At 36.9% G+C, this 567,380-nt stretch overlaps 61 protein-coding genes and 1 long non-coding RNA gene across 79 annotated transcripts; 39 read left to right on the top strand and 23 right to left on the bottom strand.

Moving 5' to 3' along the window:
• Nucleotides 1-10,888: 10,888 nt before the first annotated feature.
• On the bottom strand, nucleotides 10,889-11,854 carry LOC114523309 (tachykinin-like peptides receptor 86C). Its single transcript, XM_028544187.1, has one exon. The coding sequence runs from the start codon at nucleotides 11,852-11,854 to the stop codon at nucleotides 10,889-10,891; it is 966 nt and encodes a 321-aa protein (XP_028399988.1).
• Nucleotides 11,855-41,691: 29,837 nt separating this feature from the next.
• On the bottom strand, nucleotides 41,692-44,957 carry LOC114523488 (octopamine receptor 1-like). The gene is made up of 2 exons (XM_028544429.1): nucleotides 44,490-44,957; nucleotides 41,692-43,168 (listed from the first exon to the last, which is right to left on the bottom strand). Exon 2 carries the CDS (start codon nucleotides 43,113-43,115, stop codon nucleotides 42,111-42,113), a length of 1,005 nt encoding a protein of 334 aa, XP_028400230.1. The 5' UTR covers nucleotides 43,116-43,168; nucleotides 44,490-44,957; the 3' UTR covers nucleotides 41,692-42,110.
• Nucleotides 44,958-48,740: 3,783 nt separating this feature from the next.
• LOC114523308 lies at nucleotides 48,741-53,054 on the bottom strand. Its single transcript, XM_028544186.1, has 6 exons — nucleotides 52,955-53,054; nucleotides 51,467-51,553; nucleotides 50,572-50,672; nucleotides 50,106-50,352; nucleotides 49,322-49,485; nucleotides 48,741-48,932 (listed from the first exon to the last, which is right to left on the bottom strand). Exons 1-6 carry the CDS (start codon nucleotides 53,034-53,036, stop codon nucleotides 48,804-48,806), a joined length of 810 nt encoding a protein of 269 aa, XP_028399987.1. The 5' UTR covers nucleotides 53,037-53,054; the 3' UTR covers nucleotides 48,741-48,803.
• A 2,608-nt stretch (nucleotides 53,055-55,662) lies between these two features.
• LOC114523489 lies at nucleotides 55,663-63,644 on the bottom strand. Of its 3 annotated transcripts, none has more exons than XM_028544430.1 (7): nucleotides 63,455-63,644; nucleotides 58,809-58,838; nucleotides 58,451-58,537; nucleotides 58,000-58,100; nucleotides 57,282-57,522; nucleotides 56,251-56,414; nucleotides 55,663-55,898 (listed from the first exon to the last, which is right to left on the bottom strand). In XM_028544430.1, exons 1-7 carry the CDS (start codon nucleotides 63,567-63,569, stop codon nucleotides 55,779-55,781), a joined length of 858 nt encoding a protein of 285 aa, XP_028400231.1. In that variant the 5' UTR covers nucleotides 63,570-63,644; the 3' UTR covers nucleotides 55,663-55,778. The 3 variants fall into 3 exon arrangements, with proteins under 3 accessions (XP_028400231.1, XP_028400233.1, XP_028400232.1); XM_028544432.1 differs by lacking the exon at nucleotides 63,455-63,644 and adding an exon at nucleotides 61,289-61,426; XM_028544431.1 differs by lacking the exon at nucleotides 63,455-63,644 and adding an exon at nucleotides 60,491-60,665.
• Nucleotides 63,645-65,325: 1,681 nt separating this feature from the next.
• On the top strand, nucleotides 65,326-71,495 carry LOC114523458. The gene is made up of 7 exons (XM_028544383.1): nucleotides 65,326-65,485; nucleotides 67,562-67,594; nucleotides 67,746-67,829; nucleotides 69,517-69,617; nucleotides 70,204-70,462; nucleotides 70,743-70,903; nucleotides 71,297-71,495. Exons 1-7 carry the CDS (start codon nucleotides 65,413-65,415, stop codon nucleotides 71,399-71,401), a joined length of 816 nt encoding a protein of 271 aa, XP_028400184.1. The 5' UTR covers nucleotides 65,326-65,412; the 3' UTR covers nucleotides 71,402-71,495.
• A 724-nt stretch (nucleotides 71,496-72,219) lies between these two features.
• LOC114523429 (lipase ZK262.3-like) lies at nucleotides 72,220-73,542 on the top strand. Its single transcript, XM_028544346.1, has one exon. The coding sequence runs from the start codon at nucleotides 72,363-72,365 to the stop codon at nucleotides 73,479-73,481; it is 1,119 nt and encodes a 372-aa protein (XP_028400147.1). The 5' UTR covers nucleotides 72,220-72,362; the 3' UTR covers nucleotides 73,482-73,542.
• Nucleotides 73,543-75,058: 1,516 nt separating this feature from the next.
• On the top strand, nucleotides 75,059-88,225 carry LOC114523461 (fibulin-2-like). 2 transcript variants are annotated; one of them, XM_028544387.1, is made up of 15 exons: nucleotides 75,059-75,290; nucleotides 75,578-75,721; nucleotides 78,582-78,629; nucleotides 78,957-79,031; nucleotides 82,017-82,120; nucleotides 82,525-82,653; nucleotides 83,133-83,261; nucleotides 83,967-84,089; nucleotides 84,879-84,995; nucleotides 85,842-85,871; nucleotides 86,030-86,065; nucleotides 86,229-86,264; nucleotides 86,490-86,516; nucleotides 87,599-87,734; nucleotides 87,895-88,225. In XM_028544387.1, exons 5-15 carry the CDS (start codon nucleotides 82,036-82,038, stop codon nucleotides 87,908-87,910), a joined length of 864 nt encoding a protein of 287 aa, XP_028400188.1. In that variant the 5' UTR covers nucleotides 75,059-75,290; nucleotides 75,578-75,721; nucleotides 78,582-78,629; nucleotides 78,957-79,031; nucleotides 82,017-82,035; the 3' UTR covers nucleotides 87,911-88,225. The 2 variants fall into 2 exon arrangements, with proteins under 2 accessions (XP_028400188.1, XP_028400189.1); XM_028544388.1 differs by lacking the exons at nucleotides 75,059-75,290; nucleotides 75,578-75,721 and having other exon boundaries at nucleotides 78,553-78,629.
• Nucleotides 88,226-88,397: 172 nt separating this feature from the next.
• LOC114523462 (uncharacterized protein RP689-like) lies at nucleotides 88,398-90,013 on the top strand. The gene has a single exon (XM_028544389.1). The coding sequence runs from the start codon at nucleotides 88,573-88,575 to the stop codon at nucleotides 89,341-89,343; it is 771 nt and encodes a 256-aa protein (XP_028400190.1). The 5' UTR covers nucleotides 88,398-88,572; the 3' UTR covers nucleotides 89,344-90,013.
• Nucleotides 90,014-91,605: 1,592 nt separating this feature from the next.
• Nucleotides 91,606-108,192, top strand: LOC114523483 (ankyrin repeat domain-containing protein 17-like). Its single transcript, XM_028544420.1, has 29 exons — nucleotides 91,606-91,834; nucleotides 91,923-92,963; nucleotides 93,233-93,339; nucleotides 93,635-93,728; nucleotides 93,883-93,989; nucleotides 94,577-94,670; nucleotides 95,200-95,303; nucleotides 95,971-96,056; nucleotides 96,770-96,852; nucleotides 97,067-97,132; nucleotides 97,415-97,529; nucleotides 97,914-97,973; nucleotides 98,183-98,326; nucleotides 98,473-98,526; nucleotides 98,638-99,186; nucleotides 99,489-99,687; nucleotides 100,865-100,940; nucleotides 101,357-101,441; nucleotides 101,835-101,909; nucleotides 102,325-102,555; nucleotides 102,804-103,181; nucleotides 103,544-103,757; nucleotides 104,770-104,819; nucleotides 105,002-105,054; nucleotides 105,522-105,588; nucleotides 106,019-106,729; nucleotides 106,844-106,915; nucleotides 107,158-107,194; nucleotides 107,346-108,192. The coding sequence occupies exons 2-29, from the start codon at nucleotides 92,128-92,130 to the stop codon at nucleotides 107,822-107,824; spliced, it is 5,226 nt and encodes a 1,741-aa protein (XP_028400221.1). The 5' UTR covers nucleotides 91,606-91,834; nucleotides 91,923-92,127; the 3' UTR covers nucleotides 107,825-108,192.
• Nucleotides 108,193-109,207: 1,015 nt separating this feature from the next.
• Nucleotides 109,208-127,012, top strand: LOC114523484 (protein sidekick-1-like). Of its 3 annotated transcripts, XM_028544421.1 has the most exons (18): nucleotides 109,208-109,370; nucleotides 110,190-110,234; nucleotides 110,870-110,937; nucleotides 111,596-111,889; nucleotides 112,125-112,409; nucleotides 113,007-113,282; nucleotides 114,527-114,793; nucleotides 115,481-115,726; nucleotides 120,279-120,542; nucleotides 120,659-120,910; nucleotides 121,631-121,873; nucleotides 122,418-122,699; nucleotides 123,021-123,329; nucleotides 123,719-123,789; nucleotides 124,365-124,575; nucleotides 124,770-124,922; nucleotides 125,573-125,615; nucleotides 125,920-127,011. In XM_028544421.1, the coding sequence occupies exons 3-18, from the start codon at nucleotides 110,880-110,882 to the stop codon at nucleotides 126,410-126,412; spliced, it is 3,747 nt and encodes a 1,248-aa protein (XP_028400222.1). In that variant the 5' UTR covers nucleotides 109,208-109,370; nucleotides 110,190-110,234; nucleotides 110,870-110,879; the 3' UTR covers nucleotides 126,413-127,011. The 3 variants fall into 3 exon arrangements, with proteins under 3 accessions (XP_028400222.1, XP_028400223.1, XP_028400225.1); XM_028544422.1 differs by lacking the exon at nucleotides 110,190-110,234 and having other exon boundaries at nucleotides 125,920-127,012; XM_028544424.1 differs by lacking the exons at nucleotides 109,208-109,370; nucleotides 110,190-110,234 and adding an exon at nucleotides 110,299-110,607 and having other exon boundaries at nucleotides 125,920-127,012.
• On the bottom strand, nucleotides 115,688-118,131 carry LOC114523485 (lipase ZK262.3-like). The gene is made up of 2 exons (XM_028544425.1): nucleotides 115,983-118,131; nucleotides 115,688-115,765 (listed from the first exon to the last, which is right to left on the bottom strand). The coding sequence occupies exon 1, from the start codon at nucleotides 117,859-117,861 to the stop codon at nucleotides 116,716-116,718; it is 1,146 nt and encodes a 381-aa protein (XP_028400226.1). The 5' UTR covers nucleotides 117,862-118,131; the 3' UTR covers nucleotides 115,688-115,765; nucleotides 115,983-116,715.
• A 1,534-nt stretch (nucleotides 127,013-128,546) lies between the features above and the next one.
• LOC114523307 (neuropeptide Y receptor type 1-like) lies at nucleotides 128,547-129,710 on the bottom strand. The gene has a single exon (XM_028544184.1). It carries the CDS (start codon nucleotides 129,708-129,710, stop codon nucleotides 128,817-128,819), a length of 894 nt encoding a protein of 297 aa, XP_028399985.1. The 3' UTR covers nucleotides 128,547-128,816.
• A 1,659-nt stretch (nucleotides 129,711-131,369) lies between these two features.
• On the top strand, nucleotides 131,370-132,378 carry LOC114523496. Its single transcript, XM_028544440.1, has 2 exons — nucleotides 131,370-131,413; nucleotides 131,713-132,378. The coding sequence occupies exon 2, from the start codon at nucleotides 131,732-131,734 to the stop codon at nucleotides 132,209-132,211; it is 480 nt and encodes a 159-aa protein (XP_028400241.1). The 5' UTR covers nucleotides 131,370-131,413; nucleotides 131,713-131,731; the 3' UTR covers nucleotides 132,212-132,378.
• A 5,150-nt stretch (nucleotides 132,379-137,528) lies between these two features.
• Nucleotides 137,529-138,521, bottom strand: LOC114523486 (neuropeptide FF receptor 1-like). The gene has a single exon (XM_028544426.1). It carries the CDS (start codon nucleotides 138,490-138,492, stop codon nucleotides 137,578-137,580), a length of 915 nt encoding a protein of 304 aa, XP_028400227.1. The 5' UTR covers nucleotides 138,493-138,521; the 3' UTR covers nucleotides 137,529-137,577.
• A 601-nt stretch (nucleotides 138,522-139,122) lies between these two features.
• Nucleotides 139,123-144,714, bottom strand: LOC114523306 (testis-expressed protein 9-like; the record flags this gene model as incomplete). The annotated part of the gene is made up of 13 exons (XM_028544183.1): nucleotides 139,123-139,615; nucleotides 139,982-140,116; nucleotides 140,492-140,561; nucleotides 140,902-140,966; nucleotides 141,417-141,503; nucleotides 141,705-141,791; nucleotides 142,230-142,312; nucleotides 142,472-142,713; nucleotides 142,956-143,023; nucleotides 143,379-143,427; nucleotides 143,516-143,577; nucleotides 144,051-144,114; nucleotides 144,560-144,714. Coding segments are annotated over 13 exons (1,242 nt in total), but the record flags the coding sequence as incomplete, so codon positions are not given.
• Nucleotides 144,715-149,225: 4,511 nt separating this feature from the next.
• Nucleotides 149,226-166,838, top strand: LOC114523438 (centrobin-like). Of its 4 annotated transcripts, XR_003687021.1 has the most exons (28): nucleotides 149,226-149,345; nucleotides 149,433-149,583; nucleotides 150,284-150,378; nucleotides 150,845-150,985; nucleotides 151,260-151,295; nucleotides 151,562-151,642; nucleotides 151,912-152,127; nucleotides 152,465-152,608; nucleotides 153,263-153,355; nucleotides 153,461-153,493; nucleotides 153,621-153,701; nucleotides 153,931-154,026; nucleotides 154,150-154,227; nucleotides 154,634-154,696; nucleotides 154,782-154,837; nucleotides 155,186-155,251; nucleotides 155,393-155,519; nucleotides 156,060-156,476; nucleotides 157,029-157,102; nucleotides 158,434-158,521; nucleotides 158,728-158,806; nucleotides 159,114-159,151; nucleotides 159,893-159,967; nucleotides 160,435-160,646; nucleotides 161,229-161,391; nucleotides 161,890-161,974; nucleotides 164,967-165,130; nucleotides 166,000-166,087. XR_003687021.1 is itself a non-coding variant. In XM_028544355.1 (27 exons), the coding sequence occupies exons 1-27, from the start codon at nucleotides 149,274-149,276 to the stop codon at nucleotides 166,068-166,070; spliced, it is 2,931 nt and encodes a 976-aa protein (XP_028400156.1). In that variant the 5' UTR covers nucleotides 149,226-149,273; the 3' UTR covers nucleotides 166,071-166,838. The 4 variants fall into 4 exon arrangements, 3 of the variants coding, with proteins under 3 accessions (XP_028400156.1, XP_028400157.1, XP_028400155.1); XM_028544355.1 differs by lacking the exon at nucleotides 164,967-165,130 and having other exon boundaries at nucleotides 166,000-166,838; XM_028544356.1 differs by lacking the exons at nucleotides 164,967-165,130; nucleotides 166,000-166,087 and adding an exon at nucleotides 162,716-163,193.
• A 1,925-nt stretch (nucleotides 166,839-168,763) lies between these two features.
• On the top strand, nucleotides 168,764-174,080 carry LOC114523473. 4 transcript variants are annotated; one of them, XM_028544404.1, is made up of 5 exons: nucleotides 168,764-168,979; nucleotides 169,099-169,184; nucleotides 170,356-170,909; nucleotides 171,629-172,505; nucleotides 173,375-174,080. In XM_028544404.1, exons 3-5 carry the CDS (start codon nucleotides 170,467-170,469, stop codon nucleotides 173,672-173,674), a joined length of 1,620 nt encoding a protein of 539 aa, XP_028400205.1. In that variant the 5' UTR covers nucleotides 168,764-168,979; nucleotides 169,099-169,184; nucleotides 170,356-170,466; the 3' UTR covers nucleotides 173,675-174,080. The 4 variants fall into 4 exon arrangements, with proteins under 4 accessions (XP_028400205.1, XP_028400206.1, XP_028400207.1 ...); XM_028544405.1 differs by having other exon boundaries at nucleotides 169,099-169,403; XM_028544406.1 differs by having other exon boundaries at nucleotides 169,064-169,184.
• A 1,601-nt stretch (nucleotides 174,081-175,681) lies between these two features.
• On the top strand, nucleotides 175,682-181,809 carry LOC114523491. 3 transcript variants are annotated; one of them, XM_028544433.1, is made up of 5 exons: nucleotides 175,682-175,773; nucleotides 175,893-175,982; nucleotides 177,240-177,795; nucleotides 179,366-180,242; nucleotides 181,363-181,809. In XM_028544433.1, exons 3-5 carry the CDS (start codon nucleotides 177,353-177,355, stop codon nucleotides 181,660-181,662), a joined length of 1,620 nt encoding a protein of 539 aa, XP_028400234.1. In that variant the 5' UTR covers nucleotides 175,682-175,773; nucleotides 175,893-175,982; nucleotides 177,240-177,352; the 3' UTR covers nucleotides 181,663-181,809. The 3 variants fall into 3 exon arrangements, with proteins under 3 accessions (XP_028400234.1, XP_028400236.1, XP_028400235.1); XM_028544435.1 differs by having other exon boundaries at nucleotides 175,744-175,982; nucleotides 177,250-177,795; XM_028544434.1 differs by lacking the exons at nucleotides 175,682-175,773; nucleotides 175,893-175,982 and having other exon boundaries at nucleotides 176,470-177,795.
• Nucleotides 181,810-183,093: 1,284 nt separating this feature from the next.
• Nucleotides 183,094-187,717, top strand: LOC114523399 (stimulator of interferon genes protein-like). 4 transcript variants are annotated; one of them, XR_003687019.1, is made up of 6 exons: nucleotides 183,094-184,272; nucleotides 184,877-184,942; nucleotides 185,205-185,333; nucleotides 185,537-185,636; nucleotides 186,109-186,198; nucleotides 187,475-187,717. XR_003687019.1 is itself a non-coding variant. In XM_028544302.1 (5 exons), the coding sequence occupies exons 1-5, from the start codon at nucleotides 183,117-183,119 to the stop codon at nucleotides 186,125-186,127; spliced, it is 1,470 nt and encodes a 489-aa protein (XP_028400103.1). In that variant the 5' UTR covers nucleotides 183,094-183,116; the 3' UTR covers nucleotides 186,128-186,348. The 4 variants fall into 4 exon arrangements, 3 of the variants coding, with proteins under 3 accessions (XP_028400103.1, XP_028400102.1, XP_028400104.1); XM_028544302.1 differs by lacking the exon at nucleotides 187,475-187,717 and having other exon boundaries at nucleotides 186,109-186,348; XM_028544301.1 differs by lacking the exons at nucleotides 186,109-186,198; nucleotides 187,475-187,717 and having other exon boundaries at nucleotides 185,537-185,899.
• A 4,941-nt stretch (nucleotides 187,718-192,658) lies between these two features.
• Nucleotides 192,659-193,722, top strand: LOC114523409 (lathosterol oxidase-like). The gene has a single exon (XM_028544312.1). It carries the CDS (start codon nucleotides 192,739-192,741, stop codon nucleotides 193,579-193,581), a length of 843 nt encoding a protein of 280 aa, XP_028400113.1. The 5' UTR covers nucleotides 192,659-192,738; the 3' UTR covers nucleotides 193,582-193,722.
• A 2,486-nt stretch (nucleotides 193,723-196,208) lies between these two features.
• LOC114523372 (dual specificity tyrosine-phosphorylation-regulated kinase 1A-like) lies at nucleotides 196,209-208,597 on the top strand. Its single transcript, XM_028544269.1, has 8 exons — nucleotides 196,209-196,569; nucleotides 200,638-200,862; nucleotides 201,187-201,366; nucleotides 202,098-202,245; nucleotides 203,839-204,125; nucleotides 205,501-205,647; nucleotides 206,163-206,312; nucleotides 206,699-208,597. The coding sequence occupies exons 2-8, from the start codon at nucleotides 200,722-200,724 to the stop codon at nucleotides 207,479-207,481; spliced, it is 1,836 nt and encodes a 611-aa protein (XP_028400070.1). The 5' UTR covers nucleotides 196,209-196,569; nucleotides 200,638-200,721; the 3' UTR covers nucleotides 207,482-208,597.
• A 920-nt stretch (nucleotides 208,598-209,517) lies between these two features.
• Nucleotides 209,518-224,900, bottom strand: LOC114523354 (thioredoxin domain-containing protein 16-like). Its single transcript, XM_028544250.1, has 25 exons — nucleotides 224,527-224,900; nucleotides 224,311-224,396; nucleotides 223,268-223,335; nucleotides 222,243-222,320; nucleotides 219,973-220,094; nucleotides 219,168-219,243; nucleotides 218,596-218,731; nucleotides 217,381-217,556; nucleotides 217,180-217,285; nucleotides 216,408-216,522; nucleotides 216,123-216,221; nucleotides 215,721-215,863; nucleotides 215,151-215,272; nucleotides 214,567-214,721; nucleotides 214,203-214,358; nucleotides 213,801-213,857; nucleotides 213,528-213,642; nucleotides 213,122-213,190; nucleotides 212,733-212,869; nucleotides 212,488-212,572; nucleotides 211,993-212,134; nucleotides 211,627-211,784; nucleotides 211,037-211,136; nucleotides 210,657-210,747; nucleotides 209,518-210,228 (listed from the first exon to the last, which is right to left on the bottom strand). The coding sequence occupies exons 1-25, from the start codon at nucleotides 224,675-224,677 to the stop codon at nucleotides 209,918-209,920; spliced, it is 3,054 nt and encodes a 1,017-aa protein (XP_028400051.1). The 5' UTR covers nucleotides 224,678-224,900; the 3' UTR covers nucleotides 209,518-209,917.
• A 7,522-nt stretch (nucleotides 224,901-232,422) lies between these two features.
• Nucleotides 232,423-233,598, bottom strand: LOC114523355 (cannabinoid receptor 1-like). The gene has a single exon (XM_028544251.1). It carries the CDS (start codon nucleotides 233,525-233,527, stop codon nucleotides 232,655-232,657), a length of 873 nt encoding a protein of 290 aa, XP_028400052.1. The 5' UTR covers nucleotides 233,528-233,598; the 3' UTR covers nucleotides 232,423-232,654.
• Nucleotides 233,599-236,027: 2,429 nt separating this feature from the next.
• Nucleotides 236,028-242,075, top strand: LOC114523305 (cation channel sperm-associated protein 3-like). Its single transcript, XM_028544182.1, has 10 exons — nucleotides 236,028-236,062; nucleotides 236,601-236,667; nucleotides 236,831-237,131; nucleotides 238,335-238,473; nucleotides 238,680-238,776; nucleotides 239,300-239,425; nucleotides 239,759-239,824; nucleotides 241,112-241,174; nucleotides 241,644-241,801; nucleotides 241,994-242,075. Exons 1-10 carry the CDS (start codon nucleotides 236,028-236,030, stop codon nucleotides 242,073-242,075), a joined length of 1,134 nt encoding a protein of 377 aa, XP_028399983.1.
• Nucleotides 242,076-243,645: 1,570 nt separating this feature from the next.
• Nucleotides 243,646-281,709, top strand: LOC114523303. Its single transcript, XM_028544181.1, has 77 exons — nucleotides 243,646-244,039; nucleotides 246,312-246,383; nucleotides 246,769-246,840; nucleotides 247,152-247,217; nucleotides 247,590-247,661; nucleotides 249,233-249,301; nucleotides 249,466-249,531; nucleotides 249,613-249,696; nucleotides 249,766-249,837; nucleotides 251,045-251,116; nucleotides 251,300-251,383; nucleotides 251,569-251,646; nucleotides 251,887-251,964; nucleotides 252,046-252,126; nucleotides 252,419-252,472; nucleotides 252,784-252,855; nucleotides 252,968-253,042; nucleotides 253,193-253,279; nucleotides 254,816-254,887; nucleotides 255,105-255,170; nucleotides 255,295-255,366; nucleotides 256,214-256,285; nucleotides 256,398-256,469; nucleotides 256,593-256,670; nucleotides 256,759-256,830; nucleotides 257,178-257,246; nucleotides 257,524-257,550; nucleotides 258,224-258,298; nucleotides 258,559-258,642; nucleotides 259,194-259,268; nucleotides 259,617-259,685; nucleotides 259,778-259,849; nucleotides 259,933-260,004; nucleotides 260,504-260,572; nucleotides 261,029-261,100; nucleotides 261,190-261,261; nucleotides 261,880-261,951; nucleotides 262,439-262,504; nucleotides 262,792-262,864; nucleotides 263,002-263,096; nucleotides 263,246-263,418; nucleotides 263,665-264,033; nucleotides 264,261-264,327; nucleotides 264,547-264,855; nucleotides 265,166-265,338; nucleotides 265,541-265,635; nucleotides 266,384-266,602; nucleotides 266,902-267,213; nucleotides 267,739-267,908; nucleotides 268,541-268,788; nucleotides 269,266-269,417; nucleotides 269,730-269,792; nucleotides 269,922-270,018; nucleotides 270,413-270,607; nucleotides 271,125-271,258; nucleotides 271,818-272,024; nucleotides 272,149-272,298; nucleotides 272,446-272,550; nucleotides 272,752-272,859; nucleotides 273,399-273,558; nucleotides 273,781-273,899; nucleotides 274,068-274,126; nucleotides 274,652-274,737; nucleotides 274,868-274,981; nucleotides 275,389-275,561; nucleotides 275,750-275,801; nucleotides 276,028-276,218; nucleotides 276,369-276,443; nucleotides 276,511-276,608; nucleotides 277,596-277,739; nucleotides 279,154-279,234; nucleotides 279,351-279,455; nucleotides 279,758-279,855; nucleotides 280,285-280,355; nucleotides 280,674-280,739; nucleotides 280,823-281,017; nucleotides 281,279-281,709. The coding sequence occupies exons 1-77, from the start codon at nucleotides 243,768-243,770 to the stop codon at nucleotides 281,366-281,368; spliced, it is 8,415 nt and encodes a 2,804-aa protein (XP_028399982.1). The 5' UTR covers nucleotides 243,646-243,767; the 3' UTR covers nucleotides 281,369-281,709.
• An 865-nt stretch (nucleotides 281,710-282,574) lies between these two features.
• On the bottom strand, nucleotides 282,575-284,648 carry LOC114523444 (UPF0686 protein C11orf1 homolog). The gene is made up of 3 exons (XM_028544362.1): nucleotides 284,370-284,648; nucleotides 283,832-283,919; nucleotides 282,575-283,566 (listed from the first exon to the last, which is right to left on the bottom strand). Exons 1-3 carry the CDS (start codon nucleotides 284,580-284,582, stop codon nucleotides 283,424-283,426), a joined length of 444 nt encoding a protein of 147 aa, XP_028400163.1. The 5' UTR covers nucleotides 284,583-284,648; the 3' UTR covers nucleotides 282,575-283,423.
• A 162-nt stretch (nucleotides 284,649-284,810) lies between these two features.
• Nucleotides 284,811-295,446, top strand: LOC114523440 (cilia- and flagella-associated protein 91-like). Its single transcript, XM_028544359.1, has 19 exons — nucleotides 284,811-284,961; nucleotides 285,879-285,955; nucleotides 286,985-287,142; nucleotides 287,509-287,598; nucleotides 287,791-287,847; nucleotides 288,436-288,626; nucleotides 288,758-288,824; nucleotides 288,989-289,099; nucleotides 289,336-289,431; nucleotides 289,595-290,093; nucleotides 290,279-290,350; nucleotides 290,544-290,690; nucleotides 291,644-291,736; nucleotides 291,865-291,993; nucleotides 292,231-292,314; nucleotides 292,631-292,695; nucleotides 292,866-292,957; nucleotides 293,372-294,732; nucleotides 295,359-295,446. Exons 1-18 carry the CDS (start codon nucleotides 284,895-284,897, stop codon nucleotides 293,485-293,487), a joined length of 2,211 nt encoding a protein of 736 aa, XP_028400160.1. The 5' UTR covers nucleotides 284,811-284,894; the 3' UTR covers nucleotides 293,488-294,732; nucleotides 295,359-295,446.
• Nucleotides 295,447-298,121: 2,675 nt separating this feature from the next.
• LOC114523441 (E3 ubiquitin-protein ligase NEDD4-like) lies at nucleotides 298,122-310,978 on the top strand. Its single transcript, XM_028544360.1, has 18 exons — nucleotides 298,122-298,531; nucleotides 298,618-298,676; nucleotides 300,563-300,658; nucleotides 301,155-301,227; nucleotides 301,338-301,376; nucleotides 301,592-301,700; nucleotides 302,270-302,334; nucleotides 302,414-302,544; nucleotides 306,596-306,659; nucleotides 307,290-307,337; nucleotides 307,702-307,944; nucleotides 308,184-308,642; nucleotides 308,990-309,080; nucleotides 309,236-309,346; nucleotides 309,407-309,477; nucleotides 309,907-309,988; nucleotides 310,155-310,207; nucleotides 310,490-310,978. Exons 1-17 carry the CDS (start codon nucleotides 298,501-298,503, stop codon nucleotides 310,186-310,188), a joined length of 1,806 nt encoding a protein of 601 aa, XP_028400161.1. The 5' UTR covers nucleotides 298,122-298,500; the 3' UTR covers nucleotides 310,189-310,207; nucleotides 310,490-310,978.
• Nucleotides 304,187-306,578, top strand: LOC114523442 (mitogen-activated protein kinase 1-like). Its single transcript, XM_028544361.1, has one exon. It carries the CDS (start codon nucleotides 304,539-304,541, stop codon nucleotides 305,616-305,618), a length of 1,080 nt encoding a protein of 359 aa, XP_028400162.1. The 5' UTR covers nucleotides 304,187-304,538; the 3' UTR covers nucleotides 305,619-306,578.
• Nucleotides 310,979-311,122: 144 nt separating the features above from the next.
• On the top strand, nucleotides 311,123-324,181 carry LOC114523508 (39S ribosomal protein L22, mitochondrial-like). The gene is made up of 6 exons (XM_028544458.1): nucleotides 311,123-311,232; nucleotides 311,403-311,547; nucleotides 311,907-311,972; nucleotides 319,761-319,838; nucleotides 320,052-320,121; nucleotides 321,807-324,181. Exons 1-6 carry the CDS (start codon nucleotides 311,207-311,209, stop codon nucleotides 322,025-322,027), a joined length of 606 nt encoding a protein of 201 aa, XP_028400259.1. The 5' UTR covers nucleotides 311,123-311,206; the 3' UTR covers nucleotides 322,028-324,181.
• Nucleotides 313,310-317,573, bottom strand: LOC114523509. The gene is made up of 5 exons (XR_003687029.1): nucleotides 315,344-317,573; nucleotides 314,823-314,846; nucleotides 314,515-314,551; nucleotides 313,892-314,027; nucleotides 313,310-313,388 (listed from the first exon to the last, which is right to left on the bottom strand). It is a non-coding gene; the product is annotated as an uncharacterized LOC114523509 (long non-coding RNA).
• A 6-nt stretch (nucleotides 324,182-324,187) lies between the features above and the next one.
• Nucleotides 324,188-330,413, bottom strand: LOC114523505 (probable 4-coumarate--CoA ligase 1). The gene is made up of 8 exons (XM_028544456.1): nucleotides 330,232-330,413; nucleotides 330,007-330,160; nucleotides 328,200-328,892; nucleotides 327,647-327,818; nucleotides 327,134-327,234; nucleotides 326,902-326,983; nucleotides 326,083-326,228; nucleotides 324,188-325,705 (listed from the first exon to the last, which is right to left on the bottom strand). Exons 1-8 carry the CDS (start codon nucleotides 330,348-330,350, stop codon nucleotides 325,430-325,432), a joined length of 1,743 nt encoding a protein of 580 aa, XP_028400257.1. The 5' UTR covers nucleotides 330,351-330,413; the 3' UTR covers nucleotides 324,188-325,429.
• A 14,013-nt stretch (nucleotides 330,414-344,426) lies between these two features.
• LOC114523507 lies at nucleotides 344,427-346,402 on the top strand. The gene has a single exon (XM_028544457.1). The coding sequence runs from the start codon at nucleotides 344,608-344,610 to the stop codon at nucleotides 346,213-346,215; it is 1,608 nt and encodes a 535-aa protein (XP_028400258.1). The 5' UTR covers nucleotides 344,427-344,607; the 3' UTR covers nucleotides 346,216-346,402.
• Nucleotides 346,403-348,025: 1,623 nt separating this feature from the next.
• On the bottom strand, nucleotides 348,026-354,227 carry LOC114523302 (4-coumarate--CoA ligase-like). The gene is made up of 8 exons (XM_028544180.1): nucleotides 354,163-354,227; nucleotides 353,233-353,380; nucleotides 351,566-352,258; nucleotides 350,602-350,779; nucleotides 350,028-350,128; nucleotides 349,585-349,666; nucleotides 349,120-349,265; nucleotides 348,026-348,730 (listed from the first exon to the last, which is right to left on the bottom strand). The coding sequence occupies exons 1-8, from the start codon at nucleotides 354,225-354,227 to the stop codon at nucleotides 348,455-348,457; spliced, it is 1,689 nt and encodes a 562-aa protein (XP_028399981.1). The 3' UTR covers nucleotides 348,026-348,454.
• Nucleotides 354,228-356,474: 2,247 nt separating this feature from the next.
• On the top strand, nucleotides 356,475-360,205 carry LOC114523358 (GTP-binding protein SAR2-like). Its single transcript, XM_028544253.1, has 7 exons — nucleotides 356,475-356,551; nucleotides 356,650-356,769; nucleotides 357,485-357,550; nucleotides 357,949-358,052; nucleotides 358,363-358,500; nucleotides 359,298-359,379; nucleotides 359,783-360,205. Exons 1-7 carry the CDS (start codon nucleotides 356,497-356,499, stop codon nucleotides 359,809-359,811), a joined length of 594 nt encoding a protein of 197 aa, XP_028400054.1. The 5' UTR covers nucleotides 356,475-356,496; the 3' UTR covers nucleotides 359,812-360,205.
• A 90-nt stretch (nucleotides 360,206-360,295) lies between these two features.
• LOC114523301 (D(2) dopamine receptor A-like) lies at nucleotides 360,296-362,416 on the top strand. The gene is made up of 2 exons (XM_028544179.1): nucleotides 360,296-360,724; nucleotides 361,427-362,416. Exon 2 carries the CDS (start codon nucleotides 361,439-361,441, stop codon nucleotides 362,414-362,416), a length of 978 nt encoding a protein of 325 aa, XP_028399980.1. The 5' UTR covers nucleotides 360,296-360,724; nucleotides 361,427-361,438.
• Nucleotides 362,417-380,966: 18,550 nt separating this feature from the next.
• Nucleotides 380,967-381,619, top strand: LOC114523300 (alpha-2Db adrenergic receptor-like). The gene is made up of 2 exons (XM_028544178.1): nucleotides 380,967-381,149; nucleotides 381,465-381,619. The coding sequence occupies exons 1-2, from the start codon at nucleotides 380,972-380,974 to the stop codon at nucleotides 381,617-381,619; spliced, it is 333 nt and encodes a 110-aa protein (XP_028399979.1). The 5' UTR covers nucleotides 380,967-380,971.
• Nucleotides 381,620-386,617: 4,998 nt separating this feature from the next.
• LOC114523299 (beta-2 adrenergic receptor-like) lies at nucleotides 386,618-387,535 on the top strand. Its single transcript, XM_028544177.1, has 2 exons — nucleotides 386,618-387,062; nucleotides 387,426-387,535. Exons 1-2 carry the CDS (start codon nucleotides 386,618-386,620, stop codon nucleotides 387,533-387,535), a joined length of 555 nt encoding a protein of 184 aa, XP_028399978.1.
• Nucleotides 387,536-391,622: 4,087 nt separating this feature from the next.
• On the top strand, nucleotides 391,623-393,706 carry LOC114523298 (BTB/POZ domain-containing protein 6-like). Its single transcript, XM_028544176.1, has 2 exons — nucleotides 391,623-392,280; nucleotides 392,837-393,706. Exons 1-2 carry the CDS (start codon nucleotides 391,623-391,625, stop codon nucleotides 393,223-393,225), a joined length of 1,047 nt encoding a protein of 348 aa, XP_028399977.1. The 3' UTR covers nucleotides 393,226-393,706.
• A 5,883-nt stretch (nucleotides 393,707-399,589) lies between these two features.
• LOC114523457 (D(2) dopamine receptor A-like) lies at nucleotides 399,590-400,729 on the top strand. The gene has a single exon (XM_028544382.1). The coding sequence runs from the start codon at nucleotides 399,747-399,749 to the stop codon at nucleotides 400,704-400,706; it is 960 nt and encodes a 319-aa protein (XP_028400183.1). The 5' UTR covers nucleotides 399,590-399,746; the 3' UTR covers nucleotides 400,707-400,729.
• Nucleotides 400,730-405,160: 4,431 nt separating this feature from the next.
• Nucleotides 405,161-408,090, top strand: LOC114523432 (BTB/POZ domain-containing protein 2-like). Its single transcript, XM_028544348.1, has 2 exons — nucleotides 405,161-405,858; nucleotides 406,792-408,090. The coding sequence occupies exons 1-2, from the start codon at nucleotides 405,213-405,215 to the stop codon at nucleotides 407,253-407,255; spliced, it is 1,110 nt and encodes a 369-aa protein (XP_028400149.1). The 5' UTR covers nucleotides 405,161-405,212; the 3' UTR covers nucleotides 407,256-408,090.
• Nucleotides 408,091-409,939: 1,849 nt separating this feature from the next.
• LOC114523297 (D(2) dopamine receptor A-like) lies at nucleotides 409,940-410,910 on the top strand. The gene has a single exon (XM_028544174.1). The coding sequence runs from the start codon at nucleotides 409,942-409,944 to the stop codon at nucleotides 410,908-410,910; it is 969 nt and encodes a 322-aa protein (XP_028399975.1). The 5' UTR covers nucleotides 409,940-409,941.
• A 1,339-nt stretch (nucleotides 410,911-412,249) lies between these two features.
• Nucleotides 412,250-413,289, bottom strand: LOC114523518. The gene is made up of 4 exons (XM_028544473.1): nucleotides 413,212-413,289; nucleotides 412,924-413,114; nucleotides 412,706-412,799; nucleotides 412,250-412,634 (listed from the first exon to the last, which is right to left on the bottom strand). Exons 1-4 carry the CDS (start codon nucleotides 413,238-413,240, stop codon nucleotides 412,307-412,309), a joined length of 642 nt encoding a protein of 213 aa, XP_028400274.1. The 5' UTR covers nucleotides 413,241-413,289; the 3' UTR covers nucleotides 412,250-412,306.
• Nucleotides 413,290-414,184: 895 nt separating this feature from the next.
• Nucleotides 414,185-415,994, bottom strand: LOC114523296. The gene is made up of 5 exons (XM_028544173.1): nucleotides 415,352-415,994; nucleotides 415,095-415,244; nucleotides 414,803-414,983; nucleotides 414,517-414,674; nucleotides 414,185-414,361 (listed from the first exon to the last, which is right to left on the bottom strand). Exons 1-5 carry the CDS (start codon nucleotides 415,943-415,945, stop codon nucleotides 414,185-414,187), a joined length of 1,260 nt encoding a protein of 419 aa, XP_028399974.1. The 5' UTR covers nucleotides 415,946-415,994.
• A 512-nt stretch (nucleotides 415,995-416,506) lies between these two features.
• On the top strand, nucleotides 416,507-419,297 carry LOC114523295. The gene is made up of 9 exons (XM_028544172.1): nucleotides 416,507-416,600; nucleotides 416,782-417,019; nucleotides 417,275-417,290; nucleotides 417,343-417,440; nucleotides 417,581-417,665; nucleotides 417,936-418,304; nucleotides 418,419-418,608; nucleotides 418,778-418,869; nucleotides 419,049-419,297. The coding sequence occupies exons 1-9, from the start codon at nucleotides 416,507-416,509 to the stop codon at nucleotides 419,295-419,297; spliced, it is 1,431 nt and encodes a 476-aa protein (XP_028399973.1).
• An 809-nt stretch (nucleotides 419,298-420,106) lies between these two features.
• LOC114523517 (mediator of RNA polymerase II transcription subunit 1-like) lies at nucleotides 420,107-432,456 on the bottom strand. The gene is made up of 22 exons (XM_028544472.1): nucleotides 432,351-432,456; nucleotides 431,442-431,572; nucleotides 430,877-430,961; nucleotides 430,358-430,412; nucleotides 429,530-429,596; nucleotides 428,585-428,653; nucleotides 428,213-428,241; nucleotides 427,850-427,921; nucleotides 427,694-427,768; nucleotides 426,326-426,390; nucleotides 426,139-426,228; nucleotides 425,578-425,692; nucleotides 424,805-424,941; nucleotides 424,371-424,423; nucleotides 423,676-423,726; nucleotides 423,454-423,591; nucleotides 423,284-423,356; nucleotides 423,045-423,146; nucleotides 422,871-422,970; nucleotides 421,477-422,330; nucleotides 421,186-421,308; nucleotides 420,107-420,695 (listed from the first exon to the last, which is right to left on the bottom strand). The coding sequence occupies exons 1-22, from the start codon at nucleotides 432,445-432,447 to the stop codon at nucleotides 420,598-420,600; spliced, it is 2,679 nt and encodes an 892-aa protein (XP_028400273.1). The 5' UTR covers nucleotides 432,448-432,456; the 3' UTR covers nucleotides 420,107-420,597.
• A 666-nt stretch (nucleotides 432,457-433,122) lies between these two features.
• LOC114523414 (integral membrane protein GPR180-like) lies at nucleotides 433,123-438,143 on the bottom strand. The gene is made up of 10 exons (XM_028544318.1): nucleotides 437,880-438,143; nucleotides 436,946-437,077; nucleotides 436,659-436,853; nucleotides 436,066-436,172; nucleotides 435,818-435,891; nucleotides 435,365-435,414; nucleotides 434,925-435,070; nucleotides 434,600-434,743; nucleotides 433,925-434,002; nucleotides 433,123-433,631 (listed from the first exon to the last, which is right to left on the bottom strand). Exons 1-10 carry the CDS (start codon nucleotides 438,016-438,018, stop codon nucleotides 433,461-433,463), a joined length of 1,236 nt encoding a protein of 411 aa, XP_028400119.1. The 5' UTR covers nucleotides 438,019-438,143; the 3' UTR covers nucleotides 433,123-433,460.
• A 103-nt stretch (nucleotides 438,144-438,246) lies between these two features.
• LOC114523497 (gastrula zinc finger protein XlCGF17.1-like) lies at nucleotides 438,247-440,552 on the top strand. Its single transcript, XM_028544441.1, has 2 exons — nucleotides 438,247-438,329; nucleotides 439,190-440,552. The coding sequence occupies exon 2, from the start codon at nucleotides 439,216-439,218 to the stop codon at nucleotides 440,113-440,115; it is 900 nt and encodes a 299-aa protein (XP_028400242.1). The 5' UTR covers nucleotides 438,247-438,329; nucleotides 439,190-439,215; the 3' UTR covers nucleotides 440,116-440,552.
• A 439-nt stretch (nucleotides 440,553-440,991) lies between these two features.
• Nucleotides 440,992-443,058, top strand: LOC114523499 (retinol dehydrogenase 8-like). The gene is made up of 3 exons (XM_028544442.1): nucleotides 440,992-441,339; nucleotides 442,130-442,403; nucleotides 442,628-443,058. Exons 1-3 carry the CDS (start codon nucleotides 441,075-441,077, stop codon nucleotides 442,947-442,949), a joined length of 861 nt encoding a protein of 286 aa, XP_028400243.1. The 5' UTR covers nucleotides 440,992-441,074; the 3' UTR covers nucleotides 442,950-443,058.
• Nucleotides 443,059-446,788: 3,730 nt separating this feature from the next.
• Nucleotides 446,789-454,661, top strand: LOC114523386 (retinol dehydrogenase 8-like). The gene is made up of 4 exons (XM_028544283.1): nucleotides 446,789-447,257; nucleotides 447,422-447,992; nucleotides 452,797-453,070; nucleotides 453,638-454,661. The coding sequence occupies exons 2-4, from the start codon at nucleotides 447,665-447,667 to the stop codon at nucleotides 453,963-453,965; spliced, it is 930 nt and encodes a 309-aa protein (XP_028400084.1). The 5' UTR covers nucleotides 446,789-447,257; nucleotides 447,422-447,664; the 3' UTR covers nucleotides 453,966-454,661.
• A 3,830-nt stretch (nucleotides 454,662-458,491) lies between these two features.
• On the bottom strand, nucleotides 458,492-460,079 carry LOC114523377 (neural cell adhesion molecule 2-like). Its single transcript, XM_028544274.1, has 3 exons — nucleotides 459,836-460,079; nucleotides 459,161-459,442; nucleotides 458,492-458,896 (listed from the first exon to the last, which is right to left on the bottom strand). Exons 1-3 carry the CDS (start codon nucleotides 459,939-459,941, stop codon nucleotides 458,571-458,573), a joined length of 714 nt encoding a protein of 237 aa, XP_028400075.1. The 5' UTR covers nucleotides 459,942-460,079; the 3' UTR covers nucleotides 458,492-458,570.
• Nucleotides 460,080-462,510: 2,431 nt separating this feature from the next.
• On the top strand, nucleotides 462,511-467,208 carry LOC114523375 (intraflagellar transport protein 46 homolog). 2 transcript variants are annotated; one of them, XM_028544273.1, is made up of 14 exons: nucleotides 462,511-462,590; nucleotides 463,446-463,557; nucleotides 463,915-463,982; nucleotides 464,250-464,395; nucleotides 464,543-464,617; nucleotides 464,906-464,999; nucleotides 465,278-465,359; nucleotides 465,474-465,526; nucleotides 465,600-465,667; nucleotides 465,751-465,795; nucleotides 466,192-466,258; nucleotides 466,479-466,539; nucleotides 466,614-466,699; nucleotides 466,955-467,208. In XM_028544273.1, exons 1-14 carry the CDS (start codon nucleotides 462,552-462,554, stop codon nucleotides 467,045-467,047), a joined length of 1,089 nt encoding a protein of 362 aa, XP_028400074.1. In that variant the 5' UTR covers nucleotides 462,511-462,551; the 3' UTR covers nucleotides 467,048-467,208. The 2 variants fall into 2 exon arrangements, with proteins under 2 accessions (XP_028400074.1, XP_028400073.1); XM_028544272.1 differs by having other exon boundaries at nucleotides 463,912-463,982; nucleotides 466,955-467,207.
• Nucleotides 467,209-469,460: 2,252 nt separating this feature from the next.
• LOC114523478 (beta,beta-carotene 15,15'-dioxygenase-like) lies at nucleotides 469,461-473,232 on the top strand. The gene is made up of 2 exons (XM_028544414.1): nucleotides 469,461-470,068; nucleotides 471,607-473,232. Exons 1-2 carry the CDS (start codon nucleotides 469,552-469,554, stop codon nucleotides 472,632-472,634), a joined length of 1,545 nt encoding a protein of 514 aa, XP_028400215.1. The 5' UTR covers nucleotides 469,461-469,551; the 3' UTR covers nucleotides 472,635-473,232.
• Nucleotides 473,233-474,570: 1,338 nt separating this feature from the next.
• On the top strand, nucleotides 474,571-478,461 carry LOC114523479 (retinoid isomerohydrolase-like). Its single transcript, XM_028544416.1, has 2 exons — nucleotides 474,571-475,214; nucleotides 476,635-478,461. The coding sequence occupies exons 1-2, from the start codon at nucleotides 474,698-474,700 to the stop codon at nucleotides 477,654-477,656; spliced, it is 1,539 nt and encodes a 512-aa protein (XP_028400217.1). The 5' UTR covers nucleotides 474,571-474,697; the 3' UTR covers nucleotides 477,657-478,461.
• A 3,601-nt stretch (nucleotides 478,462-482,062) lies between these two features.
• Nucleotides 482,063-486,422, top strand: LOC114523451 (beta,beta-carotene 15,15'-dioxygenase-like). The gene is made up of 2 exons (XM_028544374.1): nucleotides 482,063-482,665; nucleotides 484,451-486,422. Exons 1-2 carry the CDS (start codon nucleotides 482,149-482,151, stop codon nucleotides 485,470-485,472), a joined length of 1,539 nt encoding a protein of 512 aa, XP_028400175.1. The 5' UTR covers nucleotides 482,063-482,148; the 3' UTR covers nucleotides 485,473-486,422.
• A 7,446-nt stretch (nucleotides 486,423-493,868) lies between these two features.
• Nucleotides 493,869-497,409, top strand: LOC114523450 (retinoid isomerohydrolase-like). Its single transcript, XM_028544372.1, has 2 exons — nucleotides 493,869-494,471; nucleotides 495,732-497,409. Exons 1-2 carry the CDS (start codon nucleotides 493,955-493,957, stop codon nucleotides 496,751-496,753), a joined length of 1,539 nt encoding a protein of 512 aa, XP_028400173.1. The 5' UTR covers nucleotides 493,869-493,954; the 3' UTR covers nucleotides 496,754-497,409.
• A 2,525-nt stretch (nucleotides 497,410-499,934) lies between these two features.
• On the top strand, nucleotides 499,935-502,261 carry LOC114523293 (RNA polymerase-associated protein LEO1-like). Its single transcript, XM_028544171.1, has 4 exons — nucleotides 499,935-500,091; nucleotides 501,166-501,309; nucleotides 501,652-502,185; nucleotides 502,245-502,261. The coding sequence occupies exons 1-4, from the start codon at nucleotides 499,935-499,937 to the stop codon at nucleotides 502,259-502,261; spliced, it is 852 nt and encodes a 283-aa protein (XP_028399972.1).
• A 34-nt stretch (nucleotides 502,262-502,295) lies between these two features.
• Nucleotides 502,296-503,249, top strand: LOC114523370. Its single transcript, XM_028544268.1, has 2 exons — nucleotides 502,296-502,461; nucleotides 502,733-503,249. Exons 1-2 carry the CDS (start codon nucleotides 502,305-502,307, stop codon nucleotides 502,906-502,908), a joined length of 333 nt encoding a protein of 110 aa, XP_028400069.1. The 5' UTR covers nucleotides 502,296-502,304; the 3' UTR covers nucleotides 502,909-503,249.
• A 2,013-nt stretch (nucleotides 503,250-505,262) lies between these two features.
• On the bottom strand, nucleotides 505,263-507,166 carry LOC114523367 (uncharacterized serine-rich protein C215.13-like). Its single transcript, XM_028544266.1, has 2 exons — nucleotides 505,876-507,166; nucleotides 505,263-505,754 (listed from the first exon to the last, which is right to left on the bottom strand). Exons 1-2 carry the CDS (start codon nucleotides 507,040-507,042, stop codon nucleotides 505,632-505,634), a joined length of 1,290 nt encoding a protein of 429 aa, XP_028400067.1. The 5' UTR covers nucleotides 507,043-507,166; the 3' UTR covers nucleotides 505,263-505,631.
• LOC114523292 lies at nucleotides 507,045-536,852 on the bottom strand. The gene is made up of 38 exons (XM_028544170.1): nucleotides 536,255-536,852; nucleotides 531,193-531,905; nucleotides 530,843-531,077; nucleotides 527,846-530,428; nucleotides 525,011-527,518; nucleotides 523,507-524,340; nucleotides 523,117-523,211; nucleotides 522,283-522,408; nucleotides 521,926-522,028; nucleotides 520,986-521,164; nucleotides 520,578-520,781; nucleotides 520,345-520,452; nucleotides 519,827-520,109; nucleotides 519,068-519,265; nucleotides 518,584-518,833; nucleotides 517,759-517,897; nucleotides 517,142-517,321; nucleotides 516,857-517,011; nucleotides 516,119-516,251; nucleotides 515,745-515,843; nucleotides 515,281-515,434; nucleotides 514,932-515,166; nucleotides 514,430-514,571; nucleotides 514,160-514,297; nucleotides 513,720-513,847; nucleotides 513,154-513,302; nucleotides 512,768-512,908; nucleotides 512,369-512,564; nucleotides 512,108-512,256; nucleotides 511,625-511,825; nucleotides 511,349-511,506; nucleotides 511,110-511,227; nucleotides 510,445-510,714; nucleotides 509,877-510,029; nucleotides 509,465-509,726; nucleotides 509,095-509,264; nucleotides 507,135-508,529; nucleotides 507,045-507,070 (listed from the first exon to the last, which is right to left on the bottom strand). Exons 1-38 carry the CDS (start codon nucleotides 536,844-536,846, stop codon nucleotides 507,045-507,047), a joined length of 13,902 nt encoding a protein of 4,633 aa, XP_028399971.1. The 5' UTR covers nucleotides 536,847-536,852.
• Nucleotides 536,853-539,827: 2,975 nt separating this feature from the next.
• LOC114523291 (A-agglutinin anchorage subunit-like) lies at nucleotides 539,828-541,733 on the bottom strand. Its single transcript, XM_028544169.1, has 2 exons — nucleotides 540,387-541,733; nucleotides 539,828-540,131 (listed from the first exon to the last, which is right to left on the bottom strand). The coding sequence occupies exons 1-2, from the start codon at nucleotides 541,731-541,733 to the stop codon at nucleotides 540,009-540,011; spliced, it is 1,470 nt and encodes a 489-aa protein (XP_028399970.1). The 3' UTR covers nucleotides 539,828-540,008.
• On the bottom strand, nucleotides 541,732-549,627 carry LOC114523290 (mucin-5B-like; the record flags this gene model as incomplete). The annotated part of the gene is made up of 15 exons (XM_028544168.1): nucleotides 549,540-549,627; nucleotides 548,778-549,189; nucleotides 548,226-548,353; nucleotides 547,665-547,813; nucleotides 547,300-547,440; nucleotides 546,873-547,068; nucleotides 546,562-546,710; nucleotides 546,007-546,207; nucleotides 545,725-545,882; nucleotides 545,521-545,638; nucleotides 544,935-545,204; nucleotides 544,375-544,527; nucleotides 544,025-544,286; nucleotides 542,705-542,874; nucleotides 541,732-542,240 (listed from the first exon to the last, which is right to left on the bottom strand). Coding segments are annotated over exons 2-15 (2,742 nt in total), but the record flags the coding sequence as incomplete, so codon positions are not given.
• Nucleotides 549,628-567,380: the final 17,753 nt, after the last annotated feature.

The raw sequence follows: 567,380 nt of genomic DNA, 5'->3' as shown, positions 1-567,380 counted from the left end.
GAAATCAACTACTAATTTGATTGGTGGAAATAAGTTATACTGCCCAGTCGAGTAAACAGTAAAGTAAAAAATCGTGCAGATGCACGATTTCTGGCATACTAAATTTTATCATGCTTTGAATGCCTAATTGGCACTACTTATATGGAACAAAATTATACATGTTTTACATTATACATGCATGAATAATGTAGGCCAAGCGATTCAAGGTGGTTGCTCCTGATATTTGCTGCTAGAGGAGAGGGAGGGTGAATTACTCTATCAGTAGTTTCAGCAGTAATTCTATTTAAACAAAATTTTCCAATTTTGCACGCCTATATTTTTACTATATTTCGCGCCCAAACTTTCCGCCACTTTTGCTACGTTTCCCAGCCGTACTGAAGGCCGAGCTTTGAATTGGACTGAAATTGTCCATTAAAGTGCATATCAACCAATTTTTTTTATTTCATAAATTGGAAGTATAGGTGGCCAATATACCTAATTTGTATGAACGAGTTCGATATGCATCGTTTTTGATAGATTTTGGAAGCCAAAATTGCATAGAAAATAGCGATTTTGGGTCGCCATATTGTTTTGGCCGTGGAAACTAAAATCTCAAAAGACTGGGTATAGTGACGTAGCGCGAGGAACCGGCGAGGAACATTCATTTGGAATTTGTATCTAGAAATATACTCCACTATCGAATTTGAGATTTGATCTACTCTTTTAGTTTATGCCTAGAAACATCATGAGAGCATTTTAATGTATAGTGCACGCAGTTAATGTAAATAAATAAAGGAAATCAATGTATGTAGGTGAAACCGCATTTAAGGCAGCAATTATAGATTGCAAATTTCTAGATGGTCTCTCGGATGTCGATATGATGCATGTTTAATACATCGTGGTTTGTTTTTTGCGGTCGTCCGTGAAATTGAATGCCCTAGTCCCTACACAAATAAAATAGCACAGTCTGTGACTTGCTTTCACAGTCATAACAAAATAAATTCAGTAAGTCATCGACCTGCGATATTTCGCAAATTTGAATACACTCTACAAGCAGGCTAGAAGCTACAGCGTTCACTTTTCGTAGCTTTACAATGATACAGTCGGTACTGTTCACGCACCATATATAAATCTAGGAACATGCGAAAATTGCGATTTTAAATGAATATATAGCTGACGCAGTTTATGCAAACAACAAAAGGAACATTCTGAGTGCGCGAAACGGTCGCATGTAGATTGTATAATTTATACAGTTGTAGGCAAGCTCCTGAAGGTAATATGATGCGATGTTTACATGGGATGTTTGTGTTTGTGGTCGACCACAAAATTATGCCCCCACGCAAATAGAATATGACAAACTGCGACTTGCTAGCACGGTAATTATAAAAGTTAAATACATTTGGCAAGTTTGTATTTACCCTTAGTCCTGCCGTGCTTGCTGTTTTTTTTTTAATACAAAGTTGCACACGGTATTGCTTGCGCACAAAGTGCTGTGTAATTAACTCTCGGTAAGCCTTATAAACGAGGCAAAATGCCCAATAGATGTGTTGCTGGTGGTTGTTCGAATTTTCCTGACTCTTCAAACAACATTGGTCTTCATAAATTCCCTGGAAACAACGATTTAGACAGAAAGCGACGGCGAATTTGGGTTACTTTTGTACAGACAAAGCGGGCGAAATAATCTCCAACAGCGAATTCCAGACTTTGCTCGCAGCACTTTCGGAGCGAGGATTTTGAAAGTCCGTTCATTACAATTCCTGGATCGACTTTCGTAAATCGACCAGTGTTGAAAAAAGATGGTGTTCCTACAATTCACAAAATCACGAGCGCTCCTACATCAGGTGAACAAAGTCGAAATAGCCAGAGTTCACGGACAAAGCAGCATCGTCGCGTAAAGTATCGAGTTGAAACCCTCCAAATCCACTTAATATCTCCGTTTCAATAATTGTATATTTACCCGGATAATAGTTATATTCTGAATTATCATCCGGAATAGAGTCATTTTCAGAGTCTGGGGATGTTTTAGACATTGTTGATGTAGTATTATCAGTTAAAATTTATCGTATACAAGTCTTTGCAATACCGTATTTATAGTATATTGGTACGCGAAGCTTAACACGGGTTCCTCGCGCTACGTCACTCGTACCAGTTTTCCGCTTATCCTTTAACTGACGGTCAACATTCACAATCTCGCAGTATTTGGTCAGAAAAAGACATGAAAAAATATAAAATCATCAAAAACCAAAACGAATCCTCATTATTAGCCACCTATACTTCCCATTTATGAAATAAAAAAAATTGGTTGATATGCACTTTAAGGATGAACACGGCACGGTAATTTTTAAATGAAAGTATGCAGATGCATGCTTGTAACAAACATGTAGAAAAGCTCAATTCTAAACTCGAATGTATATATGCATGCTTGGTAGTGGTTGTTGCATCATAGTATCTATTGCTACATATCTGAGATACGTAGTCTAACAACAAAGAGTAAAAGTACAGTTTCCCACTCTGCCTCTATATAAACAATTTGGTTATAGCACTGAGGTGGGTTTTGAAAATGCCTAACCTATAAAAAAGAATTCTGCTTTAAAATTGGATTATTAAATAAACTCAAATTAGTACCGTAAAAGTAGCAGCGTAACGTAGTTAGCGCGCATACTCTTTCTATGTATACATCAATAACTTTTATAAAATAACATGTATATATAACGCGTGTTCTGATTGGTCGAAGCCCAAAGTAATTGTATAATCCAAGGCCGAAATTCAAAAAGAATATAAGATATTTGGATTCTTATCGTGCTCGCTGTGATCACTTCAGCAATATATTCATATACCTTTATAATATAACGTTTATAGTACACGCGGCCTTTGAAATCTTTCGTACTCGTTTCGCCGCCGCTACAAAAATTTTTCCGTTGTCCGAATATATTTTGTCCGGTTTTCCACGTCGGGCAATAAACCTCTTGAAGCTTATACATATAAACTCCTTTGTCAATTGGTCAGGCAGGATCTCAAAGTGAACGGCTCAAGGCAACCTGCGTCCGATGAGGAGAAGCCGATAAGCCTTTCCGAGCTCGCGTTATCTACCCCTATAACTTTGCAGCTTCGAACTTTCTGACTAAACCGTGCAGCAAGGACGGCGGAAAATCGTTAAGTGGGAGAGGGGGGTCAATATTCATATATTCATATATTCGATCATTTTATAGCAGACCGTAAAAACAATCAATTTCATGCTGGTGGAATGTAGACTGGTACTCCCCTTGAATTCCTCCCAGGCACGCCAGGATTCTCTTATCATCCCTTTTGAGGTTGAGGTGTCGCTTATATCTATTCTCATTTATTCTGAGTCTTCCTAGCGAGATTGCTCTTCTTTCAGCCACCAATCTATCCGTTTTTGTATTTTCTTGGTTATCAGAGGCCCTTGTTGACGACTTACCTTGTCTTTTTTTGCACTATATATGAATGAACCTGGAAAACCAGGAAAACTCATTGTTTTTTAGAAGAGAATGCTTAACCAGAATCTGGCAGAATCTCTCCCTTTTATGCTAAACGAGACTTTGCTGTAACAAGTCCTTGCTTCATACGTGAAATTCCCTGTCTACTTGTGCCCCAAACGCGTCGATGACTGGAAACTCTTCTCTACGTGGGACCCGAGCCTTCTAGGAATTTTGATCTTGGTCGGTTCACGCCATTTCTTTCAACATTTTTAAAGGTCACTAGGCAGTTCTATGTCTTAAGATAAGTTGGAAACACATATATCACAGTAGATCATGGTTTCTAACACGCTAACCGAAGAAATTATGCCAAGGTGATCGTATATAGATGCGATTGTGCTCAGCACTGTTCATAACCCGTAACTTCTTTTAGCTGGCCAAGGATCGTCGATTGCCATATATTACATAAAGTCTTGAAAATAGAATAATTACCTATATCAAATCGCATATAATTTTCACCAACAACTAGGTTGGCAAAGTTACCAAGATATCCCTTCAATGGAAGGTCTTTAAGGAATTAAAAAGGCAACTGCCCGGTCAAAGACAGGATGCTTGGTGTTCCCGCTGCTTCTGGAATGTTAAATATAAGATTTCACCCACTCTCGAAGATTCTCGTCGTCTATATTGCAAGGGAATTTTTACACTAAGCTACATAGGACTTAAACTTGAACAGAGAAACTTTAAGTAATGCAGTCAAGTCTATAACATTCAAGCTGATCAGCCTGATCAACATTTAGAATTTCGTATTAGGATCTAGTCACTACAAGACACCTGCTCAGGCGTACAACCTGACCTCAATGATTACCGGGTGTGCGATGCCGATGATGTATTGGCCCGCGCTCGCAGAAGAGAATACAAATATACATGCAGTAGGATAGCGTACGTATAAAAAAAGAAGACCTTTAGAAATCAAACTATTGTTATAATTTAAATGCCTGATAAATTTTTGATCGATTACAAGTTTTACAACAATAGTTTAATTTCAGAAGGTCTTCTTTTTTACACACCCTGTAGAGCCTGTGGAGTGTATAAATAAATCATTCGTTAACTTATCAACGTCCGGATCGTTGTTTCTTGGAAAAAAGAAAAATAGCGGACATATCTCGTATGCTAAGTCGACTAAGATATCATGGTAAAAACTGCGTTTAATTGTGTCTACGAAAAAATATTTAACGGCAAGTGACGAAAAAATACTGCGGCCGAAATATTTTTCTGGAACTATTTCGTCGCCATTATTTCCGTGTTCTATGTGGTTCTTTTTACCAGGTGCACGGACCGGTCACTCGGCCAGGTCGCCAGGTGCTTGTGCCTATATGTTGTGCTTTTGTGCTGTCAGAATGATGTAATTAACCTTGTACCCATGGTTGGTCAAAATGTCCGCAGGCAGAGCTCTGTAGAAAATTGGTAAACATTACCCAGATATCACGTATGACTTTATTGTTATTAGGATAAGTTTAGTTGAATTTGAATGTTTAAAAGAACACTCAAGATATCTTTTTCACAATATAGTTGTAGCATCTAGACTGTTCAATAATGATGTTATGATTGCCAATTGTGCGTTTTTTATGCTACGCCTGGGCCGTACAACTGTACATATACTCTTTGGATTCATAATATGTTATATGTTTATAATTGTGTAATTTTGTGTTTTTAAATTTAGAAGGACAAAGTTTGAAGTTTGTAGTTAGAATGGCAGAGTCTTCCTACTCACATCTCATTATATATACTAAATCATCATAATGAACTAAATATATTTCTTAGTAACATTACTAACATACAGTACTTATTATTTGACAACACATTCCATCTAGTTGATCTGTTTTCATAGGGAAACAGGCATTGGCAAATCAACAATAATGGACTGTCTTTTCAAGGCAACATTTGACAGTAAGTTCACTGTTGATGAATGAGATACATGCATGCAATAAATATAGGCGATAGCTTTACATTGATATCAGACCAGAAGCTATGAACAGGGTTGAAATTAGAAGTGCAAAAGTGTAACATATAACTTCACTCTGTGTGCTAAAATTGTAACATATAATTCCACTCTCGAGATCTTTTGAGATTTTCCCATTGTTTCATTAACATTTCAATTCTAAATGTTACATCTAGTAAACATTTTATGGTATTAATCCTCTATCTCTGCCTTTGAAAGATATACAATACACAGATTTAGGATAGGAAGGTAATAGGCAATAGGAACATACATGTGGATGAATAGTGTGATGTGCGATTCTATTTACTGGCTATGTTCAAGTCGTTTAGGACATTCCCTTCTTCATTGTAATATTATACTATGGTGCACTGAACAGTACGTGGAAGTACGTGCTATAAAAAAGTGTTCTATGTAATTGGTTCAATAAACTTTGTATCTCAAGTGTAATTATATACAACAGAGCTGAAAATTCATATGAATCATTATTTTACATCATGGATTTATCAGGACAGACTTGATCTAATTTCCAAAGTCCAGAGCAGGAATTGCAAGTCTGAATTCTTTGATAATGAATCCAAGTTCAACATGTTCTTACATGTTAAATATAACATAGTTATACCAGCTCCCCATTTAACCCTCTTAAAGGCTCCATGGGTTTCAAATAAAGAACCTTATTTCAATTGTTTAATTCTATGGTAGTTTGTCTTCAAGTAAGATTTATCATTAGCAGGGCAATGCTTTTAATTTTAAATGTGCTTTATTTAGTTAAACAATCTTTATCATCTTAGAGAAGTCTCTTTGAGGTTGTATTCGGGTTTTTTTTTCATGTCACATTTCGAGAATAGGGCAATAGTAAAGGAAAAGGTAATAGCAAATAAGACAATGAGTCACACATGTGCAGTTGGGTAAACCTGTCGAATTTTTTAACTTTGGCCCGGTTATCCAGCAACGTATACCGGCTGTATGGTTATTTTTACAAACAATGAATGTTTGGGCCAGTTTGGATTATGAAATTCTTGGTTTAAGTGTTTCTGGCCTGTTTTAAACGTCGTGCTTCTCCTGTGCCAAACGCACTTAAAACCGTGAATAGTTATAATAAATTGAGATGCATCTTGGCATCATCTACTGTTGTTATTGCGTTCGGTACATGAGAAGCATGACTTTTTAAGCTGGTTTTCCACGAGCGATATTTTTCGCGCGAAGTGACTTTATTCTTTTGTTTTTGGGCTATTTGTTCCAGATGGTTGCAGCTGACAGCTCTGAAACAAAAGTAAAATGTCCGCGCTTCGCGCGAAAATTATCAATCGCTACTGGAAATTGGAAAACCGGAGCCTCGTTCCCATAAATTAAGGCCCGCACAGACCGGACGCAAAGCGGCAACGCGACGAGAATCGTGCAGTTTCAGGTTTCAGAAACACATAGCTAAATGAAATTCTGGAAGCAAAATTTGGAATCTACAGGCGCCAGAGCAGTCATAACGTATTATATTTACGTAATCTACAAGAATATTATGATAGGTTACTATTTATTTGCTTTTGGAAAATAAAATACTTATAAAAATCGCGCCGCATTAATTGCCAAACAAATCGCGTCCTGTCTGTTTGGGCCTTAAAGCTGGTTTTCCACTAGCGATATTTTTTCGCGCATCGACTATATTCTTTTATATTTGGCGAATTTGTTCCAGATGGTTGCAGTTAAGAGCTCTGAAACAAATGTGAAATGTCGCTTCGTGCGAAAAATATCGGTAACGGTACGTTTGGCGTCTGAAACGGGCCTAAAATAGGCCTTGAATTATTCAAATCAAGTCTTCCTTCAAATATGTACATTAGGCTGTTAAAGCTTTATCACAATGTTTTATCGAATAAATACCCTTCGATTTAAAATGCAAACCTTTAGAGTATGTACATAAATAGTTATAGTCGTTGTTAAAACCAGGCGTACATAATCATGGCTTATTCATAGCCTATGCTGCAAGATTGTAATAGATCCGTGAGTATACTGCAATTGCGCACACACACACACTGTTCAATAATTAATTAAACTGTTCGATTAAAGATGAGTTCCAACAAATTTACTCGTATATTATGTATAATAGCACTAAAGGTACTAGTTTTCGCTTTATCTTCTTCACATTTTTATTGCCGCCGTTCTCAATGTTTTGTTTTTCCAAAAGAAGATCACTGGGTTGAGAGCCAAGTTGCACAGGATAAGAAGAGAAAAACATCGTCTTCTTACGACTTCAGAAAAACTTGGTTGTGTTCATAATCGATCGATGTATGAAATTGTTGAACGCAAGACGCAGCAATTTTTGGCAACTTTAAATTCTTTCGAAGATTTCATAGATCTCCACAATTGTTGCGTTCTATCTTTAGTTTCTTCATTCTCTTGTGGTCCCTACAATGCTGCCCAAACGAGATTGCACTTGAGAAACGAAAATCACTGTATAAACATAAATCGTGGAGGCGTTAAGAAGAATTAGCTACTGTAGCAGCGAGACAAAGGAAGTATGCGGATGTAGATAAAGGGGAGGCCAAATAGGATCGTTTCGAAAACACAGACGAGGAAAAGGTACATCAATATTCTTTCTTTCTTGAACTTGTTGCAATGAGTCACTGGATGGATGACAGCCATGTATCTTTCGAAATTCATCGCCGAGAATGCTGTCACAGAATAGATGTATAAAAGGACTCCCAACTTTTTGGCGAAGAGGTAGGCGACGCAGTTTGGATTTCCTGCGATTTCCGTGGCTAGCAGTACGATATATTGTGGAAGGATTGTTAGCCCGAGAATGAAATCGATGATTGATTTAACCATGACGGTTAAGTATGAGATTTTATCCTTCAGTATGGGAGTTGTCAAAATTGTTACTGCGGAAACGCCATTGAGAATCACGGAGATAAAGAAAAACAGGACGCACAGGACGAGCATTATCACATGCTCATGCGAGGGAAAACTGACGATCAACTCTTCTCCATCGTGTAAAATAAGGCAAGATTTGATGAACATCACTTTTGATTTTGTGGCGTTGTACCCAACCAAGATAAGGGAGCAAAAGGCGAAAGTGGCAGCTGTTTCAACTTTAACCTTGCCATACCTTTTCCGTTGGACGCATTTACATAAGTTCATACCGGAGAACAACATAGGCTAAGCAGATACGCGTTTCAAGAGGGTATTATAGATTCTTGAATCTTGAGCTAGTGCATCAATTAAGATTTGCCCAAAGTATTGCACAAAGGACAGAGCATACGGATTTCAGTTTATAATGCTTCAAGGTTACTGCCTGTGTAAACTGCAGCACACCATGACTTCAAAAATATGTCTAGCTATGCTGCCCTATGTATGTGTATGAATGAATAAATGAATGAATGAATGAATGAATGAGTGAATGAATGAATGAATGAATGAATGAATGAATGAATGAATGAATGAATGAATGAATGAATGAATGAATGAATGAATGAATGAATGAATGAATGAATGAATGAATGAATGAATGAGTGAATGAATGAATGAATGAATGACTTTATTTCACAAGGGTAAAACACATTACAGCCAGGGGCTGACAAACTTGTGGCCCTCAGAATAAAATATTAGAATCATGCAAGTACTGTATATACAAGTATACGCAAGTATATGCAAGTGTATATGTTCGCAATTGCCCAGGCCAGTCAACGATATGTTAATCCACTTAATGGTAATTAATAAGCTGGACTGGCTTGTTCGCCGTTACTCTGAACTGCATTTATCGAAAGTAAATTAGAGGCACTGCAGTAATAAAATTGCAGGTGAATAACTAATTGTCAACATTCAATAAATGGTTGCGAAAAATCTGATGACGACGGCGAATTTAAAACAAATGCTACAAACTAACTGTAAACAGTCTAAAAGTTAAATGCATATAGGAAATATGTTTGCTTCATAGCCCATACATGTATAATTTAAATTTTGTGTTTTTACATGCATTAATGTTTTGGTTACCTCATGTTCGCCACCGACGTGAATTAATTATACCTGGCAGATATTGAAATAATCTCTTACATTTTAAAATGTACTATGTGGTACATTCAGATTGCAAGAATTGGAAATATAACCTATGCATAAGGTACATGTTTGCCTTTATCTCCAGTTTTTATCGGGCGAAGAAAGCTAAAGTAATCTTAAAACCTCCGTTTTTAAAATATCCGGATACATGTGGGACAGGGTCGAAGTTGACTTTTGGTTTGGCGGCGCTCATTTTCCACCCAAGTGAACAGTATGCACTTTACTCAAAAATTATCTTTCCGATTCTTGCAATTTTAAAGTAAATGATAGTAGATTTTAAAATATGGGATATTAGTCAAAGATTTCTACGATAACCCGAGGGATGGGGCGATGCCTACGAGGTGACGTCATGGCAGTCATGAGTGATCAAAATATTGACATCAACTAAATGTTTTCAAATTTCTCCAACAAACTATTTTTTTACCGTCTCATGCAGAATTTGGCCAGCAATACATTCTTTCTCCACTTTGCCGTAATATGATTAATTTTTAAGAAGCAGGTGGATTTCGAAAATGAATGATCTGGTAATCATGCATGTAAAAAAATCTGCCTTGGAGTTTCCTGCAATAAAAATCATAGCTCGTTTGGATTTAGTATTGCCTAAAATACTTTACTACATTGAATGGCTAAACTTATTTAGAAAAATTTTCTCGGGCAATAGAAATTTTTCAGCGGTCTCAATTTTCGGTTGTCATTGATCCATAATGGAAAGAAAATTTCAGATCAAATCCGCCCCCTAATTGCCCCTACTTGCATAAAGATTACTTTGTCGATGTCGATATATTATTACAGTCATAAATCCTGACAATAACTTTGACAATAATTCCGACAATAATTTTATTGGTTACAAAGTCACATACGCAATTCGGACAGCTAACTACAGTGTTACATCAGGAAGGCTATTGCTGATATGTGAGAAGATTAAACGTAACTCACATTAGATTTAATTATAACTTTATTGAACCTGTATCAAGCATTTTTATGATAAGCCATCAGAAGTAAACTATGAGATTTCAATTTGCAATCCGTGTCCAACAACATTTTGAAAATGAAACACGCAGACAGTTTTATAATGAGCCCGGCTTTTATATTATAAGATCGGATTTCAGTCATGAGGAAGTGAGACGATAACAATGTGTGAAATTTAGCTATATATACTGACATCCTACTGCGAGGTTTAAGGACATGTAAAATCAAATTTTGAACTAAGTTTGCCTTGCATGGTTATCAATCTTTGTGGCATATTCGATATCAACCGTGAATAACCTAGACGCGTAATTCGGTCGAAGAATGTTTTCAAAACTAGCTAAAGCCAACAAGTACATTAAGCAAAGCGTCTCTACACATGCACACAGTTCCATAAATAAACTGTTCGTTTGTAGTAAGTTCCCAGAAATTTACTAGTTCTATCAATTTAGTGGCACTAAAAGTACTAGTTTTCGATTTGTCTTCTTAACATTTTTATTGCCGCCGTTCTCAATGTTTTGTTTTTCCAAAAGAATATGACTGGGTTGAGGGCCGAGTTGAACAGGATAAGAAGAGAATAATGTCGCCTTTTTGAGACTGCAGAGTAACTTGGTTGTGTTCCTAATCGATTCGTGTACGAAACAGTTGATGGCAAGATGCAGGAGAGGGTGAAAACCACAATGAGAAGACACCAGCTGGCGACTTTAAATTCATTCGAAGACTTCATGGATCTCCAAAATTGTCGCGTTCTATCATTAGTCTCTGCAATATTTTGTGGTCCGATCGCATTTCTACTTTTTATCCAGTAGCGCACCCGAGAAATGGAAATCATTGTGTACACATAAATCGTGGAGGCGATAAGAAGAAGTACTGTAGCAGCGAGAACGAAAGGAAGTATATTAACGTAGATGAAGGAAAGTCCAAATAGGACCGTTGCGAAAAGGCTGACAAAGAGAAGGTACATCAGTAGTTTTTCTTTCTTGAACTTGTTGCGATGAGTCACCGGATGAATAGTAGCCATGTATCTTTCGAAATTCATCGCCGACAATGCTGTCACAGAATAGATGTATAAAAGGACTCCCAACTTTTTAGCGAAGAGATAGGCGACGCAGTTTGGATTTCCTGCGATTTCCATGGCTAGCAGTACGATATATTGTGGAAGGATTGTTAGCCCGAGAATGAAATCGATGATTGATTTAACCATGACGGTTAAGTATGAGATTTTATCCTTCAGTATGGGAGTTGTCAAAATTGTTACTGCGGAAACGCCATTGAGAATCACGGAGATAAAGAAAAACAGGACGCACAGGACGAGCATTATCACATGCTCAAGCTGGCTTTCCATCGAAGGAAAATCAACGATCAACTCTTCCCTATCGTTTAAAACTTGGCAAGATTTAACGAACATCTCTTTTGGTTTTGTGGCGTTCATTTTTTATATACAATAGGCGAAGTTGGCGCGTTGAATTGCAGAGCAAATTAATAAACCGTTCATTTGCGGAGTTACTTTTAAAAGGTGTAAAAACGTACCCGCGGGCCCCTATTGAAATCAAGCTTTTGTTACAATTTGAATGCTTTTATTATGCTAAACCTACGGATGCGTAAAATTGAAAGCGAGACCTTAATTTGAAGGCTTCAACATAATTATTATGGAAATTCCAGCAAAAGTTTCATTTTAATAGTGGATACTAAAAGGATCTGCTAACTGAAATTATGAGACGAAGTTCAATTTGCAATGTCCAATACAATTTTGACAAGACAGTTGATAATATAAAAAAATCAGATTTCCATCGTAACGAAGTGAGGTTGAGAGCAATACCTGGCAGGCATGCATGTGAAAATCGAATTTTAATATGCTTTATATAATTATCGATATCCATGACAAATGCACACCATGAGCTAGAGATCGTGAACATTGCATTTGTTTTATAAGAGATAAAGGGCTGTAAAGAGCTGTAGAAAGCGACAACTTTTCCGTTCACAATGATTTATCTATTTAAGATGAGCTGTTAAGGCTAATCCCAGAATTTTTACCAATTTTACAGTTCATGCAAGATGTGAGACCAGATCATCTGGCAGTAATAAACAATAAATAGACAGTGAAAGGTCGGTGATGCCGGTATATGTGCAGTCTACCTGGCTATAGTGAGTCGGTGTAATACGCAAATCAGTAAAAGCAAAAAATACGCAAGTCTTTAATAGAAAATACACAAGTATAACAACACAAGTGATAAAATATTCCACTTGCCGCATCAATGATTGGATGCATGCAATATAGCTTTACTGTAAATCGTGCGATTATGCCGCATATGACGTCGAATTTTTACACGCATAATTTAAATTTTGTGTTTTTGCATGCGTTAATGTTTTGGTTACCCCATGTTCGCTACCGACGTGAATTAATTATACCACACAGATATTGGAATAATCTCTTACATTTTAAAATGTACTATGTGGTACATTCAGATTGCAAGAATAAGGTGCATGTTTGCCTGTATCTCCAGTTTTTATCTGGCGAAGAAAGCTACAGTAATCAAGCTATCCCCTATTATAAGAAATTGTTTTTTGATGTCACAGTATAGTAAACTATTAAAGTAAACAAAGAAGCGAAATGGCACAAAATTATCTATACTAGGCTCACATGCAATCATTGGCTAATCAAGACATTCTTAAAAATTTTCGCGCGGAGCTGTAGGAAACGCCCTCCCAGTTTCTATATCTACATTATAATATAAATAACTTTTAATTCTTTTTTGCCATCTCATACAGAGACTGGTCTGCTAGGAGTAAAAATAAATTTCTACACTTTTCCCTAATATATAAATAATTTAGGTCAAGCATGCAGGTGGACTCTTACGATGCCTGTTCTTGTAATCATGTAAAATCATGTAAAAAATATTTGCCTTCAAGTTAACTGCAATAAAATGCATATAGTTCGTATACTTGAATCGTCTGAATTATATTACTAGCTATATTGAATGAGTTAAATTATTTTGAATAATTTGAAGTTTTAGGGGTTAATTTATAGCGGTGATCTCCGTTTTCGGTGCATTCTTGTTCAGTGAGCATTTCAGATTAACGCAATCAAGTCCGCTGTCCGCCCCCTAATTGCTCTTAATTATTTGTTTAAAGCCTACCTTAATTGTGGATATCGGTGATTAATACAGTCGTAAATTGCAAACATTATACAACAGATAATTATTTTAGTCTACGCTAGGATTGAATAACTAACAAAGTCACATAAACAATTCGGACAGCACAGTTTGCATCAAAGAGAGTTATTGCAGATATATGAGAAAATTAAAAGCAAACTTACATCAGATTTAATTACTTACTGCATGAATATATATTTTTTCATTACAACTAAGAAGCTAACTATATATATGCGATTTTGCAATACATTTTATTGCCAAATACGATTTAAAAAACAGAAAATGAAACAGGCAGTTTAATAATGAGCCCAGCTTTTGTATCAGATGGATTTCAATTGCATAAGGAAATGAGACGATAGCAATATACTTGGTGTGAACTTTAACTACTGAAATGAGTAATGGCCTACATCCTACCACATGGTTTAAGGACATGCGGAAATCCAATTCCAAACTAGTTGCGCTTTACATAAGAGAGATTTAGTTCAAGTTAGCGTTGTTGCAAATTTGACATTTAGTTTGCAGTCATTAATTCACATGACCTTTTGTTAGAACGTTTAAAAAATTTGTGTAATACTAGAAAGCCGGAGTTAAATTGTTTCTAGTGTTGTTCTAGTTTCTAGTTTCTGAATGCTTCAGAATTTTTTGTCGACCATCATTGTCGACCATTACGCTTCGTGCATGTGGACGCGAATTTTTTTAACTGAAACGGAGAAAAAAGCTCCGTTTTTAAATTATCCGGATACGTGTGAACAGGGTCAAAGTTGACTTTTGGTTTGGCGGCGCTCATTTTCCACCCAAGTGAACAGTATGCTCTTTACACAAAAATTATCTTTCCGATTCTTGCAATTTTAAAGTAACTGATAGTAGATTTTAAAATATGGGATATTAGTCAAGATTTCTATACAATAACCCGAGGGATGGGGCGATGTCCTACGAGGTGACGTCATGGCAGTCATGAGTGATCAAAATATTGCCATCAACTAAATGTTTTCAAATTTCGAACAAACTATTTTTTACCGTCTCATGCAGAATTTGGCCAGCAATACATTCTTTCTCCACTTTCCCGTAATATGAATAATTTTTAAAAAGCAGGTGGATTTCGAAAATGATTGGTCTGGTAATCATGCTTTTAAAAAAATCTGCCTTGGAGTTTCCTGCAATAAAAATCTTAGATCGCTTGGATTCAGTATTGCCTAAACTATTTTACTACATTGAATAGCTAAACTTATTTAGAAAAAATTTCTCGGGCAATGGAAATTTTTCTTCGCGGTCTCAATTTTCGGCAGTCATTGATCCATAATGGAAAGAACATTTCAGATCAAGTCCGCCCTTAATTGCCCCTACTTGCATAAAGATTACTTTGTCGATATCGATATATTATTACAGTCTTAAATCCTGACAATAACTTTGACAATAATTCCGACAATAATTTTATTAGCTACAAAGTCACACTGATACGCAATTCGAACAGCTAACTACAGTGTCACATCAGGAAGGCTATTGCTGATATGTGAGAAAATTAAACGTAACTTACATTAGATTTAATTATAACCTTATTGAACATATATTAAACATTTTTATGATAAGCCATCAGAAGTAAACTATGAGATTTCAATTTGCAATCCGTGTCCAACACACAGGAGATTTCGAATCACTCAAACGATTTGTAGATTTGAATATTGATCTTAACGGTACTTGGAAATCACCGGGAGACGAGCGAAAATCCTACAGCAATGGCCAAACGACAATAATGTGGTGGAGAAAACAGAAGAAGCTCCAACTCAGTGGCAGAGAAGCCAATAGAATCAAAAAGCAGTTTTGTAACATCTTAATGGGCGAAGCAACGCTTGGCCTTGGCCTACCACGCTTGAATGACGAGAGCGGAGCAAGTAGCGAGCCACCCAAAAAACCTTCTGATCAGTGTTCATGCACTCAAATCACAACTGATCTCGACGGTATTAGACTCGATATCGAGATATTACAATCAAAAACCGATGCCCTACAATCTTTAGCAAACGTACAAGAAGGTCGTTCATTCCCTGGCCACAACATTAACAAATTTGAATTGCAAATGCAAGAATTCTCAAAGGAAACAGGAAAAATAAAACAGATGGAAAGAGACCTAATTGAAATCAAACGTATGGTCAATAAAGGAACAGGCGAACGACAGCTAAATCCGGATAAAGATCAAATTCCTAACATCATATTACTCGAAGATACGATACCCTCAACTTGCAAGCCTAACGAGGCCGAGGAAAATCCGGCAATTACCGCCCCCACAAATCCAAATGTCAAACAGGCTAATGATAACGACCATATGCACAAAGAACCCACCCCTCTTTCATATAAAAACAAAGGCAATACTCGAGCGATTAAAGATCAAAAGATGCAAATCAGGTCATATAGACAACAACAAAGCAAAGATACACCCACTACCATCTGAACGAACAGCTACGTTCATATAAAGCGAAACACAGAGATATACATAAGAACACATATCCAAAAGAAACCAAAGTATCCAGTAACTACACTCAAACCAATCGGCCCCACATTTCTACAAAAAACCCAAAATCCCAAAAGTCCTCCTTTGGCTCGAGTAGACAGGACAACCGGCGGACTTTCCCACCAAAAGCCAACACTAATAACAGCGCTAACCGCCGGAAATCTGATCGCAGAAACAGGCCTCCTTTTCACCGGAGATTGACAAACCATACACCGGCCAAATATCGGACACGGTAAACAGCCCACCACCATATCAGGTAAAACACCTAAGGAAGTTACCATCGTACCAATCACATTGCCTAAACAAACCACTTACCTACCAGTCATTGGGCCAGAATCAATTCCCGCCTTTCCATGTACACCACCCACAGCAGTCAACTCTGAGCCAACGTCCCCAATCACCCATTTACAAACAATACTTCCGCCAAGCCTACCAACCCATCAATCGTACTGTAGACCAGAATGGAACATGGGTCTAGATAACGAAGCATGCCACGTCGATCCCTCACGAAATTCTGATAAAGTCTATCCGATACCTGTGAGGATTACGAATCACAATGTTAAATTAATTAACAAACGAAATACCAAGCAAAACAAGCTTTTACGAAATCCCAATATGATCGACATTCCTACCACTGAAGGCAGGTCTTGGAATGAACACTCGACCCTGAAAGACCTTAGTATAGAACGGGACACTCCGCAAAATTATAACATTCCAAAGTCCCCCCATTTCCGTCTGGTACACTTAAATATAAGGTCTCTACGAAATACCTCCCACTGGATCCAATTCGCCGAATTTGTTTCAAAGACAAGGATTGAGGCAATAACATTATCAGAGACTTGGTTAAACACAACCATACCAAATGCCGAGATCAACTTGGAGGGCTATAAAATTTACCGCCAAGACCGCCTTCACAAAAGAGGAGGAGGGGTAGCTGCGTACATTCGGAGTGATATTAAGGTCACCGTACTGAAGGAAATATCATCAGTTTCCACCGATTACTTCCAGCAGCTTTGGCTCAAACTTCAGACTAAAAAGTTAAGATCTATCCTGCTCTGTGTATCATATAGACCACCAGACTGCCCGCCGTCCTGCCTAGAAAACAACCTAAAAGCAAGTTATATGCAAGCCGCCATGCAGGACAAACCCATATTTATTTTGGGAGACCTCAATTGCAACACCATGAAGGTCACCGCTGAGACCACAGCATTGGAAAACTTCATGTACGAGATGAACTTAAAGCAATTGATCACTTCACCAACCAGGATCACAAACACTTGTGAATCACTAATCGACGTAATCATAACTTCATCACCCAACCTTGTCCATCAAAGTGGTGTTATGGACACACTCATAAGCGACCACCTACCAGTATACACCGCGTTAAACATGAAACTTCCTAAGCCATCAGTACAGAGCATCCTGACGCGAAGCTATAAAAGCTATGATAGTTCAAAGTTCATTACCCATCTTGGTACAAGATCACAAGAACTCATTTCTATCTTTTTCGATTCCAATGTCAATTCAAAACTCAGAAAACTTAATGATGTCCTCTCTACTACTTTGGCTGTCCATGCTCCAATTAAAGAGGTCAAGATTCGACGTCGCTCCTGTCCATTTGTTACTGCTGACATCAAAAAACAAATGATCTACAGAGACCAGCTACATCGTCGATACAAACAGACACGAGAAATGGAGGACTGGAAGAACTTTAAAACAGTCCAAAAATCAATCAAATCCACCTTAAAAGTCGCAGAGAAAGACTACGTCCGCACTGAAGTTAATACACATAAAGACAAACCTGGGTCACTTTGGAAAGTAATTCATAGCCGCATTCCGTCTAGAGACAAAACAACCCCAATATACAGCAAAAACCAGGAAGAGGTTGCCAACGATTTTAACAGTTTTTTCCAGTCAGTAGGGATAACAGCCGCCGAAACAGCTACGCAACTGGCCTTAGATAATAACATCAATATATCTTCCATGTCTGCCTGTGAAATCAAGAACCTACAATGTCCGATCGAAGAGTCATTCCACTTCATACCTGTTACCTGTGCGGAAATTGAATGCATACTAACATCTATGCCATCAAATAAATCACCAGGTCCCGACAAAATCAGTATGAGAACTATTAAAGACTGCCTCCAAGTAATCTTAGGCCCCCTGACGGATATCATCAACAGTTCATTTACAACTAATACGTTTCCAGAAGCCTGGAAAATAGCAGAAATCATACCAATATTAAAAGAAGGGGATCACGAAATAGCCTCCAACAACCGTCCCCTCTCAATGCTCAATGTAATCTCGAAGGTATGTGAGAAAGCGGCCTTAAATCAATTCACGAGTTTTTTAAATCGGACCGGCCACCTTACGGCACACCAGAGTGGAAACAGAAAGTACCATTCAACGGAAACCCTCAATATATTAGTAAACGATTTTTTCCTGAATGCAATGGATAACAAAGAGCTATCTGCCCTTATTCTGTTAGATCTGTCCAAAGCCTTCGATAGCATCGACCACACAATATTGCTTCAAAAACTAAGCAATATTGGAGTATCTCGTAAGGCTCTAAATTGGTTTAGAAGCTACCTTTCAGACAGAAAGCAATACGTACGCATTGGCTCTTCAGTATCAGAAACTCTTCCAATCACTCATGGCGTCCCACAAGGGGCAATATTGTCACCTCTGTTATTTTGCATCTATATAAACGACCTTCCAACAGCACCAAAAACAGCTAAGTTAGAATCATTTGTGGATGATTCGAAAATATTCATGTCCTTTCCAATCACGAATATAATCGATGCAAAAAGTAACATAGAAGAGGATCTTAAGAGGATTGCAACATGGTGTTTCACAAATAAGCTGTTAATTAACCCTGAAAAGACAAAATTAATGCTAATAGGCACTCGACAGTTAATCGGAAACCTTACTGAAGGACTGGTTATCTCGTTCCTAGGAAAAGAGATCACACCTTCCTCTTACGCCAAAGACCTAGGGCTATTCATGGACAGTTATTTAAGTTATGATCATCATATACGACACGTCATATCATCTTCAATGGCAAAACTGTACCAAATAAATAGAGTAAAGGACAGCTTCGATAGCGAAACCCTCCACACGATTGTCAATGCCCTAGTGATGAGCAGATTGTATTACTGCTCTACGGTGTGGTCGAATACATCGGCAACAAACATAAAAAAACTCGAAAAAGTACAAAATTTTGCTTGTAGGATTATAACAAATACAAGGAAATACGACCACATAACACCAGTACTACAGGCGATCGGTTGGCTCCCAGTCAAGGAACATTTACAGTACAGAGATACACTAATGGCTTATAAATGCATGAACGAACTTGCACCGCCGTACTTATGCGACCAGTTTTCAAAACGAAATGCAGTTCACAACAAGAACACCCGGAATAAAGACGACCTTGACATCCCCCCATGCAAAACAACATCAGGTCAAAGAAGTTTTCGCTATAGAGCAATAAAAATCTGGAACATTCTAGATAAAGATTTTAAAAAACTACCTTTTAAAACATTTAAGAAGCACTTAAAGAAAAATATGTTAACAAATAACGTTAACGGAAACCTATCTTAGTTAAAGTATTAAAATCTTAGTATAACTATACAACTAGGATTTCTCTTAATTGTAAACATATTTTATAAACATAGCATAGTCAATAACGTAATTGTAGATAGAAATATACCTATTTTTAGCCTTGTTAGTACATACTGAAAAGCCCTATTGGGAGTATGTTTTATGTATAATAATAATAATAATAATAATAATAACATTTTGAAAATGAAACGCGAAGCAGACAGTTTAATGAGCCCGGCTTTTATATTATAAGATCGGATTTCAGTCATGAGAAAGTGAGACGATAACAATAATGTGTGAAATTTAGCTATATACTGACATCCTACTGCGAGGTTTAAGGACTTGTACAATCGAATTCTGAAATAAGTTTGCCTTGCATGGTTATCAACCTCTGTGATATATTCGATATCAACCGTGAATAACCTAGACGCGTAATTCGGTCGAAGAATGTTTTCAAAAACTAGCTAAAGTCAACAAGTACATTAACAAAGCGTCTCTACACATGCACACAGTTCCACGATTAACCTGTTCGTTTGTAGTAAGTTCCCAGAAATTTACTCGTTCTATCAATTTAGTGGCACTAAAAGTACTAGTTTTCGATTTGTTTATTTAACATTTTTATTGCCGCCGTTCTCAATGTTTTGTTTTTCCAAAAGAATATGACTGGGTTGAGGGCCGAGTTGAACAGGATAAGAAGAGAATAATGTCGCCTTTTTGAGACTGCAGAGTAACTTGGTTGTGTTCCTAATCGATTCATGTACGAAATAGTTCCTGGCAAGATGCAGGAGAGGGTGAAAACCACAACAAGAAGGCACGAGCGGGCGACTTTAAATTCATACGAAGACTTCATGGATCTCCAAAATTGTCGCGTTCTATCATTAGTCTCTGAAATATTTTGTGTTCCGATTACATTTCTGCTTTCCATCCAGTAGCGCACTCGAGAAATGAAAATCATTGTGTACACACAAATCGTGGAGGCGATAAGAAGAAGTACTGTAGCAGCGAGAACGAAAGGAAGTATATTAACGTAGATGAAGGAAAGTCCAAATAGGATCGTTACAAAAACGCTGACAAAGAGAAGGTACATCAATAGTTTTTCTTTCGTGAACTTGCTGCGATGAGTCATCGGATGAATAGTAGCCATGTATCTTTCGAAATTCATCGCCGACAATGCTGTCACAGAATAGATGTATAAAAGGACTCCCAACTTTTTGGCGAAGAGATAGGCGACGCAGTTTGGATTTCCTGCAATTTCCATAGCTAGCAGTACGATATATTGTGGAAAGATTGTTAGCCCGAGTATCAAATCGATGATTAATTTGACCATTACGGTTAAGTATGAGATTTTATTCTTCAGTATGCGAGATCTCGAAATTGTTACTACGGAAACGCCATTTAGAATCACGGAGATAAAGAAAAACAGGACGCATAGTGCGAGCATTATTACATGCTCAAGCAGGCTTTCCATCGAAGGAAAATCAACGATCAACTCTTCCCTGTCGTTTAGAATTTGGCAAGATTTAACAAACATGACTTTTGATTTCGTGGCGTTCATTTTAAACCCAACCAAGATGGGAGCAACAGCCGAAATGGCAAGAAAATGGCAGATGTTTCAGCTATGAACTTGCGGACCTTTTGGCTTGGACGCATTTAAATAAGTTCATATCGGAGAACAACGAAGGCTAACCAGATACACGTTTCAAGAGGCTGTTGATTTTTGAATGCATCAATTAGGATTCGCCCAAAGTATTGCACGAAGAACAGAGCATACGGTTACAGAGTTAGTGCTTCAAGGTTACTTCCCGTGTAAACTGCAGTACACCATGACTTCAAAAATATATATAGCTATACTGTGACATCAAAACATGATTCTTATAATAGGGGATGGCTTAATTACTGTAGCTTTCTTCGCTTGATAACAACAGGAGATAAGAGCAAACTTTATGCACCTTATCCATATGTTATCTTTCCAATTCTTGCAATCTGAATGTGCATTTTAAAATCTAAGAGATTATTCCAATATCTCTGAGGTATAATTCACGTCGGTCCAAAAAATTAATGCATGTAAAACAAAATTTAAATAGGCTATAAAGCAAACATATTTCCTATGCATGCAACTTTTAGACTGCGGTTTCCAGTTTTAGCATTTGTTTTAAATTCGCCGTCGTGTTCAGATTTTTCGCAGCCATTTATTGAATGCTCACAATTAGTTATTAACCTGCCATTTTTTTCTGCAGCGCCTCTAATTTATTTTCCATCAATGCAGGTCAGAGCAATGGCGGACAAGTCAGTCCAGCTTATTAATTACCATAAAGTTGATTATACATGTCGTTGACTGGCCTAGACAATTGCGGACATATACACATATGCATGGCAGCATGGTAAACTATTAAAGCCGTAAATAAAGTAGTGAAATGACAAAAAAATTATCTATACTAGGCGTACTGTAATCGCTACGATCATTGCCAATCAAGACATGCTTAAAAATTCTCCGCGCGGAGCTATAAGAAACACCCCCCCCCCCAGTTTCTTTATCTATATATAATAATATTTATCTTTTAATTTTGCCATCTCATAAAGATGCTGGTCTGCCATGACTAAAAAAAATAAAATATAGTTCTACACGTTTCCCTAATATAAATAATTCAGATCAAGCAGGTGGACTCTGAAGATGCCTGTTTTTGTAATCATGTAAAAAACATCTGCCTTCAAGTTAACTGCAATAAAATGCATAATTAGTTGGGATATTTAAATTTTCTAAATTACTTTACTTTATTGAATGAGTTAAATTATTTTGAATAAATTTAAATTTTTAGGATTTGATCTCCGTTGTCGGTGCATACTTGTTCAGTGAGCATTTCAGATGAACGCAGTCAAGTCCGCCCCCTAATTGCCCTTAATTATTTGCTTAAAGCCGTTACCTTGTCGATATCGGTGATTAATACAGTCGTAAATTTCAGACAATATACAACAGGGAATTATTTTAGTCTACGCTAGGATTAGATAACCAACAAAGTCACATAAACAATTTGGACAGCAGAACTTGCATCAAAGAAAGTTATCGCAGATATAAAATTGCAGATAGAAAATTAAAAGCAAACTTACATCAGATTTAATTACTTACTGCATGAACATATCTTGTTTCATTACAACTAAGAAGCTAACTTGCATGTATATGCGATTTTGCGATACATGTTATCGTCCAACACAATTTAATAAAAAGAAAATGAAACAGAAAGTTTAAAGTGCGTCCAGCTTTTGTATCAAATGGATTTTAATTGCATAAGGAAATGAGACGATAGAAATATACTTGGTGTGAACTTTAACTACTAAAATGAGCAATGCCCTATACATCCTACCACATGTTTAATGAATTCCAAACTAGTTGCGCTTTACATGACAGAGATTTAGTTCAAGTTAGCGATTTCACGTTGCTGCTGTTGCAGATTTGACATTTACATACATACATACATCCATACATACATACATACATACATACATAATGCATCATACATACACACATCTATACATGCATACACATATAAACAATTTATTTAGTGACGTATTTCTCATCACCATTAAATTGATATTCTTCCTGAGAAGCGTCAAAAAGGGATAAAACATATTTACAAAAAAAACTTTGAATGGAGGGTTTCTTGGAAGGTCTTTGATAATAGGTATTGATCAAATAGGTTTCAAGACCTTTTAAAAGCACTAAAAGCGGTTGATAGCTTTAATAATAATAATAATAATAATAATAATAATAATAATAATAATAATAAATCTTTACAGAGGAAAGCTTCCATCACCAATAGTGCTTTTCAGGAAGGTCCTCTAAGTAAAATACATATAAAATATATATACAAAATGAGACTAAAAATCTATAAAAGCGTAAAAAACGTTCATTAAAAGACGTTCACTATAAATACGTTATAAGTTCATATACGTTAACTATAAGTTCATATACGTTAACTATAAGTTCATATACGTTAGCTATAAATTCATATACGTTAACTATAAGTTCATATACGTTGACTATAAATACGTTATAAGTTCAAATATGGGTTCAACAATATTGATTAATCAAAAACATTTTTAGTTTTCTCTTAAATATATTTAAAGGCATCGTTTCCTTCAGGGCACTTGGAAGTGATGCATAATCATTTGTTGCCCTATAATAGGTAGTCCTTTTGCCCCATTCCGTATTTGGCTTAGGTAGCCTAGGCAACTGACTGTTCCTTGTATTGTATCCATGGGAATTAATTAAGATTGATCTGTAACATTCAAGATGTTCAGGTATATTTCCTTTGATTGCAATGTGGATAGACAAACAACGGTGACTAAGACGACGTCCAGACAAGGGAATCCATTTTAGAGATTTTAAAGCCTCCAACGATGACTGCTTACTCCCCAGGATTTTCTTAGCATTTGTAAAGAGCATTTGTAAAGAGCGAATTCCATGTTTCTGCTCCACTATACTTAAAAGTTTTTTTAAGATATTCGCTCTTAAGTTTAGGAATAATCAAATCAGTTTCCCTATTTCGTAATTGATAGTTATTTTGAACATCATTCATTCGAATAAAGGACGCCCTTATAGGTTGGGAACAGTATGGTTATTTAATACTTTAAACATTAGAATAGATTTAATTTTTTATGTCTCCATGGAGGATATCAGAGGAACGAATTTCATAAGATGCCCCTGAAATAACTCTTCCAGCTATGTTTTGAAGCTTTTGGAGTTTATCTCTAATGGCGAGCAATAATCAAAATACGGTAGTATTATTGAATTATAAATCTTCAATAAAGTTTCTTTTATTACGAATGGTTTAGTTCTCCTCATTACTCTGATTTCGGATCCAATCTTGGCGGAAATGTGCTCAATATGTTTTTCCCAATTTAGCTTCTCGTCAAATTGAACCTCGAAGCACCCAAAGGAGAAGAAGCGACTGATAGGTATATTATTAATCACCACTTGTGCATCATCAATTTTGTTTTTAAGATTATAATTTGAGCCGATAAGCATTAATTTCGTTTTCTTGGGGTGAAGTTATAATTTATTATTGGAGAGCCATTTGCATATGTTCTCAAGATCCTGATTAAGTTTACTTACTAGTTCGTTAAAGTTTCTCGACAATGCATATATTTCGGTATCGTCAGCATATAAACCGGGTGTAGTAGCCTCCAGTGGCGGATCTAGGGGTGTGCAGAATAAATTACAGAGCTTCATTTTAAATTCAAAACACTTTAATAACAAAGCTATTGATTATAGATTTGTAAAGAATGTTTTTACATAAAAATATGCCAATGCGTTTCTGATTTTAAGCTGTAGTAATTTATTCTGCACACCCCTAAATCCGCCACTGGTAGCCTCAAGACAGTCAGGCAAATCATTAATATATATTAAATATATAGTAGAGGCCCCAGAATCGATCCCTGGGGAACCCCACATACTATTTCCTTAGGTGAGGAGATATGACCATTTGCTCTAGGCATACTTGTTTTCATCTATATAAATAAGATCGAAACCACTCTAGCTCCATTCCTTGAATTCGAAATTGCTCATTCATTTTGGTCAACAGAATGGGGTGATTTGGTGATTTATTAAGTCAAAAGCTTTCTTAATATCTATGGATACAATCCCATTTAGTTCACCGTTATCAAGGTTTTCCAACCAATGATCACACATTTGAATCAATTAAATGATAATATAGTTGTTCAAATACTATTTTCTCAAAGATCTTACTGGCTACAGATAAAATAGAAATTGGTCGATAATTCTCACATTTACGTCTATCGTCTGATTTGTAAATGGGTGTTATACTCGTGCAATCTTCCAGACATCTACAAAGATTCCCGTTTTGATTGACGAATTGAAAATATAGATTGAGCTATGATTGTCGAGGCAATCTTTAGCGATCGTGCTAGGATTTTATCTAAACCAGTTGCTTTTAAAGTCTTCTGCCTGTTTAGATTATTCAATGTAGTAGTAATACTGATTGGGGAGAAAGAAAAATGGTTATCGGAATTATGTCTGTTATTAAGGATCCCACTCTCCTCAGAAGAGCTACTACACAAAAGTAGGACCGATGTTGATAAAATAATTATTTAGTTGTTCTGCTATCAGGAGAGAATCCAAGACAATGAGATCGTTAATAACAAGTTCTGTAATGCTAGTTGAGTGCCTCCCTTTTCCAACAAGGATATAATTATTGATCAACTTTTTTAAGTCATTCAGTTTGGAGCACTGCGTTATTTTATTACGAAAATATGTAGATTTTGCTTTTCTCATTGCAGAATAAACTCTATTTCAATCTCTTATGTATATTTCCCAGTGAGTGTGGGAATTAAATTTCTTAGCACGCTTTTTACGAAACTCTCTTGATCTCATTAATTTTTTAATATTAACATTAACCCATGGAGCCTGAGAGGACTTAACAAATCTTCTTTGTAAGGGAGCATGTCGATCAAGAACTTCGAGAAATAGAGAATGGCAAGCTTTCCAACAATCATTTGGATCTTCGAATTGCAGAATAGCAGACCAAGGTACATTTGATAAATCATCAATAAAATCATTTTCATTAAAATTTTTATAGTTTGGTATTTCTTTGCGCATTTGCCTTGACTTAGGTATTATATATTTTCGGACAGCATAAATTAAGCTGTGATCTGATATACCAAGATCAATAACACCACTACAGCTAATATTTTCTGGTCGATTTGCAAACAATAATTAAATAAAGTTGATGAGGTCTGTGTCACCCTATAGTAGGCTCATCAATTAATTGTTGCAAACTATATAATGTACCGAAAAACAAAAGCTTTTTAGTGTTTGGATCATGTTGTGACCTGAACCAATCACAATTAATATCACCAATAATTGGAAGCTCTTTGTTCTCATTATCACATTTACTAAGGAAAGTTTCAAATAAATCAAACAGATCAGATTCGGAGTGAGGAGGTCTATATCAAGCACTTATAATAAAAGATTTGCCATAAGGCTTTGAAACTTCCACACAGATCATTTCAAGGCACCCAGTAATTAAATCATTCCTCTCTAAATATGAATGATGTTCCCGAATATAAACAACCACGCCGACCCCAAATCTATTGCGATCCTTTCTAATTATTTTATATCCTGGGATTGGAATTTCATTATTAGTTACAGAGCTATCAATTAGAATAGAGAATAGAGTATTATCGGACAGCATAATTTAAGCTGTGATCTGATATACCATTCATTTATGGCTAGTTTATCAATTCGAATACGTTTTGCATGTGTGGACGCGTATTTTTTTAAAAACGGAGAAAAAACCTCCGTTTTTTAAATATCCGGATACGTGTGGACATGGTCGAAGTTGACTTTTAGTTTGGTGGCGTTCATTTTCCACCCAAGTGAACAGTATGCACTTTAAACAAAAATTATCTTTCCGATCGTTGCAGTTTTAAAGTACCTGATAGTAGATCTTAAAATATAGGATATTAGTCCAATATTTCTACGATAACCCGAGGGATGGGGCGATGCCTACGAGGAGACGTCATGGCAGTCATGAGTGGTCAAAGTATTACTATCAATTAAACGTTTTCAAATTTCTCGAACAGACTATTTTTTCACGGTCTCATGCAGAATTTGGCCAGCAATACATTCTTTCTCCACTTTGCCGTAATATGATTAATTTTTAGGAAGCAGCTGGATTACGAAAATCAATTATTATGTATCATGTAAAAAAATCTGCCTTGGAGTTTCCTGCAATAAAAAATCATAGATCGCTTGGATTCAGTATTGCCTAAACTACTTTACTACATTGAATAGCTAAACTTATTTAGAAAAAAATTCTCGGGCAATGGAAATTTTTCTTTGCGGTCTCAATTGTCGGTAGTCATTGATCCATAATGAAAAGAAAATTTCACATCAAATCCGCCCCCTAATTGCCCCTACTTGCATAAAGATTACTTTGTCGATGTCGATATATTATTACAGTCGTAAATCCTGACAATAACTTTGACGATAATTCCGACAATAATTTTATTAATATTATAGTTACAAAGTCACATACGCAATTCGAACAGCTAACTACAATGACAATGTTACATCAGGAATGCTCTTGCAGATATGTGAGAAAATTAAGCGTAACTTACATTAGAATTAATTATAATTTTATTGAACATATATTGAACATTCTTATCATAAACCTGAAGTAAACTATGAGATTTTAATTTGCAATCCATGTCCAACACCATTTTGAAAAATGAAACGCGAAGCAGACAGTTTAATGAGCCCGGCTTTTATGTATATTATAAGATCGGATTTCAGTCATGAGGAAATGAGGCGATGACAATACTGTGTGAAATTTAGCTACACTGAGAAAATGCCCACATTCTACTCCGAGGTTTAAGGATATGTAAAATTAAATTCTGAACTAAGTTTGCCTTGCATGGTTATCAACCTCTGTGATAGGCTATATTCGATGTCAACCGTGAATAACCTAGACGCGTAAATCGGTCGAAGAATGTTTTCAAAACTAGCTAAAGGCAACAAATACATTAAGCAAAGCGTCTCTACACATGCACACAGTTCCATAATTAACCTGTTCGTTTGTAGTAAGTTCCCAGAAATTTACTCGTTCTATCAATTTAGTGGCACTAAAAGTACTAGTTTTCGATTTGTCTTCTTAACATTTTTATTGCCGCCGTTCTCAATGTTTTGTTTTTCCAAAAGAATATGACTGGGTTGAAAGCCGAGTTAAACAGGATAAGAAGAGAATAATGTCGCCTTTTTGAGACTGCAGAGGAACTTGGTTGTATTCCTAATCGATTCGTGTACGAGATAGTTGCTGGCAAGATGCAGGAGAGGGTGAAAACCACAACAAGAAGACACCAGCTGGCGACTTTAAATTCATTCGAAGACTTCATGGATCTCAAAAATTGTCGCGTTCTATCATTAGTCTCTGCAATATTTTGTGGTCCGATTGCATTTCTGCTTTTTATCCAGTAGCGCACCCGAGAAATGGAAATCGTTGTGTACACATAAATCGTGGAGGCGATAAGAAGAAGTACTGTAGCAGCGAGAACGAAAGGAAGTATTCTGACGTAAATGAAGGAAAGTCCAAATAGGACCGTTGCGAAAAGGCTGACAAAGAGAAGGTACATCAATAGTTTTTCTTTCTTGAACTTGTTGCGATGAGTCACCGGATGAATAGTAGCCATGTATCTTTCGAAATTCATCGCCGACAATGCTGTCACAGAATAGATGTATAAAAGGACTCCCAACTTTTTAGCGAAGAGATAGGCGACACAGTTTGGATTTCCTGCAATTTCCATGGCTAGCAGTACGATATATTGTGGAATGATTGTTAGCCCGAGAGTGAAATCGATGATTGATTTAACCATGACGGTTAAGTATGAGATTTTTTCCTTCAGTATGGGAGATCTCGAAATTGTTACTGCGGAAACGCCATTGAGAATCACGGAGATAAAGAAAAACAGGACGCATAGGACGAGCATTATGACATGCTCAAGCTGGCTTTCCATCGAAGGAAAATCAACGATCAACTCTTCCCTATCGTTTAAAACTTGGCAAGATTTAACGAACATCTCTTTTGGTTTTGTGGCGTTCATTTTTTATTTACAATAGGCGAAGTTGGCCCGTTGAGTTGAGGAGCGTATTAATAAACCGTTTATTTGCGGAGTTACTTTTAAAAGGTGAAAAAAAATACCCGCGGGCCCCTATTGAAATCAAGCTTTTGTTAGAATTTGAATGCCTTTTATAATTCTAAACCTACGGATGCGTAAAATTGAAAGCGAGATCTTAATTTGATGGCAATGTATAGGTATAATTATAAAGACTTATTCAAGGCTAATATTGTGGGAGGGACGAAGAATTAAGGGAGGGGGGTGTACGTACTATATATTCGAAAAAATTGTAAAATTTAGAGTAAAGCAGCTGCAATTTCTTGCGTTTTATAAGCGAGATTTTTTAAAATATAACAGCTAATACTTTTTTACAGAGGACTATATAGCTTAACAATAATTATTTTTTCTGTATTATTTAACTGTCCGTGCAGACTACCCCCTTTTCTACCCCTCATCTGGATTTATTGCTTCATAAAAGGAAGTTTTTTGTTTAATTTATGATTCTGATCATGTTTAAGCATGCATAATTTTTATTATAGCGAAATGATGCATAATAATAAAGCTCGATTTTCTATGCATGTTCCGCACTATGCTGCTAAAATAAGAGAAAGGGTTAAAACGATATTGCTAACTGAAATTATGAGACGAAGTTCAATTTGCAATATAGATAAATAAATATAAAAAAATCAGATTTCCATCATAACGAAGTGAGGTTGAGAGCACGACTTGGCAGGCATGCATTTGAAAGGTGAATTTTAATATGCTTTACATAATTTCAATGATTGGATGCATGCAATATAGCTATACTGTAAATCGTGCGATTATGCCGCATATGACGTCGAATTTTTTCCAATTCTCTGCTTCTTATGTCACCGTAAGATCGAAACGGACGAATTTCAGAGCGTTTCCAAATTCGATAAACATATAATTTTATACTGCATGCAGAAGCGTAGCCAGCTGGACAATTAAGTTCCGCTGTAAGAATTTCAAGTTATAATCATCAGCATCTGTTTCTTTAGAATTCGCTGTTTCACTGGTAATGAACATGAATAAAAATATTGGCATAGCGGTACGATTTATCTTGGGCTGCCTACGCCATTTAAGGCGGTTTTCCACTGAGCGGACTTTTCGATCGAACGAAATTTTTCGCTAGGTTCTCATTTCAGTTAATATCCATTGCTAAAATTGACCCTTGTTTACATGGGAAGAGGTAATCCTTTTAAATTTTATGTGTGTACTATATAGCTTCGTGAAATTGAAACTTAAGGATTAACGCCCATTTGAACGAGGCTGGTGTCGAACAAGTCGACAAGCGCTTGAATGTAAAAAAAGTTGTAGAAACTTCACCAAACATCCGAAAGTATTGGCAATGTCTCTGATTTCTATGGAATCAACTTGCCAGAGCAATGGCAGACAGGTCAGTCCAGCGGTACATGCATGTCGTGGGCAGTCGTTTATCCATGTGTAGAGCATTTCAGTTTCGGCCAAGGGAGTCCGCTCCGGTTGAATTGTCACAATAAAAAAGAAAAACAGGGGAAAATTCCGCCTAGCGGAAAACCGCACTGAAGCTGTGCGAGACCTTCTCTCAATTGCGCTTACTTCAATCAAGCTTACTTTGTCAATATCGTTAATTAATGACCCTAGCCGTAGACGTAGTATTTTTTGAGATTGCATTGATTGAAAAACTTCGGACAGACTATTTGACATTGAATTTACTGTTAACTTTAATCCATATATATTTATGGGAAAATGGCAAAACTCTTGCAAAATAAAATTTTGAAATTCTATATACATAACAGTATACAAAACTTATTAACTTAACATAACTTTATTCAATATATATTTATGGGAAAACTCTTGCAAACTAAGTCTCCCCATTGGCTTGGTCCCTAAAAAGCACTCTGGTAAATTTCGGACCATCTTTCACCTTTCGTTTCCGAATTCAAGCATGACCACCATAAACAGTGCAATTGCTAAGGAGGATTTTCGTCTGCAATATATGTCACTATCGATGACGCAATTGGTGGTTTTGTAAATGACAGCACTTACATACACAATGATATGCTTCTCACCAGGTACAAATAAAATGTTGATCAGTTGCTCGGTTTGAAGTAGAAGTCTTTTCATTCATGAAAACATTAATTGCAAAAAAATAATGTTAAATTAGTTATCTCTGTTACATCTATATATGATTATGCACGAAACTCTTATCACCAGACCCATGCACGCAAAAAACTGATATTGAAAAAAGAGCCCAATGATAGATGAAATGGTGAAAAAAGGACTAAAAGTGTTAAATCGCTTTAAAAGCAAAAATCGAAACAAAAAATAAAATAAGTAAATGGTAAAATACAAAATTAACTCAAATTTACCTGAAAGACTGTGCATATTTACTTACACTTACACTTACGCACTCAAACGGGTGATGCAGAGAAACCTGCACCTATATATTGTTATGTAAAATTTTGAATTTAGTGCACACTGGCGAAGTATATTTATTTTCACTTCAATAATTGTAGTTGACGTAGAAAACATTGTTGTACATATGATGGCCAATAGGTTTTGTTTTAATTTGTTTGTTACTTTTTTTATTACGATTGTATTGAAAATCTCCAAGCAAGTCTGATTTTCCGCTTCGCTGATCCAAATCTCATGCCTGTATTCTAAAAGCTCACTCACACTCAAACGCATTGAGTGGGAGATCTTAATCTTCTCATAAAGTTTCAATGGCGGTATTTCCAGCCGAACAGGGGCTTGATTTTCAGTGATTTACCTTATATCTTTCCATCTATTCAGAAAAAACTTTCTCATTGATCAGCATTAACGAAATTTATATGTCACACTCGATGAGTATGAGTGTGAGTGAGCTTTTTGAATACAGGCGTCACTCTCTGCATGCGACTGTACATATAATTTTACATTTATTCAGGATTCAACACTATACAACAATTCACGCTCTAATACACGACTCCCTTACAACAATGAATTATTTTAATCTATATTTTTAATAACAAAACAGGATTCTTTACCAATCAACTATGCATTCCCCTGACGCATCTCATACAGGACTACGGGATGTTTTTCTGTAGTTTTCGCTCCACTACAAACCACATTCGCGTCCACTTACGTTATTGTGTGGGACATTGGTTTCGCGGTTGCTACTACGTGCTACCTGAAAACCTCCATTTCCTATGCTATATGATGACTACACTATTAACATTTACCTAACAATGTACAATTTACGAGCATAACACTATAATATATTTGCGCGTACTATGTAACTTTACTTATGGTTGGTATACTCAACCATGCGTTAACCTAAATACACTTAAAAATTTTAAACTATCGACTAAATAGTGGTGCCCAGTGCTTGCCCGGAAATACGACGCAATTCTATGGAGATCTCGTGCATGTGATCGTATATAATTATATATCTCCAGCTGATCTGGGTATAAAAATCAACCAATCAGAAGCCAGATATTCGACAAAACTAAATTAATCGACACTCGAAAATATTAAGTAATTTTATTATATTTAAGCGAAAAGACGCTTATTTTTTCCCGACTTTAAATTAGAATTTAAATTTTTCGCGCTTTATACTATTAGTTAGAAGAATAAGGACAAATAACACCTGGCGTATGATAACTCAGTTTTGTCGAGACGCCTTGCATGTGACGTCATGATCTCAGACCAGCTGGCTTTAGCTACGTTAAATTTTCGTCTCGCAATGTTTGTGGTACATAGCTAATCGTAAACCAAATTGTAACGCAGTTCTTCTTATGCTTTTTGAAGATAATTTCTTACATGATTTTTAAATGAAATTTCCATGTCAATTTTTTGTGGATTTTGGTACTATTTTTATAATACACTACCCAGTGAACTCAAATAAGAGTACTCGAACGCTCACTCTCTGACTTTCCTCATTAATGAGTGAAGCCAAGATGGCGGATCATGAAGCATTTCTTGTAGCGTGAAGGCCTGGATCATATCTACAAGCAAGGCTTCAGTGTCCGCCACCTTGGCTTCAAACTTCCGAAAGAGTGTTTCAGTCTTATTTGAGTTCACTGCACTTACCTCCTCCGCAGGCCCTTTTCGGGCAAATATCGCGGGCGGTGATATTTTGCGGTAAGCGGCATTTTCCGAAATCGCCCGAAATGCTCCCTAGCGCCTGCGGAGGAGGTACGGCAAACGTCAAACCGCTAACAAAGTTTGAGTTTTAACTCCACTACCTTTAAGTGCGCGGCAATTTCGCTAAATTACAAACGTTCTACATAAAACTTGTGTTGTTCAGCAGTAATGTAAGAAAGCAATAGACTATTTCTGATGTATTTAGAAAAGCAGCAAGTTCAGCTTTGCCGTATGTGTTTCACGTTCGCCGTATAAATTTTAATGCTTGAACGGCTGAAGGTGTATACAGTTATAGAAACACGCTTCTCGACCAATCAGCACGCGCGTACTATAAATGTCATATTGTCAAATGTCATATCCAAATGTCGTGCAAACAGGTGAAGAATATTTTATCCAACTATATTTTAACCCATTATGTCTGTAGCCGTGAACAAACCAAACCTCGCTATAAGTGTTGTTTTAATAACTGTGTTTTAATTTTGCTTATTTTGTTTTGTGTTCCTGCCAATATGGCCGTCATTATATCAATATATCGTACGAGAAACCTTTTCGCTGTGCTGATTATGTACAGACATCTCGTGAATATAAAGTTAATTTGATATTCTGTATACATATTTGATACTATGAAGCCTAGACATCTGACGCAAGCAGTAGCGAAATCATTTTGCCGGTGCATGTACAGACATGCAGTATAGCATTATTATACATAATGAAAAGGAAAGAGACCGTAGCTGGCGTAGCAATGTTTTTATGAATTTTTGAAACAATTCAGGTGTTGATATTGACTAACGTGCCGGCATTATAGAATATTTGCATAGTCTATTCATTATGAAACAGCTGTATATAAAGCGCTAAACAGGCATATAATATGCACAGGTAAATTTTAACTAAGAATATTGATTTTACGATCGATTCACAAATATCTAACTAGAAGCATCGCATTATAGCTACGTAATTTGAGTACTTTTGAGTATGATTTATCCAAGCTTGGTAGTAAATTTGTACAATCTACCTGAATCCCAACTCTTTAATTCACATCTATAATTATAGGACAAATATTTATTGAAAATACAATAAACTTCAATACTGCTAGAGGGAGATCGAATATAGAAAACATTTTCCGTGTTTCTAGAAAGTTATAGAAACACAAGTGGAAGTTTAGGAGAGTGAGAAATAATCAGTGGGGGAGTTTCACCACGTTACTTCGAGTTCTTCAAAACTTCCATTAGTGTTATAACTGTATAGAAACACAGGGGAAAATGTTTTCTATTTTTTTTTTATATAATATAATTCAATAAAAATATTTTCTACAAATATTATAATTCGATTCAATTACAAATTCTCATTACATTACTTCGCTTGCAAGTTCGGCAGGAAAAGTTCCGTGTTTCTATACAGAAGTGTTTCTACACGCTTCTCGACCAATCAGCACGCGCCGCGTACTAGAAATGTGATATTGTAATATAGTTCAACATATCCGAATGTCGTGCAAACAGGTGAAGAATATTTTATCGAACTATATTTTGACCCATCATGGCTGTAGTCGTGAACAAACCAAACCTCGCTATAAGTGCCGTTTTAATTTGGCTTATTTTGTTTGGTGTTCCTGCCAATATGGCCGTCATTATATCAATATATCGTACGAGAAACCTTTTCAAACGTAATCACTATTATCTTCTTTTCCATATGGCCATTTGTGACTGCGTGAGTTTGTTATTCTATATAATGGATGTTTACATCAATTTCAGTACCGGGACTACTTCAATCGTGTCGAATTCAACTTCTTTTTTGTGCAAGTTGTCTACGCCTGTCCACGTTGGATTTGTTATCGCTGGGATACACTTTCTCGTCATTATTTCCATACTTCGCTACCGCGCAATTGCATGTCCATTGAAGTCAGCGTTGAAGCGTGGAACAATGCATATACTTTCGGCTTCTGTTTACCTTCTCGCAATTGTCTCCATCATCCCAAATATACTTGTTCTAAAGTTTGATTCAAATCATGATAAAATAGTTTCTTGCCATGAAGTATGGGATTTTCATTCACTCAACATTGCCTATACAATCTTCCTAGCGAGTATTCAATATTTTATACCCGTCACTATTTTGTCCTTTACTTACTTCAAATTATGTAAGAAAATCGTGCAGCAGAACAAGATAATGCATGCTAACGCCAGCGTGCAACCTCGGCAACACGAAGCGACATGGTTTCGACGTTTAACGTCCCGGGATAAAAAAACGCTATTGGTAAGCTATACAATTGTTATGTGTTTTATTATCGCTGGTGGGCCGTTGCAGCTGACGTGGATTGTTTCAGTTTTCGTTTCAAACGAGTCGCCAAGCTACCAGTTGAGTATGTGGCTCTCGGTATTTTTTGCCTTTGGAATATCGGTAATTAACCCGTACGTGTACGGAGCATTGGATAGGAGGGTGTTCTACTTCTTTACACGTTGCCGAAAGAATGAGAGAAACCGATGAGAACCAAAAAAAGTATACAAAGCGCTAGACTAGGCATATACACTGGCGGTCAAAAAGAACTGATCAAATGTTGCTATTATCGTATATAACAGGAATCGTAACAATCAATCTTTTATTGTACACTAGCGGTCAAAAAGAACTGTTCAGATACAAATTCATAAAAAAGAAGCAAATATAGAGAGAGCTTCATAGGCATTTTGGATAAAGTAGTATATATAATACTTTATATACACTATCATTGATCGCGCGTAACGATTCCGTGACGGTATTTCCACCCGAATATGAGCTTGATTCTCAGTTTTTTACCTTAGGTCTTTCCGTTTAGTATGACAGGACGTTCTCATTGTTATATATACGTAATAACAGCATTCAATGTGAAATGTCACACTCAATGAGCAGTGAGCATTTAGACTGAATTTAGAATACAAGCATTAGTCATAACAAAAGATCGAGTTTTGCAATTAAAATCCAAATTGTCAATGTGCGGAAATGGTGATCTAATTTCATGTTGTCACTATTATCAAATCATGATGATATCTGCATATACTTTGAGGCTGAATTCACGGAAAACATTAATTAAACAGTTTGATTAACAGGTGCATGTGGCTATCGTGCTTAAGAAACGGTGTGCGGATATAATAGCATCGGCTGTTAAGTCGTCATTTTATAAGCATATTTGTTATTCAATTTGTCAATAACGAGAACTGAAACCCTTTTGTTTCCGAAATACGCGTTAGATATCCTGTAAACAATCATCAACACACTGTTATTTTGAGGGAGTTATTTTAACTCCTAAAATAGGAGTTACGGAAAAAGGTACAGAACAACTCACTTTTTGGAGTTAAAAGTAACTCCAGATTTGGAGTAAAATATTAACTCCGTTTTTGCAGTCAGAATAACTATCATTTAGGGGTTAAAATGTAACTCTTAAAAAGGAGTTAAGCAGTGGTAACTCCACTATCGGAGTTATATTATTTCTACTTTCAGAGTTCTGATGCAAATTGTGTTTGTGTATTGGATTATTAAACTAAAAACATTAAAGCCAAAGGTTCTCGTAGTGTCATATTGGTAAATTTATCTCACAAAATTTCTTAATATCAATTCACATGCATTTGTATAATATTGTGAGTTGTATATTTGAAAAGACAGATCAATACAAAAGCTCTGAATTGCTATATTAATTGTCTGAAAGGATCACCTTTTCATAGCCCACTTTTAAATAATTCTAACATCAGTTGTTGCTTTTAACCTCAATAATACTCTTCCTATACCCTAAATTATTATTTACTTTTGAAAGACTTTGATTACTGTAAATTTTAAAGTGATAAAATGACCTATTTAATATTGATTTTTGCATCCGGCCCGCTTGAAATGCATCCGGCCCGGTGTGAAATGTGAATAAAACGGCCAAACCAAAGCAACGTAAGGCTAAAATGTGTAAAAACCTTTCCGGAAAAGGCTAAAAGTATGTTAGAAATAAAAAACATACCCGAAAAACATCTTAGTTTGGATTTTTTACTCCTTTTTTCGCTGCATTTTACGTTGTTTTTCTAGTCGATTTGCCCGAATTTGCCGTGATTTAGTTGCTATGGTAACAATATCTGCCATTTCATTGGCTGTTTCTTGACTAGGATATCCTTTTAAGGAGTTGTTGACGTATTAAAATTCTGAAATGGCTTGTAGCCTTGTAGATTGTAGAAATTATAGTTTTTATATAGTTATTTGCTAATTTTTTTGTTTTTTTTGTGTTTCATGAAGTCAATAATGTAAAGGTAAAAAAATAAACACGTTATATACCGCAGCTTCAGCCCGGAGGCAAAAATCTGTCCTCTCGGTCTCGAAAACTTCCCTTGGCCTACGGCAAAGGTTAAAAAATAAACACATTATATTTTACCGGCAGCTTCGGCCCGGACCCAAAAAACTGTGCCGACGGTCTCGAAAACGGAAATAACGACCTCACAGCCAGAAATAACATATATAATCAATAGATCATCGTCAGCCCTGCCATTTTTCCCTATTTTATGGGGGGAATGGCTTTGGTATACAGATGAACAAAACAGCCTTATAAACTTGAACTTAAAAGTTAAATGCCGTAGGAAGAAACTTTATACATCGGGATGAAGAAAGCGATATGAGTTAAAATATAGGGTTAAGAAGTCAAATTATATTAGTGGCACAAACATTCGTAATTTTTACAAGCCTTTTCCGCCTTTTTCACTCCAGAGTTAAATCAATTCACGTTTATAAGACTAAAATTTATAATAAACTATTAACCCGCTCCTCTTGTGCACGCCATTTTGAATTTTATTTAACTCCAAAAAGAGAGTTGAATTTTTATCACCCCCAAAAAAGGGTAATAGGTGAGTCAAAATAACTCATAAAAGAGGGTTAGATTGCTTAACTCCCCCAAAAGGAGTTAATTCTGCATAGTTAATAAGGTCTAAAAATTATTAACCCCTCAAAGAGAGTTATTTTTACTCCAAAACTATAGTTAAATTTTTAACTCCATTAAAAAAGGATAATGGGAGAGTTAAAATAACTCCCTGAAAATAACAGTGCAATATTATCGTTATTTATTTTTCGGATACTATAAATCAGCCAAAAATTTTCATAGATGTTGTAACTCTGTCATTCACGAGTAACTGAGATATTTGATTCTCCTAAATATTGAATTTTGATGTCAACAACGATCCAGAATCATAGTAATATAAATTCTATCTGATTCAGGCATGCTATATAAAGCGTTTCAAGACATGTTTCAAAGATTTTTCTCGGTAAACTGTATTGGTAAGGTTTTCGTTTCGCTCGCTAATTCATATAAGTCACTCTGCCACTTGGCAGAGTTGCAAAACGTTTTGAAATTTTGATTTAGATTGGCTAACAACAGAAAGTTGCCCGGTAAAAGCTGTTTGTTTACAACAAAAATCGCCGGTCTGTGGCTTTCAGATTGTCACAAATCTTGCCTGAAAGTGCGGCAAATAATTATAGCGTTTTAGAGACCCTAGAAAAAAATTCACCTGGGGCTGGGAGGAATGCCCTCGAACCCCCTAGAGCCAGGTCTCGCGTCTGAACAACCTGACGACGCTGCTGGGCGGCGATTCTTGTGCTAGTGTATCTAGAATCCTTCGTAGGTACGTTATGTGAATGCATGTATATATACTACATCATATACACTATCATTGATCGCGCGTAACGATTCCATGACGGTATTTCCACCCGAATATGAGCTTGATTTTCAGTTTTTTACATTACGTCTTTCCGTTGAGTATGACAGGACGTTCTCATTGTTATACGTAATAACAGCATTCAATGTGAAATGTCACACTCAACGAGAAATGAGTATTTAGAATTTAGAATACAGGCATTAGTCATAACAAAAGATCGAGTTTTGCAATTAAAATCCAAATTATCAATGTGCGGAAATGGTGATCTAATTTCATGTTGTCACTATTATTAAATCATGATGATATCTGCATATACTTCAAGGCTGAATTCACGGAAAACATTAATTAAACAGTTTGATTAACAGGTGCATGTGGCTATCGTGCTTAAGAAACGGTGTGCGGATATAATAGCATCGGCTGTTAAGTCGTCATTTTATAAGCATATTTGTTATTCAATTTGTCAACCACGAGAACTGAAACTCTTTTGTTTCCGAAATACGCGTTAGATATCCTGTAAACAATCATCAACAATATTATTTTTCGGATACTATAAATCAGCCAAAAATTTTCATAGATGTTGTAACTCTGTCATTCAAAAGTAACTGAGATATTTTATTTTCCTAAATATTAAATTTTGATGTTAACAACGATCCAGAATCATATAGTAATATAAATTCTATCTGATGCATGCATGATAAAGCGTTTCAAGACATGTTTCGAAGATTTTTTCTCGGTAAACTGTATTGGTAAGGTTTTTGTTTCCCTCATGCACCAATTCATATAAGTCACTCTGCCATGCACTTGGCAGAGTTGCAAAACGCTTTGGAATTTTGCAAAAATGATGATTTTATCTCCGCAATGACTTTTGTGTAGTGCACATTATTTAAAAACACTTTTTTCCAGAACTGTCTCCGGGTGTTCATCTGCAGCACACAACCTAAAAAGGGACTGTATATAAAAAAAAGAAATAAAATCTACTCATCGTGTAAACTTGGTACACGCTGTATTAATTTGCAAACGCATGCATGGATAATCTCTGTCGATAACATTCTCAGGACAGCATGTCCATCAATTCCATGTGTCGGGTTGTGTGGTTGACGAGAGATCATGAAGGCATGTTGTGAATCTTTCCTGAAATCTAAGATATACAATTGCTCTTGCTTCAGCGGAACAAATGAGTTCCATTTTATATTTCCATGCATGTTCTATACTACGGGCGTAATGACAACAGATATGTCAAAACATTTCAGTTTTTGTTTCATTTCAGTTTCAGACTTGACATATACTGATCTAATATACTGATCTAAAACATCTAGTTTCAATATAATTTATGTGGCCGAATTCTTACATTAACCTGTAGACGAAATGTGTCAGAAAGCTACCACATATCAACATTAGATCGAAAAATATCAATATTTGATCGACGTATAACGTCGCCGTCGGTTCGATCCGCGTTGTCTGTGAATTGAAAGAAATTTCTTGAAAACTAGTTTAATGCATGTCCTGATCATCAGTCCTTATGCCAAAAATTGATGTGTTGATGTGACAGAAAATTCACGTTATAATTCTTACCCATAACAATTAAGATATATGTCTCAATCGACTCTATACGACCAGTTTGCATGCAAGTAACATCATGTGGTTATACTCTCCTCTGCCTCCTTTCATATACGAGTTGTGCATGCAGGCATGTATTCATGCATGCAAAAGGCCTCACTCACACACGCATTCATTGAGTGTGACATATAGAAATTCTGATATAAATTATAATGATCATCGTGAAAGTCCTTTCTTATAATCAATTCACTAAAAATAAAACTCAAATAATCAAAACACTAAAAATTCAAGCTCTTATAATTTCGAGTGCATGGAAATACCGTCATAGAAACGTGTTTGAGATATCCCGCTCACCAAGTTTGAGTGTGAGTAGTAAATTATATTACACCACATCAATTTATTAAAGGGGATGATGATTGTAAAAACATGATTTTTTCTCAACCTCAATTATAACATGCGGTGCAGTCGCTTCGCGATCCTGTTTAATTAAAAGAGAACGCCATCAATAGATATTTTCTAATTTCTGTAACGTTAGCTTCAACAATTACTGCATGGAAAATTGAACTGACAGCCATCACGCGGTCAAGACCACTTAGGAGAAAAAGCCCTCGCAAAAGTTCTGACGAAGTTTCTAAAGCAATATAGCCTGTGATGTTTTCGAAACGCGAAAATATTTCCCGATACACCCCGGGTACAGCAACGTATATGGTTGTCGCCGATTCGATACATTTTCATTTACCTGCTTGATAGGCTATTATTCTTGGGGGAAACGATTAAAACCCGACATATATCGGCTTGCATGGTCACCATGAAATCTTGAATATGCCCGTAATTACCTATATGCTAAATATCCGGAGGTCGTTATATTTCAAACAGCAACGCGCAGATACTGACATGCATATGAGCATAAATATATGAGCATATGCACATTTCCATAGCATGAGCTGTTCGCTAACTCCATGGGCAGCCAAAGAAACCTTACTCATCCGAGCATAAGGAACAATACCGTATAATATATACATTTAATAACTAATTGATAAGATTAAATACCATATATTTCTGTACACATGACTGTGCAATTCGTAATTCAATTCAACTGATCTTGCGTGACTTTTTGGCACCTGTACATCGACTGAAAGTAAAGTTGCCTTGTGCATCATGTGCGCCAAACTATCGTGGGACAAAATTTTTTGTCACCTGTTTCAGTCTGCATGGCAAAAGGCTTGTCTGTTGTTCTTCTTAAAAAAATTTCATTACCGTAATCAATTATTTTTATCAACTACTCCGCGCGCACGTACTTGTTCTGGTCTCAAGTAATACATGAACGAATAAATCGAACATTTGTACTAATAAAAATTAATGAAAGTCCAAATGAAATAAAGCCAATTCAATATCTACATCTCATTTTGCCCAGACTGGCCAGACGTATTATCTGTCTCTAGGCTATAGATGCATGTCCGAGCAGGGCGAAAGTCAAACGCGAGAGGTTTTCGTCCCGTTTCGGCTGAGCAGCCGAGTTTGCACAGCTCTTGTTATCACGTGATGAATGCTATGGGTATTCTCTGCTGACTCAAGCACATGACTGTTTTTGTTGAACAATATCGACTGCAAGGTTGCCCGAAAATCACGATTGTGCATTGAGTATATAATGGGATTTAGCGCGGAGTTCGCGTAATGGAGCCACTTCACGATGATGACCACTTCAAACGATATCGTACATTTTGTACAGTACTGACTGAGTATGGAAAGAACGAAAAATGGCAGCCAACAGGCGAGGAACGCGCCGATTACCAGCGAAATCGTCTTGGTTGCTTTGAGTTCTTTGTCAAAATGTCTCTTATTCCTGTTCGATTCCCTCGAATTAGGCAAGCAGCTGCGCCGGATGCGCTGCACTTGGGCCTTTGCCGCCTTGAATATGTTTGCGTATGCAAATAGAATTGTTCCGAGCGGCAGGAGAAATGAAAATCCCGTAACGAGCAAGGAGTAAAACCTCCAGTCGATTTCCCGCAAAATAGCAACGACGAACGAATAACACCACACCACTCCTATCACAAGCATGGCCCTCGATTTCGGTAGGAATCTCTCGTATGACAGCGGTTTGCTGATAACTATGTATCTGTCAATAGAGACCACCGCGAGACTTGTAATACTCGCGGTCGCACACGATATATCGAGCGTGATCCATGCCTTGTACAACACGCTCGCCACAACTTGGCGGTCTTGTAACATGCGATGAAACCAGAACGGCATTATGATCGCGCCAACAAGGAGATCAGTCACTGCTAAATTTATGATGAAACATCTGGTAACAACACGAAGTCGGGTTGCCTTGCAGTAAGCGGCGATTGCGAGCGAATTCCCTATAACGATGACGATAATAAGAGTCCACATGAAGAGCGATGATATAACCTTGTAGGCATAGGAGGATATACCAGCGTTTTCCTTCGCACCGACCGTAGTTGTTACGTTTTCAGACATCCTTATCAAGTTCGTTTTGTCGTTTCAGCTCGTGACACGTTGCAGTGATGTTCCTGCAATGAAGTGAAATTAATGTGGGAGGGTGAGACAATTGCGCGAAATCTCGTCAGAAAATCTGTTAAGATAAAGCAACGAGATTAAAGGCCTCATGCAACAATGTTTATCATGTTGTTGTGATGATATTCCAAAAATAGCTATAAGCTCGCAACGCAGTGAACTGCATAGTGTTGGGATGGATCAAGTGCCAATAATTCTTGGTAGCTGCGCGTGCATAAAAATCGCGTACGGCCATGCAGTTCGTTTCAAAAAGGAGGGTTCCAAACGTCATCTTTTTTTCAAATTCTCCAATTACATTCCCTATTAAGGCCTCGCACATTATTGGTATTTTAATTATATAGCACTTATATTGCCAATGGTTTGATATATTTTCGACCATCAATAACTCAATAAACGGAATCAACACTTAAATCTTAAGAAGCGGACAAGGAGACGCATGCTAACCAGCTTGAAGCGCACCGCCGTTGCCTATATCAGCCGAATAGCAATGTTTCCTGTCAAAGGGGTCAAGGATATTACTAAAACGGTGACGTTAATATACAGTAACAATATATATTGTGGTAATAATAAGATTGTACATTTACAAGTCCAGGCAATAACACAAATGGTCGGACTGTTATATAAATATATCCGGACTGTCATATTTTCACAGGCACGAGAATTAATTTAATGAAGTCTTACGTTAAGGAGTGAATGAAATTAAATTTTAACGCAAACCAGACTACTGTATAGATAGGCTGCTATACGTCGGGGCTATTATAAAGAACTGTAGAGATATACACATAAGCGTAATATTATCAAATCGAGCCGTCTAAGGCTATCTTTAATTATTTTGCTTCCTAATGCGCAATGCCTTATCCATAGCCTCACGATTTACGGACATGTACGAGACATCGAGAAAAGGCATGACGAAGCATTAAAGTCAAAGCTGGTTTTAGCTAAAGTTTGAGTTTTATAAATCGTATACACGACTGTTATTCGCTGAATGATTAACATTTACTTCTAGCACAAAACACGCATGCATTCAATAATGTGCTGGATGCCGAATTGCTGTGATTATCACCCACAAAACGAAACCATGTGTATTTTCAATTCTGTCGAAAACGATCATCATGTGCTTAGTACATGATCAAATACTCATACAATTTCAAGAATTCTAAGCAAACTGTTGATATCTTTTCGGTATCATATTAACCGCGTCGAAAGTACAAGTGTTGTCTGTGTTGATGTAGATTACTGCGTATAATACTTGAGTTTAAGGGTTTCAATCATATTTATAAACAAACTGTACATAATACTTTTATATGATAAGCATACCTGTGTTTTTTCTTACGTTATATCACGTGAAAGTCGCTGCTCTATCTCCACGGCGCTTCAAGTGTATCGGCAACATCAGTTTCGCACAAAGAGAACATGTTTATGACAGATTTTTGCAGCCCCCGCAAATATTTCATGATCTAATTTCATGATTCACATATACAGCCATGTCAAGTATATATATGTATATAAATGTATATAGAAGATTCGCTTACCGATAACCCAAGTAGTGTAAGCGTATTATGTACATGCGCTTCGGCTGACCCTATTTATCATGATTAATTTAGCGGATACGCATCGAGATAAGTGAAGTTTAATCGATGCTCATATCTTTCACGAGCAACGTCGAGATATCACTTTTCTCATGCTCTTTGTAACTTGCGGTATATTGTTCCCATATAGAGTGGGCCGCGTATAGCTTGCAGCAGATGAATAAACGATTGTTGAATGGAAATTGAACAAGGGTGGCTAATGATGCCTTGTATAGGCGTATTAATTTACCTAAGAGATTCCTTGGCCTTGGATTTTTTAAATGCAAAAAATACCCCATACTTGCACGTCTGTATATAATCTAGATTTAGCAGCAACATTTTTTTTCGAAAACAATGGGCGATAATTTGCGAGTCTTATAATTGCAGAAAAAAACTCACCGTATAATTCATGACTAATTCTGAAAGGGTTTTCGATTTTGATAGCTACAGACGATCATGCATATATATGAGAATGAACATGCATATATACATAGAATTATATACGTTGTGATCACTGAATGGTTCTCATGTCAATCGTTTCCCTCGAAATTGTCATTCGGGAACCATGCAACGAATATACGGTTCAAGCGCCACTTGGATGCGACTATGAGATACTGCAACTTGGATGCGACTGTTGTCCCTAGTTGTATATAAGTCTATTTTACATTGATAGAATTCCAATGCTCTCTATTGTGTTGAACCGACAAGTATAGCAATGTTGAAGTATAGCAATGTTTCCGAAAACATGCACTATCAAATCAAATTTTACGATTTGCAAATTTGAGCACAACGTTGGTCGTTTATACGTTCATAGCTCAGTGCTGGGGCGATAAGAATCAAATGATAGTTGATTTCAATGGTTTTCGGAGTTTTTTTAATCGCTCTTCGTATGTGGATCATGCAGCTGAACACCGACAGGAATGTAAATCCTGCGTTTGACTAGCAATATATATAGGTCTACGTTGTAGATTCAGCGAATCGGAGTTGAACATCGCATCGCATCGCTTCTTATGGAGGTTCCTGCTGCAGATTCTTGGACTAACATTAATCCACTTTAACCTTTTATCGCATGCGAAAATGCAAAATAATGTCATCTGACGTCATTGTCGTCCCAAAATAATCCATTGATTTTATCACATTTGTTGTTTACATGCATGCATGCATGTGTATGTTTTTTAATTAAACTAATCTTATATACATTAATTGCCTCTTCTCCCATATTGTCAACTTTGATGTTTTGAAAATGAAATACGACCACGTATTTCAGTGTAGCTATATATATATAGTCCGGTGTTTTCATGCAGCATTGTATATAGGAAGGAAAGAAGAAGCATCAAGTAGCTCATGGGAATTTTAGGAAAGAATTTAAAAGGGATGAAAGAACTGAGAGATTTAAATGGGGATCAGCCTTAAATATATTATCGAACGTTGATCTTGCAGTATACTGTTGTAGTGAGAAAATGGTACGAAATTGCACATGTTTGTCACAAATCACCATGTCAACAGCCCAACATATACCATGCCCAACACATGCATAGCTGCTTACTGCGATTCCTTTGATTCGCGGATTTCAAGTCGAGTCCAGTTCGAATCTTTACGACATCATTTAAAACCCAGAATACCATATTCAAGCAGTAATTTATGCCATAGTATATACATCGTATTGGGAATAGCGCCTCCTAGCTAGCCTGCCATGCAACATCGCTAGTATATACTTAACATGAACGTAAATATTGATATACTGAATTATCTTAAATTCTTCGAAATTGAATAAAATATTTATGTGTTCCTGTATGCGCATCAGGGTGATTGGCGAAAATATAGCTAAAGCTAATGTGCCCGTGCATATATGACCATTGTATTCTGTCAGTCTGACTGTAAAAAAGAAAAAAAGAAAACGAATATATATATATATATATATATATATATATATATATATATATATTAATATATATATATATATACTATGATATGACTACTTCCCATACAAAGTATGAAAAAACACAATGTCTAATAGCACGACTGCACGAGATAATTGAAAACATGCATGGGTTCTAATTAGTTCCGCTAAGATGATATTTCAGGCCTGATAATTTCATAATGGCACAAAAACATGTATATACGCGAAGCCAAAGCATTTCAATTCTCATATATATCATATTGGCATCTCTTAGTGATGATTAACAGGAAAACCTATCAGAAAAACACTAAAAAATAATGTTCTATATGGTATACATTGGCATTGCTCTCTAGAACAAGACTATACGAATGTTTCTCGAACCTTATGCATTTTGCTGTCTGCTATTGTATAAATTTTTTCCTAATCTTTTTTTATAAAGTTTCATTTTCGATATATTTCTAGATTTCTACATATCTCATTTTTACTCGTGATATATTTCACTGATAACTTACATCATATCACTTTTATGCCAAAAAGTTATCCGAAATAAAGTGTAGCAAAAAAACTGCAATATTTCATAATTCCCAGAGGCCTGTACGATCTTTTGTTATTAAATGCAAGAGAACATATATATGAATATTAAGTGTTGCAGTTTTTTATATACCCCGTATTTGTGTTTAAAAAAATTGCGGGTAATCATGGCACAGCGTGAATTCATTAGATATACTATATTTTTACAATTTTTGCCTAAGGCTGCACTCGTGCTCTTTGATTTAGCCGCAATAAAAACGTCAGTGCCTCCCTACACTGACGGGGGCATTGTTATTGGATGTGTTTTGCGTGTATGTGAAACAGCTGATTAATTTAAACCTACATATGACATACAAATTGTTATCGATTAACGTTTTGAAACATTTGTATAGCATTAAATTAATTTTCAGTGTCTGGCTGATATCGATCAAAGCAGTCCTCATGATATGCAAGCCTATATTCAAATAAGCCGTGCGTAGTGAAATTTATTTTGTTCGAACAAGAATAACGATTATAGCTATCGCAAATTGCAAGCTGTCTAAATGAACGCCCGGCTAGTCAGCAAGTTAGGCTCTCCTGTGGCTGTACTGTCCTGTGCTGAGATTGGCTGGCACACCAACAACTGCAAAAAACTTCGGAAAACTATAGTCCGTTCAAAACGATTCATTCGAAACGATTTCATTGTTGTTGTTCAGAGGTCGTTGTTATCATGCAGGATTGGTATATTGCCATTATTGGCCTTTTTGAGACCAAATAATTCGATTTTGGCCTCTTTTCTTTTTTGGTTGTTTGAATACTTTTTTGGCCTTTTTTCACCTGAAGAAACCCTGTTTGCATTGTGTTACTGGGGTTTATCGCCTTTAACTAATAAAACAAGCAATGTCTTCACTGCATGACGTCAAATTTAGCGGTAATTGACCATAACAAAAAAGATGGCGGATGTACATTTTACCAGAATGCATTACGGTCAGAGATCGTTTAAAAAAGCGAACTGACGTCTTTTAAAGGACAGGCATAAAACAGGAAGTTATTTTCTTCGCTGCGTTAAAATTTCACGTCATTATATAGGAGTTTTTGTTGCCATCTTTTTCAATCAATCATTATTAACGCCCGCAATGCATTCTGGTAAAATGTACATGCCGCCATCTTTTTCGTTACGGTCAATTGTAGTTGTTTGTAACGATTTCTTTTTCCCACTTCACCAGTACGGACTTTCCAAGTCAAATCAAAAGTCCGGGGCAGGAGCTTGTCGTAGAAGAGTCTTTTCATTCTACCAAATTTAATTGTTATCGCCATTATATATAATGTCGTTTTAATATGGCTGACATTCTATCTTAGGACACATTTACTCAAGGAAAGCCCGATTATCCAGTATTAAAGATTATAGATTTCATTAAAAGCGTTCCTGCATGGAGAATAATTAACTTCTCTAAACAAGTTTGAAGCTATTAAACGCGTTTTTTATTTTATGACGATCGCATAGAAAATTATTTCGAAACCATTTTAATATGAAGCCCGATAAGTTTTAAAACAAACAGCTTGCATGTAGCTAATTTGTGTAACGTGAAATACTATAGTCTGTTTTAAAAGTTTAAAACTTCCCGATCCCGGCAATGCGTTCATTTCATGCATCTATCCAAAGAGTGGACAAACGATGAACCATGGATACTTTTTCAAATAGACGTGTTGGGTGGTGAGCTTGATTCCTGCTTTCGAAATTTCGGTCAAACACTTGGGTTCTGTCTCTTCTGCGGCGAAGTACTGTAAAACATCAAAGAAGAATAATGTTAGAGTTTTTTATCATTGTTATTGTACGGGAGAATTAAGTGCGAGATCTCATCATTATTGACATATTTTTTCTATAACAATTATAGTATAATAAGAGATGAACAATGAACGTGCTATTCGTATATAATTGTTAAATATGATCGGCGATTGTTAAATATGATCGGGAGATCAAATATGGCACGGCGAAGACAGAATTACGCGCAAATTGCGCTGAAGATTTCAACTGCAGTCGTCGAATATTATGTTGCACTCGGAAGTGAACCTACCTACTAGCTGAGTGACGGGTTTCTATAAGCGTGTTAACTGTTAACTGTTAAGCGGGTATAGATTGCAAGTAAAATCGAAATTCATCTTCAACTTGCCTTAAATATACTTTGGGTTGGATGTTCAACACGCGCGGTGGTTTGAAAGTCGGCGATCATTGCCCAACCAAAGCCTGTCAATTTTTGTTTGTTGTACAACAAGAAAACCGGGAACAAATCATCGCAATGCATCTCCTTGGATATGTTGAACCAGTAATGTTGACCTTAATACAACAGACGAATCGAAAAATGTCTTGAGAATGTCTTAAGACATGTACATTTGCTAGTACGCAAATGAGTATTTATATGTATGAAAATATGTCAGAGGTTGTGCCGATTATTCACGATGCTACAACGCAGTGCGCTTTATTTTTCTACATTTTAAAACAGGAAAATAAAGCAAATGTTGTAAGCAACGCCGTAGAAAAGAGGATCGAGTCATTAGTCATGCAGTTAATCCTAAAAATATACTTGAGGCATTAAGGTCATATGGTGACAGGATTAGATGTTGATGATTTTTCAAGTTCAGGATGGAGTAGTCTTTACAGTTTAATTAAGAGGGCTTGAAGAAATTCGCCCTTTAAATTTAAAGACTCAAAACCACCCCCAAAAGAGTAGAGGCTCAATTTGACCTACTCTTTTTGGAGTAGTTTTGGCGCTTTTAAACTTTCAGTGTATTAATTCTCAATGAAAGGTATAAACTTTTGTACAACTTAGCGATCTTCATCGATCCCTGAAAATCAAGACCTTTCACTTTTCTTTCATTCACAAAGTAATGCTTTCACTAAGTCATTACGCAAATAGTCTCTCATTTTAATATTGGTTTGTAGTATTCTTATATTACCCATCAAAAAGAAGCACTTTCCTTTCACCCAAGGTGTGGGACCCAGATTACTTTCCTCGTAAGGAATACTCATCAAATCATTTGGAGTTGGTCCGGTTTGAATAAACAAACCGTCTTCGGTGCGTTCTCCCTGGCAAACACGCGAGGGGTGGGTAAAGTAGGCTGTCATTACAAAAGAATCCCCTTCCTCATTCCAGTGACTCTTTTTTTTTATGAACATTTTCTGCGTTGCCAAGGATTTTGCTATCTGCGAAATCATCAAAGTGCTTAAAGTAACACAATCTGAAATTCAAGATCGTTGTAACACCCGTATCATGGTTTGACGCAGAGGGATTGTCTTTGTCACACCGTCCACAGTCAATGGGGAGTAAACGTTGGCCCACAAATGAAGCAACACTGAGTGAGAAACTCCAACAACAACGTATAAAATTGGTGCTGAAAGTGCATGGGAAATATATACCCTTACCCCAAACTGTATTCCTGCGAAATCTCCTTTGCTATCGTAAAGCACCATGGTCGACGTATCGCTGCCAAGGACGTAACGATTGCCAAGGAAGTACGACGATACTACAGATGGAGTAGAATTTGGGGGCGAAATAACTTTACATGTATTCAACACATAACAAAGTATGTAATTCTAAGTATCAAAATATAAATATGCATGCATGAGTATATAACATTCCAATATAACCAGGGAGCAGCGTGGCAGCGTCTTCAAACAACTTAGCATCAAATGTGGTATAACAACTGCCTAAAATAGACAAAAACACTTTTCGACGTTCCTAAGTGCATGAGGACCTTCGTCAGGAGAATTAGTAAGACTTGAGCGTGTATTCTAAAAGCTCACTCACACTCAAACTCATTCAGTGGGAGATCCTAATCTTCTCATAACGTTTCAATTGCGGTATTTCCAAATAGGGGCTGGATTTTCAGTGATTTACCTTATATCTTTAATCTTTCCATCTATTGAGAGAAAACTTTCTCATTGACTAGCATTAACAAAATTTATATGTCACATTCAATGAGTGTGAGTGCGTGTGAGCTTTTTGAATACAGGCGTAACTCTCCTGACGAAGGCCCTCAGGTCGAAACGTCGAATTGTTTTTGTCTATTTTAGGCAGTTGTTATACCACATTTGATGCTATAGAGATATGAGTAAGCCGATTGCGGTGAATCAAATAAATCTATTACAATCTAGCTATATATTGCCTGCATCACATATTTTTTCCACTACTCCTTGAGTTCTATATGTAGTTATTTAAACCATGCACTTACCGCCCTATTATCAAAGAAAATCTCAAAGGTATATGCAGATGGAAGGCTATAATGGTATACATAGTGTCATACAAAGTTTAACTTACCATCATCACATGATGCGGTTTTTTTCCAACCTCCTTTCTCAGCATCACGTATTGTTTGAGGTAAACTACTGAATTTCCCGAAAGTCACTAAAATACAACAAATGAACTTAAGCGTAATTAACCCTGTCTACACGTATCCGCATTCGTTCGTAGCCGCAAATAAACATTTCGTCGCGGATTCAAAAGTTTTCAAACTCGTTATGTCACACCTTTTTCGAAACTCGTTTTGTCACTCCTAAACATAACATACGGAAAATATCCGCACTGTACCCCGGATGAAGTGGCGTATGATGAAGTGAAGTTTTACAAGTGTGTTAGTTTTCAGTTAAATACCCCCATCCATATATAAAAAATGTTACTCTAATTGGTTACTGCATGGCTTTGCAATAGGCCGTCCGTGCCTTTTTAAAAGTTTCCACGTATCGTATATATGCACTGTAAGAAGGCATTTATACTTTAGGCAATTATAAGACATTATTAATATAATTAGTCATAACAGTTTATTAGAGATTTTTCTTCTCAGTTCATGCATATGAAAAAATTCGATACCAATAATTAAAATTAAAAATATTCAATTATAGAAAAATTGAAACCCCCTTACCAATTCTTGAATAAAAATATTAGAATGAAAAAGTAAATTATTGAAATTAAACTTTTTGCCCCTATCAAGAACATAGAAAAGTTCCCCTCGCCTGAGCATTCGAGCTATAGCCGTGTTTACACGAAGGGGCTGACATTTACCTGACATTTACCCGTACCTGAGAAGTACCTAACCAAGTTTTACAGGGTGTGTTTACACCAGTTACCTAACGGGACTTATATACATACACGCAACATAAAGTACTTTGAGAAGAGTATTAAAATCAGCTTGCAGTTCTTTGTTTGTTTATTTCGTACAAACTACAAAGCCTCGTAAAAGAATACGACGTAGTGATTACTGGGATTAATGGCAAACAACGATTTCATGCAAAATTAAAAAAATATGATATAACTTATCGCCAAGTTCCGAAATTCGCCATGTAGCTAATTATCAACTCTGAACTTCCTTCTAATTTTTGCAAAATCGCGCTAAAATTCCAAGACCGCTAAATGCTGACATCAAAGACTCGAATTTACGTTTGTTGTCATGGAAATTAGCTTCGACCACACTTGGGTCAATGAAAATGTGTTTACACCGGCAGACTGACCTGAGACTTACCTAGGACTTACCTAATACCATGTTTTCAGGCCACCTCTAATGCTTGGCCTGAAATCATGGTCTTAAGTCGGTCCTAGGTCGGTCTTAGATCAGTCCTAGTGCGTTTACACTACAGGACTAACTGCTTAAGTTAGGTCTTAGTTCAGGTATAGGTCTCTAGTGTAAACACTGCTTATGACAAGGCCCAAACATATAAATTCTATACCTACTATTTAAAATGACTACTGTACACCCTCATTCTAAATTATAAATCTAGAGTAAATATGAACCGGATTTTATATTATATTTACCTTTTAAGTCTGTCCAGCTTTTTTCTGGCCCTGGCAAGAAGGAATGTGATATTCTTAGTGTGTGATAGATTGCATGGTTCATGTTAACATGCAAAATAAGTACGAGGTCTCTATTAACAGATCCATGCATGTGGTATCTCGGTGTTCGGTTCCGTTGGAAATTACTAGATAGCACTAACTGCCTCCGTAATTTGTTTTTCTCACAAAGTTTATGATTGTCTGGCAGGCCATAAAAATGATTGCTAACCATGCAAACCAGAAATGTGAATGTATAATCCATTTTGCCTATACTCTGGGTTGGACGCACACGGGAAACGTATAACAGCCTATACCTATACCTTTAAGTAGCGTGGAAGGAAATTGATTTACATTCGGAGAGTCATGCCATGCCACTGTCGAACTTCACGGCGCGATATCGACTTTGAAAGTGGAAGAGGGGATGTTACGTTTTGTCAGTCCTTACAGTTCAGGGGCTTCGTTCAAATGGGAACCACCTTATAGACCTTTCTAATATTGTGATATAAACTGCAATTCACTATTATACAAATAATATATACCTTCTGAAAATAGCCATCCATTAATGCTAACAACAAAGGAGAGAATAATCAATGTTCTGCAGCCCATTATCAGATGATAAGAATATACTCAGCCAAGCCAACCGCATTTACTGTGACCACTTTAAAAAACTTTGCACAAGTGAAGAAAGGGATGTAATGCATGGTAATAGAACGAATAGAAGTGCAATTAATTAGGTTACTCGGCTGGTCAAACATCGTATACAAAGGCTAAGTGATTTGGTAAACAGTATTAATGAATCCCTATTAATTAATACTGCTTAAGATGACACACGAACAACGACGTACGGATTACGGTTAGGTCTTTGTTTTCAAAGTGCTTAAACTGCATGAGATAACTAATGCATGGTTCGCATATTCCTGAGGGCATATACTTTACACCAGCGACCTCGACGACGACACAAAAACCGTATTATAAAGAAAGTAGTTGCACAACTCTCCACGCGATGTTGCTTGAACAAAACAGTTTTGTTAGCAACTAAGGGATGAGACTGCAAGTGTTTAAAACTTACGAGTTACGAAATACGAGGCTTCCACGTATATATAAAATCATTTGGAACATATGGCAGCGACTAAAATAGTAGCGACCAAAAACAATTTAACCATATTCGGTAGTCCGTTATCCACATCTTAAACCTTCTATTACAGTATATATATGATTGCTATTTGTGTCTTTTTTACAGAGGTAAGAAATCATGCATGCATATATAAGGAGGGAATGTTGATACAAACAAAATAAATTGTTACTATAGTTCATTCATTTGCGTTCATGAACGTTCGATCGACCCATGGCGTTAATCGTATTTCACGTGCATGATCCTCATAGTATTTAGTACATACTTAGCTATATGTAGGGCCACTGTTTCATCTCATTAAAAAGTAAGTAAGTATAGCCAATTAAGTTATATGAATCAGCTGCTTAGCAAGGAAACAAACGTTGAGAATCTATTGGAATATAATTGGAAAGTTTAAAACAACACAATAATATGAAAGTCTAAAGTCAACACAATAATATATATTATAGGCGGAAGATCTCAATTCATAGATTTCCAATCATGAATGTATACTTTTAATTCAAAAACTGTGAAATAAAATATCTGAAATAATAAGCAGTAATTGGGTTTTATGTAGTCGCTTTTACTGGAGAAACATAGAAACCATGCAGGTTCTAAATCTTTGCACGAATTTTGTAATCATGGACTATCACAGTTTCTTATCTTTCGGCAAGTCGACATCAATGATGTATGGCAGTATGGTACTTATATGTACCATATATGGATTGGTCAGCAGTTTTTTAGTGTATCTTAATCGTCCTTAACTGGTTATAAATTAGTTAATTACGCTGGCAACGCAACAATTACAATCCGTACAGCGTGTATAAAAACTGTAACATTTAAATTTGAAAGTAAAATTAGCCACAATTCAGATATGCATGGTCAGCAGTTCTTTTATAGTGTATTCTCTTTGTTAATTACGCTGCTCAAAATTCAAAAGAAGCAGGCGAAATATTTCTTATTTCGCTGACAACTTTCGCCTGCTGAATCAGAATCAATTGTTCATTGTACATGTACTTTGCAAACTAAAGTCTTTGCTGACCGTTTTTACTAATAATAATGATCACATTCCTGTGAAAATAAGAGAATATATCATTTTTGCCCTCTTTTCTTCTTTAGCCTGAGATTCACCTTACATTTTTACCCTTTTGGCTACTCTTTTCACTTCAAAAATTTTAACCACTTCACTCTTAGGGACGACTCCCCAAGTCAAGTAGCAATTGTTTTAAACAAGGAAATCAAAGGCCGACTACAAAAATATTTGGCTTCTTTTTTCAGTAAGGCAGCCCTGATTACTTAACCGTGCAATCAAAAGTCCGGAGCACGAACTTGCCACACATGAAACTTTTTACTACAAACCCTGGTTGTTATCGCCGCAATGTCGTTTCAATATGGCTGACATTCTATCTTAAGACTCATTTACTCGAAGAAAACCCGACTATTCATTACATCGATTAGATTTCATGCATTAAGCGCATTCCAGTGAAGAATATAATTATTTTTTCTATAAACATGCATGAATGTTGCAAATTTAACATTTCATATTTTCATATTTTCGTGCTGAAAACAAACTATTAACTATTGACTTGAAACAATTTTTAATATATAACGCCCAATAAGTTTAACTAGACTAGTATACTAGTCTGTTAGAACTGTCATAAAATTTTCCGTTCCCAGTGTGTTCATTTCATGCATCTATCCGAAGAGTGGACAAATGATGAACCATGGATACTTTTTCAAATAGACGTGTTGAGTGGTGAGCTTGATTCCTTGTTCCGCCAAGCACTTTGGTTGTGTCTTTTCGTCAAAGAAGTACTGCGAGATAAAGAAGTTTAGCATTAGACTAGAGTTTATTTTATCATTGTTCTTGGACGAGAGAAGTGCGAGATCTCATCATTATTGACATAATTTTGAAGCAATCATATATAACGATAGTATATATAATAAGAGGTAAAACAATGTACGTACTATTTTTTATTAGTTGGTAATTATGAGTACCGATGATTGTATTTTTGAGATGCTTGGGAGATGAAATGTGGCACTGCGAGGGACATGATTACGCACGAATTGCGCTGAACATTTCATGAATTTCCCGACTGATTTACGGGTTTCTAAGCGTGCGCAGATTATTACAAGGAAAATCGAGATTAAACCATCTTTAACTTGCCTTAACTTGACTTTGGCTTGGATGTTCAACACGTTTGGTTTTTTGAAGGTCGGCAATCATTGCCCAACCAAAGCCTATCAATTTCTGCTTGTTGTACAACAAGAACACTGGGAACGTATCATCGCAACTCATATCTTTGGATACATTGAACCAGTAATGTTGACCTTAATGAAACAGACGAACCGAATAATGTCAAGACACATGAACATTGCACATTGCAAATGAGTTTATATTAAAAAGGAAAGAAAATATAAAAAAGGATAGTCAGAGGTAATCGAAATTGTAATTTATTGATCCCAAAAGTGATCATGCACGATTTACATGATCAGGTGTTTCTATATCACTTCCTATTATAAACTAAAACAAACTCGGTTGTCATGTTTTAACTGCAGTGCATATGAGAAAATTTCACATGAACGCCTGAGTTATTTGACATGAATCATGTAAACATATAGCTATATAAACTTTTTCGACGTATGATGTTGTATAACATGATTTGTGGATTGTGAACTGTCATATGTCGTAGTTCTATTTTTTCTGGCTTTTCGATGGACAAGTGGACCACATGTCGCGGTCTAATATAAAATCTCCATATCAAAATTCCGTGATACCATGATTTGGTAGCACGATTTGTTTGTTCTACTATTTGTTTTTAATATTCAACGAGGTCCACCATCCTCGATTATTGCGAAACCTTCTTCTCGGTGCCATGGTATACCCGCATTACCTGCAGCTTTCTTGCATCTCTTCATTAGGATTCCGATTACGTTTAGAAAACGATATTATTAGATAAATTCAGAACAGAAACAGATATATTCAACGAGACGCGACATGGCGCCTCGCATTTTTTATCGGGGTGTTAATTACCTTTGCTGATAATTTTTGCGGTCCATCGTACTGAATGTTTGGTGAAAATATGTGTTTTAATCGGCACATGCAGGCCTCTTACACAAGCATACCAAACACTTTTCTCTCACTCGCAAAGTCAATGCGCGCATATGGTTTATTAATTTTTTGTTTAGCATTCTTACCCATCAATAAGAAACACTTTCCTTTCACCCAAGGTGTGGGGCCAAGATTACTTTCCTCGTAAGGAATACTCATCAAATCATTTGGAGTTGGTCCGGTTTGAATAAACAAATTGTCTTTGGTACGTTCTCCTTGGCAAATACGCGAGGGGTGGGTAAAGTAGGCTGTGATCACAAAAGAATCCCCTTCCTCATTCCAGTGACTTTTCTTGAAACTTTTGTGGGTTGCCAAGGATTTTGCTATCTGGAAAAGCATCAAAGTGGTTAAAGTAACACAATCTGAAATCCAACATCGTCGTAACACCCGTGTCGTGTGGGTGGTTGTTTGACGCAAGGTGGTTGTCTGACATGTACTCGGATTCATCTTTGAATGACGAGGTCAAAACTTGACCACTGAATGTCTGCACCTTGTCACACCGTCCGCAGTCCGTGGGGAGTAAACGTTGGCCCACAAATGAAAAAGTGAGCAGTAAAAAATTACGAAAGACCAAAGATTCAGCCCAATTTTTAGTAAATTGCATTGTGGTTATTTCACCTCGAACCACAATGCATTGCGTCTAGCTTAGAGAATGTCCAGTAATTGGAGCTCGCTGACGGAATTAGGGCATGAACTTATACATATATATATATATATGCTCGTGGCTCGTATATGAAATGTAAAGCACTCCAATATAATTATACAAATTGGTGCTGATTGTAACTAGTACATATATACCCTTACCCCAAACTGTATTCCTGCGAAATCTCCTTTGCTATCGTAAAGCACCATGGTTGACGTATCGCTGCCAAGGACGTAACGATTGCCACGGAAGTACGACGATACTATACAGATGGAGTAGAATTTGGGAGCGAATTTGTGCATTATTTAAACACATATAAAGTACAAACTGTAAGTATCAGATATAGATATATTTGCGGTATTGAAAGTCATTAAATGAATCTCGTGTATATTATCCCATTATGCACTGTTATATCGTATGATTTAAGTAAATATTTAACAAGACGGAAATGATTATTCGACTTTTTAGGCTATAATTCCCGCCCCGTTTCCAAAGAAAATCTCCTATAATTAGCATAATTTGGCTTAAGGGTATATGGGGAAGGATGGGGAAGGCTAGCACATGGTATACACATTGCTGTGGAGTGACACATTACAAAAAAGTTTAACTTACCATCATTACATGATGCGGTTTTCTTCCAACCTCCTTTCTCGGCATCACGCATTGTTTCAGGTAAACTACTGAATTTCCTGAAGGTCACTAAAATACAACAAATGAATTTGAGCATAAACAATTGTAACCATTGGTATCCGCAAACATTTCATTTATTCGCCACGGATTCAAAAGTTTACGCGTTCACAGGTAAAGCGGGTGCTTCGGAAAAAGTAAATTTTGTTTTGTTCCCATAAACAAGAAAGGAAAAGTTCCCTTCATTCAAGCATTCGGGCTATAACAAGACCCAAACATAAATACCCAAACATTCTGCTAAATTAGATCCATAAAAAGCAAACATTTAATTTTATGTATTTACCTTTCAAGTCTGTCCACCTTTTCCCTGGCTCTGGCAAGAGAAAATGTGATATTCTTAGTATGTCCCAGTTTCAGTGCATGATTTATTCAGACTGCAATGACTTTCACTGTAATGACTAATGGCTGTTCGCTTCCCTTTAAAGAAGTTTTTATTAGTTCGTGTGCAGACAGTGCAGTGTGTACTGCATGTAGTCAACTTAGAAAACGTAGCATTTCGAAGGAAACACCAAGAGAATATTAAAAGTTTAAAACTTTTTCGTATATTTTATTGTTTACATGATTCACCAGGGCAACTACTTTTGAGACAGTCCGGAAATCTGTTCCAACATAAAAGAATGATTCTCAAGGACATGTTACGCAAGTTATCCACTTCTGATAAAGCAATCAGCATTCAGCAGGAAGTTCAACCCCAATTTCTTCCATTAACCACAAAGCGCCCACGTTTGAAGCAAAGAAAGAAATATTCCAGTCGAGTTACGTATTGACGATACCGGCATGATCGAGCATGCATGCATGCATGGTTCCGCTTAACATTTTCATGCATGGTTCTGCCAGTCAGCCATGAAAACTAGCCTTGAGTATAAATAAAGCCAACAAGGCAAGGCTTATGAAGGTCAAGGAAAACAAACATGCGTCCGATGACAGACATGACCGCAACTGACATTCCTTTTTATTCTCTGTGGAAACCGCGTCGCTCATCGGCTCATGCAAGAAAAGACCAGCATTTTTCTAAGCATTTTCCTACAGTCATGCCTATATACGTACAGCACATGTGTTTGTCAAGATTTATTATTACAATGCGCTTTCACTCCGTAAGAAATCGAAGAAACCTCGAAGGGATCAATGGATGACTTGCGCTTTACGGCCGGACGTGCGTAACTAAATTATTTGCAATTGCACATTCCAGCGCGCAATACAGCAGTATACAAAATTTGCCAACTTCGCTTTGCTTCCTCGTAAAAGATCCGTAACATTTACATGTATAATTAAGCTAATGGTGCTTACACGTCTTACATTTGATTAACTACAGGTTACGCAATTACATGCACTTAGCCCTGCCTGCCCTGGGTAACTACATGTGCAATAAAGTACAAATTTCAGTGAACATTATCATCACTATAATATGCAGTACTAGAGTTACAGATTGTAAGTGAAATGCTGCGAGTGAATATACGTAGTGCCTTTTTCTTTCCGCAGTCATCTCTTGGGTAGTCTTCAGGATAGTAATGACCATATTGCATGCGTGTCAAAAAACTTGATCTGGAATCTTGATTATGCTTATGGGGATGAGAATCCCTCCCGAGTTGAGATCGCACAAATTTCAAATACGAAGCATTACGCATTCGCATAGGATAAAACCGCAGTACTATGAAATATACATGTACTCAAAAATCATCTTGACAAACAAAAATCTGCATGAATTAATTAGATGCATGTCAAGAATATAGGGCTGCTCGCTTCGCTCACAGTAAATACGAACTACCAATTACACTGTCCTCCATGACGTTGCTGCAATTGTAGTTAAGAGTTTAATAACTTCCCTTATATATTCAACTGGCCTCCGTTATTCAAACCCGCTAATTTTTCAGTTATCCGGTGGCAGAATTACGCGCGCAACGCGGCGCAAGATTTATTCCCTATCCGACGACTATATGCATGCTGCTATAGAGGTCGCATAAATACCTGGATTATGAACGATTTTGTTCCACAGGTTTATAAAGAACCCATCTGCAGCTGTGGTGATGAACAGGATGAAAATTATTTGTTTGATGCTCGACATTGCAAAAAATAAGAACGCGGAGTGGCGCCGAGGCAGAGTGAAAACAACGTTTGACAAGATTGACTTTTGGCGAAATTACGGACTAGGATAGCCGATATTTATAGGTTTGTATAACCATGAATATTCGATACTTCCTGTAGTTTATTAAACGAATGACGCGCAAGAAAATTCCAGAAGCGTTGACAATAAACCCGATTACGGATCCACTCAGACTTCGCATCCACGGCGGGATATCGACCGCGCGTCAAAGGATATAACACATGCGCATGCACTGCACTGAAAGTGGGCAGTGAATCTGCGATGTCGAGATATATGACTCGTTTGCTGTAAAATCTAATGGTCTGCATTATGACCCGACTAGTTTGCGGACGAAGCAAGTCTTTAATTAGAAAATCATCGCAGGTTTTTTCAAAGGTATAGCTAAAAGGAATAGATACTTCGGTCGGCTCTTTACGGTACGTACTGGAATTCTGACACGCCTAAATAATGCTAACCACGATATCTATTACCTCGCAAAAAGAATTACCAGTAAAAAAGTTGTAAAAAATTAAGGAATTTATTGATTGATTAATATTGTAGATTGTAGGCACCGTCATACATATTATCATTAATGTTCTTAAATAATTTATACATGCTAAAACGGCAATGCAAGTATTTATATACTGTGATAATAAAACTTTAATTCATTATTCAAACAATACCTTTAGATCCTGAAAATAGCCACCCATTAATGCTCACAGCAAAGGAGAGTAGAAGCAATATTCTGCAACCCATTTTCAGATAGGAATATATATATACTCATGCAGTCAAACCAACCGCGTTTACTGTGAACAGTTTAAAAAACTTTGCACAAATGAACATAGGGATGGCGTCACGGTATGCTATGTGGCCGAATAGGCCTCAGCGCAATGAATTAGGTTACTGCTGATCAAATATCATAAACAAAGACAAAGTGATTCGCTCGGCACTGTTGACTCCCGTAATAAACAGAGTTAAGTATATGATTGCTATTAATTCATGTCTTTTTTCACAAAGTTAAAAAAACAAGCATGTGGATACGATGATTAAAAAAAATGTCGACTCATGGCAGCACTCGTATTTCACGTGATCACTGACATGCACTATCACTATAATTATAGCATTTGACAATGCGCCGTTAATTTCGACTGAATTGGTTAGAAATTCATCTGAGTACACGACGGTTATTTAGGCATTATCCATTTCTATACGTGTTTATTCTCGGCGCTACCGTTTCATCTCGTTACAAAGACAGCCGGTGTATAAGTATAACCAATAAGGTGACATGAATCAGCTGGTTCGCAAGGAAACAAATGTTGAGAATCAATTTAAGTTTAATGTGAAAGTTAAAGAAAAACACGAAAAGAAACAGCTATTAATGATTATCTTAATCGGAAGATCTTAATTTTCACATTTCCAATCAAGAATGTTTACTTTCAAGTTGCCAACTGGGAATTACAATGACAATGTTGCACAGAGTACATTCGCTGCTGTAACTGTAACCTTTAAAGTCAAATTATTAGCACAATTAATTGCAGCCTGTAAAGGGCTAATTAACTATTTGGCCTGCATGCATATGGTTTTCACTTGCGACATAAACATAAGCGTATAAGCACAGAATACCTAACAGAAGTAGAACTCTATACTATTTTTTCGTAAGTGTGATTCGTCATGATTCGTCACTTAGCAAGTGCATTTTTTTGAGGTAGTCACCCCCCTGCCAATGTCCAAAATCAACCCATATTTAGTATTGGCAGGGGGGTGACTACCTCAAAAAAATGCACTTGCTAAGTGACGAATCATGACGAATCATACTTACGAAAAAAGTACAGGAGTTCTACTTCTGTTAAGTATTCTGTGGTATAAGGTAAGGCAAAGAACAATGTCCGCGCGTGCATGCATCTAAACTTTACAATAATCGTATAGAATTCCACCTTATTCTTGACATGGATATCTATAGCTAGCTTAAACTAATGATATATTTCAAATTTCACTCGGAATGAATGCATGCATGGATCCTGCATGGGCTAGCTGTTATCAAAAATACGAGGCTCGATTTTATTGGCTACGCTGAGTAAAAATCGCATACCGTAATTATTCGAATAAACGCTGCGGCGTTTATTAAATTTTTAGCAATTAAGATGCGGCGTTTATTCGAGGGCGGCGTTTATTCAAGGGAGGCGTTTATTGCAAACTCGTAACAACTCTGAATTTATTGTGTAATTTAAACGCCAATTCAACCAATACAATCAATCCCCAAAAAAACTAAGTATAAAAGTTATGTGTCTTTTCTATTTATATAACTATATATGAAAATTGAACCGTGGTTATAAATAAATACTTCGAATAAACGCCGCAATGACGAAAAGGTTGCGGCGTTTATTTGAGGGCGGCGTTTAATGATATTTTTGCTTGTACCTGCGGCGTTTATTCGAGGGCGGCGTTTATTCGAGGGAGGCGTTTATTCGAGTAATTACGGTACATGCATGCAGCTTTATTAATTAAATATGTTAACGTTTCAGAAAGGTTTCGTATGTTAACGTTTCAGTATATGGCTTCATGCATGGAAAGATATGAAGTGATCATATTGTTTACCATGCATGCAGCTAGCTATATAGATACATTTAGCATCTAAAATAGTCAAAGAAAAGGAGCAGTGGGCAGCGTCTTTGAATGTTTTCTCATGAAATGTAGCATAACAAACCGACATTTCGACAAACAAACGACGTTTCGACTGAAAGGTCTCTGGGAAAAATTCTCTAGGAGATCTGGGATGCACTATATCACTCATTTTTTCGATAAAGCCCTTTACTTAGGTTGACGTCGAGACCTCTTTTGTAAATATTCACCTGTTTCATCATTCAAACAATTCCAAGGTTTGAAAATATTCCAATGCCAGAACCAGGCTGTTGATGTACCGAACATCGACATCGTGGTGAGTATGAGGAACGATAACGACTTCATTTTCGGTAAAAAAAAATCGGTGTAAGATCTTTAAAGACGCAGAACAGAGCACAGAGTTCACTGCAGAGTTTAACTTTGAGGCACAGAGTTCACTGCGTTATGAAGTGCGAGGGCATGTTTGCAAAACTAAAGTCTACAAACTTTTTTTACCAGGAACAAATAATGGCAATGATCACATTGCTAAGAAAATAACAGATCACGATTAATTGGCCCACATCTAAGAGCGAGACAGTGGGCATGAAAATAAGCAAACTTGGCATGTTTAGATAAAGGATTGGACCAACTATGAACTAACTGTGGTGACATGACATAAGTGGTACCATTAATGGCTGATTTCCCTTCTGTTGTTTTAGATGTGCGATAACGATTAAACTGCCGTGTAGACGTTTTGCGCAGGTTATACGACCAATTTATAAAATACTGTGAATTTCGACGAGATTGAAACAAATTGATTGCCCTTAAGCCATGCATAGCAATGTATAGGAAATAATAAATTATAGTATTTGCCACGCGAGGTGGCTGATCGAAGATGCACCACGAGACACACGTTTCACTTTGATTTACGATGCATGGACACTCTCTTTTAGATATGTTTGAAAAATCAGGACAGTATTTTATCTATCTTTCTACGAGATATATTATCATATTGTATAATTAAACCCTTTCAATTTAAAATTAGCTTTAACGTTTATTGTAGTATTGTAATCTATAGTGGTATTGTAATCTATGGTAGTATTGTAATCTATAGTAGTAATCTAATCTATATATAGTATATAGTAATGTAATCTATGGTAGTAATTTGACAGCTTTGATTAATTGCTTTAAAGTATTGGCTGGGTGGGATCACGGGGTGGGATGAACACGACTGCACATGCAAGTCTTATGAGTATCAGGGGACTACATTGTATAATTAGAAAATAATCATTTCCTTTGGTTATATTGTGAGTTGTGATTTAATTTACGCAATTTCACGAAGGACTATATATAGAGCTGTCAAATTACTACCCTGACCCTGTACTTTGAATTATAGCGGCTATCATTATAGCTGAATTAGTAGGATTACCATTCGATCACTTTTTTGCCATTCATTCGTGAATGCAGGCTTATATAATATATAGGGACTATTAGCGTGCACAGGCCGTGCATTATTTAGAATTTAGAATGCTTCATTTACACCCGAATTAAAAGTAAACTTGTATGATTGTAAATCCAAGATTAAAGTCTTAAACGCTATTAAATCATCACTAATGGCTATTTCTATGCCGTTTTCTTTGACTTTCTAATTATACTTAAGATGAATTCTCAACGTTTGTTTCCTTGCAAAGCAGCTGATTCATGTCATCCTATTGGCTATACTTACACCGCCTTTGTAATGAGATGAAACAGATACGCCGCGAGAATAAACACGCAGCAATGGGTTTGCTTAAACAACCGTTGCGTTCACACGCGACTCAGATGATTTTCTCATCAATTCAGTCGAAGTAAAATCATGTTTTTAAATGCCTTAGTGATCACGTGACATAGGACTATCGCTACAGGCCGAACACGAACGAACGTAACATTTTATCTATATTTGTTCGGCTCTCGTCTCTGAAAAATAGGCGTGAATGGTAATTGCACTGTAATTATTGTTTTCCACGGGGGTATACATTGCCAGAATACCAATCACTTGGCGTTTGTTCACAACGTTTAATCAGCCGTGACATAATTAATTGCACTGAAAGCTACTATTATATATAGCTTTTGTACTACTGACATTGCTCTCTTAGCTTGCATTGCATATGTTTGAGGTTTTTGAAACAGTTCACAGTAAACCCAGTCGCTTTAATATTCTTACCTGAAGATGGGATGCAGATCACTGATTTTCCTCTCCTTTGCTGTTGGTATTAACGGCTGGCTATTTTCTCCGTCAAAAGGTATATTTTTATTTCAACAAGACGCCTGTTCTGGCGTTAACTCCGGCGCACGTGCCAGTTTTCAATATAGAGCTTCTGAACATAAACAATACAGTTCATATTCGCATTTAGATGCCTTGCGAACCTAAATGTTCGATCGCGAAATTCAGAAGCACATCGTACTTTAAAAAGTATAAAAGTTAAATCGTTCAAGAATGTAAATAAATGGTATAATACATTCGCTTTGTCTTACACTTTGCCTTTGGAATTCGCGCTTATATAGTTATATTAAATCTTCAATCCTGTGCAAACTACGACGAGTCAAAGCGCCCATACACGACCACATCATCTTGTTAAACGGCGAAATAGCAGCGATATTACTAAAATAGGACCAGAATCTACACGTATTAAATATATTCTTACCCCAATTCAGTCTAAACTTAATCGAAAAGCATGAAAAGAACGGTTTATTTGTTCCTCTTGGAGGAATTGCCGTATCATGCGAGCGAAATCGAATCGCGCATCGGAAAATTAGCCAAAGCTGTACACCACAACTCTTGGGAGATAAGACTGGGACATAGATAAATCCAATCACATACACATTTAAATACTAGAATGTTTCGCGCCATTACACACTTGCGACGACGAAAAATAATAAAAAAAAAATAAAAAAAAAAAAAAAAAAAAAAACAAAACAAAACCGAGGCGAATTTTCAACTCCGTCGCTGACGCCGGAGTAATAATGGTGAAGTTTTATTACTTGTATACTTACAATTATATTTGGATCACTTGAACATCCATGTCTACTACCCTGAATTGTGTCAGACTCAATAAAAGGAATAACAGCTCGACTCTTCAGCTTGCAAACAGTTATACTGATTTTTGGCACTTCACTCGATGCAGGAATATTCTAGTGGTTTAAAGGGTCTTAATTTCGAGTGGAATTATACACACTTCAAATTCAAGCCAGGAACAGTTGATGGAAAAATGAGTCAACTATAGGTCCTCCGGCAGGAATCGAACCTATAGGAGAACCTGCCTGGAGAACCTGCCGCAGAACCTGCATGGTTCGATTCCTGCCGGATGACCTATAGTTTACTCATTTTTTCATCAACTGTTCCTGGCTTGAATTTGAAGTGTATATAATACCACTTGCAAACAGTTATAGTTGAAATTTAGTTTGCAATAAATGATGGCAAAATTAATTCTCCATTAGAAATTCTATTTGCTCGTCTGTATTCATACAATCTTTTGCCAAATATTTAACATGTATGTGAGGAAAAATTCTGATAGAAAAAAGTTGATAATGAAAAAATTGCTCTTCGGTAAAAGGCTTTATTGTGATCATTCTTTACCTTACGAAAAGGTAATTGTGTCCATCTACATTCGAGCCAAAAGTGTCTTAGCAGTGTTGCATGCATGCATTGCAAAAACAGTAAGCAATTTAAACTGAATTATATAGTAACTGATGCAGATTCAGTTTATTGGTCTTTTATATTGGTTCAAGAACTTTGAAACATGGTTGAAATAATCAATTTTTCAGTTGTTTTCACCAAACAAATTTCAACAATAATCCCTAATATAGAGTATGTTCGCAGACCCCCGTCGCTGGGCTTTATATCATCAGTCAATTAAACGACTTGAATAATAGCCTGCCCACAGTATCCGGATTAATTTGAAAACGCGTAAATACTTATCCGTGTTTTGGCAAAAAAATCTGCGTTCCGACACGTCGTCGTAACCCCCCAACGGCTAATTAGCGAATATCAAAATAAAAAAGTATTGAAAAGTACAATATTTGACCAATATACATGAGTTCACACGAATATGAAATCATGGTGATATGATTATTTCAATAAAGGTTTTTCATAGCGGCCATCTTTGTGGTCAACTTTAAAGTTCCGCCTTTATTAATGTATGCATGTTCCTTGTCCGAAATTTGAAGTTGACCATAAAAGATGGCCGCCATGAAAAACCTCTATAGGGAATTGAGACAAACTTGTTTCTTGACTCACAATGAGTAATTATAGTATACATTGTTGTATTGAACCGTCAAGACAACATTAGATAATCTCTGGTGCATTTTCTGTTGAACAGATCCAGTAAAACCAGAATGGGACAGGTTTTCAGGTGGGTAAAACATATGTTATATGTACTATTCGTCAACATTAAGAAAAATTGGTAAGGTATATAATTCGCCACGCCGGCAATCAACTTTGAAAATTGCGTGCATTTTTTCCATTACCCTGCAGCACTAATAGTAATTTTCATAAAATTTTAGCGACATTTTTAAAATATAAAGACTTGCCAATGAATGTTGCTGATGCAAAGAAAGGCGGGTGGACTCTAACCCGCTCGTGCCAAGGTATTGTCCCAAAATATCGGGTATATTGGGGTATATCTACATGGGTATTTGCAAAAAAGGCATGGTATGTTATGCTTGGTAATGGCTTGGTAATTTGAAAACTGGAAAGATCTATATGACATTATATATCACTTGTCAAAGTTAGGTGTTCCTGGTGTTTCATTGGTCGAGAGCGAATCACGCGAGAGTGGCGAAATTTTATGATTATATACCACTTGTCAAAGTTTATGTTCGTAGCGTTTCATTGGTCGAGAGTGAATCACGCGAGAGTGACGAAATTTTGATGTCGCCAGCGCGACCCACTGCAGAACGTGTTATCGCATGGGAAATAACAACTTTAATCACGTGTGGCGCACCTGGACGTGCGACCTTTAGACTGTTTATCCATTTGAAAAAAATGTCTTTTATGAACAGATACTTCGTTGTTTACCTTGTAGTTTGGTTTTTCTTTGACAAGTGGTACATAATAAAAAACTTATTTGCCGAGAACTCAGAAAGCATTATGTTTTACTCGGCTTCTTCTTTTACTCGTACTCGGCTTCGCCTTGTGAAATATCAACAGGTCTCGGGTCCGCAAAACATGTTTCCTTCGTTCGCAGTAAATAAGTGTTAAATGTCGCCCGCGCGACCCCCTGCAGAGTGAGATAACGTGTTATCTCATGAGAAATAACAATTTTAATCACGTGCGGCGCACCTGGACGTGCGACCTTTTTTTAGACTGTTTATCCATTTGAAATTATGTGTTTTACGTTGTTTACCTTGTAGTTTGGTTTTTCTTTGACGAGTGGTATATGATAAATATAATATTTGCCTGCGAATAGGAATTTTATGTCTTTCATCTTGATTTCATTATCATAATGGGCAATTCTGCCAAAAGGGTGCAGGAAATCTGCTCTGAAGAGATAAAACTTTAGCTGTAGGCCAATAATTGAGCAGATGGAACAATTAGATCATTTTCGGGGTGTTGTCATAAGACAAACTCAAACATTTTAGTCGTTAGTCGCTAATTCAGTTGGCGAGGCAAGTATTAAACTGCCCTAAAGCAATTTCATACATCCCACCTCCTCCCATGCCTGCAGCCATTAACCTGGTTGTGATGGTAACCGGGGTTGGAGGGGGGGCGTAATCGTAAATCTTACCCTTACCTTACTGGGCAAAACAATGTTGATACATATGTGAAAGTTATATAGTTAATCAGAAAAGTTCTCACAAAAACTAGTCCGCATGCACACGAGAGTAACATGAAGAACTAACAGCCTACAGTAAGGTCTTTAGCTCAGCTGATAGCTCTCGTGTGGTGCGGGCTTTATACCTCAGGCTCAGCTACAATACCTCACGTGTGCGGCGGGCTTTAACGCTGAAGATTAATATAACACAAGCCCTCTTACTATATACGTGAATAATTTATGCTGTAATTTAGACAGGAAAGCAGTTCCATAATGTGGCGGATTTTGCGTCAAATTATAGCAAATATGTGCATAACATTTATCGTTCAAAATAAAAATATATTTTTATGCATGTGTTGAAGAAGAATGCATGTTCTACAACTTTATTACACACAGCTCTCTAGAGTTAATCGGTCGGCAATAGGCTATTAACAAAGCGTTTTAATTAAGGTGCATACTCTATAAAATTATATATAAAAATTATGAGGCTTTTTAACACGGTCTTTATTTTTACTATGTAGAAGACGCATATTTTCGCGGAAATCGTTATGTTTTGAACAACGATCATTCAGTTATGCTGTTGTTTGATTCAAAAGGTAAAATTGCTGGAATACAGAATGGGGTAAGTTAGTGTATATATGTACATTCGTTGAAAATTTATATCGTTTTAATTGCATGTTAAAAAAAATTGTCATAGCTATAAATTGTCTTTGTGTGCATCTTTACAATTCATAAACAATCTTTACAATTTTATACGGAACGAGTGGAACAAGTGGAAAACTTTATAAGTACCCAATTAGCGTTGTTGGTTAGAAGTGTGGGTTGGCTGCTAGCCACTGGTACTCAAAAGGGCGTTGTCAGCTACAATATAGTCTAGTATATATTCAGCTATATCAATCATTCGGCATGTACGGTTTATTATTGACTCTTGTGGCCGTAAATTTCGAAATCCGGCCAAGCTTGAAACATCAGAATGGTATTCAAAGACAAAGATTGAACGTCAAAACTTTCGAATATTTATTAGTGATTGCAGTCGACTCTAAATTTTTTGATGACATGCATTCGCAGTATCAAAATTCAAATTATATTCAAGCTGTGTCTTTTTTTTGTGATTTAATCAGTTTTATTTTGAACCGATTTTTCCAAGGCTCCCTGTTAATGCATATGGTTCCAAGGTTTATTCTTCTATTACTCTTGAACTGATATAGATTCAAAAGTCAAGTGCAACACAAAATTTCTACACAAAACCACACTGGGTAGAAGATGGTTCCTTGCTTGTGATCACCGCTTACTTTGTCGATCCGAAAGTGATTTGTGCCGGAGGAAGAGAAGAGTCAAAATATTTGGGGGATTCACTTTTTATTCAAAATGGAGCCAGTCCTAGCTCACTGATGGAAATTCCTTTGAAGGAAGATGTTGTCGAGAAGAAAACGAAATGGGTTAAAGGAAAATGTGTTTATGGCATGGGTATATATGCATATTCTGCCGTTTTATGCTGACTTTTTTATACTGATGTTTTGATAAATACTGCTCCATTTATACATTCATTTTGCAGATTGTAATTCAAATAGTCAATCTTTAAAATTGTTAATGGCATGCAGAATTCACATTTTTTTATGCATGCATGATCATTACAAGATCTGGGTATAGGTTTTTCAATGTTTTGTTTCGGAGTAACTACATAGGCCAAGCTTCTGCCAAGAATATTTCTTACTGGGCATTGAATGTGCGGTCTTAATTTTAACAGGGCAACATTATTGGTACGATATTTCCAACGAAATGAGCTGTGATGACTTCTTTCCCGCATTTCTCCTTTACAATGGTGGCAAGCTGAACGCATTTGGGTGGGTGACAATGGGAAATTTCAAGAGCGAACGCTATGAGCATCCTCCCTCCTGGGTTCTTGGGGTGAGTGCTGCATGAATGACTGCATGCATGATTCAACATATATAAGACGTTCTTTATCGGTACAGTTAGCTTCCTCCTATTTTGGGACAGAGCATTGTCAGACGAACAACCAATGCTATAACAAGGCTTTATAGCTAGTGTATTGATGAGCACATATCTATCGCAATATACCTGGAATATAGTCTTGGGTATATAAGCGGGATCATGTAAATTAAGAAGCCTCTAAATTTACCAAGAAGGCTTTATTTAACCTTTTAAACGCGTATTTTATCGCGGGTAGGTAGCCATAGGTATGAAATGGGAGCACCTAGATTCCACCAAGTCTACTTCATAAAATAAATGTTATTTATCATAAATATATATCACTTATTATGAATCTTTGCTATTTTACAGGGTTTTTTCCAGGATGACACAATGCCATCGTGCGTTTCTAAAATTCCCGAGTTGTCAACAATTCACATTTACTTACAACACCGTCCCTATTTTAACGTTTGTTGATTTATTTATAATTAACAATCTGCAAACACTAAATCGAAGGTATCTATCTCCTATTATTACTCTAGCTGAAAATATGAATAAATGAAATTCTCAGAAACCACATTCGTTGAATTATTAGTGCTATAAAATGTCGGTCGTCTGAATCAAATCTAAATTAATCAGGGCGCCAGGCGCCCAAAACCAAATCAGTTTAATACAAAAAAACAGCAGTAATACAAAAAAGAATAACGCTTGCAAACTGAAGTTATAAGCTATTGACAAAAATCGTGAATGACTTTGGATAAAGGCCGTAAAATTCTTGTCTAACATATGCAGCTAAATTCGTGCGCGGGTATTGTCTATGATGAGCTTCTATATACGTGATATGGGAAGTTAGGTAGAAATTTTAAGTATATATAGGTGACTGCTTTTTTAACCAAATGCACCACTGCATGCATGTCCTAACTCTGAATTTCGTTGGAATATAAACATTTTTACCATCAAGTAAAACCAATGCATAGAAATTGTTAAGGTCAATTAGCTAATACATTTCAATGCTGCATGCATCTGCATATCTTTATTCTATACGAGGAAGATAAATCGTGACCATGCGCAAAATACCTTAACTGCATGCTAATTTTCAGCATCTTTCCGAACAACTCCAGTTTTGGCTTGACCGACTTGAATGTAATTGTCAAGTAATATAAAGTCAATTAAATATACCTATTTAAAAATTTTTCTATGTGCAAATCTTGGAGCAGTTCAATAGAGGAAGATAAATCGCAATCAAGCGAAAAATGCCTTAAACGCTGCAGCTGATATTACGGAAACAATTTAATGCAAAAATTCAAGCTCTCTTTGTTTTGGCCATCCATACAAGGTAATTAAGTACTCTTCAGGAGTCATTATCAAGGCTTATGAGTTAAATGAACGAGTCGAATTATCCGCTGAAATAGTGTCATAACGCCATAACGAAGTGAAGATGTTCTTGCGGTTACTTATTTTTGTTTGCGTCTCCTTCAGCTTTTCAAAGGGCTGGCTGTTTAGCGGTCCGAATTGCGATGAGCTGAAGGACTGTGTTTCATGCGCTAGAACCGAAAGTTGGTCGGGTAAGAGATGTCGTTGGTGCTATCGTACATCGACATGTCACGCTCACGGCAGCCTGGTTAACAAATGCTCGCGAGCAGAAAATGTCGTTAAATCCGCCAACTGCGACAAGATAGTTTACGCCAGGTACGACAAAACCGTTGCTTATAAGTTGGTCTTTCTCAGTGCGTTAGCGTACTCTCCCGATGTCGCCAAGTACTTGTCTGGCGCAAGCGAAGTGAAATCATTTCATCTTGTCAAGCAAGTTATCAAGTCTTGTTCAGGAGGGGCACTTTGCTCTGGTTTCGTCGCTGTTTCGCATTCGGAAAAAGCCATCGCGATTGCATTTCGCGGGACCCAACATTTTGAGCAACTGATCACTGAAATGCGACGAGTGCTGACCGAGCCTAAACAGTCTTTACAAGCGGGCGGAAAGGTTCAAGCATATTTTAAACAAGTATTCCAGGTTGTGTGGAAAGACTTGGAAAACTATGTTTACGAACAGATAAAGAAGTATCCAAATTACAAAGTTTGGGTGACAGGACATTCTCTCGGTGGGGCGATTGCATCTCTTGCTAGTACAACGATCGCATTCGAACAAAAGACACCAAAAAACAACTTGCTTTTGTACACATTTGGTCAACCCAGAGTCGGGAACTATGATTATGCTTTCGCCCATGATTCGTTGGTTCCGCAAAGCTTCAGATTGACCCATTATCGGGACATTGCTGTCCATCTACCAACCTGCAAAACAGCACCTGGAGCTCCTTGTATTGCGTTGGGGGGCGGTCCTTATCATCACGGCAAGGAAATCTTTTATAAAAATGAAATTATGACAAAAGATTCTCCATACAAACTGTGCGACGGATTGCCATACAATGAAGATTTGGGTTGCAGCAATAATCCTTTGATATGGTCGAAATGCTTCTCTACAGAGTTGTCTAAATGTATTGACGACCACCGGTACTATTTTGGCATCCGCGTCGGTAAATGGTGGAAAAAAATGCAAATATAACTTGATATTGGGTTTAGTCTACTGCAGATGTTTGTTGAAATATATGCCATTTCAAAATGTAGTATTGTTTATTTGTAATTAATGGTTTTTGTGTTTACCCCGCACCAGGGAAGTTGGTTAGAGTTCCGCGTAGCTTTCGCTAATAACTTTTTTCTCAATGATTTAGTCAAAATTGTGACAACTCGATTGCTTTCCATACGGTACATAAAATTAGGTGATTTGTTTGGCCGATATGCCGTGCAAATTAAGCGGCGAGTTGTGTATATTGCTCTGGAATCCCGGTCCGGTAACTGAGTCAGTGCATGAAATTAGTAAAAATTAAATAATCAATGTATTTCATGTGCAAATCTCTATAATCTATATCATAGGGGAAGATAAATTGCGACCATGCGGAAAATGTCTTAACTTTATGCTAACGTCACTCAAACATTTTAATCTTCCGAACTATATACTCCAGTTTTGAGCTTAAATTTGCGTTTAATTTTTACTTGACAAGCTTCAATGTAATTGTCAAGTAATATAAAGCCAGTATATAAAGGTTGTGTGGGGAGACTTGCATGAAAAGCTATGTCTACAAACAGATAAAGAAGTGTCCAAATTACACGTAAAGTTTGGGTGACAGGACATTCTCTTGCTGGAGCGCTTGCATCACTTGCCTGTACAACGACTGCATTCAAAGAGAAGACGCCAAAAGACATCTTGCTATTGTACACTTTTAGTTAACCCAGCGTCGGGAACTATCATTACGCTTTCGACCACGATTCGTTGGCTCCCGAAAGTTTCAGATTGAGACCATTATTTCGCGACATTGCTGTCCATCTGCCAACCTGCACAAGAGCACACGGAATTCTCCTTGTAAATGGTTGGGGGCGGTCCTTATCATTACGGCAATGAAATCTTTTATAAAAATGAAATTATGACGAAAGATTCTCTTGACTTGCTGCAATAATCCTTATTCCATATGGTCAACATGCATGCTTCTCCACAGAGTTATATCTAAATTGTATTGACTACAAACACTATTTTGGCATCCGCGTCGGGCGTTTGTGGACAAAGATATAAAAATGTGTGTGGCGGACGTAAGGGCCTGTTTACATGGAGCGAGTTATCCCGGCTAGGCATGGTGAAAACTGCATATAATGAAAGTCTATAATCAGGTTAAGCCTTTGATGTGATGCGCTTTTTACCTCGCCTAGCAGTAGCCGGGATAACTCGCTCCATGTAAATAGGCCCTAACAGTCGGAAATTCTTTGTATCTTTTTCTGGTAGACAGAACATTTCGCGCGCAAGTGACGTCTGATAAAAGGAATCCCCGACACATAGAACAAATGTGAACCAGGTCTAGTGTTTGGTTTCCGTTTTGTCGTAAGTGTCGTGAACATGTCAAGGTGGCTGATGTGATAGAATATTTCTATTTGCATGTGTTCGTGCAAATTTCTATCACATCAGCAACCCAGACATGTTCACGACTAAAAAGAAGCCAGGCGTTAGGCGTTATAGGTTATTCAGGTGTTATATAATTCAGGGAAAGGGTCTTATAAAGGCCAGTAAACTAATCTTTCTGTTACGCCCGAATTAGCCGTTTGCCGATGACACAAATCTTGTGATCATTAAGTACCGGTTTTCAAAAAATTCTTTTGCTGTCGGCTGTCGCGATTTTTCTTGTCGTGGACCCGAATAAAAAAAGTCTTTTAAGTATCACATTCTTCTTAACAGGAAACAGAAATGAACGATATTTTTAACTGGTCAACGAATGTTTTGGTCAAACCATTGATAATTAGACGATGATTGGGCAAATACCACACAACGGTATTAAATATGTTTTCGGCTGCTTCACCATGCACGTCTATTTCATAATGCATATAACTTTGGCGTACATTTTATTTTTATGATGTGCGTACAGCATGCGTTTCTTTTTCATAGTGTGTGATTAGGGAAGTCTATGATTTTGTGACAGAACTAGCGGGTGACTCAGTCAAGTTCAGTCGACTGTATCCGTGAAAAAGAGTCATCGCGGGTTGTTTGTGCATGACAGAAATAGTTTATGAATTACGATGTGATTCTTCCTATACGTATAATTTTCTATTTGGGTCCAGGGACTTCGAAGAGGTGAAATTCGTTGTTTACAACATTATTGGATCACACTGAAGCATTTTCCCTGAGAATTGATAAAAGTAAACTCGCTGAACATCGACGGTCACCACAGAGAACAAATATAACTTGTTTCTTCCTTCTTGCTGGTTTGTATACACCTAAATTGTCTGTTAGTTTGTGAGCATGCAACTGTAAGATGGCAGCAGCTATACTTAAATTTCTGGCTTCTGCACAATGAGTGCATGTCATCTTGGTTAAGATGGAAACTAACATTAGGACCCACCCCAGACTGGTTATAACTAGTTGATACAATTTAGAACTATATATAGATGTGTGGACAACGAAATTATCTACCGTAATAGTTAGATTTTCCCTAACTGCTTTCTGGCGGCGCAATTGCGTGCCCTTTTGCTAATGGGGGCGAGCGGGGGCAGCCTGTGCCCTTTGCTACCATATAAAAGTATCATAAATTTAACATTTAATCATGATGCCTACTTTTCGCATAAAACTGAACTAACCGGTAATATTATTGAAAAGGTGTTCTGCCGTGGATTTGCAAGTTCGCATGTACTTCTAAATTTGAGTTTCCTCTTCATGTGGTTGCTAAGGTAAAATGAATGTGCCCTTCTCTAAAACTCTGCCCCCGCCGCCCTAAACTGCTTCCGGCGCCCCTGGGTCGTGTCCGCCGGAAAATGGCGAATTCGACCATGGTCGAGTCCGCTGGAAAATGGCTAATTCAACCATGGTCGAGTCCGCCGGAAAATGGTGAATTTGACCATGGTCGAGTCCGCCGGAAAATGGCGTATTCGACAATGGTCGAGCACTTTAAACGAAACGCACCGCGTGTCTCGTTGTTTTAAAGTCATTACATAGTTAGTGGAAAAAAGTCCTACAGCGTTGAGTAAAACAGATAAACTGATAATTGTGCAGCTGCATGAAGACCAAACCTGTCGGTAGGCAGTGCATGCAGTATATTATCAGTGTAACTGATATGACTTCAGTCACTTTACAATGCACATATAACAATAAGGCAAATAATAATATAGGCATCAGTTTTTATCCTCCCTGTTAAAAAAACCCGAAACAACTTAAATATTCATACATATATATTCGTATATATTCGTATATGTATATTCGATTTTTTACATGAATGTTCACTTTGTCTAACAACACAAAAGACACAATTTTCTGAATTAAGTTGAAATGAGTTCAAGGCTGTTCACATGAGCCAGCGGTTACCGAAATTTAACGAAGCGTATATAAAACGGACTTTGAGGCCTAGTTCATACGTCGCATTTTGGTCGCGTCGAATGCAATTCAAACAATAGATAATGACATGGTAATGAGGCTGAATAAGATTTACCATCTCATTATCTATTGTTTGAATTGAATTCGACTCGAGGTATTAAAATGAGTAAATAACATTATTCTGGTAGACGTGGTAGTCGTGTTATCATCCTACAATAGCATGAGATTATTTTGTTTCAAAAAGACTTTTCAATTAATGAAATTGAAATAAGCCGCGAACTTATGGCAACTCAATTCCATGACAGACCCATGTGTACAATCAACAGGACGTGGTTAGTAAATGCGAAAGTGTTTAAACCAACTGAACTAATTCAACGTGGCGCGTATGCTATACAGGGTGTCCCAAAAAAAACGCAACCACTTAAATATGCAAGAGTATTAATATTGTTCGGGTTTGCACCATAGTTCAGCTAAAATGACTTTTAGCATTGTAAATGAAGGATTAAGAGCCATTTTCAATTCCCAGAGGTGCTTATCTATTGCGCTTTAGAGCTGTATTAATGTTCTGCATATTTAAGTGGTTGCTTTTTTTTTGGGACACCCTGTATACATACAGGGTGTATCAAAAAAAAGGAGACCTTTAGAAATCAAGCTATTGTTAAAATTTGAATGCCTTTTCAATTGCATTTGCACATATGCTAAACCGTAGTGCGTGAAATATTGATGGCATGCATGCATACATTAGAAAAAGGAGACCTTTAGAAAATGAATTGACTTTTGTACACAAGATTGTCTGCTCCTGGGAATTTGAAAATAACTTTAATAGCATAAGGAAAAATAACGACCCAAAAATATTCAAATGACTAAGCACAAACGACTAAGCACAAAAGCAATAACAGCATGCGTGGTAGATTGTTTTAGCTGTTCCTTCAAAACATGAACAAATATTTGTTCATTAATTTTTAACACTGCGCGCGAGTATTAGGGCTGTTCAAATGAGTTAGATTGACTTTGAATCCGGAATGGCTCAGCATCCCATTTTACAAACCCTGGCTATTATTAAAATGTTTACATGAGTCAGGAATGAATTACAACTTGATCTGACACAGATTCACTTAACATTTCGATCCAAATTGAAAATTACTGATAAATTGAACATCAAAAGAACTGAATGTCATGGACCATGACCTCAAACGTGGCCCCCATTTCTCTCAACACAAACTTCCGTACGCTTGTGCATATCGCGAACTGCTTTTCTGATGACGGCAGGCTGGGTATAAGTTAAGACTACAAAAACTCTTTGCTCCGAAGTCAGTTGAACCATTTTTGTACTGGTAGTGTGCTTAGTCATTTGAATATTTTTGGGTCGTTATTTTTCCTTATGCTATTAAAGTTATTTTCAAATTCCCAGGAGCAGACAATCTTGTGTACAAACGTCAATTCATTTTCTAATGTACGTATGCATGCATGCCATCAATATTTCGGCACGCACTACGGTTCAGCATATGTGCAAATGCAATTGAAAAGGCATTCAAATTTTAACAATAGCTTGATTTCTAAAGGTCTCCTTTTTTTTTATACACCCTGTAGAAAAACGATTTGATAAAACTGTTCTTTTTTATTTACAGAGCTTATAGAATGCATTTTAACTCCCAAAGGGAGCAAACTTTAGGCAACTTCTGTCACATCACAGCCGCTAATTTGAATTTCAAAGGTGTCAGTTTTTTTTTACTCATCCTATATATTTATGTTATACAGCAAGGTTCACTTTTATGAAATGTTCTCGCAACTTCGCTGAGGAAGCAGGTAAGGTTTCTTCGTATTCTACAATAGCCATGCAATATGCATGCACGTACGAATGTGCGAGAATTATATAATATTATACAATTAATATACACTACGTATATAGCTATACACTCCGAATTTCAATGATCATTATATATGGCAAGCTCACCATGGACACCACCATGCAAAGCGGATGCATAATTGAAGCTGATTGTGCATAATCAAGTTTTCTAGTGTGCTTGACCGCTGTGAGAAACAATGTGCTGGCAGCATTCCGCGCATAAATGTGCAAAAACTGGCCTATAATTTGCCAGAGGTATCTACGACATTTTTCATATTCTCTTACAGCGACGTCCTCATGAACTCAAGACTCAAGTAGGAATTTCGCTTCACAGCATTATAAACTATAACTCAAGAGGAAAGGTATGATACTTCCCCTTTGTTCCGTTGAATATGCCGGCAAGTTGACATTATAAGTAATCTTGAACGGAGAAAGGCTTGTATGAAGCGCTGTTGTTGAAAAGTATTAGATATATAATTATATATAAAGACAAACATTGACTTTTCAAAGACTTTAGGAACCACTAGCTTAACGTGCTGTCATGTACTTAATTTTAAATCTAATTTAGGAGTAGGAATTAGCCAGTAATAATATATAGTTTTCAGTATATAATTTGCTCTATGTCTATGATATATAATATTTCCGAGTATATTAAAGTCTCCGATCAGTTAAATAGGTGAGTTTCTCTTGTTATCTAAATAATGCTGCGTGGGTAATTTGGAAAACTATGCATACAGTTATAATACCAACAACAAATAGGTTTAAAGTTGATCGTAGCTATATATGTATATTTATAGATTTGGTCTTATAGAGATATCCTGTATAGGTCCTTAAGATTTATATCCTATACAAAGCGGTGCTCTGGAAATTATAAGTGTCTTTGCGGTCTGAATCAACCTAAACCCAAAGCTAATACGATATGAGCTTTCTCTTTAGGCCTATGTATATAATACGGCTGCTTAATGCACTTCTCATCGAAACGTAAACACACGAAATGTTTAAATATAACTATTAAATATCCTAGCAAAATCATGCCCATGCATAACATATCATGTCGTGTCGTACAAATGGAAGTTCAAGTTCATTTATCAAATTTCAGTACAGAATCATTGTTTTCTTTGTTTTCTTTACTTTTTATTGTTGTTTTATCCTTATATGTTTTGCCATGTTTGGCTAATTATTCACTCGATCTAAAAATCTTAGTGAAAGCTCTGTCAAGTTTGTACAATTGTTACCTCATAGCATGCTTTAAGCGAACTTTATGCTCGAAGCGGAAGTTTTACCACTGATAATAATTAGGTGTATTGAATAGTGTTTTTTTCTTCGTATGTCTCTGTTTTCGATATATTTTACTTTATAAAGTTGAAAAAGCCTGAGAGTTCCTCATCTTATTCGAATATAACGATACGAGCTAGAGCGCGGACAAGAGTATATTCAGTACGATCGGTACTACATGGAGTACTAAAGAACTGAATTCTTAAAGAAGAATGGCAATTAAAATTTTCATTGTCTCATTCGAAAGAGTATTTCAATTATCACTTTAAAATCTTGTTGTAGAATTTCGACATTTCACTAGGTTAATTCACCTTGTAATATTTTCCTAAAAACAACGGGTTGTCATGATATGAATATAATTCATCGAATACAACAGATCATATATATGTAAATTTTGTTCAAAAATTCCCTATACCCATATCAATGTTAAGTAACCGAAAACGAGTTTCATGTTCATCACGGTAATTGACCAGGGTTGGTAGATTTTATGAATAAATAAGCCAAATATATTAACATAACATTTGTTTTCTTTGTTTGAAACAAAGGAATCAAAGGGCCGCCAAAAACAATGTTTGGCTTATTTATTCAGTAACTTACCAACCCTGTAATTGACTGTCAAGATCGAAAATTGCGTGACCCTGCACATCACGTCATTATGCATATCCTGCAACAGACAAGTTATTTTGTTCTATCAAAATATCTACAATTTTTTGAAGTAATTTAATTGTTATTTGGAATAAGACAAAAAATCAAACAAAAAATATGTTTCATAAATTTATGGTATGTTTTATGTTTTCTAACTGAAAACTATAAAACCAATCGACGCCAGTTCTTTCATTTACTCTTTAGCTACCAAAAGGGTCGTTAACGACCCTGCTGGGATTTATGTGGATATTTTACCCATATTTGAGGACAAAAAGGGATTGAAAGGGTCTCTGCACTATAGTTAACATATATTGTAGCTAACATGAAGTTCTTCACGTTTTATTTCGAAATTCTTAGTATTTTCAATAAATCTTGTTATTTTTCCTTCGCCATGTTGGATTTACAAAATGGTGGCAAGTTCTCGTTGGCAATTAGACGAAATTTTAAGCGAAATATTAGTTTCTGATCGGGAATTTTACAGAGAAAATGAATCTTTTGCATTTGAAGACTATAAGGAAGCATTAGACATAGGAATGAGTGCAGTTACAACTCACTAACGACGACAATGTTTTACTCTTGAGAGAAGCACCAAGTCGTCATCCTAAGTGTGGAAGATGTGCATCTTGGAGGTACAAGAAAGTCGAAAATTAAACATTTAAGCACACAAAAACTTTAAACTATTGCATAAAGTGTGATAGGTTTCTCTGCAAAGTTGTTTTGAGTTCTTTCATATAAAAAAATATGTGTAAGGTAGATTTATTATAGAACAATGTAAAATAATTCCAATTTGGGAAGAATGTGATGACACATTATTCAGCAATAACTGGCCGCTCGTTAACTTATGTATACAGATAACCCATTTTAATTATTCCGGTAGGGATAGGACATTGATATTTTGATGCATTTGTAGGGATATTGTGCATCATTAATTATTTATAGGGAAAGTAATTTAAATTTTTAGTTTTTCTAGCATAAAATTTTATTATTTGTAAATAAGCACATGACTTGTGACATCATACCTTGTTAATTAGCATAAAAGTGAATGCATATAATTAAAGACCTTGTTCTGCAGATTCTAAATATATATAGTTTTGTATATCTAACTGCACTAAAATACCCATTATAAGTAACTCTATGTAACTTCCCAAAAATTTCAAAAATCGGAAAAAATTATCTTGGTAGCTAAAGAGTTAAAATAAATTGGAAGCATGTTTCTATTTTTCCCTCCACATAGGCATAGTTTATAAACTATGTAATATAGTATACTACGTAGAAGTTTGTAATCATCCAGAATAAAAATATGTGAATTGTCTAGTTGGAAAATTTTTCTATGATCATATATAGCCGTGTTTACACGATTTATTGGAACGCGAATTCATTGGAACGTGTAATGTATCCGTGTATCATGCATTTTCTTCCTTCCTTAGATTCTAAGTGCCTTTAACGATGTCCTCCTGTTCGCAAATCCTCCTATCTCTGGCCTGTTTTACAGTCGTGACTGTCCACATCAGTTTTTTTGTCGAGGGAGTAGGTAGGTTCATTTTTTGCCGAAGCATGCATTTCCTATTTTATTGTGCATGGTATTGGATCGTATATTAGAGCTAATGTTCGCGGGCATAAATGTGTATTTGGCTCGACTCTAATCTCGTGTACTAAAAAATGAGTTCTTAGGATGGCCAAAAACACATTTATGCTCAAGAACATCAAATGTATTGCTATTATATTAACTTTATAGGGCAATTTTTTGTACAAAAAATGACGCAACGTTCCCTTTCTTCTTATTGGCTTAGATCAGCGGGCTAAAAAATATTTCAGCCCGGCAAATTTATCCGTTTAGCCCGCAAAATACACCGCAACCGCAATGCCCCCCAAAATTAATATAATATAACAATCCTTGGTTCTTACACAGACTGATTTTTTCATTCTCCAATTTAGATGAATGCAAAACTGGATTAAAGTCGTGCCCATATTACTCGGATTGCATGGACACAGATTTAAATATGAATGGAACTGCAACATGCAGCTGTAAGAAGGGTTTTACAGGAAATGGAACAGTGTGTTACGGTACTACATGGCTATATAGGCATTCTTTCTGTATTTGGTTGATAGTTTAGGATATTAACCCTTTTTATGCTGCCGAGGTATAAAGATGGCGCGCGTTGATTGGCTGTTATTCAGTCGGTATAATGTCCGACCATATTGCGGTTTTTTAAACTATAGTCATGCATGTTGGAGCGCTTAAATAACTGAAATATAAGAAAAATATGTCTAAAATGTGCAAAACCATGCGGCGAAAAAATGCTCAGCCGGCGACAGCGAGAAAGATTCGAGTAGCGACTTCTATCATATCATGCATCCTGGAATATGATATGTAGACTATACGAGAGTTTTAAAGCCAGGAAGTAACCAAAAAATATTCTTTGCAACAAAGAAGCTTTTTCATATAAACTTCTCACTTATTTATAGCCTATATCTGATCGTATGTCTAATATGCCTCACGTCTATAACATTATACGTTGTGTTTGCCTCTTTTAATCTTTCAGACATAAACGAATGCGAAAACAAGACCCACGAGGCTTGCCCTGGTGAAGGATTTCAGTGTGAAAATATTCATGGTGGTTTCAAGTGTTTCTGCAAAAGAAACTATGTGAATGTTAATAATACTTGTGTAGGTAAGTGAAATTAATTTCAAAAGCATTTACGTATCGTATTAATATATACATCAAAACACGTTGGGATAGGGTTTGAAATGTCTATAAAATTTACCACGGACAAAATTCACGCACCACGAGCTCAAATCGTATACTTGGTGTAACCAGAATTCGAAATTGTTACTAAGTAGCTTACATGCATGTAATAAGGGAAAGTAGATCCCACGGCACTGGGTAATGCGGTGGTACATTACAGAATTGTCCCTTCTCAATGCTGATATAAGCCTATATAACTAAAGAAGCACATGGACTTTAATTGTGACTTGCTAGATATATCGTCATGTCCCTGACAAAAATCTAAGGGCAAGGCTCACGGGGATGACATTTTCCGAACTACTCCACTATACGCTGAGTTTTTCGATCGAACGAAATTCTTCTCCAATTACATTTGTGACTGCATGGTCAAGGGAAACTGCTACGGTCGCATTCTCGCAATTGAAAAAAAAATCAGGCGAAAAACTTTGTTGGATCGAAAAAATTTTATATTATATGTGTTCTAGGTTGCGTACTATTGTAGTATGCGTACTGCTATTGCGCTTTACATGCATGCAGACAGAAAGTAGCTTTGTTTTGTACAATCCCTTGCATATACACATATTCAGTCAAGGTTGAATCCATCATCCACTTGTTTACAATTCCTTCTGTTCTGTGTCTTCCCTTTTTTAGCTGTTGACGACTGTATACAACGTGAAATATGTCACAAAGATGCAAAATGCATCGTCACTGGAGGGAACTTTAGCTGCATGTGTAAATCTGGCTACTCGGGCGATGGAACTTATAATTGTACAGGTATATGCGCGTTCAGTAAAATATTTCAGTAAAATGATTGAAATTTTGCCACACAGTTGGTCAGTGTTAAGCCCTAAGGACAAACATGAATTTGTAGTCAGTGATTTCTGAATACCCATGCATATATAGGACATAAAAAATGTTCTTTTATGATGCGTCTTAAATCGCCGCTTGTGCGGTAAACTATCTTTAATTACCTTATAAATAAATTTCTTATACGCGAAATACTCACTGACAAGAAACGTATCGTTGAAAAGACAAATGAGCAGGCTTTAAAATGGGATAATTTTCGACTAATTCGATCACGTTTTTATTTAGCAATTATATAGGCTTGAAAGCGGGTTAAGTTGCGTTTTTTGGGACACCCTGTACATCGTGCATGATTGCCATATCGGCCACTAAAATAATACGAAGTTGAGCCAACCTGAGAGGTGACAGGAGTTGCTGGTATAAGCAGTCATAAAAATTTGTGATAGCTTTAATATAAGTTGGTGAAAGTTAAAGTGTTGCATAAATGAGGCGGTCAAATGTAGCTAAAAGTGTAAATTATTTACCCCAATTAATCCAACAGACCAACAGTTGCTTATTGCATGGCGATTCATTTACTGTTCATTGGCGACTCATTCCTTCAAAACATTTATATGCAGTACAGCACTTGTGTCACGCATTACTATTTTTCACATGTTTATGCCTTATGGTTATGCTTATGTTTATGTTATGCTTATGTTTTTTGGCGTTTGTACCATGAAATGAATGTAGTTTTAACAACAGGGCGTTTCCGTAATTTAGATATCAATGAATGCGAAGGTAGCCATGGTTGTCATTCAAATTCTTTTTGTGAAAATACCCCTGGATCTTACGAATGTTTTTGTAAATTAAAAGTTGCTCGTGGAGAGAGTTGTGAAGGTATACGGCGAAATTGGTCGCGAAATCGCGCGTAACCGTTATAACACAGAGTAACTAAAAGATACAGAGCTGAAACAATTGTATCCACTTTTTAGTGCGCAAGTGCCTGAGATTTAAACTATAAAAAATTCTGCAATTTGTCTTAATGCTATATAAAGACGATATTGTAAAGCTTTAATTAATCGAAAAATTTGAGCAAGAAATCCAATCTATTTTAAACATTTCAGGAGCATGCGCAGTTGGTCACTTTACGCACTAGAAAAAGCGGGTACAAAAAAACGCCATATTTGCCAATAGACACTAGTTCCAGCTCTGTATGTATTGTTTACTTTGTGGTTATAACCTCGTAAAAAATGAATTGAAATGTAAACTGTACATGCGGGTACTATAAACATGCAAAGTGCACAATTACAAATCGGCCTTTCATTCAGTTAAATTTTTTAAGAATCTTCATGTCCCTTAAAAAGTAACATATTTAGAGGTTACGTATTTGACGAATTTTCTCGATATGCTCGTATTTTCTGACCGATTAACCTAAAGCAATCTGACCAACCTTTTATCATTGTGAATCATTGCGTATATATTATTGCGTAATTAATGCGTATATTATAACGTTATGCGTTAAAGCGCGCAACGCTATCTTTTTTACGTGCTAATTATTTTGTCTACCTTACATCAGTTTTATTTTAAAAGTACTTTACTCTTTAGCTTTGTATTACTTGAGTTTTCGGTCGTTGAGTTTTCGCGTCGCCGGAGTTATAACATCACCTGTGAAACTAGGAGTCTGTATAAAGTATACTGAATATCGAAATACTGTCTTCCACATTTGTACCACATTTGTTTCAGGTAATCCCGGCTGTCCAACCTCCAAACCAAGTATGTATTTATAATAATACTGATAATCGCCAGGGCACGTTTGCATGTATGAATAAGATTTTTAAGTTAGAGTAGAGACGATATTTAAGGGGTATTTTTGCACAACAAATTCCACGAGTTCAACAGATTTTACAAAATACCAAATCGTTTTGTTTTAGTGCCTATCCCAAGTACAACTGCCCAAACGAGACCCGGTATGTACTTTATTTATATCACCGAGCAGCCTCTAGCTATAAATTGTTTTGTTCAGTAATCAAACAGCGTATCGAAAATTAAACGAGATCAGTGCCATTATTATAACTATTTTGAACATTATTATAACTATTTTACAAAATACCACATCGTGTTTTGTTTTAGTGCCTAACCCAAGTACAACTGCCCAAACAAGACCTGGTATGTACTTTATTTATATCACTGAGCAGCCTTTAGCTATAAATTGTTTTGTTCAGTAATCAATTAAACCAGGATGATTAATTTCGTAGGAAAGGCAATTTACGTATCGAAAATTAAACAAGATCATTGCCATTATTAATTTTATAACTATTTTGAAATTTCGATTTAAACTCGGTGCCGGTAAACATCCCGAAAATTCAAATACATTTTTTACCTTTGTTTCAGTTTCTACCCAAAGTGTGACCAATCCAGGTATGCATCTGAACTCAATAAAGACAGGAATGCATTTTCATGCCGGCATTTATATTTTTTACGTTTAAAGCCTTGTTCAGTGGTTCACGCCAGTCCTAAGGGGTTCCTTCTGCCTAAGGCCACTATAGTGCGCGAAATGCTTTGTCCATCAAAAAAGAATACAATGGACCTCCTATTCAAAAGAGCAAATGCATGCAGGCCTGAATGGTTGGTACAATCGATACCAAGTGCCAAAATTCCTGTTTTTAAATGGAAAATGGAAACGATCTGAGACCCATTTTACCGTATCGTTTTTATACGAGTATATATTCTATAGCTATTTTGTATATTGGTTAGGCCGGGAAACCTTCTTTCGTACACAATTAAGTTGTATACTCGTACCATTGGTGTGATAGTTTACCTCTGATAAATCATCACTCCGGCCCATTCGAACCATTAGTGGGAGAGTTAACCATTGGTAAATCATCATTGTCCATTCGTACCATTGACAGTTTACAATTAGTAAATCATCACTGTTCATCCGTATATACCATTGATATGATAGTTAACCATTGGTAATTTATCCATGTCCATTCGTACGATTGATGTGATAGCTCATATACCATTGGTAAATCATCATTGTCTATTCATATCATTGACGTTACAGTTTACCATTAGTAAATCATCATTGGTAAATGGGGATTGCCATTCCGTTGCAACCTCTAAAATGTTGTCAATTTTTACCAATGCTATTCATTAGCAAAGTATTTTTCCAATGGTAAACGAAGAATTTAGTTCGTACGAATGGTTCATGCATTTACCATTGGTAAATCAAATTTGTCTATCATGAAAACGTAAGGGCGTATTACGAACCGTACGATTTTGTTCTGTTTTTTAAATAATATACGGAATACCGTCGTCGGTTAAACGTAATCCGAAAAATGCTACCATAAGCTTGCTGGCGTCGAGTCGAGCGTGTAAAAACATGCACGATTCGGTTTCGGTTCTTAACTTTGGCTTCAATACCCTTGCCCCAAAGAGATAGCTCTGTTAGCTTTAGTTTAATTACCGTTCAACTACATTCTTTAATTATATCATTTTAGATGGGCAAAAGGGTGATTGCAAAGTTGACGATGACGACAATGATGATACTGTGATCGTGCTGGTTGCCGTTACCATCGCATTGCTGGCTCTGTGTTTAATTGCATTGATCGCTGTCATTATTTGTGTATACAGAATGTAAGCAATGATCATAAATCTAGTCTATATGGTCTAAATATAGATAATGCATGCAGGATAAGCAGGCATATTAGGAACTAGTGACAACATTTCATAACCCATAACGTAATTTCATAATGTAATTGTTCGCTAACAATGACCAAATCTTCTCTTTGTATAGGAAAAAGGAACAATAATTGCGCTGGGTTGAAACTACTTAAGTGACAATTTCAAAACCTTCTATTTATGAACTGAATGGAATTGACATTTCTAATTTCAACATGGTCAGAAATACATATGCATTTTCAAAATCAACTGGCAATGATTATATTGCACTATTCATTTCATTTAACTTTGCAGTCGCATATTAGTCGCATAACAAATAATTTGTGATAGTGGGGTTTTGATTATTTATAGTGTGATCTTGCGGTGTCCTCCTATTTTTTGTCTCATTCAGCACCCTATGGATTTGATAAATAACTATTTGCTCACAAGAGGCCATGTAATATTAAAGCTTTCTCTCAATCTGATGTAAACGTCGTATTTCTCCCGGAGCCCTTGGGTATTTAGCAGACAGTTTGCCGCGGTTTGTCGTATGCATGCATATATTTGAATAATTGAATTGGTATATCTTGACTCGAGCCATTTCAAATTGCGTGCCCCTCAAATTTTGACTGCATACACGTTGCGTAGTTGATACGTCGTCGAACTCAGAAATACGCTAGTTAACTAGTTTAGATGCCTTTATGCATGGTCGATCTGTTATTGTCGTGAACAAGTCATTTTCACCGATGTGAAATAGTCCGTATGGAAATATTTTGGGTGTCATTGTTGACTGCAGCGCCTAGTGGCTAGTGCAATGAGTGCAATCATTGCTATGCCACAATATGCCTCTGAAAGCGAAGATCAGAGCGATGAGATCGATATTCCCTGTTGGATGTACGACGAATTTAATGTTGACGGAAACTCGACTGAGAGGGCAATTTCAAATGAACTTTCGTTTACAACAGAGACTGTAGTGAGAAGACTGTATTATCTTGCTCGTATGATGCACAACTCTCTGACAAGTGCCGGTGTATTGTATTGGACAAGCGGTGGAACTTTGCTTGGTTGTGTGCGCCATCAAGGACTGATTCCGTGGGATGACGATCTCGATCTGTGTATTTATCAGAAGGACGAGGGTAAGATTACCTGTCTGAAACGTTTCCTAAACGATAATGGATGTGAGTTAATCGAAGTGCCGATATTCGGTTATCGAGTCTTTCACAAGTTCGACTCAGAAAGTCTGCCTGGTGAATATCACAATCACCGGTATCCCTTCTGCGATATTTTTGTGATGAAAAGACAGCGACAGCTGATCTCTGTTATAGCGAACGGTTGTGGGAGGTCACTGTGGCCAGAAGAGTATTATTATAATAAGGATATCGATAATATTCAACCGAAGTTGTTTGGTGATATATTTCTCAACTGTCCGGCAAATGCCGACGAGTATCTCGAGCGTACCTACGGGGAATCTTGGTACACAGAGGGATCGACGCACAGTTATGATCACGCCAGTAAACAGTCTGTTAAACCTGTTAAGTTCAAAATGCAACCAGAGCACTATGAACCCGCAAGGCCCTACAAATGACAATTAGGGTATTAACAATATTGCATGTGATATAAACCTAAAGTAATTTACTTCTTTGAGCTGATTTCAGGATTTGGTTTTCATAATTTCATCTATAATTTTCGTGAACAAGTCATTTCCACGTTTCACCGATGATAAACAATCCTGATGGACTGTTCTGATAGACCTTCTCTTTACTATCTGTGAATAAATTATCATTAAGTGCAAACAACTCTGTGCAAACAAGTTGTAATACTCTAACCTAATACCTAAACAAAAAGCCAGACCTTGCCGGGATGTATTCAACTGTAGATTCGTCGTCGTGTTCGTTTTGCGTGTGCATGCCAAAAAAATGACTTGAGTTCTTCAAAGAAATCATCGTCTGTAGCAGGCTTTTGCACTTACATATAGGATAATAATAACCGCGGATATGAGGTCTTGAATTTCAATGAAAGGTTATTATGTTGTTTATTCGCATACAACGCCTATTTCGTTTGTTGTCATGAGGCTTTGAACTATAACGAAGCTTTCATTTGAAATTCAAGACTTATACTGGGTTTCAAATTTTAAGTTCAAAATCTGGAATGGGTTGTTACTCAGTCCTGTTCTCCCCTGTTGGTATTCAAAAGACGCCACCAAAAGTTCAAATTTTATATTAATAAAAAATATTCAAATGACAGACAGTAAGCCCGTTTTGGTTCGGGTTAGTCCCAGGTCTCACCCGTTGCCTAAACATTTTTAGCGATACTCAAATTGATATTCTTGAATTCTCGAGAAAGCTGTGCAATCATTATCTTGCATGTATATCTTTGACTGAATCTTTAATCTTTATAACTGCAGGTTTTTTTGAAATTCATTTGTAAAATCAACTAATTGCGTGGAAACCGATGCAAATTGTTTTTCGTGCTGCAAGGAATCACGTCTCTTCACAAGCAATATTTTCAATTTTGTAATTTTCGCGCAACATGCACGTTATAAATTTCTATAAAGACGATATACATAGTACATACATCTATTTATCATGTTCCTCAAAGGGCCTTTTTAACACTGAATGACGTGTTATATAATAAAGTCATGTTGTGTTATATAATCAAGTCAAGATATATATCCGCGATATTTACTCAGTGTATACCAGTATATATTAAGTTTTCCGGCTGTTATTATACCCTCTCATACTAATATATAGAATTATTACGTATATCTACTAGTACTATGCTTATGGAGTGATGAAATGACACAAGTGTAGAAATAACATGTCTTTCTTTGATTTTCCCAAAGCTTTTCCAGGAAGTCATTAACTTTGTAATATTGTCTGGATCATTCCACAATTTCGCCCCAGCTTCGTAATGAAATGTTCTATGTCCAGTAGTGGTATAATATATAGCTTCTTTGATATTTTAGAGAATAGCTCTTCCTTCACCAAAGCCGATTCATTTCGAAGTTCCTGCACTCAACCAAAATTACCTTGCTGGTCATTCACAATTTTATACGCAAAGTTTAGACCAACGGCAACTTATGCATCGCTAGTGAAGGCCTTGGTTGCATCATGCAAGCAAGCATGCAGAGGAGAACTATCTCTTTTTTATAGCGAAGACTGTGATCTGGCCAAACTCGAAATAAGTTGCTTAGTGCTTACTTTAAGTTGCATGGCTTATCCGACTTATCTGTTCGAGAGAAGAATGGTATAGTATGGTATGCCGGTCTGACCAACGGTGTTTATTGTTTACACTTTGTTCTAGTAATAGTTGAAACTTGAAAGAACTGTTCTAATGGTTCGCTCAATAAAGAATTTTAACGATGATCTGATCAGCACAAGAGCAAAGTTAATGTGAGTTTAAAACATAATTATTTAATTCGCACTTGAAAATGACAGTTACTACTTAGCCTATTGAACATTTTCGTGACGTCATTGGTATCTTTATTAAGGCGAAACCTTCAAGAACATTTTAGAATCATCGTTAGTTCCATCACATTCGCTTGCAATAGAACTTCATGAAACGCATACGAACGGCGAAAAATAAGGCCGGGAGAGGAGAGGAGGTCTGCTTTTCAGATTGAAGCAATGATGTTAGGCTTGTAAACTATGAACTCCTCCGGCACCTAGTAACGGAAAATTGTTAGGAATTGTATAATATGTAAAATTATTTAAATGAATTTTTCCGAAAACTATAAGGCGCATGTTTGTTGTAGCAGTTTGTTTTGGCTACCGGTAAATATGCAGTATAAATAATTGTGGGGGAGACGCTCGTTCTGCGCTTGCGTGGAATCGAGGCTGCGTGATAAACCAAAACTAGGCTAACTAGCATGTGCCCTCATTTCAACGCACTCAAATTTAACAACAATCGCTCGGTGATCGACGGTTTTTAGGGAAAATATAAAGATTTGCGAAAGCAATCGACGATCGTACCGTTGGAATATTATCTTTAGATATAGATCTCGCCATTACTGGGTCTTACGAAGTTCCATCAAACGAATTTGTTCGCAAATCATCTAACAAAATTTCATCTGTTGAGTGAGTAATATTCGATATTTCAATATTTACGTCTAACCACAGTCGAAGAGAAAGAGATCGAAGCTGAAACAAAGCTTTTTTCTTTCAGGTTTTCTCATTTCTTCACTAAACCTCGAGGGAAAACGCTCGAGTTTCACTCTGATTTGTGATAAGGTGTAATATGGCACACAACCTTCAAGCAAGCATGTCGTAAATAATAATGTAGTCACTTTGAAAAGTAGCAATGCTCAAATCATAAATGAATTTGAGCAAGGAAGTCTCTACATTGTGTTTTTACGTAAGAAATTTAAGCCATGATGCCTAGAACCCTGTTGGATAAGAGGAAAAGTGCTGCTTTGAATGGGGACAGTGACCTGAATACTGAAATGGAGAACATTGCCAGGGAGACTGATGTCAGTTTGGATGAAATGATGAGCCTTGCCTGCCGGCAAGGGAAACTTGACATTGTGGAGTTACTTCTTGAGAGTGGGGCTCATGTAGATTATCGTAATAAAGCAGGGAACACACCTTTACTTGAGGCATGCAGTCAAGGACATAAGGATGTTGCCCACTACCTTTTAGACCATGATGCAAATATTGATGCCGCAACTGACACCACCTCAGACAGTGCCCTAACCTGGGCCTGCACATTGGGTAATGAATCAATTGTAGAACTGCTGTTATCAAAGAAAAGTGATGTTGAGCATCGTACAAAAGATGGATGTACTGCCCTGATGTTCGCTGCCTTGGCTGGTCATGTTAAGGTGGCCACAATGCTCCTTGATTGCAAAGCTAACATTAATGTTGAGTCTGACAGTAACAAAGATAGCCCATTGACTTTTGCATGCTGGAAAGGACATGTCAATGTTGTTAAATTGTTGCTGGAGCGGAACGCAAATATCGAGCATCGTACTAAGGAAGGTTTCACACCACTGATGTTTTCTGCTTTGGGTGGTCATACAGATGTAGCAAAGGAGCTATTGAAACGTAAAGCCAAGGTCAATGAACCTAGCGGCAGTAATAATGATATCCCATTGACTAGTGCATGCTGGAAAGGACATCATAAAGTTGTGAAATTGCTTTTGGAATACAAATCAAACATTGAGCATCGTACCAAGGATGGATGTACACCACTTATGCTTGCCGCTCGGTATGTATTGTCTAAGTTGTCGTAAGATCGCACATCACAAATAAGTTCTTCAAGATGCACAATAAAATTACGGGGGGGGGTTGGTGTCACAAATTAACTACTACATTTCCTTGTTATCCTCTAATCCTAAAACACTGCATTATAGACATTGCCTTTCTCATGTTTTACATGTTCGCCATATTACACATTTATCATTTATGCATTGAGCATTGGAATATTGACTACACCTGCAGTTTCATGCCCTTCACTAATTGTAATTTTTTTATTAGTGAGGGCCATTTGATTGTGGCCCAATTAATCCTTGATGCTGGAGCCTTAGTAAATGTTCCATCAGGAAGTGAAAATAATATCCCTCTAACTTTGGCATGTTGGAAAGGTACATTTTAATGGAATAATACATGTATATAATACAGATTAACTTCATTGTTTGATTATATTGTACAGTCATTGAGTTTGTCTTATGAAACTATCCATAGCACTGTACCCATTTATCTCCCATTTCCTAGAACATAGGAATGCTCTAGGAAAATTCAAAATTGCATTTGCAAGTCTCCAAACTTCAAAAATTTTAGAAATAATGAAAAATAGGGTGTTTGTAACCCTAAAATTTAGCCCATTACTATACCACCTATATATTATATGGTAAATTTTTTGTTTCTGCTTTTTTTAAGGTCATACAGATGTTGTGGAGTTACTTCTCAATCATAATTCTGACAAAGAACATAGGAATAAAGCTGGTTGTACTCCTTTAATGCTAGCTGCTAGGTAAAATTTACCTGCATATGATACTATTATTTGAATATGGGGCATACTTGGCATATCTTCAAAGTACAATCTGTATTATATTGATTATACAATAGGTACAAATGCACAGCAGAGTCATGAGAGCCTGCCATTTCCTTTCTTTTTTGTTTGATAGAGAGGGGCATTTAGCAACCACGAAATTGTTGCTTGGTCTTGGTGCTGAAGTGAACACTCCGTCTGGTAGTAATGATGATACACCATTAACATTAGCTTGTTGGAAAGGTATTGTTAAAAGTTATGTTGCGTGATCATGTACAGTACCTTGTTGCATTCAGAGTACATCCATTTCCATCTAGTACTGTATCAAACTTATACATAAAAATAGTTGGTTATATATAAAGGGTGTTTCTTTTCAAGAGTGTAACTCAATGCTTATGGAATAGTCGTTCATTGGAGGTGAAAAATAGGAACACAAAATGGAGTAGAATTTTAATAGAGATAAAACTATTCTAATCGAAATATTTGAATACATAGCCATGTTATTCTACTCGAGATATTTTGAATACGTAGTCACGTTATTTTCTGCGCCTTTGAAATCTTTTGTCTACAAATCGTTTGTCTTTCGTTGATTATTTCCGTTAAAGCCCGAGGGTTTTGAAAACGCTTCATTACAAAGAAAAAATCTACATGCTCGCCCAATGAACAATGACTGTTCTGAAGAACGACTTCGTCTGGTAATGCATTCCAAAACCGAGTTTGGTCCCAATAAGTATTCGCGAACTAATTCACGATTTTATTACGTAGCTACATACAAGTGAAGGTCAGGACCGTCAGGTCAGATTTCAAAACTTCCTAACCTCATCTTGTAGGTCATGACGATGTTGTCGAACTACTTCTTGATCACGATTCACACGTGGATCACCAAACCAAAACCGGATGTACACCTTTAATGGAAGCTACCAGGTACGTAGACGTGTATAGATATTTCCTTTTGCTGGTTTGAAAAACATTGGCATTCAAGAGTACATATAGGTACTGTAATATACCGTTCTAAAAGGATACAAATAAATCTGTGCTCATTCAGGAGATATCGCCCCATAGCATTTTATATTTACAGTTTTGCATATATCTACGTGACCAACCTAGACCACCTAATGGTCATGGGGATGGTTGTGTAAAACCAGTTCACTGTGTAAAACTCGTAAATGCATTTTGAGAAGTGTGATTATAAATCGCAGTTCACTACATAATGCTCAATTGCAATTGTTAGCCATGGCCAACTCTGCCTCAACTAAAGATAAAAGTTATCTACTGTGCTTTACCTTTGTCAATTAAGCGAATGAATATCGCGTAATAAGACATAACTGATTTAGAGTATTTAACCAAACAGCCGTATACGCCAACTCGCGTTCAAACCTCGCTCATGCACGTACAGTATACATCTAGAAAAGGAGACCTTTGGTTGAAATTACCGTTCTCATTTCCTATGTAGAGAGGGGCACGAAAAAGTTGTGTCACTACTGTTGGAAAATGGTGCTGATGTTGAGTTACCGGATAATTATGGTCAAAGTCCTCTGTTTATGGCTTGTTGGAAAGGTGGGTTTATAGTTGGTTATTATGTAGAGGCTTCGTTTAGATAGTTGGCCGTCTTGGTTGTGTGTTCAACACCCATATTGGTTTGTGCTCCGTCTCTAATTGGTACAAAGGCGTCTATCCATTTCAGTTAAACGTATCGTACCGTAATGTTCGTTGCTTTCAAATACGTCCATATTTTACCCGACCTCTCGGGGAGGTAGGATGTTTACTACACTTTGTTACGACACAGAAGGGATAGATCGTAACAGGCAATAGCTCAATACAGTTTTCGCGAAAATTAAGGTGTTCAACATATTGAATTTATTTTGAATTTATTTAGAAATTTTGCAAGTCTTAGTAACAGATCGACTTCTGCTATAGCGACATACATAAGTGTTCGAAATTCACAGGCACAATTAAAAAAAAGATAGAACGCACTCAAAGTATGAACGAATAAACAAAGACATCGTGCAAAGGCAAAGAAATAAGCTATGGTTGAAATTGAAACATAATTACTCAGTTGGTCCATGTACAGTACAATACTGTACACTTTCTCGTTTAAACCTTAAGGAGAAACACACGGTTGACTTCAGTAGAAAATTACACGTCATAAACCTAAATGTACCGTAAATTCCACTTTGCCATCTTTATAGTTCAAAAATTAATTACACATTGTTGAATTTTTCAGGTCACCGTGACGTTGCAGAATTATTGTTACGATATAATGCAAACCGAGAGTGCCGAACTAAGACTGGTATCACACCATTATTCCAGGTTGGTTGGAGATATTTTCGTGTCTTTTTAAAGAAAATAGAAAAATTGACTTGAAAGAGACAATTCTCTTAAACTCAACTTAATGAAAGAATGAATTTGATAAAAGATATTTTGGTTGAAAGTGTATAAATGTATTGGTTGAAAATGTAATTTTTAGTCCCCACCCCCAGTTTTCGATATTTGTCACGTGACATCCATGAAATTACATTTTGTTTATATTTTGTAACCTTGAGTACCAAAGTTTTTTTATTTGACTTACTCAAAATTAGTCGGTCTTTTGCTGTGCCGAGCCCCAAACTCCAATGCAGTAATAAAATAGTGACCTGATTAACAACTATAATAGGTTATTTTGTGGATCGGTGGGTTTTATATCGTTGACCGTTAGTGAAGGGACCTAAAACGGTACCCTGAGGCACCCCTTGATTCAATATCACCAATTAATATCAACATGAGCAGTTTCTATCCCATTAACAACAACTTTTTGTTAGTTGTAATTTTTTAGTTGACCTTCGGGTGTGATTTATGTGATCGCGAATATTATTTGTTTTTCTTTCACAAACATTTTAGGAGGTAGTTTTAAAAAGGTCGTACAATAAATTTGTCCAAAATGGCAACGCTCTTCTTAAAAAATGAAACGAAAATGTATTTTTTCTTAAAACGATCGTAAACATTAATCAATGGTTTCATCCTAACTATAATTTGTTTTCTTTTAGGCTTGCCGAGAGAATCATGTATCCGTTGTTGAACTACTTCTTGATCAAGGAGCCAGTGTCACTGCATCATTTCCAAACAGCAGGTACAGTTCTCTGACTCTGCATGAGAACACGACCCATGTTGCCTACTACATGTACTCTATTCACAGGTACACCTACAAGCCGCTAAATGAATTCTTGATTTTTGAGATTTTACCTTTTAGAATACCTTTTACCTTTAACAATACCTTTTACAATACCTTTTACAATACCTTTTACATTACCCCTTTTACAATACATTTCACAATTTGCGTGTAGGGAAAACCCAATGACCTTGGCGGCTGAGAAAGGGTACATTGAGCTGATGGATATCTTACTAAGCAGGTACAATAAATGACATAGATTCGAATGTTATGTTAATTTTAGTTACATTTAGTTATAAATTTAGGTGTTTGGGCTTCCTTCACTTTCTTTGCTAATGCCAAAATGTCCCGCGGTGAAGTCTTAAGAAAACTAAAAAAAATATTACAATATGTTTCCAATGTTTTGATCGTGGTAATATAGTCAACACGAATTCTCTATTACAGTCAATAAGTATACTTTACGTGGCTATAAACGTTTCCAACGATTCAACATTTTAAACTGGTATTATTGTAACTTTTTAAGGGGTGGAAATGTCGATTGTCGAACAAAGAAAGGTTGTTCTCCGTTTTTTCTGGCCTGTAAAGAAGGACATTTGGAAATAGCAAGATCCTTGTATGAAAATAGTGCTGATGTTGAGGTGACTGAATACCAAAATGTCCATATGTACATTATAATATATTCACGGTAGTTGCCCAATACTAATGAAACAACATATCTACTATATACAGTACTACTATATGTGAAAACCGTGGCTAGCTAATGTTATTTTCATACTGTGTTGGTCCAAAATCTGGATGTGAATTGATCATCATTAGTCTCTTTTCTTAAGTGTTACATTGAAATATTATGTTGACCTACAAAACCTTGGGATATGAAAAAACATTGGGCTCTATACGTTTACAAATTTACGTTGAAATATTCCATTGAATGTTACAGTTTCATAAATTTCTTTTTATCAGTAAAAATGGAATCTAAAAATATCTACAGTATAATAACTGTGCTTCTGTTTTCTTGATATCAGGTTTGTGATCAGAGGAACATTTCCCCCTTGGTTGCTGCTTTCAAGAATGGCCATCAAAAGGTACTGATCGTTTTAGACTTACAGGTTCAATGCAAAGTTGATCATAAAGCTGCAAAAGTTTTGAAAATATAAGTTAAACCCATGCAGATATGCAGTAGATATTTCCACAGTATACAATTAGAGCACTTCCACAATATACAAATATCGAGTAATATAGAACGAAAGTAGCTGAAAATGGGATAAAAGTTACTCAAAAATTTGTTTAATAGGTTGTCGAATGGATTTTATCAATCGCGAAGCATGTTCCATCAGATGAACAGTGTCAGAAGTGTATTACTGCCCCTTGGGAAGAGAAAGACAACGAGAGAGACTTACTTTACCTACGCACAATGTGTTATGAAATGATCAAAAAGGTTTGTTTGTTTGTATTTCTTCGCATGTTTTCTTATTATTATTTTTCCTTTCCATAAACAAATACGTTTTCACAAGTCGCTATTTGTATAGGTAGTAAACGACATTGCTAAAATAGAAGATGATTTTTCAATATTGTACATTTTAGGCAAAGAAAGTCAAGGAACAAGCTGCTTTGGAAAACGCCCAGAGTTTTCTTCAGGTAAGCATGCAAATAAGTTGTAATTATATTTTATTCGCCTTACAAGCCCTATAAAGCCTTACAAGCCTTACAAACAACCTACCGACCGCTATGTTTTATTTATCTTTACAGGAACTAGAGGAAGACAAGGTTCGAGAAGAGAATAAGAAGAAAAAGCAAGCTGCGAAAAGGAGGGATAAGAGAAAAAAGAAGAAGAAACAAAAAGAAAATGAACAGCAGAACAACACTACGAACAGCGAGGAGCCACAGCCGTCCGAGAACAGAACGACCACAACAAACATGGAGGACGACACAACGTGCAGCGAGGAAGAAACATCGCGACCTTCCGACACTGGTCGCGTTCAGCCAAGCTCTAAACGTAGATATTGGAATTACGAGACCGAGATTAAGAATCGTAAGAATGTCAGCACGTGTCGAGCGATGACCGTGGGACAGGCACAAGACGAAAAGGTAAACACGAACAGCACAGAGGAACGTCGTGATGATCAACCCCAGGCCGTCTTTGATGGGAACGAGCAGCAAGTCACGCCCAAGAAAGCTGAACGTCGTGAGAAAACCGCGCAGGAAGTCGAAAACAATAAGAAAAACAAAGCTCAGGGAAAACGGATCACGGCGTGTCGATCCCAGGATCATAACCCGGAGCCTCAGGACAATGTTCTGGTGAGTATGGTACACTGATCTCAAAGGTTTATTGGATTGCGCGGAAATGATGCAACGTTGTATAGCTTGTTGAAGTACAAAAAATATTAGTAGACAACTTGTGGTCACACAAGTTTACAGTGGTACATGTATTTCGGTTCTAATGTGAAAATCATTGTCAAACCAGAATGAACAATGACCGTAAACTTTTTGTCTTGTTTTAAACGTAAATCTTAGCTTGCGTAACTCTTTGCATCGCGAGTTCTTTGCGAAACATTTTCTTGAACGCAGTCATGCAATGCTGAATTCAATCTTACTTGCAGGTCGCTGAAGTGATAAATTACGAACGCTGCGTTGTGGAAAGTGAAGATGCTGACGGGCGATTCGAGTCGTGTGCGAATGAAAATGGGAAGCCGCGAAATGAAATGATTGTTTCAGGTCAAGACCTCCCAGCAAGGGGAAATGTCGTCAAGAGCTCTGGCCACAATGACGTCATCGTGAAAGATGGTTGGAAACCTACAGGTATGTAGATTCAGTAATGACGCAATCAGCACAGTAGTTTTCAGGATTTAGAGATTTCCCGCCTTTCCAATGCATTGCTTAGCCATGTCAATATTGCCAATATGAATATGTGTATTCTGGTTAGGAAACTCGCCACTCTATTGTTTTTTAACCTTCGGCCGGTAAAAAAGTGCATTCTCAGAAAGATGCTACAGAACTAAATTAAAAAATTTGGTTGCGAAGTTGTAAATTGTAAATTGTGGAGAGTATGACGAGTGCCGAGTTCTCATATTTTGTGTGCTATTTAGCACACACATGCATGTTGAAGTTTCAAACCTTTTAATTTTTATACAATTGATAGCCAGCAAAAACATACTTAATCATCAACAAAACCTCTGTCAATACATCAATTCATTCGTTGGTTTTACAAGTATGTTTTGAATGATTTTAAACTTTTACGTGCTTATACAGTCGTAGAAAGGAACGCGATATATAGCCCTTAAAACAAAAGTCTACCTCGTCTAGCTATACAAAATCTACCAATTTTTTTCTATTTTCCTTACTTCACAACATTTCGCAACGAAATTTGGCAATGTTACTAACTTTGGGTGCTCTATCAAGGCCCGTACACACTTGCAATTTTTGATGCGTTTTTTTTATGCTGAAGTTTGCGATATTCAAACACATTTTTCATCAGAGCATTCAGAAGTACTCGCTCTTTTACATCAAAAGACGAAAATTGTGCCGAAAATCGGAATGTAAACGGCAGGGCCGTAGCTAGAAGCTTAATTGGCGGGGTGCATATTCATACTGTATATTCGTCTTATGCCCGAATGATTTCTTTTGTATGCTATTGTTCCTATGGTATATAAACATGAATATATGAATATACACCCCCCCCCCCAATTAAGCGGTCTAGCTACGGCCCTGGTAAACGGGCCTTTATTTCCTTTATTTGCACCTTCCCGTCTAGATCAAAAGTTAGTTTGCAGTATAATGCAAAAGATTACTACCCATGTGAGGATTCGTCGCCTTACTCGATAACCTGAATTGCAATGTAATGTGTGAAACATGTATGCCTACATATAAATATTCGAATAATAACCATTGATAATTAAGAGGCAAACGTCTACTGTCCATACACTTTATGTGCGAAATTGTTAGTTTATGATCAATTTGTATGAACCTTTTTTTGTAGCTCAACGTGCGAAACAAGTGTCCTCTGATTATCTTAATTCGTGGAAGGAGGTGACCAGAAACAGTAGTTCAATAAAGTAAGATGGGTGAAACTTTTACAAATTTTACTGGTCGAATATGTGTGTTTATATTCAACCGACAGTTAACATGTAAAATTTAATACCATAAGATACGTGATTACATACAGAATGTAAGTTCACAAAAGCCAGTAAAGTAATTGGATGATATTCCAAGATGGAGTTTCGTGTTAAGTACTGTAAATTTGGTTCATGAATAGACCTTTTTCATAATGATGTCAAACGCGGAAAGTTGTTGATGTTACACGAAGTCTGATTGGCTCGATAGTTATGTGGAGCCAATCAAATTTCGTGTATAATCAGACATTTCGCGTTTTCTATTCGATACGGTATTCTTCGCCCCTTTCAAAGCCCGCATTTTCAGTCTAATTCTTCTGCCTTCAAAACTTTCTAATTTTTCAAATATTTCTAATCAGGGTGATGGTCATTCAGCTTACAGCCCCGAATGCATTATGTGGTAGAGTTATAGGACGAGGTGGAACTAAAATCAACGGAATTACGGTATGATTTTCATAAACTCTCGGGAAAAAGGGTAACAAAAGGACAACTAAGGGTATCAAAAGAACAAATAGAGGGTAACAACATATCCGTTCGCGGTAGCGCAAATCACAAACGTTTCCCCCATAATCCGCCTAATCTGTCCTCAGTCATGCGAAGTGTGAGGTTATTACATTTAGTTTTACAGTTTTTTCAGTTTCGGTTTTTAGATAGTACAGTTATTGTGAATCAATCTTGACTGGTATTTTTTCTCCTGCAACTGTTTTTATATATCCTTAATAGTCAACGTATTTGCCATTTGATTATTTTCAATACGCTTTTCCTAGCTATATTTTTAAATTCAGCATGTATTTGGCTTTCGTGGTAATTGTGTGTTAAAAATCGATTCTTCATTAGGAGGAGTCAGGGGCACAAATTACGATAGGAAAACCAGATCCAAAGAATCCAAATGACCGCGTTATAACGATCAAGGTAAGCATGCTATGGAGCTTTCTCAATTGTAAAATCAATCCCCAAAACTAATGAGCCAATCAAACTTTGTGTAACATCAGACTTTTCGCGTTTCACTTCACCGCGTTTCGCGATGTCACCATGAGAAAGGCCTATTGTTTATGTTACGCGAATATCACATTCATTACTCATAAGCCGTAAAATTCTGTTAACTATACTTTATATTTGCAGCGGTTACATGTTTGTCGATTTTAGGTTTTCTATAAGATTGTTTATCAAAAAAATTTATCAAAATTGACTGTTTTACGAAATCCGAAAATTTATGAATAACTTCTGAGCTTGTTTCCTAAAACTTATTTCACATCAAAAAATAAATCATGCCCCTAAAACTTATTTCACATCAAAAAATAAATCATGCCTTGTTTGCTATTCCAAGGGGCCAGTGAAATGCGTCCAGAAAGCCAAGCAACTGGTATCAAACGCTCTCAACAGTCCAAGCAGTTTGACCGCAACACAGACACCAAACTTATCATCGTTTCCGTCGTCTTCATATGCCCAGCCACAGTCCATTTCATCAGTGGCTCCTATACGGGGTAATTTCGTCGCCATCCCTAAATCGTCATCAGAATGGCCTACGGTAATGCAAGCCCACAGTGGTCCAGAAAAGGTTTGTATACTCGATCATATGTGACGCTTATAATATGGAAGTTATAGGAGCGAGTTATGACAAAATCATACGATATTTGTATATTAAGCGCAAAGTACTGTAAAACGCGCATTCTGAATGTTTAAAAATATAACCTCTCTTCAGCACCTACTCTTCCCACTGTTATATAGTCTCTAATGCGATTATAGGTTGCAGAAGATGAGATTGAACGTTGACTTTATATTTTTTATATAATTGTTTTTCGACAGCCACTGAGCAACCCGTCGGTCGGAAAGTCTGTCTCTGTCACCGACCAAAACAGCGGGAACATCTCGCGTGAAACACGCGAGACACGCGCGCACTCAGCGCCTGATTTGCAATGCCCAACAGAGACGACAAGTGACCAGGTTATACCTGGAGTATGGTCGGTTGAAACAAAGACCAACAGTCCTCCAGTGTCTACCATCGCCAATACCAACGAATCCCCTGTATCTTCAGTGTCTTCTCATAATCCAACGACCGTGTCTTCTGCCACGAAGGCAAGGACGAAAAGTTATGCTACCACTCAAGATGGTTCGCGGCTCAGTTATTGCGAAGTAGCCACAGGAATTGAGAGTGTTTCTTCTAAGAACGAAGATGATATCCAGGTAGGATATGTACATATATGTACATACAACGAACGAAGGGTCCTTACATAAACAGGCGAAAGAGAAACTCGACTGTGCAAAAAGGCGGAAGAGAAATTCGTCTCTTCTTTTCAACTATACTTGTTTTTTCTGACACTTTGAAAATAGCGCCTCATTACAATTTTTGAAAAAAACACTTAGATGTTTGCCGTGTAATAGCCAAGTCAAATATCAATCTCTAGTATTCACAGCTGCGAAAATTCTTAATTGATTGTTCGCTGCTCGGTTTAAAGTGGTCAAGCCTATAGATCTCATCATCTGGTCGATGATCACCGACAAATGGAATGCTTACAGTCGTTTCTATTGTGCATTCTCTATTGCAGATGTCAACAGCGGTATCCTACTCATCTCCCGCCAACAATTCGAGCCAGGTCTCTGGAAGTGGCGGCACTGACGAGGTCGATAATGTTTTTGCTGATGATGGCAATATTGAGGCTCAGAGCGGCAGCATTATAGAACGAGCAGACGTCAGTGAGAGTGTCGTTGCTAAAGAAGATCAAACTGTGGATTCGAATCCGTGGAAGGAGGATGTCAAAGGTATATTAATTTTCTGAGTTTGTTGATTAGTATTGTTAAGTATTGTTAATGCTGGCAACGGAGGAAATTTTTTCCCGAAAACAATTACCTTTTTTCCTGAAATACAAGGCAAAGCATAATCCGATGAGTAACAACTTGAAATCCAAATATACAGTAGATTGAAACGGGACAAGAATTATCGTGATATTTCACATATGAAACTAGCAATGGAAGCGAAATATCGCGAAATCATTCTTGTCTTCGTTCATTTTACCTAATTCTTGGTTTCAAGATGTTATACTTCTGGGGCCGGTTGTATCAAGCCCGTTTAGCTTAAACATTGGTTAAGTTCAAAATAGAAGGCAAGTCTATCGTTTTATTCAAAAAGCGAACTAAATTTTTTTTACCTTAATACAAAGATATTGTTTACAACTACATATTCAGTGCATGATATTCAAGATACTCATTCAAGAGCGATGTAAGAGTGTTATTTAATTTTGACTCACTTATCCACCGTTAAGTTTACCCTAAACGGGCTTGATTTAATTATATTCCAATATAACCAGCATCTTCAAACAACTTAGCATCAAATGTTGTGTAAAAACTGCCTAAAATAGACAAAACACTTCTCGACGTTTCGATCTCAGGGCCTTGGTCAGGAGAGTTAAGCCCATTCTCCACAAGGTGAATTTATTCGCGCGACGCGAAGCGATATCTGAAATCCGATGATGTGATTGGTTTGTAAAAAAGTAAAAACGCTTCATACTTTTTATCTGTTCGCGCGAATCAATTCGCCTAGTGGAAAACGGGCTTAAGTATGACTTACAAACTCTCCTAACGAAGGCCCGCAGGTCGAAACGTCAAGAAGTGTTTTGATTTGATTATAATTGAATTTCTCGGCTGGTATTATTTTTTTATTTGAAATGAACCAAATTGGTATTATTCATTCATGCTATATTCTGTATATTTTTAGTCAGTGCATGCAGGCAGTTTTTATTATCAACTTTTAACTTCAGTTATTATTTTTTTCCAGAAATTACCGATGTGCAAGCCTTGCCTCCTATGAATTCCAATCACTCACAGGTTTGTAGAGATACAGTCCCAGAACGCATTCCTCGTTTTCCTTCATGAGTTTAGGTTTAGAGCTTCGAAATAGGGCGGATATCTAACGTTTAGGATATACAAGTTTATTACATGCTTTTCTATGCTTTTTAAACTTGAAGAATGGTGGCATATTAACTTAATTCTGTCATTTAACCTTTCAGGAAACTTGTCGTTCTATGAACATGTTACCTCAGTCATCAAGCCTGTTCAGCGGGTAAGTTGGGATTGTCGTAGTCGTTACCTCGACCAGCCATCTCAGGGATCTTCTCCATCCATCCAGCATTCTCAGCGCTATTTGAAAATCGTTTTGTCCACTCCGTCATGCACAGCTGCACGATTCCGGGGCACCTACTCTTGAGGCACTTTCCCTGCAGCTCTTTGTCGCACCCGTAAATTTCTTTAATCACACCTGGTAGAGATTATACTGAGACCAGGTTTTAGTTCCTAAAGGTAGCGGCCTATAGCGCGAGGACACTCTGTGTTCATTCTCTTTATATCAAATAATAAAAGTAGCTATATCTATATATATATATATATATATATATATATATATATATATATATATATATATATATATATATATATATATATATATATATGTAATTTCCAATGTACTTTTATACAGCCAGGTCAGTACGGTATAGGAAACGGTGAACGTATTTGAGATTTTTTTCTTTCTAGTTCCTCGTGGTCTACTCATGAAAACAAGGAATATGACAAGGCACGGAGCATCAGCTGGTCTGGGCAGGTAACTTATATTTCGGTGTATAATAAGTTCCTAATTTGTCCGCATTCGCTCTTTTTTAATAGTATTACAACTATAAATAAGTTATAACTACAATTATAAACTGTATGACCCCTGAATTGTAATGAATATTGCATACCAGATTCAGGAAAGGGGCCATATTGAAAAGTGAGAAGAATATTTTGGAGATAACAGCTTTCTGGCCGGTACACCACAATAATTCTTGAAGCATTTAACATCTTATCATGGAAATATAGCTAATACGATATATTCATCGTTTAAATATCCAAACATACGCTCTTAGGAACTCTTTTGTATGTGGTTGTACGGATTATTCGAATGTGTTCTTTTAAGTAGACAAATACACTCGTGTCTTGACTATGTTCTATCTGAATCACCATATATCAAACACCAATTTCACTTATGTCCGCAGGATTGCGGTGAAGCGGAAGATCATTGTACTACACGGAACGATTTTCAATCATCTCAACCAGATATCAACTCTCTGCCGTCTCATTCAATATGGAGTCCAGTTCAACCAGGAGGAATGACAGTTGATACCGATGTGGTCGAGTCGACGGCCTGGGACAATTCAAATAGCGCCAGTAGCAGCAGAAGCAGTAGTCGCCTCGAACTGTCGAGCATCATGGAAAATGAAAAGAACGTGTCGACATCGTCATTTCAACGTACGACCGACGAAGAGAACACGTGTGACGTCAAGGAATTGTGCGACGAATATACAGGATCCTGGATTTCCACTCGCGGTGCACACAGCGCTCCGTCTTCGCCGTCGCTCGTGAGATCACGTGACCAGCACACGAAGCTTTCCCGACCAGTGACCGCTCAGTCAAGCTCGTACGACGACATGAGCGACCGCTTGTGGTCAAGCCGAACGAATGACGGGCCGTCTGATTTCGACTCAGCGTGGAATGCGAATATCACGCAGGCGCAGTCCAGTTCGAGTATTTACAGCGAGCACGTGAACAACCGTAATGCCATGTCGCCCAAGTTAGGCTCATTCAAACAGTATCGTGAAACATCTGGTGCGAATAAGTGGAGCGATCCTATGCGAGACACCTCGCATCATGATGTAGTCAGGCTGTTAGAGAGACTATCTTTGACAAAGTATAGACAGACATTTGAGGTACTGTAAGTTGTTCGCCCTGTGATTGACATTTATAATCTCTCTGTTTGTAATCTTTCTATTATAATCCCTCTATTTGTCAAAAAAGTTAACCTTTAACCATTCCACTTTTAGGAAAATTACGTAACAATGGACAAGCTAGCGAACATGACAGACACTGATCTACAAAAAATCGGCGTTCCAAAGGTAGTCAAATACGACTAAAACATGAAGTAAAACATGTCGAAACTTACATGAATCAACTTACGTAAAGCCACATTAGTTCTTTTTAGGTTTTTAGTGAAATTCGGCCGTTTTATGAGCTGTTTTATGCATCCGCTAAACATTGTCGTATTAGCCAAAGTTTAAGCGTAAACAATAGTCTATTACATGTTTCTTGCACTGAATGATGGATGTAATTTTTTATTAAATTTAATTTTTTCGATTAGGGTCCTCGGTTAAAGATCATGCATGCTGTTCAGAGAAGTAAGTACCATGCGTCTTCTTAATCATCGTTGATTTTCCCGGTTTTGAATTTGAAAAATCTAGAACATGTCGTACTCAACTATTTTCACCACAATGTGAATTGCACTTACAATGTAAATTGCACTTTTTTCAACATTTATTTCTCTTGCAGGTAACGGTCTAACCAACGGTCCGGTGTCGCACAAACCGATGAACGAAAGAGCATCCAGCGGTGTACCGCCATCTGACATGCTTGGCCATGCGCAAGCCTCTGGAACTTTGCTAAATCACATGCAAATGGACCAGAATGTTCGCGTGCCGACGCAGTCACCGTTCACTCAAGTTCTAGCCCCCCAGGTGTTGCAGAAGCAGCATTCCGAAGGAAGTTTAAACCCAGTTTTATTACCGTACCTAAACAACACCTCTGTTCCACATCATTCCCTACTGTCCCTCGACCCAAGTTTGGCCAGCCCCTCGCCCCATTCTCACCTGGAGCAACATATGAACGGATTACCTCCACAACAACAGTTCATTATGCCCCGTGTTACCGGTGATCAGTACGATCCACAGAGTTCGTATATGCCCAGCGGTGTACCCTATCAACAACAGATGTACTATCCGCGGCCAGGGGCGTATTATTATTACCCATAGCTGGACTGTGTGTGAAAAGACTGTAAAAATACTCGTGATGAACACTTGTTGTGCTGTAATATTTCAAATTGTAGACTGCCATTGCAATAAAATTGCGATTAAAGTGTGGTTTGGTGATATGTGAATGAACTTTTTGTGGTGTACGTGTGGAACATAAAAACCTTGGATCCTTGAGCCCTGATTCGCCTTACCCTCGAACTATTGGAAATATAACTGGACAGCACCAACACAGCTGGTGCCGAAAATAAATCCAGTTTGCAAAGCAATAAAAATTCACCATCTTGAAGGGGCGAATTTTTCACCAATATTAAACATCTATATTTCTGTTCATGCATCAACAACGTGCGCTCAAGCACAACACAGGGTTGAAAGACACCCTAATCTAACAGAATTATGAAATGTAGCGCAAAGAATGAACAACTCAAATCCCACGCTCAGAGACATCAATTTTTGTTCTCCTGCCTGTTAGATTAATGTGAATTAATAGTCAGATTAATGTGAATTAATAGTCAGATTAATATTTTCAATATGATGACAGTTGACGATTTGCTTTTCATTAAGTTACAGTTTTCAAACGAGTTCTTTGATTCCAAGATGGCGGCAATTTCTCGACACTCGAGATTTGGTCCTTTCTTGGCTCTTAAGGTATTTACCAATGTTTATAGATACCACCAGAATATGGTGGGGCTAAATTGACTATAATTTGAAGTTTATTTCCTCTGCTACGAAAATAATTATTTTTCTGCCATCTCTGCGCTGTCTGCGCTTTTGTAATTTGGTCTAGAATTCCTAGAAACATCTTGTCTGGTGCATTACAATTAGTCCCATGAAAACTTGTGAAGTCATCAAGTTCGGGAAGATTGCTTGGTATATTGATACTTGCCTTAACATTACATTATGCCATTTCGTGTGTCGAAATGGAACTTAAGAACTCTCTGTAACTTAGAAATATAAAATTAATTTGCTTCGACTGCTATGATTTGATAGCCTTGAATTGACATGTTTCCCACTAGGGCGAATATCTGGTGGCCGACCTGTAACGATAACTGCTCCATGCATGCACATGCCCAAGCTCCAAACTATAGTGGATCTATATATTTAGCAAGTGGAAGAAACAATTACGGCAGGTTTACCAAAGGCAAACTCTTTTGTTTTACTATGGCACACATTTTGAGGACCGTTCACGCCTGAGGCCCACGCAAATTCCTAAGGCGCAAATTTCTTGTCTTTTGAACATTGGAATTGACTAACTTTTTGTACCGCGAGGTATGTAGTTACGTATAAAATTTCACTTCTCAAAAGCAGATTACACATATAAGGGATTAGGTTACAAAAGTCGCTTAGCAACCAAGGAATGTTGTATAATCAGGAATTAGACTTTTATGTTTGAACAGGAAACACCGAGACGTCCTCAGCACTAATTTATAAAATAAACCGTATCGTAACCTTGTAACTTCATTTCTACATTTTGTATGGTGCTGGGCATTATAGCATGCTGTTATTGCATCAGTTGTTATGCTAAATCATACTAAACATACCAGAAAAGGTACGTCAAAACAAACATATTGGTATTTACCAGTCAGTATGCGATATAAATCATGAATGTGCTTGCATTAATTGATTCACTTTTAACTAGGTTATTTTGTACTCTATATATCTAAGCGTGAGGTTAATAATAATATCAGGCGATAAATGAAGCCGTTGTAAAGCTGGAATCTGATCTGATCGAATATAAAAGTTATTGAAATCAAATTCTATTGTGCTGGCGCCATTTTTAAATTTGTGTTGCCATTGATCTCAATGCGTCGTGTTTATGATGTGTTAAATAGAAAATTAAAATTCATTTCCCGAGTAGAATTTTATGTCGAATTAACACCGTTTAATAAATATAATAGAGGGGGGGGGGGCTTGGCTGCGACGTTTCTCGATCTTGGGAAATTTCGGTTTTGATAGTTTGGAATCTTTTACAATGCATTTTGCAAATGTGTTTATATCGTTTAGTCTATTCGTATGTCCATTAATGGTGCTGACTTTGGTTAGTTGATAGCAATTTGGATAAATAAGAGTTTTCAGATGTGATGCATGGATGCAGTCTTTCATGACGTACAGAGCTTTTAACGCTTTCTGTCGACCACAGAAATAGACTACATTCTCGTTCAGTTTTTAATATTTTTGCTTTTGACATGCCTTATCTTATTCCTATTGACCGCTTGAATTGTGTAATTTACCACCTGTAGTTTAACCTCGTACTTTAGTTCTCTGCATGTAACATCACGATCGCAAGTTATTAAATATTTCGTTTTTTCGATTGACTATATCTTTATACCTTATCCTTTTATTTTTACTTTTATTTTTATGACAACAGCGTCGTGGCGGATACTGGCTAATTCACCACCTTCTTGTAGTACAGGTATGCAAGTGTACTTTCTTAACAACAATACTCAGTTTTGAAATGTACAACATGTACAGTGTCTCAGCCCTCAGGGGGGTGGGTGTTAGTTCATGAGTGACATATGTTCACGTCTGATGATGTTTCTCAACATCGATGACGAGGCTTCTCTTACAATAAATGTGAAACATTTGGTATTGTAATTGATGACAACTGTATGCAAGTAAGCCTGCTTTCAATTCGGGTTAGCGCAACCATTACTAGATAGATCGCCGAGTGCGAGTTTCCATGGCTGAGTTCCCATGGTTTCCATGCAATCCTTTCTCGCGTATCAAACATGTCTGTTTAAACAAAATTCTTTGCAGATGACGGTTAAGTAAATTTTGGATACCAGGTATGAGGCGTTGTATAGTTTTATGAAAAAAAGACCAGACTCCAGAGAGTACTCCTAACCTAATATCCTAGAAACATCTGCTCTGGTCACTCTGGTGCATTACAATTAGTGCCGATGAAAACTTGTGAAGTCTCCAGAAAGTACTCCTAACCTAATATCAACCAAAACTGGTTTCCTCAATTAGCGTGTTAAAAAAATCAAAACAAGTAGCCGGATATAGGAAACACCATAATACATAACGTTTTTATATTAATTGTTATAGGATCTTGGCTATGCAGACTTCACAAACGAAATCTTTCGTGCACATGGTAGTTTTCATCGCAATCTCAGGTAAACATATCTATTTGTCCTTTTTGACTCACGGATGCATGTAGCAACATCTGTCAACAATTTTCAAGTCGATGTGCGCGTTGCGCGTACTTTTTTAAGGATTTTATACCGTCATCTATTCAAAAATTGTCTTTGCTCGCGCTTGCAATATTTGCGCACGCTTGCAATATTTATGACATCATCAATCGCGGGTCAACTCATTAGTTTACGTAACAATGCATGCTCTCATTATCGATTCAGACTGCAAAGTCAAACTGCCCAGTGGTGTTTGCAGGAGTTGCGCTCGAAAACCTTTTCTGAAAGCGATAATTTAGAAATTGACACTTGTACTATTTCACGTCTGTAAAAATGACTTGTTAACGACAAATACACCACCAAATTAGGAATGGGTTCTAGCATTCGGATATAGGGATATGAACTGGAGTTCAGTTGGTAATCGTGTACGGTCTTCCTGGAAATCGCGGATTCTCTCTGGGGCACTGAAGCACATTACTATAACAAACAATGCAATACAATTCTGAAGGGACATTCTGGGTTTTATAGGATGAATAATAATTTTCATTAGCATTTTAAGGTAAATAGAATTATTGGTATAGATTTAAATGCAATTCATTTTAATACAGCTTTCGGTTCGTCTGATTATCTTGTTTTCTTGTAGTTTTTTATGAAACAAGATCAGAAAAACCAGTGATTATAAAGAGGCCAACAAGTCAAAATGTTTACATTAACCAATCGGCGATATTTGTTTGTCATGTGCAGAGCAATACTGAGTTTGTGATTGGCTGGATCAAGAATGACAAACAGCTCCTGCGGAATGTAACGAGTTCTTCACAAGTTCTTAATGACAGCTTGACAATTGCCCATGCTAGAAGACGCGATGCCGGGACATACACGTGCAGAGCTTCGAACGCCGCTGGGGTATCTTCAGCTCAAGCTACTTTAACAGTTTTAGGTGCGTTTAACTGCATATGTGATTGAAAAATAGATACTCCTGAAGGCGTAATCAATCGCCCCCCCCCCCGTTCAAAAGAGCAAGCTAAATGCCTTTCGAGCAACCAGTCCAAGTAATTTATTTTCACTTGGTGATAAATTTTCACTTGAGTAACTATATCTGCCACTGTCAGGCTATGCAGCGTATTTAGCAACTACATATGAAATGAATCTCGCAATTTTTACCTTTATTGTAGATCCTCCAGTGGCACCAACTATTACGGAAATTTCGCCGAAGCAACAGGCAATCGTTGAAGGCAATCGTGTTACCTTTACGTGCAAAGCATCGGGATATCCACCCCCGCGAATCACGTGGGAAATATTTCTTGAATCAGGCGATGATAATAGGGCTCGTTTGGAGAAACCATCACCTAATTCCATTCGTATTTCTTCCGTAAGTCCAATAGACACTGGAAGATACGTCTGTATAGCAAAGAATGATTTAGGAAATGATACCCAAGCGGTTTATCTCAGGGTCTTAGGTAGGTTTTGTAGAATTTGACTATTCACTGTTCATAAAGCTGTTAAGTAGTTCGGGTGCCCCAATTGGTAGTTTTCTATACAGGGGAGTCCCTGGAGTCTAAAGATGGACCTGTTTTTTGTAGCGTCGTAATTAACTAATTTAATTCCCATGCATATTTCCTCGATCAACGATTAAGCACGGCTCGGATATTACTAAGGGTCGGTGTCTTATATATTGACGGTGACGAACGCACGAACTCAGAAAAAAGCTTAGGATGTTGTATTATTGATAGCATTAGACACTGCTAAAGGTATTATTGTCTTTTAGGCAGTTTTCACTGGCGAAACATAGCATACGTATTAAGGCCTGTGACGCAATGTAATTTTTCTGGCAACTTGCAATGCAATTCTTCTTTTGAAAGTTGTACATTAGTAAGAGCCTTCGTGGAGTTATACATTTGTGGAGTTTATTCAGTGTAAGAAACACAAACGTTTCGTTGTTGCCGAATTTATATCTTTCACAAGTAGAATTGCATTGCATGCACTATGTATATAATTAGATTTGTCAATGGACATGCAACGACCACTTCAAAAGGCTTTTCTTTTCAACTGCGCAGGGTACCCAGTTTTTACCGTGAGTCCGCCATCCAATATCACCGTGAAGGAAAATGAAACCATCAAACTGAACTGCAAGGTGATTGGCTCGCCACCGGCTGACGTCAACTGGTACTATGGCAACGTGCCTGTAGACCGAATTTCAAATATCGTAGTTCAGGAAAATAATACTTTACAAATATCCAATGTCCAATTCGATAACAGGGGAACCTACTCGTGTGTCGCCAACAATTCTGCCGGATTAAAACGCTTCAAGACTACGCTGCTGAAAGTATTGAGTAAGTTTGAGTAAACGTATCGTTTTGTTAATCCTTGGCGATTAAACAATCTTACTCGAATCACTAGAAATTGTCGTAGCTTTTTTAACACACATAACAGCAACATGCACGTGAATGTAATAACAGCTTGTGAACAAACGTGGTAACAGTTGCACGCGGTTTCGTTGGAAAATTGGATTTTTTACCTGTGAATCCATACCCTATAGGTACGCACCATATATATATATATATATATATATATATATATATATATATATATATATATATATTAATATATATATATATATATATACAGTCGTTATCAAAAAGGTTGTCATATGGAAATATATATAAATACGTAAATATCGGTCACGTGATTTTACTACATACGTTAATTTTATGAGAAATTGTTGAAAATCTGTCGTAAAAATTTCTTAAATGTCATAGTAAGGTGAACAATTTTGTAATAATAAAGAAACAAGTGATAAATGATCAAAATAAGCCATGTTTAATGGTCACGTGATTGATATTTATATATTTCTAAATATATATTGATCGGGACAACCTTTTTGATAACGACTGTATATATATATATATATATATAATATATATATATATATATTAATATATATATATATATATATAGTTGAAATTCCTAGGATTTTTTGAAATATTTAAATAAAACTTGGGGCCCATTTATTGTGGGAGTTCAACGACATTACAGTAGTTCTGACAGACGTCCATTATTTAACCTGTCCAAAAAGTGAAAGTCAGTAGTATATGGAGCTCTAAAGCAAGACAGTAAAACATTATCGGCATGAACTTTGCTGTATTGAGTTAAATTAATCCTGGGATGAAAAAACCTTGTTTTGCTTTTCCTTGAGCTTGCGTAAGGGAACATATCTGTGAAAAACAAGGTGTCCAATAACTTATGAGCGCACCTGTATGTATATATATATATATATATATATATATATATATATATATATATATATATATATATATATATATATATATATAGGGGAAAATGCGCTGTTTTCTTCAACGGTTTTATTGGAAAATGGAATTTTTTACCTATTATATTGGATCCATACTCCAAATACACACCATTTAGGCACTGTAGTATCAGCATATTTTGAATAAATGCGATGTTCTCCTCATCAATTGTAACATCTCTTGACATCAGTATTTAGATACATTCCAACCAGGCTAAGTCAGGGCGAAAGTTGCAAGGTTCTTTCTACAATCGTTATTTATTAATTTAGGAGCACCAAAGCTTGACTGTTGTCCGACAAAATTAACCGCATTCTCGCGTAAAGAAACAGCAATAGAAGGGCTTGAAATCTCGTTAGACTGTTCATCTGCTGGTTATCCTGAACCAACATATCGATGGATGTTTGAAAATAACACAATCTCGTCCGACGCCGTTTTAACATTGCGTGACGTTTCCACGAAGAATGAAGGCGTTTACTCTTGCAAAGCTCGAAACAATTTAGGCGAAGTGATGCTGATTATCAACTTGACAGTCCTAGGCAAGTTATCATGCATGCTGCAATATAGTTTAAATTACTTATGACCACGTAACGTAAACCTATTATGAAATCATTTCACCCCTATACGAATAACTGAAAGAGTTATGCGCCCAGCGGAAAACTGAAGGCAAAAATTTAAAATATTTTCGACTAAAAGGAAAAAAGAGCAAATGCATGGTCTCGTTTCTCTAAAACTCCAGGCATAATCAATGTTTAAGGAAAGAAATTATTCATGAAACGAAATATCTTAATATCGAAATATCTTCTGCCAAGAAAGTTCGGGATAATTTGCCGTTTCCCAGAAACGCAAAGTTTAATAAACTCTCTAAAATTCGTTTTCCCGGTGATCAAGTCATTTTACATCTTTCTTGCTTGCTCCAACTCAGATTATCTACATGTCTGTAGTGCGGTCGAAAATATTCAAACATAGTTAAAAATATTCTAACATCTCACATTTGGATATATTGACGTTTTAAAAAGCATTTATAATAAAGCCATGGATGCTTCCAGTCATAATTGCTGATTTTCATATGACATAATTCGTCATAATTCGTCGTAATTCACGTGTTGTAACTCGCTATTTTTCGATTTTCATATATGTTGGATTTCGCATAACAACGAATTGCGACATGTGAATTACGACGAGTTATGACGATACGTACCTGCAACGTCTCCGTTTCGTTACAGTTCCTCCAAAGATTTCAATTTACCCTCGGAAAGTTATCATTGTCCCAGGAGAGCACGTGACGCTCTCGTGTTCCGCCACAGGAGTACCTTTACCAGCAATCATGTGGTATTCACCGGGGGGGACCACTTGGCGCAACGGTACGCTGGTGATCACCAATACGTCAAAAAATGATGAAGGAGATTATATCTGCCAGGCTAAGAATAAAGCTGGGAAGAAAACTGCCACAGCGAGCGTCGTTGTTGCAGGTATGCTTATTGGAGATTATTGCTTTACTGGAAGAATCCCTTCCCCCAACCATTTAATGAAATTGATATGATTAGAAACTAGGGAAAGATAATCAACTCGTGGTTTTTATCGTTACTGGAAATTTATGCGTATTTATATGTGTATTTATGAACTTTGTATATATGCATGACGAGCACCAACCCAATAGCGACGAAGACTATAGATTTTGCCTCCATATATACGGGACACCACCGACGTTCTTTGCCGGAAAACAACGGGTTCGCCTAACTTTTCTCTCCTCGTGGCAGTCATCGCGTATATTCATTATAGTATATGTTACCCCTTGATAGCAATGACAAAAAAGCGAAACAAAGAAGTTTTGAAAAATATGCATAATATATTCTATTAACACAGATCCATCCCTCCCTTGTGGTTGTCAATTCCAAGGAAATTTCCTTGCATTGTTGAAACCCTGCATGCTCAATACATGCATCACAATACCCGGCCGATATACTGCGCATATACGTGTTCTAAAAATTTACTTATTACTGCATATTTTGTACACTGGTAAACGACCCTTTTACCGATTGCGATTTCAACTTATCGGCAGGAGCGTTAAAGTCTTTAAAGGAAGTAGCTCAATACGATAAGGTCGGTAACGACAAAAGTTCTATTTATGATGTATAATATTATAACAGATTATCGCGATGTTCGCGGCATAAAAGTGTAAAATTATTTCGGGCAGGCAAAAATACATTTCTAGTCCACCTATAATTGATAAAATCGCCTAACCCCCCTTATATACAGTTTCATAGTGCGAAATATACGTTGTTTTATCTTACTTTTATTTAAAGGTTTAATGATTAAACACACTCGCCCCAGCAGCCCCATTATTTTTGTGTGCATGTAACAATTTTAATTATAGCTATAGCCTGTGTGAAATGACATATTTTTTAACTAATTGAAACAAAGAGTAAAGAAGATAATAGATTCAGAAGGTATACATCGTTCACACTTGAATACTTTTCCACCAAATACCAACGTTTAAGCCAAAGTACTGCTTGTGGTCTTCAACGCAACGAGCTGCCTCCCCAGTGAAGCATCGCCCCCATACCAAGGGATTATCACTGCAACCAAAATCTTCATTTTTCGGGTTTCCATTGCACGTTTTGTATGAAGAGTCTTTTGCCATGATTTCGGTTCCGTAGAAGACTTCCTTGCCGTGATGATACGGACCGCCACCCAAGGAAATACAGGGGGTACCGGGTAGGAACACTGTGCAGGTCGGAAGATGGACAACTACATCGCGATAATGCGTCACTCGAAAACTTTGAGGCACCAAATTATCGTGAGCAAAAGCGTAATCGTAGTTACCAACTCTGGGTTGACCAAAGGTGTACAATACCAAGTTGTCTTTTGGTGTCTTCTTTTGGTGTCTCTTCTTTCTTTCGAATGCGATCGTTGTACTGGCAAGAGATGCAAGCGCTCCACCGAGAGAATGTCCTGTCACCCAAACTTCGTAATTTGGATACTTCTTTATCTGTTCGTAAACATAGCTTTTTAAGTCTTTCCACACAACTTCAAATGCATCCTTGAAATATCCTTGAACTTTTCCACCCGCTTCGAAGGACTGTTTTTGCTCCAATAAAACGCGTTTCATTTGGGTGATTAGTTGTTGCGAATGTTCGGTACCGCGGAATGCGATGGCGATGGCTTTTTCCGAATGCGAAACAGCGACGAAACCAGAGCACATTGCCTCTCCTGAACAAGAATTTATAACTTGCTTCACAAGATGAAATGTTTTTACTTCGTCTGACTCAGCTTTAGTTTTGTACTTCGCGACGTCGGGAGAGTACGCTAATGCGCAAAGTTGGACCAATTTATACGCGAGATTTTTGTCGTACTTTTTTTGAACTATCTTGTTGCAGTCTTTAGAGTTGACGACATTTTCCGCTCGCGAGCATTTGTTCACCACGCTGCCGTGAGCGTGGCATGTTGACGTACGGGGACACCAACGGCATCGCTTTCCTGACCAGCTTTCGGTTTGAGCACAAGTTTTGCAGCTGTTTTGCTCATCACAATCTGGACCGCTGAATAGCCAGGCGCTTGAAAACCCTAGGCAAAGACAGGCAACGATAACGAACCGCGAGAACATCTTTACTCTGTTATAACGCTCGCGTTGTGACTACGGTAGTTAAGAAACGCGCTATTATATCACACGAAATTATGCGGCCCCTGTATATGAGAACGATCGCCGAGACAAACCTATTTGTTTCAATTTATTTAAAAGCTAAAAATAAAACATTTTTATGATAAACGCGGCAGGAGTTGAAATACTTTACCCGTCAACTGATATCTCTGAGTTACGAAGCTCAACCATACAATGATAATATCTCAATATGAATATTCATCCGACAGTCGTAATCTTCTCATAATTCTTAAATTTGCTTTGATGATCCTAAAATTATTCTCTTGGTTTTTTATGCTTAAACGTATGTCAAATATAGAGTAGGAGTTCACATTTTGTGTGCGAAAAGCTGCATGTCCTTAAATCAAATTAATTTCAACCACTTCAGTGAATGTGAAAGCCGTTACAAAGTAATATAGAAAGAATTATTGAAACTTTACAATAATGCCGTTGTCATTGGACAATCATTTTGACCAAAACATTTTTGATTGGCGGATTTTTCTATTTTTTCTCCTTATTAATAGCATAATTGCAAACGAGATCGGTGATATAACTTTTTTCATGAATTAATTTCACCAATAATACTGATCAGAATTGATTGGACAACTGAAGAAGTTAGTATCGAGACAAAAAAATTTCAATTATTTCGTGATTATCCACTATAATATTTTTGACGCGATATTTTTCATCAAAAAATGTAAACCTTAATCACTTTTCACACAATTTCACGTATGAATTATTCGCCCGACAAATGACACTCGCGTGGCGGTTTCTGGTGGAAAAATGTAAACTCTTTTGATGTTAAATTGTGCAGCTTTTATTATGCACTTAATGTATGCTCCCGAGGGAAATAGTGAGTTTTGTTTTCCCAAGAGTCTGAATGTTCGACATTGAGACTCGAGGGAAAACAAAACTGATTATTTCCCGAGATGTAGCGAACATTAAGTTTTTTGTTATATATAGGAACAAAAACATACATGTTACACGACAATTTCATTTCAAAAAACTTTGTTATGACAACATGCGGGCAACAATTTTTCACTTGTTTCCCTGGCGGGAAACATTGCATTTATTTAAAGTCATGTGACTACGAATGAACCAATCACATTTAAAATACACAGCACCTATATAACAAAAAACTATATACACCCATATAAAAAGCAGTGTTGTGGAAATTACTGGGGAAAATGAGTATAAATTGCGGTCGACCAACAGAAACCGCGCAAACGACCGCAAGGGAAAAAATTCGATGGCCTCCGGAATGTTATATGAACAGCTGAGAACGACAACACAATAATCATATCGAAAACATCTTAAGAAATACCTGTCAGACGTTAAACCGCCGAGTTTAAACCTCCCTCTCACCGCGGTTCGACCTCAGTCTGACCTCAGTTCAACCGCGATCAGACCGAGTTTTGACTTCCTTGATTTCTGGACAGTACTGTAAGCACAATATGTATGATTACTCACAAATCACAATTACCATATATAGTAATTAATTTATAATTACTTTTCTCTACTAATTAGTAACCTTAAAATTACTTTTCATTTCACTTCCTACATGCAATGTAGGTAGCATCGATAAACATGACCGTATTCGTTGCAGTTATAACTAGTTAAATATAAAGGCAAATATATGAGTAGATAACCTCTTAACCACATTTTAGATTATGCCCATTATGAGCTAAAGTAAAAATGAAAAATGATGTCCATTACTCCAAAATGTTTTGACGTCCAAAATTTTCTCGTTATCTTCGAAAAGTAATTAATTACGTTACAAACTATTAAAATATCACTTATAGTTTACAAAGCTTCACAAGCCTTAAAAATTTAACGATGTTTTCAAAAAAGTGTATCAAGTTCTCTGCAACGTTGGATTAGTTTCACACGTATTGTAAATGACTGAACTTAACTTAATACTGATAAATTGATTATAAAAGATATATCTCCTATTTCTAAAAGAAAAGTTATGTTTTGTTGGAACGACAACAACAGGACCTAATTCATGCATCGTTCCCATCCGTGTCATGCCAATTGACAATGCACCTAGACCATAATTGCAAATTAAATTTTAATAGTATGCATTCTGCCCAGTATGCCGTCGTTCAAATAGTGAACACACTTAGGGACTCGCGGGAAACGGGGGATCATTGTGGGACCATTGGTTTAACATTGCAAGTGGTTTAATATAATGAAAGCAACCGTACAATGAAAAAAAAACTATTTGCGTGGCCATACCGTGCAAAGAAAGCTTTCATTGCATGGTCAATAAAATGGAAATTCTTCAGTACCACTTCGGGATAAACGTTTGTAACGAACAAGTTGAGAAAGAAATTTCTATATTATTGCTTATAACATCCATTGTTGTTATCTTTTTACCACAGTTTTACCCACACTCCTGACGTTACCTCGCAACATTACTGCGAATGAAAGCACAACGGTGGTGACACATTGCGTGGCCAATGGACCCGATCGGCCAATAATAAGCTGGTTTCGTCTCATGATGAATGGTCGCCTAATAAAACTGAATAGCACTGGTAACGAATTGATAATCGTGGGCATTGATAGGGACGACAGTGGATTTTACGTCTGTGAAGCTCGAAACCACGCAGGGTTTATCAACGTTACATTTTTCATCAATGTGCAATGTGTGTAAACTTGTAGCTTTCACTTTATAATTTCAGGCTTTAAATAGTTCGTGTCTCGTGAGATTGTTATGAATGATAAACATTGCCAGAAAATACCAATTTTTTGTGTTTACCAGATTCTCCAGACGCAGCCATATCCATAAAGGAAGTGAACATTGTTGCAGGTGGTAATGCCGTCCTTCTTTGTCCTATAAATGCCAACCCTGAAGCGGAAATTCGTTGGATAACTCCAGTTCACGTTAACGTTACTCTCCAAGGACATCGACTTACAATTTCCAAAGTAGATATTTCACACGCGGGACGGTACAGGTGCAGAGGAAAAAATGCTCTGGGAGTTGCAGATGTTTTTCTACAAGTCCAAGTAATGAGTGAGTAACCTTATTTGAAGTTTAATCGGGATACAGCAATTAGCCATTTCCCAATCGAACACTGTACTGGGTTTTGTCGCGAACTGCAAGGCATCATCTATGGACTGTTTGGAGGGACAAATGATTTTAGACTTATATTTCCTGTCCCTCCAAACAGTCCATAGTTGCTTTGCAGTTCGCGACTAGATCCAGTATCCTGCTCGATTGGGGAATGGCTAATGGTATTTTCTTGGCTATATATTAAAAGACGAATCTTCGAAAAGTCGAATCGACCCATTCGCTGAATATGAAATATCTTTTGTTGGTAGGATTTATTATTGGGCTGCATTCAGTGAAATATAGGCATTGTTCTTACTAAATTTTGTTATACTCAGCCTACCGTCGGTAGAGCGAGTTGAAAAATGGGCTCGTTTTTTGGCGTCGCGAGTTTAAGAAAATCCCGCGTGGGCGGCACGAAGGCTTTGAACGAACCCAGATCGTCCTAGCTAGGATCGTTTCTCGCGCGGGTGTCACGAACATGTCATAACACCAAAAATTAGGCGTTATAAGCTCAAGCGATATAACTGTAGCACGAGTGAATGCCTGAGCAGGCGTCTTGTTAAGCCTACAATGAGCACGATTTCATTTTGTTATGCGGGGATCGAAATAAATAAGCTATTATCATGAACTTTGGTCTTTAACTAAATTTTGGTATTTCCTTCCATTTTTTGTCTTTTTTAGCTCAGCCTCGCATTATTGGTATAACAGTAACTGAACTGTCGAATGATATTCAATCAGTTACTTGTGTTACAACGGGGACACCTAAACCAGTTTTTGATTGGATTGACCTCAATGAGGCCTCTCCACCAGGTCCTTCATTTAAGCACAACGGATCTCTACTTATCGAGAAAAATCTTATCAAAACAATGAGATTTATCTGTAACGCGAGCAATGTTTACGGCTGGACGACTGCACTTGTTGCAGGTATATGTAATCTATGTTAATGTAATGTGTTATGTTTGGGACGGATAAGTAGAGACTACCTACTGAGTCTAAAAACTCAATTGCTAAAATAGTGAAAATACCAGTAGTGTCTTAACTCCATTACCTAAAATAAAAGCAAATTGTCTTTTTCTGATTATATCACACCCTAATCTTGAAACCCATAAACCCATAAAACAAATCTTAAATACAGAAACACAGAAAACTGCAAACCTTAAGTCAGCAGCTATGTTTAGCATGTGATTTACTTCACACGTTCTTGTTTCCACACACGTAAAATAACTTAAAACTGACTGAAAGCCAAGTGCATGTGGATAGTTATGTAAATTTGAAATAGATGATTTTTATCACAAAAAGATATTCGCTTATTTTGGTGGGAAATGGTGGTATTGAAATTAGATCTTAATTTCCTGAACCATTACATGACGACAATCGTACTGTTAAATTGTATGTGGGGAAGGAAAGTTGCCAGGATTTGGACACACATTCACACCCATGCACATCATGAATATTATTTCATTTGCAGTTCCAAGCTCCCCTTATAACTTCACCGTAACCAAAATATCAGCCAGGTCGATAATATTCACGTGGTTAACCAGCCCTACCGAAATCGTCGCAAGTTTCATCGTAGAAAGACGGGCAATATCAAGCTTAAAGTGGGTCACGATCAGTTCCTCAGTTGTTTCGCCACCGTTCGAGGATAATGATATTCCACCATTCACCACGTTTACCTATCGTGTCAGCGCTAAGAATGCGCTGGGAACGAGTTTGCCTGGTGATAGTTTCAATGCCAGCACTACAGAAGAAGGTACGTCTTTGCGTTGCGAACTATAACAGGTCACAACTATATATGCCTATATTTTTGTTGGTTTCGCGGAGAAAAGATCTGTGATAACTGATAATTGAATAAATATGGTGACAATTTCATTTTTGTGAAGGCAGTAGCTACATTTCACATATAGGAAAATGTACTTCCAGTTAACATAGGATATTTCAAAAACTGCTAAAGAGTACTAAATTTTCTTTTTAATCGTCTGCATTTCGAATTAGTTATTACCATTTTTTTTGGGTATTTTAACACTTTTGGACAGGGCTATATTAGTTAAAATATTCTTCTTGTTTTATTTAGCGCCTTCCTTTCCATCCAAACTAACAGCAAAATCGTTATCACTCACCAGTATAACAATATACTGGCAACCCCCAAGGGAACCCAATGGTCCGATCAACGACATTGTCTACGAAATTGTTTATGAAGAGAAAAGCGCCTCAACCCAAGTTGTGAAAAGGATATTGGTAAATGATACTAGAGAATTGCGAATACCAAATTTGAAGTCAAATACTCTATACCTGATAAAAATACGTGCTGGACGACAAACTGATAATGGTACTATGCACTGGAGTGATTATAGATGGATACATTTAAAAACTCTTCAAAAAGGTTTGTGTCAGATCCGTGATTACGAAGAGGATGGCGGATGTTCATTTTCCTACAATGCATGACTAGAAAGAATTGCAACGCCTAATGATGTTAAAATTTATCTGAAATTTATGTATGCTCTCCTCAGGATATCAAATGAAATGCCACTTTTCCGCAAACATGAATATTATAGACTGATATTAGCTATCAAGTCTATGCATGTCTAAACTTGTTCAGTCATGCATTCGTTGTTTTATATTCTGATTAAGAATGCATGCATAAAACACTTCTGCCTTATCCCAAGAATAAATTCCTGAGTGGGAGCAGCCTAAAGGTTTTGGAAGCGTGCAATAATATATATAGACTCGGCTACATAGATGCATAAACCAAACTTATTTCTACCGTTTCAGCCCCCACGACATACCCAAAAGAAATTGAAGGCGTTAGCAACGGACCGAGGAGAATTCATGTGACTTGGAAGGTAACATATTGTTGTATTGCTTACGATTAATTGTAGTTAACATTTTCATCTATAATCAATCATATTTTCTGAATCGAAGACTTCATAATTAGCCTTTCTCACGATGACGTTTTTGCATGGTTACTTTCAATTTTCTTAAATGGAACATAAGAAGCAGTTTTTTAGAATCAACAGACCATTTGAAGAGTAAATTCATCCTAAAAATAAAGATAGTCGCGGTTTTGAAAAAAAGTATCCCAAAAATGGCGGCATATATTCGTTATCGTGAGAGGCTAATTGTATTAAAGCTGCATGTAAGTATCAAAACGGTGTTAACGGTCACATGAACGGTGGCTTGCAAGGATATGTTGTTTATCAAAAATATATACTGCAGTTCGATTGATTTTGATTCAGATTTTTTAAATCGTATAAGTCTAAGCTTGTAGTGAATTAATACCTTCTTCAAAAAAAGGACGTCGCCAAAAATGTTATCAAAATTGCAATGCCACCATTATTTCGGATTCTGACGAATTAAATACATGCGTGTTTATTCTTGACAACACAAGGTATTTGTATATCTCATTTTTACTATGCAGAGACCTCTCACTTACGTCGAAGGTTACAAATTACAATACAAGGAATATGAAATGACAAACGCGACCACGGTCGTGATCGATTCATGGAATACAAGCAGTTACATGATAACTGGACTGATTGCCAGTCGATTCTATGAAATACAGATGAACATGTTCACTAATGGCGGCGATGGACCATGGTCAGTTCCCACAGTCGTTCACACAGATACAGGTAGAAAAATTCATGCGAATTGAGAAATGTACTTTTGAAATGAGGCATGGGCTGTATATATATAGATAGACCTAAATATGTTGACCTAAGTATTTCCAATTATAGCATCCGAAAATTAGTAAGAATTTGAGACCCCTTGAAAATCCGGAATTTTTTTAAAAGCTCTTTATTTATACTCATTCTGTACTTTATAGACCGACTAGCCTACCCTGGGCCAATATCAAGTACTTCAGACAGCTTACCGTGGAAGATTGCTGTTGGCGGTGTTGTTTTGGCCGTAGTCTTACTCCTGCTACTTTTTTCGTATATCTATTTGACCAGGAAGTCCAAACATACTGAAAGTTCAGGTGAGGTGCTGGAAAATTGTAATACAAGTAGTTTGTGTTTAAAAAACAATAACTAAATTTTGCAGTAGAGACGTTCATGTCTCACGAAATGTGCTACGTGAGATTTTGGAAATGTGCCACACCCTTTTACGTTGTCCTTGAAATTACGGGCATCTTTGCGAAATCTCCCAAATGCATGTGGTATTGAGAATATGTGGAATATTGTGGAAATTGGTCAAATACGAAAGAGTAAATTCGCTTCCTTCACGCGAAGAATATCGCTAGTTGAAAACCGGGAAACACACCATGTCAAGAGTCTCTGATTGATATAGAAGGCCTTTGTGTAACTTATCGGAATAATGCTTATCTATCGCAAATATACATTTTTGTGCCCTCGAGAAGCCAACAATATGTCTAGTATATTATATGATCTTCCTACGTTCCGCAAAGCCATACCTGCGCATTTTCAGCGAGATTCACACATGGCGACCACTACCTCTACCTATATTAGGAAACCTATTAGTACCGATCAGTTGCAACATGCATGTCTATCAAAATTATCAATCTAACCGCAACAGCGGTGGTGAAAATCATAAACCTCGCTATTGCATGAACACGTTAAATGATAGAATAAATATAGTCTATAGTACAGCTTACTTTGAATTTTTTAGGTCACAAGAGAAGGAAAAAGAAAAAGTCCCGTAACCAAGGCGGGTGAGTGTATGATGAAATACTATTGATGGAATGATAGTCCCGCCGACTGAGCCAAATATCAATATCTAGAGAATTCCTACTTGTTAAAGCTGGCTTTCATCATTTGCATCACATTTGCATCATTTGCATCACAATAAATATTGGAGAAATAAAAAACGAATTTCGCGATAATGATGCTCGTCGATAACATGCATGAAAAATAATTTGCTTTACGAAATAAACCACCCTATTCTCCAATCTTTCAGAATCTCTCATTTGTAAGTGTAATATTTAGTTAATCTAGCTCTTTCATTGGTCTTTTTAGATACGATTTTACTGATAGTATGAGCGGCGTGTCTAACGAATCAATAGGAAGCACTGAAGGAGTGTACAATGTTAACGCAGCGAATGATCACATCGATCTAGCGATGTTTGAAAATAGCTATCATACGGCTGTGGTACCTGAAAATATGTACGTTGAAAACCCAATACTTCCCACCCCTCGAGACGACAGTGACGACAGCGATGATGCCGTGAGGTTGGCCACCTTTATTGCCCGACCCAGTCCACTTCCGACGCGTCATCTGACGGATCATTGTCATCCAACCTCGAGCCACGTTAATCCAGCGTACGAAGAGGATGAATATGTTGACATATACTCAACCGAAGCCTCTCTGGCAGTAACTGGAAATGAGTTGTCTGACGAGGAGACTGGCATTTGTGCAGATGCAACAGTTGATTTAGCCAAAATGAAACGAGACAGAGAGAATCAAGATGATAATCCGCTCGAACAAGTGACGGATGATATTTTAATATAATGCAGCAATCATTCAAATGTAAATAGTTAAACACAACTAATTATTCAGTTAGCTCACTTAGCTGAGTTAGTTGAGTTAGTTGAGTACTCCTCGTGAGTCGCGACGACGAATTTTTCGTAAAATAGGAAGATTCTATTAGTTTTATAGAGAACGAATAAATAACCTCATACAAGATTGTAGTGTCAATTCTATCAGCAAACGGTATAATTATTATTTCTATGCATTTTTTAGAAGGACACTCACAATATATACGCATATTTTAGTTCAGATCAGTACTGCATGAGCATTGTATTTCTAACAAAGGAGTCACGCCCAAGTGCGCTAATATGCGAACGAAATTTGAAACTCATATTTGCAATGCTCGGCCCAAGACCATGTGGTTGTGGTTCTATAAAATAACATTTAAAGAAGCTCCGTTTGATGATCAAACTAATTTAAGGTGGCTTTTCTATGGACATAAGGTAGACGTAAGTAAAATATATTAGTTGCATGCGTCGTGGTTGAAATAATACGTTATTCAATTGACTGTTTTATATCGTCATTCGTCTAGATTCGCTGACTTCGTTATTTTCTTCCTACTCGTATTCTCGTAATGATTATTCGTTGTAATGTTCCAAGGTGTTTGCGAGTTGCGACTAACTTATTAGACAACTGTTAAAAAACGAATCCTTGACCTATAGCTGCTGAATATAGACTTTATAGTCAATCATTTCTGGAGTTGCTCACAGCTTCTTAAAAGGCGTATTTACCACAGCCAGGGAAGCCATTAATTGCAGGCCTTTGGTGCACTAATTATAATATGGACAATGGGCCGCACGAGTCGCTCCAATATATGCTGCGTTGACTATCACTCCGGTTAAGATTGAAGCGATATAGGAACCTCCTGGTGCTTTTTGAATGAATGCGAGTAAAAGTGTAAAACGTCGTTAGCGGTTGGCAGGTTGCTTAGCTCATTCCGCTCAGCCGACATCAAAAGAAGCGCGAAATTATTTTCAATGATAGGGCTCAAGTTCTTGACCGTCGTTTAGTCGTCCCGACAATAGTATCCTAATAAACATATTTTATGATTTTAAAAACTCATTTGGCATGTAAACAACACATTAAAAGCGACGAAAGTCAGGAAGATAGTAAAAGGTCTGTGTGGTAAGCGTCAGCGAACATAAATCGCCAGAAGCCAGATCCTCGACAAAAATACATGAATTAGCTATATAATTAATTTCCATCAACTTTGGAACTTGAAAATTTGGGTGGAAGGAGGGGGAAATGACTCGATCCGGAGTCCCCATGCTGCATTGCCTTGGACCAATATTTATTTTCCGCTGACAACAATTGAAGTTATTCGGACAACAACCCAAAGATGTAAATATGCACTGTAAATGATGATTTTAAAACACTGCAAAGTTTCAATAAACGTAACACCTATTAAGTGTGTTAAATAGCTTTTATTTATACGCGATATCCATATCTACCTAAACGCAAATAAGTAAATTATGCTCTACATATAGGTACGCTTTTCCATTATTGAAGCCGCTATTGATTTACCTTATAGAGAATTGCATGGAATTCGTGTTTTACATGACACGATGCCGTTTTTATTTGAAAACGGGTATTAAATTATGCCGTCTTAGCCTTGCGTTTACACGATACCGGAAAAATTGAAAAGGAAACGGCACAAAATGAAAACGTAGTCGTTATCGGCGAAGTACGAAAACGGAACACTAACCAGTACCGATATAAACGCGTGTGCATGCCATTAATTTTTACGACGGATTGATCACGGAGAAATGATTTCATCCAATTTAGATGCTTGTCCGCAGCTCTTTTCATTAATATAATTTTGATAATTTTAACAACATAGCTGTATATAGCTACGGCCAAGCGGGAAAACTTTCTTGCCCTGGAAGAATGATAAGATTATGACTAAAGGCTGTTTTCCACTTACGCGTTTTTCATACGCACGTACACGTCGCATGTAGAAGTCTAAATCCTTATACATGTTACCTTTGAAAAAAGTGAGTGAATAAATCGAAGGAACGTAGTTTTCTGCATATTTTTTTTATGCATTATTTGACCTAGATGTTAAATAATAAAAATTCAAAAGCAATTAAAATTTTCCGTACGTGTACGTGAGTGGAAAGCAGCCTTAAATGACTTATTAGTAATTAATCCATGTAAAATTATCAGGCTGACCTTCGGTAGGTGTTCTCTCTCTACTAGCTTTTTTCGGTGACATGTTTTCTGGCAGCGATATTCTTGTTTAAAATCTTAGTGGAAAAGAAATGCCACATGACAAACAATTATGATATGTTGTACCGGCCTCGGTACCGGCATCGTGTAAACGCGACCACTAAGCGGAACATTTTCGAACCGCTGCAATTTTTTCAAATCAAATGCGGCATTTTAGTCAATCAATTCCAATTCGCAACCATACAAAAAAGAATGAAAACACTTTTTTATCGAACGCTCCGTATACGTAGGGATTAATGACCAATGTTCCGAAAACTCTCAAGACATTAAACCAAGAAGACATACTGCCAGAAATTTCGCTGGAGGTGGTCGCAGGAATCATCCATGCAACTTGACTTGGACCTGCGGAGATTGCGAAACATATGACAATGATAAAGCAAACCAGAAACGTCTTTCTATTCTGACGTGGGCCGTGTTGTCGAAGTTTATGTTCATTCACTATCTTTGATTGTATGACAAGCGTCTTACATATTTTGAAATAAACAACAGATAGGAAGGCAACAGGCATTAGATATTGAACGATCGCCAGAAATACCGTGTAGACGATGTTAAGAGATTGAAAAGGCCATTGCTCGTAACATATACTCGCTCCTTGACTTTCATCAAACGTTAGGACTAGTGCATATGGGATGATACAAAGTACTGCGATGAGGTAGATAGAAGCTGAATAAATCTTCAACATTTTCCGGCTAATAGGAGGCTTGAATGGCTGCACAATCGCACGGTAGCGAGACACAGAAATGAGGACCAGAAAATAAACTCCGGCGATGAAACACGATGTGTATGTGGGTGACCAGATCTTGCACAAAATACGAGAGCTCGAAGAAACTTCTGTGTTATCATTGAAAACGGTATAGATATCACCTATGAAAAATATTAGTTGCACTAGGTCGCAAATTGCCAGATGAAGAAGGAGATAATAGTGGCTATTTCTGAGCAGGTTGCGTGTTTTACATATGGACACGATGACGGCAGTGTTACCAGGAACACCAAGCAAAACAGCCAATATTGAAAAGAAACCTATTGCGATGGCTTGTGCGTCAGCTGCCATTGCTGTTCTATTTGGATGATTTGGCAAATGGAACGTTTTCTTAATAGCTACGTGAGTACGTTTTTTTTTCCGAAACCGTTACCATGGTAAATTATATTTGTGTAAACTATATACTTTCTTGTGATGGGAGATTAAATTTTAGGCACCTGCTTTAAGATCGTATATAGTCATAACGTAATAGCTAAAGGCACGGAATTTTGTGTTGGATAATTCGTCACACGATAAAATCGTGCCTTAGCTATTGGCAGAAACGTTTTTGCCAGATTTTGTGATGTAGCATTTTTCCGAAGTGATAAAATATTTTATTGCATGAAATGGAAAAAGCATAGCATTTTTCCTTTTTTTAATATCAATATACGAAGTCAACACTAGCTATACTAGCAGGACGTTTATCCCTTTATCATACGACGTGGCCAGCTCGACGTCGCGCGTGCCGTGCAAAAGAATATTTAAAGGCTCACACAAACAGCACGCGAATTGGCAACGCGAATTTTCAACGTTTTTTATTTTTCAAAATCAAATTAATTTTAATCTATCCTAATATTCTTGTAATTACATAAAAGGTACAAAGTTGTCCCACGACAGCGTTGCGATTCTTATAACACCTTCAGGTGAGGCATTTTCACAGCTTCCCGACGCTTTTGAAACCATGCAGTTGCAACGCATAACTGGGCGGCTGTGGTTTATTTAGGAATTAAACTGACGAATCGCATTCTGTTTTTATATACTTAATATAATGGACACGATGCGGAAATGTTGGAAAATGTTATAATACGAGATTGAGAAGATGGAAAACGTTTGTGGTCGAGATTAATTTCCCTTACATATGATGTGGACCAATGCATAATAAATTAACTTAAACTGTTTAAATTAATAATTTAAAATTGACCAATCCTAGAATAGTACCGCCTGGGCAGGTTGCTGGGCAGGCTGGACTCTCAAGTTGATTTAATAAAACCAACTTGAAGCGTCGAATGCTTAGTTAAGATTCTTGATTATTTGTTCGTTTATGGTATTTAGTTGTTAATTGCTAAATTGGTGTTTAGTTTAATACTCATGCACCAGTGCACCTGTATTTTAAAACGAAGTAAAATTTATTTTCTTCCATCTTAGACTCGCTATAATCAATATTTCATAAATCTAAAATAGATTAGGTAAAGTCAAAGGAGTTACAGTAACATCTTGCAGCTCACTTTCCCCAGTCAAGAGCTTTAACAAACTCGTCTTCTGTGAAAGAAAGCATCCGCGCCGCTTCGATATGCATCTGAAATGAAAAATCAAATGATGTAAAATCAATACAAAAAATTATTGATGTGTGGAATATTTCTGTTCTGTTGGTAATAATTCTATTGTGAAGGTGTTAGTTATAGTTAGCTCTATATATTTTCGAGTACAGGGCCAATAAAATCACTATAACCGCCGTATCAGTGAATCGTTAAAAGAACTTATATAACAGGTTATAAAACCTATAGAGACGTTTATGTCTCACGAAGTGTGCTATTTTGGGAATGTGCCACACCCTTTTACGTTGTCCTTGAAATTACGGGCGTCTTTGCGAAATCTCCCAAATGCATGTGATATTGAGAATATGTGAAATATTGTGGAAATTCGTCAAATTGCCCTCAGCTAATAATACTACAGCTTACTTTGAATTTTTTAGGTCACAAGAGAAGGAAAAAGAAAAAGTCCCGTAACCAAGGCGGGTGAGTGTAAGATGTAATGCACGCTATCGATAGAATGATAGTCCCGCCGACTGAGCCAAATTTCAATATCTAGATAATTCCTACTTGCTAAAGCTGGCTTTCATCATTTGGATAACTTGGCCATAAATATTGGAGGAATAAAAAACAAAATTCGCGATAATGTTCGTCGATAACATGCATGAAAAATAATTTGCTTTAGTTTCAATACGAAATAAACCACCCTATTTTCAAATCTTTCAGAATCTCTCATTTGTAAATGTAATATTTAGTTAATCTCGCTCTTTCATTGGTCTTTTTAGACACGATTTTACTGATAGTATGAGCGGCGTGTCTAACGAATCAATAGGAAGCACTGAAGGAGTATACAATGTTAACGCAGCGAATGATCACATCGATCTAGCGATGTTTGAAAATAGCTATCATACGGCTGTGGTACCTGAAAATATGTACGTTGAAAACCCAATACTTCCCACCCCTCGAAACAACAGTGACGACAGCGATGAAGCCGTGAGGTTGGCCACCTTTATTGCCCGACCCAGTCCACTTCCGACACGTCATCTGACGGATCATTGCAATTGTCATCCAACCTCGAGCCACGTTAATCCAGCGTACGAAGAGGATGAATATGTTGACATATACTCAACCGAAGCCGCTCTGGCAGTAACTGGAAATGAGCTGTCTGACGAGAAGACTGGCATTTGCGCGGATGCAACAGTTGATTTAGCCAAAATGAAACGAGACAGAGAGAATCAAGATGATAATCCGCTCGAACAAGTGACAGATGATATTTTAATATAACGCAGCAATCATTCAAATGTAAATAGTTAAACACAACTAATTATTCAGTTAGCTGAGTTAGTTGAGTACTCCTCGTGAGTCGCGACGACGAATATTTCGTAAAATAGGAAGATTCTATTAGTTTTATAGAGAACGAATAAATAACCTCAGACAAGATTGTAGTGTCAATTCTATCAGCAAACGGTATAATTATTATTTCTATGCATTTTTTAGAAGGACACTCACAATATATACGCACAATTTAGTTCAGCTCAGTATTGCATGACCATTGTAATTATAACAATAGGAGTCACGCCCAAGTGCGCTAATATGCGAACGAAATTTGAAACTCATGATCATATTTGCAATGCTCGGCCCAAGACCATGTGGTTGTGGTTCTATAAAATAACATTATTTTAAATTTAAAGAAGCTCCATTTGATGATCAAACTAATTTAAGATGGCTTTTCTAAGGTAGACGTAAGTAAAATATATTAGCTACATGTGTCGTGGTTGAAATAATACGTTATTCAATTGACTGTTTTATATCGTCATTCGTCTAGATTCGCTGACTTCGTTATTTTCTTCCCACTTGTATTCTCGTAATGATTATTCGTTGTATAATTTCGATTAACGATTTCAACTTGATATGTATGTATGGAATTAAGTTTAAAAAAAACGCAAGATGACCTTGCTCTTCTTCTACGCGGCAGCAACACATCGTACTGTGATAGACGCCATTGCCCAGCAGTGCGATTGCCCAAGGTGTTTGCGAGTTGCGACTAACTTATTAGACAACTGTTAAAAAACGAATTCTTGACCTGTAGCTGCTGAATATAGTCAGTCATTTCTGGAGTCGCTCACAGCTTCTTAGAAGGCGTATTTACCACAGCCAGGGAAGCCATTAATTGCAGGTCTTTGGTGCACTAATTATAATATGGACAATGGGCCGCACGAGTCGCTCCGATATATGCTGCGTTGACTATCACTCCGGTTAAGATTGAAGCGATATAGAAACCTCCTGGTGCTCTTTGAATGAATGCGAGTAAAAGTGTAAAACGTCGTTAGCGGTTGGCAGGTTGCTTAGTTCATTCCGCTCAGCCAACATCAAAAGAAGTGCGAAATTATTTTCAATGATAGGGCCCAAGTATCAATAATAGTACAATAATATCCTAATAAACATATTTTATGATTTTAAAAACTCAAAATCCATTTGGCATGTAAACACCACATTAAAAGCAAAAAAAGTGAGAAAGATAGTGAAAGGTCTGTGTGGTATAAGCGTCAGCGAACATAAATTTCCAGAAGCCAGATCCTCGACAAAAATACATGAATTAGGCTATTAGCTATATAATTTCCATCAACTTCGGAACTTGAAAATTTGGTTGGAAGGAGGGGAAAATGACTCGATCCGGATTCCCCAATACTGCATTGCCTTCCAAGGACCAATATTTATTTTCCGCTGACAACAATTGAAGTTATTCGGGCAACAACCCAAAGATGTAAATATGCACTCTAAATGATGATTTTAAAACACTGCAAAGTTAGAGTTTTCAATAAACGTAACACCTATTAAGTAGCTTTTATTTATACGCGATGTAGTAGGATCATTACAATGTTTGAAACTACTGTTCTTAACGTTTGTGTTAACGATGCTTTTTCTCACCTTATGGTTGAGGGCATTTGCACAAGTCATCAACTAACTAGTCGAGTTGGTCTTTTGCTCAATTCATCAACACTCAACTCTATTGTCTCTATTGCATGAGGGGAGGGAGAAATATTTAATATATTTTTTTAAATATTTTTTGTCTCAGCTTATTCAAAACATCCTCCCCCAAAGTAAAGAGTATGCATATTTAAATTGTGAGAACCATGATCAATATCTGGTAAAATTTTCGAACATTACCTCTGCATGTGAATCATATTTTACTTAAACCAAATACACTAATAATTTCAACTATAATTAAGCTTTTTGTGACGTAATGTTTAAAATGCTCGACCGCGCGGAAAATTTTCATGCGAATGACTGATGGTGGATAGGTATAGGTATAGGTAGGTAGGTAAAACTTTATTTAAAACCAAGAAACACGCTAGCCCCATCAATTATTAACATGCACGTACAAGAGCTTGCAGCTGGCAGCTGCCTACAGCTCGCTTGTTTTTGAGGTTAAAATTTGGCTTTGCTTCGGCCCTTAAGATACGCAAACTTTACATATCTACCTAAACGCAAATAAGCAAATTATGCTCTATATATAGGTAAGCTTTTCCATTATTGAAGCCGCTATTATAGACTCCTTTTACACGATGCCGTTTTCATTTGAAAACGGTATTAAATTATGCCGTCTCACCCTTGCGTTTACACGATACCGGCAAAAATTGAAACGGAAACGGCACAAAAGGAAGACGTAGTCCTTATCGGCGAAGTACGAAAACGGAAAACTAACCAGTACCGATGTAAACGCGCATGCCGTTAATTTTTACGACGGATTGATGAGAGAAATGTCTGCAGCTCTTTTCATTAATATAATTTTGATAATTTTAACAACACATAGCTGTGTATACAGCCAAACTCTCCTGTCCTGGGAGAATGGTAAGATTATGACTAAATGACTATATATTCGCAATAAATCCGCTCCATGTAAAATTATCAGGCTGTGCTTCGATGTTCTCTCTCTACTTGCTCTTTTCGGTGTCATGTTTTCTGGCAGCGATATTCTTGTTTAAAATCTTATTGGAGAAAGAATGAAAATACTTTTTTATCGAACGCTCCATATACGTAGGGATTAATGACCGATGCTCCGAAAACTCTCAAGACATTGAACGGTAAGGACCATGAAATATAGCCAGGAGTTTCGCTGGAGGTGATCACAGAAATCATCCATGCAACTTGGGCTGGACCTGCGGAGATTGTGAAACATATGACAATGATACAGCAAACCAGAAACGTCTTTCTATTCTGACGTGGGCCGTTGCTTTGTTTTCGAAGTTTATGTCCATTCACCATCTTGGATTGTATGACAAGCGTCTTACATATTTTGAAGTAAACAACAGATAGGAAGGCAACAGGCATTAGATATTGAACGACCGCCAGAAATACCGTGTAGACGATGTTAAGAGATTGAAAAGGCCATTGCTCGTAACATATACTCGCTCCTTGACTTTCATCAAACGTTAGGACTATTGCATATGGGATGATACAAAGTACTGCAATGATGTAGACAAAAGCTGAATAGATCTTCAACATTTTCCGGCTAATAGGAGGCTTGAATGGCTGCACAATCGCACGGTAGCGGGACACAGAAATGAGGACCAGAAAATAAACTCCGGCGATGAAACATGATGTGTATGTGGGTGACCAGATCTTGCACAAAATATGGGAATTCGAAGAAACGCCTGTGTTATTGAAAACGGTATAGATATCGTCTATGAAGAATATTAGATGCACTAGGTCGCAAATTGCCAGATGAAGAAGGAGATAATAGTGGTTATTTCTGAGCAGGTTGCGTGTTCTACATATGGACACGATGACGGCAGTGTTACCAGGAACACCAAGCAAAACGGCCAATATTGAACAGAAACCTATTGCGATGGCTTGTGCATCTACTGCCATTGTTGTTCGTTTAAATTTTCATGAGTGCCTGCTTTGCCGACGCTGTTATTAAACTTCAGGTGAAAATGCAGGAGCTTAAATAATGAACTACTACTTATATATACACCTGTTGGCAAATATAATTGTGCCTTAATATTTACTGCCAATAATATTTTAACCAAATTCTATAGCGTGTCATTTTTCCAAAGTGTTAAAATATTTTATTGTATGAGACAAAAAATATTTTATTTTATCGCACATTTTCTCTTGTTTTCGTGACGTGAAGACGATGTCCATTGTAACTACTTATCAGGAAGTTTACCACTGGCTTACGACGGGGTCAGCTAGACGACGCGCTGCCGATATTGCTGGCAATACAATAGATTTCCACACGCGATCGAGAAGAGAGGTACAACGAACTTAATGTTGTCACGCGACAGCGTTTTGATTCTTGTAAAACCTTCAGTCTTCAGACGAGGCCATTCCACGGCTTCCCGCGACGCTGTATGAAATCATGCAACTGCAACGCATAGGAGCTGTTTTATTTTAGAATTGAACGCACGAATAATCGCGAGAATGTTGGGACAATATATTAGAGAAGAGGAAGCTTGTAAGTGCCCTCTAATATGATATGGATAGACTGGTTCATGTCACGCGACAGCGTTTTGATTCTTGTAAAACCTTCAGACGAGGCCATTCCACGGCTTCCCGCGACGCTGTATGAAATCATGCAACTGCAACGCATAGGAGCTGTTTTATTTTAGAATTGAACGCACGAATAATCGCGAGAATGTTGGGAGAATATATTAGAGAAGAGGAAGCTTGTAAGTGCCCTCTAATATGATAAGGATAGACTGGTGCATCATTATTATTACCGGTGTAATATTACACTGCCCCGGTTTCGGTGCATTATTATTTAATAAAATGATCGATTCTAGAATAATACTTGAAGCACTCATCAATGAAATGTTTCTTGAAAATGTTCAATGCTTAAGATGGTTGAAGTTATTTGTTCGTTTATGGTAGTTGTTTTCTTTGCTAATCTAAACGACATAAATTCGGTCCTTGTAGTGTTCACATGGATGGTTTGTTGGCTTTTAACCCTTCACCGATATTTTATTAATTTCTGATTAATTTCATTCATTAAGTTTCTTGAGATGGCTATCATACTGTTTCTGTATATATATTTGTGCCATCTATCAACAAAATAATTAACAGTTATCAAATGAGCCTGAGCAAGATATCTAGGATCAGCCTTAAGCCTGGTTTCCATATGACGCCGACTTCGGTAAAGTATTATTGTCGGTGATTATTGATGAGTGAAATCTTTTGTCTTTCTGAAATCATTTTCTCCATGGATGATTACAGACAATGAGTCGGCGACAGGTCGGCGTCATTATGGAAACCAGGCTTTACCTTAGGAAATCGTGAATTCTGGTCGGAAGAAGAACAACGGTAACTCAACGAGTCAACAAAATTGGCTATTTTCCAATCGAGCAGGGCACTGGGTCAAGTCGCGAAACACAAAGCATCTATGGACTGTCTGGAGGGACAAATGATTTCAGATTTATACTTCCTGTCCCTCTAAACATTCCATAGGTGCTTTGCGGTTCGCGACTATACCAAACACATTTTTATCGAACGCTCCGTATATCTAGGGATTAATGACCGATGCTCCAAAAACACTCAGGACATTAAACCAAGAAGACATATTGCCAGAAACTTCGCTGGAGGTGATTGCAGAAATCATCCATGCAACTTGGGTTGGAAATGCGGAGATTGTGAAACATATGACAATATTACAGCATTTTTACTCGGCTCAATCGCAATCGGCAACCAAAAAAGAACGAAAACACTTTATTATCGAACGCTCCGTATACGTAGGGATTAATGACCGATGCTCCGAAAACTCTCAAGACATTGAACGGTTTGAACCATGAAATATAGCCAGAAGTTTCACTGGAGGTGATCGCTGAAATCATCCATGCAACTTGGGTTGGAAATGCGGAGATTGTGAAACATATGACAATAATACAGCAAACCAGAAACGTCTTTCGATTCTTGCGTGGGCCGTTGCTTTGTTGTCGAAGTTTATGTCCATTCACTATCTTGGATTGTATGACGAGCTTCTTACATATTTTAAAGTAAACAACAGATAGAAAGGCGACAGGCATTAGATATTGAACGACCGCCAGAAATACCGTGTAGACGATGTTAAGAGATTGAAAAGGCCATTGCTCGTAACATATACTCGCTCCTTGACTTTCATCAAACTTTAGGACTAGTGCATATGGGATGATACAAAGTACTGCGATGATGTAGACAGAAGCTGAATAGATCTTCAACAGTTTCCGGCTAATAGGAGGCTTGAATGGCTGCACAATCGCGCGGTAGCGAGACACGGAAATGAGGACCAGAAAATAAACTCCGGCGATGAAACATGATGTGTATGTGGGCGACCAGATCTTGCACAAAATACGGGAATTCGAAGAAACGCCTGTGTTATTGAAAACGGTATAGATATCGTCTATGAAGAATATTAGATGCACTAGGTCGCAAATTGCCAGATGAAGAAGGAGATAATAGTGGTTATTTCTGAGCAGGTTGCGTGTTCTACATATGGATACGATGACGGCAGTGTTACCAGGAACACCAAGCAAAACGGCCAATATTGAAAAGAAACCTATCGCGATGGCTTGTGCATCAGCTGCCATTGCTGCTCTATTTGGAATTTGGCAAATGGAACATTTTCTTAATACGTGAGTACGTTTTTTTTTGCTGAAACCGTTACTATGGTAAATTATTATTTCTGTAAACTATAGCCCAATTTTTTGTGATGGGAGCTTAAATTTTAGGCACCTGCTTTAAGATCGTATAGTCATAACATAATAGCTAAAGGCACGAAATTTTGTGCAGGAAAATTTGTCACACGATAAAATCGTGCCTTATTGGCAGAAAGGTTTCTGCCAAATTTTGTAGCATTTTCTTAAAGTGATAAATATTTCATTGCATGAAACGGAAAAAGCATAGCATTTTTCCTTTTTGCAATATCAATACGAAGTCAATACTAGCTATATACTAACTAGCAGGACGTTTACCCCTTTATCATGCGACGTGGTCAGCTCGACGTCGCGCGTGCCGGCAAAAGAATACTTAACGCGAGACAAAATATACAATGTTGTCCCACGACAGCGTTGCGATTCTTATAACACCTTCAGGTGAGGCATTTTCACAGCTTCCCGACGCTTTTGAAACCATGCAGTTGCAGCGCATAAGACAGCTGTGGTCGAATCGCATTCTGTTTTATTTACTTAATATAATGGACACGATGCGGAAATGTTGGGAAATGTTTTAATACGAGATTGAGTAGATTGAAAACGTTTGTGGTCGAGATTAATTTCCCTTACATATGATGTGAACAATGGATAATAGATTTTAACTTAAGCTGTTTAAATTAATAATTTAAAATTGACCAATCCTAGAATAGTACCGCCTGGACGGGCTGGGCTCTTAAGTTGATTTAATGAAACTAACGTGAAGCGTCGAATGCTTAGTTATTCTTGATTATTTGTTCGTTTATGGCAATTAGTTGTTAATTGCTAAATTTGTGTTTAGTGTAATACTCATGCACCAGCGCACCTGCATGTATTTTAAAATGAAGTAAAATTTATTTTCTTCCATCTTAGACTCGCTATAATCAATATTTCATAAATCTAAAATATATTAGGTAAAGTCAAAGGTGTTAGAGTAACATCTTGCAGCTCACTTTCCCCAGTCAAGAGCTTTAACAAACTCGTCTTCTGTGAAAGAAAGCATCCGCGCCGCTTCGATATGCATCTGAAATGAAAAATCAAATGTTGTAAAATCAATACAAAAAATTATTGATGTGTGGAATATTTCTGTTCTGTTGGTAATAATTATATTGTGAAGCTGTTATAGTTATAGTTAGTTCTATATTTTTTCGAGTACAAGGCCAACAAAATCACTATAACTGCCGTATCAGTGAATCGTTTAATGAACTTATTTGACAGGTTATAAAACCTATTTGACATACCCTCGATGGCGCATGCAGAATGCCGTAATTAAGACTATAGGGGCAACTATTCCGCTCGGATATTAATTTCACTCGAGCATTAATATTCACATGAATTTACCTGTAGAAAGGCAAGAGGCAAGGAAAGCAATTAAGCAAAGATGACCAACCTTCTGTCGTTTGAGAATATCAATGAGTTTCATCTGTTTCTTAAAAGCGGTCATTAGTTCGGATTTCTGTTTTTCTAATCTTTTGTTTTCTGCTACCAATTGTTCAGTACGCCGTTTCTCCTGTTCGTTGCTATCCTGCAAGAAATGGAAATTTTGCCTGCTTTATGTACTTTTATTTGCAATTTAAGGCTATATGTACACACAGTGCATGTCGTTTTATAGTAAGAAATATATATATAGCTACAAGCAAATTTACATCTGCAGGAAAACACTGAACATGCAGTAGGTGAATTTGCATGTCGCATTCTTTCTGTACCCATTTGTCGGCTAATATCGCAGGAAAAAATTATAAGAGGAAAAGCGAACGGCTGAATTGTATAGCAATATTAAGGTTAAAACTAGAATCGTGTTTCTTGCGTGTCAAAAAACTTGATAGGTTGAAATCGCAGTACTATGTTGATACGTGTGCTCAAAAAATAATCCTGACAACGCAGAGTTTGTCAGCCGTACCTTAGATGACGTTTTCGCTTTCTGCATTGCTGATTTATACTTCTCAACTTCTTCTAAAGCTCTATTCAGCCTAAAAAAACATTCACAAGTACTAAACGACTTTTCTTGCTATACCCGCATGATGTATAGCATCTGGTTATCATTATAGCTACCTGTGAGGCACGTTATGTATATTTTGCTCTTGGACATATTCTAATCAGCTAGGCTTTATAGATTTTAACAAATATGATATAATGTTGGTAAATACGACGTTTCAAAAAAAAAGACGTTCGCAATAATTTGAGTTTTCAATTGAGGTACAAATTATTTCATATTCTGTAAAAAAGGTTTCATTATAACATCTCAGTCCATGCATACATCTCATTTTGTGCATACACAAAAGAGGAATATCCTGTGGTTGAAAATCATACCTGACTTCAATAGCATTTTTCGTGACAGCAGCTTGCTTTTGGTCCCTTTGAACGTTATCCAACTCCTTCAAGCGAAAGGAAAAAAATCAGACATTTAAAATCATCGTAGCTATATTAATTGTTACGGCTAGAAAATCTGGTATATTGACCATTTTAGTCTTACAGCCACGCCCATGCATATAATCCTGTTATCCATTCCATAATGGATTTCGTGAAATGTATTAATCCATTGGTTGATTTGGTTCCACGCACAGAGAATACATGCATGATATATAACTATCATGAGAAATCTGTCATTTGAGAAAACATTTGAGGAACTCTATTTTCGAGAACATCGATATGAACACCGCTCAAGAAACATTGCCCATTTAGAAATGAAACGGAGATTGGTTGATCAATAAAAATACCGTTACAGAAGATAAAAAAATAGATAATTAGAAATCGCTGATCAACATTCTCTGGAACACCTCTATATCGCCGCGATTTAAATATACGTGTAATAATAAAATGAATACCTTTCGCAATGAAACTAACTGTGCTTCGAGTCCTTCTGACTTCTGTTTCGTATCTTCGTAAAGTTTTTTGTATTTATCACTTTGTGTCTGAAGGTAAAAATGACAGATCCATGGTATTCAAAGAAAGGTGCAAATTCAAACACAAAATTTTCAATATTCATGTCACATGCGTCATGTTTATTAGCACTAAATTTTGCAGATACATTATTTAAAACGTAGACTCTAGCTTGCCGTAGTGTAAATCAATCGATCAATTAATCAATCAATCAATCAATCAAAAGAACACACTTGTAAACTTTGGTTTGTTTTTTGAATTCTTTGCTGCTCGTCTTTGAGCTCTTTTGTTTTCTGTTCACCTGCAGCAAGTTTCTCGTCCTGAAATAATTGAAAGAAATAACTAGATTCAATAGAACTACATGTTAATATTTCAATGTAATTTAATAATATATCTCAACATGCACCTACGTACATACATATGCATGCATATGATAGTCCAAAGAAGTCAAACGACCACAAAAACCTTTTTACTAGAGTGGGCAGCTTTCTTCATTTAGGGAATGGAAAATTTTAATATTTGGGACCTTTGTTATTAGATGGGTGCTAATTTATATCGGCTGCAGGTACAAGTTATTTTGAAGTACATGTATGAGTTGGTGAAGCTTAGCTATATATTAATTGGGGTTACCCACTCGAACTCAAACTATTGTATACCAGGCTAACGTTTCATGCATTCGGTGACATCGAATGAATATCAAATTTAATAATACACATGCTAAGGCAAGAGTACGCATCAGATGTTATATATGGCATTACCTTAGATATCGACTCGGTGGATATTCTATCCAGTTCTTCCTGCATGACTCTAATTTTTGCTTTTAAAAATCTAGTGACGGCCTCTAAACAACCAAAAAATTTTATGCAAACCTTTGCATTTTATTTTAAATCACTGCATCTATGCCTTACTTTATCACCATGGAACACGTTACCTATCACAGCCTATTCAAATTAGGTGTTTTTCACCATGCAGGGTGTTTTCGGTGCTCCGGTATACTTACCAGAACTCAAATCTTCATTCGCCTCAGGTAATATATCTTCAGTGACAGAAGATCTATATTGACTGTCCTCTGCTGTTTCATCCTCCAGTACACTGATTGTGTTAGCAAATTGTATCCGATCGTCCAGAAGGTTTTCTAGCTTCATTATATCTTCAATAGAGCTTCCATCATTATCAGCAGACTTCTTGCTTTTTGCCAGATTTTTGCCTTCACCTGCGGAATGTGCACTTTTTGGCTTGTTTCTACAGAAAGAACGTTTTTGGTCGACCTTGTCAAGAAATCGAGAAATGACATTCCCGGGACGCCAGTTTGGAAAATATTACGAGACATTGCTTTTAGCCCCATGCAGCTATATTTTCCCCTTGACTGACTAGCCTCCGTATAATCATTAGAATCTAGCAAAATACTGAGTGTGTTTTACAGATACATGCAATGTATTTGTTCACGTTTTCAAATTCTTTACTTAATATAATAATTTATTCACCTTGGTGTTCTAGTCTTGGACGATAATGGTCGCTTAGTTTCCTTGGCTGAAGAAGGTCTCACTTTTGGCTAAGCAGTGAAAACATGACAAATGAAAAGAACAATCCTACTAAAATAATTATACTGCGTATGTCCATTATCCTTTTTGAAAAATAATCAAAGGAAGAAATAACAAGGTAAGTTGCTTATATAAACGTATAACTATAATGTTAAATGCATTTTTCATGTACATAATCTCAGTAGTCTGATGTATTAATTTGGAGGATTGTTTAAAATGCATCCATCCTCTTTCAGCGTCATGACTCCTGCGTGCTGCTTTAGAGAAGACAACGAATGCCATGAAATTGGAACCCGTGAGGTGAGGCATCGCATGAACTGAATGCTTAGTTTGGTGCTATATAACTAAACAAGCATTATACTGAACCTTGCTTCCTTCTTTGTTGGAAATAGGCACGTTCTCAGTTAAGCTTTCACTAAATGGACATGATTGCGGTTTAAATAATGGATATACAATAAAAAAAATTGCTTAACATAATTCGGACAACTTGGTATATTTTACACCTTATATCAGCTTCATAGTTATCAACACTGATCGGTTTGGACAGCAATTGCTCCTGGTCTTGCTAAATTAAGAGAGTAAACATAGTTACAAAGATTATGCCAGCTTAAGATAACTTTAATAACTAATAACGTGAAGAGATATAAAGGAAGCAACAATACTCATGCTCAGAATTTCATTACAGAAAAACGTTCTCAAGGTTGATAAAGCTACCGGTTGATGAAGCAATGTTGTGCTGCACCAAACGAAGATTGTTGTTATCAAGTTGTTGAAGCCTATAATGAATTCTGCAACTTGAAAAAAACCATGTTCGTTGGATGCACCGACGAATGTCATGAAATAATTGAAATTGGAACCCGAGGTGATGCAGCACAACAATGTTTCATCAACTGGAAACAATTACTTGAGCATATCTAACCAAAGATTTTACCCATAAACGTATTTAATGATATCGTTTTCGGTTAACGAGACCGTCATTCGATCATCTTATATAGACCATCCGCTTGAGTATATCGCACCTGTATGACCGGTACTTACCAAAACATCCTCTGCCTCTTTAATTAAACTGGCTGTTTTTGCCTCAAGCTCTGCATTTAGTTTACTGAAAAGTTAAAGACGTCTGTTTATTTAAAATATCGTAAATCATTAACCCAAAAGGAATAAACACCAATTAAGTCTGCATGCAATATACACAAAAGATGTAATTGTGGAGAATGTCATACAGTGTCAACCAGTTACATTAGTCATTGTGCAATCAAATGGCGATAAAGTTTACCACTGAATATATAGCAATAATATATAACATGGATGTTGTTTGTCAGTTGAAGAAATTCATCTTCATTAACTTGAGTAAGTAAACATTTGTCAAAATTGCAAAAAAGGCGTGTCTTGTTCAGTCATTCTAAAGAAGATAGTGGTTCGATCACTCAGTCAGGGTTATAAAAATTTTTATTATTATCGAGAAATTTTCTTAATTTTGGGTTAGTTAATTTTGGGTCACTATAAGTTTGAGTATATTTGAGCTGAACTTGAGTGCCATAACTTACAGATATTCTTCTTCTTTGCTAAAAATATTAGTTTTCGAATTTCCTGATGGTGGTCTAGAATTTTTCCCATTAGAACTAGAAGCACTCTTTCCTCTTGAAGAAGATTTAGGCCGTTGTAATGAAGACGAACTTGGTCGGGATGCCTTAAAAAGACGTATAGTTTTTTATTAGATAGTCGCTGTCATTTGCACTGAGTGAATTGATTGTCGGTGTATAGGGCCGGACGGTTTATCACAAGAAAGAATTAAACTACAGTAATATATTTCTCGACCTCGTACCCAGAATATTTCTTTTTCGACCGCACGATGGCACCGTGCATGCGAACGAGGTTGGGAAAACATACATTTAGAGGAAGCATAAAAACAAGACCCGTTGATCGATTACACGCAGCTTATTACGCTATTTTTTGAAATTATGAATCTTTCTCATGCACTAGCCCTGCTTCTCGAGCTTCTCATAATCTGTTGGGAAAAATTAATAAGCTGAAAGCCTCAAAATACATTTAATTTGAGGTACCAGTTTTGTGGAGGTAGTCTATATGAACAGAAATCGATACAGATTATTCGTAGATAATTCTGAAGACATAAACATGTCTTTTCTGGAGACTGGAGTGGCCATCAGATTAGATATAATATATAACAGTGTTAAGCCCGTTTTTGCTTCGCATGCGGGAATTCCAGTGGAAAACGGGCTTTACTGCTTTAGTCTGCTAGTTTCTGATTGGTTGAGCAAAAACAAAATGGCGGACCGTTTTTCTGACAAAGCTGCACAACCTCTGAAGAGTGGTAAGTGAAACGTTCAAGGCCACAAAAACGTCAAAACCCCTAGTTTTTTTCCATGTTAAATTTGCCTATATATATATAACTATCAAAATGTTGCAATATATCAATGCCATATATCAATTATATCATAAAAAATTATTACTCTGAAAACTTATGTAAGATTGAGAGAACAGAAACCTGGCCTTCTACAAACTAAATGGCTTTTTACAATTTAGAAAATATCCTGATTTGCTTTATAAAGTATTGTACATTTGAGATGAACGACAAAATTTTTCATTGCAGCAATGTTTTGACTTTACAATAAGCTGGTCATTTATTTTGGATGCTAATTAATTGCTCTTGTGCTGATCACATCAAGTTATAGCTGACAAAGTTTAGTATTTTTCTATTAAAAAAACCTCAGACATCGAGGAAGCAATTAAGGTAAAGATTTTGAATTATCGCATAGTTGTAATGTCCATCTAGCTGTTGCAATTGTTTATCAACAATTATCAAAAGAACCAAACATGCCAACATGTATGACAGCTTGTCATTTTGCACAGACATATTTTATGTAAGGGTGTTAATTCCATGTAAAATACCTTTATCCATCTATTTATCTATCTTCAACTATCTAAACAATCAAACATACCAACAAAATTATACGAAAGTTGGTCAATTTGTTCAGATATTGAAATTTTATGTAAAGGTGCATTTCATGTGAATGTTTCCCTCAATATTAACCAAATCCAAGATCCTCAATACTAATACATCAGAAATTTTTCAATTTAATCCAAAATATGTAAGATAGCTGGCTAATCTAAGTGGTCTTTTGCCTTATTATAGTATACTAAAAGAAAATGCTATACCTCTATGCCTAGAATAACCCTAACACAATACTAGAGGTTTTCTGAATTTGCCACTGTACTGTCTGTACATTGAACAGACCTTTGAAGCTATCCTCTTTGAAATGTTTGACAATTAAGCTATATCCACACTCCACAGGGTCACAGAATACCTATCAGAAGTAGAACTCCTGTACTTTTTTCGTAAGTGTGATTCGTCATGATTCGTCACTTGGCAAGTGCATATTTTTGAGGTAGTCAGCCCCCTGCCAGTACTAAAAATGCGCTGATTTTAGACATTGGCAGGGGGGTGACAGCCTCAAAAAAATGCACTTGCTAAGTGACGAATCATGATGAATCACACTTGCGAAAAAATAGTATAGAGTTATTCTTCTGATAGGTATTCTGTGACAGGGTGGAAATAATATGTTTAATGCCATGGGATAATACCAGTGTGTACTTGTTTAAAATGTATCAAATCCCGTAGGGGTTGGCAAGGGGGCAATGTACCTCATTGATACATTATTTTTAAATTAGTACATATAGATATATTAATTGTTAAATCTGACATAAATTAACTTCTACAGTTTACACAGATACAACTATTACAAACCATCAAAGCTTGTCAATACTGGAGGTGATCTCTTGGCAACTTCTTTCCAAGAAAGCAGGCGGAAAGTAAATAATAATTTACCGAGAAATTGAAAATATCATGTCACATATATTATTACAATCTTATATATTGTATAATTATGTAATATGTTATGTTTCAATAACAATGGCCGCGCGAGGAAACAATCTGGAAACAAGGCGTCATCGGCACCATGACAACGGAGACAGAATACACGGCTTACACCAATTACATTGCTTAATAAACGAAGCGGGACGAATTTAAAATGGCGCTGAAAAAATCAAACTGAAAAAGTGATGTCTGGTGGTTATTTCGTACGGGATTTGGTCATATTTTGCAATACCCTGTAGCGTTTAAGATAGTACTTTCAACTTATGAATAAGGTAAGGTTCGTGGGGATAAAATCGAAATATAGTAAACTAAAATATTATAAACCAACAAATGATCATGTATAGTGACCATGCTATTCCAATTATTTCTATATATGTCGGCATCCCATGTAAACTTCTTGCCAGAGTATGCGATCTGTGCGATCATTTGCTCCAATACATCAGATATTTCCAACTTTGGTACTTAAATATTTCTGTAAACGTGGATATCCTACGAGAATTCCAGGGTAGAAAGTTATATTGAAAGTCATTTGAAATATCCGGCTCCGCGGCTCGCAAATTTGTTACAATAAGCATTTGCACAAAGTGGAGTACAGTTGCACCCTTTGTGAGACTGCAGCAGTGGTCCAGTGTGGAAAATATGTACTGTGCAACTGAGATATTGGGCGTAGAATCAACATAAAAATCTATGTTGAATTTTTTTTGTTTCACTTAATATACTGCACAAAAGAATGAAATCCTAGAGGCAAAGAAATGTAATTTATTACTATTGTAAATAATAATCATAGAAGCTATAGAAATGGTATACATTTACTTTTACTGACGGTTGTTAATCCCATCTGACATGCACAGAAAAATTTCTTGCAAAATGCTCTCACATATAATATAGAAAGTCTGACATATAATATAGACAGAATTGTATAGTCACATCCTGTTTTATGTGTACCAATTATTGAATAGGCAATAAATATCCAAGATGAAAAACTTGATTTTTTGATTTTTTCCAAATATATCACATACAAATTGTAAATGAAGTTTTGTTTCCGTACCTTGTATCTTATGTCTATAAATGTTGATTCTATTTAATTTGAATAATCTAACAAGTTGTTCTTTGTTCCCAATCCCACCCTGTGCAAGATTAACTAATATGTGAGTGATAAAAACACTGTAATAAAGAATTCTGTTAGCTAGCTTGTCAGAAGATTAATAGACTTTTATTCTGAGTATTTGGCTGGGACAAAATATTATTTGAAAAATTCTAATTGACTCGTTGAGAGTGGGGAAATTTCAAAGGAAGGAGAGTGGAGAAATTTCAAATAAATCTATGCAGGTGGTAAAGCATGTGTACCAGGTTTCACAAGAACGTTGCCTGCAGGCTAAACCCACACAGCATTCGAGGGAATAAATTTGATGAATTCTGACCACTTGTATGTTGTTGCAGAGATTCCACATCAACGAGTTGTAAATGGACATGTTGAGATTTATGCATTTTTGGCAGAAACAGTTTGGACTTCTCTAATAAAGTCAGATGTTACAGCTGGCTTTATTGCTGGAGTCCATCGTGTTCCTCCCAACTGTATCAAGAATTTTTGAAGGATTCGAAAACCAAAACTTGGGCCGTCGAAACACCGACTTTTATGTGATAATATGTGATAATGTGTTAATAAGTGATAAAAAAAAAGCAGTAAAGGCAGACTATTTTCATCCAACTTTTTAAACATGAGATCAATCAATTTATGCAAGAGGCGTAGCTCATTTATTAAGTTGTTGGCAGATCTTCCCGAGTGAAATATATTTTTCTGAATTCTGACCACGTATATGTTTTGCCGAAATTCCACAACAACGTGTTGTATAACAGGCAATTTAAGATGTGTTATTGGGAAAAAGTTTGGACTGCTTTTAAAAAGTCAGACGTTACACCTGGCCGCTTGTTGGGAGAAGAAGAAATAATCTGTCTGTTTCATTATGGTTCACTGCACGTACTGTAATCTGTGTGTTAAGCAACCGTTATATTTACACTTGCTTGTCTATAAGACCTTGGCAAACTATGCATAGGCTGTGCTGCAATAACATTGCACCCCGCAAATGTTTCACGTCTAGCTATGTTCATTATTTTTATGGACGCAAATCAGGAAGGGGATAAACAAGGAAAGATATTTGCCTTCCTAGAAACTTTTCTTCGCGGGTGGGAAAGCAGGAAAATAATTCTGAGGAAACATTGCGAATTCTGCAAATAATGTTTTCTCGTTTACCTTATACACCTTATATTACCTTATTATTTTTTAGCCTGGAACAATGCAACAGCCGTATCAGCATCATATGATACCCACTGTTAACTAACGCTTTTACCAAGCTGTTTCTACCACCATGGAGGAAATTTCAAAATCTGCTAAGGCGGGGAGTCCTATCTCACCTGTCACCACCCCGGGCAATGAGAAGGTGTGCTGAAGTACCGAATGCATTATTTTCGGTTTTTCCAAAACGTACCAAGCTTGCTTCTTCAGTTCCTTCCCTTATATATTTCAGGACTTTGGGCGCAGTAAAAACGATTCCCTTACAAGTGTTGACATTCAGGAAATGGAAAGAGTTCGTTTGTCCTTACAGAGCATGCTTAAATCTTCTGAACATTTTCTTCAAGCTGACAAAACATCACCAAAGTCAACCCATACTCCTCCTGGTTTGTATCTTTAGTGATTACATCGCTTTCCTCATAATATATTCAAAATTTCCCAAAACCGTGTGTGCATCATTACCAAGAATCCCCGTAAAGACAATTAAAGGCCATACTTATCCTCATTGCATGCAGTGAATAATTTTATTTTTCTGTCGTGGATCGGGGTTTGGTATGGAAATTTATATCTGTCATGCAACTTGTGTGTTCATAAGCGACATTGTGGTATGGATGAATCTATCCTTAGCAGTATATGATAATCCCAATTCCATTCTACTTTAATTGCCATAAAAAACGCTCTAAATTGGAGCGTCGTCTTGGAGCAGGCGTTATTTATCCCACACTCCAACCCCCTCCCCACCCAATTCCGTTGGGGTTCCATGTGCATATATAGGCTCTCTCTCCCTGCCTAGGACCTGTGGAGGAGGCTGGGTGGAACAATTATACCTATTTGCTCTTGAAAATTGGCGTTTCGTTTCTTTACCCTCATTCCGTTGCATGACACTAACATTTAAAAAGGGATCTTCAAACGAATTTCAACAGAATTTAAAAAACAAGGATCGCTGTGACATGGTGCAACCATTAGTATTAGGTGCCGCTTTCTGATCGCGTTGCCAAAGCGGGAGCCGTTGTCGAGCTCTCTAATAATTGACCAGCAGCTGCAACGAGCTCTTACCATAGTTTCACTATTCTTACTAAACTGTAGATAAAATGCGTTTCTCTTCCCGTGACGAAGACATGTTCCCCACCATTACCACAGCCAATCTCATGAGCAACTATCTCAACACAGATACAAAAGAGGTAAATAATTCAAATATTTCTCGTGGATTCTTTGACATTTCATCACTTACGAAACCCACGTGTGGAAATTCGTATGTAAACAACATGTTGCACACATGTGAATTTGCAACAACCGCATGTGGTTATTTATTTTTTTATGCCTGACATTGGAACAACCACATGTGAACTCACACGTTATGGCGGTTTTCCACTAGGCGGAATTTTTCGACCGAACGAAATTTTTTGTCTGATATTCTTTTCAATTGTGAGAATTCGACCGTAGCGGATTCCCTTCACCGGTCACGATTGAAGAGAAAATCGAAATCGAGCGAAGAATTTCGTTCGATTGAAAAATTTCGCCTAGTGGAAAACCGCCTTTAGTTCGTCAAGTTCAAACAGGAAATAACCACTTTCACTTTCATTAATGGTTACAATTTAGCGAAATAGTGCTGGTGAGGAGTAAACAAACATATTTTATGGTTATAAGGTTAGAGTATCTGGTGATTCCACAAAGTTCAGTGAAGATGCAGACGCTGCAAAAAGATCAAACAAAAACTATGATAAATCTCTGTTGCTTGAGAACACGCTTCTTAACGAAACCCTCCAAAAAGAACGGTCCAAGAGGAAGGTATGATACTTTTTTCCATGCAAGTAAAAAATAAAGTGCTTTACGCATTCGTACGTAAGAGATTTAAAATGATTGCGTCATGGTTGCGCTCTATATTTTATACCCGCGAAAGATCGCAAAGACACGTGAATTATAGAATCTTATATATATTTAACAGGGAATTTGCAATTCCCTGTACTTTGACGAAACCTGATACATTTAAATTGTCTGCATTATATTTTTGTCAAGTATTTACTATATTATATATAAACCACCTTTTTCATAATTTTTCAAGCATTGTGAAAAGCAAATTAAAGTTCTCCAATCCAAGGTAATTTAATTGTTGATATTTTTAAAGGAGGAAGAGGGCCGTTGGTAACATCTCACAATCACAATCAAATGGTCTATAGTCTGGACACCTAATCTGGATTTCAGATGAGGTTCCTCCTATTAGCCCTAGCTATACACAGAATGTATGCATTGGGTACTCGTTTAATGGGAACAAATGAGAACTGCGCACACTGCAACTGCATGTAGTTATTCTGTACAATTTTGGTGTGAATTTAGCCACTCGTCATCTTACATGCGTCGTTACAGCTTCTAGAAACCCAACAAGAGCTTGCTGTTGCTGTCTCTGCCGATAGGAAGAAAGATGTAATGATAAACCAGCTTGATAAAGTACGTGAACGACTGTCTTTGATATTAGTTGGGCTCAAACCCACGTTGGTGACTGGACAAATAAATTTTTGTCATAGCAGCAAGGATGAAACATAAATTGCCCAGAGTTAGTTTAAAAACACCACAACAACCAAATAATTATTAGTGCAAGTGTTCAACTATAGAAGTACTATATAACATATCTGGACTCTGGAGTCCGAGTCTACCAAGAGGTTTGATGCATAGGAATAGTCATTTTGTTATCCCTGATTTTTTTTCATATTCTCTAGACACTTGCACACGTGGTTGAAGACTGGAAAAAACACGAGGAAGAAAAATTCGATACGATCAGCAAACTTGAAGTACAACACGACAATGACGCAAAATTTCAGCAAAGGCAGCAGGAGATATTAGCCCAATTTGAAAAAGATTTATCTTTGGCCGCCGAAGCTTTATCTCAGGAGCAAGAAAGAGCCGCAAATGTCGAGAGGGAAAAAGACGCTCGGGTTTGTGATAATCCACCATTACACACATTAAGCCCGCTGCACACGCTATTTATTAGCTGAGGCAAAGACCACGCGTGACTGTTATCTCAGCAAGTTACTCTCGTGTGCGGATAGTTTTTCGTGAGGAATTCGCCATGAGAGGCAAATTTCTCACGTGTGCGGATGGTTTTCGGGCTGAGCTAACTGCCTCGCAAAGTCGTTAGCTCAGCTGATAGCTCTCGTGTGCAGCGGGCTTTAAACGTTTACAGCAAGCAGCTAACTTGTACCTTGTTTTGTGCGGAATGTCGCGCGGTCCTTTTTGTAAAATATCTAAGACCGTATGTTTTCCTCCAAATAGATTACTGCTTCACTTCAGGAAAGAGACGAAATTCTCCACCTTTTAGAGGAAGAGAAAGCCAAGAATGCAAATCTAGACAGGGATTTTGAATGTCTAGAGGAAGATGTCCAAAAAGCTCAAGAATCACAAAAGTTGATTGAACAGGTATGACAAAGAAGATACAAAGGCAGTAAAGTGGAAAACTAAACTGCGTTATTGTGTCTTCATTATAGTTGTTTACTCTCTAAGGCCTAGGTTATACGTCAGATTTTCGTCGCGTCGGATGCAATTGAAACAATAGATAATGAGTTGATAATGAAGCTTAATGGTGTTTATCATCATTATCTATTGTTTGAATTGCATTTGACACGACCAAACTGACAAACACACGTGGTAATCCAGATAAAGCTAGAATAACCTCTGGAATTAACACACGGCCACGGGTAAAAGTTCGTTTTTACAATGCAGTACATTCCATGCCATGCAAGTTTCTGGAACATCAAAAAACAATTATGTCAAACATAAATCTTTAAGCTGCGTGCAAGCGAATGTTGATTATTCCCTCTATGTTGTGCTGGCATTAGAGTTGTCGTTGTAATGCATGACCTATCTAGCTTATAAGTTATAAGCGAACCACAATCTATATAGCGCGGTGTAATTACAGTGGTGTAATTACAGCGGTGTAGTGTACATGTTATGTACATTAATTAATAAGAATTGAGAAGGAAAAAACGATTTGAACTTCATTCATAACATGATAAAATGATCATGAAACGCTATTTTGGATTGCCTTTCATCCTATTTTGGATTGCGTTTCAGGAAAGACGCAATTGGCAAGAGGAGAAGTCCCAGTTGGAATCTCAAATTGAGCTCATAACAAAAGCTCACACTGAAGACTTGGAACACGAAAGGGTTAGATTGAATCACTGCGTACAACGGCTGCCAAAGGGGACATGTCCTAACAAAATCATAAAGATTTATTTGTAATTAAGGTTCACCCTGATTTGTTTTTTTCAGACACTCGTTGAGCAAGAAAAGCAAGTTGCCGAGGTATTCACGATCAACCTTCACACACAATTATCACGTTTATAGCATAATTATATTTCAGTGCGGTTCCGCCATCGAAGCTTGTGCCATTTACGACTCGGCTTTTAATTTTGTAATTTGATTGTTGCAGGATAGTCAGCGTGTACTCAGTGCAGTGCAAAAAGAGGTTCAACAACTAACCGCCCAACTGGACACTTGTTTTCGAGAAAAGGTTTGCTCAGAAACGTCACCCAGCGCTATTTTGCAATAATATGAAAGACTTTTCGTTAATTGACAGTATCTTCTAAGAAAACGAATGGCCAAAAGCATTTTCCCCAATTGATGGAAATTTTTATTGTCGGCTATACAAAGTAAAGTACATATACACGGCTGTGCAGTTGTATGTCTTCCGCATGGTCATATCTGGAACCACGAAATAACTATGTGTTATTAATTTCAAGGAAAACCTAAAAACCGAGATAACGCTGCTCACGGCGAAGTTCGAAGCACAACGCACAAGGCAAGATAGCGAACATCGAGCAGAGCTGGAAAGACAAGTACTCCCTATTGGCCTATATCCTATATATATATATATATATATATATATATATATAATATTGAATGAATGTTTGTGTTTGATAAATTGCATACGATATTCACCTTTTCTGTTTGCTCATTAGACGAGTAAGAGTTTACGAGATGCCCAGAGCCAGCTGAGCAAAAGTGAAAATGAAATAAAAATTGGTCACAAGAAACAGGTGAGATTTATGAATAGAATAATGCGAATCAGTGAATATATTGTATTGCATCGTATAGCTTAGAGTAAATCAGTTTGTAAATCAGTCGACCACTTGAATTATCTCAGTGACTTGGCAAGAGAGTTGCACAATCATTGCAAAGGCATAAGGTCGGGAGGACTGCATGATAGTTGACACATTTTCCCAAACTGTTACTGGATTTATATAATTATATAAGATGTGTATATATATCATTTCCACTCAAATTTAAGACCGTTCAACCCTCTTTTCTTAACCCTCTGCTTAATGCCTGGGGTGGAACTTGTCTTTCGAAAATGACATAAAAAAGACAATAGATACAGTATGGTAGTCAAGGAACGCAAATTATGTAATTTTTTGGTACAGTGCATTACTTTTTATAATAAAGATTGACGAGTTAACAAAGAAGTACAAACGTGATTTGGAAGAACAACTAAACAACTTTCACCGGGTGAGGTTAATATAATTTCAATGGTAAGTTTTATAGTAAACAATTTTACTAACTTGATCTATGCATTTTTTCATATCTGCTTTAGCAACTGAAAGAGAGCGACAAAAAGTTGCAAGAAACTAACGAAGAATACGAAGAAAGGTAAACGAACGGAGTGTATCATAAATTTTAGGGTGACCCCACCGTATATTCCTTTATGTATACTGTGGCCAAAGTTAGTATATATACCTAGGAAAAACAAGACTATAAGACCTGTTTTCCATTAGCGGACGTAATGCCAAACCGCCTTAAGACTATAGTTAAGAAGACTGGAATCATTCACGAACGATGCAAATGGGCAACTTGCGCTAAAGCAAAGCATCGAGGTAGTTTAGTTACACAGTAGAACTGTCTGTTGGTCTGATTAACACTGCCGTATATGAGCATCACATTTTTCTGTTGTTTTCTCACGGGCTTTTGAAGATAATGAAAAATTCCATGTTTTATTAGATTAGCAAAATCACACAAAGATCTGATGTCTGTGTCAACCGAAAGAGAGACGTTAAGGAATGAAAAGTGTGTATTCAATTAAAATTTTAAAATAGTTGTAATTGTTGTTATTGCCGTAGCTATGTATGTACCATACAACAACATCGGTATCAAGTAAATATCGCCGGGCAAAAACTTTATCACTGTTTCAATATTTATTTTTGCCAGACATAAGTTGATCACTCGACTTCAAAAGATGATGCAATCCCACTGTGCGGAAGCAATGTCTCTGCTGACTGCCACAACGGAAAACTCGACAGTAGGGATAGTAGGAGCTTTTAATGAACATGACTCGGTATGTAGCACTGCTAAAAAAAAGCTAACAAGTTATTAGTTTTTTATTGAACAATTCCAGTAGCTCGCATAAAAATTCGTTCATGTGTTGTCATGAAAACAATAATATATTTTGTGCTCTATTATAGCCTATATAACATTTTGAACAGTTTGATTTGGCAATCTTGTACTTTGGTGGTGAAAATATTCGGTTCGAATTTGATCACATCGAGATGAATGTTGCGAATATTTATAGTTCTTTATTTTCACATATGTAGTTATTTATTTGTATATTTTATGCATTGTTTACTTATCAGTACAAGATAATTTAGACTGGGTTACTTTATTTACGCCGCACCTTCACCAGATCTGGTAATTTTAATTTTGTCGGATGCAAAAAACAGCCCAACCTGCATGATTTTAATAATCACCAAGTTTTTACCAGGAGGGGGCAGTCTTATTATAGATTTTAAGCAGCTTTAGTTATAGAATATTCATACATGGTTACACGCACAAACTCGGGTGTGTTTACCCGTACTTTATCTATGGATCCTTTTCGTAGACGTGGATGTTACGACAGACACCAACACTGGTTACAAGTGCCGCGAACATTGGACCCCTCCGAGAATCGACTCGTACTTTTCCATCATATGTAACTCCCGACTCACATGGCCATGCGATTCGATCTTCACTCGTCAGTAACAGAGGTCAACAACAGCAACAACCAATGCAACATCCGCCACATGCAGCCCACGTCGCAAAGATGGAAAGCGACGAATCGGTGCACAACTGGGTTAGGCTTCCCACGATGCCGGCAGATACAACCACTCACATCTCGTACCCAAATACATCATACATCAGCCATGAACCAATTGTGAATGATGTGAACCGTACGCTACAAGAGAGCGACATTCATACACGTCAACGAAATAAGCACGCTGAACGCTACCAATCTCATGACCCTGATATCGAGGAAGAGGTTTTTATTTTTTCACAATTTTCTTAAACTTAATTCCTTCTCAAATAACATATAGTGGGTGGTTTAAACTATGCTGTTGCCCAAGATTCTAACGGATTCCTAAAACATTTTGAGAACCGTGCCGTTGTTGCCGGTGTCACCTTTAGCGGGTCATATTTGTTCTTTTGCATCATGCCTAATTTCCGGAAGCGTTGAGTTCAAACTAGGTGCCAAAGAAGTGACGAGCGTGTATCATGCCAGTAATACATTGCATCTATACTTATTAAAAAACATAGCCAACATTGATGAACTTCTGAGGAATAGGAAAACAAAAAAATACTCTTTAAACGGGTGTCCTCATCAGCTCACGATTTTAAAATCATCGCTTAAAACTTGGAGCCCTAACTATTGAGATGCATTGTTACAGTACTTCGGAAGTCCTTCTTGGAGTTCGCGTGATGTATCAATTCTTTTCAATTTGATCTCCAGCGTATTATTAGATCAGTGCGAACTCCAACACAACGAAATACTTGAGCTTAGTATACTATAACTATACATAAATCTTGTTTTTAGGAGATTAGTCCAACAACAACAAACGAAAGCCTATTGGAACAATCGCCTGATGATTTAGAATCTACTAAACCACAGTAAGTGTTTAAGTCGAATCACTTTCACTGTGCGACCCTATAAATAAAAAAATATATTCAAGAGTTAATTTAAGCTGGTGATTTAATTGGCGACGGATCTGGGAACATTAATATATAAAGAGGGTGCTGTTTTTTCTATGGGTGCACATTTCCTCGACTATAGAGCAAGTTTGTTCAAAAATGCAATCGTTGCATGATGCGATGACGAAATATTAATGTTAGCTTGTTAAGTTGATTAATTATTTTAGTGGGTCGTGAAGTTTTGTATGGGTTAGGGGGGCAGAGAAACTGAGAAACCTATCGTTACTAATTTTATATGAATATTAGTCCCCGAGCCGGTGCGGAGCACCGTGCGAGGGTACTAATTCCGCTCGGATATTTACACCCACGATGTGCAAATGCGAAATCAAAGTTGTCCGCCATTATGCAATGGACCTCACGCCATGGACGGTCTTCTACGTTATGCGCATGCGCCAGTGTGAACCACTAAGCTCTTGATTGGTCGAGACAAAAATTTGTATTTTCAAACGTCAATGAATAACTGTCATTTCGCAAAATTTTGATGAAATTTATGAATTTTATGTTTTCATAAAATGAAGAATATATGTATTTTATTAAATTAGAGGGAAACTCGAATGTGGTCAGGACTTTTCACGGTTTAACAAATAACAAGACCAAATTTTTGACCGAATTCACCGTGTATAATACAGTCGGAAGATTTTACACTTGATAATATTTAAATATAATATGAAAATCCACAGCTTTAAAAAGTAATTTTTTGTGGTAAACACAACTTTAATATTTTCAAATGTATTTCACTATAAATCTGAATGTGTTATGTGATAAACGACATTATAATTTCATTTATAAACTCCGTTTTCATAATGACAAAATGAAAAGAAAATCAAAACATTCCCGTGCAAAAACCAATCGAGGCGTAACATAAAACTTCGGAAGTTGTATGAGACGTCTGATGTTATATTTCATGGTAATTAATAATCAAAAATATTTACCATAACACTGACTATAGATGAGCAACTTAACTTCCAGAGGAAGGTAAGAATCTTGTCGTATTTTTGCCATCTTTTCACAAAAATATGAGAGTAAACTTTGATTCTTTAAAAATATACGGCCGTTCCGAGTTGCTATGACTACAGTGCTTCCACGTGCAGAAAAATATTTCCACACTTTTCTCAATTTCTTTTTCTCACATACATAAATTTTCTAACAATCATGTTACCACCCTATGCTCTAACTAATTTTGTTAATCCGAGGCGAGGGGTTTCTGCATGCATGTATTTCTAGTTATTTTGCTTATTTGCTATTTCAAGATCGACCGTGAACCTTAGTGCTGATGTTTTGAAAATGCTACAACAACAACAATCCAGGCAAACTGAACTTAACCACTACGTTCGTCAGGTAAATTCCAGTAATGTAACATAATCCTATATATGAAAAATATCACGGACTTACATTTAAGGCTGCGCTACATATTTATTTAATCGATGCATATTCCCCATATGGTGCGACACTGAGCTTATAGCAGTTACTGGATGACGAGTCACTGCAAGACGACCGTAAATCATGCTGTAATCTAAATTATAATTCAACATTTGGATTTGCAGCTTTTGAAACAATCTCCCAGCAACACCAGTAATGAGGAATTCACTGATATTGCTGCTGTCACATCGGATGATGGAAATGGTAAGTGTTTTGTTATTATTGTTTTAGGATTGTTATATAGGGCTTCTTGTATTGTTCGATTCTGGAGACGTCAGAACTATGTTCAATTCGACGCGTTAGTCACTGATTCATCTTGACATCTTAATCATTGACATTCTGTATTATAACCTTTAACTTTGGTATTAAGTTTTTGAAAGCTCAAATATAATTATTACCGTTTTTATCGTTGTTATTAAAATAACTTTTATAAACAAATGAAAAAAGACTGTGCATGCATGCAGCCAATTGATTTACCAACTGTACGTTATTATCGCATACTTATTTCTAGAGAACAGTAAACCTGATGGATTACCAGCTGGGAAACAAGTAAGTCCTGCCAACACTCTGTGCAGTTGGTTAAACAAGCTTCTGTTCTATACTCTGTGCAACGCCTGATGCAACTTGCTCTCCATGATTCTATAGCCATTCAAAAGCATGTTAAACGTTGCGAAGACTCGTGCAATTTGTCTCGCAATGTCGTCGTGACATTTTGCATGAAAAATTGCACCGTGTAACAGAGCCTTAATTAGACAAGCATGCATCACGAATTCTTCAATATAAAATGCAAATGTTTACATGAACGCCTTTGTTATAAAACCGGGCCCAAAAAAAAGCCGTGTCCAATTTTCGAGAGCAAAACGATAAGCGATAGAACAAAAATATAATTCAAGTTTGTTTTTTGTTACGTGTTTTAATAACTCAACGGTTGCAGATATAATTGAAATGGAAGTGAGGAATTCGTTTTCAATTTCATGTTACCACAAAGTAATAAAATCAAGCTGCTATTCAAATTATTTGAAAGCAATGCCTAGCTGTGTTGGCGCCAGGTTGTCTAGCAATATTCCCTTGCTAAGATTACGGAATGTATTGCTATTAAAAATGAGTCCATTACAGCCGCCTAAATACATGTTTTTACCCGATGCCGTACTGCATTATAAAACAGTTACATCATTCTGCACTCTCGTTATACATGGCTCAGTGCTAGCCAACTCGGCTTTACCTACCTGCAGGTTGGTTATCAGCTGATATATAATTGTTAAATATGCTTCGCCTATATTCTTTTCCTAGGATATGCTATCTAGTGAATCTACATATTCAGACCTTGGTGATATGAAACAAATGGCATTTACTAAATCTGCTGCGGTATTAATGCTTTATATAATTTGTTTTTGGCATGTTCGATGGAACAATCTGACCGCCTTGCGTGAGAGTTTAGAATTCACACAAAATTCCCAGTACATGCACCCGTACGGAAAATAAGCATGCGTATACGCGCTATACAATTGGATGGTCCAACCGGTCGTTTTCTGGAATGAGCGGTTTGGCTCTTATGGAGGGCTTCCCTTATAAGGTTCCAACCGGTCAATGCTGCTCAACAACATGTCATCTTGATTAATTCTTACTAGTCCGTTTATTGCTGTGATTTTAAAACAAACTTCATAATTTCTGTAGTGTTCTAATATTTATCGGCAACCTGAAAATGTTCGTTAAAGCATAGGCGCCCGTTCAATGCGTCAGGTAACGCAATAACCGGGCTGCCTATGGTTATTAAAGTCCATTGATATGCTTCTCGCCGTCCTAAATACAGTCATTGTTTCTCATCATTCTAGACGCCTGGTAAACGTTTCAGTAAAATTCCTATCGCCCAAACACCGCCAAATAAAGACAGACCACCTGGGAAATCTCCGGGGAAATCAACCCTCACCCCTGAACAAGTAGGACAGTTAACTCGATTGCTTCAAATGTACCAAAAAGACAACATGGACAGTGAGTTACCCTCTCCTCAAAAGATGTTTCAATACTTGAGAGAGGTTCAGATCAGGTATAGATAAATTATGGCCGTGCCCTGCTATACAGCCTCGTGAATTTGCCCCCGGACTCTAGGTGGAAAATGCGACGATAAAATAGATAAAACCGTCATGCCCGGTAACTTTAAAGGCTAGTAAGTCTATCAAGACAAAATTTTGAGCGAAATTTCATCACTCGATTCTTTCATGCTTTAGCATGTACCGTATTCTCTTTAAAATCATGTATTTCTTCACCAGTCACTTTGACAAAAGCACTGTAACAAGCTGCTGCTGTCGACGTTATCGCTCGTTCGCAGATGGGTTGTTAATGCCCTCTGCTCCGCGATTTGCCACTCGTCCATCCCTTTCGGTCACGTGGTTCGTCTGACGTCACGACCCGACGTCACCTAACCGGTTCCCTCGCTGTTAACCATTAATCATTTCAGATTGTTTCAAAGTGCGCCAGTTGCCCCCATTTCAGGTTTACCTAATTATGGTTGGTTCATTAAGTTCACTTTCAATGGTGATTCATTGACAAATATGTTGACGTGTAGTGTAGTTTTGGGGAACGTTTAAAAGTTTAAAAGTCAAGCTCATATCACACAAAATTCTCACAGGGGTGATGTTGAAAGAATAGAGGCATCGAAGACGAAGGACCATGGCAAGCCAATCAACAAAGAAAGTTTTCTCGAAGAGGCAATAAACATCGCGGAACCCGGGAGGAAACAGAGCAAAGCTAAAAGAAAGCTGGAAGTTAATACCCAACAAGGAAAAATAATGGTATTTTAGTCATACGTAATATGTATCATATGTGCCAATTATACGATAGATAAAACATTCCAAGTTTGAGGTGATCATGAACAATAGGCGAATATAAATATTCTATTAATATTTATACTCTTAAATATAATTATTTTCTGAATGTCATCATTTATTGTGACCTGACTCTCGTACTGGGGCCGGTTGTATCAAAGCCGGATAACGTTATCCACCGGATAGCGATTTTTTCAACCGATCTAAAAATGCTCGAAAAGCGATAAAATTTCAGCTTGGAAGCAACAATTAAATTAAAAAGGACCTTCGATTTAGGAATAATAAGATTTAATCAAAGTTGTAGCAAATAACAGGCGATTTTGAAGCGATTGAAAAAACCACTATCCGGTGGATAGCGCTATCCGGCTTGCATACAACCGGCCCCTGGCCAACAGGAACGCGTTTTCAGTGTCACACTCAATACGGTGCATTGAAGTCACTGACATTACGATCACACCCATATAGGACGTTCCTATCCAAAGATATGAACCAACAAACGACGGCAGTGTTTCCAGGATCAACTTTCCTCAAGACGAAACAAGACGACCAGGTAGAGCTACTATAACAAGCAACTCTGAGCTCGCGTCTTTTCGTAAACTAGATCAGAAGGCTAATAAATCTAGGAAGCCCCTTTCATCTGCCGTGACCAAACCGCTTAAAAGAGGGACGGGAAAAAGTGCTAAAGCATGGAAGTAGTGCTGTTCCGTGTGTATAATTGTATGTTATATTTATATTGTATTCTAAAAGTAATGATTCCCATCATTTGCCTGCACGGGCGAGGCTGTCTGTAGACTGTGCATGCGGGCTGACAGGGTTCAAAGCAGATGCCAACGAACATGTTTGATTTCCGGGTTAGTATATATAACGTGATATAATCAATATAGCTTTACGCGAGTTTAAAGTTTGCTGGTAGACGGCTTAGCGCCTGAACTAAACCCACGAACGAATGAATTCGAATCCGGGTTGACCATCAATTGCTTACACACGATGATACTCGACGACACATGGCAATTCAACATTTGAAGCGTGCTTTACCCTTCGACCTTGCTACTCTCGACCAAACGATATTGACATGAAATAAACACATACAGATTTAATATTTTAGATGATGTTTTAGTTGTAAACAAAGAAAAGCGTATGAGGATAGCATAAAACCTTTAAGCCTTAAGGCTTTATTGTGATCATTAAACGAAATTTTACAAAATAAACGATCTCGGAATTCGGAAATAACGCATTTAACAGGGGCAATATTATATTAAACGCTGTTATTATCATCTTGATGACAATATAGACTCATGATCAGTTAGACGTGCACGATACCGGTTCGCGTCGCCACAGCAGATAAAGAATAATCGACTTAAAAGTGAAGACAACCGGCGGAGAGGGATAATGTGGGTGTAGCATGAATTATGGAGCTACTCCTATCCGTGGTTGCCATTCTGTATACGATACGCGAATACATTTATATACGTAACAGTATGTGGCCATTAATTATTGTGGTATTTTATGTATGTATGTGTATTATGCGCATGCGCATTTCAATAAACTATCCAAGCTCTTCCAGCTTTGAAATTGGCATTTTAAGCGTAGCCGGCCGTTTAGATCCCTGCCTACTATTATAGTCTTGCAGCAGTTCTCACTCATCTAACAAACAGGCTAATTTTGTGAGCATTCTTTTCATGCAATGCGAGAGCCACGCAGCAGGATAAAAGTCAAAAGAACTAGACTGTATGCATGTTACGGTAACAAGGATTTTGATTTCGTAATTAGTAAAATGATTTTAGATTGAGCAGTCGTAACTTCTTTACGCAAATTACGTTTATTTATATGAACTGTGACAAAAAGCTACGCCGTCTAAATCCGGGAAACTTTCTATCGAATTTGCGACTAACGCTAACCCAGATACGTGGATTTGAAACGAATGCACATTGACTGATTTAGCCAGTTTTACTTGCATGAATATGACATGTGAATACTGTTTTCGACGTCTTAAATTACGTTACCTAATTTTTTTTGTTCTTGCTATATAGCCATATAGGGAGAGTATATCGATTGAAGTTAGAACCATGCAGCTAGCAGATTATGAATAAACGTTGTAACATACTTCTATTATTACTCGTAAAGCTAGCAGTTTTTTTTCAAGTCGAAACGACAAGCAGGTAGTGTATTGATGCGTGTTTTACTGTATGAAGAATTCATCAGGAATTCGAACACATACTTTCATTTGTTTAAAATCACTGCAATAACTGTGTGGTATCTCTTGAGTGGCATAGAATATAATTTATCCAATTCACTTCCGATGGATTCTTTATAGTCTGTTGACTTGAAATATAGGTCTGTATTTGCACTGTCTGTGGCGAAATGCAGTTTGTACAGTGTCAGTGTACAGCGTGCATGTAAATTTACACCATGTCGAAAACTGAACAATCTGCCATCATGCAGTACGTCAACAGCTGGTCAAAACAGCATGAGTTCACCCCAGTGTCTGTATGCTCAGAATAAAAGCAACGATGGAATATAAATTAACATAGGTTCAACCCGCTATGCAAATCTTTCAAAACAAACGTTGGACGGTAGTTTCCACGACCTTTTTACGACCACAATACCATGCAGCTTTCTCTTATTGTTCAACCGAGACACTTACTGACCACTTCTACCTTATGTGCAACTGGATGCAGGAATTCCTACTGCCTTTTAAGTCAGAAGTCTTTATCCACAACATAGTTTACCAGCCGAAGTAGAATCAGATGCGACAACAAAGTGCGAAGTACAATCAGATGCGACAACAATGTATTAGAATGATGATTAGTTGAAATCAAGCCGATTCAGCAACCACAGTACGGCTGTTAAGCATACCAGCTATCAGAAAGAACATACATGTGGAATTTGAAGAAAAATGGAGAGTTTCCCGGTATCAGGGTCTATCACGAAAAGCTTGCCGGCAAACTCGTCCAGTCGAAAGCGATGTAATTAATTAAACTGTATTTCCGCCCGACAATCCAATATATACTGCACTTATAATATAAGTGTTTACGACAGGAAATTAGGGATTCCTGAATGTGAAAGGAATCGTATATGAATTCGAATATAAAACTGAAATTGAAGTAGCAAAATGAAAGTGAAATAGTTAATGCTTACGAAAGACCGCTGCGCAGACACACTATAATTATATATGCATACTAAAGAAGAAGGTATTCAGATAACCTCGTAAAAGTGCTCGCGGATTTGTTTTAACTGACAGATGCTCAGAGATTTTGTCTGTCTACCACAGGGATAACGGCAATGACAACGAATGCCGGTGATGTAAGAAACCCCCAAAATCATCTATGCGTTCCTGTGATTTTTTACTTAACCTAACCCTTTATCGCCCACATTCTCAATATCGGCCCTCACAGTTTATCAACTTCCTTATGTCAAATGGAGTATTGTACGACCAACGATTGTTTCTGATTGATTAATTATTTGGCGTTTACATTTATCCATCCGCTACAAATTCACGAAATACTTTCATATTTTAAGCCATTTTTATACAAATTTTGAAGCCACTTAGTCGCAAGAGTCCAACATGCAAGAGAGAAATTCAGTAGAACTCGGTGGTTTTCCATCATCTAGCACTGCGCCTGCCAGAGTCGGGGTTAAAAGAATATCAAGATCATCGGTTAAAAGAACGCTGCGACATGTTTTCTGTATGAAAACAGCGAATGTGGTAAGCTAAAAATGATTTCGTTTGCACAGCGCTCGAGAATATGTTGTCTAGACAAATTCAGTTGTCTCGTGTAAATATTTCTGCACCATGTTTAAACGTATATAAGCAATTTTTTCGGCTTTTCAGATTCTATATCAGGAGCTGCTAAATATTTGTTCGCGCAAACGTACAGCATCGGTTTGAAAATCGCTAAACCGTGACTGTAAAGTGCAATGAGATTAGATAGAGCTATATTGATAATTTAGCAAACACGAGGTCGAGGTGACGCCAAAAAGACGGTATATGTAGCTATATGGCTTGATCTACTCGTATATATATTTGATTGTGCTTACGCCATTTTCACGACGTCTTTTTAGGTGTCACCTTGTGTTTAACTTTCGCTATATAGTAACGAAATAGATCTTATCGTTTGTATCTAATGTAGATGCCTTAATGGCCTCGTTTTTTGTGTCTGGTTTTTTTTTCCGTTCCGTGTGCAACATGGTCGAGAAAAACATGTTTACTAGGTTTAAGATGGTCTATAGCTAGACAAATAAAGTTTTCCAATATGTCGATTTTCTCATATCATTTACAAAAAAAGGAGAGATTTGCTTAGCTGACACAAAATCTGCAACACTTTCAATTTTAGTTGCAATGGTTGGAAAATGTAACCCATTTTTTCGTTTCAAAATATCGCGTATTACAAAAATATTAATATACAGACGCTTATATTTTAAGTTGGTATTGTCTGTGGTGAGGCTGCTACTCAGCAGTTGTCCTATATTCATTATTGTATTTCTTAACTGTTTAGTTTTGAAACGTTTTATACTCGTAAGCAAAATTCTTTACTATTGACAGTATTGTTCATTCAAAATTTATTTTTCCTTTAGTTGGCCATCTCGGTTGTCATATGCCTTGTTATTCTTCGTCTGTTTTGTTTCATTGTTTTCGCTATTTTTGACATGACATGTTTTGCGTACGAGAGAACGCCAATCACAAATTGCACACGGAACATGTTCGTGTCCAAGCCCTTGTCGTTTGTCTATTCGTGGCTTGCAATATCAATTCTAACATCCACTGCAATGCTTGTTGGTATGAATCTCAACTTCCTGAAGTGACCTATTACGGTTTTAAACCTTCGTTCAAGAAATTACTCAAAAACCAATCATTTTGGTCATTCAACTTCATCATGCTCATTGTACTGAGCCACTATGTTGTTCGTACTAATTTTGAAGCATCAAAGAAGGCTTTTCCACTTATTCTGATAGGTTTGAAAGTCCTAAATTTAACCATGGTGTACACACTGAACTACGTTCACCCGATAGGATTTCCGGAAAGGCTATTTCATGCCAAACATACTGTGCCATTTCTTGTGTACTGGTCGTATCTTGTGTTACATTTTTTGGAGAACCTTTATTTATTCATCAGTAATTCCTTGGATATCATGGAAAATATCTACCCGCTTGGTACATCGGACACAGATCGATTGGTCTTCGTCATGTTATACCTGGTTCTCGGTGCAAATGTTACCTTTCATCTTCGCTGTGTTGCGTTTTTCTGGACAAAGTTTTTTAACGGTGACAGAGATCTCTTCTCTGATATCTCGACACTAGACGATATTCCCACAAATGACTGACCCGGAAAGATCGCCACTAATTTTCCACCCTCAGTACTCTTCTTGGTACTCTTCCAGTTTTTTCAACTATTATTAAAATTTGTCAACACGATAACTCACCAGGTTTTTACGCCAAAACGACGGAATTGGTTTTATTTATTTGTATATATTTTTGCCTCGGAGCTGAGCCTACAACTATGCAGGCTATGAATATAAAACTTATACGATCTATATAAAATATTAACCGTCGAGACTGAACGGAACTACCTCATGATCACCTCCGAACCAAATATTTGATTTGTCTTTACAGTGAACCATGAAAATTTTATCAAGTTAGCTTTATTACTTTTTGAGTATATCTATATTACTTTTCGATATATTCGGCATAAAATATAGAGTACATAGAACAATGAAACAATAGAATAAGCCAATCGACCCCTTTTATTTGTCCCTTCTATAAATTATTCGACCATGGCCGAGTCATATGGTCGAATATACTATATTCCGGTATATTCGACCATGGTCGAGTATACCACATTTCAATTTCGGTACCTATACTTCCGTCTTTCGGTACCTACTTTGGCCATTCGACCATGGTCGAGTATACAATATTTCGGTATATTCGGGTCGAGTATACCATATTCCGCTTTAGTATGAATGTGCACAAGTGAATATAACAAATCCTACATTCTGATTGTTCAAATTTCACGTATTATGCTGTTATATTCACCTTCAGGTGAATATAACAAATTTCAAAATGGCGGCTAGCCGTTTTGTGGACTTACAAAGAGATAAGGGAACAAATGCGGTGCTTGTGTAAAGGCACTAAAACTTGTGCAAAAGCACTAAAACAACTCGACTTCGTCTCGGTGAATATTCCCCGATAATCGGCACCTCCCCTTCCGCGAATAATTGTCAAATATAAGGTAAGGCCCGCCGCACACGAGAGCTATCACCTGAGCTAATGACCTCGTTAGGCAGTTAACTCAGCCCGAAAACCACCCGCACACGTGAGAATTCCTCGAGCCGAATTCCTCACGAAAACTATCCTGCACGGCGCACACGAGAGTAACTTACTGAGCTGAGCTAACAGCCTCGCGAGATCTTGAGCTCAGCTAATAGCTCTCGTGTGCGGCGGACTAAAGCCCCGTTTACACTACAGTCAATTTATCGGCACGGCACGGCTAAAATGGGTACCCGTGCCCAATTTTACTAGTGCTCTGCCTCAGGCTACCAAAACAAAGGCCGGGCACGGATGAAGTGGGCACGGGTACCCATTTTAGCCGTGCCGTGCCAATAAATCCAGTGTAGTGTAAATGGGGCTTAAACCGTTTACACTACACTCGATTTTTTGGTACGGCACGGCTAAAATGGGTACCCGTGCCCATTTCATCTGTGCTCGGCCTTTGTTTTTGTAGCCTGAACACTAATAAAATTGGGTACGGGTACCTTTAGCCGTGCCGTGCCAATTAATTGAGGGTAGTGTAAACGGAGCTTTAAGGTCGAATGCACCGGAACATGGTATATAAAATGGTACATTCGAACGTGATTCGACCATGGTCGAATATACTGGAATATGGTATAATTGAAAATGGTATATTCAACCTTGATATGGTCAAGCTCCTTTCCAATTTTTGCTCTAACATGCTCTGCCAAATGAAAAATTTCAGGGGATAGCGATACCGTAAAACAACTTAAACTAATGTCGCGTGACCATGTGAATCCCGTACCGTGTAAACGGGGTCAGAGTGACAATGTTTACGTGTAATATCAGATTGAATAAAAGATTGATCCAAAAAAATACATTTACGAACTTATCAACCTTAATTTCAGGAAGTTTTAAGCCATCCTATTATGTTTACATCGATCGTTACTTGCCTGCTGCACACAGGGCCGTAGCTAGACCGCTTAATTGGGGGGGGTGTATATTCATACCATAGGAACAATAGCATACAAAAGAAATCATTCGGGCATAAGACGAATATATGAATATGCACCCCCCCAATTAAGGTTCTAGCTACGGCCCTGGCTGCACACAAATACAAGAGCGGTAGAATAACAAAAATCTTTGTTGTGAGTTCTGTATATGTACTTATGACGTCAAAGGAAATAGCAAACAAATTTGCCTATTATAAAGTCATACGCAAGGTTAACAGCCTAAGAGGAATGTGGGCACGAAGATTAACCTAGGAGAGGTATAAACATCGGTGCTGGGGTCATAACAATGTGCACGAATGAGACTTCGGTCTTTCCTGGTAAGTATTATAAGTTATTTCTAAACAGGGAAACGCAGGATCGCAAGTAACCTGTAACTATAAATTTACGTGCCTTGCGGATAGGTTACATTTATCATGTGGTCCTTTGATTTTTCAAGAGCTGAAAATTGGGGTTGAACATTGAGGCAAAGCTTCGCTTGAAGGGTAAAATAGTGCTCCTCTTACGAGGGAATCTGCTATCAAGGTAGGTAGACGAGGGAAGTTGAGTGAATACTTTTCCTAATAGGGAAACACTTTGCCTATAATAGTACTTGATAGCGGTAGATAATAAACCTGAGATTTTCGCAGCTGCATCTCACGACGCAGCGAGCCGAACATTTTTTTTTAACATTTAACAACTCTTCAGTATAGCATATTTGAAAGACTGTTTCAGCCTCGTCGTCGCCGTGTTGCCATCCTACACGTATGTTTTATGTCCTAATTGACATTCATTGGTCAACCATGCATGACTTGCCAACATTTACCACATGCTTTGCAGCATGCACTCGGGTATATCATAGATCTGTCAGCTCACGTTGGGTCTTTAGATTTTGCAAATTTAGCTATTCTTCACATTGTATAAAAATGTGATTTTAGTGTTTCGTTTTATACAATTATACGCGTTACGGTTTCGGTCGAAGTTTACATATATAAGACATTCTTTGTGTAGATTTTGCTGATAAGTCGATAACGTCTGAGTGCATTAAATGTATGCAGCTAAATCAATTAAGGTTGTCCTCTGAAAGTCAAAGTGAAAACATCAAACTGCAAAACTTCGACCTGTACGACCGACAACACTCTTCATGACGTTATTTGATAACTGCATACAAAATGTTATGACCCAAATAGAAATAATATAAATGATCTTTATTATGTAAGACCAATGTGCCTTTCGGTCGTAGCGGTTGAAGTTCAGGAGCCGGTTGTTCAAAGCTAGATTGGCGCTATAACCCTGCATGGGTTAAATTTTACTGTTGTTTTTAGTTTATATGGTTCTGCACTGCTTTTCGTTTCAAGACTTTGCAAAATAAGACTTCTATTTATCCACAAAATATTTATGAGAAAACATGCTCAATCAGCCTCAATGACTGCATAACCGAACAATTAAAAAAACTGATGTAATAATTTGAGTTAACCTAGGGTTAAGCTAACCGGCTTTTGAACAACCGGCCCAAGAGTTTTATTATTAATGATCTTTATAGAAGACAACCTTAGCTGTATGGTCGATCGTTTTGTCGATCGCACGTAACAACAAAAACTTCCTGTGGCTGCAGGTCACACTGTAAATGACATGTCTAACAGAAATCCAATTAAGTGGAATAAGATCATATCTCCGCGCAGTATTTTATTATTTAACTTCCTTCAATTTTTTGTAGGAGTACGGTGTTTATCTGACAGTGGTGCATAAACGATCATTTACGGTATTTTTAACGGCGTTTCGAGGATTTTAAAACCACAAAGAGAAACGAGGAGGTGGCAAGCCGGCAATGATGATTGAGACACAAGAGGAATGTTCCGAAAGGAGGGATGCCGCTGACGAAAGCCTGAAGAAAGCTAGACAGCTGACAAATGAAGCAATAAGTATGACTAGAGTGAAATCGTCAACCAACGAGGAGTTAAATAAGAAGATTGGCGATGTTTTAGACATTCTTGCCTTGCCTGCTAAATGGTACCAGCAAGGGAAGATCGACCCAGCGGCAATAATCAAGGGGCTCGACAGGGAAATCGAGGAGAGAAGCCACGTAGTAAATTCACCAATCTTCCCACACAAAGCTAGCGCTGTGGAGCTTGCTATTGAAGCCAGTGGAGGACGAGTTCTCAATGCAGTGTACTACTCCGAGTACAAGTCCCCACAACCAGTAGGCCAGCCGATCTTGCAGCCACCGACTTGCGTGAAAATGTTTGAGCCGAGCATTCATCTGCAAGAAAGGTATGGTATGTGTATTGAATTACATTAATTCCAGACGGTATCGGTTAGAACAACAAAGAATAAGATCGTTATATACTGAATATACAGCGCCAAGACTGAAAACTTAAATCCTCTGGCCGAATACTACCAACGTATCAATCTAAAATATGCTGAAATACGTTTGGCTGCAACAATATTATGAGAGTAATATATGGTCAAACTCGTGAGGTCGCAGGGCAGGGAAGCGAAAACAAGAGATACAAGGTTGCTATTCATTACAGGATGTTTTTAACGAAGAAAGTCCTTTCCCAAATCGCGCTTAGGATTATTTATCCCAATTCTGCAACCGTCTTTGTTATTTGTCAGTCGTCACCATAGCTTATGCCTAGCGTGTAAATTCGTTTATGAGATAGGTCGCTTGCGGTGGTTATTTATGCCCTCTCCTCCTTTAAATTTGGTAATTTTCCATTCACATCATATCAATTACGTTTTCGTGCAACCACTTATATGCATGCATGCTTCCACCAAAAATTTCATAACTTCAACTTCTACTTCATTCCCCAAGTAATTATCAGCCCATGCAAATCATGGCCATGTGTTGATGGGAGCCAGCAGCCAGCATAGGTTGATGCGATCATAATATTCTTAGTTTTCTAATTAATTCTTATTTTTCAAATCTTCCATTCAATACTGCATCGTCTTCCATTTTATACTATATCGTCATGATCATGACGATGCAGATTTATGCTGTTCAACAAGGGAGGAGCCGCTGCTAAGTTCATATCGAAGATGGAGTCGACAAGTAGCAATACTGGATTTGCTGTGAAAGGTGTGTCCTTTCTGGCAGAAGTTGAGAGTTCTTTCGGAATCCGTCGTGAAAGTTCCAGCGAATACAACATGAGATCTACCTGCGACAACCTCTCAGTCCTGAAATATGAAGCTATTACAAAGAAAGAATTCCAAATTGAAGAAGATAAGATGAGATTGACCGAGCCAGTGCAAAGACATGCATTGAACATTGGAAAGACGGGAAGGCATGCGGATGATGCCCGGTCTTTCATGCGAGTATATGGCAGCCATTACCCGATCGGAGTTCATAAACTGGGTGGAATATTCTACAGTATCGCAGACGCTGAAAGTTATACCAGGATCGAAACAACCCAATTCGCTAGGGAAACGGTCATCAAACTGGAAAGTCAAATTTCCGCTGGCTACCTGGGTGCAGGCTTTGAGGCAAAAGGGAATGTGTCTGACTCATCGAGGGAAGCCGAGGAAGGTGAGCAACAGGAAGAAAGTGTCTTCTATCGATTTTCAAAGCAGGTGATCGGGCCAGGGGCGTCCAATCCCCAGACCTTTCGCCAGCTTTTGGAGTATAACTCGACCTGGGCTATTATCGACCGTGGGCCACCGGAGGGTTACGTACCAGTGTGGCAACTGCTACGCATAGCGGGTAAGGAGTATCAAACCGCCGCTGAAACACTCAGGCAAATTTGGGAAGAAGATGAAGAAGAGAGAAAAAGGATCTGGGATATGAAAATCAGGAGAGAAAGAGATGAAAGGGATATGCATCAAGTAAAGAAAGATCTGCTGAAAATAAGAGAGGAATTTCTTGGAAGGGTATGTGTTTATGGTTTCTATATGCATTATATACGCAGACTAGATTTTCCTTGAAATTAAATTGGTGGCAAACTTGGGCAATAGACCTTTTCAGCTTGTATGCAAATTAACCCATTCACGTCACATGGTCTGAAATGGTCAAGTTTTATTTGCTATTCCATGGTCACAACATCTGAAATAGGTTAATTTGCTTGCAAGCTTGAAAGGTCTATTGTGAATAATTTGAAGTCCTACATACACTTATCACAATCATTGTATACAAATCGTGGCCTAAAAATTACCACAGCTCTACCTTGCAATCATATTGGTAGATTGTTATGCAACCAAACCACTATACTCATACACAAAATCCATTACTCCATTTTCACAATTGCCATGTACCTATGGTCCTCCTATACCCTTCCCAAAACACAACCAAAAGACAATTTTCATCGATCTGCACGTCTAGAAGAGAAGTGACAGGCCCGTAATGATTTGGTCTGGGGCATGCCTTTATTTGAAACAAATTTTCACGCGAACAAAAGCACAAAATAATCCTACTATACTGCTAGGCCATGTTGCTTACCCCCTTAAACACGTTCACGCAATTTTTATCTCAAAGTAGCCAGCCTGACAATTACGTCCGGCTATACTAATATTTTGTTTCGTTGACTGTGAAAACAATCTAGTGAATATTGGTATAATACCTAACTTAAAATTTGCAAAGCAGAAATAAATCGTCAGGCTGGCTACTCCTTGTGGACCGTTAAATGTCATTTATAGTATACATATATACATATCTCAAGGGAAGAAGACTAGTTTTGTCCCTGGCCGCTATTACGACAATCCTGGACTTTTGAAACAATTAGGTATACTTCAAATTATTTTAGCGTTATCGAATTGGCAAGAGTTACAGACCCGTTAACGCCAAGCTGAAGATCGAAAAGGATTGGTTGGAACATAAAGATGCCTATGATCAAGCTATAGACTTCATCATGGAAGATCCAGACTGTCGCATTTGCAACATAGTATATTGTTGGCATATTTGTGGAGGCGGCTACTCGCTGATGTGTTGGGAGGTCACACGAGAAACCAAGTCCCTCCAATTCGATAGGATATCAGGAGGGCACGTACTGTTTTTCTCCGAAACTTGCTTCCTGTGGAAAGATGACGTTCCGCTGCGTGGATAACTGCAAAGACGATTTCAGCAATCACTTTACATTTTTCTTTGTAACTCGATACATTTTCTCGCATAATCAGTAAGGCGTTTTTTTAAAGGGGATTCTATTACATTACGTGCACATATAGTTCAGAGCATTGCTTGCAGTTAATAAATATTTTCAATAAAATTTAGTTATATAAATTCACAAGGTTTTACTCCCTTATTTCTCCCCTAACTTTTTTACGGACACGTACCGGCCTGATATACTCTTCCAGTTGACATAAACCTTTCCTCGATACCTTGCGATTGCTCTATTACTACCGATGCATGCTTATGTAAAAACTGTAGACAGTCGGTATAGCATCTCTAAATGATACGTAAACTTTACGGATTTGTTCAAATTGTAATGTAGTTCGTTGTAAATACGCAATTCAGATTACGAGCTGCCTATGTATTTATTCATTTTCAATTACAATTAGAATTTCGTAAACACGATAACTCACCAGGTTTTTACGCTAGAACGACGGAATTGGTTTATTTTGTAGTAAATATTTTTGCCTCGGAGCTAAACCTAGAACAAATAAAACTTTTGGAGGCTATATATATATCAATATAAAACTTCTACGATCTATCTAAAATATTAACAGTCGCATTTTTACTTAGACTGAACGGAACTATTTCATGTTCACCTCCGAGCCAAATATTTGATTTGTCTTTACATGCAGTCAACCATGAAAATTTTATCAACTTAGCTTGAGTTGGCGTGCACGGAAGTAAGCAGAATGAGAATTTTAGTTTGCTAAGAAAAGCGACAAAAAAGGCTTCGATATATTCATAAAATATAGAGTACATAGAACAATGAAACAATAAAATAAGGCAATCGACCCCTTTTGTTTGTCCCCTTTTATAAATTATTCGACCATGGTCAAGTCATATGGTCGAGTATACCATATTCCGGTATATTCTACCATGGTCGAGTATACCACATTTCAATTTGGTACCTACTTCGGTCTTTCGGTACCTAGTTTGGCTATTCGACCATGGTCGCGTATACAACATTTCGGTATATTCGGGTCGAGTATACCATATTCCGCTTTAGTATTTTTGCATAAGTGAATACGACACATCCTACATTTTGATTGGTCAAATTCGACGTATTATGCTGTCATATATTCGCCTGAAGGTGAATATAATTAACAGCATAATACGCGTGCGTGTAAACATAATAGGATGGTATAAAACTTCCTAAAATTAAGGTTGATGAGTTCATAAATGTATTTTTTCGGATCAATCTTTAATTCAATCTTATATTATACACGTAAACATTGTCACTCTGACCCCGTTCAAATGCGGGTACGGGATTCACGTGGTCACGACATCAGTTTACGGTATCGCTATCCCCTGAAATTTTTCATTTGGCAGAGGAGCAAAAATTGGAAAAGAACTTGACCATATCAAGGTTGAATATACCATTTTCTATTATACCATATTCCAGTATATTCGACCATGGTCGAGTATACCATATTCCGGTGCATTCAACTTTACCATGTAGAATTGCCGGAATATGGCGTATTTTATACCATATAAGTACTAAAGTTTAATGCTCCGGAATATGGTATACTCGACCATGGTCGAATATACTAGAATATTATATAATCGAAAATGGTATATTCAACTTTGATATGGTCAAGCTCCTTTCCAAATTTTTGCTCTAACATGCTCTGCCATCAGTGCCAGGCTCTGCCAAATGAAAAATTTTAGGGGATAGCGATACCGTAAACTGATGTCGTGACCACGTGAATCCCGTACCCGCATTTGAACGGGGTCAGAGTGACAATGTTTACGTGTATAATATAAGATTGAATTAAAGATTGATCCAAAAAGGTACATTTACGAACATATCAGCGTTAATTTTAGGAAGTTTTAAACCATCCTATTATGTTTACATGCCTCCTGCACACAAATACAAAAGTGAAAAGAGGTAGAATAACATTATAACAAAAATCTTTGTTGCGAGTTATTTATATGTACTTATGACGTCAAAGGAAATAGCAAACAAATTTAGAGGTATAAACATCGGTGCTCGGTCTTTCCTAAAATCAATTTAAAGTTGAAGTACAGTTCGTGGTAAGTATTATGAGTTATTTCTAAACAGGTAAACGCAGGATCGCAAGTAACCTGTAACTATAAATTAACGTGCCTTGCGGAAAGGTTACATTTATCATGTGGTCCTTTGATTATTCCAGAGCTGAAAATTGGGGTTGAACTGACATTGAAGCAAAACTTCGCTTGAAGGGTAAAATAGTGCTCCTCTTACGAGGGAATCTGCTATCAAGGTAGGTAGACGAGGGAAGTTGAGTTAATACTTTGCCTAATAGGGAAACACTTTGCCTATAATAGTACTTGATAGAGGTAGATAATAAACTTGTGGTAGTAAATATCTTTGTTCAACTATTTCAAAATGCTTGTCTTTCCCGTTATTCAAATCAGTGATGTCGTCCACCTTCTGCATGTTTACAACTGTAAAATCTGAGATTTTCGCAGCTGCAGCGAGCCGAACATAATTCATAAACCCGATGTTTTAACGTTGTTGAATTTATGCGATTTTTAATATTTAACAACTCTTCATCATAGCATATTTGAAGGACTGTTTCAGCCTCGTCGTCGCCGTGTTGCCGTCCTACATGTATGTTTTATGTCCCAATGTCATGACATTCATTGGTTGACCATGACGTGCCAACATTTATCACATGAGCGTGCCTGCTTTGCAGCATGCACTCGGCCTCGGGTACATCATAGATCTGTCAGCTTTCGTTGGGTATTTAGATTTAGATCTTCAGATTTAGCTATTCTTCACATTGTATAAAAATGAGTTTTAGTGTTCGTCCGAGTGCATTATATTCAGCTAATTCAATAAGGTTGTCCTCTGAAGGGCAAAATGAAAACATCAAAATCTCGACCTGTACGACCGAAAAGCAAACCAGATATAAAATATATTTTCTTCATTATTTAACTTTTTGCTAAATTCTTTTAACAACACTCTTCATGACATTATTTGATAACCGCATACAAAATGTTGTGACCAAATAGAAACAATATAAATTAATTTTATTATGTGAAGACCAATGTGCCTTTCGGTCGTATAGCGGTTGAAGTTCAGAGGCCGGTTGTTCAAAGCTATAGGTTAGCGCTAACCCTGGGTTAAATTTTATATGGTTCTGCACTGCTTTCCGTTCAAGATTCTGAAAAATAAGACTTCTATTTATCCACAAAATATTTATGAGAAAACATGTTCAACTGCATAACTGAACAATTAAAAACACTGATCGGTAAAAATTTGAGTAAACCTATGGTTAATTTAACCGGCTTTTGAACAACCGTACCGCCGTACCGGCCCCAGAGTTTTATTATTAATGTTCTTTATAGAAGACAACCTTAGCTGTATGGTCGATCGTTTTGTCGATCGCACGTAACAACAAAAACTTCGGTTGCAGGTCACACTGTAAACTATGATGACATATCTGACAGAAATCCAATTAAGTGGAATAAAATCCATATCTCCGCGCAGTATTTTATTAATTAACTTCTTTCAGTTTTTTGTAGGAGTACGGTGCTTATCTCACAGCGGCGCATAATCGATCATTTACGGTATTTTTAACGGGGTTTCAAAAATTTCAAAAACACAAAGAGAAACGAGGAGGCGGCAATGATGCTTGAGACACAAAATGAATCTTCCGAAAGGAGGGATGCCGCTGACGAAAGCCTGAAGAAAGCTAGACAGCTGACAAATGAAGCAATAAGTATGACTAGAGAGAAATCGTCAAACAACGAGGAGTTAAATAAGAAGATTGCCGATGTCTTAAACATTTTTGCTTTGCCTGTTAAATGGTACCAGCAAGGGAAGATCGACCCAGCGGCAATAATCAAGGGGCTCGACAGGGAAATCGAGGAGAGAAGCCACGTAGTAAATTCACCAATCTTCCCACACAAAGATAGCGCTGTGGAGCTTGCCATTGAAGCCAGTGGAGGACGAGTTCTCAATGCAGTGTACTACTCCGAGTACAAGTCCCCACAACCAGTAGGCCAGCCGATCTTGCAGCCACCGACTTGCGTGAAAATGTTTGAGCCGAGCATTCATCTGCAAGAAAGGTATAGTATGTGTATTGAATTAAATTAATTCTAGACGGTATCGGTTAGAACAACAAAGAATAAGATCTTATATTACAATGCCAAGACTAAAAACTTAAATCCTCTGAGAGGAATCCTACCAACAAACCACTAAACTACGAACAAAAAGAAATTTAGAAAGAAATGCTGAAATACGTTTGGCTGCAAGAATATCATGAGAGTAATATATGCATGGTCAAACTCGTGAGGTCGCAGGACAGGAAGCGAAAACTAGAGATACAAGGTTGCTAAGAATTTCATTCAGTAGGGGATGGTTTTTAACGAAGAAAGTCCGTTCCCAAATCGCGTTTAGGATTATTTATCCCAATTCTGCAACCGTTTTTGTTATTCGTCACCATGGCTTATGCCTATATAGCCTGTAAATTCGTTTTTGAGATAGGTCGCTTGCGGTGGTTATTTAGGGACCAGTCATTATTAATGCTGGGTAGGGGGCTGGAGGAAATTTATGAAAACAGCAAAAACTTTTCATAACCCCTTATTTTTATAACAAAATTGTTTTAGCCCCCCCCCCTTTATTGAGGCAATGTATTTCATAGCCCCCCCCCTTCCCCTCCAATTTTGAATTAAATGACTCACAGTTTCGTCACTATTTTTCTTGCCCTCATACTTGTTTACTTCCATATCCTCTAGAAAACAACTATATGTACAAGGGCGTAGGAAGCATCCAGAGGTTGGGGGGGCACCAGCTTCTAGGGGCACTTTTGGTTAATAAAAATGGCGGTTAAAATGGTTACTAAAAAATATATATATATAGGGACGGTTTGATTCAGAGACCGCCGACCGCAGAGCATTTTTCGTATTTTTTGGGTTTGGAACTGCTAGGGGGGTTCGGGGGCATAATCCCCGAGAAAGTTTTGAGATATATGCCTCTGAAATGGCCGCAAATCCCTCTCAATTTAAGGATTATTGGGAAATAGTAGATACTTTTTTGTTTCTTTTCGCTTCCCAAAAAGGCTTTTTTTTTCACAAAAAAGCGGCACTTTTGGTCCCTTGAGAAATCTTGGGGGGGCACGTGCCCCCAGTGCCCCCCCTTCCTACGCCACTGTATATGTACACTCTACACTGTATATATCCATTATTACTTTTTGATATTACATGTTACAAACTATTCCATAGAATTTACTTTTTGTTGCCCCCCCCCCTTCGTGTTCAAAATTTTTGCTAGCCCCCCATTCACTGGTCAAAAATTTTTGGTGGCCCCTCCGAATTTCCTCCGGCCCCCTACCCGGCATTAATAATGACTGGTCCCTTATGCCCTCTCCTTTTTTAAATTTAGTAATTTTCCATTCACATCATATCAATTACGTTTATTTTCGTGCAACTACTTATATGCATGCATGCATGCTTCCACCAAAAATTTCATAACTTCGACTTTTATTTCATTCCGCACGTAATTATCAGTCTAAATCATGGCCATTTGTAATTAATGGGAGCCAGCATAGGTTGATGCGATCATAATATTCTAAGTTTTCTAATTAATTCTCATTTTTCAAATCTTCCATTCTATATACTGCTGATGATGACGATGCAGATTTATGCTGTTCAGCAAGGGAGGGGCCGCTGCTAAGTTCGTATCGAATATGGAGTCGACAAGTATTAATGCTGGATTTGCTGTGAAAGGTGTGTCCTTTCTGGCAGAAGTTGAGAGTTCTTTCGGAATCCGTCGTGAAAATTCCAGCGAATACAACATGAGATCCACCTGCGACAACCTCTCAGTCCTGAAATATGAAGCTATTACAAAGAAAGAATTCCAAATTGAAGAAGATAAGATGAGATTGACCGAGCCAGCGCGAAGACATGCATTGAATATTGGAAAGACGGGAAGGCATGCGGATGATGCTCGGTCTTTCATGCGATTATATGGCAGCCATTACCCGATCGGAGTTCATAAACTGGGTGGAATATTCTACAGTATCGCAGACGCCGAAAGTTATACCAGGATCGAAACAACCCAATTCGCTAAGGAAGCGGTCACCAAACTGGAAAGTCAAATTTCCGCTGGCTACCTGGGTGCAGGCTTTGAGGCAAAAGGGAATGTGTCTGCCTCGTCGAAGGAAGCCGAGGAAGGTGAGCAACAGGAAGAAAGTGTCTTCTATCGATTTTCAAAGCAGGTGATCGGGCCAGGGGCGTCCAATCCCCAGACCTTTCGCCAGCTTTTGGAGTATAACTCGACCTGGGCTATTATCGACCGTGGGCCACCGGAGGGTTACGTACCAGTGTGGCAACTGCTACGCCAAGAGGGTAAGGAGTATCAAACCGCTGCTGAAAAACTCAAGCAAATTTGGGGACAAGATGAAGAAGAGAGAAAAAAGATCTGGAAAATGAAAATCAGGACAGAAAGAGATGAAAGGGATATGCAACAAGTAAAGAAAGATCTGCTGAAAATAAGAGAGGAATTTCTTGGAAGGGTATGTATTCATGGTTTCTATATGCATTATACGCTGACTATATTTTCCCTGAAATTAAATTGGTTGCGAATTTAGGCAATAGATCTTTTCAGTTTGTATGCAAATTAACCCATTCACGTCACATGGTCTGAAATGTTTAAGTTTTATAATTTGCTATTCCATGGTCACAACATCTGAAATGGGTTAATTTGCTTGCAAGCTTAAAAGGCCTATTGTGGATATTTTGAAGTCCTACATACACTTATCACAATCATTGTATACAAATCGTGGCCTACAAATTACCACAGCTCTACCTTGCAATCATATTGGTAGTTTTTTATGCAACCACTATACTTATACACAAAATCCATTACTGCATTTTCACAATTGTCATGTACCTATGGTCCTATACCCTTCCCAAAACACTTTCACCGATCTGCACGTCTGGAAGAGAAGTGACAGGCCGTAATGATTTGGTCTGGGGCATGCTTTTTTTTCGAACCAAATTTTCACGCGAACAAAAACACGAAATGATCCTACTATACTGCTAGGCCATGTTGCTTACCCTATTAAACACGTTCACGCAATTTTTATCTCTAAGTAGCCAGCCTGACAATTACGTACGGCTATTACTAATATTTTTTTTCGTGGCTGTGAATATGTGAATATGTGAATATTCACAGTCAACGAAAGTGAATATTGATATAATACGTATAAAGGCTGCTTTCTACTTACGCGTTTTTTATACGCACGGGCACGAACACGTACGAAAAATTTTAAATGCTTTTAAATTTTTATCATTTAACATCTAGGTAAACTAATACATACTAAAATATGCAGAAAACTAAGTTCCTTCGATTTATTCACTTACTTTTCAGTTTGAGGTAACATGTATAAGGATTTAGACTTTTACGTGTGTGTACGTGCGTATGAAAAACGCGTAAGTGGAAAACAGCCTTAACTTAAAATTTGCTTAGCAGAACTAAATCATCAGGCTGGCTACGCCTTGTGGACCGTTAAATGTCATTTATAGTATACATATATACACATCTCAAGGGAAGAAGACTAGTTTTGCTCCTGGCCGCTATTACGACAATCCTGAACTTTTGAAACAATTAGGTATACTTCAAAATTATTTTAGCGTTATCGAATTGGCAAGAGTTACAGACCCGTTAACGCCAAGCTGAAGATCGAAAAGGATTGGTTGGAACATAAAGATGCCTACGATCAAGCTATAGACTTCATCATGGAAGATCCATACTGTCGCATTTGCAAAATAGTATATTGGTGGCATATTTGTGGAGGCGGCTACTCGCTGATGTGTTGGGAGGTCCCACGAGAAACCAAGTTCCTCCAATTTGATACGATATCAGGAGGGCACGTGCTGTTTTTCTCCGAAACTTGCTTCCAGTGGAAAGATGACGTTCCGCTGCGTGGATAATTGCAATGACGAGTTCAGCAATCACTTTACATTAAACGAGATTCTATTACATTACGTGCACATGTAGTCCAGAGCATCGCTTGCAGTTAATAAAATTTTGCAATAAAATTCAGTTAAATTCACAAGGTTCTACTCCGGACCCTTATTTTTCCCCTAACGGACACTTACCGGCCTGATATTATTGCTCTGTAAAACAGATTGATGAAATATCTTCCTAATTTAAAATTGTTTGTCTCAGATTCATCTCATTAAAAAATTGATTTAACCACGCGTTTTTAGTTATTTAAATCAAATTTAAATTGGTAGTGTTTACACAGTGTGGGGAGGGGACAAATGAACAAATTTTCCGACCTATCAACAAAGCCCTATTTGCTCACGATTTTTAAAATGTTCACTATCAGATACAATTGGTACGGATGAAATTTGGTTCATCTGCTTAGTATAGTCCAAATTTCACCAATCTCACTAACTTAAAATTGAACATGTGTAAGCAGATAAAATTAGTGATACACAGGATAAGATTAGTAATTACAATGATACAGTTGAAATTTTACTAGCACGTTATTGGGCAATCAAAACCTATAAATAGGGTGCGCAGCCCTGCATGGTGTCACGTGTGGTTTGGAAAGCGTAGAAGGTCGGTAGCACAAAGATCTGTAGCATCATTGACGCCTATGTTTACGAGTCGTATGCATGTAATGAAGGATCGAGCGACGCATACTATAGCAATCGAGGCGACAAATATATTTAAGGGTTTATAGTTGATATAACATGTACGTTCTTGTACCAGTTTGATAATTACACTACCGAGAAAATTTATTTTAGTATTCCTAATTTTATAAATTGTAATCACAGAGCAAAAACCTTTCGCCGTCTAAATATCTAGGTAGGAGGAAGTCAAGCTCGCCTGACACACACTGTTGTTAATCACACTAGGCATTATTTATATACAGCTGCTAGATGACCCACGTGTAGAAACACAGCGCCCTACGTTGTGGTATAACTTTGTTTTGCCATGGGTTTTCAAAACGAAATGTAATATTGGGATATACGTTTACTTAAATATACTATAAGAGTCAAATTGTCTCTACTTTCGCTAATATCCTTCCAAAACACCAAACATTTTTACTGGTCAATTCCCTGGGCCTTGACAAAAAAAGGTTGGTTTCATCTTAGCTTTCTGTCGCTTGACGAGAATTCAACTTCCAATATTATATATATCTCGTACTGGACGCATGCCAAACTATAATTTACATCTGATCAGACAAATTACACGATTTTTCTTTCGATACTGAAAATACGCCGTTTTTGAATCCATTGTGTTTACTTCCACTTTCAGAAACGGCAGAAAAAGGAACATTCCACGACATTCACTTTCACTTCTAATTAATTAAAGACCTCAATATATTATACGGTGATATTTTTCTAATTGAAGCGATCGACCACTGAAAGATATGGTTATTAAACTTGAAATGCATAAGCTAAATACAAGATGCAACACTGACATAAATAATGGCTTTGGACAAATCCCTGAAAAACGAAGAAGACGAGCTGCACTTCTATCAGTGCTTATAACATTCGTTATAATGGTGATTCTTCTCGCCGGCTTCACCAAACCGAGTTCCAAGCTGTACGCCGTCAACACTGGAAACTCGAGTGAGGCAGATATGAAATGTAAGAGAGAGAAGAACGAGCATTATCACGTCGGAGTATTTATCTGGTCATTAAGCATAATTGGCATTATTCTTGGGGAGCTCCTGAATCGCTTATGTCTGATATTTGAGGAATATTTTCATCTTAACACGCGATATAGAGGGAGCAAAAGGAGAATGCTTCATGCATGCTTCAATGACATTTCAATCCGAACTTTTCTGTTCGGCATTCTCGTCGTTTTCGTCATCATTACAACGACGCTGCTATCACAAGGGACAGATTATCTCGAGTTTGAGCATGTGGAAATCATCTTGAGTGGGTTAGGCAGTTGCTCGCTTGTTCGATACCTGCTCGGTCTTAACTCGATTTCGCGAGTTCAACTCTCTTCTTTGATGGAAAACAACAACCGGTTAGTGGCAAATGGTCTAGCATGGTCCTACTTCTTTGGTTACCTAAAGATTTTTCTTCCTCGGCTGAACGAAAGAATTGAGCAATCCGAGTGGAAAAATACTTTGTCTTCGAAGAAGCTGTATATCCTAATGCCGCGAGATTGCTTTGCATACAGTTTGCTTAGTGATGAAGACAAGAACATTGAGCTTGTCAAAGATGCCTCCATTGAGTACAAGGCTGATCGTGCCGGAATCCCAAAGGTTTACCGTCTAAATGTCTATAAGATAAACGGAACGGCTAATCTAAATAATCGCCCGCTTCATATATTGGCCGAGTACGCATCGCCTCTTTCCTGTTTACATGAAATGAGTCACGAGGCGGAAGCGCGGCTAAGTAGAGAGGACCGGGACGAGCAAGCAAAGTTGTTTCTACGGACATTGAAGTCGATCATGAAATATCCGCCAATACCTGAAGTTCCGAATAGGTGTAAACTTGTGCCGTATGCAAGATGCCCTGGAGTACAAATATCCAAAGTGTTAGCTGAGGCAGTTTTTGAAGACATGGAAGGTAGGGTGCATTGTTGTACAGTTTGTGGTTTTAGATAATATAATTCGATTATATACACATTCATTTTACTTATATATATAGAACAATCATATTTATAGAATCACAAGAATAATAAATTTATATAGGAAAAACGTAATTAGTAAATTGGCGAAAGTGTACGAAAATTATGCAGCAGAATTTGCTAACATTTTAGCCATTTTTTCCTCAGGATTTTATGACATTTCTCTCAACCATGCAATTTCAAAATTTCTATACCAATTTTTTTCTCGGTGAACGAATGCCGTTGTATATAAATTGCGTTTTTGGTAAAAAAAATGGTTATGTGCGTTATAATTTCCTGTTTTTACTATCATGCACGACATGCAGTACCAATATACCACTCACTTGCTCATGCACATCTACATCGCTTTACTTTCAGGCTGCAATACAGATTTTGCTGAATCAAATTACGAATTAAGGAGGGAATAAATGACTGAAACACTTTTCTTTGCATTTTATTCTTCACATATTACAATTTTGCATAGAAATTGCCTACATATATTTTTCATATAGTGTAAACAACCTTTGTGGGTTTTAGTCAAGCATTTTTGAAATACCAACTTAGGCGAGGCGACAAATGCATCTGGGGAATCAGTCACAAGTTCACCTCGTAAACAGAAAGATCTGGTTGGTAAGTGCCTCGCCTTTTAAAGGCTTTATCATCGCATTTATCTTACCGATATCTATTTAATTGCTCTGCCTCTTTACCTGCCTCTACTCTCACTCTGTCTAACAGTTTTGGGCAAGCAACTAGTCCCCACACGCTGCTAATCTTGTTCAGTTGTTGTTGTTGTTGTTGCTGTTGTTCCTTTTAAAATTGATTGGGTTTTTTTCTCTGCTAACATGAATTAATATATGAATATTAGCCCCGCTCACAGCTCGTTTCCTTCTAGACTTGGCCTGCTATCACTGCCAGGAAAAAGGCCACAAACTGCGGAAATGCCCACGTCTTGAAAAAAGCGGAATGACGAATAAAGGAACAAGGGAGAAAAGAGGAGAGAGGCCGCCGGAGAGAGAAAAGTGTAAATTTTTATTCAATATATACCAGTAAACCACGCAATATGTTTGAAATGAAAGAAAAGTAAACCTCAATCATCGACTTTTCATTCCGTTTCATATAATATAACAGTTTTGGCAAAATCATGTTTCATTCAAACACGGGTGCGTGCTTATATGCACATGGAGACTTCAGTCATATCAGCCACGCGCTTTTATTTCCGTCCAGATTTGATTTGCTATCATTGCAATGAAGAAGGTCACAAAAAAAAGAAATGTCCACATATCCTGAAAGACAAAGAAAAAAAGGGTGGAAGGAGATCGAGAAGGTATAGAGTCCACAGGGGAGAGTGGGTAACTAACACGAGCGGCCGTGTTAATGTATTGCCTATTGAATATATAATCATGAGCGCGCAGCGCGATTGTAAACTACTTGTGAAATGAATTTGTAATAAATGAGATTTGAATAGATATGCAAATAACAAACACTAGTGATTGTATTTTGCCGATACAACCAGTCAACCACAAGTGTTTGTAACTGATTTGCATGTCTGTTCAAACTAATTTGTATGGGATATACAGGGTGTGTTTATGACCTGTTTAAGAAATTTGGTTGGGTATAAATCATTAATTATTCATGAATTTCACAAATACATATTATACATATACATTGCCATTCCGGTTCCAGAAATACATTCTAATTTATAGCATAACATCTTTAGACTTCAAATACCGACTTTTTTGCCTCGTAAAGAAACGTCTTATTCTTGATATAAAGGATATCTTTTTATCGATATATAGCCACCATTACAGAATCTGAGAAGATGCAGAGTCAGCAGGAATGGTACCACCCGGGCAATACTATAGCAGCTTGGCAAAGTTTTCAGATTGGTATTATGTGATTCAGTGTTCGTCACATGCACTTCTCAAGTCCAAATAAAGTTTTTATTTCCTATCACCCATGGACGTGATGCAACAACATTGTTTTTTCGTTGTGAAGCGTTTTTTAGTAGAAAACGGTTATGCGGTATACGGAGTTTACTTGACCATGCAGCAGTGGCGGCGCCAAGGGGGGGCAGGGGGGGGCAAATGCCCCCCCCATATTATTTTCTGCCCCCCCATTTTGCCCCCCCTTTCTCAAATATCTGCAGAAATTATTGCCGTAAAAAATAATATTTAATAGTAATAAATTGAAATACAAAATAGCTACAGGATAAAATGGGCGTGACTGTCAATTGTTGACACATCGTAATCAAATTTTGCCCCCCCAAAATATTAATTCGCCCCTCAAATGCCCCCCCAAATTTTCAGACCTGGCGCCGCCACTGCCATTCAGGAATAAATACGCGTCAAAAGAGATGCACCAGGTTAAATTGTCCGAAACCGTGCTGGATTCGAACACATTAATTCCGGTTCATTTCGACTAAAAATTTCCAGTGCAGGCATGTATACAAAAGTCGCGCGTGTTTTTTTTTGTTGTCTATTTTTTAGCCTTCCTTGTCGAAATGACACAATCACATAGAGAATTGTGTTTTGGCAGACCCGGGTTATCCGCGGCTTAGGCAAGCGAAAACTCAGCCAAGAGTGCCGCCCCGTCTATAGTCAGGGATGACTCATGTCATCGTAAAATTGAAAAATATACCGTAATTAGGAAAAGAGGGACGTATACAGGCGGTGATCGCCCAAGTCATTTACAATCTAGTTTTGAAAACGATGAAATCCATGTAGGAAATTAGGAAGATGTTATGACATCAGGGAAACTGGAAGATTATATGGCATTATATATCTATCTATCTATATATAGATAAATCGAACGTGTATACGTATATATTTTGGTACGGTTGTCAGTTTATCATATTCAAACTCATCTGACCGTTTACGTGTTCACAGGAATATAATAGCGCACCAAATCAACATTTACAAGTTAAAGCGAGCCTATATAGCTAATATTATATTGTGTGTTTATAGGAGTTTCAGAACCAAGGTAGGAGCTTTGCCAGTTAAATTTCTAAAAGTAGCTAAATTATTTATTTACGGTAACTTGTTGTAATATAAACCCCAAGTCTTAGCAATTTCATGCAGCCTCAGTGTGGAATCTAAGCAATCTTCAACCTCTTCTTAATCTGCTATAAGGTAAGCTGACACCCATTTATATATGATTTTTTAGGACTATTTAACTTCCAAGCCAAAGGATAATTTATTTGGAGTAGAATTAAAGAGTAGAAAGTATACAATACTAAAGATAATGCACATATAGGCCCGACATGCAGTCGTGGTATTTCATGCATGGCATTGACTTGAGGGATCTTACAGTCAGACATTTTTACACATCAGGCTGGTTGTTCGAAAGGCGTTTGGCGTGAACGGTGGTGCATGGATAGACCAAAGTTAAAAAAACTCTCATATACATGTACTGTCCATGCAGAAATAACCTAACACCGCGGTTGCGATTCGGCTGCTGTTAGATTGTGGTTCGGTCGCAGTTCGGTCGACAACACAGTAATCATATCGAAAACATCTTAAGAAATGTATGTCAGGCCGAGTTATTCCGAGCTAGGTTAAACCACCGTCTCACGCGGTTCGTCCTCGGTCTGACCTCAGGTTAACTGTACTGCTGTACATCTTGTACTGAAAAATTAAATACCAATTTACATCAAAATATTTCAGCTCAGTTGTTGAAAAAATTGTTTTCCATTTTGAATTTATCTGTCGTTAAAGCCTTTAAGGTAGTCTAGAACATTAATTTTATTTTGAAAAATATAAAAATCTTTTCATGACATATTGCATGCGCAAGCCGCAGTTGCTCTGAGTGAAAAAAGACTTGTGAGATCTATCTAAAATAAACAGTCGCTATTTTACTTAGACTGAACGGAATGCAACACTTTTAGGTTCACACCTTTTTGTTTGCTAAGAAAAGCGACGAAAATTAAAGTTTTGCATATATATTCATAAATTATAGAGAACAATACAATACAACAATGAAACAATAGAATAAGGCAATAGACACCTTTTGTTAGCTTTGTTAGAGGTACCAAATTGGCGACTGAAAAAAGACCTTAGACCATAACTACAACTTTATTTCAATTATACGCCTAATGGCGGTTTTCCACTAGGCGGAATTTTTCGATCGAGCAAAATTTTTCGTCTGATATTCTTTTCAATTGTCAGAATTCTACCGTAGCGGATTCCCTTCGCAGGTCACAATTGAAAAAAAAATCGAGCGAAAAATTTCGTCCAATCGAAAAATTTCGCCTAGTGGAAAACCGCCTTAAGGCCCGTTTCAGACGTCGAACTTTTCATGTGCCGAACCAAAAGTTAAAACCTTTGTTTAAGTTCATTTACATTCGATTCGGCACATGAAAAGTTTGACGTGTGAAATACGAACCATGCAGTCACGAATTGGCTAAGCTCAACATATAACTATAATATATAGATGCGCGGCGAACTTAATTATTGGTACGGTCAGTTATATTTTATATTATATAATTATTTATATAGAACCAATTGACGAGGATGAACCTTCTTATTTGTGTCTTTATCGCTTTCCTGTACGCAGAAAAACTAAATTCCGAGGTCGTTCACCAATTCAATACCTGCACGAATTTTTTCTATAAGAACAGTCGCCCGACCATTGCGTTTTCAAGTCCCGTTGAAATTGACACGGAATATATTTGTCAAACGTTGGGAAATGTAGCTCGTTTTGCTACTCTCTACAGCAAGTATTGGAAAATCCCCATTTACAGCGCTTACGAGTTACCCGAACCTGAAATACCGAAAGTCGGCCCAAGCGGAGAGATTTTAGTCGGGAAAGAGTGTGTGAAAGAACAAAAAAGCCGTGGTACGTGGTTTATCGAACCGCAGGTAAATACATTCACATAAACCGTCCATCACATACCCTACTGTACAGAAATAACAACATTGCGGTTGGGGTTCGGTCGCGGTTCGGTTTCAGTCGATCGATAGAAACCGCAGACAACCGCATGCAAGGGAAAAAGTACCTTCGCAGCGGTCGTTCGCTTCCGAACGAAATGTTATGAACAGCTGAGAAGGACAACACAATAACCAAATCGAAAAAATCTTAAGAAATGTCTGTCAGACCGAGTTAGGACGAGTTTTAACTTCCGTCAGTCCGTCTCCCCGCGGTTGCACCTCTGTCTGACCTCGGTTCAACCGTGATCCGAACCGAGGTTTGACCTAGGTTAACAGTGGTTAGGTTATTTTCTTTCTGGACTGTAAGAAGTATCGATATTGATTCTGTAATTTGGGGGTTCAAAGGGGAGGCGGGCTCACTGTATTTCAACAACCTATGCTGGGACTCGTCTGCTGAAACAGTTTTTTTAATAGAAATAATATATGTGTATGGACGGAATTTATTGCAAAAATCGAAAAAAAGATGTGTCGTTTGTATAAAGAAGCATGCATACGTGATTTTCTAACACCAATCATTATTTTCCTTTTCATTAAGTGCCGCGGAGCATGCATATATAGCGATTTGGTGCGATTTATAGAAATCGCATCAAATTGCTATATATGTATACCCACTTCTTGAAAAGGAAAATAATGATTGGTGTTAGAAAATTACGTAATGAGACAGTCTCGCGGGATTCTCGCGAGACGTGAAACACATGTTTTTGGTTGAGTTTTTAGAGTTGAGACTTGAACGTTGAATTATATCTGTCAATAATATATATAGTGTTATTAATCACATTATTTTTTAAATTAGTAAAAATGTAAACAAATTTGCTGATTGGTCCTAAAACGAAATTCCTTCTTGGTCCTATAAAGACTTTTGTAATGGAGAATTATATATATACTGTATATTATAAATAGTATACTATATATAATATACAGTATAATTTTTTTATATTAGGGATGGTGTCATCCGATTGATAGTCATCCCTGCATTTTGGTTTTGCTTGATTTTTAGTTCTAATCATGCAGTTATTTTTCACAGTTAACCAACGATAAAGTTCGACCTGCAAACATGGCAACAGCGGGACATGAGGCTAAAATTTTCAAAGAGGTCCAAGCGATTGAGATTGACTATAGCAACACTGGTTTTGATAGAGGTCACCTAAATCCGGCCTCTTACAACTGTGATATAGCACGAGAAGCTACATTCACTCTTACAAACGCTATTCCTCAAAACCCTTGTTTCAACGAACAGACTTGGAAGAATCTGGAGCAAACCGCTAAGGCAGCGATGAGAAACATGTGTAATTTCCCAGGTGCCAAGCGATATTTTGTAACCGGAACAGTTCCACAAAATAGAATGATTCCAAACAAAGTACACGATGCCGAATCTGATCGTAAAAGGGAGTTCAATCGAGTTAGCGTACCCAGTCATCTGTGGACTGCAGCTTGTTGTGATTCAAGTGGGGCGACCGATGTAACTAAAAAGGCCAACGGAGGATTTTCGTTTGCCTACTATGGTGAAAATATAGCATATTCTTGCCCATCTTACGTCACTGTATCTGAACTGGAGACTTGGTTGGCTCGTACGACTAAAGAGATAAAGAGCATTAAGATTTTTGCCGACGACTGCTATAAAACTTCTGCAAATTCCAAAAGAGCAGGAGCGATGATTGGAAAGGTGATGGGAGTTCAGCAGAGCAATGCAGGAGCTGGCGTGGTCTCGATGAAGCCATGCACTATTCCACCAAAAAAGAGGCCACAGCCTCTATCATTCTAACATTCAGGAATTGGTTAATATAACTTCATTAGTAAAACAAGCTTCTTCAGTGGTGGTTATATCATGCAGTCGGTTAAACTTATCAGTCGTAATAAATATTTACCCATATAGCTGTAGAATAGAATATAACACGTGAACGCTCTACAGCCTCTACGATAGTTTAATGCCTTAATTTCATTCATTTTATAACTTCTTCATAGGTTCCATGAAGAAATAATATTCAGAAAGGGCTCAAAAAAATTAAATTCATAGTCTTACGTCTCACATAAATCACGACCATTTCATCAACGTCCAGAGTTTATTCTTTTCGCCAGTCTTCATCATGTGGCTTGTACAACGCGTTGTCAAATCGAGTTAATCGTCAAATAATCGACATCTAAATTTTCGCCCAAACACGTGTTGCCAGTTGTGTATCCTCTCGAACGAAGAACAACAGTTTTTAAAAACTTTACACGAAACATTCCGCTAATGTATCAGTCCAAGCACCCCATGCCCATATGCCTACCAACAAAACAATTCAACGCCACAATTACAAATACCTCTCCGTCCTCTCGCTCAAGGTCTACGGCTACTACCTACCGTTGGCTAAACATATGTGTCAAGTTCATAGAATTAACGATATGGCTTTGATCAAATTTTCAACACTTTCCGTGCATTTTTACATCAAATAATACTGACCATTCGTCATTGGGCTGCTGCCTCCTAGTCTACGCATAGACGGAATATGGCGGAAATACCTCCAGGCAAGTTCGCAACCAACCTCGCAAGCCAGGCTCTTTTACCTACGCTCCACGGCCCACGCTGCGGCAAAGACCCTGGTCAAGGCTGGTCACGTGATTCTTTTGTTACGCTTCTCCCGTGTGGGGATGGGTGGGACACAAGTAGCGCATAGATCACATTAGTTAAAACAGCGTGTTTCTAAGGACTGAATATTGAGCGCTGTTGTACCGCAAAGCGAAATAACCTGTGTCGTTATTGTTATTTGACCTCTAAATTTGCTCATCAACGCCCAAATTTAGAAGATAGCACAGGCCTTCGAGTTCTGTATTGAATATCAACTGAACTTGTGACGATACTAAAACCGATTCTATCGACGATGATACAGTCTACACATAGCACTTGGTTTATTGCTCTTTTTAGAGATACTAAATTCGGTTTATTGCTCTTTTTAGTTTTTTGCTGCGCCACACTAGCTGTATTTATTTAGTTTATTGCGTGAACCGCTATTTTTAGTTGCGTTAGTACAAAGTCATCTGGATTGTGACAAGTGCTAAAAATAGCAGAAATGGTATATCGACTTTGCCACTCCTCCCATGGATATGAACTAAGCGCTAATTAAAAACCTCCCATATTTTGGGAGGTCACATGACCAGCCTTGACCAGGGTCTTTGCCGCAGCGTGGGCCGTGGAGCGTAGGTAAAAGAGCCTGGCTTGCGAGGTTGGTTCGCACCGCGAAACATGAGTATTCATCTATGAGGGAAGTGACCACCCACTCCACTGGCACATTGCCAGCGATATAATAATCCGTATATTAGAATTATTATATAGCTCAGTGGAAGTGATCTTTAATGTCACGTGACATCACCTGATCCAAATGTCCAATAGAAATTGGTTTAGAATTTATGCAAAAATGCTACAAAATAAAAATATACAAAATATGTTATTGTAACAAATTATAATTCAACCAGCTCTACTTCAATATTTTTCGTTTTTCAAGAAAAATTGCATAGTAATCGAGAATGGATTTGATATTGGAGAAATTGGATGAATACCTTCTAACGCCGTATGTTTATCCGAGTAACTGGCCTGAGGACGATGGGAAAAGACAGGTTTTAACTTTGTTTCTGCTCATGAATGTAGGCGGATGGCTGCTGTATATTATCTCGGCATCTCTTAGCTATATCTTTATCTTCGACCGCAGACTAATGCAGCATCCACTTATACTAAAGAACCAGATTCGTCGAGAAATTACAGTTGCGACTAGCTCAATTCCGTTCATGGCTGTGCCAACCGTGTTTATTTTTCTGCTAGAAGTGAGAGGCTACAGCAAGCTGTACTGGTATGATCGCCCAGAGCAAACATGGGGGTATTTTGTTCTGGAGATTGGATGTAGTGTTGTATTATTTTTGCTGTTCACTGACTTTCTTATTTACTGGATCCACAGAGGATTGCATCACAAGAGTATTTACAAGTACCTGCATAAGACACACCACTTATGGAAAGTACCTACACCATATGCAAGTCATGCATTTCATCCTATTGATGGTTTCCTGCAAAGCTGTCCATACCATATTTATCCTTTCCTTTTTCCACTTCACAAGATTGTCTACCTCAGTTTATTTCTTGCAGTTAACTTTTGGACTGTCTCCATTCATGATGGTGACTACCGTGTGCCTGAAATTTTGAAACCTTTAGTGAATGGTTCAGCCCACCATACTGACCATCACCTGTTATACCACTATAACTATGGACAATTTTTTACGCTTTGGGATAGGATTGGTGGTTCATTTAGAAAACCTGATGCATTTCAAGGACAAGCTCCAATAGATTACATCAATAAACAGAACTTGAAGAAAGAATGAAACACATTTTTTACATTTTACAAACTGTTCATTGTTTGCATGATATATTGAATTGCAAAAAATATAATAACCAACAGACATAACATTACAGTTATTTAGACATCCCTTAGTGAATGATACAAAGAAATATCAAAATTGAGGGGGGGGGAGGGGGGGGGGCAAAAAGTATTATGTAGGTTTCAAAATTTGACAATAAAAGAGACTAAAGAGATTGAAATTGCATCACTCTGAATAGATGTTCTATAGAACAATATCAGAGAAGATTGAAGGACGCACTGTAATTGGTGTACACTGTTGTGGTGTCCCTGCCAATTGTTTGTTGCAATTGGTGAAGTTCAATAAATAAATTAATAAAGGTTGGATAGAAGAAGTGATGTAGAACCAGGAGTAGGACAACTGTCATCTGCACCTTGCCACATCAATTTTTTCAGTTTCTGATGGTTAGTATTAGGATGGATGATTAATATTAAGATGGATTATTTGATTGTTAGTTTACTCTTTGCTATCAAGTGTGAACTCCAATGACGTGTAATAAAAATTGTATGATTTTAAAGGAAGAATATTTGTACTTTTTTAAAGAGTTTAACCTTCCTTCGGTAGGATTTCAAGTTTTGAAAACCTTCTTCAAAATGACGTTACGTCACTGAGTCAAGTGTCGTACCCGCAGTTTTTTTGCAACTCTGTCTATATAGCCTGTACTTATTACCACTGGCCGGGCAGTATATAGAGAGTGACACAACAGCAATTGCTGCTGTGATCTTGATTCTGTAAAGAGATCGAGAGAGGCAAAACAAGTACCGGTGTATAAGTCATATCGCTCACTCAAAACGCATGCTCAGTGCTTTCCACTGTTGCGTTTCTTGCACGCACGTACACGCACGTAAAAGTTCAGTTAAAATAACTTAAATGATACTTATAAAATCTACGATTAAACAGATGTATAGGATTGGATTCCTTTCAAGTTTTGGTGTATTTTTTCTGCAATAAAATTAATAAACGCGCCAGCAGCCCTTATGTGCGCGCGCAAATTGGCACATTTTAATGAGCTAGTCACGTATAGCGACAAAAATGGATTGCTCATGTCATGACCACTGAGTGCTCATGGCACTGAGGAAATGAAAGGCATGGATGATTTTCTCGGTTTTATCCAGGGCGCTTTTATATATATGTAAGCGCCCTGGTTTTATCCGAAAACATACCTAGCCAGCATTACTCAGTCCGCAAATTCATCAATTAAAAAGACTTAAGAACTTATTCTTTTGCGCTTTTTCGATGCATGCAACCAAACATGTTTGAAAGCATGTTTCACTTAATACCGGAGCAAAGTAATCAGTTTGGATATTTTTGATAAGATCGATACCTTTTTTCCTATCTTTTAGATTGATCTTTTGTCTTGGAAGAATCGGGTAATCCTTTTGATACGAATGCGGATGTTAACGTCCCAAAAGGGAATGTCTCGCTAAACGAGAAGCTAATAAACACAAACATTCCCATAGCAGCCCAGGAAGCATGCCTCCGTGCGAGCCCATTGATTGAAAAAGAAAACTTCTGGCCTAGTATGTTACATGTAAACCATGACAGCCAAAAGAGAATGCAAAGCCATGCAGAATCTCTGCCCGGAATTACAAATATAGAAAAGAAAATAAAGAAAGAAGGCGCAGAGAGATGCGAGATGACAATTATTGCAATCTAACCAGCAGTATCAAATGTACGAATAATTATTATGAAAAAACCCCAAATCAAAATAAAGCTATGTTACCAAGAAGTTGCTGCTTGAACGAACCCTCAATTACGGGGTCCAGATCAATATAGCTCAGTGGTCCAAATAGATATTAAAATCAGGAAAAATAACTTCTCTACCCAAAAAACCCATAACTCGCGAAATGACAATGTCCGTGAATGGTGGCATACTATTAACACAATGTCAGGCAGAGCGAAAAGTTAACCTCAGACTCAGTTTACAATCGAACGTGACAGAAAGTTATTATCAGTAGCGTAGCCAGCCTGTCGATTTCTCCCGCTATGCTAATATTTTAGTGTTCACTGACTGTGAAAACAATAGATTTCTAAAGACATGAATAATTATGATAACTCGAAATTTACATAGCGCGACAAAATCGTCAGGCTGGCTACGCCACTGGTTATTAGTGAGCTTAAGCAAGCGACGTTTTTGACAACACAAACGGCATGAGTAACGCCAAAAGACTGGGTCAAGGATTGTGATTGGTGAAAAATAAAAACTTTACTTCCGGTCAACGTACGTGTTGTCAAAAACGTCACTTGCTTAAGCTCACTAATTATCGGACGGAGATGCTATGGTGGCCTCTGGGTACACATGGCCCGGGGGTGTTTGCATCAACCCATCTCCAAATGCTTTTCGTGATTAGATATGACCAATCAAACCAGTCAAAAATAGCTTCATGTTACCCTGTAAATTGTAAAATGGTGTAAAAAGTGCCCAGTTTTTTGGTGTCACAATTTTCCTGATGAAAATTAATTTTCTCCCTACAAATGATTTTGCGAGTATTGTTTCTATAGCAACAACGCGTGGCGTCATATGACCGCGCTCGCTTCGTCATCGTCGTGGGCCGTTTCGTTCGCATATTTTCGAACTAATTTTCAAAACGTTCAATGGCGGGTATCTTCAAACCTTCGCGACATTTGTTGTTGTATTAAAACAACTCGTGATCTCGACCATCAAGGGAATTTCAAGTGGATATTTTTCGACTAATTTGCAAAGAAGAACATATTGGACAAGTGTGGAAGTGGTTTTTGTTGCCTCTAAATATACAGGGAGCATTTGAAAGTCGAAGGCAAACTAAAGGGCGCAATATTTTTGTTTTGACGAGAGATAATAATTTCTTGCTAAGGATTGTCTACTTGGAAATTAACTGAACAATACACGGCTGACAAGCGTACAAAATGATAGTTTTTATTGATTTGGAACGGGAAGTCAAGTAGAATTATTTTACTGATAACATTCTAAAGGTAAGTTTGTCCTATAGTAAATATCTTCGGCCTTCGGGTGTTCGACTAGCCATATTGTGTTTTGTTTGGCTGGACGAAGCGTTTCTACTATGCCGGCTGAAATATCGAATTCGCGAAATGCGGATTGTTTTGTATGAATACCGTTTCGTAATTGAACGCAAATCTCTCGCATGATTATTCTCGCCAGTAGACGTTCCTTCGGAAGTTATCAATGCGGTAGACGTGTTTCCTTCGAGTTCAAACGGCCGACAAAGTGCTGTTGTTTCGCGGATGTGATCAGAATGCCAGTTTTTATGGCAACTTGGCCTTGACCTACTTTCGTTCGATTTATCTGCGCGTTTGCCGCTGAGAAGTTGAGAATATCATAAAGAGCAATCCTTGGGCGCATCGGTGCTGTATATGAATGAAACATATTTAAAATCGGCGCCGCACCGTCGAAAATACTGCAACACAATTCTCCCGCCAAGTCGGCCATATTGAATTTTCTTTCGAAGCGGGGCATAGAATATTTTTTTGGCCATTTTAAATAATCGTTGTTTCGATCAATTTCAGTTGAAAACTTTCATTTTACGTGAAGCAGAACAAATCATCGTCGAAATTGAAAAAACATGAGAATGTTCGAATTTCTTATTGATGTATTGTGTGTTATGATAGAAAAAAAGTTTATTTTAAAATCGTGGATTTGTATTATTCTTTTTAAGTGTCTCAATTCATAGAACGTTGCTGATTGAGTATTATTATTATATAGATTCTGTTTTTTCCAAAGATACTTTCATTAATGCTTTGGTATGATTTTTAATGCCTTGTAATCATAGATCAAATGTCTATATTAAAATTGCATCAGTCCAACGAAGACCTTTCATAAATTTATCATCATACCGTATTAGGTGATATCTTAGATTAATGCTGTCTTGCCTAATCCTCTTTGCACCTAAAGTTATTCCATGCTTGGAAATAAATTAGTTGCTGCACAAATACTACAACTCCAGAGTATTAGCTAAACATTGTACTTAAAACCATGGTATAACTTTGCCCTTTAGTATGAAGCTGTACAGCAAGTATCATGTATACTGCCAGACTGCCTTGAATTCTTTGATATTCAACAAAATTCTTATATGCCAGATAGTTGTTAGCTTGTGAAATTAGCTGGTAATAACATACCATTTAAATTAGGCTAAGGTGGGCTTTTAATTGAACAATGCTCTGTCATTTAAGTAAAGATTCCTCTTTATTATTATACTGTGATTTTAGGACAAGAATGCAGTTGTGCACATTGCACATTTGTCTATATTATACTGCAGTAGACATATTTTTTGGCACTTGAGCAGGGCCTGAAACCACAACTACCACATGGGTTCTGATAAGAGTAATAACAATAATTTCAGGGTTTACCCTGAGCTCAGACAGCCAGACAGATTTTGTATATGCAGGAATGTAAATTACCAATGTTAAATATTAATTACCCCTCAGCTATTCAGAGATCAAGATAGACAAACCAATAGATATGTCAAAAAACTTCTAGATCTCGCTGATGTTCAATGTGTTTGTTTTTCACATCATTTACGGTCAATATTTATATCTTTGTTTACTTTATTCAACAGCATAACTTACTGTAGCTGATTATAAAATTTATTTACCACCTAAGAATCTAGTATCCCTAATGCTCTTTTACGTCCAAATCCAACTCAACTTATCACTGATGTGTTCAAATTTAAAGCAAGAGTTCAATAAGTAAATATCTGTGGTACCTTATCACCTGTCGCAATATGCTTTTCTGGTATCCCACATATACAAGGCTGTGTTATATCTCTCATTTCTTACATTGATGATTTAGCACTTAGCAGATGTTCTATATTAATAGTTATTATTAGTAATATTAATTAATAGGCAATTCCTAAAACCTGTCGTTATAGTTGATTAGTTGTCAATTCCACATACTCAATGTCATGAATCATGATTCTTCCTTCATAACAAAAATCTTATTCAAATTTCACAGAGCTTTGGCATTGTATCTTCTGCTATTATCAGTTAAACAATAACTCTTGTCTAACTCTAAATAATAGGTATTAATAAGCTTTGAAAAAAGAGCCAAATACTGCATCATGTGGGAAACAACTGCATATTTACAGTAAAAATTGAACATTTTTTGTACATTATGTAGCAATATTGCTTGTCTAATAGAGACCTAGCTGTTGTTGTTTTATGTTATTAGTATTCTTAAAATATCAACAACTGTAAACCACTGACCTATATTATTAGTCAGTGTGTAAACCTTCGCTTCCCTCTAGTAGAAGTCACTGAGTGTCAAAATACAATTGAAAAACATTTTCATTTGTTGTTCTTATCCATTGAAAAAATAACTACAGAATGCATTGACAAACTCAGCTATGTTAAATTGAAACTTGTATAAGCATTAGTTTTTCCAGAAATTCTAGCTGCATCAAATAGCGATATGGAAGACTGCTCAAAGCGTTTTGTTTCAAAAATTAAACCTTGTTTTGTTGTGCCTTCCAAACAAATACAAATGGACACGAGATGGCAAAACTGAAAAAATTCTTGAAAGCATATTGTGTTCTTGAATTGACTATGTGTATATTTTATAGTCAAAGATCGTAATTACGTCTCAACATTTTAACATCACAACGTTTTAAATTTAGAACCACCTTAAATGAAATAGATTTCAAGTTTTACTCTCACGAGCCACGTGCAAAGATGCAAAACATTTGCACAGCTTGTGAGAGTAAAACTTGAAATCCGTCTCATTTGAGGTGGTTCTAAATTTAAAACGATAATATTGTGATGTAATTACCGAAAAGGCCATTGCATTTTGCCTTAAACGTCCCAGCTGCCGTAGCAACAACTGCTAAACCTAATTCTAAGTGTATTTAGCTCTTGGTACATTTCTAAGAAGAATACGTTTTACAAGCATTTCGTTTTCGCTGAAATGCGGGCAATTTTTAAATCAATTACGCCCCCCGCCGGCATTGTTATGAGCAGAACCGATGCGCAGAACAAACGTTACCTATGACATTACCTCAACGTTATTAATAGAGGTGAAACTTCTGCGGCCAGTTGTATAAAACTCTTAACTACATTTTGCGTATTTAAATGGTATTTAACCCAGAAATTCTGGTTTTGATTAGTCAATTCTGTCACTAACTATAGTTAAAAGTTAACTACCTCTTTATACAACCGGCTCCAGCCCGTAGTAAAGTGCAAAGACAGGTCTGACCTAGCCTGAACACAGACCTTCGTTGTATTAGTTTGGTGGTTCGCTTAAAAGTAGATTCACTTTCAAAACACTACAATGTTGCTGAGGTTAAAAAGCCGCAAAGAAGACACGATAAGGCAGTTAAACACGAATTTCAAGCTCGTTTGAACGCGCGCTGCTCTACACTGACTGTTCATAGATATAGTATGCAATGTTTTTGCGTATATATTTGATTCTCGAACCATGTCAATTTCCGGAAGACTTGTATTATTTCAGGGAAAAAAAACAATTGTCGAACATTAATTATATTTCCCACAGCGAGTGATAAGCGAGAAGAAATATTACCTCACCTACTGTAGCTTGGAGTGTATATACTTAAAATGTACCTGAGCTCTCGAGTGTATATGTGGGAATATCATTTTCGAATTATAGAATAAACAAACAAAGAGCGATTTCACTTGGCTGTAAAGATATCACTGTACCTACACATGCACGCAACGTGCATGAATGCGTTTTCATGGTTCTCTTGCTTTGTGCAATCATTCATCAAGGTTTCGATCGACTGTATGTTTGATGTTAGGTTATACAACGACTTCTAAATCCAGCTGGTTTTCATGCTACGACACATTTTAAGGTATATTGGCAAACATAAAGTTGAGAAGAATTGAAAAGCGGGTGCAATAAAAAAACATTTTTTTACAAGCTAATAAGCGGAGTCGAGCTATAATTATAAAGCTTGGGTTTCGGTAGTATAATTCCGTGTCCAGAAAACACACATTCTGCTAGAGTGAAGTTGAGAATTTTTTGGGGGGGACACCCCGTATAGAAATAATTAATTAAACAAACATGTTGTTTAGGAGGCAGGATGCTACCTCCGTTATCTACAAATGAACTATGAAACTCGTTTGGTGTTAGGAAGACATCTTTAGCGTGGCACAAAAATGGCTGAGTCGAACGATGAACGGACTCAGCCTGTGCCCGATGCTGCAAATGCAGCGCAAGCGTCATATCGTGATCCATCAGCGGCGCCATTGAGGAAACTAAGCGTGGATCTAATAAAGACCTACAAGCATATTAATGAGGTGAGCCCGGCTGGATTTTGTTGTGGAGATTTATGGTATAGGTGTTAACAGAGGAAAATTTTCTGGAAATCTCTTGATCATAGAATTGTTGACTTGGATTCTAAAAATTAACATTTTTTAGAATTTGCCATCAGCCTCATTCCAGCCTCACTCCCCGCCGTTTTTGCTTTTGTTTTTGCCGCCCAGCCGAAGTTTCGATTGCACGATTGTTTTCCCGCCTTCTTACATCCTCCCGCAAAACCAACCAATGATTGTCAACGCTTTTCCCGCCTTTTTACAATCCCCTTTTACTTCACATTCAAAGAAATTTCCTTTTTTGTATAGGTTTATTATGCAAACAAAAAAAGGAAAAAAAGAAACGAACAAGGTAGTGGCGGGAAAGTAAAAAGATTGTATAATAACGGCTATGATGATGAAAACTATGATTATATCATACGAGCTGGAGATATGCTTTCAGATCGTTATAAGATCGATTCTTTGATTGGAAAAGGTTCCTTTGGACAGGTATGATCACAATGCATGCTGGTATCATATGGACTATAGTTCTGACACAGTGTTATAAGTCAGCAGGTTCATTTAGAGCTCCGCTCCTGCATGAATCGCAGGAGCGATTTCTTTTTTGCCTGAGGACCTGAGTTGCATTTTAGCAGATCCTTACCAAACAATTTTCAAATATATTTCTTTCCGATGAAGATGAACGCCAACATTACTTCTTCGGTAATTCCCTGCCGTCATGTTTCGCTACGTAAATTTGAGTTAAATAATATTCATTTCTTTAGAAATGTATTTTTTCACAGTCAATAAACACCAAAATATTAGCATAGCATGACAAATCGTCATGCTGGCTACGCTACTGGCCCTGCTATCCTCGGCCTGATAGTGATTTTTAGCTTTAGGACGGGAATGTCGAAGGCGATGTGAAAATGGCAAAAATATAGCGCCCATATATGGACGTGCCATATCGTTTATTCCCCATATTTATGTCATCTTCGACGTTTTCGTTCCCGAGCTATGTAAATCCGTCTAATGAGTAGTTAATCATGATCGGCATAGCACTATGGGTTAGGCAATTAGGCATAGCTACTATAGATTTCAAATAAAATCGACAAAAATAACCAATATACGCACCCATCGATAACTAATTATTTTAAAGCACGGTATTGACTAAATAGCCGTGATAAAATAGCCGTGTTCATCTGATTTCTTTTGATTTCTTTTGTCGTTTTTGCGTACAGGTGTGCAAAGCTTATGACCTTCAAGAAAAAGAGTTCGTTGCAATCAAAATAATCAAGAATAAGAAAGCCTTCTTAGATCAAGCTCAGATTGAGGTGAAACTGCTGGAACTAATGAACCAAAGTGATCCCGAGGGAAAATATTATATCGGTAAGTTTGCGCGCAACGATGTCTTATGGGGCGTATGGTCCGTCGGACACAGAATACGTATTATCAGAAGTGTAACTAGAGATTTTTTTTCGTGTCCTCAAATTTTCCCAAAATGCACACGTTATGCACACGCCACGACACTTGCTGGACTGATGGCTGCCTGTGAATTTTTTATTTTTTCTGCCGTTTAGCTTCTTTTTCAATCAATTTCGTCTTCTGCAAATGCTGAAACATTAGTGAAATAGGTAACACGGCATAGGTCATAAAAGCAATGACGCAATGTCAAATAACGACTATCACGCAATAAACACTTGCCAGCAAGATGGCCGCCTTAGGATATTTTTACCACTTTCGTCTATGGTCGTACGCACCAGGGCTGGGCTGCCTGTGACGGCGGGTTCTTATCGTAGGATGCAGCTTGCACGTGTGGTATTGACGTTAATAGATTCTTCACGAAGATTCAGCGGTTGATAAGTTAGTTTACATGAAAAATATAACACTTCGACGTGTCAAGGAAAGGCGGATCCTGCTATTAGACTTTAGCATCCTGGCTGCTAGACGCATTTCTAAAATCGTCCATGCTCTTATTTTATTTCTGAGGTCGTCTTGATCACGGATTATGCAGACTTCGTGACGTAAAGGTTCATGCGTTATAATCCATAAAAACATATAATTAAACGGCACTGAAATGAAAATAGAAGTATTAATATTTGATTGCTTTCGAAACTGAAACGGTGATTTTGAAGATGTTCTTAGTGCTCTTAGGCATACACTTGAGGCTCGGTTAGTGATTGCAGCAATTTCCCACAGTATATTAATAGAATCCAGCTCGTTGACGCACGTCCGAACACAGCCGCAGCTCACGAAATCATCAACATTTAATGTGCGGTGTGAATGGGACTCGATAGTGATCCTGAATGGCAGGAGTCGATTACGTTTATGCGAGTATATGGGACCGCAAATAATAGCAGATTATTACACAAATTCCTGCGAAATCACTAATGGGCTTCAAATGGCCTCAGTTTACTGGCACTCATCCTCACTTTAGATTGACAACGGAACCTATTATTGACTGATGCAGAATAATGAAAATCCGTCGTGTCGAACGAAATTACCATAGATTCGAAAACCTCGTTAAATTAGCTTCAACAACTGCCTGATCCATAGGAAGACCTTTCTCCGGCCTAATGGCCTTCCTTGCAATATGAGCGGTTTTCCACGAACCGAAAAAAATTTTTCACACGATCTTTTTTTTTCAATTCTGAACAGTCATGTGGGTAATTTCAGACAAAAAAAATCTAGCGAAAATATTCGTTCGAATGTGACACCGCTTTATTTGAGGTTGTTGCCAAATTCTGATCTTTTGTGAGTTGAAAATCGAGTTTCACATTTGAGTACCACTACTGCTACCCAAGCTCGCTGTCCTTTTTCGCTTGTGATTGGTTAATCTTAATTGACATGGCGTACATGATTGGTTCGAATTCCCTCAATGCCAATGGTAGCGGAAGCCAATGTTGAACTTTGCTTGTACAGTGTATTTGGACTATTGATATATTTTGACTGTATTGACTCTATATATCGTTCCTTTTTTAGTGCGCCTGAAGAGGAATTTCGTTTACCGAAGCCATCTCTGTCTCGTTTTTGAACTGTTATCGTACAATCTCTACGATCTACTTCGAAATACAAACTTTCGCGGCGTGTCGCTGAATTTAACGAGGAAATTTGCTCAACAGATGTGTACCTCCCTGCTATTCCTTTCACAAGCTGACCTTGGTATTATACACTGTGATCTAAAACCCGAAAATATTCTGCTATGTAACCCGAAAAAGAGTGGAATTAAAATTGTCGACTTTGGTAGCTCTTGCCAAATTGGACAGCGGGTGAGTTATGAGTTATATTTTTTGTAAATATAGATGATTACAAACATAGTTGGAAGTGTAGGACTGTGTGGCAATAGGATTGTGTGACTTTGCAATATAACCAGGTATAAGCGTCCTCGGCCAATTTTGGGCAGTTGTTAATTTGTTATACACCACAATAATACTGTGTTATAATAATGTATATAATAATGTTTTACACTAGTAATATTGTTCAAAACTAATAGGCCCGGTTCAGGCTCTTACAATATTAAACAATAACATTGTTCTAACCTAGCGTGAGCTTGGGCTGTTCTTTTTCTAACCTAGCGTGAGCTTGAACTCCCTGTGTCTGTGAGGCCTCATCATCGTCGCGTTTCGCTAAGCTACGTACAGGTTTAAATGACACTCCCGAAACAAACGAATAAATAGATTAGTCAAACATTTATTTATCTGCATGTTTTTTTGTTTTTTTATAAGCGGATATTTTAAAGCCTTAACGATTTCTACCTGTAGAGTGTAAAAAACGCGCGACCGTTGAAATCAGCTATAATATAGTTATAATCTTGTTTTTACATTATAGCTGCAGTTATTCGTCGAAATAATTTCGGCAATACCCAAGACTAAGCTGGATTCTGTCTATATTTTATTTCGGCGTTGTGTACAAAAAAAAACCGCCGAACGAAGGCCACGACCGTGGAAAAGTTTTTTGACAATTTGGCAAACGTTCGCCGTATTTTATGTTTATGCGAATGTCAAGTGTGTAATAATTTCGTTTCACCTGCTGATCAATTGCGATTTTCTCATTTCGAACTGTTCCTTTTTATTTGTTCTGGTGTGTGAATTTAAAGAAAGAGAAAAAATGATAACTGAATTCTAATGAGCTGAGAACAAAGCTTGTTACAATCAGCGTGTAAAGCACGTGGTGAAAACAAAGACTTAAGGAATATATATTGTATGGTAAATATTATAATTTCAAGCAGAACTTTGTTCTATTGCGACAACCATGTCAGACATGCTGTCGCTTGTCGGTCCGGTTTGCTGCAAATAAAGCTTGCTGGCCGTAATAACGAGTGCATGCGTGTCATTTGTGATTAGATCTTGATATTACAGGATTTTGTTTTTATTGTGAATTTCGCTTTAAGTTCAGGATTTTTTGAATTCGCAAAGCTGCAACAAGAGATATCTTTCCAATGATACTCTTCCTATTTCATAACGGCAAGAAATAAGATAATAAAATAATATAGTTTAAATAATAAAGCGAATCAAGGAACCATTTAGGCCATGGAATTAAATAAAAATTTTCTCCCGCAATTCCTTGTTTTTTGCGGAAAGGGCACAGCATCAAGTTATGTAACTTTTTATTTGTATTTCATGCCTAGTGCTGTTTTCGTTTTAGATCTACCATTATATTCAAAGTCGCTTTTACCGATCACCTGAAGTTTTGCTTGGTATTCCCTATGATATGGCAATTGACATGTGGAGTTTAGGTTGTATATTAGTCGAAATGCACACCGGAGAACCTTTGTTCAGCGGGGCAAATGAAGTAAGTCGTATTTGTAGCTATTGATGCAGGCCTGTAAATTCTGGTCGACAAACAACTACATATTACACCGACCTCAGTGGCATTGCCAGACCTACCTTCCTATCAGGATGCTGTCATTTACGGAGCTTGTGAAACGGTCCCGCAAGGTCATAGTTTTAGCAATTTAAAAAGATCTTTATTGTTCAAAACTATTAAATTGTGTCATTAACCATTAGAGAAAGGTTCACTAAAAATGTCTCACCTGCCAACCATCACCTGTCGACCAGGCAGGGGGGTTCATGTGTTGCGGTTGTGCGAAACTTCGGTTGTTTAATTAAATGATCCCACGACAAGAACACTCCGCCGAAACCTTTCTAAGAATATAAAATCAACGGGAAAATTTATTTGCAGTTGACAGGACAAATGAAATTGTGTTGTTTTTGTGTTCGTAATCCTGAGGCCAGGCAAGTTAGTGCGAAAGTCGACAATTTCAAAGCAAAGCATTTAGGTGAAACTCTGTTTTAATCTCTCTATAGTTTGACCAAATGCAAAGGATTGTGGAAGTTTTAGGTATCCCACCGCGACAAATCTTGGATAACGCACCGAAGGCAAGAGCATATTTTGATCGTCATCCGGATGGTAGTTATGTTCCTAGAAAAACAAGCAAAGACGGTAAAGTAAAGAAGGTGGGTATATTTCTCGTGTACCAAGTTCGGTGTAGTGTATTGTTTTATAAAAGAAGAATATGTATGGTGGTTTATGATGTTCGCTTTTTAGCATTAACATACTACTTTGCATTTTAGGAAAAATAAATACTCTCGCCTGGGCACACCTAAAATGGTTCTAACTAAAATTTTAGGTCCCCTTGTACCCTTACCAATGTTAGCGTTATTGTTGTCATTTTATGATATAACTGCCCGCTATATATGAAGTATATTGGAATCTTACTGGCTGAGCTATCCACCTTATGTAAACTCGTTAGACAGCAAATTCTTGAGAATGCAAAGCAGCAGACTGTTTTTTTTTCGTGGTAGATTTGTTAAATATGCTAATTTGAACACTTGCTCTGTAGGAGTATGCTCCACCAGGCTCAAGAAAACTACACAATGTGCTCGGTTGTGATTCTGGAGGACCAGGTGGCCGTCGCGCTCGTGACCAAGGTCACACGACTCAGGATTATATCAAATTCCGAGACTTAATACTGCAAATGTTAGAGTACGATCCCAAAGTTCGAATTAAGCCGCATATTGCACTGCAGCACTGTTTCTTTAGAAGGACTACGGACGAGGGAACTAATACGACTCCACTCTCACCGACCACTTCGCCCTCAGCGAGTGGATCGAGAATGCCAGGTTCCTTCGGCCAGGCGACGCCAAGTTCTGGTGTATATACCGGTGACAGTAACAACACCGCAAGCGAGGGGCCTAGTCGAGGGTCAGCAATGGACTGTGATAGTCCCTCGACGAGAGCAAATGCAACATGGAGCAATAGCATCGTTGGTTCACAAACCATGGACACTCCGAGTGGTAATGTTTCCAGGACTAAAACAAACAATCGGAACAGCGAGTCCTCGACGACGACGAATTCCAAGAGCGCGCATCACACAAGAAATAAAACGAAGCAGAACGCGAAATATGTTAACGATAACGCGCAAAGTTCTATGTATGTTGACCAAGCAAGTGCTGAGCAAGCTCCAACAAGGTCCACTCATGAAACGTCCACTTCGAATACGAGGATGACATATACGGAGTCGGTTACTAATCCGAAAAACCTACGAGTAAAACATGATGTTAGCAATAACGAGTCTCCCATGGTCGATGTTTGTGTACAGCCTAGCACCGTCGCCAGCACCTAAATGGCCTGTACGTTGATATCTTGTTGATGTAACCTTAATGACCATTACCGTCATTCTGAATGGAACGCAGCGAAGAGTAATGGAGGTATAGATTTGAATGAACTGGAGTTCCAGAATGACAGAAATGGCACTGCTGTAAAAGAGTTAGAATTGCCTTTGTATAACATCAAGAGGGGTTGCGGCTTACGGTGTTTACGGCTGCTTACAGAAGCATATCCTAAGGCGATGGATTTGTCTTTTTGAATCAGGCGAAGATCCTGCCTTTGCTTTGCCTTTAATAGCCGCCTGAAATTGTGGTGGTGATGGTATCAGGGCGGAAATTGAATGACTATATGGAGGCAAATATTGAGGATTTCAACCCGCTTCTAATTTTGCCAACAGAAGAAACCACGATGAAAACGAGATTATTATAGGAAAACGACACCAAATAGTCGTATGAATGGAGGCCACGAGCTGGTAGAGGGCTAGAGAAAAAAAAATCGTATCGATTAAAGTTGGCAAAAAAGAACAGTGTAAGCAGATACGCCACTCTGTAAGATGCACTACTTGCTAGCTGTGATGATTTTGAAATCACCAAAATAGCACACAAATAGCACGCGTTCTAAATATAACTTTGCTTCTGAACCAATTGCCCCACTAATAAATTACTGGGGCAAAATTCGTCCCCATGTTTCGTGGTGAACGCATTAAACTACGAGGAGTAGACAACGGCAAGAAATTACACCAGAAGATTGGTAAATGCCACGGCGTAAGGATTTTTAACAATTATATAGGCTAATATATCATATTTCGTTTTTAACTAGTATATAGGTTGAGAATTTATTTATTTTACACTATACTCGCTAGTCTTTATAATGACATTTGACATTTTGTCTTGCCATGATCAGGAAGATCAACTTGAAGTTCATATAATTTATCTATGGCAAAGTAGGCTGTCATTAATTGCAGTTTGAGAAGTTAAAACGTGCTTCACAAACCTAGGAAACTTAAAACTTGCCAAATGCGGATTAAATTCTTTGTAAATAGTCGAAGTCTGAAAAAACTATTGCTATATTTTTTTAAAAGTGACAAGGTAGAAAACTAGAAGGTCCCAGGGGCCAGGACACTTGCGCTGATGTTACACGAAAGCTCTAGCGGTGTTATACAATGATTTATTTTATGACACGCTTTTCAGGCCACGAACTGAGTAATCTGTTTGCAGAGTCACATACATCAATAGTAGGCAAAAGCCTACAAGTATATATATATATATATATATATATATATATATATATATATATAATATAATAAGGGATTGATAGGCCGTATATAGAGTGGCAATCATCATGCAGGCGCCTAAATTTCACCTTAGTTTGATGACGTGCGACTTTCTTGTTTGCGCGTGCGTTTAGAGTTTCCTGCCCAAAAAATATATGATATGGAAACATTGGTGCACTTTGTTGTCTGCGGATGACTTCAGCGAGATTATCAAAAACAAGATGGCGGAATTCAACTGAAGGTGTAGATTACGATGGCTTTCACACATTTCACGTGATTTGATTGGTCTGTTGCGAAACAAAAGCCCTGCCTGACCTCTATAACAAAATTCCTCTTTGTTTAATGTAGGGAGGTGAAATTAAATTTTGCTATACGCCCCACGGTATTAACTGCATTCGTGCATATTTGGGAAATGATATATCACTGTCTTAATATTTCGACTGCCGGGACCAGGCCAAGGCCGGTAGGATGGATGATTTTTTCTACTAATAGTTACGCAATACATTGCACGTGATAAAGTACTAACAGACCCAACTTCCATTACTTATTTTAATAATCACATTGAACTACCCTGCTGTACGGTGAAACTCCCTAAGAAAACACCCCAAAAGTTGTAAAGCAGTTTCCACATTTCCTGCGCACAGTCAGTACAGCTGATGAATCGCATAAATGTTTTTGCTCTCCCCACACGTAAAGAAAATGTTAACATTTTTTGTACTTTATCGTGACTGGCAGGATTGCCTTCGACAAGCTTCAGAGTACCAAATGCTCTCTAAAGTCTTGCAGCTAAAGCCAACTGCGTTGAGATTGTTAAACTAATCACGCATTTCAATAATTGTAACTGTTAACATAAAGTCAATGTTTTCAGGCAAACCATATCAAGAACTGACAAGAAAAGTTTCTTGACGATACCCATTGAGGGTCTTTTTCTAATCATAGTCAATAGAAACATGGTCCACAAATACCATATACTTGATAAGGGTGCTATATTGCTATTGCCTCCTTGTTTAATTTTTTAGGTAATTCATAATCTTCGTTGTGGAAATGTTTGCATGACTATGTTCAAATAGTTTCTAAATAAAGTTGCAAAAAATTGTGGGTGAAATAAATATACGCAGTTCACATCGTCCTGAAGGGAACGAGATGCTAAATAAATTAGGTTATTATTAGTGAGTGAATTTATAATTCAGAATGCGGCTCATGAACGGGTTTTGGGTCGATGCGACGGCGTTGGTCAAGTCTTGACTGCTTCTTGGCATGAAATGCGGCATGTAATCGTGTGTGATGATCGTGGTCGGGCTCGGGGTCAGTCGAGTCATCGTCGTAACGCTTATTATCGTCGTCGTCATCGTCCGACTCAGGCTCGGTGTCTTCCCATGGGTCCAACGTTTTACCATCCTCTGCTCCCTCGTTGCCTGACTCCTCTTTCATCTTGGCCAAGAAGTCATACCCTTCAAGTCGAGGCTTCCACTCCTTTGTTTTCAATGCATCTAATATTAATGAAGGTTAATAAAGAAGTCACTAAGTTTTAATCCAAGGCGAACTTGGCTCCCGCGGGGGTACCTACCAGGAGTATTTCTTAGCTTATATACAGAATGATGCATTTATGTTACTTTCGAACAACAGAAGAGAACAATCAAAAAGAAAATGCAACCCAAACAAGAAAAGAAAATGCATGGAAATGTTATGAACCAGTTGGAACAAGACCAGACAGACATAACATGGTTGCATGGAGGAAACACGAAGTCAGGAACAGATGCAAAACAGAACGAGACAACCAAATAGGAATACACAAAACGAGGCCAGACAAAAAAAAACAGATTGGATAAAAAAAGAAAGAAAAAAAACAATAGATGAGGTCAAAAAAGAAACAGAACGAAACAAGACTTCATGAAAACTGATAAAAGATTATATTTACGTGTAAACGTTTCCGATCCAGATAAACAGGACTTAATCCAGAACACCAATTTCTCCTTCTGCAATTCACCTTTGTAGTTGTAGGTGATGCCCTGAAATATAACTTGTTGAATTCAATTTTCTTATACCCTTTTAACCTCCTTTACAGCAGCATGAAAATAAGTACAATGCAACTACATACGATAATGTCGGTTAATCTGAACACATGCGTTTAAACCAGCATACCATGAAATAGCCCTTTTTCACAATGACGTCAAACGCAGAAAGCCTGATGTTACACGAAGTTCGATTTGCTCGATAGTTTTGTGGAGCCAATTAAATTTCGTGTATAGACTTTCCGCGTTTGACGTCATTATAAGAAAGGTCTATCAAGACACGAACCTTCTGGTGGTAAACAAGAACAATAGCTGAGGTCATATCAGATTTGTCTTTGTCACTTTGCGAGTAGGCCATCAATATATCACGGTTCATTTCAACGGAACTATCAATATTTTATAATTATCAGTTTGTAGTCTGAATTTTCAATTCGGAAAAATGATTGAACGAAAATTCACTTCTCTAATTATTAGGCGTCACATCCACGAGACTAGAACCATACCATATATAGCTATAAGACTGAACTGGGTTTTTTCTTATTCGGCTTTATAAATTCTAAACAGTGCTTCCAAAGGACATCACCCTATATACGTTGTTGGTCCAGTGTCGTTACCACGGACATTCCTACCGGTATTAATAGCTATAAATAAACAACTGGCTAGGTGTGTGATTGCACCGCAACCTCTTGAGAGGTAGCATCACTACCCTGTCTTTGATCCACGTTCTTGAACAGCTAGCTTCTCAGTTCAGAGATTAATCGTTCACTATACATTATAGTCGTGGAACTAACATGGAATTTAGCACATGCAGTTGTAGGATGTAAGTACAAACATATAGACCCCACTTTTTTCATCAGAATCGTCATGCTTACTTACATGTCAACCCAACAGAAATTCACTCCACCTGTTTCGCCAGATTTCACAACATCAGCGATTAGCGAGTTGACATCGACATTATCTTTCTTTATAAATGCAACCAAAAACGGCTGTCCTTTGCTAAAGTACGCCGGGAAGTTTAATGGTGTAAGTTCTCCCTAAATAAAGAAGCGAAATCCTGCTTAACCAGTGCTCAAGTATAATGGAAGTGGCGACCCCGAATCGCATTTTTTTTTAACTCAGATGGGTTATGCTTGGGTGATGTACTTTTCGAGAGGTTTTACGTCTCGTGCAACAATTGCACCCGTTTCACCAGAAAAGCGAGTGACAAATATCTAATGCATATATGGTTGGAAGCGAACTTACATAAACCGGAAGACTTGCATGTTTAACAAACTGAACAATGGCCTCTTCTGTGTACTCCCCATCATACACAACCTTGCTCTGCAATGGATCGTTTCTTTTTACTAAAACGATACTTGGCACTGGCACACCAAGTTTTGAAGCACTATAATAAAAAAGACTCTTTGCAACGCCCGTTAAGGTGCCAATAATGGCATTTTAAACGGTAGAGATCACAATAAATCGCTGGTAGTAAGCAGCAACTTTAATTTTTGTCATGCAGACTTGTAGCAGTCATTCAGGAAACCTTATACTCGATTCAAATCGATCGAAATAGCAAGTTAATTCTGATCGTTTTAATAAATCTGAACGTAATGCTCCAAATTGAACGCAGCTCTGTCGGCTTAGATGCATCATAAGGGCTATTTCCCAGGGGGGTTTCGTCACACTTTGAAGCTGGGATAAATATCAACAGTATTTTTAGGAGTTTTTACAACAGGTGACAATAAAAATACATACGCGTCTGAAGCAACTTTTCCAGTTGCATATCCACATAAAAACTGTCCTTCCATTGCGCGCGCAGCAGAGGTGAAACTAGATACATCTTTAAAAGAACATAAAAAAACAGAATTTGTTAATAAATTTATCATTAATGGCAGAATTATCGTTCTGCTCTTGTGCAAAGATTCGTTTTAGCCGTGCCGGACAAACATTCATCTGATTATTGTCTGTGGTTGAACGAAAATGACTAAACGTGTACTTACAGTCGCTATTCACGACAGAGAATAGCCCAAGAACCGAAACATCAGCATATAGTATCGACGTCATTGGATACTTTCCTTCTTGGAATCCAACAGCCTCTCCATCCGAGGATAGTTTCAGTGGTGATGGGGCCTGAAGTCTGATATACAGAAGATGTATTAATTAAACTAACTGATTGAAATACAAAACTGGACTATTCTAAGTTTGCGTCTATTCCAGCACGAATCATATAGGAAATATCAGTGTGAATAACAAAAATAATGTAAAATCATTGTTTACAGAAACTCGTGTGCATCATGCAATGATTTTTCAAAATACGTTGTTGTACACGTGAACACTACGAAAGAGATGAAATTGCCGAAAATGGACAGACAAAGCCGCGAAAACTTACAGTTTAACTGTTTTCACCAAGCTCGATTCATCCAGAACACCATTATAATCCATCGGCGGTTGCTTTCTCCTAAAGAAGAAGAACTTTTAGCGACGTACTTTAGTAAACTTTATAAATAAAAACGTCACTATATACCCAGTCCCCCCTCTTCGACTTGACTGATCAGTGATCACTGTAATCACTTAAAAACTTATCATTCTGAAGAATAAATTTATTGAGCGGAAATACGAATTATCCCTCTCTCCCTCCCTCCCTCGTGGTTGTCATTTGGAAGTATATTTCCCTCCATTGTGGAAACCCTGCACCACCCCTTTGCTATGCATCTTAACCTCATTGGGTACACATTGCGCGACTTCAGCATGAGCATCACCCATTCAATCGCACAGAATAATCCATGTGTATATACCTGTAAAATCTGACAGTTGGATATAGCTTAATATTTTCCTTGCTACAAACATCTTCCCAGTCAAAACAGTTCACTTGCAATACGCCAATTTTTACACCGCTGCCATCGGGTTCGACTGAAAAATATGTGATTAATCATTGATACCAATTTGCGCCTTTTTTTATGCATTTTGCTCATTCAAACGCGATCGGCGTTTCTTTTACGCACGAGTCCTGCCACGCGTGTAAAGCGCGTGAGCCTATACGCTCAACTGAAAATATATTGTGCAATTACCTATCTTCTTTGCAGCGGCCGCGTAAGATGGAGAAAATGCTTGACTTCTTGCATCCCCTAAAAACGAAGTGCAGTATTAAAAAACGAAAGTATTACGCGTTAAAAACACTTTTAGAAAACAGTAATGTGATCGAAAGCTCCATTATCCATCAGGCCAAATTTGAGAGTACTCGTTGTATGGGCAGCCACGGCATTTTTGTATGAATCGCTCTGTTATTCAGTGTTTATTGCAACGTAAATACATTGGGCTTCTTTGGACGAGCTAGGGCTTTCAATCTGGGAGGTGTGTTTCCAGCTATACTAACGAAATCCATCTACTACACTTCTTCCGAACTTCCACTCAAATTATTACCAAGGTACATCTGCAAGTGCAGCAAAAATGGAATAGGGATAATTACTTACACGGTAGGAAGAAGAAGACAACCGAGGTGTCATATTGTCGTATAGTGGAGTTAAAACTGGTGTCATTTAGTTTAGGTATATGTGAATCATCCACAGCCTTGGTGTAATAAAGTTCATATCCAGCAGCGGCTACTTCGTCGTCTTCTGTCTCTTCGGCTGCATAAAAGCGTAAAAACATAAATGAAAACGGCGATCGAAGAAAAGGCATTTCGACTGAAGGTTAGAGTCAAATTAAATGATCGACTACATTCCTCGATTGATTAAAAAATTGCTTGCCATACATCGTACTACTGTAGTCGATAGTATCACAGTTACTGAATAATACCCAGACATAAACATCGTATCGTAAAAGCCTAAAACTTACGCGGTCTCTCTTCCTCTTCATAGTCCTCCGGCTCTTCGGCTTCTTCCGGATTGTCTTCGTCACCTTTACCAACAACCTTCTCACCTCCGTTACGTATGGACTGGATGTCAATATAATCTAAGCCACTCGCAGGCAATACTTTCACATCTGGTTCACTAAAAAGAAAAACAAATGATTTGTCTTTTGTTAAATTGCATGCATGTATATCATTGAACCCTAGGCCTCTCACGATTACCACTAGAGAATACATATGTACGTTATAAATACTCTGATATAGTATAATTTCAACGACCACTAATCTCTGGGTCTACATCGATCTACTTCGAAAAAAAGATCTAGGGATATTAATTCCCTATTTATGCTTTATTAAAATAAGTGCATGCGACCTCTTGTGGGTGATCATAATTTCCATGCATTGTATAGTTTTTTTCCTTTTTATTAATAAAGTTTTAGAGAACACCACCTAATGTCGTCATTGACCTATAATCGTTTCCTCATCAGGCACTTATGCGTTGAGATCCGCGTGTTTCCTACTAAGATGTATCCTTAACAACTATGATTTCACGAAATCTTTTCTTACGTACTTTATTTGTTTCTCGATAAAGTCAACCATGTCGTAATAACTGGAGGTTCCAGTGTACAAGGTGAATTCGTCAATGGGCTGATCCTTTTTGTGTAAACGTATGGTTGGGTACTTTTCCACTTTCTAAAATAAAGAAATTTCTGTATGAACATTAAGACCGGCGTATCTTGTGACGTCACGTGAGGTCATTAAACGTCAAACTAGTTACATACTGCATAGGGCACACATACTGCTAATTCTGATGGGAGATTTCAGAGAAAGTGATTCAGTGCACTGTGTAATTGATCCACGTATTGCTTTAAATATTGGATATTTGAATGAATGTAGCCTACATACGAGTAACGCCTGGGTTCATACTGGGTACCACTATATAAGCTACGAATAACGTATTCTTAATGGAAGTGGGTAAGAATTATCGTATTCAACAATATGTAAGGCCGTATGATTTTTCGACTGCTCGTACTCAAAATATTTCACGACTGAAATAAATCATAAGGTAAATGATATATAGGTTCCTATATATACACGAACATACGATAGAACACAAAACCAGTATATTATATATACTTACAAATTCTGGAGCCATGCCTCGATCGTTAAAAATTATTGAAAATTTTATATTTCTTTTCCTTGTTCCACTTCGGTCAAAGTGTCGATCATAGGTTCTGCTTAGTCGCTGATATTCGTAGCTTAAATCTACACACGCTTCGACCGCTACAATTCATAAAACAAAGTAACTCAAATGGGGAACACTTCATATATATATATATTATACTGTATACATGTATGGTACGTATATGTGATACGATTTTGTTCAATTCAATTTATTACTGAAAAGAAACCACTCAGGCAAATGAATCTAAAAACTGTACCGGCCCTCTGTCTCCAATAGGTGTTTAGTATAAGGGCTTCGCTACCCGTCCAACCTTATTAATATATACAACCGGCGCCATATACTGTATCAAAAACATACATGGTTTACAAAAGGCAACCAGCAAGTACTCCGTTTCCAACTTCTCAAGCAATGACAAATATTCCACCGGAGAGTTGAGAGTGAGAGACCTGCGTTCAGCTATAGAAAATATAAACAGTATAGTTAAATATAGAATCAGCATACATGCAGATGTAAAGTAAGGATAAAAACCTATACTTTATTTATTTACACGTACATGAATTCAAATATCATTTCTTTTTGTCAACATTAATTCCCAGCACAATTTTCCTAAACACTCGCTTAACCTACTTATATAGCACTTACATGAACTTCCAAATACTTCAGCTGGATGACTAATAAGATTATAAACAAGATCCACCAGGTTTTCTGCGTTCAACGATTTCTCCCGTGACGTAAATACGTCAACATATTCAAACTCCTATAACAAGACACATAAAAATGCCATTGACCTATTTATTTAGAGTGCTATAATATTTTTTGCCAGTTCTTACATATACATATTTGGCGCTTTGCAGTCAGTTTCGTCTGAAAAAGATGCATTCTATAGCATTTCGGGAGTATTTCATGCATCACACTTTCAATTGTACAAGTTAATCTTAACTCTCAAATGTCTCGCGAAAATGAAGACAGAAAGGCTATAGGTTTCAAAACGGGAGAATATCTATCTTACACGATAGTTTGAAATCACTTGTGTTCTTGTCAAGAGTATGGATGTCTCCCACTTTATGATTGCATAAATTGCATGAATTCAAAAATTATTTATTACGACACTTTCAAGAAATCGAGGCGAACATTTGCAAACTTTCCAATAAATTTCATTCAACTTTCACGTAATTATAAACGGCTCGAAATTGTGCTATATATATCTCACAGGTTCATTTTAATGCCTGTATACTCATCGAGCAAACTATTATGCATGAATGAAAAAACAAAAAATTAACCAAGAAGATGTAAGATGCAGATGTATATAGATCCAGATGTAAGATGCAGATGTAAGATGCAGATGTAAGATGCAAATGTAAGATGCAGATATATAGATCCAGATGTAAGATGCAGATGTAAGATGCTGCTGTACCTGCGCATCATCGTCTCCTGATTTGTGTCCAGGAATAAACCCAAGCGCGGGAAACGCACTATCCTCTGCCAAACCGAAGTGCCTCAAAAACCCAGGATGTTTTTCACTGGAAAATAAAACGGAAAACTCGATTATAAAAAAAACAGAATTATAGTTCGGGGGTTCGATATTAACTTATACACTTGATCAATATTAACTTACACTTGAACTACAATAAAGCCAACTGCAGATCTCACTTTCCTCGCAATTTCCTCGAGTTCAGCTCGGTATGCCTCAGGGTCCTTGTGATTCCTCACAAACATATACACTCGATTGATCGGTATAGATACGACGTCTTTGTTTGTATACGGGGTTTTCTCGTCTTCCCCAAAGATAACCTGCAAGATTCAAATACAGTCATTATACATTTGCTACAAATTAATTCCTGAAGACGAAGGATTTTTGTACCAGTATACGCATGCAGAGTCCGACCACCGAAACTTTGACAGGTCAGTGCAAGTTATTTCGTTTTAAGCTAAACAGTGAACTCTTTTTGCATCAATATTAGGAATTTAGGAACTTTGACAGGTCAGTGAAAATTATTTCGTTTTAAGCTAAACAGTGAACTCTTTTTGCATCAATATTAGGAATTTGGTGTTTGATTCATCTCAAAAAATTCTTGAGAGGTGTCATTATTCGCTACATGCAATGCATGAAATTTCGAAAATCTTGAGAACGCGGTCAATATATACAAATATATATAGGTACACCCCATGGGGCGGTTGTATACGAAAGCTGGATAGCGCTGTCCAACGGATAGTGTTTTTTTTCAATTACTCCAAAATTGTCCGTTGTTTGGTATAACCTGGTAAAACTTAGTATTCTTAAATTCGTATCATTAAATTGGTAGCCTTAGTATTCTTTAACAATATTAGCTTTAAATCTGCAGTTTTGCTGCTTTTCAAACATTTTTACATGCAACGGTTGAAAAATCACTATATCCATCCAAGTGGATAGTGCATGTATGCAGATTTCGCACAACCGCGGGCCCATGCAGTTGCATGTTATATCAGTTTTTTCGCACTGCTGTAAAGGGCCTGTTACCTACGGTGCAATTTTCTTGCAACTTGCAATGCATGCAATTCTACTTTTGAGAGTTGTAAATTTAGCAACTACCGAACTTTTATCTTGATACACTTCATGGCGTTTCTTACACTTACATTTTGAAGTCTATTCACTAATTTACAACTCTCAAAAGTAGAATTGCATTGCAAGTTGCAAGAAAAATTGCACCGTGTAACAGGGCCTTAAGAAATAATCAACACAACTGATACGTTGTCCAATTATGTCCACCAGTTTCATTCATATTCATGCAGACTTTACTGAACAAGAGTGAAAACGGTTGTGATTAAGGTATATACACGTAACGTCGCTTACTGCTTGTGGTAATGTCAATGATTGAAGAAACGTAGCCAAAGATATTACTCGGAACTCGTTATTGTAATGGCGGACGTCGCACTTTCCTTCTTTACATAGGAATGCTTTTAGTTTGCTGTCGGTTCCATATATATGCCTGTTAGCGGACAAGAGAAATACAGTTTTATTTAACAATTAGATATTTAGATTATTATAGTTTGAAATTTCTTGATGATATATATACTTAACTATATTGATATATAGCTAACATCGACGAATTTATGACGAAAGAGAAGACATTTGTTATCTTTATAATTTATATAGTAGAGCAGTACACACGGTTTCAAACATTCGTCGAATTACAAGATAGCAGTTGAAGCTAATTTAACACATTGAGCATATTTTCCCTTAGATCGTGTGAACAGGGCGTCGATCAGCACGATAAACCAAACAAAATCAATTTTGAAAACGCTCGAAAACGACGCCCCTGTGCACACATGGCCTAACTAGCGTAATAAATTCATGTAATAAAGATCGTGAAATACTACATACATAGGAGTATGTAAAATGTGGGAGTCTTATTTGACACATACTTGGGTAATTTCGTGGTTAAATAGAATTTGAACGTGTCCCCAAAAGCAAAGGCCACTTCCAAAAGATTGCGATGATCTGAAAGCAGTAATAATAATCAAAGAAAATAACAGTGAAAGGAAGGAGTCATCAGGCAGGTTTTTGACTATTGCTCACACAATTGGTGTTCAGTAAATTCATAGTGATCCGTCCGTGCATACTTATACATGCAGAGGATATTATACGCGCGGTTGCGCGCGCAGATATGGATTTTATGTTTGAGTGGTAAGAACGACATCTCACGAGTGGGCGCAACGAGATTTCATTCTTGCCACAAAAACATCTTTTTGCTACCGTGTAGGCGTGTAATGTTCTGTTCATTATATAGACTTATACTTGGACTTAAGCGGGAATATCAGTTCCGCATGTCACTCCTACGCGTGACATGCAGAAAATACGCGCACCTTGTCCCGGATGTAGTATAGCGTAGTAGAGCTACGCTAGAGTGTTTTAGTTCCCAGTAAGGCAGTAAAATACCCCTGATCATATAATAAATGTGTTTATTATATGCATGACAGCTAATTGTACTTCACTTCTTTGTTTTTCGTCCAAAATATATTCCCAACATATAAACATTCAATTTGTATATCAATTCATATATACTTGTGTTAGGGTTTCTCTTTTTGTTAAAGAGCGCTCATATTCAGCATAGGAAAGGGCTGGGTGTGGTCGTAGCACACGGCCGTCGACAGAATCAAAATTTGCTGCCTTGCCATGCATATAAGCAAAGCTGTCGCCCAATTTTTACTATTGAATTTTATACTGTACCTTTCATTCCTATTTCTTTGACATTCGTAACAATTACATTCTCTTTCCCTCGCGCATCAGCCAAAATTTTTTCGAGATCTTCTTCGGTTTGCACCACAATCAACTCATCCTTCAATAAGAACCTAAAACCCCAGATTCAAGCCGGTTAATATCCCCCAACATGACACTACAAGACTAGTTTATAACTACAGTTCTTCCGTGAGCAAAAAATTGTGCATGATGTTGCCAGTAGATAAGTATATATAGTTTGCCAGTTTTGTTCTCATGTTGTTCGTGTGGTGTTTGTAGAATAGGCGAAGCAAGCTAGCCCGTTTAGCTTAAACGGTGGATAAAGGTCCTGTTACAAGGTGCAATTTTTCTTGCAACTTGCAGTCTTGCAATGCAATTCTACTTTTGAGATATGTATATTTAGGACAATAATTTCTATACTGTAGTATCACATTTTTTTGGGACTCACTGTATAAATTAGCCAAATAACTTATTAGCATTCTCAAGAAAACAAAGAAACACAAATGTAAAAAGGTGAAAACAAGGAGGACAAAGGGCTACGCCTACGCATGACTGGATTCACATGCATAGCAATCTGCTTTCAAAACATTTTCGTACAGGGTGAGTAAAAAAAACTGACACCTTTGAAATTCAAATTAACTGTAATGTGACAGAAGTTGCCTAAAATATATCTCATGGGTATACGAAGCATATCAAATAAGTGAACCATTAATTAACCTAAAACATAAAGTTTGTTCCCTTTGGGAGTTAAAATGCCTTCTAAGCTCCGTTTTTCTAGCACAGGCGCCACGTTCAGAGTTAGTTTAATTGGTTTAAACACTTTCGCATTAATTAACCACGTCCTGTTGATTGTACAGGGTGTCCCCAAAAAAAGCAACCACTTAAATATGCAGAACATTATACAGCTCTAAAGCACAATAGATAAGCACCTCTGGGAATTGAAAATGGCTCTTAATCCTTCATTTACAATGCTAAAAGTCATTTTAGCTGAACTATGGTGCAAACCCGAACATTATTAATATTCTTGCATATTTAAGTGGTTGCGTTTTTTTTGGGACCCCTGTACACATGGTAATGGGTCTGTCATGGGGATTGTCAAGTTCCAGCCATAAGTTCGCGGCTAATTTGACTTTCAAAGTGTCAGTTTTTTTTACTCAACCTGTATAACCATGTCGTCAATATGCATTCGTGTGTGAACGGAAAAATAGCCAGGCTTGGGCAGCTTTGGAACCAGTTCCATGTGGAATTTAAACAATTCCGGTACAGGCGGTACTGAGTGAGGTAGACTTTGCTGGGGATATATCATATATAGTGTATATATCTACACAGCAAGCGTTTGTAAGCCGATATGAATTAAAACAGCGATGCATCTAAGAAGCATATGCAGGTTCAGGTTGAACATCAAGCACAAGAACCAATATCAGGTGGTTTAAATTCAAGTAAGTGATCTTATAGTACTGTAACTCAATGTCAAACGATGCCGAGCATAATGTACAAGACGAAACGATTTGGTCCAGTTTCTTCCTGTGAACACGTAGAACCAGGCTCAACCAGCCAAATTTGCATTCATTTTCACTTTGTGAACTACTGAACAAAACGAATTCGAGCACGGTTCCAAATTCATCCGGTCTCGTGTGGCATAGCCTAATTTGTGGTTCATTGTACTAATGTACTTGATGAGTACTGAAGAATTTTCCAAATGACAGTTCTGTATTACGATTTACGACACGAAACTACAGTCTACAGCTTTGATAAGTGTGTGAAAGGTTTTCTTTCCGTGGTGTTCCCGGGGGGGAAAAACAAATTTCTTGCGATTGATAAAACGAGTAATCTAGACGCTAATCCATCATATATATACAACGCATATATATTAAAACGTATTGCATTTTAACACTGGGTTTGCAATATATTTTTGGCCTTTTGGGACCGACTGTCGCGTTTGGCGCATTTGCCTCATTGCCTGCCCGGCCATACCGCTATTTTATTCGAACCACAGCCCACAGTGTATTTAGCATGATACGGGTGTAAAATAATCCGCATATAGATCGCGTCGAATTTTAATAAATCTGGTTTTGCAAAAGAGCAAAACTGAAAAGTCCATTTTCTAAAAATAATGTGAACGAAAATTGATTTGCATAAATTACATCACATGTACAATTTGGCGCCGTTTCGCATTTCCAGAAACCATCAAACGGCGACAAAAGGCCGCAAACCGCCTATTTTCCGTAATTTATATTTCAATTTCCTAAATCCTAACTTACCGATGCAAGATGTTTGCCACAATGGAGTGTTCGTTATTGAGTTTCTTGATTGGAAATGACTTCAGTAGCTTTTCATCTCTATAGCAAACAAAATGGCGAATGGCTTTACAGGTTATGAATGCAGTGAGTATTGATGTGCGAGAGTTTATGATGTAAATGAATTTTGAAATGTCCACAAAAGTTCCAAGAAGAAATCAAAACATTTTCGCAAAATGAATTCCAATTGCACACATTAAATCAAGTCATATAATCGTTCATAATGTTTTTTTTTAGTCAACTGCAGCAATGCATGGCCCTGATAAATGTGATTACCCATTACTAAAATTTATTTATGTTATCTAATGTTCAGACTGATCTAAATAATAAATTTGTTGTGCCATCAAATGAATACAATTTTGCATTGTGATTGCCTTGCACTATTCATCCAATGACAGTATTCATCAAATAAACATAAACACAAATAACACAAATATTGGTGGGTCTGTCCATCTCAAAGACAGAGTTTAAAAAAAACAAAAATAAAAGCAATGTGTAATCTTGTTCACCTGTGTAATCGACACCGCAGAAATTGGTGTTGGAAGTCAAATATCTCATCAGTTGCTCACATTTGAATCCTAGTATTCAGAAACTGCTGTCAAAGAAAATTCTATCAAATAAGTTGAAAACAAGTTCAATTTTTCTTCCAATATCGGTTTTGGAAACTTTTGAAGGCTCTTCGTATGCATCTGCCACCGTAAAATGGCCATTTTAAGACATTTTCAGACATTTTCAGATGATTTGTTTTTGCCGTGTGCAAGCTTCAAATCTTTTGTGCAAGAGATATTTTGTTGAGTAATTATAAATCTTTTAGCTTGCCGAATTTAAAGTCTAAGTATTGAGAATTACGGCTAAGTCTACCAATTTCCGCGGTGTCTGTGTAATCTAAATTACTTATCGAATGTCACCATGCAAACATTCAAGAATATTATTAATGTGTAATCTGTTTGAAGAAAAAATTTAAATTAAATTCCTTTAGGTATACTTACTTAAATACAAATAAACTGGCATCAGATGGCTCTGAACAATACTTGTGCCCAACTGTGGAACAATTCACCTATTAATAGTGTATTTAAATATAGAATACAATATTTCTTGTTGAGCCAATTGATGTTGCCATTAGGGGGTATTTAGACTTATAATAGCGCTCATCTAGGAAATCACCATGTCAGGAAGTTTTTTGTCTTTCAGAAAATGCATGTATCCACATGTATGTGTTCAAAGGAGCATATTTGACAAAAACTATTATGATAAAATGTATTTTACTTTAATTCAAAGATAATTACCATATGCTATGTGTGGTTATGCATAAATAAATTTAATGTGCCTGCTACATTTGCTATGCATAAATAAATTTAATGTGCCTGCTTCAGCACATACTGTAAAGCAATATTAAAGCATAGTTGTAGCTACTATACCCAGAAGGGTAGAGAGCACCTATATTATGTATATTCTCTATCTTTCACAGGCCCTTGGGAATTACTAAGGTTGGCTTTTCTTATATGCCTTGTACAATTACTTCTGTTTGATTTTTATTTACTCACTCAAACAAATGAAAATGGGTGCTGATGCCACCCACTCAATTACCCAAGTTTACAATACAATATCAGAGTTAAATGGCCAAAAATCATGCATATAATTGCATTGGGACCCTAACTGAGCCAATGAATTGCTGTGCTCTGTTGTACTTAACCACTGATAAGTCTAGTGTAATGTCCAGTGTAAATTGACCCACTGGATAAAAACATTGGTTAAATACATAGATATATTTTGCACCTACTGTATTTAAACCGCTTGGAGTCTTCTTTGGTTCAAACAAATTATCGGGTAGAATCATGCACCAATTTATACAATCATCTACATCTGTGTAGGCTTTTAGGCCTGAGGTGAAATTAAGACAGCTTTAAGCTGAAGACAACTAAACCTTTAAGTGCTTTTTCTTGTTGACTTAACATGCCTCAAATACTTATATATAAATATAAGACAAATTTGGTGATCCATGCGCACAAATTTACAACCAACTCTACACCACCTTTCCAAACTGTACTCCATACGATTCTAAGCTGATAGATGATTGGGTGTATTCCTCTATAAATAACGGATATTTCGTCTGTGCGTCTAAAAAGGAAATCGAATGTGTACAACAGATATAACTGCAGTTAATGCCCTCGTATGATTTATTTGCGCAAACAAACGTTAAACTGAACACACTACACTACAATTTCAATCGAAACTAGTCACTGTATACCTTTTGTCTCGAAATAGATAACTCTAATATCCAGCGTTCTCACAAAATCGTCGATCTCGTCCGCCGATTTTAATTCGACAATATCAGCACGGCCAACTATCGACAGTACAAATATTATTACCGGCACAACTATGACTTTTTTCGCTAGCATGTTGTCGTAATCGTCAAAACGAGAGACATATGTGTTACAACAATGCTGCGCAGAAGGAAACAAACACAAATACACACGTTCCTGTGAAAATCGGGATTTTTGTTTATATCGAGTTGCTTCATTAAGCTGAAGGCACGTCGTGGACCAATAGAATTACACGATATAATGACATACACTTTTAGCATTTGTTTACTCTGCGGGGTCTCCTTTGCTTCCGCAGAGGTTTGTAAAATTAAAAAAACAGCATTTTGAATGTTTTATTTTAAATCCTAAAGAAAGAAATGATATATTAGAATATTAATTTCCACACAGTGTGATTAGAGATATGCTAATTTTACTATGCAGCTGTACGTGGAATACAAAAGAGCAGTAACCCCCAAACATTCGGAAGTTCCAGCTGGATTGTTGTCATCCGGTCATCATATTAAAAAGACACGTCTTCAGCAAAGTAATGAACCAGGCCAAATAATCCGGAAACGTCTTTTTGCAGGCCCTCGTAAATCCCTGGGAAAAAGTATATTTTAAAGTGGCAAAACAATATCAACTTCCTACTTGTACTCTCTTGAGCGTGCAACGTGTACACCACTTTTTAAGGATTTAACAATTTAACGTAAAGAAATTAACGGTATCTTCCGACGTGGCGACGTCCACTCAAAAATTTTGGTTAAGTTTTTTCGGGTAAAAAATCCGCTTTTATAAAATGCATGATTCAACGACTAAACATGTACATGCCATCAGCTATTTGTGAGCTAAACAAAGGTGTACATGATGTACGTTATGTGCCGAAGACACATGTGGAAATACCAACTCGTCAAACAGTCGGCTTCTCCCCCCGATGGATCGCCGCCTCTGGTTTCGCGATTGATTTAGGACCTGACCTGACTCCTCCGCAGTCCCTTAGTTGGACATTAATAGATCAGTAGTAATATTTATAAATATAGATATTTATAGATCAGTGGCTAGGAAAAGTCTCTAATGTTTCATCTTGGCGCGTTCCTTCGCGCGTTGACGCGCCATTATATAATTATAACTAGCAGTAATCACAGATTAGTGATGTGCGTTTGGAATGTGTTGATTTCGATTATAATTATAATTATTTGTTTGCGTAACACCAAAGCGACTGGGGACGAGTCAGGGACCTGACCTGAGAACCGGATTTTTTTCGAGATCGATCCATGCCCGACACTGATTGTCATTCCGCCTCTGCAACTAGGAACGGAGTTAAATCATCAATGTGTTTCCAGTAAAATTGGATACAAGAGCATTCCTTGCAATTTTCGTTGCACGTTTTCGGCACAGTATAGCTAATAGGTCAAGAGTTGCAAAAAAGCTGCGGGTACCACTCGAAGGAAGGTTTGCTTTGAATGAGGTTTCCGAATTCCGAGGAAGTTTCAAAGTTGAACACTGTAATTTGATCACAGGCTTGTACCAAAAACCAAATATTTCTTTATGCTGGTTGCCACTTGACTCATTGACGTAACGTCATTTTAAGGAACGTTTTCAAAACTTGTGTCATAAAAGTTGCGCAAAAGTGAAATAGTTGTTATTGCCAAGTAGAATGTTATGTTAAATCTATTTGTTAAGTAAAATAGTTGTTATTGCCAAGGAGAATGTTATGTTAGATTTGTTAAGTAAAATATTGTTTTTGCCAACATTATGTTGGAACGGACGATGGACCTAACAAGATAACGCAGAAATGCTCCCTTCTGGGCGAAAGAGAACGGAAACTTCAAATTGTATGCGCCAAAAGGGAGTCACCAGTTATTATAAATAGAGAGCTAAATTGTACGAACGAGAGATTGTGAGTAGATTGTCAATAGATTGTGAACTTTTCGTGAATAGATTGATGATTAGAACCGAAAATTGAATGTAAACAGATAGAGAATTAAACGTAAATAATCAAAAATACGAATTAGAAACAAGCGTGTGCGAGCTTCCCTGAACGCGATTGTGGGCAGAGTTCGCGAAAACTTGAAATCCTACAGGAGGAAAATTGAACTCTTTTTTGCAACTCTGCTATAGGTACAGTATATATAGTGAAATCCAGCCAATTCGCGCTGCCTAACCGCAACCAGTAACTAAGTTAAAGGGATTAAATGGAGGTTACAGTCGCTACTGCGCATCGGTTCTGCTCATAACAATGGATAGTCTACTTGTTTCAAAATTGCTCGAATTTCGCATGTTTTGCATATCTCTGAACATAAACACTCTTTCATATTCATGTCAAATATTCTGACAAATTCAAAACTTTTGTTTACATTTCGGACTGTACCCCACCTTTAAATATACAGCACCGGGCTGCACAGTAAAGTAGCCCTTACTGTTCATGTTTTCAGTAATTGCGTATAACACATGCCGTGTTTCAATGTTGTAAATCGTTGTTTTGTTCAATATTAGTTTCTCTAAAACAGCAAAATATCTCCAAGCTTTTTAGATTATGTTTGTTCGAGAGTTGATTTACGAGTGAAAATGCATACCTGCATGAATGTGATCGTACAGATCCAGTTTGCAATTTCATCAGCGTTTTCAAGCCAAGGCTTTCTAATAATGGTTCGAGTGGTTTATGGCCGCTTTTCACATTCAGTAGACAGTAGACTTTTCACATTTAGTATAAAAGCTATCGCCTACATCTGTTGATGACCGCTGTTCTATTGACGTCCGAGCACGCGTCTGGCAATAGGTGTTAGGCTCACCCATCCCACGCTGTTTCAACAAAGGTGAGATTTTGACTTGCATCACATCACTAGAGCCCCGTTTACACTACCCTCAATTTATCGGCTTGGCTAAACTTGACACATGGACTATACTTTTAAATCAGTACTGAAATTAATTTGCCAAGATAATTGATGATTTCAAATGTCGGATTAAGAGAAAGGAGCATAGAACGTAGAACTCCCTTCTAGAATGAACGGTTGTTATAAATTAATGTTTCCTTCCAGGTGTTCGCCCTTGATTCAGTTGATTGTCCCATGCAGATAATAGTAAAATAGTTCTAGTTAGTAATGTTTCAATACATACATACATCATTTATTAGAAGCTCCTCGAAAGGCTTTTCAGCTCTAATTTACACTTCTTAGTAATATACTATATATCGATATATTTACAAGGGTTTGAATTAATTTACAAATATGTCATGGTAATATTTTAAAAACTCCAATTTAAAACATTGGTTGAAATTTACATTAACAGGAATTACTTATTTAAGAAATTCGTGAGAAGGTTTTTCTTCATATTAAGTTTAAAACTTTGGACTGTCATTCTAGATTTTAGTGAGTCCTCAAGGCTATTCCAAATTGATGAAGCCCTATATAAGAAGGACCTTTGAGCTTTAGAAGTTCTACAAAGAGGTTTATGTAATTGTTTACTCTGCCGTGTTACACGATTACTAATCTCAGAACGAGTAACAAACTTTTGACATAAGTAATCAGGTGCTAACTTGTTCATACATTTGTACGTCATAACGCAGTCCCGTAGATACAAGACATCCTCGACGGGGAGCCAATTCAGTTGTTTTAAAGGCAGGTGTTATGTGATCATATTTACGGGATCCTGTCATTATGCGAGCAGCAAAGTTTTGCACTGTCTTAAGTTTGTAAATGTTCTTTTGACTTGTTGAGGACCAAACAGTGGAACAGTAGAACAGCTTGGAGAAGACATAAGATTGTATTATCATTTCCAAAGTTGATTTCCTAAATAGGTTCTTGATTCTATTTATTTGATGCAGTTTCTTCATACAAGATGATACTGACTGTTTGATGTGTTCATCAAATGATAGACTTGAATCCATAATTAGGCCAAGATCTTTAGCATGTTGCACTGGTTGTATTGTTTTCCCAAAAAACGTAAATGAGGTACCGGCTGGAATGTGTTTCAACATCTGCTGTGTTCCAAAGAACATAATCTTTGTTTTATCTGGGTTAGCAAGAAGGCAATTGTTACTTAGATAAGTAGCAACCGTGAAGAGATCATTATTTACTGTTGTTACTACATCTTGTAAGTTTCCAATACAAAATGATAAAAACAGTTTGGAGTCATCTACATAACTTTCGAGTTTGCTATTTAGCGGAATACAAGGAAGATCATTAACGAATAGATTGAACAATAAGGGTCCAAGTATACTGCCTTGTGGAACTCCTTTCGTTATGGGAAGTAAGTCCGATATTTCGGCGCCAATCCGAACTGCTTGCATTCGTCCGGTAAGATAGCTCCGAAACCATTCTAGTGTACTTGACGAGATTCCACAGTTCTGTAACTTGCGGAGGAGACAATCGTGGTCAATACTATCGAATGCTTTGCTCAAATCGAGCAAAACAAGAACAGTAACTTTCTTTTCATCAATAGCTTTGAGAATATGGTCAGTTACCAACAAGTGAACGGATTCAGTCGAGTGTTTACATTTGTTGCCACTTTGATGACTTGTAAGTCGATTATGTTCTTCAAGATAATTTGATAATTGGTTAAAGACTATTCTTTCACAAATTTTAGAATTTGTTGTTAACAAAGAAATTGGTCGGTTATTACTTGCAACTTCGCAATCTCCTTCCTTTACATGCGGCACTACTTCAGCGATCTTCCAAGCTTTGGGGAATGTATTGGAGGTGAACGATAAATTAATTATTTCCGTTAAAGGCTTAGAGACAGTTGATAAACAATCTTTCATAACCTTTGTAGTCACTTTATCCATGCCGGGTGATTTATTTGAAGGCATATTCGTTACCACGGTCACAAGTTCTTCTCTAGTTATTTGGCTGAGGGAAAACTGCTCTGGCTCCGGGTAGTGTATTAAAGGTAGATCCTCTGCAACAGGAATTTGGTGCTCTCGTGCTAATTCCTTAACAAGTTCAGCTGTAGAATTGCCCACGGAAACAAAATATGAATTAAACTCATTCGCAATCTTTTTAGGATTTGCCGATTTTATTGAATCGTTTGGTTTATCTGATGTATACCGCCGAATAGTTTTCCAAATGGAATGACTATTGTTCTTATTTTGCATGATCTCATTATCGACGAACAATTTTTCCGCTTCGGTAATCATTCTTTTAATTTCAGTCTGTGCCTCTTTGTAAAGGGCCCAGTCAATATGGCACCGCGTCCTCCTTGCTTTTCGTAAAGAGCGTCTCTCACTTTCATTTGGTCTTTTATTTCGGGAGATATGAAGGAACTTGTACGATGTTTAAATGACATCAATTTAACTGGTGCATGTAGTTCCAATACTGGAAGGAAGGCATTGTTAAATTGTTCCACACGAGTGTCTATATCAGTAACATTTTCTAAATTATTCCAAGAAACTTTCGAGATGTCATCACTAAATGTTTGGGGTTCATACAGCTTGTATGATCTAGATCTAATTTGAAAAGGTTTAGGTTTTGATGCCTTGAGGCGAATTGAAGCTGTTACAGTAAAATGATCGCTAATTGTATTTTCCAAACTGTAGAGCTAATAACTTGGTGTGGATTTGTTGTTAGAATAACATCAAGTAAAGTTGTTGATTCCTTTGTAACTCGGGTTGGTTTTGAGACAATCTGTGATAGATTTAGCATGGTACAAAGTTCCTTTAAGACTTGAGATTCAGGTTTATTAGATAACAAGTCACAATTGAGATCTCCCATTATAATTATGTCTTTACCGTACAAAAAGGCTTTTATAATAGAGGGCGTCAAGTATTGTTCCAAACAAGTTATTTCACAATCCGGTGGGCGATATACAACACAGAGTAAAAACGATTTTAATTTTATATGTTGAATTCTTACCCACAGTTGTTGGAAACCATTTTCCGATGTAGATGATAAATCTGTGACTTCTTTTGCTTTAAGATTATCACGAATGTAAGCACATACTCCACCTCCACGTTTATGACGACGATCGCCTCTAAATAGTTTGTAACCTGATATGTTTACATCCCTATTACTCACCGTTGAGTTCAGCCAAGTTTCGCTCGCTGTGAATATGTCCCAATCGTTGTCAGATACTAATTCGTTAACCTGAATGAAGTTCGTTCTATTCTTTATTGAGCGCACATTAAGGTGTGCTAGACTAACATTCCTTAGGGATTTACAGGCTGTATTTTGTGCCGTCAAGTCTGGTCGTACATAGATTAGATTCGCCGGACATACTTGTCGTCGGAAATTTGTAGAAATCCTTGTTCTACGGGTCGATATTATTGTTGATATATTGCTTTCCTTACGTGAATTGTTCATCGAATTAGCTGGTTTCGGAATAACATTACTAACTGGACCAGGGTTAGGATGAACATCGCCAGAGAGTTGTAATACCTCATTGTAAGTCGCTTGGCCATTTGCATAGTAAAGAGATCGTCTTTTACTAAATTTCTTCCTTACACTTGGATAATACTTGGTAAAATTTGTACATTTCCCTAATTCTTTAGTTATGCTACGTGTGGAAAGAGTAAGACAGTGTCCTTCCATCCTAAAATGTTGTGAGTATCTGTCTAAATGTATTTCAACACCAAGATCAAGTGAATAATCCGCTTGGCTGATTTCATAGCCATGACCAAGATCGGATATTACTGCCAATTTTACATTATATACTGTCGGATTCTTTATTCCAATCGCATAGGGTTGTTCACCAATTGATTCCTCACATTTTAAGTCGAGGATCTGGGCTAAAAGGTTAAATTGAACGAAAAAAACAGCAAAGGTGTGCAGAGAAAACATGACCACAACACCACGCTTATTGCACCATATAACGTTAATAGAATTCTTTTTAATAACCTCAAGTACAATCGCACACTTTCGACACAAAATAAAAGAAGGAATTCTCTATAGAGGCTATATAAATATATAGATTTTTGAGAAAAATTACTTTGAATATTCAAGTAACTATATGCACAATATCACTGGTAAATGTAATCGCATGGGGCCAAATTATGGATTCATTTCACGAGTATTGCAGTATTCCTATTTTAATTTTCGCCCAAATTACCCAAGCTTCGAAGTGGCACAGATAATTCGGCGATAATTGATATGAATGAAATTAATCCAAATTTTTACGAGGAGCCGATGTAATTTCATTTTACATTTTAGCAATATCTGGGTATAATCCGTATTTCATCGACTGTTGCACGACAGATGTTATAGGACCGACACACACCGGACGTGATTTGCTAGCGCAACGCGATTTTTACGAATTTTTCAGTTTCATTTTTCAGTATTGTGATATTCTTAGTTATTACTGAATGATAGTACATTTTGACTGGCCTGGTATCCATATTTCTCAAAATGTTCTTTCAGACTTGAATTTTGTTTTAAAAATGGATCCGCGTTAACGAATCGCGTCCAGTGTGTGCATGTGGACCTTTTGGCGTGATAAAAACAACGAGGATGCAAAAAAAATCGAAGGTGTCTTGTCTGATGACAACAAGATGTCTTATAGTGCGTGCAAAACAGTGAATACCTATACCTCAGATTTTAAACATGTTTTTTGCATTGATGCTGTTTGCACCATGTAGACCAAGTTATCAACTGACCTTATAGTAATCGCGATCTATTACACCTCCTGCAACTATACCTATCAAGCATGATTGTTCATCGTGCATTGTGTGAAGTCGCGTAAAATATATTTCATTCCCGCGTATAAAAATTTAAGGTCTGTTCAATTTTGTCGCATCCAGTCTACTTCTTCATAACGGACGTCTTAAGTCTATTGACTTGTAATGTATATGGGCAGCAAATCAACTAAATGGCAGTGCTGTTTTATCAATAACACACTACATTCCTTACGTCGGAAGTCAATTGGATCTGACAAGGTTGGATCATGCGTAGGAACAAACATTTATGCTCACTATATAGCTCAACGAAAAAAATGAAAAAGAAAATCTTTTGACGCCTTGACTAAATTGTAACTTGAGTCAAGAACATCGTTGAATTTTCTTATATATTTGAGTAACAGCTACGCTGGGTCTATGCTGCAACACTTACAATACCTAATTGTCCTATAGATCGTATATAAAGATTAAAGTCAAAATGCTCTGTTGATGTGAAATGCATTCATTTGTGGTCGCACGCGGTTCTGCGTTCGTGACCTGATTCGTAGAATTTTTTTGGTGGCTTTTTTGAATTCTTCGCTTCGTAGAAAATACAAGAAAGGATCAATGGCTGAATTGATAGAGAGTAGTGTGTAAAACAATGCGAATTTCCGTTGGAATGTTCTGGATCTGCGTTCCTCGTCGTCTGGGGTTGCAGAGAGTGTTAGGATAAACGGCACCCACGTTATCACATACGTCCCTGCGATGATCGCAAGTCGAAGGAGATGGTTGTACTCTTGCATCACATTTTTCTGCTGCCCCGACATTACCGCAAGTCTCTGGCCTCTGATCGCTTTGGTCTTATTCCAGGATATGCGAAACATGTACACATGAAACCCGGCTGTTAAGATGTTGATCATCAGGTAATACGCAATGGATAGGAAAACGGCAACTTTTTCAACGTAGTTTTTTGTCACGGTGTTGATAATCGCCAAAGATATTGCCGCACACCACATGCCCATCGCCAACGATTTCGCGCGAAAGACCGTCATCCTTTTCATGTAACTTAGCGTGTCGTAAATTGATAGGAATCGGTTGAAGGTTAGCAAAAACAAGCTTCCGGCACTGATGATTGTAGTGAAATGACCAAAAGCCAGGAAATGCTGCCAAATGAAAACATGCAGATGTGCAATATACAGGGGAACGCTCACGCCGCAGACTAGGAAGTCAGCTGTGGCTAAACTTAAGACGAACCAGTTAGACGGTATCTGTAGCAAATTATTTCTACTGAAAAGTAACGCTGCTATCACCATGAGATTCTGAAAAGTTCCAATCATAGACACCAAAATCAACGAAGCCGTCATCATTCCCAACTCTTTCGAAGTGAAAAATGAAATAGAGGAAATGGGCGATGTTGAAGTAGTCGTTGAATTTTCGTTTAACGAAGATGAATCAATCGTATAGTGATCAGCGTGCATTTTCTCTCCTATATAATATAGCCGTTAGCACGAAGATCAACTTGAAGCAGATTTCAGGACGCACACTTTAGTATAAACTACCTTGAGTCTGAGAAACAGTTTCTAGACTTAAGTATATACAAGCCAGGCATCGTTGGGAAACTATAAGATCATTTGCGAATTTAGTCATTTCCGGTGTACTAATGACTTCATTACAATTTTGAAACTTGAAAACACATTACGGATGATATTAATGACGTACCCCAATCTAATCTACACTTGTATGAGCAGAGAAGCTGTAAAGAATGTAGACAGATGTTTCAGTTATAATACTGCAAAAATCATTTAACGGAGATCTCATTTAGAGCCTGTATTGTGTATATTCAAACTAGTTATATACTTTTCTATGTGTATATTATTTCTATACACGTGCCCGATGAATAATTGAGACAGAAGATCATTTCGGCCTCCCTGCATGGAAATTAACTTTGTTCAAGCAATCTTATCGTACGATATTTTCACTACTCACAGCGGGAAAAATTGTCTTTCAGGATTTAACGAAAGTTTTTTTACTAGACTAAAAAAATTCATAACCCTAATTCAAATAATTTAAGGACTCCATTTATCAAGATATTCGTCTATTTATTGAGATAATATTAGTAACGCAATCGCACAGTTTCAGTCTCCATGTTTTGGGATTCTTCCGCCATCGCGGAAATTGTTTACTTTTTCATTTTGGAAGCATCCATGGTAGCTAACTATGAAAATATGGGCAAGTTCAAAATTACTTCTTGTCTTTTTGTTTGTACTTTATTGATTTTATTTCTCTTTGTCCTTATAAAACTTATATGCGCTAGACGCGGCATTGTTGAAAACACATATTACATATAGAAGGTAAAAATCCCCTCGAAAATCCTGCTCATACGCCAACCAAGGATTAATCCACATCACCGTTTATGTCTAAATGCCTTTTTTGAATCATGCTACATATTCGGGCAAACGAAGTAAAACAAGATATAAAGAAACTATATATATATGTATAACTATAACTATATATATCTTAATCGCGATCAGGTTTCACACGACGTTAAAAAATTGGAAAATAATGACTGGACGACAGTTAATCACAACAATGACATGCATGCATGCAACGAGATCTGAATTGTGATAAGAATGCATGTCGACCTAACATCCCATTGTATATAGAGTATAATATGTACTACGCACAGCTTCATGAAGGCAACATTTTAGGACATTTAAGTCGTCTATTTAAGATATGTTTGATCGTATAATTATACAGTGATCATATCATGATGTCCTAAAGCTTTTATCATCACTTGGACTTGGTCAGTGTTATGGGGAAATCCATCACAAAATGGATATGTATTTTTTCTTTAAAATTGGCGGAGGCCATTAAAGATTGATAACTTCCAAGGGTTTTAGCTATATCACTGTATTATTTTGTTATGTTTTTTATTATATATTTTTTATATAAAGATTAATACGCTTTAAAATGCATGCCAGTGGTATAAGATATATAATACATCGGAGTCACTACAAAAGCATCGAAATGCGGTTTGTATACTATTGACCATTCGTGTTTTGCGTACTGGCTTTATAAGCCTTTCTCCCATACAGCAATCGATCTGTTAGTGGCTTACCTTCGCCTGGTACCGTCAATTTTTTAATATACATCCCCTTGTCATTCTGACTATGTTACCTATAATCTATATTTCATCCCTGACAGGATTGAAAGTGTCAAAAAAGGACTTCTCAAGTAATAATTTTCCAAGTCCTCCTGATAGAATTGCTGAATGTTTGCGTTTGGATGAAAGATTGACGTCGATTAATAACTAAATAAGTAAATATGGTTTTCGGCATGCGAATACATTAAAAGTATGTGTATGGAACAGAAAATGTACACATGCAAGACTAGGTTTATTATTAAAATGGCTTCAATTTTTATTAGGAAATATTAATAATTTTTTAAATTTACATTTATATAATTGTTTTTTGTTATGTTATGTTATTTAATAATTGTAATTAATAATTGTAATTCGTATTTTTTTCTCATTTGTAAACATATTGCTATGCACTTTTGGTGCCAAGATATGTTTAGAAATCTATCAATTATTAATTGTTGTTATATAATTGTTTCCACTTTTTGCTCGTAGATACGCAATCCCTTCAGAATAATGGCCAAACCCGTCTAAATGTTGCTTTTTTCTTGTCTATATACATCGAAGTATTCATGTGAGGTATGACGTGAAAATTACCTAGCGCAATGCGCATATATGTGCCACACCATTTATTCGCAATTTTCGCATTTAAATTGCCGTGTGTAGTTATATTTCCAAGCGGAATTAGTACCGGCCCCCACGCGGCGCTTTGTGCTATCGTGGAGATAAGCATGACTAACTGTTACATGAAGCACTACTGCCATGGGTGTCTCGTAGCCACTGCCTTCGCTGCTTGTATCGCTGGCGCATAAGATTGGCTGGCTCATTGCCAAAATTATCCAAAAAAAAAATCTGCTCACTTTCCAAACTGTTTCAACTGAGAATATAAAATAATGCAGATTCACGACAGAAGTCAACGTAACCGGTAGGTAATCTTGTTATGTACAATGCCATTTTTTACGAATTTTAAAAGATTTAATATATTCATTTCAACGGCCGTAAAAAACCTAACGTGACGAATTAACCCGTATATTTTTTAATTTTCAAAATATCTCGAGTTGTATAAAGTTTCACTTCAAGGAAATAATTTTATACGGTGAATTAATCATATATGCCTCAGGCAGGATTTAGGAAGAAACCTTGTTTGGACAATGTGTTTTATATAAAGTATTGTCTATTTTCTGCAAGTGTGCTATCGAAACAGTGCAGTGGAAACAAATGGCACACACATCTTTGAAAGGGCCGTCCGCAGTCTAAAGAGTAAAGTCTAAACACTTGAGTTCACGATGTTTGTTTAATTTCAGAACAACGCATGAGGTGAAACGTCGCTTTGATGCCGACTTTCACAAGTTTGTGAATCAGCTTACAAATGTATGTATCACTATCGGTTAAAGACTAAGCCTTCACGCTATCCTACATGAAATCATTTTAATAGTTTGTCTTGTGTTCTTGTTAACCTCTGTTTTTGTCAAATATACTGTTTTTTAATTTCTCGCCCCTTGATTCAAATTTTTCCGACTTGTTTTCTTTTCAGAAATCTATATTTAACGCAATAATCATGGGTGTGATCATGATCAACGCTTTGGTAATTGGCTTGGAAACGATGGACTCTTTAAAGAGTTCAAACGGACATATATTCCAGATTGTGGATGAACTATTTTTGTCCATTTATACGGTGGAGTTCTTTCTGAAAGTATACGCAGAACCAAAAGGATACTGGAAAAGCAGCTACAACCGATTTGATTTCCTTATTCTCTTCATATCTTATATACAAGCACTTCTTGATTTGATAAATGTTGGTGATAGTGTTCTCAAACCATTGAGACTTCTCCGAGGTATGAACTATACATACATTTCACTCGTATATGTTATTTACCAGCTGGGATGTCCGTACTGAAAAACTTGCATGCATGGAAGAAAACGACACATAAACAGCCGATAACTAGCTGCTTGTGTATCGTGTTTTATATCAAATCGATATAATTCCTTATTCCTCATTTTCCCGCTTGCGCGTGTCACACCCACGCGTGCATGTCTCGCGCTCACTTTTTTTACTTCGTCATAGTATACATGGTGTCCCGTTCCCAAACTCCCCAAACTATTGAAATTACCTATTGTTAAAATTTGAGTGACTTGCTTCTCGTGCATGGTGGTGGGGATTCGCGCAACTTATGAAATGCTAAACTTGATAGGCCTACAAAAATTTAAAATTTGCTGGAGAAGAAGGGCACTTTGAAGGTCATGGGGCTTGAGTTTTTGTCCATATCTGTAAATTGTAATTATTGGTAATAAAAATTTGTGCAATTTATAGACTTGTGGGTCCCAACACGATATACTTAGGCATTCAAACTGTAACTATTAAATTGTTATGGGCACCCTAAAATACGGAATATTGACGACATGCAAAAATTATGCACAAATTGAATGCTTTCATCAACCTACTATAGCTACTTCCTTCTTTAAGAAACGCTTGCGTTTAAAATTGCTGAAAATTTAATATATTGTGATGATATTCTTTGCTTCAAATTTGCTGTCTAAATTTTTTTTACTTCAATTAAGAGAGAAATTGCGAAAATACAAATGCGTTACTATATTGGCAACTGAATTGTCTATATAACAAAATTTTTTTCTTTGTAATATCCGCCATCGCAGCAATGTTGCATGCATGTTTGTACGTTTTGCTGTCCTATTTTTGAAAAAAGGAGAAAAAGTAAACGTATATATAGTCGTAGCATTTCCATGCCACGGCTACAAAGGCAAAGTGAAAATTACTCTCCATGACCATGGTCCCTGCATGCTATAGCTACTGCTATAGTAAAGCGAGTTTTCTTACCTACTATATTAAACACCATAATGGCAGGGGTATGAGTGTATTTTACTGGGACTGGCTTACTGAGGGTATAACGGCACATAATATATATTTTACACCACTACATCGGGGACCAGGTGGCAGGTGCGCGTCTTTTCGGTATGCCACGCTTACGACATAAAATCCATACTTCCGCTCTCAACCGTGAAATATCCTCTATGTATTTCAGCTGCAAGAACTCTAAGAACAATATCATTCATCGAAGGCTTACAAGTCTTGGTAATTGCGCTAATTGAAACTCTGCGCCATTCAGTCCTGAATGTCGTTGTACTTCTTTCAATGTCTATGGGTTTCTTTGCTGTTGTTGGGTAAGTTAAAACGTATTTTCTATACGTCGCAAAAAGTGCCGTGTAACAAGCGTTATTAGTCTAATATATTGGTAATGACTAATTTTTTCTGGTAACAATGCCATTTGGCAAAGAGAAAATAATGTATAGGGTTTTATTATTATTTCTACGCACGTGCGGCACTAGCTGGGTAATATCAAATAGACACAAAGTATTTTTAATAACAGATACTACATGTTTGGTCATGATGAAGAAACAGGAACAGAAAATGAACACTGGTCAAATTTGAGCGCCGCAATGCTTACACTCTTTACATATGTTACGGTAAGTTGACGACTGAACGTAATTCTGTTTGCACTCTTGGAAAATATTTGTTCCGTTTTATCAGGAGAGGGGTTTTAAAAAGATGCTCGGCAACTTTTGTGTTGCTTTCTTTTTTTAAGCAATTTTTCTCTCATTTTTTTTAACTGGATGCTTTTCTGGATCCAGGCAAAAATGTATGCATACCATAAATAATGAGATTTTTTGAAAGAAATCATGATGTTTTGTTATCATGGATGTCCTTCTGTAGAATTTTAAGCTTTCCACTGTCCCCATTAATATAGAGCCTATAAAAATTCACATTGGCGGACCACCGTTAGTCAGAATACATTGCTGCAGCACATGTTTTAATTTCAAATTATCTAAAATTCAATGAATTTCTTTTTAATTTTTTTTCGTAATCAACTGCCTATGCATATAGCTACAGGAACTTAATTAATATACACTGCTAATACATGCAGTCTAACCAACTGGCAGCTACGTGCCTAACAATATCTTAAGACTTAAATTATGCCGGAATTTGTAGGTTGACGGTTGGACCGATATACAAGAGAATTTAGAAACACGTCCATACAGCCAATGGTTCACCATTTCGTTCATTTTCCTTGGACATTTTATTTTTACAAACCTTTTCATTGGAATTATAATAATGGTAAGTTTGTGTATGTATACATTCGTAGCTTTAATGATAAACTTTTAACGTTTTGCTGCCAACTTTTTAAAGTTCTACAGCTCTTCGTAGGGCCGAAACTAGAGCGATAATTGGGGGGGGGGGGGGTGTCCTTGGTTTGCGGAAATCATTAATATCCCACAAAGCTTGCGTTTATAATACTTATCAGTCCGTTACTGTGCGTATACCACCAATTAGCAGCCCTCAAATTGGGGGCTAATGTCGATCAGGCCATTAGCAGAAGGAAAATGTGAGGAAAAAAGATGATATGCCTCGTTAGGTAACTCTACTCCGATGTTTTTGCCCTGTCCATAGAATATACATGAGGCAACCGAAACGTTCAGATTGCAACAGGTTATGGAGAAAGAAGCCACATTACAGGTACCTTTATTTTTCATTACATTGATTCCAATAATATCACAATTTCCGCAAGAAGTGAGCTATCGTAAAATTTGTTTAAATTGGAAACGTTTTACTAAGTATTGGTACCTTAAAGATCCTCTGTTCACTCAAACGCTAAAACTTATCACGAAATTTCACATTTGGCTGCAGAGGGGACCACCTATTTAGAACATACTTTTCAATCACGGGAAGCTGTCGAAGTCTGGCATGTTGATGTCTTTTGTGGTATCAGCCTTTATTATAATACAAGCGCTGGATATGAGCTAACGCGCAATCTGATTGGCTCTCTAATAGACAATATTAGCTCATATCTGCATGAAATCTGCATGTCTAGTACAGAACCGTAAACAAAATGGCGGCAAAATTTGGAAGTTGGGAGGCGACGATAAGATTCACGTTTTCCTTGATAAAAGTATACCAAAGTTCACCGAAGAGGCGACAAACTTTGAAACAAAAGTATTCAACGGTAGGTTAAAAAATATAGGTTTACAAAATGTATATACGGTTTTGTTTCTGTTTTCTGTTTTAAAATGAAAAAAAAACACGATACGGGATTTAATTATTCAATTTCAAATTACGAATAAATAATTTGAACAATAATGAATACACATACATAAAAAATTTGTTTAAATTATTATTGAGTAATAGTGAATACACTTATCCAGCGCTTGTGTATAATAAAATGGTTATTCTGCTCAGTCTCGTCGTATATGACTAATAGCTATAACTCGATCGGCGTTGCGCGCCTCGTCGGCTATCAGCACATATATATAGGTCTACGACTCGAGTTCGCAGAGTAACTGTTAATTAGCACACATTTCTCACTACGGTATATTTCATGCGTAATTGATATTTTGCCTGACTTTGCTTGGAATCTTCAGTGGACTTGGTGAAAGGCTAAAACAGCGAAAAAGACCAGGTGTGAGAGAGAGTGGTCTTAATATTAGGACATACTAAATTGCTTGGGACTCTGATAACTGATAAAGCATTTTCTGAACTTCTTCCTGTTCCTAAAAAGTATGTTTTTAAATCTTCCATTTTGTTTCGTACGAAAAGTTTTAAGTGTTAAAATTACTCTATACCGACAGTCACATGTGTAAGATTTGCGAAAAAAATAGTGTTTAAAGCAATATTAAACAAGACGCTGCGAAAGAGTTAGAGAGAAAAGGAAGCTTTTTTAAGACAATTATAAAGTATTATATATTGATAAACAAGCACAACTTTCAAGCCAAAACTTTGTGCATGTGATATTATTTCTTTGCTTAGCTCAAAAAAGATTTCCTATTTCAACGCCAACACAATGATGTCAAGGAAATGCTTGAGAAGCAGGTAAATGTCACCAAAATTCTTCCACCTCCCACACCGGGCACACCACAATATCAATATTTCGCATTTGTATATATCAACGAACAGGCAAGTCGTCAGAAAGTCGATCATGCACACAAAATGCAATTGCATGGCAACATCTTTTTATTATAGTTCTTATATCTCAGATATGATAACCTGGACTCTTGGCTTTTAACGCCAAGACTCGACGTAACGCCTGGACTCTTGGCTCATTTTAGAGCATAAATAATTTTTGCTTTGATCTGATGCAAAAACAAGCAAAAAATAAACTATACTTAATGAGGAATATGTGTTATTTTTGAACATGCAACTACTATATGAATACGTCCATGTATACTGACATTAATGCTGAACTATATACGTATGAACGGCGAACGACACAGGTTCACCAAATGTTGTGCTTGCATGTAATATGCGTACTGGAAACCAACAGCTAGTTCTATTAATCTAGAAATCAAGTCAGTTTCTTGACTTTAAAGACATGTGTCGTGCGTTCCAAGAAACCTTGCGTCACGATGATCAAGTTATCATGACGGACACAAGCACGAATCTTGTATGGATGGAAACATTTATCACTACCCTTGATCATCTCGATCTATATACTTACAGGTATATTGCATTACATCAGGTTCCTAACACAAACTATATTCACAAAATGATTACATGCACTCTATACTGCCACTGGTCATGTTGAATACATTTTTATTTCTGTATGGGGCGGGCTCAGTCATTTAAGATGCTGACTTGCCGAAAATGTATTGCGCATTGTGAAGTAAATAATAATTTCTGTTTCTATTATAGATGTCAACAGTTGCATTTCCAGTTGTCTAATTGTTTGGTTAATATGCGAGAAATGCAGAAGAGCGAAGAGGCGCGAATATAGCTATAATTGGCGGTTGTAACCGGTTTTGAGGCATAATTTGTGTTTTACCAGGGCTGGTTTCAGAACAAATGTTCAAATCAAAGTTAAGAACATCCTCTAACGTTGCCGGAAGTTTTAAAAAAAACTTAAAAAAGGAGTGTGTCTGAAATAAAGCTCCGAAGAAGTTGTTGCTTTATTAAACTTTATTGCTTTAACTAAAGCATTTGCAGAATTCAATTTCTTGAACCTTTTCGTAAGTCAGTTTCTCATATCTAGAGTTAATGCGATGTTTATTATGTATGTGCTCGATGCCTGGCTATAAAGACTAACGCCTGTATTCTAAAAGCTCACTCACACTCAAACTCATTGAGTGGGAGATCTTAATCTGCTCATAACGTTTCAATGGCGGTATTTCCAGCCGAATAGGAGCTTGATTTTCAGTGATTTACCTTATATCTTTCCATCTATTCAGAGAAAACTTTCTCATTGATCAGCATTAACAAAATTTATATGTCACACTCAATGAGTATGAGTGTGAGTGAGCTTTTTGAATACAGGCGTAAGAATATAGTTATTTTGGTCTTCGGAATGCTAGCAATACAGTCAGCGTTGACGCATATGCAGACATCTTTTCCGCGGTGTAATATGTATATATATTACTCGTGTAATATGTATTTTAGTTATTGACCATAAAGTTCATTATACTGTATGTTGATTAATATTCTGTTGAAATTGATTTAGACGTGATTTGAATACATATTTTTATATCAAGTCTATCGTATATTATATTGAACATTTTTTAGTTGCAAGCAAGCAGGGATACTACAGGGATACTACGGACTTGTGGAAGCCAAACTAAAGTTTGTTGTAAAGTAATGTTCCTTTTTTCTTTATTGCTCTATCAATTGAACGCTTGGAATCAGAATTCGACCGGAGTAGAGAATTTGCTTCGATTTGTTTGGAGTATACCCGTACTGTACGATTTGCTGTGTTTTCCCTCGGTGTTTTCTAGTAAAGGAGCCGAGGCAAAGTGAAATTTGTCGAAGCCGCCGCTTCGCTAATTTCAGGATCTCATGAAGTCATAAAGTTTTTCTTGCGTTTTTATTTCAACCAAACCTCTATATTCCTACATGAGATGATATTGTGTATTATTTCTGTGATTCCTACCGAAATCACTACAAACTGTTTCATGAAATTTTAAGAAAATAATAAAGTTTACTGCCTAAAGGTCTGTTCACACGATCCAATTTTGTTGAATTCAATTCACTTCTGACGTATGAAATACAGTCGGCTATTGGTGAATTCGTGGTACATTGGCTTCAGTGGATTTGCTGCTGATATACAATACATGACAACAGATTGTAAAACATCCATCAGAAGTGAATTGGATCCAACAAAATTGGATCGTGTGAATAGACCCTCTGGAATAGACCTTAAGGAATTTAGAGCAATTTTGATGTCGGCAATAGGAAATTTGGATTTTGAAAATGGAAGCAATGCGTAAATCCAATGAGCAAACATTCTCCAGTAAATTTCTCTGAAGACCCTGGGGACGAGTTTGACTCGTTCACACTGAGCGGTAATACTGAGCGATCATACTTTCAATACATTTCGGCCTTACTTAAATATTCATGAATTCTCGTACAAGGCAACAGCGGAATTTTAACGGAGAACTGTCTATTTAATATTTTTAACCATATTTTCTCCCCAAACATGAGGATCTTTTCTCTAGATATATTATTCCTGGCTGCATTTTATACGAACGTTGAAATATATGCGTTCCCCTCGTACGGTAATTCTTTTCTAGGGAAGGATTATTGGAATACACGATGTCAAATGAATTATGTGGATTGGTTAGGATTCTGGAATAACCAAGGCGATCGACAGGGATATAAAAGATCTAACCAAGGAAGTCATTGGTCTTGCCCTTGCGCCTCGTGTTTAAATATGGAGCTTCAGTGTAGCACATACGGAAGTGTCCAATTGTATGTATGGCTTATCTTTGTTAATTGTTTGTAGTAATTTACTTGTGTATATCATGTAACGTCGAAAGAGTAGATATTTATATAAAACCTTTATGTAAAGCATATTAGTACATATAAATGCCTATAATACTATAACTTTTATTTGGGTAACTAGATGACATGCACTTTCGATCTGTTTGATCTGTTGGGAGTTAAACTCTGCAGACATATTATTGTGAGAGCCAATTTGTTTTGTCACGATGCATGACAACCATGGACATGCATGACAACAGTATGCTAAATTTCCAACATACTGCTTTGATCGTCCAACCGTCGGGTAGAATGGGTAGATTTGGTAAAATCGCACTTTTCTTGGAACGTGTAAAATGTATGGTATTATTTGCCATACGGCAGACTATGCAAAGACTGATGTTAATGTTATGCGGAACGATTTTAACTAAAATCGCGAAGGAAATGAAAGGTCACAGGCGCGCGAAATTTGATATCCAGCAGAACGTTGCGCGTGAATACCATAAAGTCTTGGTTCTCGATAATCACCGACAGTCCGACAGTCGGCGATGCATTGTTTGTAGCGGGTGACGAAGTAACTAGCTTGATATTTCTTGTCAATTGCAAAGCTTCTGAAGAGAAACACTAGTTCATATTCATACATAATTAATTGGAAGCGTAGCGAGCCGAAATGTTGTTACCGTTGTGGATATTCAGACAGCACATTGTAGTTTAGGAAGTATAGAAGTTCATAACCATTCAACCAGTTTGTTTATACGGACATGACTTCAACTTAAACTACAGTAATCAGTATATTTATAAACCTAACAGTGTGTAATATGTATTCCGTATTCACTGATGTAAATATACTGTAGTTCATGTTGTGTTGGTGTTGTTTGACCAGTACTCACTCGGCCAGTTTGACTGTTTTTCAACTGTTTTGTTTGACTGTTTTGGTGTACGACGTGAAACGCGATATCGATCTATATATATATATATATATATATATATAATTATATATTTTTTATATATATTTTATTATATATATATATATTATTATTATATATATATATATATAATATATATTATATTATATATATGATGTATTAAAATAGCGCGAAATCCATAATAAAAATTGGCATGGAAATCTCTTTTGAAAAAATCAGATAAAAACTTTTCTTCAAACAGCGTAAGCCGTAAGACGAACTGCATTACAATTGGGGTTGTGATTAGTGCAACACAACCATTGTGAGACGAAACTTTAAATGACGTGGAAATTACCATCATGTGCATAGATCTGCAGTGAGCGTCAGGACGTAGCTATGTCCGACCCTCTGGTCCGACCAAATTTTAAAATGAATTTTAAAATATATTTCGCACCAAGACATAGCTTGCGATGACGAATAAAAATCACAAATATAAGATTTTGTAAGCCCCCAGAGCCTGCGAGAGATTGCCTTCGCCGACGGCCAGTGACATGAAGAACCAGGCTTTAATAAATTTTTCCGTGTAACATTAGCTTATGAAGTACGCGCATTTTAGAGAAGAAAGAAGGTGAATAGGGGAACCTCGTCTCTCTCCGACGGACCATGCAACAGTATATACTTCATAAGTTCTACAGTTCTAATAAAATTAATCATATTGTTAGAATTCGATTGTCGTTTTTATAAAGGTCTCCTTTTATACCCTGTATTTCACTAGAGTTTTAGAATATAGCTATATAGCATGCATAGGTGGTTTTCATATGACGTCCAAATGGTGTGCCACTTTAAACGACACAGGCGATAAGAATTTCCTTTTAGAGACATTCAGTATAGTGCAAACCTTTTACACTATTGTATTGAATTATATTAGTTATATTGTATTGTAAATGCATCATAAATATTGCGTACAAACGAGGAAACCATGAAGTTATTTATTTCATGTACTTTTCAAATGATGCGAGCAACGAAATTGATTTAATGGAAGCTAGATATTCTTTCCGAAAGTTTTACTGATTTGAGAATTATGTTTTGAATCTCACTCCTATATACCCACGCTATTTGATTTTGAAGAAAAAATGTAAACAAATTGCCGCAAAAATGCTAGACGGCATGCATTTATCACTAGTCAAAAAAACCAAATCTTCGTCCAACCAAATTGCACGATTTTTATTATATAATTTTACTGTATGCATGCGGAATCTCTAAACATAGTGGCATGAAATTTCTAACGGAACATTCATAGTCATTTCCAAATGCTACAATCATGTAAATTGACAATTTCTAACCCATGCTTTTTCTAGAAAGACTCGCAATTACATTCCTAAAGTGCGAATAATAAAAAACGGACAACTGCCTCGGCGTCTTACGGAAATGTGAGTAACTAAGTTATTTACGATCGTAATTATTTGAAAAATTTGTCAAGGTGATCTTATAGCTTGAGCTATGTTCCCCTAAATTCTAATAATTTGAAGCATTATAGTGAAATTTAATTAGCTACTTTGTTGTCGCTATATTTACCAAACGATTACCCTTAGGGAGGAACGGGCACTTTCGCCAATAGCACCGATAGTAACGACAGATCAGATATGAAAAAACTTTAAGAGGGATCCTAATGCCCAAGCCTATGATATGAACAAAAAATATTATCTCATACGCAAAACTAAACTAGCAAAGAGTAATAAAATAAAGACTCATAAGCTGAAGGGTAAAGGGTTTACTCAGGCCAGGTTCTCATGTTATTATTTTTTTTATATTTAGTGAATTAATCAATGTCGGCCTTGAGTCTATCGAATGGAAGGTGTTTCATAATTTAACAAATTTGAAAGTTTTGTAAGTATTGACTTATGATGTCATAGACAACATTCTAGCATAAAATCTCTTTTATAAAGGAATCGCGCACTCAGACATGTAGAATAATCTGTCACGTATAACAAAGTTGTACCCACTCACGACATAACCTAAACCACGCCCCCTCAAAACATTCCGCCATTTTGCTTATTTTGGCTGTATACTGCAGTACAATTAATGACATAATTGTACTCCTCTCGACCAATCATGATGCAGTAATTTTAGTACGCTAATAATAAGAAAGCTAATTATATAAATATCTTATATATTTAACCATACATATCTTAATCTAGAAATCTTGGTGAAAACAAGCTGACTGTAATTCCCGATGTTTCCAGAAATTCGAAGCTGGAAAAACTGTTAGTATGCATGAGTGCTGCAATATATATACGTACATAATTAAACTGTATATCAATATTCAGGGTTATGATGGGTTAAAATAATCAACGCGTATGAAACAAATACCAGGCAAGCACGTAGTGTATGTAGTATGGCCTCTTCAATACTTTGAATGTGATGTGTTAAATTTTGCACATGCACAAACGGCGTATACATGCATATATTTATATTCGAAAGCATTCGCTATAAGATGGTCGCAGGGTTCAATTACTTATCTTTTATTTTCCGTCATATGCACATACCTTTTTCCCTGTTTCATGTGCAGAGCTATACAAGTAATAGAATTTAATTTATTAGCACTTCTTTTCTTATCTACGAAAACTTTGTTTTAGAATTTTAGATCACAACGAGATAAATATTTATTTGGAGAACATCACAGCTTTACCCAAGAGTCTGAAGGAAATGTGAGTGCATTAATATAGTGAGCCATGAATATCTATGAAAGTAAACTTACTATAGAGTTCTAGTAAAAATCTGGCCGCGTTGCCAAACCCGTCCCGCCCCTTCCGTGTAGGTTTATATATATATATATATATATATATATATATATATATATATATATATATATATATATATATATATATATATATATATTTATCACATACTTGTGCCTTTATCAGGGCGATAACAGGGTGACATAAAAACGATATCGTCACTGATATCGCTTTTTGTCACTGATATCGCTTTTTGTCCCGCTGCATTTGCCGCTGTCAAAACAAAGATGGCTGACTCGAGCAATTCGAGGTTTGTTTCAGTCAATGTCGATTGCTTTATAGATCAAAAGAAGTATGTGATAACAGGTTATCACAATCGAGACGAGGTGATATCAGTTTTATCGCTTTCAGGACGATATCATAAATGTCCCTCGTTCGCTGCGCTCACTCGTGACATTTATGATATCGTCCCTCAAGCGATAAAACTGATATCACCTCGCCCCTCATGTGATAACCTATACATATATATATATATATATATATATATATATATATTATATATATATATATATATATATATATATATATATATATATTATATATATTATATATACAGTCGTTATCAAAAAGGTTGTCCCGATCAATATAATATATAGAAATATATAAATATCAATCACGTGACCATTAAACATGGCTTATTTTTATCACTTATCACTTGTTTCTTTTTATATTACTATATTGTTCTCGTTACTATGACATTTAAGAAATTTTCACCACAGATTTCCAACGATTTCTCATAAAATTAACGTATGTAGTAAAATCACGTGACCGATATTTACGTGTTTATATATATTTCCATATGACAACCTTTTTGATAACGACTGTATATATATATATATATATATATATATATATATATATATATATATATATACTGTAATATCCTGTAAAATGCATGGTACTTGTTCCACTGCGTCTTCATTAAGTATGCCATCAAACCACTTCGGTTCTTATAGTTCACACATGGAATTGTGTATTTATAATGCCTGTGTGTGAAATCAGCTGGGCATATTGACCTTTAGTATAAATTTCGAGGCGACTATTGATTTTCCTGCATTCTGATTGGTCAAAATTAATTGTCTCTAAAGTGATAGTCACTGGTCAGTGACTATAGCTTTTTGTTGTTGTTTTTTTTAAATAAGAAATTTGAAGTGATTATAAATTTTTATAAAATTGTGTTGATTATTATTTGTAAATACCTCGAAATTTATACTGAAACTTCTTCTGCTCAGTGAATATAGGCTTACAAAAATTGGCCCTGGGAACCAATTTCCCCTTTCCCCCTCTTTTGAAATTGGCCCTGGGAACCAATTTCCCCTTTCCCCCTCTTTTGAAATTGGCCCTGGGAACGAGGTTGGTTTAAAAAGATAAAGTGATGGTATGATTTATAACCAAACTATCATATTTTTACATAATACGTTTTCTTATTGCTGATTGTTATACGTTTTATTCTCCGGCATTTTTAAAATCTGTACTTTCAGTGTTTTACTGGGAAATAAGATTACGTTCATACCGGATCGCTTGTTTGATCTTCCCAATCTCGAAAGAATGTAAGTAAAAATCTCCAGTATCTATACCTATATATATAAGGAATACAGTAAAGATTTATTATATACAGACGTTTTCTTATTCTATGCATGTGTACAATCACACTCTTCACATTATTTTTACTCATGTATGTATATATGCATGTTTGTGTATTCGTGTCTTTTAGTTCATTGAGTGACAACTTGTTGACAAGGTTTCCCGATTTTTATAACCCTAAAAAGCTTGAGTTTATGTGAGTATATATCTGTCGTATCCATGCAGCTGTGGAATACGCTTGTGCTGTTTATAACAAAATAGTTTGTATTTATTTTAGTTCCGTTGATAAAAACAAAATTAAACAAATGAGCTCCACCGGCTTACAAGTGTTCTTTAGCAACCACACACAATTAAAACATCTGTAAGTTAATTATAAGTTACATATATCCTAATTGTTTTACATTTACGAATAAACTGTTGATTTTTATAGTAATTTAAGCAACAATAAAATTGAATACATGCCACCGAATACTCTTTCAAACCTCAAGCATTTGAAAATTTTGTAAGTATCCTTCAAAGGTTATATAGTAGCTATCTTAGTATAGTCTATATCGTGACGTGAATTATTTTTCATCGATATATTGATAACTTTATGACAACTTGACGCTTAATTTTCTTTTCAATTGTGACCAATCGAATTGTGATACAGTTAAATTCTCACAATTGAAAAGAAAATCAGGAAAATCGAAAAATATCTTAGAAAACCGCCCTTAGAACAGTTGGTCAAAAGCCCTCTAGTTTGAATAGATCTGTATTAAAAAGTCCTGACCTTTGCAGGTCGGAACGTTCCCTCAGACGGAGGCCGCCGTTTAAACTTTTTATACACATGCATGCTATATTGTTGCCAGAGACAGGAGGCAGGAAGGGCAGGAAGCGTAAGATAATTTCAACAATTTCAAAGTCATAAAAATATATTTGATATAGTGAGGTTTCATCTTTACTTTAAGACATTTTCAGACTATGAGTGGTAAATTACATGCAAATTTGAATATGTAGACTAATAATATATTTAATGACAATGTATCAATTGACAAAGGGTAAAAAGCAAGGGCAACGTAAGGACAAAACAGTATACATAAGAGGACTATAGGGACAAGGACGTTACGACAGGATGGCAGTTATGAAAAGAGGGACTAGAATAAATTGAGAGGGATCGAGTTGCCGTGAACATTAAGAGAAGGCTTGAGATTGACGACGAGGAGTCCCTTGTCGTCTATCATTGACTCGCAAGAATCAGACGAAGAGGAGGGGATTTTGAATGGATACTGGACATAACAGGGCTGGAGGTCTGTTAGCCAGTGATGGGCGATATTCCTAAGGTGATATTCTGGTATGGATATGATGTATGTAGATGCGTGGTATACAATTTTTTCTATAGGTCCTCTTTTCGTAATTGTCACCGTGTCATGACGTCTTTGTTTCCTAGTCCTCTTATGCATGTACTGTTTTGTCCTTTCGTTGTCCTTGCTTCTATTCTTTGTAAATTGATACCTTGTAAATATGTTAGCTATTAGTCTACATATTCAAATTTGCCAATACTTAAATTTGCCAATATAACGTTCGATATTTTGCATATATGGAGTAGAACTCTTTTAGAATTATCTTTCCACACCATGATGTTCTTAAGCATTTTTCTTTCTGTCATTAATTAAGCGCAATATTAGTAAATTGAATACAATATTAATAAATGAACATATCACTGTGTATAGGGAGCTCCATGATAATGAAATCAGCACCATCGACGCTGAAGTGTTCTACAAGATACCAGAACTCTGTCATTTGTGAGTGATTTCTGGATAGCCTTTGGACTTTCGATAACGCATGCAGAATATCTCATTTGACAAGTGATCTGGTGAGGTGCATGCTTGTTGTATGTTGGTCTTGGGTATTAAGATTTCAATCTATAAAAATTTGCACTATTGCCGTATTGGTGTAGCAATTAGTGATTTTGTTTGACTTTTCAGAGACTTGCGAGGTAACAAGCTCAAGGTGATAACAGCACGGGGCTATACACCAGTGTTTGAAGATTTACCAAATTTGAAAGCATTGTAAGGGCTGTTTTCACTGTCACCATTCTAACTTATTTGCAAAGAGGGAAAGAAATTTTATACTACTGTATATAACTATTGTCAAATTACTCTGCTCTATAACGTGTCTAATTAGTATATTTGTTCAAAAACGATACTCTTAATATTTTTATCTTTTATTATTTCCGTAATTGTTTTTTTTTCAGGGTTTTAACGGGCCAAAATCCAAAGACAGAGGTCGTAATGTATAATGCGTTTAAAAAACTTCCAAAGCTAGAGCATTTGTAAGTGAATAGTAAAGAAATTGTAAACTGTCAAAAATGCCTCGTAATCACCAGTGGATGGAAGATAGCCTATATAGACCTTCTCGGGACAATTTATAGTGTAAAAAAGCTCAAGTTCTGAGTTTTTCCGCTTTCCAGACTCGCCCTGTATAACTGAAATAAGTCGGAGATACCCAAAATGGTTAATTAAAGTTATTTCCACACATAACATGTGTATTGAAATAAATTTTGTTCAAATAGGTGGTTGGATAAAAACAATCTTAAACATTTTCCACATCCAGCTTTCTCCCAAGAAGAATGGCCAAGTATTAAAGAGCTGTAAGATATTGTCGACATTTTTATATCGAAATTTCCACCACAAAACTTTTTACTTCATTTTATATTCATGGCACTTATTAGGCACATTGAAGGAAATATCCTGACAACCTTATCAAGTTATTCCAAAACTGATTTCCCTCCAGATATGCTGGTTCTTTGGGCGTAAGTTTTTATACATATGATTGAAATAATGAAACTTTAAAATTACAACCGTATTTCTATGCATTCGGAGGGCTTCCCTTTATCCCGATGCCGTTGCAATTTTTTTAAATTTCTACTATTATCTATATTATATAATTTTCGAAAAAATAGATATACAGTACATGCATGCGAAGAATTTTTCCTAACGATGCGTGCGCGTACGCCAAGAAGACATCTACTGGCTATTTTAATACACCCTGCAAGCATATCTGAGGACCTGGTCCTAATTGCATGAGCTTTTTCGTGTTTATAGCTCAAGCAAAGATGCGAATAAACCTTTTGCTCAGATGAAATCTTTGGAAAAACTGTATGTAGTATACTCTACTAGTATATGTAGCAAATGCATTGATGTAGCTATGTTTTTGCACTATATATAACAGCGTTAAGGTATACGTACCCTAAACGACATGAAATGATTTTTTCGCAGAGGGCTGATAATTTTTGAAGAAAGCTGTTGAAATGAGCTTGCATGTATATATAGAATTAAGGTGTCGAATCATATTATGCCAAATTTTAAAAATGTTATTTTTTGCTATTATATAAACAGCTATTTTTTGGGTTACAGTTTGTTAAATCTTGTACTCATGTAAACCTTGTACCCTCTTTCACTTTTTTTAGGTTCGTTCATTCCAATGCTATTGATAGGGTTGAGGAAGAAGATTTGTGGGAGCTCCACAAATTAAATGAGTTGTAAGTTGCAAGTTAAAATGAAGAAAATTTGAGATGAAAACTATAAAAAAGTTCTGACCCGTCCGTGGTCAAATACTTATGTTATATGCTTTGTACGTTTTTGCTTGTATAGATATTTGTCTCAAAACTATCTAACTGAAAACACCATACACCCGGAATCATTTCGGAACACGTCATTGACCAAACTGTAAGTGGGGGAGTATATCTGTTCGACTTTAACCACATGTGAAATTAATTGAAATAAATATAGGAGTTATTTATGCATGTATGTTTAATCCTAAATTCTTAAAAACCTTTTTGGTTTTGTCTTAGTTTTCTTAGTAGCTTTTTTTTAAAGTCATTTAGATGCAATGTCAGGAACTAGAATACAATATGTGCCATCTGCGATGCTTGAAAAAACAAGACTGCCCTCCGTGACGGAGATGTAAGTGAACACATTAAACTTTTTAACTTGGAGTTGATATTTCTATTCTGCACGAGCTCTTCCTGGCAATAAAAATTCCTATAATCCTATCGTTTTTGAGAATTATCGGGAACGACAGTTAGGCGATGGCTATGGCCAGGAATTACTAAAGAATAATGATTTGTTATTTTAAATTTTTTTTTCGTCCCCGGTCATTAACAATACATCGCCGACTGTCGATCAGCCTAGTCCGTCTGCGATAGCTGTTGTTGATTATCACCAAAGGCAGAGAATAATAAAGAGATATTTATTTGAATTTTCTGGACACCAACAATGCATTGCCGATTGTCGGTGTTTAAAGGTGAATGGCTAAAGATGTATTTTTTGTGGCCGATGACAAATAACAAAGTATTTCATACAATCAGTATCTCGGCCACCGACAAAAGCCATCGCTGACTGTTGGCGGCCATTTTGAAACGTCTCTGTTGCCATGGTGACGGGTGCCAGGCACAAGTTCTGAATAGATTTCCGCTGATATGTTTCCTGCAAAGGATATTAATTTTAGCCTTCTGCGAAACATTAAGATGTTCAATATCGATCCACCTTAAGCGAGCATTTTAAAATGTAAAATGCATCAAATCTACGATGCGAACGTGACATGAAAACAGCCGCTTGTCCAATCTGGCTGCTAGTGTTTATTTAGTAAAATTGCGTGATATTCGTCATTTGCTATTGCCTCAACTTTCATGCTCTCTATACCCTGTGACCAATTCCACTAATGTCTTGGCATTTGCAAAAATGAAAATCAATTTAATCATAGCCAACAAATTACTACTAAAACGGCAGAAGTGATAAGAAATCCACAGGCGGACATATTTCCTGGAAGTGTCCTGGCGTGTGCATGGCGTGCATTTTGAGGACAATCGTTATAATGACGACAACCGAGGCGAGGCCAGATATAGGAAGCTCCAAAACTTTTATGCAACTTTGAGTGAACGTAATCTTTTTAATTATAAGTAAGCATGATTTGTATAAAACACATTGTGCCGGTTGTATACGATAACTGAATAGCGCTATCCACTGGATTTTGATTTTTTTCAACCAAATACTGAGTTAAATCTAAAATACTAAAGTTGGGGATGCATATTCATATATTTATTCGTCTTATGCCCGACTGATATCTTTTGTTAGCTATTGTTTCAACGGTTGTACGAACACGAATGTATGAATATACACCACCAATTAAGCTTCTATAGCGACGGCCCTGAATCCAGGTTATATCAAACAACTGACAATTTTAGAGCAACATCATTAGCTATATATAAGCGTTATGGCTACAGGATATATAAAAAAAACGTAATCCATCTTTGTGATCGAAAAGAAAGTCAATATTCATTAATATTTAGTGTTGCGCTTTTTTACACACTCTCTGTATACTTTCTATATGCGCGCCTGATCCAAATAGGAAAAAAACGAACCGCAAACGAAGCGCTTTGATTGGCTAAAAGCGGGAATACCTAACCGGGAAAAAATTAGTATAATTATTTTTTCGTATAGAGATCTTTCTTCAAACAGACTTACCTTTCTACTTAATGGTTCGTTCTCGGCCCTGGATACATTAAACAGCTTGTAAGTATGCAGGTATAGTTACGAGCTCTAGGTTGTCCAAGTGGAAGTTGGGATAGCGATCTCGCTTCAGGAATCTAATATGCCCGCTCAGTTCAAGAAAATTCAGCCTGCACGCAGTCATAGGTTGCACAGGCATCCACCTATATTTGAAAAATGATAAATTGCTTTTTGATATAGATACAATAGAAAATCAAACGTCTCCATGTTTGTATTTTAGAAGACTTAGTAACAATATCATTGTCTCCGCTGAAACTGGAGCTTTTCCAAGCAATATTCAACAAATGTAAGTTCTTAGTATACCGTTAATTACCATGGAATAGTGCTGTGGACAAATCATGCTCTACGGACAGTAGTTATCTGCAATAACTATGCAAAAAGATAAAATTTTCCAATCTCATATTTTATAGTGATCTGGCTAACAACCGATTCGACTTCAGACATCCCGACGTTTTTGCTAATTTACCGTCACTTTGGTATTTGTAAGTAATCCTGGTTATCGATGTTTTTATGTTCGCTGCGTAACAAGGGGGGATTTCGTTTTAAACTAATCCGCATATTTGTTTACATCTTTTCGGCAAAGCCAATCAGAATGCCTAAATTTTTAATACATAATGTACCTTTTTACCGGAAGTAACCAAAATTTATGCATTCTGATTTGGTAACTAAAAATGTAAACAAACTTGCTGATTGGTCAAAAACGAATTACCCCTTGTTTTGCTGCGTACATTTACGTCTTATAGGACAGTTAGGAAAACTTGTGAATGTCTATAACCTCTCTCGGAGTTGCGCTTTTATGCTTCCGATCCCGAGAATAATATTTGTGAATAATTCTGGATAATGTGTTCTTTGAAAGTTTTTGCACTGATGATGTCCGGGCTTACGGACCGAAAGCTCTGTGAAACTAAATTCACGCAGTGTTTCCACAAACAAACGAACAAAATTCTAGATAACCTTAAGTGTACATAACAAACCTCTAATGAAAACAGCTGCACATTCTCTTTTATGTCGCGACCAACAGATTTCGTATATTTTTCATAAATTTTTACCCAGAGGTTCCTCCTAAAATGCATATGCAGGTTAAACATGGCTGTCATAGTAAGGAGTTCAGTTCAGAATTTTATGGTGAACTATAGCTATAGTCTAACTGGGAAACGGATTGTTGCATGAAGTCTCGATCCTTGAATAAACATTTGTACTTAAAATATTTTTTGTAAGTTGTACCCATGATAACTATATATCTTGCATCACTATATAATATATAAATAATGGCAGTTGTAACCTTTTTTTCCTTATATTCAAAGTAGGTGCTTGTAAATTCAATTTCAGATCCTTGTACAGCAACAGGATTACGTTCATACCAAAAAATGCATTTGATGGTCTGACAAACCTGCAAACATTGTATGTCCATTAATCTCATATAATTAAGAACATATATACTCGCTGCTCACAGCGTTTTCCCCATTTCGCATAATATTATAACATTTGTCAAATGACTATGCATTCTCAACAGGTACCTTTCTAGCAACACGATTGGAAGAATTTTGAAATCGTCGTTTAAGGACTTGAAGAAACTTTCTACCTTGTATGAATTGAGTATATCGCAATTTCTATTTTTGTACTATTTACAATACTATGCAAAACGACTTTATTATCCAAAAAAGTAATTGTCACCGTTGATTTAGTTTATCTTCTCATCGTCCTCTAGGGGTATAAATAACAACAGAATTTCGTACATCGAGGAGGGAACGTTCACGTCTTTGGATCGACCTCGATATGTTTCATTGTACGTGTTACTGACTGCTTAGTGTAACTGGTTCAACCGTTTTTCGCCACATTGCAACTTCTTTTATCTGTATCATTTGTATTTGTAGTGACTTTAGTTCAAATCATCTGATTCTGTTGCCTGCTGAAAGAGATTTTGATGGCCTTACAATCTCATATTTGTAAGTTTTGCCTAGAATAATCATACTTCTCACTTTTGCTATGTGAAGAAAAACGTTTACTGTTTTTCTTATTGTTTTGTTTTTGCATGCTGTTGCATTGTTGAAAATTGTTTAAAATTGTTTAAAAGCGAAAAATGCATACCTGCTAAAAAATAAACTTTTCTTATCCTCGCCTCCTCGGTCGGAAATATTTAACATCGGTCTTTTCGCACAAACCTCGCTTTACCGCGTCTGTACAAAAAGATTCCGGTCTGATATGTCTTGGTAAAGGCCTCGCGCTCGGTGTATATATAATCTTTAGTTATAGTTATTATGTTATTAATTAATGAATATTTAATGTTTTGTAGTTACGCACATAACAATCGACTCACAAGGATACGATCGCGGACATTTTCCAATGTTGCATGCTCTAGACAGTAAGTAGAGTTATAAATTATGAATTATAAATGATAAATTATAAAATGATAACTATTTTTATGTCGCAAAGGTACGTAATCGCGCACGCTGATTGGCTGCTGATTGGTTTAATGAAAGAAAATGATTCCAAATTGACGACAAAATGATTACAAATGATTACAAATTTCTAATCTGGGAAAATGCAAAATATGTACTTTTATCACGTCAACAGTTGAGGTTCACTTCTAAGAGCTTGACTTAAATCGCCTCAAATGATATCATTTTTGTTTAATTCAGCACACCATCAGAATATCATATAGAGAGGTAGGTATTTACTGGTAAAATGTGTAGAAAATATTCGCTCATGTAATTGAATATTATGGAAACATTCTCAAACCAAACTCATCATCATGATTGATAGTCACATGCAAGTAGGGGATTTTTTTCCTTACTATATTGTGGTTTTGTGTTTGTCATTACTATTGGAAATATAGAGGGCATCGCCCCAAAACTCCACGTCACTGTTTCTATATAGGAGGTGATTTTTAAGTGACTAGGAGAGGTGAATTATTCCCGGCCAAATCAAACCTGCAAGTATGCTAGTTTTTCACATCATGTCACGTCATAAAATGTGTCCAAAAAAGTTACGCATTGTAGAATTTGTATTATATAGCTTCTTGTTTCGAGAACGAAGATCTCAGTTGCCAACCTGCAACGCGAACAAACAAACTGAGGCTTGAAGTAAAGCTAAAAAATTTCTAATAGAGAAATGTTTTGAAAATCTGCGAAAACATTGCTAATGCTTATGAATTTTTCCGAACAATTTTCAGCGGGCATCCTGAAAATCCGAAACTCACCGTTGCGTTGCGTTTCGAAGAAATATTTACTCGGAACCAATCAAAACACCGCTTTTGAGATAATTGTTGAAGTTGTTTTACCGCCATTCATCAATTAGTAGAGCCCTATAATCACAAAAATAACTGTACATTGCTTTCAGATGGACATTTTACAACAACGATATCGTCGAAATAGAAGAAGAAAGTTTTGTGAACATTACTGGAAGTTGCACTATGTATGTATGCTTTTAATATAATAACTGCAGAAATTTCATTTAATTTCAAAATCCAGCCTACCACATTTGTATTAATTAAATTATAGCTCTTAATTTAATTTTGATATATTTAATATGTTTTCAATGCTAACGCAATGCGTGTTGCACGAAAATGGCGCTCGTCTTGGTTCATCGTCCATTTCTCGCAACATGGTTGCGTTGCAAGTTAATTGTTGTGAAAAATTGTTCCGTAAATCTTTACGTTTTCCTTTTTTTACTAGCGAATTTAGTCAAGGAACAACTAATACAAATCCGCTGAAAAACATGGAGTCGAGAGCTTTCCATAATGTGAAAGCAAATACAATGTAAGTTGAATGCAACTCAAAAGAGAAATAACATAGCGCAGACTCTCAGTCAGGTTCCTCTCTTCTCCGTGTTTTCTTTTTTTTCTCTGATCTTTCTCTTCCCGGAAACGATTTCTAATTGAAATAAACGAGATTTAAGAAGTATTCTGAGGATAAACACTAAAAGAACCAATAACTACAAACCTCTTTGGAACTTCTTCAGGCGGAGGGAGAGGTCGATATGTAATTGTAGCCTTGTTAATATATAACAGCTTCTAATGCGCTTCTGCTCGGATAGCGATCCATCATTTCTCGGAGGGAGTGGCGTAGCCAGCCTGACGATTTTGTCCCGCTATGTAAATTTCGAGTTATTATAATTATTCATGCCTTTAGAAATCTATTGTTTTCACAGTCAGTGAACACTAAAATATTAGCATAGCGGGACAAATCGAAAGGCTAGCTACGCTACTACTTGGAGGGCTTTTTACATACGCGATGGTAAACACGTGAAACTGGGAAAGAGGTTGGGTATAGCAGCACAATTGTGGTATTTATTCTACTTAATTTTGTAGTACTTTGTCTTCGTTGGAACTTACGACGCTTCGAACAGAAACCTTCAAGAACGTGAAACTTGCAAGTAGAGATCTGTAAGATAAACCGCATGGCGGCTAATCACACGCCGTTTCCCAGCATTTTTAAAATGTTCTAAACGTAATAGTAAATGATAGAATAAATGTATTTTTATATATAGACCAAACAATCCCCGAAACGGGCTGCAAACGCATTAATTAAACGCATTTTTTTAATCATTAAAAATCTATTTTCGGTTTATAAATTAAACTTATTTATAAATTAAAATTAAAATTACTTTGTCGATGAAGGAAATTTAGAAAGCTTCTACACAAATATGCAATATGCAAACTTATGTATAGGTTAAATTTTTCAACACGAAGTTTTAGCCCATAATGCAAATTATCAATTAATGTTCTCTTTAGGAAACTTGATAGGAACTCAATTAAGACTATTGAACGTTTTGCATTTGATGTACTTGATGCAAGATACTTGTAAGTATGGCACGTATGTGTCCTTGAGTATGTTACCAGTTTGAACTAACCTAATTATTATGTTTAATTTAACATGTCCGAATCATTTACAGAAATCTAGAGTATAACAAAATAAAAGATATAAGTGCACAAATTTTTGGCAGTGGATCTAAATTGCAATATTTGTAAGTGTTTCTTATTTCGTTTTGTAATTCATTTTTCGTTCCTTAATTCCTGTTTAATTTCTCGTTGTTTCATCATTCCTTAGACATTTGCATAACAACGAAATCAAATCACTCAGTGGGGATTCATTTCTTGGTCTTAATCTAATCTACGATTTGTATGTCAAATGTTTAGCCCAGTTTGTATTAGAGCTAGGCGGATAGTCCGTATGAATGAACATGGGTAAAGAAAAATTAGTTCGTCATCAAGTCGCTATCTGCGTAGTTCATCTAATGTTAATATAAGGCGAATTCGTTCTATCTCAATCTCTTGTGTAACTCGAGTCATTTAAGAATGTAACTGTTATTCTTGTTAACGACATATAAAACTTAAGGAATGTACTCGATACATGTTAGTTAAGTTAATTTTGAGGTACCCACTTTGCAGTTTATTTGAAGTTTACCCCAAAACACCTGATTTCATGAGTTGATTTCATACTTCCATGGCTTGTTTTAATGCCATCAATCCCTGCCTGGGTTGCAACATATTGCATGCAAAACTGGCGTCAGGGATGAACGTGTAGTATATCGAAAGAGAATAGAAAGTAAATTTTTTCAACTAGTTCAACTTTGACACGCATTTCCCTTCAAAATTTAATGCTTTTAATATCTTTACAGGAAGCTTTTCAAAAACAAGTTGGTGATTTTTCCTTTTGATGCTTTAAAGAGATTAAATCCCCGAGATTTGTAAGTGAACAGACTTCCTCACCTACGCAATTGACTCCCCTAAATCACTTGCTTCCAAATCTTATGATCACGTTTGTTTTCGAAGTTATTTTTCCTATACTTACACCCACTTGGCATTATGGTTGTCTTTATATCAAATTGAAAGTGTATTTTTTGGAATATTACACGCTGGTCGAAACATGTTTTTACCAATTTATTTTATATAGCATATGTCCCGTTTTCCCCGTTTGATTTGAATATACTAAAGCAAGTTAATGCGATTTATTTTCAACCAAATTTCGAATTGATTTTACCCATTTTAGCCGGAATATTTAGTATGATACCAAAACTCGTATCCCAATTACGATTGCAAAAAAGTCTTTTAAAAAGAATAAAATAAATATAGATATACTGTATAGTATCTATCAATAGATACATAAGAAAATGCTATATATTTAATGTTTTTCTTTTTACTAGGGACTTAAGTGACAACGAAATCCCGTCATTGCCTAGCAGTTCTTTGGACAGTTTAACTAACCTGCATACGCTGTAGGCTTTTGTATTTTATTGTAAAATGATTGAATTTGTTAATGTGCTACAACAGTGTATAATATAGGAAGCAATGTTCTTTCATTAAGGAATTTGAGAAGAAACAAGCTGAATAAGTTGGAAAAAGATGTATTTCAGAAGCTTACAAATTTGTATTGGCTGTAAGTCCATGTCATTCACTTTAGTTTTATTGAAATATTGTTGAAATAATATGGATGTCAATTGGAAAAGCATGGAAGTTTATAATATTCATACTAAATGCCATTTCCATACTATGGATGGAAACAATATGAGTATATAGCATATTACCGTGCATATAATATGTATTTTCATTCTATGGAATTAGTGCAACATATTACGCCGTTGATCATTGCGTAAACAAAGCCCAGAACCTACCATGGGCGCCGCAAGAGCGATAATGGGGGGTGGCAGGGGGGAAGATATTCACATATTCTTGTTCACATGCTGTAAGAACAATTGATTTCGAAATGAATAAATACCATTATTTATGGATAACACGAATATTTTAATTTTACCACCACCCCCGCCCAATTATCATTCTTGCGGCGCCCCGCGACCTACACAAATATTCCAGTGCGACTGCATATTCAGTCATACGACAATTTTGTAGAAAAACTAAAACACAAATAGTGCTTCGATTTTGTGAGTTTGTGTTTTAACTAAAAACTTTGGAGCAGTTCATATGCCTTACTATTATTGCTATTATATCTCAGAAACATACTGGTTGTCTTTCAATATTTTTAATACTTGTAATTTAGCTATTTAACAAGTAATGAAATTAAAGAAATTGAAGAAGGAACCTTTAACAACTTAAATTCCGTCTGGGAAATGTAAGTCTCCTGGAACCATCCATCACATCTTGTGCTGTTGTTTTTACCAGCCATCTCGTCGGTCTCTCTGCTGCTTTCTTTTGTCGCTGAATCTGCATGCTATTGCTTAATCTTTGGTTTCTTTTGCAACTGAACCTTCCTCACCTCTTGTCTTTTCTTCTCCTTATATATTCTTCAGTTTTTGCTCTTATTCTTTCTTCTGTTTCTGTCCTTCCTGCAAGAGTTCGTGCTTCCGTTCTCGTGCATTTGACCCACTTCTGCTCTTACTGATCTTCTTCTCATCAATGACAGCTGTCAGCCGCTGCTCCTTATTTTATCCTTGCTGTTGACTTCGCACTATTTTCATACCTGTTTTAAACATCGCGATTGTCATGCGCGTGTAGCTGTTATGCATACGTTATGATACGTATTAAACAATATACAGTCATGAAGTCATTACTCATATTTTACAATGGTTAAAAAGACCTTTTTTTCTTTTTCTTTTTAGCTCCATGCAAGACAACCAAATAATAAATATCCCAACTTTTCCATCTTTACCTCAACTTCGGACAATGTAAGCACTGCGTTCGTTAACCTTCTTCGAGTATCAGAATAGTCGAATATCAAACATGTATTCTGGGGGGGGGGGGGGCGCCACCGATGATTATAGTTTTTTTGCACTGAAATACTTTCCATTCGCCACCACTCAAGCAGGAATAATTTTTTAGTCTTGTCATCGTAGATTCGATTGTTGAGACTGCTGAACAAATTGAACAAATAATAATAAATTTGCTTACTATAGTAGCGATTAACAAATATCTTGCATTTTTTTCATATCATTTTCATATCTTTTCTATTTAGATATCTGGAAAGAAACAATCTTCAAATGATGGGAATCCTGGCTTTTAGTAAATTACCAAAACTTAGCTACTTTGTAAGTTTTACCATTCGTGTCAACCTTCATTTGCATTGTGCTATTCCATATCGAAAAAAAATGTGTACGGTCTTCTTTTCACTTGCGCGTTTTTCATACGCACGTAAAATTTTAAACTTTTATTGTTTAACATTAAGGTAAATAAATGCATACTAAAATATTCGCTTAGACTTTTACATGCTTGTACGTGCACCATGAAAAACGCGCAAGTGGAAAGCAATTTTGTAAGTCAGTAAATATTGTTCGGTATTAGTATAATTTTGGTTTGCCAGGTGCCGTTTTTCAACCTTTAACTCAACATAAATATATAGTAAACGTCACACGCTTTCACTTCTTACATTTGATATCTTTACCGCGACTCTTCTGTGTCGCTGTTTTCAGGACGCTTGGCAATAATCCTCTAGCATGTGGCTGTAATGTATTCAACTCCATTCTTGCCGTTAAAGACGTAGTATCAGCGGGATCTCAAGCATTGTGCGACAAACCGTCTCGAGTGCAGGGAGCTATTCTTCCTAAAAACTACTTAGCTTATGATAGAAGAGACTTTACTTGCGGTAAGCACTCCACCGGCTAACTACTTCCGAGATTTCACTATATTCGAGGAGGTTTACCAATGAATTCGGGCTATGAAATAATATACTATAGTCCTTGCAAATGCCCCTAAATTTGGTATAACTGAGCTAGTGAGGAAAGAGTTTTCTAGCACCTTTGTGATACAACTATAAGAGAAATATCATGAGCAGTTACATATTTTTGAAAAAGCTTTTCATAGAAATAAAGTTATTGAAATATATATTTAGCTCCAGTTAACGTGAAGGCCTCTACACCAGGAGATTTTCAATTGCGCGTTGACTGGGTACCAACTGCTTACACTTATGCTGTCGAGTTCTTCAATGGAACAAACGGGACACTTCAAGTGCTTTCCGATAATACGACGACTCTCAATCTTACTTATGTTGTTACGTGCCGTGGGCCGGAGAATAAAATCTTGAAACAGATCACTAATCGTACGTGGGTTGTTTTCAACAAGATCGACGGTATTCTGGCAGGAAGTGATTATTCGTGTTTTGTGCAGACTGTTGAAGTTGTCTTGAATGGGAGTAGAGAGGTGATATCAAGGACAAGCGTGGATAGTCATTCGGTTCTTCAGACTACTATTGAGGGTATAGGTAAGTTAAATTTGAATGACTAGATAGCGTTGTTGTTACCGACAAACTAGGATTAACCGTGTTTACCCAGCGAACGAAATGTGGGTTAAATACCGTTTCCTTATGGAGAATTTAACCGAACGAAATCATGGGTACAAACCAATTTTAAAGTCATCAAGTTTTGGGGTTTAGTACTCTACGAAAGCGGGATAGGCAGAATATTTTATTGGTATTTCTTTTTCTTGTAGCACCGATAGTCAACACCACGACAAACACCTCAAATTATTATTTGGACATTACGTATTACGATTTTAAGTAAGTTCAACAGCTACCCAAAGCGAACAAATCTGAATAGTGGTCTTCTGCTGCAAAACGATTTCATTTGGTGCGATCATAATAACAGGGGCAACTGTTCCTCTGTATCCGTGCTTGATCCAGTCAGCGTTAACGTATGACAGATTTATCAAGAAATAATTATGAATCATTAAGATAATATAAGATGTGACTTTAGAATTTCATTTATATTTTTTGTAGAGCTTCAGAATCTGATTTTGTCAGCGTAAATTACGATGGACCTTTCCCTAACCCAAGATACATAGCGAGCCCGTTTGAAAGCTGGTTATATTACGACGGCCATCCGGGCCACTCCGACTGGTTCAGGAGTGAGTCCGTGAGGAACCGGCACTATACGGATTCCATTGAACTGACGAGCACTCACGATGTAGATAAAAAGGGAAATCGTGTCAATCGATATTTTTCGACGAAATTTTTCCCGGTAGATGGCCGGGGGTTTAGGGCCGAGGGACAACGGGATTGCGTGACTAATGCGCTGAGAAATTTTGGGTCAGTAAATCAACTCAATGTTATAGAGCATCCGTTCGGGTATTTTTAGTCTCAAACAACTGGTAGAAAACGGATTTACCTTCATTTCATTCAAATCAGTTCTCAGTTGAACTCTGCCATTAGACTGACGACAGTGAGCGATTTGAGTTTGTTTTTCCAAGTATATAACTGATTGAAATGAAATAAGTCGAAATTAGAGCGAAAAAATTTGAGAGTCTATAGATTTAGAGAAAATTAAGCTCAGCTCTGCTCCTGTTCTAATTTCGGGGTATAATAATTGTTTTAAAAATCGTAATATTTTGTTCCATAGATTCACAGCAGCAGCAAGAAATACCTTCACGTATTCTGGTAACGAAATATTGACATTCGCTGGTGGGGAGGAGCTTTATGTGTTTATAAATAAGCAGCTTGTGATCCAACTGTTTCATGATCCAGGGAATGGCTCGGTCCCGTGCGCGATTGTTGAACTGCAGGCTGCCTCAGGTAAAGCATAGCTTTCCTCGATTAACTTGAAATGATGAAAAAGTATATTCAAATTCAGTTGTCACACCAAGATATTATACATAGGTGTGTCGCTATGGTTTACCAAAACTGGCGCTGAATCATGGAATCGATGTTTTTGGATCAGTTAGAAAAAAACGATAACCATTTATTTAGCAAAAATTCTTTTCACATCTTTTATCAGGAGACGGTAATATTGAAGTCAAGGAAGGCGTATTATCTCATCATAATTGTGAAAATGTCAAACCAAGCGCGAAGAAAGTGCAACTGAATCTTCTCGTATGTATTTTAAAAAAACAATATTTTACGAAGTTTACGAAGACTATATCGCCAAAAAGCTCACACTAGTTGAGTGTGACATAAGTGGCGTTTACACTACGTGTTTTGACCTGGCCTGGACCAAGTCTAGACCGAGGTGTGAACGTTGTTCATCTGGCGTAGACCAGGCCGTCATGGAATCTTTACGCATAGATTAATATCTTACACTCAATGAGTTTGGTTGGGTGTGAAGGAGCTTTTAGAATTCTTTCCAATATTTTTGGTCATCAGTTACAATTTTCCAAACTTCTTTTGCCGCGATGTTATTCAAAAACCGATCACGCTAATCCGAAAATGAAATTTTCAACAGCCGATTTGCTAGGTAAATGTGTTTCCCCACAAATCTCAGCTTTTTACTTTATTGAGGTTGAACCAAATAGCGAAGTAATGAGCAAAAAAGCAGCCCTTAAAGTTAAATCCGATATTAGCTCGATACCTAAGGGTTAAGCGCTAATCGCGTTTTGAACTGTCGCGGCCGTTGTAACTTAATTGCATCTGTTGTGACCAGTAGCGTAGCCAGCCTGGCGATTTTTCCCGTTATGCTAATATTGTTCCTCTATGCTAATATAAAGGTGTTCATTGACTGTCAAAACAATGAATTTTTAACTCGACTTAGAAATAAATCGAAATTTACATAGCGGGACAAAATCGCCAGGCTGGGTACGCCACTGGCTGTGACTGTCGTTTGTACATATTATTCATTGTTCAGGTTGGCGTACCTTATCGCCTGGAAGTTTTCTTAGCAGAGAGGTTTCTGTGCCAGTCTTTGTTTCTGTACCAAGCCAGCGGCACCTCGTTTGTGCAACCATGGCAACCAACACGAGTTGTCGACTACCTTGCTACGATTCCAGAATCATTTCATATTGGCGCACGGGTGAAGGAATTTACGATTGGTGACGATTTTACGACTGGAGAGTACAGTATCAACGTAGGTCTATTTACGTTCTGAACAAATGGCTAATCTATTCACTGACATGCAGAATTTGCTTCTGCTCATTTTCATGTTCACGCGAATTTCATTTTATGTCTTGAAAATGCCATGCAGTTATTAGGCCATGCAGTTACAGGTCTATTCTGTGTATAGTTAATCAATTATATATCAAATAACTCTGAAATTGTAATTATTGCCTGTTGATTCTTTTGATTTGAATATCTATACCTTGTCGTGAGGTTCTGCAGGCTGGTATACTAAACCGTTTTTATGTAAGCTTGAATTCTTCCTTGCAGGTTCTAAGCGGCAACAACCAACGAAGGTTCGCAATCAATCGTTCGACATACACTCCGCCAGCAAGCCCCACGCCGCCTGTCGAAGAAACGGTAAACATCGCAGGAGACACAGTGATATTGTGCGCCAACTCTAGTAACGTCACACAACCTATCGCGAATGTATCAACCACCGTGGAAACATTTACTATACCATCTGGTGACCGCACTGCGTTTTTGACATTAGCCAGAAGTTTGGATTACGAGGCCACTAAAGAGTACGAACTCTTGCTACAAATAGAAGCAAGTGGACGTCAAGGGAACGTCACCATTCGGGTAAAAATAGTTTTTGCGTAATTACTAATCAGTATCTTCAACTTTTTGCGAAATAGTGCACCCAACCCGGAATTAGGAAGTAAAGTAGTCATTTTATAAATGGCTATACCCTGGATATTGAGTTCTGTGTATTTATATATTCACGTTCACATATCGTAAAAATAATCGAAATCTGTCGAGCATGCGCAATCACTCGAATATATTGATTTTGAGTTGTGCATGCGTGGTTGTATTGATTCAATGGTGTATGCAGGAAGCCAGTTTTAATATTACTATTGGCTGAACATTTTTGTGTTATTTATTTTATGCTACACATTAAACTAAAGGCTGTGGTATAATTTGTGCCAACTTATTAATGGAATTCATAGATATAGCGGGCGTCTTGAAATACTTCCGAAGGTTTGAAAATAGGTTTTATATTATTATGTTATTGTATATTTTGTCGGTGATAAAAAATATTCAGGCGAGTGAAGTAAAAATGAGTTGGGTACCGTATTTCTATGTGTATAACTATTATCGTTTCAGATAATCGTCCAAGACGTGAACGACAACTGCCCTATCTTACCACGAGTGTCCTATAGTTTTACCCCAGTCCCTCCTCTTGTACCGGCAGCGTTCTTCATAATCAAAGCGACAGATCTGGATAGCGGTGATAATGCACGGATTTCGTATTATCCACAACGTATTTCGGAAAGGTATTTAGCCATAAAGCGCGTTTTCATTACGCAAATTTGTTCGTGCGACACAAGAAATCCGGCATCACGATTGGTCAGCGATAAAACGTCGTTGCAAAAAGCGTTTCCGCTGGCCAATCACGCATTTGCAGAATTTGTAATGTACGCGAATAATTTCACTTAATGGAAAACCAGCTGAATTTAGATGCATTATTCTAATAATACCATGCATGGGCTTTCATTTCCCTGGTGACTATGTTGCTCTTCCAAATTTTAACAGATTATAATGATCTAATTCGAATGTCTTATCATTCTTGCCAATGGCGTACCACATATATCGAGTAGTATATTTCTGCTCTTAGTTTGCAACAATGACTGCTAACAGGATTTCTGGTCAGAATTTTGAATGCATGCTGTCTCGATTTTCATTCAACGCATACCGTTGTTTGTTAATGATTCAATTCGGTATAGTTAACAGAGATTTACAAAACGTGAATACTGTACACTTGAGTTTAAAAATCGAATCAGAAGCCGATACAGGCCAGCCGGTCCAACAGCTGCCCCCCCCCCCGTCATCCACTTCCCAAGCCATTTAACTGCTCTAGGAACAAACTGCTTCATGAGATCCAGAGAATTACCCATTTTCGTTATAGGCACGAAGTGAGCCGTATTCGCTATCATACTAGGAACTTTACTGAAGTTATCTGGGTTAACACGACGACGGAAACGGAGTGGACATACAAAATATATGCCGTAGATAACGGAAACCCTAGACGTGGTGACTTTATACCAGTTAATGTTACCATCAACGCTACCTGTACTAGTCATGCTAACTTTGTTGTTAATAATACCTCTGGGGAAGTGTTCTTACGAGCTCCGAATCTTACAGGGTCTATATATCGTAAGTAAATCGTGTGGCTTATAAGTTTATTTGATCATTTTCTTGGAGAACTTCAAAATATCCGTAAATTTTAATCAGTGCATTTGTTGACATGGTTAATTACATCATTTAATTAAATTGCATTCATACGCCAATCGCAAGGCGTGTTCACGAGGAATTTGTATATGCCGTGTGTATTACACGACATTAATGATTAATGATTTTATACAATTTCCTCGTGATTGTTTATTTTCGTTAAAATGCGGTAGATCACAAACCGTACTAGGAAAGACCCTACTACGCTGTAGAGAAATATATCTTGCAAACAACATACATCAATTTGGTGTAAAAAGTGAGAGATCAAACATTGACTATCACGGTTTTCTTGTGAATTTGTCGTTTTACATAAATAAATACGTAGCCAGATTGAATGGGTTATTTCAAAGGGTTAACACTATAGCAACCTTCTATTGAATGATTAATTTTCGTTTTCTTCAGCTCTAAACTCAACACATAAGCCAATGTGCCGACGTTGTCGTACAGGTTACTACTGTGTCGGGGATGGGACGGAATTACCTTGTGGAAAATTTTCACCTACTGAATATTCATTTGCTGGTGCGAGAAAGTGCGATAAATGTCCTGAAGGCTGGGTAAGAATTTATACTTGGGCGTAGTCCTGCGGTTGTGTGCATGCATTCAAATTGAAAAGTTAGGTTGAGAAATCTGACTAAAATAGATCCACAAAATCTATCTTAGATAAGTCAGAATCCAAAGATTGATTTGAAAGCTAGCTTTAACTACTAAACTAAGGCACTTTATGTCTGTCACAGAGCCTGGTTTAGTACAATTAAAAATTTTTTACCTACCCGACCAACCAGCGTGTGCTATTTAGCCTTATTTTCTATGACAACCTTTACGTTTATCACAAATTTTTCCCTGAGTGATCCCTGCTTAAATTTTAGCTGTGCCACAATGGTACTGCCTTGCCATGCCCAGCAGACACATGGATCGCGTGTAACGAGAGCGTAAGTAAAAAGTTTTATCTCGGTAGATACACTTCAATTTCTTGTTATCTTTTTCGGTCTACGACAACTATCACACGTCAGAACTATTTCCCATATGTATATCTGCCATTAGTCATCCTCTTTTCTCAGTTCTGCCCAGAGAAGTGCAATGCTTGTGAGCCTGGTACGGTTTGTTTCAATGGGAAACGAATGGATTGTGACCCTGGAACCTACAGCAACGGCACTGGTACGATTTTCTGTATCAAAAAGATATTGATGACTATAAATTATTATAGTTCCGTTGCTCAGTGTTGTTCGCCACAGATGTGCATGCAATGTAATTGATTTGGTTGAGAGACTCGTGTCTATCCGCGGTTTTTTAATAGGGACGTAGGCATGAAACAAAAATTTGTTGTTTATAACCGTTACGTACCACATAGAATGGACCTGGCACAAATTAAATATAGGCTAGTGATGTTCATGACGTACAAACTTAACTTACGGGAAAGTCAAGTTCGTTCTGCGAAAAAGTTCAAGTTCGTTCGAAAACCATGTGAAGGCCTTCAAATTTAAAAATTTGCATGCCATAAATTGCCTGCCCAACGGTAGTATGTTATAAACACGTGCCTCGTGTATTTAAGGTTTTCCATGCCAATTATGTCCTCCTGGTAGCTACAACAACATCACGCGTGCCACGACCTGCGCATGTTGTCCCGCGGGATACACCAGCACTTATCGAAAGAACACTTGTCGTGCCTGTCACGTGCGTGAGTGGGCAGAAGAAGGGAATTTTCCATTCTGTGGTCTATGTAAGACATGCGTCACTCCCAGTCAATGTAAGTTACATGTAATGTAAACTGATCATCAAAACAAGGAGGGATTTCGTTTAAAAGTTTAGGCATTCTGAAAGTTTTATTTAAAAATCGGTATATTTGGATACACGATTTTTTAATAAAACACTTTGCTCAGAACGCTCGAAATAGCATTTGCGAGGTTTTAGTTTCGAGAACCCCTCTAGATGCATGTGCTGCTGTATTGTATAAAAATTTCGCATCTGTGACCATAAATGCTGGGTCAGCTCCTGATTCTGATTGGGATAGTCTGAAAAATTAATTCAATTGCCAATTAATTCAAAACAAAATTCCGACTTTTTGGTCATTAATACAGTAATCTAATTATATAATGCCTAACTTAATTATAGATTTGGTCTTAATAATCCTATGTTTCTAACTATACACGTTCAATAAACACAAAGCATCCCTGCCTGAAAATCTCGAGCATGATTGATGTTGCATTTACTAGTTTGCCTATAAGTTGTTATGATTGTCTTAGTTGATGAAGAATTTCCTTCAGGTCCATGTTTGACTGTACCTTCGCCGTGTTTCAAAGGAGTAACGTGTCGGAATTTAGACTATGGAAATTATCAATGTGGAGATTGTCCTCCGGGGTATGAAGGGAATGGAACCGCCTGTATCGACATTGACGAGGTTTTGTATTTTTTTTTGTATTGTAACAAAGTTAGTAAGCATGCAGATTATTGCGACCTCCTCGATGTGGTTTGAAATATTAACATTAGGCCTGGTTCTCATATGTCGCTGATAGTCAACGACGTATTGCATGTGGCCATTGACGAAGAAAATTAATTTTATTCAAAATAACAAAGCGCTTAATTCATCATTGATCACCGACAATAGCCATCGCCGACCGTCGGTGACATATGAGATCCAGGCTTTAGTATCAACATGTATGTAAAATATCAACATACATGTTGAAAACAAAATGTTGACGAAGACAAGAGGAGAATGATTATGAGTTGGACATATTTCGAGTTTACTTGAAAATCATCATCGGAGAGACAAACGTTACCGATATGTCATATCATAATGATGATTTTAAAATCGGGGATCGAATTTTCACAAACTCATTTAGTTGCAAACTCATTTCACTCATTTACTTACAAACTCAATTCAGTTTAAAAAGGCTATCTTATAAAAAGTTTTCGAATTATGTTTTGTATTATTTTTTTTTAACATTTTAATTTCTCAGTGTTCCCGTGCATCGCCCTGCAACTCAACCTGCACAAATCTTTCACCTGGCTATCGCTGTGGCGGGTGTCCATCTGGTCACCGGGGAAGCGCCCCCTCGGGGATTGGTCTTCATCAAGCAAAGACAAAGCAAGTCTGTGAAGATATAGATGAATGTTCAGAAGGGAGTCACTTGTGCGATAAGAATGCGAAATGCGTTAACACAATTGTGAGTAACCCAAGAAGCAATGTAGATGTAGGGAAATAAAGTTTTCGTTGAAAACTGACATATAACGTTGTTCGGAAATAGAAATATGCCATGACTATATTTGACTATAATTATCTCTCTTTAGGGCAGCTACAAGTGCGGTGCTTGTAATGCAGGTTTTATTGGCAATGGATACAGTGGATGTGTCCCAGGAGACTTCTGCGATGCAGGCGTCAGCGATTGCCATGCCAATGCAACATGCACTTCGCAGGGATCCGGGCGCTACACATGCGAGGTAATACTAACTAAGTCAGTTTTATCTGCTGCACTCCATCAACTATTAAGTACTACGAATTATTAACCTCATTACTAACGTTGTCAGTTGACTTTAAGTTGATCCTAATATATTCAATGTATTGCTGTCTGTACACCTGTTTTATAGTGTAAAGATGGTTTTGGAGGTGATGGTAAGGAGTGTGGACCAGATACTGATTTAGATGGAATACCAGATAAACCTTTAAGTTGTTTCGTTCCGCCTTGCAAGATGGTAAGCGCGAGGTTGTTTCAAGATGATATGTATCTGTCAACCCGTAATTTCTTGAGAGAATTATGAAGTAAACCAGCGCACTGCACCATATTTCCCATCTTGAATTGAAAAGCTGTACACGTACAATTTGAAGTCTGCTGTTTCATGTTTAGTTCACGGACAAAAATCTGATGTTTTTATCCGGTGTGTCCTTTTTTTAAGGACAACTGTCCGTATGTTCCTAACGAAGGCCAAGGTGATAATGATGACGATAGTGATGGCGATGATTGTGATTCTGATGATGACAATGATAATATCCCAGATGTTGATGTAAGTTTAAAATGTTGTTATTATGAAAGTCAAGATTTATAACATCATTATTTTTATGTATATGATAACAATGTTAAAAATTCTTTGAACAGAAACTACGAGACACAAACTGTGGAAACTACATATAACACCGACTGCAGAAACTACACAATCTAAAGAACACAAAAACAGCGAAACTACACACAAACTATACAGCACAAGCTATACGGAAACTATTTCGAAAAGATAGAAGACTACGGAAATTACACAATCTACAGCACACAAAAGCACGGAAACTTCACACAAACTAGTAAATACGCGCTATACGAGAACTATACACAAACTAAAGAACACAGAATATTTCTAGGGGGCGAACAATTCGGCTACATCTGTGGGGGTGGCTGTACTGAAAAACACAAAATAGGATACCACACACATACTAGAAAACACAGCAACTTTACGTCAACTACAGAACACAAGGATCTCCCCATCCGAACCTCTCGCTCAGTAAGGAGTATTTATATGTATTTATTGGAGCATGTCAAATAATTTTTCTTCAGGATAACTGTCCCTTCACTGCAAACGATGATCAGAAAGACAGCGATAATGACGATGTTGGTGATGCTTGCGATAACTGCAAGTTTGTGAAAAATACAGATCAGAGGGACCTCGATAGAGATGGAGTCGGAGATGGTTGTGATAATGACATAGACGGGGATGGTGAGATTTGTATTCTACTATTAGACTGTGGCCATCATCAACTGTTCAAGAGCTGCTTATATATCTTATTGTGTATAAATCAAAATTTATTTTTCACTTTGGCAAAGTTTGTTAAATGGTAATTTTCCTACACGAAAAAATGCTCGACCTTTGAATGCTCATGCATGTTGTTTGAACATATTTTTCGTGTCCGAATTCAAATCCATGATAAATATAATTTAGGTTTTCAAAATGTGAATGACAGATGTCCCCAGCTGAATACTACAGATCAAACAGACACAGATGGTGATGGTATCGGTGATAAATGCGATAATTGTCCCAAAAATTCAAATAGCAATCAGGTATTAAACAGGGCCTTTACATAGTGACACTAGGTAATAAGTTATAATTTGAGTTGCTATATGCATGATAAAATAAGATAATACATAAGATACTATAATAAAATATTTTTTATATATAACTATTTAATGACTTGCAAAAATATTTACGTTGGAAAATCTTCCCTTTAGCGTGACAGTAATCAGAACGGCTATGGAGATTTGTGTGATCTCTCAACTGGAACAGATAGGTGTGCTGATTATGCTCTAATAATATATTATAAGTATTCTTTAAACTGGTTTAAAAATCTGTTAGTACTATCCGGCGATTCAAGCCTTCAACCATTAATTCAACCATCAAAAATTATGAAACACTATTTGGCATAGCTGGGCTGCAATGATTTGGTTGTCCCAATTTATATGTTTGCTAAAGTAAAAAAATCTTCTAAACTAAAGTTTTCTATTTGCATCATTGAATGGAATCCTCCATTTTATAGTAAACCATCCTTGAACTTTCTTCCCGATGCTACCCGCACTAGCCGCACACCCGCACTAGCCGCACACCCGCACTTTGGTACGACTTCGACATTGTTTTCCAAACTGAGTCACATGAAATGCATTTCTTATTTTCTCAATGCATTTCTTATTGTTTGAAACTACCTTTTGTAGACATCCTTTATACATTTCACCCTCCATGCAGCACACTTTTTTAATCTCAGGCAATAGATTGGAAATCAGGTGGAAATCTCTTAATACGATTCCTCATCTTTTAATAGGGATGGTGATAGTGTTTTTAATGATTATGATAATTGTGTCAACCTTCCAAATGCTGAGCAAGCAGACAAAGATAACGATGATTCTGGTGAGTATACTTTAATATAATTAATTTGAATTATGAATTTTACATTGACATTAACATTTTGAAACTGAAACTTGTTGAAGATAGAGCTAATTACTTTCTAATACAGAGAACTTTATGTCATTTTGTGCAGGGGACGCATGTGATGACGACAGCGACGGCGATGGCGTATTGGACGCCGATGACAACTGCCCTTTAGTGAAAAATCCTGATCAGAAACATGTTAACCTAACATTCGATGCTTTTGGTAGGTCATCAATCATTAGCTGTAGTGTGAGTAAAAATCGGGTAGGGGGTGGACGTGCCGCGTATTGTATGTATTAATTGCGTAACGATATGTTCATCTTTCTGATCATTTTTAGGGTGTTTTGTTTGGATGCACATAACTTTCCGCCATTTTTATTTTTAATTGTACTGAACAACAACAAATGCGGAAATATCTGTACTACTCTCAACCAATCGGCATCCAGTAATTTTATCATGCTTATAATGAGTCTAGATACGAAGTTTATTGTTTAGAAATGTTTCGGTTTCCATCAAATGAAGACCTCTTAGAGAATTGACTACGGGCTAGCTCTAGCTGGTTTGCCCTCCGCAAGACCGATGTTGATTGTTACCGATATCAATCTCATTCAATTTTGTGTCGTTGATCAGGTGTTGAGGTTGGTGATCTTTGCGTCAAAGATTTTGACGGGGATGGTTACTCCGACGAGAAGGATTCATGTCCACATGTTGCGAATATTCATAAAACGTCATTCGAGGAAAACTTTATTGTATGGCTTGATGGGCAGCAGGCCGATGATAATTTGTGGAAAGTTTCAAACGAGGTAATGACGTTGATCATTGAAAAAACAACATTCCCTTATTAGATGTTTTTCATAAAGTGACGGCCAAAAGAAATGGTTTCCACAACATTAAACGAAGCGGACGTCCAGGATTTCTTTTGCAACTTATGAGAAGATGTGGCTGGCTAATGCTCATTGCAAATTTTAAACATTATTATCGTTTTGTATAGGGCCGAGATATTCAATATTCGTCCAATAGAAGCAGTCCATCAATGTTGATAGGTATGGCACCGTTTTTCTCCTATGAAATGTCAACGCCACCTGATCGACTGTGTTTTTGACTTGAAAATCAGTAAAAACATTTTGACACGTTTGACAGGTTTTTGCCCTTGACACTAAATTTGACACAATACCTTGTGTAAAATCGGCTATTACTGGCTATCTTTATTTTTTTTATATTTACTGGACACATTTGCCATTTACGTTTCTATGCCATGCAATATTGCAGGTAATCAACGCTATGGGCCTGTTGATTTCTCTGGTACGATGTTCGTAAATACGCACGAGGGACTGAATTACATCGGTTTTGTTTTCGGTTATCAGTCGAATAGAAAGTTTTACGCGGTCCTGTGGCGACATAAGAATCTGAATCTCGAGGAGAAAACGTACAAAGCTGGTATTAAAGGTCTTCAATTAAAGGTATATGTTTGGAAGATATGCCAATTTGTCATATTTCAGTTGTCTTTGGAAAATCACAAAACATTTTTGTGAGGTTCAATTTTTTTAAAGGGGGGGGGGCGTATCGCTCTCTATCATTCATTATTATTTTATTTAACTTGCTATATGTAGCTCATAAACAGTGCTACTGGTCCCAGCGATGTTCTAGCTCAAGCTTTGTGGCATTCCAGAGAGACCGTAGACCAGGTAAAGTCTGGATAGTGAAGCTACCGAACGTCATTATAACACTCATTTTGCCGATATTTTTTTTAAGGTTTCGGTACTCTGGCACGATCCTCTTATGCAAGGATGGGAACACAGAACTCCTTATAGATTTTATCTCAAATATCGTCCTTCTGTTGGCAAAATAAGGTACAGTTTGGTACATCTGATATACTCTTTCAGTTGTGATATACCCTTTCAGTCTGATATATATCAAGAAGAGAAAACTTAAGAATAGTGCAGCACAATATGCATTTTTTGTACGCAAATTTTTTATGTAGCAATAAACACATGCATGTTACAGCAGGCAGAAATCTCAGTTTCAAGACGTGGTCGTGACATATACAGTCTCATAAGGATCAATATTTTTATTCGTCAAAAAATCGTATTGATGATCACGCTCAGAATGAAAGCGTCATGGCCAGAAAATTCGGACATAATTAACATTCTACTTCCGCCTAAATTTGCATATGGTGTCAAAATAAAGCTTCGTGAGTTTATAGTAAACTGTAATGTGCACAGTACTAAACGCTAAAAATACACCTTTAGGTAGGTCAATTATAATTTGCCTTAATTACTCGTTGCAGAGCAAGTTAATCTTAATATTTTTATATAGTATTTCAAAATATTTTATCAGTATTCGTCCTGCATTTTCAAAAAAAAGTTTGATTATTTATCACGTTGAATACCATATAAAACAAAAACCGTAATAGCGTAGAAATAAAATAAAAATGCAGAGCCAACATAAACCTTTACCAGCAAAATATTACCTCAGGATCTTTAATATGACACGAATTACAAGAAACAACCAGGGCAAATTGCAAAGATGCAATGATTTTCTTAAATTTTGCGAAATTTAAGAATGCGCAATATAATTTATAGTTCTGCAAACGAATAATATTTGAACAGATATGCAAATTTGCTACGGCAATCTGCATATTCGATGTCCGCAATTTCTGGCCATGGATATTTAAAGGGCCTTAATTGTACGTCAATTTGGCTTCAAAGAGAATGGCTTAAAAATTGTTCTTTAGAGCTGACTGGGATTTTTTTAGGTTATCACTTTTAAGATTGTGAAGTATACTTGAAAACCATAACCTTTTATAGTTACATACGTATATTCTTCCTGAAATTCAGGCTGATTGTTAACAACGGAGATTCTATTATCGCGGATTCTGGGGATATTTATGATACCACGATCACAGGAGGGCGGTTAGGGGTAATTGTGTATGGACAGAAGGATGTTGTTTGGTCTAGGCTGCAAGCAAATTGTCAGGATAGGTATGAGCTTGTCTGCTTGTTATTTCTTTCTTTACTATTAAGAGAAAGTTAACTCACGTATTCATGAATAAGCTGTTTTAGACTAATAGACTAGGAAGAATTTTCCTTTGTCTTTTTCCAGCTTTTTTAAACTAGCCTGTGCATAGCTTGTATTACGCACCGTAGTACGGTGCGCATATTACAGGCTGTGCACAGGCACGTCAAACAAACAAACCGCAAAATTCGGCCTAGTTAAAAACAACCTTAGACAATTCTATTTTGTATTTAGGGCATTTTAGGGTGAAATTCGCACGCCAGCAACAGTAAATGCTATATTCACGTTCTGATAATTAATAACTGAATGCATGGTAGACTAAAATTTTCTTTTCATTATGTATCATATTCATAAAGAAATACGTGAGTCCGCCGGAAAATGGCGTATTCGACCATGGTCGAATCCGCCGGAAAATGGCGCATTCAATCATGGTCGAGTCCGCCAGAAAATGGCGCATTCGACCATGGTCGAGTCGGCCGGGGAAAACGGCGTATTCGACCATGGTCGAGTTTGCCGGAAAATGGCGAATTCGACCATGCTCGAGTCCGCCAGAAAATGGTGTATTCGACCATGGTCGAGTCGGCCGGAAAAAATGGCGTATTCGACCATGGTCGAGTTTGCCGCAAAATGGCGAATTCGACCATGCTCGAGTCCGCCAGAAAATGGCGAATTCGACCATGGTCGAGTCCGCCAGAAAATGGTGTATTTGGTCGAGTCCGCCGGAAAATGGCGTATTCGACCATGGTCGAGTTTGCCGGAAGATGGCGAATTCGACCATGGTCGAGTTTGCCGGAAAATGGCGAACTCGACCATGGTTGAGTTCGCCAGAAAATGGCGTATTCGTCCATGGTCGAGTCCGCCGGAAAATGGCGAATTCGACCATGGCCGAGCTATCAATAAATAATAGACCTTTTGCATTTTAGACTATATTTTTATCCAAATTGAAGGAAATACAATCAAATCACTACAGCTGAATAGAGCGAACTGAAATTTGTAGAAATGCAAAGTTTAGCTGCGAAATACGGAAAATATATATAGTCTTGCAAAATTGTGTACTTTTATACCTTGCATTTCCTTGCATAGATCAAAAAGTAGTCTATAATGCAAAAGGTGTATTAGCAAGAGATTAATTTTGCGCGTCAGCCAATTTTACTGACGTGGATTGGCACAACTGTTGTTATTGATGAAGATGTTGTGTGCAATTTTCCTGTACAGTTGCATCAATTACCTTTAATTTACACACTACACTTCATAATAACAGTTGCACCAGTCCACGTAAAAAATATTTCGATAAAACAAAATTCCAATAAAAGGCCGTGAAAAAGTGACTGGATTAACGACATAATATTTATACTATCGTATGTTTAATTCGTGTTTCAGGGAAAACCATGCGCTAAAGTTTGACGGAGTTGGCGATTATGTCTCGTTGCCTTCCGCTAAGGAGCTTCAACTTACTGACAGGTTGGTCTTTTAGTAGAAGGTGTTTGTACGATGGAATATTTGAAATTTATTAATTTCCGTTTTTGACCTATAACTTAACAGTTGATTTGTAATCGGTATTAAATATTATAATTTAGTTTTACCATCAGTGTGTGGATTAGACTCGCGAAATCTTACCCAGTTACGGTGATGCCAATTGTATGTACCCTGGATGACACCATATGTCTTTTTATAGTGGACAGGTAATTGCTGAAGAAGCTTTCTTTATACTTATTATTATCAATCTCATGACAAAAAAGTTCATCGGTTCCCTGCTAAATTGTTTCGAAAATTGTAGCAGGGGAAGTCGTAAACAGGTGCAAGTGACATATTTTTGCCTCTATCGAAAGGACTTGCGCATTGCATGCTTATTAGGGATTACATTTTTCATTTACATTTTGTATTGTTGATAAAGATCTATGTTTGCACGCTATTGTAAAATACAGCGTTTAGTTCCCTCCTCCCGGGATATAGTACTAAGGTTGGAATCTTCATATATTAACAGGAAGCTACGAGGTCGACTGGGGACGGCCGTTGTAACGAGTGGTGACGTCATCGACGCTGATAATTGGCATCACGTGACCTTGAGATACGATGCTCAAAGTATTGTCATTGGAAATTTTGGGCCTTTTTCAGACTGTAAAGAGTCTACAGGATTTCTATAAAAACATCTAACTTCCAATTGTGTATTACTCTAGTAAACGTGAAAGTTTACAAGCAAACTTGTTTTTAGAATGGGAAAGTAGATATTTTTAGATACATTTTGTGGACTTTTTAATGCATGCCCATAAAAGGTCTCTAGAACTAGTCTTGCTTTTTAAGTTATCCTTTGCCTTAATCTGCATGAAGTCCTTCCTCTTCGGATGTTTTGATAGACCATATTTATTCAGCAAAATCATATTCCTTTATCCAACATTTACATGTCGTAGGCAAAGTAATCTCACCCTCCGAGAACGTCATGCATATCCCGCGCATGCATATCTCTTATTTTTCGAGAACGTAAAATAAATAATTTTATTCATAATGCTTTAGGACATGAACTTGCGACATTTCTGAATGGAACTAAAGATACGAGTTTATCAAAAGTACAACCTTTATCTTGGGTATGTTTTTTTATTATATTCAAGTTGAAGCTTGACATATTTATATTGATGCATTTTTGTGCGGATTTCACCGTTAATACGTGCACATGCATGGATCTGGAATATGTTTTTTAATGTTTATTGAAAAAATGCTGATTTGGTTTGCACCACATGCATTTTTTTTCTTCATCGAGCACAGCATGTTACAGTAACGTACTAATAAGAAAAAATATGGTGTTTCTTTACAATCACACGGCCGATTCTGCATTGCATGTTCGAAAAGCGCGAATTAAAAGCCATATGTTTCGATTACAAGAATCATGATCTATCTTTATTCAGGTCAACAATTCCGCTGTATATTTAGCAAGGGACGAAAATGCGTTTTTCAAAGGAATGTTGGATGATGTGAGTACCTGTTTTGACAATAATTTTGACGATGAATTGAAAAACCTGTGTACAACAAAGGTACACTTTGAATTATTATACAGGTTTCATTCTGGCCAGTCAAACAACAAGATAGCGAAGTGGAGGATTACTCTAAAATAGCTGGACTGTCCTGGCCTAAACATAAGCGTATTGTTCGCGCCCATTATACGATGGACCAGAGGTTGGGTGAGGTTGTACCTGATGAATCTGGGAATAATCTGAGTGGCACTTTGAAAGGAAATCCTCAATGGGTAGAAGTACGTATACCCAAAAGCACTTTCAAATTTTAAAAAAAAAGAGGGGGCGTAACCCGGTCACAGGTGGTGGTTATATACACGACTTTTCCACCTTGCGATAGGTTGGTAGGTCGGTAAAACGTTATGTATCCATGCTAACCCGGCCCCTTGAGCCGAAAACTGATTTCCAAGGGCGATAAGATAGTTAATATATTCTTACTTGCTCAGCGCAGCAGAGGATTGTGCACGCTATAAGCTTGACAATCGCATCTTCTATTTCAGAGTTCCCTTGACAAGGTCCGGTTCCAACTTACTCATCCCAACAACAGAAAACGAAGACACGTTCCACATATCATTCATTCAGAGTTATAAGCGGTCGAGACCTTTTAAACAGATTGCGCATAATCACATGTCAAACATGGGAGCCTTTGCTTTTTTGTACAATGCAGTCGCTACATGGTCACAGTGGTCCTCTTTGCTATGGTATAAAAATCACCAAGTGGTTGGGAACTTGTAGGAATGATATACATAATATCCAACTCTCTAAAATTAATATATCTTTCTTTTATTTAAAAAAAAGAGTGAATTAAATAGAAAATCACTCTCACTAAACACAAGATGAAGATTATACAGTTGTTTTGGACAGTCCGTTGCAAGTTTATAACGTGTAATTAAGCAACGTTAAAAACTCTAATAATTTTCTTGTATGATTGCATGGCGACTTTAGTAATTATAATAACTTGTAGGTACACCACGTAAGTATTAAATACTGCAAAGCTTTCGGTCCGTTAACCCGGACCTTCATCAGTGCAATTACTTGAATACACGTTTGCGCGTCACTTAAATATCATGTTAGTCGTGATTAGTTTGCTCGCGCTATTAATACGGAATATCTATCCTCTGTCTGTTTACCATATATTGGCCCAGCTTCATATAAAATCGTTAGGATTTTAAAAGAAGTTGGAATACAAGTTTACCATTCTAGCAATAACAAATTGTTTCGCGCTCTTTACACACACAAGGATGGCGTCGATGAACAACAGAAACCTGGTGTGTACCGCATTCCATGTGAATGTGGTTTGGTTTACATTGGAGAAACCGGTAGAAATCTCTCAATACGTCTTAAAGAACATAAGACGAACTGCGAGAAAGGTAAACTGGATAAGTCTGCAGTAGCTCACCATGCGTGGACTTATGATCATCGCATTAAATGGAACGATGCTACCATTTTAGCAAACGATAAGTTTACTGTCTCTCGTAAAATGAGAGAATCTATTGAAATTTATAAACATCAAACTATCGTCCAAGAGGGAAAGCCACTTAATAGTACGTGGCGTGCTCTTTTCGGTGTCTCTTAGTCAAATACTTGTCTAGGGCGCGCGCATTAATTAGAACTTAATTAAATGAAACCGTTTAATTAATAGCGCGAGCAAACTAATCACGACTAACATGATATTTAAGTGACGCGCAAACGTGTATTCAAGTAATTGCACTGATGAAGGTCCGGGTTAACGGACCGAAAGCTTTGCAGTATTTAATACTTACGTGGTGTACCTACAAGTTATTATAATTGTTAAAAACTCTATTTATTATGTATTTCTATTGATTCTATTTCTAGAGTATACTTTCATTCAACTTGATTTGATTACGTAGTAGGAATTTGATTTGGGACACGACAATCAAGAAGTGAGTGACATTTTTGTGTTCAATTGAGTCGTAGATGTTGTTTTCAGCCGTAGAGACACTTTTTTTAGGTATCACGAGTTTTATTTGCATGTTATGTGTTCAGTTATTTATTCTTCAATCATTAAAATAATGGATGTATTTTAATCAAGCACAATCATGTTGAGGCCCAGTTACACTACGCGATTTGTCGTATACGATTCTTACACGTATATGAACACAGTACAAACGTGACATTTTAAATTCCACCCTGAACAAAATTGAATGGAGATTAATATTGTGGAATAGGCACCTTTTGCATTCGTCGATCAGAATGATAATTGCATACAACTCATCGTGTTGTCTAAATAGGCCTTTAGAATGTTTTAACATTTAAACTGAATGTTTTAATAAATATATTACGGAAATCTCTACGGTGCTGAACGTGGTTTTGCCATGCATAACTCTGCATATCACAAAAACCTCATCCAATAATTGTTTATTATCTGTACTTTAATACGTTTACGTATAATACGAAAGAGGTTGAGTTGTGCAAAAATTTTAAGCACTCATGCAGGTTCACAAGAAATTGACCAGACACAAAATTTTCCAAACTAATATAATGTATTTAAATATGTCAAAGATACCTACTTTGCCTATATATTTGTCCACAGCCAACTATCGCAAAATACAAATTTTGTAAAATTTAAAACATTATAAATATAAATAAATCATTAGGATTTAGGGGACGTAAATTTCTTCCAATTAGCGCCATGGTTGTCTGTTTTTCAGTTCGTTCGGAGCCCTGAACGCTTCTCTTGACGTTGTTAGAAAGGAGTTGTATTGAGATTTAAGAATTGGTGAATCAAGTTCAGGTTGATGTCCAGGATAAGCTGTTGGCTCACGACCTGTTTAAATAACATGTTTAAATTACTTTAAATTACTCAAGTCCAGTATTAGAACGATAATTCTTTCGGACACAGAGGACTATTGAGGACTTTTAAGGAGTTTTAAGCGCAAATTAACTAAGCTTTTAAGCAGTGAACTTGATGTGTGAGAATCAGGTGAGAATCAGGTATCGCGTAACTTAATTGGCTTCCTATTGCCTGAACCTCATAACGCTGGCAACGTCGTGGATGACGCACAATTTGGTATAATTACAATGTATCTTACCTTGAACACTTCTCATTGATGCAGGAATTTTGCTCGACTTTTTTGAACCGTGAGCAGCCACGTACGACGTCTCAAAATAATGTGCATACTACAAGAGATAAATTTGAAACCTACGATCATCATCATGGTGGATATATCTGCCCTGGGCAACATGGATAATGATGTGCGCAAGTCCGAAATTTCGAATCCTAGTCAACTTTCGTGTATGCATATAGCATTATTTGGAAGAGTCACCGAAGACCAGCCTTTAGTTTACTTATGTGCGTCTGGACTGGGGCTTGATGATTCTAGGTTTCATTTGTATCAACTCGCCACCGGCCTATCTGGTGCACGCGTATCCACCTAATTTCTGATGAATGGATGTTTTATGGGCAGTTGACTTACAAGTATATGGACAGGAAATCAATCAATACCAGACTATATTCCATACGTCAAAAGTGAGTTTGACTTGTGAACATTCGCCGACAAGAAAAAGTAACAAATTACTGATGATAATTAAAATAGATGTTCCATGCGTAATGTATGATTTTGGACTTACTGAAGACGGGATCGGTTGTGGTTGAAACATCCTATGGATATCAAACCTCTGTTCATTCCAATTCCCGACTAAAGTGTCATTGGAATACGAAGTCTCATTCGTCGTACACCTCCATCCAAACTGCCTAAATTTATTCCGATCCGACATGTGGTCCCATACTTCCCCATGACCCGTCGCCTTTAGTTCGCTGATAAAGGACAATTCTTTAGCCATATGTAATACGATAGATTATTTTACAAATAGTATAGCTTTAGATCTTAGATGTGTGAGATATTTATCAACTCGTTACTTGTGGCCGTGTTTATATTTGCATTATCGTTGTGTACTCATCTTTTGTTGCTAAGCAACATCAAAGTCGAAATTGCTCGTCAACCGTCGACAACTGTCGTACGAATTATCGATGCTGTAACCATGGTAACAATAGGGCATCGAAGAAGATAATTTTTTGAGATAACCGTGAATATTTGTTGGAATATGTCTTAAAAGTAGATCATTTTAGAGCCTGAGATACTCGTTTTTTAAAAAATGACGTCGACTAATACGATAACAAAGACACAACTGCAGCCTACAAGAAATTACGACTTTCTATACGGTAAGATTGCAAGTTTATAGGCTGACGTTTTACGTTTATAAGGCCGCATGCATATTAGACCTTGATACTTTATTTTTGTATTTGTTTGGGAATTTTTCTCCCAAAATTCAATATTGTAATGCACAAGATAACGTAATGTTCATATTAACATATTAAATTCAACATGTGTACCAATCTAGATCGTGCGATCGTCTAAAATTTAGATTATTTAATATATAAGACATAATATATTTATCTTCAGCAGACAGCAGTTCAGATTTGGGCCTTAGGCTGCTTGGCCTAGTTGATTAGTTTCGACAACCTAGCTCTGAACTGCATGCATATAAGCTGTTTCAGATTAAAATTTGCAGATTCCTCTTGGGGACTATTACAAATCTATTTTGCTATTATTAATTTTATTTACTGTATGCACTTGTACACTTTTCAATTGCAAATTCAAATTCATTGTTCTAATTTTTCAATCTGTTATTTGTGCCCAATCAAACAACATAAACCAAATGGCAATAAAATTTATGAAAATTCACGAAATAATGTATTGTACACACTGTCTTAGTGACAGTGAATAGTAACATACATGTGCTGCTAATATGTAATATGACAGTAGTGTATCCTGCCTGATGGTTGATATTAAGAAAAGGGTGAAAAGAACATGTCGCCTTTTTAGTGGTTATCAATATATGCTTCAAATGCCATAACAATAAGAGGCTTATTCAAGGGTGGCATTAAATGATATTTTTGTTTTTTCATTCGAGGCAGCAGTCGAATAATTAGGGTATACATGAAAATTGAGTTTATTAAAGCAGGTCGAATTGAGTAGAAAACAGCCAAAAACACCATTGGGATAGATTGGATTATTAAATATACTATTGTAGTAACTGTACTCTTATAATGAAACAGTTCATAATGGTCACTTTCAGATCCATTGCACACACTATCCAGTGACAGAGATCATGCCAGAGCCACGTTCAAAGCCCATACAGATGCAAGTAGAATTGTAAGTGTACTGTAGTTATCAATGTCATCAGGGAGAAGGGAGATTGCATATTCATATATTGATGTTTGCATGCCATAGGCAAAATAGCTTTCCCAAGAAATAATTTGGGTATAAGATAAATATATATGTATGAATATGCACCGGCCCCCTCCCAGGGCCGCCGAGAGAAATTGTAGGGCCCGGGGCAATTTTTTTGGGGGACCCTATGACGTCATTGGTTTTAAATACCTGCAAGGCATAATGTATCTCAAAGCGATGTGAAAGTTTAACAAACAAACTTTTTTACAAACAGTATCAACGTATCTTAGAAATTAAAATAACAATTATGACTGTCACTCGCACTTTCGACTAGTGAGCGAATAATGCACTGAGCCCAACATTTTTTTAAGGTGCTTTTAAAATTTTAGGTTTTGCGAAATTCAATGCCCTTTTATATTTTCCGCCCGTTAAAATTAATCGCGAAAATAAAGTCTTGCGAAACCTGTAAATCTCTAACCATATAGAAATATACTGGTTCTGGCAGTAAATTTTAAATTTTCTAAATGCCGTACCGCTTAAATTTTCCGAACTTGCGTTGTATGCCTTTATAAAAAATAGAAATATGAGCGAAAGTATCGCCTAGTACGTAGCTTCATGCCGTTGTTTGACTGGCGATTTTGCCGCCGATAAAAGCCATGATACAAAATCATATTTAACGCGATCTAGCTGATTGGTCAAAATGTAAACAATGGCGGAGAATGGCTTAAAATGATGGGCCGGTTTTTTTTCAGCCCTGCATGTTATTACCGAATCATACATTTTTCCAAATTGCAATTATCAAACACATGCACGCATATTCTGGTACTGCTACCGTGCTACATCTTTTTCAAATTGGTCTTTACTTAAGAGAACCTGTGGCTGTAACAGGCTTTGCCTTTGTTTCCATAAAAGCGTTTAGCCTTAAACTATAGCTAACAAATGCTGGACGTCCAGTTCACCACTTCACATTGACAGTATTAAATTTTATAGCCGGTTTGTTATTTTGTATAGAAACGTGTTCCAGTATTCAAGACCATGTTCAGCGATGTTCGCAATTATCCACGATATCAAATACAACTTGATAGTACTGACCCTGTACCAAAATTCATCCCCAGACAATGGAGAGGATATTCACAGCAAGCTAGAGACGCTATTAACAGATATAAGAAGTATGAAACATTTGGTTATTCGCGTATTCTGTTCATGATGAAGTGTATAGCTATATTTAATATGTTTCTTTTCAATCATTTTTGCGTCGGCCCGTTCCTATACCCATTTACACGAAATTGAACATTAAATTGGTACTGGTGGAATTTGACAGTTTATTTGGGAGTTTAAAATTTCATCCGTACCATTTTTTGGTACCGTACCAAAAATTGTGCGTGGTGTATATGGGGCTTTAATATCTGTTTCAAACCAATTGGTTTCAAACTTGAGTTTTACACATGCGCAAATATATACTAATAATTAATCCCCATCATTATGATATTTTTAGTTTTAAACTTACTAAAAATGAACCGACTTTTTTACTATAGATTTAATTATGATCCGTCCGTTCAAGTTCCTCCTAAGGTTTATCCGGTAGCCGATGTAGGTGGAGCAGACAGATACAAGTTTTTCAGAAGGTATAAACAGATTGTGCCTGACTGTGGACGTTGTGCATGGCCAACATTGAGACCGTAAAGCGGATTGGTGATAAAATTATAAAATAGTGTTTTTTTGTTTATTATTGTAAAGCAAGAGTTTGATCTTCCCATGATAAACCCATAATAAAGAAGGGAATAAAATTATGAGCAAATTCATTTATTCTTATTTAGACCGATAATTCCTTTTCTACAACCGGTTCCAGCCGATGCGATTTTGCAAACTTCAAAGTAAGTAGTACCTTCCATTAGTATCTTCCTCAGCTATTTGTGGTGGGTTTCACGTATTATTTTCATAGTGATTTGAGTGCAGGGGGTCAACCTTAATTGCTTATGCTGAACAGGAGTGAGCAAATGATACGAAATTCCGTATATTTGCTACGAAGCAGAAAGCCAACACATATAGTGAACAATTAATTAACTCCAATTTACTGCGTCTCGATTTCGAGATGACCCCCAATGGAGTTATGACGTCACATGAAACCTAAGAGTACTGGGTGAGAGCTTATGCATGCATTTCTATTACCTTTTCAATCGCTGGCTTTTACATGCAAGTAATCGTGTTTCGGACACAACATTGTTAAGGATGGTGTATCGCGACGATTTTCTTTGCAGGCTAATCACATCACCGGATTTCAGATTTCGCCTTGCCTCGCGCGAAAAAAATCGCATAGTAAAGAAATGGTTTAATAAAACAAGGTCACGGGTGCATCATTTCATTTAAACCACAAACCTATACAAAAGATGAACTGCATCGCGGCATCAGTAACGATTAAATTCTTTCTTATATATGTTTCATTTATCACGCGTGTTTTTTAGCGAAGCCCTGGCTGCAACAGCGGTTCCACATGAACAAGATATTGCACGTCCTCCAACACCAGCCACACGTACTGTAGAGGTCCAGACTGACTACAGAGATGGCGAAACTCAGACAGATCCATACACGCCAGAGTTTGTCGTAAGACCAGGATCTCAACCCGAGTTACTCACTCTTTCCTCGCTTTTGTACGGTAATGAAGTGTATTTTTACAGTTAATACGTAGCTTATATTGTAGGTCAGTTGATAAGCCGTTTACCTGATTCGGTATAAATTTTGATCTCCATATGCTACATATAGTAATAGATCTGTTTTCTCTTATAGGGCAGGGTTTGCCTGCTGGCCTCGCGGAAGTAGAGATGATAGAACGAGCTCGGGCGAAAAGGGCTTGGTAAGACACGAACAATCGTAATACAATTCCCCTTAGTGAACTGTTGTAATTGCAACTGTATGAAAATATTTCTACCATTTCGCTAAAAACGTTGGTCCTTAAATGAATATTCATCAGATAGGTCGTCTCTCTGTTAACTGTTAGTTGGTGTCTTTTGTTTCTAGGGAGGCTTCTTTGCCTGCTCTTAACGACATGGATAATTTAGAGAAGAGAAGAAAAATGATGGACGAACAAGAAAGAAAGGAATGGGCATTTCGAGAAAGTGAAATAGAAAAGTAAGCATGCAGTCTCTAGTCGGTGAATGTACAGTACAAACCTTATTTTTGGTCATTGACTCGTCATGATTTTTGGTAACACAAAGGATTAATGATTACTCAAAAGAAAAATTGATCTGGTTGGAGTCTGACTGGTTAAGATAGCTATGTCCCTTGGAACCATGGAATTCCATTTCATATGTTTTCAATGACGTGATTATGTCTCAATGCATACTGCTGCATATTTATATTTGAAGATTGCAAGAGGCGAGGCTACAGGTCCTGGAGAAGATTCTTCAACAACGTGAAGACGAGCACGCTGAAATGACAACGAAGCGACTCAACAGATTATGGTAAGTTACGACTATATGCTACGTTCGTAATAAACATCACTCAAATAACACCTGTTAAATTTACCGGCCAGGCCGGAGAACAGATAGGAGGGGTGGGGGCGGTCTTGTTTGAGCTTTTTCATCATCTCACCTACTAATACTGGGTTCCCTAATTTTCAATCAGGTCGGATAAACAACAAGAAAAGGATCGCAAGTTTCGAAAATTGGAAGCCGAACACATTAAAGCTGTACGAAAGGTTACAGAGAAACGAAAATGTGTTGAGGGGAAGCTTGAACGACGAGATGTGATCAAAGATTATTCTAGCTACGACTCCCAAACTTACGCGCCCATGTCTCGCGTTGGCGTTTTCCTCGATCGTGGTTCGGAACAATACGTTGTAAAAAGCAGTTATTTATCCTCCTATCAAGGCCTTCTCGAACTCGAAGCTTCTCTGCCTGACTTTGTGACACGCCCGAGAGTTCATGCCCCAAAGCCAAAATCTGGCTCGAAAGGTGGTTTCGTAAAACGCAAACAGCGACGTCAGCAAGAATTAGAAGAGGTTTCTAAAACAATTGAGCATTTAAAGAAACCTGCCGAACCGCCCAAACCTTTACGGTTCTTGGAGAAAGTTGAGAAACCGATACCAAGACCTCCAACTCCTTCTGTTCAAGTCCCATCTCAGGTATGGTCACTCGGTTGTTAATTAAGATAAGCGGGGGCCCACAATTAGAGAAAAGGGGACCAAAATAGTAACCCAGGTTTTTAAGAACTGCTGATTTTAACATTGCTATAATTAAAAAACGAATTTAGAGTTATATGTAGATTGCTCGATTCGTTTTGTTGTGATAACCTTTGATAACCTTATAGGCAGAAGAAGATGAGGAATTGGCTGCTATATTCTTACAAAAAGTATTACGTGGCAGAGCCATCCAGAATATGGTAATTACAATCATGTTTCATCAAATATCTATTTTGAAGTAGTTACTATAGCCGTGCCGGCTATATGTGCCATATTTGTAAGCATTACACCATTAAGTTTTTTTGTATTCTTTTAAAGCGATTGCTTGTAAATACACCAAACCATTCACACATTGATTGAACAGCGATACCAATTTTAATACCTATGTCTTAGATGTATGAAGGCAAGGAGAAGAGATTGGAATTGATAAAAGAGCTGCAAAGTACGCATGCGTTGCAACTGGCTGGCCAGATGGAGAAACGAAGTGAACGTCAATCTGTACTCAGTGATCAGAGGATGAGAAGACTCGACACGCATAAGGTAAAATAGGCCCAGATCAATGTTGACAAATATTTATTTGGAATGGCGAAAAGGTCTCCAAATAACAAAGAAGAAAGTTTCAAATTGCAACATAACTGCACTTTTTCAGTAAGTGCATAGTCGTGGGCAGTGTTCGCCAAAGTTCTTATATTTTTTCACTTGAGTGTATTACCTTTAATTTCTATTAAAAAAAAGTATATACAAAGGGACAGCATGTGATTTTTCTTAGGTATTAGGGAAGAACTTTCAAAATTACGTATGTATATAAGCTGATCTAAAATCCTTTAAAACTAAAATGAATTGTTATGTATTTGAATTTGATGAAGTATTTAAGTTTCTGATTAACTAACTTGTAATTTAAATTATTTGAATAAACTAACAAGTAATTATAAATCAATAGAAATAAATAAACCTTGCATGCATAGGATAAATTTAAATGTGTACTAATTCTAACATGCGTAACATATTTTCATATAGGAACGTACTACAAAGAAGGTAACTAAACTCTAATCAAACTAACATTAAAATGAAAATGATAATCATTAATTTCCAGCTTCATAACCAACCTTATAATCATAACTGATATTTATATAACCATAATAATAAATAATAAATAATAATGGTTATTGTAACAACAATCACAATATTAATGATAAATGCATGGTTAATATAAATTACTGTTTTGTTATTATTACGAATAATTATACCATTTATAAAAATTTAATGAAAGTAACATTTGGTGCATTATACATGGTCGATTTAAATACAATGTACATTTTGTTACCTAGGCAAGGGCTTAGAAAGAGTTCTCCGGTTGTGTGATTTGAATGAATTTTCTCAAGCATTCTATTCTAATTACACATTATTTGAACCCATGCACCATGTCTACACCCTTTGGGATGCCCAACTACCGTGGTTGTAGTTTAATTAATAATTGCTATGTTATCATGCAGGAATCCTTTATTGACGAAGCTCTATCTGAATTGGAAGGATCAACAGTTGCTGATATGTTTGATTTCCTGAGCAAAGAAATCATTCGCCTTCAGGTAACAGGAAGTTGAGCATGCAATTCATCGATCACTGATTGCCGATATCGTGTGCCTCTGAAAAGAGGGGGAGGGGGAACTAGAAGGTGGTGCAATGTGCATGTGACCTCACGCTGTGTATTTAACAGGAGGCAAGGAGGATTCAGGCGTTTGCGATGCTTGCTGAAAGAGAGAGAAGGATGAGAGAGGCAGAAGAAAGTGGAAGAAGACAGGTGGAAGAACGTCGCCGTAGAGAAGAAGACGAGATATTTAAACAGGTGCGTAAATATTATGCGTATGTGGTTGTATTGAAGCGATATTTCTGAAATGGTTAAATATCATATACTTTAGAGTTTATAGCGTAAAAACAAACTTTAATACAAAATGAAGAATCTCGTACTTGCACGCAGTTGAGCACTGTCTATTAGAGTTCCCTGTGAAAACACATGCATTTATTTCCCCGTTTTTATGTTTATTCTATTTTTATTGAATTTTGCATGTCTTCGCTACTGTAGGTAGTTCATGTTCACCAGAAAACAGTTACGACATACCTCGAAGATATCATCATTGGAACGGTAGAGAAAACTGCTGAAGAACAGGTATATACTTCATGTATTGCAAGACATCAGTAATAAAACCATATAGATGCAACATATATAGGTGTATGAAAGTGAACCTGCGCTGGACCCTATTATTATAATATAAACTAAAGCACACAAATTCTGACAAAGGAGCATCGTTACTGTTTCCCGCGCTATATCAAACATTTTACTTCTGTTTGCGAAGAATATCCTTTGTTTTCTAAACTGTAAATTTAGCCCACTATCGGAATTTCAATTTGTTTGAGCTTGCATGTTTTAGTTGGAAACTAGTTTTTGCATTCTAAATAGTGTTTTACCTTTTATGCATGGACAGGCAAGACAAGAGATTCAAGAGAAAGCTGTTAAAATCAACGAGATTGCCCATGCGATGGAAAAAACGTAAGATATATTAAATTTTGATTTTGAATGATTAAAGGTGCATGTTGATTTTAGTGTGTGATGAAAATGTAGCCTGGCGAAGTTGTGTGACTTCGAAATATTGTAATGTATGATGTAAATATATAATATTGACAAACATAATTACATGTATGTTTTTTTATATAAAATAGTAAGACACGGTTGCAGTCTGAGGAAATTGTCTCTGAGTTGGTTCATTCGTTCCTTCTGCCAGAAGTGCAAAAGATAACTGTCAGGGAGAAAGGTAGTGTTGTGACTTTTTTCATTGTAACTTTTTTCATTGCTTTTTCCTTCAACCTCAATTATGTATCGACACTGACTCTTTCGTACTCATGAAGCGCGTCAACTCTACTGTATTCCACACAAATTTGATCCACACAAAACCCATGCATTTGGAATGTGGCGGGGTTTAAAACCACCATATGATTAGATCCGGGGCTTCGGATAATGTTTTGTCAGTATGAAAGTGCCTGACCTCTGCTCGTAATGTACGTTAACTTTGTTCGAAATGAACAAACCCTAACACAGGAGTCTGCCGGATCTATTAAGAAAAGTTTTTATTTACTCTGGCGACGCCAGAATTTAATTTGGGGTGGGGGGCGCCAACCCATTGTTCATAGCGTTCTAAACTTCTAATGTCGATCTTCTTTCACTGTAGTGCGGAGAAACCAACGTAAACATCTCCTTGCTGCCCACAAAACAATACATAGTGGGGTGGACGACGTTACGCAAAAATCTCTGCAAAAAGATGAAAACAATGAACGCGAAACATAAGGCGATCCTGAATACTTGTACGTGCTTATAATTGTTCTGTACAGTGATAAATTTTAAGGTTAAAACAATATTAATTTTACTCCAGTGATATGGTGTAGTAGCGATCAAACCATCAGACACTTGTGCTCGATGTTATACTAACTGGCAGCGACAGTTATTTTCATTTGGTATTTCCCTTGATGAACTTTTTCTGACAAGACCTTGCCCTGACTGGAAGACTTTTGTCTAAAGGGACTGAGAACTTTTTCGACGGAGACTAAACTGCTTATTGCATGCCTATAAACTGTGAGACAGGACAAGACACCATACATATCTCCATCATCACAATTAGCAGTTGAACACATAGGGCGCAACTATAACCAAGAGAGGATTTCCATAGACCTTATCCTCGCAGTCGCGGCTTGGTCACTGTCACTAGCTTCGAGACTGCTGATAAATGGTAATAACCACGAAACCTCCTAAATGATCAAAAAACTGTCTACATATAATCTTCCAACTCCAAATTAAACAATTTCTGACACTTTTTAGTGCAAGTGACGTGCAATACTTATAATATTAATATTAATTTCACGACTCATTGAATTATGATCAACATTTACATATTCCAAAGCGTGAACTTTCGACGCGCCATGATATCGATTGTCACTGTCGTCAAGGTCGGTGTCAAATTATTTTATACGAGTTTTGCAGCGTTGCTTCACACTGTGAACTGCATCTTGAGAAATTGTGTATTGCACGGAGTTTAGTATCGCTATAAATATGGCTGATATAGCACTACTGACACATACAGGAAGTATTTAAAGTTTCAAGAGTATTATCAAGAGATACGTTGATATATTGCTGTAGTGTGTAGTTTATATGGCCATGTAAACATTGAATGCGATCCTTGCATCTGTCACTTTGTTGTTCCTTGATCGAGCCATGACCGGGCAAGTAACTTTGGAACATTTGAGTGCTCAGTTTAAAATTTACTTGCTTATCTTGCATACTATCGTACTCGGATGGATTGTGCATATTCTCATCACAGTGTTTTCTAATAAATTCGGATCGAGTAAATATGTCGCAAATATTGCGAAGGATGCTTCATCTGTTCGAGTGGTGCACGTTGGTGACAAACGTGTGACTGTGGAGTCGTGTCACTGGCTAAACTCAATTTTATTATGGTTATATATGAATGCCTCAAGTACTCCAGATCTACTCAAGATTTGGTTAACTATGCTGAATGAAAAGTTGAAGACTGATAAGGTATCGACAACATGTTTTCTTGTGAAAACAATTAATTGTGAATCATTTCTGCATATAATTAGTTTTCAACTGATAACTACAAACTTGCACATAATAATCTGCTGCACATTCCTATTTTTCCAAAAGGCCTAATACTTATTACCTGGAAGTCGATTAGTCGAACTTTTGAATCTTACTTCGCCAGTCCGAATAGTGCCGGCGGTAATAGATCCCATCTTTCACCCTTTCAGCGATGATATTTTGTGCGAAAAGATAGCCTTAAGTATTCGAACGAAACGCCGCTTTTCCGCAATTGCATGCTATAATGCTATTGTCCTAGACTTTACTATATAAACCATACACTTTTCTGCTTTGCATTGCTTTACCATCAGCACGAAAATATTCCCCCAGTATGAATGCCCTTAACATATATCTGGGGATCCCTCAAGAAAACGTTTGACATTAGGCTACAGTACTGTCAGTACATCCAACAATATATACTGGACTTGAGCTGGGCTAGAGGGTAGTCAATTTGAACTTTAACATAAACTCAACCCCTTTTTGAGATAGATTTCTGGCACCATTTTTCCAGATCCAGATTGTGGTTGTCAATAAATAGTTAACAATTTTTTACCATTTGAACCTAGGACTCTGTGCAGTTCAGAATAAATGGTATTGTTCCTGGTAGTTTGCCTCCTATTTTAACCAATGTGTATTGTTCGAATGGACACAGTAATGTGCAGGTAAGGAGATCAATGCATGCTGATGATCTGACAGATAATTCAACCAAATGTTGCCGTACAGCTTTTAGAAATATTAGTTATATCAGAAATAGTTGTTGTCTTAGACGTCCTGCTTCTTGAATCATTGCTCCTTGGCCTCCTTCATCTTTGCTCTGCAGCTGATTTTGAATTCGAAAACCCATTTTATATATCTTTTTCTTAAATAATTACCAATAGTGATTACTTTAGTAGAAATTTAGTGGTAATTACTTTCACTACCAAAGCAATTATGCCTAATTGGCTTTTTAACCATTGCAAAACAAGAATTTTGAAGTGTAATATCCTAATGAGGTATGCATTATCATAATTCTTCCTGTTGGCATTGGGGGGTTAACATTAAATATCATGAAGTAGTGCTACAACCTTGAATCAAGGCCACAGAGACAAAAGTTGGAGCCTGGGGCAAAATTTTTTCTTGGGCCCTATGATGTAATGGTTTTAAATATCTGCGAGGCATAATTAAGGTACATCAAAGCAATGTCAAAAAGCTTAACAAATCAAACTTTTTTACAAACAATATCAACATATCCTGGAGATTAAAATAACATCTTTAATTGAGGGCGAGGTAGTTACAAAGAAATATCTAGGTTGAACAGAAGAACGACACTAGAAATTTTTAAGCGGAGCAACAATCAGGTTCAATAAATGGGTTTTCGATCGGTGTCGTTGAGCTTTTTTGGTTAATATAATTATTTCAGTTTTTTACCGATTTCATTTCTGAGCGTCTAAAATGCGTAGGGATCTTTTTCGAACATAAAGGCTTTAAAGCTGCTTTTTATCGATTGCCGCCGCTAATCAGCGTGCGCAATTTCCCTTTGGATGTTTTGCTACATATATAATTATTAATTAAGAATTAATGGCACTTCAATTTACATATGGTATAACGTGCAATGGTTTTATGAACATTATTTTACTTAATTTCTAGTGCATAGCTATGCATATTGAGTCGAGCGAACTTGGCTTCTACATTTCTCTCTTGGAGAATAATAATGCAAATGATAAACCAACAGCAGATGTAGAAGTTTCCATAACTGAACTATCTGGCGAGGTAAACGTGTATATTATTAAAGTTAAAGGAATTTTGCATGTATCGAACTGATATGGCGACATTTAGGGACACGAGGCTTGACTTAAATGCTACCGACATGTTCCACAGTCCCATGCATGTTCTTCAGTAGCGAATATTAGTCTGATAATTTTTGTCCATGATAAATATACCTGAGGTACTTTTTGGTTATCGAGTGTTGTTTATTCCAAATTTCCTACTGCTAGAGCTTTTCATTTGCTCATTTATGCAATCGTTCATGTTTAGATTATATTTCAAGTTACGGCACAGCCGGATTCGCGTTACGATCTTACCGTGAAATTTATCGGTGATCCAAAGTTAAAGATTTCCTCCAGCGAGACCTTAGAGGTACACACAGACTACATTAATTGCTTATTAGCCTTACTGTTCTAATCACTCTTGGCAACATCAAATTATTGGCTAAATTTTTGAGTAGTTTTTATATACCGTATACGTGCACACGTATTTTGCGTAATATTATTCATAGCACGATAATAACATTTTCTGGTATTTTTTAAGGGCATTTAGGCCAAAATTCTCTAGAATAACTAACCAAGGAATTGCTAGAGATCTTGAAGTTTATTTACCCTGCAGCCTTAATAGACCTTGCGCCATTTTACTATTTAACGAGTCCGGTATGGATTTTCCATTAAGAAAAATCCGTCAACATATTTATATGGAAATATATTTAGATGCTTCACTATCTATCGCTAGTTTATTAATTATTCTTGATTATAACAACCCATATTGCTTGTAATTATAATTTTCAATCGGTAGCTATTGCACAGAGAATTAACCTTACCACTACTGATATCATGCAGTAGTGTTAAGGTGTGGCGAACTGCGTGCATGCGTGTAGCTCAAGGACAAGGGCAACTTGTATAATCGGTGCATTTTTTTTCCCAAAGTTTCTGTTGAATTTCTATGCTTACCCTTAGGTAAAATAATGAACAGTCAATTTAGCTTTTAGGTTGCATTACAACTTCACAATTACAAATACAGTCGATCATCAATATTTGATAATTCAAGTGAGACACTGAGCATCAATACTGTGTACATGTGTGAACATATATCATGCAACATATCCCTTCACGTCATAGTGATGTATTTTTTCAACTGTGTGCATATCCCGTTTGAGTTGAAAAATACGACGTTACCATATGACGTTGTGAATCGTGATCTACAATCATATATACAATACAGCTCTCATTAGGCGCCATCTTGGTTAATTCTGCAATCAGCCGGCGGTATCGCTTCTACTTTTCTAGAAAACAAACAGCAGTTTACATATTCTCGCTTTTTTGCTGCATAGCAACTCTATCCGTATCATTGGGTTGTTATTAAAGTTCAGTAGCGATAATAATATGATTCGTGCACTTGTTGTAAAAAATCAACCAAGATGGCGGCAAATGTAAACTGTGAAAAAGTAGCTAAATATGTACATGCAGGTTAACGGAAATCCAAACTTCGTAAATTTATGCGATTAATGATTTGTCAGTTTTAAATACAAAGTAACTTGTGAGCAAATTTAATTCCCTTCTAACGAAACTAATTACAAATATTTAATAGATTTACATCATGCATGAGCCTGACATAGCTAGTTACGCGCTTCACTATACTGTTCAATTACCTGTTAATAAAAGGGTTATATTTAGTAATAATAATGTGATCTTGATGTGCATGTACTCAATATTGTCAATTAGTACACACTGGACCCGCGCATGAACCTTTCAAAATGGAATAATTTACATGTCTCTACTGGTTCAAGCCGTTCTCTTCTTGACTTGAATGCCAAGGCCACCTGTTCTGTTTTTGCTTTACTTGTCATCGCGTGAATAATTAAACGCTGAACAATCGATTTGTGACTGAACGTCTCTTACGCCTATTCTCGTTTTATAAAACATCCTACAATGTGAAGGCTTTGTATATTTCAACGCGAGGATGGGACAGAGTCAGTCTTCGGATAGCGGAGGTTTGTAGGCGCGATTTTCGATGGAGAACTCTTATCTGTTTTTTCGTTTCTTGTTCCATTCGTGAAGAACTACCTGCCTTTCTTAGGGAACGCATGTCTCGCCAAATCCGAGGAAACAACACTGGAATGCGTTGTTAAATCTAAGGTGCGTTTTGATCTTCCTCGACTGTTCTATATAGCCTACTGTAAACTTGTCGTTATCGCGGTAATTTGCACGGATTTTGTGTTCGTTTACCGCGAACGTAGTTTTGACGGATGGAAATGAGGAATGGCGGGCAGCGCCGATGATGCCAAGCGTCGCAAAAACCATTGAATCGTTGATTTATTGCATTGTGCTTATTGTATACAGGCTTGCAAACCGATAATCTAATATTTTTGTGTACTCTATTCATATCTGTAATAAAATGCATATTGCTAACACGAATTTTCCCTATTAATTCCTTATTTGTGACAACTGAGCAACGTACTAGGCCTCAGTGGCTTTTGAAGAAGTAAGATTATATGTTATATATATACATATAGTTTTTAGGAATTATTAATTATATAGCAACTACTGTCATGTATATAGTCCCGTGGCTTCCACATGTACCCAGGGGAAGTTAATTGTATGAAACTGTACATAAAATTGAGTAGTTGAATCGTACTGTATAATATAGTTAAGCCATATCACACAATTCTGATTGATTAGCCAATTCCGCTATAGTTCCCTATCTTTTTATACATGACCTTCCCCTAAATTTTCATGCATTGTAGTTCCATTACTTTTTAACTTTAAAGATACTTCCATCGCAAATTCTCTATGAATTTTATTGTCCAGCTATAGTTTTTGTCATCATAATATTATTATAGACATCATAATTATGTAGTTTTTTGCTTTCGTAGTAATTCTTTCCTGGCAAAAAAATTCGAGAGGATTGTCATATTTTCTTAAAATTAGAACCTTAAAGACGTCCTCGTAATAACTAAGTTGCAACCAGGGTATATTATATACGGATTATGAAAAGAATTCAATGTGTATTGGCCCGTTTACATTTGCAATTTTTGCTTCAATTTTCTCCTTTGAACATCCGTAACTTATTCACTCATTCGCATCTATCAAAAGGAGAAAATCGCAGCAAAAATCGAAAGTGCAGACGTGCTTTATGAGGCCTTCGCCATTGATTTATCAGTGCTAGTAATGTCCCCTGAGTACTGCATGGATGTAATTGAGATATATAACCTCTCAGTGATCTGTCAAATTTATCGCGAGCATCCCACTCTGAGCAAAGCCGTTTACGGCAGGTGGGGCAGGTGGTTAGCTACCCTCTTTTTAGACAAAATTCAACGTGTATGGCCTCGAGCTCTACTACTATACGCCGGTTTGGAGGGATTGCCACAATACATTGAATATGTTGTAAAGAGAACATCACGCCCAGTAGTTTGAAAATTCAGCGTATGCATGGACCTGACTCTAAGTTGATTGAAATCAGTATATGGAGTAATCAAAAGTCCTTCAGTCTGGTGCATAATAGTCAATCACCCTGATATTAAAAGTGTTAGAGACTTTATGTTCGTGTTTTGTTTACAAATAAACGCACTTGCCGACCATACAATGAACTCGAAATTCCAATTTTGAAATTTCTCGTTCGTTGTATGGTCAGCGCGTGCGTTTATTTGTGAACAAAACATTCACAACATTCTCTAACCCTTTAAGTATTTCCCTCCAAAGCTGAATGACCTGCAGATGATGACTTAATAGCAAGGTGATTGTCAGTGTTGCAAACATCGGTATGCATTACTGTCTTTCGCCTTGTGGCGTGATACTGCACAAAGTTCCCAGAAAACACCACGTTTGAAATCGATTTTTTGTTGCGATTACTCTTATGTTTAACCCACGGGTGCGTAAGTAAGATCTTGCCACTCATTTTCCAAGGACTGTTGATTTAAAAGGAGCACTTTTTTGAATAAAAGTTTGGTTCATGTTAAATTGCTGTGGGTTGATCGTCATATTTTGGTCATCTTGTCAAATTAGCAAAAATCTGTTTCATATAGGAATCTGATCGTTCAACGGTTGAGGAGAAATTAAAAGAAGTCATATGTAAAACTGTCGTGAATATCCCCTTAACTGAAGGCAAACCTGGTAACGAGGTATGTTGCATCGAGCATAATTTATTAACTTTCATTACTTGGCCCATATTGAGAGTTTGACACCCCGTTCTTTTGGATTTGGTAGTCGTCAATACGTGAATACACTGAATGTTTCCGGTACTTGCATGTAGATAGTTAGTAAACGTAAAGGCTCCACTTCCAGGTTTTCGCGATAAGTGGAAAAGAGCCTTAACAGTATTAAATGGGTGACCTGTGGCCAGTTGTAAGAAAGCTGGATAGCTCTAACCGATTTTTTAATCGTTGTAAAAAATAAGAAATGCCCGATATTGCTATATATGACTGCAGATTTTAAGGTTAACAATTGTCAAGGAGAATCCTCCATGATCAATTTAGGACATACGGATCAACGGGCAATTTTGGAGCGATTGAAAAGAAACAGCCCCAGCGTGCAATTTATAAAATTTAACTGATGGTATAATTTTTAGACAATTGCATGCAGTCACTCTTATAGCATTTCCTTTGTCTTCTTTTTCAGGCAATTGAAACCAACCTTGCACCCGAATCAAGTTCCTCGTGTGTAGATACTGATGGAAAATTACTTGTAAAAAGTTAGTAAACGTGTATAATTCACGATGTGTTAAATCCATCAACCCCACCGTCTCGTTCTTAGTTAAACATATCGTCTTCGTATTAATTTTTTTCGCACGCTTTTTTTTAGTTATTAGGGCTTCAGGTCTCACAGGGATAGATAAAGCAGGTACTGTTGTGTATGCACGTTGAATACGGTTACGACCCCTTTTATATCTGCCATCTTTCCTCGCGCTAGTCCGTACCACCTTTCATTAGGTGTTTTTGCTCCCTTTATCCTTCTACCTCCTCTTCGCCTGGCCTTTTATTCTTTAATCACACGTGCACGTGCATGGTCATGGGTGGATTATTTGGGCAAAATTCTAAATTATATGTTTTACGTAGACGTACCCGATGCATACTGTGTTCTTGGCAGTAAAGGAACCACAGAAAAGAAAAAGACGAAAACAATAAAAGGAACAAAAGATCCAGTCTGGAATGAATCTCATGTCATGTAAGGGAACAACACAACGCTTTTCTGTTCATATAATGGACCCTCCTATATACTGCACCACCGGCCTCTTCCCATTAATAGGGAGCTTTAGTAATGACTACGAGTACGACTACGAGTACGAGATTCGTCATTCTCGCGCGTTGTTTGCTTACGCCATCAGTCAAAACTCGTAGTCGCCGGGCATTTGAGTACGAGTTTTTTGATAAACTTCGTACTCGAAAGCCCAACGACTACGAGTTTTGGCTGATGGCGTAAGCAAACAACGCGCGAGAATGACGAATCTCGTACTCGAAGTCGTACTCGTAGTCACTGCTAAAGCTCGCTAATATGTAATATCTGAGGGTATTTACCGCTATGCTCTATCGCTAAATAAAAGATGAAATAAAAAATAAAAATAAGTGTGGGATAGAACATTGGCCATATCACTGTTATCATAATGTTACATGTTTTTTGAATCGTATACAAAGTCTAAAAATGTAAAAATCTTTTAGCCTAGAAAATTTCATTTCATAAAGTACATCGTAATGCCCGAAAATGAAGTTATAAGTATGAATATGATCTTCTTTCAGAGATATGAGTGAAAAGACAAAGGAAATAGTATTTGATATCTTCAATGAACAAAAAACGTCAGAAGGTAATTTTGTGTTATGTTGTGGGAAGGTATCTGTATATTGTACGCCATGTCTGAGGGATCTTTCTTTTCGTATTCCTAGAAGAAGGTTTTCTTGGTCAAGTTATAGTTCCTCTAGGAATGATTGGTAAAGATCAGTCTTGTCGACTTATCTTACCCGTACTTCCTACGTCGTCAAAGAATAGCTATGTCGGAGGACAAATACATCTAGAGGTTAGTGAGTTTATTGCTTTAATTGCTTTTGCGTGCTCAGTTCAATTTTTTGCAGGATCTTCTTATTTCTTGTAAAGTCGGAGAGTATAAAGTGTGCGTATTTCAGTTCCCTTGCCAAAAATTTTGTCAAATATGATGCAGTGCATAACCATGTCTTTCGATGGTTATTTCTGCTAACAAACTTTCAGACAGATCTTTTTCAAAAAAACGCTTTTACTTCAAGTGTAAATCTGCAATGCAACGAGATTTAATGACTGCAATGCTGACTGGTATAGCGTTCGATATCTTAACACTTATCCGAAATTCTGGGGGTGCATGCCACATTGAAACTCCTACAACATAGTAGCGTGGCTGAAGGTCGGGGATAGCAAGCATAATGCTGGGCTTTGATTAGTTTCCTTCGTATCGAGTCATGCTTTCCTCTCACGAAAATATATGTTTACTTCGGGCAAGATTTTGTCAGTTTTGTTTCTCGAACAAAAGAATTATGGTTTCATGTGCGTAACATAATTCTACTGCCTAACCTACGTGTAACAATTGCGGGACACGATACTGCAGCCGAAGTAAACATATACTTTTGTGAGGACAACGAGGCACTCTAAGAGGTACAGGCAGGGGACTATTGGCTTTGATATTTATATTTATAATATGATATATAAGAAAGCCGAGTTACTAAATTTAAACGTTTCGCGATTGATCTTAATAATTATGTACATCAATTGGTTAACTGAAATGCTCATTGATTTCGGGCAGTACGAGCTATATCAGGAACAGAAGGTTATCGAAAACTATTTGTTTCCGATAAGAGACAGCGGTGATCAGTTGCACATTATTTACGCATATTCCATGAACCAACATTAACACACTAAAGAAATCTACTGTACCTATATATAAACTTCTTCCATGAAACAGTCGATGTTGTTGCTACCTTCTCTTAAAATGTTCGCAAATTACTATTATGCAGCTGAATTACATCCAAAAGGCGAGTTTCGATCACAGACGTTAGGAAATCAATTCTCAATTCGTCTAAGTTTAGGCGCACAATTTTATTAAAACTATCATTAGAATAGTTAAGGTGGTTAATTGGGTTGACCCACTGGTTTATCTGGTCAAATGGCTCTATCAAATACTGCATCATACGTATAGATAATATTGTGACCTAAGTGTGTCTAGGTCCATCGTTATTTGTGCAAGTGATAATCATAATCATAACACAATGATACTCTGCATTTCAAGTGGAAAATTCAAGAGAATCCATAAGCGTTGCTACCAGATATTTGAACCAAAATTGAACATAATGTAAAAATTGTCTTCTTTATGCTATATATAAATACTATATATTGAAAATATCAAATTTGAGGAATTATTGACCGTCCCCAAACATATGTAGAAGTGAAATGTATATATGAATTTGCATGTTTTTACTGATAATGGCTTAGTGCATGCATGGATATAATAATGTCACAATGAAAATGTGAAATCGTGATTTACGAGTTTGATCTTTTTTAATCTCTATGTTCTATACCCTGGCAGTACTAAATAGATAGATATATAATGTAAGTGCTAAAAAATGTTTATTATTCATTCAGTTTGCCAAATGCACGAAATATAAAAACGCTTGCGTTTCATTGACACATAGACAAAGAAATGTGAACAAAACTTTCTTTAACAATTCCCGGCCACTTGGCAGACGTCAATGCATAATTTGTGATCATGAGCTAATTTAGAAAGTCTTGTTTCGACTGCAGACTTCAGCGTGGGATTTAATGTTTTCCTATGCAAATTTCGAGTCAACGAAGGTTGAATCTTTGTATGAGATTCCCATCCAGCTGTGCAAGCTGTAAATATATCTGACATTCCCCAATAATTGCATGCCTTGGTGGTTTTATGGAAATATATACAGGAATTTGTCCTTCTAGAAGATAAGGCTTTTATGCATATGTCATCAAGATGTTCTAAATGTCGCGAGGTTTTGACTTGTTTCACGTCGGTTGATGATGGCCACCGGTTGCTACCATCAGCCTCGGTATACCCAGGCGAATTTTGGTTTGCCAAGGTACACGAATCTTCAGTACATAAACGAAGGTGCTTATGGCATGGTCTGTTCTGCGGTTGACAACCATACACGACGTCGAGTCGCTATTAAAAAGATCAGCCCCTTCCTTAACTCGAACGGTTCCAAAGCACTGCGAGAGATCATGATACTTTCACGTTTCAAACACGATAACATCGTAAATATATTGGACATCGTAGCAGCGCCGACGCAACAAGACATACAAGATTTACACATTGTTTTGCCACTTATGGAAACAGACCTTCGGAAGCTGCTCAAGTCTCGACGTCTATCAAACGAGCATATTCGTTGCTTTCTCTACCAAATCCTACGCGGTCTGAGATACATTCACTCGGCCAACATTATCCATTTCGATATGAAACCGGGAAATGTGCTGGTGAATTCTGACTGTTACCTGAAGATTTGTGACTTCGGCCTTGCTAGGATTATTACGTCAAAACTAGAGGACAGTTATTTGACACATTGTGCTGTCACCAGAGGATATCGTGCGCCCGAAGTGATGCTGCGTTGCAAAGCATTTGTGTCGAGAGCCATTGATATGTGGTCGGTTGGTTGTATTCTGGCCGAAATGATTTCCAATCGTCCACTGTTCGCGGGAAGGCACTATCTTGATGAGCTCAATAACATTATCAATATCATTGGATCTCCTTCGGCTGAAGATCTTCTGACGGTTACGAGGGAAGATAGTAAACGACACATTCAATCTTTAGCACGTAAACCTAAGAAGCCACTTGCCGAACTGTTCCCACAAGCAGAACCGGTCGCCTTAGATCTTCTAGATCGAATGATAACCTTCAGTCCTCACAATCGTATCACCGTGGAAGACGTTTTAGAGCATCGCTTCCTTGACCGCTATCACGACGAGATGAACGAACCGGTTGCCTTAGTTCCCTTTAATTCTGAATCTGAACCCGATAAATTACCACCGGAGGAAATCAAAAAGATGATTTACAAAGAAACGGCAAAATATTCCGCTCCTTTTGTAGATTCTCCCTATTAAGTATTAACAACAGAGAACATAATTTTAACGACTGTTGAGTTGTCAATTAATTTATTTCACGCTAGAATCAGAGGGATTTAGAGGAAGGATAACTATAAATTTATCAGATACAACTTATTGTTTAACGAGATTAAATTTCGTATATAGTCCCACCTGTTTATTCTGGCTAGGAAAATAGGATAACATGCATTTACATTTAAGGGGTTCATTCACCAGAGCACCATTCGACAATATATTAGATACCCTTCGTTTCCTTTAGCATCACTCGTGCTAAACTAATTGCTGGTGATAAATATATTGGATATTTGGAGCGTAACCTGAATGAAATGAGATAGTGTGATTAAAGTCTGGCATGTATTTCCCCCGTTTTTGATCACTGCTTTTTGATGAGTTCGCAATGTCGGCCGTAGGTTTACACCGAACATGCACTCCTGCTGGTGCGCATGATTTTATATCTCTTGCTCGAGTCTGTAGTGAGAAAAGAAGAAGAAATATAGAGCCCCTGTTTAAGGAGTCCCCCTTGGAAACAATGAATATTAGCCTTCGTAAATACCATGCACCACATTTCAGTTTTAGTCAATACAGCTGTATATAATTAATTATAAGTGACTGTAAATAGATTCTATATATAATATGCAATATGTAATTAAATAATTATAAAAATATACATAAGATTCAAGTTTTAAAACTGAGTTGTTTTATGCTCATGCATCTGAAATTGGACGCGATGTATGTAGTCAGTTTTACATACAGGTTTAGCATGACTCAGCAGAATGCCGTATTGTGATTGGTTTGCGAAAACATTCGACGCAAGTGCATGGGATCGCTCCTTTATTATACTTTTTATGGGTTAGTCCAAGTAAATTTGCATAATGGAGAATGATTTTTTAGTGTCATCGCGAATTCAATGTTTTTACACATTCAAGCTAATATTTAAACATGTATCATCCATCACTCAAAATGTTGCTTTTTTCTAGTTTACGTACGACAAGGATGGAAAAGCGTTCGAGACGTCGACAGAGGCAGCATCATCTAAACCCAGTAAGGCTCGCAATGACGTTGCGATCTTTCCTCTCGTCATCTTTTACCTTCACTAACCTTTCATGTCTACTGATAGCATGTTTTTCAATACAGGTGTAAAGATTTGTTTTCCATGTTACTGCTATTGATATACCATAAATTCAATCAACTTGACTATCCTATTAAATGTGTTTTAAGCCTGTGAATGCAACAATGCGGTTATAGGGTTCAGTAGCACATTTGCGTGTTTCACCATGCTATTTTTTTGCGACTAAGCCTAACTTTTATGCAATATATACTCTTTACAACAAAGTGAGGCTGATGGTAAAGTCAATAGCACAAGGGAATTACCAGCATGCATGCATATGTGCTATTGGACATAAAAACCGATGTCGCGATAGAGGAGTGGTAATAATAGCGTGCCATTTCGTGCATAATAGAGCTTACAGTTTATTAACGAAGTCAACGTAATTTGTAGCGCAAATGTAGTACTTTTAGCACGAAATACCACACCAGAGCATTCGTTTCTTATGCTCGATCTTTACATCTGAGTGCAGTGGGAACTCCCTCCTATATAGATCCTCTATTTTGCCTTTACTCTCTTAGCTATAGGTAGATTGGTTGAATATACTTTGTTAAATGTTCTCATAGATGTTACTTCAGAACAGAAAAAGGAGTCTGATCTACCAAAGGCAAAGGGTTAGTGTTGTAGTTACATTATAATGAGACTATATATCTATATCCGCAGCATACCCGAAGATATACTAGCGTTATATGTCAGCAGCAATTGGCAGAAATATTGATTGCAAATAACGTGTAGAGAAGATTCAATGATATTAACACGATTCCTCCTATAAAGCTACAAGTCCCTTACAAATGTAGAGTCGTAAAACCTGGTCCAAAAAAAATTCTGCACTGCTCGTAATAAGCCGGGTAATAGTGTGTGCTAATGCCGGCGTCATTCCTGGGGAATTGGGGACACGACCCAAAGTTATATGATTGCTTCTTTTTTCTTGTATTTCATTTTTTAACTGTTAAGTGTTATCGACATCTGCCTTTTTAGTTGAGGAAGTTCGCCCCAGTTCTCCACAAAGGCTCGTGTTTAGTATGGCTACGTTGGATATTATTGATGATGACGATGATAAACTGGAGTTCTTGCCGCTATTGGATCATGGAATAGGCCGTGAGGATATAGTGGAAGCTGAACACAAGATCTCGGAACGTTCCAAGCACGGCGGTTACGAAACCGACCCAGTGCTAATTGAAGAGAACAAAAAACATCAAGAAATGTTTCAAGAATTAATTGGTATGTCGATCATTAGCTACTTTATAAACTTCAAGCATCACAAATTGATGATCGAAAACGCGTGGGCAATCCTAATTTGAAACTTATTTATCAGTGAAACTAGCTGCTGCATTGGCTTAAGATATAATAGTTCGAGAAATAAGAGCTTGCATTTACATTTGATATACCTGAGATTTCTTTCATTTTACGGTAGATAACACGAAATAAGGAATGATCATCGATGTTAAATTTTATTTTAGAGCTGGACGAGCAAACGGCATTACAAGACGGTTCTAAGATACAACAAAATCAGGTAAAGAATGAACCAGCAAAAACGTCACAGCAAAGATCTCCTCCTCAGCAATCTCTTACAACTACCTCGCCAGTACAAGTATCTGTCACTCTTCCCTCTCCGGATGAGCCGCAGAAAGTTGGGACAGGTGAGAAGCCAGAAGAGGCTAAGCCGTCCACGGATGCGACTGAGGGGGCTCCGTCAAAACAGGACAAAATGAAAGAACCACTAACACTCGATGAAAGCCTAATGGAAGATCTAACGCCGAACACAAAAAGGAAAGTATTTCGGAAAGCGTTCAGCATGAGAATTCGACGCGATCAGGAACCACCAAGCGAGAGAATCGAAACGAATGTGCAACAGAGTAGGAGTTCAGGAGTGGAGAAACGACATTCTTTCAGTGGCGGTGAGAAAGTACAGCCAATAAGTATGTATTCTCCGCAATGATGGCTTTTTTGTAGATTGCTTGATCATGTAGTCACAGCTCTCACTAACTTGACCCACCCATGTATAGTCTCATACTTGTATACGTATCCCTTACCCTGTTTTTCTTTTCTTTTTTACCATTGAGTCCGCTTTGCACTAGATGGTTCCGCCTGCTCTTGACGTAAAGAAATTCGCCTATGCTGAAATATTTTACATTTTTTAGCAATCAGGAAAGCTTTGAACGTTCCATTAGTGTATACATTTTAATAAAAGTGATATAGACGCCCGCTTTGCATTTCACTGACGTTTTATATGCGAATTTAATGTCAGTCTCCTTCTCTTATTTAGCAAAATCAGGTAGTGATGTCTCCCTTAATAGTCTGTACGACTCGGCGAAATCTGTTTTGGTTGTTGAGACGAGAGACAGAGGAAAAATTAAGTATGGTTTTGATTTTTCTTTTTCTGATTCATGGTTTTCTGATTTATAGGTGCATGCGAATGATGAGAAGAATTGAAGTAATCCATTAGTGTTAATCCACAGTGTTCACTTTTGGGAAAATATTTTGAAATTATACTGATTTTTCATTCTAATAGGTATTATCAAATTCCATCATTGATGGCGAGGAGAGGAACGTTTGATCATAAAGGATGTAAACTGCATATTTGCAATGACCATCTCTTCGTGGCAACCCACTTCACAGGAACGTAAGTTAAAGGACCTGATACATTAAGATTTCCAATAAACTAATTTTACGTTTTTTTTAGGTTGCCTTCTTGCGCTGTTTGCAGTTTGCCGTTGACAGGTTACTTCGGAAAACAAGGCTACGAATGTCGAGGTATTTAATTCAATATTGTTATGTTCGAAGATGCATAACATCTTTCTACGTGATACAATATGCACGACAAAGACTTTCTTAATTGACTGATAAACGTAGAATAAGCTTAAACATAACAAAAACTGACTCCAGGTCTTGCCCATGCAGGGGCCTCGCTTTTTTGGTATGGTATATTTCAACATGTAGAAGGATGTTTGTATTATTTTTTTGAACAACATAGCTCTCGAGACTTAAACTTGCAAGTCGAGTCACATTAGAGCCTTTTCCTAATTTTTTAATGTGCTAATCGGGCGTATAGCCAAGATTGACTGGCGTTCGAATAGGGCTTAAATATTGAATATTTTTTCGGTTGGGTGGGGGGGGGGGGGTTCACGTACTCCAACCGGCCAGTATTTGTAGTATACAGACATTTTCCTATTCTCGATTTAGACTGTCACATGATTACGCACAAACGTTGTCATTATGAAACGACTGATGTGTGTGCGCAGAGTACCTTATCTTCCCTAAAAATGTAAGTACATACTATATAAATGAGACTGTATTAAAATAACTGTATATTGTTGCGTCTGAAAATATAAAATGGTCAGATGTAAAACTTCAGCGCAATCAATGTGTGATATATCAGTTTTAATATAATTCAACACTTATTTAATATTTTTTATTGCTGGTTATTTTAGTAAAAAAGCGCCATCCATACATGGATACAAATAAACTGTAATCGTACGATGTGGTAAGCTTAAAAGGAACACTAAAATATATTAAAAGCTTTATATTAAATAAATGGACAGATTAAATTATAACAAAAAAATTAATTTTAAAGTTTAATCAACAAATCGCGAGTACAAACTGAGACCAAAGCTTCTATTAAATTTAACTGTTGTATTAAATTACTGTAACTGCCAAAAATAAAACAGATATAGCAAACATTTAATGTGGTCACATAAATGATTGAGGTATGCGTGAACTTCTAATTTTCAATCTAAATTAATATCTATTTTTTTTATTAATATAGCATTGTCTTGGAAGACCATCTGGTGTGAGCCTGTGAATTAGATTAGGGCTTTCAAAGAGAGAAAGACACAATTTGTAGGCGTGATGAATATGGGGAGTAATGGCAATGCAACTTGGTAAACTAACAATTGAACTGCACAATTCCATCAGGAGTTTTGGAAAATATGAACGGAAGTTTTTAGTTAAAACTGAGTTGGAAAATATCTCTAAAGTCTAAACAACGTTATACTAGTTTAGTTAATCTTCCATTGGAGTTTTTCAAATTAACTAGCCATATTAGGTGGCAGAGGAGGGCCATCTTTTATTACATAGCTCTTCTGAATTTCATTTTTGTGCCAGGATTGATATTTGGATTAAATTAGATCATGTGGCTATACTACACATTTCGTAATATAGGTACATGGAGAACATACCCTGGTAGGGTAGTGAATCCGATTTGTCAGTTGTGTAGACTTTTGGACTGAAATAAAGATCAAATATTTATTGTTTACATCGCTTTTTTTTCAATTTGGTTGGAATCCACTTGCTTTTCGTTGCCTAAATACGAAAAAAATGCGCGGATGTTTTAGCGCGGTGTCATGTTATTCATGTATGGATTTCCCTACATGAAGTATTCTATGCCCAAATCCAACATGGCAGACAAATTTGCATGGAAGAAGTAGGAATATAATATTTATTTAGTTAAATTCTAGAGCTGTGAACATATTATTCGGAAGTGATGCTTAGAGGAGGTTTGATTCATAGGTAAGTTATCATACTTTGCCTTGGATGACGCCTTACGTGCCAGGATTCGTATAAAAGTGGAGAAATATTATATAGACTATAGAGTAAGCTACAAAATAATAAGATTGAGAGTTGCTTAAGATTGATAGACTTGCTTTGTATGTGTATACTTAATAAATATGTATTTACAGGTTCGGCAATGTACCATGGCTGAGCAAATGTGTGCATTCCGGGGCGTTGGATTTAAACTATTTTTCTGTTTCACGGGCACATATAAAAGCAAAAGCTGAAACGGATTTGGGAGAGCAAACAAGTATTCCTGCTGAAAATGAGTTGGTAAGATCTTTAGTGTTTGTGAATATCTAAAAAACTAGTTTTGTCTTTTTGAAATCACTAATTACAAAAGATTTCTCCTGTATAATGATAGCCCTAACTAGAGATCTAGATCTATAAATCTATAGTCAAATGCTTAGAGATTAATGCATTGTGTAGCAAGGAGCAACCCCTTGATGTAACATGTACAGACCTTGCTTGGTTCAAATTCATATCTCCATGCCTCTCCATGCCCATCTCTGACATAACTTTATGTAAGATCATAATTATAGTAAAAAGTTGACTTTTTTACCACTAACTGTATATCAATTCCAGGTTAACATGTATATACTCAGTGCAATTTATTTTTGTTTGTGTATTAGGTTATTTATAACAGTCGACGAAACATAGATGCCAGACCACGTAAACTTAATCTTTTAGCCAAGCAAGTAAGTAAAAAATAATATAAAACTTTTTTAATCACCTGATGTGTATACTCTGAGTGTGAAACCACTGACTGTATATTTCCAACTTTGTGTAATTTATCATTGAATGTGATATTCAAACTATAAGATAATCAAGAGGCAAAGATGCAAGGCATTCAGTCGATTCATAAGAGCGAGGCTCCTGAAGATTGAATGTCGTAATTATAATTGTGAATTAGGAATATGCATCAATGCACATTCAATATTTAGAGCATCAAATCTCCAGGTTCAATACCACAGTTATACTAACCTGCGATTAGCTACACTAACCTATGATCAGGTATATAAGTAAATACAGAACCTAACTAAAGTCCAGCGTAGCCTTAACAATATCCGTTTGACATTGTGAATCTAATAACATCTACTTCTTTATAATCCTACTTCTGGTAAAACCATAAAACGATAAAAGCACAGCTTTATTATGGCTCGGAAAATGACTTAATGTAAAACTCCATTTACCAGTTGTTTGAGAATCTAGTGCATATTCTCTTGTGATCTTTCTCCTGGGGAATCTCACTGTAATTTTAAATGTTAGAACTACTGAAATGCTGAATAATGATGTCTTGTTGCTTCGTGTTAAAAATGGCTGTTAAAGGTTCAGTTATAAAAGCAAAAAACAAACAAAGCTACCTTTTTTTATATATTTATTGAAAGCAAAAAACAAAAACTGATTACAAGATCACGTGACTAAAAACCGGGAAGTTGTTGACTATAGGTTTTCCCACTATGTCATTAACAATCTATCTTCAAGACTTTAAACGTGAAAAAGTCTTAAAATGAAAGTCTAAAAATGAAAGTCTAAGAATGAAATCTGGTTGGAGTTGATTAACGAACCAATATGTATCCCATGGCTTTGAGGTTCTTGACTCCGTTGTCTGGCGAACACTGGGCAAGATTACCTGCTGTGTTAAGCGAATGTTGCCGACCCTCGCAAGCTTGAAACGCTTGATACACGCCGCCTTCGGCCCCCAGGCCTATGAAAGAGTCGGGTGAATGACAGGTGTGTTCGTTGTTTGTCACAAGACCCAACCGCACTCTTGTGAAACGATTTGCACCCGAGTAAACGTTGAATCCTTCGCGGTTGCAGTTATGCTGTAAGGATGATCCATGGATGAGCTGTTTCCATTGCGAGCGACCAATATAAGTTCTTCGATAACTGCCGTCAGCGATGAGATCGTACAAGGACGATGCTGGACATGAGAAAGAGAATGCTTTCAGTTGACCACCATGTTTCATGGCAACACAAATTTCTTTGATTGGAGTTTTCCAATATGTCTGTCCCTTAAATTCTCGGTGGTCTAGACCACCATTTCTTCCATAATGGTTGTCGTTATAAGTGCTTGTGCTCGTCCAATGGCCAGAATTGTATCGGAATGTACTCTAAATATTAATACGTTTAATTTAAACCCTTAAACTGACACCTACATAGAGATAACTACATGGGTGCGCAACAAAATGAATTCTGTTTTGGTTGTTTTCGGGTGAATAATATATAATAGTACACTCCAGCACAGTATAATTTTTTGAACTAAATAATAATACAGTAGAAATACACAAACGAATGGACAAAGCTAACGAAAACTTCTGTTTATCTTTTAGTATATTATGGACGTCAGTACATGAATTTCAGGCCATAGCTTTTAATTTTTCCAAATTTTAATTTTAACTAAAATCGTCAATTTATTTAACAAATTTTGCATAAACTATTGGAAGAAAATTCGATCTCTTTATATATACGTGTGTTAACACTAATACGATTTATCTCAGTGGCCAAAAACCCAATATAACACTTATTTGACAACTTATTGATATATCGAATATTCGAGATTCACAAGTATATGTGCCGCTACATTCATAAAGTCTGTTCGCGTAGTAATTCCCACCTGGCTTCCGTCAATTTTCATCACCATCGTCCAACCACCACCAGAACAACCGGAAACAGACGACATTTGACAGTACACTTTCATTTCTCCGTTTTTACCATCACTGATTGTGTAAATACCATTACCGTTGTTGTTGCTATGGTTAGACGAAACAGCTCAATTTTTATTATGCAAAACCCGCGAGCGGAGATTTTTACGATCGGTATTTTGAATGATTGATTTTTAGAAACACCGGGCTATAGCGGGGAGTATTTTCATATGTACTCCGAAATTCACCATAATCCTTAATTTTTATCAGGCAGTTTTTATATATAGCTATATATTGACTTGGCATTGGCTTTTCACTTTTTCACCAGAAAACTAAACAGATCGAAAACGGGCTGAAGGTCGTCTAAACGTAGCCAATCCACACCCACGGATAGATAAAAAAATTTGACGTGAAGCATTTAATGCCATATTTTTTATTACGATCAATTCATTGATTGCACTCGTGATTGCACTCAAAGCAACCGGTTGAAAACAAGGCAATCAAATCTATATTGTTACTTGGTTTTTTTTTGACAAAATAAAGCAAATTCAGGAGACGTGTTTTCACCTCCCTCCTATGATATAGCCACTCGTACCTGTGACTGTCCAATATTTCTTTGCATGATTTGAACACTGCAACAAAAGAAATTAACCAGTAAATTAGTATTAAAAATATCTAACAAAACAAAGGTCTGCAGATCTCTCTCAAATTTTTTTGGATCTCAACGTTAGTTTCACAGAGAAACTATTTCCAGTTTTACATTCATTGCCATACTGTACATGCATATATAGATTTATTGAAGAAGATCTTAATGTTAAATCATTGCGAATCGTATAATATCAGCATATCTCTTTTTTGAATGTGTGATAACATTTTCCAGTCACTCCAATGCCAGCTCCTTACCTTTGACACATTGCTTGTGCACATCTTGAAACGGAAACAAAATGTCAATACATATGCCTTACTTTTCAATGCATATGCAGGTTGAAAATTTTTGCATGGTTGAACCATCAAACATCTCAGTGGCAGATTTAGGGGATTTGGGGTTGCTCAAAACTCATTATACCAGCCCACATTTAGATATACATTGCCATTTTAAAAAGCCTTCATAAATCCATTGCTATAGATTTGAGATCTAAAATATTCTTTAGACATTTAAAACCATGCAATCACGAAGTAAGGTACAGTACCCTGAATATATAATTGTGCTGCTGTAATTTAATTATACCTATCCGGCGTTTTCGCCCACTAAAAACGCAAGATTTTAAAACGCTCCCAGAGTGGAAGACTGCCAAGCGGATACGTGCATTGCAAGTGGACGGCTTTGACAGATAGATTTTAAAACGACATAAAAACATGACGTTAAAAGTCCAATCCATCCACGTACGCTTGGCTAAAACATCCAGTGTTTTCATTAGCTATACCTTCTTGAGCCTTTGCAAGATCATTGCTGGTCTTTTTGCGTGTCAATTCATTTAGAAGTTGATTTGCTACAATATCCTAAAAAATATCAGATATATTTTCGATATAGCGTAACGAACACGATCTCCTTGAAGATCCGATTTGGTTCCTAATATATGTAACAAATATATTACAATTTAGTCGTCCAATAGTAATCGACGCACTGATGACGTTACAACATGGTAAAACGCGAGAATTTTTCATGCGCCGCAGAGTAATTTAGAATTTTATATAGCAATTATAATAGAACAAAGTTTATTGAAGAATTAAAGATGGTGGTGATCTCTACATTTATTTATACATATACATCATAGATCACACACGGCTTTCGACAAATCAAAATTATTGACAAATTTAATTTTATTATTATACTTACAACATGAAGAAGTGTAATAAGAGTGAACGCTGCTACCAATCTCATTGTTCAGTATTAGATCTGCGTTTGGTCTGTATGTATATAGTTCCTCCCGCTCTGTCTGATCCGAAATAAAAAAAATGTTTTGCGCATCAACATTTAAAGACTACCGTGTGTACCATGCCTGCGAAATGTAGGTGTATACATGTCATTGCGTTGTGCCATAACATACGTGACTTCCTTTTTAATTTTGATAAATTCCAGATCTTTATGTTCCAGATATGCATGTTTGTCACTTTATTTCAGCTCTATCGATTCAAGCATTTTTATATACTCATTAAGGTGGTCTTGTATCAAGTGGCGTGGGAATACGGAGGGTGGGCACAGGGGGCACTTGCCCCCCCAAAATTCTATTTTAAAATCGGAAGTGCCCTTTTTGTTTCCTGTGTACGGCCACCTACACGTGCCCAAATCTTTTTGTATAGAGCATAAATATAAACCACAGTAATGATGTCCTTGCAGGTTTGGCCATCAAACTGTCCCTATAAATATTTTCAGTTGTCTTTTTTATTAACCAAAAGTGCCCCTTGAAGCTGGTGCCCCTAATCTCTGGATGCGTCTTATGCCCCTAATTGCAAGCCAAGTTGCAAGTCGACATAAAAACATGACGTAAAAATATTAAAGTATTAAAGATGGTGGTGATCTGCACATTTCTATATATCTACATCTACATCATAGATCACGCACAGTGTAATAAGAGTGAAACGCTGCCACCAATCTCACTTTAGATCTGCATTTTGTCTGTATGCAGTATATAGTTTCTCCCGCTCGGTCTGATCCAAAATAAAAAAATTTGTTTTCACATTAACATTTAAAGACTACTGTGTGTTAAAGTATACCATGTCTGTGAAATGTAGGTTTATATATGTCTTTGCGTTGTGCCATAACATACTTGACTTCCTTGTATTGGAGGAGGTTTTGTAATTTTGATATATCCCAGATCCTTATAATAAATAAGGCTGCATGTTTGTCATTTTATTTCAGCTCTATCAATTCAAGCATTTTTATATATTTATTAAAGGTGGTCTTGTACGAAACATTTTTTAAAAATCGTTTCATGCCATACTGCAACTGCAGTGGCGTAGGAACCGGAGAAGGGGCACTTTCCCCAAAAAAATTCTATTTTAAAATCGGAGGTGCCCTTTTTGTCTCCTGTGTACGCCCACCTACACGTGCCCAAATCGTTTTGTAGAAAATAAATATAAACCACAGTAGTGATGTCCTTGCAGGTTTGGCAATCGACGGTCCCTATACATATTTTCAGTTTTCCTTTTTATGAACCAAAAGTGCCCCTTGAAGCTGGTGCCCCCTAATCTCTGAATGCTTTTTACGCTCTTGATTGCAAGCCAAGTCATAAGTCGACATAAAAAACATGCCGTTAAAATTCCAATCCACCCACGTTCGCTTGGCTAAAACATCCAGCGTTTTATTAGCTATACCTTCTTAATTCAGCCTTTGAAAGATCATTGCTGATCTTTTAGCATGTCAATTCATTCAGAAGTTGATTTTTACAATATCCTAAAAGATATCAGATATATTTTCGATATTGCGCAACGAACACGATCTCCTTGAAGATCCGATTGGGTTCCTAATATATGTAAGAAATACAGTACAATTTAGTCGTCCGTTAGTAATCGACGCACTGATGACGTTAGGACGTTGTAAAACATAAGAATTGTCCATGCGCCGCAGAGTAATTTGGAATTTTATATAGCAAATATAATGCAAGAAAAAATATTGAAGAATTAAAGATGGTGGTGATCTGCACATTTCTATATAGTATATATCTACATCTTAACATCATTGATCACACACGGTGTAATAAGAGTGAATGTTGCCAGCAATCTCATTGCTGAATGGAATAAAACGCGTTTGCATTCGTACCACCTGAAATTTCTGGCAATCATTCTCGTGTTTTTCTCAGTAGTGTTAACATTAGAAGCGCTTCGAGAGCTCTAATCTGTCAAGGTGCATTTTGTTCATAATTCATTCAAGCTGTCAGTTTTTGTGATATGCATGTTCTAGATGTTTAGGTATATTATGCATCTCCAAGCTTTAGCTAAAGCCAAATTAAAAATAGAGAGAATGGATATTATGTGGGCTCAACGTTTTCTCTACTATTTCATAACCCACGCGGCACTGGCTTCTTTTACGCGGAATTCGTGACTTCAAGCGTTTATGTTGTCAGGGGCCAGCTATAATATAAAATACTAGTTAACTTTTAACTGTAGTTAAGGACAGAATTGGACAATCAGAGTCTATTTCAATGTGTATATTTCTGAGTTATATAACTAGGATTTAACTATATGCAAAATGTAGTTAAAGAGTTTTATACAACCGTTTATAGTACAACCGTTTATAGTACATATAATGTCATATGTAAGACATCTATAATTATGTTTCACATTCTTTTGTATATGAGTATCCCATGCAATATCCAGGTATTCATAAATTCATAAATGAAGTAAATATAGACGAAAATGAAGGAAATATATGTGTGGGCACAACTTTCATTTCTTAACCACTTGGGCATGTCACACACAGAATTCGGGACTTCAAGCAGAAAGGGTTTCTGGTTTAAAGAGGTTTTTAAGGGTCTTAATTTCGAGTGGAATTATGAGTCAACTATGACAAAAATGAGTCAACTATAGGTCTTCCGGCAGGAATCGAACCTATGCTCTTGTGATGCCGATGCAATGCTCTTGCGATGAAATTAAAGTTTAATTAAGCTGTCAGATGTGAAATATGTTCCAGATTTTTAAGCACGTAATTCCTCCTCGATTCCCAGTTATTTTATTTTGTATATAACACCTTATTTATTTAATGTATTTTACTCAGCATTGGCATTATATAGCTAGTCATTAAATAAAAAACTCCATTTTTTTCATATTCCACTGTAATAGACCTTCTCATGCAAATTAACCCATTTCAAGTCAAATGGTCTGAAATGGTTAAGTTTTATTGGCCATTCCATGGTCACAACATCTGAAATGGGTTAATTTGCATACAAGCTGAAAAGGTGTATTATAAATATACTATTTATATTCTTTTTATGAGAAAAAAGATTGTCCCAATATTTCCATCATGATCACAATTAACTCCAACTGAATAATCCTACAAATGTATATAAAGCGCACAGACTGCCCTCATGCATTTTTCTCTATATATTATACAACGTCTTACTACATCTACTTCGTATATTATTTGCCTTCCTCCATTTTGGGTGAAAAACCCTTCAGTTAAAAGCAAACGAACAAACGATGCAAATGAGATTGCAGTAGTAGCCAGTACTGTTACTTATATACACGTAGCTACGTGTGCCTGTGATTTCGAAGATTTTCAATGTTTCAAGGATTTTTAGTAGTCCTGCATGTGGCTTCAATAAAATAACACGTAGATGTTTAATTCCTCCTAGCTGCAGTAAGTTTTAAGTGGGTTTCATGATAGTACAGTTGCACCAACTACTGTCAAACTATAGCAAAAGAGCTTCCACTATTGCCCAGCATATGAAAATGGATTCAAGAATTCATTCCTAATAAAGTGTACTTCTGCATGTTCACTACAACTAGAACATTCAAAGTTTTCGTGATTTTATTAAAGTTTCTTTGTGAATTATCTTTGTTTACAATCTAAGGCCTTAACATATCTGATTTTTAGGTGGGTTTTTCAAATTTCTCTATTTTATTCCATTCCAGTTGGAAGGATAGTTTTGCTCAGGTCTGCGTCAAAATTAACTACAAAATCGTATTAATTTACATTTTTCGTCTTGTCTGATTTGGTGATAATTGGCGATGTGTCCGCGTCAATTATTATATAATCTAGGAATAGAATTATAGAGATAAAGTATCAATTATATACTCTAGTTTCTAGCTACTTTTTATAAATTATTATAAATTATTACTGTTGGATTTTAGACTTTATTCGTTATATGTAATAGATTTTGTAAAAGGTCTTACTCGTTCTAGATTCGCTACCTTCCACTGTCAGACGCCATACAGCAAATGGAGTTTTCTGTCAAGAAAGCGGCAACTAGTATCAAGGAGGTATATATAATTATTGCGGCTTTTGTGGGATATTTATCATTTATAGACCTGACTGATATATCTGGTTCCTTGATCGTATAACAACAATTGAATACGGCAATTTAAGTATACAATAAGAGAATCATGAGAGTCATATTTATACAGCTGTTTTAGAAAATCAACCCCAAACATGTATGATCATGCATGTTTATGCTTGTCAATATCATTGTGTAGGTCTTAATAGAAACACAAAACAAAGCCAAAAGTGATCATGGCATCACAAATGCATCTGATTTGTGGATTGGTATGTACACTATAGGTTGTTTGAACGCGAATTGCTCTGTACATAGTGTTTCTCAAAGTGATTAATCATTTTAGCGCTTATATACATGCAGCTTAATATAGACCTTTTGACCATTGTTTGAACCTTTATAACACTCGCATCTGGTAAGGCAAGGGGGCAACTAAAGGACAACGTTTAGGGATTATGACAGTGCAATGGGGCTATACTCATATTTCGACCATAATATGGCATTTCCACCGCTGCAATATGAAATTGCCTCGCAGCTGTTTTTTTTCACTCGTTTTTTTAAACATATGTTATTTGTTGATATAACATATACCACGAGTTGATGTAACTCGTTTGCGGTTAAAAAATGTCGGACGTGCATGTTCAGACGTAAGAGGTGCAAGAGAGGTAATTGATTTAGTAAAGATCGCAACATTTTTTTCTATCACAATTTCAAAACAAAAACACCAAAATCTGGAACCCATAATCCGCAGTTGCTGCCAGCTTGTCTAGTCTTTTCCTTTTGTTTGGGTTTTGAAATCTTTTGCTCATTAATTAAACATGTTGTTTATCTGAAATCCTCAATACAAAATATGGCATAACTACTATATTGTGTGTTTTGAAATCCAAAATCCGTTTGAATTTTCAACTTTTAATGTAATGCGTATTAAATTATATTTCAATCTTGCATGCATGGGAGTAAAAAAATAAAGCCTCAGTCTGTCAGTATTTCTGAGTCGTCTCTGTATTCAACATTGCCGCTGTACGTTCGCTTAAATTCCAAAATATCTCGCGTGTGATTATTCACGCATGCACGTAAATAAACAGGATGCATTGTACAGTATTTTTCGCGTACGAAAGTTTGGGTCAGCGAGAGGTTGTGAACTTATGGGATGAAAGTGAGCGATGCAACTAATGTTTGACTAATGATGTTTTCGGCAACACTGACGTCGCGCGCACATTATCTAAGAGCAATTTCACTTCGCCTTCGCCATTCAAAGGGCCTTTTTAAGGGGATTTTTTCTCTCTTGGGGACTGAAGTGGGTTTACTGGGAAACTGCCCAACTAATGGGAACAAAGAGCGTGGCAGCAGGCTTTGCCCCCAGACTATATGTTAAAAGAGGCCCAGTCGCGATTTCAAACAAGAACGACGTCGTCACCCAAAGCGACTCAATTTACAAAAATAGGTATGCAATGCATACATGTGGGTAGCCTCCAAAGCATTGGCAAAGATTTTCAAGTTTTGTTCAATGTCAAATGACAGGCCGCAATAATGCCGGGGAAATCAACTGCACGATGCTTAGTTTTACGTTCTAATGCCATAGGCTAAGGCAAAAATGGGCTAGTTTGCTAGTTGGGTACAGTTATAACAAAGTAGACATAAGAATAATCAATGAAATACCATTTCTGCGATTCATTTATCTGAAAGTTTAGGCCAGTTTACACCGACCAGACTGACAAAATTTCGGCTCTGCCCAGTCTTTTTCGTATAGATAAACAAACTCGGCGGACAGACATGCATCATCGCTCATCGTTTTTTGCGTATAGCATAGTGGTTAGCCCGCGAACGGGCTACCCACAAAAACGGCTGGTGCTCGTAATTCAAAAACTTGCTTAAGCTAACTAATAATACTCCTGCACGCGAAACAACGGACGAATTTGCACTACTCCAATTTCAATTTATAACTGATTACTTCTAGCTGAGTCCTATGTTGGTAGAGGATTCATTGAGAAGAATATGATCCGACATGGCCGAGGAAGATATGGGAGGGGGAGAAAGGCGTTTACTCACTATTTTGTCGTCGTTAAAGAAGGGTTGCCGAAACCCAAAGACCAAAGACGGAGCTACGACAACAAGACAGAATTTGAACGTTACGTTGAATACAAACCAAGGATACTGGATAGTCATGCATGGTGGTAAAGTACTGCATTGTGTATTATTTTTCTAGTCAGTGAATAGCCCGTGCATGTGATGGTGTGAAGTTGCGGATTTCAAACAATATACTAGAAAAATCGGACAACAGGACAACTCTATTTGGAAATCCAAGATCCGTTGTACGAAAATATATTGATTTAAATCGTATTACAGAAAAGAATAATATCAGTAATAGTCATAGTTACGTGACCTCTGAATACGCACTTGATGACGATAGAGTCTTGAATCCATACTTTTTCATCCTGCATGTCCTTTCTAACGTCCCCTATGCCCTTTGCTATTTTAAAATGCATTACACAAATTATATGAAAGATGCTATTGGCGAAACTATTTTGGACACTTTCTTAGTCGTTTCTAATGTCTTTGGTATAAGCCGCGCGTCTTTATCCTGAGAATCTCTCACAATATACGTACGTCCAATGTAATTTATGCAAGCACTCCATGTAATGCTTTTAATTGTGATAAATCGGCAGGTCGCAATTATAAAAAAATAACTTGGCAGGTCGCAATTATAAAAAGGTATCTTGCACCGACCGGGAGAAATGGTAAAGAGTGGATATCATATTTATATCGTCCCTAACAAGAGGTAAGTGGTCGATATCGTCCCTTCTTGACCACTTCCTGGACTTCTTTTGCTCTCTTTCTTAACCAGAGAAGAATGGCTGGAACTAAATGGGTACATTTTACTATCGTCATGCTTGGAAAGTAATTTCTAATCTCAAAAGGGTACTCGACGCACGCTGAACAACGATATATAATTGCATTTGGCTGATTTTGATGAGTTCGTCTGCACCGCTTTCGTGGCTGTTTGAAGAAATTTATGTCATAATATTCTGAGGACTTGATGCATCAGTTGCTCATTGACAGCCAACCATAACTTGTATATAAGAGGGGACGGAATATAGCTGTCATTTGAAACCCCTATTAAGATCTTCGTATACAAGACAGTAGATATCGTATTGGCTTATCGCTTCGATCATTCAATCTATACGTACAGCTGCGCATGCAACCGCGCGTCTGTACGTAATTAAGGTTATACGGTAATAATAACTTCTCAATAAGCCCGAGCACAGCACATCTGCTTGCATGCGTCGTACACGAGTTAAAATGGACGAAAGCGTTAATAAATCGGTAGCCATGGGAAAGAATGCGTTTGATTGCATTTCACCTCCAGACGAAACGACGAAAGCTCGCGAGAATCGCAGTTCGTCGCTGAAGAATAAACATTCCACGATATCGCGGCGCTTCCAAGAGGATAAAACGAATTTATACAGCGTAACTTCACCGCAACAAACAGGATTTACCGACGACGCCTCTAGGAGAGAAAATTCCGGACATTATGAACGTCCAGCGGGGTCTCCACAAGAAAATCTTTCCCTTCTTCCCAAACAACGACGCCACGGCGTCACGGAATGCGAAACGTGCTCGGAACAAAGGCAACGAAAGATTGGAATCGCGGAAAACAGGGATTCCGTGTCGGACAGGACATTTCTGAGAGTTTTGCACAAGAAGTTTTAAGCTCTATATTCAATTTAGTGCACTATGTATAATGTATATCTTCATTTGAATAATCGTTTAGTGACGAATGCTTTGCCCCACAATATCTGACGTGTTGACCTGTTAATTAATACCCGTCGCCCAGATCAACGGTCGACCGTTGAAGAAATGTTGCACTCGCAAGGAAACTGCCAATACTGTTTGTTCAGGACTTTTTGCTTTTATATTGCAATAGTCGCTCCATAAACAATTACATAATGAAGGCGGGAAAAGCGCTCTAAATGTCCTTGTACCAATACAGAATATGTCGACATAATTATATGCATCGCTTCGAAGCTATTATTCTAATTCAACGTTGCTTCGCACAACGGAATATTTCAATTATTACGATAAAGTAACCAATAAATGCGCAATTTCTAGCTCATTTTTCACGTTAATCGAAGTTCTTAAGTATCTGACATTTGTTTCACAGGGTGCGCGTTTCTGTGATGGAGTGTTAGATAAATATGTTATGAATATTTAATGACGGGCAGTTTGCAATCAATTTATAAAGTATAAACATGACTATGACTCTATCGATATATTACGAAACTGCTATATTTAAAATATTGTTTAATGATGAATTATTACATGTGCTTGAATCAAGATACCATGATATACCGAATATTGCAATAAATATGCCGAGGAAAAACATCTATGCAAAAACGTTTGGCATTGCACGTACAGAGACTCCTATCAACAAAATTTCACATTCATTAAATTAAATTTGGTTCAAGCCGGCTATCCAAGAATCAAAATAATATGTTCAGTTATTTCTTCCAACAAATTATTGCCTTGGCAGAGACTGTATTAAAGGACTATCAAACGAGTCCATTGCTTTATAGCGTGAGAATGTAAGAGACGTAGTCAAGTGTTTTCTACGCTTCTCGAGTATTCTGACAACATCATCTAGTGGGAGCAATACAGGTTTTGACATTTATTCAAAATTTCGATGTTAAAATTTCAACAGCATCTTTGGCTCTTATACGTGGCAAAATCGTGCAAAAATGTTCGTAAACAACCAATGCATAAATATAAACACGCCGACCACATGTATGCATATAGTTCTGCGATGCACGGTACGACATATGGCGTATACTCAGCCTAGACGCATCTTACGACTAATAATCCAAACGCGTTGTAATGGTATAATTAAGCATAATGTTCCAAATTCACAAATATTTTATTCAAAAACTTGAACAAGCTCTACTATAAGCGAGGAAGGGAGAGGGCGCGGTGGGGGTTTGGCGAATTTGGTTAACTTGGTCATTTTGTACTCGTGAATCAAACAATTTTTGCTGGATTCATTCGTTCCCTCCCCCTCAAATACACTCGTACGCCTACACAACCCAAAGGCACGATTCTCTATTTACCGCCCGCTTCACTCCCGGGGTGAAGCAGCTTTTGCCGGAAAATCTGCCCATGCGACCGTGACGGGCCTGAAAAACAAAGCGCGCTTTACCCGCGCGGACGTAATGTAGAATTGCCTTAAAGAAAACCTTGCTACCAGCTGGTCAGGGAGTGGTCTCGAAGAATCTCGATCAGCTATGAATATTAGTTTATGTGGTGCCTGAGGTTTGCCTAAAATCGACACAGTAGTTTTCCTAGTTTTCTTTTTCACACTAGTTTTCTTTTGAAGGTAAAAATATTGCTAAATCGTCTCGATTGCTCGCCACATTTCAGTACATTACGTGACCAACTCCAAGTCGCCAACCGGTTTGAACAAGGATGGGCTTTATATTAGTTTAGTAAGCGCCTTTTCAGTAATCCAAACATGAAATAATCGTCACAAGGAAATTACATTGGTATAAAACTATCATTAAATTTTAAGAATTGTTCAATTAACACCAACTACTTTGACAATTCCTTTTCCTTTAAAACTTTTCTTAAAATTTTTCCACTCACTGATTTCGGGATCTCGTCAACATATTCTATGCCACCACGAAGCTTTTTGTACGGAGCGAGGTTCTTCTCCATATGACCGTATACTTCTTCTTCGCTTACATCTTTCGCTACAACGAAAGCTTTTGGAAGTTCGCCGCATTTTTCATCAGGGATACCGATAACAGCAGCATCTTGGATGTTTGGGTGGGCAATTAACGTCGCTTCAAGCTCGCCAGGTGCAACCTAGGAAGGTGTTTAAAAATATGCATAAGAAATCATTTCTCGTTTACTCGAATTACAGACCGGATAGTGTCTTATTTTCGTTAGAATAATACAAATTATTGTGGTGCCACCAAAGTCTATAGCTTTGAAATCTACTCTTTTGTGACTATACTATTACTTGGCTTCGCACTGAACAAAGGTCATTTGATTTGAATTTGTTTTTAAACCGATTTCCACTGAGCATCATCGGACCTTGTTGATTCGGTTAACTGAACGGAACCGAGGTTTTTTTTATTAACATTGCCTAATATGTTAGAGATGATCATTTGATTATTTATGATTGCCGTTGTTACTTGTTCCAAAGATACCGTTTTATACAATGCAATTGCCGTGCACACCTGGTAGCCTTTGTACTTTATCAGCTCTTTACATCGATCAACGATATAAAAAAACTCATCAGAATCATAGTATCCGATATCACCAGAACGGAACCAGCCATCAGAGTCGATGGCTTCGCTTGTTGCTTTGGGATTGTTGTAGTATCCTAAAACGAGGTTCATTCTATAGTGTCATATGCATGTATGGTTGGTATTGGCATATAATAAGGAGGGGACCAGAAAGCCCACTCAGCAGTTTTATGCAAGAATATGCAATGAGCTGGCCAGATCGCGAAGCAGCTACTTAAAAAGGCCATGTTACACGGTGCAATTTTTCTTGCGACTTGCAATGCAATTCTACTTTTAAGAGACGTAAATTAGTGAAGAGTCTTTAAAATGTTAGTTTAAGAAGCGCCATGGAGTGTAATTAAGACAAAAGTTCTGTAGTTGCCAAATTTACATTTCTCAAAAGAAGAATTGCACCGTGTAACACGGCCTTTAGTGCAGCGTGTTTATTGGCCAAAAAATCAACCGGCTAGGACGATGGTGAACAAATCGTGTGATACGGCATGCGAGAAGACATTCACATCAAAGGTTCCGACTAAAGTGGATCAACGAATTTTGTAAAATACGCTCGGCTAATGTGATTTCATTTTTCAGCGAACGAACACGAATTCGTTTGTTGGTTTTTTAACAACATAGGCTTAATTTCTAGATGTTCAGGTGCTCCGCATTCCCCTTGGGGATTTTAGCACTCGCCAGAGAATTAACCAATTCGTACTGATATACTTGTACTGACGTATTGTTCTTGCGTTTCCTAAAAAATATGTAACAGCTTGCCTTTCATTACTTGAGGACCTCGGATACATATTTCTCCTTCTTCATTTGCGCCAACTGTTTCCCCAGTATATAAATCAGTCACCTTGTAATAATAATCAGAATATACACGTAGGTTATTCGATTTGTGAACATAGCAGATGTACTCTGCATCTTGGGAGACTATATCTCTCTCTTTACGAAAATGTCAAAAACAAAACTCAAGGAGCACGCCACGACATGGATTTCACGGTACCTTAGCTTCAGTATTAGGGAGAACTACTCCAGATGATCCCGCTCTTGGTGCTGCTTCTGGAGATAAGAATACTCCAGGACTGGTTTCTGTGAGACCGTAGCCTGAATGAAACAACATCGTTATTTAAGTTTCTGTTGCACAATGCAATTTTTCACGCAGCTTGAAGACAATTATACTTTTGAGAGATATAAATTAGGTAACTACGAAACTTTCGAGTTTATTACACTCCATCGACGTTTGGTATGCTCCATTTTGCAGAATATTCACTAATTTACATCTATTAAAAGTAAAATTTCATTGCAAGTTACAAGAAAGAGCACTATGTAACAGGGCCTTCGACCAGCAAATATGGTGCTTGATGCGAATCTTTGCACATTGCAAAGGGATAAAAGGAAGAAGCGACGATGCTCTTGTGGTCTTGATGCATGGCCTTGCGGTCTGTTAGAAGCCAGCTGACCCCAAATTCTATACCCCCACTTCTTAAAAAAGGCCTAATAATAAACACACCATTACCTTGCCCGAGTCTTGTATTTTTGTGTCGCTCAAGAAAAACACTTTCAAGATCTGAAGAAAGAGGAGCAGCCCCGCACAAAATAGATCGTAGAGATGATACATCGTAGTTGTCAACAATAGGACTTTTCGCAAGAAGCAAAATTACAGGAGGAGCTGTGGAAAGTTTTGAGATCTAAAATAACGTAAATTTATATATTAATAATTTAATTACAATAATACTTAACATACAATTAAAAATCAACCCCTTGGCAAAAATCTTTTTGTAGCGAAAGTGAAGTGAAATGTCTCCAAAGCATTGAATTAAAATAAATGAAAGGCTGTGTACAAGCGTAATGGAAACCAAACGGGGTGAAGACACAAACTGTGCAATAAGAGTTTGGCGTTTGCAGATATATAATTACCGTTATGAGGTAAAGTACAGACTTTAAAATTCCCCTTCATATTTCCTAAATGAATTTTATGACATATGTTCTCCAAATCTAAAATTTTCTAAACTAACAATCTGCAAGCTTGAGCTTTAAACTGGATACGACAATATATATTTGAATCGTACCTTGAATTTTTGAATTGTCTCTAAAAATAACTCCGGCTCAAACTGAGGCAAGCTTACTACAGTCCCTCCATTATACAAGGTAACGCCAAGAACAACATTAAATCCAAGAATGTGAAAAAACGGCGCTGAACCTAATACTTTGTCATCAAAATATGTATCAATGTATCCAGGCGTGTCAACCAGTTGCTGTATGTTCACAGATAGGTTGAAATGAGTTAACATAACACCTTTTGGTAAGCCTGTGGTGCCACTAGAATATGGTAATACCGCCACGTCTTCTTTTGGATTGATCATGACATCTTTTGGAAATGTTTTTCCATCGTCCTCAAAAAGTTTAGAGATTGGTCTACAGCCCTCCGCCTCACCAACTACAATCACTTCTTTTAATCCACACTGTTTTGCTGCTTCTTTTGCAGTAGGGGCAAAGGCAGGAACTGTAAAAATATATTGAGCTTTTGTGTCTTTCAACTGGTAGCTCAACTCAGGAACGGTTGCCATACTAGATATTAATGTGCATATACCACCCAGAGATAATACAGACAGATACAAAATAGGATATTCTGCAATATTATAACAAAATAGAGCACACACATCTCCTTTCTTGAAGCCAAGTTTTGTCAATGCTGAGCCCAATTTAATCACCATTTCTTGCAGTTGTGGGTAGGTGTATTGCTTTCCAGTGATTCCATCGATCTGAATGTGAAATATTACATTAAATCTAAAGCACTTAGCATATTTGTGCATAGTCAGAGACATTGACTGTCCTATCGCATTGGGGGAGATCAAGCCACTCAGAGGCTGGAGCTTCCCTGCGAACCTATTGCAGAATCTAATTGCATAACTTGGGAAATTACAAGTTTCATTGTGTTCTCTCATACACCTTGCATTAATTGCAGGTTAGTAGTACTACTGAGTCAGACATCGATTATTCTTAGTTTTTATCTTCTTTAATACTTACATTGCATGTTTATTCGTTTATATTATAATACTATTTTTAATACTTGTACATAGGTATTTTTAATCTATTGTAATTGTGTGACGCCCCTCACGAAAACCATCGACAGATGATGAGGGTAGCGTGATTAAATAAAGTTTTATTGATTGATTGATTGATATCTGCAGAAGCTTGCATATCAGCATATGTCTTAATTATCTGTGCTATAATATCAAAATAAATGTCACATGTCAAAATAAATATTCAAAAAATAATCTCATGAACTTTGAAATCATGGTCAGCAACTTTTTAGCCAATAAATTGAGTATATATAATGCAAACCAATTTACAGCCATAGCCTATTGCAATAACTAATTAACCTCCTTGATGGGCCTGATATATGCCTGCATACTATTGGCATTTGATGCAAGGCAAATATAATCCCTGTCATTGACAGGTACTGCTAGGTAATAGGTGAAAAATTATGCTCTTTCATGACATATGAGTGCATGCAAACTGCAATCTAAACAATATATTATTACAGTATATATTCACTTCCGGTGAAAAAATGAATTATTAGCAAGAAATATTCCTCTTATTGTTTTCAGGGAGTGAAGTACAGCATTTATAAAGTGTTATTTTGTTTATCACAGAGTATGTTGATTTTTTTTAGCTTGTAATGGCTATTAAAGCATAAGCTAGTTAACTAACGTTTCAATGAGACCAGTCCACGCACCAGCTTAAATGCTGTATTAATACATGTACGTACCACCCAGTCACAAAATGCAAGTCTTGGGGAAGCAATTTGTACATTTTCGCTAGTTTACACAGACAATTGACACGTTGTACGAATCTTAAATAGAGTGTACATACCATTGCTGGTTTGTTGCCGAATGTATCAAATTTATCAAACAGAAATTCCGGTAGGGATTTATCTTCCACAATACTGCTCAAATCAGGACTCTTGCTTTTAACAATGTTGGAATGATTGCTCGAAGCATATCTCTTTATTCGATTTGCAATCGATCTAAGAAAGATCTATAGATTAGTTTATACATCCGGTTGTTTATAGGCGTAAATTTCAGGAAAGCTTTATACCTGTGTGGGGACAAAACACTAACATATCGCTGACTACAGCAATAGGTTGCTGCCGGAAGGACAGTCATAGTTTTCTGGTACGAAGGCCATAATCTCGCTTGTCGTAATACAAACGCCATATTTATAATTATATTTGTATTTCAGTATTGTAGTTCGTAATGGCGCAATAGACGCAGTGCAGGTGGTAGTCATGCTTGCCTAACGTGATGCAGATGTGAGGTATGACGAGAGGTGTGACCTCTGGGGGGTGTAACTGAAGAGAGAGTTCATGCGGTAAATTTCCATATTTTGATATAGTCAATTGCTTGTCCTATCAGTCTTAGTCTAGTGGTGAAGACAATTGTCTCGTAACTTTTAGGTCGGTGATTCCACAGTTGGTGGTGATTCGCATGCTGGGACGAATATATTTTCATTATGACTTTGAAAAAGTATTTAGGTAAAAATAAATAAATGTAGCCTTTAACACCAAGCACTGATGTTCTAATCCTTTTATGCTAATTAGAAATTTGCATACATGTTCCCGGTACTGTCTTTAACCTGTGATGTGTGCACGTGGTTATTTTACACTATGTGCACCATGTGCATTATCAAGAATCAAAAATGTTATTTATTCACATCATTTCTCAAATAGACCAACCTGTTTTAGCTTATAGTAAATGTAGTGAGTGAAAAAGAACACTTTACGGTTATTAAACATATCTAAACGCTATTGGAAAACGATAAAAAGTCAAATTTAGAATAAAGAAACCCAGCACAGTCGCAGGGAAAGAATAATAATCCCACAATCACCACATAGAGCAATGTCATATATACTAAGCATTGGCTTTTGGAATCGCATCCACAGCGTGACACGCCCATCTATCGGTTCTCAAGAGAGGAGCCTCTTTCCTGTTTCGGCTCCTCTTGGAAGTTTGGCTATGGCGCCGTAGTTGTTGGCTTCTTGCATGTCTTAAGCGGAAGGATTAAATTATGAAACTGAAAGGAATGTGTTTTTCATTATGAACTTGAAAAAAGGTTTAAGTAAAACAAAAATACCGTCAATTCTCCCAGCAGCAAATAGTCTAGGGGTGGCGACAATGGTTTCGCAACTTACAAATTATGGTTAAAATCCTACGTAAAAGAGAAGATTTAGGTAAGTTAGAAAAATACAGCTTTTGATTTCAAGATCAGGGGCCGGTTGTATCAAGCCCGTTTAGCTTAAACGGCGGATAAGCTAAAATTAAATACCACTCTTACATCCCTCTTGAATGATTCAACTTGAATATTGTGCACTGAAAATGTAGTTGTAAACAGTATCGTTGTATTAAGGTTAAAAACATTTAGTTTGCTTCTTGGATAAAACGATAGACTTACTTTCTATTTTTATCTTAAACACCGTTTAACCTAAACGGGCTTGATACAACCGGCCTCTGTTGGCCCAGTGGTGAAGGCGATTGTCGTGTTATTCAGTAATAGTATGTCGCAAGCTAATAAATATCGTGCTAAATGTCGATTTTTTTGCCTTCTGAAAGGCGTGATTTTGAAGGCGATGTATTGAAAGGGAATTCAGTCATTGCAAAAATATCGAAAACTACGATACCATTTAGAGCAAACGTGACAAATTTTTTTATGTTAACAGAGCTTAAGAGAATTTTAGCTGTGAAATTAGTTGCGTAAGTTGACACATTCTAATGAATCCACCAAATGATATACCATTTCCCTGAAATTTTAATTTGTAACCTGTGAAATCAGACTTGACTTCATTGACCGTAAACAATTGCACCGTGACCGTAAGCTTCACCCGGGCCACATATATCTAGCTTATGGTGAGGTAATGTTAATTTGCTCAAGGGATTCCATACCTGTGATATTTTTGCGTCAACACAAATGGTTGATAATAGGTTAAAGCTACGAATATAAGGTACAGTTATGTGCGTTTTAGACAAGAACATAACTCATCATCATGACTCACTGAGGTCATTAATTTATGTACAATCCTTGGAAAAAGGTTAATAAAATAACTGAGTGTCGTAATTCGCCACACGTCCTGCTGGTCTGGTGGTAGCTCTCCCGGGTTCCATGCGGCGGGTTGTATCCCACCATAACTGTTTTTCATTGTGAACTTCATAAAAAGGATAAAGTAAATTAATTAGGCACGTCTGCCACAAGATCTTGCAGTCTAGTGGATAAGACCATGGTCTCCCAAGGGGTAAATCTATCAGTCGAATCCTACCATAACCGCGTTTTTCATTATGAAGTTCGTAAAAAGGATAAAGTAAATTAAATAACCATAGTCTTTCAGCATAAGATCTTGTAGTCTAGTGGCGAGGACAATGATCTCCAAAGTGGTAAATCGATGTTTCGAATCCTGCCATAACCGTTTTTCATTATGAACTTCGTAAAAAAGATAAAGTAAATTAAATAACCATAGCCGTTCAGCAGAAGATCTTGTTGCCTAGTGGCTAACACAATGGGCTCCTCAGTGGTAAATCGATGGTTCGAATCCTATCATAACCGTTTTTCATTATGAACTTCGTAAAAAGGATAAAGTAAATGAAATAACCATAGCCTTTCAGCACAAGATCTTGTAGCCTAGTGGGTAACACAATGGACTCCCAAGTGGTAAATCGGTGGTTCGAATCCTACCATGATCGTTTTTCATTATGAAGTTCGTAAAAAGGATAAAGTAAACTAAATACCCTTAGCCATTCAGCTCAAGATCTTGTAGTCTAGTGGTCAAGATGTTAGTTTCATGTGTCGACAGTCGAAGGTTCGAATCTCGTTTTAGATGAAAATTTTCGTTATTAATAAAACATTGTAAGGTCATGGCGAATAAGTTGGTGTAGGCTTCCAACAATCACCAGTTAGCCTTGTGGTAAAGTCGTGGACTATCAAGTACAAGATAGAGGTATCAAGAACAGTGTGGGACGTTGCTCATGGCGCGAAAAAGAAGAAAAGAAAAAAAAAGAAAAAATTGGTAGGTATGTTGTTCTGGGGAGGTTTGTACTCTGTTAATCTTTGCAAATCAAAGTTAATCTTTAGGGAAATTTAGGGAAACCAGGGGATAGAAAGGGTGAATGAGGGGTACATGAGTACAAAAAGACTTAGTAATTGGGCGGCCACGGCTCCCGGGGGCAGGAGGGCCACGGCTCCCGGGGGCAGGAGAGAGGGCATAGGTGAGAAAACAGTATATAAAATGTTTAAGTCTTTTTGTACTCATTTAAACCTCTTTACCCCTATTTATCCTCCTATTTACTCCTATCTATCCCTACTTTTACCTATCCCCACATACCCCCAACTATCCCCTAACACAATTAAATGTTTGAAGAAAGCTTGCTTTGAAAGTCAGGAAAGCCGGGGGAAAGAGAACCCCCTCAGTCTACTCCTCGCCCAAGGCGAGGGCATATTCGCCCTCTCGCTCTACTCCTCTCACACTCACAAATTCTCACTTTATTATACCTTGTTCTTTTTCCGGTTTATCCAGGGCTTGAACCATCGACTGTATACTTGGCACATCATCGTCTTCACCACTACACCACCAGTTCTTGTGGTGTAAGCCTAGAGTTTTTTATTTTACTTAATCCTTTTTGGAAGGATCTTTGATGAATTAGAAGAAAAAAACATTCCCATCTGGGGCTCGAACCTTCGCCCTTACACTCGGAGAGCACTGCCTTTGCCAGTAGACCGCACGATCTTGCGATGAAAGGCTGCACTTTTTTATATTACTGAATACCTCATGGGTAGGATCTCAAATGAAATAACAATTTAAAAGAGTTCTTTTTAATGTTCATGATTTATTTTCTTGTCTTAAATTGTATCTTATGCGTAGCTTGTAACCTAATAGTAGCCATTTGTGTTCTCGCTAAAATATCACATGCAGGTATGAAGTGCCTTAAAGCACTATTGTTTTCATAAGTTAGTTGTTATATGCGGCCCAAGTGAAGCTAATGGTTACGGTGCAATTCGGTTTGGTATTTTTAATGAAGTAAATTCCAAGTAAACGGTACAAGAAATAAGAAAAGCCGAATACTCATGTTACTGAGACTGGAAAGTTGATAGCCGTAAAAACCCGTCTGAATGTGAATTGGGATCTGGAAAATTTATACGTGTGGTGATGCATGGTTCGGGTAATGCGTAATCATTGCGATACTAATTGTGTTTATTTTCCGTAGTCTTGTTCCGTTCTTGCCATGCTGATATTTCTCAAACTCGTCTGATTCACTGATCCGTCTGAATGCGAATTTAAGACGAGTTTCTCCTCCGGACGAGTTTCCCGTCTTCGATGAGTTTCCCGTCTTTATGAGTTTCCCCTGTATATGAATTCGACTAAATGTATATAACTCCTATAGTCATGAGGCAACAAGCATTAGCCATTACATCTGAAATTGCAAATAAGCAAATATCCAGTTAAACAGATATTGAATATTTATTTCAAGACTGTTCGTAGCCGGTTCGTCGAATATAAAATGCATTAATCTAATATTTAAACCTTTGGAGTAAAGAGACCAACGGCTTAACAACTGTTTGACGACCACATCGTTTGTCGATAAGCTATTGTTGTCTATTTAACTTAATCGTTTCTTCGAAGAACTTTTAAATGAATAATTATGAATCGTTGCCGTAATATTGTAGAGCTGCTGTTTGTTTGTTACCGCGGTTAACTGCGGAAATTGAGCTTTTGAACTGAACTTCTTTTTTCTTAGCGTATTTTATATTCGACGAACCTGCTAGACAAGCTAGTATTTCGACTCTTTATACAACAAAGTCTTGAGATAAATAGTTAATATCTGTTTAACTGGATATTTTCTTAATTCTTGTACCGTTTACTTGGAATCTACTTCATTAAAAATACAAAACAATCGCACCGTAACCATTAGCTTCACTTGGGCCGCATATAACAACTAACTTATGAAAACAATAGTGCTTTAAGGCACTTCGTACCTAATATGTGATATTTTAGCGAGAACACAAATGGCTACTATTAGGTTACAAGCTACGCATAAGATACAATTGTGTGCGTGTTTTAGACAAGAAAATAAATCATGAGCATTAAAAAGAACTCCTTTAAATTGTTATTTCATTTGAGATCCTACCCATGAGGTATTCAGTAATATAAAAAAGTGCAGCCTTTCATCGCAAGATCGTGCGGTCTACTGGCAAAGGCAGTGCTCTCCGAGTTTAAGGGCGAAGGTTCGAGCCCCAGATGGGAATGTTTTTTTTTCTATTTCATCAAAGATCCTTCCAAAAAGGATTAAGTAAAATAAAAAACTCTAGGCTTACACCACAAGAACTGGTGGTGTTGTGGTGAAGACGATGATGTGCCAAGTATACAGTCGATGGTTCAAGCCCTGGATAAACCGGAAAAAGAACAAGGTATAATAAAGTGAGAATTTGTGAGTGTGAGAGGAGTAGAGCGAGAGGGCGAATATGCCCTCGCCTTGGGCGAGGAGTAGACTGAGGGGGGTTCTCTTTCCCCCGGCTTTCCTGACTTTCAAAGCAAGCTTTCTTCAAACATTTAATTGTGTTAGGGGATAGTTGGGGGTATGTGGGGATAGGTAAAAGTAGGGATAGATAGGAGTAAATAGGAGGATAAATAGGGGTAAAGAGGTTTAAATGAGTACAAAAAGACTTAAACATTTTATATACTGTTTTCTCACCTATGCCCTCCCTCCTGCCCCCGGGAGCCGTGGCCCTCCTGCCCCCGGGAGCCGTGGTCGCCCAATTACTAAGTCTTTTTGTACTCATGTACCCCTCATTCACCCTATCTATCCCCTGGTTTCCCTGAATTTCCCTAAAGATTAACTTTGATTTGCAAAGATTAACCGAGTACAAACCTCCCCAGAACAACATACCTACCGTTTTTTTCTTTTTTTTTCTTTTTCGCGCCATGAGCAACGTCCCGCGCTGTTCTTGATACCTCTATCTTGTACTTGATGGTCCACGACTTTACCACAAGGCTAACTGGTGATTGTTGGAAGCCTACACCAACTTATTCACCATGACCTTACAATGTTTTATTAATAACGAAAATTTTCATCTAAAACGAGATTCGAACCTTCGACTGTCGACACATGAGACTAACATCTTGACCACTAGACTACAAGATCTTGAGCTGAATGGCTTTGGGTATTTAGTCTACTTTATCCTTTTTACGAACTTCATAATGAAAAACGATTATGGTAGGCTTCGAACCATCAATTTACCACTTGGGAGTCCACTGTGTTAGCCACTAGACTACAAGATCTTCTGCTGAACGACTATGGTTATTTAATTTACTTTATCGTTTTTACGAAGTTCATATGATTAAAAACAGTTATGGCAGGATTCGAAACATCGATTTACCACTTTGGAAATCATTGTCCTCGCCACTAGACTACAAAATCTTGTGCTGAAAGGTTATGGTTATTTAATTTACTTTATCCTTTTTACGAAGTTCATAATGAAAAACGGTTATGATATGATTCGAACCATCGATTTACCACTTGGGAGCCCATTGTGTTAGCCACTAGACTACAAGATCTTGGGCCGAATAGCTATGGTTATTTAATTTGCTTTATCCTTTTCAGAAGTTCATAATGAAAAACGGTTATTGTAGGATTAGAACCATCGATTTACCGGTTGGGAATCCGTTGTGTTAGCCACTAGACTACAAAGTCTTCTGCTAAAAGAGTAAGGTTATTTAATTTACTTTATCCTTTTCACCAAATTCATAATGAAAAACGGTTATGCTGGGATTCGAACCACCGATTTACCACTTGGGAGACCATTGTCTTCACCACTAAGTTACGAGATCTGGTGCTGAACGGCTATGGTTCTTTGATTTACTTTATCCTTTCTCGAAAGACATAATGAAAAACGGACATACTTGGACTCGAACCTCCAGTTTGAAACATGGGAGAACATTGCCTTTACCGTTAGAACCAGGGCGCTTATATATAAGCGCCCTGGTTAGAACAGCAGAACTTCTGCCGAATTACTACCGGCACTATTTTATTTTACTCACCCTTTTTCGAAGGATTTTACATAAAATTAAATAATTTTACTTTGATGATGATGATTAATTTTCTTGTCTTAGTTGTCTAAAACACACAAAACTGAATCTTATTCGTAGCTTTAACCTAATATATATGGAGTCCATTAAGCAAAGGAGGAGCATTACCTCGCCATAAGCTAGTTATATGCGGCCCAGGTGAAGCTAATAGTCACGGTGCGATTTTTTTGTATTTTTAATTAAGTCAAGTCTGATTTCACAGGTCACAAATTAAAATTTCAGGAAAATGGTAATTCAGATTCATTAGAATGTTTCAACCTTTGCCACTTATTTCACAGCTGAAATTGTGCTCCAAATCTCAACATAACGCAACAGATATTAAATAACTCTACTTCTCTTATTAGGCTGCGTTTACACAGTAAAGTATTAAATTAATTTATTTTGAATTTTCATTGCTCAAAAACGAAATAGATCAGTAAATTCATTGCACTGATGAAGGCCTGGGTTAACGCACCGAAAGCTTTGCACTTTGCAGCAGTATTAAATACTTACGTGATGTACCTACAAGCTAATTTACTTGTATTCAAATTTGCATGTAATTTATCACTTAGTCGAAGAAATTTTGTTTTCATTATGGTGTTTAACTGAACCTTGTTGTAGCCTTAAAACATCAAGCGCTAATACCAGGTCTCGTAAAATGTTTTCATCATGACCCAGTGGAAAAAATTTAGATAAGATAGAGTTGGAAATTTTAAAAAATGCAACGTGTGTCACTTCTTGCAACCTCAAACGGGGCGCTGCGGGTTTGTATAATGATATATCTACACACGAGCTGGTGGCCTAGTGGTTAAGGCTACGGCCTTACCAGGTTGTACGCGTAGGTTGGAATCTTTCGGTATGATTCAGATTAAAAATGTTTGAAGACTCACAGTTTCTTAGGAAAGACTGTAAATTGAAAGAAATGTGCATCAAAAAAGGACTTGAGAATTGAAAAAAAGATAACGTCAAAAAAATATCTAAAAACATGGTCTCCTAAAAAGACTGGGAAAAAAATTTAGATAAAGAAAATTTTAGATAAATTTAGATAAAGTCTTAATAATTTTTTTTGGCGGAGATAAATGAAATTTATTTGTTTTGGGCTACTGTGTGCCGATAGATATTCAATATACCCTTAAGAGGTGAAAGATGAGCCGAGGAGGTCTGTTAATACTTTTTCACACACACACGCACACACATGCACTGTTTGCTTACTCCTTAATTAATTTGTTTTCTATAGAAAATGAATATTGAATCAAAGTTTACATTTCGAAGTGTTCTATTTGACACACACGCTAACTGCTTACTCCTTAATTTGTTTTGAACTTTATCTAAATAAGACTATAATACAAGAGTATAGACTATAGTTGTTTATGGAGCCTGGCACCTTTTGAACATTTCAATAATAGTCGAACATAAATAGACCTCCTCGGCTTTGTCGCAGTAGATTTTACAGAAAAGGATTCTCGCTGGCAATTTCAACCCTACTTATCGGCAGTGCTCGAAATAAAAATACGCTTCTTATGGCTATTCGGCTTTATAGTTTACTACATATATACTTTATTACTGTAATGTAATCTAGTAGATGTTAACCATTACTTGCGGGAACCACTGAGTATTTTAATAAAATACACAACAATAGTAACTCCGAATAAAGTAAGCATTTTCATTCAACGTCTCGACTTTATTTAGTCATCATCATCCTGATGAAAATGCTTACTTCTTCGGAGTTACTATTGTTGTGTATTTAACCATTACCTAATACTAATATTAACTGATTATATTGTTCGAGACTTAATTGCACAATTACCGGAAATCATTAGTGCACATGCAAAACTAAAATCTATTCAGTGCTTTTATACAAATATCACATGTCAAGCAAGCAGAACACACGCCGTCAGTCAGCAGACAACTGTGTTTTGGAGCGTTATAGTATAAAGAAAATGTGTTTCGCCAGTGGTATGGCAACAAAAGTCACTGACTTGATATTTTTTAAAGATGAAACACTGCTTTTGGTTTTCACCCTTTTTCTGATCATCTTGATTTCACGGATAGGCTATTTTATCGTAAACCGAGTAATAAATCCATCAAAAGGTCGACAACAAAGAAAGAATGAAAGAAAAATGGATTTTTTCGAATCGGTTTTGGACGAATTTCATGCACAAGGTGGTGCGAACATGTGTTTTGGCCTAAAGTTAAGGTCGAAGTCGTCGCTGTCCTCTGACCATATGTACGAAGCACTAAAATTCGTGTCCCGAAAGCATCCATTGTTTCGGTTTGTGATAGCCCAAAAACGTAATGATGATAATGAGAACGTGAAATATATACGTATTGTAACGGACAAAAATATGGTGACTTTAAACGAGTCGTGTCTTAAGGATTGGGTATCTGTCTGGCAGAAAGAAGTGCAAACAAAGTTTGATTGCGAGAGTGGTCCGTTGTGGAAAGCAACAGCTTTGAAGGAAAGGTATGATGCCACCCAACAAGAGTATCACAATACTCTTTTGTTTACGTTTTATCATGGGACCGTCGATGGCATGTCTCTTTTAACACTAGCACAGGAATTCGTACAATGCTTGGAGAAACTTTCGAAAGGAGTATTAGGTCCTCAAGATGATCAGAAGACGGGCATTATGCCAGGAGTTATGACTTTACTGGCGTCGAGGCAATTTTCACACTATAGAGTGTTGCAGTGGTTATTGCCAGAGTATTTATTGCTTCGTTTGGTGATGTTTGCGATGCGTATCAACCTTGGATTTGCTGCCAGGAATCCAGTTCTTTCACAACATTCAGAAGAGATTAACTTTGATAAGATTGAAACTGGCAGGAAAGATATGATTAAAATTATCCCCCGCGAGTTAAGTCTCGTTGATACGCAGAAATTAATAACATTATCTCGGCGGAATTTTTGCACAGTGTATGGAGCAATACTAGCGTGTTGTCATCTTGCTGTTGCGAAACTTGTTTCAAACAAACAAAAGGACAGCGTAAAGTTCCAATGGTATTGTCCAGTGAATGTTAGAGATCAATGTGAACCGAAGGTGCAAAAAGATGATTTAGGATTTTATACGACAATAATGATGGAAAATGCCAATGTGCCGAATATAAGCTTAGCAAACCTTACAGAGTTTTGGAAGTTTGCGAAAGAATGCACCCTGGTGGTTCACGAAGGAATCAGAAAAGGCCGACATCTTATGTCGCTGTATCTTTTACCAATTTCGGATCTGATTGATCCCAACGAGTTTGTTTCGGAATTTCTTCTCCACTCGAAGATGAGACGACCAGGTTTGATGTCACCTGTGCATTCCCTGACTAACCTAGGAAAGATTGACTGGACGAAGGAAAAGGACAATACATACGAGATCGAGAGTGCTTTCGGCGGTTCTGGAGCGTATCAAAATGGGGCTACGTTTACAAATCATATGGCGACGTTTAATGGTGTATTCACTTGGTCTACTTCGTATGTGACCTCAAGTGTGACTGAAGAAACGGCAGAAAAATATGTTAATCTGGTTTTTGAAATCCTACTTAATGTTCTTTCATCAAGTGATGAGAACTGATCGGGACGAGATATAGATCTCAAACGGTTAAATCTGTTAAATAGCTTAATATTGTAATATCCAAACGCAGGATCTTAGCGTGCGGCAAAAAAACTTGGTAGAAAAATGGTAATTTGTGTGTAACACTGACCGATTCATGCACGCATGTACTGGCGGATAAAAATCGAATATATCAAATGTATAAATAAAAGGCCTCAATTTTACAGTTTCTTTTTTTGTATCCTGCTTTCTTTACCGCATATTTGCATGAATGCAGGGAATTCTCGAGCGCACGGCAACTATTCAACAATCAACATGAACATCCGGTGAAAATAACACGCGTGAAAATACGCAGTTAAAACGTCGTGTGCAGGCTCTGGAAACTTGCTTTCATCGTCAGTCAAGTTACGTTCAGCCTCAGCTCGGCAAGTAATTGATCTTCCGTGCGACAGGCCGTAAGCACTACCAGACCAGTGGCCGATTTAGTGTCAATAAAAAAACATAACAGCCCACATTTGGATACATTAACACAAAGCCCTTAAAATGAACCCATTGACACATTAGCGTCATTATTCAGTAATTCATTTTGATTAATTCCGGAACGCTATATTGGGCTTAAATATAATGCAAAAATGCAACTTCCCAACATAGTCCAAGCGCATGGCGAATTCAGTCCCTTGTCCCCACATTTTGGGTGCTTGATGTGCGCTTTTTTGTGCAATATCTATATATTTACTATAATACGGTTTATTAAACATGAATTATTTTGAAGAGTTATAGTAGCGTGATGAAAAATGTTTTGACCTAACTTTTTCTGGCTTGTCATTATCGATTGATGAGGGGCCATCACCTATTTTGATTGAATCTGTCACTAATTTCACTGATCAGCCGTTCATTCACGCATCTACATACTTCTGAGGTCTGAACCCGGCCTGCAATTCATTATTTTATACAAATAGCCAGACGAATATCGGCGATTTTTTCTTTCTGAACGATTGCCTTGGCACTCGCTGACACTGAACTATCTGTAAAAGTTACTTTTGGTACTGTTTCGTTGCTTGTATTTTGACTCACCTCGGTATGTAAACATGAATATATTAATTTACACCTCTCCCTCCAAGCAATCTACAGGTCAACAAAATTGGCCTAATACTGATAGGGCGTGTTTTTCTCCAGGGGCTTGGCACACGAGTTAGGATCGGGATATGATATTTACCGACTTTCATAGAGAAGTTATACTGCAGTGCCCAGTTATCAATATAAATTATTAGGTTTTAATGCCATAATATGATATAAATAAAATGGCTATATGTAGGATTGTTGTGAGCCATAGACGAGGGTGATTTCACCAGGCACCGCCACCCTGGATGATGACGAGCGGAAATCCCCTATAGTTGTTTGGAAATAGTCTGAGGATGACCAACCCTAATTAAACTAAATATTCATAAAAATTTACTCGAGTTTGCTGCTGTTTCCAGCTGAGTAATAAACAGCCAGGAGGTATTTGTCCCCTTTCTTGTTTCTAACACTCTAAAGAGCGCGAAATTCAATCTTCGATATGCAATTGAATGAATTAACTGGAGATACACATTTTTGTACAAAAACGATAGAATGAAAGAAGTACAGAAGTTATACACGAAATGGAGGAATAGCTCGGTTTCATCTGCCGTCTTCTGTTTGCATGGCTAATTTTCGTTCTAAGATTAGCTGTACTTTTTCGGCTAATACCAGGCGCGGGTAGAGAGTCCAGACTGATATGATCATGCGATTGGCGCGAAATATCCAGCAACGAGCCAAAATATTCGTTTGGTGGCCAGGACTTAGTGCACAAATTAAAAGTATGGTTGAAAATTTTACACCTTTCAGCAAGTACAGACAACAGCATGCAGAACCATTGATCCTAACGCCACTCCCTGCAAGACCATGGCAACTGATCGGAACAGACTTGTTTATCCTAGAAAAGGTGACCTACCTACTAGTGGTAGATTATTATTCTCGATATGTTGAACCTGTGGCACTAACCAAAGATACAAGTTCAACGAAGATATACAAGCTTTAAAAACTATCTTCGTCAGGCACGGTATTCCGGAGTATCCGGACGAAGTACGTTCCAACAATACCACAGTGACGAGTTCGCCCAGTTTGCAAAAGAATGGGGATAGTACCAGTAGTTCTCGCTATCGTCAAGCGAATGGAGAGTAGAACGGGCAGTAAGGACAGTGAAAAATATCTTAAAGAAGGAAAAAGATCCCGCAAAAGCAATGTTAGCATATAGATCAACACCATTAGCAAGCGGATGATCAACACCATTAGCAAGGGAAAGTATATCTTGCAAGATTCGCACTGACATATCGAATGATCAAGCATTACAAGAATGCAATTTAAAGACGCTGCAAGAGCGCAGGGATTATATGTGTATTGACCTTATTAAGAATATGTCACTACAATCCCATAAGCTTCATGTATTGCTCCCTAAAAAATGTTCGGAGGTGAGAGGCAAGGAAACTAGAACAAACCCAAAGAAACTCTACAATTTCTCATATAAAACTGAAAGATTCAGTCGTAGTCGACTAGTAAACGTAATTAATAGATATGATAGTAGTTTAAATTTGTAAACATTATGAACTCATTTTGTACTTTCTTAATTCGAAGAAGTATATAAATCAACTAATTCAGGTTTATTATTATTTCGATGATCACTCGATAGTATATATGTATATCTTAACTGTTATAAAGTTTTATTAGTATAATGTTTCACACTCCAGGCATATTTTTTAACATTAATACATAATTCTTAAAAGTGTAAACGCATCAATAATTTACCGTAACTGCTATTAATATGTGTAACAAAGACCATTTACCATTTATCATTCGCCAACAGAACTTCTCATGGGGAGAAAGATAAAATCAACAATATGAAATAATGGTATAGCAGCTCACACCGCAACTACCAAACCAGGAACTTTTTAAAGCAAAGGAAGAAGAACATAGATTGAAAGTTGAAACAAAAGAAGAATTTTGATAATCGCCATAGTGCTCAAACAATAAAGCCTTTGACATCAGGAACAACAGTTTATGCAACAGACATGGACTGTACAGGAAGTCAGGAACAGTAATCAGAACATCCAACAAACCAAGATCATATCTGGTTGATACTCCTACAACGGTCATAAGAAGGAACAGCTAGAGCACAACTGCGCAGTATTCCAAATGACACCATAGTTCAGCACGCTGACAAGAAACAAGAGAAACAGGAAACTCGCCTTCGTCAACGAATGGGAACAACAGACCGAAAATAATAAAAACATTATCTTTAAAAGCTAGAGAGTACTTTGGAGTTTGGACTGTAATAATTAAGTACCATATGGCATATAAGCTATAAAGACATAACAATACAGTCGCTGATATTATATTGACATCGCGAAAAAAAGGGAGATGTAGTGTGACTTAGTAAATATTAACCATTACTCAGCACTAATATTAACTGATTATTGTTCGAGACATAATTGCACAATCACCGGAAATCATTAGTGCACATGAATTACTAAAATCTTTCCCGAGTTTTTTGAGTAACTTGATTACCTGAGCTTATAAATTGCGCGTAAATGCCAAATTTAGTATAACAAGCAGCAGCTATTTTGACCGAAGCTTCTGGTAATGATTTTCAAACGCGAATTTGAAAATTTTGTTGTTGTTTTTTTGGTCTTTCTGCTTAGCAGGAAGCGCTATTCAGTGCTTTTATACAACTATCACATGTCAGGAGGCCATGCAGAGCAGACGCAGTTAGTCAGCGGACAACTGTGTTTAGGAGCATCATAGCCTATAAAGAAAATGTGTTTCGCCAGTGGTATGGCAACAAAAGTCACTGACTTTAAAGATGAAACACTGCTTTTGGTTTTCACCCTTTTTCTGATCATCTTGATATCACGGATAGGCTATTTTATCGTAAACCGACTAATAAACTCATCAAAAGGTCAACAACAAAGAAAGAATGAAAGAAAAATGGATTTTTTCGAGTCGGTTTTGGACGAATTTCATGCACAAGGTGGTGCGAACATGTGTTTTGGCCTAAAGTTGAGGTCGAAGTCGTCGCTGTCCTTTGACCATGTGTACGAAGCACTAAAATTCGTGTCCCGAAAGCATCCATTGTTTCGGTTTGTGATAGCGCAAAAACGTAATGATGATAATGAGAACGTGAAATATATACGTATTGTAACGGACAAAAATATGGTGACTTTAAACGAGTCGTGTCTTAAGGATTGGGTATCTGTCTGGCAGAAAGAAGTGCAAACAAAGTTTGATTGCGAGAGTGGTCCGTTGTGGAAAGCAACAGCTTTGAAGGAAAGGTATGATGCCACCCAACAAGAGTATCACAATACTCTTTTGTTTACGTTTTATCATGGGACCGTCGATGGCATGTCTCTTTTAACACTAGCACAGGAATTCGTACAATGCTTGGAGAAACTTTCGAAAGGAGTATTAGGTCCTCAAGATGATCAGAAGACGGGCATTATGCCAGGAGTTATGACTTTACTGGCGTCGAGGCAATTTTCACACTATAGGGTGTTGCAGTGGTTATTGCCAGAGTATTTATTGCTTCGTTTGGTGATGTTTGCGATGCGTATCAACCTTGGATTTGCTGCCAGGAATCCAGTTCTTTCACAACATTCAGAAGAGATTAACTTTGATAAGATTGAAACTGGCAGGAAAGATATGATTAAAATTATCCCCCGCGAGTTAAGTCTCGTTGATACGCAGAAATTAATAACATTATCTCGGCGGAATTTTTGCACAGTGTATGGAGCAATACTAGCGTGTTGTCATCTTGCTGTTGCGAAACTTGTTCCAAACAAACAAAAGAACAGCGTAAAGTTCCAATGGTATTGTCCAGTGAATGTTAGAGATCAATGTGAACCGAAGGTGCAAAAAGATGATTTAGGATTTTATACGACAATAATGATGGAAAATGCCAATGTGCCGAATATAAGCTTAGCAAACCTTACAGAGTTTTGGAAGTTTGCGAAAGAATGCACCCTGGTGGTTCACGAAGGAATCAGAAAAGGCCGACATCTTATGTCGCTGTATCTTTTACCAATTTCGGATCTGATTGATCCCAACGAGTTTGTTTCGGAATTTCTTCTCCACTCGAAGATGAGACGGCCAGGTTTGATGTCACCTGTGCATTCCCTGACTAACCTAGGAAAGATTGACTGGGCGAAGGAAAAGGACGATACATACGAGATCGAGAGTGCTTTCGGTGGTTCTGGAGCGTATGAAAATGGGGCCACGTTTACAAATCATATGGCGACGTTTAATGGTGTATTCACTTGGTCTACTTCGTATGTGACCTCAAGTGTGACTGAAGAAACGGCAGAAAAATATGTTAATCTTGTTTTTGAAATCCTACTTAATGTTCTTTCATCAAGTGATGAAAACTGATCGAGACGAGATATAGGTCTCGAAGGGTTTAATCAGTCTGTTAAATAGCTTAATATTGTAATATCCAAAGGCAGGATCTTAGCGTGGCAAAAAAACTTGGTAGAAAAATGGTAATTTGTGTGTAACATTGACCGATTGACGCATGCATGTATTGGTGAATAAAAATCGAATATATCAAATGTATAAATAAAAGGCCTCAATCTTACAGTTTCTTTTTTTGTATCCTGCTTTCTTTACCGCATATTTGCATGAATGCAAGGGATTCTCGAGCGCACGGCAACTATTCAACAATTAACATGAACATCCGGTGAAAATAACATGCGTGAAAATACGCGATTAAAACGTCGTGTGCACTGCAGGCTCTGGAAATTTGCTTTCATCGTCAGTCAAGTGACGCTCAGCCTCAGCTCGGCAAGTAATTGCTCTTCCGTGCGACAGGCCCCAAGCTCTACCAGTTGCGGATTTAGTGTCAATAAAAAAAAACATGACAGGCAACATTTGGATACATTAACATTGTATAAAGCCCTTAAGTTAAGATTAATCTATTGGTAAATACATTAGCGTCATTATTCAGTAATTCATTTTGATTCTGGATCGCCATATTGGGATTAAATATAATGCAAAAATGCAACTTCCCAACATAGTCTAAGCGCATGTCGAATTCAGCATCTAGTCCCCACATTTTGGGTGCTTGATGTGCGCGTTTTTTATGCAATGTCTATAAAGAATATATATATTTACTGTAATACGGTTTATTAAACATTGAATTATTATGAAGAGTTAGAGTAGTCAGTAGCGTGATGAAAAATGTTTTGACCTAACTTTGTCTGGCTTGTCATTATCAATAGCTAATCCATTTGAATTTGTCACTGATTTCACTGATCATCTGTTCCTTCACGCATCTCCATACTTCTGAGGTCTGAACTCGGCCTGCACTTCATACAAACATTTTATACAAATAGCCAGACAAATATCGGCGATTTTTATTAGGATTTAATGCCATAATATGATATAAATAAGATGGCTATATGTAGGGTTGTTGTGAGCAATGGACCTGGGTGCTTTCACCAGGCACCACCACCCTGGATGATGAAGAGCGGAAATCCCCTATAGTTGTTTGGAAATAGTCTGAGGATGACCAACCTTAATTAAACTAAATATTCATAAAAATTCACTCGAGTTTGCTGCTGTTTCCAGCTGAGTAATAATCAGCCAGGAGGCATTTGTCCGCTTTCTTTTTTCTAACAGTCTAAAGAGCGCGAAATTCAATTTTCGATAGGCAATTGAATAAATTAACTGGAAATGTTTGCATGGCTAATTTTCGTTCTAGATTAGCTGTATTTTGGCTATACCAGGCGCGGGTCCAGAGTCCAGACTGATGCGACTGGCGCGAATGCATCAGTCAAAACATCAAAATTAAATGATGAAATCGGAAAAAATAAGACTAGTCTACGGAAAGGCCTTGAGTAAAACACGTTATCTCCGAGCCGGTGCGGAGCACCGTGCCAGGGTACTAATCCCGCTCGGATATTTGCGCCCACGTACGGCCCCACGATGTGCAAATGCGAAATCAAAGTCGTCCGCCATTGTGCAACAGACCTCACGCCATGGGCGGTCTTCTACGTTATGCGCATGCGCCAGTGTGAACTACTACACAAAGATTACTAAGCTCGTGATTGGTTGAGACAAAAAATTGTATTTATACAACTGTCATCTCGCAAACTTTTGATGAAATTTATATATTTATATTTTCATAACTATGGAATATATATATATATATATATATATATATATCCTTTAATTACTTTATAGGGAAACTCGGATGTGGTCAGGACTTTTTAGGGTCTAACAAAAAAAAAAAGCAAGACCAAGACACGGCTCGTGCTTTTTAACGCTTTCCGAAAGTCTCGCAATATCCCGCGCGTGCAGTATCATGCTATCCTGCACCGAAAACCATGCATTTGGTGTTCCTTTAATAAAAAACAGTGAAAGTCGATTATAGCGGAATGTTTTATATTCGACCTTGGTAAGGTTGAGTATATCCGATTAAGGTATATTCGACATTGGTAAGATTGCATATGCCAAAATATGGACCCCTATATAGTGGTGCTCAGTATATGGTTCAAAATATGCTGGAATGTGCTTAACATAATTATTACTAATGATATCTAAATAATGCAAATGTTGCTGTACGTGTGTTGGTACATCTCATAGGCAGAGAAATACACATATTAACTGGCTACTTCGATAAATCCCGCTCCTTTAAAACTCTTCTTAATATTTTCCCACTCGCTGATTTTGGGATCTCGTCAATATATTCTATGCCACCACGAAGCTTTTTGTATGGAGCGAGGTTCTTCTCCATATGACCGTATACTTCTTCTTCGCTTACATCTTTTGCGACAACGAAAGCTTTTGGAAGTTCGCCGCATTTTTCATCAGGGATACCGATAACGGCGGCATCTTGGATTTTTGGATGGGCAATTAACGTCGCTTCGAGCTCCCCTGGTGCAACCTTTGAAATTTTTTGAAATATATGCGATGAATTTCATGCTGAACGAACGATGTGTACATAATAATGTTTTCAATAATCTTAGCAAACAGTGGCCGAGTAGTATGAAAAACAAACTTGAATCGTTCTTAAGGGTGCTGTATATAGTTCCTCTTAAAATGTTCCCCTAAAAACGTTTATAACTGTGAAAGCGGTAGGAATTTGTTTGATCAAAAAGCTCCCACTCGGACCCACCGCCTCGAAAACTGTCATAATTAAAGGCAAGAAAACCTCCCATTTGACATTTGCTTATAGTCATGCTCCCTCTTTGAAATAATTATATCTGGAATGCTACTTTTAATATCGAAGAAGAAAGAATAGCGTGATATTAATTTATTCTGTAACATGCATACCTGGTAACCTTTGTATTTGATTAGTTCTTTATAACGATCAACGATATAGAAAAACTCATCAGAATCATAGTATCCGATATCACCAGAACGGAACCAGCCATCAGAGTCGATGGCTTCGCTTGTTGCTTCAGGATTGTTGTAGTATCCTAGATCGTTTATCAACAGATTGCATATAGCGACCACATCTTGCTATAATGGCTTGTATTGGGGCAAGACAAGCAATGCAGTCAGATGCATACCATCCGGAATCATACAGGCAGCTAATAGCGGAATTTTGCAAACACGACGTAACGCCTATTGGCAGACGCCGTGAAAATGGCGTAGTCACAACCACAGATGGACATATCACACAATTTTTATGACGTCTTACATATATTCACTACGATTACTGAGCCCATGCAAGCCTTTATATTCTGCACTGTTTATATTTTGCAACTCCCACTTAAAAAAAAAACAAACACTCGCCTTTCATTACTTGGGGACCTCGGATGCAGATTTCACCTTTCTTATTTGCGCCCACTGCTTCTCCAGTGTATAAATCGGTCACCTGAGTAATGCATACTATATATCGTCATCTTGCATACAATTTATGAAAATCTTATAGTACTATATACACAAAGTGCAACAGGAAGGTGAATAAGCTCCTCTTTCTATATATATGGTTATCAAGATATGCATGTGTACATAAAATGACTTATTTATATTGTAAAACATGGCTCAATGTATGGAGGGCAATCCTTTATATACCCGGCCCTGTTGAATTGATATTGATATCGACAACTATGTTTTAAAAAACTATTATTGAATATCTTAGAGATCAATACCTAAAAAAAATTGATCAATATATGTTTGAACACTTTTCGAAATAACCAAAAAGCTGAAGCACGACAATATATATCTTACAATACCTTAACTTCAGTACTGGGGACAACGACTCCAGAAGATCCTCCTCGCCAAGCTTTTGTTGAGGAAATGGTTACGACAGGACTGGTCTCTGTCAGGCCGTAACCTGATCAATAGAATATAATGATGGATTTTATAGTTAATTCAAATATTAAAAGCATTTTGTTCCTATGTATACCGCCTATAACGGTGTTCCGAATTGAAAGTCAGTCTTAGGCATGCAGGAACGAAGCACAATATCGTTTCACATCACCCCTCTTCAAAAAGTTGATGAAGTGTCACGGTTTTGCGAACCGTTTTGGGGCTGAGAAGAAAGTCTAATAGAAATTCTTCTATCAAGTCGCCGAGTCTTTTATCCTCCATCGTATAAAAAGGGTAGCTATATTGGCATTCTCACGCTTTCATGTCGCGCAACATGGAATCATGAATCCAAGATATGCATGCATGCTAACAAAATTAACAGTGATTATATATATGTACGAATGTAACAATGTGACATGGAACATATTCTATATAAATATAATTTTGTCAATGTTTCCTTTTTACCAATATTAAAGTTTTATAAATAATAGTCTTTACCTTGGTTTATTCGAATTCTCCTTCTTTCGTGACGCTCATGGAAAATATTTTCAACGTCCTCTGAGAGAGGTGCGCCTCCGCACGTAATATAATTTAAAGACGATATATCGTAACTGTCAACAATAGGGTCTTTGGCGAAAAATAAAACCAGAGAAGGAACTGTAGCCAGTTTCGTAATCTAAAGAAGACAGTAAAAAAGTTAAGTAAGAAATCTCTATAGAAAGTAGAAAAAATTGAGCAACCCCGAGCACAGTTTTTTGCGTCCGGACCTCGCAGCCGGTAACTAACATATAATTATATTTCTTTTTTACCTATGTAGCTAGGAAGTTTTAACTAGGAAGCAATCTGATTATCTGAGAAATCATTATATTATATATATCAACATGAAATCTTAAATACAAATTTGCTTTATATTTCTAAGGGTGATTGCCGCCTCGTTGAGTGGCCATTCACATTCATACTCCACTCCCACTCACACGTCGTTTCCAATTGAGTGCACTCTCATGCACTGCATGGAATCGCACTCAAGTGTCACTGTGAGGGAGCTTTTAGAATACAGGCGATAGACAGTAAAAACGCCTGCTGAATAGCAAAAATGGCACCGCATCTTTATAAACATTGAGAACACTTTTTTCAGTCTCTTAAAATAATCGAGTGTCTAAATAATTAAAATTACACCAAAAAATAAACAAGAGTTATCGTAGAGATGTTTTAGCCTGCTTCGTATAAAAATTTATTACTGAAAAAAGATGAGTGAGAAAAGTTTTTATTATCGCGGTGTTTTCCTCATTAAAACATCTTATTGATTAGGAATTAGTAAGTTCTATTTTCCCGTGATTAAGGAAGTTTCACTGTTTAATTCCATTTCGTCTAAGGAAACATTGAGACTGTCGTAAAAACAGAACTCACTATTCCCCTCTCTTATAAATTCTCATAATGCTTATAAAAATGCACATAAACTCACCTTGAAATTTTGCAGTGTCTCTAGAACCACCTTTGGTTCTGCTTGTGGCAAACTTATTACAGTCGCCCCAGCGTAAAGGGAAGGACCTAAAACAATATTAAATCCCAGCAAGTGGAAAAACGGTGCAAGACCAAATATGTTGTCATCAGAAGTGATATCGTAACACCCTGGCGTGTCAACCAGTTGCTGTATGTTCACAGATAGGTTGAAATGAGTTAACATAACGCCTTTTGGTAAGCCTGTGGTGCCACTAGAATATGGTAATACCGCCACGTCTTCTTTTGGGTCGATCACAACATCGTTTGGAAATGCTTTCCCATCATCTTCAAAAAGCTTAGAGATTGGTCTACAGCCCTCCGCCTCACCAACTACAATCACTTCTTTTAATCCACACTGCTTTGCTGCTTCTTTTGCAGTAGGGGAAAAGGCAGGAACCGTGAAAATATATTGAGCTTTTGTGTCTTTCAACTGGTAGTTCAACTCAGGGACGGTTGCCATACTAGATATTAACGTGCATATACCACCCAGAGATAATACAGACAGATACAAAATAGGATATTCTGCAATATTATGACAAAATAGAGCACACACATCTCCTTTCTTGAAGCCAAGCTTTGTCAACGCTGAGCCCAATTTAATTACCATTTCTTGCAGTTGTGGGTAAGTGTATTGCTTTCCAGTGATTCCATCAATCTGAAGGTAAAGAACACTATTTGTTTGACGTATTGCTCAGCCTATAGCTTCTATCGAGTGTCCTGCATGTACTTATAAGTACGACATAAAATCCGCAAAGAGGTCTATAAATGGGGCGGGAAATGCATGATGATTATTCTGCTCTTCGAAGCATAGCAAAATGATACTGTATTATACATTAAAGTACAAGTATATGTTTTCACATGCCTAACACGTGTCTTAAGAAACTTATTAGGATGTGAAACTATATAACCCTAATTAAGGTGTCACAGTTTTGGACACCTCGCCTTTTCTTGCTAATCATTTCATTAAGCAGGTTTGAGTTGGTGTATTGAGTTTGAGTTTGTTTGAATGTATATGTTATATAAAATATATTAGTCCCGCCCTACAATGGACGGTCTTTCAGAAAACCGTGAACTCAATTTCTTTATCTCGGCTGTGAAACGTGAAGACCAGTAATCTCGCGTCATCATTATACGCAAGCGCAAATGCGCAATGCTATTAAACGTACAGACCACTGAAGTACGGATCGCGCATGTTACTTTTTTGATCGAAGTAGCAAGAAGGAAAAAATAATCATAGTTGGAGAGAGCATACTTGATAAGTGCAAATGCAAAGTTTGGCTACGAAATTTTGTAAAATATGGAAAATATAGCAAATGTGAAGTTGGCATACATTAGTATTACGTGCAGAAATGTGTAACTGAATTAGTTAAAAACTTCCGGCTGTAATACAAAAGTATATACAAAATTCGTCAACTTCGCAAGGCTATATTTTCCGTAGTTTACAACAATTCGGAGCCAAAATTGGCATTTTTACTAATTTTAGTAAACACTTTCAGAAAATTTTCTTTTTATTCCCGAGTTAAGAAATTAGTCTAAAGCGCAAGTCGTCCATTGGTTTTACTAAACGTCCTGCTCCAGATAATAAATCGAGTTCACCGGCAGGATTGTGATAAATAATGCAGCACATACCATTGCTGGTTTGCTGCCGAATGAATCGAATTTATCGAAAAGGAATGCTGGAAAGGATTTATCTTCAACAATATTCTGCAAATCAGGACTCTTGCTTCTAACGATATTCGAATGGATGCTGGATGCACATCTTATTGTTTGATTTCTACTGAAACAAAAAATACACAGCAGTTCATATGCATACAACCGCAGACGGAAAGAGTTTGAAAGACCTTTTAATTTAAAGGAAAATTATAAATCATGATGCAGGAGAATCCGAACTCATCGCCCGTGCCTGCAGAGTTGGCCTTTTTTTCGATAAATATAGCATTTAATAGTTGGTATTAGCTAATAATCAAATATTAATCACGGAGAAATTAATCATTCCCTAATTTTTGTACTTGCATGGTATTAACAATTATAAGTATCATATTATATATCAACAGATGTTAAAGTTTGAATTACCAAAATGTGAGAAATCGATGCCGATACGGCTGCATACCCATGGTATCGCTGCAGCGGGTACTGAAATAATTAGTATTTAGTATTTACCTACACTACAGTCCTTGGTCTAGCCAAGCGCTTGACGTCCTATGATCTCTCCATTACGTCCGCTCCATGCACCCGCGCCGGAATAAAACCTAACGCGAGTTTGGAAGGTGTTGGGGGGTGTATCTTTATAAATATATCACGTTCTATATGACGAACGTATATACATGATTGATGAGTATGCAAAGCCCAATTGATGAGTACGCCCTCCCAATTATCGCAAAGTATAGTTTCGGTGTTATAACTTTCTTGACGCAATGAAATGATCTTCGCTGAACTCGCTAGTGTTAAATGCAATTTACCATTTATATTCGCCTCGACAATTTATTGTGATGATACAGGCCTAACAATACAATCACGAGAGTTCGAATTTCGACTATATATACCTGTGCAGGATCAAACCATTGGCATGACGATAAAATCGCGTTCGATTCTGGATCGTCGGCGCTCTGCAATGCGAAGACCATAACCTTGTTTGTCGCGAAATAAACATGGAAGCCATGATTAATATTTCTGATTTCTTTGATTTACAGCAGTCTATCTATATTGTCAGGAAACATTCGAGACATGCCTTGGTGGAAGAACAAAGTCTTGATGACAACAAGTTTCAAACTTGACTGATATTAAATGGCGTGCATGGCATGGCGTATTAACGAAGCATATTGCTCAAACGCTTTTGGTTTGGTGTAAAATTACAAAATAATTACTGCGTCGCGCATTGCGCGAACGCAGTCTACCGTCGGCGTTTTTTTTTTCGTGTTTTTTACTTTTCGACCCGGTCTTCCTGGCCGCGCAGGCCAACTAAGATACTCGTATTTTGAACTCTCCTGATTTCGTATCAAAATATTTTCGTGCTAAACACACTTCAAATAGGAATCTTTATGGTATGATGGTAATAAGCCAATGACAGTAATTTGGAGTCCATCGAAATAATTTTCATTTTTCAGTAAATTTGTCAGTTTTATAATTTATTGGAACCAGTCAACCTAAGGACAATTATATCCATGGTGTAAAACCTTACTATGTCATGACAGAGTATTGTGTTACGGTATGACACTCCTTTAATGAGAATATATCAAATATTAATTATTAACGTAAGAAAGAAACGTCAATTCTAATGGATATGATACCTTATATATTCACCGACAGAAGTTTTTTCAAGAGTATTTTTTAAGAACTGGGATAAGGTTATGACTCTATTGCTAAACAAATTTGTCAGTTTTTCTTATTATATTTTGTGAGCATTTAAAGTAAGACGGACATCTTCAACCCAGATCGTCTTGGTCCATATCTACCGTTTGTTTAGCATGTTGGCTATAGAGTATGGAATCGTGAAGGAAAGACAGCTCTGCTTCCTCGTCTGCTTCCTCCTCAATTTCAGAAGTTCCTTATACAGGTTTATTGCAGTAGTTGCAGTACTGATTTGTAAGAAAAGATTAAATTGATTAGTTGGAAACTACTTTATCTGTCAACTAGACTAAACAGTATGGACTTTTCGATATGCACAAGACAAAGAAAGAGACTGAAAAAATCTTAATTATGAACATTGTGTCAACGGACATCATCAATAAGTCGTTAACAATATATGTATTGAACTCCCCTCATACCAGTTAGAAAACAACGCAATTAATGTTGTTATCTTTTCCGTGTATTTAATAATCAATAATGCAAAATTCTATAGTATTGGAAATACTATAATGCAGTTCTGTGACAGTGTGACTGTAAGATTCCTTAATTCAGTTCTTTTGTTTATGCAAAATTTGCGAAAAATTTAATTTTGGATACGGCTGGACTCATACTTTTGGCACCCAGTGTATATCGTAGCAGCGCACACAAAAAGACAAACATGTGGTAATTATACATTCTATTCTCTTTATAGTGACGCTGTCGCACGCATACCGCGTTGTCATGGCGATATCGTATATCTATATAAAATGCATTGCTTTTAAGGTCTGTTCTAATAATAATTTGCAATTTGTATAGAAAACGTAATGTATTTAGCCACGTCGTCAGTATAAAAGAATATACAAAATCCTGCCTGACAAAGAAAAGATACATCAGTATTCTGTTGTTTCAAATTCACTACTAAGATTGGAGTAGTAAGAAAAGGAATACATATATATATCTTATAGTTTACTGTATATTGTTGGAAAAGGTTTGTAAAAACATTTCAATCACTTAATACGTTATAGATATCATATCAGTAATGTTATATATAGAATAGTTTAAATATAGCTGTACAGCTGTAAAGTAAGCTAGCTATATATAACGTATACAGTATAATGCGTGGGGCAAAATACGTTTCCACAACCCCTCGTGGCCTGCCGAGCAAGCACATGCATGCACGTTTATACGGCGTGAAGTGGATTCGACTGCATGGAATAAATGCCTTTTGATTACCAATTTTCACTCTTCTATATTTCATTTATCGACAACTAAAGTTCCGTTTCCGTTTCATGAAATACTATATAGGCTGCTAAATGGGATTACATACTATAAATGCTACTAAACGGAATTCCCGTACAGGATAGCACCATCCTTGTACGCGAGATGTTATAGAATACAAACCGCAGTCATTGTATTGTCCCCCATCCTGCACGATTCTACGTGCATGCAACAAACCCTCCCTTAGTTTATTTCCCTGCAATTCCATTTTTTCTTTGGAGAAATAATTAGCAGAGATACGTTAACCAGCATTCTTATAATGCAGGTGAAAAGGAACTGGGAAGACTCGACATGACAATTTGGTACAAATGGTGGAACTGGATGAGGGATGTGATGAATTTTTTTGGTGAGATTTTAATAGTTGTGGCAATTTTGAGAACTTTCTCACGATGTGCTCTGATGTGCTTACATTACTTCTTTCCTATATTTGAAAAAAATATTCAGGTCTTTCACGGAGGACAATGAAAATAATTTTTCTTGGCTTGGACAACGCTGGCAAGACGACGTTATTCCGAATGTTGAGAGACAACATGATGATTCAGCACACTCCCACATTACATCCAGGTAATATTTAACTCTTCTACGTAATTAAATTCTAACTATAATTAAATTATATTGAAGGCTTTAGTCAATAGACTACAGAAACTATGATAATACTGTAGGTCTGTGACAACTGGTAAAAAAGTAGTTTCTCCATGCTTATTTTGAATAATCATACTAGGAATAATCATTATTCGGTTGACCATTTTAACCGAGAGTCGCACTGGAAATTTTTTTCAAAATCTATATTATGGAAATAGGATGAAATAGTGTGAAGTTTATATAATATTCATTCGATTCTAATTGCCATTTCCGTAATACGCGTATTTCCATATAGTATGGATTTAGAAAAAAAGAATTTCGAAATCCAGTGTCGCGCTGTTAGTGAAAGCCGGATCGCGCGGTCGATTTTGGTCGGTAAATTTCATCATCAGTGGCGTAGCTTTTGCATTGATAATTGGCAGGGCCAACATTCATATATTCACTGATGTTAACAGACTATACAGACAATTTTTAAATCAATTCCAAAAGGAATTGATCACGTGCAACATGAGTATATGAATATATGAATATTTCTCTCTTTCCAGCAAATTTAAGAGATTTCAATTTGATAGTTTTTAGCAGTACTCATAACTGCAAATACAATGGTTTAGATCATTAAATTTAGATCATTAAATTTAGATCATTAAATGTGTATTTGTGTAATAGCTCATTATTTTGGTACAATAAATTTGATTAGATAGAGATGAGTTTTGTCTTGGTGAAACAACTTTTTTGGCCGTTGATGTTGGAGGCCACGAACAAGGTACGCAGTACATGCACATGTTTATCCATCATTTTATTTAGCTAGTAAAACAATGCGAATAATTTCAATTTATTCCTCTAATTCATAGCTTTGTTCCACAACTAGTTTCCTATTCGTATATTACAATGTCCTATAAACCGTGGCAAGTGACGATGGTTCTTTAACTTTTGAATGGTTTCAATCTTCATGAAAAAAATATATAAGAAGAAAGCCATCGTTTGTCTTTAAACGGTTATATATCGAAATTTCTGGACAGTACACGTTTACCCATAAGTTATATTGCGTGAACCGCTCCCTTATTAGATAATGTTACAATAGTTGAAAACATGCCATTTTTGTCGCATCTCATATGGTTTAAGGTGAATTAGCGATAATTCATTTTCATTTTATATATATAGCTCGTCGTTTGTGGCGTGATTACTTTTGGGAAGTTGACGGGATTGTATTTATCATCGATGCTTCAGACAAAGAAAGATTTCGAGAAGCGAAAAAGGAATTAGATGTAATAAGCTCAAGATCATTCTGTTCTTTTTGGCGTAATTGCATGGATTTGAATGATGATCATTTGTACTTAATATACTTATTTTTGATGAAATAAGTTAGTTATATATTAATATGAAAAATCAAAACACAGCTGTATCAAATTATACACCCTATTCTTACAGTGGTATATGATGTAGGACATGCGCGAACGATCAAGTGCATAATTGACTAGGTTTTAATGGGTTTCATTGGAGAAAAAAAACATTGTAGGAGCTGAACGTGCTGCAACGCCTGTATTTGTTTTACTAACCGGATTCTGATACTTTAAGGGTTTGCTTCGTGAGCCGATGACAGAGAAATGTCCTTTGCTCATTCTTGGTAACAAAATAGATATTTCAACAGCTGCCAGTGAGGAACATATTAAAGAGTATTTCAATCTCTACCCACATACAACTGGAAAGAAAAATGTGAGTCTCGAGAGCTTTTATCTCTAATATGATTGTAATACGGAAAGTATTCATAGAATTTTATCAGTAATTTATACTCAAAGTAACAATACTTCTGCTTAGTGCATGCTTCTGAGCTCCGAGCTTTTAGTCAGCAACTCCGCGGGTTAACCTTGAACGAAAGAAACACAAAGTGTATGTATGCATGCGCTCCTGTTGGGTCTGGGATTTGAGTGAGACCACTTCGAGTTTCAACTAACAGTGGAGATCTTTAGATGCTGATCTTAAACGCCTTCCTGTCCACACGATCCAAGGAAAAATATTATGCGTGATATGTTAAATTAGCTTCAACTTGTAAATTGACAGTGTTTGAAACCGTTTTGGTATGAAAACGTATGTGAAAACGCTCGAAAACGTTACCGCGTGTGCGCATAGCCTTAGGCTGCGTTCAAACTGAGTGCCCAGCACTGGTGCCCGTCACTTTTTCTGGCGCCCAGGTTGGATATGACGCTCCCAAATTAAATGTGCCTAAGGCACAGTGCCTAAGAACGGGCACTACATACCCTCCGGAAGTATCAACAAGGGTACTGTTTAGCAGGTTTTATATAAACCAGTTTTGACTTCGGTATATGTTATATATATATATATAAATTTGAAGTTTTTGCTTGCAAAAATTATCAGCTGATCATGATTAGGATTTAATGTTGTAATTTCTATCTTCATTAAATTCGATTACACTCCTCACATTTCCACTAGTAAAAAAAAAAAAAAAGCTTTTAAAATGTTTTAAAAAATGTGCGTTTCTTGATTTCTAATAGGAGAAATACGCAAACGACAGCAAAATGAGAGCGGTAGAGATATTCATGTGCAGTATCTTGAAGAAACAGGGCTACGGCGAAGGTAAATAAAATGTTTTAACTTAGCAATCTTCCGGTTCTTCCCGTACATGGTGTGGTTCTGCTTCTGACCGTTTGACAGCCATAAGTGCAGCTGTGACTAAACAGTATGAACCACCGGACTCAGAACGTTCTTTCCATGTTAAAATGCCTTGGAGAACATATTCCACATCGTGTATTAGGATTTTATGCTCATGCAATGTTCTCATGCTCTTTAGAGGAACGCAATGACATAGTCAGATATATTTTCTCATATGGCGTGACTCGTGATTTGCACTATTGTAAGAAATAAGAACTGCATGCAATACCGGCACATGACAAAAAAAATCGACGATGGTTATATTAGGTTCTATATATTAATTGATTCTCATGTTTTTGATGCTCTGAAATTCTATAATGTTTTGCAGGATTGCGCTGGCTCGCAGACAAGCTATGAAATCTTGGAATATACTACAATATGGTGTCAAATTTCAAATGCTGAGGACATGGTGTTGTTATGAGACATCGTGTTTTTATCCAATAATGAAGATCAAAGAGTATATACATCAAGAATTCTTTCAAAATACAGGCTCCCAAACTCACTGATTTAATTTGACCATCATTTGAGGGAGAAAGATAATTATTGTAAAACGACTTAAAACATGATAGCGGTATTTATCGAGAATATTTCTTATGCGTATTTCTTTGAAACAGGTACGCCTTTGATACAGACATACATCGTGTTATGCTTAGTTATATATGCTTGTAAAATGTAAATGAGTAAACCGTACTTCGGAAATTAGTACTGAAAATTCACATGATATGTACTTTGCATGCAACTATTCTATATATTGTCCGTATAATATTCTTTCTATAGAATAAAATATATAAAATTTGCATATCGAGACTGAATTAATTGTTGGGCTTTTAATCAAAGGGGGCGTTCCAAATTCAGTAAACACAATATCATTTTATTGGCTACATGTGGTATTGGCCATTTCGTCTTTCACTTATTTGGTGCGGGAATCGATGATTTTTAATAAAGTACACGTCGGGAAAATCTTTAGCAGTTTAGCTGTTATCAATTTTTATGCTTATTTAGTTCACAGTTTTGTAGGCTTATCAAGGTTTTATTTTAACAATCCCAGTTTGGGCCAATATCTGCAAGACTAATTAATTAGCTACTTAAATAAGTATGGGACAATAACGCTATATTCGGCATATTAAAAGTATGATCTGGTTATACATTCACGAAAACTTTCTCAGCTGCCGAGACTGGCTCTGACGTATTCTACCGCTAATTCAGAGGAGGTTTTATTGGAAATTTCTACCGTTGTCGTTGAACCGTCTTCATCCATTTTCATGTTCAGGTATGTTACAATATTACTAGACAGTATCATTGAGATCAGTGCATGGCATTCGTTATTAACATTGTGAGTCCTTTTTCAAAGTATAGGTCCTTACTTGATTGTCAGGGCATTTAAGTTACGAATTGTACTTTAATTTGTCACTCACAGAGCCTTCTTCATTCTGATTGGGTTCCTTAGTTAGGTGGCCTTAACTCGAGTTATACCTCATGCCTGTGGCAGAAATCCTAATTTTCCCCCTCTATTCTAGTTAGAGACCTCATTGGCTCTTTCCCAATAATAATACAAGACCTTTTTACAGGCTTGGCCGGAGCTATATGGCTATATTATAGAGACCATACTATATTATAGAGACTATAGAATCTACGCAGATATATTAGACCCCCATGCAATTTAGTAAGCTTGTCATGTAATTACTTGGATCGCAAATAGGCAATCTTGCATGGACATCGATTAGATTGCTAATTTGAAACTCAAATGCAAAGTTGAGCAGGTGTAATCTTGATTAAAATAATCCTTGAATATATTATCCGGTTTCTATAAAACTCTTAACTACATTTTGCGCAGTTAACTCGTAGTTAACAGTCAGAAATACTCAACTCTGATTGGTCAATTCTATGTTAACTACGTATTTATACAACCGCGGCCCCATGGTCTTTATCTGCCCTTTTTCTTTTACTTATATACAAGTCTTCCCCTTTCTAGAACTAACCGAAGATGCGATTAAGCAATATCTCAGAGTTTGTGGCTGCTAACCAAAGTAATCAGACATCATTCAAAACAGAGAAAAACGAACTTTGGTACACAAGAGCTGTTCTAACCATTCTAATTATTATCCTCTCCACGTTGGGCAACCTTATGGTTTTGGCTGCGATGTGGATCGAGAAAAGATTCCGTCAACCAAATAAATATTTTATTGCTTGTCTAGCTTCTGCCGATCTTTTGAACGCCGTTTTCTATAATCCATTTGTCTTATACGAACATATCAGTGAAACAGGTATTACCTCGATTCATCTTTGCCGATTCTTCATGTGGATTAACATATTTGCTGAATCAGCCTCGATTAATACCCTGACGTGGATAAGTTATGATCGATACCTTAAAATCAGCAAACCGCTGCAGTATAACGTACTTATGACAACCCAGAAGTCATTGATTGTGATAACTATAATTTGGACTATTTCGACTGCGTATGGTACATTTGGGATGTTTGCTTATAGTGGAAGCCGTGGCATCTATATCTCATCTCAGGGGTGTGCGATTCAGAATCCAATTTTTTTCACAGTCTCAGCGATATCGGCGTTTTTCCTTCCTACCGTGATAACACTGATAATGTACACTCGTATACTCTTCATTGCTCACAGGCGTCGGAAAAGAGCAAATGTTTTTTTGGGCGAGTATCACGTTAAAAACCATCGGAATTCTCTCCATGAAGATATTAGGAATATCCGTATGATGGCCATTGTTGTCGGGGCTTTTATCTTCTGCTGGGGCCCTTTCTTTGTTCTCACATTTTTTTCTGTAAACAAAGTACGGCCGCTTGAATACGCGTTGGAGTACGACATAATTGTTGTTGTAACGAGACACATTCTCCCGCCATTAAACAGCATATGCAACCCGATCATTTACGCTTGTTTTGACCAAAAGTACAGAGAGGCTTTTAAACATCTTGTCAACAGAATCCTGTGTCGCTGAACATCATTTTACACGACTTGATCCGAGGATATCATTTATAATTATGTGTCATGATGTGTGCCTGCGAAAAAGTCGGAACATTAACAGGCCATGCCCATGAACAATATTGTAACTTTGCAGTTTTCTTTAACATAACATTTGCATACGAAGTAATATAATGAAATTATACTGAGAAAAAAATTCAAGTAAAGTATTTATTGTTTAAAACGGCAGTCGTCGAGTTTTTCGTGTCCTATCAGCTTATATTGTCCTATTTGTGTTCCTACGTGTTTGTTATTCATTTAAACTTGTGCCGAGTCTGCGACATTTTCCTTCTTATTCGAGCTCTTCTGACACGAGGACGTTTATTCTTAGAAGTCTTTTACGCAGTTTTTTACGAAATTTGATGGCAGCGACGCTGTAAAGATGACATCTGGTCTGTCACTTCCTTTTATGGTATTGTTCCAATATAGACTATATACTAGCATTTTGTTAATTTCTTTGTTTACCTGTCTGCTTAAGGAACCCTATAGGCAAAACTCCGTTGAAACATAGTAAATATATTATTGAACGTTGTTGCGAGTTTTTATTAATTTTTTAATACTTCTTCAAGACACGATACGCCTTTTGGCTTATAAAGATATTTTAAGTTTGCATGTTTGGCAAGATAAATCAGGTAATCATGGTCACGGAAGCAAAGATGCAATAAAAATACTCTTCCCAAACTTTTCTTTATGAACTATAAGCAAACTTTCTCAATATATATTCGTTTTTGTTGTAGCTGCTATATAAACCATGCAAACTACGAATTTAAAAAATAGAGATTTTTTCAATTTTTGACTTGCTTTATAGGTGGTGTCAGTAACTTTGTGACCAAGCCCTTGCATGAAGTAAACAATTAACATATCCGCGGCCAACTTTATATCTAATTTTAATATACAATCTTCGTGCATTAGCCTAAATCTACTCACGCGATTGGTCAAAATCAATCACGTGGTTTCTTGTTGCATGGCGATAGATCATAGGAATCATAATTTATTCGCATTAATATCGTGGTTTATTCAAAAGACAGCCTGTAAGGAAGATTGGATCTTCAATGCAGCAATCAATGAACTCAGATTGTATATTAAAAGTGTTAGCCTTTAATGTTTGTGTTTTGTTTACAAATAAACGCACTTGCTGACGATACAATGAACTCGAAATTTCAGCGCGTGCATGGTCAACGCGTGCGTTTATTTGTGAACAACAGTCTCTAACCTTAAATATTTTCAAAAGTAGGTAAATACGTGACAGATTGATGGGGTATAAGCAAAACAACGTTTTGGTTGATGGCGTATAAGCAAAACAACGCGCGAGAATGACGAATTTTGTACTATTATCCTCTGTGCTATTATCGACGTGAACGCGAGTTTTTTTACGACAATAGAGTATATATGCATAACTTGTGGTCCCACGCGAAGGCGTTGTCAATTCTTACCGACGCCTTCAAATGAGGAATTTTCACGGGTTCTTGACGACTTGAAAGCAGCTGGAAACGTGATAACTGTTTGTCAGTTTATATGGAACTGCAATATCAACCAGACATCGAAGGTTTTTAGCACAATTGAAACGTTTGCATGATTATTTCAAAGCCATGGCAGCATAATTGATTTCCCGTAGCTTATTCCAAGCAAAATATTGACTGGCGACGTCAAGCTAACCGCGTGGTAGATCGTATATAAACTGCCTATTTACAAGCTAAGACATCGACGACGTTAACCAGCATGGAGAAAAACGCCATTTGGTACACAACGACAGTCTTTATCGTCATCATAATCATCCTTGCTACCGTTGGAAACCTGATGGTGCTGGCTGCGATGTGGGTAGAGAAAAGTCTGCGCCAACCAAGCAAATATTTCATCGCATGCCTGGCTGTCGCTGATCTTTTGATTAGCTCCTCCATTGTCCGCTCCTGTTGTATGAACACATGAGCAGAATGAATATTACTTCGATTCACCTTTGTCGATTTCACCTTTGGATTACTACATTTGCCGAGTCAGCGTCGATTGATACATTGACCTGGATAAATTATGATCGACATCTTAAAATCAGTTATCCATTACGGTATAACGTTGTGATGACGGCTAGAAGAACATTGTTCGTGATCACCATAATTTGGATTATCTCCACAGCGTATGCCACACTCGGGATGTTTCTGTTAACTTTATTCTTTAATGGTTTATTTCAATTTATATACAAACATAACAAACATGTGTTTTAAAAATCAGACGACATATTGTCTACGCTTCTTTTAACGTTTCTTTTGGTCACGTGTCCGATGATCTCTATATTTATGCTGAACTGTAATATTAATGTTAATTAGTACAACTGTTAATGTTAACACCCCCACTCAGACTCAACTTATCTATATGAAAAACTATGGTGAGTCTGACGTGTTCTTAATAGCCTAAAAGTACTTTTCGATGCTTTTCAACTTTCACTCTAGGTAATGATTTCGTAAGAATATCTGCTGGCATTTCTTCAGTTGGAACATAATGAATCTTTACTTCCTTGTTTTCCACTCTTTCTCTTATGAAATGTAATTTCGTATCGATATGTTTGGATCGTTTATGCATCACTGGATTGTGACACATCTTTATGCAGGATTGGTTGTCTTCGCCAATATCGGTTGGTTTCTTCATTGGTATACCAAGATCTTCTAAGAGTGCTCGTAAGTAGATAGCTTCTTGGACCGCTGCCGCCATGGCTTGATACTCTGCTTCTGCAGATGAAAGTGCGACGGTTGCCTGTTTCTTTACCTCCCAGCTAATGGCACCACCGTTTCCTTCAAATTTAAAGTAGTGTCCTGTGGTTGACTTGCGATCGTCGAGATCTCCACTCCAATCAGCATCTGAGTCACCAATTACATCAAGGTTTGAATTCTTTGAGAATGTTAATTGTAAATCAATAGTTCCTTTTAGGTATCGCAGGACGCGTTTGGCTGCTGTCCAATGTGATGTGTTGGGTTTATCTAAGAATCGCGACAATTGATTGACGACGTATAGGATGTCTGGGCGGGTTTGCTTGCCGATGAATAGAAGTGAACCAACTAGGCTTCTATATAGTTTAGGATCTACTAACTTTTGCTCTTCGTTGCCTTTAACTAGCTTTAGGTTTACTTCTCCAGGGGTAGCTGCTGCTTTGCAATCATTCATGTTGAATTGTTGAAGAACAGATTCGATGTACTTGCTTTGATCAACAGTAATCTTTTCATGTGATCGTAGAATTCTCATTCCTAGGAACCAATGTAATGCGCCACGGTCGTCCATCTTGAAATTTTCGTTCATCATCAACTTTATGTTATTCACTGTTTCCTCGCTCGCGCCAGCTACTATGATATCGTCTACCCAAACTAAGACGTACGTGAATGTTCCATCTTCTTCCTCTTTCACGAATAAACAGTAGTCGTTGCGGCTTCGCTTAAATCCTTTTTTCACGAGTAGGTTGGTCAACGATTCGTACCAATTCTTTGCAGCTTGTTTTAAACCATAGATTGATTTGTTCAGTTTGCATACCATCTTTTGTCCTGAATTAGCCTTCTTGGTAAAACCTTGTGGTTGCTCTAGGTAAACTTCTTCTTCTATCTCGGAGTGTAGGTAGGCTGACTTTACGTCCATCTGGCCGAGATACAAATCCTTTTGTGCTGCTGTTGCTAATAGAATTCGGAATGTTTCCGGTTTGCAGGTTGGAGCGTATGTGTCAAAGTAATCTAGACCTTCGACTTGAGCATAACCCTTGGCTACGTATCTTGCTTTGAATTTATCAACTTTTCCGTTGGCTCCGTATTTCACTCTATAGACCCATTTTCCAGGTAAAACTTGCTTGTTTTCTGGCTCGTTTACTAATGTCCATGTCTTATTGTCCATTAGTGAATCATACTCCGCTTTCATTGCTTTTCGCCAGTTTTCAGCTTGCGGCGAATTAACGGCTTGATTATATGACTTGGGCTCTTGTATGTTTTCATCTTTAGTAGTCGTATTGAACGTGTACGGTAATCCATATCTTTCGGGTGGACGTCGGTTTCTACTTTCTCTGGGGAGTGCAATTTCATTCTCTTCGTCTTGGTTTTCAATAACTTCTTGTTGATCTTGTACAACAGGTGCTGGTATATCAATTTCCCCCACTCTATCTTGGACCAGGTTCTTAGTGTCCTCGTTATTAGGTGTGTGGTCATCGTCGAAATCCATGTTGGGGCTCTCCACGATGGATTCCTCCGCATTCATCGTTTCTTTGGCTGAGAATGGTTGGATTTCATTTTCTTCGAATATGACATTACGGGCTTTGATGATCTTCTTCGAATCAAATTCTTGTAGGATGTAAGCTGTGCTTTTATCATCATAACCGATAAATTTAGCTTTTGTTGATCTCGAATCCAATTTTCTTAAGTTGATCTTTCGTTTCATGACGTACGCTGTACATCCAAAAACTCGTAGATGATTTCGTCTTGGGGCTTTTCTGGTAAAGAGTTCGAATGGACTTTTACCTTCTTTGCTGTTGGCACAAACGGTGAGGTTTCTGATATGAACTGCTGTAGATAAGGCTCTTACCCAATAGCGTTTTGGTAACCGTGCTTGGATCAATAGACATCGTCCCATTTCAACTAGAGTTCGGTTGAAACGTTCCGCAACTCCGTTCTGTTGAGGTGTTTCTGGCACAGTGTATTCTTGCTTTACTTTGGAATCTCTGCAGTAATTCTTAAATTGCTTTGATGTATATTCGGGTCCATTGTCGCTTCGTAATCTTCGAGGCGTTCCTGATTCTGCGACATACTCTTTGAATTTTTCCAGTGCTTGGGATTTTTTGCTCATAAACTTAACGACTGAATGTTTTGAGTATTCATCGATGAAGGTGATCGCATATCTACATCCACTGAGACTAGGTACTTCAAATGGACCAACAATATCAGTGTAGACGAGTTCATGCGGTTGTTGTACTTTGTTTTGAGACTCTTTGGGGACAGGTTTTCTGGATTGCTTTCCAAGTGCACATGTCTCACATACTTCATTTGCATTGTCCTTGCAACCAACAGTGCGTTTGACATCGTCTTTATTTAAGTGTCCGAGACGTCGATGCCATAATCCGATATCTCCTTTAACTTCTTTCTCTCGTGTATTGCATGTAGCGTTACATGCATTTGATCCTTGAAATATGATCTTCAAATAAAATAGTCCTCCATCTTCAGTTAGAGCGATCTCTGGACCATCTTTTAACATTAACTTTGCTTTGTTTTCATTAAATATGAACTTGTGTCCAAATTTGGTAGATCGGTTGACAGAAAGCAGGTTTACTTCATAACTTGGTACATAAAGGACGTTTCGAAGCACCATTTCTACCTCTACTCCATTTCTTGAGTGAAGCTTAACTGGTACATCACCAATTCCTTCTACCGGTGTAAGATTTCCTTTGGGATCCTTGACATTCTTAGCATTGCATTGTTGTAGGTTTGTGAACAACTCCTTCTTGGTAATGATGTGATCTGTGCAACCAGTGTCTATAATGAGATGATCTGGTTTTGCTTTACCTTTGCTTGTTTCCATGCCACTGTTCAAACATTGAGAATATGATGAAAATGCTCCTTTTGCTTTAGCCTCATCTTGTCTACTTGAACCTCTGCATGCCTTTGGTAGATGACCTTTTTTCTTGCATTTCGAGCAAAAGGCTGAATTTCTTTTAGTGCATTGCTTTGCATAATGACCTGATAGTCCGCAGACAAAACAATTTCCTTTCGATTTGGTTGGACCAATGTTTTTACCTTTGGTATCTCCTGAGTGTAGTGCAACGGCGCTATCTTCATCTAGGTTTCTTTGTTGTCGACTTTCTTCATAGTTTTGTAATCGTGTTCGCAGCTCGGTGAAATTACTTGCTGGGTTGAAGCTTTCTTGTACCACAAAGTGCTCATACTTTTCTGGAAGTCCGTTTATAACTAGGGCATTAAACAGTGTTTCTGATATTTTCTCACCAGCTTCGGTTAGTCGAGACATAAGTTCTTGTGCTCGGATGAAATATTCTGCTAATTTTTCATTTTCGCCCAATTGTATTCGGGAATTTTGACGAACTAAGCTTACAACAGTTGGTTTGTCGACATTAGAATACCTTTGTTGTAGCAGACGCCACGCTTTTCCTCCGTCTCCAGTACCCTCCGGTGACAGGCAGTCGTGTCGTATATACAAGAGACTGTTATTATCGAGAGCTAGGGCAATGTGACACCATACCGTGTTATTTCTTTCGTAATTTTCTCGATTTGTTCCTTTCTTTCTTGTAGTTTTGTCTCCCATTCGGTCTTTTGTTCATTCGAAGCATCCTCCGCTAACGGTGCTATTTCTGCTGGCAATTCCTCTTTCCCGAGAAGTGCTTTGTACAGACCTTTTGTTTGCATGTACGCGACAAATTTCGTACTCCACGCTGGATAATTCTCAGCTTTTCCATCGAAAACTAACCATTTTATCGTTTGACTGTCCATAGCTACGTTCTTGGCCGTCTTGAGCTTCCTGGGCCCATAACCTGTTAACTTTATTCTTTAATGGTTTATTTCAATTTATATACAAACATAACAAACATGTGTTTTAAAAATCAGACGACATATTGTCTACGCTTCTTTTAACGTTTCTTTTGGTCACGTGTCCGATGATCTCTATATTTATGCTGAACTGTAATATTAATGTTAATTAGTACAACTGTTAATGTTAACAGTTTCCTTACCCGGGAAGTCTTGGCATCGTCGTTATTACGTTTTACAGATGCTACAACGAGAATGATCTATTCTATACCGTTTCAGCGATCACAGCATTTTTCATTCCAACCGTCATAATACTGATAATGTACACTCGTATACTTTTCGTTGCTAACCGGCGACGTAAAAGAGCGCGGTAGAACTAACCAAGTTATTGCTAGCCAAATTTCTTTCTACCAAGACCTCAAGAATATCCGTATGATGGCCATTGTTGTGGGAGCTTTTATCATTTGTTGGGGCCCTTTCTTTATTATAAAATTAATTGCAATTTAAAATCAACGCCTGCTTAGCAGTTTTTACAATGAAATACTACATCATTTTATAACATTTATTTTGCCTCTTTTAAACAGTGTTTATAATCCGATAATTTATACGTGTTTCGACAAAAAATACCGGGAGGCGTTCAAGCGTCTTTTTAAACGATTTTTGTAGTAAACATCAGTCACAATGTGTGCAGCGGAATTTTGCCTTGTGTCCCTTCAGTAGATGGATCTCAAAGTAAATATGAGGTCTGGAGACCGTGAATGCCTGAATGGGGCCGTTGGTTTCATTCTTCATGTGTTGCCTACTATGAATTTTATTGTATGTAATCAGTCGTCAATCATCACAGTCCTAGATAGCTCCCAATTGTTGTTAACATAATTAAGGGCTGTTTACATGAGCCCGGTTACCCGAAATTAAACGAAGCGCGAGAGGACTTTGAGGTATTGAAATAAGTCTTTATTACATCAAACAAGCACATGCTATTGTTGTGGTGATTGTTCGACTGCCAGGATCATGTTATCTGCTCATTTCTATACCTCAAAATCATCTCACGCTTCGTTGAATCTCGGGTAACCGGCTCATGTAAACAGCCCCTAAAATACGTTAAATTTCTCTAATTTTTGCTCATATTTAGATATGAATAGGTATATATCGTTGCCTCAGTCAAACTCAGCTTCGACTAGTTAAATCTCTACCTGAAATACAGAGGTGACGCTTGTTATAGACGGTGATCCTAAGTTCTCAAACATTTAGGAAACACAAGAGGTAATTATTTATGCAAGAACTAGTCGTGCTCTCTCTTCAAAGGCGAGTTATCTTAAGCCATTTAACATTTTATCCGTCGTCACTTTCTTGCCACGAATTTCATCTTCTACTTGGATTTAACACGTGAGAAATCTGCATCACTGCGTAAAATACCAAATAGCAACATTAATGTATATACAGATAATAGAAACATACAGTATATTCGCTTAAACTCTTGCGATACGGCGAGTAAATACTCGTAAAATAAAACCAATATTACCTGTTCTTATACAACAACGGCAGGAAAGCAGAGATAAAGACTCTCTCTTCTGTTTAACGCCGGGAGATTAATCACATATTTACTCTTCTAGGACCAGCGTACAACTACCAAAAGCGTAATCGTGCTGGAAGCCTGGAATTTCGTCTTATCCGCCTGACGTGTTGGAAAATGAAGCCACACTATTGCTTGAACAGTGAACACACGAAAACTGACAGCCCAATACTGCTTCGGATTTGATTACCCTACTATTTTAAATAATATGATTAATTCTTCTTCTGAGCCAGGAAAGATTGTCGGAAAAAACACCTTTCGAAGTTTTCATTGCTTGCCTGAGCATTTAAAATATCAAGCTTTTGTTAAAAATTGAATGCCTTTTTATTATCATGCTAAACCCGATGCGTAGAATTGAACGTCATACGCTCAATTGGAATGCCTCAACCTATAAATACTTTGCTATTTTTACACTCCATGCAGTGCGTAGAACGAATAACGAATCATTCTTAATTCTTAAAAAGCTTCATTTCAATATAGGGGGTACTTTTTTCGAGCCATGCACCTTGTACATATTACAATGAAATTAGAGCTGTACATGACCTAAAAATTACCTAAAATAAAGCTTGAATTAAAGCTATTGGTGTGTAAATAGAATATAGTAATTAGGTTGAGGCATTCAAATTAAGCGTCTCTACCTTTCAATTTTACGCATCCATGGGTTTAGCATAACAATACGGCATTCAAAATTTTCCTCAAATTTTTCCACAAGCTTGATTTCGAAGGGGGTAGTTTTTTGGACTATGCATAATAGTGAGCTTAAGCAGGTGACGTTTTTGACAACACAAACGGCATGAGTAACGTCAAGGATTGTTATTGGATGCATAAAAATTGAAAGGTAGAGACGCTTAATTTGAATGCCTCAACCTAATTACTATATTCTATTTACACACCAATACTTCCGGTCAAAAACGTCACCTGCTTAAGCTCACTAATAACTGTTTTCCACTCGATCGCAAAAAATCGAAAATTCATGAATACTGAAGTGCTGGCGTTTTTTATACACCCTGTATCTTTGTGTCTATTTCAAGCAGGGCTTCCACAACTTATTTTCATATGACTGTCCACATATAGGATTATATAGCAATGGCAAAAGAGAGAAACAAAGAACTTTTGAAAAAAATGCATAATATATTCTATTAAGAGAGATCCTTGTCCATGGGACCCAGATGGGAACACGTCTACTTGCCGGCCGGTCGTATGTTAAGATTAACCAGCTGATCTGGATATAAAGATCAACCAATCAGAAGCCAGATCTTCGACAAAACTGAATTATCATTTCCTTCATTAAATATAAGACTTCGACACTAGAAAATATCAAGTAATTTTATTATATTTATGTGAAAACATGCTTATTTTTTCCTAACTGTAAAATTAGAATTTAAATTTTTCGTCCTTTATACTATTAGTTAGAAGAATAAGGACAAATAAAACCAGGCGTATGATAACTAGGTTACGTTCACATGGGACAGGACGAATTTGGAACCGTGTTCAAATTCGTCCTATTCAGGTGTTCACACGTAGAAAATGGACGGAAATTTGGCAGGTTCTATACGTAATCACATGCGGAAACCGGACGAATTTGGATACGGTACCAAATACTTCCGGTCCTGTGTAAACGCAGCCACAGTTTCTTCGCATGTGCATTAGGTAATTGAAGTTGGGAATTCCATGCAGATCGATACTCTCTGCAGACCAAGACTGTCTTCTAAGCAAACATCTCAATATTTATTAGTTATTATAGGCATCATCATATGAGGCAGGAGGTGGAAGTGCAGTCCCCCAGACAGTTAGGGCTAAATTAATGACAATTGGTCAAAAATTGCTTGAATCTCGAGTATACAGCTTTTCCAATCATTGGGGAAGTTGTACTCGAAAGACGGACAAAGTTTGCCGAAATCAGTGGCATATCCGTGTCGTGTAAATTGTTTATTATTATATTAGACTCGGCTAATTTTGCTGGAATCATTCGCCTCCTGCAAAGAATTTCAAGTCAGTATGCCTATGTATGCAGCTGCTAAATTGGCTTGATGATTCGTGTTTCGTAAGAAATTAATTAAAAACATTAAAAATAATGAAATTATGCAAATTAGGAGCAAACACTGCAGCATTGTTTCGAAACACTATATATATATGTATATACTGATTATTAAACTTACGCCAATTTTCAGTCAGAGATACTACGCGCGGACAAGCACATTTATCTGCTAAAGACGTGCGAACTTTTCTGAAGATTACTATCATTAACACCACTGTTACTATTCCGTTGTCTATCTACGCCTATATTTCTGGCAGGTGCGTATAAACCTAGCAATAATTATAAAGAAATTTTACAAGTATTATATTATAAAGTGGGGGGAGGCTGTGAAAGTGAATGTTGTGCATGTATAAAACATTAAAACTTTTGGTTTTTACACTTAAGCCCCGTACAGACGGACAAGATTTCCTTGTCAAGTTTTCCTTGTCGAGTTTTCCATGCCAAGTTTTATTTGCTCGTGTGTACGCGAAAAAAATTCAGATTTTCCTTGACAAGGAGCCTTGTTCAAAAGCTAGTCATGCCAGCTTTTCAACAAGGAAAAATGCTCGTGTGTACGGCCGTCAAGAAAAGCCTGGCAAGGAATTTTTGCAGTAGGGAACAGCGCAACAATCTTCGAGCAAATCGAACGGTTTTTTGAAGTTTTATCATCTCTGTTTGTTTTGAGATTTGGTCGTATACTTATTTTACCATGATGGCTCATACTACACATGCCCATATGTACGAGGCTTTACATGCGATGAGTTTTACTGGGCTGAAAAGAGATTTTTCTAAAACGAAAATTAATGATGAATGCATGCGTGTAAGGTCAGGCTAACATAACGCTAACGTGAGCCAAGTACGGCAGCAACGTGCGTCTCAAAAATCGTTAATTTTAAACGAGCTGTAACTTCTGTATATGCATGATTCCCTAACCCATCGGAAAGACAACAATAATGTCTCATGCATGCTTTATTTGTTTTTCAAGTTTGAACTTCGTATTTTTAATCTCTTAAAATCCTATCTTTTACCTCTTTTTAATTACTAATGTCAACCCATTAAAATGTCAATCAAGGCCTGCCTATCATTATATCCGATCTTTTTTTTAAACGTTTGTTTAGAGATAATTGATATTCACCCCATCATCTTTCCGTTGATCTTCGCATTCAAGGGATCTTGACTTTACCGCTGACTTTCGATCGTTAGGATCTTACTCCCTGTCTGATATTAATTTCTTTGGACCTTTCTTTTTTATTTTTTAAAAAAATAATAGATACTAAAATATCTAATATTTTTAAAAACTGAATTACACTGGTTTACTTGCATAGGAAAGCATTATTTAAAAACCAAAGGCCTGTTTTCGATATCGTATATACGAAAGCTGAATGGAGTTATTCACCGGAAAGCGTTTTTTTTATGGCTCCAAAATTGCCCGTTCTTAAAAATATACTATCATTCAATTTGTAAATGACTGAACCTACATCTAATGCATTAAATGTGTGATATAAAAAATCATTCTATTCAAACAATAATTAGATCATTTTCTCATTTCAGAAGTTAGCTAAGTTTAGTATAATTTGAAGTAAATGTCTAGCATGTGGTCTTTCTCCACAAGAACAAGGTCTCCACTCTTAGGCAAAATTGGTGCATGTAGTATAAACCCGAACTAACTCCCTCTTAAGTCTAAAGCCCCGTATACACTGCACTCGATTTATCGGCACGGCACGGCTAAAATAAAATGAGTACCCGTGCCCATTTCATCCGTGCCCGGCCTTTGTTTTGGTAGCCTGAACACTATTAAAATTGGGCACGGGTACCTATTTTAGCCGTGCCGTGCCGATAAATTGAGTGTAGTGTAAACGGGGCTTAAGATCTCTTAAGTAATCGCACAGGCTTCATTTAGAATCTGTTTTTGCCACTTTCCGTAATTTCAGGAAACATCTGGAAATCCAATTTCCAAATATGTTTAAAAACTATTCTGTCATTGTTTTATTGTCACAGATAGCCTGATGTGTACTGGCTGTTGAGATCGTTGTTCTGCATTTGGGGGTTTATACTCATCCTTTTATTTATCATTTCCCCCCTACCGCAAAAAGTCACTAGTTCTCGACCAACTGCATGTAAACTGCAATGTAGATATGGCAGTTAATGTCCTCTCCTCTGCATGTATCTAAACTCAAGTAAAATTTACTCTATTTCTTTACACAAGAATATGTCATCAAACAGCAGCATTGAGGAGAACACGACAATCAGCCGGAACGAAATGGCGAATTTGACGCGGACAACCGCACTTACCAAGGAGAGAAACGCAATTTGGTACACTACAGCGGTTTTTCTTGTTACCATAATCATCCTGGCTACTGCAGGAAACCTGATGGTTCTGGCTGCAATGCGGATAGAGAGAGGTCTCCGTAAACGATATTTCATTGGATGTCTGGCCGTCGCCGATCTTTTGATTGGAGTTTTCTTTTGTCCATTGCAGTTGTTTGAATATCAAGTGGGTATCACTTCGATTCATCTTTGTCGATTTTACATGTGGATCAATATATTTGCCGAGTCGGCGTCGATTCATACTTTGACGTGGATAAGTTATGATCGATACCTTAAGATCAGTAAGCCATTGCGGTATAACGTAATCATGACCACGAAGAAGTCGAAAATTGTGATCACCATAATTTGGATAATTTCAACAGCGTACGCCACGTGTGGGAGTTCTGGTGGCCATGTTATACATGGTAGATGCTCCAATGATAATGATCTATTCTATACTGTTTCAACAATCACAGCCTTTTTTGTTCCAACTGCCATAGCACTGATAATGTACACTCGAATACTTCTCGTTGCTAACAGACGACGAAAAAGAGCGCGAAGAGGCGAACTGGGTCGAACCAGCCAATTTAGAAATCATCCATCTTCTTTCTACCAAGATCTAAAAAATATCCGCATGATGGCCATTGTTATAGGTGCTTTTGTCTTGTGCTGGGGCCCTTTCTTTATTCTGAATTTCTTTCATCTTCATAATCGAGCTCTCTTTAGCATTTTTTACAATGAAATATCACACAATTTGACAGCATTTATTCTGCCTCCTTTTAACAGTGTTTGTAATCCGATAATATACGCGTGTTTTGATAAAAGATTCAGGGAGGCGTTCAAACGTCTCTTCACACGATTGTGTCGATGAACATAAACATTTCCAGAAATCCAAACCAATAATATAAAGCTTAAAATTAATCGAGTTATGCTCCCTGAAGATATACTTTTTCATGCAATAAAACACAGAGATTCTCGTTGCTCGATATACCGTTTCGAAAATAAGGAATTTACTAAATTAAACGCAACCAAAAATTGGTGGGTTTCACTTAGTGTTTTCATATTGACTTGAGTGGCGGTCAGCCTCAATAGACCTTTTCGGCTTGCACGCAAATTAAACCACTTCAGATGTTGTGACCATGGAATAGCCAATAAAACTTAACCATTTCAGACCATGTGATTTGAAATGGGTTAATTTGCGTACAAGCTGAAAAGGTGTATTGTCTGGAAGCTTGTGCTGCACAGGAGTGAGCAAATGATACGAAATTGCACATATATTGCACCAAGTGCAAACTCGACACATACAGTGAACAATTAACTCACTCTGATTACTGTGTCTCGTTTTCGAGTTGACCGCACTGGAATTATGACGTCACATGAAACCCAAGAATGCTGAATCAAAGTCACCATTGAAATACCAAATACTTTGGAAAGTATGTAATTTCGAAACGTCTCGATTTGATCGAAACGTGGAGACATTATATATGTTAAATAATATATAGGCAGTTGCTCCATGGTTGAAGAAGATACGACGCTGCTACCTTGATTCCTGCGAGTTCGTGCCGTCTGAATGATGTTCCTGCAAGACGAAACTGACATTTACTTAATTGGAAATTCGAATCGTTAGTTGCAAATTGTAATCATTATTGTAAAATATGTGTAATTCATATATAATTTGTAGCTCAGTTAAATTAGTCTAATTTAATTCAATTTAATTTTTAGTCAGCGCTATATGGCACGTGGTATTTTAAATAAAGACTTACCCATTTATGTGATAGAATTGAAAATTTGATAATTTGGGCCATCGGGAGCGTAATTTATCCTCAGAATGATTTCTACTTATAAAAGGAACAAAGATGGCGGATCAAAATTTTATCCAGGTCTCGAAACACCCTAAGAAGTTGCTCTTCAACGTTTGGAATTTAAGTCAAGAAGACACAACATAGCTTGACTAGAACGTTGTCTAGTTTGTTACGAGAAGAAGACATGCGCAGAATAACGGGCGTTATATCCCTTTAGGGCCTGTTTACATGGCGCAAGCTATCCCAGCTAGGTGAAAACTGCATATAATGAAAGACTTGTCAATCAGGTTAAGCCATCGTTGTGATACGCTTTTACCTCGCCTAGCCGGGATGTCTCGCTCCAAGTAAACAGGCCCTAAGTATAAAGTAACGTTTTTATATAGTTTTTCGTGCCCTGTTATTAGGCTGTTAATTGATTTTCGTCCCATACGCATTCCAGCTATATTAAAATATCACTTTATTCCTATATTGACCTATATGCCAAAATGCGTAAATATTTAATCACAGAATGCCGGAGTAGGTCTCAGTCGCTATTTTTTTTCAACTCTATCGGCGTGCCATATATAGTTTTTGAAACCACCAGAAGAGTTAACAATAGTCATTTACATTAACGATAAAAGTTTTCGGCAACTGTTTTCTGACGTGGTAGCTAAAAACCTTCAACTATATTGTTCCTCGTGAGGCAAAGAGTTTGTTTGATTTGAAATGTGGGGTTGGGTAAATATTGCTATAATAATTTTTTTCGATAGATCAAAGAGGATTATATAGGGAAGGTTTTTTTCCCTACAATTATTTTTATAACCCGTCTGAAGTTTAACGATGACAATTTGTATATTGTCAATCACTATCTAAGCCGTCTTACAAACATGTCATTAATCTTTTCCAGATCTCCAAAGGGGGTTATCAACAACCGTTTACAATACAAATATCATCTTTGCATGCAGGTGCTTCCTCACCTACGCAACCGGAACTGTATCGTCTCTCGGGTGGTTAAGAGTTGGATCTGAAGGTCATTTCGTTACTTCAAGTTCGTTATAAAATCTTCAGAGAAAATTTCATTTCAGAAAATTTCAACAAACTGAACGCAGCTTTAACTAATTTTCCAACCAAAAACAATGGAAAATTTGAAATTTTCTCCAATGCGAATTGAAATTTTCTCCAAAACAAAAATCATTGTTGTATACCTAGTATCAAAATTCATCTTTCCTACTTTCCTTTTGGACAATCAACTTTCGACATTTAGGGTAAGCATTTGGTTGGATCAATGAAATGTAAATTAAACTATACTTCTAATAACAGTTTGTCGTTTGCTACCAAGTTGCTGTCAGTTGCTACAAAGATTTCTTTTTCAGCCTGATTTCTACGGTGTTCCGGGACGTACAGTTAGGAAAGAAGGAAAATTTTGGGAGATTCGATCTATAAAATACGGTTTCTGGTAATCCAGCGGAGCGAATTTCTCCAAAATGCTAGTGGAGAACTACTCACAGATCTGGAAGTCATTGCCATAATGAAATTTATAAAAATCGCGTAAACTTTGCTGTAACATAATAATTTATACATATATAGCTCGGTTAAAACTTGCATTGACTAACTGTCTTTGTTGTTTATTATATTTGAAAGCGGAAATTAACCTGAAGGCATGCAGAATATCCAGCATGCAAATTTAGATATTTTTAGCACAACTGTAAATATATATATATATATATATATATATATATATATATATATATATATATATATATATATATATCATGTAAACTTTATACGAGTTACTTTTCAGGTGTAATAAATATGCCTATAGATGAAAAATGCAAAGCAAATTAATTAATGAAAAATTTCAAAAATAACGAAAAGATGCAAATAAGGAGTATAAAACACTGCAGCAATTGAAATAAGTACAGACAAATGTTACTAGGACGAATCAATAGAGCAAATGGGTACATTCAAGAGAATAACTTCATTATGCAGTCCATGTAGGGAAAAACAACAGTGTGAAACAAATTTCAACATACAGGACTCCCAACCCCCGCCCCACAATCTATTGAAATCACCCATAACAATGTGTTTTTCAATGATTTACCCTATATGGACTGCGTTATTCTAGTTATTCTATTGAATGCATGCAATGCATTCATTTGCCTAATTGATGTTACATTCGTCTTTGACATTTGTGAGTACTCATTTGAATTGTGTAAAACGTTAATGAATTTCGTGTTTATTTAAAAAACATTCAAATGCTGTAATAACTAATATATATAATAATCCTACGCCAATACTCACTTAGAAATAATATACGTGCGGGGACAAGCACACTTATCAGCTGAAGACGTCTGAATTTTTCTGAAGACGTCTGGATTTTTCTGAAGATTACTATTATCAACAGCAGTTAATATATTGTTCTCTGTCATTACCTATATTTCCTTCATGCAAATATGTTAACTTTGCAATAGTTTATAAAGGAACAAAGGGACAGGTGGGAGGCCGTGAAGGTGCCTGTGATACAAATAACATTTAATTTTTTTGTTTTCTACGCCTTACGTGTTTGATGAGTTATACTGGGCTGAACAGACATTCTCCTATGATGAAAACTATAATGACGAATGTATGCCATAGTTGATTATGTTATTGGCTAACATTTGCCAAGTTTTGCTAAGTGGCACACAAAAAACAGTAAAACGTGCAACCTTCAATCATCGTGACAAATTAACAAATCGTTTTTTTAAACTAACTTGTTTCATGAGACATGTTTCCTTCATGTCTCTATATATACACTTTTTTTTGCGGATAGAGAGAGGTCTCCGTGAACGATATTCCGTGAACGTGTCGTGGATGCTTGAATGATAATGAACTATTCTATACTGTTTCAACAGTCACAGTCTTTTTTATTCCAACTGCCATAGCACTGATAATGTACACTCGAATACTTCTCGTTGCTAACAGACGACGAAAAAGAGCGCGAAGAGACGAACTGGGTCAAACCAGCCAATTTACAATAATAGTGGCATAGCCACTGTGCCTGTAGTACAAATAACATTTACATTTTTGTTTTCTACGCTTACACGTGCGAAGAACTTGGCTGAACAGACACGAAAACCAGTCAAAACGTGACAAATAATTTTTTACACTAGTTTTTACTTTTTAGAACTGCTATAAATGCATGTTTTCCTCACCCATCAAATAGACAACTGTAATGTCTCTATACACTTTTTTTGCCTTTCAAATTTTAAATTATTTTTAGAACAACAAAGTGTTTTAAGTATTCCTCGACAGTATGCACATCTAACTCTATTTACTTATTATGATTACTACCGTCAACTCATTAAAGTGTCAGTCAAGGCCTGTCTATCTTTACATCATCTTCCTTTTGAACATTTGTTTAATATAATTGATTTAGTATAATTCTCGCCTTATTATTAAATCTCCCCTTATATTGTTCCTTATTATAATTTATAATGCTCCCTCGTCTGTCGTATGCACGAGGACAAGACTGAGTGGCGATAAATTTTTTATAATTTTAACTGTAGAGCTCAAAGATTTAAAAAAAATGCACTAATTTGCATGACACAAGAAAACTGCTAAAAATAACCACTGTGTTTGCAAATTAGTGCACTAGTGCTGGATCCACCCCTGTGGACCGCTTAAAATTCTTCTGAGACAGTCACTGAGCTCCATTTCACGGGAAGTGACACTTTCCATATGATAATACTTGATATTTTCGAATCCTTTGTGGGCCAAGATATTCCTTGATAATATTATTGTGAGCTCTAACTCTGAGGCGGGTTGTTCAAAAGGCGATCTGGATTTCCGCTTTCCAAATGAGTCTGAACTATATGGTAACATTGGGTTTATTGTTGCGGATAGCATGAACTGTACTAGCTGTTAAGGACATTGTTCCTCAATCGGGGGGTTTTATATACTCGTCCTTTTATTTAACTTTTTTTTCCATATCAATTATACGACAAAAACAATATATCTTGGAATTGCATGAAAACTTATATTTCCCTGTTTCTTTATACAAGAATATGTCATCAAACAGTATCATTTATGGAAACGCGACTATCAGCCAAAACGAAATGACAAATTTGACGCGGTCATCGCCGCCTACCAGGGAAAAAACGCAATTTGGTACACAACAGTAATTCTTCTTGTGATCATAATCATCTTGGCCACTGCAGGAAACCTGATGGTTCTGGCTGCGATGCGGATAGAGAGAGGTCTCCGTGAACGATATTTCATTGGATGTCTGGCCGTCGCCGATCTTTTGATTGGAGTTTTCTCTTGTCCATTGCAGTTGTATGAATATGAAGTGGGTATTACTTCGATTCATCTTTGTCGATTTTACATGTGGATCAATATATTTGCCGAGTCCGCGTCGATTCATACATTGACGTGGATAAGTTGTGATCGATACCTTAAGATCAGTAAGCCATTGCGGTATAACGTAATCATGACCACGAAAAAGTCGAAAATTGTGATCACCATAATTTGGATAATTTCAACAGCGTATGCCACGTATGGATGTTTTGATATGTACGTTTCACCTTATGGATGCTTCAATAACAATGATTTATTCTATACTGTTTCAGCGATCACAGCCTTTTTTGTTCCAACTGCCATAGCACTGATAATGTACACTAGAATACTTCTCGTTGCTAACAGACGAAGAAAAAGAGCGCGAAGAGGCGAACTGGGCCAAACCAGCCAATTTAGAAATCATCCATCTTCTTTCTACCAAGACCTTAAAAATATCCGCATGATGGCCATTGTTATAGGTGCTTTTGTCTTTTGCTGGGGCCCTTTCTTTATTATAACTTTTTTTAATCGTCATAATCCAGCTCTCATTAAAACTTTTTACAATGAAATTTCACACGATTTGACAGCATTTATTCTGCCCCCTTTTAACAGTGTTTGTAATCCGATAATATACGCATGTTTTGATAAAAGATTCAGAGAGGCGTTCAAACGACTCTTCACACGATTGTGGCGATGAGCATAAAAAATATCCAGAAATTCGAACGGATAATAGTGGCGTAGTCAGTCCAACGATTTTGTCCCGGTATGTAAATTTCGACTTATTATAATTATTCATTTCTTTTAGAAATTTATTGTTTTCGCAGTCAATGAACACCAAAATATTAGCATATTGGGACAAATCGTCAGGCTGGCTACGCTACTAACCGATAATATGGAGCTTAAAATCAATTGAGATGTGTGCTCTAAAGATACTTTTTCATGTAATGAAACGCAGAGATTATTCGATATGCTTTTCAAAAATGAGTAAAATTGGAAAAAAATAAGTATAATTTGCTAAATCCAACGCAACAAAAAAAATCGGTTTACGTAATCAATTGCAAAGTGGATTACCAATGAAGTACCAAATACTGGTGCATTACTGAGCTAGGGTGTATAAAAAAAACTGCAACTCACTTACTGATATTCATATAATTATGTTCGCTTCTATTCAATAACAAAAGATCGTAGGCCCCTGGGAATTATTAAGGCTGCGTTTTTTTATTCACCCTGTATATGTATGCTTGGAAAGTATGTAATTTCAAAACGTCAAATTTTGATCGCAACGATCCTTTCGATCGAAACGTTGAGAAATTTTTAACTGATCTCTTTCACCAAGCTGATTAATCATTAGTAAAAACTTAAAATGCCAGCCAATTATGTAACAAATTCGCATGAAATGGGTAAAACAAGTATAACAACAGTTTATATAAAATAGTATATGGTCTCTCCTGCATCACGAAGGTCGAAATGTCTTTCGTGTGATCGTGTCTATTTTAGGCCGTTGTTATACCACATTTGATGCGACGTTTTTTTGCAGACCCTGCCACGCTGCTTTCTGGTTATATTGCAACCTTTATATATAAATTGTAGTTTATAAATAATTTGTAGTTTATATATAATCTATAGTTTATATATAATTTGTAGTTTATATATAATATTTAGATTATATATAATATAGTTTATATATATATAATAATATTTTAATTCGATTAAATTTGTAGTTGGGGGGAACAATAATTGGGGTTGACTGTTGTGCCCTCCTTTTGTACATGTTTTTTGTACGTAAATAAAGCGATTTAAAGATGCAAGATGCTCCTGGTAAAGAAGTGATAACGTCACCATAAAGGAATTACGACAAAAATGTTCTTACACAGTTACATGAAGTTACAGGCCTTTTTCTTACAAGTTATTCGCAGAATCTGTGAACCTCAAGGGAAACTTTGGCTCACGAACCTAAGGCCTAAGGAAAAATGTACTGACAATTACTTAATTGGCAGTTGGAATCGTTACATGCAACTTTAGATATACGTTCTTCAATCATTATTGTAGAATATATGTGTAGTTTATATATAATTTGTAGCTTTAACTTAGTTTAATTAAATCTGCAGACATGCAGCACTCGCTTGGGACTTTTATATAAAGTCTTACTGACTTTAACAGTTGACAATCTGAGCCAGTATAGGGGCTTGTAATTTGGCTCCCTAGCTACCGATAGTGATTTTAGTTACATAGATATTGATAGTGACAGGTAGTGATTTTTTTTCAGCATGATTTCTACATGTAAAAGAAATAAAGATGGCGGATCAAAACTTATCGAGGTTTCGAATCACTCTATGTAAGAAGTTGATCTAATTCAACGTTTGGAATTTTATTTTAAATGAAAATCGCAAAACTCAACATAGCTTCGACTGGAACGTTGTATAGTTTGTTATGAGGTGAAGACATGACCTTTGGTGACTTTTTGTGAGCGATTTGCCTTTTGCGAGCATAAATATTTTTGATCACAATAGGTCGGAGTTACTCTCATCTCTCATTGATTTCGATAGATCAAAGATGACTAGGGAAGGTGTTTTGGCTACAATTATTTTCATAACCCGTCTGAAATTCTAAATGAGTTCAATGATGACAATTTGTATCGTCAATCACTACTGATTGATTGCATGTATTACTGGTGTGACGATTTCTATCGTCGACGTGGGCGCTGCAAACGCTGATCCAAAACAACAGCAGTATTCTAATAATTAATATAAAATATTTTTTCTACAGTATTTTCAAACAAACCCTAATCCTAGAGAGTATCCGTCTTGTTTCTTCGGCTAGCCTCCAACACTTTGATTACGATGTATCACCAAGCGATTCCCAGGGAAACCCTCGTCTCTTACTTTTTTTTTATCGGCTTTAGTTATTGCAACACTGACTCGTTCAGCTTCACCACACTTCTGGGTTTTGCTTCAGAAACCCCGTCGCTTCAATATACTTGACTTTAAAGGCTTTACTTCAACTTTATCAAATATAGCATAAATATAGCGTAGTAATTTCTAGACGGGTTCACCCCAATACTCCGCTTATTCCACTCAAAATGTTCTTTATAACTCTTAGGACCGCTTTGCTGACTTGTCCTGTCTCAACTCTCTGACCCTGATTTAAACTCTTTCCCCAGTTTTTTATATCCCCCTAATTATTATTACCATATTTACAACTCAATTATCATGTAATTATAATACAACTATTCTTCACAACTGGGTGATCTAAATTGCGATTCCGATCCTGATGTTTTTACGCGAAGACTGCATGCAATTTCTTTTCTGCGCTTATCAGTTTGACCATGCAGTTAATAAATGAACCTTCAAGGGTAACGAGAACGTCAGCAACCCTTATCGATTTGACTCTTAGTAACAGGAATTTCAAAGAAAATACTGTTAGGAAATTTTTTTACTTTAAAATCTAGACAAAACCTTAGACGTACCTGATGACCGTAATTTGAAACACTTTAACGTTACGGGCTTTCTATCACAAATTCTATGGGAAAATATGGCACAATATGAAAAGCCAAACGTGACCAATGACGTGCACCACTTAAATGGATGAGGAACAAACATACTACACTGTCAATTGAATTTTTTATAGTATAGTATGAACCTGGGCTGAAACTTTATGTTCCAATACCTGTATGGAATAACAGTGCCAGTTGACAACTTTCGTTCAACAATTTTCGATCTTTTGGAAGTCGCATTCAGCATTCGTTTTGTTTTTACCTATATTATCTGGTGAATTATATAATTTATGATTTCTAGTTATACGTTATGCTTCGGAGCTGCTCATACTTCCGAGCCGAATACGATTGGGGTATTCTTTTACCCTATTCGTATACCCTTTAGATGAATTATATATTAATTTTAAAACGAATATAATGAAGCGGAAATTTCACTTTAGTTAGAAAATTTCGAGTCACATTTATCAGCTGCAGACGTCTGGATTTTTCTGAAGATTACTATTATTAATATACCAGTTACTATACAGGGTGTCTCAAAAAAAACGCAAACACTTAAATATGCAAAAACATTAATACAGCTCTAGATAAGCACATCTGGGAATTGAAAATCTTAATCCTTCATTTAAAATGCCAAAAGTCATTTTAGCTGAACTATGGCGCAAACCCGCGAACAATATTAATATTCTTGCATATTTAAGTGTTGCGTTTTTTTTGAGACACCCTGTATTGCATGTTCTAGAGCTATCAAGAGTGGCGTAGTCAGCCCGACAATTTACTCATGCTATAGCCTATGCTAATGCTGCGGGTAAAAACAATGAATTTTTAAAGAAATGAATAATGATAACATAAAATTTGCAAAGCATGACTAAATCGTCAGGCTGGATACGCCACTGCCACTGCCTATCAATACCTACATTTCCCCCAGGTATGTTAACTTTGCAATAGTTTATAAAAGAAAGTTTATACATGTAACATAACGACAGGTGGGAGGCTGTGAATGTGCATGTGATACAAATAACATTTACATTTTTGTTTTCTACGCTTACGTGTGCGAAGAACTTGGCTGAACAGACACGAAAACCAGTCAAAACGTGACAAATAGTTTTTTACACTAGTTTTTACTTTATGGAACTGCTGTAAATGCATGTTTCCCTAACCCATCAAATAGACAACTGTAATGTCTCTATACACTTTTTTTGCCTTTCAAATTTGAAATTATTTTTGAAAAACAAAGTGTTTTAAGTATTCCTCGACAGTATGCACATCTAACTCTATTTACTTATTATGATTACTACTGTCAACTCATTAAAGTGTCAGTCAAGGCCTGTCTATCTTTACATCATCTTCCTTTTGAACGTTTGTTTAGTATAATTAACGTTGTATAATTCTCGCCTCATTATTAAATCTCCCCTTATAATGTTCCTTATTATAATTTATAATTCTTCCTGGCCTGTCGTATGCATGAGGAGGCTTTAGACGAGTGTTATCTTAATACCCTGAAAGTCGAATGAATGACTTATGTATAAATCTAATCAGATATTTATTGCATCATCATCGTTGAATAATCCTGATCATAAGCTGCATGGCTTGTTGCCTACAGTTAACAAGACTGAGTGGCGATAATTTTTTTAATTCTAACTGTAGAACTCAAAGATTTAAAAAAAATCCACTAATTTGCATGACACAAGAAAACTGCTAAAAATAACCACTTTGTTTTGTAATGCAAATTAGTGCACTAGTGCTGGATCCACCCCAGTGGACCGGTGAAAATTCTTCTCAGAGCCAATCACTGAGCTCCATTTCACCGGAAGTGGCACTTTTCATATAATAATACCGAATCCATTGTAGGTCAAAATAGTCCTTATTAATAATATTATTGTGAGCTCTAACTCTGAGGCAGGTTTTTCAAAAGGCGATCTGGATTTCCGCTTTCCAAATGAGTCTGAAGTCTGAACTATATGGTAACATTGGGTTTATTGTTGCGGATAGCATGAACTGTACTAGTTGTTAAGGACATTGTTCCACAATCCTGGGGATTTTATATACTCTTCCTTTTATTTAACTTTTTTACCATATCCATTATACGACAAAAAAAATATATCTTGGAACTTCATGTAAAACTTATATTTTCCTGTTTCTTTATACAAGAATATGTCATCAAACAGCATCATTTATGGGAACGCGACTATCAGCCGAAACGAAATGACGAATTTGACGCGGTCATCGCCGCCTACCAGGGAGAGAAACGCAATTTGGTACACAACAGTAATTCTTCTTGTGATCATAATCATCCTGGCTACTGCAGGAAACCTGATGGTTCTGGCTGTGATGCGGATAGAGAGAGGTCTCCGTGAACGATATTTCATTGGATGTCTGGCCGTCGCCGATCTTTTGATTGGAGTTTTCTTTTGTCCATTGCAGTTGTATGAATATGAAGTGGGTATTACTTCGATTCATCTTTGTCGATTTTACATGTGGATCAATATATTTGCCGAGTCCGCGTCGATTCATACATTGACGTGGATAAGTTGTGATCGATACCTTAAGATCAGTAAGCCATTGCGGTATAACGTAATAATGACAAAGAAAAAATCAAAAATTGTGATCACCATAATTTGGATAATTTCAACAGCGTATGCCACATATGGTAGTTTTGGTGGCCATGTTAGACATCGTGGATGTTTGAATGATAATGAACTATTTTATATTGTTTCAACAGTCACGGTCTTTTTTGTTCCAACTGCCATAGTACTCATGATGTACACTCGAATACTGCTCGTTGCTAACAGACGACGAAAAAGAGCGCGAAGAGGCGAACTGGGTCGAACCAGCCAATTTAGAAATCATCCATCTTCTTTCTACCAAGACCTCAAAAATATCCGTATGATGGCCATTGTTATAGGCGCTTTTGTCTTGTGCTGGGGCCCTTTCTTTATTCTGAATTTCTTTCATCTTCACAATCGAGCTCTCTTTAGCATTTTTTACAATGAAATATCACACAATTTGGCAGCAATTATTCTGCCTCCATTTAACAGTGTTTGTAATCCGATAATTTACGCGTGTTTTGATAAAAGATTCAGGGAGGCGTTCAAACGTCTCTTCACACGATTGTGTCGATGAACATAAACATTTCCAGAAATCCAAACCAATAATAGAGAGCTTAAAATTAATCGAGATATGCTCCCTGAAGATATACTTTTTCATGCAATAAAACACAGAGATTCTCGTTGCTCGATATACTGTTTCGAACGCAACCAAAAATTGGTGGGTTTCACTTAGTGTTTTCATAGTGACTTGAGTGCCGGTCAGCCTCAACAGACCTTTTCAGCTTGTATGCAAATTAAACCACATATGAGATGTTGTGTCCATGGAATAGCCAAAAAAACTTAACCATTTCAGACCATGTGATTTGAAATGGGTTAATTTGCGTAAAAGCTGAAAAGGTGTATTGTCTGGGAGCTTGTGCTGCACAGGAGTGAGCAAATGATACGAAATTGCACATATATTCCACTAAGCGCAAACCCGGCACAAACAGTGAGCAATTAAGTCACTCTGATTACTGTGTCTCGTTTTCAAGTTGACCCCACTGGAATTATGACGTCACATGAAACCCAAGAATGCTGAATCAAAGTCACCATTGAAATACCAAATACCGGTCAGAATTAAGTGGTCAGAATTATATGTAACTTTGGAAAGTATGTAATTTGGAACGTCTCAGTTTGATGGATACGAATCAATCGATCGAAACGTGGAGATATTTTATGTTTAATAATATATAGGCAGTTGCTCCATATTTGAAGAAGATACGACGCTGCTATCTTGATTCCTACGAGTTCGTGCCGTCTGAATGATGTTCCTGCTAGACGAAACTGACACTTACATGATTGGAAGTTTGAATCGTTAGTTGCAAATTGTAATCATTAATGTAGAATATACTGTATGGGTAGTTTATATATAATTTGTAGCTCAGTTAGTCTAATTAGTCTAATTTAATTCAATTTAATTTTTAGTCAGCGTTATATGGCATGTGATATTTTAAATAAAGTCTTACCCACGTATGTGACAGAATTATAAATTTGATAATTTGGGCCATCGGGAGCGTATTTATCCTCTGAGTGATTTCTACTTAAAAAAGGAACAAAGATGGCGGATCAAAATTTCATCGAGGTCTCGAATCACCTTAAGAAGTTGCTTTTCAACGCTTGAAATTTTAATTTGATATAAAATCATGAAAACACAACATAGCTTGACTAGAACGTTGTCTAGTTTGTTATGAGAAGAAGACATGCGCAGAATAACGGCCTTATATCACTTTAAGGGCCTGTTTACATGGAGCGGTTAAGCGAGTTATCCCAGCTCTGCAAGGTGAAAAATGCATATAATGAAAGACTAATCAGGTTGAGCCATCGTTGTGATGCTCGCTCCAAGTAAACAGGCCCTAAGTATAAAGTAACGTTTTTATATAGTTTTTCGCACCATGTTAATTGACTTTTATTCGCCCCATACTCATTTCAGCTACATTAAATATTCTATATTAACCTGTCGGTGACTTCATATGTCACAATGCGTAAATATTTGATCACAGAATGCCGGAGTAGTCTCAGCATAGGCGGCCCAAAATTGCGCGAAAAATTTTTCGGTAATTTGTCTATATTATACATTACATTGACAAATTGCCGAAAAAATTTTCGCGCGAAAAAATATCGCCCAATTTTGGGCCGCCTATGGTCTCAGTTGCTATTTTTCCCTCTCTACCGGCGTACGATATAAAGTTTTTGGGGGTTAACAATAGTCATTTACATGAACGATATAAGTTTTCGGCAGGTGTTTCCTCACGTGGTAGCTAAAAACCTTCAACTATATTGTTCCTCATGAGGCATAGAGTTTGATCTGAAATGTTGGGTTGGGTAAGGGTTGCTATAATTTTTTATTTCGATAGATCAAAGAGGATTATAGGGAAGGTTTTTGTGCCTACAATTATTTTTATAACCCGTTTGAAGTTTAATGATGACAATTTGTATATCGTCAATCACTGTCTAAGCCGCCATACAAACATGTCATAATCTTTTCCATATCTCCATAGGGGGTTATCAGGAACCGCTTACAATACAAATATCATTTTTGCATGCAGGTGCTTCCTCACCTACGCAACCTGTATCGTCTCTCGCGTGGATTAAGTTCGTTATAAAATTTTTGGAGAGAAATTTCATTTCAGAAAATTTCAACAAAAAGACAGCTTTAACAAATTTTCCAACAAAAAACAACGGAAATTTTGAAACTTTCTCCAATGCGATGAACAAAAATCAATTATATAGGTATATGCCTACTCTCAAATTTATCTTTCCTGCTTTCCTATTGCATGGACAAGAGGTCCACGCGTGGAGGGCTTCAAATCTCCATGATTACGTGGCATCAACGCGAGCGGGCAAATTATGAGATTTCACTTTCCTAGGGCAAATTATGAAATTCCATGCCCGTTGCTATGCTTTCTCTAGCAACGCGATCCGGGATATCACAGGAAAGTGGCGAACATGTATATTTTTAGGAATAAAGAACTTTTCTACTATTTTTGAAGTTATATTATTTCATATTCTAATCTATACAGGTAATGTCTAGGAATTGGCTTTTCTTTGGCCTCTGGGTTATTTTAATTTTTGAAAATGTATAATAACAAATAACTTATTTCAAATTTCTGACACCTCGGGAGAGCAGTGTGTTTTGTTGAACCTCGACCGCTCGTTATTGTCCTCGGCTTGATGGAAAATTAAGTTAAAGCTGTCTTTTTGGCCTTAGCGATGTTTAGAATAATTTTAATAATGTTATACAGTAAAATGATGTTATTTCTATTTTACAGTCTTTTTAAATTAGCCTTTCTAACGATGCCGATGGCGATTATCCGCTATTTTGGGGGACTCTCAATTTTTAATATAGCTGTAAACAATTAGCTGTAATATATGTAAAGCAATCTTTAAAAATGTACGGACCAACAAAAAACCCCTCAAATTAAAAATAGTCGCCGTTACGAGGTCTTATAATTATATGCTCTCGTTTTTGAAAATAGGATTGAACACGTATTTGCTCACCTTGTCCTTCACGCAGAACGGGTGCCTCACGTTTTCAACAGCTAAATTAAGGCTGATCTATCTTAACATGCATGCAAAGTGCAAACATTATGCTTGCTATATTACTATTAGTTACACACAATAGCACTCGAAAATTACCAGCGGGTGACAACACATAGTCTACGCATAGACGCAGACTCGTTCCCAGTCGTTATTTTAAAACCAGCAGATGCACGAATTTATAGTTATATATATATATATATATATATAATTATATATATATATATATATATATATATATATATATATATATAACGGTCAGTGGCAAAGGAAGATGCGGCACAACCCACTGAGCTCTTCGCACCCACGGCACAATATATACCTGAACTATATAACTAACTAGTAGTTATATACCTGAGCTATATAACTAACTAGAGCTACAGCTCAGAAAGCAGTGGATATGATAAAGCGACTGGGGACGAGTCTGGCATAGACGGAATATGGCGGAAATACCGTCTATGTAACAGCGCCAAATTCCGTGTTCTATAATTATTTATCCCCAGAATCTGGGGGACGCTGTGTGATTGGCTACATATTTAATTACGAAGCCTGATTGGTTACTCACGATCAACAAAGCTTTGATTGGTTTAGAGCGGAATAATAAAAATATTTTTCGTGGGAGTCAACAACAAATGGCAAGCTGTTAAGCTCAAACACAAAGTCTTCTTTGCTCCGTCCTTGAACTAGGTATTTGTCCTTCGCTCTCCCGATAATCTCCTTACAAAGGATACATTCGTGAGTACTCGACATTGGCATTTACATTGCAAATTGTTAATGAAGATCAAAAAGACGATAAGGTTTTTGTTGCAGACTCAAAGGAAGATCGAAGAACATGTGAATTGTGAAATTTGATCATAAATGTTTCGTGCATAAAATGCGAAAATTAATTACTAATTTCAATTTACGTCACATTTTGCATAAATTACAGTACACGAAATTTGGCTCTGATACGCAGCCCTCTTTTTCCCCGCCTTTCTATTTCGGGCATGGGTCTGCGACGCAGGCTAGACAGCACAATGATCTGTCCTTTCCTTGAACTGGCTATTTGTTTTCCTAGACCTAGAATTGTTAGACCTGAAGTAAATATGGCGACGAGATATTTAGATTTGTTTTTACGCGATAATCTGATTTTGGCGTGTTTTTTAGTCTTCTTCAGATCGAACGAATATTCTGTTTGTAGCCAAGTCATCGAGAAGAAATCTCGTGCGGAGAAACTGTATACTAAGACTACTGTGTTTGATAGAATTGGTTATCTCTACAATAATTCTATCATGAGCGATATGAACTTAACCTACGGTGACAAAGGGCCAGGTGAAATTTTCTTCGCTCATAGATGTATATTGGCAGCGGTTAGCCCCGTCTTTTATGAAAAATGTTATACGGAATCTTCCATGAACAATATATCAAGTATACATTTGGCAGACATGAGCGGAGTAACCTTTGCAGGATTGTTGTCTTTCGTCTGTAAAGATGAATGTCCGACGGATGTGGACGAAGCTTTCGAAGTACTAAGATCAGCAATGAAATATAGAATTTCCTCATTTGCCGATGCTTGCAGAGATAATTTGCTTTATCGTAAAATCACGCCAGAAAAGGGATTTGAGTTGCTGGAATTGCTGATAAAGTCAGAAACGGAAGCATTAGCAAATGCCGGCTGGGAGTTTATAGACAGAAACCCTAGCGATTATTTCAAGTCAGATCATTTTCTATTCATCAGCAAAGTTACTTTGGATGCGCTGTTAGGTTTGTGTATAATTAATATAGCCTCATACTGCTGTCGTTGTCATACTGAAGGTTGTCATCTGGAAATAATAATATAAATACGTAAAGTATTGTCACATGATTGTACTGCATACGTTAATTTAATGGGAAATCGTTGGAAATGTGTTTTGAAAATTTCTTAAATGATATTTATATATTTGCATATATATTGACATGGACAACCTTTTTGACAACGCTTTCGACATTTAGGGTAAGCATTTGGTTGGATGGATGAGATGTAAATGAAACTATACTTACAGTTTCGTTTGCAGTTGCTACCAAGATTTCTTTTTCAGTCTGATTTCCGCGTTGTTTAAGGAAATCGATATGTAATCATATTTTCTTTTTTGGGTTAAACCTTTTTTGCATTGTTATATACTCCTTGCATTTGACACTCTCAGTTTAAGCGATGCAGTTGCAAGTTAATCCCGAAAGGTTTTGTGAGTTGCCGCTATATCCCCACTGCATGTAACATTCATCCTTCAACAAAGAGAATTATTTTTCTGCGTTAAAATATACATACGTTTTTCAATGTTAGCACGTGAAACACTCTGCACAGATGAGATGACAATATTCAAAGCCGTAATGAGATGGGTGGACAATCAGTGTCGGTTACAAGACGTGCAGCTAACCCGTGAAAACAAAAGGAAAATTTTGGGAGATTCGATCTATAAAATACGGTTTCTGGTAATCCAGCAGAGCGAATTTATCCAAAATGCTAGTGGAGAACTGCTCACAGATGTTGAAATCATTGCCATCGTGAAACTTATGAATGGGATCGAGGCTCCAGACTTAGGATGGGATTCGACCTTATTAAAACGTCAAGGTTCGTGTGGATATTGGTTTTTGAGCGCCCGTCTTTGGCTTGCTATAGGAACACTATTGGTATCTATAATAGGCGGTGTAGTCTGCCTAAATAACAGATGATAACGTCGAAGATACTAAGTATATTTATTATAGAAGTTATAGGCTATACTTGTCATTATAAAACTTGAACTCTTTTGTTATTTTATCCAGAAATTGCGTGTTTAATGTGACATAATTATCAAAAAATAAACTTTAATCTGACATAATAATTTACAGTACTGTCGAGAATAACGTAACACTGCTAGCGTATGTTAGCGTATACTGGCGTATGACTAATTGATCATCGACCGAACGTGAGGTCTGTACTCTCAAATATCACATCGAAGGTTTTTAGTGTTTGCGAAATTATGCAAATTAGGTGTAACATTGTGCAGTAATACATATATAGGGAAAATCAACAGTATGAAACAAATTTCAAAATACATGCAGGGTTCCCCATGCAAACCCTTCAAAAACTATTGAAATCACCCATAACAATGTAATATTTCGTAATGCATAATGAAGTAATTCCACACTCCGTTTCCCTTATTGCTGTTACATTCGTGCTATTGAAATTTATCTGTAGTCATTTGAATTTGTAAAACATTAATGATTTTCGTGTTTATTTAAACGACATGCAAATAAATAATGAATAAACTTACGCCAATATTCACTCAGAAATACTATACGTGCGCGGACAATTAACACATTTGTAGGCAGAAGACGTCTGAATTTTTCTGAAGATTACTAGTGTTACTATCAGTTACTATACTGATCTCTGTCAATACCTATATTTCCTCCAGGTATGTTAACCTTGCAATAGTACGTCAGTTTATAAAGGAAAGCTAGCTTACAAGTAACAGGTGGGTGGCTGTGAAGGTGGCTGTGAGACAAATATTAACATTTAAACTGTTTGTTTTCTACGCCTTACGTTCGAACTATACTGGGCAGACATTTTCCTGTAATGGAAATCAATGATGAATGCACGCTGTAGTTGCTTATGTTGTCAGGCTACCGTTTGCCAAGTTTTGCTATATGGCATGCAAAAACCAGTAAAACGTGCAACCTTTATATAATTATCCGTACATCGTTTCTTTAAACTAATTTTGACTTTTTTGACTGCTGCATGTAAATGCATGTTTCCCTGACCCATCAAATAGACAACTGTAATGCCTCTATACACTTTTTTAGCCTCTCATGTCTGAAATTATTTTTGAACAACAAATTGTTTTAATTATTCCTCGTATGCACATCTACCTCTATTTACTATATATAATTACTTATGTAAACTCATTAAAATGTCAGTCAAGGCCTGTCTATCATTACATCATCTTCCTTTTGAACGTTTGTTTAGTATAATTGATATTCAAATAACTCTCGCCTTATTAAGCAAGGAGGGGTTTCAACAATGTCAGTGTAGTCTACTGATAATTCGTAATTTTGTCATTTCGCATTATAATTTAGTATTTTTCACTACTTAAATCTGAACGCAAACTTTTTATATGATAATAAGATAATGTAATTCGCTGTCTGCTTCGTTTTTAGTCGCTAGATTCGCTTAAGATAATGTTTAATACTTAATACTTTCGAATCCTTTGTGGGTCAAAATATTCCTTAAACTTTTGATTGGCCTTTTACAGGAAGGACAGTTGTCCTATACTTTCAATTCAGTATTCCTGGGATATTTTTTGCAGTTAGTTACACTGCATGGTTTACATGCATATGAGTAAAAACTGTTTCAATAGACCTTTTCCCTTTTAGCTTTCAAGCGCACGATGCGTGACGGAAGTTGATCATTAAGCAACTTTGAGTTGCAATATCGCTCTGCTTAGAAGCGATTTTGTTTGTAAGAAAACATAGTCGATCCTTTTGCTTCTTTGTTAAACTAAATCGCTCCTGACCATGGCGAAATCACAACTCAAAGTGACCCGGATAATCAACAACCGTCACGCATTGCGCGCTTGAAAGCTAAAAAAGGAAAGTCTATTGAATTGACCGCGATGTCTGATATAACAAGGCTAGACTGTGAAACTTTAAAATATTCATAAAATAATGACTCTCTTTTAATAATATTATTGTGAACTCTAAAACTTATATTTCCCTGTTTCTCTATAGAAGAATATGTCATCAAACAGCATCATCGATGACAACGCAACTACCAACGGAAACGAAATGACGAATTTGACGCGGTCATCGCCGCCTACCAGGGAGAGAAACGAAATTTGGTACACAACAGTAATTCTTCTTGTGATCATAATCATCCTGGCTACTGCAGGAAACCTGATGGTTATGGCTGCAATGCGGATGGAGAGAAGTCTCCGTGGACGATATTTCATTGGATGTCTGGCCGTCGCCGATCTTTTGCTTGGAGTATTCTTTTGTCCATTGCAGCTGTATGAATATGAAGTGGGTCTTACTTCGATTCATCTTTGTCGATTTTACATTTGGATCAATGTATTTGTCGCGTCGGCGTCGATTCATACTTTGACGTGGATAAGTTATGATCGATACCTTAAGATCAGTAAGCCATTACGGTATAATGCAATAATGACCACGAAAAGATCCAAAATTGTGATCACCATAATTTGGATAACTTCCACAGCGTATGCCACGTATGGGGGGAGTTTTGATATCCATGTTACACATCATGGATGCTTCAATGATAATGATCTATTCTATACAGTTTCAACAGTCACAGTCTTTTTTATTCCAACTGCCATAGCACTGATGATGTACACTCGAATACTTCTCGTTGCTAACAGACGACGAAAAAGAGCGCGAAGAGGCGAACTGGGTCAAACCAGCCAATTTACACATTATCCATCTTCTTTCTACCAAGACCTCAAAAATATCCGCATGATGGCCATTGTTATAGGTGCTTTTGTCTTGTGCTGGGGCCCTTTCTTTATTATGAACTTCTTTAATCGTCATAATCCAGCTCTCATTAAAAATTTTTACACTGAAATATCACACAGTTTGTTAGCATTGATTCTGCCTCCTTTTAACAGCGTTTGTAATCCCATAATATACGCGTGTTTTGATAAAAGATTCAGGGAGGCGTTCAAATGTCTCTTCAAACGATTGTGTCGATGAACATAAACATTTCCAGGAATTCGAACCGATAATAGTGGCGTAGCCAGTTTAACGATTTTGTCCCGCTATGTAAATTTTAACTTATTATAATTATTCATTTCTTTAGAAATTTATTGTTTTCGCAGTCAATGAACACCAAAATATTAGCATACCGGAACAAATCGTCAGACTGGCTACGCTATATATTGACTGATAAAATAAAAATAACATATATGGTCTCCCCTGACGAAGGCCCTTAATTAGGTCGAAACGTCTTTCGTGTCCATTTAAGGCAGTTGTTATATATATCACATTTGATGTAAAGTTTTCTTGCAGACCCTAGCTTCCACGCTGCTTCCTGGTTATATTGTAACTTTATATATAATTTGTATTTTACATATAATTTGTCTTTTATATATAACTTGTATTTTATATATAATTTGTAGTTTATAGATCATTTGTAGCTTTAAATTAGTTTTTAATTCCATTAAATTTGTAGTTGGGGGGAAGAGTAATTGGGGGTGACTGTTGTGCCCTCCTTTTGTACATGTTTTTTGTATGGTAAATAAAGATGCAAGAGATGCAAGATTTAAAGATGCAAGATGCTCCTGGTAAAGAAGTGATAACGTCATCATAAAGGAATTACGACAAAAATGTTCTTACACAGTTACATGCAGTTACAGGCCTTTTTCTCACAAGTATTTTGCAAAATCTGTGAGCCTAAAGGGAAAATTTGGCTCACGCACCTAAGGCCTAAGGCTAAATGTACTGACAATTACTTAATTGGGATTTGGAATCGTTACTTGCAACTTTAAATATACGTTCTGCAATCATTATTGTAGAATATATGTGTAGTTTATATATATAATTTGTAGCTTTAACTTAATTTAATTAAATCTGTAATCATGCAGCGCTGGCTTGTGATTTTTATATAATGGCTTGTGACTTTTATATAAAGTCTTACTCACTTATATGACAGAATTTAAAAGTTGACAATCTGAGCCAGTATATATAGGGGCTTGTTATTTGGCCCCCTAGCTACTGATAGTGACTTTAGTAACATAGTTATTGACAGTGACAGGTAGTGATTTTTTTTCAGCATGATTTCTTCATGTAAAAGGGATAAAGATGGCGGATCAAAACTTATCGAGATTTCGAATCACTCTATATAAGAAGTTGATCTAATTCAACGTTTGGAATTTTTATTTCAATTGAAAATCGCAAAACTCAACATAGCTTCGACTGGAACGTTGTATAGTTTGTTATGAGGTGAAGACATGGCCTTCGGTGACTTTTTGTGAGCGATTTGCCTTTTGCGAGCATAAATATTTTATTACAATAGGTCAGAGTTACTCTCATCTCTCATTGATTTCGATAGATCAAAGATGACTAGGGAAGGTGTTTTGCCTACAATTATATTCATAACCCGTCTGAAATTCTAAATGAGTTCAATTATAACAATTTGTATCGTCAATCACTACTGATTGATTGCTTGTATTACTGGGTGATCTAAATTGCGATTCCCCTCCTGATGTTTTTACTTCGCGACTGCATGCAATTTCTTTCCTGCGCTTATCAGTTTGACCAGTTAATAAATGAACCTTCAAGGGTGACGAGAACGTCAGCAACCCTTATCGATTTGACTCTTAGTAACAGGAATTTCAAAGAAAATTTGTAAAATCTGGGCTAATTCATCTCGACACATCCGATCATAGTTTGACTTTTGCTGTTAGGAATTTTTTTTACTTTAAAATCTAGACAAAAACCTTAGACGGTGCCGGATGACCGTAATTTGAAACACTTTAACGTTACGGGCTTTCTATCACAAATTCTATGTGAAAATATGGCACAATATGAAAACCCAAATTCCTCTTGGCAAGTCTGGAAATGTTTTTATACGAAAATTTTTGATCGACCAGCACCATTTAGATGGATGAGGAACAAACATACTACACTGTCAATTGAATTTTTTATAGTATAGGATGAACCTGGGCTGAAACTTTATGTTCCAATACCTGTCTGGAATAACAGTGCCAGTTGACAACTTTCGTCCAACAATTTTCGACCTTTTGGTAGTCGCATTCAGCATTCGTTTTGTTTTTACCTATATCATCTCGTGAATTAAATAATTCATGATTTCTAGTTATATAGCTATATACGTGTGAAAATGCGTGCAAAAACAATGAATTTCTAAAGAAATGAATAACGATGATAACATAAAATTTGCAAAACCAAATCGTCAGGCTGGATACGGCACTGGTTATCAATACGTATACATTCCCCCCAGGTATGTTAACTTTGTAATAGTTTATAAAGGTAAGTTTATCACAAGTAACATAAGGACAGGTGGGAGGCTGTGAAAGTGCCTGTAATACAAATAACATTTACATTTTTGTTTTCTACGCTTACAAGTGCGAAGATCTTGGCTGAAGAGACACGAAAACCAGTCAAAACGTGACAAATAGTTTTTTAATTTTACACTAGTTTTTACTTTTTGGAACGGCTGTAAATGCATGTTTCCCTAACCATCAAATAGACAACTGTAATGTCGCTATACACTTTTTTGCCTTTCAAATTTTAAATTATTTTTAGAACAACAAAGTGTTTTAAGTATTCCTCGACAGTATGCACATCTATAACTCTATTTACTTATTATGATTACTACTGTCAACTCATTAAAGTGTCAGTCAAGGCCTGCATGTCTATCTTTACATCATCTTCCTTTTCAACGTTTGTTTAGTATAATTGATTCAGTATAATTCTCGCCTCATTATTAAATCTCCCGTTATAATGTTCCTTATTATAATTTATAATTCTTCCTGGCCTGTCGTATGCATGAGGAGGCTTTAGACGAGTGTTATCTTAATACCCTGAAAGTCAAATGAATGACTTATGTATAAATCTAATCAGATATTTATTGCATCATCATCGTTGAATAATCCTGATCATAAGCTGCATGGCTTGTTGCCTACAGTTAAAAAGATTGAGTGGCGATAAATTTTTTAATTCTAAATGTAGAACTCAATGATTTAAAAAAAATCCACTAATTTGCATGACACAAGAAAACTGCTAAAAATAACCACTGTGTTTTGTAATGCAAATTAGTGCACTAGTACTGAATCCACCGCTGTGGACCGCTGAAAATTCTTCTCAGCCAATCACTGAGCTCCATGTTTACCGGAAGTGACACTTGCCATATAATAATACTTAATATTTTCGAATCCTTTGTTGGTCAAAATATTCCTTAATAATATTATTGTGAGCTCTAACTCTGAGGCGGGTTGTTCAAAAGGCGATCTGGATCTCCGTTTTCCAACTGAAATCAGTCAGAACTATATGGTAACATTGGGTTTATTGTTGTGGATAGCATGAACTGTACTAGTCGTTTAGGACATTGTTCCACAATCGGGGGTTTTTATATACTCGTCCTTTTATTTAACTTTTCTTTTCCATATCCATTATACGAAAAAAACAATATATCTTGGAACTGTATGTAAAACTTATATTTCCCCGTTTCTCTATAGAAGAATATGTCATCAAACAGCATCATCGATGACAACGCAACTACCAGCGGAAACGAAATGACGAATTTGACGCGGTCAACGCCGCCTACCAGGGAGAGAAACGCAATTTGGTACACAACAGTAATTCTTCTTGTGATCATAATCATCCTGGCTACTGCAGGAAACCTGATGGTTCTGGCTGCGATGCGGATAGAGAGAGGTATCCGTGAACGATATTTCATTGGATGTCTGGCCGTCGCCGATCTTTTGATTGGAGTTTTCTTTTGTCCATTGCAGTTGTATGAATATGAAGTGCGTATTACTTCGATTCATCTTTGTCGATTTTACATGTGGATCAATATATTTGCCGAGTCCGCGTCGATTCATACATTGACGTGGATAAGTTGTGATCGATACCTTAAGATCAGTAAGCCATTGCGGTATAACGTAATCATGACCACGAAAAAGTCGAAAATTGTGATCACCATAATTTGGATAATTTCAACAGCGTATGCCACGTATGGAAGTTTTGATATGTACGTTTCACCTTATGGATGCTTCAATAACAATGATCTATTCTATACTGTTGCAGCGATCACAGCCTTTTTTGTTCCAACTGCCATAGCACTGATAATGTACACTCGAATACTTCTCGTAGCTAACAGACGACGAAAAAGAGCGCGAAGAGGCGAACTCGGACAAACCGGCCAATTTACAAATAATACATCTTCTTTCTACCAAGATCTTAAAAATATCCGCATGATGGCCATTGTTATAGGTGCTTTTGTCTTGTGCTGGGGCCCTTTCTTTATTATATATTTACTTTATCGTCATGTTCCAGCTCTCTATGACAATGAAATATTACAAAGTTTGGCAGCAATTATTCTGCCTCCTTTTAACAGTGTTTGTAATCCGATAATATACGCGTGTTGTGATAAAAGATTCAGGGATGCGTTCAAACGTCTCTTCACACGATTGTGGCGATGAACATTTCCAGAAATTCGAACCGATAATAGTGGCTTAAGGCGGATTTCCACTTACAGCGAAATCGTTCGCTGGCGAAATATTTGCATATTTTCTTTTGAATTGAGAGCACTCAAGTCGCACTAATTTATTTATGCTGTTTAAATTCAAAAGAAAATATGCTAATATTTCGCTAGCGAACGATATCGCTGTAAGTGGAAATCCGCCTTTAGGCAGCCTGAAGATGTTCTCCGCTATGTAAATTTCGAGTTTTTATAATTATTCATTTCTTTACAAATTTATTGTTTTCACAGTGAATGAACACCAAAATATTAGCATAGCAGGACAAATCGTCAGACTGGCTAGCCTGGCTACGCTACTGCACGTTAATATAGAACTTAGAATCAATTGAGATATGTGCACTGAAGATACCTTTTCATGCAATAAAACACAGAGATTATTCGATATGCTTTTCAAAAATGTTACGATTAAATGAGCATCGTGCACAAAGTAAGTACAATTTGCAAAATCAAACGCAATAAAAAAATCGGTGTACATACGGAATCAATTGCAAAGTGGACTACCAATGAAGTACCAAATACTGGTATTACAGTTACTGCAACTCACTTAATATTCATATATGTACGTTTCTATTCAATTACGATTTAAAGATGCATGCCCGCAAGATTTAGATACAAGTGATTAGGAAAATACCCCTGGAAAAAAAGTGGTAACGTCACCACAGAAATGTTCTTACAGCAACAGGCCTATTTCTCAAGAGAAACGTTGACTCACGCACCGAAGGCCTAAGGCTAAAGGTACTGACTCTTATCTACTTAATTGGGAGCTTAAATCGTTACTTTCAACTTTAAATACACTCAGTTCTGCAATCATTATTGTAGTATATATGTGTAGTTTATATATGATTTGTAGCTTTAAATTAATTTTTAAAATTAAATTTGTAGTCATCGCTAGCATGTGATATCTTTTATATAAAGTCTTATTCACTTATAAGACAGAATTTGAAAGTTCGCAATCTGATCCAGTTAGGCCGGGTGTCGCTATTTTTTTCCAGCATGAATTACTACATTACTACATGAATTACTACCAGTAGCATAAAGATGGCGGATCAATACTTATCGAAGTTTCCAATCACTCTAAAGGCCCGTTTATACTTTTGACAAGTCTGGATATCTTTTTATACACAAATTCTTGATCGACATGCATGCACCATAAGGCACATGACGTATATCCGAGGAACAAACATACTACACTAACGATTGAGTTTTAGTATAGGATTAAGCTGGGCTGAAACTTTATGTTCCAATAACTGTATGGATTAACAACTTTCGACTTTTTGGTAGTTTGTTTTTGCCTTAATCATTTTTTGAATTAGCTATATATGGTACACCACGTATAAGTACTAGTATTTAATATACTGCAAAGCTTTTGGCCTTCGTTAACCGCTCAAGTTGCTCAACAGAAGTAAACGAGTGAAGACTACGGAGAGGCAAAGAAACAATGTCATTTTGAATATTATTGCAATACAGTGTTGGCAAAAAGGCCGCATCGGTTTATCATAATAATTGCGAAACACGCTGATTCTGATGCCCAAATATTTTCGTATGCGAAAATATTTAATCACACTACTATTATTATTTCTACTACCGCTGCTGCCACCGCCACCGCCATCCCAAGCGTATATTAGCGTATACTGGGTTATGGCTGATATTTACTATACGCTGTCATACGCTAGTGCATGCTATACACACAGGGCTTTAAGAAATTGATGGAGAGTTTTAAAAATAACGAAATAATGCAAATTAAGAACACTGCCGCAAAAGCCCGCAATTGTTTCAAAACGGTACACCGCATTTTCATTTCATTTAAATCGACACGAAATTCATTAACGTTTTACACAATCCAAATAAGTAGGAACAAATGACAATAACACGAATATAAGATGCATCAATAAGGCAAATGAATGCATTCAATAAAATAACTTCATTATGCAGTCCATATAGGGAAAATCAATAGTCTGAAACAAATTTCAAAATACATATTGTGTCCAAACCCCCCCCCCCCCAAACTATTGAATTCACCCATAACACTGTAAAAATTAAATTAAATTAAATTGAAATTTGTTTCACACTGTTGATTTTCCTTATATGGACATCATAATGAAGCTAGTCTATTGAGTGCCCTCATTTGCCTTATTGATTTTAGTCATTTTACGATCGTGCTATTGACATTTGTCCCTACTTATTTGAATTGTGTAAAACATTAATGAATTTCGTGTTTATTAAAATTACATGCAAATGCTGTAGTAACTAATAAAAAAAATATTACGCCAATATTCATTCAGAAATGCTATGTGCGCGGGCAAGCACATTTATCAGCTGAAGACGTCTGAATTTGTCTGAAGATTACTATTATTAATACCAGTTACTATACTGTTCTCTATCAATACCTATTTTTCCCCAGGTATGTTAACCTTGCGATAGTTTATAAAAGAACGTTTACAAGTAATATAAGGACAGGTGGGAGTCTACAGGCAGATAACTGTAATGTGTGCATATATACACTTTTTTCCTCTTTTCAAGTTTGCACATATTTTTGTTGCTTATTCCTTGACCGTACTATGTACATGTACCTCTATTTAATTACTATTTTCATTCACCCTACATCTACATCTTCATCTATTTCTGTTGGTCTTTGCATTCAAGGCGATCTTCTTCACTCCACAAAAACAACATATCTTGGAACTGCATGTAAAGTAGATATTGCAGCCAAGGTCCTGTACATGTATCTCAACGTACGCGACTACCAGCGAAAAGGAAATGACGAATTTGACGCAGTCAACGCCGCCTACCAGGGAGAGAAACGCAATTTGGTACACAACAGTAATTCTTCTTGTGATCATAATCATCCTGGCTACTGCAGGAAACCTGATGGTTCTGGCTGCGATGCGGATAGAGAGAGGTCTCCGTGAACGATATTTCATTGGATGTCTGGCCGTCGCCGATCTTTTGATTGGAGTTTTCTTTTGTCCAATGCAGTTGTATGAATATGAAGTGCGTATTACTTCGATTCATCTTTGCCGATTTTACATGTGGATCAATATATTTGCCGAGTCGGCGTCGATTCATACTTTGACGTGGATAAGTTGTGATCGATACCTTAAGATCAGTAAGCCATTGCGGTATAACGTAATCATGACAAAGAAAAAATAAAAAATTGTGATCACCATAATTTGGATGATTTCAACAGCGTATGCCACGTATGGATGTTTTGATATGTATGTTTTACCTTATGGATGCTTCAATAACAATGATCTATTCTATACTGTTTCAGCGATCACAGCCTTTTTTGTTCCAACTGCCATAGCACTGATAATGTACACTAGAATACTTCTCGTTGCTAACAGACGACGAAAAAGAGCGCGAAGAGGCGAACTGGGTCAAACCAGCCAATTTACAAATAATACATCTTCTTTCTACCAAGATCTTAAAAATATCCGCATGATGGCCATTGTTATAGGTGCATGCTTTTGTCTTGTGCTGGGGCCCTTTCTTTATTATACATTTTTTTTATCGTTATAGACAAGCTCTCTTCAACACTTTTTACAATGCAATATTACACAGTTTGGCAGTATTGATGTTGCCTCCTTTTAACAGTGTTTGTAATCCGATAATTTACGCGTGTTTTGATAAAAGATTCAGGGATGCGTTCAAACGTCTCTTCGCACGATTGTGTCGATGAACATAAACATTTCCAGAAATTCCAACCGATAATAGTGGCGTAGGCAGTTATTATGATTATTCATTGTATCAATTGTATTATTGTTTCAATAACACAGTTAAAAAATAAAGAAAGAAATTTAAGAAAAGATATGTAAGATAGAAGTTGCTTGAACTTCAAATTTTGTCTCGTGCCCTATATAATACTTTATAATATAAGTATGATATAACGAGCAATTTGATTGGCTACCGCGCGTGCATTGTGAGGCCATAATGCACGCTTCTGGCTTTTGAAGTTTTTGTTGCTAAGCAACATCTTAAATAACATGTAAGGAGAATTTCATTATTCATCAAATAAATAAATTTTGTTGTTGCCCTATAATTTCTTCTTATATTATAAAAGAATTAAAAAAGCTCGTCGCGTGCCTTTATTCTTTAATTGCGAAATCCTGGCATTATGAACTTTTATGGTAATAAATAATGTCCTCAATTTCTGGTTATGCACTAATTCTCAGCGGGGGACAACAAGGGGTAATTTCGTTTTAGACCAATCAGCAAGTTTGCATACATTTTCAGTAACCCAATCAGAATGCAAAAATTTTGATAAAAAGTACAATATATACCATTTTACATGAAGTATTTAAAATTTAGGCATTCTGATTGGCTCTGCCTAAAAAAATGTAAACAAATATGGCGATTAGTTCAAACGAAATTCCTCCTTGTTGCGGGGACTAGTCTTTTCCTTGAACTGACCATTTGTTTCTTACAACTTTTTGGTTCTAAAGTGAATATGGTTTCTTTATATTCACGCGGTAATCTGATTTTGGCGCAGTGGTTGTTAGTGTTCTTAAGATGGAAAGAGTATTCTGTTTGTAGCCAAGTCATCGAGAAGAAATCTCGCGCGGAGAAACTGTATACTAAGACTACTGTGTTTGATAGAATTAGTTATCTCTACAATAATTCTATCATGAGCGATATGAATTTAACCTACGGTGAAAAGGGGCCAGGTGAAATTTTCTTCGCTCATAGATGTATATTGGCAGCGGTTAGCCCCGTATTTTATGAAAAATGTTATGCGGAATCTTCGATGAACAATATATCAAGTATACATTTGGCAGACATGAGCGGAGCAACCTTTGCAGGGTTGTTGTCTTTCGTCTATAAAGATGAATGTCCGACGGATGTGGACAAAGCTTTCGAAGTACTGAGATTGGCATTGCAATATAAGGTTTTTTCTTTTGTTGATGCTTGTCAGGAAAATTTATTGCCAAAAATCACGGCAGAAAAAGGATTTGAGTTGCTGGAATTACTTATAGAGTCACAAGCGGAAGCGTTGGTAAATGCTAGCTGGCAGCTGATAGACAGAAACCCAAGCGATTATTTCACGTCAGATCATTTTCTGAACATCAACCAAGCTACCATGGATGCATTGTTAGGTTGGTATCATGATATCAAAGTGAAGATTGTACTCATACAGAGATACACATGCATTTAGCCCCTCCAAAAAAAGATCAACTCAGTGTACTATTTGAGACAATATTGAAGACGATATTGACAATATTTCGAAATTTTACACCAATTCGGATATAAATTATACAATCATTTAAATTTGACTCCTTATTGATGTAACCAAAACAACAGACACCCAAGCATTTAAGCATTCAAACAGTAAATTCAGTTTTTTATTTGAAGAAGTTTGTGGCATATAATTCTGTCGTATACTTAATAAATGTAATGATGCTTGGCCGGCCCGCTATGACTTTGACAAAAATACCAGGTTTTCCACTTTCAAGGAAATTTCTTTTTTTGAGGAAATTTTGCCTCAAAAAATCGGTTTCAAGGAAAAAAAAGGAATCAAGGAAATCTAACGAAATTTTAGAAAATCTAAGGAAATGTAAGAAATATTTGAGATATCTAAAAAAGACGCAAAAATGACAATTAATACATGTTTTCAGGGCACCATTATTGCGAGATCAAGTATTTTGTGTCTAGTTCAATTAAAAATTAATAGGTGGATATCAATAAATCTTGCTTCAAGGAAATTTAAGGAAATTTTAATGCTAAATCAAGGATATTTTCAAGGTGCCTTGTGGAAACACTGAAAAATACTCTCGTTCCCCGAGCGATTCCTCTGGCGAGAAACGAAATCCTGGCTTCCGGTTTGTGACGGCTTTTTGTTATTTCAAAATTGAAACGGCGTGAACTACCAATTAGAATCATTTCTGATTTCGATTATCGCAGAGCCTTTGTTTTCGCGCCAGAGGAATGCGGGCTAGGGGAACGAGATTGAATACGCCTTAATATATAACACCTCTTCCGCCGAGTAATTTTCTGTCATAAATATGTGTTGTTAATTTCTCCATCGTTAGCACGTGAAACACTCTGCAGTGACGAGATGACGATATTCCAAGGCGTAATGAGATGGGTGGACAATCAGTGTAGGCTACAAGATATTCAGTTAACCCGTGAAAACAGGAGAAAGATTCTCGGTGATTCAATTTATAAAATACGGTTTTTAGCAATGCAGCAGAGTGAATTTATCCAAAAAGTTGGTGGAGAACTGCTCACAGATCTTGAAGTTATTGCCATAGTGAAATTTATGAATGGGATCGAGGTCCCAGACTTAGCATGGAATTCGACTTTGTTAAAACGTAGGGGCTCATGTGGATATTGGTTTTTGAGCGCTAGATTTTGGCTTGTTATAGGAACAATATTGATATGTATAATAGGAAGCGTAGTCTGCTTTAATAACAGGGTAAGGCCGGTGCCACCCTATCAAGAGAGGGTAAGGGGAAATATGGAGAAAAACCCCTATAGGTATCGAAATTGGTAGCCCAATCGATATCGGTGCACCAGGCATGCAATGCAGGGTCGTTGCTAGACAGCTTAGTTGGGGGGGAGGGGGTGTATTCATCAGTGGCGGTTTCAGTGTTAGGCAGAATAAATTACTACAGGGTGTCTCAAACGAGCTTTACTAAGTTCTTTGTTTGCGGTATTCGATATTTGTCGAAGGAAGAGTTGGCAACGTTTTGTGAATTAGATTCCAATGGGAGACCAAGAGCTACTCCTGCAAAGGAACTGTCTGAGCTACTGTCCTTAATCAATGTCGGAATAGAATTGAACCAGTGGGGCTAACAAAACTGTTTGCCAGAATGCCAGAAAAAGTTGATTCCCACTCAGTGGGACTGTTCTAATATTTTGTATGACCTCTTTTACGTTTCAAAACAGCTTTGACTTTTTCTGGCATAGATTGAATCAGTTTTGTTAGCACTACTGGTTCAATTCTATTCCAACATTGTTTAAGGACGGTCCACTGGTTTTCTTTATATTTTCTTTCCATCTTCCTTTGCTGGAGTAAAACTCTTGGTCTCCCAGATTGAATACGAACCTGCTTCGTAAAACGTTTTCAACTTTTCCTTCGGCACATGTATAAATAACGCTGAGACATCCCACATCAAAAAGAAAAATCCGCATTTCTTGTAAAATTTAAATACCATACATACAAATTAAACATAGATATCATTTATTGTCAGAAAACACAGATTTCGTTTATTGTCAATTAAATTAAATTATCAACTGGATCGACTCTAACTTTTTACTTCCACTGTATAAAATTTGTGGCTTTAAATTAATTCAATTCAATTTGTAGTCAGCGCTACATAGCATGCGATCTTTTAAATAAAGTCTTACACACCTATCTGACAGAATTGAAGAGCAGACAATTTGAGCCAAAGGGAGCTTGATTTATCCTCAGCATGATTTCTACTTATAAAAGAAACAAAAGATGACGGATAGAATATTTTATCGGTGTTTTGAACCACCCTAAGAAGTTGTTTTTCAACGTTTGGAATTTTAATTCAATCTAAAATCACTAAAACACAACATAGCTCGACTAGAACGTTGTCTAGTTTGTTAAGAGAAGAGGAAATTTATAAACGCAGGGCCTTAAAAAATTGATGAAGAAATTTGAAAATAACGTAATAATGCAAATTAGGAACACTGCAGCAACTTCATTATGCAGTCCATATAGGGAAAATCAATAAATAGTCTGAAACAAATTTCAAAATACATTGTGTCCAAACCTCCCCCCCAAGGAAACTATTGAATATACCCTTAACACTGTAAAAATTCAATTAAATTAATTTGAAATTTGTTTCACACCGTTGATTCTCCTTATATGGACAGCATAATGATGCTAGTCTGAGTGCACTCATTTGCCTTATTGATTTTACATTCGTGTTATTGACATTTGTCCCTACTTATTTGAATTGTGTAAAACATTAATGAATTTCGTGTTTATTAAAATGACATGCAAATGCTGTAATAACTAATAAAAAAAATTAAACGCCAATATTCATTCAGAAATGCTACGTGCGCGGACAAGCACATTTATCAGCTGAAGACGTCTGAATTTGTCTGAAGATTACTATTATTAATACCAGTTACTATACTGTTCTCTATCAATACCTATATTTCCCCAGGTATGTTAACCTTCGAATAGTTTATAAAGGAAAGTTTGAAAGTAACATAAGGACAGGTGGGAGGCTACAGGCAGATAACTGTAATGTGTCTATATACACTTTTCTTCTCTTTTCAAGTTTGCATATTTTTGTTGCTTATTCCTTGACCGCACTATATGCACATGTACCTGTATTGTATACTTGTCGATTATTATATCATATTTTTTTAAACATTTGTTTCGTGTAATTGATATTCATTTTAGCTACATCTACATCTCTCTGTTGGTCTTCGCATTCAAGGCGATCTTTGATGACTTTCATTATCATCAGTCCCCTGACGATGTTCCTTTTGATGTTCTTTTTATTTTGTAATTCCCTGCCTGCTTAATTTTTATTCGCTTGATTCGTCTAATATAATGTGTACCTAATATAATGTGTATCTAATAGTACTTAATATTTTCGATTCCTTTGTGGGTCAAATTCTTCGTTAAACTTTTGATTGGCCTCTTACGGGAGTTGTCGTATACTTTGAATTCTAAGCTGGATTATAAAACTTTTATAACATTCTTAAATTAAGCATTCTCTTTCATAATTGTGAGCTCTAACTCTGGGGCAGGTTAATTGTTTGAAAGGCGATCTGGAAATCCGATTCCAAATGAGTCAGAACCCTATTGAAACATTGGGATTATTGTTGCAGATAGCATGAAGTGTACTGGCTGTTGAAGCCATTGTTCCGCAATCGGGGGTTTATATCCTCAATCTTCTATTTAAATTTCTTTTTCCCTTCCAGTATATGACAAAACAATATACATATATATAACTTTTGATTGGCCTCTTACGGGAGTTGTCGTATACTTTGAATTCCAAGCTGAATTATAAAACCTTTATAATAGAACCTGAGCTGAGGTACATGTACAGGACCTTGGTTGCAATATCTATTTCTATATCGATATCTATATCTATATATGTATCTCAACTCAGGTTCTATTTTCCCTTATTTCTTTTTACAAGAATATGTCAACTCAGGTTCTATTTTCCCTTATTTTTTTATAGAAGAATATGTCATCAAACAGTATCATTGATGGGAACGCGACTATCAGCCGAAACGAAATGACGAATTTGACGCGGTCAACGCCGCCTACCAGAGAGAGAAACGCAATTTGGTACACAACAGTAATTCTTCTTGTGATCATAATCATCCTGGCCACTGCAGGAAACCTGATGGTTCTGGCTGCGATGCGGATAGAGAGAGGTCTCCGTGAACGATATTTCATTGGATGTCTGGCCGTCGCCGATCTTTTGATTGGAGTTTTCTTTTGTCCATTGCGCTTGTATGAATATGAAGTGGGTATTACTTCGCTTCATCTTTGCCGATTTTACATGTGGATCAATATATTTCTCGCGTCGGCGTCGATTTATACATTGACGTGGATAAGTTGTGATCGATACCTTAAGATCAGTAAGCCATTACGGTATAATGTAATAATGACACAGAAAAAATCAAAAATTGTGATCTCCATAATTTGGATGATTTCAACAGCGTACGCCACGAATGGAAGTTTTGATATGTATGTTTCACCTTATGGATGCTCCAATGATAATGATCTATTCTATACTGTATCAATGATCATAGCCTTTTTTGTTCCAACTGCCATAGCATTGATAATGTACACTAGAATACTTCTAGTTGCTAACAGACGACGAAAAAGAGCGCGAAGAGGCGAACTAGGTAAAACCAGCCAATTTACAAATCATCCATCTTCTTTCTACAAAGACCTCAAAAATATCCGCATGATGGCCATTGTTATAGGTGCTTTTGTCTTGTGCTGGGGCCCTTTCTTTATTATGAACTTCTTTTATCGTCATAATCAAGCTCTCATTAAAACTTTTAAAAATGAACAATCACACAATTTGACAGCATTTATTCTGCCCCCTTTTAACAGTGTTTGCAATCCGATAATTTACGCGTGTTTTGATAAAAGATTCAGGGTGGCGTTCAAACGTCTCTTCACACGATTGTGGCGATGAACATCAATATGAACAACTGCTATCGTTATAGAACAATTTTAGAACGTTGCAGCTAAGCGCAGTAGTTTCATCACAGATGTATTGTAGAAAATTTAAAAAAGGTAGCACGAAATACAGAGTTGTGAGTGAAGATATAAAAAATCGTAGCAAAACAGTTTTTTGCCAGTTGTAAAAATGGGTATATGCTTGCCTCTCTGGACAAATTAAATAAAACGTCGGTAATAAAAATACCGAACAGGATACAACTGGTAAATTATACATTGTTTTAAAAAAAATATGTAGAGAACCACTTTAAGTGAAAAATTCTCCAAATCTCCAGCGTACAGACCGTTATAATGGTGATAATATAATCATCCATCATCATCTTATAATCATCCATCATCGAGATTTTCCATCCTCGGGCAATGCATGCAGTTCTTAGACTAAAGAATCCTCCTCATTTCAGGTATATAAATGGTAACAATTACCGAATTCTGTTTTCGTATAATATGAAATAATTATTGAATGAGGTTGAACATGCAACATGAAGAATTATTAATCCGGACGTTTGTCGTTATCGATAACGATGGACTGAGGCTTGATAATTCTTCATATACACTGTAAATTTCGCAGTGTTACGCCAACACGAAACTGGTGTAGGATAACACCGATTAGGTGTTTTGCCAAGTCAAACACCATTGGAGTGTAGCAATACACTTAAAAAGCGTAACTCTACACTATGCTAGCGTTTCTGTAACACTTTCTCGGTGTAAAAACAAACAAACCTAGGTTACACCAAATTTGGTGTTTTTTTACCTAAAAATGGCATACATTTACCTACTGCTCAGGTTATATTACACTGAACGGTTGCGTTAGTATACACCTATTTAGTGTAAGATATGCTTACACTCGATAAGTGTATATCTACACTTTGGTTTTTGTATTAATACACCAAAAAAACGTGAATGTACCGTGATCTGGTGTAAGTAAAAGCAAGGTTATTAAACACCGAGAGCGTTGTAAATTTACCGTCTACGGTGTATATTTACCCGATATGAGTTTTTAAAATTGCACTTGAAGAGCGTAAACTTACATCTAAATTGTGTACAAAATTCAATGCCTTATAAATTAAGACCGCGACGGAAAATGCTTGATTTGTTGCAAAATAAAAAGTATGTATGGTTGTATAGATACACACGAATGGGAATTGACTACATACTAAGAGACCAATAGACCCTGGGTCACAACAATTTGTATACCAGGTACGAAAACGTGTTTTCGTCAAATGTTCCTAAGCAGGCATGCACATGCAGTTTTTTCGTTAAATGTTTCCAGGCAGGCACAGTTATGGGTCAGACAATTCATTTATTTACTGAATTTCTTTAATATGTTTAATAATTTCTTTAACATATGTATACTATTGTTCAGCATCAGATAGGTCGTACTTCATTCTTACAAAGTGTTTTGATTCTCTATTTACAATAATGGTATAAAGATCTAGAGGATGATGATCTAGCATCCCAGAAAATAATAAGGGCACAAATTCGTCCAAAACTTCAACCTCATAGCAATGAATGTGCCTGCTAAAAGCAACTGTATTTACTTTCTTGCAAGAAAACATAACATCCATGTTTGGCATAAAAAAAACATTATGTATAAAAAGAAACACAGGAAAAATTAATTGCTGATAGACTATGATCATATTCTTTTTGTACTTGTAACCATTGACTTTCACCCAATTCAACCTAGAATAATATAGTTTTCACTTTTCAGTCCAGTTTTAAATAATTTTTACCATATATAAGAACAAACTTACAGTGTCACAGTTGAATTCTGATCCAAATTGTTGCCCAACTGGCACAGTGAGGTGCATTCTTTCTCTTCCAGATCCTTCACATAAAAAACTTTACCTAAGCAGAATATTAATAAATACATGAAGTAGAAATAAAGGATACTTATAACAACATTTAACATCCTAAAAACCATTACAAAATTCCAGCTAATATCCAGTATGCACTTTTGTTGTTCACTAACCTGGTCCAACCTCAGTATCACTCCTTAAATAGCCATCACTGTCACTAAGCCAGTAACACTGAAGCCGTTGGTGCCTGGTAGCTAATGTCTTTGCTATATTCTTGAAGCAACCTACAGTCTGCGCCAAAAGCTTAAAATAATGATGCTTAGCCTCAAAGCGCATGCACCAGTTGCGCACAAGGGGTCCATATCTAAAATATATAAAATAAATAATTAAAATTATCAAATGTACTGGGGTGTTCAGCATTGAAGCCACCACCTGTGAGAACCAGATCAATATAGACATACCTTAGAATTTGGTTTGGGTAATGAACCATGAAATGCTGTTTTGGAATAAGTTTTCTTTCAGGATAGAGCCTTTTAAACTGTTCCTGATACTCGCTGATTATGAGCCGAAGATAGAGTGTAGTACCTTTCTCAATCACTGGGGCAAACAATATATCAACAATATGCATTAAATCAGTGAACAATTCCCAGTCATCATTTCCTTCTGGTATCCATTTGTGAACCAAAAATGGCAGGATTCTAGAAAGACACCACATTTGTGATGCTGAAATATAACTCAATTAGTGCTAGCATTATGTCAAAACACTGACTAAACACTGATTCTATAAGAACTTTTAAAAGAACTATGGGAACTTGGGACCTGTGGTTGATGTAGTCATCCTCAGGTTTAAGGCAACTCTTAAATAAATAGTTAAATACCTGATTGGCGTAAATGGTAATCACTAAGATTGACATTCTTTACCAAGCTTGGTTTGTTCTTGATGTCACAAACACCATATGGGAATGCTGAAAGCGCGTTGTTGAACTGATCAAGTGTGAAAAATTTATCCACCATGATGAATTTTCTCAACATCGCTTTAATTTGGAAAGGAAGTACACCTTCTAAGATATCATGCATGATATCAGAAGGAAGTCCATCAACAACATGGAAATATTTAGAAGCATTTAGGGCTGAGTTCTTTTTTACACCATATACAGAAGCTGATTCTGGATCAGTGGAAACCAAATCCACCTGCCTGGCATAATTTTCTCGGGATCTCATCGTGAATAATTCTTCAGAAAACTGGAAATTTAAATAGTTGGATATTATACTGGGGTTGGTATAATCAAATCTGAACAACATACATTAACAAACATTGATTAACACCCATAAAATCTCATGATATCAATAGCATTTCCTACAAAAAACTGTGTACTAATATACCATGATTCACAATATTTTAGTAGCATTGCAATTTGTGATATGATTAATAAATTACCTTTCTTGAAATTCCACCGATGTGCCCAGACAGAACCTACACGGCCGATTTGCACTGAAACTCTCCATGAAACCTCCAATTGAATTGCTACCAAGGTTATCTGCAATTACTACACTTAATGTTCCTTTAATTGGAATAATTTGATTTGCTATATTGAGTTGTACGCCATGTTCCTGAAAAAAGTAGCAAAATTACATTTTGAGATGCATTAGATTTATAACTCATATTTCTTGGCAAGCTTGAGGCAAATTCTTTAATAGGGAATCTTGAATATATTGATAATTGGTGATATTCACAATAAAATGTATTGTATTAATTCATTACTTACTGATTCAAGCATAGCAAGGTCACTCATGAATGGCCTGAGGACTTTATCCATACCATACATCTTAATCCACTTGACTGGACAAAGAATCAAAAGATTCAAATTTTTTAGGCATGATCTATACTTGGGATGGAAATTTCCTAACACCCAATAGAAGGCACCTGCAAGTATGCAAATAAAAATGAAAATGTTTATTGACAGATCAGTGTTTTTTTAAAAAGTAATCCAATTGAACTATCAAAGTCCAATATTGCAAAGTTGTTGATCTTGTGACAATAAAAAAACCTACCAATTTTATGTACAACAGCTTTTGATCCTAGTGGATTGGAAACTTCGAAGTCATCATAATATAAAATTAATTGGATAGCCTTATAATTTAAGGAAAAAAGTGGATGTTTGCCCACTCCAAAATCAGCACCATCACAAAGGTCCCTCATTTTCCCATCAACACTTCTATGAGAATTTTCAATCTAAAAAAAATATCAATTAAAATATATTATATCATAATATGGTAGTCATATTATTATGGTAGTCATATTATAAATTTCCAGGACACTTATAGTTGTTATATGAATAATGACCTGTGAGTAAACATCAATTTGATTTAGCAGCTGTTGAAGGACCTGGATGAATGATATGTACTGGAATGAATGCACTTTCACTTTCGATGAACCATTCGTTGTATTCTCATCATACATATATTTCTCCCCAAGGACTATCTCAATTGGATTCTAAATATAAGTAAGATAAGGATGCACTCAGCATTTAATATAAACTAATCAGACATTGTTAGACATTGTTTACAACCATACATAAAAATACATTACTATATACATACCACTATCTTAAATTCTTGAGATATATAATTGTTCCTATTCTTAGTGGATTTCAGGAATTCCATGTTGGGTGTTTGTTCCAAGTTCATGACAACTCCCAATCCATCAATATCACTGATTTTAATCCCACTTTTATCCAAACACAGTCTAATCTTTTCTTTAACATGGGCCTCGTGTTGTTGGAGTAATTCTGTTGTATTATCTATCACCTTGTTTGTTGTACTGTCAGTTAGTTGATTTAATTCTTGCGTCTTTAGGGCAAATAAAGCTAAATGTCTCTTTGAGAAAGCCTCTCCTGTCTTGGGTGTCTTCGGTATACATTCGATTGTATTATCCAATCGGTTTAGTGCATCGTTTTCGGGATTTCTTGAACCAACGTCATCATTTATTACTTTTTCCTTTCCATGTTTACGGGAAACATGCGAAGTTAGAGAGGAGAGAACAGAATATGAGCGAAAGCATGACTGCACTGGACATTTTATTTTGAACCCTGGCTCATGAATGTGATTATCGCGTAGGTGGTTTAAAAAACGATTGAATGTAGTAAAGGAAAGATGAAAACACTCCGGTTTTGGACAAAGAAAACTACTCGCCATTATCCAACCATGCTGGTATAAAAATAATATAAAAAATTAAAATAATATTTGCATCTATGCAAAAGTTCGAAAAACACAATAACAGTGCTTCCACTTTCGAAAACATGACCCTCACTGAGGATGCACTAGTGGGCCGGTGGATACAAGATTATGCTGTGTATATAATAATGTTCGTATAATATAATATGTTCGACGTCACAAAGCATCCTAAATACCTTGCGATTTTCGAGGGCATTTTTGTTCCAAATTGTTACGATAATAAAGTATTTTAATTAAAAAATATTGTAAGCCAGAGCTTCAGCTGAATAGAGGATAATTATAAGTTGATATTTTCTTTGACCAATCGTAACGCACTATTCTAAACCAATCACGTTTCAGACAATGCAGACAATCCGACCAATAAGCGATTCAAACCAATAGTGATTACTGCAAACCTATTTACAAACACTGGGGTTATATACACAGATAAGTGATTATATACAACACGTGTTGACTCTTGACAGTTGAAAGTTGAAACATTGTTATTTATATCGGCATCACAAAATTTTTGAAATTCCGATAATGGATAAGGTCCCATCCATCGCTTATTCGTGCGAAGAAGTATCGGAATGGCTTAAACTCAATGGATTTGAAACGTTTAGTGATAAATTTATCGGTGAGTTTTATTATAGAGATAAATACTCCAAGCTAATCGTTGTTTATAGCCTACAGAGCTAGTTCACTTTTACTTATTTAATTCTCAATTTAGTTTATTTGTTGTTCCGATTGATTATATTAGCGTTCATATCACTCGTCACAATATAAATTCCTGTTTGTATTTGTATTTGTGAAACTAGAAGAGGATGTTGACGGTGAAGCGCTCGCTCTTTTATCTGAGAATGCACTCGAGTCTCTTGTCGACAAAGTTGGGCCAAGAATGAAGCTTTTAGGCGTTATTAAGAAGATGGTTAGGAGTGATTCTGAGTCTGTTGAAAGCGGCAACAGTGGTAGCTTGTCACGTTTGCCTTGGGATTTAGAATGCCCAAATAACTCTAAAGATCAAGATTCGCCTCGTTGTTCTTCGCCAATACCAAGGTATGTGTATAAATCGAGTACATTCAGGTGTCCTTATTTATGTAACTGATCGTTACTTCACTAAGATGTAACAATTTCAAAACATGTAAAGCAAGTTTAGCCTAATTTTGAAAGCATAATTCACAGTTGCAAATTATCTGTGACTTCTAGCAGTGTGTAAATACCCCCTAACCCCCCCCCCATGTTTCAGTAAACACACCTAATGCTTAATAGGTTAAGACTTAACGAATTATCCACAAAATTAATTCTTTTTAGGAATGATTGCTCCACTGTAAGAAAAACCTGGGTTACACCATTTTGCCTACCTGAACGATTTCCCCCAGCTGTACAAGAAGGCCTTGTCAAAGAATATAGCCTTACCAAAGTTGATTCGTGTGAAATTTATCCAGGCGATTTATGACAAGATATGCCTTTTTACAATGTATGTATACTTATTTTACTGTGTTGCATGAAAGTGAAGTGACCAGCACTTCTGGGGCTACAGTATGTAGGTTTGCTTATGTAGGACACATTAAACTGAATTGTTTGTTATTTAATTTTATTCATTTTAATACATTTTAGTTCACCAACACCTGACCAACGCCGTGATGTATGTAGGGCAATTATATCAAAATATCCTTCCTTGGCAGATGTTGGTGGCAGCTATGTAAGTAATATTTTAATGATTTAGCATTATTTTTTTGCAATTATTTGTTTGCTCTTTTTTAACATTTCCTGTGGCTTATTATGTATTGGACTATGATTGTGAAAAGTTCATGTACCAATATTATTTCACAAGCCTTATTGAAATCCCATCATGGCCTGATATCTGATGCCAGATGATTTACATGTGAAGGGGAAAACACTGTTGCTTTGTATGTTAATACTGAAACCATGTATTAATGAAAAATACTGAGACCATATAATTTTTCCTTAGGAAACCTGGTATCGTCAGTTAGGCGATAAAGTTAAAAATGAATTAAGGCATGAAAGGAGTGATCCAGTTGTGCTAGCAAGAAAAAGAAAGTCAATTGAAGGCTCGGATTTGACAGCTAAGGTGCCAGGAAGCAGCCGAAGGGGAATAATAAATTGGGAACCTCCTGCTGTTGATGGTGAGGACCTACATTCTAACAAAGCCCATGTTCAATGGATGCAGAAGGAGTACCGAAAAAAGCACCCAAACATGGAAGTCGTTAAGCAGAAAATGCAACTGACTTTCTCCTTCAGAAGAAAGTACATAAATGCTGGGAAGTGTTCCCTTAATGAAATTGATGCGAAATACCCTTTTTTATTTGAACATGATCAGGTTAGTATTATATAGTTAGTAATATCTGTGCATAAACATATAATCCGGCACTGGGTAATATGATTGATAAGTTACTTTTAAATTACTCTTATAACTTATATTGATTTTTTATAGTTACAAGATGAGTATGAAAGATTGGTGTCTGGCAGTAGTGTTAAAGATTTGGTTGTTACAAACTTACGTGAGCTTGCACCTAAGATTTTGAAAGCTGCCAGCAAGAAGAAACTCCCTCAACTTGAAGAACTGGTTCAAGCTTGCGTACAAAATGAGGATGAACTGGATGAGGAGAACAGATTGACAGATGGTAATCCCATTGATACTCATTTAAATGAATATATTTTCACTATCAAAAGTTAATTATTATGCTGTGTGTGGTTTCAATATATACACCCTATTGTGATTATTCTCCTTCTTTATTAACACAGTCAGAGCAATAATTAAGATTAATTATGTAATTTTTTCTTTGTTCCTAGATGAGAAAGTTGTTGTGGCACTTTGTACCTTGCCACACCTTTTGGAAAGGAAAACAAAAAGTAATCCACATCCAGAAAATTTCCTTTATCAGGTATGTATAATATACTTTAGTACCTTGTCAATGCTTATCAATGTTATTACACCACCTTTTGGAAAAATGTATTGTCATGATAAGTGTAAGCTAGTGGTCTGTTAAGTGGTCAATCATGAATAGTTTTAATATGAAGACTTTGTTATGATTTTTTAAAAAAAATTTTATTTCAAATGTAGACAGCAGAAAACCCAGAGGTATTGTTGAAGAAAGCTGCCAGCCCCATCAGCCCATTCATCATCTTCGTGGAGGACAGTGATGGTCACATAATGAACAAAATGTTTGTTGCAGGGGAAAAACAAGTTTGTTTGGAAACAGATAACATTTTTTCAGCAGTATCGTCCCTTTTGTTTTTGTATTATGTTTGTAATTTAGAGTACCCGAAACAGTTTTTAACACGTTCCTTTTTTTACAACGTACTGTTCTAAATATTTTTGACCGGGTAAGAGTGCCAACCAAAGTTTTATTATTCTTAAATGAACTGGAACAGTGAACATGAAGTATTAGGCATAAGTCCATGTTATATAGCTGGTTTGTAAATTTGTTATGTACAATATAATATAATGTAATATATTCTGTCATATAGAAATAAATATGTTTTTACCTTACCACTGCACTAGAATTAATTCATTTCGTGGCACCGGGCCATTGTTTAGAAGAGCATTTTATTCTTTTGGTGTACTTATACACCAGATCGGTGCCTATATTACTGAAAGCATATTTACACTAAATAGGCGTAGAAAACCCTTTGGAAGGGTAAGTTTACCCTCGCGGTGTATTTATACACCAGATCGGTGTCCATATTACTGCAAGCACGTATACACTAAATGGGCGTAGAAAAACCTTTGGAGGGGTAAGTTTACCCTCGCGGTGTATTTATACACTAGGTCGGTGTCCATATTGCTGCAAGCACGTTTACACTAAATAGGCGTAGAAAAACCTTGGGAGGGGTAAGTTTACTCTCGCGGTGTATTTATACACGAAGTTGGTGTTCATATTGCTGCAAGCGTTTTTACGCGAAATAGGTGTAGGAAAACCTATAGAGGTGTTAGTTTACGCTAATGGTGTATATTTACGTCGCCATAGTGTACCCATAGCTGCATAAATTCTACCCATGAATAGTGTAAATTAACCCAAAATATAGCGTAAATAAACACCATATTAGTGTTCATATTGCTGCAAGATTTTACACCGATTTCGGTGTTGTGCCAACACTCCGAGATTTACAGTGTAACGAGAAAATCAAATTCAATAATTATTTTATTATTCAAAAAAGAAGATCGCAACTCTGTTAGCTCGCATTTTTGATGTTGAACATTCCCGCTCCTATGACTTACAAACCACATGGAATACGACTTTCTCGTCCACGTTATAACGCAAAAACGTGTATGACTTTACCCGTTGGACATGACGATTTCACACGCGGCTCGAGACGCGGCTATATTAGCGAATAAAGAAGTTCTACTGATTTCTTATAATAATGAGCTTTACTAAGTCCCTTGTTTGTGCTATTCACCCCAGCTTTGGTGGACAACTCAAACTTATTATTAACCTCATCCAATGATTGTTCATTAGTGTCATTGACATTTTACATCTCTGCATTCTCTGGGAGTGGTTCTGACACGAGATGCTATTAATAATAGTTCGCACGATTATTACAATTCCAACGCCGCCACTTACTTCCCTACAAAGTAGTTCGATCCTCCATACTACCAATCAGTTCCTTCGCTAAGCTTCATCGGGCCAATCATCACTTGTTTGTGATCCAGATGCCAATATAGTTTCCAGATCAAATGTCGGATCGATATCAAAACCCGCGGTCATAGCTGCAGAAAAGTAACAAAACATTGTGTCGAATTCATGGTCGATAAATAATTTTTTAAGCTTGCAAACTTCGCCTGCATAATGATGACCTTTGCATATATATACATATTTTTGCATGCATATAATTAATGTACGAATAATATTGTTAATAGTTTGGTATATCTTACTATGCATGTATACGATGTAATTTCATTTTATTAAATGATAAATCATAAAATTAAAACATAAATCATCTTTTCAGTCAATGACCGGGTGTTTGTATCGAGGCTACGGCTAGAACGAGTTTATCGTAGGGTTAAGATCATAGGATTAATTTGGATAAAAAAGTACAAGGTCAAGGATTAAAATCTCAAACATATAAAATAACATGAATAAAAAAATCAAATCATTCAATAGGATGCTTTTAGAGCAAGCATAATCCATGAGTATATATTTACATCAATGACAATACTGCTATAAACAAAAACAATATAGAATTCATGAATACGGTACCTGGGGTCGAGGAAGTTGAAGCACCAGGTTCATAGACATTACTAATATCAAAACCACTGCCATCTGACGTCACAGTGCCTACACCAGCAGCATTGATCTCCGCTTCAATATCGAACGTTGGGTCTAAAAAATATGTTTATAGTTATGAGAACGCGGTAATGAGAAAATGTTAAAGTTATCACCAAAAGGCATATCAATTAAATTCTAATGAGCAAAAACCTTGTTTCATTCATTTGAATTCGGTTTGGCACATTGAAAATTTCGACGCCTGCACGAACAGGCCTTACTCACCTAATGCCGTGTCAAATTCGTAAGCTTCCTCAACATCGAGGCCACCTGGTGAACTTGTTGCACCCCCGGGAAGGGTTTGAAAAATGCCTTCAACATCAGTATTCCTCGTTGTTCCGGAAACACTCGTGCTGACTGCGCCCGGCAGAAATGCCGAATGATCGACATCAGCGAATGAAACAGACGCCGGTTGGAAATCTACTTGAACAGGCGCTGCGGGCATAAGGTGTTCGACACTACCGCTTTGGGAAAATGGAACGCCTGTAAGTATATCATCGGCATCGGCTGTGAAACCCCCCGTGTCGAACGGTACTTGGAACTGAGTGGCAGGAGGTGTATTGTCCATCGCGGGGGGTGGCTCTAGCTTATTATCTTTTGGCGTCTCGATGATGTAATTACTGGCAACTTTTTTAATCTTAAGTTTGATGGGTGGCGGTTTTGTTGGCGGTGGCTGTGGTTGTTGTTCAATACCTTTGCTCGGGGCGGAAATATTCTGGGTTGGGAACGGTTCGTGTTCCTTATCCTGGTGCGTTTGGAAAACGAATGGAAAATTCGAAGCGGAGGGTGAGGGTGTTTGAAGCCTATTCGGCAAGGTGGGTGACGGCGATAAAAGGGGGAGAGCGTAACCTGGGTTGGCTCCAGAGAGTGTGGGTGTAGCATCAGAGCTTGCGATCATCGATGCCAGCAGGTTGTAAGCGCTGGACTGTGGAGGAACTTGTCCAGAATGTATGCCCGGTGTTTCAATATACGTTGAGTCCGTTTCGTCAACATCAACCACCATCGATGTTTCGTTGTTTGCTTGCATATTCCTCGCTTTCTTGAAAATATATTTCATAGTCACTGGAATTGACAGGCACCTAGACAGCAAGAGTGGACGAAATGATTATTCATATATATTATTAACATAATTTTCTTCATTAGGACACGCATGGGGACATGTAATTACAGTCTATACGCACAAAAACGTTAAGAGCATTTAAAATTTACAAAACGTTTTCGACTAAAAAGTGCCACAGAAAATAACTGTTGAATTTAAATAGTAAAAAGGTCCCATAGAAAGATCCCATTGGTCCTATATTGGACCCCATTTCAAGAGGTCCTATTGAATTTTATGTTATCGCAGAACTTCACAGTCGAATTTTTAAATGTTTCTTAATATCTTAAGAATACTTACGTCTTAACACTGAAGAATAGATATTTAAAACGGATAGATATAGAGAGGATAAAATGGTAACGTAAATTCAGCGTGGTTATATATAGTTAAAAGAATTCAGTCTTAGACATAATAAACAGTTTAAATATTAGTTGACGCGCATCTCAACTAAACCGAAGTTTACAATTCACATACATAATATCGTAAAGTTCCCTTCTGAAATAACGTAATTCCTTATACTCACTTCTGTATAACCCTTGAGACGTAACCGCAATCGTAAAAAGCAGTTTTGCGTGGATTGAACCTTACGCCGATATTGAAATCTGGTTTCACTTGAAACTCAACTAGAAAAACATAAATGTCTATATCAGATATAACATCCAAATTAGTTTCAACCATGGATAAAGTCAAATTGTACCTGATGCTAAGCTTGACGTGATAGGTTCTTCAAATGTAATCACGACAACAAATGGATTAGAAGTACTGACATCAAAACACGGGCCATTGTACTCTACTTGACCTACAAATGGAAATTATACAAAGAAATATTTGGATCAAGCTTCATACACCCCCTTGTACGCGTATGTGTCAAAATTCTATGTAATCCCAACCACGCCCTCTAATTTGTTTCCCTGTCTACAAATGTAATTCACTCACCATTATCATGTACGGTTTGTGAAGAAAGAACACTGGTTAGTATATGATTGTACACGAGCTGTTGACGAAGAAGCTAGAAACGAGATATAAAAGCGTCCGTCGTGGATTTACGATGGTCTGATCGTCCACCCATACGCAAAGTAACCAGAATAACAAGTTAATTATCTTACCCGAATTATTTTCACGACATTTTGACAATGTGTGAAAGGAATTCGTGATATAACCACCCCCACATTACTGTTGAGTGACAAACTTCCTTGAAGATCTTTCTCGGAAATACGATAGACGTGTTCTTCTTCAGGAAGTTTCTATATTAATAAAAAATAAACATTTGTATATAGATTATTGCTATGAAATACGTCGCTAAGCTATGTTATGTAACTGGAGCTAACCTGACGATATGCCATTTGTGAGGAATACTGCATATTTCTTTCTTTTAGCCACTACAAAGTTACATTAAAAAAATTTCAAATATTTTAGATGATGCCCGGGCTATAAAGAGCATTAACTTGTGATGTCTCTTGATGCTGAGGAATGTTTAGGTAATATACGTGAAAAGATGCACCACCTCATTCTTCAACGAAAGAAAAAACGTCTGTACCGGAATCACAAATCTTGCCGAGGACATAAGTTGCATTTTTCGTAATCATTTCAGCTTTCCGGAGTGACCGACCGAATTTCCAGTCAGAGAATTCGAATGACCAACCGCTGACTCATCAACCAACAAAATTAGAAATAATATCATGCTGCACCCCACAAACATGGTCGGTATCAAGGTTCAGCTACTTGTTGTCTCAGTCTCTAACAAGTTGCTGTAGCTTGCTAACAACAATGTCTGCGAGATGCAACAAGATATTTTTTCAAACAGGAACAAATTGAACGATTTTAGCCGTATAGATGGTGCTCAACTTCTCAGCAGTAATTATAACTTTCCAACCAAGTTGGAACAACGGACCGACTGACCCAACCTACCCACCTATATAAATACCAACCTGTTGGCCAGCCGGCAAGGCATCACTCGACCGACCAAATGATTAGCTAGACGACAAATTAATTGACAAACATCACACTAACTGACGCAACCTACCTTTTTTATAATCAAACAGTCCAAGTGTGCTCTTGAGTTTTGGACAAACTTCTCTATATATGTAATCAAATATACAACATAAAAAATGCTGACTGATGACTAAAAAATGTGCGTAGTAGAGATGTCTTCAAGAAATATAATGTATACTTTGCACTTAAGGGAGGGCATAAGCATCCCAAAAGACACCTGCCTAATCTAGGATATAAAGGTGCTTTCGGGCGGAATTTTGATATGTTGTCGGCTTAAGCAGGAACGAAACAAGCATTAGTCGAAGTACTAAATATTATTTAAAATGAATTTGCTTCAAAAGGTTAATATTGTTTTAGGTACTCTATCTTCTCTACACGAAATTGTTCTGTGAGATTGGGTCCAGTAATCATTTCATGAATATATACAGTATTAAGGTTATATCAATGAGTTCCAATTACAAGTACCTCCTTTAAAATTTTCCAACATCGAGTGGATCTTCTCCAGTATGGCCGCGGACACAACCAGGGGTTTGTCGAGATGCAGAACAAAGCTGGCTGGTAGTTGCTCGCTATTGGACTCGTTGATGGACAGAAAAGGGTTTCTGAAAATACATTACAAGCTCGTTCTGAAACGTTCGAAAGTTAGAGTTTAAGATATTACATATATTTTACCTTGGACCGTGTTGAAAGCGCGTCAGAACGATAAAAATTATGTCATTTTTTGAAGTCCAAAATATCCAGCAAAACAACATGGTAAGAATTTCTTTTCACGAGTTCACTTCTCATGTAATTAACAAATTACACCAAAGTGTACCTCAAGGTGCAGTCATGGGCCCGATAGTGTTCTTCAAGGTGCAGTCATGGGCCCTAAGCCACATTTTATGTTTCCTTATTAGAATTATTTATTGAAATTGACCAACATTACATAGGTTAAAATATTGACCAACAATATATATAAGTTAACAATAGAAAAATTGACATCTTGAAATTACATGTCATCTAGAATACGTTACCGCTCTTTATAACATCCAAGAATACTTAAGTGGCGATATTGGATATCCAACGAGTTAACTGCGTTGCGTATATCTTACAATCGATGGGTTATAACGAAATTCAAGAAAAACGATGGTACTACATGTAGCTTATTTTTTGAAGCCTGGTAGAAGATATTGTGCGTAGTCAAAAAAAAAATCATTGACATGTCAGGCAGACTATTAACACCCAAAATGCGCATTTACCCTGGTTTGTCGGCAGAGAATTCTCCAGATAAGAGAGAGCTTGTAGGTAAAAGCCTTGGCTTACTCTGTTCGACAGATATTGATAACGAACGGCCAAACTTCGAAAGAACAAAAGCTGAAACGAGGAAAGGCCAAATGTGAAAGAAAGCATATAATGTAAAGATGAGTCTACATTAGAATGCATATTACTGTAATTTTAGATGTCCATATAATATACATACTGTAGCTACACACTCTGTTTGACATACAGTTTTATTACTATACTGTAGTCAAAGTTGTATAATAACGGTTGCCCACCATGCCGTATACAGACAGGCTCGGTGACATCGAAATTTTACCCATGCACATATATTAAAGTCAGAAACACCGCCATATTGCAACGCAAGAATTCTATCATACAAATAAATTTTTTCAGAGTACGACTGTATCTATTGTTGCATTCAAACAAAAGTATATCTACCTCCATGACAGTTTCGATTTTCGACGACAAAATATCTCGCCTTCAAATTTCAATATTAAATTCAGAATATAATCTACTTATTTATAACGTGAACAACTTACAATGCAAATCAAAGTTTTCATTCATTTTAGAAACATTTTCATTGCGTAATTCCAAAGGTGTCGCAAAATATGTAAGGTGCATTAGTTGACCTAAATATCATTTAAAGATAAAATATTATTCAAGGTATAACACTATATTGCGGACACAATAAATGCAACAAGCAGTTTCATATTACGACAGGTATACCTCCTTGTCGTTGGGTAAGAAAACCAACTGGTCCTCCAAGAACATTTTCTTCAAACAATTTTTCACTGGAAGATATAGAATGTTTTTATGATGTGGTGATGGAATTAAGATACAGGAGTATAATAGTAGAAAATAAAGAGTTTACAGGCAAAAAATTGAAAACTAATATTAGAAGATGGAGAAACAAACAATAGGAGATATAGAAGCAGAAGTTGGAAGAAAAACAAATGAAGATCGAGATTTAATAGTAAAAGGTGGAGTACAAATAGTAGAGGATAGAGAAATGATAGTGAAAGATGGAGTAGAAATAGAAGAGGATAGAGAAATGATAGTGAAAGGTGGAGTACAAATAGAAGAGGATAGAGAAATGATAGTGAAAGATGGAGTACAAATAGAAGATAGAAAGATGATAGTGAAAGATGGAATACAAATAGAAGAGGATAGAGAAATGATAGTGAAAGATGGAGTACAAATAGAAGAGGATAGAGAAATGATAGTGAAAGATGGAGTACAAATAGAAGAGGATAGAGAAATTATAGTGAAAGATGGAGTACAAATAGAAGAGGATAGAGAAATTATAGTGAAAGATGGAGTACAAATAGAAGAGGATAGAAAAATGATAGTGAAAGATGGGATACAAATAGAAGAGGATAGAGAAATGATAGTGAAAGATGGAGTACAAATAGAAGAGGATAGAGAAATGATAGTGAAAGATGGAGTACAAATAGAAGAGGATAGAGAAATGTTAGTGAAAGATGGAGTACAAATAGTAAAAGATGGAGTCTGAACTACTATTAAAAGATGAAAAACTAAAGGTAGAAGACAGATACCTAACAGTGAAAGATCAAGTACTAATGGTAAATATATAATTAATGGTGAGAGATCGGGTACTAACAGTATAATATAAAGAGAAAAAAAAGAAAAGAGAAAAGTGGAGCACTAATAGTGGAAGATGAAGAACTAATAGTAAAAAATGAAAACTAACAGTAGAAGATGGAAACCTAACAGTGTAAGCTGGAGTACTAATGGCACATGTGGATGTAGTATTAAAGATGGGATGCTGGTAGTAAATAATAGAGAAATAACAGAGAAGGATGGAGTGCTAATGGTAGAATGTCGAGAATTAATAGTGAAAGATGGAGTGAGTACTAGTAGAGAAAGATGGCAAATAGTAGTAAAAGTAGTAAAAGGAGTACTAATGGTAGCTAGAAGGCGGATAAATAATAGTGATAGTAGAAATGAAGGATTAATAGTAATAGTGAATGACTGAGTAATTAAAGTGAAATATGGAAAACCTGTAATAGTATTTGTTGAACGAATAGCTTTTGTTTATCGCCAAATACTATGTCAAAATCATGATTAAATTACCCGTCAGAGCAAGCAATCTTTTCAAGATCCTTTTCTAAAGAAACTAAAGCCAAGAAAATCTTGCTTTTTTGAAATCTAAAAATCACGAGAAGACAAAGTGAACAAAACCACACCAAACAAGCCTTCGCCAATGCGTAGAGCTATAAATTAACTTACGCATCACCAGTAAGTTGATACAAATTGGCCAATCCTTGCATGTGCTTAAGAAACTCAGTATAATCACGACGCCTGCAAAAGAAAGTATTAACGCTGCTGTAATATACTCTAGGTTGGGTAAAAAACCTATATTACATAATTAATATTATCATATCCGTCGTGAAAAGATTATTTGCAGCGATGTGTTATCGTCCGGTCTTTATTTTTTGTATTGGCATACATTGGTAATTGCTGACTTGTACACCATTGCACACAAGCAATAAAATATTATCGGATCTACCACCTTCAGATGTTCACAACTATTACGATTAAACGGAAACAGCCTTTACGATAGATTTAAATCAACACATGTGCATTTCTAACCTTAAAATCGCTGTTAATGCTGGACAGGTCTGCATAAAGAAAAATATAGGTTCATTAATGGACCATTTCCATTTATAATTCACGGCAAATAACTTACAGCAGTGTTGTAATACACATCTTAATTGCTTAAAAGTAGGGTCCATATCTATAGCGAACCGATACTGTTTAGGGACATGCAGACATTTAAGAAATACAGTTTATCATATAGGTCATATTTGAACTATAAAAATAGCGACTGTTTATATTACTGACTGGCTATCACCTTTAACTTGTTGCACCCACAAATATGAGGAGTTAAATCCTTAACATGCGACATCTTATTTCAAAATTCAAAATGAAAGGCTACATTGAATGTATTTCATGACGTCTTACCGCGGGCTCTAGATCGCCATAATGTTGAACTTTCACCTCCAAAATATTGCCATTTTCCTTTAACTGTACCTGGAAAGTATATTCATTAGGAGGATGAGACGAACATGGAAAAATGTTATATAAATTATATGACCCGAACAATAAAGGTGGATAAAAAAGAGCAATGAATTACAAATTTAGGCGCCAGAAAAATCTAGAAACGTCTGTCTACTTTATCGTCATAGGATATTTCTTTCCAATTAGGTTTAAAGATCACAAATGCCAAAATTTAATTGGGAAAACATATAAAGACATGTATGAATTGTCAAGGAGTTAATTAGTCCAGAATAGGCCACATAAACCTTTTTTCCCAATGACTAGTTACTAGTTACAAAACTGTTAATTTTCCAACTCACTTTGACTGGACACCGCGGAAATTGGTAAAATTGAAAAATACTTAGCCGCAATTCTCAATACTTAGGCTTTAAACTTGATGAGAAAGAAGACTTATAGATACTACACAAAATATGTCTTGCACAAAAAATTTAAAGCTTGCACACGAAAAAAAACCGAATCATCTGAATTAATAACCTTGCATGTGTATACTTTAAGCCTCAATGTGTATGATGACTTGTTAAAAGATTGCATAATGCGTACTCCGAAAAAAACCGAACTTTTTAAAGTTATTCAATAGTTTTCTCTTTGATAGCAATACAGCAATGTGAACCAGTGATCAGATTTTCGGGTTGAAACTGCAAATATACATGTATGATCCATCACTCCTCTTAATTGAATGCGTTCATTTTTTCTTGCAGACAAACGCTTCCAAAAACTATGCATCCAAACCCAGTTCTTAAATTGCTCGAAAAGTTAATGATGGGAAGTGATTTCAGACTTCAAATGTGAAAAAATAGTTTGCAGGGCACTTGGATTGTTTGAGGAATAGGAATTTGACACAAACCGTACCTCCACATAAAACATATCAGAGCTAATAAAACACTCAAGACACGTTGTGCTGACATCGAATTTAAGTCTAAACAAGAAAGTCAATCAACAGCTATAGTTAGCTAAGGCCGTTAGGCTACAAAGGTATTTCGACATTATATCTTACCATCTCTGTCAGTCAGACAAAAATCATCTACGCTATGTACATCCATAAAAACACAGCTAGCTCTTAGATGATGTCAAAATGAGCCGTGTTATTTTAATACCTGGTTTTCAAATCTGCGTCGATACGCGACATTAACATTTTTATTCAAATTATTGCGAATTCCATCTTTATGAGTCATCCCAAAATTATTGTTTTCAAGCGCATTGTCTTCTGTGGTCACAGTTTCTTTGAAAACAATAATTGCCGAATAATCGGAGATAAAGTTGTTTAGTTACAACTTTCGATATTTTCGATATACGAAAAATTGAATATCGATATTTTTGATATATCGATATTTATCGAAAATATTGATATATCGCAAAGTTCTGCCTATTCTCCTGTAAAATGAAATTCGCATGGAATTTCCAACCCATAGCCTCCATCTCTATTTACTCTCTGAAAATTCTTTATTACCTAGCTACTGCCTGATCTTTCTAAATTCTATTCACTATTGTATTCCATGATTTACAATTAAAAATAGACATTTGTCAATTATTTGCGTACCTCTATTTAGCAGCCACCTCTATTAAGCGGCCACAATGCCGATCCCCAAAGGTGGCCGCTTAATAGAGGTTCGACTGTATTACCATATGACATATGGGAAACCCCAACAACGAGTAATACTAATAAAAGTGATGCATTACCCAACTTGTCTTGTAATTAACTCCAAACGATGAATTGTATCTGTTAAATTATTTTCTAGAAAAGACAATTTTTTGACAATTGTTTGAATGTTTTTCAATAAACATGTTATAAATAAACATGTTTAAAAAAGATCTATCTAACATTACAAAACATTTGGTAGGTATACTGTACATAGGTGTAGAGTTTTAATTATTCATCCTTGCAGGTATAAAAGTCCTAGGTAAGGAATCAAGGTTTAAGATATATTTTCCTATTCAAATTTGGAACTGTCTCTATAACATACATCTTTTACAATTTCCTGGTAGATGAGTTTGTAATTGTAAAGCAACAGTTGTGAATGCCATACTGATGAAGATAAATTAAGTGGAGGTGCAGGGAAGCTAACGCTGAAGCTATAAGACCAGCTATAAACCTTATTTGAAGTGGGGTCAGGTAATTACTGATGAGCCCTGATTTTTCACCCTGACCCCTGACAATTAGATAAGATATAGTCATATAGTAAATTTCTGTTACTGTACCTCTTATTACTCCCTGTATTTTGTCAAGGCATTCTGCAATATATGTTTTGATTGGCATTAAATGCTTGACTTGCTGTTGTCGATCCTAGAGTAACAAAGAGTTTATTACAGGGAGTATTGAAGCACTTAATTATGGTTTCAAATCTACAATCCCATTTGTAAAATTATATTCACGGGTGGAAGGGAGAAGGATTCATCATTGCAAATCTCCTAATCAAAGAAAAATTATTTTCAATGACCAACAAAAGAGAATTGGCTCCTCACATTTTCCTTTTACACTTTCACAATATTCTTATATCTTCTTTGCCAAAAAGCTGATTGACCAGTTGTTTATTAAATTTATATATCAATTAAAGTTTGGATACAGACCATGACATAAAAAACACTTTGTTTACATAATAAACTAGCAATTTAAACTAGCTGTCATGTTCTGATACGTGAAGTTTCCTATCCAGTCAAAATATTCCTGTTCAGCCAAAGTGCCCTATTAATTGTTATAAGGAGAATCCAAATGTGCTGAAACCATTAGAACCCATGCAGGGCTGCCTTATCACTAAAAACTTACAACAAATGCTTTAACAGCATGCTTTGAGTTACTCCATGATTTACATTGCTTGCATCTTGAATGTATTCCATTTAACAAACTCTTAAACTTGTTGTGTTCTTGATGAAAATTGTATGGCCCAAAACTGTGGACTGAAAAGTGGAATATAACGTTTGAACTGTTGCTAAACGACTTACATGATTTCAGATGCCACCATTTCAACATATCTGTTTATGACAATATTTAAAATGTGACATCTTTACATGCATTTATTTAAATGTACATGCACCAATTTAAAAATTGTGTAGGACTAATCGCATCATGTAGATAGGTCTTATTTTTTTTAAGAAAAAATTGTCAGCTAGAGTTATGCCCATGTTTGTTTATGCACAAGCTGATCAATGGTATGGTTCAACCCATTGGCTTTTCAAGGTTATAAGTATAAACCAATGAATATTGAACATTGGTCAATGCCATTGACCTATAACCCAAAATAGTTTTATGCACCTGTCAGATTTATGTATATAAGGCCTCAGTTGGTCGTAACAGTATCTTGTAAACAGAAGTATCTTGTAAAATGGGTCTTAGCTAGGAAGTCATGAAATCATTTAGGAATTGAGAAGGTTGGCCCAGAATAATCCCCTAACACCCTCTTCTTTTATGTGGAAAGTGTATATCATGCAACCAAGTCTGAAGATATCATATGCACGGAAGTTGGGTGTCTTCTTTTTGTTAACGTTCCAGTCTTATTATACAGCAATGTGCATTTGTTTATTGGATTATAATCCGTTATAATTATTTTTAAAAAATAGAAATGCTAAAAATTGATGCAGGTATAGTACCGTATAGTACAGGGCTTTATTATAAACTTCTAGTAAGCATTAAATGATAGCATGTATAGTAATTCATTTAACACGAAAGTGCTAATACCTTCTGAAAAATCACTGTCTTTATCAAGTTGCAAGCGTTTTTGATATTCAGTTAGTAATTGCTCCAGTTGTTTACTTCTACTTCCACAATCATCCATATTGTTCTATTAGTTCACGTGTGGGCAGAGCGAATACCCTGGGAACGAGTTTGACCGTTTCATTATTATACTGCATGGTATTTGGATAACGTTTTCCACCTTTTTCCACTTACTTACTGTTAATTGACTTGTTATGACTACATTATTTTTTCGTTTCTGTATTGATAACATTTAAAACGAGTGAAATTAAAAGTTTTAAACCCATGTTACGCCAGTTACACTACGTAAGAAAGAAACACAAAAAGTAACAAAAATACACAGGTCATCAGGCACGTTGTTGTTCTTGCTCGTTTTTGATGAAACAAAGAGAAAATAATTGATACAATGAAATTAAATCCAGAAAAATCAGTGTTATTTACAAGCCATCTTCTTGAAATTCCTGCAAACTATCTTAATAGAGGGCAGCACTTGAGAGGAATTGAAGTGCCAATGCGTTTTGGCGGTGATGGTTGGTATGATAAGCGACTTAAAGCCACCTTTCTATCTTGCTCTTTCGCTTTCCTTTGCTGTCGGCAACTATTTTCTTGTGACAATTTTTTGTCTTTTATCGACAAGCCTTGTTCTTTGAGCTCAGGTAGAGGGAGTGCTGAGGGGAGGGCAGTAAGTAAAGAAGAAAGTAAAAATAGAAGAAAATAAAACACGAAATAATATTATATCTATTATTCTATACTCTTTTATTAAGTTAACGCTTATAATAACTCTAAATAATAATTTAAGAATATAATAAGCTATCCTAGCTAGTTATGATATACAGAGTGTCCTGAAAAAACGGAACCCGCTATACATAATTAATTATGCATTAAAACGATATTGGCATAAAATAATGGGTTAAGCTTGTTTTGCTTAAAGTTCAATGAATGATTGTCAGTAAAGAAGACATTATTATTGTGAATAGTAATTTTAGCGGATACATAATTATTTATGGGAGTTCTGTTTTGTTAGACTTCTGTACACCTTTTAAAAAACGTTTGCCTTTAGAGCATGAGAATTTAGCGTATTCTCTGCTGTGTAATTCACCTTTTGTAAGTGTCATAGTTCTTTTTTCCAAATGCTTTGTCTAACCTTAAGGGTAGTGTAGCAGACGACAACGATGAAACCTCCCAGTATAAACTTCTTGATAAAAATAGCTTATACAGCAAAAATACAGCTACCATTTCAGCTGAACGCTGAACAAAAGTGTTAATCTAGTAAAAAAAAGAAATCCGTTCACCCTATAGCACTGGGATGTTTTGAATAAACGCACAAACAGTCTAATGCCTGGGCGGGAAGCTAAAATATTTTTGATATATGGGCAGCGCTGTTTTTTTATAAAACGGAATTTGACAACTGCTTCTTTTCATGTTGATGATTTTTGTTTGCCGTTACTGAAAAGAAGCAGTTGTCCCTCATTTCAGAGTTCTAAATTAAATAGATTGGGTATGCTAAGAGCAGAAAATATTCCGATAGAATACTCTTAAATTTATTCATTTTATTGTACCTTTAGCCTGTGATAACTTGAAAGTACTAATGTTAATAACGACGAACATGGTAGGGCCAAAAACCAAAGGCAACAACTCTAGAAAAAAAGGTTATATTTTATAAATATGAGAACATAAATTACTAAATATGAGAATATAATGAGAATATTAATACAGGAATTGAAATTAGTACAGAACAAATCCCGTATCTCTCCTTCAAAATTTCAAATCTCAGTATAGAAAATGGACGAGTTGAGCGAGGTGCTTTTTAATGCAAGGCGCAAAGCAACATCAACATTGAACCACAACGAGGGTTACAGGTTGCTTAAGCCCGCCGCTACGCGGACACGGAACTGACGGAATTCGAAGTGAAATAATACTGTCTTCATTTCCACAGTTTTACAACAGGAATAAAAATTATGGATTCCTTTTGGCAAAGAGCTATATACTGTATGTAAAACTAATGAAAACTGGGTTCTTAACAATCCCGGCTGATTTCATGTCACGTACGCCTCGTGGATTTGGTGCATCTTAAGCCCGCCGCAAACGAGTATCTGGGCTAAAGACCTCGCGTGGCTTTTAGCTAAGCAAGTTACTCTCGTGAGCTAACTGCCTCTGTCTAGTGACATGGGCCTTAGTGTAAAATGTTCTCGCTGTAAATTGGCTAGGCATGTTAATTTATCAATCAGACTTACCTTTATCACGCTAGTATAAAAATCCTTTCTTAAGCTACTCCTTTCTTCGCTTAATTTTCCTTTTATATTAAATACCACTACCCCTGCCACTAAACATTTACAAACGCTTAGCAATAATACGTTGTTCCATATCGTCAGGACGAACTGAAAAAACAAACAAACAAAGCCTAAACATGGTTTTCTAAGTCATTGTAGATTCCGTGTTTTTCACTTCTTTTAAGTAAATTTAACATCCGTCCAAGTTGGGAAGCATGAATATTTAATATCAAATAAGTATCATGGTTATACATTTTCAGAATTCACCAGCAAAACCTGCATAATTTACCTCTAGAATTGCAACCGTTCCTACGACTAATTGAATTTGCCGCAATAACCTTGAATCCATCACATTCTTGGATGAACCAAGCATCCAGCCGAATGAGACCTTAACAGACATGTTAAGCATCTTAAATTCGGCAAGGGATTGGAAAACTACAAATGAAAAAAACACTGATGTAAAACATACATAAACTACAGTACTTACTGCGCAGAACTGCGCATGTGGGAACTGGGAAAGTGTGTATTATGAATAGACCTTTCTAATAATGATGTCAAACGCGGGAAGCCTATAGTGTTGAACGAAGTGTGATTGGCTCGATAGTTTTGAAACTGAATTCGTCAAGGAAAATTCCAAAACGTCCACTAAGCTTAGCCAGCCTGTCAAACATTATTTCAGCAGTGCAGGCTACATGTATATACTAGCTGTAAATTGGATATGTTATTCACCTATTGCTACGAAAATTAGATACGTGTATTCCTTTCCGTCCTGAGCAAACCTAAAATAAAACAATGTTTGTGAAAAAGTATTCGGATGTCAAACGAAATATATGCTAAACAGATTTCCGTACGATTCGATTGCAAAATTATCGAAATGTCGACGTAAAAGTAGTTTTCTCGTCAAAGAAGCTAAGTCGTTAGAGAAAGAGTCGTAAAGACGTCAAGTGCGTTAATTAGGATTGCGTTGGTAAAATTTCGTTGGATCGTCGTCGACGTTGGATCGAAAAAGGTAATCATTTTGATTTAGGCATATCTGGACAACTGGTCTTTACAACAAGCAATTAGTAAAATTTCAAATTAATCAATTTTGGCAACGTAGGGAAGGCCCGAGAATTTAGAAATGAGATTTTCTATCAAAAAGATCTCATCGTATGCATGTCTAGACATTTTTGCCAAACTTACCACAGCAGGTTTGTCAACGTAAAAAATGTCGCCAGAGCTTGATAAATAACTCCAACAGACAACTCTTTGATAACCTGGAGAGAAAGGTAGATTAAAATAAAGATACATAACAATCGCTATACTTGTGCAGTTGATGATCATATATTTAAGTTCTATAATTTGAAACTTTTTTGGAAAAACAGTTCAAATTATATAGCTACCTTGAAAAATGGTTCAAATGATATATTACAACAATTACTGCAACAAACCTGGTGCATTGGTCCACCTTTGCAAAGAGTCTGCCATAGTCTATGCCCATATAAGGACCCGGTTATAAAAATAATAAATGTTATGACTTTGTAGAACGATAAGAGACCTGTAAGGATAGAAATTAAAGATGCTGGGATCAGTTGTATCTATTAATACTTTAAATACCTAATACAAAAATTCAACTATTATAAACTTGTGACAATATGTAGTTTGTGACAAAATTAGCCAATGAGAATTGTATATTATAACCGTTCTGGAGTTAGCTATGATTAATGCCACCAGCCCGCAAACAACAACGCTGTCTTGATAGACTTGCCAGTAGCAGTGTGAATAATCAAATACTCTAACTTGATATGAAATATTTTGTGTTGTGTATTTATATCAAAGTCTCAATGAAGGATTTATATTCCATCAGAATTCTCAAGTATGTTAATTTTTCATGAAGGGTTTGCCTTTGATATGCATACACTGAGGTTAATCCAATTTACTTTCCACATGCTTGAATGCTAAACAGTAAATTAGGTTTGGCAATTTTGTCTTTAACTTACAGTTTCCACAAGGGTTGTGATCATAGACTTAATTTCTTACTTACCAGCGTGATCATAGCTAAAGTGGTCTACAGAATTTCCTTGCTTATTCTTGTTCATCAACTGTATTGTGTAGTTAATATCATCAAAAAAGGCCACAGAATTATCACAAGTACTGCTGTCTGCATACAGAACGTGCCAATAATCAATCATTTCCCATGGAACAAATCGGTGCTCTCCACTAATATTTGACATTGCAACTGAAAGAAAAAGAAATACAGTAGCTATATATCTGAATTTGAGTCCTAAAAAATTTGGCTTGCATTTCATTAAAAAAAATTTTGAAATTTACAAGAGAATTCAGCTGCTGCAATCTTCTCCTGACATGATGCAGACTCTTTGACAGTGTTCCATCTTTTTTCAGAGTAAAAATGCAGTTTTCCTTCAGGCACTTGTGATGTATCATGCCTGACAAAACCATCACCTATTAAAGGAAAGGAAAATAATAACAATGGTTAATGTAAAAAAAATGGTAAATTGACAAAATTGTGGATTAGTACAGGTTTACTCGTGTATTCATGATTTAGTAGTATATACAATTATACAAATCATGTGCAGTAAGACCTGTCTGTGTTCCATTTGTGCTAGAGTTGGGAAGAGTTGTATATGATTTGATATTTGAATTGTTTACCATCATTTACAATTCACAATGAACATTTAGTTAAATATTTTGATGTTTTTAAATTCTGCTTGTATAGAAAATAGCATGCTGCTTAAAAGACTGTCTGCCAAAAAAGCACTATGTTGGACAGAGAATATCAGCATATGATAGTGTTTTTTCTGGTATGCATATGCTATCAATAATTAATTCTTTTTTTTGCACCCCCTTTCTAAATTTTCAGCAAATGACAAGGTTATATCACAAGGCCATCTCAGTAGTTTCATTTTGTATTTTCTTACGGTACTTTTTTCTAAACTTTAAATTTGGTTTAAACTTCTAGAAAATTTGCTTCTTGCCTTCTTTTGTTGTACACCTGAGATCATTTTGAGATGTCTTGTGTGTTTTAGTAGAACAAGTTTACAACATGATGTTATTCATTCAGAAATCGGAATCGACAGGGCATTGCATCATTGCATCAGACTACTAATGACCTGATCTTAATAGTGATCTACAACAGTTCATAGTAATAGAGTTATTTACCATGTCCATGATGTGGCAACATATTTGAAGGCAAACATTAATTTAGCTTTCTATAGATATGAAAAATAAAAATCATCACACGTACCATAGAAGCAAAATGATGTAATATACTGTCCTTTGTTAAACCTTGCTTCTTGTGAACTTAGAACTCCTTTGACAGTCTTTCCAAGTGCAAATTGCAGAAAAACACCAGCCAAGACCAGAATTTTCAAGCAAGTTTTCATCGTCACGAGGATGTTGTTTCGTCTAGATTGTAAAAATTGGAGTATTGCGAAGCATTTTGATGTTATATGATGGATTTTGGAAATATTTTGAACGCCATATTGAAAGAGCTATTGTGCATACGTGGCATAACGCTACAAATGGATACAATTTCCTACTTTCGTCGGATGTACCAAATAGTTCCCCTATACCCCAAACCATCCAGCTGTATAAACTATAAAGCATGGTGTTGTATTCTATTTTAGTTATTTTATTTTTATCTTTACAAATCAACTAAATTCGAGCAGCTGATAGGAGATTTGGAACTTGTACAGTAAGAATGATTCTTTTTCATTGTCTTGATATTGAAAGTAACTCATTAACAAAAAATTTGATCTTGGAGAGAAAGTGACTGGTCACCTGTGAACTGTATATAATAAAATATAAAGTTGAAATTTTGCATGCATGCGCAGTAGTGGCCTGAGAACTTATGAATACGTGCCGTCGTGCTGGGGACATCTGCATTTTGGTTTGGACCTTGTGTTGATAACAATTATCGCTACATACTTGTTGATTAAAACTTGTGTTTGTTTTCATATTGAACTGATATACATTACAGCTTGGTATAAATTATTCTTGCCAAAACCAGTACTTGAGCCTTAAGCAACCAAAACTCAAACAGCTATCAGGGCATGCGCTAAAGTGCAGAGAAGTCAATTTAATTTCTAATAGTTTAGTGTTTTGTGTGGGCTCAAGACTCAATAGATCAGTGTTACGCTTTGTTAGTGTTTATAGGAGCACTATCCCTATATCATATGTGAAGTAAAAAAAAACATGTCAGGGCTGTGCAAAGGGGAGGAACTTAGGTAACACTACCTATTATTGAGTTGTGTGAAATATTTGGTGCCTTGGTGGGGAATATTATCTGTAATAGCAATTACGCAGTTGTTACATATGATGTGTCTGGTAAGTGGTAATGAACATCAGTGATATAATAGTTTTGCATTTTTGCTTGTCCGAAATTTAGAATGCTAAACTTTTGACCTATCTTTTTCTATGGTTTAAATTTTCCCTGTATTTCCTTCAAATTTTCATCAAATTTTCATCAATGTTTCATCAAGATATATTATGTTAAGAACCATATAGAATTATTGCTAAGTTAGTGACTTAGTTTACTAATTGGTCCATTCATAGGTACATAGCTGGTTAAAGAGTCGATTATGACTGACACATGTATCAATTCTCAAGAGATCCATAAATCTGGAGAACAATATTACACATGCGAAATTTGCAACCTATCCCTTGATAACGAGGAACAGTTGGTCGCACAACATAAAGCACTTCACGACGAAGGCGGTTTATATAAATGCGACGATTGTGACAAGACATTCCCTTCTGCTAATGCACTCGAGGCACACATGCAACGGAATGTCAAGCTGATGGAAAACTCTCATAAACTGCACAAATGCGACGATTGCAACAAGGCGTTCCACTCACTAAAGGGCTTGACCTGCCATAGAAAAACGCACACAGAGGCGATCTTCGAGTGCGCGTCTTGTAACAAGCTGTTTGCAAATGCAGCCGAGTTACGGGCCCACAGGAGAACGCACGCCTTGCAGGTATGCGATATTTGTGGCAAGTCGTTCGCTGGTTCGTCCGGGCTGATCCGTCACAAACGAACACACACGGGAGAAAAGCCGTTCAAATGTGACGTGTGCGAAAAGGGTTTCGCCCAGTCCATCCACCTCATAGGACATAAGAGAACGCATACGGGAGACAAACCGTACGCTTGCGACGTGTGCACAAAGACGTTCCGCCTTTCGGGCGATCTACTGCATCATAAAAGGATGCATACTGGAGAAAAGAGGTTCAAGTGCGACGAATGTGGCAAGGCGTACTACGTTGCGAACCAGTTGACTCGTCATAAGAGAACGCACACAGGAGACAAACCCTACAGTTGTGGTATCTGCGAGAAGACCTTCACCTATTCGAGTGCGGCTTCAAAACATCGCCGAACACATGAAAAGATTAAAGCTTTCAAGTGCGATGCTTGCGATAGGGCATTTCCAACCGCGGATGGCATGGAACTGCACAAAAAATCGCATGTTGACGCGAATTAGTTGTGAATCTATGCTCACAAACACTGGCATACAGCTAATTCAGTCAACTATAAAGGTTGCATCAACTTTTAACAACTGTTAGCATCATGGGGTTACAGAAGGTTGTAGATACAGGTTGTTTGCAGGTTTATCAAATTAAAGTTAAATGTTGGTTTTATTTGTTATACACTCTATGTATGACTGATATATGTGTACAGAAGCGTCCACCGATGCGTTGGCATTGCTGTTGATATTAATTTGGCTTTCTAAAGTTTTATTTTATGGTTTTGAAAGCGGTCATTTGGAAGGCGTTTGATTGCTTGATACTGATAGGTCAACTCTGCCGCAGGCTTTCCAAAAGAAGTGTTCTCTCAGAAGAAGCCACAGTTGTCTTGTGCTTCCAACCTTTCAGGAATTTAAAATGCTTCCAAACCAAACAGCAGAATTGAGCGAAATATACATGTCAAGTTAATGGTTTGCCTCGAGCGAAATAGGGGATATTAAACTAAAAAAATAAATGGAGCCGCTTTTTTGTGAACTCGCTTGCCTGCTTCGATGCTTGATCATTTGGACAATCGTGGAGTTATAAATTCTACTGCTAATATTACTGCTAATTTAGTTAATCACTTAATTTACAGGGGGTGAATTACGCAATATCAACAAAAAATGTTCTGGGACCCCCTGTAGCTACCTTGGCCCTGGCCTCTGCCGGCGTTTTACTTGGAGCGCTAATATGAAATGCAGTGCTAGTGCATGTATTTATTTAAATCTTTACGTCGGTTTAATTTTGAATATAAAATATGCCGTGTAATATAAACAATATATATTCACTTCATTGACCAATCAATTGACACGCAAAATTTCTGGATACGCCTACATTTTTAATAACCACATCAGTCGTTTCTTCAATCGTTGACCGTAAACGTTGATAGTAAACTGTTGCAGACTTGTAGTTATAAGGTATAATAAGGTTGTCTAAGATGTCACAAGAAATAGTGTTGATCACAGGCACTTCCTCCGGCCTTGGTATGTGTGCAGCTGCAATGCTCGTCAAACATCCAAGTCAGAAGTACAAAGTGTACGCCGCGATGAGAAATACAGCGAAGAAGGACGAGCTACTGAAGAAGGCGGGCGAATGCGGCGAAAAAAATCTTGTTGTCATTCAACTGGACGTATGTTCCGACGACTCAGTCCATGCTGCCGTAAAGGATATCCTCGACAAGGAAGGCAGAATCGATGTATTGGGTAGGTGTGCAGAACTTCTAGCTTTGGGCGAAATCTAGCGTGTTAATCTTGCATGTTTGCGTAATTGAAAAATGTTCGTTTGCTCACCACAATAATGCTGTAAGTACTCGTATTCAGAACTCCTATATATATAACCCAGTTGCAATTGTATCCATGCATCATTATACAAACTGCCATGCAGTAAAATTTACAATGTAAAACACAATGAGAAATGTGTTGGAAGTCAGGCACTGATGTGCCTTTCATCTGTGAGATTGTGATTGCATGTGTTTAAATAGGACGATCCGTCTGCAAACAACTAAGCCTTCTTTTTAAAATTGAAATACGGTTTAATTAAAATATCACTATTGGCTAAGCTATTCGCCGTATATCATCTCGTATGCGTGAGAATTTGACAATTTGTGGTGTGAATTTCATTGTTACAAAGTTCTGGCTATATTGCAAAACAATTATACAAATCGGTATTACCATTCGCTCTACTTGACCCACGTGTGTAAACTAGTGTAATTTGTCATTTGAGGTTCAAAAATTTATGGATATCAAACATTGCCTATCGAACTTCAGTTATAAAATAAATGGTTGAACCTGTGATGACCGCTGCAAAACGTTAGTCGAAAAACAAATAGTTTTACCATGGATAATAAAATCACATGGTTTAAATCACATTAACAATCATAACATAATCAAATCACATTAACTATCCATGGTTTTACGGATATAATTGCGAGAATGAACAATTTAATTAAGATATAATAAGTGTTATAACTTGTGTTAATTTGCCTGGATTTAGTAAACAACGCTGGTATTGGACTGTTAGGAGTACTTGAAGAGCAATCATGGGAAGCCATCATGAATACATTTAACACAAATGTGTTTGGTGTATTTCGAATGCTCCGTGCCATTGTTCCATCGATGAAAAAGAAGAAGAAAGGTCGTATCATTAACATCAGTTCTATTGGAGGATTACTTGGTCTTCCATTCAACACCGTTTATGGATCAACCAAGTATGCACTAGAAGGTATCACGGAATGCCTCGCCCCGCAACTTGCACAATTTAACATTCAGTAAGTAAAATTACTCATTAATACATGGATATAGACATTACATAGCAATGGCGACTGCAATTTAGGATCGCCAGGAGTGCATGTTTGCATTTTGGTTGTTAAGTATTATATCTAGGTTATATAATATACAATTGCCCTGTTGGCATAGCCGCTATATACGGGCTATGTTATTAGACTCATTGCTATTAGATCTGCAACTGATTAATGTATTCCCCTTTCCCTAGTGTTTCAGCCGTTGAACCCGGACCGATTTCCACGCAGTTTGCGCCTACAGCCTTTACGCACATGTCCGCATTTCAACCAAAAGACGAGCCAACCAAGGCTTTGTTTGACAAATTCGTCGAAGGTTTCAACACAACGTGGATGATCGAAGGAGTGTTACAAAGTGGCGATGAATGCGCAGAGTATGTCCTGAAAGCGATTGTGGACGAAAAGCCGCAAGTACATTATCTCACTAACAAGACCCTCGAAGAATCAGTGAAAGTGAAGTTCAACGATATGACTGGAGAAGAATGCCTTAAAAGAAGCATGAAATACATCTCTTAGCTATACTCCACGAACTATCGTAAACTTTCAGACCACTCCTTTTCCCCCTGTTATAGCCGCTTTCATGCAAACACCACTGTATAGAGAGAAAATAGATAAAATACGAACAGTCAGCTTCATACATATTGTTTATTTTATACTATATACCTTATATTGTCTCCTATATCCAAAATTGATTCTAAACTTAACATGCAGCTTTTACCCACTTCCATGCATGTACCGCGCCACATCGAAAATAATTGAATTTGAAAATAATGCTGCAAGAGTGCTTGATGAGAGTTCATTACGAAATTGCAGTGTTAAAAATTCCTTAACAGCTAGTAACTGCTATACTGCATGCATGCATGTGAATGACGTTGAACCTCCGGAAAACCACTATACCCATAGCAGCTGACAATAAAAGCATATAAAAATAATCGAAAGGCCTAGGTGAAATGTGAAAGTATGGTCAAAATAAGACGAAAATGAATTTGTGATAATTTCGAATGGCCCATTAGAGAATCGTCGTCATACAGACTATCTAGACGATAGTTTTGCGTTCCAAGAACTGCGCATCATATTTTATAGTTTATATTATAGTTTTAACTTTAATACAAACTAAAAATTTGTGTTATCGGAACAAATAATATCTTATATCTCTATAAAATATGATGAAGCTATTGAATAAGCTAAGAATTGTACGGAAGCTAAAATCTTCTAATATTTTTCGGCTAATAATTGTCTTCTAATCGTACGGAAAAATTTTGTTCTACCCGAACAGCTGGGAATTTGTTGCGCATGCCCCATGCAATTTGGCTTCATTGCGAGCTGCATGGGTACGAGATTGGATTTTGCCCAGGAAAGAGTTCTGATGATTTCGTCCGGCAAGGAATTGTGAGGGGAAGGTGTCCTTTTGTAGTCTAGTACAGACTGGATAGTTCCTTAACAGTAAATCGCAAGGAAAGTTGGATTTTAAAAAAGGGTTCCTTGATCCTTGATTTCGGATGTTCTGCAGATATCTCCCAGTCAAGTTTCAGTATATATAACTTAACCTAGCAGTGACTTCAAACTTTATTCTATTGAGGAAACCATATTAAGCTTCCTAAGATGAACCCGATATCTCATGATCGACAAAAGTATGATTACACCCCGTATATAGACGCAGGCATTTTAAAGTTCAGAGAAAACAAATATACCGAGGCCTTGATATCTAAATATGATATCAACGGAAAATGAATTCAACGATCGTTTGCTATATATTCAAGACGTACATTAAACCGAGGGTCGGTTGAAGGCGTTTTTGAGATAATGATACTTAGGCCGAAAACTGAAGAATATGATAATAAATAAAATTAATAAATTCAATTAAATTTAAAATTTTGGTGCCATCTTTTAAACATTTTGAAGTTGAAGATCAGTCATATTATTTTCACATTTTTTAATACTTTTATGTAAAGACTGTTTCACAGACTTTCTTGATCATGTGACATGAACACTCGAGTCCTCAAATAATCAATTTTTTCATCGGATAAGAATCATAAGATAATAAAAGTGGATAACTAGTTGGGTGACACATCCTCCTCAAAAAAACAAACTCAATCTATCTAACGACGCTTTTGTCATAGTTCCTAACGAAATTAGGCATGATACATATAGTGTTCTCGTCAATATCGCAAAGCTCCGATTGAATACGAATCATGAGGGAACTGAATTTGCTGTTGACCTGTTGTTGTTGCTGCAGTCTTTATATATAGTTTCTCAAATTGCGAGAAAACACTTTTTTTAAAATCCACAATATGATAATATTGCTGCTACACTCATGCATAGAAACGGCAATTAATAAAGATGTTATAAACTTCCATACTATTTCTAACTAGAATGCATACTATATTTCCAAAGAATATAATCATTTATGCATAGACAATTGCATGGCAATAAACTATGCACTCATGCCTATATTCATTGAGCCATCAATTCATACTCATATCAAGCCACCACTTCGCAGAAACGAAATTGTAACCAGACACAGTACTAAAATGCGGTGCCCGCAATGCTTGCCTAGAAATAAACGTCCGCTCATTTCTAACGACATCACCAACTTACATTCTCCTGTCGGCCGCAGCCTGGTTGGTTGGTACATTAAGGTCAAAATTGCGCCGTTTTAAAATCTTCAGAGATAAAATATTTAGGTTAAAAATACTATCTAAAAATACTATCAAAATGAAGAGAAACGTGAGACGAATGAACTGGTGTAGAGCCGGAAACTAGAAAGGCAACGATACAGAAGTCAAGGATTAAGCGTACTGCATTTTCAATTTGTTTAATAATTTTGAGCGATTTGTCATAAAGTTCGCTTATTGAAACTATACTTTAAAACCTTCGAAATAGAATATATTTGGCTCAAAGTACTATAAAATAAATCGTAATGTAAGACCGATCCACTTATTTGAGGACGAAAATTAAAAGAGAAAACCAACGATATGAAAAATATCAAAGACCAAACTTACTATTACTATATAGTAAAGTATAGCATAGTAATTTTGAGCGATTTGTCAACAATTCAATTTCGTTTGTCTTTCAAACGTCATAAATCGCTGCGAATACTCTTGTTTAGTAACATATTTAAGATCGGTAAGTATAATTTCTTACGCTAAATCGAATGGTGGTATTTTTGTTCTTCTTGGGTGCATAAAAGCAGAGATACACGCAATTATCAGAGTTTGAGATTGAAATTGAAAAAAGAGCGTTCCTTTAAAAAAGGAATTTGGCAAACGTACAACAAGATTAATAGTGATAATTAGGAAAAAATTCCAAGCATTCCAAGCATGTGCAAGGAATTTTTACTAGGCGATTAAGGAAACGTATTGATGCGAACAAACAAACTCACAGGCAGAATATAATGCGGTGCCAAACTTGGCGCGGGCACCGCAATTTATTATTTCTTATTTTTGTTGTTTTTACCTAAATAAAAAACTCGAAGTTCTTCAACTTTTAATAGGACACAATTGCAAAATCAGAACTCGATCACAGTGTAGTTCTCTTGTTCTTCGTGATCTTTAACTCATATTGTATCCCTAATATACCATTTGGTTTGGGCTATAGTGTTACGCAAAGGTTACTTCTAATAGAACGTCCCGCCCGCAACCTACATTAACGCTATATGCATGTGATCTAATGATTCTAATCTAGCCGACTCACAGTTAGCCTGGTTATGTCATTCTAACTTTAATCGTCTAGCCCCTGCCCTCGGTACGATCCTTTCTCTCACAATATACCACCGCATTATCTTTACCCTAGCTATATTAAATGATTTAAATCTGTGATTAAATAGCCCTAGCCGAGGAGCTTGCTGCTTGCATACAAAACAATGACGTTTCTAATAAGACCACTCAGGGGCTGATCCGTGGACCACCGGACAGACAATGTAGCAGTTTTCCTGTTGAGATTTTAAAACGTCGTTGTAATGAAAGGGAATCAATCGTCGATTTCGTCGTTTTAGAAAAAGAGAGGGATTTGAAGAACTCCCAATGCGTATATTTATTCTCATTATACCATTTAATGGTTTTTTAAGCAGGCCACAATCCTCTGCGGGGGAGAATGAAATGATGCTTAGTTTTCATCAGGTTCATTCACAGCTTCTTCTTTTTATCTGTTGAATGATGTTTGTTGCGCATAATTATGCTTTCTCCAAATGCTGCGAACCGGAACGCTATCAGACGTAATTCTGTCCAAGATCGCAAAGATGATAGACGGCGAACGATAACTTGTCAAATGCTATACGCTCCATTATTAACAGCAGCTAACAGGTCATCTGGTGCTGCGTCAGTATCGGATGTTTTCCCAGCGATAATTGATACCAGATCCTGATATGCTTCGAGTATTTCGCTTTTTAGTTTGCATATGCAATACAACGATCGATATAGCTTACCGTTTGCTCGCATGTATATGCAAAACAGCGTCTAAGTATGTGTCACGCACGTAGATTAATACATTAGCATGCCATAATAGGCCATAGAATCACTTTGAATGTCCATGCACGCGAACATCATGTCGGTGTGGGAAGTTATGACAGATGTCACACGCATTGTCGTGTATTGAAAAGCGATCTAATTGACGCACAATAATCAGTTATATACTCCGACGAATATTACATCGTAAGAGTGGCTGTGATTCGACTTCACGTGGTTTCTGGCGATGATTATCAACTCCTATATATTATATAGCGAAGCTGAATTGAAATAAACACGCTCGATAGTTCAAACGGGGCATATTATTCCCCGCGGGGCCTTGTATTGTTAAGCGTTTTTCGCGTATTTTTATCTTGTGCAGGTGAGATATGTGTTTGTATGTATGTGTGCGGTGACGTTCTCAGTGTGTTTTGTGTCAGTTAAGCTAGTATGTGTTCAAGATAGCAGTACAGACGCTATGAACGCGACCCGAAAAGGGCAATCCAAAAGTTTTACCGCTTCATCTTTCCTCTCTATTCTTTGCAGATGTGACAGATACTTCTTCGCCTCTCAAGTTCGTTATACATTGTCTGATTATATTTTCATTGAATTTGCAAGCGACGCCCCGTTATATTAATTACAACGTTGATCTCAAAGTCAGATTTGTTGCTGACCTATTTTATCATCTGGGTAAAATAACACAAGCTGCCGTTTGTTCGAAAGAGGGCATTCAATTTTCCGTACTCTTTTAGACGCTCGATACTTCATATTAGGAAGGGGCGCGTTGTTATGGGGGCTTTCAAGAGCTTACCTAAACGCGCTCGTCGGAGCGAGTGCGACGAAGACGAATCTCGTCAACAGATCGTGCTGTTCACGGGTTCCTCGGAGAAACTAGCCATATCATACGCGCTTCGACTCGCGTCGGATTCTCAAAAGCGCTTCAAAGTTCTGGTTGCCGTCTCATCACTGTCCAGCGGTGAGAACCTCAGCGACACGAAGATACTGAAGTACCTAAACACAACGTTGTTTATGCTTAAAATGGACATTTCGTCGCAGGAGGACGTACAAAAGGTTGTCGATCAGATTAAGGAGGAAGACGGATATATTGATGCTGTAGGTAAGGACGCTTATTAATATGTCTTAAATATATATTAGGAACTGCTGACAAATAAACAACGTTGTTTGCACCTGTTCATGTCAAAGAAGAAAGCATCGCAATTGATCGCATTATTTGTAAGTCGGTACATATAAACAAAAATATTATAACCAAACATCCGACAAAAAATCACTATTGATTTTCTGTGCGTCATTATAGTTGTGCAGCTATGTGTTGTGTAAAGAGTCGCGCTACCATTAACCTCCCCCCCCCTGCTTTTCCCCCACTCTACGGTCCTGTTTTTCCGAGCGTTGAAGTTTTGATTGATAGTGTCGGGCGGTGGAATGAAAATATCTGAAATGAATTTTGAAAATTTCTTCGGTTTATATATAAAAAGTATAAAACTGCTTTCTAAACGCGGTCACATCTGGTTTTTCAGAACAATTTCTTATTATTAGTCCTTCAAATTAAGCCAAATCCTTGCCAATATCTTTACACTTCTCACAATCTGTTTCACGAACATCGTGTGTAAATAGTGGGTATAAATTTTTGGTGGTTGGCCCTTGGTGTTGTGTAATCAAAGAAATGTAACAAAGATTGTCTGATGAACTCCCTTGGATATTACTGGAATAACGCCATACAGAGACATTTAATCCGGTCAATATGAGAATACATTGTTACTCAACTCAACGAATTTTTTGCTTTTTGCAGGCTGCAGCGCTGTTTCGTATATAAATACATGCAGTTAGTTTAAGTTTAATCATACATTAAGCTTCATCGACCATAATTGTAAAAAGTGAGCGCTAAAATAGTATTTTGAAAATCAGTTTACTCTCCACAATGGTATAGCTGCATGATATATTCATATTTTCCCACAAGGGTTCAGATGTCAAACTTAATTGAAATAGCTGATATCGACATTTGATTTGTGGGATTATTTAAAAGTTGGTTTGCCACGTTTAATGTCCCCCAAGGCCATAGAAATGCGATATTCCCATCATTCCCTTTGCGCTTACAATGCACAATTTAACGAGGTCAACAGAGGTAGCTGGATATATTGACAAAACGCACGCGGGTATTACAAACTTCTATCAACATGTCTTCGCGTCCAGACCTTCAGAACACGCAGGCCGGCATTTTTCGAGAACTCGGTGTTTTTCCAAAAATAAACTGTAAAAAATTCAGTAAAATCCACAAAGCTTGGTATTGCAACATCACTTTCCCACTTCAGTAATCAGTTATACTTTGGTGTCGTGCCAATATGAAGTGTTTTTGTTTATGCCTATATATATATATATCCAAAATCCTCCAGAGTGGTCTTCAAACTTGATTGATATTTGATACCATTGAGGATTTTCCTTCCACTGGTGTCGAAGAATACCAATTTTTTACTTCTACAAGTATATATAAAAATCCGCGTGAGCAAAACATGAAACAATGAGGGCTAAAATGCATGTCTACTGTATATAAGAAGTATGTAACATATGTTGACGTTTATAAAACATTTAGTTTTAGGCGCTTTTATGTGAAGATTGATTGTTGTTCTATAGTCATAGACATAGACGATTATCGCGCATGCATTACTGAATGTGGACTTATATTTACAACAATTTACTATACTCTATAGTTCATGAAAAATATATGACACGACGTATATAACTTTTGTCTATAACATAACCACAAAGAACAAATGAAACTCTCGATTCGTAAGCGGCATTACTTTTTTCCGGACAGCCTAATATCTAATCACACCGCGCTATCTATTTCTTTACCATAGAGCTGTTACTTAATGCTTATATAATCTTGTCTGGCGTGCATGATAAACACGACCGGCGTAAACCTCAAAGACAATGTGTTCATGATAAAAATATAACACTCCTCGAATCACGAGTTTCTTCGGTGATATTAACATATTTCTGTCGTTGTTTTTTTCAAATCTCGGAATGAGGAGTACTTTAACTCTTTAATTTTCTTGGTATCATATGACATACGTTGTGGAGTGCGCGCATAAATCATATATGCATGCCATACAGGTCAAATACAATTTGAAAACTGCATGCATGTCGCCTTTTTCTAGGTTTATACCTCGGCACGTCTGTACTAAACTTTGCGATCTCTTTTTTAAACGATACTATACTGAAATAAATTATTTGATTTCGAGAATTTTGATTTTTGTGCGAATTTTTTAAACGTATGTCTTTGTTAAAATATTTAATTTATATATATCATATATATGAAATTAAGGCAGACGAATAGGTCAAAAGACGGGTTACAACTACACTATACAGTTGATTCTTTTAATGAGAGAAAATACACATTTTCCTTATGCTATAAAGCAAGCTTTCCACCGTTCTACCTTGGCGACATTTCAGTGAAAACTGAATGAAAAATGTAGCAGCGGAATTGAATGTCAACGCATGCACATCTCTGTCATCTCATTGTAAGTTGAAAGGTATTCTCAGAAATGCTGAAGTTTATACTTGATGGAAAGACGCACAAAAAGACATGCACATGTTTATTTAGACATTTTAAAGGTTGTCAAATATAAGTATGATTTTGCAAAGATCTTTAAGACTCCTTTTACGTCAAGTGAAGATAACGCGAAGCTCAACTGACAATCGTCTTATAGGCTTTTAAAGCTTGAAGAAAATACAAGTATTGTCTTCTCGGCTTGTCGGTAAATAAATATCTACATGTGACTATAGATATGTCTTTTTTATATTTGTCTACCCGTCTTAAGTTACACTAATGAGCCCTTTAAACACTGAAAAAGTTTTTAATTAAGTTGGTGTATTTTTGTAGCTCTCGACAACACGACAACATGCGTAAACAGACAAGGATTTAATTACGAACGCCCGCGTTCATATTGATACGAGTACTGTAGAATATATTCTTTTTCATTGGCTGGATGGGAAAAATCGCTTGCTCAACAGCTGTTCTGCCACGGTTTTATGCACAGATTAAAAAATATAGACGTATAATGTCGGAATTATATACATAATTATGTACTTTCTCTTCGAACCCGTCCGCATGTGATTGGCTGTCCCAACAAACGTAAAATGTTTAGTTTTTTGGCAATGCATAGCTACATGTCGAATTGAGATATTCATATGACGTACATTATATGCAATATATTTATATGCAATACTTCATTTCCAACCACTGAACATCCGAACTTAATAATCCTCTTCCACAATCCACATATTCCACACTAAAAAAGAAACCGCGTGTGACAATGAGCTTACAGCAGCGAAGCCAGATTGATGATTTGTCATTTTTTGATAACTCGAAATTTGCATAACAGGACAAAATCGTCAGGCTGGTTACGCCACTGTCAGAGCTTAGCTTCCAGGCGAAATTTTCAGTGGTATTCTTTTTGCTCGAACATGCCAACACGATAAGGGGAGTTAATAACTTTTAGCGGTAGATGAAATTTTTTTCATTCGTTTTTTGACATTTACATTTTTTATGTCGAATGATTCGTTTTGTTTTCAGATCGGATTATATCACATTTGATGGCAGCGCATTCGATTTGCCTAAATTTGGTTTGCGTAAAAGCTTTGTCGCTAGTCAACAGAAATCTATTTCAAGCATTTAAATCTGGATTCTTCCTTTGATTTAAGATGATTCCAGAGGAATAAATCATGGGAAAGTATATTTTTCCTCTAAACGTTCGACGTTGTAGATTTCGGTCCTATATTTTCTGACGATTATGGAAAAGTTCGACATTTTACACATAGGTGTTTGTGTTCCTAGAAAAATTACAATTTCCTAAAACATGCAAATTTTATACAAAAAAGATTTTCGGAATCTACTAAAAGGCGAATTCCTCCCCGCTGCCACTGGTAAAATTGCATGTCGCGGGAATAATGCTATTTAGTTCCCAAGAATTTACACTAGCGCTGTGCAATCACTGCAATGAACTAAAATGAAAGAAGGTTCTACATTGTTGAACGTTCTAAAGGAAAAAAATAAGCTTTCCATAATTTATTCCTATCGAGCCACCTTAATAGGTTTGTTACATTACACTAAAATTCTGCAAAGAACGTGCATCACAGGCTCAAATTAACGTAGCCATGCATTCCCGTATCAGGAGTTCATACGGGACCGGACAACTGATTTAGGACCGATCGAATTCGCCTTGTTTCCACGTGCGAACACGTAGAACCGGTCGAATTTTCATTTGTTTTCACCGTGTGAACACCTGAACCGGACGAATTCGAGCACCGGTCCCGTGTGAACTCCTGATACGGGAATGCATGGCTACGTTGTCCGGTCCCATGTTAACTTGGATTTTTTTCCAGTCTTTCTGCCCCCGGGTGATTATCCCGCGACGCTGATGTATATTATTAATTATAAAATAGCTGCTCACTGTATATGAGGTATTCCGCAATCTGATTGCATGGTCGAGCTACCCACCATATATCAGCTCCTATACGGTGGGTTGCAAAACCAAAGAAAAAGCAAAATGGCTGACCGGTTTGCTGAGGTGAAAAAAAGAAGAAATTAAAACAATTATACCACTCGCTCTCGTCGTATATAGCTGATAGCTCGGTGCTGCGCACCTTGTCGGCTATCAGCTCATATACGACTCGAGCTCGTGGTATACTGATTGTTAATTATATGCCATCATTGAGTAGAGAAATTCGACTTTTGCTTTCCCTTATAACTGTGCATGCATATCTCATTATTTATAACTTTTTAACCATAAAATATAGTTAATATGACTTTTAAAAAATCACTTTTTGGACTAATGTATACCGCAACTCGTTTCAAGTATCTATCGTCAGGTCACTGGTTTTTCAATATGATATTATATTCTTAGTGATTGCTTCGGACATCCGCCTCGCTGGTCCTATTGAAGAGCACACCTCTGGTCAAATTGAATCGCTATTTGAAAGTAATGTATATTCTACAACCCGTATCATTCGTGCCGTGTTGCCAGTATTAAAGAAACAACACCATGGTAAAATTCTGGTAACAAACACCCAAGCTGGAATATTCGGGATGCCATTTCACTCGGCTTACAGTGCTACAAAATTCGCAGTCAATGGTCTTTTGGAGTCTCTAGCTCCAGAATGTTTGCGATTTAATATATAGTAAGTACATTATATTTTTGAAATGGCGATTGAGGCATTTTCCTGTAAAACGCTCAGTAAAGTATGTTTTATGCATCAGACCCTTTACCCAGAATTTGAACCATCCATATTTACCTTCACTCAGTGCTCGCGAATCGAATATTTACAAGTGCAGCCCTATATATACCCTAGAGAATACTGTTACGGAATGGCGTTTGAGTTTAAAAACATTGACCCAAACGTTGCCCTTTGTCTTATTCTTCCCCCCCCCCCAAATTATTTTTGGAGGAAGGCCCCAATCCACTAACCGTATTCTTTCTAGGAATGGACTTAATTGAGAGGTGAACTGATTTAGTTGTAGCTATATAAAATCGATCCTCCCTCAAAATGGGTAGACAGATTTGCGGAGATGTTTCAACAGATCCTAGACTATGAGATTGTTAGAGCAATGAGACATTTCAGTACCGATTTTACCAAAATTCTTCAAATGTTGGCTGAACGTTCGATTCATACGTCATTTTAATTCTTAACCTTTTCACACATTGCGCATGCGTAATACATTCTATTCATTTTTCACTATTATACTAGTATATCAATTTTGGAAACGAGTCTTTCAAACGAATCAGACAAAAACGCGAAGGCCATACGACTTGCAATGGAAAACGACACATCAGCGTTGGATGGCGATACTGTGGACTACTACGAAAACTTCAACAATCGTCTGAAGAAAAATAGATCTTCAGTGAAGAAACCAAACCCCATGAAGTTGGGGGACACCGTAAAAGACATATTACTGACTTCAAAGCCACATTTTCGCTATCAGATTAATCGTGTTTGCAAAGAAGCCGTAAGACAGAAGCTGACCGACGAAAGTGGCGATTCTTATATTGAAGAGGCGGCAGAAAAGTATCTGTGATTAACCTCTCTAGAAGTTGATAAACGAAGAATTAGAGCGAAGAAAATAAGAAGAGGGTGCTATCAAGCATGGCTTACCCCTTTGGGTTCCCTTCTCTCCGAAAATACAATTTATAAACTCTCTTTAAATCAAGTACCTAAGCTCCTGCTATACAAAAGGTTTACTCATCGATAAAGAACCTATCGCATTCCCTATAGCAAAAACAACATGCATGCCTGCAAATTAAAAAACCCAACCGTTCATAGAAAATCAGAAATATTGTAAAACTTAGATGGAGAACGGGTGAAAAGATGTCTTTCGGTTCTTTTTAGATTTCCTATGAGATCTCAAGAATATTTCCTTGCATGTCATAAATATTTTCGTCTATTAGTAAAATGCTGTCCCACTACAGCTTTAAGTGTAATTCCAAAGTATAATACTATTGAACACTTAGTATGATACTAGAACTTGGTTGACCGAGTACAAGGACTGGATCCGTATATTGACCAAGTCTATGTAGGGCTGGAACATTTATTGTCATGCATATACTAGCTATATCATGGGAAAGGATGAATTTTTCTCTTGAATTATCAGTATTCCTATTGGTAATAATAAATCTCTGGATTCATTTGCCCAATCTGTTTTTTCCATTCTCCGAATTCATTATATACACCAAAAGTATCTAAAGGCGCATATACACCACGCGCAATTTTAGGTTTGGTACGGATGAAATTTGGACCATCTATTAAGGTGGTCTAAATTTCACCATTCTCAATTTTATCCGTACCAAAAGGCTGAAACGGGTGAAATTTGACAATTTTTTCGGTACCGTACCAAAATATTGTGCGTGGTGTAAATGGGAGTCAAATGACGACCTGTTTGCTGTTGAACTTCTCTTACAGTAATTTTCGTAAATTGGAAGAAAATTGCCCGCAATGACGATATATGAAATGGCGAATGATTTCCACTACACTATATACATTATGACAAATATTAGTCATATTTCCTATTATTTAGGTGATTTGAGAAATCCTATTTGTGATTTGTCAACGGCGAATAAAATTGCATCATAGATAAAACGTTCGTATTTAAATCGGATAATTAAACATAACCGCAACGAGACGATTCCATTCAAATGTGGCTTTTTTCAGTCATCCAGAGACAACATTTGTAATAGTGGGTGAGTATGCAGGGCCGTAGTTAGACCTCTTAATCGACGTATATATTCATATATTCACGTTTATCTAACGCAGGAACAATAGCGTACAAAAGAAATCAGTCGGGCATAAGATAAATTTATGGATATACACCCTCCCCCCACAATTAAGATTCTAGCTACGGCCTGTGAATATGAGTGCATACATGACAAACATGTCTGTCATCTCTTTTCTATTAGCTGGGAGGATAGGTTTTTTATTTGAGAGAACGTCAAATCTTTTTATCTATTGATTGCTTTAGTTTGGAGCATTATGTCTACGAATTCCATTTCATTGCCTGCATGATTTTTTTTGTTTCTACACCGACGACCCACGCATGTAATTCCTTATTGGTCGGTGGTAAATTAATCACCGGAACTGATGAACAATTTCCTGATCGTGGTAATTGTCGTATTCGTTATTTTTGGATGTAGCTTTGAAGTTTTAACCGAGAATTGTTGGGCCTCCCAAATTTATTTCATATCGCATCTAGGCAATGTAAAACTAATGACTTTCTTTGCCACAAAATACTTTGCAACGTAAGGCTCTCGGGCACAGTTAAGATTGCTCTTTTGAGGTATACATAACACTGACTTATTTCAAATTGCGAAAAAAATGTTCGTCCGACCGAACACCGTTTGACTTTTTAGTTTGTATTGAAGTTTGTCAACGCTAATGTTATGTATTATGTATATTCAATTGCCCACTACTGGAAATAGTGGTTGAAGTTTTCTAGGTGCTAAGGTGTTCTAAATCTAACTTATAAAACAGAAACAACAGAAATTAGATGAATTTATATGCTGAATTATAGTAGAAGGTCAAAGGTGTTTTGCTACCTTGGAGTAGATAAATTATATAGCATCCATTTCTCAGACATTCTGACTCCGCAAATGACTTGCATTAAATCTCATGAAAAATTTTAATAGTCGTTGTATATTTTGAAATCTGGTTCTCATTATTCCGACAGTTGGCGATTGTTATTATAACTTTATTGGGAAACATTAACAATAACAATAAAAGTGTTACCCAAAAGGAAAAGTGCGGACTGGACAGGAAAAACCCATGCGAGGCACCCCCCCCCCATACAACATTACAATTACAATTTACATTACACTGTATAACTATTATTGAGCTAGGTAAAGCTTGATTTGCGCAATAACCACATGCAGAATCATTCAAATACGTTATTTGTGACATATATAGAAAAAATTGTTCAGAAAAGAAAAGTAACTTGGTTTCAAAGCATGCAATTGTATCGATGTCATGTTTGTGGCCGGTGGCGAAGAAAATTGATTAAAAAGGCACTTTATTTTCAGTGTCATGCAGTGATCACTGACAACAGCCATCGCCGCTGTCGCCTGTCGTGAGCAATAAGAATATATTACTTGAAATTAAAATATTCCAGCCTGGATAAATCAGGTCGATACGTTTTAAATTACTATAATGAGCAACCGGTTGACTTCCTACTACTCAGTTTTTCCCAGCGAATTTTCTTTAAAGAAAATCCGCGTATACCTTATGTCGAATACTCCAAATATTAGAGGATTTACCACGTATGAACCTGCTACTCTTTAAAAACTATATAGCGAAGTAACAAACCCAGTTATCAAAAGGATTGTCGCGCCAGCAACCTCCGAAGTCCAAAATGTACAGGGTGCATGTATAAAAAAATGGTAATGCAACTTAATTCAACCCGCTATTAATAATTCATGCATGAACTACTACCAATCGGAGTAAAATGCTGATAACCAGGCTGATAAAAGATGTTGGTGAGAATCGCATATTCAGTTCACTTCTGAGCGTAATTAAAGCATTACTAAAGGCCTTGTTACACGGTGCAATTTTTCTTGCAACTTGCAATGCATTTCGTCTTTTGAGAGATGTAAATTTGGCAACTACAGAATATTCGTTTCTTACACTTACACTTGGAACTCTTGACCAATTTATATCTCTTAAAAGTAGTATTGCATTGCAAGTTGCAAGAAAAATTGCACCGTGTAACATACATGGTCTTAACATTTTATTTTAGCCTCGTATTTACTCATTTTTATCTATTTGGTTATGAAATCATAACATTCAGTTGTTAAAAGCCTGATCTTTCCGAATGTGTAAAAAATTCGTTTATAGATTGAGTAGTTCACGTGCAATAGCGTGTTAAAGTTGGATTACGTTTTTTATACACCCGCCCTGCATGTAGAACCATGGACAATCCAGAAGACAGAATATCTTCTGGGTTGTCTATGGTAGAACACAGGCATAACAAAGTTTCCAATTCCATAGCAAACAAATAACGCTAGAGAGACAAACAAGATTTGTTCGTTGATTTTGGATAAATCTTAAGTCTTTTAAGGAGGAACTACAGGTGCTTCGTCGTACTGATGGTGAGCAAACGCATGCGCTCTTTGAATATTTTTATTAACAAATGACAAGCTTTTCTCGTGCCGTGAATGTTTGTGTGTGTTTGTTTGTTTGGAATTAAAATAGTATTCCCACTTTATAATTAAAGTCACATGCATGCCAGTTCAGGTTAATTCGCATTCATTTGGAAGTAATTTTTGGGGCTTTCCCGCATTTTAGCCTGAAAACTGTAAAAACACTCGTCGAAATATCACGAGCTTGGTCAAGATACTAAGGTTTTGTATTCATTCTTATTTGAAAACACTTTTGCCAGCAAGGACACAAAAGAAAATGAAGGGTGCTAGGTCCGGGCCGAATGTTGTCTTAATCATGCATTCGAGGTAATTTTGAGATCTTCAGAAACCCCTTTTTCCTCGAATATTTTTGTTTTGGTTACGTTTCGAAAACAACTAAGAATAAATGTAAATATGTGCGCAGGTACGTCTTGATAGCATGTTACCAAAAGTTTGCTCGTAACACCGACGTTTCTATGTCAATGTTTCGTCCCAATACGGACAGTAGCGTAGCCAGCCTGTCGATTTTTCCCGCTATGCTAATATTTTAGTGTTCACTGACAATGAAAACAATAGATTTCTAAAGACATGAATAATTATAATAACTCGAAATTTACATAGTGGGACAAAATCGTCAGGCTGGCTACGCCACTGAATACGGATAAAAAGGAAAATAGCTACAGCGGCGACGCTTTTTTTCCTACTGCGGACGTGGGTGTTTATTGTTTGTTAGGGATTACACTTCAATCAGTATTAATTCCCAAATAGATTTGCAATTAAAGTCACATGCATGTCAGACCAATAATACGCATTAATTTGCAAGTCAAAGTCAGTGTTTTTTTCCGCCGGCATTGTAGCCTGATCGTGCTTGGTCATGCATGCAGCTCAAGTTGTGGCAATTTTTTATTGAATATTTTTTAAAAGAATAAATGTTGTATGCTAGTATACAGAAAAACATGATTTTAAATCATGACAAGAGTATAATTAAAAAAGAGTGTGTCCTTCTTTCTAAATATATTTCACACAATCACATTAAGTTGCACACCACTACTGCGTGCTGTGGAACTTGTATACTGAGTGATCGTGATACATCTGTAAGTTCCCGCCATTTTTTTCTTGATTTGTTTCAATGTCAGCACCATTTGAACTCTGTTATTGTCATCGGTTGGCAGATATCTCGTATTCTTGGTGAGAATCTTTCCATGTGGATTCCTCCAGAAATATGACTGGCTTGCTGTGCAGTTCTTACTTAACTGTACGGTGCAAGTTAAATTGGCATTTTCTCCTTCTCTTACTGTCACAGCTGTTTTAGGGCTGGATACCTCTAAGGATTGACACACTGGGACTGAAATAAAATAAAGATTGATCTCAAAAGGCGTAAAGTACTGTGTCCATGGCGCAATTAAAACGAGACGATGAATAAAGCTAGGCCATTAAAAGCTGCCCAATGGGATGGCTTTCAGATTCTACATATAATAGGACCATTTACGGCAATCTAAATCTATATAGAGGTTTCAAATTTACCATATACTTCCTCACTCAGACTGATATGGTTAATTCATTTATAATTGTTATATCATACGCAAAAAAATCAATATTATTGTCTTACGATGCATAATAACAGTAATGTTCCATGATTGTCTGTCGTGTTTATTCGAGCCTTCGCAACGGTATACGCCTTCATCAAACTTACAACCGTTGGCAATTGTAAGAACTTGATTATTTTCAGCCAGTTTGTACCTCGCTCCAGCCGACAAAGGAATATTATTCTTGTACCATTTTACTTGAAATGGTTGTTTAGTTTGAAAACAACAATACAGAAATATTTCCTCATTGACGAAGAAATCTTCACTCGAACTTGAGCCGTATACGAGGACAGGCGCAGGCGATGCTGTAATAAAAATGAAAACAAAAAATGCTTGAATAGTTAGCCTAATTATAGTAATAATTATAAGAATATAAATTATTTTTAAAAAAAATTCGCTTATAGTAGTAATTCAACAGCTTACTCCTTGAAGAAGCTATTTAGGAAACTAATTTTTTCCTTGCTTTGAGGAGAAAGAATTGCATGTCTTTGTGGGTTAGTTGGTAAATTCCCAAGTTTGTTTTTCTTATACATGCACCGCACCCTGCTGTTATAAGATTTCGTTGTATATTATATTACATTACCCGGGAAGTCCGGGAGTAATATAATACATTTTCGCTATCAATGAAGACGAAAAATGGGCCTTTTTGGCCAATAAGTTATGGTTTTAGGAATTTTCGAAAGTCTTGTTCCACTCACCTGTTGAGTTATCATTAGTATCAAAGCACATCTGATCATCACAAAAAATCAAGGCTGAAAAGAGGACAACTATGAAAGGCAACAAAAGCAGGCTTATTTTTCCCATCTTTATATAGCGTTCCTTTGTGATAAAACTGTAAAATATTTTGTCGCTGGCTGATTCACAACAATTAGAGGACACCAATTCTGATGATCAACTGCAGGTTCCTCCTTTTATATCACTGGTAACAAATATGGAACTGAAAATTACGAGGAAGTCGATGAGATGTCACTAGTTAAAATTAGCCCAATTTTATATACTCATCATGAGGTCTCGCAGCTCCCACGCAGTTGTCAAGAATGTGCTAGACTCGGCTTTTTCAGTGCTTTCGGAAATATATTTCATGCATACTCAGCATGTATTCTTTAAACAAAACTGCCTGTGGTATTATCAGTTTCATATTTTACATTCAGTATATTTATACGAATGAATAACATTAAGTTCTATTATATTATCTATAAATTTAACACTGATAAAGTAAAATTGCTATCGTATATATATGTGAGTAGTTGATCCTATAATCATAAATGTCCGATTCGTTTTTAGTGATCACGGCGGAGGTAGTCAATGTGGATTTATGCAAGATATGCAAGACTAAGATTGTGCAGGAGACGCGGAGTTCTGCTTAGGTACGCTTTATTTCAGAGACGGAGCGGTTAGGTCAGGTGAGCACGCCCACGATGGGTGGGGTAACCTATGTCACGTGTCATGCAAATGTATTATATAGTAGTGACAACTACATTAACTCTAATAAAGCTGAATAGTGAACGAACATTTTTAGTGTACTTTGTCGTTTTACTTTGGATATATATATATCACATGCATGAATACCATTCAAACAACACGACTGCAATATGTACACAGCATTCAAACAACACGATAGCTACCCGGAGAAATAACGCGAGATATTGTCCTCGAGGAAATTTAGGCAGTTTTTTTCAGGACCAGGTACGGTTTCGAACTTAAGAAAGCGCTAGCATATACCGCAGTAGCCCAAGTATTTGTAGAAAAATAAAATCGAAAATCGTATTATTTCCGGTGTTACATTTTGGTGGGGAAATACCGCGGTTTTAAGAATATTCTTTTCCCTATGGAAATATGTCGCGTATGCTTATGTAACGTCTGCATGAGGAGTTATTGCTTTAGAGTGTTTACAAGAAAACACCTCGCAACACCAAGAATAAAGCATGGTCTTGTCTGATTTTTTACTATTTTTGGCTCGTGAAAGAATATTATACCGGATGCTATATTTGATATTGCCGAAGCGAATCGAATTTTGTAGGTAAATGAAAGACTGCGCATGTGATGATTTTTAAAGGCAGTAGCCAATATCTATACCAAATGTTACCAGTCTATATAGAACATTCTTTACGCGAAATGTAATGGGCGCACGTAAGATAGGAATGAATAGTTAATGATAGGAAATCATGCATGTTATAATGTCGCATGTCTTGAAAACAACTGTTTTCAAAAATAATCGTATGATCGGACATGAGATTGAGACGAGTATATTGATATGCTTTTTCTCTAATCTTTCGCCTTGTTCACGACAATTATGAGCCCGTTTTGAACTCAGTTTGACGACGACAACAATGGTCATTTTTAAGACTACACTATTAACCTGGACATTCGACTTCCACAAACACTTACATTATGGTATACAAAGCGACTAATATTTTAATTGCACTTCACTTAATCTGCCAAAAAAGGACTTCAGTGTGTGCGGGCGAGACAATTGAGACTTATATAGACGTGAATTAGCGTGAATATATAATATTGAAATAATATTTGAGTGCGGAACTTGAACCCAATTCATAAAGATATTGCTGACATATAAATATCACAAAATTTCCTCCATAATAGATGATAGACTGCAGGTAGTGGTAATTACCACTGTTTAAAAAGTATGCATGAAGTCTTGAAGACAATTCTTTAAATGTCGTCAATGGAATTTTTGGAAACGCGCCATACGTGGGTAAAATAAGGGTATTTCTCCCCACATTAACATAAACATTCTCCAAACATAAATGGCACGCCTTACCCTTTCTTCACACAAATACAAAACGCAGCATATATCAAAGATCTTAGACCTTCATGCCAATTCCTATTCAATTCCTGGTTATATTTGGAAATATCATGCTCAGCGGTTACTGTCGTATCCTGATAGATTTTGTGGCATAATTGCGAATTGAGGGTATTAGATTAAATAGGGTTAAATTAAACGAGGCATAGTTGAGAAAATGTGTCAACTATTGGTCCACCAGCAGGAATCGAATCTACGCCTTTGCTATGCCCCCACATTTCTCTTACCATGTCCGGTTACTGACAAGAGCGAGCGTGGTTAGACAGGTTAGTTCGCATTTTGGATGGTAATGCCCAAAAAAGGAAGCAATAGTTTGTCAACTGTGTGCATGTCAAAAACATTTATCCGCAAATCTGGAAACAATCTGAAAAACTCAGACTCTCCGCGTTCTCTCTGCGTCAATTCCGTAAGTTTCGCTTTTAGAGTGCACTGCAGTCTCACCCTCTCGAGTCTCGCCATAATACGTTTACGTAAGTGATCCTGCCCAATTTTGCCTAAATTAGTCACAATAATTAGTCACTGGCCCAAATTCGTTCCCAGTCGCTTGCTTGACTGTCAGCAAGCGAAAATTAAAATCAACACATTCAATATTCATGGCTGACCATGACGACTGGGATAACGAAGGAAATAAGGTATATTTTGTAGCATTTTGTTATATTTCAACGTTTTCCTATAGTTGTTCTGTTATACGAAGACTTGATTTGTACCAAAACGGTTTCTAAATCATAGTTCGCATGATTTGAGTCACCATGGCGTGCGAGTTGGCTCGTTGAATATGCCTTATACGTGTAGTGTGTGTTTAATATAGTTTTGAGACATTTGACGCTATTCACGATGTGATATTTATTTTTAGTTCTGTTTAATTTTAAAACATAAATCATGTGGACTGTTAATACTAGACAACAGGAACAGGCATATTTATTTCTTGCGTTTTCTAAATGATGAAACGGAGTTTAACTTTCGGAATTATTTTCAACTCTAGTAAATGTTGCAAATATTCATGTTGTGCACGCCATTGTTTACCTGTTGGCTGCTGCTTGGTAACAGTCGCTTTAGTGTCACATTTCGACTTTTGCTTTACATTATAAATACTGTAGAAGTTTACATAATTGCAAACAGTAGTGAAAACATTTTAGAACAAAAGCAAACACTATAATAAAATTGTTTGTTATTGCTGTAGTTAACCCATGTTCATTGTTAAAACTTTGAAATTGTTCTCAGTCAAGCTTCTGTGGAAATTCTCTCTTTAGATATTTATACATTTATAGTATAAATACCATTCTATTGTGAACGTTTCCCAGAAATGGTAGCCCTTCCCGTTAAACTAATGCTGCAGACTGCTTCTAAACAGTAAATAACCCTCAGAATGAGCTGTTCCTAAATAGTGAAGCCTACAAGGATTGTACACCACATTCAACTAACATTGGTTGTGCAGTATTTTTATTTGACAAAGCAACAGAAAATATAGAATCACTAAATATTTATAGGCAAAATGTGTCGTGAATCAGCCATATGATGAAACACTAGATGTCAACGAAGAAGAGGAGGTAGCAAGCACATTTACACCAAGTCCAAGGCCTGCTCTGAGTCGAGGAGGTGGTATGTAGGAAATATCAATTAGAAATTGTAGCAAAACTGAAATTATAAATGACATTTGTAATTAGACTCTTTCTAGATGATCTGAAATGGTAGGAAAGGACTAAGACTAGATGTAAAGGACTAAGACTCTAGACTAGTTTCATAAAAAATAAGAAAAATATATAATTGAGTAAATACTGCAAAGTGGATTTCTATTTCAACAACCCATCTGTGTGCTGATTGGCTAACATATGAGTGTAAGAGCGCCTAGTTGTTAGGGATTTTCCCTACCTTTGAAAAGTTTGAGGGATGCCTCCCTGTGTGGAATCTATATTTGTTTATATCACATTTATATGAAACTTAATTCATTCTTAGTAGTTCGAGGATCAATGACAGATCAGAGTGAAGACGAGTTTAATCATGATGAAGACTTGGTAGAAAGTAAGGTGAGTTTACAAGTATTATATATTATTGGTTGTCAAAATCTGGGTCAAATATAGCTCAGTAATTGTATACTACAAAATGGAGTCATATATCAGCCACATATACTGCTAGAATGAGATCATTGTACACTAGGTATTAAGATTAATTTTTTTAATTCAAACAATTTCCTTTGACAACCAAAATAAATCATCTTCACATTCTTATGGCATGATGAAATACAGCTTATACACACATACATGTGGGCATTGGCATATTTTTCTATGTTTTAGCCTGTTGGTGGTGGTGGTGCAGAGAAGCTTCAAAATAAAGGTGGTCAACTGAAAGGCAAAATACCAAGTGATGAAGAAGGAGATGATCAAAGTGATAGTTCTGATGATGAAGATGATGAAGATGGACAAAGAGGAACTTTGGAAGGGTAACTGATTAGTGCCAAATACTATATTTACTTGTTAACTTGTAGTACCCTTGAAATTATATGCAAATGCTATATTATATTACAACAAATCCACATTTATTTATATATAGACATTTATATATAAATGTATTTGCCGTTTTATTTTAGAGCATATGACCCTGCTGAGTATGAACATTTGCCTGTTGGACAAGATATAAAAGAACTATTCCAATATATAACAAGGTATAGAAACTTTGAAGCTAGTGTAACAGTTGCAAATATAATGTCAGGAAGTGTACATGTGGTGTGCATATCATTGCTTTTTATGATTATGTCTTATTTTTCTTGTGTAAATTCTGCTCATCATTTCTTTACCAAATCCCCACATATTCATTATGCGATGTTTTATTGTGTCGATCAATGTAGCATTTCTTACTAAAATTTAAAAGCCCACATGAAAACTACAGTTTTTTGAGGTATTCATTTTGTAAAACATGTGTCATTAAGTACTATGTGTCTAAATTTTTTCAGATATACACCACAGTCAATTGATTTAGAGTTCAAGCTAAAACCATTTATTCCAGACTTTATCCCAGCAGTTGGGGATATCGATGCCTTTTTGAAGGTAAATAGAGGAGTTTATACAGTAAATGAAGCAAGGAGAGCAAGCTAGACATGTTATTGCTTTTAAATAATTAACAGGTATTAAATTTGATTTTCACATGTACATGATATATAACCATAAAGAATAATCAAGTCAAAACTTTGTTAAATGAGTTCTGACCTCATTTTTTGGACATTATATGATTTTACGTACATTCTTGGTAATAATTTACAGTATGAAGGTTGCTCTTATTTTTCCTTCATACATATGATCCTGAGATTAAATATTGAATTTCCAAGGTTTCAAAACCAGATGGTAAACCAGAAGCACTAGGCCTTACAGTTTTGGATGAACCCTGTGCCAAGCAGTCAGATCCCACAGGTAAAATTAAAAAAATATATAAATGATCCTAAGTTATGTTTAGTGAATATTTTTAACACAAATGAATATCAGGATTCTGCTGTCAAATCTGACATATTTGTTTTTTAAATGCAGTTTTAGGATTGCAATTGATCACAGTTTCAAAGCAAACCAGCAAGAAATCCGTGGTAAGATATTGTTGTACAGTACATTCTACAGTTTTACCGAATGGATGTACATCTGTTAACCTGTATGCTTAAGGCTGTCAAATCGATTGATGATCCAGAGAAGAACCCTAAAGCTATTTCCAATTGGATAGAAAGTATAGGGTAAGGGATACGCATGTAGTGAATATAAAGTGTGTAAATTATTTATTAATTACAACACCTGACATGCAGACTTGTCACTTTAGGGAGCTTCATCGTCAGAAACCACCACCCACTGTACACTACCAACGGTAAGTTATTCTCCGGGTGTTTTTGTAATTTTTCATTTTGTTGTTGTACCTTCTTAATGTGCAATACGAAAGGATTTAGAAGAAAAATAATAAGAAAGCGACCACCTATGTTGAGTTGGGCTGGTATATAGCTCATATATGTACGGTACTGAGTTGTGAAAATATATGCAGTGAAAATTTGTGATCAACATTTAAATCACTTTTAGTCTTTTACATTGTTTTGTTAAAAAGTTATGGGTATATTATAAAACATTTAGCTACGGCATTCCCTCTAATCGTACGACTCTATAGCTCATGGTAAAATTGATAATTTTTGAAATATTCTTTCATTTCTTGTTTCTACGTCATACAGTTTACTCACGTGTGAATTGCGTCACTAATTTTCTTGTTGCACAGAAATATGCCAGATATTGACACTCTTATGCAAGAATGGCCGCCGGAATTTGAAGAACTTTTAAATCAGGTAGAATTGCTTAAAAATTGAAGTGAAATTGTACTTAAACATATATACGTTCATTGAACATTTCAGCACATTAATACCAATATACCAAATCTGTGGCCTGCTCTTTATAGAACTCATAATTATATTTTTGGAAGTCGTAAACATTTATAAACTGTAAAATAATCGATTCTGATTGGCCAATTCTGGCACCAACTATAGTTACGAGTTAATTCTATATTAGGTTGGACTGCCCACAGCTGAACTGGATGTTGATCTTCCTCAATATGTTGACCTCGTTTGCGGTAAGCGTTTTGTGTCACATACACTGTACATCGGCATATATGTGTGGATTTATTTGTATTTCTTAATTGTGTAGGGATGCTTGATATTCCAGTGCAAAAGAACCGAATACATTCTCTTCACGTTCTTTTCACCTTGTATTCAGAATTCAAAAACTCGCAGGTAGTTTTATGTTTAATATTTCTATTATTGTTAAACGTAAGTGTTTAAGAACATGTCAATCCTGCTTGTCAGCAAACTGTGAGAAGAATCTAAATCGTGTAAAATATAATAAAAATTTTTAGTATTTCTTGAATAAATTTACCTAAGTTTGCATAAATATCCAACTGCCATATCTGACTATATTGCATTCTCGGTGTCTTTTTTTCGCATATTCGTATTAACATGTTATTCTTTTGTGTATCTTTACCTATACAGCATTTCAACCAGTTAGCTAAAGACAATAATTTGGACAATGCTTTGAAGACGAACGGCGCGGAGGTCGAAAGTAATACAATGACTTTCGAGTAAGAATAGCACTGCTCGTGTATATAATGATAACACATTAATCCTTTAGTGCAGCTTATTTATGTTTCATGTACAAAATGTTTAAAAATTAGGTATTGTACATACTATATTTGGCATGAAAATTACATACCACACCTAAAACGAAAATGTTATTTGTTATGAAATATTGCAAAAACGTCGCTCTCTTGTTATCTTGCAAAACATTTATCACAAAACCGGTTAGCGATCTTATGGCGACTCTCCTGAAATCACAAATAATCTTATAAGCCACAGTGGTATACAATCTAACATGCAATATAGGTTATGCGTTAAAATACTTTATCAGTTACCGTTCACCAAAAAAAAACTATTGCGCGCGTGCATGGTCATGCATTTGCTACAGCCAGGGCGCTTATATATAAGCACCCTGATTTGCTAGCTCAACTAGCGCCCTGGTTCAGGCAGTTCCCTAATTTATTCCCCCGGAGCGATTAAACAAAGCATGCATGATATGACTTTGATGTATTGAATTAAAATACTATGTTTTGGGGGGCGTCAGTGAGTCGAATGAATTTATCTATTGTTTCTATATATGTATCTGCCTTAGAAAAACGACGTTCGGAACGTTCTGTTCTGGAGAAAAATTAATCATATCATATAAAATATAAGATTATCCAATCAGAAGCATTGTTCAGCTGTCAGTATGGATGTGCTTAGCCAATAGCATGCCTTTTTTCCACGCTGAAGAGCAAGTAAATTATTTATCTTGTGCTGATTCAAATTTGAGGCATCATTTGGGCGCCGGTTTCGTCTAAGGACAAGTCGCTCTACGCTCGATAATTTTCGTCTGAAATTGCTGTCAATATTCCCGTCCTTCTACATACCGGCAGAAAAGAAGTTCAGTATCGTTGCCAAGCAGTCGTTGATTTCAAAACAGGTAATATGCTTTTTGCTTTACGACGATCTGCTTGCTTTATCAAAGAATTTGGGCAAATGTTTGCCACATGCCTCAATTTCACCTCGTGTAAAGGTGTGTTCGCCTTGTGTTCGCTTTGAAGAATTTCTCTTATTAAATATTAACGTTGTTGTTTTTTTACTTATTTTACGCAGAATTCTGACGACATAAAGCCAAGCTGGGCGTTGAAATTCGTTATAACACTGGACTGTATAGTCTAATGGTCGATAGATAAATTGTGGCTCTATGAATTAGCTCAAGATAACTCGCTTAGAAAGGAGAGCACGACTAGTTTTTTCTCGGAACTTACTGCATGGTGAAATGAAAAAGGTCATATACTATAAATGTTTTGTGACTCTACAGACGTTTTTTAAAATGTCCGATTGGTCGAGCAGTTTGACCGCATTCTAGCCGTTAAGTTTCGAACAAATATCTTTGAGTTCTGAAGAGAGACCTAAAAGTTAGAGACTTACAGCCATGCATTGACTTTTTATCACACCTACGCAAGAAACAACAGAGATGACTTTCTGATACGGGTTTATTCTGTGTCGGCAGACGGCAGTATCGAAACTATGGTATCGGTATCGGCCCATTCGGACGGAAGAAAGTACTTGTTTTTACAGAGAAGGCGCGCATTTTCACGGAGAAGAGGTATCTTCGTGTCTCCAAGGATAAACGGTGTGTTTCTGTGTAGCAGTCGCATATTTCTACGAAAAAAAGGCACAATTGTGTGAAGAATTCTGAATTCTACGGAGCAGAAACACATTTTGACCGAGATGACGCGTGTTTCAAACAACTCTTGATCCATGTGGCCTACTGTATATTGTCGGCATGACTACACCTTTGCCAGGGTCATATGTTATATTATCACTTAACAAAGTCTCTTTCCTCCGCAGAGGCTTCAAATGCAAATGCGCTAAATTTTCAAAGATGAACGCTGCTGAAATTAGAAACGCAGGCGAGGGTTAGGGAGAGAGAAAATTGAGGCCATGCTGGAAAGCAAATCTGGCAGAGGCTTCCTCAATTTTCTCTCTCCCTAACCCTCGCCCGCGTTTCTAATTTTAGCAGCGGCGGTCATCTTTAAAAATCTAGTGTATTTGCATTCGAAGCCTCTCCGGAGGATGATCATTTTACACTTGGTATAATATCTCACGGGCAAAGCGGGATCATGTGACCCCGCCTGTAGCCGATGTCAAGCGAAATTTATGACCATTGCGAAAAACATGACCACAAGCCTCGAGCGAAAAACATGACGATTGCGATTTGCGAAATCTATTATTTCGGCGGCCGAGTGCGACTCAGTTGGTTTTTGCTAATTTTGATCAAAATTTTAGTAAGTTTCGGTAGTTAATCGAGAATAAGTGTAAAGCAAAGATTTACTAGGACAGATAAAACATTATGAACAGAATGTAATTTATGCGCGCATTTGCGCATGCCCAGAACTGCGACACTCATATATTTCGCATTTCGCAAGTCATAAATTTCGCGTGACACCGGGCTTACGTAAAAACACTTCGTAAAATCTCGGCAACACGTAAACAGACTCTAAGCCAGGCTATAGTTTCAGCTTAGCATGGCTTGCCAAAAGAATAACAACAACGCACCGTTGTTCTATCAGAGCGTTGAAGAACTTTCAGAGGCGATCGAAACGAAGATTACCGGCAATTTCCCGAGATGGATCAAAGGCACGCTGCTCCGAAATGGCCCTGGAAAATTTGAAATTGGAAGCAGTTCCTACCGTCATCTTTTTGACGGCTTAGCCATGTTACAGCAGTTTGTGATTGACAATGGAAATGTTACCTATTTCAATAAATTTCTACGCAGTCAGACATACAAGAAGAACATGAAAGCCGGAATGATCGTCGACTCGGAATTCGGAACTCTCGGTGTTCCTGATCCTTGCAAGAACATCTTTGCGCGATGGTTTACCTATTTCCTTCGTGGCGAAGAATCCAGCGACAACGCTTTAATCAATTTTTGTTGCATCAAAGGGAAGATTTATGCAATATCAGAATTCCCAGTCGTCACAGAAATCGATTCCAGTAATCTTGAATGTCTTGACAGAGTAAACCTATCTGATGCATTTGAAGGTAACCTTTACACATAACAATCGAATTCTGAACCATTAGATATTAGAATGTTTAGCTATTACAGTACAGTTGAGACATTTATTCGTTTTGTATATTTGACCAGCCGCTCTCAAAGTTGTTTTCGTATCAGCGTTGCCAGATTAATGAAAGGGCAAACTCTTTTGGAGGGCAAACTCTGTCACAATGCCTCAGCTTTTTTGGCCGGTCTTAGCCTTTTGCCTTTCTTTGGCCCGCATTAAACTTTTACAAATCTGGCAACCCTGTTTCGTAATAATCGATATGATATAGCAAGGAAATATAAGTAGCAATTATATTAGCCAAAGTGAGACGCCAGGCAGTTTTCCATTGCGTTCGCCTTGTCCGGGTGGCTTCAAAGCAAAGCGCTCTTTCGGCGGCCTTCGCCCGCAAGGCCAAAACTCAAAGGGGCAGCGTTGTTTTGGAGTTTATTTAGGCATAGCTATAGAGGGCCACACATTGATTCCACTGTGTTACATCAATCGTAAAATTTTTGTAATTTGAGTGTAGCTAATGCAACTATGCAGGCAAGTTCAAGGCTTATGATATTAGGCCTTTTGGATTTGAAAGTGTTATATCACTCAATCGTAAAATTTTTAATTTAAGTCTAATGGCGTAATGCAAGCAAGTTCAAAGCTTATGACATTTAAAAACCTTTCAGATGTAAGATTTTAAAGTGTTGCCGCACACTAATCACTCAATCGTAAAATTTTTGTAATTTGAGCCTCCTAATGGAAGCAAGTTCGAAGCTTATGTTATTAAGCGGATAAGCCAATACTGCTGAATGCTGACCTGTCTGATGTTCTACAAAAAATATTTTGCATGTAATTATATCTTCAGTGTAGGCTGTGTAGTTAAAGCATTTAATTTACCTTTCGGCCTTTCCGGCCAGTTGTTAAGGCTTGTTGATATCGTTTGGGAAACCCTTAAGTGAAAAGCCATAAGTTAATGCTGTGACGAAAGTCGCGTGCGTTTCATGGCAAGAAATTGCGGCAAGAATATGCATGTTTCCACAAATAACTTGCATATTTTTTGAAATATCTTTCAGTTACTGCATTTTAAATTATATTGCGCATTCTTGAATTCAGCAAAATTTGAGTAAATGATTTGCCTTGGTTGTTTATTTTGATTAAATTAAGCATATATATCGAAGTTCCTGCATGGGCCCTGGGGTAATGTTTTCCTGCATTTTTAGTTGTATTTTTTTATGGTATTCAACCTGATAAATATCCGTAAAACTTTGGCTTGGAAATGGAGGAAGAATACTGATCTGACTAGTTCTGCAACTAGCAATCGGGGCAAATTATAACCGACCAACCAGTCTTTTCGCTTGAATAAGAACTTGATTTTCAGTTTTTTACCTTTTATCATTAATTAAGAAAAAAATTTCTCATTGATCAATATTAACCGATTCATTAATGTTACACTAGATGTCGTAGATGAGTGTGAGTGAGCCCTTTTTGAATATGATAGGCGTGAGTTTTTTACTCAGTATGTATCATATCACTGTCTTTACTTCACAGGTACGATTAAACGATATATCAATGCGACCGCTCACCCACAGGAAGATGCTGACGGTTCTGTCTATAACCTGGGACTTGGGTATGACAAAGAGAAAGGCCTCGTATACGTGATAACAGTTTTACCAGCAAATACTGAAGATACGAAGAGCGAGCAATCCCCTAGCGAAGGAAGAATAGTCACAAGAATACCAGCATCACTCAAGTACTCGTACAGCCACAGTTTTGGTATGACTCAGAAATACTTCATCGTCATTCAACAACCTTTGACTGTGAATGTGTTAAAGATTGCAGTCTCGCGTTTCGTCGGATGGAACATTCTCGATACTTTTTCGTGGAATACAGATGTTAGAGTGAAGTTTTTTGTAATATCTCGCGAGAGTGGCGAAGTCGTTCTTACCATCGAATCGGAGCCTTTTTTCTTCTTTCATGTCGTAAATGCGTATGATGATGGTAACGAGATTGCCCTTGATATTTGCTGTTACACAGATGCTAATTTATTTGATCAATTGTATCTGCACGAAATTCGAAAAAAAACTGTTTCCTCAGGGAAAGGTTCCCCCTTGGCTCAATTACGGAGATATCGCTTGCCCACAGATTTAGAAGCATCGGAAGCTACACTACAGAAACAACCGTCGGGATTGGATTACGAGATCTTGTCTGACATCTGCCTTGATTTACCACGCATTAACGAGAAGTACGCGAGAGTACGTCATCGCTATGTATACGGTGCGTGTGGTTCAGACGACAGCGTAGATGATGTGTCGATATACAAGCTTGTTAAAGTTGATGTTGAAACCAAAGAAAGTCTGATTTGGAGTGAAGACCAATGTATGGTATCAGAACCCGTGTTTATTCCAGCCCCAGATAGTCAAGAAGAAGATGATGGTGTGGTGATGTCTTCTGTTTACGATCCTGTCAAAGATAACTCATTTTTGTTAGTTCTTGATGCCCGTTCGTTTACAGAGCTCGCTAGAGCAGTGGTACCATTACGATTTGCACCTTCCATTCACGGACGTTTCTTTTCATGAACCGATCGTTTCTTTTCATAAACCGAGGACAAAATCTGTGTGAAGTTGTGTCTACAAATGAATACTGGTTTTAATAAGGAATCAAGTGCCTTCCTGAATTTTTTCTTTAATTACTAGTTTATCTTAGCTGCATGTAGGTTCCTCAAGTGAAAAGATTCATGCAGTAACGGTGGTCCCAATTGTTACAAAAATTGATCCCAATAGTCTTGAATGCCTTAGTGAGCAAACCACTTGCTTTCCAAGATAATTCCACGATAACCACAATTTCTATTGTTCCACTTAGTTGTATTAAATAACTGATATATAATTTACATAATGATTAGAAATTGGCCAATTCAAATCTAAGAATTAGAAAATTAAACGAGACTTACCTGGAAGTTGAAGTTTGATTGAAATTCTACGAGTCATTGGTCAGGAGCGAAGAAGTCACGTGAGAGATAGCGATATTATCAGGTAGAACTAATATGACCTTGCATGACGCCAGCACAGGTAGCTAGTATTCGTATAATTCACGATCGAGAATTTTTAGCTGGAAACTAAGCAAAATCACAACAAAATAAGTGCAAAAACACACAAACATTTAATTCACTAAAATTCGAATAAAATTACGCAATCATAGGCTCACAAAGTAATATAGCATGGTAGTGAGGTTAATTAGTGATTAAAATTTACCTGCAAACCTCGGAAGATTTAGTAGACTAATAATTGTAAGAAAAAAATTAATGATGCGCGGCCAGGATTAAATATAATGGATAACAAAAAAGCTCTCTGACCAAAAATATTCTTATTACGAGATTTTGGCTGTCAGAATGCAAAGTGTATATCAAATTATCAATTAATTAATATCTGTGAAATATATATAAGATATTACACGGTGGAGTCTTTTAAGTGTTTCATTTGTATTTTCAACGTTCGTTTTATACACGAACCAAAGACAGCAAAGACCATTTGTATTTTCACAACAAATACAATGAAAATAGCGGGAAGATTTTGAAACTCGTTATGTCACCCCCAAACGTAACATACGGAAAATATCCGCACTGTATCTCGGATGTAGTGGCATATGAGTTCTACGAGTATTTTAATTTTCAGTAAAGTACCCCCATCCATATAATAAGATATGTTATATGAGTGTGAAGTTGTTAATTCGTGTAAAAGTAATAACTATGATTCAGGTAACGACTTGAAATTGTTATCTGCGTCTTTAGTGTTCGCTGAGTCCCACGATCCTAGCTAATGTTTTTCTTTTTCTGTAATTTAATTGGATTACAGGGTGGTGATGCATGGCGGTTCTTAGTTAGTGGAGTGATTTGTCTGGTTAATTCAGTTATCAACGAACCAGACTTTGACCTGCTAAATAGACAGACGATTCGCGAATCGCTCTCGACTTTTCAGAGGGACTTGGAAAAAGGAAAAAAGAAAATCAGATGCCCTAATTATTTTTTAAGCTATTTATTTAAAAAAATGGACGGAGATTGCAAAACAAGAAATATGTTTGCGTCGTTCAAAGTGATATATTGCTCATATACAGCCAATACAGGGTGTCCAAAAAAAAAAGCAACCACTTAAATATGCAGAACATTAATACAGCTCTAAAGCGCAATAGATAAGCACCTCTGGGAATTGAAAATGGCTCTTCATCCTTCATTTACAATGCTAAAAGTCATTTTAGCTGAACTATGGTGCAAACCCGAACAATATTAATATTCTTGCATATTTAAGTGGTTGCGTTTTTTTTGGGACACCCTGTATATATAATACAATAACAATAGAAAAAAACAAACAATGGAAAAAGTAAATGTTCTTCAATGGCATCGCTTAATGTTTTCAAAAGAGATTGCCTAAAAAGTTTGATCAAAGTCAAATGTTAGTTATTTTTTGCCTGGAATTTTACGTGGCACCCGTAAGTCACGACTCACGCCTGGGATTAGATTGCAACATACATATAAATCAGGCTACAAAGCAGTGGTGATTGATGATTGATCATAGGATTAAATTAAATATAGGATTTCACGCGAGTCGATTCAGCCTGTATACATTGGCTACGGTCGTGTCAGTTTAGCATGGCTTGTCAAGAGAATAAAAACATCCAGGCGTTGTACTATCAGAGCGTCGAAGAACTTTCTGAACCGATCGAAACGAAGATTACAGGCAATATCCCGACATGGATCAAAGGCACGCTACTTCGAAATGGTCCTGGAAAATTTGAGATTGGAAGCAGCTCTTACCGTCATATTTTCGACGGCTTAGCTTTGTTACAACAGTTTGTGATTGACAATGGAAATGTTACTTATTTCAATAGATTTCTACGCAGTCAAACATACAAGAAGAACATGAAAGCCGGAATGATCGTCGAGTCGGAATTCGGAACGCTCGGTGTTCCTGATCCTTGCAAGAACATCTTTGCGCGATGGTTTTCCTATTTCTTTCCTGGTGGAGATTTCAGCGACAACGCCTCCGTTAATTTTTACTGTATCAAAGGAAAGGTTTATGCAACAACAGAAAGCCCGGTCATCACAGAAATTGATCCCAGTAATCTTGAATGTCTTGACAGAGTAAATCTATCTGATGTTTTTCAGGGTAATTAACATATACTTCATATGCATGCAACGCTGCTAACGCATAGTTCCACTGTGCCACGACCTAAACAACAAATACAGGGTGGCCCAAACTGTTGAAATCACCCTATTCTTGGGATTTGAATGGTTGTGTACTCGTCGTACGTCTTGCTCTTAGGAATTTACGATGCTAAATTCTAAACTAAGCAAATAAAACTTGATTGCATTTTGAATTTGCACTCGTGAACTCGAGCGAACTCGTCGGTTCGTATTTCAAAACATGATGCTATGTGATATATGAACGGCTTATTCCAAGAAAGTAAGCAATCTTATTATCTTAATATATACTATTTAGTATGTGGATTAGTACAAAAAGAGTAATTGTCGATATGCGTAAATTCTCGACTCGTTCGAATTCCTTATCGAATATCACAGGCTAACAAAGGCCAATTCGACAGACGTTCATATGTAAAACAAGGCTTGAGAAACAGAGAACTTAAGAAAAGATTCAATCAGTCCTCGTTCTGGTTGGTATATGGTTGTACCTCAACATTGTACAGTCATGAATTTCTGAAACAGTTTGATAAATGATTATTTCACAGAATTTTAATGTGTATAGTATAGGATATTAGAGAAAGGAAGGCTGGTTTCAATCAGGAAGCATTGCAAATGGCTTATTAGCCATATTGTATAGTTCTGTCGAAATTAATCCTATAATGCAATAAATGCATGCCTCCCCGATTTATAGCTAGGGCTTGTACCCGAGTTCTGAACAAACAACTTGGCTCTTGGTAGGGTTGTGTGGTTTGGAGAATTTGCTTGGTCTGAGTCCGGGCGGTCTATATATAGTATTTAAAACACGACCCCTTTCCTTGCAAACATTCTCTAGTATGCGCAGCTATAGAGCCGGTGCCCTTTAACGAAAATCTGCTCCCCTTTGCCTCCACTTTTTTCTTTTAATTTGGATGACGGTAGGATCTATTGTTTCCACATACTATAAGCAAGTTATTCTGAGTAAAAAAGAGTTGTATTAATGCGAATTCACCATAGTTATAAGTTACGAACACCATGCAGGTACACCCAATGATGAAAAATGGCAAAATTTCATGATCACGATAACTAACTATTCAAAGTTCTAACACTGTAATGATGAAATTTCTTTTATTTAACTCTAAAATGAAGAGTATAGATGTGGAGGCATAGTGTTCTATAGTTGATCTCATCAGCGAGTTCACAGGACAATGATGAGTGGAGCACACAATGCACACGTCATCTTTTCGTTAATTTAGACCCGATTTTCTGGTTAATTATACGCCACTTTTAGTGCGGAAACGGCACTTACGTGTGCATTGGGGATAGATATATGTAGGTTTTTTTACCGAGGACTTAAATTACATTCTTCTGTCAGCGTCTCTTTAATCATACATTTTCTTTCTATACAGGTGCGATTAAAAAATATTTGCTCGCGACTGCTCATCCGTATGAAGATGATGACGGTTCTGTCTATAACCTGGGACTTGGTTATGACAAGGAGAAAGGCCTCGCGCACCTGATTACATTATTACCAGCAAGTACTGAAGATACGAGGAGCGAGCAAGCCCCGAGCGAAGGAAAAATAGTCGCGAAAATACCAGCATCATTCCAGTACTCGTACAGCCACAGTTTTGGTATGACTCAGAAATATTTTATCGTCATTCAACAACCTATGACTGTGAATGTGTGGAAACTTGCAGTCTCACGTTTCGTCGGTTGGAACATCATCGATGCCTTTTCGTGGAATGATCAGATGGGAGTAGAATTCGTGGTAATATCTCGTGAGAGTGGCGAAGTTGTTCTCACCATAAAGTCGGAGCCGTTTTTCTTCCTTCATACCGTAAATGCGTATGATGATGGTAACGAGATTGTTTTTGATGTTTGCTGTTACTCCGATGCTGATTTCTTTCATGAATTGTATCTAGAAGAAATTCGAGAAATTGTCTCATCCAAAAAGGCTTCTTCCATGGCTCAATTACGAAGATATCGCTTGCCCACTGATTTAGAAGCATCAGAAGCTACACTACAGAAAAAGCCATCAGGATTAGATTACGAGGTCTTATCTGACATTTGTCTTGAATTACCACGTATTAACGAAAAGTACACCAGATTAAGACATCGCTATGTATACGGTGCATGCACTGGAGACGACTACATAGAGCATTTAATGATACACAACCTTGTTAAAGTTGATGTTGAAACCAAAGAAAGTCTGATTTGGAGTGAAGACCAATGTCTGGTATCAGAACCCGTGTTTATTCCAGCCCCAGATGGTCAAGAAGAAGATGATGGTGTGGTGATGTCTTCTGTTTATGATCCTGTCAAAGATAACTCATTCTTGTTAGTTCTTGATGCCCGTTCGTTTACGGAGCTCGCCAGAGCAGTGGTACCGTTACGATTTGCACCTTCCTTTCACGGACGATTTTTTTAAAAAACGGTTCACTTAATTTTACGTTAAAAGTATCATTAATCACCCCATTAAATTTGAAAAGTTTGCCTCCTATACATAAAGAATGTTAGTTAAGAAAGGATGGTTTTTGTTCTGTTGTTTTTCTATTCAACATAAAATAATTCAGTTCAATTCAAATATATTTGCCGCATGAATATAATGTTACAGTACATGCACATGAGCAATAATATAAATTTATAGAATGAATAATTAAACAATAAAACAATGAATAACACAATAAATAAATTAGTTGACAATACGTCTATGTACTTAACACACACTACATTACAAGTTATAAAAAAGTGGCGAGGAGGCATCCAGAAACCGAAAGGCTTGTACGAGAGATGCCTCCCTCCAATAGATTACAAAGTGGTCAGCACTAAAATAATTTTTTGTATTTGTAACTTAAGTAATTTTAACGGAGATTATGGACTCATTAAGACGCGGATGATATCAATATTTTTTGTAGAATTAAGACTGCAGTAGATGTTTTAACATTCTGCTCCTGAAGCAATTGTAAAACTTTATATTTTTGATATCTTCAGGAAGAGAATTCCAACTGATTTTTGGACCTTGATACAGGACAGTAAACTGCCTGACATTAGTTTTACACGCATGGGAACGATATGAATTTGCATTTCTCATGCATATGAAGTGTTGTAATTACGTATTTGGTGAGAAGATACAAGGAAGCAGATGATTGTGAAACAAAAACATGAATTTTGCGGTATGGAAAGAATTTAAATTATAAATATCGAGAAATTTTAGTTCACTGAATAAAGGCGCTGAATAGATGACTTATGAGTTCTCCATGTAAGGTTTTCGCCTATATATACACCAAGGAACGTTACGGTATTCTTTCAGTGTATTACTGGGTTCCCATCAAATAGTAGTGGTCCATCAAAATGAAACTTTTTTTTCGACAGTATCAAACGATTTGATCGACAGTATCAAACGCTTTAGACAAATCTAGAAAAACACCGGCAGGGACTTTGTTCTGGTCCATATATGGACGAGGTAATTTTATTGACGAGGTGGATGAGTGCTAGATATCTGTTGAATGACTTTTGCGAAAACCAAATTGATAACAATATAAAATTTCGAATCGCTGAGCAAATTCAGATAAGCGGTTAAGCATTACTCTCAAAAATTTTTGAAACATTTTATAGGAGAGATATATAGGTCTATAATTTTCAAAAAATTCTGGTTTTAATTTCTCAGGTAACCCCATTTTAAGAGATAAATTTATAATTTTTATTACTGGTGCACTGATAAATTCAAATGAATTTTTAAGGCGATGCATATAGGAATATCACAGCCAGGTGCTTTTCTGGTGCTAAATGAGCTACAAACTTCCTTTAATTCTGTGACTGAAGTTGAACTAAGAAATGTAGTTTGGTCATTTGCAGTACCAAGGAAACTATGAAAAGCAGCGTTAGTTGATTGAAAAGGTCGATTAAGTTTGATTAGGAATGAATCGTTTCGATTAAATTTGTCAAACGACTAAGACTATATGTAGTTATCTGAAGAGTGGATCCGGCTCTACAGCTATCTCTGACGTACAAATAATTCGGCTGATATAGACAATTGCTATACCCCTCTCTAACTGACAACTACCGTACGTGCGTTTTTTATTACTTGTAATTGGAACTGACATCCTGTTCATACTATCGTCAATCAAATCGTGAAATTATCTTTCAGTTCGACATGATTTATTATTATTTAGTGATTTACATTGGTATTTTGAACATCCCTAATTGTGCGCTCACGCATGTTAATATTGTCCACAATTCATCTTAATCTCTATATTTGTAAGTTGCTCGAATGTTTTATCGTGTGTGATAATTTCGTGATAAAATATACAAACCATATATCTAAGCAACGTTATAAGATCTGTCATCGTAGAATCGTTGTAAATAAAAAACTCGCTTTCACCGAGGCTTTGTTATGCAAGGACACACGAGAAATTTCAGCAATGCGAATAATTGGCAAAAAAAAAACTGGTATAAATATTCATTTTCTTTAGTGTGCTACATTGCTAAATTTGTTTTAACTTTTACGAAACGGATGGCAGACATGCAGGCAGCGCGATTTTGTAGTTCTTGAGGTCTATATCGGCGATAGATTTAGCTACTGCAATCCTCACATATACATATGGGTTGAAATAAGTGTATAAGATCATGCGACAACAATGATGAAGGACAAGGGATCTATCTACTAACCTTCAGCAGTTTCCTAGGCAACTTTCCCTTATCCCACATCAGTATGAAGAGACTACATCGTAATTGCAAGGGGTTTCATAAGAGCCCCGAGGGTAGGAAAAAATTAAAGTTAAATTGGTAATTTTTGCACCACTCTTCCCCTGTATTCTTTGTTAAAATTAACACCCATCCCACTAAACATTTGAAAACAATTTTGTTAACCCATCATGCCCTGAGAAAATAAAGAGCTGATTTTTCGAAAATTTTCAATTAGAAAAATATTGTCCTGGTTGGTTTTCAAAGTTGTTTTAATTGTTGCTCGTGAAAACCGCACAAATACAAATGCCTCACTAAAATGTTGTATCGCTGAAGACCCGATATGGAAAATTCTTTATTGTACTTTTTTTAAACTGGCGCGAGTTAAATCGGATTTAGATCGTCGTGTTGACAAATAGGAAATTATTTTCCTCAGCTTTGTGAGCATTTTTTCGCCAAATTAGGATAAATTGGTGTAAAAGGAAAACTTTTTAAATCAAACTGTAAATTGAGATGTTTGCTCATCCGTCTGTGCCAATTTTTTGACTGTTTATTGCTTCTAAACAGATTTCTCGAGGGGCTCCAGTCACGAGGGTGTAGATAAAAGGCGGGCGCCGACTGGCGGACGTGGACTGGCGGACGCGGACTGGCGGACGCTCACTGGCGGACGCTGACTGGCGGACCGAAAACGGTTATATTATATTATTATATACACAAGCGCCAGATATGAGGTATGCTGCAAATTCATTGGTTGACTGCTAGACAGATATTAGCTCATATCTGTCTAGTAGAGAAAGTAAACAAAATGGCTGAAAGATTTGGGGAGTTGAGTGAAATAGAAATCCAAGCTTTAGTTGGTAATAGCACACCAAAATGCATCGAAAGGGCGACAAAGTTTGTGTATATAATCAGCTCATATAAGTTCGCAGAATAACTGTTAAATATTATTAATTATAGTGTTATTAACTAGCATTAGCTTTAATGGTTTTTAAACTTATGTTCAACTCAAATTTTTAAATTTTTTGAACCAATTTCCTCTTGATTGTCTCTTCAATTCTGACCGCGCGGTTAAGTGATTTCGCTACGAAACAAAATCAGGCAAATAAATTTGTTAGATCGAAAATTTCTGCCATTTTAAAGGCGTCCTAACTGGAATTTGACCGGTCTGATCTATTATTTAATGCTTATCCAGTTTTACATAATTTTAGAAAGGCATAAAAACCTTTTACAAACGTTAGTATACACGCGCCGACGCACATGTAATAAGCCACAGAGAACACAAAACATGCAAAGAGCGATAGTTACATCACGTTTGTTCACCGTTTTCCAATTCCGGCGATATTCATCCTTGCTTTCTGAGCCTGAAACAACTTCAGAATACAAACGTTTCGCCATTTAAAGATTTTATCAAAGTTATAAAACTAAATTCTCGACAAGACGTTAGGAGCTCTACTTGTTGTAAAAGTAATATAGGAAAATGTGTTGTGTGTAATATGAACCATCTATATGCATCGTTTTTTCAACAAAAACGGATGCTAACTAAGCGACAGACGTGGGATATTAGTCATATTACAAAAGAAACTCGTTAACTGGCGTTCGGGTGAGAAGAGCTGCTTTGTCGCCTTTGTGAATTTAATTTCCTTGATGCGTACAGCGCCCCATCAAAATATACTGTAAACCGGTATAGTGTTTCGTCTGAAGCGGTCAAGATTTAAAGGTCAATTTTTCTTAATTGTAACTATTAAACATCCCTCAATGAATTAACAAAATTTGTTTTACATGACTTTACATGTTATCGTAAGATTAGCGTAAAATTTTGGCGCACTCAAAGACCCCGTGGGATATTTCTCGATCAAATTGGGACCTTGGGATTTAGTGATTGTGTCTTATGCGAATAAACCTTATTATGATGGAACCCGGGAGTTAAAGGAAACTCCCGGGAATGCTTAAAGAAAAGACAGAAGTTTGCATTATTTGCTGAGGCGAATAATAATGATGGCATTAGTAATGCATAATAAAATTATATAACCGTTTTCGGTCCGCCGTTTCCAGCCGTTTTCGGTCCGCGTCCACCAGTCCGCGTCCGCCAGTCCGCGTCCGCCAGTCCGCACCCGCCTTTTATCTACACCCCAATCACAAGCCCTGAATTGATTGATCATAAGTTAAAAATTTGTTCCATACATTTCACTCGAGTCGATTTAACCTAAATCCATCGGCTACGGTATTGTCAGTTTAGCATGGCTTGCCAAGAGAATTACAACATCCGGGCGTTGTACTGTCAGAGCGTTGAAGAACTTTCTGAACCGATCGAAACGAAGATTACAGGCAATATTCCGAAATGGATCAAAGGCACACTACTTCGAAATGGTCCTGGAAAATTTGAGATTGGAAGCAGCTCTTATCGTCATATTTTCGACGGCTTAGCTTTGTTACAACAGTTTGTGATTGACAATGGAAATGTTACCTATTTCAATAAATTTCTACGCAGTCAAACATACAAGAAGAACATGAAATGCGGAACAATCGTCGAGTCAGAATTCGGAACTCTCGGTGTTCCTGATCCTTGCAAGAACATCTTTGCCCGATGGTTTTCCTATTTCTTTCGTGGAGGAGAATCCAGCGACAACGCCACCGTTAATTTTTCCTGTATCAAAGGAAAGATTTATGCAACAACAGAAGGCCCGGTTATCACAGAAATTGATCCCAGTAATCTTGAATGTCTTGACAGAGTAAATCTATCTGATGCTTTTCAAGGTAAACAACATAAATACACGCCATATTCTCGGAATCTAAACAATAATTACTGGGTATCATCCCATTGTTGGGCTTTGAATGTCCGCGTACCTTTTGCTCCTGGCACGCCTTTTTCATTATAGAAATTTACGGATGCTTCTTAAATTCAAAAGTCAACAAAATTTGTGCATTTTGAAATCCATAGGCGTTCAAAGCTATTTGTATTTCCAGAAGTGATGCCATGCATGCAGCTATATATATGAACAGCAATATTCCGGATAATATAAGCAATCTTAATATTTAGAATCTCCACTCGTACATTAACTCAAGATGAAATTTTATTCACATAATGAATTCGAATTTCGTATCGGACATCGCAGGCTAACAAAGGTCAATTCAACAGGGGCTGGTTGTATAAAACTCTTAACTACATTTTAAGTAGTGTAGTTAACAAGAAAATACACGATTCTGATAGGCCAATTCTGCCCCTAACTATAGTTATATACCAGATTATAGCACATTTATTGAGCATAAACCTACCTAGAACGAACTGGCTTGCAATGTATGGCGGTTTTCACTGTATATAATTTTATACAAACAAAGAGCTAAGCTATATTATTACATAAATGTATAATAACATAGCGTTATTTACTTTTAGCCTAAATCGCGTGGCCTTTGCATTTGCCACTGTGCAAAACCAGCGCTGCGGTTAGCAGAAATTTTCATTTCTGAATTCAAAGGGTCATTGTCGATTTCACGCTCATCGGCCATCTTTGCATGTTCTCGACACTTCAATAGGAAAATAAAAAAGCAGACATTCCTGAGTACAGTGAAGTTGTTTGACATATGACTGACGTCAGGAGGTGGTTGTATAAAACAGTTGTACTTAACTCGAGCAAAGCGGAAAAGTCGATTAGCTCTCTGGATTGAGCTCTCTGGCTCTACTACGCTTTGCGCATGTCTATGTGTAAGCCGCATTATTAGCCAGACTCGGTGAGACTGTAACCGAACGGACAGGTGTCAGATAATATACACAGGTGTGTGAAGAAAGAAGTGAGTCGAAGTCAGATACTATAGGAGTGTAGATCACTAACATATTGTTGAGATAATAAAAGTAAAGAATTGAAGTCAAATCGTGAGTAATACTGGTGTGTGCAACGATATTTAAAGAACCTGTGGCCGCAAGGCTAACATATGCACGTTGATGAATCCATATCTTTCATCTTTTCTATATATCGCATTTCACGCAGCATTTTACTCAGGCATTTTGAATGGTTTTTCACACGAAAAAAGCAAATCAATTGTTTTGTTGATGAATTACATACAAGCACAAGAACAAAATATATCATTGTTATCATTTTATATTAAGTCCGTAGTGGCACAAAATATCATTGATTCACCTATCGTGGGAAACATGTTGAGGTACAAAGCATCATAATCCCACAGTAAAAAAATCTGTCATCTCTCCATATTTTTTTTGCTTTTCCTCTCCGACTTGCCAGGTTTGAATCCCTGTGAGGAATAATTTCTTATGTATTGTAACTCTGAAACAGTCCTAAAATGAAGAAAAAGTTGAAAATGAAGAGTGTGGATTTACTGGCCTCGTGTTCTATAGTTCATCTACAAAAGACAATGACGAGTTAGCACGCTATGCATTCTCGTTTTTAAGCCAGATATCTGGCTTACGTCACTTGCGAAAAACGCTGCTCAGTAAGAATGGAGTAGATGCATGGGTTTCCTTACCGAGGACCTAAATTGCATTCTTCTGTTAGCGTCTCTTTAATCATACATTTTCTTTCTAAACAGGGGCGATTAAAAAATATGTGCTCGCGACTGCTCATCCGTATGAAGATGATGACGGTTCTGTCTATAACCTGGGAGTTGGTTATGACAAAGAGAAAGGCCTCGCGCACCTGATTACATTATTACCAGCAAGTACTGAAGATACGAAGAGCGAGCAATCCCCGAAGGAAGGAAAAATAGTCGCGAAAATACCAGCATCATTTCAGTACTCGTACAGCCACAGTTTTGGTATGACTCAGAAATACTTCATCGTCATTCAACAACCTATGACTGTGAATGTGTGGAAGATTGCAGTCTCACGTTTTGTCGGTTGGAACATCGCCGATGCTTTTTCGTGGAATGATCAGATGGGAGTAGAATTCGTGGTAATATCTCGTGAGAGTGGCGAAGTTGTCCTCACCATAAAGTCGGAGCCGTTTTTCTTCTTCCATACCGTAAATGCGTATGATGATGGTAACGAGATTGTTTTTGATGTTTGTTGTTACTCCGATGCTGATTTCTTTCATACTTTTTATCTGCAAGAAGTTCGAGAAAGTGTCTCCTCAAAAAAGGGTTCCATGGCTCAGTTACGGAGATATCGCTTGCCCATTGATTTAGAAGCATCGGAGGCTACACTGCAGAAAAAGCCATCAGGATTAGATTACGAGGTCTTATCTGACATTTGTCTTGAGTTACCACGCATTAACGAAAAGTACACCAGATTATGTCATCGCTATGTATACGGTGCATGCACTGGAGACGACTACACGGATAATATAATAATACACAAGCTTGTTAAAGTTGATGTTGAAACCAAAGAAAGTCGGGTTTGGAGTGAAGACCAATGTCTGGTATCAGAGCCCGTGTTTATTCCAGCCCCAGATGGTCAAGAAGAAGATGATGGTGTGGTGATGTCTTCCGTTTATGATCCTGTCAAAGATAATTCATTCTTGTTAGTTCTTGATGCCCGTTCGTTTACGGAGCTCGCCAGAGCAGTGGTACCGTTACGATTTGCACCTTCCTTTCACGGACGATATTTTTCGTGAACAGTTGACTTGTACGTTACGGGTATTACCAATAGTAAAGGCAATACCTCTAAGATTTAAAAAGATAGCTTCCTATATAAAGGATTGTAGTTAGAAAAGACTGTTTTTGTTCTTTGTTTTTCTATTCAGCATAAAATAATAGTATACTGCAGGCATGCATAAGTTGAATTTAAAGCCTGTTTACGTGGAGCTTGTTATGCCGGCTAGGCGAGGTATAAAGCACATCACATAATCGATCTTTGTCCGGTGTGGAATAATTATAATTTGGTGGGTAATCATGCAGGTGTTGACGAAGAAAAATGACATAATTTTTGTAAATTAAATGAATTTTCTGAATAATTCTTGAAACCCTGTTGATCATAATAATGGTAATGCAGTATATCACTGCATGATCATGCAACAGGGCCGTAGCGCTAGACTGCTTAATTATAGGAGGGGGTGTGTGTGTGTAGGTTTCATTGATCTGAGATCAGTGGTATGTTTACATATCATAGGAACAGTAGCGTACAAAAGAAATCGATCGGAAGAAGGGCCATTGGCTCTCCTCCAATTGGCTACGGCCCTGATTGATCAATACCACCACAGTGACAAAACTAATATACTATAACACCGCGGAAAACGTCTGTGCGTGCATGCGTCAAACATGCGTAAATATTGTTTTAAGATTAATATTGAATAAAAGTGTAATTTCATAAAATAATCAGTATATTAGAACTCAGATTAGAGCTGTGAACAATTAGAAATAAATTCAGATGATAAATATCGATATATAGAAATACCAGTATTGGGTAATCAAGGAAATATCAAGGAAATTAAACTTTGTTTCAAGGAAATTTAAGGATATTACTAGAAATACATGCACGCGCCATGCAACAACCCCTCGGCTCGCCATTTCAAACGAAGCAAAATATTTCTTGAGCTAGCCAGACCTAACCATCAATATTTTGAAATCACCCATTTTCCTGCTGCATTACGTTGCATGAAGTTATAAACTTCACAGTTTAAGTGAGAGTTAATACTTCACTATGGCTAAACCTTCAAAACAGCACAAATAATATGAATAACCAAGCAGTAACGTCGAATGTTGTTTTTCGATTTTTGACATAGGCCGCCCAATGGCACATGTTTTTATTTTTTATTTGAAATAAAAATGCACACTTTGATGAAAAAGACTCATTAAGTCATTATGTCGTTTATTTACATGCTGATCTATTTGTCTTTCGTAATCTCATTGGCTGTCACTACAGCGAGAACAAAAACCAGCTAATGAGAATACGTGTGATTACATCTCGCTCGTTTCAGGATCGCTCGCTGCGGCAGCAACAGGAGACGAATAAAATATTCTTTAATTACTTGTACCTGTCGTGGAATGCTATTGTCTGTATGCAAATTATATAGTCTTTACATGCAGTGAATTTTTTTCAAGTTGTGTTTCACGATTCTGTGAGGTACATGGCTTCATCCTGTGTATTAACTTTCCTCTGATAAACTTCATGCACGTACTAGTAAGTACACTGCTATTAATGTTAGTTCAATGAATCACCGTCTAGACAAAGCTATAAAGTTCGTCTGGCAATCCGTCATTTCGTCTGAGTTCATCAACAGACGTCTGAATTTTCTATAGGAACACATGCATGTAGGAATTTGGGTCATGAAGCCTGAAGGACCGAAAACACAAGACATGTGAGCATGATTATTCTTCGGAATTTGCAAACGATAGCCTGAGATATCAGCCTTAGATTCGGGTCCATAGTAATCTACAACTGTAATTGTCGTGGTATCGTAATTCGCTGTTATGCTGTAATTCATTGTTATGCGAAATTCGCCATATGAAAACCGAATTATGACAAAATTATTACAGGGGAATCACAACGAATTATGACAAATTATGACATTTAAAAACCAGCCTTTTCCTGTTACCCCAGGTAGTCGGTAATCAGGCTAGCGAAATTAACCAGGTTAGCGAAATTAACCAGGTTAGCGAAATTAACCAGGCTAGCGAAATTAACCAGGCTAGCGAAATTAACCAGGTTAGCGAGGTGGTATGATATAAATACTTTGAAATAGCTGCTTTTCGAATTCCTCCTCCGACTCGTTGCAGGGATTGGACTGAGACATATTGGCGAATTTTAACGAGCATTCCGATCATTCGCTGCTTCTTTTTATATAATTAGACAGATACAGGAAGATGTCGACATTTCGCAATCGGTACAAAAGGTAGCTACTAGTACTCGGATTATGTTTTTCGCCTTTACGTTTTTCGCTATACGTTAATCTCGTGGGTTGCGTTATTCGAGAACAATTAAGCCATTCAAATTTAACAATAGGTAATTTCAAGAGTAGGGGTTTTTGGGGACACCCTGTGTATTAAAAATTGAATGACTTGTTTGCGAATTTTTGCCGGTGAAAATTAATGCAACTTACAAAATGCTAAATACAGAAGTTTAAAATTTGCGGAGGGGCATGTCGCCTTAGGCCACGGTGCTTGAGTTGTAAATTTATAACTACGACAAATTCATCATAAAACGGCTCTTAGCTGCATACATGTGCACTTTACCACATAAGTAATTGGCCGTATTTATCCAACCCGTGCACTTTCTAAATGCGCGATTCTGTTTCGTTTCACATATTCGTTTACGTAGTTCGTTGTTTATACTCAGACGATTGTTCTGTCAGACGGATCATTCGTCCAGACGGATAATCCGTCTCTTGTATAAATCGGGCGATTGTTAATAAAAATCATTTTCATGTTATACATAAAATGCTTATATCAGACATATCAAACAGGGTGTTTGTATAGGCGAACTATTAAATTGTTATAGGTGATGCAAACTATTACACTGTTATAGGTGATTTTTGTGTTTTGGGGACACCCTGTAGATGCATTATCCCTCATCGGATTTTCACTCTGTCTTTGTAAACATATTTAGAGCATGGGTAAAAGCAAAAGATAAAAGGTTGAAGAAACCGAAGCTATAAATTCCATAGAAGACGACGATGGCTATCATGCGGATAAAAGTGAATCTGAGGAAGCAGGTATGTAAATCCCATGCAATTCAGCGTTTCATAAACAATTGGGTTATTCGATCAGCTGAATGAAACAATAATTATGTTTTTTGATCAGATATATTACATATTCTGTATATTGTATGAACTTGAATTATTAATTATAAAAGATTAAATTAGATAACATCAAATGATTAATTAAATTTAATTAATATAATTCTAATTACAATAATTATATTAATATTATTAATATTCATTTTTTGTAATCTTACGTTTTGATTGGTGGATTTTTACCACGTTAGTGAATTTTATATTGCTATATATTCCATAATGCCATGGCACGGCAGTGCCGATATTAAAATTTACTGCACTGTCAAAATGCCGGCAATGAATACGTAAACAAATAGAAAAATTGCCGAGCTTAGCGAGGGCGAAATGGAGAAAAATATAGATGAATCCGCACCTGAAAATACGAAACGAGCAACGCAAGTGTTTTTTATTTAATTATTTGTAATTATAAATGTCTGGATTGACTGGTCAGCTGGTGCTTCGTGATCAACCACAGAGGAAGAGACTCGTCAGCCAAGATGATTTGCACTCTGAACGATGCATTGAACAAGGTAAAGGACGGTTTCTATTTAGTCGTAATGGTCATACTAATTAGTAATGAATAGTCATAATCCATGAATGTCTAATGTCTAGTCGGTGCCTATTTCGGGGACCGATTGTGTAAAGTAATATACAAGGTTAGTAAGAAGAGTGAGTATATTCATTCATTCGGACCAAGGTTATTAAACAATGATAGTAATATAACACTCGAGAATAAAATTAAAAAAATGCAATTTTCATATATAATAAATATATAAGTAAATGTTCGTCAGTGGCATCGCTTAACGTTTTCAAAAGAGATTGCCTAAAAAGTTTTATCAAAGTCAAATGTTAGTTGTTTTTGGCCTGGATTTTTACATAGCACCCGCAGGTCACGACTCACGCCTGGGATTAGATTGCAACATACATATAAATCAGGCTACAAGGCAGTGGTGATTGATGATTGATCATAGGATTAAATTAAGGGGGTCCTCTACTAAAATTTTCACTTGACTTCGAAATTTTTGAATTTTCAAAGACAGTCATTATATGTACTTTCAACCTTCCTCTATGGCCTCAGAAATTTTCAGTGCGCATAGAATACTACAAGACACTAAAAAAAAGCAAATTCCTGAACCTTTGGCTATTTTATGCCTTAGCAACACCCTTAGCAACAGCTGTTTTTGTTTGAAAATCCCGCCTGAAAGCCCTTCTTTTTATCCAATGAGATCGATTTTCTGTATATTATATGAAGTAGTCCTTCTGCTTTCTTAACACACCCGCTGAAAGCTCTTTTAACGATCTGAAGGCGTCTTTTGAGCTTAATAAACTCATTGTGTTGTTCTCGTGTTCTCAACTCTCAAGCGTTCGTCAAGCGTATTAAATTTGCGTTATTTGCATATTCCGATATTATATATTCATATATTCACGATGCTAAGGAAAGGTTCAAGAGTAAGGAAATGGAAATTTCATGGCAATAGATTCACGGACTCTGTAAGGAAAGCGCGTCTTGAGAATGATTCTGTTGTGCGATCAACTTCAACTAATGATCGAAGGCAATTCGTCTTCAAATATTTCTGCTTCCGCTCGTAAGATTGGCAATCCATGTCCACGAAATGCTCCCCCAGTTTCAGCTACCGTGGCAGGGTATCGATTTATTGATATGGAGATCCTGAACTATGTTTTTAAGCAAATGATTTGCAGTGAATGTGGTTCATCGTCTGGTCTTGTTTTGGAAGAAGACCCACGTGAACGAAAAGGCAGTGCGTCTCATCTTCGTGTTCGTTGCCAAACATGTGGTTGGGTGTATACCTTTTATACATGAAATAAAGTTCAGCACTCGTTTTATATCAACAAGCGATTTGTGTATGCTATGCGAAGTATGGGACAAGGACACTCATCACTGAAACGTTTCTGTGGCTTGATGAACATGCCACTCCATTCCATTCAAATGCCTACAGTGCCAGTAATTCTGCACAAGATAAAGCAAACAATACAAAGCTGTACAAACCCGGTGAAGGTCTTCCTGATGATATTATTGCATTGCTCAAATCTATTTATACCAGGCTTAGCAATGATGAACTATTGAGCAAGTGCTTAGATGGAAAAACCCAAAACCAGAATGAGTCACTAAATGGCATGATTTGGAACAGGTTGCCGAAAAACATTTTTGTTGGAGCGGATGTCCTGAATTTTGGAACATATGATGCTGTAGCTCATTTGAATCTTGACAATAAAGCAGCTGTGAACATTTTGAAGAGATGGACTTAGTTCCAGGACATTTCTTTGAAGAAGGAATAGAAAAAGGTGATCGTTTGCGAGTAAGGAAGGCTGAACATAGGAATACTCCTGAAGTAAGGAAACGACGAAAAATCCTCCGCTGGCAGAAAAAGGAAGAAAGAAGATAAAAATAAAGGAAGAGAGGGCACCACTTATGAAGCAGGAGCTTTCTAATGTGGTAACAAATGTACAGTAGCAATAAAATAGCAATAGAGCCTTGTTATTTAGACCTGTTTGTGTTATGAACTTAATATTACACTTTAAATGCATTTTCTCAAAATGCCGAAATTCAGCAATTTCCGAGATTGTATGCAAGATATCTCAAGAAGTTTTGGAGCTATCTTGCTGAAATTTTTAGGATAGCCTTAGTATGAGTAGCTCTAGGAGATGAACTAAAGAAAGTAAATTCTGATGCATAGATATCAAATGGTATCTAATTCAATGGAATGTATTGTAACCTTTTCAATTGTTTTGCCTGTAAAACTGCTAAAACCCCACCAACCTAAAAAGTTTTAGTTCAACTCCTAGACCATGTTATTTTTGAGTAAATAAAAGTTATTTCATCATTTTATGGCTAATGGTTGTGTAGTTATCATGTTTGCAAAATGGCATCCATTTTGCTATTAGGCGTGGCATTTTCTGGTAACCGAGGCAACACAACTTTGCAATTGTATGTACTTTTTGTCAGTGACCATAGCCTAACAACATACTAAAGTATCAGTTTGGTACTATGAATAGCAAGGTTAAAAAAATTTTTGGTAGAGGACCCCCTTAAATAGGATTTCACGCGAGTCGATTCAGCCTGTATACATTGGCTACGGTCGTACTTCATACTTTATATGCATGCAACGCTGCCAACGCATAGTTCCACTGTGCCACGACCTAAACAACAAATACAGTGTGGCCCAAACTGTTGAAATCACCCTATTCTTGGGATTTGAATGGTTGTGTACTCGTCGTACGTCTTGCTCATAGGAATTTACGATGCTAAATTCTAAACTGAGCAAATAAAATTTGATTTAATTTTGGATTTGCAATCGTGAACTTGTACCAACTCGACGGTTCGTATTTCAAAACATGATGCCATGTAGCTATATATGAACGGCTTATTCCTAGTATCTGGATTAGTACAAAAAAGTAATTGCCTATATGCGTAAATTCTCGACTCGTACATTAAATCAAAATGCAAACTTTATTTACATATGAATTCGAATTTCGTATCGGATATCACAGGCTGACAAAGGCCAATTCGACAGACGTTCATATGTAAAACGAGGCTTTAGAAGGAGAAACATATAGAAATTAAGAAAAGATTCAATCAGTCCTCGTTCTGGTTGGTATATAGTTGTACCTCAACATTGTACAGTCATGAATTTCTGTAAAAGTTTGATAAATGATTATTTCACAAAATTTTAATGTGTGTGTAGGATATTAGAGAAAGGAAGGCTGCATTCAATCAGAAAGCATTGTCCACGGCTTATTAACCATACTGTATAGTTCTGTCGAAATTAGTAATGGTAATTTGCGGTCGTGCGATTTTTTAATCACGCGTTTGATTTCACACCAAAATTTCATGACACGAAGTGCAATTTCCACCCTATTATATTCATTTTCAAATCATACAAAAAATTAAACAAATTCAAAACGATTTGCTGTAATGAACCGTAAACGGTGTAAAATGTGAGTAATTTTAATCTATTTTTGTCAAGAAATTTTGCGAGGCATTTAAAAATTTAAAATAATGAATTTTTGTGCCATTTTCCCCTGTAATTTGATTGGATAGTTACACTGGAATTGATTTCAAAATGAATATAATAAATCCTATAATGCCATGCCTCCCGATTTATGGCTAGGGCTTGTTCCCCGGCTTCTGAACAAACATCTTGGCTGAGTAGGGTTGTGTGGTTTAGACTTTAGAGAATTGGCTTGGTTTGAGTCTGGGCGCTCTATATAGTATTTAAAACACGACCCCTTTCCTTGCAAACGTTCTCTAGTATGCGCAGCTACAGAGCCCTTTCACGAAAATCTGCTCCTCTTTGCCTCGACTTTTTTCTTTTAATTTGGATGACTGTAATCTCATCAGCGAGTTCACAGGACAATGATGAGTCGAGCACACAATGCATACGTCATCTTTTCATTCATTTGGACCAGATATTCTGGTTAATTATTCGCCACTGTTAGTGCGGAAACGGTGCTTACGTGTACATTGGGGGTACGGATATAGGTTTCTTTACCGAGGACCTAAATTACATTCTTCTGTCAGCGTCTCTTTAATCATACATTTTTTTTCTATGCAGGTGCGATTAAAAAATATTTGCTCGCGACTGCTCATCCGTATGAAGATGATGACGGTTCTGTCTATAACCTGGGACTTGGTTATGACAAAGAGAAAGGCCTCGCGCACCTGATTACATTATTACCAGCAAGTACTGAAGATACGAAAAGCGAGCAATCCACGAAGGAAGCCGGAAAAAATAGTCGCAAAAACACCAGCATCATTCAAGTACTCGTACAGCCACAGTTTTGGTATGACTCAGAAATATTTTATCGTCATTCAACAACCTATGACTGTGAATGTGTGGAAACTTGCAGTCTCACGTTTCGTCGGTTGGAACATCATCGATGCCTTTGCGTGGAATGATCAGATGGGAGTAGAATTCGTGGTAATATCTCGTGAGAGTGGTGAAGTTGTTCTCACTATAAAGTCGGAGCCATTTTTCTTCCTTCATACCGTAAATGCGTATGATGATGGTAACGAGATTGTTTTTGATGTTTGCTGTTACTCCGATGCTGATTTCTTTCATGAATTGTATCTACAAGAAATTCGAGAAAATGTGCTCAATTACGAAGATATCGCTTGTGCACTAATTTAGAAGCATGGGAAGCTACACTACACGAAGGATGCCTTTTCCAAGATTCAACACTGCCCTGATGCAATTATAAACTTCCGGAAAATTTCTAGCCCCTCCCAGTAAGATTTTTCGGGGGGGGGGTGGGGGCTCCAGTCACGAGCCCTGTATTGATTGATCATAAGTTAAAAAGTTATTAAATACATTTCACTCGAGTCGATTTAATCTACATCCATCGGCTACGGTCGTGTCAGTTTAGCATGGCTTACCAAGAGAATAACAACATCCGGGCGTTGTACTATCAGAGCGTTGAAGAACTTTCTGAACCGATCGACACGAAGATTACAGGCAATATCCCGACATGGATCAAAGGCACGCTACTTCGAAATGGTCCTGGAAAATTTGAGATTGGAAGCAGCTCTTATCGTCATATTTTCGACGGCTTAGCTTTGTTACAACAGTTTGTGATTGACAATGGAAATGTTACTTATTTCAATAAATTTCTACGCAGTCAAACATACAAGAAGAACATGAAAGCCGGAATGATCGTCGAGTCGGAATTCGGAACTCTCGGTGTTCCTGATCCTTGCAAGAACATCTTTGCGCGATGGTTTTCCTATTTCTTTCTTGGCGGAGATTTCAGCGACAACGCCTCCGTTAATTTTTACTGTATCAAAGGAAAGATTTATGCAACAACAGAAAGCCCGATCATCACAGAAATTGATCCCAGTAATCTTGAATGTCTTGACAGAGTAAATCTATCTGATGCTTTTCAAGGTAATTAACATAAATGCACGCATATTCTCGGAATCTAAACAATATTCACTGGTAACACCCTATTGTTGGGCTTCGAATGTTCGCGTACCTTTTGCTCGTCTGCTTAGCCAAAAACAAATTTAAAAAATCCAATAAAAAGCCAATAAAATTTGTGCATTTTGAAATCCGCAGATGTTCAAAGCTATTTGCAATGCTGACGGTTCGTATTTCCGAAATTGATGCCATGCAGCTATATATATTATATATGTATGAACAGCTATATTCCGGTTAATCATATTATAAGCAATCTTAATATTTAGTATGTGGATTAGCTATAGTACAAAAAAAGTAATTGCCGAAATGCGTAAATTCTCGACCGGTACATTAACTCAAAATGAAATTTTATTTACATATGAATTCGAATTTCGTATCGGATATCACAGGCTAACAAAGCCAAAGGCCAATTCAATCGCAGTTAGTGGATTCAACAGTAGCCGGTTGTATAAAACTCCTATAACTACATTTTAAGTTGAAATCGTAGTTAACAAGAAAATACACGATTCTGATTAGCTAATTCTGCCCCTAACTATAGTTATAAACCAGATTATAGCACATTTATTAGGCGTAAACCTACCTAGAACGTATGGCGGTTTTCAATGTATATATATACAAACAAAGAGCTAAGCTATATACAAACAAAGAGCTATATAAAGCTGTGGGTGGCATAAATCTTAATTTATGAATTCAAAGGGTCATTTTCGATTTCACACACTTTTATAGGAAAATAAAAAAACAGACATTCCTGAGTACAGTGAAGTTGTTTGACATATTTGTCAGGAGCCGGTTGGATAAAAAGTTAATTAACTTTTAACGAGAACATTTTAAATGATATACAGCTATTTCAATTTTCAAATCAGGTTGTACTTAACTCGAACAAAGCGGAAAAGTCGATTAACCGGTACCCTCTGGATTGAGCTGTCTGGCCCTGCAGCCCCTATACTACGCTTTGCGCATGTCCGCACGTTGATGAATCCACATCTTTCATCTTTTCTATGTATCGCATCATACGCAACATTTTACTCAGGCATTTTAAATGGTTTTTCGTACGAAAAATGTAAATCAATTGTTTTGTTGACAATTACATACAAGCACAAGAACAAAGTATTATTGATAAATATATCAAGTTCGTAGTGGCACAAAATATCATTGATTCACCCATGTGGTGAAACATAGCGTTCTTTTGTTAGGGTCTCTTTAATGATACATTTTATTTCTATACAGGTGCGATTAAAAAATATTTGCTCGCGACTGCTCATCCGCATGAAGATGATGACGGTTCTGTCTATAACCTGGGACTTGGTTATGACAAAGAGAAAGGCCTCGCGCACCTGATTACATTATTACCAGCAAGTACTGAAGATACGAAGAGCGAGCAAGCCCCGAGCGAAGGAAAAATAGTCGCGAAAATACCAGCATCATTCCAGTACTCGTACAGCCACAGTTTTGGTATGACTCAGAAATACTTCATCGTCATTCAACAACCTATGACTGTGAATGTGTGGAAACTTGCAGTCTCACGTTTCGTCGGTTGGAACATCGCCGATGTTTTTTCGTGGAATGATCAAATGGGAGTAGAATTCGTGGTAATATCTCGTGAGAGTGGCGAAGTTGTTCTCACCATAAAGTCGGAGCCGTTTTTCTTCTTCCATACCGTAAATGCGTATGATGATGGTAACGAGATTGTTTTTGATGTTTGTTGTTACTCCGATGTTGATTTCTTTCATAATCTTTATCTGCAAGAAGTTCGAGAGGGTGTCTCCTCAAAAAAGGGTTCCATGGCTCAGTTACGGAGATATCGCTTGCCCATTAACTTAGAAGCATCAGAGACTACACTGCAGAAAAAGCCATCAGGATTAGATTACGAGGTCTTATCTGACATTTGTCTTGAGTTACCACGCATTAATGAAAAGTACGCCAGATTATGTCATCGCTATGTATACGGTACATGCGCTGGAGAAGACTACACGGATAATATAATAATACACAAGCTTGTTAAAGTTGATGTTGAAACCAAGGAAAGTCTGATTTGGAGTGAAGACCAATGTCTGGTATCAGAACCCGTGTTTATTCCAGCCCCAGATAGTCAAGAAGAAGATGATGGTGTGGTGATGTCTTCTGTTTATGATCCTGTCAAAGATAACTCGTTCTTGTTAGTTCTTGATGCCCGTTCGTTTACGGAGCTCGCGAGAGCTGTGGTACCATTTAGATTTGCACCTTCCTTTCATGGACGATATTTTTCATGAGCAGTTGACTTGTACGTTACGGGTATTACCAATAACTCTAAAATTTAGTCTGCTATATAAAGGATGGTAGTTAGGAAGGACTGTTTTTGTTCTTGTGTTTTTCTATTCAGCATAAAATAATAGTATACTATAGACATAGGTTGAATCTAGGGCCTATTTACATGGAGCTTGTTATACCGGCTATGCGAGGTAAAAAGCGCTTCACGTGCATCAAAGGCTTAACCTGATTTGTCTTTCATTATATGCAGTTTTCACTTCGCCTAGTCGGGATAACTCGCTCCATGTAAACAGGCCTTAGTTTCCACGGAGAACATGTGCTAGTGATTGATAAATCATTTCTACGATCGATCTTTGTCCGGTGTGGAATAATTATGATTTGGTCGGTTATTATGCATGTGTTGTCGAAGAAAAATTACATAAATTTTGTAAATTACGCTGATTGATCAATACAACCACAGTGACACAACTACTATAAAGACCGCGCGAAAAACGTCTGTGCGTGCATGCGTCAAACATGCGTAAATATTGTTTTAAGATTAATATTGAATAAAAGTGTAATTGCATAAAATGATCAGTATATTAGATTAGAGCTGTGAACAATTAGAAATAAATTCAGACGATAAATACTGATATAGAAATACCAGCATTGGGTAATCAGGGAAATATCAAGGAAATTAAATCTTGTCTCAAGGAAATTTAAGGATATTATTAGAAATACATGCATGTGCCATGCAGCAACTTCTCTCCATTTCAAATGAAGCAAAATATTTCCTGAGCTAGCAAGACCTAACCTTCAATATTTTGAAATGACCTAAATGTAAAGCCGATAGCTGATGTTTCAAATTTTTCGGAAACAAACACAGTTGTATTAATTTCCAAAATACAGTCGGAAACAAACACGGTTGGAAACAAACAAAGTCGCAATTATTTCCTGCTCCATTACGTTGCTTGAAGTAATAAACTTTCACAGATTAAGTGAGAGTTAATACTTCATCATAGCTAAACCTTCAAAACATCAAAACGGAATAAATAATATAAATAACCAAGCAGTAAACGTCGAATGTTGTTTTTCGATTATTGACATAGGCCGAGCCCAATGGCGCATGCTTTTATTTTTTATTTGAAATAAAAATGCAGATTTTGATGAAAAAGACACATTAAGTCATTATGTCATTTATATACATGCTTATGTACTTGTCTATAATTTACATGCTAATAATCACAATATCAACATGCACACGTGAAAACAATCCGAAAATAACTTTGAAAACAAGTTACAGAAGCGAGAAAGATGCGAACAATGTTATAGATATTTTACTCATTTTTTGAGTGGGCCGATGCTGGACCCGCGCTGTTGACTTTTGAGAACGTTTGAAAAGGACGAATTCGTAATCTCATTGGCTCACACAACAGCGAGAACAAAAAACAGCTAATGAGAGTACGTGTGATTACATCTGTGGTTGAGGAGTCAGGAGTGCTGTCTTGCTCGCTCGCTTCAAGACCGCTCGCTGCGCCAGCAACAAGAGATGAATAAAATATTTTATAATTACTTGTACCTGTCGTGGAATGCTATTGTCTGTATGCAAATTATATAGTCTTTACATGCAGTGAATTTTTTCAAGTTGACGATTCTGTGGGGTGCATGGCTTCATCTTGTGTATTACCTTTCCTCAAACTTCATGCCCGCACTGGTAAGTACACTGCTATTAATGTTAGTTCAATGAATCACCGTCTAGACAAAGCTATAAAGTTCCTCTGGCAATCCGTCATTTCGTCTGAGTTCATCAACAGACGTCTGAATGTAGGAATTTGGGTCTTGAAGCCTGAAGGACCGAAAACACAAGACATTTGAGCATGATTATTCTTCGGAATTTGCAATATACGGGCCTATAGTTATCTACAATTGTCATTGTCGTGGTATCGTAATTCGCTGTTTTGCCATGTTTTATTACCCTGTACAGTCGGTAATCATGCTAGCGAGATTAACCAGGCTAGCGAGATTAACCAGGTCAGCAAGATTAACCAGGTTAGCGAGATGGTATGATGTATGATATAAATGTATGATATAGATAGCTATTTTTCGAATTCCTCCTCCGACTCGTGCAGGGATTGGACTGAGACATATTGGCGAATCTTTCGATTGGACTGAGACATATTGGCGAATCCGATCATCCGCTGCTTTTTTTGTAATTAAACGGATACAGGAAGATGTCGACATTTCGCAATCGATACAAAAGGTAGCTACTAGTATAATTATGTTTTTCGGTTTACAGTCATACACGTGTCCCCAAAAAAGCCAAAACTATTGAAATCACCTATAATGCAATATTTAGAGCGAATGCCTAAGCACACGCACTGTTGGGACATAAATGCTCGAAATTATGAATTTTATGCATGATGATAATAAAATTTGTCTGAACCGGTACCCAAATATGATTTATATTAACAATATTTACACTTTACAAATATGGATAGCAATATTTAAATTTACAACTCAAGCAAAATCAACTTTTACATGTCCCTCTTCTCTAGCAAATTTTAAACTTTTGTATTTGGCACTTTATTATAAAATTAATACGTTAATCTCGAGCGTTAATTCGAGAACAACTAAGCCATTCAAATTTTAACAATAGGTAATTTCAATAGTAGGGGTTTTTGGGGACACCCTGTGTATTAAAAATTGAATGACTTGTTTGCGAATTTTTGCCAGTGAAAAATTAATGCACCTTACAAAATGCTAAATACAAAAGTTTAAAATTTGCGGAGGGGCATGCATGTCGCCTTAGCTTAGGCCACGGTGGTTGAGTTCTAAATTTATAACTACGACAAATTTAATACATCATAAAACGGCTCTTAGCTGCATACATGTGCACTTTACCAGTTACCACATAAGTAATTTGCCGTATTTATCCTACCCGTGCACTTTCTAAACGCGCGATTCTGTTTCGTTTCACTTATTTGTTGTTTATACTCAGACGAATGATCTGTCAGACGGATCATTCGTCCAGACGGATAATCTGTCTTTAATATAAGTCGGGCGATTGTTAATAAAAATAATTTTCACATGTTATGTATAAAATACTTATATCAGACATATCAAACATATCAAATATAGGCAAAGATATAGGCAAACTATTACATTGTCATAGGTGATTTTTGTTTTTTTTGGGGAACTTTGTAGATGCATCATCCCTCATCGGATTTTTACTCTGTCTCTGTAAACATATTTAGAGCTTGGGTAAAAAAAGTAAAAGATAAAAGGTTGAAGAAACCGAAGCTAAATTCCGTAAAAGACGACGATGGCTATCACGCGGATAAAAGTGAATCTGAGGAAGCAGGTATGTAAATCCATGCAATTCAGCGTTTGATAAACAATTGGGTTGTTCGATCAGTTGAATGAAACAATAATTATTTTTTTTATCAGATATACTGCCTATTCTGTACATTGTATGAACTTGAATTATTAATTATAAAAGATTAAATTAGATGAGATCAAATGATTAATTAAATTCAATTAATAATACTAATTAATTATTAATATTCATTTTTTTAATCTTTCGTTTTGATTGGTGCCATGGTGGATTTTTACCACGTTAGTGAATTTTATATTGCTATATTCCATAATGCCACGGCAGTGCCGTTATTAAAATTTATTACACTGTTAAAATGCCGGCAATTAATACGGAAACAAATAGAAAAATTGCCGAGCTTAGTAAAGACGAAATGGAGAAAATTATAGATGAATCCGCACCTAAAAATACGAAGCGAGCAACTGCATTGGGTGTTTCCGTATACGCAAGTGTTTTTTATTTAAGTTTTTATGTGTAACTATAAATATCTGTGTTTACTCAAAATGAATAATAAAAGCATTAAAGCACTCTTTGTTCGTGCGTTATCGGGTTTTACATGCAATCGTTCAAAAAAAACACGAAAAGAGCTTGTTTAATGAACTCGTGCATGCATGTAAAACCGGATCACATTTTAATCCTTAATTAATATTATTATTATTAAAGAATAATATATTTCATTGATTTTTCCATTGATTATTATTTTATTAATTCAATTAAATTATACCACTTCTACTAACTGTGATTATACTTAAGTGCGTATAATTTCAACTTCTCACAAGCCTATTGAATGACCACTCATAGATAAGAAGGCCGCGCCGTGGTAAATCAAGAGAAACCCATTGTCTTTGATAAAAATTAAGTCGAATACAAACGACTATAGTATTCTATGTAGCTATAGATGTAAATTTAAAGGACACGTGAACAAAGTGAGCAAATAGGTGACGATGTAGCTGATGTGAGATGCGGTCTTCAGTACAACACTGGTACAACTGTTTACAGAATAACATTCCCATAACTTATGCCTATCCGTGCAGACTCGATATCCCGCAAATATTTTTCTAGAACAATCATCCAGTGATTACTGCCCATCGGAGGACAGTTTTGTAAGCACTGGATTGACTGGTCTGCTGGTGCTTCGTGATCAACCACAGAGGAAGAGACTCGTCAGCCAAGATGATTTGCACTCTGAACGATGCATTGAACCAGGTAAAGGACGGTTTCTATTTAGTCGTAATGGTCATACTATTTAGTAATGAATAGTCATAATCCATGAATGTCTAATGTCTACTCGATGCCTATTTCGGGGACCGATTGTGTAAAGTAATATACAAGATTAGTAAGAAGAGTGAGTATATTCACTCATTCGGACCAAGGTTATTAAACAATGATAGTAATCCATAACACTCGAGAATAAAATTAAAAAATGCAATTTTCATTCATTCGGACCAAGGTTAATCTCTGTTTTATTAAACAATGATAGTATTAACACTCAATAAAAACTTAACGATGCAATTTTCATTAAATCGGTATTGGACAAATATTATTTAGCCTTGCGTCTATCGACTGGCCAATCATCGCAGACAGGTTCGCTTGATCTGCTGGCGAACGCCGATATAGTTTATAGTCAGTCGCAGCCCGAAGATCGTGTGAATGAAGATGACAATTCCGAACAAAACGGTGAAACAGCCAGTCGCGCTGATGATGATCAAAATTCAGTCGAAAGTAATGATGAAGAAAATTTCACTGAAAGTGATCAAAGTAAGACGTCGATAAAAAGTAATGATGAGGAGAATTTCACTGCACGTTATCGAAGTAAGACTTGGATGAAAAGTGATGATGAGGAGAATTTCACTGCACGTGATCAAAGTAAGACCTGGATGAAAAGTGATGATGAGGAGAATTTCACTGTACGTGATCAAAGTAAGACCTGGATGAAAAGTGATGATGTGGAGAATTTCACCGAAAGCGATCAAAGTAAGACGTCGATGAAAAGTGATGATGAGGGGAATTTCACCGAAAGCAATCAAAGAAAGACGTCGATGGAAAGTGATGATGAGGAAAATTTCACTGAAAATGATCAAAGTAAGACGTCGATGGAAAGTGATGATGAGGAAAATTTAACTGAAAGTGATCAAAGTAAGACGTCGATGGAAAGTGATGAAGAGGAAAATTTCACTGAAAGTGATCAAAGTAAGACGTCGATGGAAAGTGATGATGAGGAAAATTTCACTGAAAGTGATCAAAGTAAGACGTCGATAAAAAGTGATGAAGAGGGGAATTTAACTGAAAGCGATCTAAGTAAGTCCTCGATGAATATTGATGATGAAGAAGATTTTTCTGGATGTGACCTGAGCCTAAGTAAGTCGACGATTGTAAATGCGCATGCTTATTTAGAAAGAAAATTAACGACGGAAGCCGACCCTTTGGGATGGAACCTTTTTATGTTTGTTATTGGTTCTGTCGAATGCAATCAAAAGGCCATTTCCTGACGAAACTCTTATGGATTTAAGTTAAAAAAAAGCACCAGCCTGGATAGTGATTATTAAGACAGAATCTCGTAGTTAATATGTTAGATTGCAAGTTGCAATTATACCTCGAACATTAATAAATTCATTACTTTTTCATACAGGTAATTCTGGATATTTGGAGAATGAGTTTTTTGAATATTTACAGTACGTGGTGAGTTGCTGCCTGGATCCCGAGTATGTAAATTGTGATGACAGCCAAGACGAGCTAAAAATCTCCAAAACGAAAATCGAAACGAAAATCGAGGATCTTAAGAAAATGCTCGAGAGCGAAGCATAGACACAAGGATATCAAGAAGCTATGGAAACTTTTCCCACTTTGAGTTGCAGCAGGTTGGAAGAACCCCTTGAAGGGTGTGAAGCCTGTCGAAGACAGGGAAGAATTGCTTCAAAAGCAGTAACATTCATGGGTACACCGTATGAAATGGATACGGAGAATTACGAGTGCCAAGAAGCGGGGTCACCGCGCGAACTAACGTTTGAGGTCGGTCGATATTGTGAAAGAAGATCAAGATTCTACCACCGCGTTTTCCACTATAGATACCACCTACGTGAGAACTGTGTTGTCGCTGTTAATCGATTTTCTAAGAGTGATATCACCGCGGATGTTGTTTTAAAAAGGTGCATAAATGATGAAACATGGACGGATAAAACGTACAGGGAATTTCTTTCCTTAATTGACAATGTTAACACATGGTTTGCTGCTGTCTACGATCGTAGAAGTTTGAATAAAGAAATTTGAATGTACCAAAGAGAAAGGTAAGTGGCTAAAAGCATGGTGATTTTACGACACGTGAAATTAATTCGGCATCACAAATTTGGTATAAACTAGTAAAATAATCAAATTTTTACAAAATTTGCCTATTTCACAACGGCGTTATTCTTCAAACCCAACCAAACGTTCCAATCTTACTATACATACGGTGACGAGAAAGTTAATCATTTAAGAGAAAATTCCTAAAACATATTCGTTTGTAAATCGAAATTGGGTAGTATTGAGTCTATTGACTGTTAAAGGTAGTTTTGACTAATTTCAAATATGTTCGACCGAATTTAAAGCGTGAAACAATTTTGAAAATGTTTTTAGTTTGTATAAGACCTCGAGACGCCTGGTTTGATTTCTCATATTTCTGCCAGGTTTTTTAAACATACACCAAGACTTGCAGACATGCAGTTTAAGGTACATGCCTTTCGATCACTCGAAGGATATGCATATTTTTATGCCTAAATGCCTAATAGTCCTAAAGTAAAAGTTAAAGTTACTTTTACGAGAAACGAGCGCAGAGCTAGCCAGGTACTGAGGTACATAACTCATAAGGTTATAATTATTATATAATTCACATCCGAAATTTTCACTGTGAGAGTCAAGAGCGTCTGATTTCGTCATGGTCTACAGAAAAAAATCGACGAAACAGAGAAATTAGATTTTTTACAATGATGCGTGTCTAAGTGTTCTCATGCATAACCTCGAATTCGTAGTTATCTTATTGCCAGCTTGTTATCTTATTCCCACATATAAAATTTTCCCAATGCCGAATAAACGTAGCTTAACAGCGCCTATTCTAGGAAATTTTTAATGCTATAGCTACAAATATACATTAAGTCATTGTGAAATGGGCACCCCATGATGATGATCTTTGTATCTGCGAAACGCAGATATATTGTCATTGCTGACGTACCGTATGTTAACACATAACTATTCAGTGATGGGCTTATATAATTAGCCAATCAGCGATTAGTTTATAACGCACTCACACCACAACCAAAAGCATGCAGAAAATATAATTTTGGCTTCAAAAAATCTTGTTCTGCGTTTTTTGTATCATTTTAAGTTTTTCTGAACATGGAAACTTATCCTCATGAGATAAATAGTCCATCTCTTCGGAGATCAAAACAATCTCTCCGGAGATTAAGTCAATTTCTTCGGAGATCGAGACAATCTCTTCGCAGTCCAAAAAACAATCTCTTCGGAGATCGAAACAGTCTTTTGGAGATCTAAACAGTCTCTTCTGAGACGATTAACGAAATCTAAGAAATTCACCATAGTTATCATATTAGCTATGAGAAAGAAAAAAAAAATTATAGGTAAAAAATAATTTTGCAATGTTTTATACAGTCAAAAGATAGCAGTCAATATTGCTATAGTATCACATATCACATATCTCAAAGAAAACTAATGTTGTCAGGAGATATTGAAAGAAATCCTGGTCCTGTTCAGTGTTCAAAGCATTAGTCCCACATATGCAATGGAACATAGAAAACGCAAACAAGCGAATGAGACCTCCCAGCTCTCAAAACAGAGCACGTCTATATTATACTGTCATGACTGACATCACCGGTAGACGCGTACGGAAATTAAAAAAACATGGCCAAATTTGCTGTCCAAACAAGATTGTTGTGAGCAGATACACGTACGCTAACGTACCTATTTTTACATTTCTAATACTGCACACAATAGTACGCACTTGACTATCAATACTGCACAACTGAGTGTGTTATATTGCAGGTTAAAATAGGACTTGCGAAGCTAAACGTAGCCTAACGAATTCGAAAAACGAAACGTTATCATGTTAGTTTAATTACGATCAATTGAAAGAAAATTACAAATAGTATAGTGCAATTGAACATGCAAGAATGAATTAAACGATGTATAGTAGGTAGGAGAGCAACTTAATATATGTGTCAATGGTGCATTTACATAAATTATATATGCCGAGGTAATCGCCTCTTAAAGTTATCAGTTCATTAATTCGCTTTTGCGCGTGGAGAGCTTGGGATCCCTTTGCATGAGCAAACTTTTTATTCACACGAAATATATAATTTTTCGCATGAACCTTGCCAAAAAAGATTGTCATCGTTGAAATGAATTAAAGCCGAAATATTCTATTTATCGTATGCAGTCTTAACTCTTAGGAATTTAATTTGTGCATGTGGTATAACTGTTTTACTATATATACTGTGTGCATAATATATATTTCTTACACGTCCATATTGTGCCACGTGCTACTCTTCATACCAGGCATCGAAATGATGATTTTCGTAAGAGCCGGCATCATATAATTCAATGCGGACAGGACGTTTCATTGAATTTTTCTGCTCGTTCCTTTGCTTCTTGAAATAACAGACCTTAAGATGATAATTACGTAATGAATTTAGTCGCAATTCAAGGCACATTCACTTGGAAACGATTAGTTTCAAACACCTTCCCAAAATACTTTATTTCATTGTAAATATTGTATGTACTTACGAAGAAGAGAATGAGGACGAGACAAATGAATCCAGCAGTTCCTATAGCAGCGGTTGCACCAATCATGGCATTCTTATCCCCCTCATCTTCTTCGTCTTTGCTTGGAGTTCCAACGGTAGCCTTAGGGGTCGTTGAAACAACTTGCTGCTCCAAAAAGGATTTATCAAAATGTAATTCGTCCAAGTTGCCCTTTTCATCACTGGCATCGACAACTGCCCTGGCAAGACTACTTGAACTGACTTGCTTACTTTCCGACGAAAACTCAGTTTGGATATTGGCAATAACACTTCCTTCATCGAAATCAACGTCTGATATCCTCAAAAACCCAGAAATTTTATCAAAGATGTTTATCACGGCCTTCTCTAGCATATCTCTGAGCTTTTTACAATCGATGCTATCTTTATCTTGATAGCTCGCAACAAATTCAATGTTAAGGATCCTTGCTTGAAGGGCGACAATTCTTGTTGGGGTAAGTTGAGTTGATGACATTGTACTCACAACTTTGCTAGTCGGTGTCGGTTGCATATCAGAGGTTATTTCCAATTTTTCGGTCGATCCTCGATACATTAGACTTCTTGGAAGTGAAGTGGTGAGAATTGCAGATGACGACGATGATTCTTGAGTCATGGCACTCGTTTGCGATGATGGCGATGGTAGTTTTGCAACAGTAGTTGTTACGGAACTAGTTAAAGGTGGTGAGGACGTTCGCGCAAGAGAGATTGCTGGGAAAGAGGGTGTCAGGTGGTAAAATGTAGAACTTGAATAAATTGCTGATGATGATTGGCCAACTACAGTACTAGTCGCAACCGTTGCTGAAGATTGATCAACCCGAATCGAGGTTCTTGAATATGAACTAGATGATGCTCTGGCTATGGAACTAGTTGCCGTTGGCGAGGATTGTCCCACAACTACGTTAGTTTCAGGTAGAGAAGGAGCGTAATATATGGAGCTTGTATTAACTTTTGACGATGATGATGATGATGGGTCAGCTACAGTACTTTTCCTTACCAGGGTTGATGATTTTTCAATTTTAACTAAAGTTCGTGTGGTTAATGTCATATTTGAAATAGATGAAGTTAACTCGTAATATAGGGAACTTGAAACAGCTGCTGATGATGATAGACTAGGTACAGTACTAGGCGTTGCTAGTGTCGCCGACTGTTTCATGCTCAACGGAGTCTTGAAGAAGTGTGAGCTAGATGGTTGCGTCACTGTGCTAGTTGCTGCAAAAGATGAAGTTAACTCGTAATATAGGGAACTTGAATCAGATGCTGCTGATGATGATAGGCTAGGCCTAGGTACAGTACTAGGCGTTGCTAGTGTCGCCGACTGTTTCATGCTTAACGGAGTCTTGAAGAAGTGTGAGCTAAATGGCTGCATCACTGTGCTAGTTGCTGGAAAAGATGAAGTTAACTCGTAATATAGGGAACTTGAAACAGCTGCTGATGATGATAGGCTAGGTACAGTACTAGGCGTTGCTAGAGTCGCCGACTGTTTCATGCTTAACGGAGTCTTGAAGAAGTGTGAGCTAAATGGTTGCATCACTGTGCTAGTTGCTGGAAAAGATGAAGTTAACTCGTAATATAGGGAACTTGAATAAAGTGCTGACGATGAATCGTCAGCTACAATGCTGGTCGTTAGTAGCGTCGACGATTGTTTCATCCTGATCGAAGTAATGAAATGTGAGCTGGATTGTACATCAGCAATGGAACTAGTCGAAGTTATTTGCGCCGTCATGCTAGGTGTTTGAAGTGATGGCGTCTGCTGATAAGCTGTTGAGTTTGATTCGACCGCCAACGATGGTTGGAGGGTTATTGTGCTGGTGGCAACCGAAGATGAGGTTGGCAAGACTACGACAGAAACAATCTCATCAATAACAACAGTCAAACTTAGTTCACGAGCACATGGCACCACACCACCGTCTTTAGCTACAACTGTCAACGAGTATTCACCAGGTTGAAGAGTACTGTTCGCAAAAAGTTCGCCATGTGAAGTTATGAAGAAATTTCTGTCGGGGTCTGACTCCTCTGTGATGGAATATTGAATTCGTCCATTATTTCCGTAGTCTGCATCACTCGCCAGAATATCCACCGGCAATTTGTATTTTCCAGGTAAAGTACCAAATACCGGACAATTATCATTTTCATCTTGGACGGTTATCGTAACTGTTGCCTCCGAATTTCGAGAAGGAACACCATTATCTGTAGCAGTGACCGTAAATGTAAATTGTTTTTGAGAAATGGTTTCGTAATCTAAAACATCGTCAGCATATACTGAGATTTCACCGCTGTCTTGGTTAACCATAAAGAAGTTCGCAAGGCTTGCGTCTTCGATAATGTATGAAACTTCCCCGCTGCGTCCATGGTCAGTATCATTTGCATACACGCTCAATACAACAAAACCTTTTCCTCTGTTCTCAGATACGACGGCAAAATAAGAGTCGTTTGTGAATGCAGGGGTATTGAGATTTTCTGACACTTCTTCAGTACAGTTTTCGCCGTCATATTGCTCAAAACATTCGCATTTGTTTGGAGATACGCATTGTCCATTGGATGAACAGTTGTTCATATCATAACACGTCGGTGTTTCACAGGATAAGCCAATCCAGTTGTCATTGCATTGACACTCTTCATAGCCCACGCAAATCCCATTTCCTGTAAGGAAATCATGGTACGAGTTTCTAAAACGTTGAAACATTGTAACAACATGTCTTTGAAATACATTCATAATGATGAATGTGACGTGATCACAAAGACGCGAGCATGAAATGGAAATTATAATATCTTATTGATTATTGATAATACAAATGACTATTGGCTGTTGAGTATTGATAATATACATGTAAATTGTCATCTAAAATCTAATATTTAGGGGTGAGGGCGTTACTTCATCATTGGAAACGGAGATTAAAATTGTCCTGATATTTTTAAAGCCTGGTTCACACTCATTGCCGGTGTAATCGGAGGATTTTACAATTTTTTCATATCAAAGAAAATTCGCCAAATTTACTGGTGTAAGGGGAGAAAGATTAGTTCATCTAACAATGTAACGGCATGCAATGCAAATATTGAGCATTTTTAAGCATGTGGATTAAGTTAAACTTGAAGGCGTCATGATTGCCCCAATTTTCTGGGTCGTCAGTTGAATGGTTTGAATCGAGATAATTGAGCTAGGGCATCGTACTCAAGACGTTAGATTTACGTTAGCTCGTGCACTGACCAGAGCAACTACTTCGTGATTGACATGAGAAATCCAGGCACATCTCCCCTTCATAGCCCATGTTGCACGAACACAGATTTGGTTCCACGCACGTGCCATTTCCAGAACAGTCGTTGACGTCAGAACAATCATATTGACTGCAGTTGGATCCAACAAAACCGAAGAAACAACTATATACAAAATATACATAATTCAGATCATCAAACATGGAATGAATACTTTCATCTTTTTTTTAGCCCAGGAAGCGTGGCTATTTTTCTAATGTAAAAATATCCGCTGAATTGTCAAAAAGTGAGGAGATCAAAACCTTACAACAAGGGCGTAAAGAAAAAAACGAAGACAGAAAAGATTTAGGCAGTCCCACATTTACCTGCAAATATTTGTATCTCCAGTCACGTCATTATTAAAGATGCATACACCATTATCAGTACAGTTGTTTAAATGCGAGCAGTCCAAGAAAATACTACAATCAGCTCCTTGATATCCTCCAAAACAGTTGCAAAAATTAGGTCCAACGCATTCGCCTTTTTTAGAACATTGATTCACTGCATCACAGTCAGGAATGGAACAACTTGGTCCAGACCAGCCACTCACGCATTCACAAGTATCAAAAGCAATACACCGTCCATTTCCTACAATAATAATATTATAGATGTAATATAATTACATCAAACGTTCATAATTAGTTTATTTATTTTGCGAATATCAGCAAACTAGGCAATTAGTTGTTCTGCTTATAGCCAATGTGACCTTTTGGGATAATAATACCCAACCAATAATACCTGAGCAATAGCCAAGAGATTCACATGAAGTTACAATACATGAAGCTCCACTATATCCAGTGTCACATTTACATTCGTCAATTCCGATACAAACTCCATTTGAAGAACAATTGAGGACGTTGTAGCAGTTTGCGATGGTAGCGCAACTTGGGCCTGAGAAAAGTAATCAATTAGCGTCCAGTGAAAATTTCTAGCGAAGATATGATACTTTAATATCTTTAGTTATTGTGGTCATGTGCCGATCAAATTATAAAGATTCGACATTTCGCAGAAGTTTAAACAGTGTATGGAAATGAATAGCACGCATTTCCAATTACACACATGTCGTCAGTACTTCTTTAAAACCATATTACACAGGTCATCCCCCGCCCCAAAAAAACGAAATCGTCAGTTTTTATGCTATAATTCATTGAATATCGAGTCTAACGAGTTCATTTGTTAATTTTACATAGCAAAAAGATCAGTTATTTAGCTTTCTCACAATATCTTTTTTTATGATATGATAAAGGATCAGTGCTATATAATACTTTTCCTTGTATAAAATAATCTACAACAGCTGCATATTTACCTGTAAAACCTACGTTGCATTCGCAAACATCTGTTGTCTTACATATTCCATGAACTTCTGACGTGCAGTTATCAACAGCAAAACATGTCGCTTTCCTATCACATTCAGCCCCTTCCCAACCAATGTCACATTTGCAAAATCCTTCTACACACGAACCACGTGAGCAGTTTCCACAGCTGCCAATAGTACAATCATCACCTGACCAACCTTCAAGACATCTGCACGTTGCATTCAGACAAAGACCTTTTCCTGTGCAGTCATTAGGGCAACCTGCAAACGTTTTTTAGCATTCATTAGAAAGTGGAAAAAAGAGCGACTTATTATTATTATTTGAAATGTTGAAAATGATTTTTTGATATTTTTACAGAAGGATCCTGATTTAGTGTAGAAAATTTTTCACCATGACTACTGATCGACATTATTCAAGATTACGTCATTTACGTGAGTGACAACACTATTGCGCTTAGATACAGCGAATTTTCCTAATGCATGGGATTGCATCTGACTTTCTGCTACAAAGAGCTGTGGCGCATGCATGGCTATGGCTGTTCGTCTAGGGAATTATTTTCTCTTTTCCTTGAAGTCGGATTGCGAATAGAAAAAATTCAGCATTAGTTATATACTGTATGCAACTTAAAGTGGTATAAAAAAATCATTACCCATACCTATTTGCAAAGATTGTTGATCTGCAAACGATGTGTCGTTTGTCATCAAGATGTCGAAAACACAGTTGTCCAAAAGTGTATTCTCCAGTCCATTTCTGTTGCAAACGCCTTTTGCTTCCTGAAAATGAAGAAGAGAGTTCCACCCTTTAAAACTTTCTCCTCTTTGGAACACAGTATGTTTGGCACTTTATAACCTTAATAAACATGCATATTTTTAAAAATGGAATAATGTTACTTACTTCTACTTGGTTTTGTGAGAAGTTATCTAAGGTATACAGAGGTGTATGTTCTTCATTTGTATACGACGAATCCATTACATCTTCGGCATGAAAATTTGAAGAATTCCAATTCCAACTGTTTACCAGGCCTGATCCATTGCGACTTCCTGTTATTCGCCCTGCAGAATTATTTCAAACTAATAGTCAAGTAATATCCTTGATTATGGGAAGTAATTAATACTCGACGAACTAGTAAAGCTATGGAAGAAATCAAGTGAAGAAAAATTACGAGCTCACATGATTCAGCAAATTCAATGGTATCATTTTTATTATACTGTTCACCATTTGGACCAATCAAATCGTTGGTTTCATCATCGTCCATGAATCCACATAAACCTTCAGTGGCTTTGGTGAAGTCAGCATTTGGTATAAAATTAACGTTAAGATAATGACGTGACATTACTGGGCTGTATTCCGCCTCGACAGACACCGTGACCCCTGAAAGATAAAAATAGAGTTCATCGTGAGGAGGAGAATGCAATGATGCACTTCTACGACATTTTTCAATGTAACGCTAAACATCTCATGGGAAAATCTCATCTTAATTCCTGGAAAAATTAAGTTTCGTGTGACACCCACAGACTGTCTTTTAATTATTAATACAATGCCGCTCTTTTATTTATCAATGATCTCCTTTAAAGGTTTTTTTGTATCCAAATATTTCACACGTATTAACAAGATTAATAAAACTGCAGTAAAACACAATGATCAACAACTCACCAGATTTATATTGAAACGACATGATTATAACCTGCGCTCCATTGCTCTCGGTTCTATTTTCTGGATTGAAGATATTAAGCTTTATGGAATCGTTGGCAAATGATGGTTGTGCATTATTTCCAGAGAAATTCTGCAAGGCACCATTGACTCTGTAAAGTATCGATTAAATAATTTACTCGATCATAATAAAAATATTTTACGAGGTCCTATATTAAAACAGACTTTAGTCTAGATCAAAATTCAAGAATATTACTTGAGTACCTTAGCATTGGTAAATCGCCGGGTGACGAAACTGGTAGTGTTGTTATTGTAACGACGTTCTCTGCCACTTTAAGAGCAACTGCTCCAGTCAGAGAAGCTCCTTTATAACCAAAGAATCGTATTTGCATTCCGAAGTCATTTTTGATACTTTTGCAATTCCAGAATTCTCCGATACCAAAATAGTCAAACTCGACTCCTGCAATGTATGTTAAAACACTATGTTTATGACAATTTTGTTTCTTTAGGAAAGGCGAGCCTAATACCATAATACGTGCACGCATCATACATTTGGATCGACTGAATTCAATTCAGATTCTCTACTACAATTGCATGCTACTCCTCTCCTGTTGTTAACATTGACTGTATCTATTCATGAAATGCTATAAACTAAATACAAACCATCAAGAGTTTGTAAATGGGGATCTCCCCACCATCGAACGGGCCTACGTCTTTCGCAGCATCGACCTTGCCAACGCCTTCGACACAAACATCTTGAGCGACAAGAAGAGTCAGTCACACAAAAGCCATTTCCTGAACATCCTTTAAAAATAGATACAGTAAAATATCAACACGAAAATTGTAATAGTCAACTGAATTTAATGTCGTAGGATTTCGCCGGAGATGGCATATAACATTGTAAAAAGATATAGAAAAACAGATTCCGAAAATTATCTGCATAGAAATGGGGTTATAAGACTTCTATAGGAATATTTTTACCCAATTGCACGTAGACAACTGAAAAAAATTCTTTACTATCCTAAGACAACAAAAACAACGGCATTTACCTTGGCATGGCCAACAGTCAGGTAGCTGACAATTTGGTCCTTTACGACCAATGACGCACACTGGTGGAACACCGCAGTTAAATTTCTCTCTGCATTTACACTTTTGATCAATCCACATTGGCTCCTCACCGTCCTCGCATACTGGACACCTTGCGAAAAAGGCATGATAATGATATGAATTAAATACAGAATTAAAGCGGGAAAATATTTTTATAAAATATTCTGCTAGACGGCGATGTAAGAAATCTCAAAAGAAAGCATAAGTATATCATTGCTGGAATTAAAAATCTATGTTAGTTATTTCTATATCACATTACAATCGAGTGATCAATCTCATGCGTTCGAACTCTTTACTCGGCTGGCAGGAAAATTTGCTTAGCGTGCAGTTGGTGAACAAAAAATTTATGTAGGGAAATTTATTGACTGATGAATCCCCCTCTAACCATCCTCGTACCCAGGGAATTTGGCCCTACATGCGTTCTAACAAGGGTGACTCTTGATTGATAAAAAAGCAGAAGAGCGATACCTTGTCTTATCTCAAGGTCATCTTTCATGAAATTACTTACTTTTCCTCACATTTGCAACCAAAAGGCCCACGAGTTGACTCCAAAAATCCTTCACACGAGCATTTACATGGACAGGAACCATCCCAGGCAATCGTGTCTTCGGTGCCGTCTTCGCACGAACACGAACACTATTATAAAGAGAAAAATATTTATCAGCCTGTAATTTACTAATAAAGCACCTACTGTTGACACTCCTCGCTGATTAATGCCTTTGGCGACAATGGCTAAGTAAAGGGATTTTAAATCTACTACAGGATTTATTGCAGATCTTTAGATTCTGTAGTTATGCAAAATTTTCCAAAATTGTCAGATATAGAGATGCTAATTATGACGTCATACAGCAAGGTGATGTTTCTACCAATGCTATTGTTCCCTCATTCTATTGTAGCGTTTTGTAGCGTATCAAAAATTGGGCGTAGTGTAAATGAGGCTTTAATTACTGGGCAAGATCCATCGGTATTCATTTCTTTTTCGGTGTTATCTTTGCACAAACATGGACATTCTGGTTTGTTGCCACTTCTTTTTCGTTTCACGGAATTATCTGGACACATTTCACACTTGCAAGAACCATCTGGCATCTAAGAAGAGAAAAGATTAATTTCTTGTTGGTCCAATTATCTATGCATGAATGTGAAATTTTACATTAGACTCGTACTTAACTAGTTCAAGAGCTTTTTGGTATGACTGCATAGGCATAATCATAAACATACCTTTACACCTTTGAGTGATGATGAATCACCTGGAATGCAGTCACATTCCTCTTCGCAGTCTTTAGTTTTTGGATCAATCTTGCCAGGTTTGCCATCTTTAATGCAACATGGCACTTTAATCGGACCGGTGGAGAAACATTTGCTGTAAAATATTGAGACGATTGAAACATGCTGCCTATCGGAACGGAATATAGTACGCGGAAGCATTTTTAGGGAAATTAGTCCACCTCATGCATGCATAATAAGCAATATTAGCTTTGGAGACAGAGCTATGATATTAGCTTTGATAGATTTGGAAACAGAGAATCTAGTATATGAACTACTCTGCCCATTCCAACCGAGTGATTCGGCTGTTTACCATGCATTCGCGCTTCTGTTTTCTTCAATAAGCCGAAACCTGCATGGGATAGGGATTTTCAACCACGGGTTTCTTGGTAAATGACTGTAATTCAGTCATTGTAATTGATGCCATATGAAAAGAAACGTATTTAGACCTATGTACCTTTGAACGTTCTCATACACTGGAATTCCAAAAAGTTTAAAATTTTTATTGTATGGGCCAATGTTGACGGTTAAAGATCCAGAGATCTTGGGCAATCCTCCACGGAAAGTAGCCTCTATGTTTCCCCCTGAGTCAGGGCATTTTTCGGTACAAAATTTCGCATTCAGCGATGTAGTTAATGGTGCTGTTAATTTGAAGACGAAGAGCGATGGGATATTCGAGCTATTCTTACCACCTGAAAATGAGTAACATAATTCAGAGTTCCATTATATTAAAGGGGGTTGAATCGCGAGTCATAGAAGATGTTTGGACTTCATTTTTCTATACCCCTTCAGAAGTATTACAATACCTAAAATTTTTCGAAGAATCCGTACTGCCTTTTTCTTCAACCTTCTGGGAATCACCGATGGCCAGTGGGCTTCAAACGTTGGCGTAAGAGATGCTGAGACGGACGCTGATGCCTCTTTTAAGCGTGCTTTAAACGACGGTTGCGTTGAACCTCCCTGTAGACAGATTTTATACGCAGCTGAATATTATTATTCAAAAAAAACAAGACACATGCTCTGGCCTTTTTAAAATTGAGCTAGAATTAATATTTCTTCAAAAGGCGTTAGGAGAACTGTCTGACAATTTGATTGTGATTAGTGAAATTGCAACACGGGACAAAACTTTCACGCGAAAATTACGATCACATACGTTATCTCAACACAGCGTCGCTTTTTACAACCGGACAAGCCCTGCATGGGTACCAAATTTTACCAATTGCTTTGGATTTTTGCGCAAAAGCATGATTACGATGAAGAATAGTTGTACCTTATTAAAAATTCGCCGAACTCCATGACCTTTATGCCACTCACCACCAGCCGATATTGAATACCTTGACGTCAAACTTGCAGATAACGAGGCAGAAGCCTGAAAATTGGGATGTATAAAAGAATTCAAGATCAAGAGCAAAAATCTGTCTTTGAAAAGTCGAGGGGGTGAATGGATGGACCAAGTTGTAGTGACAGTTTTCCTATCAAAACGTTTTAAGTCCCCCCATCGTCCCCTATAGGATTTGCGCCCTTGTTCATAATGTGTCTTTCTGGCCAGAGAACTGTTGCAGTATCATTTGGTCATGATCATGTCTGTTCAATAACGAAACACGTTAGAATAATAAAAATTACTGTGATTTGTGGCATATTTACCGAAGCGGAGACACTTGCAGAAGCGCCAATATTCAATCTGAACACTCCGGGTACACACACTGCTCCTATTATAGGAATACAGAAGCGGCCAACTTCTTTGTCGACCAGTTTCTTACTCCACGGTTTCGAATAGCTTCATAAATGTTGAAAATAAAGGTAATTATTATTAATTAAAGTACTACCTACACGAGTACACTAACCTATACTACATGCACACACACTTATTCAACCGTTCACGTTGGTCATATTCGGCAAATTTTCTCCCGGTAAAGAGGGCTCAGTTTTTCAGCGGTCTTCGCATAAAAAATTAAAAGCTTTTCGTTTTACGCCTTGCTCTCAATTTTATGTAAGTTGTCCGCTGACAATATGAGCCTGCACGAGTGGGAGAAACTTAGCTAAGTTGGACCAGCGTGGTTAAAGGCCGGCGCACACTAGAGCTATGTGCTTAGCAAAAAGTCATTCGTGCCTTTCGTGGCCATCGGCGTAAGCCAGTTGCTCTCGTGTGCGGGCAACTTTTCCAGTGACTTTCGTCATTCGTGCCAAAAGTCGCCGGAAAAGTCGCCCGCACACGAGAGGAACTGGCTTACGCCGATGGCAACGAATGACTTTTTGCTAAGCACATAGCTCTAGTGTGCGCCGGCCTTTAGTTTCAAGTTTATGAAAAACTAAATAGAACAGATTTGGCAGCCCGATTTTAGTCCGGGTATATATACTGTAAACCAAAATGTTTGCGCTTACCTCGCAGTAGGATCAAAATTGCAGTTGAGATTTAATTTCATATTGCCAAATAAAGTGATCCCAACTGACTTCAGCGTAGAATAAGATGTCTGAAGGCTGATTTTTACCCCGGCATCAAATTCGACGCTTGCACCAAGTTTCACATATCGTCCAATCTGTAATCAGGAAAACGTGCTTAAAATATGTTTGAGTATGCTCATATATTTTAAAAAATTGATGCATGGATTTCCATCCATCAATTTTATTGGAATCTGTTTCTTTTATTGGGCATTCATGAAATTATACCTTTTTAGTTGCACTTTTCCTAAACCTTGCTCTTGTTGTCAAGCTAAATCTCGCCCGCTTTCGCCGACGAGGAGTAGTATCACTGATGTTAAATTGTTCTGTGACATTTCCATCTTTGACTGAAATTAGTGGCATCAATTCCACAAAATAGTTTTCATTTTCTGTGTAAAAGCTGAGAACCTTAAACAAAGTCATGGGTGCGAAATAAGCGATAGTTTTACGTTAAATTATTTCATAAAATAGTTTTGTCAGAAGCAAATATAGCCAGGAAGCAGGGTGGCGTGAAATGTGGTATAATTAACAGCTGTCTGAAAGACATTAAAACACCTCGTTTCGACGTAAGGACCTTCGTCAGAAAATTTATTTGGTGAGGAGTGCATGTTTTTTCATATAGGCGAAGCATTCAAAAAGAATAAAATTTACTGACAACGCGGTGTGAATAAAGATATTTCACTATAGTTTTTTAAGACTTTTTCACTTTTCGGAAAAACTGGCATGTAGCACCCGACTTAGTGTTGAAAAAAGCTGTGCGAGAACAAATATCGTCAGAAGAAAGCCAGGAATGTAAAATGTTAATGCATGAAGGATGGGCTTGAAGAATAAATATTTACACTCACCTTTCCAAAAAATGCACCACTTTCTCTTCCAACAATTATATCACCGATCGTAACGTTACCAACATTCTCTGCTATCTTTAAACCAAGAAGATCGTCTCCACCCAAACAAGAGCTAGTTGACTCTTCCAAAATTTTATATCTGGAAACAAACATGTAAACATGTATTCAACTTTTGCTAAGATTTGAACAAACATAAATAGAAAAAAAGTTGAAATCGTATGGTTGAGATGAAAAAAAGTTCGTTCCCTGAAGGATGCCACACTTACAACGACTACATTAATTTTTTTCTGGAGAGTGATCTGTGGAAACGTTACAACTAAAAAATATAGCTGTAAAACAACCTCTCTCTGATTATTTATTATAATTTAGGTATTATAACAATGCAGGTGTGATGAAATTGCGGTATGGCTTATCTACCGCCGTCTATTCCAGCAGTCAATTGGAAGAACTGGGTTGGAATGATCTAATCCAGCAATGCCAATTTCAAAATGTGTCAAATGTTTCAAATTGAACACTATTAATGTTTAAATCCTGGAATAATCTTCGACAAAAGTAGCCATGGTCTAAATTTTACCTATCCAATGATGTTACTCTTTACATTTTCCGAGACTAACTATTGATGTCAAATCTTGTTAATTATTCAATCTTCCATAATAAGCGTCCATGGAGGTTACTATGTGGCACTACGGAAATGGCTTGCCATACGTATCCGGAAACGTTCAGACTTCAGGCCTCAAATTAACGAGAATTTAGACATGGATCTATCAAGCTTAGCTATATACGGGGCTTTACGGGTATCTTTTTTCATCTGAAAACTATACTTACTTCTTCAAATTTGAAAAACCCTGGCTACATGCTGTCAGTTCAGTATAAACAAACATGACATCTTCCTCTTGAATAATGTCCGTAATGGTCTCTAGAAAACCGTCGCTGCTATTGCCAACAAGAACATGACCAACACTCAAATTTCCATCGATGGATGTCATGGGAATGACCAAGAAGAAAGTTGTGACCTCTTCATTATCATCAGTCGTGTAGGTTCTTGCTAAACATTTATATACGTTTTTGCCTGATCCTATCAGATAAAGTAAAAACATTCATCTAAGATTTTAAAACTTAAGTTGGAAAAAAAATTATTGGCATGATTCCTAAAAATTTCGGCAACAAATATACCCAACAATACAAGATTCATTATTCATTTCTCTCTATAAAATCGGTTTTTGCTGGAGCAGTTTATTTATATGAGCGAAATGCAATTATGTGACACAACCATTGAACTAAGCAGTAACTATATGTACATGCAACCTACCAGTAGAAATATGATGTACTTTTGTCCCGTTAATTTGGGAGTCTCCTGAGAGAACATCTTGCAATAAGCTGTCATCAGGACGGTCTTCAAATAAGTCTTGAACTAACACGCTCTGAAGTCGAACCTCTTGATTGAAATCACTGTAGGAAATTGCCTCCTCCAGTGTTGCCGGAATTACGCTCATGAGAACATGTTGATCTATATAGAAGAAATAACGAAGCGTTGTTAGGGAAGATTATCGCGCACGCATTACGCAAAGATTTCTCCTCTTCAGCGGCGTCTCAATGGGAAGACGTTGTGATTGTGTAATGCGCGCCGGGACCGCTGAATCGCAGTAATTTGTATTTTGAAATGGGACGGGTTAGTTCAAGGAAATTCGAGAAAAAATAACTTTAGTTTAAAGCGTAGAATATTTGTTTACTTTCTAAATAAATTAAGTGATAATTTAAATGATATTTCAAAATATCACTGTTAAAGCTCGTTAGCTACAATCAGTGTGCAGTCAATTACCGCCATACCATGCAGTAATTTGTCTTCTTAAATAGAATGGGTTAGAGAAAGAACTTCAGTTTAAAACGTATAATGTTTGTTTACCATTTATAATTAATATCAATTAATAAATCTTGGTAGCTACAGTCAGTATGCGGTCAATTTTCCACCATACTTAAAACATTTGAATCATTGAATGATTCACTGGACCACTTTCTAGTTAATATGCTCCCCTTCTTCACAAACGATTTTCTTAAGAAATGCCCTGACCTGTGAATGCAATATCTTTGATTTTGTGAAACACTCCCTCTGCTTGTGTGCTTGATATGATGTCTCCTTTTTCCAATTTCATGCTGCTTTGTTTTGTCACAATAACGAAGCCCTCTTCAACTGGACAACCATATAATTTCAAGTCATCGGAATTGATTAGTTTTACATTTGACATCGTTACGACTTTGTCAATCCGCGAAGTGTCTTCGTAGTCCTTCAGTACAAATCCTTTTGTACATTTCCTTTCGTCCCACCCATAACATATTGGTGATGTGGAATTGTCCTGAATGCAGATTAAAAAATTTAATATGTTTGCGTAATTGATCTGATGGTGCAGACTTGAACAAAATCCTGGTTGGATTAATTCATCTTCGGGTCAACATATTGGCGCTTTTCTTCTCGAGCAAATAGGACTTTAAGCGCATATTGAAAATATGATCTTACTATATAGCATCAGACATTTAAATTCGAACAGCTATAACAATAACATAGCCAAAAGAAATATTAAAAAGTCATACTGTATTGTTGTAATTATAGCAGCGTTCCAAATCTTTGCATTGCTGACAACTTCCTTTGTTTGACCGCGACTGGTCAAGATTGCACAAATTTGTGCTGCAGTCGATAACCTGCAATAAATAAACATGTATTCAATAAATATACATTCATATTAATGCTTTCAATTTTTGGAACAGCATTTCCACATCGGCAATTCGATGTATTGCCAATATTTTTATCAACTATAGCTACTAACTTTTATAGCACTAGAACATGACGGATTTCGTCCAACACTAATACAGTTGTGATAAAACCAAGATTTGCACTGCCCAATGTCCGCTTTATAACCTGTGCCAGGTAAACATTTCCGCGTGTTGTCGCACCAACCACATCCTCTGCGTGAGAGACAACTTTGACAAGTTCTGAACGGCAGACAATAACTAACGGTGCAACCACGACCCTAAAACGATATGTAAAAAAGAACACTGTAAACTTACCGACCGATAAATCTAAATGCAAATATGGATCCAACTGCCTCCTTGTAGAAATTAATGTACCGAAATGCTTGAAAAGAAAGACTGTTTCGATAGTTCTTTAATGTGGTAAAAAATTATTCGGCGATTATACGTTGCTCTCATATTATTCTACCCATTAATGGACTAACCTTCCATCCTATGCGACATTTGCAATGATTTGGTCCAATGCAAGTTCCAAAGGTCCCACAATTACCAACATCTTTACAGTGATATGACGAACAATCAGCTCCTTCCCATCCATTATTACACTTGCATGTCTGTCCCAGACAAATTCCGTTGAGAGAGCAGTCGTTGATGCAGCGAACACCTATAAGAAAGAACTGTTTATACTTAACTATTTATGATTTAGAGTAAGATATCTTCTATAGAAACTCTTTTAACTTCTCCTAGTTTCTAATCGAAGTGAAAACGTTTCAGGACACGTCCGTTTCGTTTCTTACGGGTAAACTGATTTTGCTTGTACATTCATTTGTTTCTCCTTCTCGACTAGCCAACTGCAGTGATCTGCAATTGCTCCGCTCCAGTAGAAAACAACCTCGCGATATTGACATCCACCTAAATGCTCTTTATTGAACTGGTATGTCAACTTTAAACAGCATGCATGACGTATCCGTGTCGTAATCGGTCGTAGTTACTTCACAACAGAAATTACTCAACTTGAACTATACTGTGAACTAGGCCTAAGTTAAAATTACAGTTTAAAATAAGCCTAAAACGTACACTGAAACTATAGATCTGTCAAAATTCTAGGCCTAATTGCGCATTGATTGTTGCTGTGGAGCACTATGGCAATTTTCTTGAAAAGCTTATATGTTCTTCTGAGGCACCCTCATTAACATTTTCGTAGATGCAGTACTGCAAGTAGAGACGTTTTCGGTCTAACCTATTATTTATAATGTCTTTATTAATAATTAGTTTTCGAATGTTTGCAAGGCTTTTTTGATGGCTAGGTCACAAAACACAACATTGACGAGATTTTTAATTTAAGAGTAGCATAATTAATAGATGTTTTACTTAATATAATTAGATTTTATATTTATAAACAATGCATATAATTTTGAAACATACGTTTACTCTTTTCGCATATTGTTGGATTTTTTAAGTCACATGATGCTTCTTTTATTGTGCCATCAAACATCCAACATCTGTTATTCTGGAATGGAATCGAATCCTGTAAAAAGAGTGAATATTAAATAATTATATACATGCACACAGTTGATGTTTGCCGATAAAATTTCGTGTGAAAACAAAAGGAAATCCGCCAACAGATTATCACAGTATATTAGCTAGCTAGTATATATAAACACTCTCTTATTATGTAACTCGATCAAAACACATGCATTTGCAATATGTATGACTATTTGTTCCTAACTGCAAATTGATCATGCAATAAACTAATATTAACTGTTCTAATGCTAAATATACCTGTGTTAAGACGTCGATCCAAATATTTGACCGTGTTCCATATGCCCATTTCGAATGCAACTTGTGTAACACTTCGGATGATTGAATTTGGTTTTCGTGAAAAGCAAGCATTTTCCCACCAATTTTCTACAGTTCGTATAGAGTAATAGAATTAAGAAGTCTGAGAATTAGAGTATATTGAATCACGATACCATCTTATTTCTAAAACAGCTATATCGCAGACACAATTTCTGTCCTGCACGTTTTGTTTTTTTTCAAACAAAACCTTGAATTCACGCATTTTAAGTAAAAAGTGGTATTTATCGCAGATTGCAGCTATACTCGTTTCTCTTTAAAAAAATTTCAATTACATTATTCTCGCGATAGGCACTCGTGAATGCACTCATTAATTCGTTCTGACTGAAGTATAACCTTGACGATAGAGCAGATCGAATAAAATTATAAATACTGTAGACGCCTCAAATTATCCGCCAAAAAATTCAAATTACACCACGTGATCAGACATTTATTTATGACATTCCATCCGAGGTTGCTCACATGATAGTAAAAAAGTCGTATACCACACTGCAGCAGGGTATTCCACTTTGCGTGTACTATGTATGTGTGGATTCAAAACGGAGAGAGCAAATCACAAATCTTGTTTCCCGTAGTTGTCTTGATATAATGTATCATATAATATAATAATATGTTTTAAATTTATTTATTCAGAGAAATCGATAAAATATTAGTCCCTGGTGATGATACTTTTCCATTGTTAGCATACACGGTAAAATTTTATCGAATTCGCCCCATTCCAGGGCTACCTATAGATAAGTAATAAAAATAAATCATAACCTTGCACATTTCTTTGGACTTCGTAAAACTATGAGGACTTCTAAGATTTTTGTAGCATTTTCTGTCCAAGTGTATCCAATCAAAAGGACATAATCCTAAAAGAAAGAAAAGTTGGACAAAGTTATCCTGGCACGTCTTGATTACGTTTGGATACGTAAAATAGTATGAGACAATCTCAAGTTAGCTTCCTCGAGATTCTAATTCACAAAAAAACTAGTAATTTATTTATTTGAAGGTCCACCACTTGTTATTTTAAGTGAAAACCTTTCGTAGTGCACCTTTAAACAAATATTTCAAGTGGGCTAATCCATTTTCGACATCCTCAAACATTTGGGACTGCACTTTGTAGTAACTGTAGTCACGATAGTTACCGTACGATCGGTTACTTGCCTGTTGAGAATATTAGTGTTGGTGTCGTTAAGAAAGGTTGATATATTACACGTGGTAATCCGGCATATCTTCTCTTATCCTTTATTTTCCTCATGATCACGTTAGGATCCACGTTGCCCCACCAATTATTTGTGGCATTTATAACGATGTTACTAGAACTGCTTGGCAAAGTACTTAGTTCAAACAAATTAGTTGGGTTAACCATAGAGTTCTCGTTGATCATTTCACGACCGTTTGGTTGAATCAGCAGTGTATGTAAATATCCCCTATTCAACAGAAATACATTTCTGGTAACAGTAGACGAGGTGTTCAGACTTTTGGAATTAACCAAATTAAATGCAATTTCTGCATTGTTTTGGTAGAACACGTTGTCTTTAGCGACGGCATTCATGTTTTTTATTACAACCAGTCCGTGTGGGTAAGAAATATCGTTTCGATTAAAGTAGTTTCCAGCCATAAGAAGTTCACTAGACGTGCCACTTCCAACAGCAACTACATGAACGGACTCGCTGCTGTTGGCATTACCGGAAATGACATTATTAACTATATTTATCACTCCTGGTTTATCGTAAAGGTAGATGTGGATCCCCCCTCGATTGACACTGGAAAATACCGTGTTTGAGATCTCTACTGTGTCGTTGTTTCTAACCAACATTTCAATTGATGCCGTATTTGGTTGATTTTTGTTCCCTTGTAAAGTCACGTGGCTACGTTTAATCGTTACTGTGCTGGCGAGTTCAGGATCTGAAGTGTAATGAACCGCTGAACCAGAAATTTCTTGAAAATTACATTCTTCAATATTAACGTTGATCTCCGGTTTTTGTTTGGACCTCCCTTAAAATACATTCAATGCGATTTTATAAAAAAGATAATAGACATCACTTAGGGTATTTGGTTCAGTTCCTAGTTTTTAGTTCAGGTCTGCTCTTTTATGGCTCTTTCCGGTGTACACGGACATGAACTTTCATAAACCGCACAGGTTTTTTACATGATCCACCTATCATGGCAAAAATTTCCCTGGGGCTACCTCTCCTGCGGTAGCCGTCGGTATATTGTGGAGTTAAATTTTGGGAGCTATAGCTATATATTTCAGTATCCATCATAGTTTATATCATTTCCAAATTTGACGCTATTCGCGGCTTCATTAATTAGTCCACGCGCATACATGACATACACGGAAGAGAAATTGCACAAAGAAAGTTGAATGATGCATATTATCCTTAAAATTATAATATAATTACAAGGGGGTCACGTTTTTGAATTCTGCATTTTTTTTCAAAATTTTTGAAAATGGCACGCGACGTATGAGTATATGATTGTCAAAAAATTTTTTTGCAATAAAAAGATTCCGAAGAACAAAGCATGAATAAAACTGGAGAGATCATACAGATTTCAGTCAAAAATCTACCTCAATATATTCGCCTTTCTTGTTTATTTACTCATATCTTGAATTTTACGTCTAGAAAGTTGACCAAAGTTCTAAGTATATACAAGAGATTCCTACCTGTTTCACCGATAACTGTAATTTCAGCTAAAAATCCTCGTAATGTTGATATGTCTGCCTCTATCAACACTGAATTTGATGGAATCACAATAACTTTGTCTTCATATTGATTAACGTTCCAATCGTATATCCTTGCGATCATCGAGGAACGATCACCATTATAGACATTTACAGTGTATGAACTTCTCACCCAGGATAGCAGTCGGAAATGAATTATTGTATTTCTCGGAGATGATATTTCTAAACCACAAAATATGTTTGTAATTTTATCCTTTTCACTTAGATAAATATATGATTCATCGTCCACGTAGACTTTTTGAACGGAATTGCACAAATTGTGGCCTAGATAAGGATACATGAAGGTGATGTTTTTAATTGGGGAAATCGCAATCGCATGTTGCTTTCCTCTTTTAAATGAACACCTGGAGATTGAAACTGATCCTTTGTTGCCCAGAATAGATATTGCTGGAAATTTCAAACCGCTTTCTACGTTAACATTTTCAAGGGCCATGGTATGTGTGTGCGCAATTATCTTAATTCCGTTACTTTCTCTAATATCGACATGTGCTATAGATGGCGAACGTCGTATAACCTGAATTGAGGGAGCATCTTCCTCATGCAAAATACCCGCGTGGTGAATAAGAATATTTCTCAATAACGATTGTTCGTTTTTCTCTCCATAACCAGTTGAATTGATAAAGTTTTGATGGATAATTCGCACGCCGCCCCATTTAAAGTTTCTCTCACATTCGAGGATAACTCCGTGATGCCTACTATGACCCCACCACCAGCCACCGCCACAGTTGCTAATACTCTGGTTCTTACAGTTTAATAAAGAAGTTTCATTACCGCGACAGTTCCAGGAAACTTTGTAATGAGGACTATTATCATAGTATCTTGAGTAATGATTGATATATCTGCCATAACCTAATTGTCTGCAGACAACTGTCCCATCGTTGGATGAAAAGTAAGAAAAACATACGCTCTGCCAAATGCCATCAACAAGTACTTCAACTTTTCCCTTATGTTCATAGTCTCCACCAAAAAGTCGAACTCTGCTTTGCGACCTCTTTTCGCACTTATTTTCCAAAGAGCAGAACGTTATTTTTTCATTCGTTGTTCCACGGGCGATGATATTTCCAAGAACTAGCAAACCAATGTGTGGTTTAAAGTACAATTGAACGCCTGGCTCAATATCCAGTGTGGCGTTTTGGGATATTATTAAATCGTTCATAACGACATATGGACTGTTTACTGCAGTCAGATTCAGTGAAAAATGAACATATCCACCAATCTGAGATTGATTGAAGTGTGTATGTGGCTTCGGCTTTAAAATGGCTGTGAAGTTTCGTGTAGCAGCAGCTGGAAGATACTTTATTCTTGGTCTGTCACTCCAATTATCAAAGTGAAAAATCCTTTCCGTCAAGTGTTTCCTGGATGACGTGCCCCAGTAATTAAGTGTAGCATCAATTGTATTTGAAAGGTAATTCGTACCGCATGTAAGTCCGACAAACAACTCTTTCTTCATTTCTTCATTATTAAAAATATTCCCATGAATATCATAAAGGTTAAACATGCATCCAAAAAGCCCAACTGTGTAAGAGGTGATACCTGCCTCAATATATTTCTGATTATTTGAGGGCACGCCTTCATTGTGTTCCAAGATGTTGTTTTTTATCATAAAAGTTTTTGGCACCCGATTTGACTGAACATCGACTTTTATCAAAAACGAGCACTTGTTTTTGATGAAGGTGTTATTGCTGATATCGGTGATTATACTTCTTATTTGTTTACCATAGAAGTCTATCAACCCCTCTCCTGCTGGAAGAGAGTTGTTTACAAAAATGTTTTTTATAATTGATATTGAGGTTTGCAAACTTCCCATAGAAAAAACGCTGCATCGCAACAGCGTTCGCCGATTCTTAAATATTAAATTCTTGTCGAGAGAAAATGAGAAAACTGTTTTTGTGGGATCTGGTAGATCTATCTCAAATCCATAATAAGTGGTCTGTGAAATGCTGCATTCACTGACGTATAAATCGATTGCCAATCTATCATAATAATATTGATAATGGTATCCATAATATATTCTTCCGTTTTCGTGCAAGATGCAACGGTGAAGAGATACGACCCGTTTTTGTTGTAAGTAATGATAATAATCATAATTTCTGAAATGTATTACAGCATACGACATTCTACGGATGACGCAGTTTTCCAGTTTCAGGTAATTTAAGTGAGAATTTGCAAAGAAATCGTTCGAATAATAATTATGTTGTACGTACACAGCAGTATTACCATCTGTTATCGTACAATTGTCTAGAGAAACATTTGTAGAGCGATGATAGCCGTAGATGCCATAGGTGTTACCTTTCAAGGTGACATGTTGCAGTTTGAGATATCTTATACCACCGCTTTGATCTCCTCGAATGCCATAGTAATTATTGAACAGCGAGCCAGCAAATAAAATTGCAGTTGCAGGTTCATTTTTGAACCAAGAAGCGTCATTGCCTAAACGAAATTTAGAATGAATTTAGATTGGGCGCACGTGTGCCACTATTGAGCAGTATATAAAAGTTGGATTTAAAAAGTCATAAAGCAAATGCCCCGTTTCGGTATTAATTTTTGTTTGTATCCGCAAACATTTCGTTGCGCTATGAAAACATTAGTATGCTTACGCTTTTGTTGCATTATGGAGCGTCTTCGCGTATCTTACAGTTCGCAATACGGGCATATTTGACTTCATGCAATATTTTATCAACACCCTTTGGAAAGGTCAGTAGTGGCCGTACTCAGTTATTAACTACATGCAGATATGGTAAAAATAATAAAATTTACCTTTCGCACTGACGATAGCAATTCTAATATTTGTACCACTGGAATAAGCCTTTCGCCAGTAACGTACGGTTAAATAACCAGGTCCAAAGTTGTACGCATCGCTGTGGCTAGCGTTAAAACTTATGTTTTTTGATGAATTTACTTTTGACGCAGTAATTGTGAGTGCTTCAACATCTGATATCTTCATGACTGTAGTTAAGAAAGCTTCCGATAAAAGTGTGATGTTGAAAATGCATTCAACATTTGTGGAGGAATAGGATGTAGTTCTCGACGTGGTAATAATCTGCATGTCTTCTCTACCAATGGTTATTTCTCTATTTTGCTCGCACAATGAAATTTCCTTTCTCAACATAATGTCTGGCAGGATGGAATCAATGTATTTAATTTCACGATCATCAATAAATGATCGGATGTCAATTCTTTGGATAAAAACGGCCGTGTTTTTGTTAAAAATGCCACAATGGTAACAGTTTAGTGACGAGAATATCTCAATTCCATTGCCACTATCTCTATTTCGATTTTGAATCAGTATATTTGCCATGTTAGAATCAGGAGCTTGGAAAGCAATTTTAATTCCACCGAAAGATTCGCGAATTTCTACATCTTTAATGACTTGTCTCAATACGTCAAAATGCAAGACATAGCGACTTATATGAGGTTGGGTATTACCTCCACCATGTTCAAATTTTACATGGGATATTTGACTTGCTTTTGCGGTTTCCCGAAATCGTATTCCGCGCCAAGAGCCAGGATTACAACGTACAGTCCATAGACTACTATAGCACGATACACCCCAGCCTTCGAAAGGACAACTACCAATATCATAATGAGTTCCTGAATTGCATCTTAGATTTCCCCACCAAACTGGCTTTGCACTACCAGAACTGGGCGTATAACGATAACTGCTGATATAACCCTCAAATCCCAGCTGTTTGCATAAGACAATACTGTTAGCATACGAGTTATAATTATCACATATTGTTCCCCAGGTATTGTTATAAAGTATTTCAACAATACCCTCCCATGGTTTTGAACCATTCACAAGACGAATCGGATATTGTCCAAAGCTGGAAATTCCATCCAATCTCGTCGCAATATCAAATTTAATTGGAGCACTTAATTCTCCAAGTAACTCAAACTTGCCATAAACATGAAATCCAATATTTGGAAACACGTTGACTTGGACACCAGCTTGAATAGTCAGTGTAGCATTTGGTAAAATTATAACGTCTCTCGTCACAATAAAAGGAGAATTGTCTTTTTCGAGGATAATGTCTTCAGTTACGAGACCTCCCAGTACCCTTCCCTTTCTAAACATGATATTTGTCTCCCCTTTAAAGACGTCAGAAAGATTAGCACTTGCAAGAAAAGGTGAAAAAGTTAATTGAGGCAAATAATTTCGATGACGGAAATCAAAAATTCTCGCAATTACATCGTTCACGTCAGTGGATCCCCACCAATTCATTCTTCCATCAATGTGATGTGAATTCAAGTTTGGCGTAAGCATCAATTCCAAAGAAAGAAATGGGTTTTCAAAAAAATTTTCATTCATAAAAATTTTCCTGCTTAAACAGATTACAGCTGCAACATCGTTGGTATCATAAGATGACCTTGGAGAGCGTCGATGAACAACATTGGCAATCAGACTGTTTCTAGTGAAATTCAAACTGCTCGAGGGATTGTAATCGTTATTGACTAGACTAAAAATGCTTCTTACCACCGCATTGTGCAACAATGTATTCCCACGAATGACAACCACTTCAGCGTCTCCAGTGAAATCAACCAAATTTTTCGCAGTATTATTGAATAATCTGTTGTCAAGTAATGATAGTTTGTTTCGTGAGTTCCATCTTGTAGAGAATCTGAATTTCAAAATTTCCTCGTAGTGGTTATTTTGAAAAATGTTTCCAATGATCTGAATAGGACAATAGCTATAAGAACCAATGAAAGAAAAAAGCAACATAGGCGTTAAATTGTTAGGGATCCTGTTGTACTGAAATATATTGTTTACTAGTTTCAATGAAGATCCACGGTTGTAACTTGACCATCCTGAAGCGTAAATGTCGGATTCCAAAATGTTTTCATAATAGTTTTTATGAAACGTGTTTCCTATTACTTCCACGAGGAAATAGCCATGGAAAAATAATTCCACCATAGCGGTTTCAGAGTACGAGTTCGTGTTGTACTGAAATGTGTTGTTCGTTATTTTTAATATGTATTCAGGGTTGCTTCTGGATATTCCTGAGGTCGAAGTCTTAATGTTGAAGATGTTTCGGTACTGGTTCTGATGAAATATGTTTCCATTTACCTGGACAAGGGAATAACCGTTTATAATTAACTTTAAAATAGCCTCAGTGTGAGAGTAACCATTATATTGAAATGTACTGTTTATCAGTTTCAGTATAGATCCTTGTCCAAGAATCGCAATTATGGAATTTGCACTTGTATTTGCAATATGAGAATTTCTGATGATCGTCGTGGATTTCGTCGTGGAGGAATCAACATTAAGACTGATTCCAACCTCGGTAAATTGCCGAATAGTCACGTTTGAAATCTCGTTGATGTTGTTTTTGGATGAACTTTCTAAAAGTGAAATAATTCATGCAAAGTTTGTTAACAAGTGGACTGATCATGATCATGATGTCAATAGGAGTGCTTGAAAGAAATCAAGTGTAAATTGATTATTCATGAGTATAAAACATACTCTAATCACATGCATTGGTAACAAAATTACAGCTGTCCTAGAAAACGGCGGATATAGTTACATATATCCGATACTTTTAATTGAACATTGTGCTGTAGTAGCTACAATTCTAAGTCAGCCACTCGTTCGGCAAACTATTGATGTCTCAGAACAAATGGAAAAGTTTAAAAACCACCCTCTTGATACGAAATATAATTAAATCTTTGATTTAAATTTTTACAAACCAGAATATAAGCAAGACAGGTGAACAAGATTTTTCGTTAAATATTTAAATTCTTGAATCTGAATCATACCTGGTCGACTCCTAAGAAACATCTTGAACTTTCTCGTATGCCACCAATATCCTTCAAATTCGATCTCAACAATAACAGCACTACTTTTCAATTCAACGATATATTGTTGCGACAGATTATCGCTGGATAGCTCAAACAGCAGTTCAGATGAATTGCTATCGCGAATCCGCAAGTTGATATAGGAAAGATCTGAAACAAAAGCTGCCAGAACCTGGCCTGGAGAGGTTGCGAACATCTGAAACATAACATCAATTTTCTTCGTTACGAATAAGATTTCTGCTTTTGTTCGCCAATATGGGTTGTTACTATTTTTATTTTATTAATGATGATGAGAAATTGTACCAACTTACCATCGAACAAGGGTTACTGTTGTATCTGTAAGTACTGATTTCTACAGGGAATAATCCATTATAAGCGCTGTTGCTGCTGTCGCAAATATCGATCTGTTCAAATCTCCCTGGTTTTGTTCGTAATGTGATAGCATCGGTGCCATACTCAAGCATCAGATTTGACAACTTAACCCTTGTGAACACTGTTTTTGAAATTACAACCCCGATATGGCAGTTTTTAGTAGCAGTATCTTCTACTTCAATAGGGAGGGAAGAATTATCATCTAAATACAAGCCTACGGTAGTGTTGGCAACTGAAATTTTCTCTAAGCGCAGAGTTTCAGTGCCTTTGTAACGTCCAATAAGGTTATTTCTCACGGAGCTATTCACTGGATTGTTCGTCGCTACAACACCATAAAAACAGCTTATGATCCTTGTATTCCGTAACAAAGTGTTACCATAGTTACGTATTTCCACAGCCAGATGAAAGCCTGATATGTTTAGACGTGTGACATAAGGACACTCACTATCACAAACAATTGCCGTGGAACGGCTAAAGGTAGATAATGATGAGTTTTTTGCCAGATATCGATGTTCATGTTCACTATGTATTCTAACATTGATCAAAGAGGATTTTCCTTTACCAGCAAAATGTAATATGCTTCTCGAAAATTCATATCTTTCCAAGTTTAGCCTTATCCCGGTACATTTCAATCCAACGTCTTGTTGATGCACTATAGAAGTATAGATATGGCGATTAAAAAGGATTATGTTGAGGATCCAATCTTAATAAAAGTGTATATGCAATGAAAATTTTATAATAATTATATAACAACCATTTTATAAATACCATCCTTGTAGAATTAATAATTTGGGCAAGAAGTTAAAAATTTTTAGGTTCAGACGCTATGAACACCTAAACTAGTGAAATTTAAAGTCAGCACGAAGAAGCTCTCCTATTAAAAAATACTATAAACATTAATTGTAGCGTTACTTGCATGAATTGGAATTTTGGATAATTTGAAAAATATCCAAGAAGGTACATTATACAGGGTGTGAAAGGTGTGACACGCCCCTGTGTGAAATTAATCTTTAAAGTTCGAAAACCCTGTGGTGGGAAAGACTGCATTATGTGTCGAGCTTTTGACTCTTAAATATAATGCACTATATTCATTAATGAAACTTGTAGCTTTCACCTACGTCCACTTTCTCACGGTGTACCGTTTGAGTCACCAACTATTCTTATTGTCCCAAAATAAAACAGATTAAATGTTGATTTCTGAGCCCTAATTCTGAGCATTTTCTGCACCCCTGAGATTTGAACAACGCGAACGTGGTATTAGACCCAATGCTGTGCTTTCAACGGTTCACCGAATCTGGCAAATCGTTGTTGATCAACGCGTATTTGTGTATGCTGTAGTTGGATCCATATTTGTGATTTAATTAAGTAACGTTTATACGGCGACAGAATATGCAAAATAATTAAAATGTGATATACATGCAACTAGGCTTACTATAAATCTAGGAGAAAGAAGTCGTATTTAGCTTATTAACATATTGGGGTTCGAATGCTTTCATTCCTTATCAATCATCAACTATATGTAGTTTCGCAACAAAATATACTTTCAGCTGAATTTACTTGGTCAGCAAAATAATACAAAGCATATATAATATATATATATTCTAATCGGCTGGTGATCGTACACGGTAGACTGGTAGAGAATGGAGGTACGCGAAACACAGTGTAGCGAAATAAAAATTTAAGTTCGTAATTTGTTGATTTTATGTCCACATTTTTAAGGTCATATATTGTTTCTTTTGCCTGGGGGCATTATTTTTGATTGCGAAAAATTAGTATTTTGTGTCGGCAGTTACTCCTATATATTTAATGAAATTTTCAAAATGAGGGTGTCGATATAGTACGGTTGAAACTTCATTAAATATATATATATATATATATATATATATATATATATATATATATATATATATATATATATATATATATATATATATATATACAGTAGGAGGCAAAAGTTTGAGTCCAGTGACTGTATTTCATTGTTTTAGCAGCATATATTAATATCCTACAGAAAACCTTACCGATAAGTGAACTAGAAAAAAGTAAATAAGTAAACAGAAAAATACATGCTGTACAACAACTATGAGATGTTATGATATTCATTTTTACGTATTTTAATGTGCAAACATGCATTTACATGTCATTGCTTAGTTCCCTCTTTTTGCTCTTGAAATGACCTTTATTCTTGCTCGCATAGATTCCATAGGTTTTTTAATGTCACACGTTCAATACCTTGCCAGCATTCGTTGACCACTTGCCTCAAGTCAGCCTGGCTGGCGGGTCTGTGCCTCGCCCTCTTCCGGTTAAAACGGTTCTACAAGTGCTCCATAGGTTTTAGATCTGGAATATGAGGTGGAAAGCCATGACAACGAGATCACCAGAATGAGTTTGCTTCTAAAAGATTTCTGGCACATAGAAGATGTGCATGTGCTTAGGGTGATTATCATGTAGTTAGACGTGCGATCATCTTTGTACCAGATGAAATTCCATGTCCTTGAAGAATTGGATGATACTTTTCTTTAATTAGGATCCTATTATATCTTTCAATATTGCCAAACCGAGCATGACCAAAGCAGCTAAAAGTTTGCTTGAGTAGGATTTAGTTTCTTCGAACCGTCCAAGGTTAGTTGCATACAACCTTTTTAAATTCTCACTTTTTCTGCGACCTTACGAGGAAAGAATCCTTCAATACTTAATGCAACTATTTGTCCTTGTGCACCATCACTTTGCCCTTTTTCCCACCCATCTTGGGCAGTGTAAAGGAATGAGAACTTTATTGTGTTATAATTTAGATCATTAGGACCAAAACAGTGTGCAATTAATATAGTTTACAGTACTGAAACACTAGCACGCATGTCTTAACTCGAATACGCTGCCAGGATTTAATACTGGAATTCTACAACGACTGGACTCAAACTTTTGCCTCCTACTGTATATATATATATATATATATATATATATATAATATATATATATATATATATATATATATATATATATATATCTTTGCTGTAGAGTGTGTAGTCTGTCTTTGCCGTAGAAATATGCGTTTGCTGATACTGCATGTTTGGTAGGTTCTTAATTCTATACCCGGTGGGTGGTTGGAAATATATTTGCAGAAAGAATTCATAACCACCGGAACTTTTTACGCCTCTGCACGAACGAAAATAGAATCGAACGATTTAAAAATACATAAACAAAGCCTGGACGACAGAAGCACTGATGAAATATATACATTAATAGGAGGTCGATTTGGGAGAAAGCGCCAATGCAGGTACAAAAATGGATGCAACACGGGCTAACAGTTAACTGAGATTTTCATATAATTATCAATCAGCTTTAAAGTCCAGTTGACCATAGTAGCTAAGTGACGAAATGAACTTATTGACACAAAAGGTTTCGTGCTGTTTTCACGCTCTATATATAAATATATATATATATATATATATATATATATATATATATATATATATATATATATATATATATATATATATATATGCTGTTTAGGCAACCAGTTGAAAACATGTTTACTTGGAGTTGTATCTGGTTTAAAACAATTTATTAAAAAGATTCTAGATTAAAAAGTACTAAATTTTCGGTAGCTAACTGCTACCTTCATCAGAGTTCTAATGTTCAAGCAGTATAGACAGACTATTATATAGTGTCACTATCCTTGCATGATTGAATAATTGGTATGTAAATTTGAGGAAAATGTTTATGCTCATTCACTGATCTTTTGTCCAAAACCGAGTGCAATGACTCAAGGAAGAGTCTTTTGTTTGTGTTATGCACTTTCTTTTCCAAAATCCTAGCATTCTCCATTGACACTTCATGACCGGTACTTTCTGCATGGTCTTTAATCGCTGACTTAATCTCTCGTCGTACGCCAGGTTTATGCTCAGCCCATCTCGATTTCCATGATCTTTTACTCTCGCCGATATAAGTGAATTGAGAGTAGAAAGTAAAAGATCATGGAAATCGAGATGGGCTGAGCATAAACCTGGCGTACGACGAGAGATTAAGTCAGCGATTAAAGACCATGCAGAAAGTACCGGTCATGAAGTGTCAATGGAGAATGCTAGGATTTTGGAAAAGAAAGTGCATAACACAAACAAAAGACTCTTCCTTGAGTCATTGCACTCGGTTTTGGACAAAAGATCAGTGAATGAGCATAAACATTTTCCTCAAATTTACATACCAATTATTCAATCATGCAAGGATAGTGACACTATATAATAGTCTGTCTATACTGCTTGAACATTAGAACTCTGATGAAGGTAGCAGTTAGCTACCGAAAATTTAGTACTTTTTAATCTAGAATCTTTTTAATAAATTGTTTTAAACCAGATACAACTCCAAGTAAACATATATATATATATATATATATATATATATATATATATATATATATATATATATTTATATAATGTATATAATGTATATATTTCATCAGTGTTTCTGTCGTCAGTGTTTCTGTCGTAAAAATTCTCGAACAGTTAAGCCAACGTTTGACCAGTACTCAATCCTGTTAATTGCAATTGCTTTAAAGCTTTCTTTCTGCCTTCTTGGACAAAACTTGATTGGAGATTTGTAATTATGGTCCACTCTAGAAACATTTTCACATGCATGATGGGTTTTGTGATCGGTTGATGTATTCGATGAAGATAGCAGCAAATACTGATTAAATCGGATATTGTCCAATATAAGACTTTATTTAGGCGGTGTCCTCGCCGTTTACAACGCCACAAGTCACAGATTCTCGAACACGCAGCTGCCACTTTAACTTCGCTTTGGTAAAACTTTTCCTACACTCCCGAAGCGATATCTAATATTTTAAATTATTATTGTACGAAATTAATGGGGTATATAATATATACGACAAGTCTTCTTTTCGACCATTAACCTGAAGTTGTTTATTTTAACCGTGGTCATCATGCGGCCGTCCTAATCTTAAGCCCCCTATTAAAGCTATTTAAAAAACGACTATATTTAACGTACCACAATTATGACTACCAAATCCACGGTGGCTACAATGTCTCAATGAACGATCAGCTTCAGTACACCGCACATCATCCATCCATATTTGACCAGTTCCTGCTCCAAATTCGAACGACAACGTTCCCGTTGAAAACCCGAGTTCGCGACAGACCACATCGTTGTTTATTTGGGACCAACCATCGCGGCAAACAGACCCCCAGATACCTTGGTGAAAAATTTCCAATCGACCTGAACTATACCCGTTGCCGTTAACAAGCCTTAAACTCTGAAAATCCATCTCAATTTCAGAACTGATGTCAATTGGCAATGTTTCCGTGCCATTTGCAATGAGGTTTCCATAGACATGCAAACTTCCGTTTCCAGAAAACTTTATACTTGCACCAGGTTGGATGGTCAGAGTTGCATTCTCATGAACATTTACTGTGCGATTTATTTCCAAAGTTTCATTTTCAAACTCAATTGTGTGATCTTCGTAAATGTCTGTGATAAATCCCGAAGTGCATGGGACTACACAAAGACAGAAAAATTTTAGTAAGGCTAAGCAGAAGAATTTGCTTGCCAAACTGGTGTTCCGACCTCGGAGCACCTTCATCACGGAATAAAAATATTTTATAGATATATCTGGATTAAAACACACACTATAAAAAATGCAAATACGTTAATGACTGCAATTAACTGAACATCAAGGGCGCAGTCAACAAGAAGCGAACAACAAGAGGTCAGTCCAATCGTTTGAATTTAGTCATTTTAAGAGGTTAAGCACTAAACGCGAGAATTCGCAGGATACGTGATATACCATGATAGCTATGCTAGTTATGACTAGTGCAAAGCGATCAAAACAACTTTTTTGTACTTCGTGTGCGTTGTCATGCATGCAAATTTATATATTTTAGTGTCCATGACTATATGCAGAACTTTTGAATAGAAGATCTGCCACATGCTGTGCAAGAGGAGAGAGAGCCAGATTTTAAAAGAAAGGGCTCTATAGGGCTCTTAAATAGATGTGAATTGAACTTTAATCGTTAACAATTGCTATAACACGAGTTCATCAAATTTGGTATGACAGCTGTTTAAAATAAGCGATCAGGAGTGTTTGGAGACGTCATCTCGCACGCTCGCCAGGCGAATTCATCGTTACAATAATATTTCCCGGTAAAAATTTGAATACGAGGCTAAACTTACAGACAAGTTGCCACGCGGCTCAAAGCAGTTCATATATATATATATATATATATATATATATATATATATAATATATATATAATATATATATATATATATATATATATATATATATATATATATATATATATATATATATATATATATATATATGTAAATATTCTTTCGAGAAGTTTTTAAGGAAGTAAATTCTTAAAATATTTTTTGAAAGTCATTTGCCGCATGGGCCTTAATTTTCTTTTTGAAATTAGTTTCTTTCTGTGTCACCAACCTTTTAACAACATTCCTAGGGTTTTTAATTCTTATCAATTAACTGTCTAAAATAGGTGATCGTGGTTGCTTGGTGACGTCGGCAATTAAGGAAACGACACAAATGAATTCCTAAAATGTCAGTGCATATTCAAATCCCTTTCTAAACGAGGAAATCATTGTCCATGCATGCCAAGTTTTTTCCTTCAACTAAACAATTATTAAACCATCGCTACGCCAAAAGCATACTTTCGTTTAGAATATTTAAAAGAAAGAAAACCATCTATTAGCGTTCATTCACACCATCAGTTTGGCAACATGGTTAGCTAGAGCCAAGTTCTGGGGCCGCTTGACTGGATAGCGCTATATCCACAGACTAATGATTTTCAACCGTTGTAAGCGTGCTTGATAAGCAAAAAACTAAAAAAATTGAGCGAACAATCATTAAAGAGAATTCGCATTACTTTAATTTAATGACTCCAAGCACTCCCGCACACTCACTTTTTATAGCTGACCCTCTATATAGCAGCTGTATGCAACGTTATATGTTTCCAGATAAAGCACCTGGTATACGAGGATGCCGCAACAATAATCATACTGGGCATGAAACTAGTGCAAGCAGAAAGAATTTTGCAGAACGAAAACGTTGGTTGTTGGATTTGCGTGCATTGTCACTGATGAACGTAATTAAGAAACTACAATTCGATATCTTCGAGTTGACTCTGCACTGCAGCACTTTTGTGTAGATCTGCCACCTGATCGAAATAATAAAGTATATTATTTTTCTGAATGTTTTAGAAATGCAAAAAAACTTGCAAGGTGAAATAATAAGTTAATAATCAATTTGTCTGTGGACAACGTATACTTGTTTTTTGCCCTGCTTTCGGTCCGTTAACCTGGAGCCTTCATCAAACAATTCATCAAGAGAGAAAGCCACTGAACAGTGTGTGGCGTGCTCTCTCGATTTTGAAATGAATATTGAATGAGTGTGAGGATAATTTATTAATAAAATCGAAATATCACGAACACGTCTTTGTCTTGCTTTAACCTTTATTTTGGTTTTCAAGATATTAATTTCGCTCTTTTTCAAATGTGTAATTTGAGTACTATTATCTTCGTGGTATATGCACGAATGACAAGTAGAAGTTAGGAAGATATTACTGCCAACATTAGATAGATAGCTCACAAAAAGACAACTACGTGGATTAGATATGTAGCTTAGTTGAATGTGATTTGATTCGACGACAGGAAGTGTATTTACCATTTCAACACATTAATTTTTTAAAAACCTAAATAGATTTGTGAACCACCATAAACGAAGAATGTTTTCTTACACGCATGGAATCAAAATGGATGGAAAGAACGTAATCAGATACCTATTTTCGATATCACACTTCGATCAGTACATTTCACAGGGCAAGTTGTTTATTTCTCTCTCATAATTTGGCCTTTTTGATCCCCTAACTTAACCGCTCGCGGGTTAGCTGATGTTAGCCTATTTATAAGAATCGTGTTGGATCAAACAAGTGTGCGATTCGTTTTAAATCGCACTTCTATGAGTGACGTCTCGGCTGGAATCCCTCTTGCCATAAAATAAAGTAATTTTGATTAAAGATGTTAGACTACCTGCGTGGCTAATGACTACAGCGTAAAATAATATTAACACGACTCACTCGACTTCGGGCCCAACCGGGCACAGCTCCGTCAATGCTTGCGGAGACTTTGGCCTTGAGGCGTGTCGGTTGAATGTCTTGTCAGCCGAATTGGCTGTCGGTGAAGGTCGTGTCGATGAAACATGCGTCTGTCGTCCAATTGTCTGTCGGCCAATCGATCGTCCGCGCATACCGATTTCGACAACTCACTCGGTAGAAAAATTAATAGACAAATCGTCTACTCAAGTTCACGTAAATTATTCTACATCGCGAAAACGAAGCAAAAAGCAGCTAAGACCAACCTTTTACGTTGTTAGCTATGTTATTTTATTTATAATTAGTATATGCATGGCATAACACGTGCAAAAAATTGGATTATGTTTGAGACATGCTTAGTGCATGAAATACGTATACAATCCCATATACATATTGCTAAAAAGTTTTCAAAAATAATTACGTTCATTTCATGTTCAGGAAGGTGATTTTGTGTGCAGCGGGTTTGAGGCCTTTTATTATGGTATAATATTGTAAATTCGGCACCACATTAATAATGTTATGCCAGTAAAGTATATATTCGAAACATTCGTGCACACATGTGGTATTATTGTTCACCCGTATAATTATACTGCAAGGTTATGCTTCCAAATTAATTAAAAATAATCTTGTGAGTGCTACTCTTCATACCAGGAATCAAAACGATGATTCACGTAAGAGCCCGCATCATTTAATTCAATGCGAACAGGACGTCTCATTGAAATTTTCTGCTTGTTTCTTTTCTTCTTGAAATAACAAACCTTATAATTAAAATAATTACGTGATGAATTTACTAATGAATTGGCAGTGGACACGGTCTTTGTTCCACTCGACTAAGGCTGTCATTCCTAATCAAGTTATTGTTGTTTTCCTGGCCATGTTTATAAAAAGTATTAAAAAGTTGAAATCTGTTTGGCAGGGGAAGTTTTTTCACAGCAAACACATTCTTGAAAAGAGCATTAAGACAATTCTCACAATTAACTATTTATTTTACAGTAAATAATGTATGTACTTACGAAGATAGGAATGAAGACGAGGCAAATGAATCCTGCTCCTCCGATGGCAGCAGTTGCACCAATTAAGGCATTCCTATCCCTCTCATCATCTTCGTCCTTGCTTGGAGTTTGAACCGTAGCCTTAGGTGTGGTTGAAACAATTTGCGGCAGTAACAAGGATTTATCAAAACGTAATTTGTCCAAATTGCCCTTGTCATCACTGGCATCGGCCACTGCCCTGGCAAGACTACTTGAACTGACTTGCTTATTTTCCGAGGAAAACTCAGTTTGGATATTGGCAATAACACTTCCTTCATCGAAATCAACGTCGGATATCCTCAAAAACCCAGTCATTTTTTCAAAGATGTTTATCATGGCCTTCTCTACAACACCTCTAAGGTTTTTATAATCGCTGCTATTTTTATCTCGATAGCTCGCAACAAATACATAGTTAAGAAGCCTTGCTCGAAGGGTGACAATTCTTTTTGTTGGGGTGAGTTGCGTTGATGTCACTGTACTGACAATTTTGCTAGTGGGAGACGGTTGCATATGAGAGGCGATTTCTAATTTCCCAGATGATGCATGATACATAATACTTCTTGGAAGTGAAGTGGTGAGACTTGCAGTTTGAAATAACGACGATGATTCTTGAGTCATGGCACTCGTTTGAGATGATGGTGATGGTACTTTTGCAACAATGATACTTGTTGATAATAATGATGACGACTTTGCAACCACGCTACTTGATTCAAGTCCTTGTTTCAATGTTTCTCTGACTATCGGTGGTGAGGATGTTTGCGCAAATTCGCTAGTTGCTGGGAGAGACTGTGTCGGCTGGTAATTTGTAGGACTTGATTTAATTTCTGATGATGAATGGCCAGCTACAATGCTTGTCGTTAGTAGCGTCGACGATTGTTTCATCCTAGTCGAAGTAATAAAATGTGAGCTAGATTGTACATCAGCAATGGAACTAGTCGAAGGTATTTGCGCCGTCTTGCTAGGTGTTTGAAGTGATGGTGTCTGCTGATAAGCTGTTGAATTTGATTCGACCGCCGACGTTGAGGTTGGAAAGACTACAACTGAAACAATGTGATCAATAACGACAGTCAAAGTTACTTCACGAGCACATGGCACCACACCACCGTCTTGAGCTACAACTGTTAACGAGTATTCACCAGGTTCAAGAGTACTATTCGGAAAAATTCTTCCATGTGAAGTTATGAAGAAATTTCTGTAGGGGTCTGACTCCTCTGTGATGGAATATTGAATTTGTCCATTATTTCCGTAGTCCGCATCACTCGCCAGAATATCGACCGGCAATTTGTATTTTCCAGGTAAAGTACCAATTACTGGACAATTATCTTTCATCTTGGACGGTTATCGTAACTGTTGCCTCCGAACTTCGAGAAGGAACACCATTATCTGTAGCAGTGACCGTAAATGTAAATTGTTTTTGAGAAAGGGTCTCGTAATCTAAAACATCGTCAGCAAATACTGAGATTTCACCGCTGTCTTGGTTAACCATGAAGAAGCTCGCAAGGCTTGCGTCTTCGATAATGTATAAAACTTCCCCGCTGCGTCCATGGTCAGTATCATTTGCATATACGCTCAATACAACAAAACCTTTTCCTCGGTTCTCAGATACGGCGGCAAAATATGACTCGTTTGTGAATGTAGGGGCATTGAGATTTTTTGACACTTCTTCAGTACAGTTTTCGCCGTCATACTGTTCAAAACATTCACATTTATTCGGAGATACGCATTGTCCATTGGATGAACAGTTGTTCTTGTCATAACACGTCGGTGTTTCACACGATAAGCCAATCCAGTTATCATTGCATTGACACTCTTCATAACCAACGCAAATCCCATTTCCTGTAGCGAAATTATGGTACGATTTTTTATAAGCATAGGGATATATAAGTTACAACATTATAATAACAAGTATATGACATACATAATGCTAACATTCAAAATAATGAATGTGCCAATGTGGCATGCCCCCAAGGCATGCTCATTGGCATGCTCCAATGACGTGAATTTTTAAATCCTGGTTTACACGGGCCGGTGTTATCGGAGAACTTGCTATTTTTTCATATCAAAGAAAATTTGCCAAAGAAAATTTGCTCGTGTGAAAGGGGAATAGATTAGTTGATCAAACAATGCAACGGCATGAAATCGAAACATCGAGTATTTTTAAGAATTTGGATTAACTTGTAGGCTTCATGAATATTATCTTAAATTTTTCTGCGGTTGTCTAAATGGTTTGAATCGCGACATTGAGGATATCGTACTCAAGACGTTAGATTTACGTTAGCTGACTTAGCTCGTGCACTGACCAGAGCAACGACTTCGTGATTGACATGAGAAATCCAGGCACATCTCCCCTTCATAGCTCATGTTGCACGAACACAGATTTGGTTCCACGCACGTGCCATTTCCAGAACAGTCGTTGACGTCAGAACAATCATATTGACTGCAGTTGGATCCAACAAAACCAAAGAAACAACTATAAATACATAATTCAGATCATCAAACATGGAATGAATCAGGGGCGGATCCAGACTGATGCGAGTGATGCGAATGCATCAGTCAAAATTTCACGAGCATAATAATTGAACACTAAATATGGAAAATTGCAATAAATACGGAATTTTCTAAAAATCTCTGATAAAGTATATTATTTACTTTCTTTTCGGGTTACACTCTCCTAAAATTCGTAAAAAACAAAAAATGATTGTTAATAAATCCAAACAAGGCAAAGCGGGACGATGTTTGAAATTTTAAATGAAAATTTCGTCTTTCTCTCGTTGTACGTTTGGTTGTCGCGACATTATATCCCCAAATATGTCGATTATGCATCCACTCTGACTCTTATGCATTATCATATTACGGTCAGTGGACGCGTTTACGTAACATTGGGAAAAGAGTGCATCACTACGTGATGTTGGGGAGAAATGCGCATCAGTGGCGCAACAGTCCCGAGTCTCTTTGGCCGAGTTTCCCCAACGCAACGTCATAAAAACTATTGTTTTCGTGCATACGCAACGTTGGGAAATGGATGCTGACTGATGCGTTTAGCCCGCGATCCAAAATATCGCGTTTGACTGATGCGCAAATCCATAATGCGTCACCTAATATGCTGGATCCGCCCCTGGAATGAATACTAGTTCATCATTTTTTAGCGCAGGAAGAGTGGCTAGGTTTTTTAATGTAAAAATATCCGCTGAACAGCCAACAAGTGCATAATCAACAAGGGACAAAAATATTTAGCCAGCAGGGCCTATTTTAAGGATTTTCGAGTAGGGGGCCATTACCATAAAGGGACCTCTACCTGGCGCAAGTATAAATGTTGATCGTGACCAACTTGGCCAACGGGTTGGGCAAGAGTAATATGTTTTCGCGCTCGACAGATGATATTAAATAATGAAATAACCGTCAGCAAAGGTTGGCTAACAGAATGCAAAAATTCTAAATAAATATACATTTTCGTGAACTAAAGCAATATTTCTTTTTTATCAATATTTTACAGGGGGTTTTTACTCGGGGGCCAAAGTACTTAACTTGGGGGGGGGGCGACATTGGGTTCTAGGGGGGCCATGGCTCCCCCAGTTTATAATTATGTTAAAAGAGGCCCTGTTAGGCCGTCTCAAATTTACCTGCAAATATTTGTATCTCCAGTCACGTCATTATTAAAGATGCATACACCATTATCAGTACAGTTGTTTAAATGCGAGCAGTCCAAGAAGATACTACAATCAGCTCCTTGATATCCTCCAAAACAGTTACAATGATTAGGTCCAACACACTCGCCTTTCTTAGAACATTGATTCACTGCATCACAGTCAGGAATGGAACAACTAGGTCCAGACCAGCCACTCACGCATTCACAAGTATCAAATGCAATACACCGTCCATTTCCTACGTTCATAATATTATAGATCTTATACTTATATAAAGCGTTCATACCCAGTGTGACCTTGTTTTGTAAATACATTTAGAATAATACCTGAGCAATAGCCAAGTGATTCACATGAAGTCACATTACATGAAGCTCCACTATATCCGGTGTCACATTTACATTCGTCAATTCCGATACAAACGCCATTTGAAGAACAATTGAGGACGTTGTAGCAGTTTGCGATGGTAGCGCAACTTGGGCCTGAGAAAAATAATCAATTAGCGGACAATGAAAATTTCTAGCGAAGATATGATACTTTAATATCTTTAGTTATTGTGGTCATGTGCGGAGCAAATGATAAAGAAACGGCATTTTGCAGACAGAGTATGGAAATAAATAGCGCGCATTTCCAATTACCCATATGTCGTCAGTACGTCTTTAACACCATATTACACAGGTTATCCCCCCCAAAAAAAACGAAATCATCAATTTTTATCCCATAATTCATTGAATATCGAGTCTAACGAGTTCATTTTGTTAATTTTTACATAGCAAAAAAGATAAGTTATTTAGCTTTCTCACAATATCTTTTTTATGATATGATAAAGGATCAGTGCTATATAATACTTTTCCTTGTATAAAATAATCTACAACAGCTGCATATTTACCTGTAAAACCTACGTTGCATTCGCAAACATCTGTTGTCTTACATATTCCATGAACTTCTGACGTACAGTTATCAACAGCAAAACATGCCGCTTTCCTGTCACATTCTGCGCCTTCCCAACCAATGTCACATTTGCAGAATCCCTCAACACACGAACCACGTGAACAGTTTCCACAGCTGCCAATAGTACAGTCATCACCTGACCAACCTTCAAGACATCTGCACGTTGCATTCAGACAAAGACCTTTTCCTGTGCAGTCATTAGGGCAACCTGCAAACGTTTTTTTAGGAAAGTGGAATAAAAAGGGTGACTTTTGTTGAAGGAAATTTTGAAGATTTTTACAGAAGGATTATGTTTTAGTGTACCACACTAGTGATCGACATTTTCAAGATTATGTAATTTACGTCAGAGACAACACTGTTGCATTGAGATACAACGAATTTCCCTAATGCATGGATTGCATATGAGTTATCAAGTTTGCTTTGAAGAGCCGCTAAATGGCTATAGCTGCTCGTCCAGGGAGTTTTTTCTTTTCAAAGGGATTGGATCGCAAATAGAAACGAATCGTTTATGAACGAATATTTACCTATTTGCAAAGATTGTTGCTCTGCAAACGATGTGTCGTTTGTCATCAAGATGTCGAAAACACAGTTGTCCAAAAGTGTATTCTCCAGCCCATTTCTATTGCAAACACCTTTTGCTTCCTGAAAATGAAGAAGGGAGTTTCACCCTTTAAAACTTCCTTCTCTTTGGAACATATATAACCTTAACATGGAATGATGTTACGTACTTCGACTTGGTTTTGTGAGAAGCTATCTAAGGTATACAGGGGTTTATGTTCTTCATTTGTATACGACGAATCCATTACATCTTCAGCATGGAAATTTGAGGAATTCCAATTCCAACTGTTTACCTGGCCTGATCCATCGTGACTTGCTGTTATTCGCCCTGCAGAATTATTTTCAAAACAATATTCAGGTAATATATTTCCTTGATTTCGGGAAGAAATTAATACTCTACGAACTAGTAAAGCTATCGAAGAAATCAAGTGAAAAAAAAATTACAAGCTCACATGATTCAGCAAATTGAATGGTATCATTTTTATTATACTGTTCACCATTTGGACCAATCAAATCATTGGTCTCATCATCATCCATGAATCCACATAAACCTTCAGTGGCTTTGGTGAAGTCAGCGTTTGGTATAAAATTAACGTTAAGATAATGACGTGACATCACTGGGCTGTATTCCACCTCGACAGACACCGTGACTCCTGAATAACATAAAAATGTACCTTGGTCAATCGTGAGTAGAATAATGCAATGATGCATTTCTACGATATCTAATGTAGTGCTAAAAACCCTGACATCTTGACTCCTGGAAAAATCAAGTCTCATGTGACAAGCCAGCCACCCACAGACTGCATAGCTCTTTCAATTATCTTCAATGCACGGCTACGATGAACTTTTGCCATTTCAACATTTATTACTTAATTAATCTCATATTCTGTATAAATGCGAAACAGTGGGAGAGAATGAAAGGTTTTTTGTATCCAAATATTTCACACGTGCCAATAACAAGATTAATTAAAACGGAGGTACAACAATTGAATTGGTCAACAACTCACCAGATTTATATTGAAACGCCATGATTATAACCTGCGCTCCGTTGCTCTCGGTTCTATTTTCTGGATTGAAGATATTAAGCTTTATGGAATCGTTGGCAAATGATAGTTCTGCATTATTTCCAGAGAAATTCTGCAAGGCACCATTGACTCTGTAAAGTATCGATTAAATAATTTACTCATGTCATAAAAATATTTTATTGAAGAGCAGGAAATTTTATCGTGCAATGCGATTAAACCATTTGCATTATAGGTAGTGTTATTGTTATTGGTTAATCTAGATTTTAAATTAATAATTAAGGGTACTTCAATACCTTAGCATTGGTAAGTCGCGGGGTGAGGAAACTGGTTGTGTAGTTATTGTAACGACGTTCTCAGCCACTTTAAGAGCAACTGCTCCAGTCAGAGAAGCTCCTTTATAACCAAAGAATCGTATTTGCATTCCGAAGTCATTTGTGATACTTTTGCAATTCCAGAACTCTCCGATACCAAAATAGTCGAACTCGACTCCTGCAAGTTGGTTAAAAGAGTGTTTCCACGTAGAACATACGGCAACAACTTGTATATGATACAGTTTTTTTCTTATAAGAAAGAATCTAATACAATAATACGTGCATACATTATACATATTTCAATTCAGATTCTCTACAATTGCATGCTACTCCTCTCCTGTTGTTAACATTGACTGTTGTTAACATTGACTGTAACCCATTCATGAAATGCTATAAAATAAATACAAACCATCAAGAGTTTGTAAATGGGGATCTCCCCACCATCGAACGGGCCTACGTCTTTCGCAGCATCGACCTTGCCAACGCCTTCGACACAAACATCTTGAGCGACAAGACGAGTCGGTCACACAAAAGCCATTTCCTGAACATCCTTTAAAATTGGACACAGTAAAATATTACGAAAATTGTAATAAAGATTTAATGTCTTGGGTTTTTGCCGGAGATGGCATATAATATTGTGAAGAAAGTTTCGCAAAATTATCTATTATAGAAATGGGGTTTTAGACTTTTATAAAAATATTCTTACCCAATTGCACGTAGACAACTTAAAAAATTTCTTTACTATCCTAAGACATAGAAAACAACAGTATTTACCTTGGCATGGCCAACAGTCAGGTTGCTGACAATTTGGTCCTTTTCGACCAGTGACGCACACTGGTGGAACACCGCAGTTGAATTTCTTTCTGCATTTACACTTTTGATCTATCCACACTGGCTCCTCACCGTCCTCGCATACTGGGCACCTTGAGAAAAGACATTATAATGATATCAATTAAATACAGAATTAAAGCGGGAAAATATTTTTATCAAATATTCTGCTAGACGACGATGTAAGCAATCTCACAATAAAGCATAAGTATATCATCGCTGGAATTAGAAATCTGTGCCAGTTATTTCTATATCACATTACAATCGAGTGATCAATCTCCAGCGTTTGAACTCTTTACTTGCGAAAATTTGCGTAGCTTAGTGAAACAGTTAGTGAACAGAAATTTATGTAGGGAAATTTATTGACTAATGAATCCGTCTAACCATCCTCGTACCCAGGGAATTTGGCCCTACACGCGTTCTAACAAGGGTGACTCTTGATTCATAAAAAAGCAGAAGAGCGATACCTTGTCTTATCTCAAAGTCATCTTCCATGAAGTTACTTACTTTTCTTCACATTTGCAACCAAAAGGCCCACGAGTTGACTCCAAAAATCCTTCACACGAGCATTTACATGGGCAGGAACCATCCCAGGCAATCGTGTCTTCGGTGCCGTCTTCGCAGGAACACGAACACTAATAAGAAGAGAAAAATATTTATCATCCTCGCTGATTAATGCCTAAGTGAAAGGACTAAAAATGCTATACAGGATTTCTCGGAAAGCTTTCGATTTCTTAAGTCAGTGGCGTACGCGAGACAATAATTGGGGGGGACATATTGATATATTCATATTATGCAAGATTAATTTCTTTTCAAATCCATTGTATTTACAGGTCTGTTAACACGAATATATGAATATGTGCCCCCTAATTATCGTCTCCCTCACGCCACTGTCTTAAGTTATGTAATATTTTCCAAAATTGTCAGATATAGAGATGCTACAATTATGACGTCATACAGCAAGGTGATGTTTCTACCAATGCTATTGTTCTCTCATTTTATTGTAGCGTTTTGTAGCGTATCAAAAATTGGGCGTAGTGTAAATGAGGCTTTAATTACCGGGCAAGATCCATCGGTATTCATTTCTTTTTCGGTGTTATCTTTGCACAAACATGGACATTCTGGTTTGTTGCCACTTCTTTTTCGTTTCACGGAATTATCTGGACACATTTCGCACTTGCAAGAACCATCTGGCATCTAAGACGAAAGAAGCGTAATTTCTTGTTGGTCCAATTATCTATGCATGAATGTGAAATTTTACATTAGACTCGTACTTAACTTGTTCAAGAGCTTTTCGGTATGACTGCATAGGCATAATCATAAACATACCTTTACACCTTTGGGTGATGATGAATCGCCTGGAATGCAGTCACATTCCTCTTCGCAGTCTTTAGTTTTTGGATCAATCTTGCCAGGTTTGCCATTTTTAATGCAACATGGCACTTTAACCGGACCGGTGGAGAAACATTTGCTGTAAAATATTGAGACAATTCAATCATACTGCCTATCGGAACAGAATATAGTACGCGGAAGCAAATTAGTCCACTTCATGCATGCTTAATAAGCAATATTAGCTTTGGAGACAGAGCTATGATATTGGCTTTGATAGATTTGGAGACAGAGAATCTAGTATATGAACTACTCTGCCCATTCTAACCGAGTCATTTAGCTGTTTACCATGCATTTGCGCTTCTGTTTTCTTGAATAAGCCGAAACCTGCGTGGGATAGGGATTTTCAACCACGGGTTTCTTGGTAAATGACTGTAATTCAGTCATTGTAATTGATGCCATATGAAAAGAAACGTATTTAGACCTATGTACCTTTGAACGTTCTCATACACTGGAATTCCAAAAAGTTTAAAATTTTTATTGTATGAGCCAATGTTGACTGTTAAAGATCCAGAGATCTTGGGCAATCCTCCACGGAAAGTAGCCTCTATGTTTCCTATTGAGTCAGGACATTTTTCGGTACAAAATTTCGCATTCAGCGATGTAGTTAATGGTGCTGTTAATTTGAAGACGAAGAGCGATGGGATAGTCGAGCCTTTCTTACCACCTGAAAATGAGTAACATAATTTCAGAGTTCTATTATATATTAAAGGAGGTTGAATCGCGAGTCATAGAAGATGTTTGGACTTCGGAGTGTGTACAATAGCAGTATTACAATACCTAAAATTTTTCGAAGAATCCATGCTGCCTTTTTCCTCAACCTTCTAGGAATCACCGATGGCCAGTGGGCTTCAAACGTTGGCGTAAAAAATGCTGAGACGGACGCTGATTCTTCTTTTACCAGTGCTTTAAACGACGGTTGCGTTGACCCTTCCTGTAATGTTTAGTAACAGAATTTACACATCAATTAGTTGCTAAAAACTAAACTATGATGCATATAACGAAACAAATAGAATAATTACACTATATATTTTATGGTGGTAAAATAGTAAATTACACATAATCTAAGATTATATTAAAATATTATAAAATCAACTATATTTTAAAGAAAGTCATTAAAAAGTTCAATTGATGAAACAATTGGAATATTCCTAAACCGTTCAGTTTTACAATAATAAATTGTAATACAATTCACTATTCTGCCACGTGACTCTGCTTTGTCTGGGAGGGTTTGTTAGGGAGAAGGTGATTATTAATATTACTAAAAAACATAACGTATAAAGAACAAGACACCTGCTCTGGCCTTCTTAAAATTCAGCTAAAATATTTTTTCAAAAGGCGTTAGGAGAACTATCTTGCTCCTGCCATTAGTACACCACAAGCATTGCGAGCCAAAACTTTTACGTGCATGGATATTACGATCACAATCATACGTTATCTCAGCCCAGCGTCGCTTTTTTTAACCGGGCAAGCCCTGCATGGATACCAAATTTTACCGATTACTTTGCATTTTTGCCCAAAGGCATGATTACGACGAAGAATAGTTGTACCTTATTAAAAATTCCCCGAACTCCATGACCTTTATACCACTCACCACCAGCCGATATCGAATATTTTGACATCAAACTTGTAGATAACGAGGCAGAAGCCTGAAAATTGGGGCGTATAAAAGAGCTCGTAATCAAGAACGAAAATCTGTCTTGGAAAAGTGGGGGGGGGGGGGTGGAATAGATGGACCACGTTGTAGTGATAGTTTCCTATCAAAACGTTTTATGCCCCCCCCCCCGTCGTCCGCTATAGGATTTGCGCCCTTGTTTATAATGTGTCTTTCTGGCCAAAGAACTGCTCCAGTATCATTTGGTTATGTCTGCTCAATAACGAAACACGTTCAAATAATACAAAGTACTGTAGTTCGCGGCACATATTTACCGAAGCGGAGACAATTGCAGAAGCGCCAATATTCAATCTGAACACTCCAGGTACACACACTGCTCCTATTATAGGAATACAAAAGCGGCCAACTTCTTCGTCAACCAGTTTTCCACTCCACGTTTTCGAATAGCTTCATAAATATTGAAAATAAAGGTGTTATAATAAATGAATTGTGTAATTATTATAAAAGTCAAGAATACATTATATACCTACCATGTTTATGACAAACTAAATAAATACAACAGATTTGGCACCGTTTTCAATCAGAATATACGGTAAACCGAAACGTTTGCACTTATTTGCGCTTACCTTGCAGAAGGATCGAAATTGCAGTTGAGATTCAATTCCATATTACCAAAAAAAGTGATCCCAACTGACTTAGGCGTAAAAAAGGATGTATAAAGGCTGATTTTCACCCCGGGATTAAAATCGACACTTGCACTATATTTCAGATATTGTCCAATCTATAATCAGGAAAATATGTTTAAGGTACACTATGTCTAGAGTATATATTGCATGCCCATACTAAAAACTCATGCAAGAATTTTCATCCGTCATTTTCTTTATACCTTTTTATTTACACTTTTCCTAAACCTTGCTCTTGTTGTCGAGCTAAATCTCGCCCGCTTTTGCCGACGAGGGGTAGTATCACTGATGTTAAATTGTTCTGTGAAATTTCCATCTTTGACTGAAATTAGTGGCATCAATTCCACAAAATAGTTTTCATTTTCTGTGTAAAAGCTCAAAACCTGAAAGAAAACCATGGGTGCGATATAAGGGATTCGTTACAGTATGATTTAATAAAATAATATTCAAACATGACCATGAAGGGAGAAGCGTACGGCAGCGTCTTTGATTGAGACAACTTCGCAATAAATGTTGTGTAAAAACTGCCGAAAATAGATTAAAATAAGCCCATTTTAACAGGTTTGTGCAGCATATTCTCAAAAACGTCGCATTTTACCGTTTTATATATCTGAATGATAACTATAGTTAATTCTCCCTGCATGTTATACTCACCTTTCCAAAAAATGCATCACTTTCTCTTCCAACAATTATATCACCGATCGTAACGTTAGCACCATTCTCGACTATCTTTAAACCAAGCAGATCGTCTCCACCCAAACAAGAGCTAGTTGTATCTTTCAAAGATTTATATCTGGAAACAAATATGTATATAAGCATATATTTAAACACTTTGCTAAGATCTGAACAGACATAAATAGAAACAGTTTTGATTGAATGATCATGCATTTTTAGATTTCTCTACAAATTGAACGATCAACTTATGCCATGGACTGAAACGATAGCTTGCTACAGCAACTTAAAAGCTATTATAAGTTGCAGGCAAATTGATAAAATTGTTATCAAATACTCTAAAGGGGTTATCATTATAAGTGTGGTCCTAGGATCGTTTCCTGAAGGATTCCGCACCTATACGTAGCCTACAACGAATTTACAATAATAGCTGGGTTGCAATGATCATGCAGCAATGCCATATTTAAGAGTGTCGATGGTGTTCTCATCCTGGAATAACCTTGGACATGAGTATCCATGTTCTAACTTTTACCTATTCCATCAGGTTACTCCTTACATTTTCCGAGCCTAACTACTGACATAGAGTAATCATCCATAATAAGCATCCATATAATATAGAGGTTACTAGCCTATGTAGTATATAGCTAGCTACGGAAATGGTACGAAGTTGGGAACGTTCAGACCGCAAACTAACGAGAATTTAGACATGCAAGTGCATGTCAAGCTTACGTAATTCTTCGAATATAAGTTATACCTACTTCTTCGAATTTGAAAAACCGTGGTTACATGTTGTCAGTTCAGTATAAACAAACATGGTATATTCCTCTTGAATAATGTCCGTAACGGTCTCTAGAAAACCGTCGCTGCTATTGCCAACAAGAACATGACCAACATTCAAATTTCCACTGATGGATGTCATGGAAATGACCATGAAGAAAGTTGTGACCTCTTCATTATCATCAGTCGTGTAGGTTTTTGCTAAACATTTATATACGTTGTTGCCTGACCCTGTCAAATAAAGTAAAAACATTCATCAAAGATTTTAAAACATCAGTTAGAAATAAAAATTATTGTTATAATTCCTAAAAATCTCGCCAACAAATATACCCAGCAATATGCGACTTATTTCTCACTATAAAATCTGTTAGCTAAACAGTTTCTTTATATTAACGAAATGCAACATTTCATTCAACTAAGCAGTATTTATATGTCCATGCAACCTACCGGTAGAAATAGAATGTACTTTTGTCTCGTTAATTGGGAAATCTCCTGAGAGAACATCTTGCAATAAGCTGTCATCAGGACGGTCTTCAAACAAGTCTTGAACTAACACGGTCTGAAGTGGAACCTCTTGATTGAAATCACTGTAGGAAATGGCCTCCTCCAGTGTTGCCGGAATTACGCTCATGAGAACATGTTGATCTATAGAAGAAATAACGAGGCGTTGTAAGACGACGAATATCACGCAAGGTTTACGCAAAGATTTCTCATCGTAAAGCGACATCTCTATGCATGGCAAGACGTTTTTGATTGTTTGATGCGCGGGTCGGACCCCGAATATTCAAACAAATCACAGCGATTTGTATCAATTCAAGGAAGTTCGATGAGAAAGAATTTCAGTTGAAAGAGTTTTTTTTAAATAGCTAAATTAAGTAAATTCAAATGTTTTAAAAATCAACCCCCCCCCAGCCCGTGTGTCCTTGATTATAATACTCCACAAATTGTTTTTGCCACAAATGATATTCTTTCAACAAACCTTGCATCGTTTAGAAGGAACATGTGAAAAACAGTCCCGAACATGCGGGGAAAAATCACATACATTCAAAAATAAAAAAATATTGGTAGAAGCTAACGAGACTCTTCAACTCTCCTTATCTTCAAGTTACCACTTTCTAGTTCATCTTTCCCTCCCCTCCCCCCTTTAAACGATTTTATTAAGATATGCCCGGACCTGTGAATGCAATATCTTCGATTTTGTGAAACACTCCCTCTGCTTGTGTGCTTGATATGATGTCTCCTTTCTCCAATTTCATGCTGCTTTGTTTTGTCACAATAACCAAGCCCTCTTCAACTGGACAACCATATAATTTCAAGTCATCGGAATTGATTAGTTTTACATTTGACATCGTTACGACTTTGTCAATCCGTGAAGTGTCTTCGTAGTTTCTCTGTACAAATCCTTTTGCACATTTCCTTTCGTCCCACCCATAACATCTTGGTGATGTGGAATTGTCCTGAACGCAGATTAAAAACTTAATGACTTTGCGTAATCGTGCATGCAGACAAGGTCCAGATTAGAATAATTCATTTTCAGGTTTTTAAATTGGCGCTTTACTGCTCGGCCAAATAGGTATAGGTAGAGCATGAATTTTTAATTCAAAAATTCGCGTTACTATAATTATCATACTCAGTGCAAATTAACTAAATAAAATCATACTGTATTGTTGTAATTATAGCAGCGTTCCAAATCTTTGCATTGCTGACAACTTCCTTTGTTTGACCGCGACTGGTCAAAATTGCACAAATTTGTGCTGCAATCGATAACCTGCAATAAATAGAAATATAGTATATATAGAGACGTTAATGATTAATGTTTTCAATATATTGTAAATTTTAAGCAGAGCCTTCGAAGCATTCTAACAAGGGCAATGCGATGAGTTTTGCTTGTAGTTTTATCAACTAACTACTAACTTTTATAGCACTAGAACATGACGGATTTCGTCCAACACTAATACAGTTGTGATAAAACCACGATTTGCAGTGGCCAATGTCCGCTTTATGACCTGTGCCAGGTAAACATTTCCGCGTGTTGTCGCACCAACCACATCCCCTTCGTGAGAGACAACTTTGACAAGTTCTGAACGGCAGACAATAACTAACGGTGCAACCACGACCCTAAAACGACAGACAAAAAAATTTTTAAAGAAATAAAAACTATTTTTCGGCGCTTACGTTGCTCTCACATTATTTACCCCATTGGACTCACCTTCCATCCTATGCGACATTTGCAATGATTTGCTCCAACGCAAGTTCCAAAGGTTCCACAATTACCAACATCTTTACAATGAAATAACGAACAATCAGCACCTTCCCATCCACTATTACACTCACACGTCTGGCCCACGCAAACTCCATTGAGAGAGCAGTCATTGATACAGCGAGCACCTATAAGAAAAATCTGTTTATACTTGATGTCTCCGATTGAGAGTAAAATATATATCTTATATAGAATCTCTTTTAAGTTCTTCTAGTGTCTAATCGAATAGAAAATGTTTAAGTCAAATTCAATTACTTTTGCTATATAAACGATACATATGAAACATACGTGTACTCTTTTCGCATATTGTTGGATTTTTTAAGTCACAGGATGTTTTCTTCAGTATGCCGTCAAACATCCAACATCTGTCATTCTGCAATGTAATCGTATCCTATAAAAACTTATGAATATTGAATATTGAATATAGCTACATGTGCACAAACATGAAATTTGCGGGAGAGAATTTCGTGTGAAAACAAAAGCAAATCCTCTAGCAGATTATCACAAACTAAAGTAAATACTAGAACAACATGATTGGGAGTCTCTTTTCTTCCTGTAAGTAAACATAAGCTGAGATTTCGCTTTTGAATTTTACTTAGTCGCGTAACTTGATTACAGCACAGAATATATATCGGCATGTTTTGAATTGTGCATGACCATCACTTCCTAGCTGCTTATTGGTAAAAAAACTATAACGTAAATTTTAGTTTTAGTACAAAATATACCTGTGTGAAGAAATCGATCCAAATATTCGATGGTGTTCCATATGCCCATTTTGAATGCAGCCTTTGTAACACTTTGAATGACAGAACTGCATTTTTGGGAAAAGCAAGCATTTTTCCACCAATTTTCTATAGTTCGCAGAGTAATTGAATTAAGAAATCTGATAATTAAAGTAAGTTGAATCACAACAGGGTCTTATTTCTAAAAAATACTATATTCCAAACATGATTTCCGCTGTCCTGCATGTTTTGTTGCATTTGAAACATAACCTAGAATTTACGAATTTTAAGTAAAAGGACGTATTTACTCGCAGATTACAGCTATACTCGTTTTGAAAAAATAGTTTTCAAAATATACTAATCTCGTGACAGACATTCGTTCTGAAGCATAACCTTGACGATAAATTAAGCTGAATAAAAATTACAAATATTGTATCTCAACTGTGAATTATCCACCAAAGTTCAATCCGTAGCACGTGATCAAAAAATTATCATAAAATCCGAGGTTGCTCACATGATAGTACAAATGTCGTATACCACCAAACTATAGTGGGTACACGTGTGTGTGGATATGTCTCTTGCAGCTGTCAACAATTTCAAACCGAAGTGGGCCAATTCACAAATGTTTCGATATAATGTACGGTATTTATAATAGTATTTTAAATTTATTCACTCGGAGCATTAGATGAAATATTATATCCCCTCCTGATGAAATATTTCATCAAATCTCCCTCACACAAGGTCTAACAGAATGTGTAACGAAAAAAATTCACAACCTTGCACATTTCTTTGGACTTCGTGAAACTATGAGCACTTCTAAGATTTTTGTAGCATTTCCTGTCCACATATATCCAATCAAACGGACATAATCCTAAAAGGAGCAAGGACAAAAAGCAGTGTAAAATAGCATGAGACAACTTATACGATTCTAATTCACAAGAATTAGAACTAGTAATTATTTGTGTGATTGCAAACCACGTATTACTTTAGGTGAAAACCTTTCAATTCGTAGTGCACATCAAAAATAATAATTAAAGGAACGAGAAGTACTTCATTTTTGGCATCGTCAAATAATTATATGAACTGCACCTTATAGTAACTGCAGTTACTGTACGATTGGTTACTTGCCTGTTGAGAATATTTTTGTTGGTGTCCATAAGAAAGGTTGATATATTACACGTGGCAATCCGGTATATCTTCTATTATCCTTGATCTTCATCATGATCCCGTTAGGATCCACGTTGCCCCACCAATTATTTGTGGCATTTATAACGATGTTACTAGAACTGCTTGGCAAAGTACTTAGTTCAAACAAATTAGTTGGGTTAACCATAGAGTTCTCGTTGATCATTTCACGACCGTTTGGTTGAATCAGCAGTGTACGTAAATGTCCCCTATTCATCCGAAATACATTTCTGGTAACAGTGGACGAGGTGTTAAGACTTTTGGAATTAACCAAATTAAATGCAGTTTCTGCATTGTTTTGGTAGAACACGTTGTTTTTAGCGACGGCATTCATGTTTTTTATTACAACCAGTCCGTGTGGGTAAGAAATATCGTTTCGATCAAAGTAGTTTCCAGCCATAAGAAGTTCACTAGACGTGTCATTTCCAACAGCAACTACATAAACGGACTCGCTGCCGTTCACATTACCGGAAATAACGTTATTAATTATATTTATCACTCCTGGTTTATCGTAAAGGTAGATGTGGATCCCCCCTCGATTCACACCGGAAAAAACCGTGTTTGAGATCTCTACCATATCGTTGTTTCTAACCAACATTTCAATTGATGCCGTATTTGACTGATTGTTTCCTTGTAAAGTCACGTGGCTAAGTTTAATCGTTACTGTGCTGGCGAGTTCAGGATCTGAAGTGTAATGAACCGCTGAACCAGAAATTTCTTGAAAATTACATTCTTCAATATTAACGTTGACCTCCTGCATTTGCTTGGATCTCCCTTAAAATACATTCAATGCGAATTTATAAAAACATAATTTATTAGACATCACTTCTTTGGTTCATTCAGTTCCTAGTAAGGGTAAATGTGCCATAGAGCTGGTCCTTTTGGGGTAGACTCAAAACTACTGTAGTTTTGGCGCTTTTCAGTTCACAGTGTGCCCGATTATAGGCGATTAAACATACATTAATTTGATGAATTGCGCCGAATACTATAATACAACCATCATCGCAAACTGGGGCTACCTCTTATGCTCACTACTGCAAAACAAGTCAGTGTCAAATCAACCTAAGCAGTGACATCGCCACATGACTGTCCAAAATATATTTGCTGGAAAAATTAGTCAAACAGGGAAAATAATCAAAAGTTCTTAGAAGTGGACTGGAGTTGGCCTCAGTTTTTATCATCAGTATTAGAATTAACAGCAAATTGTTAATTTGTTATTCATCCAGTTATAGGGCAGCGTACTGGGGTAGCAACATACATGCACATAAACATGTGTTCTTGCAATCTTCCGCGCGTCACCCGGGTGGGGGTATCGGGGATTAACCCATTGTTGCTTTTTCTTTTTTTTCATTCAGCTTTTACCGTGTAAACACATAAAAATATAATAAATTAGAAACTAAGAGGAAAGTTTTTGTATTGGTTCACTGCTGGAGAAGCCTCAGCGTACTCGGAACACGAAAGACCAGAATAGTAAAAGCAGACAACCGGCGTAAATTACGTACATATATCTGAAAACCTGACTATATCACACGCAAACTATATCACACGCAACTCCGACACGCATTATGGAGAAAAATGCTGCAGGCAAGTTCCCCATCAGACTGTCAGGCCGTGTCCTCATCAAACTGTTGGGCATTCGGAAGAGGCGAACCCAAGCATAAAAGAGCAACTTCAAAGTGTTGAAATCACCGGCCGACAAAACAAGGATATCGAGGAGAACGATAAGCAAAGTTTGGCGGAAACCCTCTGACCTTCCGCTACAGAGTTCCATCCAGATCTAGAGGATCGGAAACACTCACCAACATCAAGTACAGATTCGATGAAAGCTCATGTGGACTTGCTCGCAGAGAGTTGATCACAAATAAAATAGAAAAGTTCGACGATAATCTGAAATAAATAGCGAAAGATGCCGACATCTTATTCTCGTCAGAAGAGATATTTGCACCCTTACATAAAATTTACGAATCCCACAACGGCGGAGGCAATGTTCTATGGGCTCCGCGTTTAGAACATGGCTGGGTCATCATAGGAAGAGCTTGCCTGGATGGTACACACAAACCTAGCGATATATTTCTACCTTCAGGACACAAGTGAAGAAGTTTTTCAAAGTGGTCGACCGTCCATTCTCGAGCCGTGTCCGAACAAGTTCCACGTTCGACCCGGTCCCCAATCCGGACAAGGCGTCAACAAGGAGGAAACCCTCGCCCAAAGAAATGGGGAAGATGGTCTAGGGAAGAACGTTTTCACAATAACCCAAGACGACAGCAAACCCGAGAGGATAGATCAACTAGTCTGCGAAACCTTGCAAATAAACCATTGCAGTGCAATGATCGTCCCACATGCTGGGTGAGTGCGGGAAATAATGATTGGAATCTCATCTAGGTAAAATCCTCAACTCGATGCTTGCTGAAGTTGGAACACAAAACCTGACGCACTAAGTGCTCTCTTGTTTGACGGACGAAGTATTAGGGGCCGTTAACAACTGACTCCTCGTGCGAATCTTCAATGACCCAACCGCTGCTGAAATCTCACTGTGCCTGGTAAGTTCACTAAAAAGGACCTATACACCGACCAGTGGCGACAAGTCCAATACTTGCATGGCGGATTATTGGTTTCGACTTTCGGTGGAAGAAAGATTTTATGCCCACACTTCAAGTACGTCACAAGTCGGAAACGAGTCTCCAAATCTGAAGGAGGTCGATGTGGTATTACTGCGCAATAACGTGATGGCTAGAAACGACTGGCTCGAGTCTGTAAAGCATTCCAGAGCGAAGATGGGAAGGTTTAAAAAGTGTAAGCGGAAACAGCGAAGGACGGTTGTAAGAGGTGTTACCTACAATCAGTTAGCGAAATCATCCTTCTTCGCACCAAAACTAACTAGTCAAGCCAAAACTAACCAGAATTCAAAACTAACAGCTATCAGCTACGTAGCATTTTGTCTACGTCGAATGAAATTCAAACAATGCATGCGACACATATAAACTAGGTCCCAGTTAATCATGCTTCTATATATATAATTTATATATTAATAAAAGCCGAGCAGCATATATACGGTTAAAATGGGTACCCGTACCCATTTGTGCCCGGCTTTTGTTTTGGTAGCCTGAACACTAATAAAATTGGGTACTAATTTTAGCCGTGCTGTGCCAATAAATCGACTGTAGTATAAACGAGGCTTTAGTTAACGTCATTGCATAGCGAATTTGACGCTATTCGACTTCATTGATTAGTCCACGCACATGCATAACAAGACACGGGAGAGAAATGTCAAAATCATACATGTTATCCTAGAGAGTTTTATGCATTTTGGTATAATTACAAGGGTTATCGTTGAAAATTACGGAGGCTGGTTGTTGGTCAAGCAATTTTGGAGTTTACGTTGTGAATGATAGCCAGTTGTTTTGTCAGGGTGTCATATGAGTGGTATTCCTAAATGCACGAGTAAAGTGAATTATTTCGACGTAAAAGAGACCATGTTTTTGAATTCTGTCCTTTTTTCAACATTTAGCGAAAACGTCGTTTCACGAAATATCACGCGCGACCTACATATACCATTGTCGAAATATTTTTTGCAAAGAACAAAGCGAATAAAACGAGAAAGGCTAATATTTCAGTGTGGATTTTTGATTCTATTACAAAGTCGTCATCATACACGTTTGTTTCAAAAATCTGCCTTCATATATTCGCCTTTCCTGTTTTATTCATATGGCTTGAATTTCACGTTTTTTACATTATTTTGTTTACGTTTGTAAGAAAAGAGATTCCTACCTGTTTCACCAATAACTGTAATTTCAGCCAAAAACCCTCGTAATGTTGATATGTCTGCCTCTATCAACCCTGAATTTGATGGAATCACAATAACTTTGTCTTCATATTGATTAACGTTCCAATCGTGTATGTTTGCGATCATCGAGGAACGATCACCATTATAAACATTTACAGTGTACGAACTTCTCACCCAGGATAGCAGTCGGAAATGAATTGTTGTATTTTTCGGAGATAATATTTCTAAACCACAAAATATGTTTGTAATTTTATCCTTGTCACTTAGATAAATATATGATTCATCGTCGACAGAGACTTTTTGAGCGGAATTGCACAAATTGTGGCCGAGATACGACATGAAGGTGATGTTTTTAATTGGGGAAATCGCAATCCCGTGTTGCTTTCCCCTTTTAAATGAACACCGGGAGATTGAAACTGATCCTTTGTTTCCCAGAATAGATATTGCTGGAAATTTCAAACCGCTTTCTACGTTAACATTTTCAAGGGCCATGATATTTGTTTGCGAAATTATCTTAATTCCGTTACTTTCTCTAATATCGACATGTGCTATAGATGGAGAACGTCGTATAACCTGAATTGAGGGAGCATCTTCCTCATGCAAAATACCCGCGTCGTGAATAAGAATATTTCTCAATATCGATTTTTCGTTTTTCTCTCCATAACCAGTTGAGTTGATAACGTTTTGATGGATAATTCGCACTCCGCCCCATTTAAAATTTCTCTCACATTCGAGGATCACTCCGTAATACCTATTTTGACCCCACCGCAAGCCATCGCCCCAGTTGCTAATACTCTGGTTCTTACAGTTTAATAAAGAAGTTTCATTTCCGCGACAGTTCCAGGAAACGTTGTAATGAGGACTATTATAATAGGTTCTTGAGTAATGATTAATATATCTGCCAAAACCCAATTGTCTGCAGGCAACTGTCCCATCGTTAGATGAAAAGCAAGAAAAACATACTCCCTGCCAAGTGCCATCAACAAGTACTTCAACCTTTCCCTGATGTTCAAGGTCTCCGTCAAAAAGTCGAACTCTGCTTTGCGACCTCTTTTTGCACTTATTTTCCAAAGAACAGAACGTTATTTTTTCATTCGTAGTTCCACGGGCGATGATATTTCCAAAAACCAGCAAACCAATGTGTGGTTTAAAGTACAATTGAACGCCTGGCTCAATATCCAGTGTGGCGTTTTGGGATATTATCAAATCGTTCATAACGACATATGGACTGTTTACTGCAGTCAGATAAAGTGAAGAATGAACATATCCACCAATCTGAGATTGATTCAAATTAACATGTGGCTTCGGCTTTAAAAAGGCTGTGAAGTTTCGTGTAGCAGCAGCTGGAAGATACTTTATTCTTGGTCTGTCACTCCAATTATCAAAGTGAAAAATCCTTTCCGTCAAGTGTTTCCTGGATGACGTGCCCCAATAATTAAGTGTAGCATCAATTGTATTCGAAAGGTAATTCGTACCGCATGTACGTCCGACAAATAACTCTTTCTTCATTTGTTCGTTATTAAAAATATTCCCATGAATATCATAAAGGTTAAACATGCATCCAAAAAGTCCAACCGCGTAAGAGGTGAGACCTGCCTCAACATATTTCTGATTATTTGAAGGCACGCCTTCATTGTGTTCCAATATGTTGTTTTTTATCATAAAAATCTTTGGCACCTGATTTGACTGGACATCGACTTTTATCATAAACGAGCACTTGTTTTTGGTAAAGGTGTTATTGCTGATATTGGTGATTATACCTCTTATTCTTTTTCCGTAAAAGTATATCAACCCCTCTCCTGGTGGAAGAGAGTTGTTTACAAAAATGTTATTTCTTATCGTGATTGGGGTTTGCAAACTGTCCACGGAATCAGCGCTGTATTGCAACAGCATTCGCGAATTGTTAAATATTAAGTTCTTGTCGAGGGAAAGTGAAAACACTAAATTTGTGTGCTCTGGTATATGTATCTCAAATCCATAATTATTAGTCTGTGAAATGCTGCATTCACTGACATATAAATTGAGTAGCGATGCATCGTTATAATACCAATGATATTGATCATATATTCTTTCGTTTTCTCGTATAATGCAACGGTGAAAAGTTATATATATGAACGTTGTTTGGCGTCGGTAATCATAATAATCATAATAATCGACGAATATCACGGAGGACCTCATTCTGCGGATAATGCAGTTTTCCAGTTTTTGGTGATTTGATGAGTTAGAACGTACAAATAAATCATCATAATTCCAATAATAATAGTTATGTATGTATATACCATAATAACCATCCGTTATAGTACAACTGTCTAGAGAAATATTTGTAGAGTGATAATCGCTATAAATGCCACAAAAATTATCTTTCAAGGTAACATTTTGCAGCTTGAAACGATTGATATATGTTATATGACCACCATGATGGTATGCTCCGATACCAAAGTCATTATTAACCAGCGAACCACCAACTAAAATTGCAGTTCCAGGTTCATTTTCCAACAAAGACGCCTCATTTCCTAAACAAAATATGCACGGTCAAATAAAAATTTGCTATTTTTGCAACTAAAATCTTGATTAAAACGATCTGTCGCATTTAACATTAAAGCGGTAAAATATCTAAGTTTCTAGTCGGTTGTCCCCTTTCTCCCAATTCAAATTTGATTAGTCCATGCTGCTGAAATTAACTCCACTCATTATTGATTGTCAGATGATCAAATGGGCAGCCAGTCGCTTGGAGTATAGTCTTGTGGTCTTAATGTCTTATGTGGTATATAGGAAACGAATTCCCCTTGCTCGGCAATATTGATTAGATAAAAGTATAGCCTGGGTGGGGCTGTATTGCTGCGTAAATAATTCGGAGTTATGTAAATTTGGCCAGCTCATTTGGATAAATATTATCCTACCCTTATTAAATTTCATGCCTATGCTTATTGCTAATATCTTCAAATTGATCAATATCGATTCAATAACTGATAAATAATTTATCAATTCCCCTATCGCAATGACAGTTTTTTCATCAGCAATTCGAAGTGGTAGGTACCGTCATTATTATGGCGTTTAACTGGGCTATAGTCCTTGTAATTACCTTTTGTACTGACGATAACCATTCTAATTACTGTTCCACTGGAATAAGCCTTTCGCCAGTAACGTACGGTTAAGTAACCAGGTCCAAACTTGTATACATTGCTGTGGCTATCGTTGAAAGTAACGCTTTTTGATGAATTTACTTTCGACGCAGTAATTGTGAGTTCTTCAACATCTGATATCTTCATGACTGTAGTTAAGAAAACTTCCGATAAAAGTGTTATGTTGAAAATGCATTCAACATTTGTGGAGGAATAGGATGTAGTTCTCGACGGGGTAATAATCTGCATGTCTTCTCTACCAATAGTTATTTCTCTATTTTGCTCGCAAATTAAAATTTCCTTTCTCAACACAATGTCTGGCAGGATGGAATCAATGTTTCTAATTTCACTATCATCAATAAATGATTGGATATCAATTCTATCGATAAAAACGCCCGTGTCTTTGTTAAAAATGCTACAATTATAACAAGTTAGTGACGAAGATGTCTCAATTCCATTGCCATAATCTCTATGTCGATTTTGAATCCGGATATTTGTCATGTTAGAATCAGGTGATTGAAACGTAATTTTAATTCCACCAAAAGATTCGTGAATTTCTACATCTCTAATGACTTGTCTCAATACGTCAAAATGCAAGACATAGCGACTTATATGACCTTGGGTATACCCTCCGCCACGCTCAAAATTTACATGGGATATTTGACTTGCTTTAGCCGTTTCCCGAAATCGTATTCCGCGCCAAAAGCCAGGATTACAGCGTACAGTCCATAGACCACTATAGCACGATACACCCCAGCCTTGGAATGAACAACTGGCAATATCATTATAAGTATCTGAGTCGCATCTTACATTTCTCCACCAAACTGGCTCTGCGCTACCAGAACTGGGCGTATAACGATAGCTGCCACTATAACCCTCAAATCCCAGCTGTTTGCATAAGACAATACCCTTAGCATACGAGTAAGAATTATCACATATTGTTCCCCAGGTGTTGTTATAAAGTATTTCAACAACACCCTCCCATGGTTTTGAACCATTCACAAGACGAGTCGGATAGTGTCCAAAGTTGGAAATTCCTTTCAATTTCGTCGGAATACCAAATTTGATTGGAGCACTTAATTCTCCAAGTAACTCAAATTTGCCGTAAACATGAAATCCAATATCGGGAAACACGTTGACTTGGACACCCGCTTGAATAGTTAGTGTAGCATTTGGTAAAATTATAACGTCTCTCGTCACAATAAAAGGAGAATTGTCTTTCTCGAGGATGATGTCTTCAGTTACGAGACCTCCCAGTACATTTCCCTTTCTAAACATGATATTTGTCTCCCCTTTAAAAACGTCAGAAAGATTAGCACTTGCAAGAAAAGGTGAAAAAGTTAATCGAGGCAAATAATTTCGATGACGGAAATCAAAAATTCTTGCAATAACATCGTTCTCGTCAGTGGATCCCCACCAATTCATTTTCCCATCAATATGATGCGAATTCAAGTTTGGCGAAAGGATAAATTCCAAAGGAAGAAATGGGTTTTCAAAAAAATTCTCATTTACAAACATTTGTCCGCTTAAGCAGATAACAGCTGCAATATCGTTGGTATCATAAAATGACCTTGGAGAGCGTCGATGAACGATATAATTGGCAATCAGACTGTTTCTGGTAAAGTTCAAACTGCTCGTGGGATTGTTATTGACTAGATTAAAAATACTTCTTTCCACCGCATTGTGCAACAATGTATTCCCACGAATGACCACCACTTCATTGTTTTCAGTAAAATCAACCAAATTTTTCGCAGTATTATTGAATAATCTGTTGTCAAGTAAAGACAGTTTGTTTCTTGAGTTTGACTGCCATGAATAATAATAATAGGATTGGAATTTCAAAATGTTGTCATAGTGGTTACTTTGAAAAATGTTTCCATTTATCTGGGTCGAAGAATAACCATCATTGTTATTGAAGGAAAATATCAACATAGCCGATGTTGCACTGATAGCATTCGCATTGTACTGAAATGTATTGTTTGTTAGTTTTAATATATAATCGAGATTGTCTCTTGATAATTCTGAATTAGCAGTTTGAAGTCTTAAAATGTTATTGAAGTGGTTATTGTGAAACTTATTTCCACTTAGTTGGAAAAGAGAATGACGTTTTAAGGATATTACTAGCATAGCCGATGCACTGGAAAAGTAATCGTTGTATTCAAATGTGCTGTTTATTAGTTTAAACGTTGACCCCTGTCCAAGCGCCGCGGATATGCACGTGGCACTTGTATTTGTAATATCAGAATTTCTGATGATCGTTGTGTAGTGGTTAACGTCAAGACTGATTCCAATCCCTGTGAATTGCTGTATGGTTACCTCCGAAATCTCGTTTAAGTCGTGTTTTTGTGAACTCTCTACAAGGGAAACATGAATGTTACACGTAAACAACTTGACTGCGTGTTCACTGTTAATTTCCGGGAGTAAATTACTCCAGTATTTTAACTCCTTTTCGGAGTAAATTTTTCTCGATATAGGTACGAAGTTATAACCAACCTTATATTATACACAACCTTATATTATACACAACCATTATACAAGTGACACCCTCTTCGATTCGCATGTTTCTTTAATTTTGCATACAGTATAAATTGTAGTATTTATCATATTACCTGGATGATGTTTTTCAAATTTTCATATTATTTTTATATCTAGATATATTGGTAATTGCCTTTTAGCAATTAAAGCCTTTTATTCCAAACCAATTCAAATAATACGTCTGTGTCTCATGACAATGAATGAAATAAATGCGGTCGTACAATAAGGCCTAGAGTATAGACTATCAATATAAGCAAGAGTCGTATCATACCTGGTCGACTCAATAGAAACATCTTGAGCTTACTCGAATACCAATATCCTTCAAATTCGATCTCAACAATAACAGCATTACTTTTCAATTCAACGATGTATTGTTGCGACAGATTATCTCTGGAAAGCTCAAACAGTAGTTCAGATGAATTGCTATCGCGAATCCGCAAGTTGACATACAAAAGATCTGAAACAAAAGCTGACAGAACCTGTCCTGGAGATGTGGCGAACACCTAAAAAATAAAATATAATAAAATGATAAATGTTATCATAAAATGTTTCTCTCCACTAATAAATATTATACACTTAATGTATGCTCCCGAAAAAAATAGTAAGTTTTGTTTTTCCAAGAGTCTGAATGTTTCCCGAGACGAAGTCAGGGAAACATTCAGACTCGAGGGAAAACAAAACTCACTATTTCCCGAGGTAGTGTACATTAAGTGCTTTCTTATATAGGAACAAAAACATACATATTACACAACAGTTTCATTTAAAAAAAACAGTTACTTTGTCTTTGTTATGACAATATGCGGGCAACAATTTTTCACTCTTTTCCCTGCGGGGAACATTGAATTTAATTTATTTAAAGTCATGTGACTATGAATGAACCACATTTAAAATAGGACCTTAACTTAACTTAATTCCCTG

Source organism: Dendronephthya gigantea, unplaced genomic scaffold (genome assembly GCF_004324835.1).
Source record: "Dendronephthya gigantea isolate DGI-Jeju-01 unplaced genomic scaffold, DenGig_1.0 000027F, whole genome shotgun sequence".
NCBI lineage: Eukaryota > Metazoa > Cnidaria > Anthozoa > Malacalcyonacea > Nephtheidae > Dendronephthya > Dendronephthya gigantea.
This window is presented reverse-complemented; position numbering and strand designations above follow the sequence as displayed.

Coding starts and splice junctions, on each gene's coding strand:
- LOC114523309 (XM_028544187.1), bottom strand. CDS start 11,854: ATGAACGCCACAAAACCAAAAGAGATGTTCGTTAAATCTTGCCAAGTT.
- LOC114523488 (XM_028544429.1), bottom strand. CDS start 43,115: ATGTCTGAAAACGTAACAACTACGGTCGGTGCGAAGGAAAACGCTGGT.
- LOC114523308 (XM_028544186.1), bottom strand. CDS start 53,036: ATGAACCATGCAATCTATCACACACTAAGAATATCACATTCCTTCTTG. Junction 50,673..51,466: donor AACCGCATCATGTGATGATG/GTAAGTTAAACT, acceptor CTCCATCTGTAG/TATCGTCGTACTTCCTTGGC. Junction 49,486..50,105: donor AAAGTGCTTCTTTTTGATGG/GTAATATAAGAA, acceptor TGTTGTATTAAG/GTCAACATTACTGGTTCAAC.
- LOC114523489 (XM_028544430.1), bottom strand. CDS start 63,569: ATGAAGTCGTTATCGTTCCTCATACTCACCACGATGTCGATGTTCGGT. Junction 57,523..57,999: donor TCGCAGGAATACAGTTTGGG/GTAAGGGTATAT, acceptor ATGCTTTTCCAG/ATAGCAAAATCCTTGGCAAC. Junction 56,415..57,281: donor AAAGTGTTTCTTATTGATGG/GTAAGAATGCTA, acceptor TGTTTCATTAAG/GTCAACATTACTGGTTCAAT.
- LOC114523458 (XM_028544383.1), top strand. CDS start 65,413: ATGGGATGCAGATCACTGATTTTCCTCTCCTTTGCTGTTGGTATTAAC. Junction 67,595..67,745: donor AGAATGGGACAGGTTTTCAG/GTGGGTAAAACA, acceptor ATAAAATTTTAG/CGACATTTTTAAAATATAAA. Junction 69,618..70,203: donor TTGCTGGAATACAGAATGGG/GTAAGTTAGTGT, acceptor GAACTGATATAG/ATTCAAAAGTCAAGTGCAAC.
- LOC114523429 (XM_028544346.1), top strand. CDS start 72,363: ATGTTCTTGCGGTTACTTATTTTTGTTTGCGTCTCCTTCAGCTTTTCA.
- LOC114523461 (XM_028544387.1), top strand. CDS start 82,036: ATGTCCTCCTGTTCGCAAATCCTCCTATCTCTGGCCTGTTTTACAGTC. Junction 82,121..82,524: donor TTTTTTTGTCGAGGGAGTAG/GTAGGTTCATTT, acceptor TCTCCAATTTAG/ATGAATGCAAAACTGGATTA. Junction 84,996..85,841: donor TCGTGGAGAGAGTTGTGAAG/GTATACGGCGAA, acceptor CATTTGTTTCAG/GTAATCCCGGCTGTCCAACC.
- LOC114523462 (XM_028544389.1), top strand. CDS start 88,573: ATGAGTGCAATCATTGCTATGCCACAATATGCCTCTGAAAGCGAAGAT.
- LOC114523483 (XM_028544420.1), top strand. CDS start 92,128: ATGATGCCTAGAACCCTGTTGGATAAGAGGAAAAGTGCTGCTTTGAAT. Junction 99,688..100,864: donor AGATGGTTGGAAACCTACAG/GTATGTAGATTC, acceptor CTTTTTTTGTAG/CTCAACGTGCGAAACAAGTG. Junction 103,758..104,769: donor GTGGAAGGAGGATGTCAAAG/GTATATTAATTT, acceptor ATTTTTTTCCAG/AAATTACCGATGTGCAAGCC.
- LOC114523484 (XM_028544422.1), top strand. CDS start 110,880: ATGCAGACTTCACAAACGAAATCTTTCGTGCACATGGTAGTTTTCATC. Junction 110,938..111,595: donor AGTTTTCATCGCAATCTCAG/GTAAACATATCT, acceptor GTTTTCTTGTAG/TTTTTTATGAAACAAGATCA. Junction 120,911..121,630: donor TCTACAAGTCCAAGTAATGA/GTGAGTAACCTT, acceptor TGTCTTTTTTAG/CTCAGCCTCGCATTATTGGT.
- LOC114523485 (XM_028544425.1), bottom strand. CDS start 117,861: ATGTTCTCGCGGTTCGTTATCGTTGCCTGTCTTTGCCTAGGGTTTTCA.
- LOC114523307 (XM_028544184.1), bottom strand. CDS start 129,710: ATGGCAGCTGACGCACAAGCCATCGCAATAGGTTTCTTTTCAATATTG.
- LOC114523496 (XM_028544440.1), top strand. CDS start 131,732: ATGAGCGGCGTGTCTAACGAATCAATAGGAAGCACTGAAGGAGTATAC.
- LOC114523486 (XM_028544426.1), bottom strand. CDS start 138,492: ATGGCAGCTGATGCACAAGCCATCGCGATAGGTTTCTTTTCAATATTG.
- LOC114523438 (XM_028544354.1), top strand. CDS start 149,274: ATGGAGGAAATTTCAAAATCTGCTAAGGCGGGGAGTCCTATCTCACCT. Junction 151,296..151,561: donor TTAAAGTTCTCCAATCCAAG/GTAATTTAATTG, acceptor GCGTCGTTACAG/CTTCTAGAAACCCAACAAGA. Junction 152,609..153,262: donor CACAAAAGTTGATTGAACAG/GTATGACAAAGA, acceptor ATTGCGTTTCAG/GAAAGACGCAATTGGCAAGA.
- LOC114523473 (XM_028544407.1), top strand. CDS start 170,467: ATGATGATTGAGACACAAGAGGAATGTTCCGAAAGGAGGGATGCCGCT. Junction 170,910..171,628: donor AGCATTCATCTGCAAGAAAG/GTATGGTATGTG, acceptor ATGACGATGCAG/ATTTATGCTGTTCAACAAGG. Junction 172,506..173,374: donor GAGAGGAATTTCTTGGAAGG/GTATGTGTTTAT, acceptor AAATTATTTTAG/CGTTATCGAATTGGCAAGAG.
- LOC114523491 (XM_028544433.1), top strand. CDS start 177,353: ATGATGCTTGAGACACAAAATGAATCTTCCGAAAGGAGGGATGCCGCT. Junction 177,796..179,365: donor AGCATTCATCTGCAAGAAAG/GTATAGTATGTG, acceptor ATGACGATGCAG/ATTTATGCTGTTCAGCAAGG. Junction 180,243..181,362: donor GAGAGGAATTTCTTGGAAGG/GTATGTATTCAT, acceptor AAATTATTTTAG/CGTTATCGAATTGGCAAGAG.
- LOC114523399 (XM_028544301.1), top strand. CDS start 183,117: ATGGTTATTAAACTTGAAATGCATAAGCTAAATACAAGATGCAACACT. Junction 184,273..184,876: donor AGTTTTTGAAGACATGGAAG/GTAGGGTGCATT, acceptor ATACCAACTTAG/GCGAGGCGACAAATGCATCT. Junction 184,943..185,204: donor TAAACAGAAAGATCTGGTTG/GTAAGTGCCTCG, acceptor GTTTCCTTCTAG/ACTTGGCCTGCTATCACTGC.
- LOC114523409 (XM_028544312.1), top strand. CDS start 192,739: ATGGATTTGATATTGGAGAAATTGGATGAATACCTTCTAACGCCGTAT.
- LOC114523372 (XM_028544269.1), top strand. CDS start 200,722: ATGGCTGAGTCGAACGATGAACGGACTCAGCCTGTGCCCGATGCTGCA. Junction 200,863..201,186: donor CCTACAAGCATATTAATGAG/GTGAGCCCGGCT, acceptor TTTTTTGTATAG/GTTTATTATGCAAACAAAAA. Junction 202,246..203,838: donor CGAGGGAAAATATTATATCG/GTAAGTTTGCGC, acceptor TTCCTTTTTTAG/TGCGCCTGAAGAGGAATTTC.
- LOC114523354 (XM_028544250.1), bottom strand. CDS start 224,677: ATGCTAGCGAAAAAAGTCATAGTTGTGCCGGTAATAATATTTGTACTG. Junction 222,321..223,267: donor GCCAGTTTATTTGTATTTAA/GTAAGTATACCT, acceptor TGTTTGCTATAG/AGATGAAAAGCTACTGAAGT. Junction 210,748..211,036: donor TTCTTGTTTACCACCAGAAG/GTTCGTGTCTTG, acceptor GTTATATTTCAG/GGCATCACCTACAACTACAA.
- LOC114523355 (XM_028544251.1), bottom strand. CDS start 233,527: ATGATGACGGCTTCGTTGATTTTGGTGTCTATGATTGGAACTTTTCAG.
- LOC114523305 (XM_028544182.1), top strand. CDS start 236,028: ATGACTAACTGTTACATGAAGCACTACTGCCATGG. Junction 238,777..239,299: donor CACTCTTTACATATGTTACG/GTAAGTTGACGA, acceptor CGGAATTTGTAG/GTTGACGGTTGGACCGATAT. Junction 241,802..241,993: donor CTCGATCTATATACTTACAG/GTATATTGCATT, acceptor TTTCTATTATAG/ATGTCAACAGTTGCATTTCC.
- LOC114523303 (XM_028544181.1), top strand. CDS start 243,768: ATGAGGATCTTTTCTCTAGATATATTATTCCTGGCTGCATTTTATACG. Junction 247,218..247,589: donor AATTCGAAGCTGGAAAAACT/GTTAGTATGCAT, acceptor ACTTTGTTTTAG/AATTTTAGATCACAACGAGA. Junction 280,356..280,673: donor AAGTACAACCTTTATCTTGG/GTATGTTTTTTT, acceptor ATCTTTATTCAG/GTCAACAATTCCGCTGTATA.
- LOC114523444 (XM_028544362.1), bottom strand. CDS start 284,582: ATGGCTAAAGAATTGTCCTTTATCAGCGAACTAAAGGCGACGGGTCAT. Junction 283,920..284,369: donor CACAACCGATCCCGTCTTCA/GTAAGTCCAAAA, acceptor TATCTCTTGTAG/TATGCACATTATTTTGAGAC. Junction 283,567..283,831: donor ATCAATGAGAAGTGTTCAAG/GTAAGATACATT, acceptor TTATTTAAACAG/GTCGTGAGCCAACAGCTTAT.
- LOC114523440 (XM_028544359.1), top strand. CDS start 284,895: ATGACGTCGACTAATACGATAACAAAGACACAACTGCAGCCTACAAGA. Junction 290,094..290,278: donor CTGTTCAAGTCCCATCTCAG/GTATGGTCACTC, acceptor ATAACCTTATAG/GCAGAAGAAGATGAGGAATT. Junction 292,958..293,371: donor GATAACTGTCAGGGAGAAAG/GTAGTGTTGTGA, acceptor CTTTCACTGTAG/TGCGGAGAAACCAACGTAAA.
- LOC114523441 (XM_028544360.1), top strand. CDS start 298,501: ATGGGACAGAGTCAGTCTTCGGATAGCGGAG. Junction 302,335..302,413: donor TGAACAAAAAACGTCAGAAG/GTAATTTTGTGT, acceptor TCGTATTCCTAG/AAGAAGGTTTTCTTGGTCAA. Junction 309,081..309,235: donor AGAGACAGAGGAAAAATTAA/GTATGGTTTTGA, acceptor TCATTCTAATAG/GTATTATCAAATTCCATCAT.
- LOC114523442 (XM_028544361.1), top strand. CDS start 304,539: ATGATGGCCACCGGTTGCTACCATCAGCCTCGGTATACCCAGGCGAAT.
- LOC114523508 (XM_028544458.1), top strand. CDS start 311,207: ATGCTTAGAGGAGGTTTGATTCATAG. Junction 319,839..320,051: donor CGGCAACTAGTATCAAGGAG/GTATATATAATT, acceptor ATCATTGTGTAG/GTCTTAATAGAAACACAAAA. Junction 320,122..321,806: donor TGCATCTGATTTGTGGATTG/GTATGTACACTA, acceptor GATTACTTCTAG/CTGAGTCCTATGTTGGTAGA.
- LOC114523505 (XM_028544456.1), bottom strand. CDS start 330,350: ATGGCGTTTGTATTACGACAAGCGAGATTATGGCCTTCGTACCAGAAA. Junction 330,161..330,231: donor AGTGTTTTGTCCCCACACAG/GTATAAAGCTTT, acceptor GATCTTTCTTAG/ATCGATTGCAAATCGAATAA. Junction 326,984..327,133: donor TCCCTAATACTGAAGCTAAG/GTACCGTGAAAT, acceptor TATTATTACAAG/GTGACTGATTTATATACTGG.
- LOC114523507 (XM_028544457.1), top strand. CDS start 344,608: ATGTGTTTCGCCAGTGGTATGGCAACAAAAGTCACTGACTTTAAAGAT.
- LOC114523302 (XM_028544180.1), bottom strand. CDS start 354,227: ATGGTCTTCGCATTGCAGAGCGCCGACGATCCAGAATCGAACGCGATT. Junction 349,266..349,584: donor AGGTCCCCAAGTAATGAAAG/GCGAGTGTTTGT, acceptor TAAACGATCTAG/GATACTACAACAATCCTGAA. Junction 348,731..349,119: donor TCAAATACAAAGGTTACCAG/GTATGCATGTTA, acceptor AAAATTTCAAAG/GTTGCACCAGGGGAGCTCGA.
- LOC114523358 (XM_028544253.1), top strand. CDS start 356,497: ATGACAATTTGGTACAAATGGTGGAACTGGATGAGGGATGTGATGAAT. Junction 356,770..357,484: donor CACTCCCACATTACATCCAG/GTAATATTTAAC, acceptor AAATTTGATTAG/ATAGAGATGAGTTTTGTCTT. Junction 357,551..357,948: donor TGTTGGAGGCCACGAACAAG/GTACGCAGTACA, acceptor TTATATATATAG/CTCGTCGTTTGTGGCGTGAT.
- LOC114523301 (XM_028544179.1), top strand. CDS start 361,439: ATGCGATTAAGCAATATCTCAGAGTTTGTGGCTGCTAACCAAAGTAAT.
- LOC114523300 (XM_028544178.1), top strand. CDS start 380,972: ATGTGGATCAATATATTTGCCGAGTCCGCGTCGATTCATACATTGACG. Junction 381,150..381,464: donor AGCGTATGCCACGTATGGAT/GTTTTGATATGT, acceptor GTCATAATCCAG/CTCTCATTAAAACTTTTTAC.
- LOC114523299 (XM_028544177.1), top strand. CDS start 386,618: ATGACGAATTTGACGCGGTCATCGCCGCCTACCAGGGAGAGAAACGCA. Junction 387,063..387,425: donor AACAGCGTATGCCACATATG/GTAGTTTTGGTG, acceptor ACAATTTGGCAG/CAATTATTCTGCCTCCATTT.
- LOC114523298 (XM_028544176.1), top strand. CDS start 391,623: ATGGCGACGAGATATTTAGATTTGTTTTTACGCGATAATCTGATTTTG. Junction 392,281..392,836: donor TACTTTGGATGCGCTGTTAG/GTTTGTGTATAA, acceptor TTTCAATGTTAG/CACGTGAAACACTCTGCACA.
- LOC114523457 (XM_028544382.1), top strand. CDS start 399,747: ATGTCATCAAACAGCATCATCGATGACAACGCAACTACCAGCGGAAAC.
- LOC114523432 (XM_028544348.1), top strand. CDS start 405,213: ATGGTTTCTTTATATTCACGCGGTAATCTGATTTTGGCGCAGTGGTTG. Junction 405,859..406,791: donor TACCATGGATGCATTGTTAG/GTTGGTATCATG, acceptor CTCCATCGTTAG/CACGTGAAACACTCTGCAGT.
- LOC114523297 (XM_028544174.1), top strand. CDS start 409,942: ATGTCATCAAACAGTATCATTGATGGGAACGCGACTATCAGCCGAAAC.
- LOC114523518 (XM_028544473.1), bottom strand. CDS start 413,240: ATGGTTCATTACCCAAACCAAATTCTAAG. Junction 413,115..413,211: donor TACCCAAACCAAATTCTAAG/GTATGTCTATAT, acceptor TATATATTTTAG/ATATGGACCCCTTGTGCGCA. Junction 412,800..412,923: donor TGATACTGAGGTTGGACCAG/GTTAGTGAACAA, acceptor TATTCTGCTTAG/GTAAAGTTTTTTATGTGAAG.
- LOC114523296 (XM_028544173.1), bottom strand. CDS start 415,945: ATGGCGAGTAGTTTTCTTTGTCCAAAACCGGAGTGTTTTCATCTTTCC. Junction 414,984..415,094: donor AAATTGATGTTTACTCACAG/GTCATTATTCAT, acceptor TATTTTTTTTAG/ATTGAAAATTCTCATAGAAG. Junction 414,362..414,516: donor ACCTTGCTATGCTTGAATCA/GTAAGTAATGAA, acceptor TACTTTTTTCAG/GAACATGGCGTACAACTCAA.
- LOC114523295 (XM_028544172.1), top strand. CDS start 416,507: ATGGATAAGGTCCCATCCATCGCTTATTCGTGCGAAGAAGTATCGGAA. Junction 417,666..417,935: donor CAGATGTTGGTGGCAGCTAT/GTAAGTAATATT, acceptor ATTTTTCCTTAG/GAAACCTGGTATCGTCAGTT. Junction 418,305..418,418: donor TTTTATTTGAACATGATCAG/GTTAGTATTATA, acceptor GATTTTTTATAG/TTACAAGATGAGTATGAAAG.
- LOC114523517 (XM_028544472.1), bottom strand. CDS start 432,447: ATGGATGATTGTGGAAGTAGAAGTAAACAACTGGAGCAATTACTAACT. Junction 428,242..428,584: donor ATGGCGATCTAGAGCCCGCG/GTAAGACGTCAT, acceptor TTCTTTATGCAG/ACCTGTCCAGCATTAACAGC. Junction 422,331..422,870: donor GTCTCAAGGGTTATACAGAA/GTGAGTATAAGG, acceptor CTTGCTGTCTAG/GTGCCTGTCAATTCCAGTGA.
- LOC114523414 (XM_028544318.1), bottom strand. CDS start 438,018: ATGAAAACTTGCTTGAAAATTCTGGTCTTGGCTGGTGTTTTTCTGCAA. Junction 436,854..436,945: donor TGCAGCAGCTGAATTCTCTT/GTAAATTTCAAA, acceptor TTTTTCTTTCAG/TTGCAATGTCAAATATTAGT. Junction 434,744..434,924: donor GAACGGTTGCAATTCTAGAG/GTAAATTATGCA, acceptor TTGTTTTTTCAG/TTCGTCCTGACGATATGGAA.
- LOC114523497 (XM_028544441.1), top strand. CDS start 439,216: ATGACTGACACATGTATCAATTCTCAAGAGATCCATAAATCTGGAGAA.
- LOC114523499 (XM_028544442.1), top strand. CDS start 441,075: ATGTCACAAGAAATAGTGTTGATCACAGGCACTTCCTCCGGCCTTGGT. Junction 441,340..442,129: donor AGGCAGAATCGATGTATTGG/GTAGGTGTGCAG, acceptor GCCTGGATTTAG/TAAACAACGCTGGTATTGGA. Junction 442,404..442,627: donor CTTGCACAATTTAACATTCA/GTAAGTAAAATT, acceptor CCCTTTCCCTAG/TGTTTCAGCCGTTGAACCCG.
- LOC114523386 (XM_028544283.1), top strand. CDS start 447,665: ATGGGGGCTTTCAAGAGCTTACCTAAACGCGCTCGTCGGAGCGAGTGC. Junction 447,993..452,796: donor CGGATATATTGATGCTGTAG/GTAAGGACGCTT, acceptor TTATATTCTTAG/TGATTGCTTCGGACATCCGC. Junction 453,071..453,637: donor TGTTTGCGATTTAATATATA/GTAAGTACATTA, acceptor CTATTATACTAG/TATATCAATTTTGGAAACGA.
- LOC114523377 (XM_028544274.1), bottom strand. CDS start 459,941: ATGGGAAAAATAAGCCTGCTTTTGTTGCCTTTCATAGTTGTCCTCTTT. Junction 459,443..459,835: donor TACTAATGATAACTCAACAG/GTGAGTGGAACA, acceptor TTTTTATTACAG/CATCGCCTGCGCCTGTCCTC. Junction 458,897..459,160: donor CATTACTGTTATTATGCATC/GTAAGACAATAA, acceptor ATTTTATTTCAG/TCCCAGTGTGTCAATCCTTA.
- LOC114523375 (XM_028544272.1), top strand. CDS start 462,552: ATGGCTGACCATGACGACTGGGATAACGAAGGAAATAAG. Junction 463,558..463,911: donor TGCTCTGAGTCGAGGAGGTG/GTATGTAGGAAA, acceptor ATTCATTCTTAG/TAGTTCGAGGATCAATGACA. Junction 466,700..466,954: donor CAGAATTCAAAAACTCGCAG/GTAGTTTTATGT, acceptor TTACCTATACAG/CATTTCAACCAGTTAGCTAA.
- LOC114523478 (XM_028544414.1), top strand. CDS start 469,552: ATGGCTTGCCAAAAGAATAACAACAACGCACCGTTGTTCTATCAGAGC. Junction 470,069..471,606: donor CCTATCTGATGCATTTGAAG/GTAACCTTTACA, acceptor TTTACTTCACAG/GTACGATTAAACGATATATC.
- LOC114523479 (XM_028544416.1), top strand. CDS start 474,698: ATGGCTTGTCAAGAGAATAAAAACATCCAGGCGTTGTACTATCAGAGC. Junction 475,215..476,634: donor TCTATCTGATGTTTTTCAGG/GTAATTAACATA, acceptor CTTTCTATACAG/GTGCGATTAAAAAATATTTG.
- LOC114523451 (XM_028544374.1), top strand. CDS start 482,149: ATGGCTTGCCAAGAGAATTACAACATCCGGGCGTTGTACTGTCAGAGC. Junction 482,666..484,450: donor TCTATCTGATGCTTTTCAAG/GTAAACAACATA, acceptor CTTTCTAAACAG/GGGCGATTAAAAAATATGTG.
- LOC114523450 (XM_028544372.1), top strand. CDS start 493,955: ATGGCTTACCAAGAGAATAACAACATCCGGGCGTTGTACTATCAGAGC. Junction 494,472..495,731: donor TCTATCTGATGCTTTTCAAG/GTAATTAACATA, acceptor ATTTCTATACAG/GTGCGATTAAAAAATATTTG.
- LOC114523293 (XM_028544171.1), top strand. CDS start 499,935: ATGCATCATCCCTCATCGGATTTTTACTCTGTCTCTGTAAACATATTT. Junction 500,092..501,165: donor AAGTGAATCTGAGGAAGCAG/GTATGTAAATCC, acceptor ATATTTTTCTAG/AACAATCATCCAGTGATTAC. Junction 501,310..501,651: donor TGAACGATGCATTGAACCAG/GTAAAGGACGGT, acceptor AATATTATTTAG/CCTTGCGTCTATCGACTGGC.
- LOC114523370 (XM_028544268.1), top strand. CDS start 502,305: ATGGAAAGTGATGATGAGGAAAATTTCACTGAAAGTGATCAAAGTAAG. Junction 502,462..502,732: donor TGGATGTGACCTGAGCCTAA/GTAAGTCGACGA, acceptor TTTTTCATACAG/GTAATTCTGGATATTTGGAG.
- LOC114523367 (XM_028544266.1), bottom strand. CDS start 507,042: ATGAAACAGTCGGCGACACTAGCAACGCCTAGTACTGTACCTAGTCTA. Junction 505,755..505,875: donor TCGTCCTCATTCTCTTCTTC/GTAAGTACATAC, acceptor TATCATCTTAAG/GTCTGTTATTTCAAGAAGCA.
- LOC114523292 (XM_028544170.1), bottom strand. CDS start 536,846: ATGAAGGTGCTCCGAGGTCGGAACACCAGTTTGGCAAGCAAATTCTTC. Junction 512,565..512,767: donor CCATTTACAAACTCTTGATG/GTTTGTATTTAG, acceptor CATACATTGCAG/GAGTCGAGTTTGACTATTTT. Junction 508,530..509,094: donor ATCACGAAGTAGTTGCTCTG/GTCAGTGCACGA, acceptor ATTTCCTTACAG/GAAATGGGATTTGCGTGGGC.
- LOC114523291 (XM_028544169.1), bottom strand. CDS start 541,733: ATGAAAGATAATTGTCCAGTAATTGGTACTTTACCTGGAAAATACAAA. Junction 540,132..540,386: donor TCGTCTTCATTCCTATCTTC/GTAAGTACATAC, acceptor TTTAATTATAAG/GTTTGTTATTTCAAGAAGAA.